Source organism: Heterodontus francisci, chromosome 16, assembly GCF_036365525.1.
Source record: "Heterodontus francisci isolate sHetFra1 chromosome 16, sHetFra1.hap1, whole genome shotgun sequence".
NCBI classification, from domain to species: Eukaryota; Metazoa; Chordata; class Chondrichthyes; order Heterodontiformes; family Heterodontidae; genus Heterodontus; species Heterodontus francisci.
The window spans coordinates 101,928,882-102,505,597 of record NC_090386.1 but is presented as its reverse complement, the minus strand read 5'-3'; the positions used below and the strand labels follow the sequence as shown (position 1 = coordinate 102,505,597).

At 46.4% G+C, this 576,716-nt stretch overlaps 4 protein-coding genes and 1 non-coding gene across 12 annotated transcripts; 1 reads left to right on the top strand and 4 right to left on the bottom strand.

Moving 5' to 3' along the window:
- Window positions 1-42,756: 42,756 nt before the first annotated feature.
- tubd1 (tubulin, delta 1) lies at window positions 42,757-77,756 on the bottom strand. 3 transcript variants are annotated; one of them, XM_068048752.1, is made up of 8 exons: window positions 77,488-77,755; window positions 76,868-77,018; window positions 75,619-75,835; window positions 53,991-54,222; window positions 51,851-52,015; window positions 47,081-47,221; window positions 43,913-44,096; window positions 42,757-43,029 (listed from the first exon to the last, which is right to left on the bottom strand). In XM_068048752.1, the coding sequence occupies exons 1-8, from the start codon at window positions 77,651-77,653 to the stop codon at window positions 42,921-42,923; spliced, it is 1,365 nt and encodes a 454-aa protein (XP_067904853.1). In that variant the 5' UTR covers window positions 77,654-77,755; the 3' UTR covers window positions 42,757-42,920. The 3 variants fall into 3 exon arrangements, with proteins under 3 accessions (XP_067904853.1, XP_067904855.1, XP_067904854.1); XM_068048754.1 differs by lacking the exon at window positions 42,757-43,029 and having other exon boundaries at window positions 44,070-44,144; window positions 77,488-77,756; XM_068048753.1 differs by lacking the exons at window positions 42,757-43,029; window positions 43,913-44,096 and adding an exon at window positions 45,609-45,702 and having other exon boundaries at window positions 77,488-77,756.
- On the bottom strand, window positions 63,575-74,946 carry LOC137378424 (uncharacterized). The gene is made up of 2 exons (XM_068048755.1): window positions 69,964-74,946; window positions 63,575-63,637 (listed from the first exon to the last, which is right to left on the bottom strand). Exon 1 carries the CDS (start codon window positions 73,042-73,044, stop codon window positions 71,734-71,736), a length of 1,311 nt encoding a protein of 436 aa, XP_067904856.1. The 5' UTR covers window positions 73,045-74,946; the 3' UTR covers window positions 63,575-63,637; window positions 69,964-71,733.
- An 82,878-nt stretch (window positions 77,757-160,634) lies between the features above and the next one.
- On the top strand, window positions 160,635-312,365 carry LOC137378421 (short transient receptor potential channel 4-associated protein-like). 6 transcript variants are annotated; one of them, XR_010976598.1, is made up of 20 exons: window positions 160,635-160,786; window positions 184,568-184,699; window positions 199,299-199,415; window positions 200,555-200,612; window positions 204,876-204,937; window positions 206,271-206,399; window positions 212,584-212,785; window positions 215,670-215,861; window positions 218,829-218,971; window positions 222,640-222,768; window positions 232,175-232,233; window positions 233,077-233,178; window positions 234,249-234,332; window positions 235,291-235,381; window positions 246,085-246,225; window positions 255,206-255,317; window positions 257,350-257,462; window positions 266,786-266,992; window positions 277,228-277,667; window positions 312,349-312,365. XR_010976598.1 is itself a non-coding variant. In XM_068048749.1 (19 exons), the coding sequence occupies exons 1-19, from the start codon at window positions 160,661-160,663 to the stop codon at window positions 277,363-277,365; spliced, it is 2,331 nt and encodes a 776-aa protein (XP_067904850.1). In that variant the 5' UTR covers window positions 160,635-160,660; the 3' UTR covers window positions 277,366-287,575. The 6 variants fall into 6 exon arrangements, 4 of the variants coding, with proteins under 4 accessions (XP_067904850.1, XP_067904849.1, XP_067904851.1 ...); XR_010976597.1 differs by lacking the exon at window positions 312,349-312,365 and adding an exon at window positions 303,850-306,161; XM_068048749.1 differs by lacking the exon at window positions 312,349-312,365 and having other exon boundaries at window positions 204,876-204,931; window positions 277,228-287,575.
- On the bottom strand, window positions 295,038-494,682 carry LOC137378420 (myosin-7-like). The gene is made up of 42 exons (XM_068048747.1): window positions 494,586-494,682; window positions 492,462-492,565; window positions 487,871-488,014; window positions 481,730-481,886; window positions 480,910-480,937; window positions 472,222-472,318; window positions 471,878-471,901; window positions 465,441-465,533; window positions 465,117-465,180; window positions 463,603-463,701; window positions 438,442-438,545; window positions 435,825-435,963; window positions 419,862-419,980; window positions 402,133-402,282; window positions 399,952-400,122; window positions 396,169-396,348; window positions 395,811-395,943; window positions 394,768-394,847; window positions 387,910-387,997; window positions 380,187-380,304; window positions 368,771-368,894; window positions 367,383-367,519; window positions 366,324-366,579; window positions 361,802-362,044; window positions 359,357-359,533; window positions 355,472-355,617; window positions 345,192-345,282; window positions 335,458-335,847; window positions 334,331-334,457; window positions 333,364-333,482; window positions 331,799-331,995; window positions 319,519-319,868; window positions 316,948-317,072; window positions 312,404-312,519; window positions 309,293-309,485; window positions 307,877-308,080; window positions 307,640-307,765; window positions 306,761-306,931; window positions 305,260-305,364; window positions 304,332-304,427; window positions 304,113-304,241; window positions 295,038-295,121 (listed from the first exon to the last, which is right to left on the bottom strand). Exons 1-42 carry the CDS (start codon window positions 494,680-494,682, stop codon window positions 295,110-295,112), a joined length of 5,823 nt encoding a protein of 1,940 aa, XP_067904848.1. The 3' UTR covers window positions 295,038-295,109.
- Window positions 494,683-521,016: 26,334 nt separating this feature from the next.
- LOC137378563 (U6atac minor spliceosomal RNA) lies at window positions 521,017-521,140 on the bottom strand. The gene has a single exon (XR_010976633.1). It is a non-coding gene; the product is annotated as a U6atac minor spliceosomal RNA (small nuclear RNA).
- Between the last annotated feature and the right edge of the window lie 55,576 nt (window positions 521,141-576,716).

Sequence of the window (576,716 nt, the reverse complement as noted above, 5' to 3'; positions counted from 1 at the left end):
AAACGTGATATCCACAATGTCGTCAGCATCGCGGATGCCCCACAGTGAATCCATCCGCAGCTCCAGCTGCGCAATGCGGTCAGCCAGTAGCTGCAGCTGGACACACTTCCTGCACACATGGTCACCAGGGACCTTATTCCACTCCAAACACTACCTACTACAATCTAAAGTCCCTACCTTTACTTTTACTTCAGCTACTGAAAGTAGTAAAAAAAGGGTAGAAATACTCACGTGTTCCTACTTACCAATCAGTTACCTTCCCTTACAATGTGTCACTTTCTGAACTGTGACGTCAGTTGTAGAACTCTCTCGCTGTCCCTATGAAAGTGTGTGAGAGTATGCCTCTTTTAAGCCGCTAGAACTCCCGCTCGCCGGTGCTTGTCCTCGCGCAGGTCCGCCTTGGTCTTGCTCTTTCCCAGGCCTCTCTCAGCCTCTTTTAAGCCGCTGGAACTCCCGCTTGCCGGTGCCCTTGCAGGTCCGCCTTGGTCTCCTCGGACAACCATGAGGCACTGTGGACCATCAGCAGCAGAAGAATAGTATTGAACCACAATCTGTAACTTCATCGCCTGGCATATACTCATTCTAACATTATCATCAAGCCAGGGGATCAACCCTGTTTCAATGAGAGGTATAGGAGAATATGTCAGGAGCAGCACCAGGCATACCTAAATATGGGGCACAGTGGCGCAGTGGTTAGCACTGCAGCCTCACAGCTCCAGGGACCCAGGTTCGATTCTGGGTACTGCCTGTGCGGAGTTTGCAAGTTCTCCCTGTGACCGCGTGGGTTTCCGCCGGGTGCTCCGGTTTCCTCCCACAGCCAAAGACTTGTAGGTGATAGGTAAATTGGCCATTGTAAATTGCCCCTAGTGTAGGTAGGTGGTAGGGAATATGGGATTACTGTAGGGTTAGTATAAATGGGTGGTTGTTGGTTGGCACAGACTCGGTGGGCCGAAGGGCCTGATTCAGTGCTGTATCTCTAAATAAATAAATGAGATGTCAATCCAGTGAAGCTTCAACACAGAACTACATGCATGCTAAACAGCGGAAGATTAGATTAGATTAGAGATACCGGCGAGGCCGGTGGACATGGCCATGATCGTGAGTGATCCAGAAAGTGGTGTATTAGTGCATTTTGGGGGGAGGGGGCAGGGTGGGGGAGGTTGATGGGCCAATGTTATGAGTTACTAATGAACATAATTAAGCCGTCAAAAGTCCCATCACACTGATGTGACCATAATGGACTCAAATACATGTTCTCCACTCTGGCTTTCTGATCAAACTGATCAATATGACTTTCCCAGCAGTTGACCGACTGCATGGAACAGGAAGCGTCTCAGTTGTACCACCATCCACCTCTGAGGTTGAGGAGGGCGCCTCAGAGGGCGCACAGTCACATCCTCGTGTTGCACCAAGCAACAGCGCAGATACAGACACCTTGGTTGGGATTGGCGTGTCCGTGGATTCGATTTCACATCCAGATGTCAGCACAGCACAGGTGCCGGGCCAGCCACCGGAGGCAGAATCGGCCGATGCCTCACACAGTTGGAGGAGTGTGGGAGGCCAGGCCAGTGCAGAGCAGCAAGCTGATGATATGCCTTTGAGAACATCCATTCGGCGGGAGATGTTGCAGGTGCATCAAGCGGTCCTTGAAAATCTGGCGGAGCTGCCTGAGACAATGCGCAGAATTAATCAAACTCTGGCTACATCCATCCAGAGTATGAGTTCTGCTCACTCTCACGCAATTGAACATCTGGCTTCCCCCATTGACAGACTGGCGGCTGCAGTGGAAGGGCCATTTCTGGATGCATTTCGTGACGTCAGATCAATTGTGGCCTCCCTGGACCAGAGCACCAGAGAGCAGAATATGATGCGCTGGCGCCAGGTTGAGACTGCTCATCCCTCTGCTGTCACCACTGAGGATCGTTAGAGCCTCATGAGGGCACAGGGGCAGCAGATCGCATATGGGAGCTCCTCTCAGGCTGTCTCTGATGCATCCTCCAGCTCCTTGCTCCCTCTGCCAGGGACATGTGATCAGCGAAATCCCAGGGTGTTACAGGGTACTCATGAGATTTCTCAGGAGAACCCTGAGATGCCGGGGCCCTCACGACCGCGAGCAAGCAGAGGACGTCCGCCAAAGTCATCACAAACAGGGCAGCAAACAGTTCAGCCACCTGCCTCTGGTGTGTCTGGTGGCGAGGGATCATGCACCCGAAAGAGCACTTGGAAAAGATTTAAGAAGTCACTTTAACATCACTAATGGTTCACAGGGTGAATTGAAAGGTATTTTATTTGAATGTGTTATAAAATATTGTAATAAAATCTGGTTCTGAGATTTTGTCATGGCTTTCCTGAAGTCAATTCCAACATCGTTGCTCAACAAAAGTAGTTCAACATGTGAGGTCTCACACCTGGGTGGCGTTCCTCATGATGTGAACGATGCATCGTTGCATTCTCTCTCCCCGTGAAGGTGAGTGAATTTGCCTTTTCAGAGCCTCACAATTAGTCTCGTCATACGGTAATCCCAATTGTGCGAAAATCTACAGATTCTCAATGGAAACGTCTGCCTCTTAAAGACACCCTTGTCTATCGAGCACTTAGATCCAAATTAAATTCAGCTTCCTCTCCATGACCATCAAGTTAGTGGTGTCCAGCTTCATCATCAGAAACATCATCGTCATCTGATGACACATCATGCTGACATTGATCATCCTCCAGGGCCTCTCCATTTTCAGTCGCCAGGTTATGCAAGGCACAGCAGACGACAATTATTCTTGCAACCCTTGAAGGTGCGTACTGCAGTGCTGCACCTGAGCGGTCGAGACGCCTGAACCTCATCTTAAGCAGGCCTATAGTTTGTTCGATGGTCACTGTGGTGGCCGCATGGCTCTCATTATATCGTTCCTCCGCATGACCCCTTGGATTCCTCAATGGTGTCATGAGCCATGTCTTCAGAGGATAACCCCCTGTCGCCAAGTACCCATCCCTCCATTCTGTCTGGAGGCCTGAAAAGTGCAGGTACATGGGAATTTTGGAGAATGAAGGCATCATGACAAATCCCAGGGTAACGTGCACACACCTGCATGATTCTCTGACGATGATCACAGACGAGCTGAACGTTCATTGAATGGTATCTCTTGTGGTTAATCAATGTCCCCAACTGACCTGCTGGGGCTCTGAAGGCCACATGAGTACAGTCAATCACGCCCTGTTCCATTGGAAACCCAGATATAGTGCTGAAGTCTCTGGCTCTCTCAGCCTCACTAGTGTTGTCCGCCTTGAACGTGATGAATTGGTTACCACGTTGGAACAATGCATCAGTCACAACCTTGATGCAGTGGTGCGCTGCTGCTTGTGAGACTCCGCACAAGTCTGCTGCTGAGGCTTGGAATGAGCCAGACGCATAGAAGTTAAGAGATATTGTAACCTTTAGAGCGACCGGCATTGGATGACCTCCAATACAGTTTGAGGAAACATCCACTGCCAACATCTCACAAAGAGATGTGACAGTCTCCCGTGACAGCCGCAGTCTTCTTCTGCACTGGCGATCTGACAGCTGCAGGTAGCTCAGACGCAGCCGGTATGTCCCTCCTGGTGGGTAGACACGTATCCTGATGTGTTCGCTAACGGGCGACTCTGCCACCTGCTCTCCCTCCCACATCACGATGGTGCAATGGGTCAGCTTGTTGCACGTTCCCCTGCACATTTGTCCTTCTGTCCCTCATAGGGGCAAGGTCCTCCACATTGAACAATTCCCATTGCTGTACTACTCTTCTGTACCCTCTCCAAAGCCTCCACATCCTTCTGGTAGTGTGGCGACCAGAATTGCACGCAATATTCTAAGTGTGGCCTAACTAAAGTTCTGTACAGCTGCAGCATGACTTGCCAATTTTTATACTCTATGCCCCGACCAATGAAGGCAAGCATGCCGTATGCTTGACTACCTTATCCACCTGCGTTGCCACTTAGTGACCTGTGGACCTGTACGCCCTCTCTGCCTGTCAATACTCCTAAGGGTTCTGCCATTTACTGCATACTTTCCACCAGCATTAGACCTTCCAAAATGCATTACCTCACATTTGTCCGGATTAAACTCCATCTGCCATTTCTCCGCCCAAGTCTCCAACCAATCTATATCCTACTGTATCCTCTGACAATCCTCATCACTATCTGCAACTCCGCCAACCTTTGTCGCTATTGCTTCTTTTGCCAATTACCTTAAAATCTGTGCCCTCTTGTTTTTGATCCTTCCACCAATGGGAACAGTTCTGCCCCTTCTACTCTGTCCAGACCCCTCATGATTTTGAACACTTTTATCAATTCTCCACTCTAAGCGAAGCATTCCCAACTTCTCCAATCTATCCACGTCACTGAAATTCCTCATCTTCGGAGCTATTCTCATGAATTTATTCTGCACTCTCTCCAACGCCTTCACATCTTTCCCAAAGTGTGACACCCAGAACTAGACACAATACTCCAGTTGAGGCCAAACCAGTGTTCTACACAAGTTCAACATAACTTCCTTGCTTTTGTACTCTATGCACCTACTAATTATAAATCATTTTTTTTCTTTCATGGGATGTGAGCATCGCTGGCAAGGGCAGCATTTGTTGTCCATCCCTACTTGCCCTTGAGGTGGTGGTGAGCCACCACCCTGAACCTCCACAATCCATGTAGTGTAGGTGCACCCACAGTGCTGTAAGGAAGGGAGTTCCAGGATTTTGACCCCACAACAGTGAAGAAACGGTGATTTAGTTCCGAGTCAGGATGGTGTGTGACTTGGGTGTGGTGTTCCCATGCATCTACTTGCCTCGTTGTTCTTCTAGGTGGCAGAGGTCACGGGTTTGGAAGGTACTGTCAAAAGAAGTATGGTGAGTTGCCACAGTGCATCTTGTAAATGGTACACACTGCTGCTACTGTGCACCAGTGGCGGAGGGAGTGAATGTTTATGATGGTAGATAGGGTGCCACCCAAGCAGGCTGCTCGGCAGGTGTCCAGCTTCTTGAGTGTTGTTGGAGTTGCACTCTCTAGACAAGTGGAGAGTATTCCATCACACCCCTGACTTGTGCCTTCTAGATGGTGGGGAGTCAGAGGTGGGTTACTCGCTGCAGAATTTCCAGCCTCTTATCTGCCCTCATAGCCACAGTATTTATGTGGCTGGTCCAGTTAAGTTTCTGGTCAATGATCACCCACAGGATGTTGATGGTGGGAAACTCAGCGATGGTTAAATTCTCTCGTTGGAGATGGTCATTGCCTGGCGTGAATGTCCCTTGCCATTTATCAGCCCGAGCCTGAATGTCATCCAGGTCTTGCTGCACATGGACATAAACTGCTTCAGTATCTGAGGAGTTGCGATGGTACTGAATACTGTGCAATTATCAGTAAACATCCTCACTTCTGACCTTATGTTGGAGGCAAGGTCATTGATGCAGCAGTTGAAGATTAATTAGGCCTAAGCCACTACTCTGAGGAACTCCTGCAGCGATGTCTTGGGGCTTAGATGTTTGCCCTCCAACAACCACAAACATCTTCCTTTGTGCTAGGTATGACTCCAACCAGTGGAGAGTTTTCCCTGATTCCCACTGACTTCAATTTTGCGAGGGATCCTTAATGCCACACTTAGTGAAATGCTGCCTTGACGTCAAGGGCAGTCACTCTCATCTCATCTCTTCAATTTGGAGAGATGGTGGTGTCGTGAAAATGTCACTGAACTAGCAATCAAGAGGCCCAGGCCAATGCCCTGGGGACACAGGTTCAAATCCCACCACAGCAGCTCGTGGAATTTAAATTCAATTAATAAATAAAAATCTGGAATTGAAAGCTAGTCTCAGTGCCACGAAACCATCATCAATTGTCGTGAAAACCCATCTGGTTCACTAATGTCCTTGAGGGAAGGAAATCTGCCGTCCTTACCTGGTCTGGCCTACAGGTCACTCCAGACCCACAACAATGTGGTTGACTCTTAACTGCCCTCTGAAATGGCCTAGAAAGGGCAATTAGGGATGGGGCAACAAATGCTGGCCTTACCAGCGACACCCACATTCGATGAAAGAATAAAAAAGTTTCAGCTCTTTTGTCCATGTTTGCACCAAGGTGGTAATGAGGTTATGTTTCTATAGGGATCAAAGGATATGGGGTGAAAGCGGGAACAGGTTACTGAGTTGGATGATCAGCCATGATCATAATGAATGGTGGAGCAGGGCCGAATGGCCTACTCCTGCTCCTATTTTCTATATTTCTATGAGGTCTGAAGCTGAGTAGCCCTGGCAGAACCCAAATTGAACATTCATGAATAGGTTATTGCTGTGTATATGCAGCTTGATAGCACTATCAGCACTAAAAGCTGAAACTGGAGATATTGTCATTGATAATGGGGAAATGGCAGACATGTTAAACAATTACTTTGCCTCAGTATTTACAGTTGAAAAGGAGGATAACTTGCCGGAAGTCCCGAAAAAATTAATAGCCAATACGGGACAGGGACTTAATACAATTAACGTAAGTAAAACATCAGTAACAAGGAAATTAATGGAACTAAAGAGTGAGAAATCCCCAGGACCTGACGGTTTCCATCCGAGGGTGTTAAAGGAAGTAGGGGAGCACATTGTAGATGCCCTAACTATAGTCTTTCAGAGTTCCCAGATTCAGGAGTGGTCCCTCTGGATTGGAAAGTTGCACATGTCACTCCACTTTTTAAGAAGGGTGAAAGGGGGAACGAAGGAAATTACAGACCAGTGAGCCTGACATCTGTGGTGGGCAAGTTGCTGGAGTCTATAATCAAGGATAGGGTGACTGAACACCTAGAAAATTTTCAGTTAATCAGGGACAGCCAGCATGGATCCATGACGGGAAGATCATGCCTGACAAATCTCATTGAATTTTTTGAGGCGGTGACTAAGGTAGTGGACAGGGGAATGTCTATGGATGTTATTTATATGGACTTCCAGAAGGCATTTGATAAAGTCCCACATAACAGACTGTTAACTAAGGTAGAAGCCCATGGAGTTGAGGGCAAATTATTGACATGGTTAGGAAGTTGGTTGAGTGTAAGACAACAGAGAGTGGGGATAATGGGTAAGTACTCTGATTGGCAGGATGTGACTAGTGGTGTCCCGCAGGGATCTGTGTTGGGGATTATTCAGTTATTCATTAACGACTTGGATGATGGCATAGTAAGTCATATATCCAAATGTGCTGATGATATAAAGTTAGGCGGCATTGTAGACAGTCTAGATGATAGCATAAAATTGCAAAGAGATATTGACAGACTAGGTGAGTGGGCAAAACTGTGGAAGATGGATTTCAATGTGGGCAAGTGTGAGATTATCCATTTTGGACCAAAAAAAGGATAGAGCAGGGTACTTTCTAAATGGGAAGAGGTTAAGTACCGTGGATGTCCAAAGAGACCTGAGGGTTCAGGTGCACAGATCTTTAAAATGCCACGAGCAAGTGCAGGAAATAATCAAAAAGACTAATGGAATGCTAGCCTTTATATCTAGAGGATTGGAGTACAAAGACACAGAGGTTATGCTGCAGCTGTACAAAACCCTGGTTAGACCCCACTTGGAGTACTGTGAGCAGTTCTGGGCACCACACCTTAGGAAGGATATATTGGCCTTGGAGGGAGTGCAACGTAGGTTTACAAGAATGATACCTGGACTACAGGGGTTAAGTTACGAGAAGAGATTACACAAATTAGGCCTGTTTTCGCTAGAATTTAGAAGGTTAAAGGGTGATATGATCAAAGTCTTCAAGATATTAACAGGAAAAGACAGGCTGGATAAAGATAAACTATTTCCACTGAACAAAGACAAAGAACAAAGAAAATTACAGCACAGGAACAGGCCCTTCGGCCCTCCAAGCCTGCGCCGATCCAGATCCTCTATCTAAACATGTCGCCTATTTTCTAAGGGTCTGTATCTCTTTACTTCCTGCCCATTCATGTATCTGTCTAGAAACATCTTAAAAGACGCTATCGTGCCCGCATCGACCACCTCCGCTGACAACGCGTTCCAGGCACCCACCACCCTCTGCGTAAAGAACTTTCCACGCATATCCCCCCTAAACTGTTCCCCTTTCACTTTGAACTCGTGTCCCCTGGTAATTGAATCCCCCACGCTGGGAAAAAGCTTCTTGCTATCCACCCTGTCTATACCTCTCATGATTTTGTACACCTCAATCAGGTCCCCCCTCAACCTCCGTCTTTATAATGAAAATAATCCTAATCTACTCAACCTCTCTTCATAGCTAGCGCCCTCCATACCAGGCAACATCCTGGTGAACCTCCTCTGCACCCTCTCCAAAGCATCTACATCCTTTTGGTAATGTGGCGACCAGAACTGCACGCAGTATTCCAAATGTGGCCAAACCAAAGTCTTATACAACTGTAACATGACCTGCCAACTCTTGTACTCAATACCCCGTCCGATGAAGGAAAGCATGCCGTATGCCTTCTTGACCACTCTATTGACCTGCGTTGCCACCTTCAGGGAACAATGGACCTGAACACCCAAATCTCTCTGTACATCAATTTTCCCCAGGACTTTTCCATTTATTGTATAGTTTATTCTTGAATTGGATCTTCCAAAATGCATCACCTCGCATTTGCCCTGATTGAACTCCATCTGCCATTTCTCTGCCCAACTCTCCAGTCTATCTATATTCTGCTGTATTCTCTGACAGTCCCCTTCACTATCTGCTACTCCACCAATCTTAGTGTCGTCTGCAAACTTGCTAATCAGACCACCTATACTTTCCTCCAAATCATTTATGTATATCACAAACAGTGGTCCCAGCACGGATCCCTGTGCAACACCACTGGTCACACGTCTCCATTTTGAGAAACTCCCTGCCACTGCTACTCTGTCTCCTGTTGCCCAGCCAGTTCTTTATCCATCTAGCTAGTACACCTTGGACCCCATGCGCCTTCACTTTCTCCATCAGCCTACCATGGGGAACCTTATCAAACGCCTTACTTAAGTCCATGTATATGACATCTACAGCCCTTCCCTCATCAATCAACTTTGTCACTTCCTCAAAGAATTCTATTAAGTTGGTAAGACATGACCTTCCCTGCACAAAACCATGTTGCATATCACTGATAAGCCCATTTTCTTCCAAATGGGAATAGATCCTATCCCTCAGTATCTTCTCCAGCAGCTTCCCTACCACTGACGTCAGGCTCACTGGTCTATAATTACCTGGATTATCCCTGCTACCCTTCTTAAACAAGGGGACAACATTAGCAATTCTCCAGACCTCCGGGACCTCACCTGTGTTTAAGGATGCTGCAAAGATATCTGTTAAGGCCCCAGCTATTTCCTCTCTCGCTTCCCTCAGTAACCTGGGATAGATCCCATCCGGACCTGGGGACTTGTCCACCTTAATGCCTTTTAGAATACCCAACACTTCCTCCCTCCTTATGCTGACTTGACCTAGAGTAATCAAACATCTGTTCCTAACCTCAACATCCGTCATGTCCCTCTCCTCGGTGAATACCGATGCAAAGTACTCGTTTAGAATCTCACCCATTTTCTCTGACTCCACGCATAACTTTCCTCCTTTGTCCTTCAGTGGGCCAATCCTTTCTCTAGTTACCCTCTTGCTCCTTATATATGAATAAAAGGCTTTGGGATTTTCCTTAACCATGTTTGCTAAAGATATTTCATGACCCCTTTTAGCCCTCTTAATTCCTCGTTTCAGATTGGTCCTACATTCCCGATATTCTGACAAAGCTTCGTCTTTCTTCAGCCGCCTAGACCTTATGTATGCTTCCTTTTTCCTCTTAGCTAGTCTCACAATTTCACCTGTCATCCATGGTTCCCTAATCTTGCCATTTCTACCCCTCATTTTCACAGGAACATGTCTCTCCTGCACGCTAATCAACCTCTCTTTAAAAGCCTCCCACATATCAAATGTGGATTTACCTTCAAATAGCTGCTCCCAATCTACATTCCCCAGCTCCTGCTGAATTTTGGAATAGTTGGCCTTCCCCCAATTTAGCACTCTTCCTTTAGGACCACTCTCGTCTTTGCCCATGAGTATTTTAAAGCTTACGGAATTGTGATCACTATTCCCAAAGTAGTCCCCTACTGAAACTTCAACCACCTGGCCGGGGGCTCATTCCCCAACACCAGGTCCAGTATGGCCCCTTCCCGAGTTGGACTATTTACATACTGCTCTAGAAAACCCTCCTGGATGCTCCTTACAAATTCTGCTCCATCTAGACCTCTAACATTAAGTGAATCCCAGTCAATGTTGGGAAAATTAAAATCTCCTATCACCACCACCCTGTTGCTCCGACATCTTTCCATAATCTGTTTACATATTTGTACCTCTACCTCACGCTCGCTGTTGGGAGGCCTGTAGTACAGCCCCAACATTGTTACCGCACCCTTCCTATTTCTGAGTTCTGCCCATATTGCCTCACTGCTCGAGTCCTCCATAGTGCCCTCCTTCAGCACAGCTGCGACATCCTCTGACCAGTAATGCAACTCCTCCACCCGTTTTACCTCCCTCTCTATCCCGCCGGAAGCATCGATATCCTGGGATATTTAGTTGCCAATCATGCCCTTCCCTCAACCAAGTCTCAGTAATAGCAATATCATACTCCCAGGTACTAATTCAAGCCCCAAGTTCATCTGCCTTCCCTACTACACTTCTTGCATTAAAACAAATGCACCTCAGACCACCAGTCCCTTTGCGTTCATCATCTGCTCCCTGCCTACTCTTCTCCTTAGTCACACTGACTTCATTATCTAGTTCCTTACAGGCTTTAGTTACTACCTCCTTACTGTCAATTGACCTCCTCATTTGGTTCCCATCCCCCTGCCACATTAGTTTAAACCCTCCCCAACAGCGTTAGCAAAAGCACCCCAAGGACATTGGTTCCAGTCCGGCCCAGGTGTAGACCATCTAATTTGTAATAGTCCCACCTCCCCCAGAACCGGTCCCAATGTCCCAAAAATCTGAACCCCTCCTTCCTGCACCATCTCTCAAGCCACGCATTCATCCTGACTATTCTTTCATTTCTACTCTGGCTATCATGTGGCACTGGTAGCAATCCTGAGATTACTACCTCTGAGGTCCTACTTTTTAACTTGGCTCCTAACTCCCTAAACTCTGCTTGTAGGACCTCATCCCGTTTTTTACCTATATCATTGGTGCCTACGTGCACAACGACAACTGGCTGTTCACCCTCCCCCTTCAGAATATTCTGCAGCCGATCTGAGACATCCCTGACCCGTGCACCTGGGAGGCAACATACCATTCGGGAGTCTCGTTTTTGACCACAGAACCGCCTATCTACTCCCCTTACAATCGAATCCCCTATGACTATAGCCCTTCCACTCTTTTTCCCGCCCTTCCGAACAGCAGAGCCAGCCACGGTGCCATGAACCTGGCTACTGCTGCCTTCCCCTGGTGAGCCATCTCCCTCCACAGTATCCAAAACGGTATACTTGTTTTGGAGGGAGATGACCGCAGGGGACTCCTGCGCTGCCTTCCTGCTCTTTCTCTGCCTTTTGGTCACCCATTCCCTTTCTCCCTCAGCAATCCTAATCTGTGGTGTGACCAATTCACTAAACGTGCTATCCACGACCTCCTCAGCATCGCGGATGCTCCAAAGTGAGTCCATCCGCAGCTCGAGAGCCGTCATGCGGTCTAACAAGAGCTGCAGCTGGACACACTTCCTGCACGTGAAGGAGTCAGGGACATCAGCCGTGTCCCTGAGCTCCCACATTGAGCAAGAGGAGCATGACACGGGTCAGAGATCTCCTGCCATTTTTAATCTTAAGCTTAACTTAGTTAAATGAAAAAGGAACGAAAAGTTTTTACCAATCACACAATAAAACAAAAAGAGAAATAGAAAAAGCCTTACCTTATCTACAAACCGAGTCCTTTTTTTTTTGGTTAGAGGAGGAGGGCGGGTGGGAGACACTACAAGAGTAGTGTCTCGGGTTCAGAAACAGCCCAAATATATAGGGTTTTACTTACCCAGCAGCCCCCTGGTCTCCGCCAAAAACAAAAGGAAATTAAGTTTACGTTGAAACTGACCTTCCCAGCTGCTCACTCGCTCGCACTCTCTGCTCCCGAAAAAGCTGCTGCAACGAAAGGTTGCCGATTCTAAGACTAGGGGGCATAGTATAAAAATTCGGACCGGACCATTCAGGAGAGATGTTCGGAAGCACTATTTCACGCAAAGGGGGTTAGAGGTTTGGAACTCTCTCCCACAAACAGCAGTTGAAGCTAGAACAGTTGTTAATTTTAAATCTGAGATAGATAAATAGATGTTTGTTAAGCAGAGATATTAAGGGATATGAGCCAAAGGCAGGTATATGGAGTTAGGCCGCGGATCAGCCATGATTTCATTAAATGGCGGGACAGGCTCGGGGGCTGAATGGCCTACTCCTGTTCCTATATTCCTATGTTCCTATTGACAACGCCTTCCATTACTTTATGTGTTTGGTTTGCTTTTTTTAATGGCAACTTTTAGTGATTGGTATATTTATACTCCGTGATCCCTTTCTTCCTCTACAGAACCGAGACTCAAACCTTCCAAGTAATGTGATTTTTTTTGAACAGTGTTAAGAGTGCTTCCATTTTTTTTTTGTTAATTTCTTTGTGGACTTGTTTTAAAATTGAAAAGGATTCCATAGATGCTGGAGCTTTGTGTTTTTTTTAAAAAGAGGTCATCAGAAGGTTTTTTGGGCTGACCTTGTAAACAACAGCTACTGGAAGAATCAAAGAGTGCTAAAAACAAGCCCTCACTGGAAGTCACCTGACTTCAGATAATTACCCAGCAGGGTTTCTTTGACTTGGGGAAAGATATTTACAAAGAAGTGACAGGTCAAGATTTATAGGGGTCAGAAGGCTCGACTCTTGTGGCATTGTTTTTGGTTTTGTTTTTGGACAGCGAGTGGGGTGTGTGGACAGTGTTAAAAAGACAGTTGGAGAAAACTTGTCAAGAGAACAAACCCCAACTCAGTCTGTTCCAGCTCTTTGAAAAGCCTGACAGTTTTCCATCTCTTTGGTCGGCAGCGAGGACTCCTGGGTAGGTATTTTCCTTAAAGGTGCGGAGCTGAGTAAACCCGAGCCACTACACATGTAGTGTCTGCCACCCATCCTCCTCCTCTAACCTAATAATAAGACCCTTTTTACCCTCCTCCTCTAACCAAAAAGGACTGAGCAGGTAAGCTATTTACTGTTTTTGTTAATATCTATAGTTGTACTTAACTAAGGGGTAATTGAATAAAAGAAATGGCAGCCAGTGTAGTGTATTGCTCCTCCTGCAGAATGTTCGAGGTGAGGGAAACCTCCGGTGGCCCTGCCGACTTCACCTGCTGGAAGTGCATCCGTCTCCAGCTCCTATCAGACCGTGTTAGGGAATTGGAGCTGGAGCTGGATGAACTGAGGATCATTCGGGAAGCTGAGGGGTTGATAGATAGAAGCTACACGGAGGTCGTTACTCCATATATCAAAGGCAGCTGGGTAACAGTTAGAGGTGGGAAGAGGTCAGTGCAGGGATCTCCTGTGGTCGTTCCCCTCAACAACAAGTATACAGTTTTAGATACTGTTGGGGGGGACGGCCTATCGGGGGCAGGCTGCAGTGACCGGGCCTCTGGCACGGGGTCCTGCACTGTGGCTCAGAAGGGAAGGAGGGAGAATGGGAGAGCACTAGTCATCGGGGACTCGATGGTGAGGAGTACGGACAGGCGGTTCTGTGGGCGCAGGCGAGACGCACGGATGGTTTGTTGCCTCCCTGGTGCCAGGGTCCGTGATGTTTGTGATCGCGTCTTCAGGATCCTTAAAGGGGAGGGGGAGCAGCCAGAGGTCGTGGTGCACATTGGCACCAACGACGTAGGAAGGAAGGGTGGCACAGATGTTAGAAGTGAGTTTAGGGAGTTAGGCTGGAAGCTGAAAGCTCGGACGGACAGAGTTGTTATCTCTGGTTTGTTGCCGGCGCCACGTGATAGTGAGGCTAGGAATAGGGAGAGAGCACAGCTGAACACGTGGCTGCAGGAATGGTGTAGGAGGGAGGGCTTCCAGTTCTTGGATAATTGGACTGCATTCTGGGGAAGATGGGACCTGTTCAAACAGGACGGGCTGCATCTGAACCAGAGGGGCACCAATATCCTGGGAGGGAGGTTTGCTAGTACTGTTCGGGAGGGTTTAAACTAGTTTGGGAGGGGGATGGGAACCGGACTTGTAATCCAGGGAACAGTGGGTCCACTCAGAAAGACAAAGAGTGTAGTGAGGTATTGGGGAAGGTAGCACTGTCACAGAGGACAGATGGGCACGGAGAAGGGTTAAAGTGCGTATACTTCAACGCAAGAAGCATCAGGAATAAGGTGAGTGAATTGAAGGCGTGGATGGGCACTTGGGACTACGATGTTGTGGCCATCACTGAAACGTGGTTAGGTGAGGGGGAGGAATGGTTCTTGGAGGTACCTGGTTATAGATGTTTTCATAAGATTAGGAATGGTGGTAAAAGAGGTGGGGGGGTGGCATTGTTAGTTAGAAATAGTGTAACAACTGCTGAAAGAATTTTCGAGGAGGATCTGCCGACTGAGGCACTGTGGGTTGAGGTCAGGAACAGGAAAGGAGCAGTCACCTTGATGGGAGTTTTCTATAGGCCCCCCAATAGCAGCAGGGAGGTGGAAGAGCAGATTGGGAAACAGATTTTGGAAAGGAGCAGAAGTCACAGGGTAGTAATTATGGGGGATTTCAACTTCCCAAATATTGATTGGCAACTCTTTAGATCGAATAGTTTGGATGGGGTAGTGTTTGTGCAGTATGTCCAGGAAGCTTTTCTGACTCAGTATGTAGACTGCCCGACCAGAGGGGAGGCAATATTGGATTTGGTACTAGGTAATGAACCAGGGCAAGTGATAGAGCTGTTGGTGGGCGAGCACTTTGGAGATAGTGATCACAATTCTGTAGCATTCACTGTGGTAATGGAGAGGGATAGGTATGTGCAACAGGGCAAGGTTTACAATTGGGGGAAGGGTAGATATGATGCTGTCAGGCAGGAACTGAGGAGCATAAGTTGGGAGCATATGCTGGCAGGGAAGGGCACGGTCGAAATGTGGAACTTTTTCAAGGAGCAGATAGTAGGGGCCATTGATAAGCATGTCCCTGTCAGACAGGGAAGGGATGGTCATGTGAGGGAACCGTGGTTGACAAGAGAGGTTGAGAGTCTTGTTAGGAAGAAGAAGGATGCGTATATAAAGTTGAGGAAAAAGGGCACAGGCATAGCTCTGGAGGGATACAAGATGGCCAGGAAGGATCTGAAGAAAGGGATTAGGAGAGCTAAGAGAGGGCATGAAAAATGCTTGGCGGGTAGGATAAAAGAAAACCCCAAGGCCTTTTACGCGTATGTCAGAAATATGAGGATGACTAGGGGGACCGTAGGTCCGGTCAAGGACAATAGCGGGAGACTGTGTGTTGAGCCGGAAGAGATAAGTGAGGTTTTGAATGAGTACTTCTCTTCGGTATTTACGAATGAGAAGGGGTGTATTACTGAAGAGGACGGTGTGAAACAGACTGGTAAGCTCGAGGAAGTGCTCGTTAGGAGGGAAGATGTGTTGGGGTTTTTGAATAACTTGAAGATAGACAAGTCTCCCGGGCCTGACGGGGTATATCCAAGGATGTTATGGGAAGCAAGGGATGAAATTGCAGAGCCGCTGGCAATGATCTTTTCATCTTCTCTGCTGACGGGGGTGGTACCAGGTGATTGGAGGGTGGCAAATGTTGTGCCCCTGTTCAAGAAAGGGAATAGGAACAACCCTGGGAATTACAGGCCAGTTAGTCTTACTTCGGTGGTAGGCAAGTTGATGGAAAAGGTGCTGAGGGATAGGATTTCTGAGCATCTGGAAAGACACTGCTTGATTCGGGACAGTCAGCACGGTTTTGTGAGGGGTAGGTCTTGCCTCACAAGCCTGATTGAATTCTTTGAGCAGGTGACCAAGCAAGTGGATGAGGGTAAACCAGTGGATGTGGTGTACATGGATTTTAGTAAGGCATTTGATAAGGTCCCCCATGGTAGACTTATGGAGAAAGTCAGGAGGCATGGGATAGTGGGGAATGTGGCCAGTTGGATTAAGAATTGGCTAACTGATAGAAGGCAGAGAGTGGTCTTAGATGGTAAATACTCAGCCTGGAGCCCAGTTACCAGTGGCGTGCCGCAGGGATCAGTTCTGGGTCCTCTCCTGTTTGTGATTTTTATTAACGACTTGGATGAGGAAGTCGAAGGGTGGGTCAGTAAATTTGCAGATGATACAAAGGTTGGTGGAGTTGTGGATACCGAGGAGGGCTATTGTCGTCTGCAAAGGGACTTGGATAGGTTGCAGTGCTGGGCTGAAAAGTGGCAGATGGAGTTTAACCCTGAAAAGTGTGAGGTCGTCCATTTTGGAAGGACAAACATGAATGCAAAATACTGGGTTAACGGTAGGGTTCTTGGGCATGTGGAGGAGCAGAGAGACCTTGGGGTCTATGTGCATAGATCATTGAAAGTTGCAACTCAAGTGGATAGGGCTGTGAAGAAGGCATATGGGGTGTTAGCGTTCATTAGCAGAGGGATTGAATTTAAGAGCCGTGAGGTGATGATGCAGCTGTACAGGACCTTGGTAAGGCCTCATTTGGAGTACTGTGTGCAGTTCTGGTCGCCTCATTTTAGGAAGGATGTGGAAGCCTTGGAGAGGGTGCAGAGGAGATTTACCAGGATGTTGCCTGGAATGGAGAATAAGTCTTACGAGGAAAGGCTGAACATTCTAGGCCTCTTCTCATTAGAAAGGAGAAGGATGAGGGGTGACATGATAGAGGTTTATAAGATGATCAGGGGAATAGATAGGGTAGACAGTCAGAAACTTTTTCCCCGGGTGGAGCAAAGCGTTACAAGGGGTCATAAATTTAAGGTGAAGGGTGGGAGATATAAGGGGGATGTCAGGGGAAGGTTCTTTACCCAGAGAGTGGTCGAGGCATGGAATGCCTTGCCCGGGGAAGTTGTTGAGTCAGAAACTTTAGGGACTTTCAAACGGCTTTTGGATAGGTATATGGATAAAGGAGAATGATGGGGTATAGATTAAATTGTCCTTGACAGAGGACAAAGGATCGGCACAACATTGTGGGCCGAAGGGCCTGTTCTGTGCTGTATGTTCTATGTTCTATGTTCTATGTTCTTTGAGAAGCTCTGAGAAGCAAATATAAGAAACATACTGTTGCTGCATTTTTTCTGGAAAGCCTGCCCAAACTGATCTTCAATGTCACCAGATAAAAACTGTTGTAGGAAGATCCCAGTGGCAGCCTTCGACCCATAGTTGGGATGCCAAACCAAAACAAGGCCATCTGACATCTTTCCATATTTTCCCTTTTTTCTTCAAGAATTAGCAAGTGTTTGGCCAAAGTATTCTTTTTGTCCATTTTCTTTTGTAATAGAGATTTTCTCCTTAGAGCTATATTTTTTCAGTTAACCGGTATATGTTAGCATGTGAGGGGCTACGGTAAGAGGGAACTTTTATTTTTCAATTTGTGTTAATGCTTTGCTTCGTTACTAGTTACTGTTTTTTAATCAACTGATAATTTTGTTGTTTACTAAAGAAAGCTAGTTGGTGTATTTTATTCTGGGATAAGAATAGAGTCTATGATTGACTGTATGGCAACCAAGAAAAAAATGTAAATATACGTTGTGACCTGTGGAGAAGTGGAACTGGTAAAACAGTGCACTCCTCCTGCCTCGGTCGTAACAACAGGTAACAGAAAGAATAGACCATTATAATGCAGTATTTTTAATTTATTTGGATTTTCAAAAGGGCTTTTAGCAGCTGTCCCATAATAGACTAATAAATAAGGTCAGAGAATGCTAAGTCAAGGACAAGTGGCAGAATGGATTGCTAGCTGGCTTCAAGACAGAAAGCAGAGAATGAGAGTAAAGGGTAGATATTCAGAGTGGTAGAAGTTGGGAAGTGGTGTTCCGCAAGGATCATTGCTGGGACCAGTGCTGTTCACAATTTACATTAACGATCTGGACTTTGCAATCAAAAATACAATTTCTAAATTTGCAGATGACATCAAATTGAGGAGAGTCAATTCTGAGGTGGATTGTCACAAATCACAGGAGGACATTAATAAACTTGCAGAATAGGCAAATGAAGTTCAACACAGATAAATGTGAGGTATTTTGGTAGGAAGAATAGGGAGGTCACTTAATGGCACAGTTCTAAAGAGTGTACAATAACAGAGGGACCTGGGTGCATGTGTATCGATCTTTGAAGGTGACAGGACATATTGAGAGAGTGGTTAGCAAAGCATATGGGATCTTGGGCTTCATAAATAGAGGCACAGAGTACAAAAGCAGGGAAGCTATGCTGAACCTTTGTAAAGCTCAGGTTAGGCCCCAACTAGAGTATTGTGTCCAGTTCTGGTCACCACATTCCGTGAAAGATGTGAGAGTCCTTGAGAGAGTGCAGAGGAGATTTACCAGAATGGTTCCAGGGATGGGGAATTTTAATTACAAAGTTTGGTTGGAAAACTGGTGTTGTTCTTCCTGGAGCAAAGGAGATTGAGGGGAGATTTGGTAGAGGTGTACAAGATTAGATAAGTGAGATAATGAAAAACTGTTCCCATTAACTGATGGTACAAGGACTTGGGGACACATGTGGAAGGTTTTGGGCATGAGATGTGGGAGGAATGTGAGGAAGAACTTTTTTACGCAACGAATGGTAATAACCTGGAATTCACGGCCCAAGAAGGTGGCGGAAGTGCAGATAAATGATCTTGAAAGGAATTTGAATGGGCATTTGAAGGAAATAAACCTGCAGGGCGAAGGGGATCGAGCAGGGGAGTGGGACTGACTAGATTGCTCCATGGAAAGCTGGCAAGGATTTGATGGGCCAAATCATCTTCTTCTTTGGCCTCCTTGTCTTGAGAGACAATGGGTAAGCACCTGGAGGTGGTCAGTGTATTGTGGAGCAGCAGCTGGAGTGGCTATAAAGGCCAATTCTAGAGTGACAGACTCTTCCACAGGCGCTGCAGATAAAATTGGTTGCCAGGGCTGTTACACAGTTGGCTCCCTCCTTGCGCTTCTGTCTTTTTTCCTGCCAACTGCTAAGTCTCTTCGACTCGCCACACTTTAGCCCCGCCTTTATGGCTGCCCGCCAGCTCTGGCGATCACTGGCAACTGACTCCCACAACTTGTGATCAATGTCACAGGACCTCATGTCGCGTTTGCAGACGTCTTTAAAGCGGAGACATGGACGGCCGGTAGGTCTGATACCAGTGGCGAGCTCGCTGTGCAATGTGTCCTTGGGGATCCTGCCATCTTCCATGCGGCTCACATGGCCAAGCCATCTCAAGCGCCGCTGGCTCAGTAGGGTGTCTAAGCTGGGGATGTTGGCCGCCTCGAGGACTTCTGTGTTGGAGATACGGTCCTGCCACCTGATGCCAAGGATTCTCCGGAGGCAGCAAAGATGGAATGAATTGAGACGTCGCTCTTGGCTGACATATGTTGTCCAGGCCTCGCTGCCGTAGACCAAGGTACTGAGGACACAGGCTTGATACACTCGGACTTTCGTGTTCTGTGTCAGTGCGCCATTTTCCCACACTCTCTTGGCCAGTCTGGACATAGCAGTGGAAGCCTTTCCCATGTGCTTGTTGATTTCTGCATTGAGAGACAGGTTACTGGTGATAATTGAGCCTCGGTAGGTGAACTCTTGAACCACTTCCAGAGCGTGGTCGCCGATATTGATGGATGGAGCATTTCTGATGTCCTGTCCCATGATGTTCATTTTCTTGAGGCTGATGGTTTGGCCAAATTCGTTGCAGGCAGCCGCAAATCTGTCGATGAGACTCTGCAGACACTCTTCAGTGAGAGATGTTAATGCAGCATCGTCAGCAAAGAGGAGTTCCCTGATGAGGACTTTCCGTACTTTGGTCTTCGCTCTTAGACGGGCAAGGTTGAACAACCTGCCACCTGATCTTGCGTGGAGGAAAATTCCTTCTTCTGAAGACTTGAACGCATATAACAGCAGCAGGGAGAAGATCCCAAACAGTGTAGGGGCGAGAACACAACCCTGTTTCACACCACTCAGGATAGGAAAGGAGTCTGATGAGGCGCCGCTATGCTGAATTGTGCTTTTCATATTGTCATGGAATGAGGTGATGATACGCAGTAGCTTTGGTGGACATCCAATGATGGGCCAAATGGCCCCCTTCTATGCAGTTAATGACTCTATGACATTCTTTTTTAAAAAGAAATTAAATGCACTTACCCCATTACTCAGCTTATCATTCAATGTTATGTCTACCTGTTCTATCGCCCTGGTAAATACAGAACCGAAATAATTATTTTAATATCTCTGCCATCTATCGTTACCTCTGGTATTTACTGGTATTTTGTGGTATAACTATGAGATTAAGCCTTGGTGTCACACTTGACCCAGAGTTGAGCTCCCAACCTCATTCATGGCATCACTAAATCCACCTATTTCCAATTCCGTAACATTGCCCAACTTCACCAGAGTCAGCTCATCTGCTGCTGAAACCCTCATTCATGCCTTCATTACCTCTCGACTTAACTATTCCAATGCATTCCTGGCTGGTCTCCCACATTCTACGCTCCATAAACTTGAGGTCATCCAAAACTCTGCTGCATGTGCCTTAACTCACACTAAGTTCCATTCCCCTATCACCCCTGTGCCTCTGACCTACATTGACTGCTAGTTGAGCAACATGTTGATTTTAAAATTCTCATACTTGTTTTCACATCCCTCCATGGTCTTGCCTTCCCTGTCTCTCTAATCTCCTCCAGCCCCACAACCCACCTAGCTATCTGTGCTTCTCTAACTCTGGTCCCTTGGGCATCCTTGATTTTAATCACTCCACCATTGGTGGCTGTGCCTTCAGTTGCCTAGGCTCCAAGATCTGGAATATCCTCCCAACTCCTGCTGCCCCTCTACCTCACTTTCCTCCTATAACACATTCTTTAAAACCTACTTTTGACCAAGCTTTCAGTCATCTGACCTGATCTCTTAGTTTGTGGTTTGGTGTCCTACTTTGTTTTATAATGCTCCTGTGATGTGCCTTGGGATATTTTATCATGTCAAAGGCACTATATAAATATAAATTGTTGTTGTATTATCTTGTCTATCCTATTCCCATCCCAGCGTTTTTTAAAACTGATGTGCCTGTAAAATTTTATTATTTTGTTTTATGATCCTTGATAATTTAATTTCACAGTTCCTCTATGGCTTCCTGATTTTTTTTTATACTTCTCTCCTAATCTCTTCGTTGTTACGACCGAGGTGGGAGGAATTCACAACATATATTTAAACTTTCCCACTTACCGAAACTGTCAAACAGATATTCTAATTTTTCACCCCAGAATAAAACACCAACCAGGTTTCTTTAATAATCAACTAAATTATCTGCTTATTGTAAACCAAGTCTTAACCAATAATGAAGTAAACATACGCACAAATTGAAATATTAAAGCCCCTTATTTTATCCTAGCCCTCTTGGGGTGACCTGATCAGGGGTGACCTGATCGAGGTGTACAAGATTATGAGGGGCATGGACAGGGTGGATAGGAAGCAGCTGTTCCCCTTAGTTGAGCGATCAGTTACGAGGGGTCACAAGTTTAAGGTGAGGGGCGGGAAGTTTAAGGGGGATTTGAGGAAGAACATTTTTACCCAGAGGGTGGTGACTGTCTGGAATGCCCTGCCTGGGAGGGTGGTAGAGGCAGGTTGCCTCACATCCTTTAAAAAGTACCTGGATGAGCACTTGGCACGTCATAACATTCAAGGCTATGGGCCAAGTTCTGGCAAATGGGATTAGGTAGACAGGTCAGGTGCTTTAATGCATCGGTGCAGACTCGATGGGCCTCTTCTGCACTATTATTCTGTGATTCCTGCACACACATGCATACAAAACCGGTTAACCGAGAGCTGTTCGCAGAACACGGATACATAATCTAGTACAGAAGATTCATTAGTTTGTTTTAGAGGGCCTCTTCTCTCATACCCGTAAACTAATTCAAAAAGATTAAAAGCTATGGACTGATTCGGTGAATCTCGAGGAGCAAACAAAAGAAATTTTAGCCCTTTATCCCAATCATGGGTATATTCATGACAGTATTCCCTGAGCATTGTTTTAAGGGTTTGATGGTACCTTTCTAAAGCTCCCTGTGTCTGTGGGTGGTATGCTGAAGACTTGAACTGTGTTATACCCAAATTACCCATAATGTCTTGAAATAGCTTAGACATAAAATTGGAACCTTGCTCCAATTGAATTTCAATCGGTAATCTATATCTAGTGAAGAATTGGGTTAACTTCTCTACCACTACCTTAGCAGAAATTGTTCTCAAGGGAATGGCTTCTAGGAATCAAGTAGCCATATCCATGATAGTGAGTATATGTTGGTGTCCGCTTTTGTTTTCGGTAAGGGTCCTACACAGTCTACCAATACCCTGGTAAATGGTTCCCCAATAACTGGTATGGGAATTAGAGGTGCTGGTTTTATGGTAGGTTGCAGTTTTCCCACAATCTGGAAAGTATGGCATGTTTTACAAAACAGCACCACGTCCTTGAAAAGACCTGGCCAGTAATAATATTGACTTATACGGATTTGGTCTTCCAGATCCCTACATGTCCCGCTATAGGAATTTCATTCGCTAACCTTAATAATTCTTGGTGATACTTAGGCGGTACCACTATCTGTTGAACAATTGTCCATTCTTCTTCTGCAGATCTATGAGGCCGTCTCTACTTCCTTACCAGAACCCCATCTTTAATATATTAGCTCACTGGAACTCCTTTTGCCTCAGCTTCTGTCAGAGCTGATTGTGCTACTTTATTTAACTCTGGAGAGGGTGCAGAGGAGGTTCACCAGGATGTTGCCTGGTATGGAGGGCGCTAGCTATGAAGAGAGGTTGAGTAGATTAGGATTATTTTCATTAGAAAGACGGAGGTTGAGGGGGGACCTGATTGAGGTGTACAAAATCATGAGAGGTATAGACAGGGTGGATAGCAAGAGGCTTTTTCCCCAGAGTGGGGGATTCAATTACTAGAGGACACGAGTTCAAAGTGAAAGGGGAAAAGTTTAGGGGGGATATGCGTGGAAAGTTCTTTACGCAGAGGGTGGTGGGTGCCTGGAACGCGTTGCCAGCGGAGGTGGTAGATGCAGGCACGATAGCGTCTTTTAAGATGTATCTGGACAGATACATGAATGGGCAGGAAGAAAAGAGATACAGAACCTTAGAAAATAGGCGACCTGTTTAGAGAGAGGATCTGGATCGGTGCAGGCTTGGAGGGCCGAAGGGCCTGTTCCTGTGCTGTAATTATCTTTGTTCTTTCAGTTCAATTAGATGGTTTTCCTGCATGTATCGGATTTGTGCTTTTACCTGGCCTGTTGCTCTGGACTTAAGCGGTAAGGATGCTATTTTATAGGAACTGATTCCCTTATATCCACATCATGTGTGGCTAAGGTTGTACATCCTGGCTTATCCCTACAGACGCTTTTAAATGCTGTGAGTAACCTTGTTAGGTCTTCTCGGTGTTCTGCATCTGAATATGAAAACATAGTGACCGATCTCCCTAACAATTCAGTATTTGCTAACTGGATAGTAGGAGGTTCAATTTGAGTATTGTCTTGGCTTCCTTCTGCCTCAACCTCATTATCCCTTTCTTCCTTCACTGTCCCTACTAACTGACATACCTGTGCTTGCTAATCCTCCTCCCGGCAATAATATTGTTTCAACATATTGCTGTGACACAGCCGATTCTTTTTCCGGCAATCTGGAGTGTCAAACAAATAACTGACTTTACCAATTCTTTTGACCACATTATTTGGATTATTAACTGTGCTTTCTAACATCTCATCTCCTGGTTGAAATGTTCAGTCTTGGCATGCTTGTCTTCCCATTTCTTCATAGATGCTTGGGAATCTTTAAGGTGTTCCTGAGCCACACTGCAAGCTCTCATGAGCCGTTCCCAGAACACGGATACATAATCTAGCACAGAAAATTTGTTCCTCGGTTCTAAGAATCGTTCTTTAATTCATTCTGAAGGACCTCTTATCTCATGTCCACAAACTAATGCAAAAGGACTTAAACTGCTAGACTCATTAGGTGAACCCCTAGTAGCAAATAAAAGAAATTCTAGCCCTTTAACACAATCATGGGAATATTCATGATAGTATGCCCTGATCATCATTTTGAGGGTCTGATGGTCCCTTTCTAAAGCTCCTGTGCCTGTGGGTGGCATGCTGAGGACCTTAACTGTGTTATACCCAAATTACCCACAATGTCCTGAAAAGTTTTAAACATAAAATTGGAACATTGACCCGACTGAATCTCAATCTAGAGAAGATCTGGGTCAACTTCGCTACCACTACTTCAGCAGAAATTGTTCACAAGGGCATGGCCTCTGGGAATCAAAGTAGCCATAATCCATGATAGTGAGTATATGTTGGTGTCCCACTTTTGTTTTTGGCAAAGGTCTTACACAGTCTGCCAACACCCTACTAAATGGTTCCCTAATAACTGGTATGGGAATTAGAGGTGCCAGTTTTATGGCATGTTGCAGTTTTCCCACAATCTGGTACATATGGTATGTTTTACCTAACTGCACACTTCATTGGAAAGACCCAGCCAGTAAAAATGTCGACTTATACGTGATTTAGTATTCCAGATCCCCAAATGTCCTGCTATAGGAATTTCATGCGCTATCCTTAATAGCTCCCAGCGATACTTTGCCAGTATTACTATCTGATGAACTACCGTCCACAGGTCTATGAGGTGGTCTCCACTTCCACATCAGAACCCCATTGTTAATTTTGCAGCTTTCTGGAACTCCCTTTGTCTCAGCTCAGTTTGAGCTGATTGTGCCACTTTATTTAGCTCTGGATCGGCTTGCTGAGCCTCGATCAGAGAAGATTTATTAAACATTTCCTTCAGACTATCCAAACCCCCAAAAGAAAGTTTCAGACATTCAAATATCTGACGGTGCCAAATTTACTTGCAACAATGGAACTTGTTTAGCCATTACTCGGTTTACTACACATGAAGGAAAAAAATTCCTGCAACTGTCCTGTCTCCTTAACTTCTCCTGGTTTTTCCGTGACTACTGGAGAAGCTCCTAACTTCACTCCAGCCAAATCATTCCCCAGAAGCAGATCAACTCCATCTACTGGCAAACTATGGACAACTCCTAGTTACCGTTCAAGACTTTAGCTCACACTCTAGGAGCGCCCAATACAAAGATACAGATATATACTCCCCACCAATATCATGCACTAAAACCTTGGCATTCACTGCGCTCTCTGGTGGAAATGTTATGCCTTTCCCCAGCAAAAGAGTTTGGGTTGCTCCTGTATCCCAAACTATAACTATAGGTTTATCTGCCTCACTTGAATGATAAGGAGTAACTTTTCCTTTTGACAAGAATCCCCTATGACTCTCAGGTATGTTATTCACAAGCCCTGCACTCAGTGGTTTTTGCATTTAACCGTACCGCTGCAGTCAGAGCTCCTCTCGGTCAGTGCCCCTTTCTCAGCATTGGTTTTGTGTGCCCCAATAAATCCTGTGGGTTTTCCCCGCAACTTTCAGCATTTTGCACAAAGGTGTCCCACCTTATGACAGCGGTAACATTTACACTTGTGGGCCTCCCTTCCACCCTCAGCATTCCCAACTGCCCCTTCTTGTCCCCAGCTACTTGCCTTCCTTTCACCCTCCCACCTTCTATCCTTCTCGGGGTTGTAGGGGTGACGGACGAAGGGTTTGGGCTTGTAAACAAGCGCAGAATCATCAGCGATTTCCACTGCCTGTCTGGCTGTTGAAACCTTCTGGTTCTCTGATGTTAGGTGTTTTCTACAGGCCTCCCAACAGCCAGCGGGAGGTAGAGGAGCAGATATGTAGACAGATTTTGGAAAGATGTAAAGGTAGCAGGGTTGTAGTGGTGGGTGATTTTAACTTCCCCTATATTGACTGGGACTCACTTAGTGCTAGGGGCTTGGATGAGGTAGAATTTGTAAGGAGCATCCAGGTGGGCTTCTTGAAACAATATGTAGATAGTCCAACTAGGGATGGGGCCGTACTGGACCTGGTATTGAGGAATGAGCCCAGCCAGGTGGTCAAAGTTTCAGTAGGGGTGCATTTCGGGAACAGTGACCATAATTCCATAAGTTTTAAGGTACTTGTGGATAAGGATAAGAGTAGTCCTCGGGTGAAGGTGCTAAATTGGGGGAAGGCTAATTATAACAATATTAGGCAGGAACTGAAGAATTTAGATTGGGGGCGGCTGTTTGAGGGTAAATCAACATCTGACATGTGGGAGTCTTTCAAACGTCAGTTGATTAGAATCCAGGACCAGCATGTCCCTGTGAGGAAGAAGGATAAGTTTGGCAAGTTTCGGGAACCTTGGATAACGCAAGATATTGTGAGCCTAGTCAAAAAGAAAAAGGAAGCATTTGTAAGGGCTGGAAGGCTAGGAACAGACGAATCCCTTGAGGAATATAAAGACAGCAGGAAGGAACTTAAGCAAGGAGTCAGGAGGGCTAAAAGGAGTCATGAAAAGTCATTGGCAAACAGGATTAAGGAAAATCCCAGGGCTTTTTACATGTATATAGAGCAAGAGGGTAACTAGGGAAAGGGTTTTCCCACTCAAGGACAGAGAAGAGAATCTATGTGTGGAGCCAGAGGAAATGGGCGAGGTACTAAATGAGTACTTTGCATCAGTATTCACCAAAGAGAAGGACTTGGTGGATGAGCAGCCTAGGGAAGGGAGTGTAGATAGTTTCAGTCATCTCTATCAAAGAGGAGGTGGTGTTGGGTGTCTTGCAAAGTAGATAAAAGGTAGATAAGTCCCCAGGGCCTGATGGGATCTACCCCAGAATACTGAGGAAGGCAAGGGAAGAAATTGCTGGGGCCTTGACAGAAATCTTTGCATCTTCATTGGCTATAGGTGAGGTCCCAGAGGACTGGAGAATAGCCAATGTTGTTCCTTTGTTTAAGAAGGGTAGCAAGGATAATCCAGGAAATTATAGGCCGGTGAGCCTTACGTCAGCAGTAGGGAAATTATTAGAGAGGATTCTTCGGGACAGGATTTACTCCCATTTGGAAACAAATGAACTTATTAGCGAGAGGCAGCATGGTTGTGAAGGGGAGGTCGTGTCTCACTAATTTGATTGAGTTTTTTGAGGAAGTGACAAAGATGATTGATGAAGGGCAGTGGATGGTATCTATATGGACTTCAGTAAAGCCTTTGACAAGGTCCCTCATGGCAGACTGGTACAAAAGGAGAAGTCACACGGGCTCAGAGGTGAGCTGGCAAGATGGATACAGAACTGGCTCAGACATAGAAGACAGAGGGTAGCAGTGGAAGGGTGCTTTTCTGAATGAAGGGATGTGACTAGCGGTGTTCTGCAGGGATCAGTGCTGGGACCTTTGCTCTTTGTAGTATATATAAATGATTTGGAGGAAAATGTAGCTGGTCTGATTAGTAAGTTTGCGGACGACACAAAAGGTTGGTGGAGTTGCGGATAGTAATGAGGATTGTCAGAGGATACCACAGGAAATAGATCGGTTGGAGATTTGGGCGGAGAAATGGCAGATGGAGTTTAATCCGGACAAATGTGAGGTAATGCATTTTGGAAGGTCTAATGCAGGTGGGAGGTATACAGTAAATGGCAGAACCCTTAGGAGTATTGACAGGCAGAGAGATCTGGGCGTACAGGTCCACAGGTCACTGAAAGTGGCAACGCAGGTGGATAAGATAGTCAAGAAGGCATACGGCATGCTTGCCTTCATCGGTCGGGGCATAGAGTATAGAAATTGGCAAGTCATGCTGCAGCTGCACAGAACTTTAGTTCGGCCACACTTAGAATATTGCGTGCAATTCTGGTCGCCCCACTACCAGAAGGACGTGGAGGCTTTGGATAGGGTACAGAAGAGGTTTATCAGGATGTTGCCTGGTCTGGAGGGCATTAGCTATGGGGAGAGGTTGGATAAACTCGGATTGTTTTCACTGGAACGACGGAGGTGGAGGGGCGACATGATAGAGCTTTACAAAGTTATGAGCGGCATGGACAGAGTGGATAGTCAGAAGCTTTTTCCCATGGTGCAAGAGTCAGTTACTAGGGGGCATAGGTTTAAGGTGAGAGGGGCAAAGTTTAGAGGGGATGTGCGAGGCAAATTCTTTACACAGAGGGTGGCGAGTGCCTGGAACTTGCTGCCGGGGGAGATGGTGGAAGAAGGTACGATAGCAATGTTTAAGAGGCATCTTGACAAATACATGAATAGGATGGGAATAGAGGGTTACGGTCCCCGGAAGTGCAGAAGGTTTCAGTTTAGGCAGGCATCAAGATCGGCGCAGGCTTGGAGGGCCGAATGGCCTGTTCCTGTGCTGTACTGTTCTTGGTTCTACATGGGCTCTTACTAATGGATGGAGTGAATTTTTTAATTCTTCCAGAATTAGTTCCCCAAGGTTCTCATACGTGGCCTCTACTGTTAGTGCCCGTATCCAACAATTAAAATTAATTTGCTTTATCCTTTCAATTTCTGTACAAGTCAGCCCAGACAATCTCCGGCCATCCCAAAATCTTTGTCGGTAAGCTTCAGGGACTAACTCATAGCAGGGAGAATTGCTTTTTTTGCCATCTCATAATCTGAAGAAGCCTCCTCAGAAAGCATGGCATAAACTTCATGAGCTCTGCCCATCAACCTGCTCTGCATAAGCAGTGTCCAGCTTTCCTTCGACCACTTCATCTGTCTGGCTATCTTTTCAAAAGAAATGAAAAATGCCTCTACGTCCATTTCCTCAAACATAGGGAGGGCTGGCACAAATTTAAACAGCTCTCCCTTGGTCCTGTGCTGGAGTCAGATCTTTCCTCACTAGAGTTTTCCTTGGAGTCAAGGCCATCCTGTTGTCTTAGATCCAGCTTTTTAACTGCTAATTCCCTTCCTTCTCTTTCTTTTTGTTTGAAATTCCAGTTCAAGCTTTTTCATGGTCAATTCTTTTTCAAGTTCAAGTTTTTCTTTCTTTTTCTTTATCAAGTTCAAGCTGGCTCATCTGTAACCAAATTTTAGCTAATTCAATTGCACTACCCTCTGGTTTGCTTTCTTCTTCCAATTGCAAACATTGTGCTATTATTTCAATTATGTCTGCTTTCTTAGCTGCTGGTTTTAACACTAACCCCAACAGTTCTGCCAAATCAAAGAACAAAGAACAAATCCTTCAGTTTAACCTTGGTTAAGTGTCTCAAATCACTCAGGGATACATACTCCTGCCCCAGAAAAGTCACAACAACTGATAAAGACATTCCAGTATGGTAAACTTTAATCTACTGCACAAGACACCGTTTTTTTTTCCCCCTTTTCAATTATTATAATTGCACGTTGTCAGCATTGGATATCCCCGATGAGCCCCCATCTATATGTTATGACCGAGGTGGGAGGAGTGCACTGTTTATTCCAGTTCTACTTCTCCACAGGTCACAACATATATTTAAGTTCTCCCATTTACCAATACAGTCAATCATATACTCAATTTTTATCCCAGAATACAACACACCAACCAGGTTTCTTTAATAAACAATAAAATTATCAGATTATGAAACAAGTCTTAAAAGTAATGAAGTAAAGCTTAAACACACAGATTGAAATATTCAAGTTCCCTTTTCACCTTGGCCCCTCACACTCATTCATATACACCGGTGAACCGGAAAAATGAAGGGACTTGCGTTTAAGAGCTCCATTAGAAAAAACACGGGTTAAATACTTGCTAATTCTTGGAGAAGCTATGGAAAGATGACCTTCATTTTGATTTGGCATCCAAGATGTGTATAGACGGCTGTCACTGGGATCTTCCTAGAACAGTTATTACAGGCGACGTTGAAGATCAGTTTGGGTGGTGTTATGATCAAGGCGGACGTAACGCAGTTAATTCAGTCCCACTACTCCACAGGTCACAACATATTAATGAAGATTCCCACCTACTGGAAAGTAGCTAAACTAAAAACAATTATTTGTCCCCCAAAATAAAAGCACACCAAACCATGTTTCTTTAAACAACAAAATTAACTATTTATCAACTCTATGTGAAAGGATTCTTTTCAAAATTCTTATTCTTCCTAACCTTCATGCGTGCACACATACATTAGAAAAAAACTGGTTAACCGGTTTTAAAAGGATGTTTTGGATTACAACTGCTAGCTTGTCACGTTCACGTAGGTCAGTGAGGTGTCCCAGAGTCAAACAGTTGGATGCCACCCTTCGTCACTCCAGGCGTGGTTAATGAACAGTCTGTGATGGGTAGACTTTCACGGCACTTCATCTGCAGCAGACGCCACACTGATCTTTCAGCAAAGGGTGCAGCAACAGGTCTACTTGGGTTTTGAAATAGCAGTCTATCAATAGAAGCTTTCAGGATATCCCAAAACATAAAAGAGGCAACAGGAATCACTCCTGAAGCAGAGACTGGAGGCAATAGGATTCTGCTTCCTTTAGAAATGCAGGCAAAGGACCCTTTCTCCACAGAGAGCAGAAACTCCTCTTTCCCTGGGTATTTTCTCTCTCCAGGGAGACCACAGCCACCACCTCAAATGGAGAGTGTCTTTTTACAAGAGAGGCGAGCCTTCTTTTCAGGGAGAGTTCTTTTTTTCTGGTCTGCAAAAAACAGGTCCCAGCCAGTTTGGTCTGCCTCCTGTCCAGCACTGGTTTTTCTCAAAGTAAAAGTGAAACTGAACACTAACAATAAGTCATGTGACCTGTCATTTCCCTTGCTGCTGCTGGCAACAGGTGTCATGCAATCTGTCCCACTCAGTTCAAACACCAAGCTTCAGCATTCAGTGTTCACAGAAAATCCTTTTTCTCAGTTTTTAAATACACAGAATTCTAAGCTTTCAAATAAAACAAAACAAAACTCTGGTGACAGTAGCTTCCAGGAAATGTAACAACAGAGGTTTCAGACACAGGCCTCACAGCAGCCACAGTTTCAATCTGCTTTTTACACTTGCTTTCCAGCTCCTTGAGAGATGGAAAATTAGCAGGCTTTTTCCAAACTGTTGGAACAGACTGAGTTGGGGTAGTTTATTCTTGGCAAATTTTCTCCAACTGTCTTTTTAAAACCATTGTCCATATACCAACTGACTGTCCAAAGCGAAACCATAAACAATGTCACAAGAGACAAGCCTCCTGATCTCTATAAATCTTGACCTGTCACTTCTTTGTAAACATCTTCCACAAGTCAAAAACAACCCTTGCTGGATAATAATTTGAAGACAGGTGCCTTCCAGTAACTGTTTTTAAACACTATTTGATCCTTCCAGTAATTGTTTGTAAGCCAGACCTCTGTGACCCTTACAATTAAAAAAAAATCCATCCATGGACTCTTCAGTTTTAAAACACAAATCTTCAAAATTTACCAAAAAAATGGAAGCACTCGTAACTTCATATTCTCTCTTATCACGCACTCCTCTGCTATGTACTTACTGTATGCCTCTTTCCTAACCCTCAATTGTTCCCGTATGTCTTTATTCATCCATGGAGTCTCACCAACGTTTACTTTGTTCTTTCCTTTTAGCAGAACATATTTCTCCTACACTCTGAACACGGTTTAAATGTTTCCCATTGTTGTTTGCCAATATTGTTGCCCATTTCATTTCCCAAGTTATATTCTTAGCCTCTCCAAATCAGCTTTTCTCCAACCTATTAAATTGGTTTTCATCATACTTACATCCTTCTCTATCATCATCTTAAAAAGTGTACTATATTATGGTCACTATTCCTAGATATTCCCCTACATTTACTTCTCTTACCTACTCTGGTTCATTCCCCATTACTAGATCCAATAGCAAATCTTCCCTTGTTGGGCTTTTTACATATTGGGTTAGGAATGAGCCATGTATATATTGCAGGAACTCAATTCCCTTATCCCCTTTATGCACCTCTTCTGCCCAATTAATACTGGAGTAGTTAAATCCTCCATGATCATAATTTAATGTTTTTTATTCAATTCCCTAATTTGTCTGGATATTTCTTCCTCTGCCTCCCTTCTACTATTTGGTGATCTGCAGACTACACCTATTAGTGTGAATGATCCTTTATTATCTTTTATCTCTATCCATATGGATTTTCTGTCTTGCTGATAGAAGGGATGCAACTATTATATTATCCCTAATAAGTACACCTATTTCACCTCCCCTTTTTTGTTTCTAAATATGATACACCCTGCAATGTTTAATTCCCAGTTTTGATTTTTCTGTAGCCAAGTCTCAGTAATCTCTACTATGTCTGGTTCCTCCCAACGCATGAATGCCTCCAGCTCCCCATTTTATTATGGACACTGTGTGCATTGCTGTACAGATCTTTTAGCTCTTTTTCAATAGGATTTCCTCTCACCTTTTGTTTAACCATCTTTTAGACTCCTGTTCTACAACTTTATTTATTCCCTTGCCATCAATGTCCTCCCTTACAATATTCTTTCCTAATGTCATGCGCACACAAGGAAGTTATGAACTAAAGGGAACTAGAGCAATTATAAACTGTAAAAATGATCTGCAGACAAGATGGAGTAAGAGGTTAAGTGACCTCTCCACTAGGCCTGAGGAAGGCACATTAAAATGCTAAATGGCTCCCATCTTCAAGAATTGGGTTGACAAAGGCTTTCGCAGACAGGGAGACTCTGGATTCAAAGCCAAAACAGTAGTTGGAACATAACACTACTTTATCAAGATAAGACACATTCAAATAAAAGCAAAATACTGCAGATGCTGGAAATCTTAAATAAAAACAAGAAATGCTGGAAATACTCAGCAGGTCTGGCAGCATCTGTGGAGAGAGAGGCAGAGTTAACATTTCAGGTCAGTGACCCTTCATCAGAACTGCACAGAAAGACACATTCAAATCTCATTGTGTAACAATGGCCACACGTTCAAAGACATTGTATGAACACATCAGGGGACAGTATCTATGGTCACCTGGCCGAAACCAAGCCCGATCAGCTTTTTACCTAAAAAGGAACTCTCTGAAAGACAGAGGCGGAAAGCGAGCCAGCCAGGAAGCTGAGAATCATTCCAGCCAAGATGACGACCCTGCCTGTAACACCTTTAAAGCACAGAGGCAGAGACTGCAGGATGACCTTGAAAACTCTCCACCTGAGAAATTGTAACAAGATTCTCACCACCGACTTTAACTGAATCTTAACCAGAAGAGTCTGCAATACTTCAGTGAACCAAGAAATAGAATAGGCTGCACCGTTGTTAAAAAATCCCTCCCCGAAAACCAAAACGGTTTCAAAGGGAATTTTTTTTTTATTTTTTTTTTTTTACAACATTTGGACTTAAATGCATGCTCCCCGCGAATCTCTATCTTTTCTTGTGTTAAAGGTTTCATCTTTGTACTAAAAACTTAGAATTCTGTGTGTTTTAAAAAACGGAAAACCAATTTTTCAGTGGACATTGACACCTGCAAATAGCTGAAATTTTTGCATGTTGACTTTGTATTCAAGAACAGGAAAGCAGGCAATTTCAAGGAAACCAACAAGGGGTTCGGACCTCCTCAGAGCAACACTTTGAATGACAATGTCTGGATATGTGATTGGTTCAGGAAGATTTGCTTTCACTTTGGACCCTTTAAGAGACCAGTGAATTGGACAAAGAGCAGGCTTTTGAAATTTGGCTTTGACCTGCCTGGAGATCAGAGTGGAAGACCCAGGAAAAAGTGTTACCTCTCTCTGTAAAAGAAGCTTGCATCTCTCGAGAAGAAACCCCTGCATGTCAGAGGTAGCAGATTCCTATTGCCTCCTGTCTCTGAAGAATCCCTGCATTAACTGTTGCCTTCTGTGTTTTAGGAAATCCTGATATACGAAGAAGTCTTCCACTGCTAGCCAGTTGCTTTAGGACCCAAGCAGACTTGTTGCTACAACCCTACTGAAAGACCTATGCGAAGCCGGCTGCAGTTGAATTGCCTTGAACGTCTACCCATCAAAGACTGTTCATCAACCTCGCCTGGGGAGACTTCGAGTGGCATCTGAATATTCGACTCCAGGACACCTCACCAAACCAAAGAATTTCCTACCGGATCCTGATAAACTGAATCATTTATTATTCCTTCTATTCCTATGAAACTAAACTCAAAATCCTTTTTCCCCAGTTAACTGGTTTCTTTTGAATGTACGTGCGTGTGCACGATGGCTAGGGAAATAAGAAACTTTTCGTATATAGATTTATCGCATTATTGGTTAAGACTTAGTTTATTAATAGTTAATTTTTGTTGTTGATTAAAGAAACCTGCTTTATTCTGGGGGAAAAAATAGTGTATGGTATTGGCTGTTCTTCGGTAGGTGGGAAAATTTATTGATATGCTATGACCCGTGGAGAAGAGGGACTGAATTAACAGTGCACTCCTCCCACCTCGGTCGTAACAGCATGCATGTGTGAGTGGGTGAGGTTGCGAACATTCTTTGGGTATTGTTTAATAATTTATTAATTTAATGAAAAGTAAAAAAAGTGAGAACGCAGGGAGCCCTCCACAAAGCAGTAAAGGAAGTGCACAGAGGGTAGGAATGTTTTCCCGACTCGTGTGTTCCCATTGCAGTCAAGCAGGGCATGGGAAAGCCACTTCTGGAAGCTGAAGAGGAAGCAAGTGGGTTTTGTTGGGGTTCACAAGGCCAGCCCAGGAAAGGGCGCCTTAGCAGGCAGCATGGCAGACAATCCTGTGACCCTAACCACGGTGATGGATCCCTCAAAGAATACTGCCAAAGGTGTGGCAGAAACAGGAAAAATTCCTGAGGAAGAGAACACAAGGAAGCTACAAAGGGATATAGATAGGTCAAGTGAGTGGTCAAAGACCTGGCAAATGGAGCATAATGTGGAAAAATGTGAAATTGTCCATTTTGGCAGAAAGAATAAAAAATATATTATTTAAATGGTGAGAGATTGCAGAGCTCGGAGATGCAGAGGGATCTGGGTGTCTGAGCGCATGAATCACAAAAGGTTAGTATGTAGGTACAGCACGTAATTAGGAAAGCTAATAGAATGTTATCGTTTATCACGAGGGGAATTGAATACAAAAGTTGGTGGTTATGCTTCAGCTATATAGGGCATTGGTGAGACAACATCTGGAGTACTGTGTATAGTACTGGTCTCCTTATTTAAGGAGAGATGTAAATACGTTGGAAGCAGTTCAGAGAAGGTGTCCTAGACTAATACTTGGAATGGGTGGGCTGTCTTACGAGGAAAGATTGGACAGGCTAGGCTTGTATCCATTGGAATTTAGAAGAGTAAGAGGTGACTTGATTGAACCATATAAGATACTGAGGGGTCTTGACAGGGTGGATGTGGAAAGGATGTTTCCCCTTGTGGGAGAATCCAGAACTAGGGGTCACCGTTTAAAAAAAAAAAAGTGGTCGCCCATTTAAGACAAAGATGAGGAGAAATTTTTTCTCTCAGAGGAACGCGAGTCTTTGGAACTCTCTTCCCCAAAAGGCGGTGGAAGCAGAGACTTTGAAAATTTTTAAGGCAGAGGTAGATAAATTCTTGATAAGCAAGGGGGTGAAAGGTTGAAGGTTATCGGGGATAGGTGGGAATGTGGAGTAATCAGCCATGAATTTACTGAATGGCTGAGCAGGCTCGAGGGGCCGAGTGGCCTACTCCTGTTCCTAATTCATATGTTGGTATGGGTTACCAGGATCTTATTTCAAATGGAAATGTGTCCCTGGATCCCTCTAATGAGGTGAGCAAACCTACAGTCTTGCTCAGGGATACATCAATCCTTAATGCTGGATAAAGGCATGACCTTTCCACCATAGAGCTCGCTAAAGGCAAAGATTCTGGTAAAAGGCATTGAAGGCAGATTCATGACCATACCCCTATATTGGGTCCACCTGCAGTATGACCGAATCTCTGGACCAGTTAGACAGAGCCAAGCGATCCCATAACCAATGGATCAGATCCAAGCTCTGCAGCCCTGCCAGTCGCGAATGGTGGTAGACAATTAAACAACTAACTGGAGGAGATGGCTCCACAAATATCCCCACCCTCAATGATGGGGAAACCCAACACATCATTGCGAAAGATAAGGCTGAAGCATTTGCAACAATCTTCAGCCAGAAGTGCCGAGTGGATGATCCATCTCGGACTCCTCCTGAAGTCCCCGGTATCACAGATGCCAAACTTCAGCCAATTCAATTCACACCGCATGATATCAAAAAAAGACTAATAGCACTGGATACTGCAAAGGCTGTGGGCCCCGACAACATTCCGGCAATAGTACTGAAGATCTGTGCTCCAGAACTTGCCACGTCTCTAGCCAAGCTGTTCTAGCACAGCTACAAAACGGATATCTACCCAGCAATGTGGAAAATTGCCCAGGTAAGTCCTGTACACAAAAAGCAGGACAAATCCAACCCAGCCAATTACCGCCCTATCAGTCTACTCTTGACCATCAGTAAAGTGATGGAAGGTGTCTGCGACAGTGCTATCAAGCTGCATTTGCTTCGTAATGCCCAGTTTAGGTTCTGCCAGGGACAAACAGCTCCTGATCTCATTAAAGCCTTGGTTCAAACATGGAGAAAAGAGCTGAACTTGAGGTGAGATGACAGCGACTGCCCTTGACATCAATGCAGCATTTGACCAAGCATGGCATCAAGGAGCCCTAGCAAAACTGGAGTCAATGAGCATCAGGGGGCAAACTCTCCGCTAGTTGGGAGTCATACCTAGCACAAAGGAAGATGTTTATGGTTGATGGATGTCAATCATCTCAGCTCCCGGACATCACTGCAGGAATTTCTCAGGGTAGTGTCCTAGGCCCAACCATCTTCAGCTGCTTCATCAATGACCTTCCTTCAATCATAAGGTCAGAAGTGGGGATGTTCGCACAATGTTCAGCACCATTTGCGAGTCCTCAGACGCTGAAGCAGTCTGTGCAGAAATGCAGCATGACCTGGACAATATTTAGGCTTGGACTGATAAGCAGCAAGTAACATTCGTGCCACACAAGTGCCGGGCAATGACCATCTCCAACATGAGAGAATCTAACACCCGGCCAGGTGTTCGATTTAGATGTAGGTGAGCACTTTGGCAATAGTGATCACAATTCGGTTAGGTTTACCTTAGCGATGGGCAGGGACAGGTATATACCACAGGGCAAGAATTATAGCTGGGGGAAAGGAAATTATGATGCGATTAGGCAAGATTTAGGATGTGTAGGATGGGGAAGGAAACTGCAGGGGATGGGCACAAACGAAATGTGGAGCTTATTCAAGGAGCAGCTAATGCGTGTCCTTGATAAGTATGTACCTGTCAGGCAGGGAGGAAGCTGTCGAGCGAGGGAGCCGTGGTTTACTAAAGAAGTTGAAGCGCTTGTCAAGAGGAAGAAGGCGGCTTATGTTAGGATGAGACGTGAAGGCTCAGTTAGAGAAGGCGCTTGAGAGTTACAAGCTAGCCAGGAAGGATCTAAAGGGAGGGTTAAGAAGAGCAAGGAGAGGACACGAGAAGTCATTGGCGGATAGGATCAAAGAAAACCCTAAGGCTTTCTATAGGTATATCAGGAATAAAAGAATGACTAGAGTTAGAACAGGGCCAATAAGGATAGTAGTGGGAAGTTGTGTGTGGAATCAGAGGAGATAGGGGAAGCGTTAAATGAATATTTTTCGTCAGTATTTACAGTAGAGAAAGAAAATGTTGTCGAGGAGATTACTGAGATACAGCCTACTAGGCTAGATGGGATTGAGATTCACAAGGAGGTGGTGTTAGCAATTTTGGAAAGTGTGAAAATAGTTAAGTCCCCTGGGCCAGATGGGATTTATCCTAGGATTCTCTGGGAAGCCAGGGAGGAGATTGCAGAGCCGTTGTTGTTGATCTTTATGTCGTCATTGTCGACAGGAGTAGTGCCGGAAGACTGGAGGATAGCAAATGTTGTCCCCTTGTTCAAGAAGGGGAGTAGAGACAGCCCTGGTAATTATAGACCTGTGAGCCTTACTTCGGTTGTGGGTAAAATGTTGGAAAAGGTTATAAGAGATAGGATTTATAATCATCTTGAAAAGAATAAGTTCATTTGCGATAGTCAGCACGGTTTTGTGAAAGGTAGGTCGTGCCTCACAAACCTTATTGAGTTTTTCGAGAAGGTGACCAAACAGGTGGATGAGGGTAAAGCCGTGGATGTGGTGTATATGGATTTCAGTAAGGCATTTGATAAGGTTCCCCACGGTAGGCTATTGCAGAAAATACGGAAGTATGGGGTTGAAGGTGATTTAGAGCTTTGGATCAGAAATTGGCTAGCTGAAAGAAGACAGAGGGTGGTGGTTGATGGCAAATGTTCATCCTGGAGTTTAGTTACTAGTGGCGTACCGCAAGGTTCTGTTTTGGGGCCACTGCTGTTTGTCATTTTTATAAATGACCTGGAAGAGGTTGTAGAAGGGTGGGTTAGTAAATTTGCGGATGACACGAAGGTCGGTGGAGTTGTGGATAGTGCCGAAGGATGTTGTAGGGTACAGAGGGACATAGATAGGCTGCAGAGCTGGGCTGAGAGATGGCAAATGGAGTTTAATGCGGAGAAGTGTGAGGTGATTCACTTTGGAAGGAGTAACAGGAATGCAGAGTACTGGGCTAATGGGAAGATTCTTGGTAGTGTAGATGAGCAGAGAGATCTTGGTGTCCAGGTACATAAATCCCTGAAAGTTGCTACCCAGGTTAATAGGGCTGTTAAGAAGGCAAATGGTGTGTTAGCTTTTATTAGTAGGGGGATCGAGTTTCGGAGCCACGAGGTCATGATGCAGCTGTATAAAACTCTGGTGAGGCCGCACCTGGAGTATTGCGTGCAGTTCTGGTCACCGCATTATAGGAAGGATGTGGAAGCTTTGGAAAGTGTGCTGAGGAGATTTACTAGGATGTTGCCTGGTATGGAGGGAAGGTCTTACGAGGAAAGGCTGAGGGACTTGGGGTTGTTTTCGTTGGAGAGAAGGAGGAGGAGAGGTGACTTAATAGAGACATACAAGATAATCAGAGGGTTAGATAGGGTGGATAGTGAGAGTCTTTTTCCTCGGATGATGATGGCAAACACGAGGGGACATAGCTTCAAGTTGAGGGGTGATAGATATAGGACAGATGTCAGAGGTAGTTTCTTTACGCAGAGAGTAGTAGGGGCGTGGAACGTCCTGCCTGCAACAGTAGTAGACTCGCCAACTTTAAGGGCATTTAAGTGGTCATTGGATAGACATATGGATGAAAATGGAATAGTGTAGGTCAGATGGTTTCACAGGTCGGTGCAACATAGAGGGCCGAAGGGCCTGTACTGCGCTGTAATGTTCTAATTCTAATCATCTCCCTATGACATTCAATGGCATTACCATTGCTGAATCCCCCACTTTCAACATCCTGGGGGTTACCATTGACTGGAAACTGAACTGGAGTAGCCATATAAATACTGTGGCTACAACAGCAGGTCAGAGGCTAGGAATCCTGTGGCGAGTAACTCACCACCTGACTCCCCAAAGCCTGTCCACCATCTACAAGGAACAAGTCAGGAATGTGATGGAATACTCTCCACTTGCCTGGATGGGTGCAGCTCCAACAACACTCAAGAAGTTCGACACCATCCAGGACAAAGCAGCCCACTTAATTGGCACCCCATCCACCACTGATGCACAGTGGCAGCAGTGTGTACCATCTACAAGATGCACTGCAGCAACACACCAAGCCTCCTTTAACTGCAGCTTCCAAACCCCCAAACTCTACCACCTAGAAGGCCAAGAGCAGCAAATGCATGGAAACACCACTACCTTCAAGTTCCCCTCCTAGCCACACAGCATCCAAACCTGGATCTATATCATTGTTCCTTCACTGTCACTGGGCCAAAATCCTGGAACTTCCTTCCTAACAGCACTGTGGGTGTACCTCACCCACATGGACTACAGTGGTTCAAGACGGCAGCTCACCACCTTCTCGAGGACAATTAGGGATGGGCAATAAGTGCTGGCCTAGCCAGCGATGCCCTCAGCCCATGAGCGAATAATAAAAAGTTACACTAGGGATTGTTCCAAGTTGACCTCGGCCAGAATAGATTTGCTGCTAGGCGATGGTTTTACTGGGGGTAGGGTGGTAACTGCCCCGGTAGCCTTAGACCAGCGAAATGAGGCCAAGGAGACGAACAGATATAGGAAGTTGCTCCTGGAATACTCCCTGACTATGCAGTAACTTAGTCCATGGCTTACCAGAGCTGAGCCAATAATTCAGCCAGATAACCCAGAGGTCTGGCTGGCTGAAACTTTTTCGGAGATTTAGGCGAGGATAAGCAGGTGTACAGAAGGTCCTCCCTGATTGGAGCCCAGCAGGAAGATCCTGATTTATAAAGTATAGCACAGACTGTCTTTTCTGAGACAGAGGCTAATGACAGTAAATCTGAGAAATGCCTGTGATGAATGAGTGTAGATCATGTGCTCTTACTTTCCTTCCATTCGAAAAAAAACAAAAATGAAATACCAAGGAATGTCATTTCTTCCCTTTTTTGCGGGGTGATGTCACACGCGCGCAAGGAACAGTTATGAACTAAAGTGAACTGGAGCAATTATGAACTGTAAAAATGAACTGATGAACTAAACTTCAAAAAATGGTCATACTTTTCCTGCAGACAAGATGGAATAAGAGGTCAGGTGATCTCTCCTGTACTGCAAATATACATAGTGACTGTTGGAGACTAAACCCATCATGATATTTGGACTACGCCTGGGGAAGCAATATTTAAATACTAAACAGCCCAGTTAATGCATTTGGGGAGGGCAAACAAAGCAAGGGAATACACAATAAATGGGAGGATATTGAGAGGGGTAGAAGTGAGAGACCTTGGAGTGCATGTTCAAGGTTCCTGAAGGTGGCAGGGAGGGCAGAGAGTGATGAAGAAGGCATAGGGAATGTTTTCCTTTATTGGCTGAGGTTTAGAATACAAAAGCAGGGATGTAATGCTGGAACTGTATAAAATGCTGGATAGGCCACAGCTGGAGTACTGCGTACAGTTCTGGTCACCACATTACAGAAGGGGCATAATTGCCCTGGAGAGAGTACAGAGCAGATTTACAAGAATGTTAGGGCTTGGAAGTTGCAGCTATGAGGAAATATTGGATCGGTGAGAGTTGTTTTCCTTAGAACAGAAGAGGTTGAGGGGTGATTAAATTGAGGTGTACAAAATTATGAGGGGCCTAGACAGACAGGAAGAACCTGTTTCCCCTAGTGAAGAGGTAAATTACCACGGGGCACAGATTTAAGGTGATTGATAGAAGGATTAAGAGGGGACATGAGGAAAAACGTTTACGCCCAGAGGGTGGTGGGTGTCTGGAATTCACTGCCAGATGGTGGACGCAGAAACCCTCATCTCTTTTAAAAGGTACCTGGACATGCACCTGAAGTGCTGTAACCTGCGAGGCTACGGACCAGGTGCTGGAAGGTGCGATTAGATTGGGCGGCTAGTTTTTTTGGCCGTCGCAGACACGATGGGCTGAATAGCCTTATTCTGTGCCCGAATGGTTCAATGCTAAATGGGTCCTATCTTCAAGAATTGGAATGAAAAAGGCCTTTGCAGACAGGGAGACTCCGGATTCAAAGTCAAGATAACAGGTTGGACATAACACCACTTTATCAAGATAAGACACATTCAAACCTCATTGTGTAACAATGGCCACATGTTCAAAGACATTGTATGAACACACAAGAGAGCATCTATGGTCACCTGGCCGAAACCAAGACTGATGAGCTTTTTTTTCCTAAAAAAAGAACTCTGAAAGACAGACAGAAAGCAAGCCAGCCAGGGAAGCTGAGAACCATTCCAGCCAAGATGACGATACTGCCTGTAACATCTTTAAACCACAGAGGCAGAGACTGCAAGGTGACCTTGAAAACTCCCTACCTGAGAAATCGTAACAGGATTCTCACCACCGACTTGAACTGAATCTTAACCAGAAGAGTCTGCAATACTTGTGAACCAAGAAAAGGAACACCAGGCTTGCACAGCTGTTAGAAAATTCCTCCCCAAAAACCAAGGAGGTTTCAAAGTGAACTCTTTTTATAACAATTGGACTTAAAAGCATGCTATCCTTTAATCTTTATCCCTAGTGTATGTGTACGTGTATGTGTAAGTGGGTGAGGTTGCGAATATTTTTTGGATATTGTTTAATAAATAATTTATCTTTCTTTTAATCCTACATGAAAGCCTGTCATTTGTCTGTCTACTTGACCACCAAAACACTCAGGGACTATAACAATATTTTTAAAAACACTGTCTACGGTCAGTTGAGAGGTGCAAAATGGAAGTCACCCACACCATTGCCCCCTGTCCATAACACTATGCTCTCCTTCCCCGTTTTGTTTACATTTAGGCTGCTTACATTTCTTATAGATCCCCCCCCCCACCCCGCATCTTACTAGTTTAAAGCCTTTGCCGCCTCCTTATTTACACTTTCGGCTAGGACACGGGTTCCATCCCAGTTCAGATGGAGCCTGTCCCACTGGTACAGATCCTTCCTGTCCCAGGACTGATGCCAGTGTCCCATGAAAAGGAACCCTCTTTCCCACACCAGCTCTTTAGCCACATGTTAATCTTGCTGATATATCTGCTCCTATGCCAACTGGCAATTACCCTCCAGGCCTTGCTTTTTAATTTAGAACCTAACTCCTGATACTCTTTCAGCAAGGCCTCTTTCCTGTTCTTACTTATGTCGCCTGTTCCAACGTGAACCATACATTTACATTGTTCATATAACATTTAAATTCAACAAGACCACCAATTCAAAAGCCACAAGGACTTTAATTGTTGTGAATTGAAGCTGGAATGAATTATGAGTGAGTCGAACTCATCATCAGGTGCAGTCAAATAGCACAATCTCACATACAATTTAAATATGATTATGCACATCTTACATTAAAGGATTCAGAGCATGCAAGATCCCTTCTATAATCCAAGGTTAGAATAACTTGCAATGATCTGTTCTATGGTTGTGAAACTGTCCAGAAAGTCCTCTTCTAAGATTCCATGCTTCACATACTGATGCACATATGCCCTAAGAAACAAAGTCACAAAGTCAAAAAAATGCTGAAGACTAAAAGTTCTGCAAAACAAAAATGTAACTTTTTGCTAAAACCTTTTCCAAGACGTCAAACTAAAACTAAAATGCTTTTTAGGACTATAAGGTGACAGTGGCACATGGCTCCAGAAAACATAGAAAAGATTAGAAAGTAAATATTCTCAAATGAAAAAGAAAGCTGATGTCAGACTTCACAGTAACACGGACACTGAGCAATGCAGGTTCTCACATCCCAACATGGGAAAGAGTGAAGAGTCCGGCTTCTCAAACAGGCAAGGGCCTACAAAATAACCAAAGGAGAGTTACAGTTGATTTGTAGTCTCCAGCAACATGGGGTATTAGCAAAGGCCTGGTGTATGCAGTGAACTGCTCCTCAAGTCACAGAACTGACAGGCCAGGTGAACAAAGAGGATAAAGTTATAGGAATAAATGACCTGCATAAAATGTAAATAAAAGTCATTGAAAAGTGAATGAATGGTAGAAATTGCACAGAGGTTAGCACCACAGCCTCACAGCTCCAGTAACCCAGGTTCAGTTCTGGGTAATGCCTGTGCGGAGTTTGCAAGTTCTCCCTGTGAACCGCGTGGGTTTTCGCCGGGTGCTCCGGTTTCCTCCCACAGCCAAAGCCTTGCAGGTTGATAGGTAAATTGACCATTATAAATTGCCCCTAGTATAGGTAGGTGGTAAGGGAAGGTGGGGATGTGGTAGGAATATGGGATTAGTGTAGGATTAGTATAAATGGGTGGTTGATGGTTGGCACAGACTTGGTGGGCCGAAGGGCTTGTTTCAGTGCTGTATCTCTAAATAAATAAAAAATATTCAGGCAACTTGAATTTCAACATTTCAAACTGATACCAACCGGGAGGCAAACATGTCCCAAGCTTTCGTCACAGCACTATCCAGGGGTTTCAGAAGACACTGGCTGTTGCTGACAACAGTGGCTGATTTTTCATACTTGTTGAAGGCTGTGGAAGTTCTCCATATGCTGAGAGCAGAATCTGCAGGCATCCAGGAGGTGTATAGTGCTTGCTCTTTAAAACCACCTGATAAAGCACATCATCCCAGATTAATATCAAGTGCTAGACTGGGGCCTGGAGAAGAAGGCTGTCTTAGTAGGGGATCAGATCATAAGTTTAAACTAGAGACAAGAGCTCAGAACTGGGGGAAGAGATATTCTCCCCCCCCCCCCAATGACCCCAAGAGAAAAAATTCATCCTCATCATCTTAAAAGGGAAACCCCTTATTTTGAAACTGTGCCCCCTAATTCCAGATTCCTCCATGAGGGGAAACATCCTCTCAGCATCTACCCTGTCCAGCCGCATCAGAATCTTATACGTGTTAATAAGATCACCTCTCATTCTTCTAACCTCCAATGAGTATAGGCACAACCTGCTCAATCTTTCCTCATAATACAACCTCTTCATCCCGGGAATCAGCCTTGTGAACCTTTTCTGAACTGCCCCCAATGCAAGTATATCCCTCCTTAAATAAGGAGGCCAAAACTGCACACAGTACTCTAGGGATAGTCTCACAAATGCCCTGTACAGTTGTAGCAAGACTTCCCTACTTTTATACTGCAAATCCCTTGTAATAAAAGCCAACATTCCATTTGCCTTCCTAATTACTTGCCGTACCTGCATGCTAAATTTTTGTGATTCATGTACAATGACAGCCAGATCTCTCTGTACAACAGCATTCTGCAGTCTCTCTCCATTTAAATAATATTTTGCTCTTCTATTCTTCCTACCAAAGTGGATAACCTCACATTTTCCCACATTATACTCCACCTGCCAAATTTTCGCACACTCACTTATCCTATATCCCTTTGCAGACTCTATGTCCTCCTCACAACTTGCTTTCAGATTTATATTTATAGATACAGCACTGAAACAGGCCCTTCGGCCCACCAAGTCTGTGCCGACCATTAACCACCCATTTATACTAATCCTACACTAATCCCATAGTCCTACCATATCTTCACCTGTCCCTATATTCACCACCTACCTATACTAGTGGCAATTTATAATGGCCAATTCACCTACCAACCTGCAAGTCTTTTGGCTGTGGGAGGAAAGCGGAGCTTTCCTACCTATCTTTACATAGTCAACAAATTTGGCTACAATACACTCGGTCCCTTCATCCAAGTCATTAATATAGATTGCAAATAGTTGAGGACTCAGCACCAATCCCGGTGGCATTTCACAGTTAGTTTGTCAACCTGAAAATGACCCACTTATCCCAACTTTGTTTCCTGTTAGATAGCCGATCCTCCATCCATGCTGATATATTACCCCCAACACCATGAGCTCTTTCTCATCTTGTGTATAACCTTTTATGTGGCATCTTATCAAATGCCTTTTGGAAATCCAAATACACTACATCTACTGGTTCCCACTCTGCTTGCTACATCCTACAGTGCTTGCAGAAAAAGGGGAGGTTGAAGGAGGAAGGGAAGAGGAAGAGGAGAATTTATAGAAACTATCACAGCCTGAATTATTTTTAAGTATAGACAATGAGTCAACAAAGTAGCCAATGTGCTCACTGCAAAGTCTCAACAGCAGATGAGATGAATGAGCAGTCAATCTGTTTTTGGTGGTATCTGTAGAACTTTAAGCAGTGTCGCAGGTTCTTTATTATCCACTTGAACCACTGAAACAAACAGATGGGGCTTGAATTTAACATCTCATCAGGAAGATGGCACCTGCAACGATGCTGCACTCCCTCAGTTCTGCATGAAGGTGTCAACCTAGATGAGGTGTTTCAGTTTCTGAACCCTCCCACAGCTGTCTGACTCTCAGAAACATATAAAATAGGAGTATGCCCTTCGGGTCTGCTCCACCATTCAAAAAAAAAATCATGGCTAATCGTCTAATTCAGTACCCTGTTTCCGCTTTCTGTCCATATCCCTTGATCCCTTTGGCATTAAGAATTATAACTATCTCCTTCTTGAATATATTTATTGACTTGGCCTCCACTGCCTGTTGCAGTAGAGAATTCCACAGGTTCACCACCCTCTGAGTGAAGAAATTTCTCATCTCGGTTCTAAATGGCATACCCTGTATCCTGAGACTGTGACCCCTGGTTGTGGACTCCCCAGCCATCGGGAACATCCTCCCTGCAACTAGCCTGTCTAGTCCTGTTAGAATTTTATAGGTTTCTATGAGATCCTCTCTCATTCCTCTAAACTCTGGTGAATATTGGCCTGGTCGACCCAATCTCTCCTCATACGTCAATCCTGCCATCCCAGGAATCAGCCTAGTAAATCTTCTTCGCACTCCCGCCATAGCAAGAACATCCTTCTTCAGATAAGGAGACCAAAACTGTGCACAATGCTCCAGATGTGGTCTCACCAAGCCCCTGTATAACTGCAGTAAGACATCCTTGCTCCTGTACTCATCCTCTTGCAATGAAGGCCAAGATACCATTCGCTTTCCTAACTGCTTGCTGCACCTGAATGCTTGCTTTCAGCGACTGGTGTATAAGGACACCCAAGTCTCGTTGTACCTCCCCCTTTCCCAGTCTATCACCATTCAGATAATAATCTGCCTTTCTGTTTTTACAACCAAAGTGGATAACCTCACATTTATCCACATTATACTTCATCTGCCATGCATTTGCCCACTCACCCAACTTGTCCAAATCACATTGGAGCCTCTTTGCATCCTCCTCACAGCTCACATTCTCCGCCAGCTTTGCGTTGTCTGCAAACTTGGAAATGTTACATTTAGTTCCCTCACCCAAGTCATTAATATATATTGTGAATAGCTGGGGCCCAAGCACTGATCCCTGCGGTAGTCACTAGTCACTGCCTGCAACCCGGAAAAAGACCCGTTTATTCCTACTCTCTGTTTCCTGTCTGTCAACCAATTCTCAATCCATGCTAGTATATTACCCCCAATCCCATGTGCATTAATTTTGCACACTAACCTCTTGCGTAAGACTCAAGTAAGAATATCAACTAAGGTAAGCATGCAGCCCGAAATAAACTCTGTGGCTATGTAAATTGAAAATGTCAGACTATACTCACCTGTGTCAGCTTCCTGTACCTCCTTCCCTCTTAATACCAGCAGGTTTGCCAGAGAGGTATTGAAGTGTAGCTCTTTTTTCGAGGAAGGTTTTGCAGCTGGATGGAGAACTGCTGTGGGCAGCTTCACCTGCCAGTCAATACCTGACAACAGAAGCAGATCCTTACAATTTCTCCAGAACAGATTAGTAAAAACAGGGGAAAAAAAAATTTGCTTGTTTATGCACTAATACTTTCAAACAAACTCCTCGGTCTGACCCTATAAATAAATACCTGCATTGATATATTGAACAGGCTCAAGGGGCTGAATGGTCTCCTGTTCCTGGATTCAGTATATTATCTCAAAGTCGCTGTGAAAATGCAGTGACTTTTAAAAGCAGATGCAGCAGCCAAACAGCAATAGAATGCTGTTAGTTAATGGAAAAATATTAGCCACAACAAAGCGAGAACCCATTATTCTCCTTCACGTCGTGGCATATTATAGTTAACTATCGCAATAAACAGACCATGCGTAATGGCATCAAAACAAGTTAAATGCTTCCCTTGTAATACCAGCAGATTTGCCAGAGAGGTATTGAAGTGTAGCTCTTTTTTCGATGAAGGTTTTGCAGCTGGATGGAGACCTCAACTTAACAGCTGAGCCAAAGGCTGACACCTCCAATAGCGTGGCACTCCCTCAGTACTGCCCCTCTAACAGTGTGGTGCTCCCTCCCTACTGTCCCTCCGACAGCGCGGCACTTCCTCAGCTCTGTTTCTCCGACAGCGTGGCCCTCAGACAGTGCGCCGCTCCCTTGGTAGCGCTGCCCTCCGACAGTGCGCCGCGCTAACAGTGTTGCACTCCTTCAGTACTGCCCCTCCGACAGTGCAGCACTCCCTCAGTACTGGTCCAACAGTGCGACACTCCTTCACTACTCTCCTCCATAGTATGACGCTCCCACATTGCTACCCCTCCAGTTCTGCCCCCCCGACAGTGCATCATGCCCTCAGTACTGCCCCACTAACAGTTCGGCGCTCCCCCAGTACTGCCCTGCTGAAACCGTGCGCTCCTGCAGTACTATACCTGCAATTGTGTGGCGCTGCCTCCATACTGCCTCTCCGACAGTGCAGCTCCCCCTTGGTACTGCCCCTCTGACTGCGAAGCCCGCTCTCATTGAATAACGTGAAAATGGCCAGGTGCAATATTAAGGGCATGTTAAAAATTTTCCATGAACTCCTTCCTGTGATAATGTGGCCCCATGCAAAGTACCCTTACTTATGGCCTGTCTCTAACTGGGTCACCTTCATTTCCATATTGACAAGTCACAGTAAATTATTTCTCTCAGAATCTCTAATAACTGGACATCCAGAGTTAATTGTCAGCAAAAATTATTGATTGAAATAAATGTTAGATAACCACATGCTTTTATTTCACTATTCGACTATGCTTTTTGTTTTGAATTGCATTTGATCAAAGCTGTTGGTTGAAATGAACTCTGCATTTACTGTGGGTGTCAGTTCAGTACTCCACCAGTTGTTAGGGATTCTGTCCCATCTAAGTTCCTTTCAATGTAAATCAACCTTTACCAAACATACCAACATGCCTCACTCAATAGATTCCGAGTTTTAAACTCAACTCAGTCTCCAGGTTTGCAATATGAAATCCTGAGTACGACTGCGGTCCACTGTGCAATGACAGACCGCTGATGTGTTCATGTTCTGATGAACAGGATTCGCAGGAAATAGGAGCAGGAGTAGACCATTCGGCTCATTGAACCTGCTCCACCATTCATTATGACCCTGGTTGATCTTAGGCTTCAATCCCACTTTCCCACAGTGGTGCTGTGGGCGTCACTCCCCTCCACCAAAACAGCTCACTACTCTAGGATCATCCTGGAGAACTAAGATAACCCCCAGCTTCTCTTCTCCACGAGAAACCATTTCCAATCTCTCTTCCCTGCCCCCTTCACTCTCTCCAAGTTTTTTAAAATTTGTTTTATGGGATGTGGGCATTGCTGACTCAGCCAGCATTTATTGCCCATACCTAATTGCCCTTGACTTGCTGGGCCACTACAAAGGGAATTTAAGAGTCAACTACATTGCTGTAGGTCTGGAGTCACACGTAGGCCAGACCAGGTAAGGACGGCAGATGTCTTTCCGGAAAACGGAAATTAGGTGAACCAGATGGGGTTTTACAACAATCGACAATGATTTCCTGGTCACCACTAGCTTTTTAATTCCAGATTTATTAATTGAATTCAAATTTCACCATCTGCCATGGTGGGATTCAAACCCATGTCCCCAGAACATTAGCCTGGGCTCTGGATTACTAGTCTAGTTACATTAACACTATGACACTGCCTCCCCGAGTGAGAGGAGCTCATAGGCTTCTTTGTCACCAAGACGGAGACCACCTCGTCAGCTGTTTTCCCCTTCTCCAAGGAAAACGACCACCAGGCTCCCCCCTGCCTTGAATCCAGGTCTCTCACTTCTCTCCCAACTATACTTCATGCCCTCAAGTTAATCTTGCCCAAGAGACCTACCCCCTGCTGACTTGACCCCATCCAATTAAACTACTGACCACCCAACTTGCTGCTACGTCAGCAAAACAGCCCTAACCAAAGTCACACATGCCATCCTCTGAGTGACTCACTCAGTCCCTGACTTCAGCAATGGCTTCTCTTCCTCTCCCTGTACTGTTACACTGGGAATCAGCCCAAGATTATTCTGGGTCCTGTCCTCCTTATAGACACACACTGACCCTCCGCAATATCATCTGTAAACATTGGAACACGTTCCACGTGTATGCTGTTACGACTGAGGCGGGAAGAGTGCACTGATAATTCAGTCCTACTTCTCCACAGTTCACAACATTTCTTTTTAAATTTTCCCACTTACTGAAACAGTCAGATATACTATTTTCCCCAGAATAGAACACAAACCAGGTTTCTTTACTGAAGAAAATAAAAGTTTATTATAAAACAAGTCTTAACTAGTAATGAAGTAAAACAATATCACAGATCAAGTTTTTTTTAAATAAAAAAGTCCAACATTAAATTTTAAAAGTCCCTGTTCTGATGAAGGGTCACTGACTTGAAACGTTAACTGCTTCTCTCTCCATAGATGCTGCCAGACCTATTGAGTATTTCCAGAACTCTTGTTTTTATTAAATTTTAAAAGTTCCCTTTCTACCATAACCAAATTTTAAAGCCTCTTTCTACCTTAGTCCCTTCACACACACACACATGCATATATACACTGGTTAACTGAAAAAATATAAAGGGATTTTTAGATCAGAGCTCTATTACAGACAAAAAAACACACCCGGGCAGATCACTTGCCCACCCCTGAAGAAAAACAGATGAGACACGCTGCACCAAACTGGCACAGTCCAACCTCCGAACATATGCAGACAGGTCAGAAGAATCTTCCAGAACAGTTCTCTTCAGGCGGCATTGAGAAGTATTTTAGCAGGCTTTCAAATACAGGAAACAAGATGAATCAACACAGTGAACTTCACAGGATTCTTCAGAGATATTGGAAAACGAAGCTGGGTTGTGGTCGTCTCGTCTGACTTCTTCAGACTTGACTTTACTTCCTTCCAGAAGGAGGGACACACACACTGGCACATAACCAGAAAGCTTGCCAGTTTGTCTGCCCAACCAGGTACTCTGACTACTGGGCTCATCCAATCAAAGGAGCGGTTGTCACTTTTCTGCCCGTTATCAGGGTTTCTGTTCGAAGCCTAGCCTGAGCCATGTGACAACCAGCAACACTGTTACCAATCCGGCACTCAGTCCTCTTGATGGCTTCCTCAAGAAAAAAAAAACCAGTCCAACATTTATTCAGCTTAACGATAAATTCCTTTAAAAAAAAAATTAAGAATCACTTTCATAACAATGCTAGTGAGAACATTAGAAATAGGAGTAGACCATACTGCCCCTCAAGCCTGCTCCACCATTCAGTCCGATCATGGCTGATCATCTGCCTCTACTCCACTTTCCTACTCACTCCCCATATCTCTCAATTCCCTGACACCAAAAATCTGCCCATTTCAGCCTTAAATATATTCAATGAGAGCATCCACACCTCTCTGGGTACAGAATCCCAAAGATTCACAACCCTTTGAGTGAAGAAATTTCTCCTGATCTCAGGCTGAAATGATCAGCCCCTTATCCTGAGACTGTCGACAAGACCTCTGGCACGGATTGCAGCCCCGTCCTTGGCCACTGCCTCTGGGAGTTCCAGTGCCTGCTTCAGACCTTCTGCTGCTGAAACCCTTAGCCATGCTTTCGATACTTCCAGAACTTGATTACTTCTCTGGACAACCTCCCATCAAATCTCTATCTGCATCCAATCCTGCACCAAGTTCCACTCACCCACCACTCATGTAGATTCTCAGTCTCATTACCTCAAATTTAAAACTCCCATGCTGGTGTTTAAATCTCTTCATAGCCTCTTGCCTCCCCATTCCTGCAACTTCGTCCAGCCCTACATCCTCCACCACCCCAACTCTAGCATATTGGCGGCCTCACCATCAGCCACCCAGGCCCCACATTCTGGAATTCCCTCCCTAAACCCCTTTGCCTCTATCTCCCTCACCTCCTTTACAATCCTCCTTAAAAATCTACCTCTTGGACCAAGCTTTTGGTCACCCCTCCCAAAAGCTCCTCCTGTGGCTTCTGTTAATTTCTTCCTTACTCCACAAGGAAACATCTTGGGATATTTTTTCCAAATTAAAAGGCACAATAGAAATGCAAGTTGTTGCTGTTTCTTGTGGAGAAGACAACCACTAACCTGCTTCCATTTTAGTGTTGGCAATCAACATTTGTCGCAGATGTTTCATAAGAGCTGGCCAGGTAAATGTGCTAAACTGCAGAGACATGTCTGACATTTGTGGGATGTTCATCAGGCTTAGTAGTTTATACTCTGGATGTGTCACCAAACTCTCCAGCAGATCACCTGCAGACAAAGGAAAAGCAAAGATCACCTCAAACTTTGGGACAATCGATTTATATCCTATTCAGCCAGTGACCGTGAAAATTCAATATCTGCTGTTAGACTGAGCAGTTTCGGCAAAAAAAGTCAAAGCCCAGAGAGGGACAATGGCAAAGGTTGGAAGCAGCAAGTAAGAAGTAAATGATTAAGTAGTGATCAGCCAAACTTGGGTTTTAAAAACCTGCAGACTATAGAAAGAACTAAGGGTGATATGGAACTTGCAGTCTGGGATAGAAAAATATGGCACAATGACTGGATTTTAGTGAGTGCAGTGAAGAGGAACAACATGCAGTGTTGGGGTGAGCAGTGAGGCTGCAAACCCATGTACCAATCTTCTATAGTACCGTTCAGTGTTCCAACGCATTGTCCAGCAAACCAATTCATTTTCCCAGAGATTCCAGGGTTGTCCGTTTCCCTGGGTGACAACATCCAAAGATATGGAAGAAGAAACATTCGCTGACAACACCCAGCTCAACCTCACCACCACCTCTTGCAATCCCTCCACTGGCTGTTTTATCAGACTGCTTGTCCAACATCCTGGAAAATCTGCAATTTCTTTCAGTTACACACTGGGAGAACCAAAGCCATTGTCTTCAGCCCCCAACACAAACTCCAGACTTTCAGCAGATTCCATCCTCCTGCCCAACCACTGTCATGACTACTAAACAAAGTACACTATTCAGTCCTTGAACAAAACCTCAATCAGACCTGAGTTAAAATACTGTGCCCAGTTTAGGTCAAAAAGAAATTGGATGTGCACTTGAGGGAAATAAACTTGCAGAGTTATGGACTGGCTGGATTGCTCTACAGAGAGCCAGCATGGACATGATGGGCCAAATGGCCTCCTGTGCCATAATGGCTCTATGGTCTCCTCGCAAGGAGGGCAATGTGGAGGCTTTGTAAAAGGTTCAGAGAGTCGATGGATTAATTCCCAGTCCAAAGCATCAACATTATCCAGACACGAAGGGCCAAGTGGCCTCCTTCTGTGCCTTAAACAGTCTATGATAGGCTATTATAGCTGGTACAGTACACTTCAGAGAAGTGTAAATTTAAGGGTAATGTGATCGGGGTTTACAAGATAACATTGGGAATAGATTCTGTTAGCGTTGACAATTTGTTCCAATTAAATAGGTTAGAGGGGACCAGGGAGGGGTGAGGGGCACAATTGTAAGCTTTTTGAGGCCAAATCTAGGTTAGATGTCATGAGGCGGTTCTTTTCCCAGAGCATAGTGGATCTCTGAAACGGACTGCTGGCTCGTGTGGTGAACACTGATTCAGTGAATTCCGACAATCAAGAGCTGGGCCTATTTCTGGTTGAGGCAGAAATCACCTCTTAAAGGGTAGAAACTGCAGTGCATTCATCAATCAGAGCCAAGGTGCTCTCCAGGACTAGTTTCAATCGCCTAAGTGGATCGGAGAGGAACTTTCCAGATTCACCCCCAATTGCACAGGGTTTTTAAATCAGATTTTTCTTCCTCTCCCAAGACATCCTGTGCCTGTGGATGTGGTGGGGGGACTCTGTATTGTGACCACAACTGTGGGGTACAGGTTGGATGGTCCAATAGAATTAATTTCTCTCTCGCTCTCTCCCCATTTTAGACAGCTAAAATCAGACACTGATAGCCCAGCTGTTCGGAACGATAATATGATCGGAAATATTCAATGACCTCCTACGACACAAAGTAGTTGAATAACAAGTTACAATGGTAATTGTGGCTGTTTACTGTGGACTGTTAGTTGAAACATTCATCAGATTAGACAAAAAAAAAGTTTTGCATTATGAAACTCCTGCTACTAGTGACAAATACTCCCTTTTTCTTCAGTAAATGCAGACAGCTTACATTTTACATACCTGACGGGAACAGTACTAGAATATGAAAGTCTGGGGAAAAGAATGAAAGGGAAAGAGGTCAGCAGATAAAAGTGGGGTTCTTCTTACCAAGAGGATTTGTGCCATATTCTGAAACATGCCATCTGCTGTATGCTGGCTGCAAGACACTCCCGAGCTGGTGGGCAATGACTTTATTGATGTCTGTGAAGGAAATCTGCTTTATGTTCATCAGCTGGGAGCAAATCTTGTGAACTGTGTCATTCTCTTGAATCAGAAGCGCATCAGATGACTGATACAAGTGAGACAGTGTCAGCACCGCATTATAATTCTGGACAATAACCTGACCAAGAACAAAATACTCTTTCAGAGAAGAAACATAGGAACACAAAAAATCCACATGGCTCCTGCTGCCTCATCCCATCGAGTCAGCCGGCAGTGTTACCCCACACCATTACTCCACACCTTGCTGCATTACCCCACTGTCCCCTGCCTTCCCAAACAGCCTTCTAGAAACTGAAAATATGTTAAAGAGTAGTCATGATGGATTCCAAACAGGAAGGTCATGCTTGACCAACCTTATTGAATTCTTTGTTGTAACAGAAAGGGTTGGTAAGGGTCATGCTGCAGACATAATATATTTGGATTTCCAAAAGATTTTCATGTTGCTTACCTCTGCTACGAGTTTTAATAAATTGCTCACTGCATAGAAATCAATACTGGACACATCTACATTAACTCATTCTTCCCCCACCACCTCAAAACTGTGGAATATCTCATCACCTGCAGTTTTACATTTATTCTATAATCCTCAGGCTTTTACGTTCCAAGTTCATCACACCACTGATCTACTTTTTGATTGACCTAGTCATCCATCCTACTTTTTAACACCATTTTTATGCAGCTTTTAGGTAGAGGAGAATTCAGTCAAACTTATTTGGCCAATTAACTGCATTTCAAAGCAAAACTATATTTGTGTTGCTGACGATCCCCTGGAAAGTAATTATGTACTGTTTTGTTGTGTTGACTTGACTTGGCAAACTAAGTGAAAATCACTGCCCTCCTCTGACACATTTGGTTACCAAAATAAGTGAAAACTTTGGCTAAAGAAATGTCAACACATTAAAAATATCCAAGTTTGCTGGTGAAGTAAAATGTTAATTGCAGAAAAGAAAACTCGAACTTACAATAAAGGTACTTACTGCATAGTAGAACTCAAAACAGAAACCAGTAGGGATTAAAGATAGCTTCTGGCCCTAACCACCACCTCTGCACTATGGATGCCCAATCTCGCTACACCTCCATCCCCCACCAGGACAGTCTGAGGGCTCTCCGCTTCTTCCTTGAAGAGAGACCCACCCAGTCCCCATCCACCACCACCCTCCTCTGCCTGGCTGAACTTGTCCTCACATTAAACAACTTCTCCTTCAACTCCACTCACTTTCTTCAAATAAAAGGTGTTGCTATGGGTAACCGCATGGGTCCGAATTACACCTGTCTTTATGGGATATGTCGAACATTCCTTGATCCAGTCCTACTCAGGCCTTCTCCCTCACTGCTTTTTCTAGTACAATGACGAGTGTATCGGTGCCGCTTCCTGCTCTCGCTCTGAACTGGAAAACTTCAACTTTGCTTCCAATTTACACCCTCCTCTCACCTTTACATGCCTATTTCCGACATTTCCCATCCCGGACATCTCTGTCTCCACCTCTGGGGGTGGGCGGTCTACTAATATACATCATAAGCCCACCAACTCCCACAGCTACCTTGACTTCACTTCTTCACACCCTGTTTCCAAGAACTCCATCCCATTCTCCGTCTCCGAAGCATCTGTTCTGATGATGCAACACTCCACAACAGCGCTTCTGACATGTCTTCCTTTTTCCTCAACCGAGGATCGTGGTTGACAGAGCCCTCAACTGTGTCTGATCTATTTCCCACAGTTTTGCCCTCACCCCCCTCCCAGAACAGCGATAGGGTTCCCCTTGTCCACTTTGCACCCCATCAGCCTCCACATCCAAAAGGATCATCTTCCGCCATCTCCAGCGTGATGCCACCAAACACATCTTCCCTTCCCCGTTCAGTATTCCGAAGGGATCGTTCCCTCTGCAACACCCTGGTCCACTCCAACACCTCATCCCCTTCCCATACAATTGCAGGAGGTGTAATATCTGCCCTCACCATTCAAGGCCCCAAATACTCCTTTCAGGTGGAGCAGCGATTTACTTGTACTTCCTCCAATTTAGTATATTGTATTCACTGCTCATAATGTGGTCATCTCTATATTGGGAAGACCAAACGCAGATTGGGTGACTGCTTTGCAGAACACCTCTGCTCAGTCCAAAAGCATGACCTCAAGCTTCCGGTTGCTTGCCATTTCAAGAGTAGATGCAGGAAGGATGTTCCCGATGGCGGGGGAGTCCAGCACCAGGGGTCACAATCTAAGGAAAAGGGGTAAGCCATTTAGGCCCGAGATGAGGATGGATTTCTTCACCCAGAGAGAGTGGTGAACCTGCGGAATTCTCTACCACAGAAAGCAGCTGAGGCCAAATCATTAAATATATTCAAGAAAGAGTTAGATACAGTTCTTAAGGATAAAGGGATCAAGGGATACGGGGAGAGAGTGGGAACAGGTTACTGAGTTTGGATGATCAGCCATGATTGTATTGAATGGATGTGCAGGCTCAAAGGGCCAAATGGCCTACTCCTGCTCCTATTTTTCGATGTTTCTATGTGTCGCGGCTGCAGTATGTGGGAGCTCCTGGATGCCACAGCAATCCATGGCAACCATGTCTGTAGTGTTTGTGGCTTGAAGAGCTTTGGCTCAAAGTATATGAGCTGGAGGACGAGCTCCTAACACCGCGATGCATCAGGGAGGGGGAAGTTACCTGGACATCTTGTTCCAGAAAGCAGTCACACCCTTTAGGATAGGGTCATCTGATTTGGTCAGTGGTCAGGGACAGGAGGGTGTGACAGAGACAGGCAGATCAGGGGATCGCGAAGGAGACAGTGAAGGAGCCTCAGCCCTTGCAATTGAGCAACAAGTTCGAGGTTCTTGCAGCATGTATGAGTGAGAGCTGTAGTGTAGATGAGTAGACGGACCATGGTACAGGAAGCTGTTCAAATGGTGGGGAAGCAAAATGGAAAGTAGTAGTAGTAGGGGACAGTGTACTGAGGGGGATTGACACTCTTCTCCACAGCAAAATGAGTCCAGACGGCTGTGTTGCCTACCCAGTTTAAGACATCTACTTAGGGCTGGAGGGGAACTTAAAGTGTGAGAGGGAGGATCCAATCGTCGTGGTCCATGTAGGTACCAACGTCATAGACAGGACAAGGAAAGAGGTCCTGCATAGTCAGTATAAGGATCTAGGCACCAAATTAAGCAGAACCTCAAAAAGGTAATAATCTGATTACCTGAGACATATGCAAATTGGAGTGGGGCAAATAAGATTAGAGAAATTAAGGCGTGGATCAAGTTCTGGTTTGTGGGGCACCGTCACCAGTATTGGAGAAAATGGGGGCTGTACCTTTGGAATGGTCTTCAGCTAAACCGTGCTGGGGCAGGTGTTCTAGTGAGCCGCATAACTAGGGAAGTAAAGAGGGTTTTAAACTAAATAGTGGAGGCAAGGGATTAAATTTGGGAAGACAGGGTAAATCAAAGAGTGGAGACAAAGCAAAGAGAGAAAGGTATTAATATGGGAAATGATAAACAGACCATTACAGGAAGAGACAGTGATTACAAATCGAAGAGTAAATCAGCAGACAAGACTAGAGGTTACAAAAATAATAAAGGACAAAACTAAAGGCACTGTATCTAAATGCATGTAGCATTCGAAACAAAACAGACAAACTGATAACACCAATAGAAATGAACAAGTACGATCTAATGGCCATTACAGAGACATGGCTGCAGGATGACAGGTTGGGACCTGAATATTGAAGGGTACATGACATTTAGGAAGGACAGGAAGCTAAGAAAAGGTGGAGGGGTAGCTCTGTTAATTAATGATGGTATTAGCACAATAGAGATGGATGACCCAAGTTCAGGAAACCAAGATGTAGAAGCAGTTTGGGACGAGATGAGAAATGATAAAGGCAAAATGTCACTTTGGAGTGGTGTAACAGTAACCACACAGTAGGACAGCATATACAGGAAAAAATGTGTGCTTGTCAGAAAGGTATGGTGATATTCACGGGGGGGTTTTAATCTACATACAGACTGGAAAAATCAGATGGGCAAAAGGTAGCCTAGATGAAGAGTCCATAGAATGTTTTCGGGATAATTTCTTAGAACAGCATGCTCTGGAGCCAACCAGAGCGCAGGCTATACTATACCTGGTATTGTGTAAACATAGAAAATAGGAGCAGGAATAGACCTTTCAGCCCTTCTCCACCATTCAAAAAAGATCATGGCTGATCGTCTAATTCAGTACTCTGTTCCCACTTTCTCCCCATATCCCTTGACCCCATTGGCATTAATATATTTATCTCCTTCTTGAATATATTTAATGAATTGGCCTTCACTGCCTTCTGCGGTAGAGAATTCCACAGGTTCACCACCCTGAGTGAAGAAATTTCTCCTCATCTCGGTTCTAAATGGCATACCCCATATCCTGAGACTGTGACCCCTGGTTCTGGACTCCCCAGCCATTGAGAATACCCCTGTATCTAGCCTGTCTAGCCCGGTTAGAATTTTATTGGTTTCTATGAGATTCCCTTTCTTTCTTCTAAACTCTAGTGAATATAGGTCTCATCTCATCCAATCTTGCCATCCCAGGAATCAGCCTAGTAAATCTTCTTTGCACTCCCTCCATGGCAAGAACATCCTTCTTCAGATAAAGAGATCAAAACTACACACAATACTCCAGATGTGGTCTCACCAAGGCCCTGTATAACTGCAGTAAGACATCCTTGCTCCCATACTGAAACAAGATAGGATTAATTCATGACCTCACAGCAAAGGTGCCCCGAGGCAGCAACTATCATAATATGATCACATTTTACATTCAGTATGAGGGAGAGAAGAGCGGCTTCAAGACCAGTATTTTAAACTTAAATAAGAGTAATTATGAGGGCATGAAGTGAAGTGAACTGGCAAATTAGGTTAAGGGATAGGTCAATAGAGCTGCAGTAGCAGATGTTTAAGGAGTATTTCAGAATGCACAGAATAGACACATTCCAACGAGGAAGAAAAATTCCAAGGAGAGGACCCACCATCCGTGGTGAACTATATGTATTTAAAAAGAAAGAGTTAACAAAGTGAGTGTTGGTCATATAGAAAGAGTCTGGGGAATTAATAAATGGAAAATAAGGAGACAGCAGATGAATTGAAGAGGTATTTTGCATCTAAAATAAAATCAAAATACTGCAGATGCTGGAAATCTGAAATAAAAATAGGAAGTTCTAGAAATACTCAGCTGGTCTGGCAGCATCTGTGGAGAGATGCTTCTGGATCTGCTGAGTATTGCCAGCACTTTCTATTTTTATTTCGGGTATTTTGCATCAGTCTTCACCATAGAGGATACAAGTATTTCTGGGATGTTACCTGTAAATCAAGAAATGTAATGGAGGGAGGGACTAACACGAAATTATAATAACCAGGGAAGTGGTACTGAGCAAATTGTTGGAGCTGCAGGCTGACAAGTCCCCGGGTCTTGATGGACTTCATCTTTGGGTCTTAAAAGAAATTGCTAGAGGGAAATAGTTGATGCATTTTTAACTTTCCAAAATTCTCTAGATTCGGGGAAGGTTCCATTAGATTGGAAAACAGCCAATGTAAATCCTTTATTCGAAAAGGGGGGGGGGGGGGGGGGGAGACAGAAAGCAGGAAACTATAGGCTGGTTAGCTTAACATCTGTCACAGGGAAAATGCTAGAAGTTATTATTAAAGACATTATAGCAGGGCACTTAGAAAAATTGAAGTTAATGAGACACAGTCAGCATGGTTTTGTGAAAGGGGAATCATGTTTAGTCAATTTATTGCAGTTCTTTGAAGTAGTAACATGTGCTGTGGATAATGGGGAACTGGTGGATGTACTATCCTTGGATTTCCACAAGGCATTTGATAAGGTGCCACATCAAATATTGTAGAAAATAAAAGTTCGGTGTAGGGGGTAACATTGGCATGGATAGAAGATTGGCTAGCTAACCTAGCTATAAATGGGTAATTTTCTGTTTGGCAAGATGTAACGAGTGGTGTGCCCTCAACTTATTACAATTTATATAAATGACTTGAATGAAGGGACCGAAGGTAAGGTTGCTAAATTTGCTGATGATACAAAGATGGGTAGGAAACCAAGTGTGAAGAGAACATAAGGAAGCTACAAAAGGGATATAGATAGGTTAAGTGAGTGGGCAAAGATCTGGCAAATGGAGTATAATGTGGGAAAATGTGAAATTGTCCATTTTGGCAGGAAGAATGAAAAAGCATTATCTAAATGGTGAGAGATTGCAGAACTCAGATGCAGAGGGATCTGGGGTCCTAGCGCATGAATCGCAAAAGGTTAATATGCAGGTACAGCAAATAATTAGGAAAGCTAATAGAATGTTATCATTTATTGCGAGGGGAATTGAATACAAAAGTAGGGAGGTTATGCTTCAGCAATACAGGGCATTGGTGAGACCACATCTGGTGTACTGTATACAGTATTGGTCTCCTTATTTAAGGAAGGATGTAGATGCATTGGAAGCAGTTAAGAGAAGGTTTACTGGACTAATACCTGGAATGAGCGGGTTTGTCTTATGAGGAAAGGTTGGACAGGCTAGGCTTGTATCTGCTGGAGTTTAGAAAAGAGGCGACTTGATTGAAACAAAGGTCTTGAGGGGCCTTGACAGGGTGGATGTGGAAAAGATGTTTCCCCTTGTGGGAGAATCTAAAACTAGGAGTCACTGTTTAAAAATAAGGGGTCGCCCATTTAAGACAGAAATGAGACGACATTTTTTCTGAAGGTCGTGAGTCTTTGGAAATCTCTTCCGCAAAAGGCGGCGGAAGCGAGTCTGAATATTTTTAAGGCAGAGGTAGATAGATTCTTGATAAGCAAGGGGAAGAAAGATTAATGGGGGTAGGCAGGATTGTGGAGTTGAGGTCACAATCAGATTAGCCATGACCTTGTTGAATGGCAAAGCAGGCCTGAGGGTCAAGTGGCCTAGTCTTGCTACTAATTTGTATGTTAGTATGTGATTGTCAAATCAACTTTCATACAGGTTAAGTGCAAGGTGCTGCAATCTGGTAGGAAGAATAAAGGTGGCCACATACTCATTAGAAAAATAGAAGTTTAAATGGGGTACAGGGACAGAGAGACCTGGGGGCAGAAATACACAAGTCACTGAAAGTATTGATGCAGCTTAATAAGGCAATTAAAAAAGCAAACCAAGCACTGGGGGTCATTTCTAGAGGGATAGAATAGAAAAGCAAAGACGTTATGTTAAGCTTATATAGAACCTTAGTTAGATCACATGGAGTTTAGGGCATAGTTCTGTTCTCTATATTGTAGAAGAGGATAGAGAGTCACTGAAGAAGGTGCAAAAATCGAGTCAGAGTTTTACAGCACAGAAACAGGCCCTTCGGCTCAATGCGCCTGCGCTGACAATCAAGCACCCGTCCTAACTAATTCCATTTTCCAACACTTGGCCCGTAGCCTTGTATGCTATGGCCCAAGTGCTCATTTAAATACTACTTAAATGTTGTGTGTTCCTGCCTCTACCACCCCTTCAGATAGCGTGTTCCAGATTCCAACCACCCTCTGGGTGAAAACATTCCTCCTCAACTCCCCTCTAAACCTCCAGCCCCTTACCCTAAATCTATGCCCCCTAGTTACTGACCTCTCCGCTAAGGGAAAAAAGTTTCTTCCTATCTATCCTATCAATGCCCCTCAATTTTGTATACCTCAATCAGGTCCCCCCCCTCAACCTTCTCTGCTCCAAGGAAAATAACCCTAGCCTATCCAGTCACTCTTCATAACTGAAATGCTCCAGCCCAGGCAAAATCCTGGTGAATCTCCTCTGCACCCTCTCCATTGCAATCATATCTTTCCTATTGTGTGGTGACCAGAACTGTACACAGTACACATATGCTCACAGTACTCAAGTATCCCATATGCCTTCCTAACCACCTTATCTACCTGTGCTGCTGCCTTCAGTGATCTATGGACAAGCACCCCAAGGTCCTTCTGACCCTCTGTACTCCCTAGGGTCCTACCATCCATTGTATATTCCTTTGCTTTGTTAGAACTCCTAAAGTGCATCACCTCACACTTCTCAGGATTAAACTCCACTGCTCTGCCCATCTATATTGTCCTGTAATCGAAGGCTTTCTGCCTCACTATTTACACCACCACCAATTTTCGTGTCGTCTGCGAACTTACTTATCATACCCCCTATATTCACGTCTAAATCATTAATGTACACTACAAACAATAAGGGTCCCAGCACCAATCCCTGTGGTACCCCACAGGTCACAGGCTTGCACTCGCAAAAACAATCCTTGACTATCACCCTCTGCCTCCGGCCACTAAGCCAATTTTGGATCCAATTTGCCCTGAATTCCATGGGCTCTTACCTTCTTGACCAATCTCCCATGCGGGACCTTATCAAAAGCCTTACTGAAGTCCATGTAGACGACAATCAACACCTCCTCGAAAAATTCAATCAAATTTATTAGACACGATTTCCCCGTGACAAAGCCATGCTGATTATCCTTGATTAATCCCTGCCTCTCCAAGTGGAGATTAATCCTGTCCCTCAGAATTTTTTCCAATAATTTCCCTACTACTGATGTTAGACTCACTGGCCTATAATTATCAGGTTTATCCTTGCTACCCTTCAATAATGGTACCACATTCGCTGTCCTCCAGTCCTCTGGCACGTCTCCTGTGGCCAGAGAGGATTTGAAAATTTGTGCCAGAGGCCCTGCTATCTCCTCCCTTGCCTCACATAGCAGCCTAAGATACATCTCATCTGGGCCCGGGGATTTATCCACTTTTAAGCCTGCTAATACAGCGAATACTTCCTCCTTTTCAATGCTAATTCGATCAAGTATATCACAATCCCTCTGTCTGATCACTACACCTACATCACCCCTCTCCATAGTGAACACAGGTTTACAGAATGATAAAACTGAGAGGTTATAACGATCAGGAAGAATTGGACAGGCTGGGGCTCTTTTCTCTAGAACAGAGAAGACTGCGAGGTGACCTGATAGACATTAAGATTATGAAAGGGTGCAATCAAGTAAACAGATGTTTCTACATGCAGGGGGGAACCAGAACTAAGGGCCATAAATACAAGATAGGTCACTACTACATCCAACTAGGAATTCAGGAGAAACTGCTTTACCCAGAGAGTGGTAAAAATGTGGAACTTGCTACCACAGACAGAGAGCAGGGAAACAGAAAGCCGGCCGGGGCGAGTGTACCGGTAAGCTTTTAATTTAAGTTAAATCAAATATGAAGAAAGACTTGATCGATTCATTAGTATATAAACTAGAAACTGGCGGGCAGCCATAAAGACAGGGCTAAATTGTGGCGAGTCGAAGAGACTTAGTAGTTGGCAGGAAAAAAGACAGAGGCGCAAGGGGAGAGCCAGCTGTGCAACAGCCCCGACAAATAAATTTCTCTGCAGCACCTGTGGAAGAGCCTGTCACTCTGGAATTGGCCTTTATAACCACTCCAGGCGCTGCTTCACAAACCACTGACCACCTCCAGGCGCGTATCCATTGTCTCTCGAGATAAGGAGGCCCAAAAGAAAAAAGAAACTAGAAACTAAAGCGGATTTTATAATTAATAGAGTGTGAAAGAAAGAGACCCAGCAGGGAGTGTATTAGTTCAAATTAGAGCAACTTAATACATAAGCTGTATGCAGCATTACTTGCGTTTATCAGTATTTGTAAGATTTACTAATAGTAGTAATGTTTGAGTATTGGGAAAGCTTTATTAGCATTGGTAAGGTCTATTACTAGTAGGAAGGTTTACTTATCTGTGTAATCAAGAAAAGTATAACTTTAGTTGTAAGTGGTACTAGCATTTAACAAGCACAGTAAATTCTACTATACATAAGAATTAAGTTAATTAAGAAAGTAATGAAAGTAAATTAACTAATAGAATAAGTAACAATAGCAGGACAGGTGTTATGCTGCAGCTGTGGTACATGGGAGTTTTTGGATGCCAAGGCAATCCAGGACAAGCACGTCTACAGAAAGTGTAAGCAGCTAGAGGAATTCCAGATCAGGATTACTGATCTGGAAGCTGAACTGCAAACACTGTGCAACATAAGGGAGCAGCAGGAACACCTGGACACTTTGTTTGGGAAGACGGTCACACCTCTTAGAACAGGGTCATCAGTTTTGTTCTGCAGTGAGGGACAGGAGCAATGTGACCTTGCGTGAGGCAGGTACAAGAACCTAGCAGTCAGTAGCGGAGGAGCCTCAGACTTTATAATTTTCAAACAAGCACTGTGGTAGAGGAAGCCATTCAAGCGGAGGGAGCAAAAAGGAATGTAGCGGCAGTAGGGGATAGTATAGTGAGGGAGATTGACACTGTTCTGTGTAGCCGAGAGCATGAGTCCAGAAGGCTACGTTGCCTACCTGGTGCCAGGGTTCAGGACATTTGCTCAGGGCTAAGACAGGAAATTTGGGACTGGGAGGGGGAGGATCCAGTTGTCATGGCGCATGTAGATACCAACGAGATAGGTAGGACTAGGAAAGAGGTTCTGCTTAGACATTATGAGGAGCTAGGCACCAAATTGAAGAGCAGAACCTCAAGGGTAATAATCTCTGGATTATTACTCGAGTCACGTGCCAATTGGTCGAGGGCACATAAGTTTAGTGAAGTGGATACATGGCTCAAAGACTGGTGTGGGACGAGTGGGTTTCAGTTTGTGGGGCACTGGCACCAGTATTGGGCAAAGTGGGAGTTGTACTGTTGGGACAGTTTGCACCTGAACCGTACTGGGACCAGTGTTTTAGCAAACTAGGGAAGTAGAGAGGGCTTTAAACTAACGAAACAAGGGAAGAGAGGGATCAAGCCTGGGAAGACACAGCAAGTCAAGGAGCAGAGTCAAGGCAGGAGAGCAGAATAATATGGGAAATGAAGGTCAGAGAATGGCAGGAAGGGGAAGAGAAAAACAAAACCTAAGAACACAAGTTTAAAATACTAGTCTTGGACCCATTCTTCTCTCTTGCAAACTATCACATTACACAATACCAAGTCTAATATAACCTGTTCTCTGGTTGGTTCCAGAACGTGCTGCTCTAAGAAACTACCTCAAAAGCATTCTTTGAACTCCTCTTCCAGGCTACTATTGCCAATCTGACTTTTCCAGTTTATATTTAGATTAAAATCACCCATGATTATTGCTGTCCCTTTATCACAAGCACCCAATATTTATTCTTGTATACTGCGTCCTACATTACGGTTACTGTTCAGGGGCCTGTAGACCACTCCCACTAGTGACTTATTTCCCCTACTGTTCCTCATCTCCACCCAAACTAATTTTACATCTTGATCTCCTGAATAGAGGTCATCTCTAACTATTGCACCAATACCATCCTTGATTAATAGTGCTACCCCTCCACCTTTACCTAGCTTTCTAATCTTCTTGAATGTCATATACCCTTTAATATTCAGGACCCAATCCTTGTCAGCCATTATGGAGATGTGGCTGACGGATATCAGATCATATTTATTTACTTCAGTGTGCACCATCAGTTTGTTTACTTCATGAGACTAGATGCTACAAAGATAACAAAAAGATAAAACCAAAAGCTCTTTATCTGAATGCACGTAGCATTCATGAAGTAGACAAACTGACGGTGCACACTGAAGTAAATATGATCTGATATCCGTCAGCCACATCTCCATAATGGCTGACAAGGATTGGGTCCTGAATATTAAAGGGTATATGACATTCAAGAAGATTAGAAAGCTAGGTAAAGGTGGAGGGGTAGCACTATTAATCAAGGATGGTATTGGTGCAATAGTTAGAGATGACCTCTATTCAGGAGATCAAGATGTAAAATTAGTTTGGGTGGAGATGAGGAACAGTAGGGGAAATAAGTCACTAGTGGGAGTGGTCTACAGGCCCCTGAACAGTAACCGTAATGTAGGACGCAGTATATAAGAATAAATATTGGGTGCTTGTGATAAAGGGACGGCAATAATCATGGGTGATTTTAATCTACATATAAACTGGAAAAATCAGATTGGCAATAGTAGCCTGGAAGAGGAGTTCAAAGAATGCTTTTGAGGCAGTTTCTTAGAGCAGCACGTTCTGGAACCAACCAGAGAACAGGTTATATTAGACTTGGTATTGTGTAATGTGATAGTTTGAAAGAGAGAAGAGTGGGTCCAAGACTAGTATTTTAAACTTGAGTAAGGGCATCTATGTGGGCATGAAAGCAGAGACAGCTGAAGTGAACTGGGTTACTAGGCTCGGAGATAGACCAATAGAGAAGCAGTGGCAGACATTCAAGAGGATATTTAAGAATACTCAGGATAAGTATATTCCTACTATAAAGGAAAAGTCTAAGGGGAGGACCTACCATCCATGGTTAACTAAAAAAAAAGTTAAGGAAAGCATCAAACTTAAGGAAAATTCATATAATTGCAAAAAGATGAGTGGCAGTTCAGATGATTATATTCTGACCAAAGAACAGCAGAGAACGACTAAAAAGGTTAATCTTCCTCTTTGGCCTCGTCTTGAGAGACAATGGGTAAGCACCTAGAGGTGGACAGTGGTCTGTGGAGCAGCGCCTGGAGTGGCTATAAAGGCCAATTCTAGGGTGACAGACTCTTCCACAGGCACTGCAGATAAAATTGGTTGTCGGGGCTGTTACACAGTTGGCTCTCTCCTTGCGCTTCTGTCTCTTTTCCTGCCAACTGCTAAGTCTCTTCGACTCGCCACTCTTTCATCCCGCCTTTATGGCTGTCCACCAGCTCTGGCGATCACTGGCAACTGACTCCCACGACTTGCGGTCAATGTCACAGGACTTCCTGTCATGTTTGCATATGTCTTTAAAGCAGAGACATGGATGGCCGGTGGGTCTGATACCAGTGACGAGCTCACTGTACAACGTGTCCTTGGGGATCCTGCCATCTTCCATGCGGCTCACATGGCCAAGCCATCTCACCACGCCGCTGGCTCAGTAGGGTGTATTATGCTGGGGATATTGGCCACCTCGAGGACTTCTGCGTTGGAGATACAGTCCTGCCACCTGATGCCAAGGATTCTTCGGAGGCAGCGAAGATGGAATGAGTTGAGATGTCATTCTTGGCTGACATTTGTGCAGGCCTCGCTGCCGTAGAACAAGGTACAGAGGGCACAGGCTTGAAACACTTGCACTTTTGTGTTCAGTGTCAGTGCACCATTTTCCCACACCCTCTTGGCCAGTCTGGACATAGCAGCAGATGCCTTTCCCATGTGCTTGTTGATTTCTGCATCGAGAGACAGGTTACTGGTGATAGTTGAGCCAAGGAAGGTGAACTCTTGAACCACTTCCAGAGCGTGATCGCCGATATTGATGGATGGAGCATTTCTGACGTCCTGTCCCATGAAGTTCGTTTTCTTGAGGCTGATGGTCAGGCCAAATTCGTTACAGGCAGCTGCAATCCTGTCGATGAGTCTCTGCAGACACTCTTCAGTGTGAGATGTTAATGCAGCATCAGCAAAGAGGTGTTCCCTGATGAGGACTTTCCAAACTTTGATCTTCGTTCTTAGACGGGCAAGGTTGAACAACCTGCCATCTGATCTTGAAGGAAAATTCCTTCTTCTGAAGACTTGAATGCATGAGAGCAGCAGTGAGAAAGAAGATCCAAACAGTGTAGGTGTAAGAACACAGCCCTGTTTCACGCCACTCAGGATGGGAAAGGAGTCTGATGAGGCACCACCATGCTGAATTGTGCCTTTCATTTTGTCATGGAATGAGGAGATGATACTTCGTAGCTTTGGTGGATATCTGATCTTTGCTAATAGTCTGAAGAGACCATGTCTGCTGACGAGGTCAAAGGCTTTGGTGAGATCTATGAAAGCAACGTAGAGGGGCATCTGTTGTTCTCGGCATTTCTCCTGTAGCTGGCGAAGGGAGAACAGCATGTCAATGGTGGATCTCTGCTCAAAAGCTGCACTGTGCCTCAGGGTAGACATGCTCAGTCAGCTTCTGGAGTTTGTTGAAAGCGACTCAAGCGAAGACTTTCCCCACAATGCTGAGCAGGGAGATTCCATGGCAGTTGTTGCAGTCACCCTTGTTCTTAGAGGGTGATGATATTGGCATCGCATATGCCCTGTGGTACTGCTCCCTCATCCCAGCACAGGCAAAAAGGGGTTCATGGAGTGCTGAGAGTATAGCAGGCTTGGCACTCTTGATTATTTCAGGGGTAATGCCGCCCTTTCCAGGGGCATTTCCACTGGCTAGAGAATTGATGGCATTACTGAGTTCCGATTTTGTTGGCTGTTTGTCCAGCTCATCCATGACTGGCAGAGACTGGGCAACATTGAGGGTGGCATCAGTGACATAATTTTCCCTGGAGTACAGTTCCAGATAGTGCTCCACCCAGCAGTCCATTTGCTTGTGTGGTCAGTGATTGTTTCCCCTGCTTTAGACTTGGGGGCGATCTTCTTGATGGTTGGCCCAAAAGCTCTCTTAATGCCATCATACATTCCTCTGATGTTTCCAGTGTCGGAGGCCAGCTCAATACGATGGCATAGGTGTAGTCATTTGCACAGCACCTGGCTGTTCTTTGTGCAGTGCCTCTGGCTACCTTAAATGGTACGTATGTTAACTAAAAATGAAAAGCAAAATACTGCAGATGCTGGAAATCGGAAATAAAAATAAGAAATGCTGGAAATACTCAGCAGGTCTGGCAGCATCAGTGGAGGGAGAAGCAGAGTTAACGTTTCAGGTCAGTGACTCTTCTTCAGAAGGTTCACTGACCTGAAACATTAACTCTGCTTCTCTCTCCATAGATGTTAACTCACTGGGGGCTTTCTTGTAATACAACAGTGCAGCACGCTTAGTGGCTACGACAGGTTCCAGCTCTTCAGAGTGAGACTGAAACTAGTCTGCATTCTGCTTCTCACGTTTGCCAAAGGTGGTCATTGCTGAGTCATAGATGGCGTCTCTCATGTGGGTCCACTTCGGCTCCGCATCCCCTGGAGGAGTGTTTTAAAGGGCTTCTTCAAATGAAAAGAGAAACTTATGCAACAGCTGTGGATAAGAAATTCTGTTAGTGTTGATGCACGCACGGCCCTTCTACTTGGAGTGATGCAGCTTCTTTGGTTCGAGTCCAACTTTGCTGCACACCAGGGAGTAATCGGTGTCACAGTCCGCACTGTGGAAGCTGTGTGTGATTTAGACAGTTTGTAGAGGCTCGCCTTGTGACGATGAGGTCCAGCTGGTGCCAACGTGATCTTGGGTGTCTCCATGAAACCTGATGACAGGATTTAGTATGAAAGAACGAGTTGGTGATGCAGAGGTGGTGATAGGTACACAACTCCAGCAGTCTCTGTCCATTCTCATTCATCCTTCCAATGCCATAGCGCCCAAGGCAGGAGGGCCATGAGTCATGGACAGCCCCAACTCTGGCATTAAAGTCCCCCAGCAGGAACAAATGTACAGTATTAGGAATGCTACTAATGATATTATGGAGTTCCTTGTCGAACTGATCTTTAACTTCAGGTGGGGAGCAGAGTGTTGGAGCATAGATGCTGAGTAGGTGTACTGGGCCAGAGGCGGTGAGCAGTCGGATGGACCGTATGCGTTCTGAGCCATTTGAAGGTGGCTCTATCATGCTGAGCAAAGAGCTTCTGATGGCAAAGCCCACTCCATGCTGTCTTGGTTCTTCAGGATCCCTACCCTGCCAGTAGAAGGTGTAGTCTTGCTCTTAGAGATCCGCTCGCAAGGAGGCGCAGGAGAAAGAAATTAATGAGGAACCTAGCTAGAAATGTAAAAAAACGGATAGCAAGAGTTTCTACAGGTATTTAAGAAAGGAAAAAAAAAAGAGTAAGAAAAGTGAATGTTGGGCCTCTGGAGAATGAGAATGGGAAGCTAATAGTAGATAACAGTTCTTCAGAACTGTTCTGAAGGGTCACTGACCTGAAACGTTAACTCTGCTTCGCTCTCCACAGATGCTGCCAGACCTGCTGAGTATTTTCAGCATTTCTCGTTTTTATTTCAGATTTCCAGCATCTGCAGTATTTTGCTTTTATTTTAGAAGACTGGCTGGCAGAAAACAGAGAGTATGTATAAATGGATCTTTTTCTGATTGGCAGGATGCAACGAGTGGAGTCCCACAGGGGTCTGTGCTGGGGCCTCAACTTTTTACAATTTACATCAATGACTTAAATGAGGGGAGCAATAGCATCGTAGCTAAATTTGCAGGTGACACAAAGATAGGTAGGAAAGTATGTTGTGAAGAGGACATAAATAGGTTGCAGACCAATATAGATAGGTTGAGTGAGTGGCCAAAAATCCAGCAGATGGAGTATCATGTGGGAAAATGTGAAGTTGCTCACTTTGGCAGGAATTACTTAAACGGAGAATGACTGCAGAATTCCAAGGTGCAGAGGGATCTCAGTGTTCAAGTGCAGGAGTCATAGAACATAGAACAGTACAGCCCCTACGGCCCACGATGTTGTGCCGACCCTTTAACCGACTCTAAGATCAAACTACCTACATACCCTTCATTCTACTATCATCCATGTACCTATCCAAGAGTCGCTTAAATGTCCCTAATGTATCTGCTTCCACCACCACCGCTGGCAGTGCATTCCACGCACCCACCACTCTCTGTGTAAAGAACCTACCTCTGACATCTCCCCGAAACCTTCCTCCAATCATCTTAAAATTATGCCCTCTGGTGACAGCCCTTTCCGCCCTGGGAAAAAGTCTCTGGCTATCCACTCTATCTATGCCTCTCATCATCTTGTACACCTCTATCAAGTCACCTCTCATCCTTCTACGCTCCAATGAGAAAAGCCATAGCTCCCTCAACCTTTCTTCATAAGACATGCCCTCCAGTCCAGGCAGCATCCTGGTAAATCTCCTCTGCACCCTCTCTGAAGCTTCCACATCCTTCCTATAATGAGGCGACCAGAACTGAACACAATATTCCAAGTGTGGTCTAACCAGGGCTTTAACAGAGCTGCAGCATAACCTCACGGCTCTTAAACTCAATCCCCCTGTTAATGAAAGCCAACACCCCATACGCCTTCTTAACAACCCTATCAACTTGGGTGGCAACTTTGAGCGATCAATGGACATAGACCCCAAGATCCCGGTGTTCCTCCACACTGCCAAGAATTCTGTCTTTAAGCCTGTATTCTGCATTCAAATTCGACCTTTAAAAATGAATCACGTCACACTTTTCCAGGTTGAACTCCATCTGCCACTTCTCAGCCCAGCTCTGCATCCTGTCAATGTCCCGTTGCAACCTACAACAGCCCTCCACACTATCCACAACTCCAGCAACCTTTGCGTCATCGGCAAACTTACTAACCCAGCCTTCCACTTCCTCATCCAAGTCATTTATAAAAATCACAAAGAGCAGAAGTCCCAGAACAGATCCCTGCGGAACACCACTGGTCACCGAGCTCCATGCTGAATACTTTCCATCTACTACCACCCTCTGTCTTCTATGGGCCAGCCAATTCTGTATCCAGACAGCCAAATTTCCCTGTATCCCATGCCTCCTTACTTTCTGAATGAGCCTACCATGGGGACCCTTATCAAACGCCTTGCTAAAATCCATATACACCACATCCACTGCTCTTCCTTCATCAATGTGTTTAGTCACATCCTCAAAGAATTCAATAAGGCTTGTGAGGCATGACCTGCCCCTCACAAAGCCATGCTGACTGTCTCTAATCAAACTATTCTTTTCCAAATAATCATAAATCCTGTCTCGCAGAATCCTCTCCAATAATTTGCCCACCACCGACGTAAGACTGACTGGTCTGTAATTCCCAGGTTATCCCTATTCCCTTTCTTGAACAAGGGAACAACATTTGCCACCCTCCAATCATCTGGTACTACTCCAGTGGACAGTGAGGATGCAAAGATCATCGCCAAAGGTGCGGCAATCTCTTCCCTCGCTTCCCGTAATAACCTTGGGTATATCCCGTCTGGCCCCGGGGACTTATCTATCCTCATGTCTTTCAAAATTTCCAGCACATCCTCCTTAACATCAACCTGTTCGAGCATATCAGCCTGTTTCACACTGTCCTCACAAACGACAAGGTCCCTCTCACTAGTGAATACTGAAGCAAAGTATTCATTTAGGACCTCCCCTACCTCCTCCGACTCCAGGCACAAGTTCCCTCCACTATCCCTGATCGGCCCTACCCTCACTCTGGTCATCCTCTTGTTCCTCACATAAGTGTAGAATGCCTTGGGATTTTCCTTGATCCTACCCGCCAAGACTTTTTCATGTCCCCTTCTAGCTCTCCTAAGTCCATTCTTCAGTTCCTTCCTGGCTACCTTGTAACCCTCGAGAGCCCTGTCTGATCCTTGCTTCCTCAACCTTAAGTAAGCTTCCTTCTTCCTCTTGACTAGCTGTTCCACATCTCTTGTCATCCAAGGTTCCTTCACCTTACCATCCCTTCCTTGCCTCATCGGGACAAACCTATCCAGCAGTCGCAGCAAGTGCTCCCTAAACAACCTCCGCATTCCTGTCGTGCATTTCCCTGAGAACATCTGTTCCCAATTTAAGCTCCCCAGTTCCTGCCGAATAGCATTGTAATTCCCCCTCCCCCAATTAAATATTTTCCCATCCCGTCTGCTCCTGTCCCTCTCCATGACTCTAGTAAAGGTCAGGGAGTTGTGATCACCATCACCGAAATGCTCTCCCACCGAGAGATCTGCCACCTGGCCTGGTTCATTGCCAAACACCAAATCCAACATAGGCTGACTAGAGGGGAGGCTATCTACATATTGAGTCAGGAAACCTTCCTGGACACACCTGACAAAATCAGCTCCATCCAAACTATTTGCACTAAGGAGGTTCCAATCAATATTAGGGAAGTTGAAGTCACCCATGACAACAACCCTGTTACTTCTGCACCTTTCCAAAATCTGCCTCCCAATCTGTTCTTCCGTGTCTCTGTTGCTATTGGGGGGTCTATAGAAAACTCCCAATAAAGCGACTGCTCCTTTCCGGTTTCTGACTTCCACCCACATGACTCAGTAGACAAACCCTCCTCGACGACCTCCCTTTCTGCAGCTGTGATACTATCCCTGATTAGCAATGCCACTCCCCCATCTCTTTTACCTCCCTCCCTATTCCTTTTGAAACCCCAGAACCCAACATCCATTCCTGCCCCTGTGATATCCAAGTCTCCGTAATGGCCACAACATCGTAGCTCCAAGTACTGATCCATGCTCTAAGTTCATCACCCTTATTCCTGACACTTCTTGCATTAAAATAGACACTGCAACCCATCATACTGGCTGCAACTTTGCCCTGTCAACTGTCTAACCTTCCTCGCAGATTCTCTGCACTCTCTATCTGCATGTTCAACAGCTACCCCATCCACTGATCCGTAGCTCCAGTTCCCATCCCCCTGCCAAACTAGTTTAAACCCTCCCGAAGAGCTCTAGCAAACCTCCCGCCCAGGATATTGGTGCCCCTCCAGTTCAGATGCAACCTGTCCTTCTTGTACAGGTCCCACCTTCCCCAGAAGGTATCCCAACGATCCACATATCTGAAGCCCTCCCTCCTACACCAGCTCTGTAGCCACGTGTTCAGCTGCACTTGCTCTGTTTCTCGCCTCACTAGCACATGGCACCGGTATCAATCCTGAGATTACTACTCTGCTCTGCTAAAAAGTTAATATGCAGGTACAGCAGGTAATAAAGAAGGCTAATAGAATGCTCTACTTTATAATGAGAAGAATAGAAAATAAAAGTAAGGAAGTTATGAGTCAGTTATACAGGGCATTGGTGAGACCACATCTCAAACAGTGAGAGAAGTTTTGGTTTCCTTATTTAAGGAAGGATGGAGGCAGTTCAGAGGAGGTTTACTAGATTGATACCTGGAATGAGTGGGCTGTCTTGTGAGGAAAGGTTGGACAGACTGAGATTGTTTTCACTGGAGTTTAGAAGAGTGAGGGGAGACTTGATTGAAGTTTATAAGATCCTGAACGGTCTTGACAAAGGTGGATGTGGAGAGGAAGTTTCCTCTTGTGGGCGAGTCCAGAACTTGGGGGCACTGTTTTAAAATTAGGGGTCGCCCTTTTAGGACAGAGATGGATACTTCTTTTTCTGAGGATTGTGCGACTTCGGAACTCTCCGCCTCAGAAGGTGGTGGAGGTGGGGACATTGAATATTTTGAAGGCGGAGAAGGAAATCAAGGGGTATCGGGGATAGATAGGAGTGTGGAAGTCGAAACACAGTTCAGCCATGATCTTATTGAATGGCAGAGCAGGTTCAAGGGGCCGAGTAGCCTACTTCTGCTCTTAATTCCTATGTACCACAGGGAGTGGCTGACGCAAATAGCGTTGATGCATTTAAGGGGAAGCTGGATAAACATGAGGCAGAAAGAAAAATCGAAGGACATATTGATCGTGTAAGATGAAGTAGGGTGGGAGGAGGCGCGTATGGAGTATAAAACGCCAGTATGGACCAGTTGGGCTGAAGGGCCTGATTCTGTGCTGTGAATAATATTTGACATTACTAACTCAGTAAATCAGGAGGACTGCAGCATTCTCCCACACAAACAGCAATCAACATATAGAATAGAATTCTGGGTAAAGTATTAGAGGCAATAAACATTAAGCAGTTTATGAAATGGATGCTGCAAGGGGGCAGGGAGGAACCGGAATGTGCCTCTCCTCCTGTGATCTATGCCTTTTGGCAGACATCTATTCCATGTGCCTCATTCACAGCTTGTCCAGTTGCGAAATGTTGAGTTCACAGTCAGTGCTTTTTCATCTATTTCTCTGACACTTCTACAGAAGCAACCAAAGGAAAAAGCAAGACATTGAAGCAGAAAGGAGGGCCAAAGGAGCGAAGGAAAGGAAAAACAGCTCTGTCTTGCAGCATCTCTGGACTTTCCAAAGCACTTCTCAGCCAATAGTCACTCTTCATCCAATAGTGCCACGAGATCTTTTAAGTCTACCTGCAAGGACAGACAGGGCCTCAGTTTAACGTCTCATCCAAAAAAATGGCACTTCTCAGTGCAGCACTCTCTCAGTACTGTTAGCCTAAAGTTTGGTGCTCAGGTCTCTGGAGTGGGATGAACCAATGATTTTTTGATCGAGGCAAGAGTGCAACCCACTGAGCCACGACTGACATCTATAAAGGTTGAATGGACTCCTTCTGTGCTGTGAACTGCTATTTCTACAGGATAGGGTTAGGAGGCAGTCTGATCCCAGCAACTGCAGATAACTATTAAAAATAAAAAAGGACTAGTATTAATAGAATGTCTGACTCTATGGAATCAATCCAACTTATTGCAGCATCGTGGAATATAGCCTCTGAAGCAGCTCTCTGCGTGGAATTGTGGCAGTGGCAAGCAAAGCAGGTTACCCACTCTCTCTATTTTAGTAGACAGAGATTACAGACTCTGAAACATGAATGAGAGAAAGATAAAATAGTTGACACCGAGTTATAAGCCGTGCATTGATTTCTGGGCACAGCTGACATTTGTTGGATCAAATTATTTTATTTTTTAACTGATATCATTCTGCAACTATCCCAATGTAAGTGATCCAGCAGAACTGTACATTTAACAGTACAAGGGACCTATCTTACCTCTCCAGTGCCATAAGGCCAGGTGAGCTGGTTCAATATGAACGAGTTTGGGTACGCATCCCGCAAACACCGAGTGACATAGGCTCCTAGCCCAGAGCCGGTGCCTCCAGCCAGACTCATCATTGCAAAAAAGCCACTGAGCCGCTCACACTTCTCAACCTCCCGTCGGACCAAGTCCAACACTGCTTCTTCGTGCAGAGGACCATGAACACAGAACCTGAGCAGCAGAACACACAAAACATTTCATCAGTGCTTAGTTGAAGGGAAAACAGAAAAGAAAAACTTGCACTTCCATAGCGCCTTTCACAAACACCAGATGTCCCAAAGCAGTTGACAGCCAATAAAGTACTTTTGAAGTGTAGTCATTGTTGTAATGCAGGAAACACAGCAATCAATGTGGACAGCAAGATCCCACAAACAGCATTTTGACCAGATAATTTTTTTTTTAATGTGATGTTGGTTGAGGGATAAATATTGGTCCACGACAATGGGGAGAAATCCTCTTCAAAAATAATGCTGTGGGATCTCACGTCCACCTGAGGGACCAGTCTGGGCCTCCGTTTTACGTCTCATTCGAAAGATGGCACCTCCGATAGTGCAGGACTCCCTTAGTACAGCACTGAGGTGTCAGCCTAGGTTTTTGGACACAAGACACTGCAGTGGGACTCGAACCCACAACCTTCTGACCCACAGGTAAGAGGAAGTACTACCACCGTGCCATGGATAACACTGTTCAAAGCATGCAAACTCTTTCAAACCACAAAATAATGTAAATCTGCAAAATACAGATGCTGGAATTCTAAAATATTCTGCATAAAAGCTTGTATTGAGACAATGCACGTGTCAGCTTGGCTCAGTTTAATACTCAAATCTAAGTTCAAGGGCTGCATATTCAAATTACTGAATAACCAGGGTTGCAAGCAGCAGCAGAACCCATGCCCCGCATAAGCACCTTCAGGAGAGGAAGGGGCTGCAGATTAGGGAAGAACTGCTGCTTAGAAAATGCCCCTCTCTGATCACCATTCCAATGCAATGAAACAATGTGTGACTGAGACACACCAGTGTGTAGACATTCATTCATAAATACTGTAGAGTGACTGACACTTTTCTAAATTACTTTTTCCTTTAATGATGTGCTAAAGTCACAGTATGAGTATTATTGCAAGAGATTTGGGGTCAGTTCAAGAAAAGGATTGCTAAAGGAAAGTTGGTGCGTCCGTGGCTGTACGGTGACGAGATTTCTACTTACCCATTTGCCCAGTTGTTTCCAGATCCTTGTTTCTGACAGAAGTAGGATTGGTCTCCGTATCTCCACCGCCCTGATTTTGCAGCTTTGGATAAAGTGCGACTGATGACTTTTGGCTCCATGTCGACTAGGACAGCCCGAGCTACTGGCACTGCTGTAAATCACACCAGTACTGGGAAATTATAATACAGAACCTAAAAATACACAATTCTGCTATCAACTATGACACAGGAGGTTTTCACCTCGGACCTGGCTCTGTTTTTTTTTAAATTCAAAACTCCAGAAGGCTAATGCCCCACAGAACATGAAGGCATCGCAGCAGATAGGGGAAACACAGTATTGAGACAGCACTCAGCCTTAACATTGTTTACTAGGAGCACAGGAGATTCCTGCTATAATCAGCTCCAGTAGAAGATGATGCAGTGAGTCTTCATTTCAAAATAAAGTCTGCTCAACATATAAACGGACTCGCTTCTGTTTAACTGGTATATAGTTTTAGACGGATTATAAATGCTTGGAGTGACACTGGACCCGGTGCGGCTGGCAGTGTTTGCCTCGCCTTGTTTACAGTGTGGAGGGGGTTTAAGAGGCCCCGGGGGGAAGGCTGCAGAAACGCCCCTCACCATCGCCTCTGGGCTGCTGCTGCTGGCTGAAGAACCTGTCCTGGGAAACGGCTCGGTAACTCTCACTCCGGCCCTGTCCACTCTGGCCATCCCTGCTGACCACCTCCAGCAGCTCCTGGCCCACCTGGTTCCCGCACTGACCGAGCTGCAGCAGCACCACCGCCATCCCGGCCCCGGGCACACAGCCAGCAGCGAAGGCCCAGGCGCTCTCCCCTCAGCCGCCGCCCGCCGCCGAGCACTGACCGGACCGGGGTCGAGGGTCAGAGGGCGCGAACTCGAGCCCCGCTTCCGACTCAACGGCGCATGCGCGGAGCCCCGCCCCCTCATGATAACATCAAGGCGCTTCCCAGGAACATTATAAAACAAAATATGACACCTAGCCAGAAGAGGTATTAGGTCAAGTGACCATAAACTTGGTCAAAGGTAAGTTTCAAGGAACATCTTAAAGGAGGAGGAGAGGGAATTGCAGCGCTTAGGGCCCAGGCACTGCCACCAATGGTAGAACAATAGAAAGCAGGGATGGTGAAGAGGCTGGAATTAGAGTGCAGAGATCTTAGAGGGTTGTGGGGCTGCAGGAGATTACAGAGATAGGGAGGGCCGAGGCTGTGGAGGGATTTGAGAACAAGGATGAGAATGTTAAAATCAAGATGTTGCTACACTGGGAGCCAATGTATGTCAGCAAGCACAGGGGTGTTGGGGGAATGGGACTTGCTGAGAGTTCATGGAAGATGCCTTATGTGCAAGCTGTAAATTATTTCACCAACTTCTGTGGTTCCTCTCATGACACAAGAACACATGAATTAGGAGCAGGAGTAGGCTATTTGGCCCCTTGAGCCTGCGCCACCATTCAATAAAATCATGGCTGATCTGATTGTGTTCTCAATTCCACTTTCCTACCAGCACCCCCATAACCCTCGACTCCCTTGCCAATCAAAATTCTGTCAAGCTCAGCACTAAATATATTCAATGACCCAGCCTCCACTGCTCCTTGAGGAAGTGGCACAGTGGTTAGCACCGCAGCCTCACAGCTCCAGCGACCTAGGTTCAATTCTGGGTACTGCCTTTGCGGCGTTTGCAAGTTCTCCCTGTGACTGCATGGGTTTCCGCCGGGTGCTCCAGTTTCCTCCCACAGCCAAAGACTTGCAGGTTGATAAATAAATTGGCCATTATAAATTGCCCCTAGTCTGGGTAGATGGTAGGGGAATTGAGGGAAGGTGGGGATGTGGTAGGAATATGGGATTAATGTAGGATTAGTATAAATGGGTGGTTGATGGTCGGCACAGACTCGGTGGGCCGAAGGGCCTGTTTCAGTGCTGTATCTCTAAATAAAATAAAAGATAACTCCACAGACTACCAATCCTCTGAGTGAAAAAGTTTCTCATCCTAGTCTTAAGTGAATGACTCCTCTTTTGAAACTGCGGCCCCTAGTTCTAGACACCCCCATAAGGGCAAGCATTCTCTCAGCATTCATCCTGTCAAATCCCCTCAGGATCTTATTTGTTTCAATAAGAACAACGAAGAGTCTGATGTGGGATCGGCAGGGACGTCCATAGAACTGGCAGTTCATATTGTCATTGTTGGTATTTGGGCAAACTTCTGCATCTGCGCCACCTCTGGCCTTCCTCTGGGCACATCAGATGTTGAGAGTTTGGTGTAGATGATCCTCAAGAGGTGCTGAACCAGATTTCAGTGCTAACCTACACGTGGGCCAATCAGCTGCAGTGTTTTCCCAAGAGAGATTCAACCTCAGATAGTTGGCAGGAAGAAGGATGGAGTCAGTGGCAAGGGAATGGAGTTTATAGCAAAGACCAAAGACAATGGCTTTGATTGTCGTAATATTTGGTTGTAGGAAATTTCTGGCATACAGTACTGGATGTCAGACGAGCAGCCTGACAATTTAGAGACAGTGCAGGGGTGGGGAGAGGTGGTGGTAAGGTAGAGCTGCATAAAGGCCTGCTCGGGTCTGCAAATGAGGCCCAACCCAAGCCCAACAGAACCCCAACCCGGCCAGAGTCCTTCCATTTTTCCCCGCACCCAACCGTCAGTTAACTTCCCTTTCATTTTTCACTTTGTTCCTTACTTGCACAAGCTTAAAATAACTGTAGCAAAGCCACCTGTAAAATCCAAAAAGTAAATTAACATTAAAGTCACTTACCTGAGGTGATGATAGAGCATGTCCAATCCAGCCCAGCCCGAAACACATCATCTGGTGCCATCAAGTTCGGGTCAGGTAGCAGACATTTAGAGCTGGGTGTCACCAGTATACATGTGGAAATTAACACACTGTTTTCAGATAATGTCACTGAGGGGTGTTAGAGAAACTTCCAAGAATGTTTGTGAAGAAGCCACTGAGATTAGGATGCTTTGGTGAAGACTGTTTATTGCTTATCACACAATTTACTTCTCCACTGCTAACAACAGCCAGCGCATGCTGGCTGGCTCTTCTTTATATATACATCTGAGTACAATTAACGAAGCAACCCCCAACACTTGTTCACCCTATTACCTTCAACTACTAGGTATTTAACATCCGTTAACAGAACTTATTAGACACTAACAGATGCCCCTCTTTTCTTTAAATTAAATACATATGTTGTTACGACCGAGGCAGGAGGAGTGCACTGTTTATTCTAGTTCCACTTCTGCACGGGTCACAACATATATTTAAACTTTTTCCCACTTACTGATATGGTCAATCATAAACTCAATTTTTATCCCAGAATAAAATACACCAATTAATTTAGCAGGCTTTTCTTCAAAGACAGGAGACGAGATGAGTTGACACTGCGGATTTCACAGGGTTTTTTTTTAAAGAGAGGTGCTGGGAAGCTGAGCTGGCTTGTGGTCTTCTCTCTTTCCTTGGGAGCTCTGTTCCTTTTTATACAGTTCAACCCCAACTCAAAACAACTCAAAAGTGAAACTGACAACAGGAGGTCAACCTTTTGATCTCCATCAATCTTGACCTGTCATTTCTTTGTGAACAACTCTCCAGGTGTCCAAAGTTCTCTGTTGTTTATTGAGCTGGAAGTCAGGTGGTTTCCTGGAAAGGCTTGTTATTGTTGCTGGAAGTCAGGTGGTTTCCCGGAAAGGCTTGTTTTCCTCAAGATCTCTCAGTGACTCTTAAAAAACATTTCCAGGGAGTTTATCAACATCAAGTGCCCTTTACATGACCCCCTTTAAAAACCCCAAAGTTTAACATTTCCTCAATCTTTCAAAAATGAATCCTCAAAAAATATTGTTACAAGGCTTTTTATTTTTATATTAAAAACGTGAATGCTGTGTGTTTTAAAAAACTGAAAAGGGATTTCAGTGGACATTGAGACACCTGCAAATAGCTGAAATTTATTACTGCTTTTGAAGGAAGTTCAAACAAAAGCTGAACTTTACGCGTGTTTTGAAAGGAAGCTGAACTTGTACACAAGGACAGGAAAGCAGGAGTTTGGCCTCTTGGCTACTCTGATTGACAAGACAGACTTTATGACTAGGCATGTGACTGGTTTCTGGGAGTTTCAGTTTCAGGTTTGGACATTTTAAAAGCCAGTGAATTGGACGAAGAGCAGGCATTTGAAATTTGGTTTTGACCTGCCTGGAGATGAGAGGAAGACCCAGAAAAAGTGTTACCTCTCTGTAAAGAAATCCTGTATCTCTTGAGAAGAAATCCTGTATTTCAAAGGTGGCAGATTCCTATTGTCTCCTGTCTCTGAGGAATCCCTGCATCAAGTGTGGTTCCTGTTTGTTGCCTCCTATGTTTAAGAAATTCTGAAATTTGAAGAAATCTTCTACTGCTATACTGCTGCTGTAAAACCTAAGAAGACCTGTTGATACACCTCTGATGAAAGACCTATGTGAAGCGTGCTGCAGTTGAATTTCCCTGAACACCTACCCATCACAGACTGTTCATCAACCTTGCCTGGAAAGACTGAGTGGCATCCAACTATTCAACTTTGGGACACCTCACCAAACCGAAGAACTTCCTACCAGAACGTGACATACTAAGTTATTTATTATTCCTTTTATTCCTATGAAACAGCTGTAAACCAAAATCCTTTTTTTCCCCGGTTAACCTTTTTTTTTTGGATGTATGTGTGCATGTATGAGGGCAAGGGAAATAAGGAGTTTTTCGTATTTGGATTTACTTCATAGTTAGTATAATAAATAGTTAATTTTGTTGTTGATTTAAAAAACCTGGTTGGTGTGCTTTATTCTGGGAACAGAGTATCTAATAATAGAGCATCTACATTTGTCAGTTCTGATGAAGGGTCATTGACCTGAAACATTAACTCTGCTTCTCTCTCCACAGATGCTGCCAGACTTGCTGAGTATTCCAGCATTTCTTGTTTTTATTTTATATTAGAGTATCTAATTGGCTGTAAGTGGGAAAATTTATTGATATGCTGTGACCCGTGGAGAACTGGGACTGAATTAATAGTGCACTCCTCCCACCTCGGTCGTAACAAAATATTTAACAAAACACAGAGGCACTTTCGTAACAATATATAAAATGAAAAAGAGACAAAATAATTATACATTTTTCTTTATCTTACATTATTATACCATCAACCTTCAATAGCACCAGTCATTAACATACTGGATATTCCCCTGTTTTTAAACAAAAGAAACTTGTTCAAAGAATTACAAAGTGATATTTTACAAATGCCCACATTTTCCTAACTCATCATAACACAAGATGACCCTCTTCGAGGACATCCAACAATTTCTTTGAACAAGCACCTCTCTTCGTAAAACAATCCGATAACTGATGACTTGCGTCGACACATTTTGTTTTGGAAATTTCTTTCCAACATATCTTTTACACTGGGGAGATCAATCCTCAGACTCTTTTCCGTGACACTTTTTGTCGAATGGACATTGTCCCAGAGAGAATTGATATCCATTATAACACTCTATAGGAACATTTTTCTCCAATTGCCACTTATATAAGAGGTCCTTTAAAATACTCGATACATACCCATATCTATCGCTTCTATCAGTGCAAGTGTCTCAGCAGCTAAGGTGTTTTTATCTATCCTCTATTTTCTTCGATTCCCAGGCTCATGGACAACATTTATAATTTCTTCCCACCAAAAATATAATGAACTCTGCTGCGCTCGAATAACCATCGAGAAGATTAGCGTGTGAGGCTTTGTTAAAAATGACTAATTTCATTTCTTCTGTGTCACCCAATGCTGGAAACTTGAGTGTACATTTGTTAAAACTCAATCTCTTCATTGTCTTATTTGCTTTCAGCACTTCCCCAACAGTAGCATGTTTCAGCATGGTGCTCAATTCTAAAATGTCATAGCAAGCATCTGGCCTAGTCTGTGTGCACAACCAGTTTAATTGCCTTACAGTCAGAAATGGGGGAATTTATGATGGGGAGCAAAGAAATGGCAGACCAATTAAATACATACTTTGGTTCTGTCTTCACAGAGCAGGACACAAATTACCTCCCAGAAATGTTGGGGAACATAGGGTCTAGTGAGAAGGAGGAACTGTATGAAATCAGTATTAGTAGGGAAATGGTGTTAGGAAAAGTGATGGGATTGAAGGCTGATAAATCCCCAGGGCCTGATAATCTACATCCCAGAGTACTTAAGGAAGTAGCTCTAGAAATAGTAGATGTATTGCTGGTCATTTTTCAAAATTCCATAGACTCTAGTTCCAATGGATTGGAGGGTAGCTAATGTAACCCCACTATTTAAAAAAGGAGGTAGAGAGAAAACAGGGAATTATAGACCGGTTAGCCTGACATCAGTAGTGGGGAAAATGCTAGAGTCCATTATAAAAGATGTAATAGCAGAGCACTTGGAAAACAATGACAGGATCAGACTAAGTCAACATGGATTTACGAAAGGGAAATCATGCTTGACAAATCTGCTGGAATTTTTTGAGGATGTAATTGGTAGAATAGATAAGGGAGATCCAGTGGGTGAGGTGTATTTGGACTTTCAGAAGGCTTTCGATAAGGTCCCACATAAGAGATTAGCGTGCAAAATTAAAGCACATGGGATTGGAGGTAAGGTACTGACATGGATAGAGAACTGGTTGGCAGACAGGAAACAAAGAGTAGGAATAAACAGGTCTTTTTCCGAGTGGCAGGCAGTGACTAATGGGGTACCGCAGGGATCAGTGCTAGGACCCCAGCTATTCAAAATATATATTAATGATATAGATGAGGGAATTAAATGCAATATTTCCAAGTTTTCAGATGACACAAAGCTGGGTGGGAGTGTGAGCTGTGAGGAGGATGCAGAGAAGCTCCAGTGTGATTTGGACAGGTTAAGTGAGTGGGCAAATACATGACAGATGCAGTATAATGTGGATAAATGTGAGGTTATCCACTTTGGTGGTAAAAACAGAAAGACATTATTATCTGAATGGCGATAGATTGGGAAAGGGGGAGGTGCAGCGAGATCTGGGTGTCCTTGTGCACCAGTCGCTGAAAGTAAGCATGCAGGTGCAGCAGGCAGTTAAGAAGGCAAATGGTATGTTGGCCTTCATAGCAAGAGGATTTGAGTACAGGAGCAAGAATGTCTTGCTGCAATTATATAAGGCCTTGGGGAGACCACATCTGGAGTATTGTGTGCAGTTTTGGTCTCCTTATCTGAGGAAGAATTAGAATTAGAACATTACAGCGCTGTACAGGCCCTTCGGCCCTCGATGTTGCGCCGACCTGTGAAACCATCTGACCTACACTATTCCATTTTCATCCATATGTCTGTCCAATGACCACTTAAATGCCCTTAAAGTTGGCAAGTCTACTACTGTTGCAGGCAGGGCGTTCCACGCCCCTACTACTCTCTGAGTAAAGAAACTACCTCTGACATCTGTCCTATATCTATCACCCCTCAACTTAAAGCTATGTCCCCTCGTGTTTGCCATCACCATCCGAGGAAAAAGACTCTCACTATCCACCCTATCTAACCCTCTGATTATCTTATATGTCTCTATTAAGTCACCTCTCCTCCTCCTTCTCTCCAACGAAAACAACCTCAAGTCCCTCAGCCTTTCCTCGTAAGACCTTCCCTCCATACCAGGCAACATCCTAGTAAATCTCCTCTGCACCCTTTCCAAAGCTTCCACATCCTTCCTATAATGCGGTGACCAGAACTGCATGCAATACTCCAGGTGCGGTCTCACCAGAGTTTTGTACAGCTGCAGCATGACCTCGTGGCTCCGAAACTCGATCCCCCTACTAATAAAAGCTAACACACCATATGCCTTCTTAACAGCCCTATTAACCTGGGTAGCAACCTTCAGGGATTTATGCACCTGGACACCAAGATCTCTCTGTTCATCTACACTACCAAGAATCTTCCCATTAGCCCAGTACTCTGCATTCCTGTTACTCCTTCCAAAGTGAATCACCTCGCACTTTTCCGCATTAAACTCCAATTGCCATCTCTCAGCCCAGATCTACAGCCTATCTATGTCCCTCTGTACCCTACAACATCCTTCAGCACTATCCACAACTCCACCGACCTTAGTGTCATCTGCAAATTTACTAACCCACCCTTCTACACCCTCTTCCAGGTCATTTATAAAAATGACAAACAGCAGTGGCCCCAAAACAGATCCTTGCGGTACACCACTAGTAACTAAACTCCAGGATGAACATTTGCCATCAACCACCACCCTCTGTCTTCTTTCAGCTAGCCAATTTCTGATCCAAAGCTCTAAATCACCTTCAACCCCATACTTCCGTATTTTCTGCAATAGCCTACCGTGGGTAACCTTATCAAACGCCTTACTGAAATCCATATACACCACATCCACTGCTTTACCCTCATCCACCTGTTTGGTCACCTTCTCGAAAAACTCAATAAGGTTTGTGAGGCACGACCTACCCTTCACAAAACCGTGCTGACTATCGCTAATGAACGTATTCTTTTCAAGATGATTATAAATCCTGTCTCTTATAACCTTTTCCAACATTTTACCCACAACTGAAGTAAGGCTAGCAGGTCTATAATTACCAGGGTTGTCTCTACTCCCCTTCTTGAACAAGGTGACAACATTTGCTATTCTCCAGTCTTCCGGCACTATTCCTGTCAACAATGACGACATAAAGATCAAGGACAAAGGCTCTGCAATCTCCTCCCTGGCTTCCCAGAGAATCCTAGGATAAATCCCATCTGGCCCAGGGGACTTATCTATTTTCACACTTTCCAAAATTGCTAACACCTCCTCCTTGTGAACCTCAATCCCATCTAGCCTAGTAGTCTGAATCTCAGTATTCTCCTCGACAACATTTTCTTTCTCTACTGTAAATACTGACGAAAAATATTCATTTAACGCTTCCCCTATCTCCTCTGATTCCACACACAACTTCCCACTACTATCCTTGATTGGCCCTAATCTAACTCTAGTCATTCTTTTATTCCTGATATACCTATAGAAAGCCTTAGGGTTTTCCTTGATCCTATCCGCCAATGACTTCTCGTGTCCTCTCCTTGCTCTTCTTAGCTCTCCCTTTAGATCCTTCCTGGCTAGCTTGTAACTCTCAAGCGCCCTATCTGAGCCTTCACGTCTCATCCTAACATAAGCCTTCTTCTTCCTTTTGACAAGCGCTTCAACTTCTTGAGTAAACCACGGCTCCCTTGCTCGACAACTTCCTCCCTGCCTGACAGGTACATACTTATCAAGGACACGCAGTAGCTGCTCCTTGAATAAGCTCCACATTTCGATTGTGCTCATCCCCTGCAGTTTCCTTCCCCATCCTACGCATCCTAAATCTTGCCTAATCGCATCATAATTTCCTTTCCCCCAGCTATAATTCTTGCCCTGCGGTATATACCTGTCCCTGCCCATTGCTAAAGGTAAACCTAACCGAATTGTGATCACTATCACCAAAGTGCTCACCTACATCTAAATCTAACACCTGGCCGGGTTCATTACCCAGTACCAAATCCAATGTGGCATCGCCCCTGGTTGGCCTGTCTACATACTGTGTCAGAAAACCCTCCTGCACACACTGGACAAAAACTGACCCATCTAAAGTACTCGAACTATAGTATTTCCAGTCAATATTTGGAAAGTTAAAGTCCCCCATAACAACAACCCTGTTACTCTCGCCCCTGTCGAGAATCATCTTCGCTATCCTTTCCTCTACATCTCTGGAACTATTCGGAGGTCTATAGAAGACTCCCAACAGGGTGACCTCTCCTCTCCTGTTTCTAACCTCGGCCCATACTACCTCAGTAGACGAGTCCTCAAACGTCCTTTCTGCCGCTGTAATACTCTCCTTGATTAACAATGCCACACCCCCTCCTCTTTTACCATCTTCTCTGTTCTTACTGAAACATCTAAATCCCGAAACCTGCAACATCCATTCCTGCCCCTGCTCTACCCATGTCTCTGAAATGGCCACTACATCGAGATCCCAGGTACCAACCCATGCTGCAAGCTCACCCACCTTATTCCGGATGCTCCTGGCGTTGAAGTAGACACACTTTAAACCAAGTTCTTGCTTGCCAGTGCCCTCTTGCGTCCTTGTAACCTTTTCCCTGACCTCACTACTCTCAACATCCTGTACACTGGAACTACAATTTAGGTTCCCATTCCCCTGCTGAATTAGTTTAAACCCCCCCGAAGAGCACTAGCAAATCTCCCCCCCCCAGGATATTGGTACCCCTCTGGTTCAGGTGAAGACCATCCTGTTTGTAGAGGTCCCACCTACCCCAGAAAGAGCCCCAATTATCCAGGAAACCAAAACCCTCCCTCCTACACCATCCCTGCAGCCACGTGTTCAACTCCTCTCTCTCCCTATTCCTCGCTTCGCTATCACGTGGCACGGGCAACAACCCAGAGATAACAACTCTGTTTGTTCTCGATCTGAGCTTCCACCCTCGCTCCCTGAATTTCTGCCTTAAATCCCCATCTCTCTTTCTACCTATGTCGTTGGTGCCTATGTGGACCACGACTTGGGGCTGCTCCCCCTCCCCCTTAAGGATCCCAAAAACACGATCCGAGACATCATGAACCCTGGCACCTGGGAGGCAACACACCAACCGTGAGTCTCTCTCGTTCCCACAGAACCTCCTATCTGTTCCCCTAACTATGGAGTCCCCAATGACTAATGCTTTGCTCCTCTTCCCCCTTCCCTTCTGAGCAACAGGGACAGACTCTGTGCCAGAGACCTGTACCCCATTGCTTACCCCTGGTAAGTCGTCCCCCGCAACAGTATCCAAAACGGTATACCTGTTGTTGAGGGAAACGGCCACAGGGGATCCCTGCACTGTCTGCTGGTTCCCTCTCCTTCCCCTGACGGTAACCCATCTACCTACTTCTTTTACCTGAGGTGTGACTACCTCCCCATAACTCCTCTCAATAACCCCCTCCGCCTCCCGAATGATCCGAAGTTCATCCAGCTCCAGCTCCAGTTCCCTAACGCGGTTCTCGAGGAGCTGGAGTTGGGTGCACTTCCCGCAGATGCAGTCAGCAGGGACACTCTTGGCGACCCTTACCTCCCACATTCTGCAGGAGGAACATACAACTGCCTTAACCTCCATTCCCACTATTCTAAATTCCCAACAAATCTACTGAAAAACCCCCAAAAAAAAGTCAAAACTTGTTAGCTTAGCAATCCGACGGACAGAACTTTTTAAATAAAAAGCTTACCTTATCAACACACCAGAGTCCTTTTTTGTGGTTAGAGGAGGAGGGTGGGTGGGAGACACTACACGTGTAGTATCTCGGGTACAGCCACCGCCCAAATATATAGTTTTCACTTACCCAGCAGTCCCCTGGTCCTCCGAAAACAAAAGGGAATTAACTTTTAACTTACACTGAAATTGACCTCCCAGCTGTAAGTTCGCTCCGTACCTCTGCTTCTGTCCAAGCTGCTGCAACCAAAACCAAGAATGTTCTTGCTATGGAGGGAGTGAAGCAAAGGTTCTCCAGACTGATTCTTGGGATGGTAGGACTGTCGTCTGAAGAGAGATTGGGTCGGTTAGGCTTGTATTCGCTGGAGTTTAGAAGAATGAGAGGGGATCTCATAGAAACCGACAAAATTCTAACAGAACTGGACAGACTAGATGCAGGAAGGATGTTCCCGATGGAGGGGGAGTCCAGGACCAGGGGATACAATCTAAGGATAAGGGGTAAACCATTTAGGACTGAGATGAGGAGAGATTTCTTCACCCAGAGAGTGGTAAACCTGTGGAATTCTCTACCACAGAAAGTTGAGGCCAAATCATTAAATATATTCAAGAAAGAGTTAGATATAGTTCTTAGGGCTAAAGGGATCAAGGGATACGGGGAGAAAGCGGGAACAGGGTACTGAGCTTGGATGATCAGCCATGATCGTATTGAATGGCGGTGCAGGCTTGAAAGGCCAAATGGCCTACTCCTGCTCCTATTTTCTATGTTTCGATGACCCATTAATCCCAACTCTCTGCCTTCGGTGTGTTAGCCAATCCTCAATCCATGCCAACACATTACCCCCAATACCCTGAGTTCTTATTTTGCGCAATAACCTTTTATGTGGCACCTTATCGAACGCCTTCTGAAAATCCAAATACACTACATCTACCGGTTCCCCTTTATCCACTCTGTTATATCCTCAAAGAACTCTAGCAAATTTGTCAAACATGATTTCCTTTTCATAAAACCATGTTGACTCTGTTTGATTGCATTATGTTTTTCCAAATGTCCTGCTATTTCTTCCTTAATAATGGACTCTAGCATTTTCTCAATGACAGATGTTAAGCTAAAAACAAGAAAGTGCTGGAAATACTCAGCAGGTCTGGCAGCATCTGTGGAGAGAGAAGCAGAGTTAACGTTTCAGGTCAGTGACCCTTCTTCAGAACTGACAAATATTAGAAATGTAAAAGGTTTTAAGCAAGTAAAGCGGGGGTGGGGCAAGAGATAACAAAGGAAAAGGTGTAGATAGGATAAGGTCACAGAATAGATGACCAGAAGGTCATGGAGCAAAGGCAAACAATATGTTAATGGTGTGTTGAAAGACAAAGCATTAGTACAGATAGGGTGTTAACGGACTGAAAATTGCACAGCCGCAAGTACAAACTTGAAAAAAAACAGTGGGTAAGCAAACTGAACAAACGAAGATGAAATATAATAAAATAAACACAAAAAAAGAAAAAAGAAAAAATAACTAAAAATAAAAAGTAAAATGGGGGGCCCGTCATGCTCTGAAATTATTGAACTCAATGTTCAGTCCAGCAGGCTGTAGTGTGAACAAAGAACAGTACATCACAGGAACAGACCATTTGGCCCTCCAAGCCTGTGCCGATCTTGATGCCTGCCTAAACTAAAACCTTCTGCACTTCCGGGGACCGTATTCCTCTATTCCCATCCTATTCAGCTATTTGTCAAGATGCCTCTTAAACGTTGCTATCGTACCTGCTTCCACCACCTCCCCCGGCAGCAAGTTCCAGGCACTCACCACCCTCTGTGTAAAGAACTTGCCTCGCACATCCCCTCTAAACTTTGCCCCTCTCACCTTAAACCTATGTCCCCTAGTAACTGACTCTTCCACCCTGGGAAAAAGATTCTGACTATCCACTCTGTCCATGCTGCTCATAACTTTGTAAACCTCTATTATGTCGCCCCTCCACCTCCGTCGTTCCAGTGAAAACAATCCGAGTTTATCCAACCTCACCTCATAGCTAATGCCCTCCAGACCAGGCAACATCCTGGTAAACCTCTTCTGTACCCTCTCCAAAGCCTCCACGTCCTTCTGGTAGTGTGGCGACCAGAATTGCACGCAATATTCTAAGTGTGGCCTAACTAAAGTTCTGTACAGCTGCAGCATGACTTGCCAATTTTTATACTCTATGCCCCGGCCGATGAAGGCAAGCATGCCGTATGCCTTCTTGACTACCTTATCCACCTGCGTTGCCACTTTCAGTGACCTGTGGACCTGTACGCCCAGATCTCTCTGCCTGTCAATACTCCTAAGGGTTCTGCCATTTACTGTATACTTCCCACCTTCATTAGACCTTCCAAAATGCATTACCTCACATTTGTCCGGATTAAACCCCATCTGCCATTTCTCCGCCCAAGTCTCCAACCGATCTATATCCTGCTGTATCCTCTGACAATCCTCATCACTATCCGCAACTCCACTAACCTTTGTGTCCTCCGCAAACTTACTAATCAGACCAGCTACATTTTCCTCCAAATCATTTATATATACTACAAAGAGCAAAGGTCCCAGCACTGATCCCTGTGGAACACCACTAGTCACATCCCTCCATTCAGAAAAGCACCCTTCCACTGCTACCCTCTGTCTTCTATGACTGAACCAGTTCTGTATCCATCTTGCCAGCTCACCTCTGATCCCGTGAGACTTCACCTTTTATACCAGTCTGCCATGAGGGACCTTGTCAAAGGCTTTACTGAAGTCCATATAGATAACATCCACTGCCCTTCCTTCATCAATCATCTTCGTCACTTCCTCAAAAAACTCAATCAAATTAGTGAGACATGACCTCCCCTTCACAAAACCATGCTGTCTCTCGCTAATAAGTTTGTTTGTTTCCAAATGGGAGTAAATCCTGTCCCGAAGAATCCTCTCTAATAATTTCCCTACCACTGACATAAGGCTCACCGGCCTATAATTTCCTGGATTATCCTTGCTACCCTTCTTAAACAAAGGAACAACACTGGCTATTCTCCAGTCCTCTGGGACCTCACCTGTAGCCAATGAGGATGCAAAGATTTCTGTCAAGGCCACAGCAATTTCTTCCCTTGCCTCCCTCAGTATTCTGGGGTAGATCCCATCAGGCCCTGGGGACTTATCTACCTTAATGCTGTGCAAGACACCCAACACCTCCTCCTTTTTGATAATGAGATGACTGAGACTATCTACACTCCCTTCCCTAGGCTCATCATCCACCAAGTCCTTCTCTTTGGTGAATACTGATGCAAAGTACTCATTTAGTACCTAATCGGTAAATGAGATGCTGTTTCTCGAGCTTACGTTGATGTTCACTGGAACACTGCAGCAATCCCAGGACAGAGATGTGAGCATGAGAATGGGTGGGGGGGCGGGGGGTAAGTGTTGAAATGGCAAGCAACCGGAAGCTCGGGCTCATGCTTTCGGACTGTAGAGGAGACCACATTGTGAGCAGCGAATACAGTATACTACATTGAAAGAAGTACAAGTAAATTGCTGCTTCACCTGAAAGAATTGTTTGGGGCCTGGGATAGTGAGGAGAGAGGAGGTAAATGGGCAGGTATTACACCTCCTGCGATTGCAGGGGAAGGTGCTGTGGGAAGGGGACGAGGTGGTGGGGGTAATGGATGAGTGGACCAGGGTGTCGCGGAGGGAATGATCCCTTTGGAATGCTGACAGGGGAAGGGAGGGGAAGATGCGTTTGGTAGTGGCAGCACGCTGGAGGTGGCGGAAATGGCAGAGGATGATCCTTTGGATATGGAGGCTGATGGGGTGAACAGTGAGGACAAGGGGAACCCTGTCACGGTTCTGGGAGGGAGGGGAAGGGGTGAGGGTAGAGGTGCGGGAAATGGGCTGGACACGGTTCAGGGCCCTGTCAACAACAGTGGGGGGGGAATCCTCGGTTGAGGAAAAAGGAAGACATATCAGAAGAACTGTCATGGAGGGTAGCATCATCAGAGCAGATGCATCAGAGATGGAGAAACTGGGAGAATGGAATGGAGTCCTTACAGGAGGTAGGGTGTGAAGAAGTGTAGTCAAGGTAGCTGTGGGAGTCGATGTGCTTATAATGGATATTAGTAGACAACCTATCCCCAGAGATGGAGACAGAGAAGTTGAGGAAGGGAAGGGAAGTGTCAGAGATGGACCATGTAAAGCAGAGAGAAAGGTGGAAATTAGAAGCAAAGTTGATAAAGTTTTCCAGTTCGGGGCAGGAGCAGGATACGGCATCAATGCAGTCATCAAAGTACCGGAAAAAGAGTTGGGGGAGGGGGCCAGAGTAGGACTGCAGCAAGGAATGTTTGACATATCCCATAAAAAGACAGGCATAACTAGGTCCCATGTGGGTACCCATAGCAACACCTTTTACTTGAAGGAAGTGAGTGGAGTTAAAGGAGAAGTTGTTCAATGTGAGAACAAATTCAGCCAGGCAGAGGAGGGTGGTGGTGGATGGGGACTAATTGGACCTCTGTTCAAGGAAGAGGCGGAGAGCCCTCAAACCATCCTGGTGGGGGATATAGGTGTAGACAGATTGGACGTCCATAGTGAAGAAGAGGCGGTTGGGGCCAGGAAACTGGAAATTGTCAAAATGACGTAGAGCGTCAGAAGAGTCATGGATGTAGGTGGGAAGAGACTGGACTAGGGGAGAAAAGATAGAGTCAAGATAGGAAGAAATAAGTTCAGTGGCGCAGGAGCAGGCTGACACAATGGGTCTGCCGGGACAGTCCTGTTTGTGGATTTTGGGAAGGAGGTAGAAGCAGGTTGACCGGGGTTGCGGGACTATGAGGTTGGAAGCTACAGAGGGAAGATCTCCAGAGGAGATGAGGTCAGTGACAGTCCTGTGGACAGTAGCTTGATGTTCGGTGGTGGGGTTATGGTCCAGAGGGAGGTAGGAAGAAGTGTCTGAGAGTTGGCGCTGAGCCTCTACAAGGTAGAGGTCGATACGTCAGACAACAACAGCACCACCCTTATCTGCAGGTTTGATGACCATGTCGGGGTTAGAACTGAGAGAATGGAGTGCCTCAAGTTCAGAGGGGGACAGGTTAGAGTGAGAGGGGCAGAGAAAGAGATGACTAATGTCTCGCCGACAGTTTTCAAAGAAAAGATCAAGAGCGGGTAAGAGGCCAGGGGGAGGGGTCCAGGGAGAGGGAGAATGCTGGAGGCGAATGAATGGGTCTGCTGGTCGGGGGGAGGACTCCTGGTCAAAGAAGTGAGTCCGGAGACAATGGAAGAAGAGCTCAACGTCATGCCGAGCGCGAAGTTCATTGAGGTGGGGGCGTAAGGGAATAAAACTGAGACCTTTGCTGAGTACAGAACGTTTAGCGTCAGAGAGGGGGAGGAGAGAGGGGGAGGTCAGAGGGTATAGTGAACCTCACTTGTCCTCACTTTCCACCCCATCAGCCTCCATATCCAAAGGATCATCCTCCGCCATTTCCACCACCTCCAACGTGATGCATCTACCAAATGCATCTTCCCCTCCTTTTCCCTGTCAGCATTCCGAAGGGATCATTCCCTCCGCGACACCCTGGTCCACTCCTCCATTACCCCCATCACCCCGTCCCCTTCCCACGGCACCTTCCCCTGCAATCGCAGGAGGTGTAATACCTGCCCATTTACCTCCTCTCTCCTCACTATCCCAGGCCCCAAACAATTCTTTCAGGTGAAGCAGCAATTTACTTGTACTTCTTTCAATTTAGTATACTGTATTTGCTGCTCACAATGTGGTCTCCTCTACATTGGGGAGACCAAATGCAGACTGGGTGACCACTTAGCGGAACACCTCCACTCAGTCCGAAAGAATGACCCCGAGCTTCCGGTTGCTTGCCATTTCAACACTCCCCCCTGCTCTCATGCTCATATCTCTGTCCTGGGATTTCTCAGTGTTCCAGTGAACATCAACGCAAGCTCGAGGAACAGCATCTCATTTACCGATTAGGCACACTACAGCCTGCCGGACTGAACATTGAGTCAATAATTTCAGAGCACGACGGGTCCCCCATTTTACTTTTATTTTTAGTTATTTTTTCTTTATTCTTTTTTTGTTTTTTGTGTTTATTTTATTATATTTCATCTTAGTTTGTTCAGTTTGCTTACCCATTGTTTTTTTTTCATGTTTGTACTTGCGGCCGTTCAATTTTCAGTCCGTTGACACCCGATCTGCACTAATGCTTTGTCTTTCAACACACCATTAACATATTTCCGAAGCAGTTCCGAAGAAGGGTCACTGACCCGAAATGTTAACTCTGCTTCTCTTTTCACAGATGCTGCCAGACCTGCTGAGTGGTTCCAGCATTTCTTGTTTTTATTTCAGATTTCCAGCATCTGCAGCATTTTGCTTGTACGATTAACATATTGTTTGCCTTTGCTCCATGACCTTCTAGTCAGCTATTCTGTGACCTTGTCCTATCTACACCTTTGTTATCTCTTGCCCCACCCCCGCTTTACTTGCTTAAAACCTTTTACATTTCTAATATTTGCCAGTTCTGAAGAAGGGTCACTGACCTGAAACGTTAACTCTGCTTCTGTCTCCACAGATGCTGACAGACCTGCTGAGTATTTCCAGCACTTTCTTGTTTTTATTTCAGATTTCCAGCATCCGCAGTATTTTGCTTTTATTACAGATGTTAAGCTAACTGGTCTACAGTTTCCTGCTTTCTGTCCCCCTCCTTTCTTGAATAGGGGTGTCACATTAGTGGTTTTCCAATCCACTGATACCCGACCGGAATCCAGTGAGTTTTGGTATATTATGACCAATGCCTCCACTATCTCTGCAGCCACTTCTTTTAAATCCCTTAGATGCAGGCCATCAGGTCCTGGTGACTTGTCTGCCTTTAGTCCCATCAGTTTGTCAAGCACATTTTCTCTTGTGATAGAGTTTGTTACAAGTTCCTCCCTCCCATTTACACCTTGCTCATCTATTATTGTTGGGATGTTTATAGTGTCCTCCACCGTGAAGCCCGATGTAAAATATTGGTTTAAATTATCTGCCATTTCCCTGTTCCCTGTTATTGATTCCCCAGTCTCATCCTCTAAGGGTCCCACACTTACTTCAGCTACTCTCTTCCTTTTTATATACCCATAGAAGCTCTTACTGTTTGTTTTTATATTTCTTGCCATTTTACTCTCAATCAGTTTTCTCCCTCTTTATTAGTTTTTCAGTCACCCGCTGCTGGTTTCTAAAAAAATCCCAATCCTCTGGCCTACCACTAGCTTTCGCCGCTTTGTACACCTTTGTTTTTGATTTTGTATTAGAATTAGAATTAGAATTAGAATATTACAGCGCAGTACAGGCCCTTCGGCCCTCGATGTTGCGCCGATCATCTGACCTACACTATTCCATTTACATCCATATGTCTATCCAATGACCACTTAAATGCCCTTAAAGTTGGCGAGTCTACTACTGTTGCAGGCAGGGCGTTCCACGCCCCTACTACTCTCTGCGTAAAGAAACTACCTCTGACATCTGTCCTATATCTTTCACCCCTCAACTTAAAGCTATGTCCCCTCGTGTTTGCCATCCTCATCCGAGGAAAAAGACTCTCACTATCCACCCTATCTAACCCTCTGATTATCTTGTATGTCTCTATTAAGTCACCTCTCCTCCTCCTTCTCTCTAACGAAAACAACCCCAAGTCCCTCAGCCTTTCCTCGTAAGACCTTCCTTCCATACCAGGCAACATCCTAGTAAATCTCCTCTGCACCCTTTCCAAAGCTTCGACATCCTTCCTATAATGCGGTGACCAGAACTGCACGCAATACTCCAGGTGCGGCCTCACCAGAGTTTTGTACAGCTGCATCATGACCCCGTGGCTCTGAAACTCGATCCCCCTACTAATAAAGGCTAACACACCATATGCCTTCTTAACAGCCCTATTAACCTGGGTAGCAACTTTCAGGGATTTATGTACCTGGATACCAAGATCTCTCTGCTCATCTACACTACCAAGAATCTTCCCATTAGCCCAGTACTCTGCATTGCTGTTACTCCTTCCAAAGTGAATCACCTCACACTTCTCCGCATTAAACTCCATTTGCCATCTCTCAGCCCAGCTCTGCAGCCTATCTATGTCCCTCTGTACCCTACAACACCCTTCGACACTATCCACAACTCCACCGACCTTCGTGTCATCCGCAAATTTACTAACCCACCCTTCTACACCCTCATCCAGGTCGTTTATAAAAATGACAAACAGCAGTGGCCCCAAAAACAGAACCTTGCGGTACACCACTAGTAACTAAACTCCAGGATGAACATTTGCCATCAACCACCACCCTCTGTCTTCTTTCAGCTAGCCAATTTCTGATCCAAAGCTCTAAATCACCTTCAACCCCATACTTCCGTATTTTCTGCAATAGCCTACCGTGGGGAACCTTATCAAACGCCTTACTGAAATCCATATACACCACATCCACGGCTTTACCCTCATCCACCTGTTTGGTCACCTTCTCGAAAAACTCAATAAGGTTTGTGAGGCACGACCTACCCTTCACAAAACCGTGCTGACTATCGCAAATGAACTTATTCTTTTCAAGATGATTATAAATCCTGTCTCTTATAACCTTTTCCAACATTTTACCCACAACCGAAGTAAGGCTCACAGGTCTATAATTACCAGGGCTGTCTCTACTCCCCTTCTTGAACAAGGGGACAACATTTGCTATCCTCCAGTCCTCCGGCACTACTCCTGTCGACAATGACGACTTAAAGATCAACAACAACGGCTCTGCAATCTCCTCCCTGGCTTCCCAGAGAATCCTAGGATAAATCCCATCTGGCCCAGGGGACTTATCTATTTTCACTCTTTCCAAAATTGCTAACACCTCCTCCTTGTGAATCTCAATCCCATCTAGCCTAGTAGGCTGTATCTCAGTAATCTCCTCGGCAACATTTTCTTTCTCTACTGTAAATACTGACGAAAAATATTCATTTAACGCTTCCCCTATCTCCTCTGATTCCGCACACAACTTCCCACTACTATCCTTGATTGGCCCTGTTCTAACTCTTATCATTCGTTTATTCCTGATATACCTATAGAAAGCCTTAGGGTTTTCTTTGATCCTATCCGCCAATGACTTCTCGTGTCCTCTCCTTGCTCTTCTTAGCCCTCCCTTTAGATCCTTCCTGGCTAGCTTGTAACTCTCAAGCGCCCTAACTGAGCCTTCACGTCTCATCCTAACATAAGCCGCCCTCTTCCTCTTGACAAGCGCTTCAACTTCTTGAGTAAACCACGGCTCCCTTGCTCGACAACTTCCTCCCTGCCTGACCGGTGCATACTTATCAAGGACACGCATTAGCTGCTCCTTGAATAAGCTCCACATTTCGTTTGTGCCCATCCCCTGCAGTTTCCTTCCCCATCCTACACATCCTAAATCTTGCCTAATCGCGTCATAATTTCCTTTCCCCCAGCTATAATTCTTGCCCTGCGGTATATACCTTTCCCTGCCCATCGCTAAGGTAAACCTAACCAAATTGTGATCACTATCGCCAAAGTGCTCACCTACATCTAAATCAAACACCTGGCCGGGTTCATTACCCAGTACCAAATCCAATGTGGCATCGCCCCTGGTTGGCCTGTCCACATACTGTGTCAGAAAACCCTCCTGCACACACTTGGACAAAAACAGACCCATCTAAAGTACTCGAACTATAGTATTTCCAGTCAATATTTGGAAAGTTAAAGTCCCCCATAACCACTACCATGTTACTCTCGCTCCTGTCGAGAATCATCTTCGCTATCCTTTCCTCTACATCTCTGGAACTATTCGGAGGTCTATAGAAAACTCCCAACAGGGTGACCTCTCCTCTCCTGTTTCTAACCTCGGCCCATACTACCTCAGTAGACGAGTCCTCAAACGTCCTTTCTGCCGCTGTAATACTTTCCTTGATTAACAATGCCACACCCCCCCCTCTTTTACCCTCTTCTCTGTTCTTTCTGAAACATCTAAATCCCGGAACCTGCAACATCCATTCCTGCCCCTGCTCTACCCATGTCTCCGAAATGGCCACAACATCAGGATCCCAGGTACCAACCCATGCTGCAAGCTCACCCACCTTATTCCGGATGCTCCTGGCGTTGAAGTAGACACACTTTAAACCAAGTTCTTGCTTGCCAGTGCCCTCTTGCGTCCCTGTAACCTTATCCCCTACCTCACTACTCTCAACAGCCTGTACACTGGCACTGCAATTTAGGTTCCCATTCCCCTGCTGATTTAGTTTAAACCCCCCCGAAGAGCACTAACAAATCTCCCCCCCAGGATATTGGTACCCCTCTGGTTCAGGTGAAGACCATCCTGTTTGTAGAGGTCCCACCTACCCCAGAAAGAGCCCCAATTATCCAGGAAACCAAAACCCTCCCTCCTACACCATCCCTGCAGCCACGTGTTCAACTCCTCTCTCTCCCTATTCCTCTCTTCGCTAGCACGTGGCACAGGCAACAACCCAGAGATAACAACTCTGGTTGTTCTCGCTCTAAGCTTCCACCCTAGCTCCCTGAATTTCTGCCTTAAATCCCCATCTCTCTTCCTACCTATGTCGTTGGTGCCTATGTGGACCACGACTTGGGGCTGCTCCCCCTCCCCCTTAAGGATCCCAAAAACACGATCGGAGACATCACGTACCCTGGCACCTGGGAGGCAACACACCAACCGTGAGTCTCTCTCGTTCCCACAGAACCTCCTATCTGTTCCCCTAACTATGGAGTCCCCAATGACTAATGCTCTGCTCCTCTTCCCTTTTCCCTTCTGAGCAACAGGGACAGACTCTGTGCCAGAGACCTGCACCCCATTGCTTACCCCTGGTAAGTCGTCCCCCCCAACAGTATCCAAAACGGTATACCTGTTGTTGAGGGAAACGGCCACAGGGGATCCCTGCACTGCCTGCTGGTTCCCTTTCCTTCCGCTGACGGTAACCCATCTACCTACTTCTTTTACCTGAGGTGTGACTGCCTCCCTATAACTCCTGTCAATAATCCCCTCCGCCTCCCGAATGATCCGAAGTGATGTCGACTTAACTTCCTTTGTTATCCACGGGTGTTTCATCGTTCTCATCGAGTCCTTCCTTCTGACCAGAATAAATGTTTGCTGAGTGTTATGAAAAGTTGCTTAAAAGTCTGCCACTGCTCATCTACTGACTTTCCCTTTCGTCTATCTTCCCAGCCCGTTTTAAACAACTCTTTTTTCATACCTCTGTAATTGCCCTTGTTTAAGTTGAAGACACTGGTTTGAGACCCGAGTTGCTCTCCCTCAAACTGAATTTGAAATTCTACCTTGTTATGATCGCTTCCCCCTAGAGGATCCTTAACCTACAAAATTCTAACAGGCCAGGACAAACTAGATGCAGGAAGGATGTTCCCGATGACTGGGGAGTCCAGGACCAGAGAATGATTTGGAGGAAAGTATAGGTGGACTGATTAGCAAATTTGCAGACGACACTAAGATTGGTGGAGTAGCAGATAGTGAAGGGGACTGTCAGAGAATACAGCAGAATATAGATAGATTGGAGAGTTGGGCAGAGAAATGGCAGATGGAGTTCAATCAGGGCAAATGCGAGGTGATGCATTTTGGAAGATCCAATTCAAGAGTGAACTATACAGTAAATGGAAAAGTCCTGGGGAAAATTGATGTCCAGAGAGATTTGGGTGTTCAGGTCCACTGTTCCCTGAAGGTGGCAACGCAGGTAAATAGAGTGGTCAAGAAGGCATACGGCATGCTTTCCTTCATCGGACGGGGCATTGAGTACAAGAGTTGGCAGGTCATGTTACAGTTGTATAGGACTTTGGTTCGGCCACATTTGGAATACTGCGTACAGTTCTGGTCGCCACATTATCAAAAGGATGTGGATGCTTTGGAGAGGGTGCAGAGGAGGTTCACCAGGATGTTGCCTGGTATGGAGGGCGCTAGCTATGAAGAGAGGTTGAGTAGATTAGGATTATTTTCATTAGAAAGACGGAGGTTGAGGGGGGACGTGATTGAGGTGTACAAAATCATGAGAGGTATAGACAGGGTGGATAGCAAGAAGCTTTTTCCCAGAGTGGGGGTTTCAATTACTAGAGGACACGAGTTCAAAGTGAAAGGGGAAAAGTTTAGGGGGGGATATGCGTGGAAAGTTCTTTACGCAGAGGGTGGTGGGCACCTGGAACGCATTGCCAGCGGAGGTGGTAGATGCGGGCACGATGGAGTCTTTTAAGATGTATCTAGACAGATACATGAATGGGCAGGAAGAAAAGAGATACAGAAGCTTAGAAAATAGGCGACATGTTTAGAGAGAGGATCTGGATCGGCGCAGGCTTGGAGGGCCGAAGGGCCTGTTCCTGTGCTGTAATTATCTTTGTTCTTTGTTCTTTGTTTTGTTCTTTGTTTATCACAGTCTAAGGATAAGGGGTAAGCCATTTATGATTGAGATGAGGAGGGATTTCTTCACCCAGAGAGTGGTGAACCTGTGGAATTCTCCACCACAGAAAGCAGTTGAGGCCAAATCATTAAATATATTCAAGAAAGAGTTAGATATAGTTCTTAGGGCTAATGGGATCAAGGGATACGGGGAGAAAGCGGGAATAGTTTACTCAGTTTGGATGATCAGCCATGATCGTATTGAATGGCGGAGCAGGCTCGAAGGGCCTACTCCTGCTCCTATTTTTCTGTGTTTCTTATTAATCCTATCTCATTACACATTACCAAATCTAAAATAGCCTGTACTCGGGTAGGTTCTGCAACGTAGTGTTCTAAGAAACAATCCCTGATGCATTCTACAAATTCATCTTCCATGCTACCCTTGCCAATTTGATTTGTCCAGTCTATATGCAGATTAAAATCACCCCTGATAATTGTAGTGCCCTTCTTACACGCCTCCATTATTTCCTGATTAATACTTTGTCCTACCGAGAGGCAACTCCTCGGGGGCCTAAAGACCACTCCCACCCATGATTTCTTTCCTTTGCTATTGCTCATTTCCACCCAAACTGATTCTACATCACAATCTATTACACCTATATCATTACTCACAACTGCACTGATCCCTTCCTTTAATAACAAAGCTATCCCACCTCCTTTTCCTTTCTGCCTATTCTTCCAGAACGTCGAATATCTCTTGAACATTGAGATTCCAGTCCTGGTCATCCTGCAACCACTGTGATAGCTATCAAATCATATTCATTTATTTCTATCTGTGCCGTCAGCTCATCTATCGTTACAAATGCTACATGCATTCAGATAAAGAGCCTTAAGCTTTGACTTTTTACCATTTTTAACCTACTCTGGTTCTTATTTCTGCTGTACTCTTATGCTTGTATTCTCTGTCCCTACCTATCCCACTCTGATTAATGTATGCCCCTTCACTACTCTGCACCTCTGCTCTCTCGTTGCTTTTCGACTTTTTAAACTTCCCTTCAATTGAACCCACCCCCCACTATTTAGTTTAAAGCTTTATCTACAGCACTCGTTATACGATTCGCCAGGACACTGGTCCCAGCATGGTTTAAGTGAAGCCCATCCCAACGGAACAGCTCTTTCCCCAGTACTGGTACCAGTGTCCCATGAATTGGAACCCATTTCTCCCACACCAATCTTTGAGCCACGCATTTACCTCTCTAATTATATTTACCCTACTCCAATTTGCATGTGGCTCAGGTAGTAATCCGGAGATCATTACCTTTGTGGTTCTGCTTTTTAATTTAGCCCTGAGCTGCTCATAGTCTCTCGGCATAACCTCTTTCCTTGTCCTTCTTATGTCGTTAGGACGGACCTAACTGGAAAAAAAACACACCTTGGATGCATCGTTTAGCCCATAAACACACTTATTTAGCTTCCATAATTTCTCCTCTCTATCTCCAGCTTCTTTTGGTGGCTTTAAAAATACTTCCCTTTGAAATTTCTCCCCTTGCAAAAATGCTGCTTTGATGCCAATGAACTTGCATTCCTATGAGTGTGTCGCTAAAAGGGCTGGGAAAATCCTCAAACTTGCTTTTCCTGCTGTTGGGGAGTCCACTCTAACTTATTAGTCGCCTAGTTGTTCCTCAAATCCCTGAGCTACAAGTCTGACCTTAGCTTTATATGTAACATCAGGAAGTACTTTCACTGTACAGATCCATCTCTGGGACAATGCTGGTTGTCCTCTATTTGGCACCTCCGTGTATACGCCAAACTCTTTCCAATTGTCAAGCTCTTTTTGTTTTGCCTCCTTTACCAACTTACCATCTAACTTGTTAGTAGCAACTAGAGCTTCTCTATTGTAAGATGCACTTTTTGTGGCATTCCTCGCCAGCAGACTGGTCCCTGCTCTTGTGAAGCCACATCCCCTACTAGATTTCCTATCCCCTTCTGGACTGCTACTACTCAATCTGTCCCTCCTACGACCAGACTTCCTTCACAAGTTCAACAAGTGTCTGAACTTACACTACGTTTTCTGGCCTTCCACACTTTCACTTCCTTCTGCCAATCTATAGGTATAATATCCTGTCCCTTGTCTTGCACATTCAGCCAATGTTTGTATTTCCCTGTGGCCTTTCCTGCCTTTCTTATAATGGTGGCTTCCCTCCATTCACTAGTCCCTTCTGGCTTATACATCAGCCCAGTCCCAACTTTCAGTAGTTGACCTTTGGGATAAATGGCCTTATCTGGACTTTCACTATCACATGGTCCATAGAGTCATAGAGTTATACAGCACAGAAACAGGCCCTTCGGCCCATCGTGTCTCTGCCGGCCATCAAGCACCTAACTATTCTAATCCCATTTTCCAGCACTTGGCCCGTAGCCTTGTATGCTATGGCATTTCAAGTGCTCATCTAAATACTTCTTAAATGTTGTGAGGGTTCCTGCCTCTACCACCCCTTCAAGCAGTGCGTTCCAGATTCCAACCACCCTCTGGGTGAAAACATTTTTCCTCAAATCCCCTCTAAACCTCCTGCCCCTTACCTTAAATCTATGCCCCCATGGTTATTGACCACTCTGCTAAGGGAAAAAGTTTCTTCCTATCTAACCTATAAATGCCCCTCATAATTTTGTACACCTCAATCATGTCCATCCTCAGCCTTCTCTGCTCTAAGGAAAACAACCCCAGCCTTTCCAATCTCTCTTCATAGCTGAAATGCTCCAGCCCAGACAACATCCTGGATAATCTCCTCTGCACCCTCTCCAGTGCAATCACATCCTTCCTATAGTGCGATGCCCAGAACTGTACACAGTACTTCTCCACCTGTGGCCTAACTAGTGTTTTATACAGCTCCATCATAACCTCCCTTCTCTTATATTCTGTGCCTCGGCAGATAAAGGCAAGTATCCCATATGCCTTCCGAACCACCTTATTTATTTATTTTTATTTTATTTATTTAGAGATACAGCACTGAAACAGGCCCTTCAGCCCACCGAGTGTGTGCCGGCCAACAATCACCCATTTATACTAATCCTACATTAATTCCATATTCCTACCACATCCCCACCTTCCCCAACCACCTAACTATACTAGGGGCAATTTATTTGGAAACAAACGAACTTATTAGCGAGAGACAGCATGGTTTTGTGAAGGGGAGGTCATGTCTCACTAATTTGATTGAGTTTTTTGAGGAAGTGACAAAGATGATTGATGAAGGAAGGGCAGTGGATGTTGTCTATATGGACTTCAGTAAAGCCTTTGACAAGGTCCCTCATGGCAGACTGGTACAAAAGGTAAAGTCACACGGGATCAGAGGTGAGCTGGCAAGATGGATACAGAACTGGCTCGGTCATAGAAAACAGAGGGTAGCAGTGGAAGGGTGCTTTTCTGAATGGAGGGATGTGACTAGTGGTGTTCCACAGGGATCAGTGCTGGGACCTTTGCTCTTTGTAGTATATATAAATGACTTGGAGGAAAATGTAGCTGGTCTGATTGGTAAGTTTGCGGACGACACAAAGGTTGGTGGAGTTGCAGATAGTGATGAGGATTGTCAGAGGATACAGCAGGATATGGATCGGTTGGAGACTTGGGCGGAGAAATGGCAGATGGAGTTTAATCCGGACAAATGTGAGGCAATGCATTTTGGAAGGTCAAATGCAGGTGGGAGGTATACAGTAAATGGCAGAACCCTTAGGAGTATTGACAGGCAGAGAGATCTGGCGTACAGGTCCACAGGTCACTGAAAGTGGCAAAGCAGGTGGATAAGGTAGTCAAGAATGCACTAAATTGCTTGCCTTCATCGGTCGGGGCATAGAGTATAAAAATTGGCAAGTCATGTTGCAGCTGTACAGAACTTTAGTTAGGCCACACTTAGAATATTGCATGCAATTCTGGTCGCCACACTATCAGAAGGACGTGGAGGCTTTGGAGAGGGTACAGAAGAGGTTTACCAGGATGTTGCCTGGTCTGGAGGGCATTAGCTATGAGGAGAGGTTGGATAAACTCGGATTGTTTTCACTGGAACGACGGAAGTGGAGGGGCGACATGATAGAGGTTTACAAAGTTATGAGCGGCATGGACAGAGTGGATAGTCAGAAGCATTTTCCCAGGGTGTAAGAGTCAGTTAGTAGGGGACATAGGTTTAAAGGTGAGAGGGGCAAAGTTTAGAGGGGATGTGCGAGGCAAGTTCTTTACACAGAGGGTGGTGAGTGCCTGGAACTTGCTGCTAGGGGAGGTAGTGGAAGCAGGTACGATAGCGACGTTTAAGAGGCATCTTGACAAATACATGAATAGGATGGGAGTAGAGGGATACGGTCCCTGGAAGTGCAGAAGGTTTTAGTTTAGGCAGGCATCAAGATCGGCGCAGGCTTGGAGGGCCAAATGGCCTGTTCCTGTGTTGTACTGTTCTTTGTTCTTTGTATAATGGCCAATTTACCTATCAACCTGCAAGTCTTTGGCTGTGGGAGGAAACCGGAGCACCCGGCAAAAACCTACGCAGTCACAGGGAGAACCTGCAAACTCTGCACAGGCAGTACCCAGAATTGAACCTGGGTCGCTGGAGCTGTGAGGCTGCAGTGCTAACCACTGCGCTGCCCTATCTACCCATGCTGCCCTATCTACCTGTGCTGCTGCCTTCAGTGACCTATGGACAAATACACCAAGGTCCCTCTGACCTTCTGTATTCCTAGGGTCCTGCCATCCATTTTATATTCCCTTGCCTTGTTAGTCCTCCCAAAATGCATCACCTCACACTTCTCAGGATTAAATTCCATCTGCCACTGCTCTGTCCATCTTACTCGCCCATTTATATCGTTCTGTAATCTAAGGCTTTCTTCCTCACTATTTACGACACCACCAATTTTCATGTCATCTGCGAACTTACTTATCATGCCTCCTATATTCATGTCTAAATCATGAATATACTCTACAAACAGCAAGGGTCCCAGCACTGATCCCTGCAGTACACCACTGGTCACAGGCTTCCAATCGCAAAAAACAACCCTCAACCATCACCCTCTGCCTCCTGCCACTAAGCTAATTTTGGATCCAATTTGCCAAATTGGCCTGGATCCCATGGGCTCTTACCTTCTTAACCAACCTTGTCAAAAGCCTTACTGAAGTCCATGTCGACTACATCAACTGCTTTACCCTCATCTACACAACTAGTCACCGCCTCGAAAAATTCAATCAAGTTAGTTAGCCACGATCTCCCCCTGACAAAGCCATGCTGACTAATCTCTGCCTCTCCAAGTGGAGATTAATCTTGTCCCTTAAACATTTTTCCAATATTTTCCCAACCACTGATGTTAAACTCACCGGCCTGTAATTACCTGGTTTATCCCTGCTACCCTTCTTGAATAACTCTCAGTTAGCCTGTTATCTGTCACAATCTGTTGCTCGTAAAGGTCCGACATATGTGCATGCCACGTGCATGGTTCATCAGCAGTTTGCATCATTTGTTCAGATTCTGTCAATGTACAATCAGTTCCATAAGCTGCAAGGAATGTACTCTTAATGGTTTGGTTGCCATGTTGCAAAATTACCGTTTTGACTTCAGTGCCAATAACTTATCCTGGGCCTCCCACCAAATAGAAAAGAGAAAAGGCGCAGTAACAGCATACAAGGCTTTTGACAAAACCCCACATGGCAGACTGATCAGTAACTTAAAAGCTCATTGGATCCAAAGCAAAGTGGTAAGTTGAATCCAAAATTGGCTCAGTGGCAAGAAGCAAAAGGCAATGGTAGATAGGTGTTTGTAACTGGAAGGCGGTTTCCATTGGGATGCCACAGGGCTCAGTATTGGATCCCTTGTTGTTCATGGTATATATTAAAAATTTAAACTTAAATGTAGGGAGCATGATTAAGAAGTTTTCAGATGATAGAATAATTGGTTGTGTGGTTTACAATGAGAAAGAAAGCTGTAGACTTCAAGAAGATATCAATGGATTGGTCAGGTGGGCAGAAAAGTGGCAAATGGAATTCAATCTGGAGAAGTGAGAATTCTTCAAGTGAGAACCAGGCCATATACAATAAGTTCAGAGGGGAGGTGGAGAGGAAAATTAGACTGGCAAAGAGAGAATGAGAATAGAATGGCAGTCAACACAAAAGTGAACCCAAAAATCTTCTACTGGCATATATATAGTAAGTGGTTGGTAAGAGGCAAAATGGGACCTATTAGGGACAAAGAGGATGATGTAAGCTTACAGGTTCAGGGCAAGACTAATATACTTAATGAGTATTTTATATCAGCGTTCATTGAGTAAGTGGGATCTGACAAAATATCGGTAGAAGCAGAGAGAGTAAAGGCAATGGATACGGTAAAAATTGAGAGTGAGGAGGTACTAAAACCCCTGGCTAAGCTTAAGTTATATAAGTCTGGATATAGGTCTGGATGACTTGCATCCCAGGTTGCTAAAGGAAGTGGGGATGGAGATATCGGAAGGGCTTGGATATGGGGGAGGTGCTAGAGGATTGAAGAGTGGCAAATGTGACACCCTTATTCAAGAAAGGGTGTAAGAACATTCTTAGCAACTACAGGCTAGTTAGTATAACATCAGTAGTGAGTAAGGTTTTGGAAACAATAACCAGGGAAAAAAAAAATCAACACACTTGGAGAGGTTTGAGTTAATTAAGAATGGCCAGCACGGATTTGTAAAAGGCATATCATGCTTGACTAATCTAATTGAGTTTTTTGATGAAGTAGCAGAGAAGGTTGATGAAGCGAATGCGGTGAATTTTTATAAAGTATTGATACCACATAAAAGGCTGGTTATCAAAACTGAGGCTCATGGAACAGGAGGGTCAGTATCCAATTAGATAAATAAATTATCTTAAGAACAGAAAACAGCGAGTCATGGTAAATGGTTGCTTTTCAGATTGGAGGATGGTAGACAGTGGTGTTCCCCAAGGGTCAGTATGTACTTAATGGCACAGTTCTAAAGAGTGTGCAGAAACAGAGGGACCTGGGGGTGCATGTACATTGATCTTTGAAGGTGGCAGGACATATTGAGAGAGTGGTTAGTAAAGCATATAGGATCTTGGGAACAGAGGCATCAAGTACAAAAGCAGGGAAGTTATGCTGAACCTTTATAAAAACTCTGGTTCGGCCCCAACTGGAGTATTTCGTCCAGTTCTAGTCACCACATTTAGGAAGGATGTGAGTCCTTGAGACGGTGCAGAGGAGATTTACCAGATGCAAGGGATGGGGGATTTTAGTTACAAGGTTAGGTTGGAAAAACTGGGGTTGTTCTCCTTAGAACAAAGGAGATTAAGGGGAGATTTAATAGAAGTATACAAGATTATGACAGGCTTAGATAAGTTGAACAAGGAAAACCTGTTCCCATTAATTAATAATACAATGACTAAGGGACACAGATTGAAGGTTTTGGACAAGAAATGCAGGGGCAATATGAGGAACACCTTTTTTACACAGTGGTTGGAACTCACTACCCATAAGAGTGGTGAATGCGGAGATAATCAGCGACTTGAAGGAAATATACTTGCAGGGCGAGGGAATGGGACTGACTGAGTAGTTTCGTGGAGAGCCAGCATGGACTCGATGGGCCGAATGGCCTCATTCTGTGCCGTAAATGACTATGACTTCCTGCCTTTCTCTTTTGTAATACACTATGTCCCCAGTATTAAAATTCTTTTCTGATGGCCTGATACGATACCGCAAAGCTCTCCTGATTTTTTCTGAAACTTCTGCCCTAATAAATGCTCTTCTGCATGTATGGCATTCAAATTTTCCGCGAAAATTGAACTAATTGTGGTCCCTCTAAAGCCAGGGGATGATCCCACATTACCAAAGGTATTTTCGGATTCCTGCCATAAACTAATTGTTAGGGGCTGTAGCCCCCAACCATTTGAAGCATGTTTTTTGCATGTTCTGCCCATGCCAGAGCAGTCATCAATTTACAATATGGCTGGTTGACAGAATGCTTTGAAAAATTTTAGCCAATCATAGCATGATTTCTCTCTCAAATCCCATTACTAAAAGGACTTTCTGCTATCGTGCACATTGCTACAATATTCATATTATTTGCAAATTCTTCTCCATTGTCAGTTAGGAGTAGTATTAGATCCAAAGAGGAGGCATATAAAATTGCCAGAAAAAACAGCAAGTCTGAGGATTGGGAGCAGTTTAGAATTCAGCAAAGGAGGACAAAGAGGTTGATTAAGTGGGGGAAAATAGAGTGAGAGTAAACTTGCAGGGAACATAAAAACTGACTGTAAAAGCTTCTATAAATATGTGAAGAGAAAAAGATTAGTGAAGACAAATGTAGGTCCCTTACAGTCAGAAACGGGGGAAATTATAATGAGGAACAAAGAAATGGGAGAACAATTAAACACATACTTTGGTTCTGTCTTCACAAAGGAGGACACAAATAACCTCCAAAGGTCTAATGAGAGGGAGGAACTGAAGGAAATCAGTATTAGTTAAAAAAAAAGTGCTAGGGAAATTAATGGGGTTAAAGGCTGACAAATCCCCAGGGCCTGATAATCTACAGTGGTCCTGGAAATAGTGGATGCATTGGTGGTCATCTTCCAAAATTCTATAGACTCTGGAACAGTTCCTACAGATTAGAGGGTGGCAAATGTAACCCCATTATTTCAAAAAAAAGGAGGGAGAGAAAAAAACCCAGGAAACTATAGACCAGTTAGCCTTACATCAGTAGTGGGGAAAATGCTAGATCTATTATAAATGATGATAGTAGAACACCTGGAAAGCATAAACGGGATTGGGCAAAGGCAGCATGGGTTACAAAAGGGAAATTATGCTTAACAAATCTACTGGAGTTTTTTTTAAGGATGTAACTAGTAGAATAGATAAGGAAGAACCAGTGGATGTGGTGTATTGGATTTTCAGAAGGCTTTTGATAAGGTCCCACATAAGAGGTTAGTGTGCAAAATTAAAGCACATGGGATCGGGGGTAATATACTGGCATGGATTGAGAATTGGTTGACGCACAGGAAACAGAGAGTAGGAGTAAACAGGTCTTTTTCCGGGTTGCAGGCAGTGACTAGTGACTACCGCAGGGATCAGTGCTTGGGCCTCAGCTATTCACAATATATATTAATGACTTGGGTGATGGAACTAAATGTAACATTTCCAAGTTTGCAGACGCCACAAAGCTGGGGTGGAATGTGCGCTGTGAGGAGGATGCAAAGCGGCTCCAATGTGATTTGGACAAGTTGGGTGAGTGGGCAAATGTATGGCAGATGCAGTATAATGTGGATAAATGTGAGGTTATCCACTTTGGTTGTAAAAACAGAAAGGCAGATTATCTGAATAGTGATAGATTGGGAAAGGGGGAGGTACAACGAGACCTGGGTGTCCTTGTACACCAGTCGCTGAAAGCAAGCAATCAGGAAGGTGAATGGTATGTCAGTCTTCCTTGCAAGAGGATTTGAGTACAGGAGCAAGGATGTCTTACTGAAGTTATACAGTGTCTTAGTGAGACCACATCTGGAATATTGTGTGCACTTTTGGTCTCCTTATCTGAGGAAGGATGTTCTTGCCATGAGGGAGCGCAAAGAAGATTTACTACGGGGTATGCCATTTAGAACAGAGATGAGGAGAAATTTCTTCACTCAGAGGGTGGTGAACCTGCGGAATTCTCTACCGCAGAAGGCAGTGGAGGCCAAGTCATTAAACATATTCAAGAAGGAGATAAATATGTTTCTTAATGCCAAAGGGATCAAGGGATATGGGGAGAAAGCAGGAACAGGGTACTGAATCAGATGATCAGCCATGATCTTTTTTGAATGGTGGAGCAGGCCCGAAGGGCCGAATGGCCTACTTCTGTTCCTATTTTCTTTGTTTCTATGTTAGAAATCTAGGCAGCGTTCCCAGTACCTTTCCATTATCTTGTCCACTATTAACTATAAATCACCATTAACAGCCTGAATCTAGTCATTATGTCTATAAAGTGAAGAAAAATGTTTTTGTGGTAAGTGGTAAGAGAAAAAATTCTTTCACGCAGCAAGTGGTTTAGGTCTGGAATGCGCTGCTTGAGAACATGGTGGAGGTAGCTTTAATTGAAGCATTCAAAAGGAAGTTGGACAATTATATGAAAAGGAAGAATGTGCAGGGTTATGGGGAGAAGGAAGGGGAATGGAACTGAGGGAGTTGCTCTTTCGGAGAGCCAGTGCGGACATGGGCTGAATGGCCTCCTTCTGTGTTGTGACGATTCTGTGATCGCTACGGTTTCATTAAAGTCCTTTGCTAATGGGAGACTCACTATGGGTCACAATGGCATCCTCCTGTATTTTTTTTATTTAAAAAAGATATATTTTTCACCGATACCCACGATAGGTTTAGTGTAGTCATCATCTATTACCCCTGCATCTTTTAACAGAATCTTCAACCTATGCCAAGGTGGATGTGCAAACTGTCAATGTAGTTTTGAAATAATTTGCCTTTAAACCCCTACCCCCGAATGCCATTAATACCTCTTCACCATTCTGATTAGAGATGTTAGGTCTCACTAAGGGAATACAATAATGTCCCAACTGTGTAAACCGCAAAGATATAGATTTCCCAAAGACAATTGTTACGACCGACCGCTCCAGTCAAAGCCCCCATTCAAATTATACCATTCGGATTGTGGTGGGAGATCCACAGATCGCCTAACATATCTTTTTAAACTTTCCAAATTAAAGAAAGCCAGCCAAATTGTACCATCTATTAACCATTGAATGAGGCTAACCAAACCAGGTGTCTTTAAATCAACAAATTATTTGTTTAATTAAAAACTAAATTCTTAATCACTAAGATTTGAACATTTATAATAGAAAAAAAAAGACTCTTTGCAAATTTACAGTCCAATGTTGCTTGAAGTCCTCACAGCCGTCTGATGGGGAAAAGGTTATTCCACGGTAGAACAGTCCGTAGTCTAATTCCAGCAGTAAGTGATGCTTCCTTCTCAAGCGAATTTCAACAAGTAACAACTTGCAAACACTTTCAGTAGAATCAATCTGACTTGAGTTTGAGGGATAAAAGATTGTCACAGTCTAACTTCCCTTCCTTCAGTTTAAATTGCCAGAGATCTTGGTTTTGACTTGACTTTAAGAATTTTGCGAGATAATAATAAAACAGGCTAAAATTCCCTTCCTTCAGTTTAAATGGTTGAGAGCTCTTTTTCAGGTGCTAAACACCACAGTTGTGTGTCCTGTTACAACAAACAGTCCAACTAAAAAGCCAGTTCAAAATTGAATTGTAACAAGTGTATCGCTTGATGCTCACTCCCAGTGGCTGTATCCATGGCAACGAGAATGCACCCTTTGAATCACAGTTTCCAAATGGCTGTATCCAAGGCAACAAAAATGCTTTTTCTCTAACCCCTGAGGCTTGCTGGCTCTTAAAGCAGTACAAATTCTTTGCCAGCCTGAAAGGCAAACTGCATATTCCCTGGAGAAAAAAAAAACAGGACCATGACACAATTGCCTTATCATGTTCCATATCCAATTTTATCAGAGCCTTTTTCATAGACGGTTTACTTAACAGTAAAAGCTATTGCATTGGATACTACATCCACACTAATAAAACGGTTTCCCGCTGCTATTTTACACAGAATTACCACTTTTTTTTCTCCTCTTTTTTTTATATAAGCGAGTTCAACATGTTGTCATCCCCAAACCTGAAACAGGTAGAACGGTCATATTCTTTGGCTTTACTTCAGTCTTACTTAAAGAATCCACGTAACACCTTCACCAGTCCACTCCACATATGGTGGACGTACACCCACTGTCTGGTACTGCGCAATTCAACAAATCTGCAACTAGGACACTCATTACCAGACTGAAGCTTCTTGTGACTGGTACAATTTCTTCTGATTGATGAGTAGTGTCAACCTCACTTTCTGATCCTTCCACATCATGTGTCATCACAAAAACCCTGTTATTCCTTTTTGGACAATGCAACACATAGTGATACTTTGAGTCACATTGGAAACACCTGTTGACCACCCCTTGGTTATTCCTGGAGTTTATCCTTCTGCCATAATTGCCCAATTCCTGCCATCTGTTATAAGGTCTCTGCCAAAAAGGTCTCTATCCTCATTTGTTTTGTTTGTGATTCTCCTTTTGTGCTGACGTTTGGGCCCCATATTTGAACGGTCTCGAAATGCTGCTAGCATTGTATCCTCCACCTACAGTGTCACTGCTGAAGAGCCCATTTGCACCATAAAAATGGACAGAAAGGAATCTTTTCCCAAAAGATTTTTCAGGCCATCAGATATCCGATCAAACAGTGTATCTTTTTCATTGATTCCAACTCTGGTTAATACCAAGAGCCTATCCATGTTCAATATCCCAGCACAATCCAACAATTTGAAGGCAAGTACTGATCTAGGAATTTTCAAGTAGAATCACTGCAACCTTGCATATAGTCGATTAAACTCCAGAACATATTCTTCTATGGAAGAACCAGCCATTTTTCTAAAGTTATCAAAGTCCGACCATGCCTCATAGGCACTCAACAAGCCACCTTTCATAAATGTTATGAGATTGTCCAAACTTTCCTCATTGTCCAAATGATGAGCCTCTAGCTCTGAGAACACTTTGCCCCTGATCCTGCTTCTGGCAAAAGTGAAAGTGCAAGGGCTGTTCCTGCTTCCTTTTTAGTAAAGACATAACTTGTGTCCATAGATCAACTTCATTCTTCTATTGATCATAAAGTTCAGCTTCTCAAAACAGCAGTGGAAAATCAGATCTCATCACCTTACACTTGGTTTCAATCATCTTTCTTTAAAAAAACTCCAATTACAGTCTTATCAAAAAAAAAACCCAATTCTAATCTCCTGTCTGAAAACAAATCTTAGTCTCGAATCTTCACTTTCAGGCACCCATTCTCTGCTATCAATGTCAGAGAAACTGCCAAGTCTGTTTGTGAAAGCACAGAGAGGAGAAGGCTTTGGTGGAGACTGTTTATCACTTGCTACAGAGGTTACTTCTCCAATCCCAACAATACACCCAACCATTGTTGGCTAGCTCTTTATATATACATCTGAGTAACTAACCAACATGCAACACCTGTTCACCCTATTACCTTCAACCACTAGGTATTTAACATCCATTAACAGAATATATTAGACACTAACAAGGGGCAGCATATAGATGAGAAGCAGGAGTGGGCCAAGGATAAGATCCTTGGGGGATACCAGAAGTTACAATGCAGAAGTGGGAAGAGAAGCCATTCTCTGGTTATGATTAGATAGATAAGAATGAAACCAGGTGAGAGCAGTCCCACCCAGCTGAATGACTGTGGAGAGGTGCTGGAGGAGGATGGTGTGGTCAACCATGTCAAAGCCTGCAGCTAGGTTGAGAAGGACCTTTGTGGTCTAGCCAGATCTGGTGGTAAATGGATAACCCTGTTGTCTACCATATCTGTTCAAGTCTGCATCCCTTGGACCTAAAGGAGCAGAGATGAGGGCTCTACTAGGGGGAACAGCCAAGGTGAGAGAGAGTAATAGTTTTAATGGGGACCAGGGCATCGAAGGTGAAGATGAGGGTGTGGATGAGCAGATCGTTGCAATTGAAATGTGATGTTGAAAGGAAGGCCAAAGGCTAGACAGTTGAGATTTTGAAAGTGCTGTTGTAAGTAAATGGGAAGATAGTTTTTTTTCTCCAGGGATGAACGCAGAAGAAAGTGGGGTTTGAAGGGGGAAGTGGAATGTGGGTGAAAGAGCCTCCACTCTTCCCCTCCTCCTCTCCCTCTCCCTGCCCTCCCCTTCCCACCATTCCCCACCCCCTCCTTTCATCCTAAGCTGAGAGATGATGGGCTGGATTTTGTTCTCCCCCACGTGTCGGGTTCTGTGGGCCACCAGGCACCCCGACGCCAGGAGGACCCAGCACAATATTACCTGCGGCAACGAGGCTTCGTGGTGACCTCCCCCTCCCCGCTCAGCGAAGGGACCCCAAGTTGAATATTTAAATAAATTAAAATGAATGAATTAATGACACTCGCGTCGCTGCCTCTTGTCCGCTGCGACCTTCGGCCCGGTGGCTGGCACCTTCGGATCCCCATCTGGGGAAATGAGGCGCCACACTGGTGGGGAGGGGAAGAGGTAGGTTTTATCAGTGCGGAAGTGGGGAAACGGGGTCAAAGCAACGTCATGGGTATAGGGGATGGTGGGAAGGGTTGGAGTTTAAAGTTTGTGCAGTTTGAGGGGGGGGAGATCAGATGGACAAGGTATGTGTTTTGGGGGAGGAAGGGCAAATAATTAATTTGTTATTGTGGGGGGGTGGGAAAGGGGCAGAAGAAACATCTTTATTTTTCTTTACTCTACCTTTAAATATTTAAACATCCTGGTAGGGCTGTCAGCCCTTTAAAAATGGCGTCAGCGCCTGCGCACAGGCAGCTGATGCCACTGCCAGGGATAGACAGCATGCCCCCTCCACGTGATTGGTGGGGGGCGGGTAGCCTGCCGCAGCTATTTAAATGAGCCGCCGAACGGAAAATTGTGGTAGCTCTGTGATGTCTCCACGGCCAATTAAATTCAGCTCGATGTATCTGAGTTAGATTTAATGAGATGTAAATTTCCTACCCTACCCCTGAAAGCAAAATGAACATGAAAAAGGTTGAAGGCAATTTGATAGAGGTGTTTAAAATCATGAGGGGACTGGATAAAGCAGATAGGGAGAAACTGTTCCCATTGGAGGAAGGGTCAAGAACCAGAGGACACAGACTTAAGGTGATTGGCAAAAGAACCAATGGCGACTTGAAGAAAAATATTTTTACACAGTGAGTGGTTAGGATCTGGAATGCACCGCCTGAGAGTGTGGTGGAGGCAGACTGAATCATAGCTTTCAAAAGGAAATTGCATAATTATCTGAAGAGAAAAGATTTGTGAAGCTATGGGAAAAAGGTGGGGAGAAGGACTTGCTGAGTAACTTAGAGAGCTGGCATTGGATACAATGGGCCATATGGCCTCCTCCTGTGCTGTTACCAATCTATGATTCTATGAAGTTCTTGGATTGTAATAAAACTCACCAGCTTCACTCATGTCCTTGAGGGAAGGGAATCTGCCACTCTTAACCAGTCAGGCCTATATGTGACTCCAGTCCCACTTCACCGTGTTTGATTCCTTACCGCCTAGCAAGCTGTTCATATGTTAGGAATGAGGAATAAATTCTGACCTTGCCAGTAACATCCACATCCTGAGAATAAATAAAATAAACTATGACTTGTGTGCAAAATATGCGGCATGCCTGTGATGAACAACAATCCTTTCTGCTGCAAGTAAGATTATTAGATACTGCCTCCAACTGACAGACAAATACACGTGAGTATATTGATTACAGACTACTTGATATTCCTCCAGTATTTTTAGGTGTTCCAAAAATAATGTTTCTCAAAATGTTATTTTACTGACATCATACATTGGCAAGGAAAGACTGTCCTGCATTTGTGGAATGTCAGCATGTTTTACTAGCCCCAGATTGTATAGCACCTACTGAAGAGGATTTCCTCTAAGCTGGGTGTCAAATTGCATTTATATCACATTTAGCCGCCTTTTCTTCTTCTTTGGCCTCCTTGGCTCGAGAGACAATGGGTAATCGCCTGGAAGTGGTCAGTGGTTTGTGAAACAGCGCCTGGAGTGGCTATAAAGGCCAATTCTAGAGTGACAGATTCTTCCACAGGTGCTGCAGATAAAATTGGTTGTCGGGGCTGTTACACAGTTGGCTCTCCCCTTGCACTTTTGTCTTTTTTCCTGCCAACTGCTAAGTCTCTTCGACTCGCCACTCTTTAGCCTCGCCTTTATGGCTGCCTGCCAGCTCTGTCGATCGCTGGCAACTGACTCCCACGACTTGTGGTCAATGTCATAGGACTTCATGTCACGTTTGCAGACGTCTTTAAAGCGGAGACATGGACGGCCGGTGGGTCTGATACCAGTGACGAGCTCGCTGCACAATGCATCCATGGGGATCCTGCCATTTTCCATGCGGCTCACATGGTCAAACCATCTCAAGCGCCGCTGACTCAGTAGGGCATATAAGCTGGGGATGTTGGCCGCCTCGAGGACTTCTGCATTGAAGATACGGTCCTGCCACCTGATGCCAAGGATTCTCCGGAGACAGCGAAGATGGAATGAATTGAGACATCGCTCTTGGCTGACGTACGTTGTACATTTAGCATAGACCTCAAAACTCTGGAATTCCATCCCTAAACCTCTCCACCTCTCTGTACTCCCTTAAGACACTCCTTAAAACCCACCTCCTTGACAAAGCTAATAGGTGGTTTGATGTCAAATTTTGTCTTGACAATGCTCACAACATCACAGAATTGTTACCAGGATGTTGCCTGGTCTGGAGGGCATTAGCTATGAGGAGAGGTTGGTGCAGACATGATGGACCCAATGGTCCGATTGTTTTCACTGGAACGACGGAGGTGGAGGGGTGACATGATAGAGGTTTACAAAGTTATGAGCGGCATGGACAGAGTGGATAGTCAGAAGCTTTTTCCCAGGGTGGAAGAGTCAGTTACTAGGGGACATAGGTTTAAGGTGAGAGGGGCAAAGTTTAGAGGGGATGTGCGAGGCAAGTTCTTTACACAGAGGGTGGTGAGTGCCTGGAACTTGTTGCCGGGGGAGGTGGTGGAAGCAGGTACGATAGCGACGTTTAAGAGGCATCTTGACAAATACATGAATAGGAAGGGAATAGAGGGATATGGGCCCCCGGACGTGCAGAAGGTTTTCGTTTAGGCAGGCATCAAGATCGGCGCAGGCTTGGAGGGCCGAATGGCCTGTTCCTGTGCTGTACTGTTCTTTGTTCTTTGTTACAGCACAGAAGGAGGCCATTGGGTCCATCGTGTCTGCACCAGGTCTCTGAATGAGCAATTTACTTCGTGCCATTGCCCTGCTTCTCACCGTAATCCTGGATTTTTCTTCCTTTTCAGGTAACTATCTAATTTCCTTTATAAAGCCTCAATTGAATCTGCCTCCACCACACTCTCAGACAGTGTATTCCGGATCCTAAACACTCACTGAACCTGCCTCCACCACACTCTCAGACAGTGCATTCCGGATCCTAAACACTCACTGAACCTGCCTCCACCACACTCTCAGACAGTGCATTCCAGATCGTAAATACTCACTGAACCTGCCTCCACCACACTCTCAGGCAGTGCATTCCAGATCCTAAACACTCACTGAACCTGCCTCCACCACACTCTCAGACAGTGCATTCCAGATCCTAAACACTCACTGAACCTGCCTCCACCACACTCTCAGACAGTGCATTCCAGATCCTAAACACACACTGAACCTGCCTCCACCACACTCCCAGACAGTGCATTTCAGATCCTAAACACTCACTGAATCTCCCTCCACCACACTCTCAGGCAGTGCATTCCAGATCCTAAACACTCACTGAATCTCCCTCCACCACACTCTCAGGCAGTGCATTCCAGATCCTAAACACTCACTGAATCTCCCTCCACCACACTCTCAGGCAGTGCATTCCAGATCCTAAACACTCACTGAATCTCCCTCCACCACACTCTCAGGCAGTGCATTCCAGATCCTAAACACTCACTGAATCTCCCTCCACCACACTCTCAGGCAGTGCATTCCAGATCCTAAACACTCACTGAATCTCCCTCCACCACACTCTCAGGCAGTGCATTCCAGATCCTAAACACTCACTGAACCTGCCTCCACCACACTCTCAGACAGTGCATTCCAGATCCTAAACACTCACTGAATCTCCCTCCACCACACTCTCAGACAGTGCATTCCAGATCCTAAACATTCACTGAACCTGTCTCCACCACACTCTCAGACAGTGCATTCCAGATCCTAAACATTCACTGAACCTGCCTCCACCACACTCTCAGACAGTGCATTCCAGATCCTAAACACTCACTGAACCTGCCTCCACCACACTGTCAGACAGTATATTCCAGATCCTAACCACTCACTGCGTGAAAAGGTTTTTTTCTCATGTCACCATTATTTATTTTGCCAATAACCTTAAATCTGTATCCTCTGGTTCTTGATCTTATCTACTCTGTCCGGCTCCCTCATGATTTTGAATACCTCTATCAGATCTCCTCTCAGCCTTCTCTTCAAGGAAAACAGTCCCAACTTCTCCAATCTATCCATGTAACTGAAGTTCCTCATCCCTGGGAGCTTTCTCATGAATCTTTTCTGCACCCTCTCTAATGCCTTCACATCTTTCCTAAAGTGTGGTGCCCAGAACTGGACTCAATACTCCAGTTGAGGCCGAACTGGTGTTTTATACAAGTTTAACATAACCTACTTTCTCTTGTACTCTATGCCCCTATTAATGAAGCTGCTGTGAAGCTCTTGGGATGTTTTCTACATTAAAGACACTATATAAATGCAAGTTGTTTATCTCACTGGTGTAGTGTTAGGAATGACTAAAGATATTATCCTTAAAACCTCCAGGCAGAGGAGGATTCCTGCTTCTGATTGCTCAGATAAAAGCAAAATACAGCAGATGCTGAAAATCTGAAATAAAAACAAGAAATGCTGGAAATACTCAGCAGGTCTGGCAGCATCTGTGGAGAATCTGATTCTGGTTCTGATGAAGGGTCACTGACCTGAAACGTTAACTCTGCTTCTCTCTCCACAGATGCTGTCAGACCTGCTGAGTATTTCCAGAATTTCTTGTTTTTATTTCTGATTACTCAGAACCTGGTGCAAAGAGGATTGGTCTCCATTGTGGTGTACTTCATGATAAAATAGCATCATTCTCAGCATCTTGGCTCGCAGGTGAAGAATGGGTAAGTGTTTTAATGAAGAATGTTGATGAGGGGAGTGCAGTTGACGTGCACATGGACTTTCAGAAGCTGTTTGACAAAGTGGCACATCATAGACTTTTTGGCAAAGTTAAAACCCATGGGATTAAAGGGACAGCGGCAGCGTAAATATAAATTTGACTAACGGACAGAAAGCAGAGAACTATACAGTGTACCCAGGGGTCAGTGTTAGGACCACTGCTCTTTTTGATATATATTAATGACCTGGACTTGGGTATACAGGGCATCATTTTAAAGTTTGCCGATGATATGAAACTCTGAAATGTAGTAAACAATGAAGAGAATGGTAACAGTAAAGGAGGAGGTAATTGAGAAATCAGAAAGGATAAAAATAGAAAAAGAGGAGCTACTAAAAATGTTGGCAGCTCTCAAAGTATAAAAGACATCTGATCATTTACAGACCCATGAACAAGGACACCCAGGTCCCTTTGGACATCAACAGATCCAGATGGGATGCATCCCAGGTTCCTGAGGAAAGTGAGGGTGAAATTTCTGGTGGCTCTGGCCACAATCATCCCAACCTATCCGAGGAGGGTTGGAAGTGTTAATGTCCAAAGGGACCTGGGTGTCCTTGTTCATGGGTCTCTAAAAGATTGTTTGCAGATGCTGCAAGAAATTAGGAAGGCAAATGGTTTGTTGGTCTTCATAAGGGGTTTTGAGTACAGGAGTAAAGTCTCGCTGCAATTGTATAGCACAAAGGAGGTTCAGCAGACTAATCCCTGGGGTGGCAGGATTGTCTTATGAGGAGAGATTGCAGAAACTGGGCCTGTATTCTCTAGAATTTATAAGAATGAGAGGTGATCACATTGAAACTTACAAAATTCTTACAGGGCATGTCAGGGTGGATGCGGATAGGATGTTTCCTCTGGCTGGTGAGTCTAGAACCAGAGGACACAGTCTCACAGTAAGGGGCAGGCCATTGAAGACTGAGATGGAGAAGAATTTCTTCACTCAGAGGGTGGTGAATCTTTGGAATTCTCTACCCCAGAGGGCTGTTCAAGACAGAAATTGATACATCTCTGGATACTAACGACATCAAGGGACATGGGGATAGTGGAGGTAGATGGGGATAAAGGTAGATGATCAGCCATGATCTGTTTGAATGGCGGAGCAGGCCTGAATGGCCTACTCCTGCTCCTATTTCCTATGTTTCTATGTCCTTATGGATATGGGAGTGATGCCAGAGAACTGGAGGATAGTAAATGTTACACCCCTGCTCAAAAAAGGAAAGAAGGATAAACCTGGCAACTATAGACCTGTCAGCCTAACATCAGTGGTGGGGAAACCTTTAGAGACAATAGTCTGGGACAAAATTAATTGGCACTTGGATGAATGTCTGCTAATAAATGATGACCAAGATTTGTTAATGGCAATAAAAACAGAAAGTGCTGGAAATAGCAGGTCTGGCAGCATCTGTGGAAGGAGAAACAGATGCTGCCAAACCTGCTGAGTATTTTCAGCAGTTTCTGTTTTTATTTCAGATTTCCAGCATCCTCAGTATTTTGCTATTATTTGTTAATGGAAAATTCTGTCTGGTTAACTTTATTGAGTTTGTCAATAAAGAGCGGAACGTGTTGATGAGGGGAGTGCAGTTGAATTTGTGTATATGGACTTGTAAAAGGCATTTGATAAAGTGCCACATAATAGGCTTGTTTGCAAAATTAAAGCCCATGGGATTAAAGGGGCAGTAGGGAGTAATGGACAATGGTTGTTTTTCCAGACTGGAGAGAAGTGTGCAGTACTATCTCCTGGGGTCACTGTTGGGAACACTGCACTTTTTGATATGTATTAATAACTGGACTTGGGTTTGCATGAAATAATTTCAAAGTTTGCAGATGATATGGAACTTGGAAATGTAGTAAAGAGTGAGGAGTACAGTAACAGACTTCAGGAGGACATGGACAGACTGATGAAATGGGCAGACTGGCAGATGAAATTTAATGTAGAGAACTGTGAAGTGATTCACTTTAATAGGAAGAATGAGAGACAATATAAACTAAATGGTATAATTTTAAACATGGTGGAGGGACAGAGAGACCTGGGGGTGTACATACACAAGTCTTTGGAGGTGACAGGACAAGTTGAGAAGGCTGTTAAAAAAAACCATATGGGATCCTTGGCTTTGTAAATAGAGGCATAGAGTAACAAAAGCAAGGCAGCTATGCTGAACCTTTATAAATGACTGGTTGGACCCCAGCTGGAATATGGTAGAGAAAAATTTATGCTGCGAGTTATTGTGATCTGGAATGTGCAGCCTGAAAGAGTGGTGGAAGCAGATTCAATGACAGTAATTAGATAAATAGGTGGAAAGGAAAAATTTGCAGGGCTATGGTGAAAGAGCAGGGGAGTGGGATTAATTGAATAGCTCTTTCAAAGAGCCGGCACAGGCACGATGGGCCGAATGACCACCTCTTGCGCTGTGTTATTCCATGACATTATGAAATCTGCCCACACCCAGTTGGGTGTTCGAGTTTTTGCATTGACTTTTTCCTCTCCTTGTTGATATTGCACATCGCATGATGTTGTGGTTACCACTCCCCAAGATGCTCACCCACATTCAGCTCATCTAATTGATCGATTTCATTACTCATAACTAAATCTAGCAATACCTCTGCTTCTGTTTACCACTAATACACTGATTGAGAAAGGAGTCCTGTAAATTTTAGAAATTCTATTCCCTTAACTGCATTTAATCGCTCTCTGTCCCAATCAGTAAGCAGCTAATTAAACTCTCCTAAAATGGTAATTCAGTTATTCCTGCCTATCCCTCAGTTCAGAAGCAGTGAGTTGGTAACTGATGTATGTACATTTGAAATCATCACCAAAAGAATGAAGAGATAGGTCAGGAGAAATTCTTGTTACTCAAAAGATTGTTGGTGCAGGAACAGTGAGGGAAGGAGAACCTGGAACAGCTTATTAAAGGGAAGTGGATAAATATTGGAAAAATGGAGGGAATGGAAGTAAGTAGATGGCCTTTGCAGAGAGCTGGCAGAGGCACGAAAAGCCAAATGATCTCCTATGCTGTAAAATTCTACAAAAACAGATCCTGCAGTCTAAAGCTGTGGTGGAATGGTTTCCCAAAGGGCTTGGGAATTGTCTTGTAAATGGGGGCGCTGATTCAGGGAGAGCTGAAAACAGCAAGATTTTATTCCACCCAATGAGCTGAAAGAATTACCAATTCATTATCAAAACAAACATTATAATTTGTAAAATAAAGTACGTTCCAACTTGAGTACTGTGAGGAGGTGCTGACCGACCGCTCAAGTCAAAGCCCCCAGTCAAAATATATGATTCTGATTGTGATGGGAGAAAGGCACCGTTGATTCAGTCCCGTCCCTCCACAGATTGCCTAACATATCATTTTAAACTTTCCAAATTAAAGAAAGACCCAGCCAAATTGTACCATCTATTAACCCCTGAATGAGGCTAACCAAACCAGGTGTCTTCAGATCAACAAATTAACTGTTTAATTAGAAAAACTAAATTCTTAAACACTACTAAGATATAAACAACATTTAAAATAGAAAAAATTAGTGTCCTTGCATATTTACGCTCCTGCCGAAGTGAAATCTTCCAATGTGGAAATGTGGAATAGTCCAAGGTTGCTTGAAGTCCTCACAGCCATCCCATGGGGGATAAAAAGGTTCTTCAACAGTAGAACAGTCTGTAGTCTAGTTCAGATGTTGAATTGATGATCTTCTTTTCCACTGATGAAATTCAACAATTGCAGTTCAGTAGATAAAGGAATTTGATTATTTTCTTTTAAGAAATTAATCTGGCTTGACATCAGAATTCTGAGAGTATAATAAATAGGGTTTAAATAAACCAAGAGAGAGCTCTCATTTCCTTCAGTATATGCTGGTCCAGCTGTCTGTCTGTTTATCTGCTAAAAGCCAGTTTTTCAGCTCGTTTCAAATGTCAATCGGCAACAATATATCATGTGTCTTTGGTCCTGAGTGGCTGTATCCTATGGCAACGAGAATGCATTCTTTGACTCAGTCCCTGGAGCTTGCTGCCTTAAAGCAGTACGGATCCCATTACAGCCTTAAAGGCACACCGCATACTTCCCAGAAAAAAAAACTACAGGATCATAACAGTAGGGATAAACTTCAAGAGGACACAGGCTGGTAGAATAATGGACAAGTGACGGATGAAATTTAATGCAGAGAGGTGTGAAGAGATTCATTTTGTTAGGAGGAATGAGCAGAGGCACTATTAACTAAAGGATACAATTCTAAAGGAGAATGCAGGAGCACAGGGACCTGGGGGTATATGTGCACAAATAGTTGAAGGTTGAGATAGTGGTTAATAAAGCGCAGGGAATCCTTTGCTTTACGAATAGGGGTACTGAATACAAAAGCAAGGATGTTGTGCTAAACCTGTATAAAACACTGGTTTGGCCTCAACTGAAGTATTGTGGCCAGTTCTGGGCACCACACTTTAAGAAGGATGTGAAGGCATTAGAGAAGGTGCAGAAAAGATTCATCTGAATGGTTCCAGGGATGAGGAATTTCCATTACGTGGATAGATTGGAGAAACTGGGGCTATTCTCCTTGGAGAAGAGATTAAAAGGAGATTTGATAGAGGTGCTCAAAATTATGAGGGGTCTGGACAGACTAGATAGGGAGAAACTGTTCCCATTGGCAGAAGGATTCAGAACCAAAGGACACCGAATTAAGGTGACTGGCAAAAGAAGCAAAGGCAACATAAGGAAAAACATTTTTACGCAGCGAGTGGTTAGAATCTGGAATGTACTGCCTCAGAGTGTGGTGCAGGCAGATTAAATCGTGGCTTTCAAAAGGGAATTGGATAATTATCTGAAGGGAAAAAATTTGCAGGGCTCCGGGGAAAGGTGGGGGAGTGGGACTAGGTGAACTTCTCTTGCAGAGAGCCAGCACTGACACGACGGAGTCAAATGGCCTCCTTCTGTGCGATAACCATTCGATGAATCTATGAGAAAAATCATTTCATCCAACTAATAAAAAGCTAAGTTCAGCATGTTCCTGCAATTATGACGACAATTTTTGGATTGTGAAGATCCATTGCTGATTCTTAGTCTTGAGAAATATTGTTCATCAGGCACCTGAGTTGCAGACTGAGGGGGATCTCATACATCAGAATAGCCACACCATATGTATATTGGTGTGATAACTGTGGTTCAGGAACAAAAACATGCAGCGAGCACAGTTTTACACCAACTGTTTTCATCATCATCATTAACAGAATGTGACATACCCTTGTTTTCATCATCATCACGGTCTCAATTGAATTGAATTTTTGCGACTCCTCAATTCTTTCATTGAAGTTGGACCATTTAAGGGCTCAATTGCCCAAATGCTAGCGAAGGCATTATAGTAGATTTCCACTCCTGTAGTTCATTACTTGCAGATCACATCCAACATCTTCACAAGTTCCCAAGAGGAGTTCACTTATCAACAACAACATGCATTTATATAGTGCCTTTAATGGTGTAAAATATCCCAAGATGCTTCACAGTATCGTAAATCAGACAAAATCTGACAACAAGCCACATAGGGAGATAGTAAGGACGGGCGACCAAACGCTTGGTCAAAGAGGTAGGTTTTAAGGAGCATCTTAAAGGAGGAGAGAGACAAGTAGTGAGGTGGAGAGGTGTAGGGAACAAATTCCAGAACTTGGGGTCAGACAGACGAAGGCACGGCCACAAATGATGAAGCGATTAAAATCGGGGATGCCCAAGATGTGAGAATTGGAGGAGTGCAGAGATCTCAGCAGGTTGTAGGTGAAGGGGTTAAGTAGAAACAAGTTGAGTTTTAGAAAAGCATCTCAGCAGAATTTAACAGCCAGGTTGAGAAATGAAGCAAACATGCTGCCAGGGTAAAGGACAAGATTAGGGAGTGAAAGTTGGAGCCGAGACCTCGAGGCCACTATTTCCGTGGAAGGTTGGTGTAATGGGGAACAAAAAGATAATAAGCTCGGGGTGGAGCCATCTGGTATGTGTATTGATGAGGCTGAGGTTGTGTGTTCATTGGAATGTGTAATCAATCACCATTGTTTTATGATCAATCATATCAATCATCTGTTGTTTGAACACATTGCATGATAAGAATGGTATATATATATATATATATATATATGTTTGTGCTCTTGCATGTAAAGTTAGAGTATTACCTCGGAATACCCGAGGTGGTGTCTCTCCCTGCGTACGCTTGAATAAATCGATTGAACCTGTACCTGAGTCTCCGCGTGTGGTGGTTGAGTTGTCCCACAACAGTTTGGCGTAATTAGCAGGATACTTGCATCGGGCCACTGGAGTGGCATCGCAAGCGGGTTAGGGCAGTAAGCCTAACCGAGTGAAGGTCCGGTCGAGTATTCAAAGAATCTGAAGGAGGACTCAGGACAGGAGGCGCTGGGTAAGGAGGCAGAACCGCGCTGGTGGGACAGTAAGTCCGAAGTCGCGCAGAGGTCAGAACCACTTACCGTAAGGTATACCGAATGTAAAACCGCACTGGTCGGGACAGACAAAGTGGGATAGGGGACCACGCTGGGTGACGTCAGGAAGCTAGCAAAATGTCAGATAAGAAGTTGAGTAACGAAATGTTTTCCGACTGGGACCCGCATGACTAAGTTTATGGCAGAGCAACATAAAAAGACGATGTTTTTAGTGAAATTTCAAGTGAGTAAAAACAAGTTACTGTGTCTTTGTTCAAGCCTGCATGAATGTGAACTGTGCAGCTGAGTCGTTAACTGTTTGTTGCCCGGCTTTAATGCTGAAAGCGTGAGTCTGTTACTTGCTCTATTTTTATACATATATTTTTGTGGGAATCTTGAGTCATATTTTGGGTGCAAATTAGTTGTAGCTAGTGTGTGTTCATTTCAATCGGGACTGGAAATTTGACACAGATGTTGGTACTTTGAATTCATAACCCATTACAGGAATCGATTTTCTAAGTTTGGAAGTGAATAAGTGTGAAAAGTGATTGTTGAGTATGTTAATTTCAATTTAAAATTCTGCTCCCAGGAATGGGATATAAAATTGAATGATATTTTAAGTTAAAGTTTTATTTTTATTTTAAAGGTTGGTTTTGCAACTGTGAAAAGGCAATGAACAATTTTCTAGGAGATAAACTTCAGCCTTGAAGGTCTGAGGATGTCTGGCAGAAATCCAATTTGAAGTTTAAAACACTGCTTTAGTTGGACCAAAGTTTAAAATCTGTTCTTGTTTCTTTGCAGTTTAAATTTAGGACATGTCTTATTGACTTTTTAAGTAGTAAATGTCAGGAATTGGATATTGCTTTAAGAGAGAGAAGGACAAACAAAGGAGATATGGGAAAGATTGGAATGTTTAAAGTTTGTGTAAGAAGCTGGTGTTAAACTTTTTGTCTTAAGAATGTTAAATAACTTTTTCTTTAGTTTTTGGGTTTTATTACAGTCATTTGAAAAGATGCCTGAAGAAAGAAAAAAAATGATGTAAAGTACCTTTTCTTAAAAAAAAAGCACGTGCTATTCTGTCTGTGTCTTCTTTTTCTTTTGGGCCTCCTTATCTCGAGAGACAATGGGTAAGCGCCTGGAGGTGGTCAGTGGTTTGTGAAGCAGCGCCAGGAGTGGCTATAAAGGCCAATTCTGGAGTGACAGGCTCTTCCACAGGTGCTGCAGAGAAATTTGTTTGTCGGGGCTGTTGCACAGTTGGCTCTCCCCTTGCGCCTCTGTCTTTTTTCCTGCCAACTACTAAGTCTCTTCGACTCGCCACAATTTAGCCCTGTCTTTATGGCTGCCCGCCAGCTCTGGCGAATGCTGGCAACTGACTCCCACGACTTGTGATCAATGTCACACGATTTCATGTCGCGTTTGCAGACGTCTTTATAGCGGAGACATGGACGGCCGGTGGGTCTGATACCAGTGGCGAGCTCGCTGTACAATGTGTCTTTGGGGATCCTGCCATCTTCAATGCGGCTCACATGGCCAAGCCATCTCAAGTGCCGCTGACTCAGTAGTGTGTATAAGCTGGGGGTGTTGGCCGCTTCAAGGACTTCTGTGTTGGAGATATAGTCCTGCCACCTGATGCCAAGTATTCTCCGAAGGCAGTGAAGATGGAATGAATTGAGACGTCGCTCTTGGCTGGCATACGTTGTCCAGGCCTCGCTGCCGTAGAGCAAGGTACTGAGGACACAGGCCTGATACACTCGGACTTTTGTGTTCCGTGTCAGTGCGCCATTTTCCCACACTCTCTTGGCCAGTCTGGACATAGCAGTGGAAGCCTTACCCATGCGCTTGTTGATTTCTGCATCTAGAGACAGGTTACTGGTGATAGTTGAGCCTAGGTAGGTGAACTCTTGAACCACTTCCAGAGCGTGGTCGCCAATATTGATGGATGGAGCATTTCTGACGTCCTGCCCCATGATGTTCGTTTTCTTGAGGCTGATGGTTAGGCCAAATTCATTGCAGGCAGCCGCAAACCTGTCGATGAGACTCTGCAGGCACTCTTCAGTGTGAGATGTTAAAGCAGCATCGTCAGCAAAGAGGAGTTCTCTGATGAGGACTTTCCGTACTTTGGACTTCGCTCTTAGACGGGCAAGGTTGAACAACCTGCCCCCTGATCTTGTGTGGAGGAAAATTCCTTCTTCAGAGGATTTGAACGCATGTGAAAGCAGCAGGGAGAAGAAAATCCCAAAAAGTGTGGGTGCGAGAACACAGCCCTGTTTCACACCACTCAGGATAGGAAAGGGCTCTGATGAGGAGCCACCATGTTGAATTGTGCCTTTCATATTGTCATGGAATGAGGTGATGATACTTAGTAGCTTTGGTGGACATCTGATCTTTTCTAGTAGTCTGACGAGACCACGTCTGCTGACGAGGTCAAAGGCTTTGGTGAGATCAATGAAAGCAATGTAGAGGGGCATCTGTTGTTCACGGCATTTCTCCTGTATCTGACGAAGGGAGAACAGCATGTCAATGGTCGATCTCTCTGCACGAAAGCCACACTGTGCCTCAGGGTAGACGCGCTCGGCCAGCTTCTGGAGCCTGTTCAGAGCGACTCGAGCAAAGACTTTCCCCACTGTGCTGAGCAGGGAGATTCCACGGTAGTTGTTGCAGTCACCGCGGTCACCTTTGTTTTTATAGAGGGTGATGATGTTGGCATCGCGCATGTCCTGGGGTACTGCTCCCTCGTCCCAGCACAGGCAAAGCAGTTCATGTAGTGCTGAGAGTATAGCAGGCTTGGCACTCTTGATTATTTCAGGGGTAATGCTGTCCTTCCCAGGGGCTTTTCCGCTGGCTAGGGAATCAATGGCATCACTGAGTTCCGATTTGGTTGGCTGTATGTCCAGCTCATCCATGACTGGTAGAGCCTGGGCTGCATTGAGGGCAGTCTCAGTGACAGCATTCTCCCTGGAGTACAGTTCTAGGTAGTGCTCAACCCAGCGGTCCATCTGTTTACGTTGGTCAGTGATTATGTCCCCCGATTTAGATTTGAGGGGGGCGATCTTCTTGATGGTTGGCCCAAGAGCTCTCTTCATGCCATCATACATTCCTCTGATGTTTCCGGTGTCTGAGGCCAGCTGAATATGACTGCATAGGTGTTGCCAGTAGTCGTTTGCGCAACGCCTAGCTGTTCTTTGTGCAGTACTTCTGGCTGCTTTAAGTGCTGCGGATGTTAAATCGCTGGGGGCTTTCTTGTAGTTCAACAGTGCAACGCGCTTAGCGGCTATGACAGGTTCCAGCTCTTCATTATGAGATTGAAACCAGTCTGCATTTCTCTTCGCACTTTTGCCGTAGGTGGTCAAAGCTGACTCATAGATGGCGTCTCTGATGTGGGCCCACTTGGTCTCAGCATCCCCTGTGGGAGTGTTTTGAAGGGCTGTTACAAGTGAATTTAGAAATTTTTGTAACAGCTCTGTCTGTGTAGTTCATAAGTATTATCAGTTAATAAGTCTGAATTAAGGTTAACTAACCTGTTAAGTTGTGGTGGCCACAATGAACTTTCAAGTTTATTTTGTCAAGTTGAGGGAGTCTTTAATTACAAAAGATGCTAAAAGTTTGGAAACAATTGGAGTTTAATCTAAAATGCTGTCTTCCCTCATGGAAATGCTTTCCTTTGAAGTTGATAATGTTACTAAAGATTTTGTTGTTTTAAACCCTAAGGATACCAAAAGAATTGAAAATAAAAGTTTAAAATGGAGTTTCATTCTTTTTCAATCGAGAAAGTTTGTTCTAAAAGTTACGTAAAGTGACGCATCTGAGAATTTTTGGCTCCACCCCCTTGGAGACAAGCAAAAAAATTAACCCCACTGCAGCTTGGACATTATTAAATTTTAAATTTCTAAATTGACATATAATTGGACAAATTAACCCATTGGGCTCAGGGGCAGAGCCACAATTGATTTTGTGTTTTTTAAGCAGATGACGGTAGGTTCCAAGGCCACATGAGAATTGAGGCCACAGCAAGAGATCCAGAAGCTTTAAGAATTTAAGAACATAACTGCAGACAACAAATGTCACAGCATCTTTATCAATGAGACAAAGTGCTTGGGAAGGAGAGATAGTTGCAAGCACTTCTGTCTTTAATGTAAAAAAAACATGTAATACCACCAAGTCTGGGCATTAGAAATTGGAATCGATAAACAAAATTAAATTGATATGAGTGGTTATTTAAAGCACTCAAAGGGAAATTTATCTGACATTTAAGAGGACAATCAAAGTTTTAGAAAACAAAAAAAAGTCAAGGTGGTTTTTAAGTATAAAAAACAAAGTTTCTTTTGGTGAGATATTAAATGGAACATTAATGAAACCTGTCACTCCAGCAACACTGTTATTTGAATTTAGAATAATTTGAGATGTCGAAGATACAGTGTAATTTAAGTAAGTTACTTATAAGAAATTAAAATGTCATCTAAGACAGAGGGAAAAAAACAAACAAAATATGGTAATGCCTGGAATCAAATGAGAATGTTTGATTTCTGTTTTAAAGAATTATGACTGTACAGTTTCTCCAGGGCTCATGAATGAAATAGAATTATAATTAATGGGAATTGGCAATTAGACCTGATTGATACAGGAGCTAATCAGAATTCAAACCATTATATTAATATAGTGTAGAATTTCCAAGAAGCCTGGAACTTTCTAGTGAAATTCAGGAAGTGTAGATGAGACTAGTACTTTGATAATTTTCTCTTGGAGATATTTGTATCCTTGCCTATGAGTTTTTTTTTTAAAGAGAGCTACATTTGAAAGTCTGGCCCTGACCTTAGACATTAGGACCCTGCAGGGGGTGGTAAACAAAGATCTCAGACAGACACCAACAGCTCCCCCCAGCAACCCACCACCCACCCACCCCCCCCCCCCCCCCCACCCCGCCTTGACATTTGATCTTTTGATAAGATCACCTGAAAGGTGAAGCAGCGATTTACTTGTACTTCTTTCAATGTAGTATACTGTATTCGCTGCTCACAGTGTGGTCTCCTCTACATTGGGGAGACCAAGCGCAGACTGGGTGACCGCTTTGCGGAACATCTCCGCTCAGTCCGCAAGCAGGACCCTGAGCTTCCGGTTGCTTGCCATTTCAACACTCCCCCCTGCTCTCATGCTCACATCTCTGTCCTGGGATTGCTGCAGTGTTCCAGTGAACATCAACGCAAGCTCGAGGAACAGCATCTCATCTACCGATTAGGCACACTGCAGCCTGCCGGACTGAACATTGAGTTCAATAATTTCAGAGCATGACAGCCCCCCACTTTACTTTCATTTTTAGTCATTTTTAGTTATTTTTTCTTCCTTTTTTTTTGCATTCCTTTTTACATTTTTTGCATTTATTTTATTTCATCTTAGTTTGTTCAGTTTGCTTACCCACTGTTTTTTTCAGGTTGTTTTTCTTCAGGTTTGCACTTGCTGATGTTCTATATTCAGTATATTCACACCTAATCTGTACTAATGCTTTGTCTTTCAAAACACCATTAACACATTGTTTGCCTTTGCTCCGTGACCTTTTGGTCAGCTATGTGGCCTGGTCCAATCTGCACCTTCTCCTTTGTTATCTCTTGCCCAACCCCCACCTCACTTGTTTATAATCTGTGACTTTTCTAATATTTGTCAGTTCCGAAGAAGGGTCACTGACCCGAAACGTTAACTCTGCTTCTCTTTCCACAGATGCTGCCAGACCTGCTGAGTGAATCCAGCATTTCTTGTTTTTGACCCACTTATCTAACTTGTCCCGTCACCAGAACCAGAACCTGACTAGTTGCCAGCTCAGAGGTTTAACGTGTATAAAACTGATGAGAAATGTATTGTCAATAACTGCCAAGACTACACCTATCAATAGGCTATCTCGGTTATACCAGAATCAATACACAGTAAAACCCCATACGAAGTAGAGAACATTGGGGTAATAAGGGAAGATTATTATGGAAGATATCATAGTATACCGCCATACGCTGTAGAAATAGAGGGGGAAATGAGAGATACTGCCTTAGATAGGTGTAGTATAGGAGCCTCTGCTGTGGTGTATCCACATCCAATATATATAACTGAAGAGGTAAAATGTGAACGCAACGGTCAATTGTATAATGGAAGCTACGTTGCACATATGGGAAAAGGGAGATATTGTCTGACTACAACACAACAAAACTATCAGTATGGACACAACCGATCCTGCCGATAACTAATCACATGGTGTGTCTACACCCACAGGTACCAGTGAGGGTGGGCAAGTAGAACTGGTGGAAATATATAAAAGGTAAACTGTCAACCGACAGATCACCGAAAGCATAAAAGAAAACCTCACACAGTACTTGAGACAGTCCTCATACTCTATCTCACCACTGCCCACTCACCTCACAGGCACCCTTGAGGGGTTACAGCAGGTATATTGGGTGTATTAGAACAAAGAACAGTACAGCACAGGAACAGGCCATTCGGCCCTCCAATCCTGCGCCGATCTTGATGCCTGCTTAAACTAAAACCTTCTGCACTTCCGAGGACCGTATCCCTCTATTCCCATCCTATTCAAGTATTTGCGGAACACCACTAGTCACATCCCTCCATTCAGAAAAACACCCTTCCACTGCTATCCTCTGTCTTCTATGACCAAGCCAGTTCTGTATCCATCTTGCCAGCTCACCTCTGATCCTGTGTGACTTCACCTTTTGTACCAGTCTGCCATGAGGGACCTTGTCAAAGGCTTTACTGAAGTCCATATAGATAACATCCACTGCCCTTCCTTCATCAATCATCTTTGTCACTTCCTCAAAAAACTCAATCAAATTAGTGAGACACGACCTCCCCTTCACAAAACCATGCTGCCTCTCGCTAATGAGTTTGTTTGTTTCCAAATGGGAGTAAATCCCGTCCCGAATAATCCTCTCTAATAATTTCCCTCCCACTGACGTAAGGCGCACCGGCCTATAATTTCCTGGATTATCCTTCTTAAAGAAAGATATAGGACCGATGTCAGAGGTAGTTTCTTTACGCAGAGAGTAGTAGGGGCGTGGAACGCCCTGCCTGCAATAGTAGTAGACTCGCCAACTTTAAGGGCATTTAAGTGGTCATTGGATAGACATATGGATGAAAATGGAATAGTGTAGGTCAGATGGTTTCACAGGTCGGCGCAACATCGAGGGCCGAAGGGCCTGTACTGCGCTGTAATGTTCTAATTCTAATTCTATTTCTAAACAAAGGAACAACATTGGCTATTCTCCAGTCCTCTGGGACCTCACCTGTAGCCAATGAGGATGCAAAGATTTCTGTCAAGGCCCCAGCAATTTCTTCCCTTGCCTCCCTCAGTATTCTGGGGTAGATCCCATCAGGCCCTGGGGACTTATCTACCTTAATGCTTTGCAAGACACCCAACACCTCCTCCTTTTTGATAATGAGATGACTGAGACTATCTACACTCCCTTCCCTAGGCTCATCATCCACCAAGTCCTTCTCTTTGGTGAATACTGTTGCAAAGTACTCATTTAGTACCTCGCTCATTTCCTCTGGCTCCACACATAGATTCTCTTCTCTGTCCTTGAGTGGGCCAACCCTTTCCCTAGTTACCCTCTTGCTCTTTATATATGTATAAAAAGCTTTGGGATTTTCCTTAATCCTGTTTGCCAATGACTTTTTATGACCCCTTGTAGCCCTCCTAACTCCTTGCTAAAGTTCCTTCCTACTGTCTTTATATTCCTCAAGGGATTCGTCTGTTCCTAGCCTTCCAGCCCTTACGAATGCTTCCTTTTTCTTTTTGACTAGGCTCACAATATCCTGCGTTATCCAAGGTTCCCGAAACCTGCCAAACTTATCCTTCTTCCTCACAGGAACGTTTGAAAGACTCCCACATGTCAGATGTTGATTTACCCTCAAACAGCCGCCCCCAATATAAATTCTTCAGTTCCTGCCTAATATTGTTTTAATTAGCCTTCCCCCAATTTAGCACCTTCATCCGAGGACTACTCTTATTCTTATCCACAAGTACCTTAAAACTTATGGAATTATGGTCACTGTTCCCAAAATGCACCCCTACTGAAACTTCGACCACCTGGCCGAACTCATTCCCCAATACCAGGTCCAGTACGGCCCCATCCCTAGTTGGACTATCTACATATTGTTTCAAGAAGCCCTCCTGGATGCTCCTTACAAATTCTACCTCATCCAAGCCCCTCGCACTAAGTGAGTCCCAGTCAATATAGGGGAAGTTAAAATCACCCACCACTACAACCCTGTTACCTTTACATCTTTCCAAAATCTGTCTACATATCTGCTCCTCTACCTCCCGCTGGCTGTTGGGAGGCCTGTAGAAAACCCCCAACATCGTGACTGCACCCTTCCTATTCCTGAGCTCCACCCATATTGCCTCACTGCATGACCCCTCCGAGGTGTCCTCCCGCAGTACAGCTGTGATATTCTCCTTAACCAGTAATGCAACTCCCCCACCCCTTTTACATCCCCCTCTATCCCGCCTGAAACTTCTAAATCCCGGAACATTTAGCTGCCAATCCTGTCCTTCCCTCAACCAAGTCTCTGTCATAGCAACAACATCATAGTTCCAAGTACTAATCCAAGCTCTAAGTTCATCTGCCTTACTTGTTATACTTCTCGCATTGAAACAAATGCACTTCAGACCACCAGTCCCGCTGTGCTCCGCAACATCTCCCTGCCTGCTCTTCCTCTTAGTCTTACTGGCCTTATTTACTAATTCCCCCTCATTTATTTCACTTGCTGTCCTACTGCTCTGGTTCCCACCCCCGCCACACTAGTTTAAACCCTCCCGAGTGATGCTAGCAAACCTCGCAGCCAGGATATTTGTGCCCCTCCAGTTTAGATGCAACCCGTCCTTCTTGTACAGGTCCCATCTGTCCCTGAAGAGATCCCAATGGTCCAGATATCTGAAACCCTCCCTTCTACACCAACTGTTCAGCCACGTGTTTAGCTGCACTATCCTCCTATTTCTAGCCTCACTGGCACGTGGCACAGGGAGTAATCCCGAGATTACAACCCTAGAGGTCCTGTCTTTTAACTTTCTATTTAACTCCCTAAACTCCCCCTGCAGGACCTCGTCACTCTTCCTGCCTATGTTGTTGGTATCTATGTGTACCACAACCTCTGGCTGTTCACTCTCCCCCTTCAGAATGCCCCCTGTCCGTTCAGAGACATCCTTGACCCTGGCACCAGGGAGGCAACATACCATCCTGGAGTCTCTTTCACGTCCACAGAAGCACCTATCTGTGCCCCTGACTATAGAGTCCCCTATAACTATTGCCCTTCTGTGCTTTGTCCCACCCTGCTGAACAACAGTGCCAGCCGTGCTGCCACTGCTCTGGCTGCTGCTGCTGTTTTCCCCTGATAGGACATCCCCCCCAACAGTAACCAAAATGGTATACTTGTTAGAGAGGGGGATAGCCACAGGGGATTCCTGCACTGACTGCCTGCCCCTTCTAGCGGTCACCCATCTATCTGCCTGCACCTTGGGTGTAACCACTTCTCTAAAACTCCTGTCTATGACGCTTTCTGCGACCTGCATGCTTCTAAGTGCATCCAGTTGCCGCTCCAACCGATCCATGCGGTCTGTGAGGAGCTACAACTGGGTACACTTCCTGCAGATGTAGTCGTCCGGAACGTTGGAAGAATCACGGACCTCCCACATCTCACATATTGCATATTACAACAACAAACTAAGGTGCTAGAAGAGGAGATCGAACAGATCGATGATACCACATGGTGGGAGGATCTGTGGAATTTGGGTTCGAAGATACAGATACCCTCCTGGTTCAGGATCATCTCCCACATCTTGGTTATTGCCCAAGTAGTGATGGTTCTATATTTGATGTGCTTAGTCCACAGGGTCAGGAGGACACAAAAGGAGAAGCCAGTAGTATGGGAACGTGGGAACTCAGGGATTAGGAAAGTAGGTTGTGAGCCCTTACTACAGGGCCGACCCATGCAGACATTGTGCTTAATTGCCTTTGCAACCTTAAACTCAATACCTGGCCAGTATCAAAGGGTGACGGAGAGCAATGAGAGTTGAGCACATCACTGTTCAGGTCTGTTAGCCATCTTGGGCTGGGTCAAGGGCCAAAAGGGGGGACTGAAGGAGTTAATTAGAAACAAGTTGAGTTTTAGAAAAGCATCTCAGCAGAATTTAACAGCCAGGTTGAGAAAAGAAACAAACATGCTGCCAGGGTAAAGGACAGGATTAGGGAGCAAAGTTCAGAGCCGAGACCTCAAGGCCACTATTTCTGTGGAAGGTTGGTGTAATGGGAAACAAAAAGATAATAAGCTCGGGGTGGAGCCATCTGGTATGTGTATTGATGAGGCTGAGGTTGTGTGTTCATTGGAATGTGTAATCAATCACCATTGTTTTATGATCAATCATATCAATCATCTGTTGTTTGAACACATTGTATGATAAGAACGTTATATATGTTTGTGCTCCTGAATGTAAAGTTAGAGTATAACCTCGGAATACCTGAGGTGGTGTCTCTCCCTGTGTACGCTTGAATAAATCGATTGAACCTGTACCTGAGTCTCTTTGTTTGGTGGTTGAGTTGTCCTACAACATAGGTAATGCTCCCTTTAATTTTTTTTGGAGTGTGTGCATGATATACTTAATTGCGCATCCCCTTTAAATTATTTTGCGTGGCCACGTCACTTGTTAATTTAAACGGGATAACTTGTGCACTGCCTGTTAGGGGACTTTCAGGATGCTGCAGAGTTGCAGCTTAGAGGGAACATTGGTTGTGGGGCTGAGAGCGATTACAGAGATAGATAGGGACAAGGCCACAGCAGGATTTGAAAACAAGGATGAGAATTTTAAAATTGAGATGTTGCCTTCCCTCTGTTCTGGAAAGAACTCTCGCTGCTTTACGATTTGACTAGTTAACTTGACACGGCAGTGTCCACGAATAGGTTGAAGCATTCAACTACATCTTTGGCATATTGTGGAACTTTGGTACGGACAATTTTAACAAGGCATTTTTTCTTGCACCAAATTCTTGTAGACTCTTTTCAATGCTTTGGGCTTCCAAAAATTAACTGGCTGATTCAGCAAAAGCATTGACATGTTGTTCACAAATCCTGGTTGAGTCTCCTGATATATTCAGTCATTTTCTTGTCCATCTTGTGAGCTATGCCAAGGTCTATTCGGGCCATTGCAGGTACTGGAATAAAGGACCAATCAGAGGCAGGTCTTTCATATTTGAAAACCAAATTCATAATTCCATGTGGTCAATTGAAGTGGGGGGTGAACTTCTGTAGAGCATAAACACAGCATTGACCTGTTGGGCCAAATGGCCTGTTCCTTTGCAGTAAATACTTTATAATGATCCCATGACCATAGTTTGGTTGTGAACTGTGTTTCTTCAGCAATATTACTTCAGCATCGAAACTAGTTCAGTTAGAAGTGACTGATTTCATCAAAGCCTCGCCTTTCGGCCCCATCTTTCCCCCACTTGCCAATTGCTCCAATTTGAGGCACAGATTTCAGGCCAGATCTTGGACCCCATCTGTTTGAACCTACATTCATTATCAGGTAAGATTTGTAGATGAAGTTTGCACAATTGTTCAGAAGGTTGAAAACATTCACAACTGTTGTGTCAGATGGGATCAGATTGAGAATGTGGCCAAAGCACCAAATATGATTGAGAACAGGCGGGGAGTGTGGGGAAGCCAAGCGGTGAAGCCAAGGTGCTGCTGCTTATATTGGTTGCACCATCACTACTGTCTGAGATCAGACTCTGAGCTTCCTAAAGAAGCCCCTTAGCAACCTTTCTGCTCATTACATATCAAAGAATAACAGAGAATCAGTGGGCAGTGGCTTTGTCCTGGGTGCTATTGATCTGAAAAGAAAAATAAATTCAAGCTTTTCTGACTTTGTCATTTGTTCAATGGTATTGATGATACAAGGCACAAAAATTTGGAAAGAATAGTGACTGAAGAGAAAGAGCCCTGCTTCGCAGCCTCTTAGGGTGGGGAGGGATGGTGGGTGGGGAGGGGGCAGAGTTTGGTGGGGGGGGGGCAGGAAGAGGGTTCACATTATTACTCTTTTCCTTGCTGCTCTGCTGAACATAGTTCCCAAGAGTTTCACAATAATTGAAAGCCGGGAAGCCAAAGATTCCCACAATTGACCAGAAACTGAACTGGAGTAGCCACATAAATACCGTGGCTACAAGAGCAGGACAGAGGCTAGGAATCCTGAGGCGAGTAACTCACCTCCTGACTCCCTAAAGCCTGTCAACCACCTAAAAGGCACAAGTCAGGAGTGTGATGGAATACTCTCCACTTGCCTGGATGGGTGCAGCTCCAACAACACTCAAGAAGCTCAACACCATCCAAGACAAAGCAGCCCACTTGATTGGCACCCCATCTACAAACATTCACTCCCTCCACAACCGATGCACAGTAGTAGCAGTCTGTACCATTTACAAGATGCACTGCAGCAATGCACCAAGGCTCCTTAGACAGCACCTTCCAAACCCACGACCTCTACCAACTAGAAGGACAAGTACAGCAAATACATGGAAACATCACAACCTGCAAGTTCCCCTCCAAGTCACACACCATCCTGACTTGGAACTAAATCGCCGTTCCTTCACTGTCGCTGGGTCAAAATCCTGGAACTCCCTTCCTAACAGCACTGTGGGTATACCTACCCCAAATGGACTGCAGCAGTTCAAGAAGGCAGCTCACCACCACCTTCTCAAGGGCAATTAGGGATGGACAATAAATGCTGGCCTAGCCAGCGTCGCCCACATCCCATGAACGAATAGAAAAAAAATCTTTAATTCGATTGTGAAATTTTTAAGCTTCTCCTTTTAAGGTTTGAGCTGCAATAACTCTCCCTCATTTTCCAATCACTTTGACTATCTCAATAATCTGATCTAAATCCTGTCTTCACCCCTACTGTTAAAACTCAGATAGCAAGGCAGTGAAGGATAGATCTGGAGCTTCGTCTTTATACACTTACAAGCTTTTATTAGAGCCACACACAATACAGGTCACCCACCTCCAAACCCAACAACCACACTTTCAGCCTGTTCCTATTTATTACATTGTGATGGAAATCACACCTGCCAAATGGAAACATATTAATTTTATCATATGGGACACTACTTGAACCTTTTTTTTCAATTGGACATTGCACATAACTTGTTTAAAAAGAGCAACAGAGCTGAACAGCTGAAAATATGGTTGCACCTTTGCATTCTGAGAGAGAGTTGAATAGAGAGACAATGGGAGTGCTCACTGATTCAATCAACAAGATTGGTCTGGGCAATAGTGATAACCAACATTCTTTGTCTGTGTAAGAGCCAGAACTCCACCCCCCACCGAGTGTGTCTGGAAAGCTTTGAAATTAGAACCCTCCCAGAAACAAGGAAAAATAGGAGCAGGAGTAGGCCATTCGGCCCTTCGAGCCTGCTCCGTCGTTCAATACGATCATGGCTGATCATCCAAACTCAGTAACCTGTTCCCGCTTTCTCCCCGTATCTCTTGATCCCATTAGCCCTAAGAACTATATCTAACTCTTTCTTGAATATATTTAATGATTTGACCTCAACTGCTTTCTGTGGTAGAGAATTCCACAGGTTCACCACTCTCTGGGTGAAGAAATCCCTCCTCATTTCAGTCCTAAATGGCTTACCCCTTATCCTTAGACTGTGACCCCTGGTCCTGGACTCCCCCACCATCGGGAATATCCTTCCTGCATCTAATCTGTCCAGTCCTGTTATAATGTTGTAGGTTTCTATGAGATCCCCTCTCATTCTTCTAAACTCTAGTGAATACAAGTCTAATCGACCCAATCTCTCTTCATACGTCAGTCCTGCCATCCCAGGAATCAGTCTGGTTAACCTTCGCTGCACTCCCTCCATAGCAAGAATATTCTTCCTCAGATAAGGAGACCAAAACTGACACAATACTCCAGATGTGGTCTCACCAAGGTCTTGTATAATTGCAGCAAGACATCCCTGCTCCTGTACTCGAATCCTCTCGCTATGAAGGCCAACATACCATTTGCCTTCTTAACTGCCTGCTGCACCTGCATGCTTACTTTCAGCGACTGGTGCACAAGGACACCCAGGTCTCGCTGCACCTCCCCCTTTCCCAATCTATCGCCTTTCAGATAATAATCTGCCTTTCTATTTTTGCCACCAAAGTGGATAACCTCACATTTATCCACATTATACTGCATCTGCCATGTATTTGCTCACTCACTCAACCTGTCCAAATCACACTGGAGCTTCTCTGCATCCTCCTCACAGCTCACACTCCCATCCAGCTTTGTGTCATCTGCAAACTTGGAAATATTACATTTAATTCCCTCATCTATATCATTAATATATATTGTGAATAGCTGGGGTCCTAGCACTGATCCCTGCAGTACCCCACTAGTCACTGCCTGCCACTCGGAAAAAGACCTGTTTATTCCTACTCGTTTGTTTCCTGTCTGCCAACCAGTTCTCTATCCATGTCAGTACCTTACCCCCAATCCCATGTGCTTTAATTTTGCACGCTAATCTCTTATGTGGGACCTTATCGAAAGCCATCTGAAAGTCCAAATACACCACATCCACTGGTTCTCCCTTATCTATTCTACTAGTTACATCCTCAAAAAATTCCAGCAGATTTGTCAAGCATGATTTCCCTTTCGTAAATCCATGTTGACTTGGTCTGATCCTGTCATTGTTTTCCAAGTGCTCTGCTATTACATCTTTTATAATGGACTCTAGCATTTTCCCCACTACTGATGTCAGGCTAACCGGTCTATAATTCCCTGTTTTCTCTCTACCTCCTTTTTTAAATAGTGGGGTTACATTAGTTACCCTCCAATCCATTGGAACTAGAGTCTATAGAATTTTGAAAAATGACCAGCAATACATCTACTATTTTCTAAGGCCGCTTCCTTAAGTACTCTGGGATGTAGATTATCAGGCCCTGGGGATTTATCGGCCTTCAATCCCATCAATTTCCCTAACACCATTTCTCTACTAATACTGATTTCATACAGTTCCTCCTTCTCACTAGACCCTATGCTCCCCAACATTTCTGGGAGGTAATTTGTGTCCTCCTTTGTGAAGACACAATTTGTATGTATTTAATTGGTCTTCCATGTCTTTGTTCCCCATTATAAAATCCCCTGTTTCTGACAGTAAGGGATTCACATTTGTCTTCACTAATTTTTTTCTTTTCACATATCTGTAGAAGCTTTTACAGTCAGTTTTTATGTTCCCTGCAAGCTTGCTCTCGTACTCTATTTTCCCCTTCTTAATCAATCCCTTTGTCCTCCTTTGCTGAATTCTAAACTGCTCCCAATCCTCAGGTTTGCCACTTGTTCTGGCCATTTTATATTTCTCCTCCTTGGCTCTAATACTATCTCTAATTTCTTTTGTAAGCCATGGTTGAGTCACCCTTCCTGTTTTATTTTTGCACCAGACAGGAATGAACAATTGTAATTCATCCATGCGCTCTTTAAATGCTAGCTATTGCCTATCCACTGTCAACCCTTTAAGTAACGTTCCCCAATCTATCATAGCCAACTCGCTCCTCATACCTTCATAGTTTCCCCACAGAGGGTCACATGACCTACCTGCTGGCCAGACTGTGACTTTTTTGAAGTGTGCCACACAGAAAACTCAGACTGCAATTTTGAAGACCAAAGAGAAGGAAGACCTGTCTCTCTCTCCAGCAAAGTCCCAGGAAAACCACGGTGGCAGTTTCTATGCTTCAAGATTATAGACAAAGCATATCTTCGGCCTTCTGGTGCCATAGAAACAAGCTTGAAATTGTGCACTGGGCCCCAGCGAGAACTCCAAGATCGTAACTTCAATGGAGGACATTGTCACCCTGTAACTGAATTCTGTTTATTAAAAACTCTACTTCAATAACCCCCCCAACAATTCTTTCTCCCTCTCTGTATCTATTTGTGTGTGTGTTTATCTCATGTGCATGCTAGTGTGGTTGCATTGCATATTTTGGTAATTTTAACCGGGTTAGCATGGTAAGGCTAATAAACTTGCATCTTTCTTGTTTAAACCGAAGAAAACTGATTGGTTCATTTGCAATTACAATTAGAGTGCAGTGAGCAAAGGCTGACTGAGGTGGTAAGCTAAAATCACTGTGTTTTTAAAGATAAACCCTGTTATGGCCAAACCTGGAAAGGGGCAAGAAGGGGAGCCTGAGACCCCTTCCTCACCTGGTCATAATAAATGAGCACAGGTGAGTCAGCAATTAATACTCACCACCTGAATACAATGAACACCTAATACCTGTATCCTTCTGAATTCCCCAGCTTGAGCCAACTGTTTCTCTTTCAAGAAATTTCAACTTTGTACAAAAATTGATGTGATCATCTTTTCATGTTCCTAAATGCTGAACGCCATGTGTTTTCTGTTATTCATTCCAAATAAATAAAGCATCCTTATCAGCTCACTGTGGAACCTGCCTACATTTCATTCACATGTTAAAAAGCTTTGTCAGCACAGAGTTGTTTTAATCCCATGTCTCTCTGCTCTCTATACTTCTCCTAATTCCGAAGGAATTGTGACCACATCGCCCAGGCTTAGTGAGAATCAACAATAGGTTATTTGGCAGGTTTCAGGAACCTTGGATAACGCGGGATATTGTGAGCCCAGTCAAAAAGAAAAAGGAAGCATTCGTAAGGGCTGGAAGGCTAGGAACAGACGAATCCCTTGAGGAATATAAAGACAGTAGAAAGGAACTTAAGCAAGGAGTCAGCAGGGCTAAAAGGGGTCATTAAAAGTAATTGGCAAACAGGATTAAGGATAATCCCAAGGCTTTTTATACATATATAAAGAGCAAGAGGGTAACTAGGGATAGGGTTGGCCCACTCAAGGACAGAGAAGGGAATCTATGTGTGGAGCCAGAGGAAATGGGCAAGGTACTAAATGAGTACTTTGCATCAGTATTCACCAAAGAGAAGGACTTGGTGGATGATGAGCCTAGGGAAGGGAGTGTAGATAGTCTCAGTCATCTCATTATCAAAAAGGAGGAGGTGTTGGGTGTCTTGCAAAGCATTAAGGTAGATAAGTCCCCAGGGCCTGATGGGATTGCTCCCAGAATAATAATGGAGGCAAGGGAAGAAATTGCTGGGGCCATGACAGAAATCTTTGCATCCTCATTGGCTACAGGTGAGGTCCCAGAGGACTGGAGAGTAGCCAATGTTGTTCCTTTGTTTAAGAAGGGTGGCAAGGATAATCCAGGAAATTATAGGCCGGTGAGCCTTACGTCAGTGGTAGGGAGATTATTAGAGAGGATTCTTCGGGACAGGATTTACTCCCATTTGGAAACAAACAAACTTATTAGCGAGAGGCAGCATGGTTTTGTGAAGGGGAGGGCATGTCTCACTAATTTGATTGAGTTTTTTGAGGAAGTGACAAAGATGATTGATGAAGGAAGGGCAGTGGATGTTATCTATATGGACTTCAGTAAAGCCTTTGACAAGGTCCCTCATGGCAGACTGATACAAAAGGTGAAGTCACACGGGATCAGAGGTGAGCTGGCAAGATGGAAACAGAACTGGCTCTGTCATAGAAGACAGAGGGTAGCAGTGGATGGGTGCTTTCCTGAATGGAGGGATGTGACTAGTGGTGTTCCACAGGGATCAGTGCTGGGACCTTTGCTCTTTGTAGTATATATAAATGATTTGGAGGAAAATGTAGCTGGTCTGATTAGTAAGTTTGCGGAGGACACAAAGGTTGGTGGAGTTGCGGACAGTGATGAGGATTGTCAGAGGATACAGCAGGATTTAGATCGGTTGGAGACTTGGGCGGAGAAATGGCAGATGGAGTTTAATCCGGACAAATGTGAGGTAATGCATTTTGGAAGATCTAATGCAGGTGGGAAGTATACAGTAAATGGCAGAACCCTTAGGAGTATTGACAGGCAGAGAGATCTGGCGTACAGGTCCACAGATCACTGAAAGTGGCAACGCAGGTGGATAAGGTAGTCAAGAAGGCATACGGCATGCTTGCCTTCATCGGTCGGGGCATAGAGTATAGAAATTGGCAAGTCATGCTGCAGCTGCACAGAACTTTAGTTAGGCCACACATAGAATATTGCGTGAAATTCTGGTTGCCACACTACCAGAAGGACGTGGAGGCTTTGGAGAGGGTACAGAAGAGGTTTGCCAGGATGTTGCCTGGTCTGGAGGGCATTAGCTATGAGGAGAGGTTGGATAAACTCGGATTGTTTTCACTGGAACGACGGAGGTGGAGGGGCGACCTGATAGAGGTTTACAAAGTTATGAGTGGCATGGACAGAGTGGATAGTCAGAAGCTTTTTCCCAGGGTGGAAGAGTCAGTTAGTAGGGGACATAGGTTTAAGGTGCGAGGGACAAAGTTTAGAGGGGATGTGCGAGGCAAGTTCTTTACACAGAGGGTGGTGAGTGCCTGGAACTTGCTGCCGGGGGAGATGGTGCAAGCAGGTACGATAGCGACGTTTAAGAGGCATCTTGACAAATACATGAATTGGATGGGAATAGAGGGATACGGTCCCCAGAAGTGCAGAAGGTTTTAGTTTAGGCAGGCATCAAGATCGGCACAGGCTTGGAGGGCCGAATGGCCTGTTCCTGTGTTGTACTGTTCTTTGTTCTTTGTTAATCCTGAGGGAGAGCACACTCATCCACATTCACCTTTAATCAGTCAACTTCAATTATATCCCCCTGTTCTGTCTCAAAAATCCTCTGGTAGCTCACTTGAACTGGATATTCAACCTGGGGGGGGGGGGCGGAGGACACCACAACTAAACCCTAATCAACAACAACATCTACTATTCGCACCTTTAATGTAATAAAACATCCCAAGGTGCTTCACAGGAACATTATAAAGAAAATATGACACCGAGCCACATAAGGAAATATTAGGTCAGATGACCAAAATCTTGTTCAAAGAGGTACAATTTAAGGATTGGCTTAAAGGAGAGAAGTGAGTTAGAGAGGTGAAGAGGTTCAGGGAGGGAATTCCAGAACTTAGGGCCCAGGCAGCTAAAGGCATGCTGCCAATGGTGGAGCAATTAGAATTGGGGATGCGCAAGAGGCCAGAATTAGAGGAGCGCAGATATCCTGGAGGGTTGTGGGGCTGGAGGGGATTAGAGAGATAGGGAAGGCTGAGGCCATGGAGGGATCCTGTTCTCAATAGGCACTCACACACTTTCCCACAGGACTCATTGGACCATGTTCAGGAGCTGGAAACTTGGTTCATCAACTGAGGCCAATTTCAGTCCCTACCCTTTGCAAACCTGGGCCCTTCCTGCAGTGCAGGCCTCAGTACCACAGCAGATGGGGCAATCATTCAGTGAGACAGCCAGCCTGTGCCTTTGAATCTCAGCTGGCAGAGTCTAGCGTCAGCAGGGAGAAAGGTATTTGAGGCTATTGACAGTTCTGTGCTTGTTTCATTGAAAATGTACAGACCCAGCCGACTGCACAGAGCTTCCTTCAACCTGAAAATTATAGACTTCTACACGAGTAACAAGATCCCTGTGCACGCTAAACTCTCCCTAGTTCATTCACTTTCTGGCCAGAGCTCTCACTGATCTCCTGACACTTTGAGGCGACTCTCTGAAGCTGCCTCTCTTTCCCTTGGGTTTCACCCTTCCAGTTCTGCAACTTAAGTTTCATTTCTTTCTGTCACTGCTCAGAGGAGCCCAGGTTCGCTCCAATTTCAACTATTCAATGGCTGGATCCCTGCACATTTTCCCCGAGAATCTATCAGGAGGGAGACAGCAGACAGACGGAGTAAATCCAGAGGCTCGCAAAACACATGCATATACACCACAGAATGTCAGCTGTGCCTCAGTGGGTAGCATTCTCGCCTCTGAGTCACAAGGTTTTGAGTTCAAGTCCAACACAAGGGCTTGAAAAGGCTGGCAATCCAGTGCAGTACTGAGGGAGTGCTGCACTGTCGGAGGTGCTGTCTTTTGCATGAGATGTTAAACCAAGGCCCCATCTGCTTGCTTGTGTAGATGTAAAAGATCCTATGGCATTATTTCAAAGAAGTGCAGGGCAGTTATCCCTGGTATATAAAAGCAAAATACTGCAGATGCTGGAAATCTGCGGTGTCCTAGCTCCTAGCTAATATTTATCTCTCAATCACAACATCACAAAAACAGATTATCTGGTCATTATCACATTGCTTTGGATGGGAGTTTGCTGTGTGCAAACTGGCTGCTTCATTTCCTGCATTTCAACAATGACTACACTTCAAAAAGTACTTAATTGGTTGTAAGGTACTTTGAGACGCATGGTGGTTGTGAAACGTGCTATATAGAAGCAGCAAAACGTAAGCATGTACAAAACACAAGCTGTAAGGTGCATGCATGGACAAAATACAAGCAGCAAAACACAAGCATGTATAAAACCCAACCTGCAAAATGCAGGTCTGCCCAAAACACAGACACGCAAACAGTAAATGCCAAAATGAGAACTCTAGTCACAGAATCATAGAATCATTACAGTGCAGGAGGTGGCCATTCGGCCCATCGTGTCTGCACTGGCTCTCCGAAAGAGCAATTTACTCAGTTTCATTCCCCTTCCTTCTCCCCGTAACCCTGCATATTCTTCCTTTTCATATAAGTGTCTAATTTCCTTTTGAATGCTTCAATTGAACCTGCCTCCACCACACTCTCAGGCAGTGCATTCCAGACCTTAACCACCCAGTGTGAAAAGGTTTTTCCTCATGTCACTTTTGCTTCTCTTACCAAATACTTTAAATCTGTAAAAGAAGAACAAATCTGCAGTGAGATCACAGAGATGTGCAAGAACTATAGATTAGTGATATTGAGGGACTTTAATTACCCAAATATCGATTGGGATAATTTTTGAGTAAAAGGAGAGGGGAAGGAATTTCTAGATTGTATTCAGGAGAACTTCCTTGATCAGTATATTCTCGGTCCAACTAGAAAGGAGGCATTGCTGGATCTGGTGCTGGGGAATGAGGTGGACCAAGTGGACCAAGTGTCTGTCGGGGAGCTCTTGGGTAATAGCGAACATTGTATCATAAGGTTTAGACTTGCAATGCAGAAAAGCAAGGAACGATACAGGGTAGAACGGCAAGATTGGAACAGGGCTAATGTTAATGCAATGAGAATTGCAGAGGCCCTGGCCATAATTTTTCATTCTTCCTTAGACTTGGGGGTGGTGCCAGAGGACTGGAGAATTGCAAACGTTACATCCTTCTTCGAAATAGGGTGTAAAGATAAGCCCAGCAACTACAGGCCGGTCAATTCAACTTTGGTGGTGGGAAAACTTCCATAAAGAATAATTCAGGAGGAAATTAATAGTCACATGGACAAATGCAGGTTAATTAAACAAAATCAGCATGGATTTCTTAAGGGGAAATCATGTTTAACTAACTTGCTGGATTTTTCTGAGGAGGTTACAGAGAGGGTTGATGAGGGCAATGCTGTTGATGTGGTGTACATGGACTTTCAAAAGGTGGTTGATATAGTGTCACACAGAGACTTGTGAGAAAAGTTATAGCTTATGGAATAAAAGGGACAGTAGCAACATGGATACGGAATTGTCTGAGTGACAGGAAACAAAGAGTAGTGATTAATGGATGTTTTTTGGGCTGGAGGAAGGTTTGTGGTGGAGTTCCCCAGGGGTCAGTGTTGGGACCCTTGCTTTTCCTGATATATATTAATGACCTAGACCTTGGTGTACAGGGTACAATTTCAAATTTTGTCAGATGATACAAAATGTGGAAGCATTTTGAACTGTGAAGAGGATAGTGTAGAACTCCAAAAGGACAGAGACAAGTTGGTGGAATGGGCAGACAGGTGGCAGATGAAGTTCAATGCAGAGAAATGTGAAGTGATTCGTTTTGGTAGGAAGAACATGGAGAGACAACATAAAATAAAAGGTACAATTCTAAAGGGGGTGCAGGAGCAGAGGGACCTGGGTGTATATGTTGCTACAACCAGGTGAGAAAAATGTCTAGGGGTCCCTCTCAGCCTTCATCTGGTCTGACTGCAACAGAGTTTAATTTTTAAACACACTGTGTTTTGAGCTCCCCCTTGGTGAATCCTTGTTCACCGCTTTCCAATTATAAGGCAAAGAAATGAGCACAAATAGGCTTTCTTAGGTTTAAAGAAAAATGAAATTTAATAAAACTTAAACTAAAACTCTAATTCGGTGAACACCTACGGATACCCCCCGCGGAGACCGAAAAGAGCAGAAGAAAAATTAAAGTGGAAAGGTTTGAGGCAATATCTGAAGAGTTTGTTTGTTATGGGTCTTCGAGCTCACTGCAGAGTCCTTGATTGTAGGTAGGTCTTGCTTTTCATTGGGGCCCAGTATTCTTCTTAAACCTTGTTCACTGTAGGAGATTTTTCTCTCTCGGGGTTCACGTGTCTTCAGTGGGTTTCAGTTCCGTGAGAAAGAGATGGCAGCAGACAGGAGGAGAGGAGGTCTTTGTCAGCCAAGGAGCAAAGAGCTTTCTGCTGATTCAAACACTGTCACTACAATTTAAAACTCCCCAAGTTGGCCAGCAGGTGGTCACATGACCAACTGGTTTGACCAGGTCTCTTCTGTGTATTGTATGGGAGCAGGGGATAACTCCTTTGTTCCAACACCGTCTGCTAATATGCAAAAATGTCTTTCTGGACAGGAGCCTGGCAATTCCTTGTAACAGGCCTTCTCTTCTTCCCAGCAACAATTTGAAGTTTAATGTTCATGTGGCAAAATTAATGTGCCTCATTCTTGGCAGGTGGGGTCCTGCATGACAATATGCATAAGTCATTAAAAGTGGCAGGACAGGTTGAGAGTGTGGTTAATAAAGCACACAGTATCCTAGGCTTTATTAATAGGGGCATAAAGTAACAAGAGCAAGCAAGTTATGTTGAACTTTATATAAGACACCAGTTCGTCCTCAGCTGGAGTATTGCATCCAATTCTGGGCATCGCACTGCAGGAAAGACATGAGGGCATTGGAGAGAGTACAGAAAGGATTCATAAGAATGATTCCAGGGATGAGAAACTTCAGTTATGAAGATAGATTGGAGAAGTTAGGACTGTTTTCCTTGGTGAAGAGAAGGCTGAGAGGTGATTTGATAGAGGTATTCAAAATCATGAGGGGTCTGGACAGAGTAGATAGAGAGAAACTGTTCCCATTGGTAGAAGGATCGAGAGAGCACAGATTTAAAAGTGATTGGTAAGAGAAGCAAAAGCATCATGTACAAAAACTTTTTCACACAGCGAGTGGTTAAGGTCTGGAATGCACTGCCTGAGAGTGTGGTGGAGGCAGGTTCAAATGAAGCATTCAAAAGGGAATTAGACAGTTATATGAAAAGGAAGAATGTGCAGGGTTACGGGGAGAAGGCAGGGGAGTGGCACTAGGTGAATTGCTCCTTCAGAGAGCTGATGCTGACATGATGGACCGAATGGTCTCCTTCTGCACTGTAACAATTATGTGATTCTGAGAAGGGATCGAGCCAGGATAAAATGGAACCAAAGATTGACAGGAAAAACTGTAACGGAATAATGGGTGATCTTTAAGGAAGAGATGTTTCAGGTAGAGGCCAGGTACATTCCAACAAGGTAGGGGAACCAAAAACACACACACGTTTAGCACCACAGCCAGGATGTTGTCAGGGTTCATATCTTTTGCTGCATCCAGCATCTTCAGCTGTTTCTTGCGATCACCTGGAATGAATCTCTATCTTTGTAATCTCCTCCAGTCCTGCAACCCTCCAAGATATCTGCACTACTGGAATTCTGATTTCTTGACCATCCCTAACTTACATTTTTTTCTTTCCAAAAATATACTTCATTCATAAGAATTGTAAAATTAAACTGCATAATTTGACATTACATGAAGTGAGATACAGATCAATTTCTTTCAATACAGAACACGAGGCAGCTCACTACACTTGCTATTTCAGGTTATGTTTACAAATTACACACAGCCCCTCACTTTACTATGGCAGGAGGGACTTACACAGTGGCCTTTTCCCATTGCACCTTAACGGCAGCTGCTCCTAGCTTTACTGCGTCACTCAGCATGTAATCCTGGACCTTGGACAGTGTCAGTCTTTTTCTTACACATTCATGGGATGTGGGCGTCACTGGCCAGGCCAGCATTTATTGTCCATCCCTAATTATTCTTGAGAAGGTGGTGGTGAGCTGCCTTCTTGAACCGCTGCAGTCCATGTGGGGTAGATATACCCACAGTGCTGTTAGGAAGGGAAGAGTCTGCAACACTTGGTCATCGACAGCTTTTTGCACTCGAAGACCAACAAGTTTCGGGCAGACCAAAGAGCATCTTTGACAGAGTTGGTGGTCCTCCAGCAGCAGTTGATGTTTATTGTGGTATGTGACCCTGGGAACAAACCAAAGAGCATTGAGTCCTGCGTTACAGAACTGCTCAGAAGGAACCTGGACAATAACCACTGCATCTCTTTTCAGTTCAGACACGCCTTGCAGAGGCACATTCCAGAAAGAGGTAGCCGATGGTCTGTGCCCCACTGCCTTGAGTGGAGGATAAAGAGGGGGGGGGAGGATAAAGAGTGGGGGGGAGGATAAAGAGTGGGGGGGAGGATATAAAGGGGGGGGGAGGATATAAAGGGGGGGGGGAGGATATAAAGGGGGGGGGGAAGGAGATAAAGGGGGGGGGGAAGGAGATAAAGGGGGGGGGAGGATAAAGAGGGGGGGGGAGGATAAAGAGGGGGGGGGAGGATAAAGAGGGGGGGGGAGGATATAAAGGGGGGGGGAGGATATAAAGGGGGGGGGGAGGATATAAAGGGGGGGGGAGGATATAAAGGGGGGGGGGAGGATATAAAGGGGGGGGGGAGGATATAAAGGGGGGGGGGGAGGATATAAAGGGGGGGGGGAGGAGATAAAGGGGGGGGGGAGGAGATAAAGGGGGGGGGAAGGAGATAAAGGGGGGGGGAAGGAGATAAAGGGGGGGGGGGAAGGAGATAAAGGGGGGGGGGAAGGAGATAAAGGGGGGGGGGAGGAGATAAAGGGGGGGGGGAGGAGATAAAGGGGGGGGGAGGAGATAAAGGGGGGGGGAGGAGATAAAGGGGGGGGGGAGGAGATAAAGGGGGGGGGGAGGAGATAAAGGGGGGGGGGAGGAGATAAAGGGGGGGGGAGGAGATAAAGGGGGGGGGAGGAGATAAAGGGGGGGGGAGGAGATAAAGGGGGGGGGGAGGAGATAAAGGGGGGGGGGGAGGAGATAAAGGGGGGGGGGGAGGAGATAAAGGGGGGGGGGAGGAGATAAAGGGGGGGGGGGAGGAGATAAAGGGGGGGGGGAGGAGATAAAGGGGGGGGGGAGGAGATAAAGGGGGGGGGGGAGGAGATAAAGGGGGGGGGGGAGGAGATAAAGGGGGGGGGGGAGGAGATAAAGGGGGGGGGGAGGAGATAAAGGGGGGGGGGAGGAGATAAAGGGGGGGGGGAGGAGATAAAGGGGGGGGGGAGGAGATAAAGGGGGGGGGGAGGAGATAAAGGGGGGGGGGAGGAGATAAAGGGGGGGGGAGGAGATAAAGGGGGGGGGAGGAGATAAAGGGGGGGGGAGGAGATAAAGGGGGGGGGGAGGAGATAAAGGGGGGGGGGAGGAGATAAAGGGGGGGGGGAGGAGATAAAGGGGGGGGGGAGGAGATAAAGGGGGGGGGGAGGAGATAAAGGGGGGGGGGAGGAGATAAAGGGGGGGGGGAGGAGATAAAGGGGGGGGGAGGAGATAAAGGGGGGGGGAGGAGATAAAGGGGGGGGGGAGGAGATAAAGGGGGGGGGGAGGAGATAAAGGGGGGGGGGAGGAAAGATAAAGGGGGGGGAGAAAAGATAAAGGGGGGGGAGAAAAGATAAAGAGGGGGGGAGAAAAGATAAAGAGGGGGGGAGAAAAGATAAAGAGGGGGGGGGAAAAGATAAAGAGGGGGGGGGAAAAGATAAAGAGGGGGGGGGAAAAGATAAAGAGGGGGGGGGAAAAGATAAAGAGGGGGGGGGAAAAGATAAAGAGGGGGGGGGAAAAGATAAAGAGGGGGGGGGGAAAAGATAAAGAGGGGGGGGGGAAAAGATAAAGAGGGGGGGGGAAAAGATAAAGAGGGGGGGGGAAAAGATAAAGAGGGGGGGGGAAAGATAAAGAGGGGGGGGGAGGATAAAGAGGGGGGGGGAGGATAAAGAGGGGGGGGGAGGATAAAGAGGGGGGGGGAGGATAAAGAGGGGGGGGGAGGATAAAGAGGGGGGGGGAGGATAAAGAGGGGGGGGGAGGATAAAGAGGGGGGGGGAGGATAAAGAGGGGGGGGGAGGATAAAGAGGGGGGGGGAGGATAAAGAGGGGGGGGGAGGATAAAGAGGGGGGGGGAGGATAAAGAGGGGGGGGGAGGATAAAGAGGGGGGGGGAGGATAAAGAGGGGGGGGGAGGATAAAGAGGGGGGGGGAGGATAAAGAGGGGGGGGGAGGATAAAGAGGGGGGGGGAGGATAAAGAGGGGGGGGGAGGATAAAGAGGGGGGGGGAGGATAAAGAGGGGGGGGGAGGATAAAGAGGGGGGGGGGAGGATAAAGAGGGGGGGGGGAGGATAAAGAGGGGGGGGGAGGATAAAGAGGGGGGGGGAGGATAAAGAGGGGGGGGGAGGATAAAGAGGGGGGGGGAGGATAAAGAGGGGGGGGGAGGATAAAGAGGGGGGGGGAGGATAAAGAGGGGGGGGGAGGATAAAGAGGGGGGGGGAGGATAAAGAGGGGGGGGGAGGATAAAGAGGGGGGGGGAGGATAAAGAGGGGGGGGGAGGATAAAGAGGGGGGGGGAGGATAAAGAGGGGGGGGAGGATAAAGAGGGGGGGGGAGGATAAAGAGGGGGGGGAGGATAAAGGGGGGGGGGAGGATAAAGAGGGGGGGGGAGGATAAGAGGGTGGAGGAGTGGGGGGGGAAGAGGGTGGAGGAGTGGGGGGGGAAGAGGGTGGAGGAGTGGGGGGGGGGAAGAGGGTGGAGGAGTGGGGGGGGAAGAGGGTGGAGGAGTGGGGGGGGGAAGAGGGTGGAGGAGTGGGGGGGGGAAGAGGGTGGAGGAGTGGGGGGGGGAAGAGGGTGGAGGAGTGGGGGGGGGAAGAGGGTGGAGGAGTGGGGGGGGGAAGAGGGTGGAGGAGTGGGGGGGGGAAGAGGGTGGAGGAGTGGGGGGGGGAAGAGGGTGGAGGAGTGGGGGGGGGAAGAGGGTGGAGGAGTGGGGGGGGGAAGAGGGTGGAGGAGTGGGGGGGGGAAGAGGGTGGAGGAGTGGGGGGGGGAAGAGGGTGGAGGAGTGGGGGGGGGAAGAGGGTGGAGGAGTGGGGGGGGGAAGAGGGTGGAGGAGTGGGGGGGGGAAGAGGGTGGAGGAGTGGGGGGGGGAAGAGGGTGGAGGAGTGGGGGGGGGAAGAGGGTGGAGGAGTGGGGGGGGGAAGAGGGTGGAGGAGTGGGGGGGGGAAGAGGGTGGAGGAGTGGGGGGGGGAAGAGGGTGGAGGAGTGGGGGGGGGAAGAGGGTGGAGGAGTGGGGGGGGGAAGAGGGTGGAGGAGTGGGGGGGGGAAGAGGGTGGAGGAGTGGGGGGGGGAAGAGGGTGGAGGAGTGGGGGGGGGAAGAGGGTGGAGGAGTGGGGGGGGGAAGAGGGTGGAGGAGTGGGGGGGGGAAGAGGGTGGAGGAGTGGGGGGGGGAAGAGGGTGGAGGAGTGGGGGGGGGAAGAGGGTGGAGGAGTGGGGGGGGGAAGAGGGTGGAGGAGTGGGGGGGGGAAGAGGGTGGAGGAGTGGGGGGGGGAAGAGGGTGGAGGAGTGGGGGGGGGAAGAGGGTGGAGGAGTGGGGGGGGGAAGAGGGTGGAGGAGTGGGGGGGGGAAGAGGGTGGAGGAGTGGGGGGGGGAAGAGGGTGGAGGAGTGGGGGGGGGAAGAGGGTGGAGGAGTGGGGGGGGGAAGAGGGTGGAGGAGTGGGGGGGGGAAGAGGGTGGAGGAGTGGGGGGGGGAAGAGGGTGGAGGAGTGGGGGGGGGAAGAGGGTGGAGGAGTGGGGGGGGGAAGAGGGTGGAGGAGTGGGGGGGGGAAGAGGGTGGAGGAGTGGGGGGGGAAGAGGGTGGAGGAGTGGGGGGGGGAAGAGGGTGGAGGAGTGGGGGGGGGAAGAGGGTGGAGGAGTGGGGGGGGGAAGAGGGTGGAGGAGTGGGGGGGGGAAGAGGGTGGAGGAGTGGGGGGGGGAAGAGGGTGGAGGAGTGGGGGGGGGAAGAGGGTGGAGGAGTGGGGGGGGGAAGAGGGTGGAGGAGTGGGGGGGGGAAGAGGGTGGAGGAGTGGGGGGGGGAAGAGGGTGGAGGAGTGGGGGGGGGAAGAGGGTGGAGGAGTGGGGGGGGGAAGAGGGTGGAGGAGTGGGGGGGGGAAGAGGGTGGAGGAGTGGGGGGGGAAGAGGGTGGAGGAGTGGGGGGGGAAGAGGGTGGAGGAGTGGGGGGGGAAGAGGGTGGAGGAGTGGGGGGGGGAAGAGGGTGGAGGAGTGGGGGGGGGAAGAGGGTGGAGGAGTGGGGGGGGGAAGAGGGTGGAGGAGTGGGGGGGGAAGAGGGTGGAGGAGTGGGGGGGGGAAGAGGGTGGAGGAGTGGGGGGGGGAAGAGGGTGGAGGAGTGGGGGGGGGAAGAGGGTGGAGGAGTGGGGGGGGGAAGAGGGTGGAGGAGTGGGGGGGGGAAGAGGGTGGAGGAGTGGGGGGGGGGAAGAGGGTGGAGGAGTGGGGGGGGGGGAAGAGGGTGGAGGAGTGGGGGGGGGGAAGAGGGTGGAGGAGTGGGGGGGGGGGAAGAGGGTGGAGGAGTGGGGGGGGGGGAAGAGGGTGGAGGAGTGGGGGGGGGGGAAGAGGGTGGAGGAGTGGGGGGGGGGGAAGAGGGTGGAGGAGTGGGGGGGGGGAAGAGGGTGGAGGAGTGGGGGGGGGGAAGAGGGTGGAGGAGTGGGGGGGGGAAGAGGGTGGAGGAGTGGGGGGGGGAAGAGGGTGGAGGAGTGGGGGGGGGAAGAGGGTGGAGGAGTGGGGGGGGGAAGAGGGTGGAGGAGTGGGGGGGGGAAGAGGGTGGAGGAGTGGGGGGGGGAAGAGGGTGGAGGAGTGGGGGGGGGGAAGAGGGTGGAGGAGTGGGTGGGGGGGAAGAGGGTGGAGGAGTGGGGGGGGGGAAGAGGGTGGAGGAGTGGGGGGGGGGAAGAGGGTGGAGGAGTGGGGGGGGGGAAGAGGGTGGAGGAGTGGGGGGGGGGAAGAGGGTGGAGGAGTGGGGGGGGAAGAGGGTGGAGGAGTGGGGGGGGAAGAGGGTGGAGGAGTGGGGGGGGAAGAGGGTGGAGGAGTGGGGGGGGAAGAGGGTGGAGGAGTGGGGGGGGAAGAGGGTGGAGGAGTGGGGGGGGGAAGAGGGTGGAGGAGTGGGGGGGGGGAAGAGGGTGGAGGAGTGGGGGGGGGGAAGAGGCTGGAGGAGTGGTGGGGGGGGAGGCTGGAGGAGTGGGGGGGGGGAGGCTGGAGGAGTGGGGGGGGGAGGCTGGAGGAGTGGGGGGGGGAGGCTGGAGGAGTGGGGGGGGAGGCTGGAGGAGTGGGGGGGGGGGGAGGCTGGAGGAGTGGGGGGGGGGGGAGGCTGGAGGAGTGGGGGGGGGGGAGGCTGGAGGAGTGGGGGGGGAGGGAGGCTGGAGGAGTGGGGGGGGGAGGGAGGCTGGAGGAGTGGGGGGGGGAGGGTGGAGGAGTGGGGGGGGGGAGGGTGGAGGAGTGGGGGGGGGGGGAGGGTGGAGGAGTGGGGGGGGGGAGGGTGGAGGAGTGGGGGGGGGGGGAGGGTGGAGGAGTGGGGGGGGGGAGGGTGGAGGAGTGGGGGGGGGGGAGGGTGGAGGAGTGGGGGGGGGGGGAGGGTGGAGGAGTGGGGGGGGGGGAGGGTGGAGGAGTGGGGGGGGGGGGAGGGTGGAGGAGTGGGGGGGGGGGAGGGTGGAGGAGTGGGGGGGGGGGAGGGTGGAGGAGTGGGGGGGGGGGGGAGGGTGGAGGAGTGGGGGGGGGGGGAGGGTGGAGGAGTGGGGGGGGGGGTGGGGCGAGGGGGAGCTGCTGATTTCTTTCTCACCCCCCATTTCGTTCACAGCATCGAATTTCCATTAACAGATACCGGCCAATCGCGAAAGAGAGTTAAACCAGCTAACAATGGCCTCGTCATTGTCGCGCCCTGACCTTTGACTCCAAACGGGCTGGCCGAGTCCAGGCCAAGAAAAGGGGAACTCTAACTAACAAAGAACAAAGAACAGTACAGCACAGGAACAGGCCATTCAGCCCTCCAAGCCTGCGCCGATCTTGTTGCCTGCCTAAACTAAAACCTTCTGCACTTCCGGGGTCTGTATCCCTCTATTCCCATCCTATTCATGTATTTGTCAAGATGCCTCTTAAACGTCGCTATCGTACCTGCTTCCACCACCTCCCCCGGCAGCAAGTTCCAGGCACTCGCCACCCTTTGTGTAAAGAACTTGCCTCGCACACCCCCTCTAAACTTTGCCCCTTGCACCTTAAACCTATGTCCCCTAGTAACTGACTCTTCCACCCTGGGAAAAAGCTTCTGACTATCCACTCTGTCCATGCCACTCATAATTTTGTAAACCTCTATCTTGTCGCCTCTCCACCTTCGTCATTCCAGTGAAAACAATCCAAGTTTATCCAATCTCTCCTCATAGCTAATGCCCTCCAGACCAGGCAACATCCTGGTAAACCTCCTCTGTACCCTCTCCAAAGCCTCCACGTCCTTCTGGTAGTGTGGCGACCAGAATTGCACACAATATTTTAAGTGTGGCCTGACTAAAGTTCTGTACAGCTGCAGCATGACTTGCCAATTTTTATACTCTATGCCCCGACCGATGAAGGCAAGCATGCCGTATGCCTTCTTGACTACCTTATCCACCTGCGTTGTCACTTTCAGTGACCTGTGGACCTGTACGCCCAGATCTCTCTGCCTGTCAATACTCCTGAGGGTTCTGCCATTTACTGTATACTTCCCACCTGTATTAGATCTTCAAAAATGCATTACCTCACATTTGTCCAGATTAAACTCCATCTGCAATTTCTCCGCCCAAGTCTCCAACCGATCTATATCCTGCTGTATCCTCCGACAATCCTCATCACTATCCGCAACTCCACCAACCTTTGTGTCGTCGGTAAACTTACTAATCGGACCAGCTACATTTTCCTCCAAATCATTTATATATACTACAAACAGCAAAGGTCTCAGCACAGATCCCTGCGGAACACCACTAGTCACAGCCCTCCATTCAGAAAAGCACCCTTCTACTTCTACCCTCTGTCTTTTATGACTGAGCCAGTTCTGAATCCATCTTGCCAGGTCACTACTGATCCTGTGTGACTTCACCTTTTGTACCAGTCTGCAATGAGGGACCTTGTCAAAGGCTTTACTGAAGTCCAAGTAGACAACATCCACTGCCCTTCCTTCATCAATCATCTTTGTCACTTCCTCAAAAAACTCAAGCAAGTTATTGAGACACAACCTCCCCTTCACAAAGCCATGCTGCCTCTCGCTAATAAGTTCATTTGTTTCCAAATGCGAGTAAATCCAGTCCTGAAGAATCCTCTCTAATAATTTCCCTACCACTAACGTAAGGCTCACCAACCTATAATTTCCTCTAGCTCCACACAGAGATTTCCTTGAGAGGGCCAATCCTTTCCCTGGTTACCCTCTTGCTCTTTATATACGTATAAAAAGCCTGTTTGTCAATGACTTTTCATGACCCCTTTTACCCCTCCAGACTCCTTGCTTAAGTTCCGTCCTACAGTCTTTATTTTCCTCAAGAGCTTCATCCATTCCCAGCCTTCTAGCCCTTATGAATGCTTCCTTAATCTTTTTGACGAAGCTCACAAAATCCCGCGTTATCCAAGGTTCCCGAAACTTGCCAAACTTATCCTTCATCGTCACAGGAACATGCCGGTCCTGGATTCTAATCAACTGACGTTTGAAAGACCCACACTCCCCCACACTCAGTCACTCACTCACTCTTACTCACTCACAAACTGATTCACTCACTCACTCACTCAGATTCACAAACTGATTCACTCACTCACTCACTCACACACAAACTCACTCACTCACAAACTGATTCACTCACTCACTCACACACTGATTCACAAACTGATTCACTCACTCACTGAGTGAGTGAATCAGTTTGTGAATCAGTGAGTGAGTGAATCAGTTTGTGAGTGAGTGAGTGACTGAGTGAGTGAATCAGTTTGTGAATCACTCACTCACTGATTCACAAACTGATTCACTCACTCACTGATTCACAAACTGATTCACTCACTCACTCACTGATTCACAAACTGATTCACTCACTCACTGATTCACAAACTGATTCATTCACTCACTCACTGATTCACTCACTCACTGATTCACAAACTGATTCATTCACTCACTCACTGATTCACAAACTGATTCATTCACTCACTCACTGATTCACTCACTGATTCACAAACTGATTCATTCACTCACTGATTCACTCACTGATTCACTCACTGATTCACTCACAAACTGATTCACTCACACACTCACTGATTCACTCACTCACTCACTGATTCACAAACTGATTCACTCACTCACTGATTCACTCACTCACTGATTCACTCACTCACTGACACTCACTCACTCACTGATTCACAAACTGATTCACTCACTCACTGATTCACAAACTGATTCACTCACTCACTCACTGATTCACTCACTCACTCACTGATTCACTCACTCACTCACTCACTGATTCACTCACTCACTCACTGATTCACTCACTCACTCACTCACTGATTCACTCACTCACTCACTCACTGATTCACTCACTCACTCACTCACTGGTTCACTCACTGGTTCACTCACTGGTTCACTCACTCACTGGTTCACAAACTGATTCACTCACTCACTCACTGATTCACAAACTGATTCACTCACTCACTGATTCACAAACTGATTCATTCACTCACTCACTGATTCACTCACTCACTGATTCACAAACTGATTCATTCACTCACTCACTGATTCACAAACTGATTCATTCACTCACTCACTGATTCACTCACTGATTCACAAACTGATTCATTCACTCACTGATTCACTCACTGATTCACTCACTGATTCACTCACAAACTGATTCACTCACACACTCACTGATTCACTCACTCACTCACTGATTCACAAACTGATTCACTCACTCACTGATTCACTCACTCACTGATTCACTCACTCACTGACACTCACTCACTCACTGATTCACAAACTGATTCACTCACTCACTGATTCACAAACTGATTCACTCACTCACTCACTGATTCACTCACTCACTCACTGATTCACTCACTCACTCACTCACTCACTGATTCACTCACTCACTCACTGATTCACTCACTCACTCACTGATTCACTCACTCACTCACTCACTGATTCACTCACTGGTTCACTCACTGGTTCACTCACTGGTTCACTCACTGGTTCACTCACTGGTTCACTCACTGGTTCACTGGTTCACAAACTGATTCACTCACTGATTCACTCACTCACTCACTCACTCACTGATTCACTCACTCACTCACTGATTCACTCACTCACTCACTGATTCACTCACTCACTGATTCACTCACTCACTGATTCACTCACTCACTCACTGATTCACAAACTGATTCACTGATTCACTGATTCACTCACTCACTCACTGATTCACAAACTGATTCACTCACTCACTGATTCACTCACTCACTCACTGATTCACTCACTCACTCACTGATTCACTCACTCACTCACTGATTCACTCACTCACTCACTGATTCACTCACTCACTGATTCACTCACTCACTGATTCACTCACTCACTGATTCACAAACTGATTCACTCACTCACTGATTCACTCACTCACTCACTCACTCACTCACTGATTCACTCACTCACTCTCACTCACTCACTGATTCACTCACTCACTCACTGATTCACTCACTCACTCACTGATTCACTCACTCACTGATGCACTCACTGATTCACTCACTCACTGATGCACTCACTCACTGATTCACTCACTCACTGATTCACTCACTCACTGATTCACTCACTCACTGATTCACTCACTCACTGATTCACTCACTCACTGATTCACTCACTCACTGATTCACAAACTGATTCACTCACTCACTCACTCACTCACTGATTCACAAACTGATTCACTCACTCACTGATTCACTCACTCACTGATTCACAAACTGATTCACTCACTCACTGATTCACAAACTGATTCACTCACTCACTGATGCACTCACTGATTCACTCACTCACTGATTCACTCACTCACTGATTCACTCACTCACTGATTCACAAACTGATTCACTCACTCACTCACTGATTCACTCACTCACTGATTCACTCACTCACTGATTCACAAACTGATTCACTCACTCACTCACTCACTCACTGATTCACAAACTGATTCACTCACTCACTGATTCACTCACTCACTGATTCACTCACTCACTGATTCACAAACTGATTCACTCACTCACTCACTGATTCACTCACTCACTCACTCACTCACTCACTGATTCACTCACTCACTGATTCACTCACTCACTCACTCACTCACTCACTCACTCACTCACTCACTCACTCACTCACTCACTCACTCACTCACTCAACTACCTGATGAGTATTCCCAGCACTTGCTCTTTTTATTCACAATGAAAACGGTTGCTGCTGTCAGGGGCGGGTCGAACCTGGACCAATAGAAGAAGTGGATGGATACGGGGCAGTCGGGCCTCATCCAATGGGAGCAGCGGATGGAGTCAGGGGGCGGGCGCTGTCTCTTCCAATGAAAGCGTTAGATAGATTAGCTGTTGGTCGAACCTGGGCCAATAGGAGCGGTTGATGGATCAAGGGGCTGGTCCTCACCCAATGGCTACGATGGATGGTAAGGTGTGGGGCCCGGCCTGAGCCTCGGCCAATCGAAGCGGCGGATGGGGCGGGACCATAGCTTTCCGTTGTGAGGGAAATGGCGGTCGCATCTGGGCCTCCCGAGCCTCTGACTGTCTTGTCCCGGTTCCTCCGGTCGCAGAACATCGTCCCCCGTCTTCAACAGGGACGCTATACGGGCCACGGGCCCACCAGGGTCTCGCAGGTCGGTCTGGGGATTAGGCGGGTACCAAGGCCTAGCCTTGCGGGGCGGGAGGGCGGAATGGGCCCTTAGAAGCCTGGGACCCAATTTAAAAGCGGGCTGGGCATTGCTTCTGGTTAGAGCGCGGGGCCTGAAGCATTGCAGCCACTAATGGCGTTCTTTCATTGACGGGGAGAAAGGGACAGAGTGTAGTTGGGGAGCTGATCATTGTCCCTTTCCTCTGCGTTAGCTGCGCGGAGGCGGGGGGCGGGCGGGGGGTGCGGGCTCGGAGGCGGGCGGGCGGGGGGTGCGGGCACGGAGGCGGGCGGGGGGTGCGGGGGTGGGGAGAGCATCTGGAGCTCAGTGAAGGAATGCCAAAGGACATGGAAAAATGCTTCACTGGAATTATCTTCACAAAAACATTGGTTTAGTCCCAGCTGGAGTATTGCGGCTAATTCACGGCACCACAGTTTAGGAAGGATATCAAGTCCTTGGAGAGGTTGGAAGAGGAGATTTACCAGAATGGTTTCAGGGCTGAGGGGTTTCAGTTATGTGGAGAGACTGGAGAAGCTGTGGTAATTCTCCTTAGAACAGAAAAGGTTAAGGGGAGTCCTAATAAATCTAAATTATGATGGACTTCGATAGCAGTAAGGAGAAACTGTTTCCTCTGGCAAGTGGAGTGATAACCAGAGGTCACATTTAAAATAATTAACAAAAGAGCTAGAGGGCAAATTACTAATTATTTCTTGCGGACAGTGGTTATGATTTGGAAGCGTGTAGGAGAATCAGATTCCATAGGAACTTTGAAAAGGCAGTTGGACACGAGCTCATTACACAAAATAAGAATTTGGTGTTGGTGTTAATATTTAGCATGGTAGAAGATTGGCTGACTATTAGGAAACAGAATTTGGATAAATGGGGCAAATCAGAGCTAGGGCCTGAACTATTTGATCTATATTAATGACTTGGATGAAAGGGACGTAGGAACATAGGTGCAGAAGTAGGCCACACAGCCCATTGAACCTGCTCCGCATGGCTGGTTATCTAGCTCAATGACATTTTCTTGCACTGTCCCCATGTCCCTTGAGGTTGTTAGTATCCAGATATCTCTTTCTGTCTTGAACATGCTCAATGATTGAGCTTCCACATCCCTCTGGGGTAGAGAATTCCAAAGATTCGCCACTCTCAGTGAAGAAATTCTTCATCTTGGTCTTAAATGGCCTGCTCCTTATTCTGAAACTATGTCCCCTGGTTCTAGACTCAACAGCCAGTGAAACATACTATTTACATCTACCCTGTCACGCCCTATAAGAATTTTGTAAGTTTCCATGAGATCTCCTCTCATTCTTCAAAACTAGAGAATTTTTAAAAATTCATTCATGGGATGTGGGCATCGCTGGCCAGGCCAGCATTTATTGTCCATCCCTAATTGCCCTTGAGAAGATGGTGGTGAGGCTGCCTTCTTGAACCGCTGCAGTCCATGGGAGGTAGGTACACCCAGAGTGCTGTTAGGAAGGGAGTTCCAGGATTCTGACCCAGTGACAGTGAAGGAACAGTGATATAGTTCCAAGTCAGGATGGTGTGTGATTTGGAGGGGAACTTGCAGGTGGTGGTGTTTCCATGCATTTGCTGCCCTTGTCCTTCTAGTTGGCAGAGGTCGCAGGTTTGCTGTCTAAGGAGCCTTGGTGCTTTGCTGCAACTTGTGGATGGTACACACTGCTGCCACTGTGTGTTGGTGGTGGAGGGAGTGAATGTTCGTGGATGGGGTGCCAATCAAGCGGGCTGATTTGTCCTGCATTGGATCGAGCTTCTTGAGTGTTGTTGGAGCTGCACCCACCAGGCAAGTGGGGAATATTCCGTCATACTCCTGACTTCTGCCTTTTAGATGGTGAACAGGCTTTGGGGAGTCAGGAGGTGAGTTACTCGCAGGATTCCTGGCCTCTGACCTGTTCTTGTAGCTGCTGTATTTATTTGTACTCCAGAGAATAAAGGTCCAGTTTCCTCAATCTGGCCTCATAAGACAATCCCGCCATCCCAGGGATTAGTTTGTTGAACCTCTGTTACACTCCCTCTGTGGCAAGTATATCTTTCCTTAGATGAGGAGACCAAAACTGTACACAATACTCCAGGTGCAATCTCACCAAGGCTCTATACAATTGCAGCAAGACTACTTTACTCCTGTAAAATAAAAGCAAAATACTGCAGATGCTGGAACTCTGAAATAAAAACAAGAAATGCTGGAAATACTCAGCAGGTCTGGCAGCATCTGTGGAGAGAGAAGCAGAGTTAACGTTTCAGGTCAGTGACCCTTCATCAGATCTGGCAAATATTAGAAATGTAAAATGTTTTAACCAAGTAAAGTGGGGGTGGGGCAAGAGATAACAAAAGGGAAGTTGTTGATAGGACAAGGTCACAGAGGATAACTGACCAGAAGGTCATGGAGCAAAGGCAAACGGTATGTTAATAGTGTGCTGAAAGACAAAGCTTTAGTACAGAGAGGGTGTTAATTGACAGAAAATTGAACAGCCCTGGCCCCAAATACAAACATGAAAAAAAGCAGTGGTCGGCACAGTAGAAACAAACTAAAATAAAATAAACAAATAAAAAAGAAAAAAAACTAAAATTAAAAAGGTGCGCCCGTCATGCTCTGAAATGATTGAACTCAGTGTTCAGTCAGGCACGCTGTAGCGTGCCGAATCGGTAAATGAATGCTGTTCCTCAAGCTTGCGTTGATGTTCGCTGGAACGCTGCAGCAATCTCAGGACAGAAATGTGAGCATGAGAGCCGGGGTGTGTTGAAATGGCCAGCAACTTGAAGCTGGGGGTCATGATTTCGAACTGAGCGGAGGTATTCCTCAAAGCAGTCACCCAATCTGTGTTTAGTCTCCCCAGTGTAGAGGAGACCATGTTGTGAGCAGCGAATATAGTATACTAAATTGAAAGAAGTACAAGTAAAACGCTGCTTCACCTGAAAGGAGTGTTTGGGGCCTGGGATAATGAGGAGAGAAGGTAAATGGGCAGATATTACACCACCTGTGATTGAATGGGAAGGGGACGAGGTGGTGCGGGTAATGGAAGAGTGGACCAGGGTGTCGCAGAGGGAGTAATCCCTTCGGAATGCGGAGGGGAGGGGAAGATGCTTTTGATAGTGGCATCACGCTGGAGACGGCGGAGGATGATCCTTTGGATGTGGAGGCTGGTGGGGTGGAAAGTGAGGACAAAGGGAACACTATCGCAGTTCCGGGAGGGAGGGGAAGGGGTGAGGGTAGAGATGCGGGAAATGGGCCAGACATGGTTGAGGGCCCTGTCAACCACAGTGGGGAAATCCCCGGTTGAGGAAAAGGGAAGACAAATCAGGTGCTGTCGTGGAAGGTTGCATCATCGGAGCAGATACGTCGGAGACGGAGAAACTGGGAGAATGGAATGGAGTCCTTACAGGAGGCAGGGTGTGAAGAAGTGTAGTTGCGGTAGCTCCAAAGGGTCAGCCTCTGCCATTTCTGCCACCTCCAGCGTGATGCCACTACCAAAAGTATCTTCCCCTCCCCTGTCAGCATTCTGAAGCGATCGCTCCCTCCGTGACATCCTGGTCCACTCCTGGCCAGTTCTGATGAAGGGTCACTGACCAGAAACGTTAACTCTGCATCTCTCGCCACAGATGCTGCCAGACCTGTTGAGTATTTCCAGCATTTCTTGTTTTTATTTCTTTACTCCTGTACTCAAAACCCCTTGTGATGAAGATTAACATACCATTTACCTTCCTAATTTCTTGCTGCACCTGTATGCTAGGTTTTATTGACTCATGAGCAAGGGGCTGAGTATATTGTAGCCATATTTGTGGATGTTATAAAGATAGGTAGGAAAGCAAGCTGTAAGGAGGGCACAAAGAGTCGACAAAGGGTTAGTGATAGGTGAAATGAGTGGGCAAGAATTTTGCTGATTGAGTATAATGTATGAAAATGTGAGGTTGTCTACCTTGGCCTGAAGCATGGAAAAGCAGAATGTTATTTAAATGGAAAGAGTCTGCAGAATTCTATGGTACAGAGGGATCTGGGTGTCCTTGTACACGAATCACAAAAAGTTAGCATGCAGGAATAGAAAGTAATTAGGAAGGCACATGGAATGTTGGCCTTTATTGCAAGGGAGATGGAGTATAAAATAAGGAAACCTTGCTACAACTGGACAGGGTGTTGGTGCGACTGCACCCAGAGTACTATGTACAGGTTTAGTTTCCTTACTTAAGGAGGGATGTACTTGCATTGGAAACAGTTCAAGGAAGGCTCACTAGGTTGTTTCCTGGATGGAGGGGTTGTCATGTGAGGAAAGGTTGAGCAGGTTGGACCTATATTCATTGGAGTTTAGAAGAATGAGAGGGGGCTTGAAAGAGTAGATGCTGAGAGGATGTTTCCCCTCGTGAGGGCATCTAGATCTTGGGGGCACAGTTTCAAAATAAGGGCTTTCCCATTTAAGACTGAGATGAGGAGGAATTTCTTCCCTCAGAGGGTATTAATCTTTGGACTTCTTTTCCCCAGAGAGCAGTGGAGGCTGGGCCTTTCAATAACTAACCAACAAATCAGATCTAAGCTCTGCAGCCCTGCCACATCCAGTTGTGAATGGTGGTGGACAATTAAACAACTAACAGGAGGACAAGGCTCCACAAATATCCCCATCCCCATCCTCAATGATGGGGGAGCCTAGCACATTAGTGCAAAAGAAAAGGCTGAAGCATTATGCATCTATCTTCAGAAGTGCCGAGCAGATGATCCATCTCGGCCTCCTCCTGAGGACCCCAGCGTCACATGCCAGTCTTCAACCAATCTAATTCACTCCACATGACATCAAGAAATGGCTGAAGGCACTGGATACTGCAAAGGCTATGGGCCCTGACGGCATTCCGGCAATAGTACTGAAGTCCTGTGCTCCAGAACTAGCTGCGCCCCTAGCCAAGCTGTTCCAGCACAACAATTCTGGCATCTACCCAACAATGTGGAAAATTGGTGAGGTATGTCCAGTACACAAAGCAGGGCAAATCCAACCGGGCCAAATACTGCTGTATCTGTCTACTGTCAGTCTTCAGCAAAGTGATGAAAGGGGTCATCGACAGTGCTATCAAGTGGCACTTGCTCGACAATAAACTGCTCACTGGCCCTCAGTTTGGGTTCTGCCAGGGTCACTCAGGTCCTGACCTTCTTACAGCCTTGGCTCAAACTTGGACAAAAGAGCTGAACTCCAGAGGTGAGAGTGACTGCCCTTGACGTCAAGGCAGCATTTGACTGAGTATGGCATCAAGGAACCCGAGCAAAACTGGAGTCAATGGGAATCGGGGGAAAAAATCTCCGCTGGTTGGAGTCATACCTAACACAAAGGAAGCTGGTTGTGGTTGTTGGTCACTTATCTCACTCCCAGGACATTACTTTCAGAGTTCCTCAGGGTAGTGTCCTAGCTCAACCATCTTCAGCTGCTTCGTCAATGACCTTCCCTCCATCATAAGGTCAGAGGTTGGGATGTTCACTGCACAATGTTCACCACCATTCATGACTTCTGAAGCAGCCCATGTCCATATGTAGCAAGACCTGGACAACATCCAGGCTTGGGCTGATATGTAGCAAGTAACATTCGCACTACACAAGTGCCAGGCAATGACCATCGCGACCAAGTAGCCATCTCCCCTTGATCAATGACATTACTATCGCTGAATCTCCCACTATCAACATCCTGGGGTTTACCATTAACCAGATGCTGAACTGGAGTAGCCACATAAACACTGTGGCTGCAAGAAACATGGAAAATAGGAGCAGGAGAAGGCCATTCGGCCCTTCGCGCCTGCTCCGCCATTCATTATGATCATGGCTGATCATCCAACTCCGTAACCTGTTCCCGCTTTCCCCCCATACCCTTTGATCCCTTTAGACCCAAGAGCTATATCTAAGATCAGGTCGGAGACTGGGAATTCTGCAGTGATTCACCCACCTCCCGACTCCCCAATGTCTGTCCGTCATCTACAAAGTAGAAGTCAGGAGTGTGATGGAATAATCTCCACTTGCCTGGATGAGTGCAGTTCCGTCAGCACTCGAAGCTTGACACTATCCAGGACAAAGCAGCCTGCTTGATTGGCATCCCATCCACCACCTTCAACACTCACTCTCCACCACTGACGCACAGTGGCAGCAGTGTGTACCATCTACAAGATGCACTGCAGCAACTCACCAAGGTTCCTTCAACAGCACCATCCAAACCCGTGACCTCTGCCACCTATAAGGACAAGGGCAGCGGAGGCATGGGAACGCCACCACCTGCAAGTTCCCCTCCAAGCCACACACCATCCTGACTTGGAACTATATCACCATTCCTTCACTGTCGCTGGGTCAAAATCCTGGAACTCCCTTCCCAACAATGCTCTAAGGACTGCAGCGGTTCAAGAAGGCAGCTCACCACTACCTTCTCAAGGGCAATTAGAGATGGATGATAAATGCTGGTCTAACCAGCAATCCGCATATCTCATAAATGAATTTTAAAAAAAAAGCAATATATTCAAGGCTATGATTGTTAGATTTTTGATCTGTAGGGGTGTCCGGGGTTATGTGGGGCAGGAAGGAAAGTGGAGTTAAGGCCACAATCCGATCAGCTGTGATGTTGAATGGCGGAGAAGACCCGAGGGGCCGAATGACCTACTCCTATTTCTTATGATCTTGTGACCTCTTGTCACTTCTGTTGTAATACAAATTTCTCCCGCTTCATTCTACCCTTTACTCATGCTTAATACAGGGTATTCATCTTAATGAGCAGGTAAATGTGTTAAATTCAGGATGATGTAAGGAATTAAATCAAGTCTTTTGGGCCTCCTTATCTCGAGAGACAATGGATACGCGCCTGGAGGTGGTCAGTGGTTTGTGAAGCAGCGCCTGGAGTGGCTATAAAGGCCAATTCTGGAGTGACAGGCTCTTCCACAGGTGCTGCAGAGAAATTTGTTTGTTGGGGCTGTTGCACAGTTGGCTCTCCCCTTGCGCCTCTGTCTTTTTTCCTGCCAACTACTAAGTCTCTTCGACTCGCCACAATTTAGCCCTGTCTTTATGGCTGCCCGCCAGCTCTGGCGAATGCTGGCAACTGACTCCCACGACTTGTGATCAATGTCACACGATTTCATGTCGCGTTTGCAGACGTCTTTATAACGGAGACATGGACGGCCGGTGGGTCTGATACCAGTGGCGAGCTCGCTGTACAATGTGTCTTTGGGGATCCTGCCATCTTCCATGCGGCTCACATGGCCAAGCCATCTCAAGCGCCGCTGACTCAGTAGTGTGTATAAGCTGGGGATGTTGGCCGCTTCAAGGACTTCTGTGTTGGAGATATAGTCCTGCCACCTGATGCCAAGTATTCTCCGAAGGCAGCGAAGATGGAATGAATTGAGACGTCGCTCTTGGCTGGCATACGTTGTCCAGGCCTCGCTGCCGTAGAGCAAGGTACTGAGGACACAGGCCTGATACACTCGGACTTTTGTGTTCCGTGTCAGTGCGCCATTTTCCCACACTCTCTTGGCCAGTCTGAACATAGCAGTGGAAGCCTTACCCATGCGCTTGTTGATTTCTGCATCTAGAGACAGGTTACTGGTGATAGTTGAGCCTAGGTAGGTGAACTCTTGAACCACTTCCAGAGCGTGGTCGCCAATATTGATGGATGGAGCATTTCTGACATCCTGCCCCATGATGTTTGTTTTCTTGAGGCTGATGGTTAGGCCAAATTCATTGCAGGCAGACGCAAACCTGTCGATGAGACTCTGCAGGCATTCTTCAGTGTGAGATGTTAAAGCAGCATCGTCAGCAAAGAGGAGTTCTCTGATGAGGACTTTCCGTACTTTGGACTTCGCTCTTAGACGGGCAAGGTTGAACAACCTGCCCCCTGATCTTGTGTGGAGGAAAATTCCTTCTTCAGAGGATTTGAACGCATGTGAAAGCAGCAGGGAGAAGAAAATCCCAAAAAGTGTGGGTGCGAGAACACAGCCCTGTTTCACACCACTCAGGATAGGAAAGGGCTCTGATGAGGAGCCACCATGTTGAATTGTGCCTTTCATATTGTCATGGAATGAGGTGATGATACTTAGTAGCTTTGGTGGACATCCGATCTTTTCTAGTAGTCTGAAGAGACCACGTCTGCTGACGAGGTCAAAGGCTTTGGTGAGATCAATGAAAGCAATGTAGAGGGGCATCTGTTGTTCACGGCATTTCTCCTGTATCTGACGAAGGGAGAACAGCATGTCAATAGTCGATCTCTCTGCACGAAAGCCACACTGTGCCTCAGGGTAGACGCGCTCGGCCAGCTTCTGGAGCCTGTTCAGAGCGACTCGAGCAAAGACTTTCCCCACTATGCTGAGCAGGGAGATTCCACGGTAGTTGTTGCAGTCACCGCGGTCACCTTTGTTTTTATAGAGGGTGATGATGTTGGCATCGCGCATGTCCTGGGGTACTGCTCCCTCGTCCCAGCACAGGCATAGCAGTTCATGTAGTGCTGAGAGTATAGCAGGCTTGGCACTCTTGATTATTTCAGGGGTAATGCTGTCCTTCCCAGGGGCTTTTCCGCTGGCTAGGGAATCAATGGCATCACTGAGTTCCGATTTGGTTGGCTGTATGTCCAGCTCATCCATGACTGGTAGAGGCTGGGCTGCATTGAGGGCAGTCTCAGTGACAGCATTCTCCCTGGAGTACAGTTCTAGGTAGTGCTCAACCCAGCGGTCCATCTGTTTGCGTTGGTCAGTGATTATGTCCCCCGATTTAGATTTGAGGGGGGTGATCTTCTTGATGGTTGGCCCAAGAGCTCTCTTCATGCCATCATACATTCCTCTGATGTTTCCGGTGTCTGAGGCCAGCTGAATATGACTGCATAGGTGTTGCCAGTAGTCGTTTGCGCAACGCCTAGCTGTTCTTTGTGCAGTACTTCTGGCTGCTTTAAGTGCTGCGGATGTTAAATCGCTGGGGGCTTTCTTGTAGTTCAAAAGTGCAATGCGCTTAGTGGCTATGACAGGTTCCAGCTCTTCATTATGAGATTGAAACCAGTCTGCATTTCTCTTCGCACTTTTGCCGTAGGTGGTCAAAGCTGACTCATAGATGGCGTCTCTGATGTGGGCCCACTTGGTCTCAGCATCCCCTGTGGGAGTGTTTTGAAGGGCTGTTACAAGTGAATTTAGAAATTTTTGTAACAGCTGTGGGTGAGAAATTCTGCTCGTGTTGATGCGCGGGTGGCCCTTCTGCTTGGAATGATGCAACTTCTTTGGTCTGAGTCTAACCTTGCTGCACACCAGGGAGTGGTCGGTGTCGCAGTCCGCACTGTGGAAGCTGCGTGTGATTTGAACACTGTTTAAGGCGGCTCGCCTTGTGACAATGAGGTCTAGCTGGTGCCAACGACGTGATCTTGGGTGCCTCCATGAAACCTGGTGACAGGGTTTAGTGTGAAAGAACGAGTTGGTGATGCAGAGGTTATGATAGGTACACAACTCAAGCAGTCTCTGCCCGTTCTCATTCATCCTTCCAACGCCATAGCGCCCAAGGCAGGAGGGCCATGAGTCATGGTCGGCCCCAACCCTGGCATTAAAGTCCCCCAGCAGGAATAGGTGTTCGGTGTTGGGGATGCTGCTAATGATGTTATGGAGTTGTTCATAGAACTGGTCTTTAGCTTCAGGTGCGGAACAGAGTGTTGGAGCATAGATGCTGAGTAGGTGTACTGGACCAGAGGTGGTGAGCAGTCGGATGGACAGTATGCGTTCCGAGCCATTTGAGGGAGGCTCTATCATGCTGAGCAAGGAGTTTCTGATGGCGAAGCCCACTCCATGCTGTCTTGGTTCTTCAGGATCCCTGCCCTGCCAGAAGAAGGTGTAGTCTTGCTCTGCTAGAGAGCCACTCGCGGGGAGGCGAGTCTCCTGAAGTGCTGCAATGTCCACATTTAATCTACTGAGCTCGTTGTTAATGATGGCGGTCTTCCGAGAATCGTTGATTTGTGTAAGGTCTTCCGACAGGCCAGGACACATAGTTCTGACGAGCAGGTAAATGTGTTAAATTCAGGATGATGTAAGGAATTAAATCAAGTAAAACACTGATAATACGTGGGCGGTTGGTATTGGGAAGTGAAAGACAAGTTATGTTTGGTTGGGGCGCATCACCCCCAGTGTAGCCTTTCTGTTGCAATGGAATGGGGAAAAAAAAAGACTTGCAATCACATAGTGCCTTTCATGCTCACCTTGCGTCTCAAAGCGTTTTACAGCCAATGAAGTACTTGTCACTGTTATAATGCAGGAAACGTGACAGCCAGTATGCACACAGCAAGCTCCCACAAACAGCAATGGGATAATGACCAGATAATCTGTTTTGTGTGATGTTCGCAGGTTAAAGATTGGTCAGGACCCTGGGGATAACTCCCCTGCTCTTCAAAATAGTGCCAGGGAATCATTTACGCCCACCCGAGGAGATGGGGCCTCAGTTTAATGTCTCATCCGAAAAAGGCACCTTCCACAGTGCAGCGCTCCCTCAGTACTGCTCTGGAATGTCAGCCTTGTTTTTTTTTTGTGTGCTCAAGCTCTTGAGTGGGACTTGAGTGAAATTGCTACCAACTGAGCCACAGTTGACAATGCATGAATTTATTTGAGAGCTGATCTCAACTGTCCAACACCGCAAGGTATTTCATGTGTCAGGCAAGCCCCCCACCTGCCAAGACTGAGGCACACATTATTTCGCCACATGAACATTAAAACTTAAAATTGTGGTTGGGAAGAAAAGAGAGCCTATCACAAGTACTTGCTAGGCCCCTGATTGGAAAGACATTTGCATGCTAGCAGACAGTGTTGGAACAAGGGACCCAGTCCTTGCTTCCCCAATACACAGATGAAGTGGTCAGACCAGAGTAGTCATATGACGGTGTTTGGTTTTTTGAATTTGAACTGCCCACAGAATTTTGAACTCAGAAAGCTGTTTGCTTCCTGGACTGAGAACACTGCTCTCCTGTCTGCTCTCATCTCTTTCTCACTGAACGAAAAACCCATTGAAGACACGTGAACTCGGAGAAAGGTCTCCTATGTGAACAAGGTTTAAGAAGAATACTGGGCTGCAATGAAAAGTAAGAGCTGTCTACAATCAAAGACTCTACAGCGAGCTGGAAACACAGAAACAATAACAAGAAACCCCCTTCAGAGACTGCCTCAAACCTCTACTTTATTTTCTTTCTGCTCTTTCCTGTTCCTATTTCCATGTGTGTATTGCATGTACATGCTAGCGTGGGCACGTTGTATATCCGTAGGCGTTAACCGAATTAGAGTTGAAGTTTAAGGTTTAATTATTCACTTTTCCTTAAACCTGCGAAAACCTGGTGTGCTCATTTCTTTGCCTTATAATTGGAAAGTGGGGAACAAGGATTCACCAAGGGGGGAGCTCAAAACAGTGTGTTTAAAAACATAAACCCTGTTACAGTAAGACCAGGTGATGACAGTAAAAGACCCCTAAACACATTTCTCACCTGGTCGTAACGCATGTAATTAATTACTTAGTGCGAACATGTAAACATAGAAAAATAGGAGCAGGAGGAGGCCATTCGGCCCTTCGAGCCTGCTCTGCCATTCATTATGGTCATGGCTGATCATCAAACTCAGTAACCTGTTCCCGCTTTTCCCCCCATATCCTTTGATCCCTTCAAAGCCAAGAGCTATATCTGACTCCTTCTTGAAAACATACAATGTTTTGGCCTCAACTGCTTTCTGTGGTAGCGAATTCCACAGGCTCACCACTCTCTGGGTGAAGAAATTTCTCCTCATCTCAGTCCTGAAAGTCTGGGAATATGGGGTAACCCGACGACCCCTAGTTCTGGACTCCCCCACCATCAGGAACATCCTTCTAGCATCTACCCTGTCAAATGCTGTTAGAATTTTATAGGTTTCTATGAGATCCCCCCCTCACTGTGTCTCTCTCTCTTTCTCTGTCTTGACTCCATAGCAGTCATTTGTGGGCTTTGGAAGTCATGAGGTTTGGGGCATGTTTTTTTAAAAACTAGAGCATTACAGCGCAGTACAGGCCCTTTGGCCCTCGATGTTGCACTGACCTGTGAAACCATCTGACCTACACTATTCCATTTTCATCCATATGTCTATCCAATGACCACTTAAATGCCCTTAAAGTTGGCGAGTCTACTACTGTCGCAGGCAAGGCGTTCCACGCCCCTACTACTCTGAGTAACTACCTCTAACATCTGTCCTATATCTATCACCCCTCAACTTAAAGCTATGTCCCCTCGTGTTTGCCATCACCATCCGAGGAAAAAGACTCACTATCCACCCTATCTAACCCTCTGATTATCTTATGTGTCTCTATTAAGTCACCTCTCCTCCTCCTCCTCTCCAACGAAAACAACCTCAAGTCCCTCAGCCTTTCCTCGTAAGACCTTCCCTCCATACCAGCAACATCCTAGTAAATCTCCTCTGCACCCTTTCCAAAACTTCCACATCCTTCCTATAATGCGGTGACCAGAACTGCACGCAATACTCCAGGTGCGGTCTCACCAGAGTTTTGTGCAGCTGCAGCATGACCTCGTGGCTCCGAAACTCGATCCCCCTACTAATAAAAGCTAACACACCATATGCCTTCTTAACAGCCCTATTAACCTGGGTAGCAACTTTCAGGGATTTATGTACCTGGACACCAAGATCTCTGTTCATCTACACTACCAAGAATCTTCCCATTAGCCCAGTACTCTGCATTCCTGTTACTCCTTCCAAAGTGAATCACCTCACACTTTTCCGCATTAAACTCCATTTGCCATCTCTCAGCCCAGCTCTGCAGCCTATCTATGTCCCTCTGTACCCTACAACATCCTTCGGCACTATCCACAACTCCACCGACCTTCGTGTCATCCGCAAATTTACTAACCCACCCTTCCAGGTCATTTATAAAAATGACAAACAGCAGTGGCCCCAGAACAGATCCTTGCGGTACACCACTAGTAACTAAACTCCAGGATGAACATTTGCCATCAACCACCACCCTCTGTCTTCTTTCAGTTAGCCAATTTCTGATCCAAAGCTCTAAATCACCTTCAACCCCATACTTCCGTATTTTCTGCAATAGCCTACTGTGGGGAACCTTATCAAACGCCTTACTGAAATCCATATACACCACATCCACTGCTTTACCCTCATCCACCTGTTTGGTCACCTTCTCGAAAAACTCAATAAGGTTTGTGAGGCACAACCTCCCCTTCACAAAACCGTGCTGACTATCGCTAATGAACTTATTCTTTTCAAGGTGATTATAAATCCTGTCTCTTATAACCTTTTCCAACATTTTACCCACAACCGAAGTAAGGCTCACAGGTCTATAATTACCAGGGCTGTCTCTACTCCCCTTCTTGAACAAGGGGACAACATTTGCTATCCTCCAGTCTTCCGGCACTATTCCTGTCGACAATGACGACATAAAGATCAAGGACAAAGGCTCTGCAATCTCCTCCCTGGCTTCCCAGAGAATCCTAGGATAAATCCCATCTGGCCCAGGGGACTTATCTATTTTCACACTTTCCAAAATTGCTAACACCTCCTCCTTGTGAACCTCAATCCCATCTATCCTAGTAGTCTGAATCTCAGTATTCTCCTCGGCAACATTTTCTTTCTCTACTGTAAATACTGATGAAAAATATTCATTTAACGCTTCCCCTATCTCCTCCGATTCCACGCACAACTTCCCACTACTATCTTGATTGGCCCTAATCTAACTCTAGTCATTCTTTTATTCCTGATGTACCTATAGAAAGCCTTCGGGTTTTCCTTGATCCTATCCGCCAATGACTTCTCGTGTCCTCTCCTTGCTCTTCTTAGCTCTCCCTTTAGATCCTTCCTGGCTAGCTTGTAACTCTCAAGCGCCCTAACTGAGCCTTCACGTCTCATCCTAACATAAGCCTTCTTCTTCCTTTTGACAAGCGCTTCAACTTCTTTAGTAAACCACTGCTCCCTCGCTCGACAGCTTCCTCCCTGCCTGACAGGTACATACTTATCAAGGACACGCAGTAGCTGCTCCTTGAATAAGCTCCACATTTCGATTGTGCCCATCCCCTGCAGTTTCCTTCCCCATCCTACGCATCCTAAATCTTGCCTAATCGCATCATAATTTCCTTTCCCCCAGCTATAATTCTTGCCCTGCGGTATATACCTGTCCCTGCCCATCGCTAAGGTAAACCTAACCGAATTGTGATCACTATCACCAAAGTGCTCACCTACATCTAAATCTAACACCTGGCCGGGTTCATTACCCAGTACCAAATCCAATGTGGCATCGCCCCTGGTTGGCCTGTCTACATACTGTGTCAGAAAACCCTCCACACGCTGGACAAAAACTGACCCATCTAAAGTACTCGAACTATAGTATTTCCAGTCAATATTCCTTTCCTCTACATCTCTGGAACTATTCGGAGGTCTATAGAAGACTCCCAACAGGGTGACCTCTCCTGTCCTGTTTCTAACCTCGGTCCATACTACCTCAGTAGACGAGTCCTCAAACGTCCTTTCTGCCGCTGTAATACTCTCCTTGATTAACAATGCCACACCCCCTCCTCTTTTACCATCTTCTCTGTTCTTACTGAAACATCTAAATCCCGAAACCTGCAACATCCATTCCTGCCCCTGCTCTACCCATGTCTCCGAAATGGCCACTACATCGAGATCCCAGGTACCAACCCATGCTGCAAGCTCACCCATCTTATTCCGGATGCTCCTGGTGTTGAAGTAGACACACTTTAAACCAAGTTCTTGCTTGCCAGTGCCCTCTTGCGTCCTTGTTACCTTATCCCTGACCTCACTACTCTCAACATCCTGTGCACTGGAACTACAATTTAGGTTCCCATTCCCCTGCTGAATTAGTTTTAAACCCCCCCGAAGATGTGAGGCTGGATAGAATAATGTTGGAATAACATAAAGTCATACAGCACTGAAACAGGCCCTTTGGCCTACCGTGTCTGTGCTGACCAACAACCACCCATTTATACTAATCCTACATTAATCCCATATTCCCTACCACATCCCCACCATTCTCCTACCTACACTAGGGGCAATGTGAACCGCGTGGAAGATGGCAGGATCCCCAAAGACACATTGTACAGCGAGCTCGCCACTGGTATCAAACCCACCGGCCGTCCTTGTCTCCGCTTTAAAGACGTCTACAAATGCGACATGAAGTCCTGTGACATTGATCACAAATAGTGGGAGTCAGTTGCCAGCGATCGCCAGAGCTGGCGGGCAGCCATAAAGGCGGGGCTAAAGTGTGGCGAGTCAAAGAGACTTAGCAGTTGGCAGGAAAAAAGACAAGCGCAAGGTGAGGGCCAACTGTGTAACAGCCCCGACAACCAATTTTATCTGCAGCACCTGTGGAAGAGTCTGTCACTCTAGAATTGGCCTTTATAGCCACTCCAGGCGCTGCTCCACAAGCCACTGACCACCTGCAGGCACTTACCCATTGTCTCCTGAGACAAGGAGGCCAAAGAAGAAGACGACGACTAGGGGCAATTTACAATGGCCAATTTTCCTATCAGCCTGCAAGTCTTTGGCTGTGGGAGGAAACCAGAGCACCCGGCGGAAATCCACACAGTCACTGGGAGAACTTGCAAACTCCACACAAACAGTACCCAGAACCGAACCCGGGTCGCTGCTGTTGTGAGGCTGCAGTGCTAACAACTGCGCCACTGTGCCACCAAGTTGGAGGTGAGAAAGGCAAGAATGAATGTTTCAACAGCAGATGAACTGAGACAAGGGTGGAGACAATGTTAGAGGTGAAAGTAGGAGTGTTTGTGATAGTCAGGATCCGAGGTCAGAAGCCTCATGGAAAAATCCAATTTGCTGCATTTATGAAAAGGGAGCCAAATCAGGAATGCTGTTAACATACATTCAGCAGCAAGCACAGACCGAACTACAGCTTGATATGCAAACCCTACACCCACTGCAAATTTTACAATGAGAGCCGAAAATGGAGCCCCTGCTCGCCCTTCTGGTTTCTTTCAGCAGTTGGCGTGCAACCATCAAGGCCTGCTCCCTTATCCATTCTGAGTTCTGATTTTGATAGAACTAATACATTTTCTGCAGTTATTTCTTAACAATTGCTCCATATTTTCTTGTACACTGTTGCATCTACCATCTGTCTGCCCATTTCACAGGAGACAGAAAGCAGAGACTAGTAATGAACAGTTTTTCAGACCGGAGAAGTGTGTACAGTGATGTTCCTCAAGTGTCGTTGTTGGAACCACTCGGCATAATTTCAATGTTTGCAGATGGGGCGGCGCAGTGGTTAGCACCGCAGCCTCACAGCTCCAGCGACCCGGGTTCAATTCTGGGTACTGACTGTGTGCAGTTTGCAAGTTCTCCCTGTGTCTGCGTGGGTTTCCTCCGGGTGCTCCGGTTTCCTCCCACAAGCCAAAAGACTTTCAGGTTGATAGGTAAATTGGCCATTATAAATTGCCCCTAGTGTAGGTAGGTGGTAGGGAAATATAGGGACAGGTGGGAATGTGGTAGGAATATGGGATTAGTGTCGGATTAGTATAAAAATGGGTGGTTGATGGTCGGCACAGACTCGGTGGGCCGAAGAGCCTGTTTCAGTGCTGTATCTCTAAACTAAACTAAACCTTCAAAATGTTGTAAGCAGTGAAGAGGATAGTTAGACTTCAGGAGGACATGATCACATTGATGAATCATAGAATCGTGTCCTCTCAGCTGGATATAAAAGATCCTATGGCACTTTTTGAAGATGGTGAGGGGAGTTCTGATACCTTGATGGAATCTATCCCTGAACCAGTATTTCTAAAAACAGATTATTTGGTCATTTATCTCGTGCACGCTAGTTTGCAACTGCATTTCTTTACATTAGGCAAATAAATAGTAAAAGGAATGAGGCCAACCTGAATGGGGATTTACGTATGAAGGCAGGGACATGGCTGAGGTACGAAATCAGTACTTTGTATTAATCTTTACCAAGGTAGAAGATGCTGCCCAAATAATAGTGAAAGAGAAGGTAGTCGAGACACTGGAAGAGGAGGTATTAGAAATGCTGGATGTACTTAAAGTTGATAAGTTGCCAGGACTGCGCAGTGGTTAGCAGCACAGCCTTAGAACTCCAGCGACCCGGGTTCAGTTCTGGGCACTGCCTGTGCGGAGTTTGCAAGTTCTCCCTGTGACCGCGTGGGTTTCTGCCGGGTGCGCCGGTTTCCTCCCACAGCCAAAGACTTGCATGTGGATAGGTAAATTGGCCATTGTAAATTGCCCCTACTGTAGGTAGGTGGTAGGGAATATGGGATTAATGTAGGTTTAGTATAAAATGGGTGGTTGTTGGTCGGCACAGACTTGAAGGGCCTGTTTTAGTACTGTATCTTTAAATTAAAAAAAAAAATCAGACTGGATGAGATGCATCCAAGGATACTGATGGAAATAAGGGTGGAAATTGTGGATACGTTGGCCATAATTTTCCATTCTTCCTTAGACGCAGGGGTGGTGCCAGAGGTCTGGAGCATTGCAAATGTTACACCATTGTTCAAAAAAGTGTGTAAACGCAACTCCAGCAACTACGGGCCAGTCAGTTTAACCTCTGGTGGAAAAGCTTTTAGAAACAATAATTCTGGACAAAATTAAGCCAGTTGGACAAATGTGGATTAATTAAGGAAAGCCAGCAAGGATTTGTTATAGAAAACAAAGTGCTGCAAATACTCAGCAGGACTGGCAGCATCTGTGGAGAGAGAAATAGAGTTAACATTTCAGGTCTGTGACCTTTCATCAGCACTAGCAAAGGTTAGAAATGTAATAGGCTTTGAGCAAGTGAAAAGGGGGAGAAGGGTGGAAGAACAACAAAAGGGAAGGTGGGTGAAGGGCAGGAGAGATTAAATGACAGACATATCAAGGAAGAAAAGGCAAAGAGTGGTAATAGTCGTAGTAAAAGACAGCATTAGTCCAGAGAGAGTGTTAATTGTATAATAATGAACAGCTGTGTCCAAAAGCAGATACATGAAAAGTAAGTTTAAGACAGGCACATAGTTTTAAAAAAATAAAATTGAAATAAAAAAAAGTCATGCTCAAATTTTGAACTGAGTCCAGAAGACTGTGGAGTGCCTAATTGGAAGATGAGGTGCTGTCCCTAGAGCTTGCGTTGAACTTCACTGGAACGCTGTGACAGGCCAAGGACAGAAGTGTGGGCATGAGCTGGGTGATGAATTAAAATGTCAAGCAACCGGAAGCTTGGGATCATGCTTGCAGACTGAGTGCAAAGCAGTCACCCAATCTGCGTTTGGTGTCCCCAATTTAGTCCGCATTATGAGCAGTGAATGCAGTATACTAAGTTGAAAGAAGTACAAGTAAATTGCTGCTTCACCTGGAAGGAGTGTTTGGGGCCTTGGATGGTGAGGAGAGAGGAGGTAAAAGCACAGGAAATACAACTCCTACGATTGCATGTGAAGTTTCTGTGGGAAGGAGGCAAGGTGTCGAGGGTGATGGAGGAGTGGACCAGAGTGTCAGAGGGAAAGGTCCCTTCGGAATGCTGATGGGGAGGAGAAGATGTGTTTGGTGGTGATGTCATGCTGGACGTGGCGGAAATGGCAGAGGATGATCCTTTGGATGTGGAAGCTGGTGGGGTGGAAAGTGAGGACATGGGGAACCCTGTTGTGTTTTTGAGAGGGAGGGGAAGGAGTGTGGGAAATGAGCTGTTGATGGCAAATTGTGTTTAACTTGCTTGAATTTTTTGCCGAGGGCACAGAGAGGGTTGCTGAGGGTAATGCGGTTGATGTGGTGTACATGGACTTCCAAAAAATGCATTTGATAAGGTGCCACATAACCATCTTGCCAGCAAAGTTAGAACTTGTGGAATAAAAAGGACAGTAGCAGCATCGATATATAATTGGCTGAGTGATAGGAAACAGAGTAGTGGTGAACGGTTGTTTTTCAGATTTTTTTTTAAGAGATACAGCACTGAAACAGGCCCTTCGGCCCACCGAGTCTGTGCCGACCAACAACCACCCATTTATACTAACCCTACAATAATCCCATATTCCCTACCTACACTAGGGGCAATTTATAATGGCCAATTTACCTATCACCTGCAAGTCTTTTGGCTGTGGGAGGAAACCGGAGCACCCGGCGAAAACCCACGCAGACACAGGGAGAACTTGCAGACTCCACACAGGCAGTACGCAGAATTGAACTCTGGTCCCTGGAGCTGTGAGGCTGCAGTGCTAACCACTGTGCCGCAGTGGTTGGAGGAAGGTTTATGGTCTGATTTCTGGGGGGGTGGGTGGTGTTAGGGCACCTGCTTTTCTTGATATATATTAATGACCTAGACTTGGATGTCCAGAGCACAGTTTGTAAAATTTGTGGATGACATAAAACTCGGAAATATTGTGAACAGTGAGGAGACAGTGATAGACTTCAAGAGGACTTAGGCTGTTGGAATGTGCGGATGTGTTGCAGATGAAATTTAATGCAGAAAGTTGTGAAGTAATTCATTTTGGTAGGAATAATGAGAGGCAATATAAATTAAAGGGTACAATTCTAAAAGGGGTGCAGAAGCAGAGAGACCTGGGGGTATATATGCTGTCACGACTCGGGTGGGAGGAGTGCACTGTTTATTCTAGTCCCACTTCTCCACAGGTCACAACATATATTTAAATTTTCCCACTTACCGATACAGTCAATCATATACTCTTATTTTTCCCAGAATAAAACACACCAACCAGGTTTCTTTAATAGACAACAAAATTATCAGTTTATTATAAAACAAGCCTTAACCAATAATGAAGTAAAACATACACACGCGTTGAAATATTAAAGCCCCTTATTTATATTAGCTCCTCACACACATCTGGTTAAAAAAAAGGATTTTTGTTTATAGTGCTGTTGCAAAGAAAACAAAAACAAGTTTAGGCTGAATGCTTGTCTTTAGTTGTGGTTTGGCGTCCCATATACATATAGATGGCTGTCACTGAGATCTTCCTAGAACAGTTCTTTCCAGGCAATATTGAAGATCAGTTTGGGTAGGCTTTCCAAGAAATGCAGCTACAAAGGCTTCAGATAAGCCTTACAGCAGAAATGCAAGGTTTCAGTTTCCACACATTCGACACGCAGGGTTTGTTTAAATACAGTTGAAAATAGGAAACTGACACACCGGAAGTGCAGAGTTTCTTTTCAAGAGAGAGATGAGCTGGGTCTTCTTTGGCAAGCAAAAACCACTGTCTGTTGTAACAGTTCAAACTGAAACCAAAAACAGTCTAGAAGTCAAGCCTCTTGATCTCTATAAATCTTGACCTTTCACTTCTTTGTAAACATTTCCCCGAGTCAAAAACAGCCCCGGCTGGGTGATTATCCAGACAGGTGCCTTCCAGTAAGACTTGTTTATAAGCCAAACCCAGGAACATTCTGGTGACTTTAAAACAAAACACAAAGTTCAGCATCTCTTCAAGATTCCAGATGAATCAATGTCCATAATTCAACCATAAGACCTTAAAACATATATTTTACAAAAAAAAGTAGAAGTGCTCTGGTAACAAGTCACAAATCATTGAAGGTTGCAGAGCAGATTGAGAAAGTGGTTAATAAAGCATATGGGATCCCGGGCTTTATAAATAGGGGCATAGAGTACAAAAGCAAAGAAGCTATGATGTGCCTGTATAAAACACTGGTTCAACTGAAGTATTTTATCCAGTTCTGGGCACCATATTTTGGGAAGGATGTGAAGGCATAGACAGGGTGCAGAAAATATTTATGAGAATGGTTCCAGAGATGAGGAACTTCTGTTAAGTGGATAGATTGGAGAAGCTGGCGCTGCTCTCCTTAGGGAAGACCCTAGGATGCAGAACATCAGGTCCAGGGTACTTGTCAGCCTTTTAGAGCCATTAGTTTTCCTCGTACTTTTTCTCTAGTGATAGTGATTGTTTTAGGTTCCTCCCTCCCTTTTGTCTGTTGATTTTCTTATGCTATTGGGTTCTACCTTGAAGACAGATACAATGCGGCACAGTGGCGCAGTGGTTAGCACCGCAGCCTCACAGCTCCAGGGACCCGGGTTCGATTCCGGGTACTGTCTGTGTGGAGTTTGCAAGTTCTCCCTGTGTCTGCGTGGGTTTTCTCCGGGTACTCCGGTTTCCTCCCACAAGCCAAAAGACTTGCAAGTTGATAGGTAAATTGGCCATTATAAATTGTCACTAGTAAAGGTAGGTGGTAGGGAAATATAGGGACAGGTGGGGATGTTTGGTAGGAATATGGGATTAGTGTAGGATTAGTATAAATGGGTGGTTGATGTTTGGCACAGACTCGGAGGGCCGAAGGGCCTGTTTCAGTGCTGTATCTCTAAACTAAACTAATCTACTTGTTCAACCTCTCTGCAATTTCCATGGTTTCCATTATTAATTCCCTAGTCTCATCCTCCAAGGGACTAAAACTTACTTTAGCAACTCTCTTCCTTTTTATATATTTGTGGAAGCTTTTACTGTCTGTTTTTATACTTCTTGTTCCTTTACTCTCACTCTAATTTCACCCCTTTTTTTTAGGTCGCCCTCTGCTGGTTTCTAAGACTTTCCCAGCCTTCTAGCTTACCAATAATCTTTGCAGCATTGTACACCTTTTCTTTCAATTTGATACCATCATTAACTTCCTTAGTTAGCCATGGATGTGCATCCTCCTCATAGTCTTTCTTTCTCAATGGAATGTATCTTTGTTGAGAGTTATGAAATATCTCCTTAAATGTCTGCCACTGCTTCTCTGCTATCTTACCTTTTAACTTATTCTCTCAGTCCACTTTGGCCAATTCTGTTTTGATACTCTTGTAATTGCCTTTATTTAAGTTTAAGACACCTGATTCAGATCCAAACTTCTCGCTCTCAAATTGAATGTGATATTCATGTTATGATCGCTCTTCCCTAGAGGATCCTTCACAGATTAATTAATCCTGTCTTGCTGCACATTACCAGATCTAAAATAGCCTGTTCCCTGGTTGCTTCCACAATGTATTGTTCTAAAAGAAACTGTCCCAAATACACTCTACAAACTCATCCTCCAGGCTCCCTTTGCCAATGTGATGAGCCCAATCAATATGAAGATTAAAAGCGCCGATGATTATTGCAGTACCTTTCCTGCAAGTTCCCATTATATCTTGATTTATACTCTCTCCTACAGTGCAGCTACTGTTGGGGGGTGTGTAATCATCTCCCACCAATGACTTCTTTGCTATTTCTTATCTCCACCCAAACTGATTCTGCATCTTGATCTTGCAAGCCATGTTAATTTATTACTGCTGTACTGATCTGATCCTTTATTAAGAGCTACCCACTTCCTCTTTCTTTCCTCCTATTCTTCCTAAATGTGAAATGCCCTAGAATATTTAGTTCCCAGCCTTGTTCACCTTGCAAGCACGTCTCTATAATGTCTATCATGTCATACCCCTTTATTTCTATTTGTGCTATCAATTTATCCATCTTCTTACGGATGCCGCATGCATTCAGATAAAGAGCCTTTATTTCTGTCTTTTTATCATTTTTTCCCCACTCTGACCTAATTTGCTGGTAGACTCATGTTTGTATGCATTGTCCCTTCCTGTCATACACTGGTTATCATTAGCCGTGTCACTACTCTGCATGGTTGCCTTGTCCTTTCTTGTTAACTTTCTAAATTTCCTCTCACCTCAACCCCTCCCCCCCCCCCCCCCCCCCCCACCGGCCATTATTTAGTTTAAAGCCCTCTCTATAGTCCTAGTTATACGATCTGTCAGGACACTGTTCCCAGCATTGTTCAGGTGAAGGCCATTCCAATGGAACAGCTCCTTCTTTCTCCAATACTGGTGATAGTTTTTTCCAGGGGTGTGACAGTCGGAAGTAGGGTTAGGAGGGGGAAGGGATATGTGAGTGGAGAGTGATCTAAGGAAGTGATCAGAGATAACTTTGTGATTGATATGATGGGAGTAGTGAGGCCAAATGAGATGACAAGGTCAAGACTGTGGTCGTGAATGTGGGTTGGGGAGTTTATGTGAAGTTTGAGATCAGGTGAGGATAGGAAGGCAGTGAACTCAAGAGCATGATGAACTGAGATGGAGCTCAAAATCGCTGAGGATGAGAAGTTGCTCAGTGCTGAGGGAGGAACGCAATGAAGATATGAGAGAAAATTTTTATTGCACTTCAATGGACTGTAGAGATTGAGGATTTTGAGAGGAGTGCAACAAGATGAGATGTTTAAAGAAGAATGTGCCAGAGGAGTAGGCAGACAAACTGGTGTGATCTGCTAAGAGCCACACTGCCACCACGGTGGGTTAGGCAGTGCAAATGGTGGAAGGAGGCTTCATTTCAGGGGAAGGTGCAATCACCCCTCAGCCAGGTTTTTGTCAAGGCTGTGATGTTGATTAAATCATCCACAATAAGTTGATGGATAGCAAGGACCTTGGTCACAAGTAAACGGATGTTCTGGAGGGAGATGTGGAAAGGGGCAGGAAGGGCAGTGAAGGAGGATATTTGAAATAAAAGCAATGCAGTGACAGTCAACATAGAACCACAGATTTGTTAACCCTCTCCTCCCCCTCCCCTCCCTTTCATGGTGAAAACAACATTCCCTTTTAGTAATTAAATTTCGCTAACTCAATACTCCCTCTTACTGATAAACCCCAGAGTATGCAATAAGGAGTAAGATCTTACTGCAAAAGACTAGGAGCAAGAGTGGGGTTGTTGGCCATAGGGGTCTCTTCCAGTTTACAAGGGAAAATAGAAAATAGATTCTTAGGAAACCTTAAACCAAAATTACGTGCCGATTGTAGTTTTTAATTTCAGAATAACATCTAACTGTTTGCAGATTCCAGATTCTTTGCTGAGAGAGAGGGACAAAACTGCGAAATGGAATGGAATCCCACATCTGGTGCAGAAATTATACATGAACAGCCAACCCAACAATGACGGGCTGTTGCTGTGCCATGGTATTTTAAAGGTTAGTACTAAAGAGTGTCGTACACTATACTGGAATAAGCCTAAAAACAGCAATCACGTCACCTCTCAACCTTCTCTTTCCCAGTGAGGACATGTCCAATTGATATAATCACTCCTCTTAATCCATCCCTGGATTCCTTTGATCATTCTGGTTGCTCATACGAGCATGGAAATTAGGAGCAGGAGTAGGCCTCTCAAGCAGGACCCTAACTAAAGAAGTTAAGGAAAGCATTAAACTTAAGGATAAAGCATCTGGGCGGCACAGTGGCGCAGTGGTTAGCACCGCAGCCTCACAGCTCAAGCGACCCGGGTTCAATTCTGGGTACTGCCTGTGCGAAGTTTGCAAGTTCTCCCTGTGTCTGCGTGGGTTTCCGTCTGGTGCTCCGGTTTCCTCCCACCTCCAAAGACTTGCAGGTTGATGGGTAAATAGGCCATTAAAAATTGCCCCTAGTGTAGGTAGGTGGTAGGAGAATGTTGGGGATGTGGTAGAGAATATGGGATTAATGTAGGATTAGTATAAATGGGTGGTTGTTGGTCGGCACAGACTCGGTGGGCCGAAGGGCCTGTTTCAGTGTTGTATCTCTTTAAAAAAAAAATAAAATAAATTGTGCAAAGATGAGTGGCAGGTCAGATGATTGGTCAGAATATCAAGAATGGCAGAGAATGACTAAAAGGTTAATCAGGAGAAAGAAATTAGAGTATAAGTTCAAGCATATTCAACGTTCCGGAAGAATAGGCAGAAAGGAAAAGGAGGTGGGGTAGCTTTGTTATTAAAGGAAGGGATCAGTGCAGTTCTGAGTAATGATATAGGTGTAATAGATCGTGATGTAGAATCGGTTTGGGTGGAAATAAGGAATAGCAAGGGAAAAAAATCACAGGTAGGACTGGTCTACAGGCCCGTGAGGAGTTGCCTCTCTGTAGGACAAAGTATTAATCAGCAAATAATGGAGGCGTGTAAGAAGGGCACTGCAATTATCATGGGTGATTTTAATCTGCATATAGACTGGACAAATCAAATTAGCAAGGGTAGCATGGAAGATGAATTTGTAGAGTGCATCAGGGATTGTTTCTTAGAACAATACGTTGCAGAACCTACCCGGGAACAGGCTATTTTAGATTTGGTAATGTGTATTGAGGTCGGAATGATGAGAGATCTCGTAGTTAAGGATTTTCTTGGGGGAAGCGATCATAACATGGTAGAATTTCAAATTCAGTTTGAGGGAGAGCAACTCTGGACTCAAACCAGTGTCTTCAACTTAAACAAGGGCAATTACAGAGGTATGAAGAAAGAGTTGTCTAAAGCTGGCTGGGAAAATAGACTAAAGGGAAAGTCAGTAGATGAGCAGTGGCAGAATTTTAAGCAAGTATTTCATAATGCTCAGCAAATGTTTATTCTGGTCAGAAGGAAGGAAGTCCTCAATAAGAACGATGAACCACCTGTGGAAACAAAGGAAGTTAAGGAGAGTATCAAATGAGAAACAAAGTCGTACAAAGCGGTGAAAGCTAGTGGTAGGCCAGAGGATTGGGTGACTAAAAAATCTAAATAAAGAGGGAGAAAACTGATTGAGAGTAAAATGGTAAGAAATATAAAAACAAACAGTAAGAGCTTCTATGGGTATATAAAAAGGAAGAGAGTAGCTGAAGTAAGTGTGGGACCCTTAGAGGATGAGACTGGGGAATTAATAACAGGGAAATGGCAGATAATTTAAACCAGTATTTTGCATCGGTCTTCATGGTGGAGGACACTATAAACATCCCAACAATAATAGATGAGCAAGGTGTAAATGGGAGGGACAACCTGATGGGACTAAAAGCAGACAAGTCACCAGGACCTGATGGCCTGCATCCAAGCGTTTTAAAAGAAGTGGCTGCAGAGATAGTGGAGGCATTGGTCATAATATACCAAAGCTCACTGGATTCCGGTCGGGTATCAGTGGATTGGAAAACCACTAATGTGACACCCCTATTCAAGAAAAGAGGGGGACAGAAAGCAGGAAACTATAGACCAGTTAGCTTAACATCTGTCATCGGGAAAATGCTGGAGTCCATTATTAAGGAAGAAATAGCAAGACATTTAGAAAAACATAATGCAATCAAACAGTCAACATGGTTTTATGAAAGGGAAATCATGTTTGACAAATTTGCTAGAGTTCTTTGAGGATAGAACAAGCAGAGTGGATAAAGGGGAACTGGTAGATGTAGTGTATTTGGATTTTCAGAAGGCGCCACATAAAAGGTTATTGCACAAAATAGGAGATCAGGTTATTGGGGATAATGTGTTGTCATGGATTGAGGTTTGGCTAACATACAGAAGGTAGAGAGTTGGGATCAATGGGTCTTTTTCAAGTTGGAAAGCTGTAACTAGTGGGGTACCACAAGGATCGATCCTGGGGTCTCAACTATTTACTATCTATATTAATGACTTGGAGGAAGGGACAGAGTGTAGTGTATCCAGATTTGCTGATGATACAAAAATAGGTGGGAAGACATGTTGTGATGAGGACACAAAGAATCTGCAAAGGGATATAGATAGGTTAAGTGAATGGGCAAAAACTTGGCAGATGGAGTTCAATGTGGGAAAGTGTGAGGTCATCCACTTTGGTAGGAAGAATAAAAAGGCAGATTATTATTTAGATGGAGAAAGACTACAAAATACTGCAGTACAGAGGGATCTGGGTGTTCTTGTACAGGAAACACAAAAGGTTAGCATGCAGGTGCAGCAAGTAATTAGGAAGGCAAATGGAATTTTGGCTTTTATTGCTGGGGGATTAGAGTTTAAAAATAGGGAAGTCTTGTTACAACTGTATAGGGTGTTGGTGATGCCGCACCTGGAGTACTGCGTTCCGTTTTGGTCCCCGTTTAAGGAAGGATATACTCGCATTGGAGGCAGTTCAGTAAAGGTTCACTAGGCTGACTCCTGGGATGAAGGGGTTGTCTTATCAAGAACGGCCAAACAGGTTAGGCCTTTATTCATTGGAGTTTAGAAGAATGAGAGGTGATCTTATTGAAACATACAAGATTCTGAGGGGGCTTGACAGAGTAGATGTTGAGAATATGTTTCCATTGGTGGGACAATCTCGAACTAGGGGACATAGTTACAGAATAAGGGGTCACACATTTAAAACTGAGATGTGAAGGAATTTCTTCTCTCAGAAGGTGGTGAATATCTGGAATTCTCTACCTTAGAGTTGTGGAGGCTCAGTCACTAAATGTATTTAAGGAGGAGGTAGATAGATTTTTGAAATCTTGGGGAGTCGAGGGTTATGCGGAGCAGGCCCGAAAGAGGAGTTGAGGTCTAAGACAGATCAACCATGATCTTACTGAATGGCAGGGCAGGCTTGAGGGGCTGAATGGCCTGCTCCTGCTCCTATTTCTTATTTTCTTATGCTTTTATGAGAGGAAGCTAGCTAGAAATGTAAAAACAGATAGTAAGAGTTTCTACAGGTATTTTAAAAAGGAAAAGAGTAAGTAAAGTGAGTGTTGGTCCTCTAGAGAGTGAGAATGGGAGTTAATAGATAATAAGGAAATGGCGGATGAAATGAACAAATATTTTGCTTCTGTCTTCACTATAGAGGATCCAAAAAATAATCCAGTAATAGCTGTAAATCAGGAGGTGGAAGGAAGAGAGAAACTTGGTGAAATTACAGTCACCAGGGAAGTGGTACTGAGCAAACTGATGGAGCTGCGGACTGACAAGTCCCCGGATCCTGATGGGCTTCATCCGAGGGTCTTAAAAGAGGTGGCTAATGAGGTAGTAGATGCGTTGGTGGTCATTTTTCAAAATTCGCTAGATGCTGGAAAGGTTCCATCAGACTGGAAAGTAGCAAATGTAACCCCTCTATTCAAGAAGTGGGAGGGGAGGCAGAAAACAGGTAACTATAGGCCAGTTGGATTGACATCTGTCGTGGGGAAGGTGTTAGAATCGATCATTAAGGAGGCTATAGCTGGGCACTTAGAAAAACTCAAGGAAATCGGGAATAGTCAGCATGGTTTTGTGAAAGAGAAATCATGTTTAACCAATTTATTGGAGTTCTTTGAAGGAGTAACATGAGCTATGGATAAAAGGCAGCCTGTTAACGTACTGTACTTTGATTTCCAGAAGGCATTTGACATGGTGCCACATAAAATGTTATTGCGCAAAGTAGGAGCTCATGGTGTAGGGGGTAACATATTAGCATGGATAGAAGATTGGCTGGCTGGCAGAAAACAGAGAGTATGCATAAATGGGTCCTTTTCTGATTGGTAGGATGTGACGAATGGAGTCCCGCAGGGGTCTGTGCCGGGGCTTCAACTTTTTACAATTTGTATCAATGACTTAAATGAGGGGAGCGATGGCATGGTAGCTAAATTTGCAGATGACACAAAGATAGGTAGAAAAGTATGTCATGAAGGGAACATGAGGTTGCAGACCAATATAGATAGGTTGAGCGAGTGGGCAAAAATCGGTGACAGATGGAGTATAATGTGGGAAAATGTGAAGTTATTCACTTTGGCAGGAAGAATAAAAAAGCAGTGTATTTCTTAAATGGGGAACTACTACAGAATTCCAAGGTGCAGAGGGATCTAAGTGTTCCACTGCATGAGTCACAAAAAGTTAGTATGCAGGTTCAGCAGTCATAAAGAAGGCTAATGGAATGCTATCCTTTATTACGAGAGGAGTTGAAAATAAAAGTAAGGATGTTATGCTTCAGTTATACAGGGCATTGGTGAGACCACATCTCGAATACTGTGTGCAGTTTTGGTCTTATTTAAGGAAGGATGTGAATGCGTTGGAGGTGGTTCAGAGGAGGTTTACTAGATTGATGTCTGGAATGAGCGGATTGTCTTATGAGGAAAGGTTGGACAGACTCGGCTTGTTTTCACTGGAGTTTCGAAGAGTGAGGGGAGACTTGATTGAAGTTTATAAGATCCTGAACGGTCTTGACAAGGTGGACGTGGAAAGGATGTTTCCTCTGTGGGTGAGTCCAGAACAAGGGGGCACTGTTTTAAGATTAGGGGTCGCCTTTTTAGGACAGAGATGAGGAGAATTTTTTTCTGAGGGTTGTGTGACTTTGAAATTCTCTGCCTCAGAAGGTGGTGGAGGCGGGGTCATTGAATATCTTCAAGGCGGAGGCAGATAGATTCTTGTTAGGCAAGGGAGCCAAAGGTTATTGGGGGTAGATGGGAGTGTGGATTTCAAGACATAAATGGATCAGCCATGATCTTATTGAATGGCGGAGCAGTTTTGAGGGGCCATATGAGTTAGGAGCAGAAGTAGGCCATTCCATCCTCAGTATGCTAAGAACTACATTGACAACCAATTTAAGATTGTCAGTCAGGCTTGCAGTGTGGTGCATTTGCACGTACTGGAAGCTACATATATTAATACACAGTATCCTGTTCTTTGCAGACAGAAAGAACATGTACACACATTGTGCCTGTTTCAGCTAAACAAAGTGAGCAATAGCCATTGGCTGGTTCATTCCTCAGGGCAATGCCTTGACCAATCAGAGTCAAGCTGCCTGGTTTAAATTTCAAACAAAGTTTGGCAGTTAATTGTCAGTCACCATAACTGATGCATTCTCCATGGCAAGGCCTCTACCAATCAGAGTCCACTTGCCAACCAATCAGCACTGTTCTCAGTATAAATTTGTTGCTTCCCTTACATTGGTATTCTTGCGGATTGTCCTGATGAGTGCAAGACGAAAAGCTTCGACAAAATGTCTCTAATTTTAGCAATACTCAAGTTCTGTACTACCAAACAACTGCTCTTTACTTCCCTAGTTTTGCGGCTGGCTAGAACACTTGCTGCAACACAGTTCAGGTGTAGACCGTCCCAACCATATAGCCCCCACTTTGCCCAGTACTGGTGCCAGTGCCCACGAACTGGAACCCACTTTTACCGCACCAGTTTTGGGCCACGCATTAACTTCTCTAATCTTATTCGCCCTATGCCAATTTTCATGTGGCTCAGGTAAGGTCATAAGAACTAGGAGCAGGAGTAGGCAATTCAGCCCCTCGCGCCTGCTCTGCCATTCAATACGAGCATGGCTGATCTCATCTCTGCCTCAACTGTACTTTTCTGCCCGTTCTACATAACCCTTCAACCCTTTACTAGTTAAAAATCTGTCTATCATCTATAGATTATTACCTTTGAGGGTCTGCTTCTTAATCTGCTGCCTAGCTCCTCATACTGACTATGCAGAACTCTTTCCTTGTCCTGCCTATGTCGTTGGTACCTACCGCCTCCCATTTTAAGTTCCTCTCCAGCCCTGTGCAGATGTACCAAACTCTGGCACCGGTCAGGCAACACAGCCTTCTGGACTTTGCTCTCTTGTATCCTTTCAGTAGCTGCAATATCCTTATACTGTGGTGACTGGAACTTTACATGTTTTAATTGTGGTTGGACCAAATCATTTATGAAGTGGCAGGATTATCTCACTAATTTGGCTCACTGTTTATCATACCATGGGCAGTGCATCACACTGGAATGAGATTCACTAATCCCACACCACTGATAGCTCCAGTAATGGCTCATGAGTCCCACAAGCACTGCTGAAACCCCTGCATAGGGTATTTCAAAATATCTTGTGGTGCTGTGGCCTGTTAAGTTATGAACTGCAGTGCAGCTTACTTGCTGTCTTAAGGTGAGGACATCTGCACAGTAACGGGAAAAAACTACTGTCAGTCTTGGCAACCAGCACATCCTCCTTGTTCTCTTTCCGTGTGAAGAAATTGGCAAATAAAAGGTGAGCAATAGTGGCCAACTTTATCTTCTGTGAATCTAACTGATTATTGTCATAACGAGAAATCTTGCATGTACTGAGTGAATGGGTTTGGGAGCAAACCAGGATGAATCCATCCACACGTCTCCCCTCCATAGCCTCTAATGTTGAAGCACCCTCCCATGCTGACAATTTCATCTGCACAATGATGGCTCTTTTGCTCTGGAACATCTGATTGAATTGGCAGTTTACTTCAGTTTTCTGTTGCTAGATTTTATGCCTCTTGATTCTGAAGTAGTGCGTGCAGCAGAAAAACTAATTACAACTTACCGATCCTTCGATATAAGCTGTATAAATTACCCTTTAGTCTAATGTCACTGAGTAGGAGAGTTCCAGGGTGCATAATTCGTATAGCTTCACCGAATCGTTAAAAACTTGCAGCACAGAAGGAGGCCATTTGGCCCATTGTCCATGTGCTGGCTTTTTGAAAGGGCAGTCGTGCTTGGTCCTACATGGCCACTTTTTGTCCGTAACCCTATAAGTTCCTCATCCTCAAGTATCTGTCTAACTCCCTTTTTAAAATTATTTATCGAACCAGATTCCACCGCCTTTGTGGTAAAACATTCCAGCTCCTGACAACTGAGTGAAAAAACTTCTCCTCTCCCCTCTTTTTCCAATGATTTTGAATCCATGACTCTAGTTATTGACCCACTTGCCAGAGGAAGCAAGATTTATCTATTGTTTACATTTATTTAATCTATCTTATTTACTCTGTCAAAACCCCTTATCATCTTGAACACCTCAATTAGGTCACCTCTTAAACTTCTCTGTTCCATGGAGAACAGTCCTAACTTTTCCAACCTCTCCTCATAACTGAGGTCCCTCATCCTTGTAAACCTCCTGTGTACCCTTTCTAAAGCCTCTACATCTTTTCAGAAATGTGGTGGCCAGAATTGTCCACAATACTCTAGCTGCGGCCTGCCTAACCAGGGATTTATAAAGTTCTAACATGTTTTGTTTGCTTTTATATTCTATTCCTCTATTTATAAACCCAAATAACCCAAATGCTTTTAACCACCTTATCCAGTTCCCCAACACCTTTTAAGGATTTATATATATATGGACACTAAGATCTCTGCTCACTTAAATGTTTCAAAATTGTAATTTATAGTATATTGCATATACAGATTAGTCCTCCCAAAGTACATCACTTCACACTTCTCTGCATCAAACTCCATTTACCAGGTTTCTGCCCATTTCACCATCCTGTCTGTCTTGAAACTTATAAGTATCCTCAACGCAATCTACTACTCTGCCACGTTTCACATCATCTGCAGACAATATGGCATTGTTTATTGAGTTTCTTTGATCCTGAAAAATGTTCAATTCCCCGGCTTTGGTATTCCTGATCCCTTGAATATAGGTTTGCAGTGAAAACGTTAATTATGATTAGTTCAGCTCAGTGATTAGTTCTTGGATGCAATGACTGAACCTTGCCATCTGAAAATTCCAATTGTGAAGGGTCTTGCTGAGCAGGCTGGGGGTCACTGGTGGTGCAGTGGCATAGAGTGTACACTGAGAATTCTGTGCTCTCCCTCCCACCCCAATTTGATATAGCGCTAATGAGTGCAATAGGTAAGAACCAAATATCAGTGTGACGGAAGCCACACCTGCTAAAATGAAACATATTAATTTCGTCATATAGAACATTATTTTGAACTGATACGGACTTGAAATATCTTGTTTAAAAAGACCACAACAGTGGCTGAAAACATGGCTGCACATTTGCATTCTAAAAGACAGTTGCATGAAAAAGGCAATGGGAGTATTCCCTGATTCAGTTAGCCAGATGGGTTTTGTCAATAGTGATGATCAAGAGATATTGAGAGAGTATTCCACCCCCCCACACTGAGTGTGTCCGGTATATTTGGTGGAATCCACAAATCTCGCAGGTGAGGCTGCTCCACACAAGGAACTAGTCACATGACTAACCTGCTGGCCACCCTGGGGCTTTTTGAATTGTGCCTGACACAGGACAGTTTGGGAAGAGACTGCAACTAAACTTCAAGAAGAGAGCATCTCCCTCTCTCTCTCTCTCTCTCATGCCAAGTTCCTGGGACCCATGGAAGTAACTCAAGACAGAAGACCAGCGAAACAAGTTTGAAAGTGTGCACTGCGTCCCAACGAGAACTGCAAGACTTAACTTGAATCAAAGACTTTACATCCAGACCCAAACCAGTAACTGAACGCCATCTATTACTTTAAACCTTCCCCCCCCCCCCCCCCCCCCCCCCACCACACTTAATGCTTTCTCCTCCTCTATCTATTTACTTGTGTGTTTATAGCATGGTCGCGTCATAGAGTTATACAGCACAGAAACGGGCCCACCGTGTCTGCCGGCCATCAAGCACCTAACTATTCTAGTCCCATTTTCCAGCACTTGGCCCGTAGCCTTGTATGCTATGGTGTTTCAAGTGCTCATCTAAATACTTCTTAAATGTTGTGAGGGTTCCTGTCTACCACCGATTCAGGCAGTGTATTCCAGATTCCAACCACCCTCTGGGTGAAAAAAGTTTTCCTCAAATCCTGCCCCTTACCTTAAATCTATGCCCCCTGGTTATTGACCCCTCCGCTAAGGGAAAAAGTTTCTTCCTATCTAACCTATCAATGCCCCTCATAATTTTGTATACCTCAATCATGTTCCCCCTCATCCTTCTCTGTATAAGGAAAACCGCCTTAACCTTTTCAGTCTCTCTTCATAGCTGAAATGCTCCAGCCCAGGTAACATCCTGGTGAATCTCCTCTGCACCCTCTCCAGTGCAATCACATCCTTCCCATAGTGTGGTGCCCAGGACTGTACACAGTACTCCAGCTGTGGCCTAACCAGCATTTTATACAGCTCCATCATAACCTCCCTGCTCTTCTATTCTACGCCTGGCTAATAAAGGCAAGTATCCCATATGCCTTCCTAACCAACTTATCTACCTGTGCTGCTGCCTTCAGTGATCTATGGACAGGTACACCAAAGTCCCTCTGACCTTCTGTACTTCCTAGGGTCCTACCATCCATTGTATATTCCCTTGCCTTGTTAGTCTTCCCAAAATGCATCACCTCTCACTTCTCAGGATAAATTTCCATTTGCCACAGCTCTGCCCATCTTACCAGCCCATCTATATCCTGTAATCTAAAGGCTTTCCTCTTCACTATTTACGACACCACCAGTTTTCGTGTCATCTGCGAACTTACTTATACCTCCTATATTCACGTCTAAATCATGAATGTACATTACAAACAGCAAGGGTCCCAGCACCGATCCCTGCGGTACACCACTGGTCACAGGCTTCCACTCGCAAAAACAACCCTCGACCATTACCCTCTGTTTCTTGCCACTAAGCCAATTTTGGATCCAATTTGCCAAATTGCCCTGGATCCCCTGGGCTCTTACCTTCTTAACTAATCTCCCATGTGGGACATTATCCAAAGCCTTACTGAAGTCCATGTGGACTACATCAACTGCTTTACCCTCATCTACACATCTAGTCACCTCCTCGAAAAATTCTATCAAGTTAGTTAGACACGATCTCCCCCTGACAAAGCCATGCTGACTATCCCTGATTAATCCCTGCCTCTCCAGGTGGAGATTAATCCTATCCCTCAGTTTCCCATTCACTGATGTTAGACTCACCGGCCTGTAATTACCTGGTCTATCCCTACTACCCTTCTTGAATAATGGTACCACATTCGCTGTCCTCCAGTCCTCTGGTACCTCTCCTTTGGCCAGAGAGGATTTGAAAATTTGTGTGAGAGCCCCTGCTATCACCTCCCTTGCCTCACATAACAGCCTGGGATACATCTCATCTGTGCCTGGGAATTTATCCACTTTTAAGCCTGCTAAAACATCTAATACTTCCTATGTTCAAGTACATCGCAATCCCCCCTCCCTAATCTCTACACCTACATCGTCCTTCTCCACAGTGAAAACAGATGAAAAGTAATCATTTAAAACCTCACCTATGTCCTCCGGCTCCACACACAGATTGCCACTTTGGTCCCTAATGGACCCTACTCTTTCCCTTGTTATCCTCTTGCCCTTAATATACTTATAAAATGCCTTAGGATTTTCCTTTATCTTGCTCACCAGTGTTTTTTCATGTCCCCACTTCGCTCTCCTAATTACTTTTTTAAGTACCCCCCTACACTTTCTATACTCCTCTAATGCCTCCGCTGTTTTCAGCGCTCTGAATCTGCCATAAGCCTTTTTTTTTCCTGATCCAGTACTCTATATCCGTTGACATCCAGGGTTCCCTGGACTTGATGGTCCTACCCTTCACCTTAACGGGTTCATGTTGGCTCTGAACCCTCACTATTTCCTTTTTGAATGACTCCCACTGGCCTGATGTAGACTTTCCTGCACATAGCAGCTCCCAATCCACTTTGGCCAGATCCTGTTTTATCAAATTGAAATCGGCCTTTCCTCAATTCAGTACCTTTATTTCTGTCCTTTATTTTGTCCTTTTCCATAACTACCTTAAATCATAGAGTTGTGGTCACTATCCCCGAAGTGCTCCCCCACTGTACTTCTGCCACTAGTCCAGCTTCATTCCCTAGGATTAGGTCCAGTACTGTCCCTTCTCGTGTAGGACTTTCTACGTACTGGCTCAAAAAGCTCTCCTGTATACACTTTAAGAATTCCACCCCCTTTAAGTCTTTTGCTCTAAGACTATCCCAATTGATATTCGGTAAGTTGAAATCCCCTACTATTACCCTATTACTTTTACACCTCTCTGAGATTTTCTTACATATCTGTTCCGCTATCTCTCCCTGACTGTTTGGAGGCCTGTAGTACATGCCCAGCCAAGTGTTGCCCTCCTTTTGTTCTTAAGCTCTACCCATATAGCCTTATTTGAAGAACCTTTTAAGATATCATCCCTCCTTACTGCAGTAATTGATCCATAGAGACATAGAGTCGTACCCTTGATCAACAGTGCAATACCACCACCTCTTTTATCCCCTCCCCTATCACAGCTGAAGATTCTATACCCTGGAATATTGAGTTGCCAGTCCTACCCCTCCCTCAGCCATGTCTTTGTGATAGCAATAATATCATAATCCCATGTGCTAATCAATGCCCTCAATTCATTTGCCTTATTAGTAAGACTCCTTGCATTAAAGTAAATGCAATCGAGCCGTGCATTTTTCACTTGTGCCTTAACAGGTCTATATTTGCTCTGCCTTCCAGACTGACTCAGTTTCTCTTCTATATTTGGCTGTGCCTCACACACTACTATATGTCCAGTCTGTATCCCATCCCCCTACCAAATTAGTTTAAACCCCGCCTCCAACAGCACTAGCAAACCTCCCAGCAAGGATGTTGGTCCCGGTCCGTTCAGGTGCAACCCGTCCAACTTATACAGGTCCCACTTTTGCCAGAAGCAGACCCGGTGATCCAGGGACCTAAAGCCCTCCCTCTTGCACCATCTCCTCAGCCACGCATTCATCTGCTCTATCCTATTCCTATACGCGCTAGCACGTGGCACAGGGAGTAATCCAGAGATTACAACCTTTGAGGTCCTGCTTTTTAATCTGCTACCTAGCTCTCTAAATTCTTGTTGCAGGATCTCATCCCTCTTTCTACCTATGTCTTTGGTACCAATGTGTATCACGACCTCTGACAGTTCACCCTCCCTCTTCAGAATGTCCTGCAGCCGCTCCATGACATCCTTGACCTTAGCACCAGGGAGGCAACATACCATCCTGGAATCTCGTTTGCGGCCACAGAAACGCCTGTCTGCACCCCTTACAATAGAATCCCCTGTCACGATAGCTCTTCCACCCTTTTTCCTCCCCTGCTAAGCAGCAGAGCCCTCTGTGGTGCCATGGACTTGGCTGTTGCTGCTTTCCCCTAAGAGGTCATTTCCCCCCCACTCCGCCAAATAGTATCCAAAGTGGTATATCTGTTTGAGAGGGGGATGGCCACAGGGCATTCCGCACTACCTGCCTGTGTCTGCTACTCCGCCTGGTGGTCACCCATCCCTTTTCTGCCTGTGCAACCATTACCTGTGGTGTGACCACCTCACTAAACGTGATATCCACGATGTTCTTAGCATCGCAGATGCTCCATAGTGAATCTACCCGCAGCTCCACTCCGTAATGTGGGTAGCCAGTAGCTGCAGATGGATAAACGTCCTGCATACATGCTCGTCAGGGACAGTGGAAGTGTCCCTGATTTCCCACATAGCGCAGGAGGAGCATATTACGGGGCTGAGTTCTCCTGTCATGACTTACCCTCCGATTAATTAGTTACTCCCTTAATTAAAAAATACTAATTACACTGGGGACCTTGTTCTACCTACTACAGTCTAAAATCCTTAATAAGTTACACTGAATTAAAAAAAAACACTTTAGTAGTACTCACCTTATCACTAGAGGTTTTTTTCAACAAAAACACTTTCCCCTTTGTTTAAGCTATTTAAATACACTAACAGCTGCTACACACCCAACCAGTCACCTTGCAGATTTCCCGTGATGTCACTCAGTTTTTTTGCAAGTCTCAACGTGCGCCAAGAGAGAGAGAGCAGGTCTGCCATTCGCCGCTGCTCCTGTTTTCAGGTAAGTGAGGATCTCGAGCTCTGCGCTCTCTACAGGTCCCGCTCAGGATCAGCTTCTGCCCAGGTCCGCCAGCCGCCGCTGCTCCTGTTTTCAGGTAAGTGAGGATCTCGAGCTCTGCGCTCTCTACAGGTCCCGCTCCGGATCAGCTTCTGCCCAGGTCCGCCAGTCGCCGCTGCTCCTGCTTTCAGGTAAGTGAGGGCCTCGAGCCCCGTGCTCTCTACAGCTCCCGCTCCGGATCAGCTTCTGCCCAGGTCCACCAGCCGCCACCGCTCCTGTCATCAGGTAAGTCATTCTCGTGTATTCTTAGTAGTTTTAACTGAGAGTTTTCAGTTTAATAAACTTGCACCTTTCCTGTTTAAATCTGAGAAAACCTGTCTGATTGATTTCTTTGCATTTGCAATTAGAGAGCAGGGAGCAACGGCTCACTGAGGCGAAGCTAAAACACTGTTTTTAAAAGTTAAACTCTGTTACGGCTGAACCAGGAAAAGGCTGGGAGAGGAACCCTATACCCCTCCCTCCCCTAGTCGTAACAGTTAGTTTCTCTTTTAGCATTCAAGCTGCTGAATCATTGTTATGGGTTATGGGGGGCAGGCAGGAAAGTGGAGTTAAGGCCACAATCAGATCAACCATGATCTTATTGAATGGTGAGGCAGGCTTGAGGGGCTGAATGGCCTACTCCTCCTATTTCTTATCGTATTCATTGCACCCATTAGCAGATGTTTCAAGGAAAGCTATTTTATTTTACTGGCTTTCTTGGATGATGCTCTGTATACCACTTCTCTCTAGTAACCAACACTTGGCAACTGTGCTTCATATTTATTGGCTGCAGAGGTGGCTGTTTTTGCTAGAATTGAGTGGAGGGAGAGGATTGCTGAGTAAGAAGATGAAGACATTACCTTGCTCCATTTTCTTCAGGAAACCTTGCCTATTGAAGGCCTCTTGCCAAGCCTGGTGCTGTCACCTCCGCTTGGATTTCTCACTTTATTTTATATCGTTGCTCAGTAACCCTGTAATTTATGGATTATTTTGGTAATTGAGAAAACAAAGGTGGTGGAACTCTGAAACAAACAGAAAATCTGGAAATGTACAGTGGGTCTGTCAGAATCTGAAAGGGAAAAAGCTGTTTTGGTCTCTAAGCGGAGCAGGTATTTCATTATCCCATATAATCCCCACCCAGTGAGCTGCGGGCAATTGGCCCCTCAAGCCAGCTTAGGGGTAAGGGATTATGCTGTGTGAGATTTGTCTGTTGAGATGTTGATTATTCCCTGTTCATCCCCTTATGTGTAGGAGATTGCTCCACTTCTCTCAATGGAGGCAATGGCATTCGTGACAGAGGATGGGAAAGGTGCCCAGGAGTCCAAATTTCCCAACACGCACGTTTTTGATCTGTTCGGTGGAGTAGATGTAAGTACCGCACGGAGATGCATTAGGGGGTATCTAGAATGTGAAGGAAATATTTTCTGAAATCTTTTGTGTGGGAGGGGAGAAGAATGGCATGGATGTATGAAATAGATCAGGCTAAAAGGATAGTTTCTCATTAGAAGCCTGACTGGGTGACGCCACGTGATGCCATGTGTAAAATTACAAATGTTTCATTGCACAATGCCAGCTAACATCTGGAAATGAACAGTGCACTGCTGGAGCACAGCTAGACAAACAAAGGAGTTTATCTCACTGGAAAAAGTCTTGAATGCTCAGGTGGAGAAATTTCAGTGGTCATTGGATACTCCACCCCCCCCCCACACACACACATTCACACACTAATATTGATCAAACCTTCATTATTTTAAGTAAGAGACTGTCCTCCTTATTGAGTTGAATCTTTGTTAGACACTGGTCTGAACAAAGCAAACAAATGCACCTAGGATGTTTCCTTTCTTAACTTCTGCCCACTCTTGAAGACATTGCTGTGGCTGGTTATGGTTCAATAGGCCCTCTGGTATAAAATGGCCGTTCCTCACACGTGAACTTGACCGTTAGTGAGAATGTGCTGTACCAAACTGAAGGACGTCAGGGCCAAGCTCAATCATGTCCTTACCTGATGTTTTCACACCTTTTTCCTCTATATTTCTCTAGTGTCTGTATTGCATAGTGCAGGACATTGAGGTAGAAGATCAGCCATGATCTTTCTGAATGGTAGGGCAGGTTCGAAGGGCCAAATGGCCTACTCTAGCTCCTATTTATGTCCTTATGTTCTCTGTGGCTCACTCACTTTTGCTTTCTTTCCACCCACATGCATACACTTTCTACACGCGTCACTAAATAGTTGTCAGGCGTGGTAACTTCATCTTTCTGTGAGAGCGTCATTCATTCCCCAAAGTTTTGGAGGCATTGGAACCAAATGGAGAGTAGTAGCTTCTGATTTGGCCTTTATATAGCAGCTTTAACCTAGCAATGTTTGCAGGATGCTGTGCAAAGATCACATGTTGTAATCATGTCTGCTTTAGTCTGTAGCTGCTGAAAGAAAGCCTTTTATTCTCTACCATTGAGAAGCTTTTAAAAGCCTGTATTTTGATATGTGTCATGCTTTTTCGCTTTTACAGCTTTTAGTTGAAATCCTTATGCGACCAACACTTGCACCACAGAAAAAGAAGCAGAAAAGTGAGTACAATATTAAAGCATTTCTTGTGCTTAATGAATTTCAGATTCAAGAATAATGAAGGCATTATCCACTAGTTTGCACCATGTCACTGTGAAGATACACTGAGCAGAGAAAAGGTGGTGCTTTTGAGAGAGTACAGAGGGTAGGCTGTGAATTGTGGGGGGAGGTCTCACTTGGTTGTGATCACCACATTTTGGTGGCAGATGTGAGCAGTGTTGGAGCACGTTGCACAAGCATCCTTTTAGCTCGCAAAGATATGGCCTGGGAAGGTCCGATTAAAGGTAGAATGTCACAAAAATGTGTTTTTGTTTGAATTAGACTGAAGATTTGAACTCAGGTGAGGTTCACCTAGAAAATGGTCAGCCTGGTTGATGCACATTGAATGGGGAAATCTGTCTGGTTGCCTATCAGCAAAAATGAGAATGCATGGAATTGGAGGTAACCTTAGGACAGTGGTTGAAAATTGCTTCAGTGGTAGGAGACAAAAAGTAGACATAAAGGGAATATACTGTTATTTGCAGGATGTGACTAGTCATGTTCCTCATGGATTTTATTTGGGGCCTCCGATTTTCACCATATCTATCAGTAACTTGGATGAAGGAATAGAGTGGGTGGTGGAAGCAGAGACTATGAATGATTTCAAAAGGAAATTGGATGTGCACTTGAGGGAAATAAACTTACAGGGCTATGGGGATAGAGTGGATTGCTCTGCAGAGAGACGGCGTGGACTTGATTGACCGAATAGCCACCTTCTGTGTTGTTATGACACTATATCCAGGTTTGTAGATAACCTTGTTAGCTACAATAAGTTGGGTAGATGAGTGCAAGAAGCTACAAAGGGACACAGACAGGTTAAGTGAGTGGGTGAAACAGTGGCAGACAGAGTTCAATGTGGGAAAGTGAAAGCTAATCTACACTGAATCCAAGAAAGACAAATCGGAATGTTTTATGAATGGTGAGACGAGGAACTGTGGAGGAGTGAAGGGAGTTGGGTGTCTAGCTACTCTCATCACTAAAAGCATGTGGGACGGTACAAAAAGTAATCAAAAAGGCAAATGGAATGTTCGCTTTTCTCTCAAGTGGGGCTGGAATACAAAGGGGAGGAAGTTGTACTTGGTCAGGTTCCATCTGAAGTACTGCGTTCAGTTTTGGGCACTCCATCTCAGGAAGTATATATTGGCCTTGGAGGGTGTTAAAATATTTTGAAGTGGTCCAAGTAGTCAGGGTATCCCAGTTTGCTTTGCTTCAGCACTTTGGCCAGTGTGTGAATGTGAAAAAAAAGCTGGGGTTTGAAAACTATGCCTAGATAAGGGGCTGGTTGCTAGAAGATCCACGACGTAACATGCAAGGTCATATCATGGGCTGGTTTTATGATTACATGTAAAGATCAGACACTTGGATAAGAGGAGAGAGAAATAACAGGATGTTGCCTGAACAGCTCAACCTGGTGTCAGCTTGGCGGGATTCTGCTATGAGGTCGTGCGGTCCCAGATAGCTGAATAGTACGGTGGCAGAACCTGGCCCTTCTGATAGCTAGAGCACTTCACGGACAGTCAGAAGTACTTCTGCCTTAGTGGGACTGTTAGGACCAGATGAGAAAGGTGTCCAGGAGTCCCTTTCAGCCTTCACCTGGTCTTGTTGTAACAGGGTTTTATTTTTTAAAAGTGTTTTGAGCTCCCCCTTGATGAATCCTTATTCACTGCTTTTCAATTATAAGGCAAAGAACTGAGTAACAACAGGCTTTCTTAGGTTTAAAGAAGAAAAGGGAAATTTATTAAAACTTAAACTCTAATTCTGCTAACGCCTATGGATACACAACGCGCCCACGCTAGCATACATACGCTGTTACGACCGACCGCTCCATTCAAAGCCCCCAATCAAAATATACGATTCTGATTGTGGTGGGAGAAGTGCACTGTTAGGCAATCTGTGGAGGGATGGGATTGAATTAACATATCATTTTAAACTTTCAGAATTAAAGAAAGACCCAGCCAAGTTGTACCATCTATTAACCTCCGAATGAGGGGGTTTGTCTTCAAATTAACTGTTTAATTAGAAAAACTAAATTCTTAAACACTTAAGACATAAACAACATTTAAAATAGAAAAGATTAGAGTCCTTGCAAATTAAAGCTCCTGCCGGAGGTGAAAAAAGGTCCACGGTTGATGGAAGTCCTCACAGCCGTCCGATGGGGGCGAAAAAAGGTTCAACAGTAGAACAGTCTGTAGTCTGATTCCAGCAGTAAGTGACGCTTTCCTTCTCCAGCGATGAATTTCCATAATTAACGACTTTCAAACACTTTTGAAATGAATTAATTTGGCTTTAGAATTTTTGAGGGATAAAAGGTTGTCACAGTCTAACTTCCCTTCCATCAGTTTAAATTATCAGAGATCTCTATTTTGGCTTGACCTTTTAGAATTTTGAGAGATAATAAATAAACAGACTAAATTCTCTTCCTTCAGTTTAAATGGACTGAGAGCTATTCTTTCAGGTGCTAACACACAGCTGTCTGCCTGTTTCTCTTGTTAGAACAGACTGCACAATAAGCCAGCTCAAAATTGAATTGTAACTAATGTATCTCTCGATGCTCAGTCCGTGTGGCTATATCCAAGACAACGAGAATGTACTCTTTGACTCAGTCTTTAGAGCTTGCTGCCTTAAAGCAGTATGGTTCTTTTCCAGCCTTAAAGGCACACTGCATATTTCCTGGAGGGGAAAAAAAAGACAGGATCATGACAATGCAATACACACATGCAGATAGGGATAGAAAAGAGCAGAAGAAAAAAATAAAGTGGGGAGGTTTGAGGCAATATCTGAAGAGTTTCTTGTTACTGTGCTTCGAACTGACTGCAGTCCTTTTGTAGGTAATTCGTGCTTTTCGTTGGGGCCCAGTATTCTTCTTAAACCTTATTCACTGTCGGAGACTTTCCTCTCTTAGGGTTCATGTGTCTTTAATAGATTCCAAAGCTGATGAGAAAGAGATGGGAGCAGACAGGAGGGAGATGTTCTCAAGCCAGGAGCTTTCTGACTTCAAACACTGTTTTCTTCAATTTAAAACTCAGTTTAAAACTCTGCAACAGCCAATTAGTCATGTGACTAAACTGGTCTGATCACGTCCGTTCTGTGTATTGGGGAGCAGGGACTAGTTTCTTTGTTCCAACACTGCCTGTTAGTATGCAAAAAATGTCTTTCTGGCTAGGGGCCTGGCAATTCCTTGTAATAGGCCCTCTTTTCTTCCCAGCACAATTTGAAGTTTAATGTCCATGTGACGAAATTAATGTGCCTCATTCTTGGCAGGTGGGGGCCTGCATGTCAGGGACCTATGAAGATGATAAGCCTGATCAGCTTGAACTTCATGGAGAAAATGCGTTGTATTAATTGTTATTTAATGTAATACTGTAGAACAGTACTGTTAGTCAATGTATATTAACGCGCATTGTTTAAATCCACTCAAGCCTGTATCATGTGGAGGTTATTGTTGGGCTAACAAACTTTTGTTGCAATTTGATGCAGCTCAGATTTGTCAGAATGAAACCAGATGTAAGACTTAAATTGAGAACAAGTTGCATAAACTTATTTTATTTTTCCTATTTGTCAGGTAGTTAAATTGGTAAAGGGATTTGATAGGGTAGACAGAGAGAAGCTATTTCCTTTGGAGGAGTCTAGAACAAGGGGACATAACCTTAAAATTAGAGCCAGCTGTTTAGTAGTGACATTGGGAAACATTATTTCTCGCACAAGGTAGAGGAAATTTGAAGAATCGTTATGGCTGTTGGGGGTCAACTGAAATTTTCAAGACTGTGATATATGGGTATGGGTGTCAAGGGATGTGGAGGAAAGGTGGGCAAAAATAAAGTTGAGGTACTGATCAGTCATGATGTAATTAAATGGCAGAACAGACTCGAGGTCTCAATGACATCCAGTTCCGATGTTCCTCATATTTCTACTTTGTATTCTAATGGGAGCACTGCTGCATCGGGTTGCTGATGGTTGTTGGTTTCCCTGTCCTCTTTTCAATAATTTTTTTAATGGAATAGCCTGTTCTAATGTATTGCAGCCCTAAACTGTGGCTCCACTCTGAAACATCTTGTGGGGATTCTCCAAAAATGGCAAAACTTTTAGTAACATGAATAAATTAAATTTTTTCTAAGATGCTTTTTGCCTGGTTTTACGAAAGAAAGCACTTTGAAATTATTAAATGTTACAAGTTAAAGTGGAAGCTAGATTTGCTAAATCTAATGGCATATTGTTTTGTTTTGCAGTGAGTGAAGACTTGATAAAGGATTGCCTAAGCATATTATATAACACGTGTATCTGTGTAAGTGTGAGTAGGTGTGCCTTCTGTAATTACAACGTTAACAATAGATCTCCTAAGTCAGGCTCGGTCAGATTTGAGCACCTGAGGTACTGGCTGCATACAGCAAGTTCCTCTGCAAAAAATAACTTAGAATTGTAGACCAGTACATCACAGAAGGAGGCTGTTCAGCCCATTGAGTCTGCACCAGCACTTCTGAAGAACAATCCAGACAGTCCCAGTCTCTGGCTCTTTTTCCCATAGTCCTGCAATTTCTTTTCCTCCAAGTATTGAACTCCCTTTTGAAAGCTACTATTGAATCTTTTGCAGCACCCTATCATGTGTATTCCAAATCCTAATCACTCATTGCATAAAAGTTTTTTCCTCATGTTGCCTCTGGTTCTTTTGTCAATCACCTTAAATCTGTCCCTCTGCTTATTGATGAATTGTGTAGCCCCTTCCCTGATCTGGATGGCTGAAGCAGTTTTGGACAGCCAATTTGTATACAGCAAGCTCTTATAAACAGCAATGACCAGATATGTTTTGGTGATGCTGATTGTGGGATAGATATTGGCCAGGAAATTGGGGAGAACTTCCCTGCTGCTCTCCAAATAATTTTATGGATCTTTTTACGTAACCTGAGAGGGCTGGCGGATCCTTGGTTTAACGTCTCATCTGAAAGATAGCACCTCCAGCAGTGCAGTGCGCCCTTGGTGCTTCCTCTCCTGACAATGCAGCAGTCCCTCAGTACAGCACTCGAGTGTCGGCCTAGAATTGGGGCTTGAACCCGCAACCTTATGACACAGTTGAGTGCTCCCCCATTGAGTTGAAGCTGTCACTTTGTTTTTGATGCACTTATTTAACTGGATTGAAGCTTTGGATGGGTTGTGAGGCATTTAAGAAGAGAATCAACAATCTGATCTCATCTCATTTTGCGAAAGGGGAAGCTGGTATTGGTAGTTATATGCTTTCATGTAACAGTTGTATAGTGAAGTGATTAGTCAACGTGATGGAGATCTCATAAGTGGTAGTTAGTCATGGGGCATGCAGTTGGTTTAAACAAATGGGGATGATTTGACCCACATGCACATTGTAAAGCTATCGTGGAGCCAGTAGCAAATTTTTCATTAGTTAGGCTTAATTTTTGAGGGGGAGGAGGGCGGCTTAGTTTGGGAAGGCTGAGAAACAGCATGTTGCATCTAATGGTGTATTGTGGAGTGGCAGGAGGTGGTGAAGTGAGAAAACGTTAAAATGTTCAGATCAGTTGGACCGCTTCAGAAATTAGTTTAGGGGTGGGATTTAACCATCGGGGATATTTGATTTTGTTGGCAGTGGATGATGCAACATTCTCTTTTACTTTCAGACGGATGGAGTGACTAAGCGCCTCTCGGAACGGAATGACTTTGTGCTGTTCCTCTTCACACTTATGACAAATAAAAAGACCTTTTTGCAAACTGCTACGCTTATAGAAGATATCCTGGGAGTTAAAAAGGTCAGTGTGTCCTGATCAGACACTTTTATATTACGTTTGTGTTTGGAGAGAGCAATGCCTAGTCGTCATTGTTTATCCCCTTTGCTTTCATCTGTAGCCATGGCTTAGAGGTAGATCTGGGAGCATGTTAGAACCAGAGAAAAATTGCGGCACAGAAGGAGGCCATTCAGCCCATCATATCCATGTCGGCCGAAAAAACTAGCCACCCAGTCTATCCCACCTTCCAGCACTCGGTCCATAGCCGCGCAGGTTACAGCACTTCAGGTGCATGTCCAGGTACCTTTTAAAAGAATTGAGGGTCTTTGCCTCCACCACCGTTACTGGCAGTGAATTCCAGACAACCACCACCCTCTGCGTGTAAAAGTTTTTCCTCATGTCACCTCTAATCCTTCTACTAATCACCTTAAATCTGTGCCCCTGGTAATTGACCTCTCCGTTAGGGGAAACAGGTCCTTCCTGTCCACTCTATCTCGGCCCCTCATAACTTTGTACACCTCAATTAAGTCATCCTTCAGCCTCCTCTGTTCTAAGGAAAACAACCCTAGCCCATCCAACCTTTCCTCATAGCTGCAACTTTCAAGCCCTGGCAACATTCTTGTAGATCTCCTCTGTACTCTCCAGAGCAATTATGTCCTTTCTGTAATGTAGTGACCAGAACTGTGCGCAATACTCCAGCTGTGACCTATCCAGCGTTTTATACAGTCCCAGCATTACATCCCTGCTTTTGTATTCTATACCTCGGCCAATAAAGGAAAGCATTCCATGTGTCTCTTCACTCTATATATCTACCTGTCCTGCCAACTTCAGGGACATGTGGACATGCACTCCAAGGTGTCTCACTTCTGCCCCTCTCACTATCCTTCTGTTTTATTGTGTATTCCCACACTTTGTTTGTCCTCCCCAGATGCATTAGCTCACACTTCTCTGGATTGAATTCCATTTGCCATTTTTCTGCCCACTCAACCAAACCATTGATATCATTCTGGAGTCTACAGCTAGCCTCTTCACCATCAACTACACAGCCAATTTTTGTGTCATCTGCAAATTTCCCAATCATGCCTCCCACATTTAAGTCCAGATCATTGATATATACCACAAACAGCAAGGGATCCAACACTGAGCCCTTTGGAACACCACTGGAAACCATTTTCCATTCACAAAAACTCTGTCGACTACTACCCTTTGTTTCCTGTCACTGAGCCAATTTTGGATCCAACCTGCCACGTTCCCCTGTATTCCATGGGCTTTTATTTTACTGACCAGGCTGCCATGTGAGACCTTGTCAAATGCCTTACTAAAATCCATGTTGACAACATCCATTGCACTACCCTCATCAATCCTCCTTGTTACTTCCTCAAAAAACTCAATCAAGTTAGTAAGTCATGACCTTCCCTTAACAAATCCATGCTGGCTATCCCTAATTAATCTTTGCCTTTCTAAGTGGCAGTTTATCCTGTCCATCAGAATTGATTTCTAATAATTTACCCACCACCGAGGTCAGACTGACCGGCCTATAATTATTTGGCCTATCCTTTTTGAACAATGGTACAATGTTCGCAGACCTCCAATCGTCTCGTACCTCGCCTGTATCCAGTGAGGATTTGATGATCCTCAGAGCATCCGCTATTTCCTCCCTGGCTCCCTTTAACAATCTGGGATGCAATCCATCTGGCCCTGGTGATTTATCCACTTTCAAGGATGTCAGATCCTCTAGTACTTCCTCTCTCATTATGCTTATTGTATCTAATATTTCACACTCCCCTTTAACTACAATGTCTGCATCAACCCTCTCCTTTGTGAAGACAGAGGCAAAAAACTCATTCAGAAACCTGCCCACGTCTTCTGCATCCATGCATAAGTTCCCTTATACATCTCTGATAGGTCCTACCCTTTCCTTAGTTATCCTCTTGCTCTTAATATACTGATAAAACATCTTTGGGTTTTCCTTGATTTTTACCTGCCAATAATTTTTCATGTCCTCTCTTTGCTTTTCTAATTTCCTTTTTTACTTCACCCCTGCAACTGCTTTACTCCTCTAGGCTTTCTAAATTATTTTTTTGTGATCGTCATAAACTTTCTTTTTCTGCTTTAACTTACCCTGTAAGCTTCTAGCTAACCAGGGGGTTCTAGATTTGGCAGTGTCGGTCAGCCGGGTAAGTGAGGCAGATTTCCTTCCCTAAAGGACATTAGTGAACCAGATCGGTTTTTACGACAATCAACAATGCTTTCCTGGTCAACAAAGAACAGTACAGCACAGGAACAGGCCATTCGGCCCTCCAAGCCTGTGCCGATCTTGATGCCTGCCTAAACTAAAACCTTCTGCACTTCCGGGGACCGTATCCCTCTATTCCCATCCTATTCGTGTATTTGTCAAGATGCCTCTTAAACGTCGCTATCGTACCTGCTTCCACCACCTCCCCCGGCAGCAAGTTCCAGGCACTCACCACCCTCTGTAAAGAACTTGCCTGGCACATCCCCTCTAAACTTTGTCCCTCTCGCCTTAAACCAATGTCCCCTAGAAACTGACTCTTCCACCCTGGGAAAAAGCTTCTGACTATCCACTCTGTCCATGCCGCTCATAACTTTGTAAACCTCTATCATGTCGCCCCTCCACCTCCGTCGTTCCAGTGAAAACAATCCAAGTTTATCCAACCTCTCCTCATAGCTAATGCCCTCCAGACCAGGCAACATCCTGGTAAACCTCTTCTGTACCCTCTCCAAAGCCTCCACGTCCTTCTGGTAGTGTGGCGACCAGAATTGCACGCAATATTCTAAGTGTGGCCTAACTAAAGTTCTGTACAGCTGCAGCATGACTTGCCAATTTTTATACTCTATGCCCCGACCGATGAAGGCAAGCATGCCGTATGCCTTCTTGACTACCTTATCCACCTGCGTTGCCACTTTCAGCGACCTGTGGACCTGTACGCCCAGATCTCTCTGCCTGTCAATACTCCTAAGGGTTCTGCCATTTACTGTTTACTTCCCACCTGCATTAGACCTTCCAAAATGCATTACCTCACATTTGTCCAGATTAAACTCCATCTGCCATTTCTCCGCCCAAGTCTCCAACCGATCTATATCCTGCTATATCCTCTGACAATCCTCATCACTATCCTCAACTCCACCCACCTTTGTGTAGTCCACAAACTTACTAATCAGACCAAATCATTTATATCTACTACAATCAGCAAAGGTCCCAGCACAGATCCCTGCGGAACACCACTAGTCACATCCCTCCATTCAGAAAAGCACCCTTCCGCTGCTACCCTCTGTCTTCTATGTCTGAGCCAGTTCTGTATCCATCTTGCCAGCTCACCTCTGATCCCGTGTGACTTCATCTTTTGTACCAGTCTGCCATGAGGGACATAGTCAAAGGCTTTACTGAAGTCCATATAGATAACATCCACTGACCTTCCTTCATCAATCATCTTCGTCACTTTCTCAAAAATCTCAATCAAGTTAGTGAGGCACGACCTCCTCTTCACAAAACCATGCTGCCTCTCGCTAATAAGTTCGTTTGTTTCCAAATGGGAGTAAATCCTGTCCCGAAAAATCCTCTCTAATAATTTCCCTACCACTGATGTAAGGCTCACCGGCCTCTTATTTCCTGGATTATCCTTGCTACCCTCCTTAAACAAAGGAACAACATTGGCTATTCTCCAGTCCTCTGGGACCTCACCTGTAGCCAATGAGGATGCAAAGATTTCTGTCAAGACCCCAGCAATTTCTTCCCTTGCCTCCCTCATTATTCTGGGGTAGATCCCATCAGGCCCTGGGGACTTATCTACCTTAATGCTTTGCAAGACACCCAACACCTCCTTTTTGATAATGAGATGACTGAGACTATCTACACTCCCTTCCCTAGGCTCATCATCCACCATTAGACTAGCTTTTAATTGAATTCAAATTTCACCAGTTACTGGGGTGGGATTCAAACCCATGTCCCCAGAGCATAAGCCTGGCCCTCTGGATTGCTCTTTCAGTGACATTACCACTATGCCACTACCTCCCCTGGACACAGGCTGCTTCAGAATCTGAGGAGTCACGAATGGTGCTGAACATTGTGCAGTCATCAGTGAACATCCTCACTTCTGACCTTATGATGGAAAGAAGGCCATGATGAAGCAGCTGAAGATGGTTGGGCCTAGGATGCTACCCTGAGGAACTCCTGCAGTAATGTCTTGGGACTAAGATGATTGACCTCCAACAACCACAACAATTTTCTTTTGTGCTTGGTACGACTCCAACCAGTGGAGAGTTTTTCCCTGATTCCCATTGACTCCAAAATAAAAACAAATTACTGCGGATGCTGGAAATCTGAAATAAAAACAAAAAGTGCTGGAGATACTCAGGTCTGGCAGCAACTGTGGAGAGCGAAGCAGAGTTAATGTTTCAGGTCTGTGACCTTTTATCACAACACCCCCAGGTTGCAGACCTGAAACATTAACTCTGCATCTCTCTCCACAGTTATTGCCAGACTTGCTGAATATTTCCAGCACTTTCTGTTTTTATTTCCCATTGACTCCAGTTTTGCTAGGGCTCCTTGATGCCACACTCAATCAAATGCTGCCTTGATGTCAAGGGCAGTCACTCTCACCTCAGCCCTAGAGTTCAGCTCTTTTGTCCATCTTTGGTCCAAGGCTATAATGAGGTCATGAGTTGAGTGGCCCTGGCGGAACCCAGACTGAGTGTCAGTGAACAGGTTATTGCTGAGCAAGTGCTGCTTGATAGCACTGTCGATGACCCCTTCCATCACTTTGCTGCTGATCGAGACTAGACTGATGGGGCGGTAATTGGTTGGGTTCGATTTGTCCTGCTTTTTGTGCACGGGATATACCTGGGCAAGCTTCCACATTGCGGGGTAGATGTCTGTGTTGCAGTTGTACTGGAACAGCTTGGCTATAAATAACTTGGAGATTGGAATAGAGAGTAAAAATTCAAAATTTGCTGATGCCAAACTTGGAGATGTGACATGACAAATAATGAGGATGATACCAATCGACTGTAACAGGACATGGGTAAGCAGAATGGGCAAACAAGTGGCAGATGGAATTTAATCGAGAAATGTGAGGTAATGCATTTTAGCAGAAGGGGTAGGGAGAGGCAATGTAGACTTAATGGCATAGTTCTAAAGCATGTATGGGACAGAGGGACCTGGGGGTGCCTGTGCATCAATCTTTGAACTTGGCAGGATGTATTGAGAGAGTGTTTAGTAAAGCATATGGGATCTTGGGCTTCATAAACAGAGGCAAAATTGAGTACAAAAGCAGGGAAGTTATGGTGAACCTTTATAAAGCTCTGGTTAGGCCCCAGTTAGAGTATTGCATCCAGTTCTGGTCACCACACTTTAGGAAGGATGTGAGGGTCCTTGAGAGGGTGCAGAGGAGATTTATCAGAATGGTTCCAGGACTGAAGGATTTTAGTTACAAGGTTAGTTTGGAGAAGCTGGGGTTGTTTTCCTTGGAGCAAAGGAGATTGAGAGAGGGGTGTACATGGTTATGACCGATTTCGGTAAGGTGAACAAAGAAAAGCTGTTCCCATTTGCTGATGGTCTCCAGGCGCGTATCCATTGTCTCTCGAGATAAGGAGGCCCAAAAGAAGAAGAAGAAGAAGAACAAGAACTAGAGGACACAGATTGAAGGTTTTGGGCAGGATATGCAGGAGGGATGTGAGGAAGAACTTTCTCATGCAGTGATTGATAATGACCTGGAACTCGCTACCTACGAGCTTGTGGGGAGCAGAGACGGTAAATTATTTCAAAAGGAAATTGGATGGGCACTTGAATGAAATAAACTTACAGGGCTGTGGGGGTAGAGCAGGCGAATGGGACTGACTGAATTGCTTTGCAGAGAGCCTGCACGAACTCATTCTGTGCCATAACTTACACTATACAATTTATCCCATGCCCTGCTCTTGGCCTTGCATCTTCCTTCATTTCAGATATTTGCTTTTCTGTGTCAGCCATCACACTAAAGCAGGTTTGCATCACAACCTATCATGATGCGGTTGTGATCAGGACTTTTTTTTTGTGCTGATATGATTGTTTTGATCTTGTGATTGGACACATTCAATTAGGTGCAGTGCCCTTTTCCTTCAGGCAGTCTTTATTTCTGTATTGTGCTGTGACATTTTGGTTGTGGGGAGGTCTTTAAGCTCATCTTGCAATGTCCTTATTCCTTTCAAGGAGATGATTCAATTGGAAGATATCCCAAACCTTGCGAACCTGGTCGCCAGTTTTGACCAGCAGCAACTTGCTAATTTCTGTCGGATTTTGTCGGTCACTATCTCTGAGCTGGACACTGGAAATGATGACAAACATACACTACTTGCCAAAAATGCACAACAGAAGAAAGCTGCAGGCCCTTCACGAGCTGAGATCAACCAAGGTAAGGCAGTCATGAGTTTCTGGAGCTTTATCCCAGTGCAGGTTGGGGACCAATACATTCTTTTTTTAGCCATGTAATAGAAGAACTTGTAAGCTTTTATTTCTTTTGAGTGAGCCAATAGTTAAGATTCTTCACTGCTGTTTTTCTCCCTTTCTCCCTTCTCCCACAACTCAGAAAAAAAAAATTTGGAATGAAGCAGAGACTCCCCTGAAGGAGTTCACCTTACTTAATTTTGTTCCAGAATCGGTTTGGAACTTGACACCTGATTTACGTTATGTGCAAAGCAGTTTTGGCTTTACGCAATGCTAAGTTTGTAAAATCCTTGACTGAATCGTAGAATGGTAACAGCACAGAAGGCAGCCATTCTTGTCCATGCTGGCTCTCTAAGAGCTACTCAGTGAGTCCTTCTCCACCTACCTTCTCCCTGTGGCCCTGCAATTTTTTTCTCCTCAAACGATTATCCAATTTACCTTTTGAAAGCCACAATTGAATCTGCCGCCACCACACTCTCAGGCAGTGCATTTCAGATCTTAGCCACTTGCTGTGTAAAAGACTTTTTCTTCATTTAGCCTCTGGTTCTTTTGTCAATCATAAATTTGTGTCCTCTGTTTTCAACGCTTCTGCCAATGGAAACAGTTTCTCCCTATCTACTTTGTCCAGACCCCTCATGATTTTGAACACCTTGATCAAATCTCCTCTCAACCTTCTCTTCTAAAGAAAACAGCCCCAGCTTTGCCAATCTATCCGCGTAATTGATGTGCCTCATCCCCGGATCCATTCTCGTGAATCTTTTCTGCACCCTCTGCAACCCTCTCCAATATCTTAACATTCCTCCTAAAGTGTGATGACCAGAATTGGACACAGTACTCTAGTTGAGGCCAAACCAGTGTTTTATAAAGATTCACCATAACCTCCTTGCTTTTGTCCTCTAAGCCACCATTTATAAAGCCCGCGATCCCATATATCTTATTAACCACTTTCTCAACCTGCCCTGCCACCTTCAATGATTCGTGCTCATGTACCCCCAGGTGCCTCTGCTCCTGAACCTCCTTTAGAATTGCACCCTTAATTTTGTATTGTCTTTCCTCATTCTTCCCACGCTTTTCTGCATGAAATTTCATCTACTACGTGTCCGTCCATTCCACTAGCCTCTGTGTCCTCTTGAAGTCCATCATTATCCTCCTCGCAGTTGACAATATTTTCAAGTTTTGTCATCTACAAATTTTGAAATTGTGCCCTGTGCACTCAAGTCTAGGTCATTAATATATATCAAGAAAAACAGGGGTCCTAACACCAACCCCTGGGAACCCCACTTTTTAAAAAAATTCTTTCTTGGGATGTGGGCGTCGCTGGCAAGGCCAGCATTTGTTGCCCATTCCTAATTGTCCTTGACTGAGTGGCTTGCTAAGGCTATTTCAGATGGCTGTTAAGAGTCTGTAGATCAGACCAGATAAGGACGGCAGGTTTCCTTCCCTAAAGGACATTAGTGAACCAGGTGGGTTTTTAACAACAGTCGACAATAGTTTCATGGCACCATTACTAAGACTAGCTTTCAATTCCAGATTTTAATTTATTTTATTTGAATTTTAAATTCCACCAGCTACCATGGTGGGATTTGAACTGGTGTCCCCAGGGCATTAGCTTGGATTACTAGTTCAGTGACATTACTACTATGCCACCATCTCCTAGCCTGATAAAACAGCCGTTCACCAGTACACTCTGTTTCTCGTCACTCAACCCGCTTTGTATTCATGTTGCCACTGTCCCTTTTATTCATTGGGCTTTAGTTTTGTGGCAAGTCTATTATGTGGCACTTGATCACTATTTTTATATATATATATATATCAAGAAAAACAGGGTCCTAACACCAATTTTTTGTAAGTACATATACAGCACATCAACCGCAATACTCTCATCATTCCTTCGTTGAAAAATTCAATCAAATTAAACACCATTTGGCGTTAACAAATCCTTGCTGGCCTTTGCTAATTAATCCACATTTGTCCAAATAACTCTTAAATTTGTCCTGGATCATCATTTCTAAAAGCTTTCCCACCACTGAGGTTAAACTGACTGGTCTGTTAGTTGCTGGGTTTATCCTTGCGCACTTTTTTGAGCAATGGTATAACATTTGCAATTCTCCTGTCCTGTAGCACCACCCCTGTATCTAAGGAGGATTGGAAGATGATGGCCAGTGCCTCCCCAATTAACTTCCCTCAGTATCCTCAGATGCAACCCATCTGCTCCTGGTGAATTATGAACTTGAAGTACAGCCAGACTTTCTACTACCTCCACTTATCAAGTTTTTAGTCCATCCAGTGTATTAACTAAAATAAAAGCAAAATACTGCAGATGCTGGAAATCTGAAACAAAAACCAAAAGTGCTGGAAATACTCTAACTCACTCCTGGGTATCCGTTATTCTAGATATAAATCCCTCCGCAGAGAGCCGTCGTGGCCTCAGTGGGCCGAATGGCCTCCTTCTATGTTGTAAATGACTGACTGATTCTGATATACGTGAACTGTAAACCTAATTTAGGCCTTATTGTATTCCCTCTCAGTCTGACCCCACCTAATACTTACTATTTCTTTCTTTGGTGCTATCTGTCTCTCCCAATTCTTTGTGCACCTTGTTTTTCCCCTTAAACATTCCCTCCTGATTCCCATCCCTCGCCAAGTTAGTATAAGCCTTTGTGTGTTGGTGTTCTTTAAAAAGGATTGTCGGAGGAGCCTATAATAATTATCAGAACTGAATCCTGGGTGCAACAGAATCCATTAGACCTTCCTTGCTCTCTACTTTATTCTTGCATGTGTGAAATCCACTCTGCACCCAGGTGAACTGTAACTCAGGTACTAAAGTATGATCTCTTTTAATCCCAACTCAGTCACCCTTTTGAATATTCCTGGATTCATTGAGCGATTGTGTAAACTGGCAACACGGAAGGTCTCTGAGACAATGGGCACTTCAAACTTCTTGCAGGAGCTTGAGGAGTGGTATGCATGGTTGGACAATGCACTGGTTCTTGACGCGTTAATGCACATGGCCACTGAGGAAGCCGACCAAAGCAGTAGCACAGGTACCTTGCACCGTTCCTCGCGAGTGCACTCACTTTCCACTGCTGACTCGTGCAAGAGCCAGCAGCTTAACTTCTGGCTCAGTGATTCAAAGTAGTTGCTTAATTTAGCCAGGGAGTGAGAAAGAATTGGAAATTAAATTTAATAATTGTGCAGTGTTGTATTTGACACATTCTAGAGTTAGCTTCCTACTCTCCCTTCACTTCTACCTACAGTCGATAAGAGTTCAAGCGTGTCTGGCATCAACCGACCACTCCTTGGTTTCTCTTTTTAAATCTCCTTCCCTCTGACATGTTTGAACCTTGCTGGTGCAATGTTCCTTTCAATTAGATTTATCTAAAACATTATTACTGCACTGTCGGAGGTGCCGTCTTTCGGCATTAAACCGTGGCCCCATCCGCCTGCTTGGGTGGATGTAAAAAATCCCATGGCGCTATTTCGAAGAGTAGGGGAGTTACCTTTGGCTTCCCAGTCTATACTTATCCCTCAATCTACATCACAAAAACAGATTATCTGATGACTACCACATTGCTGTTTGCTGTGTGCAAATAAGCTGCCACTTTTCCTACATTACAACAGTGAGTACACTTCAAAAGTACTTCATTGGCAGTAAAGTGCTTTGAGGTGTCCGGTGGGTTTTTAAAATTCTTTCTTGGGGTGTGGACATTGCTGGAAAGGCCAGCATTTGTTGCCAATCCTTAATTACAACTGAGTGGCTTGCTAGGCCATTTCAGAGGGCATGTAAGAGTCAGTCACATTGCTGTGGGTCTGGAGTCACATGTAGGCCAGACCAGGTAAGGACAGCAGATTTCCTTCCCTAAAGGACATTAGTGAACCAGATTGGTTTTTATGACTATCAATAGCTTCATAGCACCATTTACTGAGCATAGCTTTCAGTGTTCCAGATTTTTATTAATTAATTGAAGTTATTAAGTGAATTTAAATTCTACCAGCTCCTGCGGTGGGATTTGAACCTGCGTTCCCAGGGCATTAGCCTAGAGAAAATTGCTATACAAATGCAAGTCGTCTTCTTTGTATCAAAACCACTCAGTTTTGAAATACTTCTAGTAGGTCTCCCCTTAACCACCTGCGCTTTGCATCAGCCATGATTGGTAGCACCCTTGTCTGAGTCAGAAGATTGAGAGTTCAAGTCCCACTCCAAGGCTTGAACATAAAGAACAAGTAGGGAAAATCATTCCTCTGGCAAGTGGGTCAGTAACCAGAGGTTAAGAATTAGAATTAGAATATTACAGCGCAGTACAGGCCCTTCGGCCCTCGATGTTGCGCCGATCATCTGACCTACACTATTCCATTTACATCCATATGTCTATCCAATGACCACTTAAATGCCCTTAAAGTTGGCGAGTCTACTACTGTTGCAGGCAGGGCGTTCCACGCCCCTACTACTCTCTGCGTAAAGAAACTACCTCTGACATCTGTCCTATATCTTTCACCCCTCAACTTAAAGCTATGTCCCCTCGTGTTTGCCATCCTCATCCGAGGAAAAAGACTCTCACTATCCACCCTATCTAACCCTCTGATTATCTTGTATGTCTCTATTAAGTCACCTCTCCTCCTCCTTCTCTCTAACGAAAACAACCCCAAGTCCCTCAGCCTTTCCTCGTAAGACCTTCCTTCCATACCAGGCAACATCCTAGTAAATCTCCTCTGCACCCTTTCCAAAGCTTCGACATCCTTCCTATAATGCGGTGACCAGAACTGCACGCAATACTCCAGGTGCGGCCTCACCAGAGTTTTGTACAGCTGCATCATGACCCCGTGGCTCTGAAACTCGATCCCCCTACTAATAAAGGCTAACACACCATATGCCTTCTTAACAGCCCTATTAACCTGGGTAGCAACTTTCAGGGATTTATGTACCTGGATACCAAGATCTCTCTGCTCATCTACACTACCAAGAATCTTCCCATTAGCCCAGTACTCTGCATTGCTGTTACTCCTTCCAAAGTGAATCACCTCACACTTCTCCGCATTAAACTCCATTTGCCATCTCTCAGCCCAGCTCTGCAGCCTATCTATGTCCCTCTGTACCCTACAACACCCTTCGACACTATCCACAACTCCACCGACCTTCGTGTCATCCGCAAATTTACTAACCCACCCTTCTACACCCTCATCCAGGTCGTTTATAAAAATGACAAACAGCAGTGGCCCCAAAACAGAACCTTGCGGTACACCACTAGTAACTAGGTTAAATACTTAAAATAATTGGCACAGAACGCTAGAGGAAATGAGCAATTTCTTCACAGTGTGTGCACAACCTGAAAGGGTGATTGAGTCAGATTCCATCTGAACTTTCAAAAGGAAGTTGGGTATGTACTTGAAGAGGGTTAACTTTCAGGATTATGGAGAAAAAGCAGGCTTTTTGTTGATGGGATGTGAGCATCGCTGACAAGGCCAGCATTTGTTGCCCATGCCTTATTGCCCTTGAGAAGGTGGTGGTGAGTCGCCGCCTTAAACTGCTGCAGTCCATGTGGAGTAGGTACAACCAGAGTGCTGTGAGGGACTGAATTGGGTGTGGGACTAAACTGGACAGCTCTTTCAAAGGGCTAGCCCAGGCACAATGGGCCAAATGGCCTCTTTCTGTACTGTGAGATGTTTTGGTTCATTAATTGAGTGAACTAATTGAAATACATTATGTAGCGCTCGTTGCGAAACCTAGATGAAGGATCAAGGCCCATAGCACAAGTAAAGTTGAAAAGAATAGAAGAGAAGACAAGGTCAGTAGTACATGTTGTGGTGGTCAGGTGATGCCAATCATGTGTTTTTAAAAAAAAAACTTGTGCATTGGATGATGAAGAGGTGTTCTAGTTTTGAGGTACTGGGTAAAAGAGTTGGAATGGGAAGTGTTCAGGGAGGAGAGCGTTTATAAGACGGTTCATTTGGAACTTTGGAGGAACAAAAAGAAACGTGGACTGAGACTATTTAAACTTCCTTTCTACATTCAGAGTCTGCAGATGAGAGTGTACTGGCTGCCAGCCAGTTGAGGAGTCGACTCCCACAGTCCATGAAGATCATGCACGAGATCATGTACAAAGTGGAAGTGCTGTACGTGTTGTGTGTACTGCTAATGGGAAGGCAGCGGAACCAGGTTGGTGACACACGGAAGGCAGATTTCATCAGAACTTGTAACCTTTGTGTCTCTGGGTCTTTCCCTTTGAGAACACTTCCCAGCAGCTTTCCTTCACCATATTCTTCTTTCTTCCTTTCAACCTTGATGATCTCCTCCAATAGCAGCCCTGGCCTTTCTAAAACATTGACCCATTTGTTGTTGACCAAACCAAAATGAGATACCCTGATGTTGAGCGGGTGCTAGTTTAGAAGAGATACAGCACTGAAACAGGCCCTTCGGCCCACCGAGTCTGTGCCGAACATCAACCACCCATTTATACTAATCCTACACTAATCCCATATTCCTACCAGACATCCCCACCTGTTCCTATATTTCCCTACCACCTACCTATACTAGTGACAATTTATAATGGCCAATTTACCTATCAACCTGCAAGTCTTTGGGCTTGTGGGAGGAAACCGGAGCACCCGGAGAAAACCCACGCAGACACAGGGAGAACTTGCAAACTCCACACAGGCAGTACCCGGAATCGAACCCGGGTCCTAGTTCTTGCTGTATACTATGCTTGTAGCCTGCTGAATGTTGCTTTCTATTCCCAATTTTTAAAATGGCTGTAGCAGCATTACAGAAAGTTATTGTGTTCTGCACGGTGGTAAAATGCCATCAGTCAGTTTAAGCCTCAAGCTTTCCATGTTAGGAGAACCATGTTGAATTTTAAAGGTATCGAATGTTAGATTTGGAGATTTCACCAGAGCATGGCATTGCATGGATAATTGTGACTTCAGTACTGGATCTCTTGCATGCTCAGTGGACCTACTTTTTTGGTCAAGGAACAGAAACCTGAAAGAGACCAGTCTAATTTGACAGGTTTGTGCAACTGCTTATGTATTCATCACAAAAGTACATAAGTTGCTGCCACCAAGTAGTTGTAATGTTATGTCCACTGTGATTGATTAGCAAATGCACCTGCATATCTATGGCCCACCATTTTAGTTTAGTGTGAGATAGAGCAGAATTTAATTTGAGAAAGTGATTACTCCTAATATTGGTTTCTCTGACACTCCAGTGTTCCCCTCTTCTGATCTGATTCACATTCGAGCCCAGTTCCACAGGGGCCACCAGCCCCTGCTTCCCCCACACCTTCCCTCCCCCAAGTAGCTGTTCCAAGATTGGATGAGTGCTGGACCTTCGGTCAGAGAGACACTGCAACTCAGATTATCTTATCCTTGCTCTTTAGATGGAAGCGTTTGCCATCCAGCCACAGGGCTGAAAATCAAGTGGGAACCCTGATCTGTTTTCCTCAGCCTGAGGATGCTGTCACACGGATAGAGATTAACTCAGCAAAAACAGGGGCCAAAAGGTTAATAAAAGCAAAATACAATAGATGCTAGAAATCTGAAATAAAAACAAGAAATGCTGGAAACACTCAGCAGGTCTGGCAGAATCTGTGCAGAGAGAAGCAGAGTTAATATTTCACGTCAGTGACCCTTCATCAGAACTGGCAAATATTAGAAATGTGAAAGATTTTAAGCAAGTAAAGCAGAGATGGGGCAAGAGATAACAAAGGAGAAGGTGTTGATAGGACACGGTTACAGAGAATAACTGACCAGAAGGTCATGGAGCAAAGGCAAACGGTATGTTAATGGTGTAGTGAAAGATAAAGCGTTAGTACAGAGATGGTGTTAATTGACAGACAAATGAACAGCCCTGGGCTAGCCCCAGCCCAAGCACGAACATGAAAAAAACAGTGGACGGCGCAGTGGCTAGCACCGCAGCCTCACAGCTAAAGTGACCCGGGTTCGGTTCTGGGTACTGCCTGTGCAGAGTTTGCAAGTTCTCCCTGTGACCGCGTGGGTTTCCTGCGGGTGCTCCAGATTCCTCCCACAAGCCAGGTTGATAGGTAAGTTGGCCATTGTAAAAAAAAAAAAAAAAAATTGCCCCTAGTGTAGGTAGGTAGTAGGAGAATTGAGGGAAGGTGGGAATGTGAGAGGGAAAATGGGATTAATGTAGGATTAGTATAAATGGGTGGTTGATGGTCGGTGCGGATTTGGTGGGCTGAAGGGCCTGTTTCGGTGCTGTATCTCTCTATGACTCGATAAAATAAAGAAATAAAAAAGAAAAATGAAAAGGGGGGGCCCATCATGCTCTGAAATTATAGAACTCAATGTGTAGTCTGGCAGGCTGTAGCGTGCCTAATCATTAAATGAGATGCTGTTCCTCGAGCTTGCACTGATGTTCACTGGAACGCTGCAGCAATCCCAGGACAGAGATGTGGGCATGAGAGCAGGGGGGAGTGTTGAAATGGCCAGCAACCGGAAGCTCAGGGTCATGCTTTCGGACTGAGCGGAGGTGTTCCACAAAGCAGTCACCCAATCTGCATTTGATATCCCCAATGTAGGGGAGACCATGTTGTGAGCAGCGAATACAGTATACTAAATTGAAAGAAGTACAAGTAAATCGCCGCTTCACCTGAAAGGAGTGTTTGGGGCCTTGGATAGAGAGGAGGTAAATGGGCAGGTATTACACCTTCTGCGATTACAGGGGAAGGTGCCATGGGAAGGGGACGAGTTGGTGCGGGTAATGAAGGAGTGGACCAGGGTGTCGCGGAGGGAACGATCCCTTTGGAATGCTTACAGGGGAAGGGAGGGGAAGATGCGTTTGGTAGTGGCATCATGCTGGACGTGGTGGAAATGGCAGAGGATGATCCATTGAATGTGGAGGCTGATTGGGTGGAAAGTGAGGACAAGGGGAACCCTGTCGCCGTTCTGGGAGGGAGAGGAACGGGTGAGGGTAGAGGTGTGGGAAATGGGCCGGACACGGTTGAGGGCCCTGTCAACAACAGTGGGGGGGGGGAATCCTCGGTTGAGGAAAAAGGAAGACATATCAGAAGTGCTGTGTTGGAAGGTTGCATCATCAGAGCAGATGCGTCGGAGATGGAGAAACTGGGAGAATGAATTGGAGTCCTTACAGGAGGCAGGATGTGAAGAAGTGTAGCTGTGGGAGTCGGGATAGTAGGGATGTTATGCTGAACCTTTTATAAAGCCCTGGTTAGTCCATGAGAAGGTGTAAAGGAGATTTACCAGAATGGTTCCAGCGATGAGGGATTTTAGCTGCATGGTTAGGTTGGAGAAGTTGGGTTTGTTTTCCCCGGAGCAAAGGAGAAGCACGAGATTATGACAGGTTGAGATACGGTAGACAAGGAAACCTGTTCCTATTAGCTGATGGTGCAAGGTTTTGGGCAAGAGATGCAGGAGGATTGTAAGGTAGAACTTTTTTATACAGCGAGTGGCAATGACCTAGAACTCGCTGCCAATGAGGGTGGTGGAACCGGTAACAAATGATTTCAAAAGGAAATTGGATGGGCACTTGAATGAAATAAACTTGCAGGTCTATAGAGCAGGGGAGTGGGACTGACTGGATAGCTCTCCAGAGAGGTGGCAAATACTCAGAGTAGAATGGCTGCTTTCTTTGTCGTAAATGACTGAGATGCTAAGTTTTTCAGTGAATATTGAAAACTGGAAAAAATTCAGAGAACTATATCTCATTGGAAACTTTGGTCACCGTGTTATATGGTAACTGCGTGGGGCTTGACCCTGAGACTCTCCCGCTTTGGCTCAATGAACAGCCCATTGTGTGATGTGGAAGAAACCAACTGTTGTAACTGATCCCTATGCTGGTTCTTTCAGGTTCACAAGATGTTGGCAGAATTTCGACTTATCCCTGGACTCAATAATCTGTTTGACAAACTGATATGGCGGAAACATTCTACTAATCATGTGCTGCATGGACAGAACCAAATCTGCGACTGCAGTCCAGTGAGTATGAAACTGCTAGCGAAAGTGGTGGATTGCAGGAGTTGATTTATCACTTAGTGCCATTCTCTCTGCCAGTAATTTTTAATATGTAAATTTCAGTGCTCCTGAAATGTGCTGGATATGTTGGATTGTTGTGTGCCTAATCATTTGCCTTAATGATCATTGACCAGTGAGTTCACGGGTAGATCCCTGGATGGATTGTGATGAGGTCTGTTAAGCAGTAAAGACAACTGGATAAGTTTCATGTCTTTGATGTGCAGTGGATAATTCTTTTTAAGTTTGTTACAAGCATTTTCGCATCCAGCTACCAACAAAAGAAGTGGCTTCCGGAAAGATTTTCAGAAAATATTGAGTGATTTTGATTGACTTGCCCTTCTATCCCTTGCTCATTTTGGTGATTAAATCTTACTGCTGCTCCTTGATTTGTTTTTTTGCTACCCTGGTCCCTTTTGATAGCTTTGTCCCTTGTTTGCTGCTCATTCACTGGTGTATGCCTTACCTGTTCAGTTGTGATTCATTGTGTTCTGTGAATTGTACAATCAGGTGCAGCTGTGACATAATTTATCACGCCAAATGTCAGACTTCATAGGCACGTGCTCGATACATTCTAGACTAAGAATTTAACTTTTGATCATCAACCCAATCCACAGCTGAAGGGTGGGCTCCACCGATGTTATCAACTACCCACTGTAGGTTCACAGGCACCTAGCTGCAACCAGCTCAGTGAGTCTTGTGATGCACAGTTCCATTGTACCAGGCCTCACTGCTAACTGTTCCCCTGCTCACCACCATGACCCGTGGTCTGGCCCCAGTGTCTCCTGGTTATACCCCTGGTTTGGAACAGTTTTAAATATCAGCCAAAGTAATATTCTGATGTGTCGGAACAATACTTTTAATCTGGACCATCACCAACAGACTCAGGATGGGTAGTTGTTCCTACCTATGTAGACTAAAGGGCCTGTTTCTGTGCTGTATAACTCTGACTCTTACTGCCTGGAAAACATCCATTAACCACTACTGTCTATCTCCTGTCACTCAGCCAATTTCGTATACATGTTGCTGCTGTCCCTTTTATTCCATGAGCTATAATTTTGCTGTTTGACACTGACATTTGATGTACACCGCATCAACAGCATTGCCCTCATCGACCCTCTGTTACATCTTCAAAAAAACTCCAGCAAGTTAGTTAAACATGATTTTCCCTTAACAAATCCATTCTGGCTTTCTTTAATTAACCTGCATTTGTCCAGGTGACTATTCTTTTTGTCCCGAATTATTGTTTCCCCACCACCAAAGTTAAACTGATTGGCCTGTAGTTGCTGGGCTTATTTTTGTACTCTGCTGCTTTGTGTGCCTATAATAAATAAGAATAGTAGACTTTGGGGCAAAGTAACAAGAGTTTATTTACAGGGTTCTTATCTGTAAGGCATCTGCATTAACACTGAGCAACTTGAGGTTCAGACTCTCGACATCACGTCCTGTGATGATGCTTAAGGTCTGTATGCATAATTTACCCATGCAAACCCATGCAAGTTCTCCCTGTGTCTGCGTGGGTTTTCTCCGGGTGCTCCGGTTTCCTCCCACAAGCCAAAAGACTTGCAGGCTGGTAGGTAAATTGGCCACTATAAATTGCCCCTAGTATAGGTAGGTGGTAGGGAAATATAGGGGCAGGTGGGGATGTGGTAGGAATATGGGATTAGTGTAGGATTAGTATAAATGGGTGGTTGATAGTCGGCACAGACTCGGTGGGCCGAAGGGCCTGTTTCAGTGCTGTATCTCTAAACTAAACTAAACTAAACTAAAGCCTCAGCTAACGCAAATTTCCGGATGTGGTTTTGTAAATCAGAATTGGACGGACCTAGATTCTGAAACCAGAACTCTGTAATTGAAGCATCAAATTCCCAGTGTTATGTCTATTAACTTTGATTCCTAGTTACACCAGATGCCTATGACAATAATGTTAATATTGGGAACATACGAATTAGGAGCAGAATTAGGCCATTCGGCCCCTCTAGCCAGCTCCGCCATTCAATAAGATAATGGCTGATCTGTTTGAACTCTTATCGGAAATTTACAAAACTCTCATAATTGCATGTAAGGAAGATCGTGATCGTGAGCATGATCGTGAAACTTGGAGGGCAGACACTGAAATCCTCACACTAGGGCTCCCTGGATGATTGCCTCTTGCTGTAGTTCTACTACATTAACTCAGAGCTCAGCAACATCACAATTCCCATTATCAGTTGGTGAAACCTGCATTATTTGTTCAGAACATATTTGGGCTGTGTCGTTCTCTAACAGCATTATGAAAAATAAATTCTAGAACAAAAACCAAGTGCTCTGGGCCAGGAATAGTGTTTTATTTTGTCAGTCAGTACTTCGAAAATAAGAAATTACTTTCCCTAATCTAAAATAGAAAATGATGGAAATACGCAGCAGGTTAGGCAACATCTGTGAAGAGCGAAACATAGTTAACTTTTCAGTTCAATGAACTTTCGACAGAACCTGTTTTGAACCCAGTTCTGGTGAGAGGTCATAGACCTGAAATATTGACTTTGTTTCTCTCTCCACAGATGCTGCCCGACGTGCTGAGTACTTCCAGCATTTTCTGTTTTTATCTCTGATTTCCAGCGTCTGCAGTATTTTGCTTCCATATAAGTTACTTTCACTGCTATTTATCTCAGCTGTGTTCTGGCAGCTTGTTCAATGTGTTTCAAATAGCATAGATTCAAACGCAAAGTTGGAAACAAGGAATCTGTGGTGCGAAGAGTTAATTTGAGCCTTGGGGTCGTGGCCTAATATGCTGATCACAGCGAGGTTAATTCTTCCTATTCTAATTGAGCTTTAGCTAGCTTTGCAATGTTTATGCATCCCCATTGTGTATCTAACCGAACAAAACTATTGGTGTTTTACTACTGAAAGCTTTCAACCAGTTTGAAAATTTAACTAGTTTGATATCCAGAAATATTTTGTAACCTGACAAAACAATTGGAGTTCCTACAGGCTTGGGATGATGGATGGCACAAATGTTAATTGTCAAACAAGTGCTGGGCAATGACCATCTTCAACAAGAGAGAATTCAACCATCTCCCCTTGATGTTCATAGCATTACCATTGCTGAATCCCTCACCATCAACTTACTAGGGGTTACCACTGAAATGAAACAGAACTGGACTAGCCATATAAATACTGTGGCTACAAGAGCGGGTCAGAGGCTGGGAATTCTGGGGTGTGTAACTCACCACCTGACTCCTGAGTGTGATGGGATACTCTACTTGTCTGGATGAGTGCAGCTCCAACTCCAACAACACTCAGGAAGCTCAACACATCCAGGACAAAGCAGCTCACGTGATCAGCACCCCATCCACTCACTAAAGGCCTGCACGGGTCTGCAAATGAGACCCGACCCAACCCAACCATCAGTTAACTTACCTTCTGTTTTTCACTTTGTTCCTTACCTGCACAAGCTTAAAATTACTGTAACCAAACCACTTTTAAAGTCCAAAAAATAAATTTAGAGTCACTTAACTGAGGTTCCGAGCGAGCGTGTCCAATCCGAGCCGAGCCCGACTGCCAGACCCGGAAGTGCGTCCCGACCCGAACCCGACACGTTGTAGCAGACCTTTACCATCCACCACCTTTTAAACTCCCTGCACCACCGGTGCAAATGGCAGCAGTGTGTATCATCTACAAGATGCACTGCAGCAACTCACCAAGGCTCCTTCAACAGCATCTTCCAAACCTTCCATCTTTGCCATCTAGAAGGACAAGGGCAGCAGACGCATGTGAACACCATCGGATTTCCTGAAGGCATTTGATAAGGTGCCACATCAAAAGTTTTTGTGGAAAATAAAAGCTCATGGTGTAGGGGGACCTTTTGGCATGGATGGAAGATTGGCTAGCTAACAGGAAACAGAGTATTCATAAATGGGTCATTTTCTGGTTGGTAAGAATTTTTTTTATTCATTCACAGGATGTGGGTGTTGCTGGCTAGGCCAGCATTTATTGCCCATCCCTAATTGTCCTTGAGAAGGTGGTGATGAGCTGATGTCTTGAGCCACTGCAGTCCATGTGACATAGGCGCACCACAGTGCTGTTGGGAAGGGAGTTCCAGGATTTTGACCCAGCGACAGTGAAGGAACGAGTCAGGATGGTGTGTGACTTGGAGGGGAACTTGCAGGTGATGGTGTTCCCATGCATTTGCTGTCCTTGTCTTTCTAGTTGGTAGAGGTCGTGGGGATGGAAGGTGCTGTCTAAGGAGCCTTGGTGCGTTGCTGCAGTGCATCTTGTAGATGGTACACACTGCTGCCAATGTGCGTCAGTGGTGGAGGGAGTGAATGTTTGTGAATGGGGTGCCAATCAAGCGGGCTGCTTTGTCTTGAACGGTGTCGAGCTTCTTGAGTGTTGTTGGAGCTGCATCCATCCAGGCAAGTGGAGAGTATTCCATCACACTCCTGACTTGTGCCATGTAGATGGTGGACAGGCTTTGGGGAGTCAGGAGGTGAGTTAGTCACCACAGGATTCCTAGCCTCTGACCTGCTCTTGTAGCCATGGTATTTATATGGCTACTCCCATTTCAGTTTTTGGTCAATGGTAATCCCAAGGATGTTGATAGTGGAGGAGTCAGTGATGGTAATGCCACTGAATGTCAAGGGGAGATGGTTAGATTCTCTCTTGTGGGAGATGGTCATTGCCTGGCACTTGTGTGGCGCGAATGTTACTTGCCACTTATCAGCCCAAGCCTGGATATTGTCCGGGTCTTGCTGCATTTCTACACGGACTGCTTCAGTATCTGAGGAGTCGCGAATGGTGCTGAACATTGTACAATCATCAGCGAACGTCCCCACTTCTGACCTTATGAATGAAAGAAGGTCATTGATGAAGCGGCTGAAGATGGTTGGGCCTAGGACACTACCCTGAGGAACTCCTGCAATGATGTCCTGGAGCTCAGATGATTGACCTCCAACAACCACAACCATCCTCCTTTGTGTTAGGTTTGACTCCAACCAGCAGAGAGTTTTCCCCCTGATTCCCATTGACTTCAGTTTTGCTAGGGCTCCTTGATGCCATACTCAGTCAAATGCTGCCTTGATGTCAAGGGCAGTCACTCTCACCTCACTTCTTGAGTTCAGCTCTTCTGTCCATGTTTGAACCAAGGCTGGAATGAGGTCATGAGCTGAGTGGCCCTGGCAGAACCCAAACTGAGCGTCACTGAGCAGGTTATTGCTAAGCAAGTGCCGCTTGATGGCACTGTTGATGACGTCTTCCATCACTTTACTCATGATTGAGAGTAAACTGATGAGGCGCTAATTGGCCAGGTTGGACTTGTGTAAAGGACATACCTGGGCAATTTTCCACATTGCTGGGTAGATGCCAGTGTTGAGGCTGTATTGGAATAGCTTGGCTCGGGGTGCAGCAAGCTCAGGAGCACATGTCTTCAGTACTATTGCCGAATATTGTCAGGGCCCATAGCCTTTGCAGTATCCAGTGCCTTCAGTTGTTTCTTGATATCATGCGGAGTGAATCGAATTGGCTGAAATTTGGCATCTGTGATGCTGGGGACTTCAGGAGGAGGCCGAGATGGATCATCAACTCGGCACTTCTGGCTGAAGATTGTTGCAAGTGCTTCAGCCTTATCTTTTGCACTGATGTGCTGGGCTCCCCCATCATTGAGGATGGGGATATTTGTGGAGCCACCTCCTCCAGTTAGTTGTTTCATTGTCCACCACCATTTACGGCTGGATTTGGCAGGACTGCAGAGCTTAGATCTGATCCGTTGGTTATGGGATCGCTTAGCTCTATCTATCGCATGCTGCTTATGCAGTTTGGCATGCAAGTAGTCCTGTGTTGTAGCTTCACCAGGTTGACACATCATTTTGAGGTATGCCTGGTGCTGCTCCTGGCATGCCCTCCTGCACTCTTCATTGAACCAGGATTAGTCTGCTGGCTTGATGATAATGGCAGAGTGGGGGATATGCCGGGCCATGCGGTTACAGTTTGTGGTTGAGTAGAATTCTGCTGCTGCTGATGGCCCACAGCACCTCATGGATGCCCAGTTTTACATTGCTAGATCTGTTCGAAATCTATCCCATTTAGCACGGTGATAGTGCCACACAACGCGATGGATGGTGTCCTCAATGTGAAGGTGGGACTTCGTCTCCACAAGGACTGTGCGGTGGTCACTCCTACCAAAACTGTCATGGACAGATGCATCTGCGGCAGGTAGATTGGTGAGGACGAGGTCAAGTATGTTTTTCCCTCTTGTTGGTTCCCTTATCATCTGCTCCCAGTCTAGCAGCTGTCTCCTTTAGGACTCGGCCAGCAGTGGTGCTACCGAGCCACTCTTGGTGATGGACATTGAAGTCCCCCACCTGGAGTACATTCTGCGCCCTTGCCACCCTCAGTGCTTCCTCCAAATGGTGTTCAACATGCAGTACTGACTCATCAACTGAGGGAGGGCGGTAGGTGGTAATCAGCAGGCGGTTTCCTTGCCCATGTTTGATCTGATGCCATGAGACTTCATGGGGTCCGGAGTCGATGTTGAGGATTCCCAGGGCAACTCCCTCCCTACTGTATACCACTGTGCCGCCACCTCTGCTGGGTCTGTCCTGCTGATGGGGCAGGACATAACCGCGGGATAGTGATGGCAGTGTCTGGGACATTGTCTGTAAGGTATGATTCCATGAGTATGACTGTCAGTCTGTTGCTTGACTAGTCTGTGGGACAGCTCTCCGAACTTTGGCACAAGCCCCCAGATGTTAGTAAGGAGGACTTTGCAGGGTCAACAAGGCTGGGTTTGCTGTTGTCATTTCCAGTGCCTAGGTCAATGCCGGGTGGTCTGTCCTAGGTCGTAGCGGTTAGATACAACTGAGTGGCTTGCTGGACCATTTCAGAGGGCAGTTAAGAGTCAACCACATTGCTGTGGGTCTGGAGTCACATGTCGGCCAAGAGATTTCCTTCCCTAAAGGACATTAGTGAACCTGATGGGTTTTTACAACAATCAACAATGGTTTCATGGCCATCATTCGACTAGCTTTTTAATTCCAGATTTTTTTATTAATTGAATTGATGTAACGAGAGCTGTGCCACAGGGATCAGTGCTGGGGCCTCAACTTTTTGCAATTTATATAAATGACTTGGATGAAGGGATCGAAGGTATGGTTGCCAAATTTGTTGATGCCACAAAGATAGGTGGGAAAGTAAGTTGTGAAGAAGCCATAAGGGTATTACAAAGGGATTATAGATAGGCTAAGTGACTGGGCAAAGATCTGGCAAATGGAATATACTGTGGGAAAATGTGAAATTTGTCCATTTTGACATGACGAATAAAAAGCATATTGGCTAAATGGTGAGAGATTACAGAGCTCTGAGATGCAGAGGGATCTGGGTGTCCTAGTGCATGAATCGCAAAAGGTTAGTATGCAGGTGCAGCAAGTAATTAGGAAAGTTAATAGAATGTTCTAGCTTATTGCGAGGGAAATTGAATACAAAAGTAGGGAGGTTATGCTTCAGTTATACAGGGCATTGGTGAGAACACATCTGGAGTACTGTGTACAATATTGGTCTCCTTAGAGTCATAGAGAGATACAGCACTGAAACAGGCCCTTCGTCCCACCAAGTCTGTGCCAACCAACAACCACCCATTTATACTAATCCTACATGAATCCCATATTCCCTACCACATCCCCACCATTCTTCTACCACCTACCTACACTAGAGGCAATTTACCTATCAACCTGCAAGTCTTTGGCTGTGGGAGAAAACTGGAGCACCCGGCGGAAACCCACGCGGTCACAGGGAGAACTTGCAAACTCCGCACAGGCAGTACCCAGAACTGAACCCGGGTCGCTGGAGCTGTGAGGCTGCGGTGCTAACCACTGCGCCACTGTGCCGCCCTTATTTCAGAAAAAATGTAAATGCGTTGGAAGCAGTTCAGAGAAGTCCAGACTAATAACTAGAATGGGCAGGTTGTCTTATGAGGAAAGATTGGAGAGGCTAGGCTTGTACCGTTGGAGTTTAGAAGAGTAAGAGGCGACTTGATTGAAACGTATAAGGTCTTGGATCTTGACAGGGTGGATGTGGAAAGGATGTTTCTTCTTGTGGGAGAATTTAGAACTAGGGGTCACTGTTTAAAAATAAGGGGTCACCCATTTAAGACAGACGAGGAGAAAATTTCTCAGAGGGTCGTGAGTCTTTTGAATTCTCTTCCTCAAAAAGCAGTGGAAGCAGAGTCTGAATTTTTTAAGGCAGAGGTAGATAGATTCTTGATGAGCAAGGGGGTGAAAGGTTATCGGGTGTAGGCGGGAATGTGGAGTTGAGGTTACAATCAGATCAGCCATGATCTTCATAGAAAGTTTACAGCACAGAAAGAGGCCACTTGGTCCATCGTGTCTGTGCCAGCTGAAAAAGTGTTCCTCCCATTCTAATCCCACCTTCCAGCATTTGGTCAGTCACCCTGCAGATTATGGCACTTGAGGTGCATATCCAGACTTCGTTTGAATGAGTTGAGGGTTTCTGCCTCAACCACCCTTTCAGGCAGTGAGTTCCAGACCCCCACCACCCTCTGGGTGAAAAAATGTTTTCCTCATCTTCCCTCTACTCTTTCTACCAATCACTTTAAACCTATGCCCCCTCATCACTAACCTCTCTACTAAGGTAAATAGGCCCTTCACCTCCACTCTATCCAGGCCCCTCAAAATTTTGTACATTTCAGTCAGATCTCCCCTCTGCCTTCTCTGTTCCAAAGAAAACAACCCCAGCCTAGCCAATCTTTTCTCATAGCTGCATTTTTCCAGTCCTGGCAACATTCACGTAAATCTCCTCTGTACCCTCTCTAGTGCAATTACATCCTTTCTCAAACACAGTTCTCAAATTGTGGCCTAACCGATTATTTATACAGTTGAATGTTGGAGCAGGCTTGAGGGGCTGAGTAGCCTAGTCCTGCTCCTAATTCGTAAGTTCATACCACCACCTGCAAGTACCCCTCCAAGTCGCACTCCATCCTGACTTGGAACTATATTGCTGTTCTTTCACTGTTGCTGGGTCAAAATCCTGGAATTCCCTCCCTAACAGCACTGTGGATGTACCTACAATACATGGACTGCAGTGGTTCAAAAAGGCGGGTCACCACTCCCTTCTTGAGCAATTAGGGCTGGGCAACAAATGCTGGTCTTGCCAGTGGTGCTCATTTCCCATTAATGACTTAAAAAAAATTGTTGCAGCAAGTGTCCCCTTTCCCTAATGTATTAGTTATTCATAGTGACATCTGCTCTCCTGGTCACACCTCTGCATTTTCTTAAGGACCTGGACATACTCAGTCCTAATTGTGCAATTGCTAAAATTTTTGTACTGTAAGTGTTTTTGTTTCAGCAGCTCTCTACCTAATATTTGTGCCATTCCTCCACAGGAGATTTCTCTGAAAATCCAATTCCTGAGGTTGCTTCAGAGCTTCAGTGATCACCATGAGTGAGTATTTAGAAACAGACATTTCAGGCATCATTGTCTGCTGGCACCTGTAATCACTTACAGCGGGTCACTGCAGTGTCTAAAATTGGATTGCTTTGAAAATGTAAAGCAGCTGAAGGTTATGGAAGGAAAACAAAATTGGCCAATGCAGCCCCAGTTTGTATTCTCTAACTACCCAGGTGCATCGACAGAGCCCACAGCAATTTGCCACTGGAAAATGCACCAAGTACATCACCTTTCAGAATTGATTTTGATTTGATTAGTAATAAGATTGTTTCACAAGAGCACAGTGACACGAGGATTGTATGAAAGACTTGCATATAAGATGTGAGATTTTCATAACTGGAACTTTCAAAGTTTATGGACGGGATAGAAAACAGTGCTTGCATACTGATTCAAAAATATTATTGTATATTTGTTTAATGCTAACGGTGCTTTTCAAGACTGTTGGTGTATTTGGTCCAGGCTCTATCTGTTTGAATTTGGTTCTAACAGTTTAAAATATGAAACATTTATTTTCCCATTACCACGTTCTTGAGTTATATTTTATCAACTCCCTCTTCTGTGCTGTTGTCTCAGGAGAGCGCTCACACTGAATATTTTTGATTTTTTTCCGATCAACCAATTCTGTGGCCTGTCTGAACATTAAACCCAAATTTTAGGGTGAAGGTAGTGGAGCACATTAAAGGACCCAGTCCCGTGGATGAGCTCAGATTTCTGACTTCATGGCTTTTTGCACTAGCACCGGTCACATCTTGTGATAGATTAGACAAAAAATCTGTGCAGTTTGATTGCTGAAGGTTTCTTCCTTTCATGTGACCACTATTGTTTTTGGGTTTTCAGGAATAGGTATCTATTATTGAACAGCCAGGAGCTGAATGAACTTAGTGTAATCTCGCTCAAAGCTAACATTCCTGAGGTAGAAGCAGTTGTGAACACCGACAGGTAAACTAAATGTTAACTTGCTATGTATGTGAAGATTAACCATCATGGTGCTTAAAGCAGGAAGGCACATCCATTCATGCTACCATAACTCTGATTCTGTGGAGCAATGTGTTATGATTTTAAACTAAGCAAATCAATCCAGCAAACTGCTCTGTCCAGGATGGTGTCTAGCTTACTGAGGATTGTGGCTGCGCTATCTAGGCAAGTGACAAGAATTCTGTCAAACTCCTTAGTTGAGCCTTTTATAGATGACAGAGAGGATCTTTGGGTCAGGAGGTAAACTTGCTCTGGTCGCTGTGGTGTTGGTATGGCTAGTTCCATTCCACTTCTGATCAGAAGATTCTGCTTCCCCAGATATTGATTTTGAGACTCTTGGCAATGATGGTGCCATTAAAAGTCATGGGAAGATGAGGTTTTGTTCAAGGTGGTCAGTACTCCTGTTATCTGGCATGTTTGTACTGTCAGTCTAAGCCTGGGTTTTATCCATATCTTTCTGTAGGCTGTGTGTGGGCTGCCTCTTTATCAGAGGAGCTGTGAATAGAGGGTGGGGGAAGACAATTTTGCTAACAATTGGTGGGGGTTGGGGGGGAAGGTGGAAGGAGGGGAGAAAAGTGTGCCAGTATCAAAAAGATGTGGAAACAGTGACCATTCTATGTTGGGAATTGGTGGGGTGGTTGGTCACGGTGATTGTTATATCCGCTTGTGGACATTTGATCAGTTACTGAGCAACCCACAAAAATAGTCAGCACGCTCCTGGTTTGAATCCTATGTCACGCATGTTTTGGAGCTGGTCCAACTCATTATTAAACTTGCTGTTTTTTAACATTCTATGATGTGTGTGGAATCATAATGTGGTAAATGTAAGTGTTAAATGCTGATTGGATACTCTGCTAAACTGGGATTAAGGTTTATTTGGTGCAGGAATGGGAGCTTTACTCCAAACCTCTGACCTTGCAACATTTATGCAATTGTGGGGAATATGTTTCTAACCTCAATTGATAAAGTAAAATTGTACTTAAAAGCTGATTATTAGTGGGCAGTAAGTATGAATCATATTTCTGTTTTCCTAGAACCCTGATCTGTGATGGGAAGAAAGGACTTCTAACGAGGTTATTACAGGTGATGAAGAAAGAACCTGCAGAATCCTCTTTCAGGTAGACCCCCTGCATGTTCCTATCACTACCCCCCACCCACAACCATCGTTTTTCAGAAATTGTTGCGAATTTGTAATGACCCCTTCCCTTTCCCAGTGATCATAAAGGACATCTATTAAAATCCCTTCTAGCATCTACCCAATAATGGATGAAAGGCTGATAGGCCTGTAGTTCCCTGTCTCTGATTTGTCCATTTTGTTGGAAAATAAGAAGTGTATGAGTTAGCTTCCAGTCTTATGAGTCTATGCCTGACTCTATTCAACTGTTCAGGAAACAGGCAAAGGGCTCACAGAGCACCAATTCCATCACTTTAATCACCCTTGGATGGATATCCAGATTCGAGAGCCTTATCAATTTTGAGCTTTCTTAATCTTTCCAGGATGTCATTAGTAAATATTTTAATAATGCTTAATACTGAGCACCACCCTCCACATCTGAACGTAAGCTACAAGAGTATACACTGATGCAAAATAAATTTTAAAAAATTGAGTGGGCTTAAACCTTAGTGTGATATGAAGTGCTCATACATAATCAACATATAAAGTACCAATCTTTAATTCAGTTTCAAATTTAGTATGTGGTTAAGGGTGGATTTGGATTGGAGAATCGTGGCTGGTTTTAGAATGTGCATTAAGGAACTGACCAGCTCATGTAATGGCCGAGAGTTCATGCACTGAATGCTTGAGTCATGCAGACTGAAAGTCATGGCTTCAATCCTCATTTTGATGAGTTAGTTTATTGTAGCTGGGGCGATAGTCCTTGGATTGGAACCAGCAGTGGTACTCTGCAATTATTTAACCTGCTGTTAAAGGGCGTATGTGAATAATGGTTACATGGACTAGTAATGACAGGGCATGTAGTGTCTATGAAACCATACCCAGTGGTTAATCCACTTTCAGGAAGGGGAAGGTATAGAATTGGTAAGGAATGAATATTTCTTGTCTCCCATTCCTGGCAGATTCTGGCAGGCAAGAGCAGTTGAGAGTTTTTTACGAGGAGTGACTTCTTATGCTGACCAGATGTTCCTTTTGAAACGTGGCCTGCTGGAGGTAAGGGCGTGATTAATCACAGAGAAACATTGTGTAAATGGTCAAGCTAGCCAGCTATTCGTGGAGGGTGAAAATTTCCTATATGCTCCAGTTTGTTTGCAAGATGTGACCACTTTGACTCGACAAATGTTCTATTCCTTCACTGTAACTGGAAATAGGTTTGGAATTTGCCTGTCCTCTGTACATTAATGTCACTGGCTATTAGGGGTGATGTTGCTGGGTGCGGGGGTGTGTAGGGGTGTTGCTGCACAGTGCAGTGGGGAGGGGAAGGGGTGTTTCTGTGGGGCATGGTGGGGATGGATGTTGCTGCAGAGCATGGCGCCCTGGGGCGAGTATTGCCACTGGGCGCAGTATGCTGCAACAGGGGTAATTAAAGCTGAAGACTTCACTCCTGTCCTGCAGAAGCGTGTACGTCTGCTGCTGACTGGGTAGCCAAGCAGCTCCCTATGGTGTGGAAATGCTTGTTGCTCTTGAGGGGCAGAAAGATCAGCAGACACTGGGAGGACAAACATTTGAAATATTAAAAATAAATGTATAACAGATTTATTTTGCTGACTTTTGAGGATGTTAACGCAGTGTAATAGAGTAATTTTCCAACTTTAGCAAGCAATACCAGTGTTGGGCACTCTTGGGTAGAGTGCACACTTTATGCATGGTAAAGCTCGCAAGAACACAAGGTTTAGGAGCAGGAGTAGGTCATTCAGCCCTTCACCATTTGATAAGATCATGGCTGATCTGATTGTGGCCTCAACTCCACTTTCGTGCCTGTCCCCCATAACCCTTGATTGCCTTGTCGATCAAAAATCTGTCCAACTTGGCCTTGAATATATTCAATGACCAAGCCTCCACTGTTGTCTGGGGAAGAGATTTCTTCAGACTGATAACCCTCTGGAAGAAAAAGTTTCTCTTCATCTCAGTCTTAAACAGGAAACCCTGTTATGACCGAGGTGAGAGGAGTGCACTGTCTTTTCTAGTCCCACTTGTCCACCAGTCACAACCTATATTTTTTAAATGTTTACCCAGTTACAAATACAATCATGTACTTTACTTTTTATCCCTGAACAAAATACACTAACGAGGTTTATTTAACAAACAACAAAATTATCAGTTTATTATAAAAACAAGACTTATCCAGTAATGAAGCAAAGCATTAACACAGAGATTGAAATATGAACAAAGAACAGTACAGGCCATTCGGCCCTCCAAGCCTGCGCCGATCTTGATGCCTGCCTAAACTAACACCTTCTGCACTTCCGGGGCCCATATCCCTCTATTCCCTTCCTATTCATGTATTTGTCAAGATGTCTCTTAAACGTCGCTATCGTATCTGCTTCCACCACCTCCCCTGGCAGCAAGTTCCAGGCACTCACCACCCTCTGTGTAAAAAAACTTGCCTCGCACATCCCCTCTAAACTTTGCCCCTCGCACCTTAAACCTATGTCCCCTAGTAACTGACTCTTCCACCCTGGGAAAAAGCTTCTGACTATCCACTCTGTCCATGCTGCTCATAACTTTGTAAACCTCTATCATGTCGCCCCTCCACCTCCGTCGTTCCAGTGAAAACAATCCAAGTTTTTCCAACCTCTCCTCATAGCTAATGCCCTCCAGACCAGGCAACATCCTGGTAAACCTCCTCTGTACCCTCTCCAAAGCCTCCACGTCCAGAGGCGACCAGAATTGCACGCAATATTCTAAGTGTGGCCGAACTAAGGTTCTGTACAGCTGCAACATGACTTACCAATTTTTATACTCTATGCCCCGACCGATGAAGGCAAGCATGCCGTATGCCTTCTTGACTACCTTATCCACCTGCATTGCCACTTTCAGTGACCTGTGGACCTGTACACCCAGATCTCTCTGCCTGTCAATACTCCTAAGGGTTCTGCCATTTACTGTATACCTCCCACCTGCATTCGACCTTCCAAAATGCATTACCTCACATTTGTCCGGATTAAACTCCATCTGCCATTTCTCCGCCCAAGTCTCCAACCGATCTATATCCTGCTGTATCCTCTGACAATTCTCATCATTATCCACAACTCCACCAACCTTTGTGTCGTCCGCAAACTTACTAATCAGACCAGCTACAATTTCCTCCAAATCATTTATATATACTACAAACAGCAAAGGTCCCAGCACTGATCCCCGCGGAACACCACTAGTCACATCCCTCCATTCAGAAAAACACCCATCCACTGCTACCCTCTGTCTTCTATGACAGAGCCAGTTCTGTATCCATCTTGCCAGCTGAAAGTTCCTCTTTTAAATCCCCCACACACAATCTCACATACACATTGAAAAGAATAGAAATTCTCTCTGCAAAGCTCTTTTTTTAAAAAAAAGAGAATTTTTGGCCAAATAGTTGCTAATTCTTGAAGAGAAAAAAAGATATGGAAAGATGCCAGTTGTCCCTTTTGGTCTGGCGACTGCAGAGCACTAGATGGGTCACTAGGATCTTTTCTGGAGCAGTTCTTTTTGGGCGGCGTCGAGAATTAATCTGGCAGGTTTTTTTCCAATTTCTCAGGAGAAATGTGACATCAAGAGTTTCGGTATCACACTGAATATGCAGGGTTTGTTCAGCGACAGGAGAAAAGATAAGTTGGGTGTTTTTTTCCTTGGCAGGCTGATGACTTCAATTCTCTAAAAAAAACAGTTCACACCCCAACTGAACGGAAAACAATATCCAAACCCCAAACAGAAAGTCAGCCTCCTGACCTCCATAAACCTTGACATGTGGCTTCTCTGTAAACATAGAACATAGAAAGGTACAGCACAGTACAGGCCCTTCGGCCCACGATATTGTGCTGAACCTTTAACCTACTCTAAGATCAAACTACCTACATACCCTTCATTCTACTATCATCCATGCACCTATCCAAGAGTCGCTTAAATGTCCCTAATGTATCTGCTTCTACTACCACCTCTGGCAGTGCATTCCACGCACCCACCACTCTGTGTAAAGAACCTACCTCTGACATCTCCCCGAAACCTTCCTCCAATCACCTTAAAATTATGCCCCCTGGTGATGGCCCTTTCCGCCCTGGGAAAAAGTCTCTAGCTATCCACTCTATCTATGCCTCTCATCATCTTGTACCCCTCTATCAAGTCACCTCTCATCCTTCTTCACTCCAATGAGAAAAGCCCTAGCTCCCTCAACCTTTCCTTGTAAGACATGCCCTCCAGTCCAGGCAGCATCCTGGTAAATCTCCTCTGCACCCTCTCTAAAGCTTCCACATCCTTCCTATAATGAGGCGACCAGAACTGAACACAATATTCCAAGTGTGGTCTAACCAGGGCTTTATAGAGCTGCAGCATAACCTCGCGGCTCTTAAACTCAATCCCCCTGTTAATGAAAGCCAACACACCATACGCCTTCCTAACAACCCTATCAACTTGGGTGGCAACTTTGAGCAATCTATGGACACGGACCCCAAGATCCCTCTGTTCCTCCACACTACCAAGAATCCTGTCTTTAAGCCAGTATTCTGCATTCAAATTCGACCTTCCAAAATGAATCACTTCACACTTTTCCAGGTTGAACTCCATCTGCCACTTCTCAGCCCAGCTCTGCATCCTGTCAATGTCCCGTTGCAACCTACAACAGCCTTCCACACTATCCACAACTCCAGCAACCTTTGTGGCATCGACAAACTTACTAACCCAGCCTTCCACTTCCTCATCCAAGTCATTTATAAAAATCACAAAGAGCAGAAGTCCCAGAACAGATCCCTGCGGAACACCACTGGTCACCGAGCTCCAGGCTGAATAATTACCATCTACTACCACCCTCTGTCTTCTATGGGCCAGCCAATTCTGTATCCAGACAGCCAACTTTCCCTGTATCCCATGCCTCCTTACTTTCTGAATGAGCCTACCATGGGGAACCTTATCAAACGCCTTGCTAATATACAATATACACCACATCCACTGCTCTTCCTTCATCAACGTGTTCTGTCACATCTTCAAAGAATTCTATAAGGCCTTGTGAGGCATGACTTGCCCCTCACAAAGCCATGCTGACTGTCTCTAATCAAACTATGCTTTTCCAAATAATCATAAATCCTGTCTCTCAAAATCCTCTCCAATAATTTGCCCACTACCGATATAAGACTGACTGGTCTATAATTCCCAGGGTTATCCCTAATCCCTTTCTTGAACAAGGGAATAACATTTGCCACCCTCCAATCATCTGGTACTACTCCAGTGGACAGTGAGGACGCAATGATCATCGCCAAAGGCGCGGCATTCTCTTCCCTCGCTTCCCTTGGGTATATCCCGTCTGGCCCCGGGGACTTATCTGTCCTCATGTCTTTCAAAATTTCCAGCACATCCTGCCTCTTAACATCAACCTGTTCGAGCATATCAGCCTGTTCCACGCTGTCCTCACAAACGTCCAGGTCGCTCTCACTAGTGAATACTGAAGCAAAGTATTCATTTAGGACCTCCCCTACCTCCTCTGACTCCAGGCACAAGTTCCCTCCACTATCCCTGATCGGCCCTACCCTCACTCTGGCCATCCTCTTGTTCCTCACATAAGTGTAGAACGCCTTGGGATTTTCCTTAATCCTACCCGCCAAGACTTTTTCATGTCCCCTTCTAGCTCTCCTAAGTCCATTCTTCAGTTCCTTCCTGGCTACCTTGTAACCCTCTGGAGCCCTGTCTGATCCTTGTTTCCTCAACCTTAAGTAAGCTTCCTTCTTCCTCTTGACTAGCTGTTCCACATCTCTTGTCTTCCAAGGTTCCTTCACCCTACCATCCCTTCCTTGCCTCATCGGGACAAACCTATCCAGCAGTCGCAGCAAGTGCTCCCTAAACAACCTCCACATTTCTGTCGTGCATTTCCCTGAGAACATCTGTTCCCAGTTTATGCTCCCCAGTTCCTGCCTAATAGTATTGTAATTCCCCCTCCCCCAATTAAATATTTTCCCATCCCGTCTGCTCCTGTCCCTCTCCATGACTCTAGTAAAGGTCAGGGAGTTGTGATCACTATCACCGAAATGCTCTCCCACCGAGATCTGCCACCTGGCCTGGTTCGTTGCCAAGCACCAAGTCCAACATAGTCTCCCCTCTCGTCGGCCTATCTACATATTGAGTCAGGAAACCTTCCTGGACACACCTGACAAAAACTGCTCCATCCAAACTATTTGCACTAAGGAGGTTCCAATCAATATTAGGGAAGTTGAAGTCACCCATGACAACAACCCTGTTACTTCTGCACCTTTCCAAAATCTGCCTCCCAATCTGTTCTTCCGTGTCTCTGTTGCTATTGGGGGGTCTATAGAAAACTCCCAATAAAGTGACTGCTCCTTTCCTGTTTCTGACTTCCACCTATAATGACTCAGTAGACAAACCCTCCTCGACGACCTCCCTTTCTGCAGCTGTGATACTATCCCTGATTAGCAATGCCACTCCCCCACCTCTTTTACCTCCCTCCCTATTCCTTTTGAAACATCTAAACCCCGGAACATCCAACATCCATTCCTGCCCCTGTGATATCCAAGTCTCCGTAATGGCCACAACATCATAGCTCGAAGTACTGATCCATGCTCTAAGTTCATCACCCTTATTCCAGACACTTCTTGCGTTAAAATAGACACACTTCAACCCATCATACTGGCTGCAACTTTGCCCTGTCAACTGTCTAACCTTCCTCACAGACTCTCTGCACTCTGTATCTTCCTCTTCAACAGCTAATCCATCCACTGATCCGCAGCTCCGGTTCCCATCCTCCTGCCAAACTAGTTTAAACCCTCCCGAAGAGCTGAAGCAAACCTCCCGCCCAGGATATTGGTACCCCTCCAGTTCAGATGCAACCTGTCCTTGTACAGGTCCCACCTTCCCCAGAATGTATCCCAATGATCCACATATCTGAAGCCCTCCCTCCTACACCAACTCTGTAGCCACGTGTTCAGCTGCACTCACTCTCTGTTTCTAGCCTCACTAGCATGTGGCACCGGTATCAATCCTGAGATTACTATTCTGCTCGTCCTGCCTTTTAGCTTCCAACCTAACTCCCTATATTCGCTTTTCAGGTCCTCATCCCTTTTCCTAGCTATGTCATTGGTACCGATGTGTACCACGACTTCTGGCTGCTCCCCTCCCCCTTAAGTATCCTGTAGACTCGATCTGAGACATCCCTGACCCTGGCACCCGGGAGGCAACATACCATCTGGGAGTCTCGTTCGTGACCACAGAATCTCCTGTCTGTTCCTCTAACCATTGAATCTCCTATCACTATCGCTCTCCTATTCTCCCCACTTCCCTTCTGAGCCACAGAGCCAGGCTCAGTGCCAGAGACCTGGCCGCTGTGGCTTTCCCCTGGTAGGTCCCCCCCCCCCCCCCCCCCCCAACCGTATCCAAAACGGTATAATTATTGAGGGGAACGACCACAGGGGATCCCTGCACTGTGCGCCTATTCCCTTTCCCTCCCCTGACGGTCACCCAGCTACCTTTATCCTGCAACTTAGGTGTCACTACTTCCCTATAGCTGCTCTCTATCCCCCCCTCAGCCTCCTGAATGATCCGAAGTTCATCCAGCTCCAGTTCCCTAACGCGGTCTGTGAGGAGCTGGAGTTGGGTGCACTTCTCACAGGTGAAGTCAGCATGGACACTAGTGGTGACCCTTACCTCCCACATCCTGCAAGAGGAGCATGCAACTGCCCTAGCTTCCATCCCCTCTGCTCTAAATTGACAACAGAGATTTAAAAAAAAATAAAGGAAAACCTTACTTACCAAACCCTCCACACAAGAGTCCTTTTTTTTTGGTTAGAGGAGGAGGATGGGTGGGAGACACTACACGTGTAGTGTTTCGGGTTTAGCCACTCCCCAAATATATAAGTTCACTTACCCAGCAGTCCCTGTGTCCGCATCCGCCAAATCGCGAGGTAAGTACTTTATAGTGAAACTTACCTTCCCGGCTGCCCCCTGGCTCGCACTCACCGCTACCGCTGATCAAAAATCTCCCCTTAGCATCCTTGAAAGGTGATAAATCACCAGGGCCAGATGAAATGTCCCCTAGACTGTGAAAAGAAGCAAGAGAGGAAATAGCACAAGGTCTGTGACCGTCATTTTCTAGTCCTCACTGGATAGAGGTGTGGTACCGGAGGATTGGAGAAATGCTAACGTTGTACCTCAGTTTAAAAAGGGAGCGAAGGATAGAATGAATAATTACAGGCCAGTCAGTCTAACCTCAGTAGTAGGAAAATTATTGGAATCTATTTCGAGAGATGGGATAAATTGTCACTTAGAAAGGCACAGGTTAATCAAGGATAGTCAGCATGGATTTGTTAAGAGAAGATCTTGGTTGACCAACTTGATCGAATTGTTTGAAGAAGTAGCAAGGAAGATAGATGAGGGTAGAGCAGTTGATGTGGTCTGCATGGATTTCAGCAAGGCTTTTGACAAGATCCCACATGGCTGACTGGTTAAAAAAAAAAAATCCCATGGGATCCAGGAAAATGCAGCAAGGTGGATACAAAATTGGCTCAGTGGCAGGAAACACAGGGTAATTGTTGGGTGTTATTGCGACTGGAGGGCTGTTTCCAGTGGTGTTCTGCAGGGCTCTATACTGGATCCCCTGCTTTTTGTGGTGTATATTAATGATTTGGACGTAAATGTAGGGGGCATGATCAAGAAGTTTGCAGACGACACCAAGATTGGCCGTGTGGTAGATAGCGAGGAGGATAGCAGTAGGCTGCAGGAAGATATTGATGGTCTGGTCAGATGGGTGGAAAAGTGGCAAATGGAAGTCAACCCAGAGAAGTGTGAGGTGATGCATTTGGCAAGGTCAAACAAGGCAAAGGAATACACGATAAATGGGAAAATACTGAGTGTAGAGGAGTGAGGGACCTTGGAGTGAATGTCCACAGATCCCTGAAGGTAGCAGGACTGGTCGATAAGGTGGTTAAGAAGGCATGTGGAATCCAAACCTTTATTAGCCGAGGTATAGAATACAAGAGCAGGGAGGTTATGCTGGAATAAGAACAAGAAATGCTGGAATCACTCAGCAGGTCTGGCAGCATCTGTGGAAAGAGAAGCAGAGTTAACGTTTCGGGTCAGTGACCCTTCATCGGAACTGGCCGATGAACTTCATCCAGTTCCGATGAAGGGTCACTGACCCGAAACGTTAACTCTGCTTCTCTTTCCACAGATGCTGCCAGACCTGCTGAGTGATTCCAGCATTTCTTGTTCTTATTTCAGATTTCCAGCATCCGCAGTATTTTGCTTTTATTTTAGAGGTTATGCTGGAACTGTATATCTCATTGGTTAGGCCACAACTTGAGTACTATGTGCAGTTCTGGTCACCTCATTACAGAAAGGATGTAATTGCACTAGAGAGGGTACAGAGGAGATCCAGGAGGATGTTGCTCGGATTGGAAAAATGCAGCTATGAGCAAAGATTGGGTAGGCTGGGGTTGTTCTCCTTGGAACAGAGAAGACTGAAGGGAGATCAGATTGAAATGTACAACATTTTGAGGGGCCTGGATAGAGTGGAGATGAAGGGTTTCTTCACCTTAGCAGAGAGGTCAGTGACGAGGGGCATAGGTTTAAAGTGATTGGTAGAAAAATTAGAGAGGAGATGAGGATAAACTTTTTCACCCAGAGGGTGGTGGGGGCCTGGAAGTCATTGCCTGAAAGGGTCGTTGAGGCAGAGACCCTCAAATCATTCAAAAGGAGTCTGGATATGTACCTCAAGTGCTGTAATGTGCAGGGCTACGGACCAAATGCTGGAAGGTGGGATTAGAATAGGTGGATAATTTTTCGGCCAGCACAGACACGATGGGCCAAGTGGCCTCTTTCTGTGCCTTAAACTTTCTATGATTCTTGCTATGAGTTTAGTCCAAGGTTCCTGTTTTTTATTTATGTTCAGGCAGGTGACGTCCAGTAATGGTTGTTTTTAGCACTCCTTGCTTCTTTCAGTAATTGTTTTCACAGTCAAGTGTCCTTCCAATGACCCCAGTGGAAAAAAAACAAAGTCCAACATTTCTTCAGACTTCCAAATAAATCAATTTCCACAATTTTAAAATGAGTCCTTAAAAACATTAAAAAAAAATAGAAGCATTCTCATAACCCCCAATTTTTAAACTCTGTTCCCTTCACCCTGTCAAGTCCCTTCAGGAACTTGTGTTTCAATACGATCACCGCCATTCTTCTTAATTCCAATGGGTATAAGCCCAACGTGCTCAACCTTTCCTCACAAGATAAGAGCTTTGTCCCCGGAATTAGTTACCTGTACCTTCTCTGAACTGTTAATGCAATTATATCCTTCCTTAAGTAAGGAGACCAAAACTGTACACAGTACTCAGATGTGGTCTCACTAAGGCCCTGTACAGCTGTAGCAACACTTCCCTACTTTATACTCTATTCCCCTTGCAATAAAAGCCAACTTTCCATTTACCTTCCCAATCGCTTGCTATATCTGCAAACTAACTTTTTGTGATTCCTGTACTTGGGAGCCCAGATCACTCCGTACCAGTGAGTTTTTCAGTTTCTTTCCATTCAAATAATATACTGCCTTTTTTGTTACTGCCAAAGTGGACAACCTCATTTTCCCAAGCTATACTCCCATCTGCCAAATTTTTGCCCACTCAACTTATCTAAATCCATTTGTAGACTTTGTCCTCTTGACAACTTACTTTCCTACTTATCTTTGTGTCATCAAATTTAGCAACCATACATTCGGTCCCTCGGTCCCTTCATCCAAGTCATTGATATAGATTGTAAATAGTTGAGACCCCAGCACTGAGCCCTGTGGTTCTCCACTAGTAACGGCTTGCCAACCCGAAAATGACACCTTTATCCCTACTCTCTGCTTCCTGTTAGCTAACCAATCCTCTATTCACACTAATATGTTACCGCCTACACCATGAGCTCTTATTTTGAGCAGTAACTTTTGATGTGGCACCTTATCAAATGCCTTTTGGAAATCCAAGTACACCACATCTACATTTCTCTGTGATCCTGTCCTATCAACACCTTCCCTTTTGTTATCTCTTGCCCCAGCCCCGCTTTATTTGCTTAAAACCTATTACATTTCTAACCTTTGCCAGTTCTGATGAAAGGTCACTAACTTGAAATGTTAACTCTGCTTCTCTCTCCATAGATGCTGTCAGACCTGCTGAGTATTCCCAGCATTTCTTGTTTATACACCACATCTACAGGTTCCCCTTTATCCACTTTGTTTGTGCCTTCCTCAAAGAACTCTAATAAATTAGTCAAACATGATTCCCTTTCACACTACCCTTTTCCCCTGTGCCTTATTCCCAAACTCGGTCCTGTCAGTAGCCACTGCTTGCACTAGACATCCTTGTGGCCTCAGCAGTAAGATGCTGACTTGTGCAACACATGTGGCTGGAACAGGGTTAAAGTGACATCATCCCAGTTCACATGGGACAGGCCCTTATAGTGAGCCAAATGGAGGAGACCTTCACATCATAGAATTCATGTCCCAGAGGTGAAAGGGCAATGTCTAACCAGAATAGAATTTACATTTATTTTTTAAAATTCAATGCAGATGAACTCTTTGGAACCTAAAGTAAAGTTGGGCAATACAAAAAAAAAACTTTGTTGGGGTAAATGCTGGAAAAATTGTGAAATTGTTCAAGGTGCAGCAAGATTTGGAATAACAGTTTGATTACCAGCAGGGCTATCAGAGGGAAATGCCTCTTTAAAAAAAGTTAAAGTCTTGTGTGTTTTTTTTTTAGCACATTCTGTTCTGCATTATTGACAGCGAGTGTAAATCGAGGGATGTGTTGCAGAGTTATTTTGACCTTTTGGGTGAGCTGATGAAATTCAACATTGATGCCTTCAAGAGGTTTAATAAGTATGTAAACACAGAAGAGAAGGTGAGTACAGTGAACTGTGTAGCTTAATCTACGAATTAGCATCTACCTGATTGACATTTACTAGTATGCAAGTATTCTGTTTTAATAGGGATTTTGAAAGTTGCTTATATTTCATCCATCAGTAAAAGTGACCGCAAAGCTATCTTGGTTATTTTAAAAAACCAACTAGTTTGCTGGTGGCTTTTAGAGAAGAAACGCTGTTGTGTTTACCCAGTCTGGGCCTATTTGTGGCACCAGTGTGCTTGGCTCTGAATGACCATCTGATTTGGCCTACCAAGCCACCTAGTTGGAACACTGGTCAATAACTTCTCACAGCAATAAATGCCAGGCTAGCCAGCACTGTCCACATCCCTACAATGATTTTTAAAAATATCGTTGAAGTTGGCTTGATGACTGAATGGACTTCCACAGTTAGGCTTTGCCAAGCCCTAGTTTCTGGTTCTCTGGTGTATGCAGCTAAAAATGCTGCACATGCTCCTCAGTGTCTCCACCTCATCTCATTCTCTTCTCACCCGCCCACCCACCCAGCAACATATGTGGCTGGAAAAGGCATTCACATTTCTGTGGCAGTAAACGCGACTCCATGATGGTGTGTTGCCTCCCTGGTGCCAAGGTCACAGATGTCACAGAGGGGCCGCAGGACGTCCTTCTGGAGGAGGGTGAACAGCCAGAGGTTGTGGTCCACATTGGTATCAATGACATAGGTAGGAAGAGGGATGAGGTCCTGAAAGCAGATTTTAGGGAGTTAGGAAGGAAATTAAAAAGCAGGACCTCCAAAGCAGTAATCTCAGGATTACTCCTAGTGCCACGTGCTAGTGAGCATAGGGATAGGAGGGTTGATCGACTGAACACCTAGCTGAAGAATTGGTATAGGAGGGAGGGCATCAGATTTACGAGATATTGGGACCGGTTATGGGGCAGGTGGGACCTGTACAAGATGGACTGGTTAACAGGACGGGAAATAATATTCTCGCAGGGAGATTTGCTAGTGCTTTTGGTGAGAGTTTAAACTAGTTGTCGGGGATAGGAACCTGAGGGGTAGCTCAAATTGGAAGGAAGTAAAGCTGGTAACAGGAGGTAGAAAAGTAGCAAGTGACATTAGAAGGCAGGCAAAACTAAGGCGAGCATCAACTAGGCTTAGAATGCAGAATGTCAAGACGACAAGTTTGAGGGCACTCTACCTGAATGCATGCAGCATTTGTAACAAGGTAGATGATTTAAAGGCCCAAATAGAGGTAAATGGGTATGATCTAATTGCCATAACGGAAACGTGGTTGCAGGGTGACCAAAACTGGAAACTGAATATTCAAGGATATTCGAAATTTAGGAAGGAGAGGAAAAAAGGAAAAGGAGGTTGCGATGATAATAAGGGATGGGATCAGTACATTTATAAGGAAGGATCTCCAATTGGAAGAACAAAATGTGGAGTTTATTTGGGTGGAGCTAAGAAATAGCAAGGGGCAGCAAACATTGGTAGGAGTTTATAGGCCACCGAACAGTAGAGGTCGTGTGGGGCATGGTATTAATCAGAAGATTAGAGAAGCATGTGGCATGGGTAATACAGTAATCATGGGTGACTCCAATCTGCATTTAGATTGGGTAAACCCAATGAGCAGTAATGTAGAGGATAAGTTTTTGGAGTGTGTTTGGGATGGTTTTCTAGAGCGGTATGTTGAGGAACCGACTAGAGAACAGGCTATTTTAAATCTAGTATTATGTAAAGAGAAAGGGCTAATTAATCTTGTTGTAAAAGAACCTTTAGGGATGAGTGAGCATAATATGATAGAATTTTACATTATGCTTGAAAGTGAGTTAGATCAATCTGAAGCCAGGGTGTTAAATTTGAACAAAGGAAATTACAAAGGTGTGAGGGGCAAATTGGCTGAGGTGGATTGGGAAAATACAGTAAAAGGTATGATAGTGCTTTGGCAATGGATAGTCTTTAAAGAAATATTACATAGTTTACAGAAACTATACATTCCTTCAAGGCTCAAAAACCTCAAAAGTAAAGACAGTCAACCATGGATAGCAAAGAAAGTTAAGGATTGTTCAAGATTAAAAGAAAAGGCCTATATAGTTACCAGAAATAGTAGTAAACCTGAGGATTGGGAGGATTTTAGAATACAGCAAAGGAGGACCAAGAAACTAATAAAGGGAGAATAGAATATGAATGTAAGCTAGCAAAAAATATAAAAATGGACTGTAAAAGCTTCTATAGGTACGTAAAAAGGAAATGTTTGGCAAAGACAAAGGTGGATTCATTACAAGCAGAGTCAGGAGAATTTATAATGAGGAATAGAGAAATAGCAGAGAAGCTAAATGATTACTTTGTGTCTGCTTCACTGAGGAAGGTACAAGAAATCTGTCAGAATTAGAGATCCAAGGGACTAGGAAGAATGAGGAATTGAAGGAAATTAGTATTAGTAAGCAGGCTGTATTGGAGAAATTAATGGGGCTGAAGGTTGATGAGTTCCCAGAACCCGATAATCTACATCCCAGAGTGTTGAATGTGGTAGCTATGGAGATAGTGGATGCATTGGTGATCATCTGATCCACTCCTCCATTGCCCCCACCACCTCATCCCCTTCCCACGGCATCTTCCCCTGCAATCTCAGGAGGTGTAACACCTGCCCATTTACCTCCTCTCTTCTCACTATCTCAGGCCCCAAACACTCCTTTCAGATGAAGCAGCGATTTATTTGTACTTCTTTCAATGTAGTATACTGTATTCGCTGCTCACAATGTGGTCTCCTCTACATTGGGGAGGCCAAACGCAGACTGGGTGACCGCTTTGCTGAATACCTCCGCTCAATCCGCAAGCAGGACCCCGAGCTTCCGGCTGCTTGCCATTTCAACACTTCCCCCTGCTCTTATGCTCACATCTCTGTTCTGGGATTGCTGCAGTGTTCCAGTGAACATCAATGCAAGCTTGAGGAACAGCATCTCATTTACCGATTAGGCACACCACAGCCTGCCGGACTGAACATTGAGTTCAATAATTTCAGAGCATGACGGGGCCCCCATTTTACTTTTACTTTTAGTTATTTTTTTCTTTTTCCTTTTTTTTTTTGTGTTTTATTTCATCTTAGTTTGTTCAGTTTGCTTACCCACTGTTTTTTCATGTTTGTACCTGTGGCTGTTCAATTTTCAGTCCGTTAACACCCTTTCTGTACTAATGCTTTGTCTTTCAGCACACCATTAACATAGCTTTGCTCCATGACCTTCTGGTCAGCTATTCTGTGACCTTGTCCTATCTACACCTCCTTTTTTATCTCTTGCCCCACCCCCACTTTACTTGCTTCTAACCTTTTTCATTTCTAATATCTGCCAGTTCTGAAGAAGGGTCACTGACCTGAAACGTTAACTCTGCTTCTCTCTCCACAGATGCTGCCAGACCGGCTGAGTTTTTCCAGATTTCATGTTTTTAATTCAGATTTCCAGCATCCGCAGTATTTTGCTTTTAATTGAGATAGTTGATGTATTGATTTCAATTTTCCAGAATTCCCTAGATTTGGGGAAGGTTTCATTAGATTGGAAAATAGCGAATATAACTCCTTTATTCAAAAAGGGAGGGAGACAGAAAGCAGGAAACTGCAGGCCAGTTAGCTTAACACCTGTCTTAGGAAAAATGCTGGAAGCTGTTATTAAGGAAGTTGAAGCAAGGCACAGAAAAATTTAAGGTAATCAGGCAGAGTCAACATGGTTTTGTGGAAGAGAAATCATGTCTAACGAATTTAGGGAAGTTATTTGGAGAAGTAACATTTGCTGTGGTTAAAGGGGAACCGGTGGATGTACTGTACTTAGATTTCCAGAAGGCATTTGATAAGGTGCCACATCAAAGGTTATTGTGGAAAATAAAAGCTCATGGTGTAGGGGGAGCCATATTGGCATGGGGAACAGGAAACAAAGGCCGAAGGGCCTGTTTCTGTGCTGTATAACGCTATGACTGTAGCATTTAAGAAGTATTTAGATGAGCACTTGAAATGCCATAGCATACAAGGCTACGGGCCAAGTGCTGGAAAGTGAGATTAGAATAGATAGGCTTGATGGCTGGCGTGGACACGGTGGGCCGAAGAGCCTGTTTCTGTGCTGTATAACTCTATCTGCCAAAATTCTACAGATTCTGGAGCAGTTCCTGCAGATTGGAAGGTAGCGAATGTCACCGCATTATTTAAGAAGGGAGGGGGAGAGATAACAGGGAATTACAGACCTGTTAGCCTTACATCAGTCATTGGGAAAATGTTACAATCTATTCTAAAGGATGTGATAAATGGTCACTTGGATAATAATCTGACTGGGCACAGCCAACATGGATTTATGAATGGGAAATTATGTTTGACGAACCTGTTGGAGTTTTTTGAGCATGTTACGAACGTAATTGATAAAGTTGAATCGATGGACACGTTATACTTGGATTTTCAGAAGGCTTTTGATAAAGTCCCCCAAAGGAGGTTGGTTAGCAAAATTAAATCACATGGGATAGGAGGTAATATACTGGCATGGATTAAGGATTGGTTAACAGGCAGAAAACAGAGAGTAGGAATAAATGGGTCATTCTCGCGTTGGTAGGCTGTGACTAGTGGGGTACCGCAGGGATCAGTGCTTGGGCCCCAGCTGTTCACAATATATATCAATGATTTGATGTGAGGTCCAAATGTAATATTTCCAAGTTCGCGGAAGACACAAACGAGGTGGGAATGTGTGTTGTGTGGAAGATGCCAAGCGGCTTCAAGGGGATTTGGACAGACTTAGTGAGTGGGCAAGAACGTGGCAGATGGAATATAATGTGGAAAAATGTGAGGTTATCCACTTTGTTAGGAGGAACAGATGCACAGAGTATTTCTTAAATGATAGATTAGAAAGGGTAGATGTACAAAAGGACCTGGGTGTCCTAGTCAATAAGTCACTGAAAGCTAAGATGCTGATGCAACAAGCAACTAAAAAGGCTCATGATATGTTAGCCTTCATCGCAAGAGAATTTGAGTGTAGGAGTAGTGAAGTCTTGCTTCAATTGTATAGAACCTTGGTTAAACCACACTTGGAGTACTGTGTGCAGTTTTGGTCCCCTTACCTTAGGAAGGATATTATTTCCATAGAGGGAGTGCAACGAAGGTTCATCAGACTTGTTCCTGGGATGGCAGGACTGTCCTATGAAGAGAGATTGGGGAAACTGGGCCTGTATTCTCTAGAGTTTCGAAGAATGAGAAGTGATCTCATTGAAACCTGCAAAATATGTAAAGGGATAGACAGGGTAGATGCAGGTAAGATGTTTCCCCTGGTTGGGGAGTCTAGAACCAGAGGTCACAATTTCAAAATAATGGGGAAGCCATTTAGGACAGAGATGAGGAGAAATTTATTCACTCAAAGGATTGTGAATCTTTGGAATTCTTTACCCCAGCAGCCTGTGGAAGCTCAGTCATTGAGTATGTTTAAAGCAAAGATTGACAGATTTCTAAATACCAATGACATAAGGGGTATAGTGTGGGGAAAAGATATTGAATTGGATGATCAGCCATGATCGTATTGAATGGCGGGGCAGCTCGATGGGCTGAATGGCCCACTTCTGCTCCTATGTACACCCCCACCCAACACCCCACGCTTCCATGGTTGGGGTTTTGTGGCCTCAGATCAAAATGAGAAATTAACCTCTGGCCGGGGATATTTCCTGTGTTTCGACCCAACAGTGCTGCATACAGGGACTGCTGGTTAGGCCCCTGTATTCAAAAGTTGGTGGAGGGACGAGAGCGGTGTGGCAGCAAAGACCCGTGCTGTCACTCTCCAAGCACATACCCCATAAGATGGGAACTCATTTTTTAACAAATTCTTAAATGAAAGCAAAATACTGCAGATGCTGGAAATTGAAATAAAAACAAGAAAGTGCTGGAAATACTCAGGTCTGGCAGCATCTGTGGAGAGAGAAGCAGAGTTAACGTTTCAGGTCAGTGACCCTTCTTCGGAACTGGCAATTATTAGAAATGTCAAAGGTTATAAGCAAGTAAACCAGGGATGGGGCCAGAGTTAACAAAGGCGAAAGTGTAGATTGGACAAGGCCACAGAATAGCTGACCGGAAGGTCATGGAGCAAAGGCAAACAATATGTTAATGGTGTGTTGAAAGACAAAACATTAGTACAGATATGGTGTTAACGGACTGAAGATTGAACAGCAGCAAGCACAAACATGAAAAAAACAGTGGGTAAGCAAACTGAACAAACTAAGATGAAATGAAATAAACATACAAAAAAAAATGTAAAAAAGAAAAAATGACTAAAAATAAAAGTAAAATGGGGGGCCCGTCATGCTCTGAAATTATTGAACTCAATGTTCAATCCGGCAGGCTGTAGTGTGCCTAATCGATAAATGAAATGCTGTTCCTCGAGCTTGCTTTGATGTTCACTGGAACACTGCAGCAAGCCCAGGATAGAGATGTGGGCATGAGAGCAGGGTGGAGTGTTGAAATGGCAAGCAACCGGAAGCTCGGGGTCCTGCTTGCGGACTGAGCGGAGGTGTTCCGCAAAGCGGTCACACAGTCTGCGTTTGGTTTCCCCAATGCAGAGGAGACCACATTGTGAGCAGCGAATACAGTATATTACATTGAAAAAAGTACAAGTAAGTCGCTGCTTCACCTGAAAGGAGTGTTTGGGGCCTGGGATAGTGAGGAGAGAGGAGGTAAATGGGCAGGTATTACACCTCCTGCGATTGCAGGGGAAGATGCCGTGGGAAGGGGACGAGGTGGTGGGGGTAATGGAGCAGTGGACCAGGGTGTCGTGGAGGGAACGATCCCTTCGGAATGCTGACGGGAAGGGAGGGGAAGATGCGACTGGTAGTGGCATCACACTGGAGGTGGCGGAAATGGCGGAGGATGATCCTTTGGATATGGAGGCTGATGGGGTGGAAAGTGAGGACAAGGGGAACCCTGTCACGGTTTTGGGAGGGAGGGGAAGGGTGAGGGTCGAGGTGCAGGAAATGGGCCGGACACGGCTGAGGGCCCTGTCAACAACAGTGGGGGGGGAATCCTCGGTTGAGGAAAAAGGAAGACATATCAGAAGCGCTGTCATGGAAGGTAGCATCATCAGAGCAGATGCGTCGGAGACGGAGAAACTGGGAGAATGGAATGGAGTCCTTACAGGAGGTAGGGTGTGAAGAAGTGTAGTCAAGGTAGCTGTGGGAGTCGGTGGGCTTATAATGGATATTAGTAGACAACCTATCCCCAGAAATGGAGACAGAGAAGTCAGGGAAGGGAAGTGTCAGAGATTGGACCATGTAAAGGTGAGAGAAGGGTGGCAATTGGAAGGAAAGTTGGTAAAGTTTTCCAGTTCGGGGCGGAAGCAGGAAACAGCACCAATACAGTCATCAATGTACCGGAAAAAGAGTTGGGGGAGGGGTCCTGAGTAGGACTGGAACAAAGAATGCTCGACATATCCCACAAAAAGACAGGCAAAACTAGGACCCATGTGGGTACCCATAGCAACACCTTTTACTTGAAGGAAGTGAGTGGAATTGAAGGAGAAGTTGTTCAATGTGAGAACAAGTTCAGTCAGGCGGAGGAGGGTGGTGGTGGATAGGGACTGGTTGGGCCTCTGTTCAAGGAAGAAGTGGAGAGCACTCAAACCGTCCTGATGGGGGACGGAGATGCAAAGAGATTGGACGTCCATAGTGAAGAGGAGGCAGTTAGGGCCAGGAAACTGGAAATTGTCAAAATGACATAGGGTGTCAGAAGAGTCACGGATGCAGGTGGGAAGAGACTGGATCAGCGGTGAAAAGATAGAGACAAGATGGGAAGAAATAAGTTCAGTGGGGCAGGAGCAGGCTGACTCAATGGGTCAAAAGTTCTTGCCATGTTTCGGATTGCTCGGAGGCTGTTGCTCCATGGCCAAACACAACTGATTCTTGAGGGACTTCCTTTATTTATTTAGAGATACAGCACTGAAACAGGCCCTTCGGCCCACTGAGTCTGCCAACCAACAGCCACCCATTAATACTAACCCTACGCTACCCCCATATTTCCTACCACATCCCCACCATTCTCCTACCACCTACCTACAACTAGGGGCAATTTACAATGGCCAATTTACCTATCAACCTGCAAGTCTTTTGGAGGTGGGAGGAAACCGGAGCAGCCGGCGGAAACCCACGCAGACACAGGGAGAACTTGCAAACTCCGCACAGGCAGTTCCCAGAATCGAACCCGGGTCGCTGGAGCTGTGAGGCCATGGTGCTAACCACTGCGCCACTGTGCCGCCCTAATGGAAGGCAGCAAATAACTCCAAGAGCAGCAAAAATGCCAGGGGAAGGGGGAGCAACAATGCTGAGGGAAGGAGGGGCATGGGGCACAACAGTCGGGGGAGGAGCAGGGGGAGCAATGGTGCCAGGGGATGGAGAGAGGAGGGGAGGCACACTGTCAGGGGAAACAATGCAGCGAGGGCAGGGCTTTTTCTAGGGTGAGAAGTTGTTCCACTTCTGACTGTTCTCAATCAGAAAGCCATGGTTCTTAAGTCCTGAACCTGAACTTGTTTGTTGATTTTGGAATCTTGTAAGCAAAATCTCCATACTTCATTTTGTAGTTTGTACTTGTACGACCCCGTCTGTAAACTTAGTATTGCAACTTAATATTACAAAGCTTGAGCAAGAATATTAAAGAATGTGAAAAGTAGGCACGAGAGTGGGTGACTTGTAAGAATAACCCGGCCCTATGTGGGCGAAAAGCCTGTTCCAATGCTGGAACATTTAGTGATTTTTAGAGAAAGTGTTGCAACCAAGTTGAAGTGCTGAAAACTGAGGACTCCACTTTTCATCATGAATGGAAGTAACAAACTGGTGAACAGCTGGGCCATGACAGCCTCAGTGAGCTGTTGAGAAAGTCAAGACATTCCCCCTACTGGGGCCAGAAATATTTTAATCTATTTCCAGCTTAGTATCGTGTTTTCAAATTTAATAGTATTCACCAAAATGTAGGAAATCATGACAGTCTGTCTTATTCAGTTTCAGATATTTTTGAATCAGATCAACAGTTCTTTAGTGGATTCTAACATGCTGGTTCGCTGCATTGTGTTGTCCTTGGACCGATTTGAGAGCCAAACAGATGCTGTAAAAGGTATAATGAAAGTGAAATTGCCCTTTTACAAACAATGGAGAAGTTCAAGTAAACAGTTCATTTTTTCTCTTTCTGCCCTCAACAGACGTGTGGCAGAGTGTATAAATATTTCAATATTCTACAAATCTGAAGACACAGATTTTTATTAAGTTTATTGTGAGAAATGACATCCAGTTTAGCATCGCACAGGTCAGGATTAGTATGTCGATGCAGCTAGATCTGGACGACATCCAGGCTTGGGCTGATAAGTGGCAAGTAACATTCGTGCCACACAAACACCAGGCAATGACCATCTCAAACAAGAGAGAATGTAACCATCTTCCCTTGATGTTCAATGGTATTACCATCACTGAATCCCCTTCTATCAACATCCTGGGGGTTACAGTTGACCAGAAACTGAACTGGACCAGTCACACAAATGCTGTGGCTACAAGAGCAGGTCTGAGTAACTCGCCTCCTGACTCCCCAATGCCTATCCATTATCTACAAGGCACAAGTCAGGAGTGTGATGGTCTACTCTCCACTTGCCTGGATGGGTGCAGCTCCAACAACACTCAAGAAGCTCGACGCCATCCAGGACAAAGCAGCCCACTTGAATGGCACCCCATCTACCACCTTCAACATTCACTTCCTCCACCACCGATGCACAGTGGCAGTAGTGTGTATCGCACACAAAGAAATCACAATGCCAAAGGGCTCAAGGGATGTGGGGAGAAAGCGGGAACAGGGTACTGAATTAGACGATCAGCCATGATCTTTTTCTATGTTTCCATGCATCTATAAGATGCACTATAACAACTCACCAAGGCTCATTTGAAAGGACCTTCCAAACCTGTGACCTCTACCACCTAGAAGGACAAGGGCAGCAGATACATGAGAATGCCACCACATGCAATTTCCCCTCCAAGCCACACACCATCCTGATTTGGAACTATATCACCATTCCTTCACTGTTGTTCGGGGTCAAAATTCTGGAACTGCCTTCCTAACAGCACTGTTGGTGTACCTACACCCCAAGGACTGCAGCAGTTCAAGAACACAGCTCATTACCACCTTCTCAAGGGCAATTAGCGATGGGCAATAAATGCTGGCCTAGCCAGCGACGTCCACACCCTACGAACAAATAAAAAAGTCTCGGTGAGAGTAGCTGCCCTCAACATCAAAGCATCAAAGAGCCCAAGCAAGTCTGAGAATGGGGGTCGAACAGCAAACCCTTTGGTGGCTGGAGTCAACCCAGTGCATGTAAAATGTCTGGTTATTAGATTACAGATTGGTGTAGTCCCAGGGCATCACTGCAGGAATTCCTCAGGGTAATGTCTTAGACCCAACCATCTTCAGCTGCTTCATCAATGACCTTCCCTCCTTCATAAACTTAGGAGTGATGATCTACTGTGTTCAGTTCCATTCGCAACTCCTCCAGTAGTGAAGCAGTCCGTGTGAGTCTACAGTAGGAGCTACATAACATTCAGGCTTGAGCTGACGAGTGGCAGGCAACATTCATGCCACACAAGAAGTATTGATTGTTGAGCAAGTCCAGCCACCTCCCACTGATGTGCCCCATTACTGATGACCCCCAAGATGTTGCTGGTAGGAGACTCTTTGGCTGGAAGCTTTTAATGGGATCGTTTAACTTGCTATCTGACAGCTGGAATAGCCTTACTTTTTCCTTCTGGTGGAGTGAGCAACACTGATTCTCAGTTCACCTAGCATTAGCCAACCCAGTGCAGACTCCAAGACATGTGGTAATAAGTCTGCTGCAGATAACAGGTAACGGAAAAGTGGCGCTCGGGTGGTTCCTGGTCTTTGGCTCTAATTTCAGTAGTCAGTGGTGTCATCTGCAGTTTAGCTTTTTATATCGAGCTGATAAAAAATCCTGCTTCAGTTGTATATATTCTTCTGTTAACAAATTAATTATGAACTGAGGTTTGTGAAATCATGTAGTTTGTAATTTCTCCACTGATCTGTGTGAAAAAGGGGTGAGAATATGGTTATTTTCTGCACTGTCATTCTGACCACTATGCCCTCTACTTAGTTGCAGAAGTGATTTCCCAGTGCTGCCTACTGTCCTACATGTCCCGTGTGGAAAACAGGCTCTCATTTCTTTTCCGGCTAATTAATATTATTCAAGTACAGACACTCACACAGGTAAACTTAATTATTTTGTGAAGTATTTACAGTTTGTCTAGCTTTAAAATGTTTCAGCTTACTCTCTCCAACATCGTACTGATACGACATTGTTTACAAATTCTTCGTTATTGTCATTCAAAGTAAGCCAGGGTTCTAATGTGGAGCCGAATCTCTAACTTAACTTCTCTTTCATAGATGCTGACCTCTCACTTACCCACCTTCAGTTCAAAAGTCCACAACAATTACACCTTCTCATGTTCAGGGGGCACATGTCTACATTCCATTTTATATGGTGTAATGTTTCTGTCTTTGTAAAGCTACATTCTCAGACTTAACATGAGTAGTTCCACAGGAGATTGTCATTTGCTTGTGTCTCTTGCTCTGAAGATACATTTTCATAAGTCTAGCTTCAGAGGCGATGGGTTACTTTAAATCTAAGTTTGGTTATGGGGTTATTGGTCGTACACAGGGATGTTTATGAACACAGGGAGGAGGGTTGCCAGTGGTGAGTGGGAGTTCCACTTGATGGGCACTGCCATCTTCGAAGATGTGGGGGGAAATGCATGTAAAATGCAGATCTTTGCTTACTGGTTTCATTTACAAAGTTAGAAATGGGTTGGATAGTGCTCTCTAAACAGCACACCACTGGTTGAAAGTATAATGGCCTGGATTTTACAGTGGTAATGACAGTAACTCCGTCAGCATTTGCCATCATTATTCCTTTGCAACTGACAGCACTTGGGGTCTGCACATGTGGAGAATTATGTGGAAGTCCAGAAGTTGCTGTCACGTAAGAACATAAGAGGAAAGTGAGCAATAGAAGGCCAAAATTAAAGGCAGTCAACTGTGGCGAACAAAGGAAGTTAAGGATTGTATAAGATTAAAAGAAAGGCTGCGTTTGCTGACAACGCAACCACTATGTGGCGCTGTACTGGCACATGCGCAAATTCAGCCTGCTCCACTGAAACGCCACAGTCTTCGACATTCAGGCAGCTGTCAGGACTAAAGAGCGAACGGCCTGCAGTCAGTGGCCAGGGGTGGTCTTCGGCCACTCCCTTCCCGCTCTCCCCCTGCTCTCTTCCCGCACACCACCCCCCACACATGCGCCGACCAGTCCTGGCAATTCGGAATGCTGCGCACGCGCAGAGGGCAGGAGCCTATTTGCATATCTGCGCAGCTTGGCGCAGTCTGATGATGTCAGCGGCTGGCTGCATTGTCAGGAATCACTTTGTAAAAGTAAAGGCCAGTAAAGTTGCCAGAAATAGTAGTAAACCTGAGGATTGGGATTTAGAATACAGCAAAGGAGGACCAAGAAACTGAAAGGGAGAATAGAATATGAATGTAAACTAGCAAAAAACATAAACTCATTATAAAAGTTTCTATAGGTACGTAAAAAGGAAAACGTTTGGCTAAGACAAAGGTGGGTCCATTACAGGCAGAGTCAGGAGAATTTATAATGGGGAATAGTGAAATGGCAGAGAAGCGAAATGATTACTTTGTGTCTGTCTTCACTGAGGAAGATACAAGAAATCTCCCAGACTTAGAGATCCAAGGGACGAGGGAGAATAAGGAATTGAAGGAAATTAGTATCAGCAAACAGGTTGTATTGGAGAAATTAATGTGGCTGAAGGTTGATAAGTCCCCAGGACCTGATGATCTACATCCCAGAGTGTTGAAAGTGTTGGTGGTCATCTTCCAAAATTCTACAGATTCTGGAGCAGTTCCTGCAGATTGGAAGGGAGCAAATGTCATCCCACTATTTAAGAAGGGAGGAAGAGAAACATAGAAAATAGGAGCAGGAGTAGGCCATTCGGCCCTTCGGGCCTGCCCCGCCATTCAAAAAAAGATCATGGCTGATCGTGTAATTCAGTACCCCGTTCCCGCTTTCTCCCCATATCCCTTGACCCCTTTGGCATTAAGAAATATATCTGTCTCCTTCTTGAATATATTTAATGACTTGGCCTCCACTGCCTTCTGCGGTAGAGAATTCCACAGGTTCACCACCCTCTGAGTGAAGAAATTTCTCCTCATCACGGTTCTAAATGGCATACCCCGTATTGTGAGACTGTGACCCCTGGTTCTGGACCCCCCAGCCATCGGGAACATATTCCCTGCATCTAGGCTGTCTAGTCCTGTTAGAATTTTATAGGTTTCTGTGAGATCCCCTCTCATTCTTCTAAACTCTAGTGAATATTGGCCTAGTCGACCCAATCTCTCCTCATACGTCAATCCTGCCATCCCAGGAATCAGCCTAGTAAATCTTCTTGCAATGAAGGTCAACATACCATTCGATTTCCAAACTGCTTGCTGCACCTCAATGCTTGCTTTCAGTGACTGGTGTACAAGGACACCCAGGTCTCATTGCACCTCCCTCTTTCCCAATCTATCACCATTCAGATAATCTGCCTTTCTGTTTTTACAACCAAAGTGGATAACCTCACATTTATCCGCGTTAAACTGCATCTGCCCTGCATTTGCTGACTCGCCCAAATTGTCCAAATCACATATGAGCCTCTTTGCATCCTCCTCACAGCGCACATTCCCCCCCAGCTTTGTGTCATCTGCAAACTTGGAAATGTGACATTTAGTTCCCTCACCGAAGTCATTAATATATATTGTGAATAGCTGGGGCCCAAGCACTGATCCCTGTGGTACCCCACTAGTCACTGCCTGCCACCTGGAAAAAGACACATTTATTCCTACTCTCTGTTTCCTGTCTGTCAACCAATTCTCAATCCATGCTAGTATATTACCCCCAATCCCATGTGCTTTCATTTTGCACACTAACCTCTTATGTGGGACCTTAGCAAAAGCCTTCTGAAAATCCAAATACACCACATCCACTGGTTTTCCCTCATCTATTCTACTAGCTACATGCTCAGAAAAACTCCAGTAGATTTGTTAAATATGCTTAACCCATGCTGACTTTGTCCAATCCCATTTATGCTTTCCAGGTGTTCTGCTATCACATCCTTTATAATAGACTCTAGTATTTTCCCCACTACTGATGTAAGGCTAACTGTTCTGTAATTCCCTGTTTTCTTCTCTCCCTCCCTTTTTAAATAGTGGGATTACATTTGCCACCCTCCAATCTGTTGGAACTGCTCCAGAGTCTATAGAATTTTGGAAGATGACCACCAATGCATCCACTGTTTCTAGGGCCATTTCCTTTAGTACTCTGGGATGTAGATTATCAGGCCCTGGGGATTTGTCAGCCTTTAACCCCAATAATTTCCCTAACACTTTTTTTTTTAACTAATACTGATTTCCTTCAGTTCCTCCCTCTCATTAGACCCTTGGTTTCCTAACATTTCTGGGAGGTTATTTGTGTCCTCCTTCGTGAAGACAGAACCAAAGTATGTGTTTAAATGTTCTGCCATTTCTTTGTTCCCCATTTTTGACAGTAAGGGACTTACATTTGTCTTCACATATTTATAGAAGCTTTTACAGTCAGTTGTATTTATAGAAGCTTTTACAGTCAGTTTTTATGTTCCCCGCAAGTTTACTCTCATACTGTATTTCCCCTGGCTTAACCAACCTCTTTGTCCGCCTTTGCTGAATTCTAAACTGCTCCCAATCCTCAGACTTGCTTCTTTTCTTGCAATTTTATATGCCTCCTCTTTGGATCTAATACTATCCCTAATTTCTTTTGTAAGCAATGGTTGAGCCATCTTCCCGGTTTTATTTTTTGCCAGACCGGAATGAATGATTGTTGTAATTCATGCACACGTTCTTTAAATATTATCCTTTGCCTATCCACCGTCAACCCTTTCAGTAAAGTTTCCCAATCTACCATAGCCAACTCGCGCCTCATACCTTCGTAGTTTCTTTTATTTAGATTCAGGACCTTGGTTTCGGATTCAACTACTTCACTCTCCATCTTCATGAAGAATTCTATCATGGTTGCTGCTCCCCAAGGGACCCCGCACAACAAGATTTTTAATTAATCCTTTCTAATTGCACAATACCCAGTCTAGGATAGCCTGTTCTCTAGTTCGTTCCTCAATGTATTGGTCTAAAAAAACAGTCACGTACACACTCCAGGAAATCCTCCTCCACAGTATTATTTCTAATTTGGTTTGACCAATCTATATGTAGATTATTCACCCATGATTACAGTTGTATCCTTATTGCATGCATCTCTTAATTTCCTGTTTAATGCCATCCCTTGCATCAGTACTGTTTGGGGGGCCTATAGACCACCCCCACCAATGTTTTCTGCCCCTTGGTGTTTCTTAGCTCCACCCATACAGATTCCACATCATGATTTTCCGAGCCAATATCCTTCCTCACTGTTGCATTGATTTGCCTCTTTTACTAACAACGCTACCCCTCCTCCTCTCCCTTTTTGCCTGTCCTTCCTAAATATTGAATATCCCTGGATGTTCAGTTCCCATCCTTGGTCACCCTGCATCCATGTCTCTGTAATCGCAACTGTATTATAACCGTTTATATCTATTTGCGTTGTTAATTCATCTACCTTATTGTGAACGCTCCACGCATTAAGACACAATGCCTTTAGACATGTCTTTTTAACATTGTTTGGCATCATAGCTATATTTTGCACTGTGGCCCCATTTGTTCTTGCTCTTGTTTTCTCTGCCTTCCACTTTTGCTTCTCGCCTTTCTGTCTTTCATTTCTATCCTTGTTTCCCCCTCCTCTGTCTCCCTGCTCATATTCCCATCCCCCAGCCATTTTAGTTTAAACCCTCCAGACAGCACGAGCAAATACCACCCCGCCCCCCCCCACAACCACCACCTCCCCCAGGAAATTGGTCCCGGCCCTGCCCAAATGTTTGTACTGGTCCCACCTTCCCCAGAACCGGTCCCAATGTCCCAGGAATCTGAATTCCTCCCTCCTGCACCATTTCTCCAGCCACATATTCATCTGATATATCCTGTTATTTCTGCTCTCGCCAGCACTTGGCACTGGTAGTAATCTTGAGATTACTACCTTTTGAGGTCCTTTTTAATTTACGTCGTAGCTCCCTATATTCAGCTTGTCGGACCTCATCACTTTTTTTTACCTATTTTGTTGGTACTGATATGTACCACAACAACTGGCTGCTCGCCCTCCCCTCTCAGAATGCCCTGCAGCTGCTCAGGCTTCCTTGACCCTAGCACCAGGGAGGCAACATACCATCCTGGAGTCTGTTTTGCGGCCACAGAAACATCTGTCTGTTCCCCTTATGATTGAATCCCTTGTCACTATAGCCCTGCCACTATTCTTCCTCCCCTCCTGTGCAGCAGAGCCACCCATGGTGTCATGAACTTGACTCTTGCTGCTTTCCCCTGAGCCATCTCTCCCAACAATATCCAGAGCGTTATAGCTGTTAGAGAGGGGGATGGCCACAGGGGACTCCTGCACTACCTGCCTTCCTCTACTCTGCCTGGTGGTAACCCATTCCCTTTCTGCCTTTGCAGCATTTGCCTGCGGTGTGATCACCTCGCTAACCTGCTATCCACGACGATCTCAGCAACGTGGATGCTCCACAGTAAATCCACCTGCAGCTCCAGCTCCGTAATGCGGGTAGCCAATAGCTGCAGATGGATACACTTGCTGCACACATGGTCGTCAGGGACACTGGAAGTGTCCCTGATTTCCCACATAGCACAGGAGGAGCATATGACTGGTGCGAGCTCTCCCACCATGACTTACCTTTAGATTACTTAGTTACTCCCTTGAATTAAAAAATACTAATTACGCTAGGGGCCTTGTTCTACTCCAAACACTATCCACTCCAATCTAAAGTCCTTACTTTTACTTTTGAAGTTAATGCACTAGTATAAAAGAAAAAGTAGAAAAACTCATCTGAACCTACTAACCAATCAGCTGCTTCCCTGTGACTGCGTCACTTTTTGAATTTTGGCGTCACTTGGAATTCAGCCGCCTGAAGGTCCCAAAGGTATGCCTCTCGTCAGCTTCTCTTGGATCTCGGCCTCTCTGCCTTTGTTCACGCCCTTTATCTCTCTCTCGGTCTCTCACTCTGCCTCTCTTCAGCTCGTCTCGGGTCTCAAACAGGTCACTTCTTCCCTGCGCTCTCTGTTGATTGTGACATCACTCTGATGTCACTTTTCAATTGATTTTTTTTTCCCCCCTGTCCCGCTCCTGCTGCCCCTCGGGCTGTACTCCACTCTCCCACTCTCTCAGACTCAGAGAAAACAGGGAACTACAGACTAGTTAGCTTTACATCAGTAGTAGGGAAAATGCTAAAATCTATTCTAAAGGACATGATAAATGGACACTTGGATAAAAATGATCTGACTCGGCATTGTCAACATGGATTTATGAATGGGGAATCATGTTCGATGAACCTGTTGGAATTTTTTAAGGATGTTACTAACAGAACTGATAAAGGGGAGTCAGTGGATGTGGTATGCTTGGATTTTCAGAAGGCTTTTGATAAAGTACCCCACAGGAGGTTGGTTAGCAAAATTAAAGCACATGGGATAGGAGGTAATATACTGGCATGGATTAAGGATTGGTTAACAGGCAGAAAACAGAGAGTAGGAATAAATGGGTCATTCTCGCATTGGTAGGCTGTGACTAGTGGGGTACCGCAGGGATTAGTGCTTGGGGCCCCAGCTGTTCGCAATATATATCAATTATTTGGTTGCGGGGGCCAAATGTAATGTTTCCAAGTTCGCGGAAGACAAAAAACTAGGTGGGAATGTGTGTTGTGAGGAAGTTGCCAAGCAGTTTCAAGGGCATTTGGGCAGACTTAGTAAGTGAGTAAGAACGTTGCAGATGGAATATAATGTGGAAAAATGTGAGGTTATCCGTTTTGGTAAGAGAAACAGATGTGCAGAGTATTTCTTAAATGGTAAGAGATTAGAAAGGGTAGATGTACAAAAGGACCTGGGTGTCCTAGTCAATAAGTCACTGAAAGCTAAGATGCTGATGCAACAAGCAACTAAAAAGGCTCATGATATGTTAGCCTTCATCGCAAGAGGATTTGAGTGTAGGAGTAGTGAAGTCTTGCTTCAATTGTATAGAACCTTGGTTAAACCACACTTGGAGTACTGTGTGCAGTTTTGGTCCCCTTACCTTAGGAAGGATATTATTTCCATAGAGGGAGTGCAATGAAGGTTCACCAGACTTGTTCCCGGGATGGCAGGACTGTCCTATGAAGAGAGATTGGGGAAACTGGGCCTGTATTCTCTACTGTTTTTAAGAATGAGAGGTGATCTCATTGAAACCTGCAAAATACTTAAAAGGGATAGACAGGGTAAATGCAGGTAAAATGTTTCCCCGGTTGGGGAGTCTAGAACCAGAGGACACAATTTCAAAATAATGGGGAAGCCACTTAGGATAGAGATGAGAAATTTCTTTACTCAGAAGGTTGTGAATCTTTGGAATTCTCTACCCCAGAGGACTGTGAAAGCTCAGTCATTATGTTTAAAGGAAAAATTTACAGATTTCTAAATACCAATGACATAAAGGGATATTGGGATAGTGTGGGGCAAAAGGCATTGAAGTGGATGATCCAGCCATGATTGTATTGAATGGCGGAGCAGGCTCGATGGGCTGTATGGCCTACTCCTGCTCCTATGTTCCTACAATAAAAATTGACTCAAATATACAGACACGGGATTGATTTTGTGCATTCTGTCCTGGTAGATTATTTAACAATGCCTAAAAACATTTACAGTCACAATGGAGAGAAAGATGGCCCCAACAGTGAGGGGCAATCCTGAAGGATAACATACAAAGCTAAACCTGGAGAGAATGATCAATGATCTTGAATATATCATCACTCAACTTAGTGAGATGGCATCATTTTGAAGAAATTGCATCATTGATCTACACTCCTATAGAGGGTGAGCTGTTGAAGTTCTCTCCCGTCCCCAAATTCAGGTTGCAATTCCAAAGCAAACAGTGAATTGTCAAAATGTTCCATTTTTATGCTGTTAGTCAGTCTCACTATAAAAATCCTTGAAAAAGTTATAACTTGTTTAGCACTTGAAATGCCATAGCATACAAGGCTACGGGCCAAGTGCTGGAAAATGGGATTAGAATAGATAGGTGCTTGATGACCGGCACAGACATATAGGCTGAAGGGCCTGTTTCTTTGCTGTATAACTCTGACTCTTTATAACTGGGTTTTTAACAGCATACTAAGTTTATAATTACTACTAAACGCCTTCACTGGCTCTGAAAAGCTAATTTTATATTTATGAAATGTCCAATTTCTGCTTTGTTATTTCAAAACTTTTTTAACATTCAGAATATTTTAGTTTCTATCTTAATCCAATAATCATTTATCTGAAAATTTAAATGCCACTGCTTTGCCACTGACCACAAAATCCAGGCCACTATCTGTATTTCCGCAATTTTAGGATTAGGGAAAAGCCATTGGGCCAACAATTCCGTGTCTCTTTATAGACCATCTCACCATTCCTCTGTCTTTGGAAATGAGACTCTGCTTCTTGGTCCTATTTATACTGTTCATTCAGTGGCCAAACACCACCACTCTATTAGTCTTTTGGAGAAGTGCACCTGCCTGATTTTCTGCCCAGTTTCCTCACATTTAGCTGTGTCCTCTGCTATTTGAACCCTTCACTGCAGTAATGATTTGTACTCATTGCTTTTACAAAGTTGGAAATAGCAAAACCTCTGCCCCTTGCCCTGTGCCAGTTGATACCAAACTGGGCACAGATTTATTTTTGCAGCTAGTTAGACTTCTTGGGGAACTAGGGGCTAATAATCTGACTTTTTATCTTGGAGTAATAGGTTTTCCAATATAAATAAGATGGCTTTGAAGTGTTGAGAGGTAAGCATAGCTTGTCTTCTGTTTTTAATGTCTCAGTATTATATATGCAAAAAGCTTGTGCAAAATGTCAACCTTGAGTGATTAAGTTGTAATTTTAGCGGCGAGGAGAATAAACATGAGGGAGGGATCCACTAATTATACTGTAGAAAAATAACAGTTAATAAAGACACCTGTTCAAAGAGGTGAAGCACAGTTACATCAGGAAGTCTTGTTTAAGAGAAGTAGCTTTGGAGTAGAACGATTACACCTGTTTACATGAATAGACTGCCTTCAGAAGATTCAGGAATAGGTCTTATCTGTGCCATGCTTTTGATATAGCCAAAATATGACGTGTGAAGCAAACTGGTTTTCAATAGTACTTCAAAGAGCTTGAAAGGTACAGAAGCCAAAAAGCTGCTATCTCTATTTATTTGGGCCAATCATTAATACTAGGCATCACTAAAGTATGTTCCATATACTCTACCATCAAGTGTCTCGTGCTTACTCGAAACGTCTTTTGAACCAGAGCAGGAAGGAGGTTGATTGCTAACACATCTTACTGAAAGTTTAATGTTTCTCCTATTCAAGGAAAATGTCAGCTGTCTGAACACAAGCCTGGTGATCTTGATGCTGGCGAGACGCAAGGGCAAACTACCATTCTACCTGAATGCTCTGCGGGAAAAGGAACTCTGTGAGAAATATCCGGGCTTCCTTCTCAACAATTTTCACAGCCTGCTGCGCTTCTGGCAAGAGCATTACCTCAACAAAGATAAGGACAGCACGTGTCTGGAGAATGTGAGTGGGCACAGCTGAGGCATGAATCTTTAGGGTTTTCAATCAATTTAAATGGGAAAAACACAAGTTGAGTATTTTCTTTGCATAAAATAAAAAATAAATTAGTTGAAATTAAATTATAATGCCAACTTGTATGTTTGCCCCCCCCCCCCCCCCCCACCCCCAGCAGCCTGGAGATTGACCAGATGGCTATCCTCTGTTTGACCTGTTAATCTTGAGGAATGCTGTGCCATGGAACTGGTAACTTTGGGGTGGGGAATGGTGGAAAGACAGGTTGCATAATGGTAAATTTGATAATTAGCCCTGTACATCAAGGAAGGTTGAAAGTTCACTCCTTGTGCTAAACTCCTCAACCTCAGTTGAGTAGTAACTAAATTTCACTCGAATGTGACAGGATACTGAGGGAAACCAGTGTGGAAATTGTGGAGGTACTGGCCATAAATTTCCAGTAGAACTTCAAAAGGATAGGAAGAAACTGTTTCCCTTAGCGGAGGGAGCAATAACCAGGGGGCAGAGATTTAAGGTAAGGTGCAGGATAGAGGGGATTTGAGGAAAAAAAGTTTCACCCAGAGGGTGATTGGAATCTGGAACACACTACCTGAAGGGGTGGTAGAGGCAGGAACCCTCACAACATTTAAGAAGTATTTAGATGAGCACTTGAAACGCCATAGCATATAAGACTACGGGCCAAGTGCTGGAAAATGGGAATAGAATAAATAGGTAGGTGCTTGATGGCCGGCTCAGACACGATGGGCCGAAGGGTCTGTTTCTGTGCTGTATAACTCTATGACTCTAAAAAGACATAAACAAGTTGGTGGAATGGGTGGGCAAGTGGCAGATGAAGTTTGATGCGGAAAAGTGCGGTGTGAATCATTTTGGTAGGAAGAACGTGGAGAGACAACATAAAATAAAGGATACAGTTCTTAAGGGGGTGCAGGAGCAGAGGGACCTGAGTATATATGTGCATAAGTCATTGAAGGTGGCAGGACAGGTTGAGAGCGCAGTTAATAAAGCACACAGTATCCTAGGCTTTATTAATAGGGGCATAGAGTACAAGAGCAAAGAAGTTATGTTAAATTTGTGTAAAACACTGGTTCAGCCTCAACTGGAGTATTGTGTCCAGTTCTGGGTGCTGCATTTTAGGAAAGATGTGAAGGCAGCGAAGAGAGTACAGAACAGATTCCTGAGAATGGTTCCAGGAAGTTCAGTTACGAAAAAATTGGAGAAGCTGGGACTGTTTTTCTTGGAGAGGAGAAGGCTGAGAGGAGATTTGATAGAGGTATTCAAAATCATGAGGAGTCTGGACAGAGTAGATAGAGAAAAATTGTTCCCACTTGTGAAAGGATCAAGGACAAGAGGGCACAGATTTAAGGTAATTGGCAAAAGCAAAGGCGACATGAGGAAACACTTTTTCACGCAGCATATCGTTAGGATCTGGAATACACTGCCTGAGTGTGTGATGGAGGCAGGTTCAATCAAGGTATTCAACAGGGAATTAGATAGTTATCTGAAAAGGAAGAATGTGCAACGTTATGGGGAGAAGGCAGGGGAATGGCACTAAGTGAATTGCTCATTCGGAGAGCCGATGCGGACACGAGGGGCCGAATGGCCACCTGCTGTGCTGTAACAATTGTGTGATTCTGTGAGCTGATAGTCAGGACCAGAGAGCATGTGTGTATATTCATGTTAACATGAGTTTAGCGGGCATGACTTTCATGCCCTGCATGGATAAGTAACTTGCTGATTTTATTTTTACTGTCTGAACTTGCAAGTGTGACACAAAAATTACTACCTGTAGATGGGCTGTTTGGCCCAACTAGTCCATGTTGATATTCCTGCACACATCAGTATCCTAATTCCCTGTTCCCAGCTTCCCTTTATTACGCACATACGAGTTAGGAGCAGGAGTAGGCCTCTCCGCCCCTCGAGCCTGCTCCGCCATTCAATAAGTTCATGGCTGAACTGATTACTCCACATTTCCACTAATCCCCGATAACCTTTCACCCTCTTGCTTATCAAGAATCTATCTACCTCTGCCTTAAAAATATTCAAAGACTCTGCTTCCACTGCCTTTTGAGGAAGAGAATTCCAAAGACTGTCAACCCTCAGAGAAAAACATTTCTCCTCATCTCTGTCTTAAATGGGCGACCCCTTATTGTTAAATAGTGACCCCTAGTTCTCGATTCTCCCACAAGGGGAAACATTCTTTCCACTTCCACCCTGTCAAGTCCCCTCAGGATCTTGTATGTTTCAATCAAGTCGCCTCTTACTCTTCTAAATTCCAACGGATACAAGCCTAGCCTGTCGAATCTTTCCTCGTAAGAAAGCCCACCCATTCCAGATATTAGTCTAGTAAACCTTCTCTGAATTGCTTCCAATGCATTCACATCCTTCCTTAAATAAGGAGACCAGTACTGTACAGAGTACTCCAGATGTGGTCTCGCCAATGCCCTGTATAGCTGAAACATAACCTCCCTACTTTTGTATTCAATTCCCCTTGCAATAAGCTAGAACATTCTATTAGCTTTCCTAATTACGTGCTGTACCTGCATACTAATCTTTTGCGATTCATGCACTAAGACACCCAGATCCCTCTGCATCTCAGAGTTCTGCAGTCTCTCACCATTTAGATAATATGCTTTTTTATTCTTCCTGCCAAAGTGGACAATTTCACACTTTCCCATATTATACTCCATCTGCCAGGTTTTTGCCCACTCACTTAACCTATCTATATCCCTTTGTAGCCTCTTTATGTTCTCTTCACAAGTTACTTTCCTACCCAGCTTTGTGTCATCAGCAAATTTAGCAACCATACCTTTGGTCCCTTTGTCTAAGTCATTTATATAAATTGTAAAAAGTTGAGGCCCCAGCACAGATCCCTGTGACACTACTCGTTAATCTTGCCAACCAGAAAATGACCCATTTATGCCTCCTCTCTCTATCCTGTTCACTAACCAATCTTCTTGCCATGCCAATATGTTACCCTCTACACCATGAGCTTTTATTTTCTGAAACAACCTTTGATGTGGCACCTTATCAAATGCTTTCTGGAAATCTAAGTACAATACACCCACTGGTTCCCCTTTATCCACAGCACATGTAACTCCCTCAAAGAACTCCAATAAATTGGTTAAACATGATTTCCTTTTCACAAAACCATGTTGACTCTGCGTGATTACCTTGAATTTTTCTACGTGCCCTGCTATAACATCTTTAATAGCTTCTAACGTTTTCCCGAAGACAGATATTAAGCTAACTGGCCTGTAGTTTCCTGCTTTCTGACTCCTCTTGAATAAAGGAGTTTCATTCGCTATTTTCCAATCGAATGGAACCTTCCCCGAATCTAGGGAATTTTGGAAAATTGTAACTAACGCATCAACTATCTTACTAGCCACTTCTCTTAACACCCTAGGATGAAGTCCATTAGGACCCGGGGACTTGTCAGCCCGCAGCTCCAACAATTTGTTCAGTACCACTGCCTTGGTGATAGTAATTTTCTTGAGTTCCTCCCTGCCTTCCATTTCCTGATTTACAGCTAATACTGGGATGTTACTGGTATCCTCAATCCCCCTTTTCCTTCAATTACCTCTCCAACCTTTATTATTGATATCTCTGCTTCAATCACTAATTGTCAGCCTCTTAGCCCTCGTTTTTAAAAAAAAGTTCCCCCTTTCTCTTCTTGAATCTGTCATTTTAATCTTAAGGAGTCAATTATTGCAGTAAGGAGGGATGATATCTTAGAAGGCTCCTCAAATGAGGCCATATGGGTAGAATTTAAAAACAAAATGGGGGCAATCACTTTGCTGGGAGTGTACTACAGACCTCCAAACAGTCAAGGAGAGATAGAGGAGCAGATATGTAGGCAAATCTCAGAGGTGTAAAAATAATAGGGTGGTAATATGGGATTTTAACTTCCCCAATATTAACTGGGTAATAGTGCAAAAGACTTAAATGGGGTGGAATTCTTAAAGTGCATCGAGGAAAGCTTTTTGAGCCAGCGTGTAGAAAGTCCTACAAGAGAAGGGGTGTTACTGGACCTAATCTTGGGGAATGAAGCTGGACTGCAGCCTCACAGCTCCAGCGACCCGGGTTCAGTTCTGGGCACTGCCTGTGCGGAGTTTGTAAGTTCTCCGTGTGACCGCGTGGGTTTCCGCTGGGTGCTCCATTTCCTCCCACAGCCAAAGACTTGCAGGTTGATAGGTAAATTGGCCATTGTAAAATTGCCTCTAGTGTAGGTAGGTGGTAGGAGAATTGAGGGAAGGTGGGGATGTGGTAGGGAATATGGGATTAATGTAAGATTAGTATAAATGGGTGGTTGGTGGTTGGCACAGACTCGGTGGGCCGAAGGGCCTGTTTCAGTGCTGTATCTCTCTATGACTCTAGTAGTAGAAGTGTCAGTGGGGGAGCAATTCGGGGATAGTGACCATAACTGTAAGATTTAAGGTACTTATGGAAAAGGACAAAGATGGACCGGAAATAAAGGTAGTGAATTGGGGGAAGGTCGATTTCAATATGATAAAATAGGATCTGCCCAAAGTGGACTGGGAGCAGCTACTTGTAGGAAAGTCTACATCACATCAGTGGGAGTCATTCAAAAAGGAAATAGTGAGAATTCAGGGCCAACATGTTTCCATAAAGGTGAAGGGTAGGACCAATAAGTCCAGGGAACCCTGGATGTCAAGGCACATAGAGGATTGGATAGGGAAAAAAAAGGAGGCTAATGGTAGATTCAGAGGGCTGAAAACAGCGCAAGCCCTGGAGAAGTATCGAAAGTGTAAGAGGGTACCTAAAAAAGTAATTAGAGCGAAGAGGAGGCATGAAAAAACACTGGCAGACAAGATAAAGGAAAATCCCAAGAAATTTTATAAATATATTGAAGGCAAGAGGATAACCAGTAGGGCCCATGAGGAACAAAAGTGGCAATCTGCGTGTGTAGCCGGAGGACATAGGTGAGGTTTGAAACGATTACTTTTCATCTGTGTTCACTATGGAGAAGAATGATGCAGGCATAGAGATCAGGGAGTGGGATTGTGATATACTTGAACAAATTAACATTGAAAGGGAGGAGGTTTTAGCAGGCTTAAAAGTGGATATATCCCCAGGCCCAGATAAGATGTATCTCAGGCTGCTATGTGAGGCAAGGGAGGTGATTGCAGGGGTTCTGACACAAATTTTCATATCCTCTCCGGCCACAGGAGAGGTGCCGGAGGACTGCAGGACAGCGAATGTGATACCATTATTCAAGTAAGGTAGTAGGGATAAACCAGGTAATTACAGGCCAGTGTCTAACATCAGTGGTAGGGAAACTATTGGAAACAGTTCTGAGGGACAGGATTAATCTCCACTTGGAGAGGCAGGGATTACTCGGGGATAGTCAGCATGGCTTTGTCGGGGGCGATCATGTCTAACAAATTTGATTGAATTTTTCAAGGAGGTGACTAGGTGTGTAGATGAGGGTAAAGCAGTTGATGTAGTCCACATGGACTTCAGTAACGCTTTTGATAAGGTTCCAGTGGGAGATTGGTCAGGAAGGGAAGAGCCCATGGGATCCAGGGCAATTTGGCAAATTGGATCCAAAATTGGCTTAGTGGTAGGAGGCAGAGGGTGATGGTCGAGGGTTGTTTTTTGCAGTTGGAAGCCTGTGACCAGTGGTGTAACGCAGGGATCGGTGCTGGGACCCTTGCTGTCTGTAGTGTACATTCATGATTTAGACATGAATATGGGAGGTATGATCAGTAAGTTTGCAGATGACTCTGAAAGTTGGTGTCGTAAGTAGTGTGGAGGAAAGCCTTTGATTACAGGTCGATATAGATGGGATGGTAAGATGGGCGGAGCAGTGGCAAATGGAATTTAATCCTGAGAAGTGTGAGGTGATTTTGGGAGGACTAACAAGGCAAGGGAAAGTACAATGGATGGTAGGACCCGAGGGAATACAGAAGGTCAGAGGGACTTTGGTGTACCTGTCCATAGATCACTGAAGGCAGCAGCACAGGTACATAAGATGGTTAGGAAGGCATATGGGATACTTGTCTTTATTAGCCGAGGCATAGAATATAAGAGCAGGAAGGTTATGATGGAGCTGTATAAAATGTTAGTTAGGCCACAGCTGGAGTACTGTGTACAGTTCTGGGCACCACACTATAGGAAGGATGTGATTGCACTGGAGAGGGTGCAGAGGAGATTTACCAGGATGTTGCCTGGGCTGGAGCATTTCAGCTATGAAGAGAGACTGGTTAGGCTAGGGTTGTTTTAGAACATAGAACAGTACAGGCCCTTCGGCCCACGATGTTGTGCCGAACCTTTAACCTACTCTAAGATCAAACTAACTACCTACCCTTCGTTCTACTATCATCCATGTACCTATCCGAGTCGCTTAAATGCCCCTAATGTATCTGCTTCTACTACCACCGCTGGCAGCGCATTCCACGCACCCACCACTCTCTGTGTAAAGAACCTACCTCTGACATCTCCCCGAAACCTTCCTCCAGTCACCTTAAAATTATGCCCCCTGGCGATGGCCCTTTCCACCCTGGGGAAAAAGTCTCTGGCTATCCACTCTATCTATGCCTCTCATCATCTTGTACCCCTCTATCAAGTCACCTCTTATCCTTCTTCGCTCCAATGAGAAAAGTCCTAGCTCCCTCAATCTTTCTTCGTAGGACATGCCCTCCAGTCCAGGCAGCATCCTGGTAAATCTCCTCTGCACCCTCTGTAAAGCTTCCACATCCTTCCTATAATGAGGCGACCAGAACTGAACACAATATTCCAAGTGTGGTCGAACCAGGGCCTTATAGAGCTGCAGCGTAACCTCGCGGCTCTTAAACTCAATCCCCCTGTTAATGAAAGCCAACACACCATACGCCTTCTTAACAACCCGATCAACTTGGGTGGCAACTTTGAGCGATCTCTGGACATAGACCCCAAGATCCCTCTGTTCCTCCACACTACCAAGAATCCTGTCTTGAAGCCTGTATTCCGCATTCAAATTCGACCTTCCAAAATGAATCACTTCACACTTTTCCAGGTTGAACTCCATCTGCCACTTCTCAGCCCAGCTCTGCATCCTGTCAATGTCCCGTTGCAACCTACAACAGCCTTCCACACTATCCACAACTCCAGCAACCTTGGTGTCATCAGCAAATTTGCTAACCCAACCTTTCACTTCCTCATCCAAGTCATTTATAAAAATCACAAAGAGCAGAGGTCCCAGAACAGATCCTTGTGGAACACCACTGGTCACCGAGCTCCATGCTGAATACTTTCCATCTACTACCACCCTCTGACTTCTATGGGCCAGCCAATTTTGTATCCAGACAGCCAACTTTCCCTGAATCCCATGCCTCCTTACTTTCTGAAAGACCCTCCCTTGGGGAACCTTATCAAACGCCTTGCTAAAATCCATATACACCACATCCACTGCTCTTCCTTCATCAATGTGTTTTGTCACATCCTCAAAGAATTCAATAAGGCTTGTGAGGCATGACCTGCCCCTCACAAAGCCATGCTGACTGTCCCTAATCAAACCATGCTTTTCCAAATAATCATAAATCCTGTCTCTCAGAATCCTCTCCAATAATTTGCCCACTACCGACGTAACACTGACTGGTCTGTAATTCCCAGGGTTATCCCTATTCCCTTTCTTGAACAAGGGAACAACATTTGCCACCCTCCAATCATCCGGTACTACTCCAGTGGACAGTGAAGATGCAAAGATCATCGCCAAAGGCGCAGCAATCTCTTCCCTCGCTTCCCATAATATCCTTGGGTATATCCTGTCTGGCCCCGGGGACTTATCTGTCCTCATGTCTTTCAAAATTTCCGGCACATCCTGCCTCTTAACCTCAACCTGTTTGAGCATATCAGCCTGTTCCACGCTGTCCTCACAAACGACCAGGTCCCTCTCACTAGTGAAGACTGAAGCAAAGTATTCATTTAGGACCTCCCCTACCTCCTCCGACTCCAGGCACAAGTTCCCTCCACTATCCCTGATCGGCCCTACCCTCACTCTGGCCATCCTCTTGTTCCTCAAGTGTAGAACGCCTTGGGATTTTCCTTAATCCTACCCGCCAAGACTTTTTCATGTCCCCTTCTAGCTCTCCTAAGTCCATTCTTCAGTTCCTTCCTGGCTACCTGCCTCATCTCCTTAGAGCTGAGAAGGCTGAGGGGGGACATGATTTTGATATACAAAATTATGAGGGGCATAGATAGGTTAGATAGGAAGAAACTTTTTCTTTTAGCAGAGGTGTCAATAACCAGGGGGCATAGATTTAAGCTAAGGGCCGTGAGGTTTTGAGGGGATTTGAGGAAAATGTTTTTCACCCAGAGGGTGGTTGGAATCTGGAACACACTGCCTGAAGGGGTGGTAGAGGCTGGAGCGCTCACAACATTTAAGAAGTATTTCGATGAGCACTTGAAACACCATAGCATACAAGGCTATGGGCCAAGTACTGGAAAATGGGATTAGAATAGATCGGTGCTTGATGGCTGACACAGACACGATGGGCCGAATGTCCTTTTTCTGTGCTGTATAACTCTATGACTCTAGATCTAAATCGCCTTGTACTAGATCCCTTGTCCACTGGATACATTTAGTTTCTAGCCACCTTGCCCCATTGCTTTATCTTTTTAAGCACATCTATCAATCACCCTTGCTGTGACCAACGCGTGAGGAGTGCACTGTTTGTTTTAGTTCCACTTCTCCACGGGTCACAACATATATTTAAATTTTTCCCCTCTTACTTTACACAGAGGGTGGTGAGTGCCTGGAACTTGCTGCCTTGGGAGGTGGTGGAAGCTGGTACGATAGCGACGTTTAAGAGGCATCTTGACAAATACATGAATAGGATGGGAATAGAGGGATACGGTCCCCGGAAGTGCAGAAGGTTTTAGTTTAGGCAGGCATCAAGATCGGCGCAGCCTTGGAGGGCCGAATGGCCTGTTCCTGTGCTGTACTGTTCTTTGTACTGATAGGGTCAATCATAGACTCTAATTTTATCCCAGAATAAAACACACCAATCACGTTTCATTAATATACAACAAAATTATCAGTGTATTGTCAAACAAGTCTTAACCAGTAATGAAGTAAAGCATAAACACACAGATCGAAATATTAAAGTTTCCATTTTACCTCAGCCCCCCTGCTCTCTCACACACCAGTTAACCAGAAAAATAAAGGGATTTGCGTTTTAGAACTCTATTATTAAAAAAAATACAGGCAAAATGACACTTGGGTTAAATACTTGCTCATTCTTGAAGAAGAAAGAGAAGATATGGAAAGATGCCCTTTGTTTTGGTTTGGCATCCCAAATGCGTATGGGCAGCTGTCACTGGGATCTTCCTAGAACAGTTCTTTTCAGGCGACATTGAAGATCAGTTTGTGTAGGCTTCCAGGAGATGCAGCAACAGAGGTTTCAGGCACAGGCCTTACAGGAGGAATATGGCAACAGTTTCAGTCTGCTTCTTGCACTTGCTTCTCAGCTCCTCGAGGTGGAAAATTGGCAGGCTTTTTCCAAACTGCAGGAACAGACTGAGTTGGGGTGGTTTGTTGTTCTTGGCAAGTTTTCTCCAACTGTCTTTTCAAACCATTGTCCATATCCCCAACTCACTGTCCAAAGCGAAACCATAAGCAGTGTCACAAGAGACGAGCCTCCTTACCCCTATAAATCTTGACTTGTCACTTCTCTTTAGACATCTTCTCCAAGTCAAAAACAACCCCTGCTGGGTAATTATTTGAAGACAGGTGCCTTCCAGTAACTGTTTTCAAAGCCAGACCTCTCAGTGACCCTGGTAAAAACTCATCCATGGAGTCTTTTCAGTTTTCCCAAAATAAACTAGTGTCCAGCTTTAAAATATGAGTCCTCAAAAAAAAACTTTAAAATATAGAAGCACTTGTAACACCCTGTAATTTCCTCTGTTCTTAAAAATAAAGCCGTATATGAGATGAACGATTAATTGGGTGAGGCACTGTATGATTCCTGGAACCCAGAGGCTGTACCCCAACATCACTTGTCTCCTTTAGGACTGAGGGAGGAAGCTTATGCTCAAACTCTTAATGACATTTTATTTACGCCATAGCATACAAGGCTACGAGCCAAGTACTGGAAAATGGGATTAGAATTGTTAAGTGCTTGATGGCCGGCACAGACACAATGTGCCCAAGGGCCGGTTTCTGTGCTGTATAACTCCATGACTCTATTAGAAGTTCAGTTTTGAACCTGATCCTTTTCCTCCCACAGAGCTCCTGCATTAGTTTCAGTTACTGGAAAGAGACAGTATCACTGCTCCTGTGTCCTGACCGGACAGCACCTTGTGCCATCATTAACTACATTGATGAGATGTACATGAACATTGATAAAGACTTCACTGAAGACTGATGTGCAGCTTGTGGACTAATTGGACTAATGCTTCGTATAGCTGCGGAGTAATCCCAAGACCATGAATGTTCAGGCCTTATTGCCTGATGTTTATTCGCACCTGAACTGGGATTTGGAAGAGCTGGTTGGTAATTGGTGCAGTTGCTTTTATTATAACCATGGATTGATGCCTTTTGTCTTTGATTAACATCCTTTGGGTTGTCTGAACCCATATGTTATTGTCTGGGGGAGGAAGAGAGATATTCCATCACTGGGTGCAAGAGTCAAAGCTGCCTGAGAACCAGCACTGCCTTGGGCTAAAGGTACTGTGGAGCACTTAAGATCTTATTTTTTTTTTAAATGTCCCATTCTAATTCGGTATTTTAAATATTTACTTCCAAGTGTATCATTTGGCATTTTCCCAGCTACAATTCTTGGTTATGGGAAGATGCTGGTGGCTAACAGAGCAACTTTCAGTATAATCACAATGGCATTGCATGTTGAGAATATTGAAAGTAGCTTTATTTCATTCACAGTATCACTTTAACCAATTTGGTTAAACTCATTTGCTGTTATCAAGGCTTCAAATGAGCAGTGTTTCTCCTAGAATCTGCTTTCAAGCATCAAACTTAAAACTTATCTAACATGTACAGCTTAGTAAATACTCATAGTTTATAATATAATACTGTGTACTAAATACTCCAAGTTTGACTTGTACAAACTACTGAATGCTCCTGTAGCTTTTTGTAAAGGAAGTCTGGAAAGGTTTCATTTTGTAAAGAGATCCAGTGCACAATTATTCATTGAGCTTTTCTCCTCTTCATCCTTCATTTATTCTAGTTTTCTCTCTTGCCAGTCTTCTTTCTTCCTGAAGATGGTGATTCCTTGCTGGGTGCAGTGCCGTGGGTGCTGGTCACCCTTGAGTACCTTGCCCAAGCTTGATACTTCACGGTGAGTGCCTGCAGGTTTTTGGACTGGGGAAGGGCACATCACAGTTGAGCCTAGTTCTGCCCTTGAGTGTCCAGATAGAAACATTGATTAGAGTCTGTAACCCAGGCAAATTTTTCTCTCCCTACCCATGGTGCTCTGAGGCTACCCTGTGATCAGTTGCCTGAGTACCGCACAGGGGTCTTCCTGATCTGTGTGGCTCAGCTTTAAACTCTGAGCCATTAGGAGAGCATCTGTTGGGTTTTTAATTGAATGATTTGTGCATACACAGTGTGTAAAGCCATTAGACTTCGCCAGATGAGTGAGCTGTATATATGTGTAAAATAATGATTAATGTGCCTGAGTTGGTGCAGTTTATTCTTGTGAAGAAATAGTGGAAGTTTAAAAAAAATCAATCTGTGTGACACCAAATGACAGAATTCAGTGTCACTATTTCAGTCATGTGTATAGGGTATGAAATGTTTATGCTGTGTCCACTTGCTCTGTGGAAAGTGAGTACAGATTTCATCTTTCCAAACTTCTTGTATCTGAGGAGCGTGTTACGATCTATGAACATGAGGGTGAAGTACTGTTGATTGCAGGTCTGTCAATGGTGATGGAGGTGTTTGAGTTGATAAATAAAGACCATTCACATGATGGGGATGCACGATGTTAGTCTATTGGCTTAAGTCTGATTCTCCCTGCAGTGTGTTGCTACCAGAGTACCAAGTAAATCTGATGATGGGACTGAAGTTGCATTTGAATCACCAGATAGTGTTATCTCATTCCTGGGACACCACTACAAAACGTTCTTTCCCATGTGTTAAACCAGGTTCTGTCCATCAGTGAGAACAGTTTACCTGTGAGGCTGGCTCTGCTTAACATATTTTACACATTTTTGGAATCCCAAATCAATTCTCCCTACATTTCTAACTGATCTTCCACTGAGTTGATGTGCACATTATCTGGGTCAACAATATATTTACTGGGGGCATTTCTGATTGGGGTTTAAGTTCTTCCATTGATCATAATTGGCATTTCTTCCAGGAGATTCGGGGAGTGGGGATGGTAGAGAAGTTGGATTGTAATAGTTAGGATTTGTTACATGATAACACCCCCACAGTAGGCTGTACTATTTCTTGGACATCTTTGCCTCCTTTAAGGCTACCTCCATCCATCTCCCCACCTCCCCAACCAAAGCGATCAGGCCAGGAATCTGTTCTGTGCCTTTCCCATGTCTGGTGTCTCCTTAGTATCTTACTGTAACAATCTGGCTGATACCAAGAGTTTGTGGGGAAAGATGCTAATTAAAACCGAATTAAGATATCAGCCTCCCTCCTGCCCTGTCCTGAAGGTTTTGATTGTTGTTGCATTCTTAGTTCCACAGTCCCTCATAACCACCTCCAGTGCATCTTCTGAATGGCCGCTATTGATGGCAAGTGAATGTAGGTGGTTGAGCCACGTGAACATCACAGCCTCCACACAAGTGCACTTCCACTGTGGGCCATCCCTAACCCAGGAGCCGTGCTATGTAAGCTGAGATCAGGTAACTTAACTCAGATATGAAATTGGACCTGGGCTGTGTACCTCAGCTGCTTACTGGCTGCACTATGCAGGGAGCTCCTAGATGTTCTTTTATAATCCACCTGTCTAGATTTAAGGATTTCTGTGTTCTGCAATGGCTATGTCTAGTTTCTACCCCTGGACTCAGCAACCTCTGCATGCCCTGTTAGCTGCTGCCTTTGATATGGGTTTGGTACTGAGCGCATCTCAGATTTTACTTCTGAATCTAAACTCTGTTGATGGTGTCATTCATGCTTTTGTTATTCCAATGCATTCCTGGCTGGTCTCCCACATTCTACCCTCTGTAAACTTCAGGTCATCCAAAACTCTTCTGCCCATGTCTTAACAGATCAAATGCTGTTTTCCTGTCACTCTTATGCTCACTGACCTGCATCGGCTCCTGGTCAAGCAATGTCTTGATTGAAAAATTGTCATGCTTGTTTTCAAATCCCTCCATGGCCTCTCCCTCCCTATCTCTTTAATCTCCTCCAGCCCCACAACTCTCCAAGGTATCAGAGCTCCTATAATTCTGACCTCTTGATCATCCTTGATTTTAATCGCTCCACCATTGCTGGCCGTGCCTTCAGTTGCCTGGGCCCCTAGCTCTGGAATTCCCTCCCAACACCTCCACCTCACGACCTCGCTTTCCTCCTTTATGACAATCCTTTAAAACCAAACTCTTTGACCAAGCCTTTCCTTATGTGGCTTGGTGTCATATTTTGCTCCTATGAAGTGCCTTGGGGCATTTTATTACATTAAAGGAGCTATAGAAATATAAATTGTTGTGTTCTAGACCAGCCAACAGCCCATGACTATGGAGGGATTAGGTCAGTGGCCATGGCCACAGAGGGGCTGGGCCAGTGCTGGAAGCACTAAAATAAAAGCAAAATACTGCGGATGCTGGAACTCTGAAATAAAAACAGAAAATACTGGGAATACTCTGCAGGTCATCAGAACTGAGTTTTGGTGAAAAATCACAGACCTGAAACATTAACTCTGTTTCTCTCTCCACAGATGCTGCCAGACCTGCTGAGTATTTCTAGCACTTTCTGTTTTTATTTCAGTGCCAGAAGCAAATGGCTAAATTCTAACTGCGCACTCCTGCAGCAAGAGTTCTGAGTCGTTTGGTTTTGGATGTCAATGGTGAAAGTTATTAACCATCAAAATCAGATAACTTGTCTCTAAGTTGCATTGCTGGCTCTTGTTATAGATTAAATGCATCTTTCTGCTGGTGTCTCACAGATGAAATCTTTTTGAAGATTGTATGTCACAGTACTTTTCTTGTTTATCAAAACAAGTTTGCTAATTGTTGCACCTTTTATGTGATCAGACTGTCAGTCTGATTTATAGGCTGCAACCTGATAATACCTCCCCTCTGTCCAACAAGTTCCAACATTAGGAGGTTTAAACCTGATGAAGCTCTCGAGTGTAGCTTTTGCCTTGCTGAAAAGACTTTGCAATCTACCATAATTGAGTTGAATGATTATCTCACTTATTTTGCATTCATTGATTCAGTCTATTGTTTATTGACTCAAGTTGCAGTTCATTCCATCCAATTTTTAAAATTTCCATTTTAGGAAAAAGTACATAGGAACAGACGCAGGCCATTTAGCCCATCGAGCCTGTTCCACTGTTCTATTAGATGATGGATGATGTGCATCAACTCTCTTTTACCCGCTTTTTCTCCATATCCCTTGGTGCTCTTTCCTGAATTTAAAAAAAAAACACCGATCTCGATCTTTAAAATTTTAATTTACCCCAGCATCCATAGCCTTTCGAGCTGGTCTCAGTATAATATTACCAGATGGCACTTGCAGTGCCTTGGAAAGCCAAGGACTATTCGGAACCTTACATTAAAGTTGTCAGTCACACATCTGCTCAGTAAATATTAATGTTGTAATACTCCATCGCTAATAGGGTCAGTAAAGAGCTTTGCAATTGTTTCAGAACTTTAGACTGACAACTTTAGACTACCTCTACCATTGGCTGCAAAAGGAATGGAACTGGCCTAAGAGATTTTAAGGCTGTACTTGAAGCTTCTGCAGACCAGTGGAAGTAATGGCGAGTTATGATGCGCATTGAGAGGCCAAGAGTTACCAGTGGACTGCAGTGTATCTCAGTGAGATAACACATTATCAGTGAGCTGCGTTCATCCACCACGCCATGCAATTATATGAAAATGATCTAAAAATTGTTCTTCAGTTGGCTAAGTCTGTCATGAGGCTGGGTATAAAGGGTTCCTCGGGGCTCTTTAGTACCTAAAACTAGTCTGGTTCACTCCAAGCAACCTGTGGTTGCTTTTTTTTTAAAGAGTATTTTTTAATTATAGAGTCGTACAGCATGGAAACAGGCCCATTGGCCCACTGCGTCCATGCTGACCATAATGCCTATCTATACTAATCCCACCTGCCTGCATTAATTCCATGTTGCTACTGTTCCTGCCTCCACCACCTCCTCAGGCAGCTCATTCCAGATACCCACTATTCTTTGTGTGAAAAGTTTACCCCTTTGATCCCCTTTAAACCTCCTCCCTCTCACCTTAAATCTATGCCCTCTAGTTTTAGTCACCCCTACCATGGGAAACAGACTCTGGCTATCTACCCTATCTATGCCTCACATAATTTTATATACATCTATCATGTCCCCTCTCAGCCTGCTTCGCTCCAGGGAAAACACTCCCAGCCTATCCAATCTCTCTTTATAACTCAAGCCCTCCAAACCAGGTAACATCCTTGTGAATCTTTTCTGCACCCTCTCTAGCCTAATCACATCTTTCCTGTAGTGCGCCGACCAGAACTGCACACAGTACTCCAAATGCGGCCTAACCAATGTTATGTACAGCTGTAACATGACGTCCCAACTCTTGTACTCAATGCCTCGGCCGATGAAGGCAAGCATGCCATATGCCTTCTTCACCACCCTGTCTACCTGTGTTGCCACTTTCAGGGAACTATGTACTTGCACCCCAAGGTCTCTCTGCTCGACAACACTCCCCAGGGCCCTGCCATTCACTGTATCTGTCCTGCCCTGGTTTAACATCCCAAAATGCATCACTTCACACCTGTCTGCGTTAAATTCCATTTGCCACTCACTTGCTCACTTTCCCAGTTGATCTATATCCTGTTGTAACCTTAGACAATCTTCTTCACTGTCCACTATACCACCAATTTTGGTGTCATCTGAAAACTTACTAATCATGCCCCTTACATTCACATCCAAGTCATTAATATATATGACAAACAACAGAGGGCCCAGCACCGATCCCTGCGGCACACCACTGGTCACCGGCCTCCAATCTGAAAAACAACCCTCCACTACCACCCTCTGCCTCCTATCACCAAGCCAATTTTGTATCCAATTGGCTAGCTCACCCTGGATGCCATGTGTTCGAACCTTCTGGACCAGCCTACCATGTGCGACCTTGTCAAAGGCCTTGCTAAAGTCCATGTAGACAACGTCCATCACCCTGCCCTCGTCAATCCTCTTGGTCACCTCCTCGAAAAACTCAATCAAATTCGTGAGACGTGATTTCCCACGCACAAAGTCATGCTGACTATCCCTAATCAGACCATGCCTTTCCAGATGCATATAAATCCTGTCTCTCAGAATCCCTTTCATTAACTTTCCCACCACTGATGTAAGGCTCACCGGCCTGTAGTTCCCTGGCTTCTCCCTGCTGCCCTTCTTAAATAAAGGCACAACATTAGCTATCCTCCAGTCTTTCTTGGCATCTTGGGTGAGCACTGTCTGAAAGAATATGGAATGGATCTGCAAGGAAGTTTAATAGGTATCAGAGTATGCTGCATAGATCGTCCTAAATGGACCGGATCAGGCAAATCCCAGGCTGTTCCAAAGTTTTATTTACAAGAACAGGGATCGTAATGAGACGGGGAACTACTAGCGAGCTTCGCTTGGTTCTTGAGCTTGTTACAGCATGTATATTGGGACCCCTTGTAGTAATTGGAAAGGAACAAGCTGGATTTTGTTCTGGTGAGGAATGGGTCAGGCATGTTGTGACTTTGTACAAGATAATACAAGGCTTAGTAAGTGCTCTTGCATTGCTTTTATTCATTTTTATAAAGTTTTGGACCTAGTGCCTTATGCTTTCTCACTGACATTCCTCCCACACTGCTTCATTTAACCTGAAAAGACAATTCCATAACCAGGAAACAATATTTTGTGGTCACCTTTTTTTGAGCATATCAGAATTCTTAGTGAAATCTTAGTTCTCTGTGTTGTGTAAAATTCCTTTTTCCGATATCTCTGCGCTATTTTCCTGTTGTGATTATTAAGTACTTTGGTGCGTGTCTGTAATGCAACATGACGAGTGGCAGCTTGTGGGGTTGCTGCTTTCTTGCTTCAGTCCTGTGCCTAGTCCATGTAGCAAAATGGTGTTTGTAAGCTGTGAATGTCTATCATTGAGCTCAAGCCTCTGCCGGAGATGATCCAGCACATACCATGTGAGGCTGTGAAGCCTTTTCAACACTTTTTAAGTTTACCTTGATCTCCTATCTGAAATAAAAACAGAAAGTGCTGGAAATACTCAGCAGGTCTGCTAGCTCAGTTCTGATGAAATGTCACAGACCTAGGATAGACCTAGAATAGGATGGGAATAGAGGGATACGGACCCCGGAAGTGCAGAAGGTTTTAGTTTAGGCAGGCATCAAGATCGGCGCAGGCTTGGAGGGCCGAATGGCCTGTTCCTGTGCTGTACTGTTCTTTGTTCTTGGTTTAGATTAGATTAGATTAGATTAGAGATACAGCACTGAAACAGGCCCTTCGGCCCACCGAGTCTGTGCCGACCATCAACCACCCATTTATACTAATCCTACACTAATCCCATATTCCTACCAAACATCCCCACCTGTCCCTATATTTCCCTACCACCTACCTATACTAGTGACAATTTATAATGGCCAATTTACCTATCAACCTGCAAGTCTTTTGGCTTGTGGGAGGAAACCGGAGCACCCGGAGAAAACCCACGCAGACACAGGGAGAACTTGCAAACTCCACACAGGCAGTACCCAGAATCGAACCCGGGTCCCTGGAGCTGTGAGGCTGCAGTGCTAACCACTGCGCCACTGTTGCTGTCTCCACGCACGCTGCCAGACCTGCTGAGTATTTCCAGCACTTTGTTTTTATTTCAGATTTCGAGCATCTGCAGTATTTTGCTTTTATCTCCCATCTAAAAGTTCACTTTCAATTAATTTCTTTTAAGAAGTGTAAATGGATCTGCACTGAGGGATCAGTGTAACTTTAAACTGGGAAGGAGCAAGTGCAACAGTGAAATAGAAAGAACTCGAGTACTGATGAATCACTCTTCATCATAGTAAATACTTTACCAATTAGGCCTGTAAGTAAGGCTGAGAGAATGAGCAACTATTCGGAAAGCAGGGGTCGGGAAGTAATGTCAGCTTCTTTCCTCTTATTTCTAACCAATTATGAAAGCGGAGTGGCACTCGGACGGCCCTGGTTGTAGGTGACCAACTAATAGATAGGTGTTCGTATAACCTCTGCAAAAGAGAATCCTGTTTAATCCTAACTTTTTACCTCCACCCCCACCCCCCCCCCCCCACCCCTTCACAACCCATTATATGTTTAACAAGCTTCACAAATTTCTTGTAGCTTAAAAACTGATGGAAGCTCACTGCAACAATGTTTACTGCTTTTCAGGTGGTAATATCGACTTGACACACTAGTCCTTCCAACTCAGATTATTGGATATTGGAATTTCTGTAGCCACTTTACTGTGATGCCCTGTTCATTGTATCTCATCTTCATTCGCACACAAACTCCTGCTTTAGAAACATAGGAACAGGAGGAGGCCATTTAGCCCCTCGAGCCTGTTCCACCATTCACGGCTGATCTGTATCTTAACTCCATCCACTCTCCTTGGCTTCATATCCTTTCAAACCCTTGCCTAGCAAAAATCTATTGACCTCCAATTTAAAATTATTAATTGAGCTAGTGTCTACTGCTTTTTGTGGGAGAGTTCCACGCTTCTACCCTTTGCATGAAGTGTTTCCTAACTTCTTTTTGAAATGGCCTGACTCTGGTTTTAGGTTATCTTGTCCCAGAATCCCCCAGCCTGCGGAAAATTTTCTGTCTGCCCTATTTTGAAATCCTAAAAACCTCAATCGGTTCACCCTTTGACCATTTATACTTTGATCACTCTTAAACTGAACCCTCTCAAAGTGCATGCGTTGATTTGAAACGTGACTGATACAGCCTTCAAAACTCCCCTTGTGTAATGGTGCAAAAGATTGCTTTGGTACTCCATTTTGTCTAAATTTAGTCCTTAAAAGTGCAGCAAGAAGATCAGCAAATGAGGTCACAAAGTTCACTGTTAAACCACATGGAAGTGCAGGGTCAGAAGCTGATCATTTTCCAATCTGATGCCTTGAAACTAAGTTCTGAGTATTTGATCGTGTATGTGTTTGTATATAACACTTGCTATTTAGCAGACCCTGTTATATTTCAATGGGTTAATACTTTCCTCCAAACATAGGAAAGCACTTTTATCAATGCGTTGAGCTTAATTTCAAGGCAAAAGAGATCAGTAGTAAGTAACCTTGCAGGTTTCTGGTCTTTACCAGATGATGCTGTTTTGAAGTTGTGCTGTAAGCCAAGTCTTGGGTAGTTTTAGCCAGACCTAACTCGCAAGTTGCTCACCTGTTAAAATTGTCTTTTGAAGATTCACCCAAGTCCTGAAAATTTTCACCAAACTATTTTGGTGATTTTTGGCAGATTTGGAAATGGAGAATAAAAAAAGAAGCATATTATCGAAATGGTGAGAGATTACAGAGCTCTGAGATGGAGGGATTTGGGTGTCCTAGTGCATGAATCGCAAAAGATTAGTATGCAGGTACAGCAAGTAATTAGGAAAGCTAATAGAATGTTATTGTTTATTGCAAAGGGAATTGAATACAAAAGTAGGGAGGTTGTGCTTCAGTTATACAAGGCATTGGTGGGACCACATCTGGAGTACTGTGTACAGTATTGGTTTCATTTAAGGAAGGATGTAAATGCGTTGGAAGCAGTTCAGAGAAGGTTTACTAGACTAATACCTGGAATGGGCAGGTTGTGTTATGAAGAAAGATTGGACAAGCTAGGCTTGTATTTGCTGAAGTTTAGAAGAGTAAGAGGCGACTTGATTGAAACATATAAGATCCTGAGGGGTCTTGACAAGGTGGATGTGGAAAGGATGTTTCCCCTTGTGGGAGAATCTAGAACTAGAAATCACTGCTGAAATGGGCGACCCCTTATTTTTTAAGACCGAGATGAGGAGAAATGTTTTTCTTAGAGTTGACACTCTTTGGAACTTTCCATCAAAAGCAGAGTCTTTGAATGTTTTTAAGGCAGAGGTAGACAGATTCTTGATGAGCAAGGGGGTTAGGCAGGAATGTGGAGTTGAGGTTACAATCAGATCAGCCACGATCTTGTTGAATGGAGGAGAAGGCTCGAGGGGCCGAGTGGCCTACTCCTGCTCCTAATTCATATGTTCGTATGATCCATTTTGTCCTGTAAAGCTGCTTGTGAACTTTACACCCTTTGATATTTCACACCCTTTCCAGAGAACTGAGGCATTGACCTGGACCCAGGATATACTGACTGTTCAGTTGCTGCCTGCTCCCAGAATGCACGCCTGCTCCCCAGTTAAAATATATCTGTTTTGTTTTATCATTGTTTATTTAATCTGTTCTTGTACATGACAATAAAAATGCTTCTGATTACCTTATACCAGTGTGATATTTGGATATACTCCCACCCCCAGATAGGCATTCTCTGGGTGCTTTACATTGGAAGTAACTATATCAGATGGATAAGGAAGTTCATTGTTGCTGCCTAATCATAATTAACAGTTCTTCCAGAATTGGACTTTGAAGAATTTCTTGGAATATTTCCCTGATTTCTGGAGTTGTTCCCCTCTCTCACTCAGCTTTTTAAGGCCGAGAGGGCCCAGCATTAATCTGCTGGATGAACCAGGGCATCGGCATCATGATGGGAAGGGGGAAAAATCAATCAGGGCTGAAAAACTCCATGTGTGATTTGGGTTTTGACTATCATCTGTCCACTGTCTGTGCTCACATGAAGAATGACCTCCTAGAGAGGGTGCTTAGCTCCTTCAGCAACAGGTAGGAGACAGTTTTTCATTGAGTTTCTGGAACTGCTGGTTTATGGTTTGCATATCGTGACACGTTGATGTCACGTTGATTCTGGGAAAGGGGTAATGTTCTTGAGCCTGTTGCCTGTTAAAGAATGTTTCAAGTGCAGTATTCTTCCAACACCTCTGTGTGGAGTTTACCTTTAAAAGCTCAAGGTGAAAGTAATTTAATGTGAAACTTCAACGCGGGTGCCTGGGTACTGAATGGAGATTTACTCACGAACATGAGCAAAGGAAAAGTGCTGTGGGTGTATCTACACCACATAGACTGCAGCGGTTCAAGAAGGTGGCTCATCACCACTTTCTCAACGGCAATTAGGGATGGACAAAAAAATGTTGGCCTTGCCAGCGACGCTCTCATCCAAAGAATGAGTTTTTAAAAAAGTTACGAATGTGTTCAATGTGATGTGGTCAAGTATGTTGCTCTAAATCAGCTTTTACATTTAGCATTGCAGTTGGTTATTTTGATGTGAAGGTATTCAGAAATTTGCCAAGAACATTCTGTGTTTTTATAGTCAGTGCACACTGGCTGTGCTCAATGCCATTAATCTACCCAGATAGTCCTTGGCTTCCAACTCGGATTATCAGTTTGAAGTCCCAGTTTCTGACGCTCAAAACTGGCTGGGCTGAAATTTGGGATTGATATTCCAGATCTACTTGTTTAGAGGGCAGTGGGAGCGGGAGGTGTAATGATTCTCTCTCGCCAGCCACACCTCGTCGAGAAGTTTGGTTACACTTCCCCTTTATCTGAATTAGAACGTTCTTGTCAGAAGAGGAGCAGGAATGTAGCCTGTTGGCTTGTTTTGTGTGTTTTCTTGCCTCAGCTCATCAGCTTTTTTTTCTTTCTAAATTGGGGCAGTAGTTTAAACTGGTACTGTGGAGATATAAGTATTGTATTACATTTTGACCTTAACTATTTAAACTACTTAATATAACTACAAATTATCAGTGCTAATTTTAAACTTGAAACCTAATTTGTTAAATAAAATACAATAGAGATGGCAGGGCAGGTGATGTATTGCAGCTGTAGCATGTGGGAGCTGTGGACGCCAATGCATTCAACAGCATCCACATCTGCAGTAAGTGTCTGCAGCTCGAGGAACTTTGGCTCAGTTGATGAGCTGGAGTCTGAGCTCATCAGGGAGGGGTTTATTTACCTGGATAAATAAAAGCAAAATACTGCAGATGCTGGAAATCTGAAATAAAAACAAGAAAGTGCTGGAAATACTCAGCAAGTCTGGCAGCATCTGTGGAGAGAAAAGCAGAGTTAACGTTTCAGGTCAGTGACCCTTCATCAGAACTTTATTTACCTGGACGCTTGGTTCCAGGAGGCAGCCACACACCTTAGGCTCAGGGACTGGAGGGTGTGGCAATAAGCGAGGCAGGTATGAGGATCCATTAGGTAGCAACGGAGGATCCTCAGCCCTTGCATTTGTCCAACAGGTTTGAGGTTCTTGTAGCTTGTGTGGACGAGAGCAGGAGCTGCAGGGAGGATGAGCAAACTGACCACAGCACTGTGGTGCAAGGGGCCCTTCAAGTAGGGTGGGGGGAGGAGTGAAAAGGAATGTAGTAGTAGTAGGGTCACTGTTTAGAAATAAGGGGTCGCCCATTTAAGACAGATGAGCAATTTCTCAGGGTCCTGAGTCTTTGGAACTCTCTTCCTCAAAAGGCAGTGGAAGCAGAGTCTGAATATTTTTAAGGCAGAAGTCGATAGATTCTTGATGAGCAAGGTTATTGGGGTAGGCAGGAATGTGGACTTGAGGTTACAATCAGATCAGCCATGATCTTATTCAATAGCGGCACAGGCTCGAGGGGCTGAGTGGCCTACTCCTGCTCCTAATTTGTATGTTCATAGTAGTAGGGGACAGTATAGTTAGGGGGGATAGATACTGTTCTCTGCAGCCCAGAGAGTGAGTCCCAAAGGCTGTGTTGCCTACCTGGTCCCAAGGTTAAGGGCATCACCTCAGGGCTGGAGAAAACTTTGAGTGGGAGTGGAAGGATCCAGTTGTTGTCTATGTGGGTACCAATGACATAGGTAGGACTAAGAAAGAGGTTCTGCTGAGGGGGTATAAGCAGTTAGGGGCTAAATTTAAGAAATAGAACCGCAAAGGAGATAATCTCTGGATGACTACCTGAGCCACGAGCAAATTGGCATAGGATAAATAAGTTCAGAGAATTGAATGTATGGCTCAAAGATTGGTGTGGGAGAAATGGGTTTCAATTCATGGGGCACTGGCACCAGTACTGGGGAAAGAGGGAGCTGTACTGTAGGTACAATTTGGTAGCGATACAGGTAATGATAACCAGAGTGTGACAGGAAGGGACAGAGCGTACAAACATAGAGTGCACCAGCAAATAGGTCAGAGCAGGAAAAAATGGTAAAAAGACAGAACTAAAGGCTGTTTATCTGAATGCACGCAGTGTTCATAACAAGATGATGAATTGATAGCACAAATAGGTATATGATAGCCATTACAAAGATGTGGTTGGAAGGTTACCAAGGCTGGGAACTAATATTCAGAACGATAGGAAGAAAAGAAAAGGAGGTGGGGTAGCTCTGTTAATAAAGAATGGCATCAGTACAGTAGTGAGAAATGATCTTGGCTCGGAAGATCAAGATGCAGAATCAGTTTGGGAGGAGATATTTTTAAAAAAATGCAAAGGAAAGAAGTCACTGGTGGGAGTAGCTTATAAGCCCCCTAACAGTAGCTACACTGTAGGACAGAATATGAATCAAGAAATAATGGGGCTTGCAGGAAAGGTACTGCAATAATCGTACGCAATTCCGATCTTATAGATTGGACTCATCGAATTGGCAAACGTAGCCTGGAGGATGGGTTTATACAATGTATTCGGGTCAGTTTCTGGAACCAACCCTGGAGCAGGCTATTTTAAACCTGGTTAATGTTGAATGAAACAGTATTAATAAATGGCCTCGTAGTAAAGGAACCGTTAGGCAAGAGTGATCGTAACAGGATAGAATTTCGCACTCACTTTGCGGGTGCGAAGTTTGTGTCTGAAATTAGTGTCTTAAAATTGAATAATTGAAGCAAGGGTATCAAGACAGTTGGCTAAAATGTTCTGGGAAAATAAGTTAAAAGGTCCGACAGTAGGGAAGCAGTGGCAGACATTTAAGGAGATATTTCATACCCTTCAACAAAGATGTATTCCAGTAAGAAAGAAAGACAGTATGAGAATTATGCACCATCCGTGGCTATCTATGGAAGTTAAGGATGGTATCAAATTGAAAGAAAAGGCATACAATGCTGCAAGCATTACTGATGGGCAATTTTCTGGAAACCAGCAGAGGATGAGAATTCTGTGGCGAGTGACTCACCCCCTGTCTCTCTAATGCCTGTCCACCATCTACAAGGCATAAGTCAGGACTGTGATGGAATACTCCACTTGCCTAGATGGGTGCAGCTCCAACAACACTCAAGAAGCTCATTGCCATCCAGGACAAAGCAGCCCGCTTGATTGGCACCCCATCCGCCACCTTCAACATTCACTCCCTCCACCACTGATGCACAGTGGCAGCAGTGTGTAGCATATACAAGATGCAGCGCAGCAACTCACCAAGGCTCCTTCGGCAGCACCTTCCAAACCCACGACCTCTACCACCTAGAAGGACAAGGGCAGCAGATGCATGGGAACACCATCACCTGCATGTTCCCCTCCAAGCCACACACCATCCTGACTTGGAACTATATCGCCGTTCCTTCACTGACGCTGGGTCAAAATCCTGGAACTCCCTTCCTAACAGCACTGTGGGTGTACCTACCCCACATGGACTGAAGCAGTTCAAGAAGGCAGCTCACCACCACCTTCTCGAGGGTAATTAGGGATGGGCAATAAATACTGCCCACATCCCATGAACGAAAAAAATAGAGGGCAAACTTAGAGTATGAGAGAAAATTATCAAGAAATATAAAAACAGACAGTGAAAGTTTCTGCAAATATACATGAAAAGGAAGAGAGTAACCAAAATAAATGCTGGTCCCTCCGCGGATGTGACTGGGGAATTAATGGGGAAGTAAGGAAATGGTGAAACTCTGAACAAGTATTTTGTATCTGTCTTTACAGTAGAAGACACACACAGCCTCTCAAGATTAGCAGAAAATCAAGAGGCAAAAGGAAGAGATGCATTTTTAAAAAAAATCACCATCAGCAGTTAACAAGTACTAGGAAAACTAATGGGACTAATGGCTGTCAAGTCCCCTGGGCCTGACGTCTGCATCCTGGGATCTTCAAAAAAGTGGCTGCAGAGATAGTGGATGCATTGAAATAAAAACGAGAAATGCTGGATGCATTGGTTGTATTCTAGAAGGGTCCCAGCCGATTGGAAAACAGTAAATGTAACACCCCTTCAAGAAAAAGGCAGGGTGGTGGCGGGGGGGGCTGACCAAGAAGAAAACTATAGGCCAGTTAGCCTAACATCTGTCATTGGGAAAATTCTGGAATCTATTATTAAGGAAGTCCCGGTTGGATGTCCAAAATCTGGCTCATCAAAGCTGGATGTTTTTGAAACTGTTCAGATGCAACAACTGTTCAGTGTCAATTGATCATAATTACTTTGAATTAAACTTGAAAAGACTGAATACACAGCTTTTTATAGTATCATCCTTTAAGAGTAATGTTAAGTCAGTGCTTCTCAAGTTTAATTTTCTGTTCCAGTCAATTTCTACCCGACTTGTTTTAAACGTACTCGGGTTTTCTTTAAGTGAGCAGATGAGAGGGATTATCAGGAAAGTTTCAGCCTTTAAAGTGGGGCGTATGCTGTTGGGGGTTCAAGAAAGGCCAACAAATATCGGCGACTAGTGGATCTTCACCACCCCGACAACACCCCCTGTCCCAGGGATGGTGCTTGGACGGGTAATGAGCCGAGGCCCGTGGTTATCCTCGGGCTGTGGCTGACCCAGAGGACGATCACCGGCTCCAAGTGCTGGGGATGTCAGGAACCAGTGTGCTGCAGCCTCCTTGAGGGCGACTTGGCTAGGGGGCCCTGGGAGAGAAATGGAAGAATGTGGCTTTTAAGCTGTTGAACTGTATCCATTCTCCGTTCCATTATTGGAATCGAACACTGTTCATAACGTTTATTTAACCCACCATCGTCTGAGTAGTGGTGCAGTAAGACCTTTGCAAAGTCAATTTTAACATCTATAATCATTTATGCATACACTCTGCCAGACTTTGTAAGATAAAGGCATGCAGTATACGCACTGACAAGAAGTTGAAAGCCCTTTTCTTCAGTTCTTTTGTTTAATGTAAAATCAGGGAAAGTTAGAAATCCGGCACAGTCTCGGTCCCAAGGGTGCCGGATTTTGGACATTCACCCTGTAGTAGCAGAACATTTAGAAAATCATAATGTAGTCAGGCAGAGTCAACATTGTTTTGTGAAAGGGAAATGATGTTTGACAAATTTATTACAGCTCTTTGAAGCATGTAACAAGCAGGATGGATAAAAGGGACCCAGTAGATATAGTGTATTTGAATTTCCAAAAGGCATTCGACCACATAAAAGGTTACTACACAAGATAAGAGCGAGCTCATGGTGTTGGGAGTAATATATTAGCATGGATAGAGGACTCGCTAACTAACAAGAAACAGAGTTGGGATAAATGGAGGATTTTCCAAGTTGGCAAACTGTAACTAGTGAAGTGCCACAGGGATCAGTGGGACTTCAACTATTTACAATCTATATTGATGACTTGGATGCAGGGACTGATTGTATTGCATTCAAATTTGCAGGCAAAACAAAGATAGGGTAGGAAAGCAAGTTGTGAGGAGGACACAAAGTGTCTGCAAAGAGATGTAGATAGGTTAAGTGAGTAGGCAAAAATTTGGAAGATGGAGTATAATATGGGAATATGTGACGTCCAATTTGGCAGGAAGAATAGAAAAGCAGAATATTTACATGGAGAGAGACTGCAGAATGCTGCAGTACAGAGGGATGCGGGTGTCCTTGTACATGAATCACAAAAAGTTAGCATGCAGGTACAGCAAGTAATTAGAAAGGCAAATGGAATGTTGGCTTTTATTGCAAGGGGGATGGAGCATAAAAGTAGGGACGTCTTGTTACAACTGTACAGGGTGTTGGTGAGACCACACCTAGAGTACTGCGTACAGTGTTGGTCTCCTTACTTAAGGAGGGATATACTTGCAGTGCAAGTAGTTCAGAGAAGGTTCACTAGCCTGATTCCTGGGATGAAAGGGTTTTCTTGTGAGGAAAGGTTGAGCAGGTTGGGTCTATCCTCATTGGAGTTGATAAGTCCGAGAGGTGATCTTATTGAAACATAAAAGATTCTGAGGGGGGTTGACAGAGTAGATGCTGAGAGGATGTTTTTCCTCATGGGGGAAATCTAGAACTAAGGGGCACAGTTTAAAAAGGGGTCTCCCTTTTAAGACTGAGATGAGGAGGAATTTCTTCTGAGGGTCGTTAATTTTTGGAATTCTCTACCCCAGAGAGCAGTGGAGGCTGGGTCATAGAGGGGAGATCTGATTGAAATGTACATAATTGTGAGGATAGAGTGGATGTGAAGGGCCTATTTACCTTAGCAGAGAGGTCAATGACTAGGGGGCATAGATTCAAAGTGATTGGTAGGAAGATTAGAGGGGAGATGATAACATTTTTCACCCAGAGGGTGGTGGGGGTCTGGAACGTACTGCCTGAAAGGGTGGTAGAGGCAGAAACCCTCAACTCATTTAAAAGGTGTTGGATATGCACCTCAAGTGCCGTAACCTGCAGGACTACGGACCAAATGCTGGAAGGTGGGATTAGGCTAGGTGGCTCGTTTTTTGGCCGGTGCAGACACAGTGGGCCAAGTGGCCTCTTTCTGGTCAGTAAACATTCAATGATACTGTTTGTTGATGCTGTCAGCTGCTCCATCCCATATTTGAGAATTATTCATTGGCCTCTAATTGTACTGATCATTCTCAAAAGGTGGGAAACTGCCAGAAACTTGCATTTAAAGGCTAACTGCTGGAAAGATCAACCCCAGGACAAAGTGTTACATTATAATTTTCTTTATTCACACAGGCTTTGTTATGCTAAAACTAAATTGAAACAGAAAGCAGAAGAGAGCTAATTCAGAGCCTTGAGCCCAGTCCTTCATTCTTCATGCTGAAATAGGAAAAAGTCAGTTAGTAAACATCAAATATGAGCAAAGTCAGCAGAGTAACACAGCCTTCAGAATGACAGGGGGCCTTGGCACAGGTGGGGGGCGTCAAGGGGGCATCAGCACAACTACAGCTGAAATCGGGAAGTCATTTCTCAGTGAACTTGAGCAGAGGAATCTAGGGGTTCAGATGCACAAATTTAGGAAGTGATGGAGGTGTGTTTGGATAACACAAGTTGATGATGATTGTCTACCAGATATTGGTTAGATAACAAGTGAATCTTTGGCATCTTATTGTATAAAGGATATTGGAGCAAAGGAAAAGGTATGATATTTTACTGGATGTCATCAGGCATGGGGGGAAACAGTAATTATGACAGTCTTGTGAAACATTACATTCATTGCAGCAAAAAAGGTTCAGAGGGTCGAACAGGAGCTTGGGGAAAATTTGAAATGATAAATAGTGAAAGATTATTTCCACTTGTTGGCGGATCAGTAATGAGGCATATTGTTAGGATTAGAACATAGTGCTTTTAATGTAGTGAAATCTCCAAAGGCACTTCACAGGAGTGTAATCAGGCAGAAATTGACACTGAGCCAAAGCAGATATTGGGACAGGTGACGTAAAGAGTTTGGTCATAACGGTAGGTTTAAGGAGCATCTTACAGTTGGAGAGGTTCAGGGAGGGAATTCCAGAGCTTAGCACCCAGGCGGCTGAAGGCATGGCTGCCAATGGTAGAGCGATTAAAATACAGGTTGCTCAAGAGGCCAGAATTAGAGGAGCTCCAATATCTCTGAAGGTTCTGGGGTTATAAGAGGTTCTGCCAGGGCCATTCGGCTCTGTACCTCATTTCAACCTTGGCCCAAACATGAAGAGCTGAATTTTAGAGGTGAAGTGAAGTTGGCTGCCCTTGGCATTAAGGCAGCATTTAACTGAGTATGGCATCAAGAAGCCCTAGCAAACTTGAAGTCAATGGTAATCGGAGGAAAACTCTCCACTGGCTGGAGTCATGCCAAGCACAAAGGAAGATGGTTGTGGTTGTTGGAGGCCAATCATGTGAGCCCCAGGACATCGCTGCAGTAGTTCCTTAGGGTAGTGACCTAGGCACAACCATTTTCAGCTGCTTCATCAATGACCTTCCCTCCATAAGTTCAGAAGTGGGATGTTCACTGGTGATGGCACAATGTTCAGTACCATTCGCAACTCCTCAGATACTGATACAATAGCAAAATACGAAACAAAAACAGAAAGCGCTGTAAACACTCAGCAAGTCAGGCAGCATCTGTGGAGAGAAGAACAGAGATAATGCTGCAGGCTGATGACCTTTTATCAGTTCTGATGAAAGATCTTTGAGCTGAAACATTAACTCTGCTTCTCTCTCCAGTGATGATGCTTGAACTGCTGAGTTTTTCCAGTGTTTTCTGTTTTTGTTTCCTCAGATACTAAAGCAGTCCATATCACCATGCAGCAAGACCTGGACAATATCTTGGGCTGATAAGGGGCAAGTTAAATTTGTACCACACAAGTGCAAGGCAATGACCATCTCCTCTTGATGTTCAGTGGTTTTAGTATCACTGAATCCCCCACCATCAACATCATGGAGGGGTCACCATTGACCAGAAACTTAATTGGACACAGGGTGGCACAGTGGCGCAGTGGTTAGCACCGCAGCCTCACAGCTCCAGGGACCCGGGTTTGATTCTGGGTACTGCCTGTGCGGAGTTTGCAAGTTCTCCCTGTGTCTGCGTGGGTTTCCTCCGGGTGCTCCGGTTTCCTCCCACATGCCAAAGACTTGCAGGTTGATAGGTTAATTGGCCATTATAAATTGCCCCTAGTATAGGTAGGTGGTAGGGAAATATATAGGGACAGGTGGGGATGTGGTAGGAATATGGGATTAGTGTAGGATTAGTATAAATGGGTGGTTGATGGTCAGCACAGACTCGGTGGGCCGAAGGGCCTGTTTCAGTGATGTATCTCTAAAACTAAAAACTGGACCACTGTGGGTAGAAGAGCAAGCAAGAGGCTGGGAATTCTGTGGCAAGTAACATGCCTGCTGACTCCCTAGAGCCTGTCCACCATCTACAAGGCACAAGTCAGGAGTGTGATAGAATACTCTCCACTTGCCTGGATGGGAGCAGCTCCAACAACACTCGAAGCTGAGCACCATCTAGGACAAAGCACCCTGCTTGATAGACACCCCATCCACCACAGGCAGCAGTGTGTACCACCTATAAGATACACTGCAGCAACTCACCAAGGCTCCTTTGGCACCTTTCAAACCCACGAAATCTACCACCTAGACGAACAAGTGCAGTCTTTTGGGCCTCCTTATCTCGAGAGACAATGGATACGCGCCTGGAGGTGGTCAGTGGTTTGTGAAGCAGCGCCTGGAGTGGCTATAAAGGCCAATTCTGGAGTGACAGGCTCTTCCACAGGTGCTGCAGAGAAATTTGTTTGTTGGGGCTGTTGCACAGTTGGCTCTCCCCTTGCGCCTCTGTCTTTTTTCCTGCCAACTACTAAGTCTCTTCGACTCGCCACAATTTAGCCCTGTCTTTATGGCTGCCCGCCAGCTCTGGCGAATGCTGGCAACTGACTCCCACGACTTGTGATCAATGTCACACGATTTCATGTCGCGTTTGCAGACGTCTTTATAACGGAGACATGGACGGCCGGTGGGTCTGATACCAGTGGCGAGCTCGCTGTACAATGTGTCTTTGGGGATCCTGCCATCTTCCATGCGGCTCACATGGCCAAGCCATCTCAAACGCCGCTGACTCAGTAGTGTGTATAAGCTGGGGGTGTTGGCCGCTTCAAGGACTTCTGTGTTGGAGATATAGTCCTGCCACCTGATGCCAAGTATTCTCCGAAGGCAGCGAAGATGGAATGAATTGAGACGTCGCTCTTGGCTGGCATACGTTGTCCAGGCCTCGCTGCCGTAGAGCAAGGTACTGAGGACACGTTCCTCCGGGTGCTCCGGTTTCCTCCCACATGCCAAAGACTTGCAGGTTGATAGGTTAATTGGCCATTATAAATTGCCCCTAGTATAGGTAGGTGGTAGGGAAATATATAGGGACAGGTGGGGATGTGGTAGGAATATGGGATTAGTGTAGGATTAGTATAAATGGGTGGTTGATGGTCAGCACAGACTCGGTGGGCCGAAGGGCCTGTTTCAGTGATGTATCTCTAAAACTAAAAACTGGACCACTGTGGGTAGAAGAGCAAGCAAGAGGCTGGGAATTCTGTGGCAAGTAACATGCCTGCTGACTCCCTAGAGCCTGTCCACCATCTACAAGGCACAAGTCAGGAGTGTGATAGAATACTCTCCACTTGCCTGGATGGGAGCAGCTCCAACAACACTCGAAGCTGAGCACCATCTAGGACAAAGCACCCTGCTTGATAGACACCCCATCCACCACAGGCAGCAGTGTGTACCACCTATAAGATACACTGCAGCAACTCACCAAGGCTCCTTTGGCACCTTTCAAACCCACGAAATCTACCACCTAGACGAACAAGTGCAGTAGACACATGGAAACACCACCACCTGCAAGCACCCCTCCAAGTCACGCACCATTCTGACTTGGAAATATATCACTACATGTACTCAGCGGTTGAAGAAGGCGACTCACCACTAACAGTTCAGGGGCAATTAGGGATGGGAAAAAATTGATGGCCTTGCCAGCAGTGCCCACATCCCATGAATGAATTTTTTAAAAAGCCCTATGGACAGGTGAGGCCATGGAGGGAGCTGAAAACCAGGTTGAGAATTTTAAAATTGGGGCTTTGCCAGACCAGGAGCAAAGTCAGTGAGCACAGGGGTGATGAGTAAACATGAATTGATGAGTAAACATGAATTGATGAGTAAACATGAATTGATGAGTAAACATGAATTGATGAGTAAACATGAATTGATGAGTAAACATGAATTGATGAGTAAACATGAATTGATGAGTTAGGATACCAACAGACAGCAGCGCCTAAAAGTGCAGGAGAGAGGAGGACCCGGGGACAGACAGCAGCACCTAGAAGTGCTGTCCATTCCAGTCCAATCTGTGGCTCCAGAGCAGACCAACCACGTTCTGAAAAAAATTAATGTATGAGTCCCAGGAAAACATGCAGTCGATTGGCTGGTGAGTGTTTTTCTCTTTTATCTTTCAAAACTTAGGTAATTTTAGTAATTGCAAGTTTTTATTAGTAGTAGTAAGATTTGCGAATAGTAATCAAGCTTATTAGATTGGCTGATGAGTATTTATATTGACCTTAACTAGAGAATTTCAATCGGGGTAAGTACAAATTATTTCAATAAATAAGAACAGGCAGGCAAGAGACATTAATTAAAATTTAATCAGTGAAATAATTAATTGCTATAAAGAAGGCAGGGCAGGTCATGTGTGGCGGCTGCAGAATGTGGGAGCTCGTGGTCACCTGTGTGATCCAAGGCAAACACATCTGCAGGAAGTGTCTGCAGCTGGAGGAGCCCCAGCTCAGAGTCATTGAGCTGGAGGCTGTGCTGCAGACACTGACACACCAAGGGTGGGGAAAGTTACCTGGATAATTTCGTACCAGGTGGCAGTCATACTTAGGGTCGTCTGATTTAGTCGATGGTCAGGGTGCAACTGCAAGTGAGGCAGGTATGGGGATCGCGAAGGCAGAAGTGGAAGAGCCTCAGTCCTCGCAATTATCCCAACAGGTTTGTGGTTCTTGCAACCTGTATGGATAAAAGCAGGGGCTGCAGAGTAGATGAGCAAACTGACCATGGCACCATGGTACAGGAAGCTTTTCAAGCGGGGGCAGTTGATAGGAATATAGTGGTGGTAGGGGACAGTACAGTCCGGGAATAGACACAGTTCTCTGCAGCCGAGAACGAGAATCCAGAAGACTGTGTTAGCTGCCTGGTGCCAGGGTTCAGGACATCTTCTTGGGGCTGGAGAGGAGCTTACAATGAGAGGGGGAGGATCCAGTCATCGTCTTCCATGTAGGTACCAATGACATTGGTAGGACGAGGAAAGAGGTTCTGCTTAGACAGTATGAGCAGCTAGGGGATAAATTAAAAAGCAGAACCTCAAAGGTAGTAATCTCTGGATTATTACCTGAGCTATGTGCAAATTGGAGTAGGGTAAATAAGATTAGATAGTTAAGCGCGTCACTCAAAGATTGGTGTGGAAGAAAGGGGTTTCGATTCATGGGGCACTGGCAACAGTACTAGGGAAAATGGGAGCTGTACCATTGGAACAGTCTTCGCCTGAACCATGCTGGGACCAGTGTTCTGGCGAGTCGTATAACTAGGGCTGTAGAGAGGGCTTTAAATAGTGGGGAGGAGGGATCAGATGATGGAAGATATGATAAATTAGAGATATGACAAGGTAGCAATAAGGGAATTGATAAACTGAGTGTGGCAGGAAGGGACAGAGTGTACAAACTTGAGTGTGCCAGCAGATAAAGCTAAAGGTTGTGAAAATAATAAGACAGAATTAAAGGCATTCTATCTGAATGCACACAGAATGGAAGTAAACAGGTATGATCTAATTGCCATTACGGAGACCTGGCTGCACGGTGACCAAGGCTGGGAACTGAATGTACAAATGTATTCAACATTTAGGAAGGATAGGCAAAAAAGAAAAAGGTGGGATAGTGCTGTTAATAACAGATGAAATCAGTACATTCTTAAGTGAGGATCTTGGGTCAGAAGATCAAGATGTAGAATCAGTTTGGGTGGAACTAAGAAACAGCAAGGGGCAGCAAACATTGGTAGGAGTTGTTCATAGGCCATTAAACAGTGTTAATGAAGGACATGGTATAAATCAGGAAATTAGAGGTGCATGTACCAAGGGTAATATAGTAATTATGGGGGACTTCAATCTACATATAGACTGGGCAAACCTAATTGGCACTAATGCTGTGGAGGATGAATTCCAGGAATGTATATGAGATGGTTTTCTAGAACAGCATTTTGAGGAACTAACTAGAGAAGGTCTATTTTAGATCTAGTATTGTGCAATGCGAAAGGGCTAATTAATAATCTCATTGTAAAGGAGCCTCTAGGGAAGAGTGACCATAACGTGATGGAATTTTACATTAAGTTTGAAAGTGATGTAGTTCAATCCAAAACTAGGGTCTTAAATCTGACCAAAGGAAACTATGCAGGTATGAGGGGCAAATTGGGAAACTGCATTAAAAAGTATGACAGTAGATAGGCAATGTCCAGAATTTAAAGAATTAATACATGGTTTACAACAAATATGCACTGCTTTGAGGCACAAAAACCCAGCAGGAAAGGTGATCCAACCATGGCTAACAAAAGAAGTTAAAGATTGTATTAGATCAAAGGAAGAGGCTTATAAAGTTGCCAAAAAAATAGTAGGCTTGAAGATTGGGAGCATTTTAGAATTCAGCAAAGGAGGACTAAGAAACTGAAAGAGAAAATAAAATATGAAAGTAAACTAGTGAGAAAAATAAAAACGGACTGTAGAAGCTTCTATATGTATGTAAAAAGGAAAAGATTATCCAAGACGTGGGCCCACTACAGACAGAGACAGGAGAATTTATAATGGGGGAATACTTTGTGTCTCTCTTCATGGAGGAAGATACAAAAAACCTCCCAGTATTACTAGAGAACCAAGGCACTAGCGAGAATGAGGAACTGAAAGGAATTAGTATTAGTAAAAAAGTAGTACTGGAGAGGTTAATGGGACTGAAAGTTGATAAATCCCCTGGACCCGATGATCTACATCCCAGAGTGTTGAAGGAGGTGACTGTAGAGATACTGGATGCATTGGTGGTCATTGAAAATTCTATAGATTCTGGAATGATTCCTGCAGATTGGAAGATAGTAAATTAACCCCACTATTTAAGAAAGGAGGGAGAGAGAAAACAGGAAGCTACAGAACTGGTAGCCTGACATCAAAAGTTGGGAAAATGCTAGAATCTATTTTAAAGAAATGTGATAACTGGACACTTAGAAAATAATGATAGGATTGGGAAGAGTCAATATGGATTTATGAACATTTGGGGGAGCCAGTGAAGTCGTGGCAATGTCACTGAACTAATAATCCAGAAGCCCAGGTTAATGCCCTGGGGACAAGGGTTCAAATCCCACCATGGCAGCTGGTGGAATTTAATTTCAATTAATTTATGAAAATCTGGAATTGAAAGCTAGTCTTAGTGATGGTGCCATGAAACTATCATCTATTGTTGTAAAAACCCATCTGGTTCACTAATGTCCTTTAGGGAAGGAAATCTTACCTGGTCTGGCCTACATGTGACTCCAGACCCATATCAATGTGGTTGACTCTTAACTGCCCTCTGAAATGGCCTAGCAGGCCACTCAATTCAAGGGCAATTAGGGATGGGCAATAAATGCTGGCCTTGCCAGCTCACATCCCATAAAAGATTAAAAAGATAAAAGGGAAATCATGTTTGGCAAACCTGTTGGAGCTTTTTGAGGATGTAACTGGCAGAATACATAAGGGGGAACCAGTGGATGTGGTGTATTTGGATTTTAAGAAGGCTTTTGATAAGGTCCCACGCAGGAGGTTAGTAAGCAAAATTAGAGCACTTGGGATTGGGGGTAATATACTGGCATGGATTGAGAATTGGTTAACAGACAGAAAACCGACAGAATAAACAGGTCATTCACATGTTAGCAGGCTGTGACTAGTGGGGTACCACAAGGATCAGCTAGTCATAATCTATATCAATGATTTGGATGTGGTGACCAAATGTAATATTTCCAAGTTTGCTGATGCCAATACTAGATGGGAATGTGAGTTGTGAAGAGGATGCAGAGGCTTCAAGGGGATTTAGACAGGCTAAGTGAGTGGGCAAGAACATGGCAGATGGAATATTAGGTGGAAAATGTGAAGTTATCCACTTTAGCAGGAAAAACAGAAATAGAGTATTTCTTAAATGGTGAGAGATTGGGAAGTGTTGATATCCAAAGGGATCTGGGTGCCCTTATTCATAAGTCATTGAAAGCTAACATGAAGGTGCAGCAAGCAATTAGGAAGGCAAATGGTATGTTGCAAGAGGATTTGAGTACAGGAGTAAAGATGTATTGCTGAAATTGTTTAGAGCCTTGGTGATTGTCCTATACGAATTGAAGAGACTGGACCTATATTCTCTGGAGTTTCGAAGAATGAGAGGTGATCTAATTGAAGCATACAAAATTCTTACAGGGGTAATAGGGTAGATATAGGAAGGATGTTCTCCCTAGTTGGGGGGTCTAGGACCAGAAGAGAGAGTCTCAGAATAAGGGTAGGCCATTTAGGACTGAGATGAGGAGGAATTTCTTCACTCTGAGGGTGGTGAATCTTTGGAATTCTCTATCCCAGAGGGCAGCAGAGGCTCAGTCATTGAGTATGTTCAAGACAGAGATCAATAGATTTCTACATATTTAAGATATCAAGGGATATGAGGATAGTGTGGAAAAATGGCATTGAGATAGATGATCAGCCATGAGCTAGTTGAATGCCAGAGTGGGATCAAGGGGCCGAATTGCCTACTCCTGCTCCTATTTCCTATGGTACCGCAGAGCCTCTCTCCATTTAAGACAGTAATTAAAACTTATCTCCATGACCAAACTCTTTGGTCACCTATCCTAATACTTCATCCTTTGGTGCTGTGCCAATTTCTGTCTGATTACACTCCTGTGAAGCGCCTTGGGGAGCTTTGCTACATTAAAGGCATTTATATATGTTGTAATCCTAACTATATGCTCTTCATTACTGATCCAGCAACAAGTTTATGGAGTTTGGAAGATGAGAGGTCAGCCAGGAGAATATTGCAACAATGAAATGCAGAGGTAACCAATGCATGGATGAGGATTTCAGCAGGAGATGAGCCAAGGCGGGGCAGAGATGGGCGATATCATGGACAACCAGTTTCTACATGACAAGTGGAGTTGTACTGAGTAATCTGGAAATCTCTGACCTTTCACTATATCAGGCAAATTAATTCTGCTGTTTTTCCAAAGTGAAACTGCCTGTCTTTTTCATACCTTGATATCCCTGCTTTTAGTTCTCAGTTTGTTGACCTGAGATTCAGCTATCTCAGCGCGTTCTTCAGCATCGTTCAGCTCATGCTGCAGTGTCCTGTACTTGGTTAAGTTTGTGCTGGCATTTCCCTCCTGTGATTAAAACCAAAAAGCATATTACCTCGATAAATGAAATGAACATGCATCAATGTGACAAACTTGAAGAAATTCAGGTAAACTCACAGCCTCTTCAGCCTGTCGCTTGTAGCTCTTGACTTTCAGTTGCAGCTTATCGATGAGGTCTTGCATACAAATGATGTTCTTCCTGTCCTCCTCACCCTGGGCAGGGAATTGACAGGTTAATAGCAGACCTGCAGTTTCTGGGTGAACTTTCAAAACCTTAAATCCAGTGACGGAGGCAGTGGGGGTTATGGGGAGGGTTATTACCCCTTCAGTCACTTTTGAGATCAACCTCAAAATGAGGGAAATCATAGTTTTCTGCAGTGGCTGGTGTGAAAGTAGCATATAACCTGAAGTGGAGACACTTTCTAATACAGGTCTTTAAAAAATTTGTAAAAGGGTTGATAGGGTAGATGCAGAGATGATGTTTCCACTTGGGGAGACCAGAACTGGGGGCCATAGATATAACATAGTCACTAATAAATCCAATAGAGAATTCAACGTGAAACTTTACCCAGAGAGAGATGAGAATGTGGAACTCATTACCACATGGAGTAGTTGAGGTGAATAGGGGAAGCTAGATAAACACATGAGGGAGAAAGGAATAGAAGGATATGTTGATAGGATTGGGTGCAATAAACTGATCACCACCTGGTGACCTCTGCAGGAAGTGCTGCTGAGAACCATGTTTCTGTCTGAGTTGGGATGTCAATGGACGTGGTGAGAAATGATGAGCAAGTATCCTGGGGTATAGTGATGGATGAGTACTATCCTTTAACAGGATTGGAGCAGTTACTGGAACAGATAAATGGGACGGAGAAGAGGTCAGAGAGCTCCCTGGGGAGCTGACAGAGCCAGGTTTGATCAGGAGTACCAGCAATTCTTATGTTCTTAGAAGTGGAGGAATTCAGGCTCCTGCTCCAGGAAGTGCAGCAAAGATTGCAATGGGAGGGGTGAACGGTTCTGAATAACAGCTCTTTGGGTACTGTACCTGGTAGGTCAGCTCCTTGATTCTCCGCTCATACTTTCGGAGACCTTTCATGGACTCTGCATTTTTCCTCTGTTCAGACTCCAGCTCAGATTCCAGCTCCCTCACCTAGGAAACAGAAAAGGAAATGTGCCATTGATGTAGGAAGTTGCTGAAATGTTTATGCTGCAATTCAGGTTTTTGACTTTTTCCAGAGAATAGAGATTTACTTTAAATGTATTTAAAGTGTATTCTCGCAAGTTTAAAAAATTGTTAGAGCCATCTTTAAATCAAGTAAGTTAACTCACTAATGTGGGTAATGGTAGTGTTCTGCATTTTGTATTGTAAAAATAGGTTGTATGGATTGAATTGAGTCTGATCATGATGGGTATTTTGTCGGTTCACCTTACTATGAATTAACAATCATCTGTCTTTCTCTCTAAGTCCTCAAGAGTTTGAGGAAGTGCATGTGTCGGCATCTGTTTCAGATCTTGAGGGAGAGATGTTGCTTCCTTGACCCCATCACTCGACATATAGATGCAGCGCAGATTGAATCAACCCCATAAAAGGCTGATTATGGGAGCAACTGGACCAGAAAAGGATTCTGTGCCAGAATCTGTAATTCAGATTGTATTCAAGGTTGAATTTTTCATGACCAATAAAAAGGCTCCCAGGACGACTTGTCCTTGCCTGTGTGATGTCATCACCTCAATGAATTGAATGTTTGAAACTTTCACAAAAAAAAATTCTTTTCAATTTAGTGACAGATTCACTGAGATAGGGGAAGCTGGACCCTGTGAAGTGGTGCGACAGATTCACTGGTTCCAGATATCGGTTCATCCTGCCCCAACCATGGCCCGATAATAACTTGTCTGACAGCAGATCCAGGGTTACCAATCCTTTAATAGGTAACTCTATGAACAAATATTTAGCATTTGAGAGTTGAAGAGAAAGATAGTGAAAACAAAAGCAAAATACTGTGGATGCTGGAAATATGAACAGAAAATGCTGGAAGTACTTGGCATGTCAGGCAGCATCTGTGGTGAGAGAAACAGAGCTAATGTTTTAGGTTCATGTCCCTTCAATCAATCATTGACTTGAAACATTAACTGTGTTTAAGTCTCCACAGATGCTGCCAGACCTGCTGAATATTTCCAGCATTTTTATCAGAAGATGGTTAAATTCTTCAGCTTCTTAGGAAGCTGGAACTCCCCAAACTCCGCGGTTCAACCTTTGCCGAGCCCTAGCATGGGCTTCACTCCCTTGAGCACCCCCCTCCCCCTCCCCCCAAGGCATATTTGCCTGTTTCCTGTGGCCTCCTCCCACCCCCCCCCCCCCCCACCCCAAAATATCCCATTGCTGCTGAAATGCAGTGGGAGACTCCATGCGAGTCAGATTAGCTTCCAGGTGAACTGCACCCTCAGCCCCCAGTCCCTGCACCCCAAGCTCAAAGCATAGCTTCGGCGAAACAAACAATGGCCCTTTGCCTTTTTCCATCACTTTTCCCTTTGCTGATGCCACTTACTCTGCTCTCCAGTTTTTGGATCTGTTTCTTTCCTCCTCTCAGTGCAATCTGTTCAGCTTCATTCAGTCGGAGCTGCAAATCTTTAGTTGTCTGCTCCATGTTCTTTTTCATTCTCTCCAGGTGTGCGCTGGTATCCTGTTCCTTTTTCAGTTCCTCTGCCATCATTGCAGCCTAAAAGCCATTAAACCCAATCAACTATCAGTTCAAAACTGATATCATGTGCACAATATAAATGATGGAGAATTATTAGCATTTTACAAATTGGAGTTCTCTGATGCTTTGGTTGGTTGAAGTTCCCAGTTAGTGACCAAGTCCTGGGCATGTGCTGTGAATGTCCAGGCCAAAGGCTGATTTGAGCTGCTCGCAGCCTCCCCAGGAGGCCTCCCACTCCCAGTCTCACACCAGACTGAGAGAACCGCACTCGGGTAGAATAGTTGTGTGGGGGAGGGGAACCTATGCCATGAGAATGGGAAACTTGGGGGTGGGTAGTGTCTTTAGGAGAGGTTACACCTGCACACGCTTGCATACATCTTTACCTGCACCAACATAGTAATGCAGCCAAGATGTTATATTTAAATTCCATTGTGGCAAAGGATGTAATTGAATCCGGTACATCTAATTTATGACTGCACCAAAGAGAAAAGAACACAGCTACTATATTGTAAAGTTGCAGCTGGTTTTACTGCTTTTATGGGGTCTGTGGTTCCATTTTCAAATGTGGGGCTCACTCTCATTATCTTTTGGTGTGAGCAATCTCTAAGCACTTGTGCAATGGGCAGGTGCTCTGACAGCATCAATGCTGAACAATGTGAGTTGGCACAAACACCCTCCTGGGCATTCAATAAAGAGCATAAGCATTTCTGAGGTATCATCACTTACGTCTGTTATTGCCTTCTTAGCTTTGTCCTCTGCATTCCGACATTCCTGCACTGCTTCCTCTACTTCAGTGCTCAGAGAATTAATGTCGTTCTCCAGCTTCTTTTTCTGGTTAATGAGACCAGTGTTCTGAACAAATGCAAAAGAAAAGGTTATTACTGTTTCTGTCGTCTTGCAGCCTTCACATGATGCACTTTCATTATTTATAATCTCACAAGCGTCCACTCTCACTTTCAGTACCTGTGAATGCAGCAGGTTCACGCGCTCAGTTGCTTCTAGTAATTCCTGCTCGGCTAGTTTCCTGCCTCTCTCAGACTGTTCAAGAACTGCACGCAGCTCCGCAAGCTCTGCCACCAACAGGTTGCTGTGTCGCTCTGCAGCTGCAATTTGTTCCTTGTAATCATCATTCTGTCGAATTGTTTCATCAAGTTCCAGTTGGATGTCCTATTCAAATCACACTATTTTAATGCCACTCATATTCAAGCTTTTCTGGGTCAAGCATCTTAAATAACAGGAACTAAATCATCCTACACATGTGGGTAAAGTTAGAATTGTATCAAACTTTTTTACCATGTGACAGAAACCACACCTGCCAAATGGAAATATATTAATTTCGTCATATGGAACGCTATTTGAACACTTACTGGACATTGAAAATAACTTCTTTCAAAAGACCCACAGAGCAGTGGCTGAAAACATGGCTGCACATTTGCATTCTGAGAGACAGTTGCACAGAGAGACAATGGAAGTGCTCCCTGATCCAATTAGCCAGATGGGTTCTGTCAATAGTGATGATCAAAAGACATTGAGAGTCATTGTCTGTGTAAGAGCCAGCATTCAACCCCCCCCCCCCTCCCCCGTCCAACCAGTGTGTGTGTCTGGTAAGCTTTGAAGAATCAACAAACCTCACAGGCGATGCTGTCTCAAACAAAGAGCTAGTCACATGAATAACCTGCTGGCCAACCTGGGAATTGATTGAATTGTGCTCAAAGTAAAGTTGAGGCAGATTGCTTTTGAAGACCAAAGAGAAGCAAGGTCTCTCTCTCTCTTTCTCACACAAAGTTCTAGGGACCCACGGAAGTAACTTAAGCTGCAAGACAGAAGACCCCTGCAGCCTTCTCGTACCATCAAAACAAGTTTGAAAGTGTGCACTGGGCCCAACGAGAACTGCAAGACTTAACTTCAATCAAAGACTTTACATCCAACCCAAAACCAGTAACTGAATTCTATCTACAACTTCAAACCTTCCCCCATTAATTCTTTCTCCTCCTCTATATCTATTTGCGTGTGTATGTTTATCGTATATGCATGCTAATGTGGTTGCAGCCCGTATTCTTAGTAGTTTTAACTGAGTTAGAGTTTTAAGGTTAATAAACTTACACCTTGTTTAAATCTGAGAAAACCTGCCTGTTTGATTCCTTTACAATTACAATTAGAGCTGTGAGCAAGGACTCACTGAGGGGAAGCTAAAAAAAACACTTTTTTTTAAAGTGAAACCCTGTTACGGCCAAACCAGGAAAGGGCCAAGAGGGGAGCCTGAGACCCCTCCCTCACCTGCTCGTAACAACCATTTCACTGTCATTTAATCATGTACAATTGCTTTTATAGGTGTGTCTTTGTATCCTGATCGCTTCCTGTCCTACACTCTTGACTGACCTTATACTGGACCTGGAGGCTTCGCAACATTTTCAGGGATTCAGCTGCCTGTCTGTTGGCGTGATTCAGCTGTAGTTCCATCTCATTCAGATCTCCCTCCATTTTCTTCTTCAACCTAATAGCTTCATTTCTGGCCTTTGCCTCGGAATCCAGGGCTGCCTGCATCAATTCCATGGTTCGCTGGTGGTTACGTCTGCAATAAACGTGGCAGATTTAAAATAAATAAACTTACATTTATGTCCTCTTTTACGTGTAACAAAAAACAATCTTATTAACAAAGAGTACAGTAATTTTGTTGTGGTGCAAACACAGCACTAATTGTGTATCAGAGACACTCAGTAACAAGAGGAATCACTCGGTCATCTGGTGGTGTTGGCTAAGGGAGGAATGTGATCTTTTTCCTGATGCGCCTTGACTGCGCCACCTTATCAGTCGTTGGGCTGAGTCACAAAGTTACACTTCTCTAGTTTCCTTAAAGTAATTGTTTTTACAACTGATTTGCTTACTGGACAAGTTCAAGGGGCAGTAAGAATTAACCATGTACTGTGAGCCTGAATTCATGTGTAGGCCAGACAACGTCGGAATGGGACTGGAGGCCAGAAGGATGCAGGAGTTGCAGGTTCCTTTCCTGAAGGTTATTATTGACCCAGTTGCATTTCTACGACAATCCATCATCTTTATTCTCATTTTATTCTGTTATGACCTAAAAGCGGCCAGATTTATTGCATTGAATTTTTTTCTTCTGGACTTCCAGGTGTGATGCTTGTACGTGAATGACATTGAGATTTATTATTCCAATTTATCTGGCTTCTGATCGAAGAACTGCATCAATTTCAGATACAATTGGGCATCCTGCACACAATGAGTGAACAAAAGCAATTAATACTTCTCACCTGCTGCACCCAATAATACTTCAACCTGATTATATCTCAGATTGTGTGTCTGGACGCTGGCTAATCTACAGATCAGAGTCTGTCTTTAGACAGTCGGAATGTCTTGGAGTGTATTAAGGAATGGCAACACTTACAGCACTTTAGCAATTTCAAGAATATATTACACGGTAAATCCTCAGTCTTATGAAAGAGCATCCAGAAATCTGACCAATTCAGTGAAGGATTGAACCTTTGCTTTCATCTGAGTAAATAGAGCTCTGAGGAAAGGTTATTCACAGGATGTGGGCATCGCTGGCCAGGCCAGCATTTATTGCCCATCTGTAATTGCTCTTGAGAAGGTGGTGGTGAGCTGCCTTCTTGAACCGCTGCAGTCCATGTGGGGTAGGTACACCCACAGTGCTGTTAGGAAGGGAGTTCCAGGATTTTGACCCAGCGACAGTGAAGGAACGGCAAAATAGTTCCAAGTCAGGATGATGTGTGACTTGGAGGGGAACTTGCAGGTGGTGGTGTTCCCATGCATCTGCTGCCCTTGTTCTAGGTGGTAGAGGTCATGGGTTTGGAAGGAGCTGTCGAGGGAGCCTTGGCGAATTGCTGCAGTGCATCTTGTAGATGGTACAGACTGCTGCCACTGTGCGTCAGTGGTGGAGGGAGTGAATGTTTGTGGATGGGGTGCCTATCAAGCAGGCTGCTTTGTCCTGGATGGTGCTGAGCTTCTTGAGTGTTGTTGGAGCTGCACCCATCCAGGCAAGTGGAGAGTATTCCATCACACTCCTGACTTATGCCTTGTAGATGGTGGACAGGCTTTGGGAAGTCAGGAGGTGAGTTACTCACCACAGGATTCCTAGCCTCTGATCTGCTCTTGTAGCCACGGTATTTATATGGCTACTCCAGTTCAGTTTCTCGTCAATGGTAACTCCCAGGATGTTGATGGTGGGGGAGTCAGCGATGGTAATGCCACCGAATGCCAAGCTGTCGGGCTGTGTGTGCAAGCCGGCTAACGGTTTGTGTTTGCCGTCCGGTCGGGGAGTGAGTCCGGTAGCTGCAGCTGCTCCTCATCGGTTAAAACATGCTGGATCCACCTCGCATGGGTCTTTCCTGCTGGTGGGACAGGACATAACCAGGGATGGTGATGGTGGTATCTGGGATATTGTTTGTAAGGTATGATTCTGTGAGTGTGACTAAGATGGGCTGTTGCTGAACTAGTCTGTGGGACAGCTCTCCCAATTTCGGTACAAGTCCCCAGATGTTAGTTCGGAGAACTTTGCAGGATCAACTGGGCTGGGTGTGCCTTTGTCATCTCCCACTCAGATACTTAGGTCGAGGCCAGGTGGTCCTCTAGTTTTATTCTTATACTTCATCCTAGTGTTTTGGTACAATTGAGTGACTTGCTAGACCATTTCGGTGAGCGGCTAAGAGTCAACCGCAATGCTTTGGGTTTGGTGTCATATATAGGCCAGACTGGGTAAAGACATCAGGTTTCCTTCCCTGGAGGGCATTAGGGGATAGTGCATACCTGTTGTCCAGTGTGATGTTAAAGTGATTGTTGCACTGGGACAGCTTGGTTGAGGGGTGACTAAGTCTGGTGCATAGATATTCTGCTATAGAGCCTCGATGTTGTTGGGGCTTATAGCCTTTGTTGTATTCAGCGAACTCAGATGTTTCTTGATGTCATGTGGAGTGACCAGAAATGGCTGCACACTGGGATCTATATGATGGGACCTCCAGATGAGGTCATCCACGTGGTACTTCTGGTTGAAGATGTTTGCAAATACTTTAACCTGCTCTTCCATTGGGCTTCATCATCGTGAGGATTGAGATGTTCATAGAGTCTCTTCCTGTTACTTGCCTGATTGTCCTCCATCATTGTTTAAAACAAAGGAAACTGTTGAATTGGTACAATAAACATTTTCAAAATTTGGAAGCAAATTGTTGATTACGGGAAAGAATTCAGATCCCAGGGGCCACTAGCCAATCGGGGACTTGGGACTAAGAAGAGGAGTGAGGGGAGTTCAGCTGACAGGATAGTGTGTGGAATGAATCCTGTAATGGGAAGGTTAACTGTGACTGAGTGACATTGTGGAGGGAGATTACGGGTAAGGCAGCTCATTTCTGGTTAAAATTTCTTAGCTTTTGACTGCTTAATCTATTTGCTTTAACCCTTAGCGTTCCAGAAGATGTGTAATGAAGAATAATGTAGCAACAAAATCATTCATCTCACCGTAGACCATCAATTTCCTCATCCTTTTCTGACAGTTTACGTTCAATTTCAGCTTTGATCTGTGCGAGTTCAAGTTGGATCCTCAGAGTTTTACTTTCTTCGTGTTCAAGGGCTCCCTAGGGAGAAAATGAAAGCCTGTCAATCAAGGTTTCTTATTTGCAGTGACCCTGACTGCTCTGGTTGCTTATTGGCCCATTTTACTGTGGTACTGAGGCAGAAATTCTCGCTTGGTCCCTGGATAATTCGATGTACTGAATTAAAATATTTGGGAACATAGGAGTTTTCAGAGAATTTTTAACACATGCACAATAACTTGATTAAAATTCAATAAAATTTTGACCACACTGAGTGATTTGCTAACAGTTGATGTTCTTGCTGTTCTTTAGAAGTTTTGAAACTGATCTTCCTCAAACTTGAACAAATTCAGGGAATGGACTCTCAAAAGCACAAAATTCAAAATTTTACACCAGCAGAAATTTTGTCCCATGAGGCACCCTGGAGACAGCTGTAGATTGACAGTCGGTGGGGTCGGTTACAGTCGGTGAGGGGCAGTCACAGTCGGTGAGGGCAGGTCGCAGTCGGTGAGGGCAGGTCACAGTCAGTGAGGGCAGGTCACAGTCAGTGAGGGCTGGTCGCGGTTGGTGAGGGCTGGTCACAGTCGGTGAGGGCTGGTCACAGTCGGTGAGGGCAGGTCACAGTCAGTGAGGGCTGGTCGCGGTTGGTGAGGGGCAGTCACAGTCGGTGAGGGCAGGTCACAGTCAGTGAGGGCTGGTCGCGGTTGGTGAGGGGCAGTCACAGTCGGTGAGGGCTGGTCACAGTCGGTGAGGGCAGGTCACAGTCAGTGAGGGCTGGTCGCGGTTGGTGAGGGGCAGTCACAGTCGGTGAGGGCTGGTCACAGTCGGTGGGGTCGGTTACAGTCGGTGAGGGGCAGTCACAGTCGGTGAGGGCAGGTCGCAGTCAGTGAGGCCCAACTGCTGATATTAGTTTTTATGCCCCACATGAACCTCCTCCCACCCTTTTTCATTTCACCCTTATCAACATATCCTTCTATTCCTTTCTCCCTCGTGTTTATCTGGTTTCCTTTTAACTGTATCTATACTATTCACCTCAACCACTCGCTGTGGTAGTGAGTTCCACATTTTCACCACTCTCTGGGTAAAGAGGTTTCTCCTGAATTCCCTGTTGGATTTACTACTGACTATCATATAAATGACCCCTAGCTCTGGCGTCGGCCACAAGTGGAAAAGTCTTCTCTACGTCTACCCTAGCAATCCCCTTTGTGATTTTAAAGACCTCTATCAGGTCACCCCTCAGACTTTTCTCAAGAAAGTAAGAGCAGATAAAGTGATGGGAAATGGAACAGCTCCATTTAAAGATACTCATTAAGATGATGGACCAGCAAACACGTTAGGGAGGAAATGGACAGAATGTACAGTCAGATCGGAGATCCTGCAGATAGTAGCTTAACGATCCCAACTGGATGGAGAACGAGACAAGTGCGACACATTTATTAGCTTCAAAATACAAATGCAAATTAATATAAATTTAAATCTGCTTTTCACAAAGACAAAAGCCCTAGCTGTACTGGGGGAGGACACCTCGGAGGGGTCGTGCAGCAAGGCAATATGGGTGGAGCTCAGGAATAGGAAGGGTGCAGTCATGATGTTGGGGGTTTACTATAGGCCTCCCAACAGCCAGCGGGAGGTAGAGGAGCAGATATGTAGACAGATTTTGGAAAGATGTAAAGGTAACAGGGTTGTAGTGGTGGGTGATTTTAACTTCCCCTATATTGACTGGGACTCACTTAGTGCTAGGGGCTTGGATGGGGCAGAATTTGTAAGGAGCATCCAGGAGGGCTTCTTGAAACAATATGTAGATAGTCCAACTAGGGATGGGGCCGTACTGGACCTGGTATTGGGGAATGAGCCCGGCCAGCTGGTCGAAGTTTCAGTGGGGGAGCATTTCGGGAACAGTGACCATAATTCCATAAGTTTTAAGGTACTTGTGGATAAGGATAAGAGTAGTCCTCGGGTGAAGGTGCTAAATTGGGGGAAGGCTAATTATAACAATATTAGGCAGGAACTGAAGAATTTAGATTGGGGACGGCTGTTTGAGGGTAAATCAACATCTGACGTGGGAGTCTTTCAAACATCAGTTGATTAGAATCCAGGACCAGCATGTTCCGGTGAGGAAGAAGGATAAGTTTGGCAAGTTTCGGGAACCTTGGATAACGTGGGATATTGTGAGCCTAGCCAAAAAGAAAAAGGAAGCATTCGTAAGGACTGGAAGGCTAGGAACAGATGAATCCCTTGAGGAATATAAAGACAGTAGGAAGGAACTTAAGCAAGGGGTCATGAAAAGTCATTGGCAAACAGGATGAAGGAAAATCCCAAGGCTTTTTATACGTATATAAAGAGCAAGAGGGAACGAGGGAAAGGGTTTTCCCACTCAAGGACAGAGAAGGGAATCTAAGTGTGGAGCCAGGGGAAATGGGCGAGGTACTAAATGAGTACTTTGCATCAGTATTCACCAAAGAGAAGGACTTGGTGGATGATGAGCCTAGGGAAGGGAGTGTAGATAGTCTCAGTCATCTCATTAACAAAAAGGAGGAGTTGTTGAGTGTCTTGCAAAGCATTAAGGTAGATAAGTCCCCAGGGCCTGATGGGCTCTACCCCAGAATACTGAGGGAGGCAAGGGTAGAAATTGCTGGGGCCATGACAGAAATCTTTGCATCCTCATTGGCTACAGATGAGGTCCCAGAGGACTGGAGAATAGCCAATGTTGTTCCTTTGTTTAAGGAGGGTAGCAAGGATAATCCAGGAAATTATAGGCCGGTGAGCCTTACGTCAATGGTAGGGAAATTATTAGAGAGGATTCTTCGGGACAGGATTTACTCCCATTTGGAAACAGACGAACTTATTAGCGAGAGGCAGCATGGTTTTGTGAAGGGGAGGTCATGTCTCACTAATTTGATTGAGTTTTTTGAGGAAGTGACAAAGATGATTGATGAAGGAAGGGCAGTGGATGTTATCTATATGGACTTCAGTAAAGCCTTTGACAAGGTCCCTCATGGCAGACTGGTACAAAAGGTGAAGTCACACGGGATCAGAGGTGAGCTGGCAAGATGGATACAGAACTGGCTCAGTCATAGAAGACAGAGGGTAGCAGTGGAAGGGTGCTTTTCTGAATGGAGGGCTGTGACTAGTGGTGTTCCGCAGGGATCAGTGCTGGGACCTTTGCTCTTTGTAGTATATATATATAAATGATTTGGAGGAAAATGTAGCTGGTCTGATTAGTAAGTTTGCGCAAGACACAAAGGTTGGTGGAGTTGCAGATAATGATGAGGATTGTCAGAGGATACAGCAGGATATAGATCGGATGGAGACTTGGGCGGAGAAATGGCAGATGGAGTTTAATCTGGACAAATGTGAGGTAATACATTTTGGAAGGTCTAATGCAGGTGGGAAGTATACAGTAAATGGCAGAACCCTTAGGAGTATTGACAGGCAGAGAGATCTGGGCGTACAGGTCCACAGGTCACTGAAAGTGGCAACGCAGGTGGATAAGGTAGTCAAGAAGGCATACGGCATGCTTGCCTTCATCGGTCGGGGCATAGAGTATAAAAATTGGCAAGTCATGCTGCAGCTGTACAGAACTTTAGTTAGGCCACACTTAGAATATTGCGTGCAATTCTGGTCGCCACACTACCAGAAGGATGTAGAGACTTTGGAGAGGGTACAGAAGAGGTTTACCAGGATGTTGCCTGGTCTGGAGGGTATTAGCTATGGGGCGAGGTTGGATAAACTCGGATTGTTTTCACTGGAACGACAGAGGTGGAGGGGCGACATGATAGAGGTTTACAAAGTTATGAGTGGCATGGACAGAGTGGATAGTCAGAAGCTTTTTCCCAGGGTGGAAGAGTCAGTTACTAGGGGACATAGGTTTAAGGTGAGAGGGGCAAAGTTTAGAGGGGATGTGCGAGGCAAGTTCTTTACACAGAGGGTGGTGAGTGCCTGGAACTTGCTGCCGGGGGAGGTAGTGGAAGCAGGTACGATAGCGACGTTTAAGAGGCATCTTGACAGACACATGAATAGGATGGGATTAGAGGGATACGGTCCCCGGAAGTGCAGAAGGTTTTAGTTTAGACAGGCATCAAGATCGGCGCAGGCTTGGAGGGCCGAGTGGCCTGTTTCTGTGCTGTACTGTTCTTTGTTCACTAACCATGTCTCATGATTTTACAAGAATATAAGACTCATCCTAATGAGCCGTCCAAGTGTCTGAAGCATGGACCAATAGTTAGTCCAAGTATCATCCTCATTCCCAGAAACCACAGGATCAACAAGTATTTGTCGCAAATCAGCCTTTTGTCACAAAATAGTGGCTTACACTACTATAAATGATAACATTGGCTCTGTTTGTTCACAATTGAGCAGTGCATTCACTTACTTCATATTGATCCCAATGTCTTTATGTGATTTGGGGTGAGGGTATTCGAACTATTTTTCTCCTTTCCCTTGTACAGGCCAGCTCTCGCCCTGACTCACCTCTGCCTCAGCCAGCGCTCCCTGCACATCACTCTTCTCCTGTTCTAAGCTCTTCTTCACTTTCTCCAGCTCGTGGATGGTCTTGCTGCCTTCACTGATCTGGTCCGTCAGGTCTGAGATCTCATCTGTCATCAGAAGAAACAGAATCTGTAGTTCCAGGAAAAAGCAATTTAAGCTCCCATAATTTGTTAAGGAATGGCTCCTTTGCTCAGTCAGAAGGTTCTGGGTTCAAACCCCACTCCAGAAACCTGAGCCCATAATCCAGAATGCTGGAAATACTCAGCAGGTCTGGCAGCATCTGTGGACAGAGAAACAGAGTTAACGTTTCAGGTCTGTGACCTTTTATCAGAACTGGCAAAAGTTAGAAATGTAATAGGTTTTAAGCAGGTGAAAGGGGGAAGGGGGGAAGAAGTAAAAATGGGAAGTTCTTTGATAGGATGGAAGACTGGAGAGATTAAATGACAAAAAGTTGGTGCAGCAAAGCCAAAGGGAGTGATAATAGGACAAATAACAAGATAACAGATGTTTCCAGAGGAGGTGTCAATGGCAGAGTAATAACCAGCTGCTGTCCAAAAGCAAAAAAAGAAAAAAACAAGATTAAAACTGAAACCTGCAAAGAAAAGGAAACAAAATGGGGGTAGGGATTACTGTCTGAAATTGCTGAACTCAGTGTGGAGTCTGGAAGTCTGTAAAATGGCCAATCGAAAGATGAGGTGCTGTTCCTCGAGCTTACATTGTGCTTCATTGGAACAGTGCAGCAATCCCAGGTCAGCACGAGAGCAAGGTGGAGAATTAAAATGACGACCAGAAGCTCGGGGTCATGCTTGCGGACTGAATGGAGGTGTTCCACAAAGTGGTCACCCAGTCTGCATTTAGTCTTTCCATGGTACAGCAAACTGCATAGAGAGCAGCAAATACAGTATACTAAATTGAAAGAAGTACAAGTAAATTGCTGCTTCATCTGGAAGGAGTGTTTGGAGCCTTGGATGGTGAGGGAAGAGGAGGTAAAAGGGCAGGTGTTGCATCTCCTGAACTTGCATGGGAAAGTGCCATGGGGAGGGGTTGTTGAGGATGATTGAGGAGTAGACCAGACTGTCATAGAGTCATTTATGGCACAGAGGAGGCCATTCAGCCCATTGAGTCCATGCTGGTTCTCCATGGAGCTGTGCATTCAGACCCACTCCCTGGCTCGATCCCCGTAGCCCTGCAAGTCTATTTCTCTCAGGTGACCATCCAACTTTCTCTTGAAGTCAGTGATTGTCTCCACTTCCACCATCCTTGTGGGCAGCGAGTTCCAGGTCATTACCACCCACTGTGTAAAAAAGTGCTTCCTCATATTCCCCCTGCATCATTTGTCCAAAACTTTCAATCTGTGTCCCCTTGTCCTTGTACCATTAGTTAATGGGAACAGTTTTTCCTTGTCTAACTTATCTTGTACACTTCTAGTAAATCTCCTTTCAATCTCCTTTGTTCAAAAGAGAACAAACCCAGATTTTCCAACCTAACCTGTCGCACGGGGAATGGTCCCTTTGGAATGCTGAAAGGAGAGGGGAGGGGAAAATGTGCTTGGTAGTGGCATCACGCTGGAGGTGGCGGAAATGCTGCCCTATCACAGACCTTCCCTTTTGTTCTTTTTCCACCGTCCTTCATTTCACTTGCTTAAAACCTATGACATTTTCAATTTTTCCCAGTTCTGATGAAAGGTCATGGACCTGAAATATTGTTCAGAATTTTATGCCTCTCCAACACCAGGGGTGGACTGGGAGGTGGGGTGGGGTGTGAAATTGTGTGGGATGGCGCGGGTACTTTGCCTGTCACCTATCTGCCTCCACTGGTTTTTTTACCAGCGGTGGAGGAGTTGGTGGGTGACCTGGCTGAAAGGCCAATTGAGGCCCTTAATGGTCATTTAAGGGCCTCTTTCCACCACTGCCAGAGGATTCCGTCCAGTAAAACCTGCTGGTCTCCTGGCAGGCTCAGGGGGGTGAGGGGGGGGGGGTGGATTCCATGCCGATCTGGCTCACTGTGACTCACTAAGACCCCCCCTCCAGCAGCATGAGCTGCCCAGCTTGATGACTCACCACCCCGTCTGTCGAATGCCAACCACCACTCCCCTCTTGCTGGAGCCAGCCCCACTCATCTTCTTCTCTGGCCTCTTTCACTGGACGGTTTGGGGGTTTGCTGCAGTCCAACAGTGGTCCCTGTGGCACTGCTGAAACTGAAGAGCTGCTGACCCTCTGATTGGCCAGCAGCTCTTGGAGATGGGACATCCTTCCTCAGAGGGTCGGAAGCCACAGCCTCGGGCAATTAATTGCCTGACGCCCATAAAATAGCATTGTGGCTTTCAGGGCCATCGGAGGTGAGATTGCCCCCGACTTTCCAGTTGGTGGGCGGGGCCACTGCCTCTGCATCAAATCTCAGCCGTTAACTCTCTTTCTCTCTCCACCGATGCTGTCAGACTTGCTGAGTATTCCAGCATTTTCTGTTTTTATTTCAGAGTCCCAGCATCCACAGTATTTTGCTTTTGTGATGTGATTGCTATGTCTGAACTGCAGCAGGTGAACTTTAATATACCTTGAAGGTTCTTGTTCTCTCGTTTGAGCGTCTCCAGGTGGTCCAGGGACTCCTCATAGGCATTCTTCAGTTTAAAGAGCTCAGTGCTCAGACTACGAGCTTCCTTCTGTGATGCCTCCAGTTCAGCCTGAGTCTCCTCGAACTTCTGTTTCCAGTCAGCGATTGTCTTATCAAAGTTGCGTTGCTTCTTGTCGAAAGCAAGGGCGGCTGAATTTGCTCGCTCCAGGTCAATTGTCAAGTCCTCAATTTCTGTTTGCAGCCGATGCTTTGTCTTGTCCAGCGAGGAGCACTTGGCATTTACTGCTTCCACTGCCTCCTCTGCTTCTTGCAGACGGATGGCCAACTTCTTCCTGTAACCAGGAAATCAGGCAAATCTGGTTAGTTCCTGACACTTATTCTAAGAATGGAATCATTACTCAATTCAGGCATTCAGTGTCCCATCAAACACTCCCAGGACAGGTACAGTACGGGGGTTAGATACAGAGTAAAGCTCCCTCTACACTGTCCCCATCAAACACTCCCAGGACAGGTACAGTACGGGGGTTAGATACAGAGTAAAGCTCCCTCTACACTGTCCCCATCAAACACTCCCCAGGACAGGTACAGTACGGGGGTTAGATACAGAGTAAAGCTCCCTCTACACTGTCCCCATCAAACACTCCCAGGGACAGGTACAGTACGGGGGTTAGATACAGAGTAAAGCTCCCTCTACACTGTCCCCATCAAACACTCCCAGGACAGGTACAACACTGGGATTGGCTGCTCTCTGATTTGGGAGCCTGAGTGCATCAACGAGGTGCAGCTGACTGTGGCTGTGTGCAGAGGTTGGAGGCTGCAGGCTGTGTGACTGCTGCAAGAGGGAGAGACTCAAACTGAAACAAAAGTTTTTTCCAAATTTCAACAAAGGAAGGAAGGCAGAGAACTGGAAGCTCTTTTTGTGAGTTTGCTTGGTACTGAAAGTCTTTTTCATTGATTGTTGGGGGTGGGGAAAGAAGAGACCTGAAGACCTTGGGTGGGGCTGTATTGTTCAATAGGGAGCTCCTGTGTTTAACATCTTTGGATAGGGAGCTCCCTCCCCACCCCAACTACTAAGCCTGGGACAGCTGGAGCTGCCCAGGTGAAGAGACTTATTATCTGAACATCAAAGGAGGCGTGTGCCTGGGCAGCTTACAGCTGACCCAGGTGAAGACATCACCCCACCCTCCCAACTGGAAGACCAGCTACAAGACTTGTGCAATACTAACAAAGACTGATTCCTCCTGGCCTTCCTCTCCCTCAGCCTCTTCCCCTGTGCTACATCCTTTAAGTGTTACATTTTTGATTTATTGTATTTGCTCTTTTCTTTTTTTTTCTCTCAGCAAAGTGCTTGTAACTCTTCCACCCCATGACTTCTCAGTCCTCTCCGGTGGCGGGGCCCTCCTATGCTGCAGCAGCTGCGTCAGCTGCTCCTGTGGCCCCGTCACCATTTAAAATCTTAACATCAAAGCATGGGGTGAAGAGTTACACCCATCCTAATATGACTATTGAGGCTTGTGTTAAGGCAATGGCCGTGGTTGTCGGCCCCTCGGCCATTGTTGCAGCCTCAAAGATGTATGGGAAGGCTGTGTTCTTCCTGAAGACCGTTAATGGTGTGTTGAAAGACAAAGCATCAGTACAGATTAGGTGTGAATATACTGAATATTGAACATCAGCAAGTGCAAACCTGAAGAAAAACAACCTGAAAAAAACAGTGGGTAAGCAAACTGAACAAACTAAGATGAAATGAAATAAATGCAAAAAAAGATTGTAAAAAATGTAAAAAGGAATGCAAAAAAAAAAAGGAAGAAAAAATAACTAAAAATGAAAGTAAAGTGGGGGGCTGTCATGCTCTGAAATTATTGAACTCAATGTTCAGTCTGGCAGGCTGTCGTGTGCCTAATCGGTAGATGAGATGCTGTTCCTCGAGCTTGCGTTGATGTTCACTGGAACACTGCAGCAATCCCAGGACAGAGATGTGAGCATGAGAGCAGGGGGGAGTGTTGAAATGGCAAGCAACCGGAAGCTCAGGGTCCTGCTTGCGGACTGAGCGGAGATGTTCCGCAAAGCGGTCACCCAGTCTGCGCTTGGTCTCCCCAATGTAGAGGAGACCACACTGTGAGCAGCGAATACAGTATACTACATTGAAAGAAGTACAAGTAAATCGCTGCTTCACCTGAAAGGAGTGTTTGGGGCCTGGGATAGTGAGGAGAGAGGAGGTAAATGGGCAGGTATTACACCTCCTGCGATTGCAAGGGAAGGTGCCCTGGGACGGGGACGAGGTGGTGGGGGTAATGGAGGAGTGGACCAGGGTGTCGCGGAGGGAACGATCCCTTCGGAATGCTGACAGGGGAAGGGAGGGGAAGATGCGACTGGTAGTGGCATCACGCTGAAGGTGGCGAAAATGGCGGAGGATGATCCTTTGGATATGGAGGCTGGTGGGATGAAAAGTGAGGACAAGGGGAATCCTGTCACGGTTCTGGGAGGGAGGGGAAGGGGTGAGGGTCGAGGTGCGGGGAATGGTTCGGACACGGTTGAGGGCCCTGTCAACCACAGTGGGGGGAAAATCCTCAGTGGGGGGAAATATTCAGTATATTCACACCTAATCTGTACTAATGCTTTGTCTTTCAACACACCATTAAGATATTGTTTGCCTTTGCTCCGTGACCTTTTGGTCAGCTATGTGGCCTGGTCCAATCTGCACCTTCTCCTTTGTTATCTCTTGCCCAACCCCCACCTCACTTGTTTATAATCTGTGACTTTTCTAATATTTGTCAGTTCCGAAGAAGGGTCACTGACCCGAAACGTTAACTCTGCTTCTCTTTCCATAGATGCTGCCAGACCTGCTGAGTGAATCCAGCATTTCTTGTTTTTGTTTCAGATTTCCAGCATCCGCAGTATTTTGCTTTTATTTACTTTGGACTGTTGGGGGAGGAACAAGTGGCTGGAACAACAAGGGGTGGGGCTGCCAATTCAACAGGAATCTTTGCTGCTGCAAAAGCACACAGGGAAGCTCCCTCCCCACCCCAATTGCCAAGCCTGGGTCAGCTGAAGCTGCCCAGCTAAACAGACGGAAGGGGATAGATAGTGCCTGGGCAGCTTCAGCTGACCCAGGTGAAGACGACTCCCCCAACCAGAAGACCGAAAGACCAAGTGCAAAGACTGTTTTAAGTGTACTGTGAGCACCACCTCCAGAAAGCAAGTCATCCTTTACAGCCTGCCTTTGCCTCTCCTCTATTACCTCAGCCTCTCCACTAACCTGTTGTTTGTTTGCTTGTCTTTAATACATATTCAATTTTTTTTCTGTGAATCTCTGATATTTGGTGTGCAAGCCCACAATTTGGGGTGGGTTTAGCTCTTAGACCCATGGCAAGCCCTTCATCACCGGTTGCGGGGCCCTCTACTACCTATGCAGCTGCAGCTTCTGTGGCTGCCCACGTGGCCCCGTCACCCTTTAAATTAATAACATCCAGCCATGGGGTGAAGAGCTATCCCCACCCCAACATGTCTATTGAGGCCTGCGTAAAGGCAATGGCCGAGGTTGTCGGCCCCTCGGCCATTGTTGCAGCCTCGAAGATGTATGGGAAGGCTGTGTTCTTTTTGAGGACCGAGCGGGCGGTGTCCCTGGCCCTGAGTAAGGGGCTCGCTGTGGGGGGGACCTTCCTGTCAGTGGACCCTCTGGGGGCCACTGCGCATCGGATAATGTTGTCCAACGTCCCACCCTTCATTCCCAGTGATCTCCTCCTCCCCCACCTGCACCATCTGGGGGAGGTGAGGTCGTGGATCACCCCAGTCCGGCTTGGTCTTCGGGAGCACAGCCTCCAACATGTCTACTCCTTCCGCCGCCAGTTATTTATGCAGCTGGCGCGGGAGGAGGACACGGAGGGCCAATTTTATGTGGAGTTCCAGGGGACGGCCTACCGCGTCTTCTGGACCTCGGATGGGGCGCGGTGCCACGTCTGCAAGGGGGTGGGGCATGTTCGTAAGAACTGCCCCAACCTCCCGGCCGCCAGCTCCACCTCGGCGGCCCAGAGTGGTTCCACAGTACCTCCTCCCACTCCCCCCACACATCCAATAGACGCCGCTCAGTTGGTTCCGGAGGCTGTGGTTTTCACAGCCTCCGGCGGGGAGGGGAGCCTCCGTCTGAGCAGAAGGAAGACGCGGGGAAAAAAGAAACATCATGAGGCGCGTCCCCTGGACACTTTGACTCAACCCGAGCCTGAGCTCAGCCCAAAGCCCATTCCCGTGGAATCCACCTGTCCCAGGGCTGGGCTCAGGCCCAGGGTGACTAAAAAGGAAAAAAAGAGTGCGGAGGCCTCTGATGACATGGAGGTCTCTGAGCCTCCGCGCCCTCGTGGGAAAAAGAGGAGAAGGCACCCCTCCACAGAAATAACACAGGGCCCTGAGGTGCTGGGCCCATCTGTTGGGGGGGAGCTGTCTCCTGTTTCGAATCCTCAGGTTCCCCCTACCGCCACCACCAAGGCTGCAAAGTCCGGGCAGGAGCTCCCTATTCCTCAGGATGGAGGGGAGGGGAAGGCCCCGGTACATGAGGCCCCTCTTGAAGGAGTAAGTGGGGCCCTGCTTGTGGTGGGGGAGCCTGGGGACGCCGCCCATTCCGCCACTGCTACTGGGTCGGGTGCCCTGAATGAAGGGGAGGGCGACGCCCCGGAGGGTCAGCCCTCCCAGCCGGAGTCCACCACCAACCAGGAGACACCTGACCCGGTGAGAACTGAGAATGCTGCCCCATCTGCTGGACCTGTGGGTGCTGGCAGAGCGGGAGATGGCCTCCTCTCTCCGCCTCCGGTCTCTGCTCCGGCTGGATTTCCGGAGTCGGGATCTTATGTCTCCCCTGGACCACTCATTGGCCTGGGGACGGAGGTGGAGGGGGGTCCTGGGCTGCTGGCGCCCACAGGCTCCAATTTTACAATAGAACCCAGAGAGGACTCCTCCGCCATCGATCCTGGGGGTGGGATCGTGACGGAGGCGGGACCAGCTGGCGCGGCTGGGACGTCCGCCCCACAGTGTGTGGTGGATGTGTCGGCCGCTGGCGGTGACGACCTGGAGGAGGATGGGGATTTGCTGTGGGGCACGGAGGATGATCTTGATTCCATCGCCAGTGAGGTGGTGGAGTCCCTCGTGCCTCCCACCGAATCTCCTCTCATCCCCACGGCGGAACTCCGGGATTTCCTCGCGGTTTGCAGGGGCTGCCGCAATAAAGTTCAGCTGGCCCTCGACCGCTGGTCGAATCTGGCGCTGATCATCCAGTCTGTCCGTGCTGCCCTGAAGATAACGGGCAAGCGCGCGGGCGTGAAACTGGTCGAGAGGCGCCGGTTTAATGCGTTCCTCAATGAGTTGCTGGGGGAGTGGAAGGCCAGGTGCACTTCCACTCCCTCCTCACAGTGAGGTGTTGGTGACGGGTTTTATGTACCTTTGACATGAAGATAACCATAGCCAGCCTCAACATCAACGGCAGCAGAGGGGCTCACCGCAGATTTCACAATCTCTCAGTCCTTAGGGAAGGGAGATACGCGGTGAGCTTTCTGCAGGAAACCCACACCGTTCCGGGAGACGAAGCCACCTGGCTCCTGGAGTGGCAGGGTGGGGTCTACATGAGTCACCTCACCCCTATTTCTAGTGGGGTGGCTATCTTGTTGGCCCCGACTTTTCAGCCGGAGATCTTGGGGGTCAAGGAGCTAGTGCCGGGCCGCTTGCTCCACCTCGCCGTTCGCCTGGGTAGCGTGCCGCTCCACTTTGTGAACGTGTACGCGCCCAGGCCCGGCGCTTTGCAAGCGCGCTTCTTTGAAGAAGTGTCCGCTCTCTTGAGCTCCATCGATAGCGGCGAGTGCATCATCCTCGGGGGGGATTTTAACTGCACCCTCGAGGTGGGGGATCGCTCCGGTCCCCAGCGCGGCCAAGCGTCGGTGGAGAAGTTGAGGGGACTGATCAGCTCCCTTAACTTGGTGGACGTCTGGCGGAATCTCCATCCCGACTCCAGCGCCTTCACATGGAGGTCTGGAGGAGGGGGGTCGCGAATCGACCGCCTCTACATTTCGCAGGCGTACGTCTCCCGCGTTTCGGCGGCCTCCATGCGGCTGGTGCCGTGCTCGGACCACCGCCTGGTGTGGGCGGAGTTCACTCCGCTCCGCACGCGGGCGGGGTCCGCGTACTGGCACTTTAACAACCGGCTGCTGGAGGACGTGCGATTTCGGGACTCGTTCTGTCGATTCTGGGCCGACTGGAGAAGGAAGCAGGGGGGCCTCCCCTCCTTGAGGCTATGGTGGGATGTGGGCAAGACTCACATCCGCGTCTTCTGTCAGGAGTACGCGAAGGGGTCGACCAAGAGGCGGGAAGCCGAGATCGGGCGCCTTGAGAGGGAGGTGCTCAACTTGGAATCCCGCCTCGGTCATGCCGTCGCGGACCCGGCCCTGTGGCAGGCGTACAAAGAGAAGAAGGGCGCGCTGAGGAACCTGCAGCTCATAGGGTCCCGAGGCGCGTACGTGAGGTCGCGGATCCAGATCCTGGAAGATTTGGACCGCGCCTCACCCTTCTTCTACTCGCTGGAAAAATGGCGGGGGGTCCGTAAGCAGCTCGTCGAGCTGCTGGCCGACGACGGATCCTCCATCACGGATCCGGAGGGAATGGGCCTCCTGGTCCGGACGTATTACAGTGCGTTGTTCTCTCCGGATCCGTCCAGCGAGGATGCGCGCAGAGTTTTGTGGGAGGACCTGCCGCAGGTCAGCCCGGAGGGCGCCGAAGGATTGGAGGCTCCGCTCACGTTGGCGGAGCTGACTGGCGCCCTCCACCAGCTCTCGAGGGGCAAATCCCCAGGGCTGGATGGGTTGACCGTGGAGTTCCTCAGGGCGTTCTGGGACGTCCTGGGGGACGATTACGCGCGGGTCCTGGGGGAAAGCCTGGCGACCGGGGAGATGCCCCTCTCGTGGCGCAGGGCGGTCATCGTCCTGCTGCCGAAGAGGGGCGATCTCCGCCTGCTTAAAAACTGGCGTCCGGTCTCCCTCCTCAGCACGGATTATAAGATCTTTGCCCGGGCTATGTCTACCCGCCTGGGCTCCGTGCTGGCCCACATGATCCACCCCGACCAGTCCTACACGGTCCCGGGCCGGTCCATCCAGGACAACATCCACCTGGTCCGGGACCTGATCCATCTTTCCCAGAGGACTGGTCAGTCGGTCGCCTTTCTCTCCCTCGATCAGGAGAAGGCGTTCGACAGGGTGGATCACGATTACCTTTTCGGGACTCTGCGCGCTTTCGGACTCGGGCCGCATTTCGTGGCCCGGGTCCGACTTTTATACGCCGCCGCAGAGTGTCTAGTCAAAGTTAGCGGGTCCTTGACGGCGCCCCTTCGATTTGGGAGAGGAGTGCGTCAGGGGTGCCCCATGTCCGGCCAATTGTATACCATCTGCGTGGAGCCCTTCCTGTGCCTGCTTCGCAGGAGGTTGATGGGATTGGCTCTGCGCGAGCCGGCCATGCGGGTCGTCCTCTCGGCTTACGCCGACGACGTGCTCCTCGCAATCACAGATCCCGTTGACTTGCGGAGGATGCGCGACTGCCAGCAGACCTTTTCTGCCGCGTCCTCCGCGAGGATCAATTGGGAGAAATGTTCCGGACTCCTGGTTGGTCAGTGGCGGGTGGACTCCCTGCCGGAGGAGATGACACCTTTTGCGTGGAGCACCACGCACCTCCTCTATCTGGGAGTCCACCTTAGCCCCGCTGAGGAAGCCTGGCCGGCAAACTGGCAGGAGTTGGAGGCGAAAGTCACCGCTCGGCTGGGGCGCTGGACAGGACTGCTCCGAGTGCTTTCCTACAGGGGCCGAGCGTTGGTCATAAACCAACTGGTGGCCTCCATGCTGTGGTACCGGTTGGTCACTTTGGCCCCGCCCCCTGTATTTGCCACCAAGATCCAGAAGAAACTCGTCGATTTCTTCTGGGGCAAGAGGAAACACTGGGTCTCTGCCGCGGTCCTGAGTCTCCCGATCGAGGAGGGCGGTCAGTCGCTGGTGTGCGTCCGCACCCAGGCTGCGACTCTCCGCCTTCGGACCCTGCAGAGATACCTGTACGTCGAGCGTCCTCCCAGATGGTGTGCGCTGGCGACGTATTTTTTCCGCCAGTGTCACTGCCTTCAAGACGACACGCAGCTCCCGGTGGAGTCCGTTAGCCGCGCCTCTCTGAGGGAGTTGCCTGTCTTTTACCGGGATCTTTTCCGAGTCTGGAACATGGTCGCCTCCAGTCAGGGCGCTCCCCCGCCGGCGGAGGAGAGCGCCTCGGCTGTCCGGGCGGCCGACTCCGGGGACGGTCCGGCGGGCGGAGGAGTAGCCGAAACCCCCGGGACGCCCCTCACTGCGGGTGGCGAGGGGGCTCGGGAGTGCGGAGCGATCCCGGCCGAGCTGACCCCCGCTGGGCCGGAACTGCTCATCGGACCCAGGCCCCGAAACCCTCCTCGGGAGCCGGTCCCGCACAACCCGAGCCGCCTCTCGGGAATGCCCTCCGTGCCATTCCAATCGGCGCGGAGGGGTTTCCTGTACGGGCTGCTCCTGCACACTTTCCACTTCCTCGCCCTCGTCAGCCGGCCGGACACGCCCTGGCGGTCCGCGTTGCCAACTGGCGGCGAGGGGAAACCCCGATGGAGGTCTCTCTACGCGGGAGTCTTCCCCCTTTACATCGGGGACCTGGGGTGGAGGGTGCTGCACAGAGCAGTCCCGTGCAATAGGCTTTTAAGTAGGTTCACGGACTCCCAGGCCAGCTGTACTTTCTGCGGCCTGGACGAGTCCGTGTTCCACATTTATACGGAGTGTGCGAGGTTGCAGCCCCTATTTGAGTATCTGAAGGGGCTGCTCCTCAAATTCTGGCTGCACTTCAGTCCCACGCTCCTGATCTTTGGGCACCCGGTGCGGAGGGGCTTGGGCCGGGAGGAGGATCTCCTCGTCGGTCTGCTCCTGGGCCTGGCCAAGGTGGCAATTCACAGGTCCAGGTTGCGGGCCGTCGGGGGTTCCGTCCTCCCCGATTGCCTGCCCCTCTTCCGCGGTTACGTTCGCGCCCGGGTGTCCCTGGAAAAGGAGCATGCGGTGTCAGCCGGTACGCTTGAGGCCTTCCGCGACCGGTGGGCACCGCAGGGACTGGAGTGCATCGTCGACGCCGAGAATGGCATTTTAATTTGAGTTTTTTGTTTATTTATCTGTTTTAATAAAGTTATTTTAAAACTGTAAATATGTATATAAAGGGGGCCTGAGGGATAAAGGCCCCCTCGATGTGAAAAATATAAAAGGGGCCTGGGGTATAAAGGTCACCTTGTGGAGAAAAAAAAAAAAAAAAAAAAAAAAAAAACGGGGGTTGGCTGCCCACTGATTTCGGAGCCTGAGTGCATCAACGAGGTGCAGCTGACAGTGCTAAAAAAACAAAAAAAAAAAAAAAAAAAAAAAAAAAAAAAAAAAAAAAAAAAAAAAAAACCCAGGCTGCGACTCTCCGCCTTCGGACCCTGCAGAGATACCTGTACGTCGAGCGTCCTCCCAGATGGTGTGCGCTGGCGACGTATTTTCTCCGCCAGTGTCACTGCCTTCAAGACGACATGCAGCTCCCGGTGGAGTCCGTTAGCCGCGCCTCTCTGAGGGAGTTGCCTGTCTTTTACCGGGATCTATTCCGAGTCTGGAACATGGTCGCCTCCAGTCGGGGTGCTCCCCCGCCGGCGGAGGAGGGCGCCTCGGCTGTCCGGGCAGCCGACTCCGGGGACGGTCCGGCGGGCGGAGGAGTAGCCGAAACCCCCGGGACGCCCCTCACTGCGGGTGGCGAGGGGGCTCGGGAGTGCAGAGCGATCCCGGCCGAGCTGATCCCCGCTCGGCCGGAACTGCTCATCGGACCCAGGCCCCGAAACCCTCCTCGGGAGCCGGTCCCGCACAACCCGAGCCGCCTCTCGGAAATGCCCTCCGTGCCATTCCAATCGGCGCGGAGGGGTTTCCTGTACGGGCTGCTCCTGCACACTCTCCACTTCCTCGCCCTCGTCAGCCGGCCGGATACGCCCTGGCGGTCCGCGTTGCCATCAGGAAACCCCGATGGAGGTCTCTCTACGCGGGAGTCTTCCCCCTTTACATCGGGGACCTGGGGTGGAGGGTGCTGCACAGAGCAGTCCCGTGCAATAGACCTTTAAGTAGGTTCACGGACTCCCAGGCCGCCTGTACTTTCTGCGGCCTGGACGAGTCCGTGTTCCACGTTTATACGGAGTGTGCGAGGTTGCAGCCCCTCTTTGAGTATCTGAAGGGGCTGCTCCTCAAATTCTGGCTGCACTTCAGTCCCACGCTCCTGATCTTTGGGTACGCGGTGCGGAGGGGCTTGGGCCGGGAGGAGGATCTCCTCGTCGGTCTGCTCCTGGGCCTGACCAAGGTGGCAATTCACAGGTCCAGGTTGCGGGCCGTCGGGGGTTCCGTCCTCCCCGATTGCCTACCCCTCTTCCGCGGTTACGTTCGCGCCCGGGTGTCCCTGGAGAAGGAGCATGCGGTGTCCGCCGGTACGCTTGAGGCCTTCCGCGACCGGTGGGCTCCGCAGGGACTGGAGTGCATTGTCGACGCCGAAAATGGCATTTTAATTTGAGTTTTTGTTTATTTCTGTTTTTTAATTAAAAAAAAACCCCCAAAAAACGGGGTTAGATACAGAGTAAAGCTCCCTCTACACTGTCCCCATCAAACACTCCCAGAAAAAAAAAAAAACGGGGTTAGATACAGAGTAAAGCTCCCTCTACATTGTTCCTCGGGTTAGAGAGAGAGGGGGAAATCAGCCAGGGTTCCTGCTCCTGATCACTGTCCAGTGACCCCTGGGTTAGAGAGAGAGAGAGAGGGGAAATCAGCCAGGGTTCCTGCTCCTGATCACTGTCCAGTGACCCCCTTCTAGGATATGTAGGCGATGGGGAGGTCGGGGAGCAGCTTCAGGGCTGTAACGAAGCCTGTCACGGTCGAAAAAAGAAAAAAAAAAAAAAACAGGGTTAGATACAGAGTAAAGCTCCCTCTACACTGTCCCCATCAAACACTCCCAGGACAGGTACAACACGGGGGTTAGATACAGAGTAAAGCTCCCTCTACACTGTCCCCATCAAACACTCCCAGGACAGGTACAGCACGGGGGTTAGATACAGAGTAAAGCTCCCTCTACACTATCCCCATCAAACACTCCCAGGACAGGTACAGTACGGGGGTTAGATACAGAGTAAAGCTCCCTCTACACTGTCCCCATCAAACACTCCCAGGGACAGGTACAGTACGGGGGTTAGATACAGAGTAAAGCTCCCTCTACACTGTCCCCATCAAACACTCCCAGGACAGGTACAGTACGGGGTTTAGATTAAAAAAAAGAATAAAAGAGAAAAACAAAAAACGGGGTTAGATACAGAGTACTATGATAAAAAGGAACTGGCTTGAATTCCCCTCCATGTGTGTAATGATATTTTAAATTTGAAAATGAAAGGTATTGATCTGCAGACACACAAAAAAAAACAGGGTTAGCTACAGAAGAAAGCTCCCTCTACATTCCCTACTGGGAGGTGCAGTCGCAGAGTATAACTGTCTGATCATTTTAACTCTTGAGAATTGCAACAGGCCCAAAGAAAGTCTGTCAACCGCCTCTGTGCTTTGGTTTGTTTTTCAGCTGATACATCGTGACACTGATATTAGAAGAATAAATATATTCTAACATCATTAGTCACATTATTATTGGAGAGGGTCAGAGGAGATTTACTAGAATGGTACCAGAGATGATGGACTTGTTATGCATTGAAGTTGGGATTGCTCTCCCGAGAGCAGAGAAGGTTAAGTGGAGATTTAATCGAGGTGTTCAAAATCATGACGGATTTTAATGAAGTAAATAAGGAGAAACTGTTTCCAGTGACCAGAGGGACACAGATTTCAAGTAATTGGCAAAAGAACCAGAAGGTGATGAGAATTTTTTTACACAGCGAGTTGTTGTGATCTGGAATGTGCTGCAGACAGGAAGGTGGAAACAGATTCAATAGTAACTTTCAAAAGGGAATTAGACAAGTATTTGCAGGGTTAGAGGGAAAGAGCTCGGGGGAGTGGGCCTAATTGGACAGATCTTTCAAAGAGCCAGCACAGGAACAATGGGCCAAAGGCCGCCTTCTGTCCTGTAAATGTTGTGATTGATAATGTTTTGAGGATAGGATCACAGAAGTTACTGTAACAGCACAACCTCAGTGAGGACAATAAGCTACTTAATGCATTCCTGATCAATGTTAAAGGCTATCAATACGCACTTTGCCTCCTCCAGTTCCTCCGTTCTCTGGATTGCATCGGTTTCATATTTGTTTCTCCATTGTGCCACCTCAGCATTGGCCTTGGACATTGCTCGCTGCAGTTCTCCCTTTGCCTCCTGTTCCTCCTCGTACTGTTCTCTCAGAAGGTCACAATCATGTCGGGAAGCATGCAGAGCATGTGCCAGAGCATTCTTGGACTTTGATGTAAACACAAACAAAATTAAACATCTTTACACTCAAATATGGATTGTGCTGGCAGTTTGAGTTTGTCCCATTACACCACGAATTATCCGGAGAGTTGTGGCTTTGGAACAGAAGGGAGTATAAACCAATCAGCTTTCTTGGTGGTTTAGTCTTAATGTCACTGTTCAATATGATAGAGTCTTAAAGATCAGGAAGATCCCAGATTCAGTGCCAAGTCCATGTTGATTAGCTGCACCAGCAGAGAAATGAAGACAGCTTGTGACAACAGCCATTGAACTGGGGAGAGGAACAATTGACCAGGGTTCCCTGATCCTGATCCTGTGAGTCCCAGCTAATGTCAGGCTGTGCAGATTGTTGATGAGGATAGAATGGGGCTCAGTCACTGCACAGTTTGAATCATCACTCAAAACTCACTGTCCAGGAGTCCCCATGAACTGTTGCCACTTAGACTAGGTTACAAAAGCTTGCTTAAGCTTGAACTTTGCCCCAGAAATTGTCTGTCTTCAGGGAAGAAGGGGAGAAATTGAAATCAGTGATAGAGGAGGTCAGTTGGTCTCCGAGCATCTCCTTTCACTTAAAACTGCACTTTCAAACTGCCAATGGCTCAGTCTTTCTTCAGTCATTCACCAAATACTTCAGCAGTCAATCTGCTCAACCACTTCCTCACCATCACCTTTCTTCCCAATAAAAACTTTACTCTCTTCCATGCTGGTCATTCATGCCTTCGTTACCTCTAGACTCGACTATTCCAGTACAATCCTGGCTGCTCTCCCACATTCTAATCTCCATAAATCTGGCATCATTCAAAACTCTGCTGCTTGTGTCCTAACTCACACCAAGTCCTGTGCCATGATCATAATGAATGGCAGAGCAGGCTCGAAGGGCCAAATGGCCTACTCCTGCTCCTATTTTCTATGTTTCTGTGTTCCCCTATCACCCCTGTGCTCACTGACCTACATTGGCTCCCAGTCAAGCAACACCTCAATTTTAAAATTCACATTCTTGTTTTCAAATCCCTCCATGGCCTCACCCCTCACTATCTCTGTAATCTCCTCCAGTTCCACAACCCTCCAAAAACTTGCTGTTCCTCTGGCCTCTTGTCCATGCCCTTCTCCTTTTGCTCTACTATTGGCGGCCGTGCCTTCAGCTGTCTGGGGCCCTGAGCTCTGGAATTCCCTCCCTAAACCTCTCCCTCTCCTCCTTTAAGAGGTTCCTTCAAATCTACCTCTTTAACAAAGCTTTTGACCATCTGCCTTAATCTGTTGCTCAGCATCAGTTTTCTCTGATTATTGCCCCTGTGAAGCACCCTGTGACTTTCCTGTACATTATATTTATGAAGTAAATGTGAAAAAATGACTTACTTTGGTCTCCTCCTCCAATTGTCTCTTTAACTCTTCGACACTTTGTGTAAAGGACACCTTTCCACGACTCAGCTGGTTAATCAGAGCTTCCTTTTCCTCCATTTGTCTGCTGAACTCCCCTGATGGTAATTAAAGAATAATCTTAGAAACTCTTAACTCACTCGAAATCAGCTGGCTAAACCTTCCCCTTATGCTTTTTCCAGTCCTCCCTGATGGCACCTTTTCTTGCTGTGACATGTTGCTCTGAGTGTTGTCAAGTCACTGGTATAAGTTGAAACCCTGCACCTGGATTTCTGCCATCATTTACCTGATTTTTTTTATTTATTCATTCATGGGATGTGGGCGTCACTGGCCAGGCCAGCATTTATTGCCCATCCTTAATTCCCTTGAGAAGGTGGTGGTGAGCTGCCTTCTTGAACCGCTGCAGTCCATGTGGTGTAGGTACACCCACAGTGCTGTTAGGAAGGGGGTTCCAGGATTTTGACCCAGTGACAGTGAAGGAACGGTGATATAGTTCCATGTCAGGATGGTGTGTGACTTGGAGGGGATCTCGCAGGTGATGATGTTTCCATGTATCTGCTGTCCTTGTTTTTCTAGGTGGTTGAGGTCGGGGGTTTGGAAGGTGCTGTCTCAGGAGCCTTGGTGCGTTGCTGCAGTGCATCTTGTAGATGGTACACACTGCTGCCACTGTGTGTCGGTGGTGGAGAGAGTGAATGTTTGTAGATGGGGTGCCAATCAAGCGGGCTGCTTTGTCCTGGATGGTGTCGATTTCAAGGGTTGAACAGGAACAGCCATGTGGAAATTTACTCCCCCCCACCTCCCACCCCAGTCCCACTCCACCGAGTGTTGACACTTGGGGTGTCAGCAGCCCTTATGGGCAATTTTAACTGGGGAGTGTGCAATTAAAATGGCTGAGCAGGGGAGTCGCTCCCTCCCCCTCTCTCTCCCAGCTGCCTCAGTTTCCTACCATTCTGACTCTGCAGTTTCGCTTTGTGTGAAGCTAGATCTGCTACTTGACGCTGAAGTTCTGCAACTTTGGTATTTGCTTCATTCAATTGATCTTCATAAGTTCTGCACATCTTCTCCGAGTTAGCCTGAAACACCCAAAACACTGAACTCACTCTTATTATTCACACTTCTATCAAACACTCAATAAGGAACAAAGAAATCTTTTCAGGAAGGATTCTACATCTCCCTCAATCCCTCAATCAATCAATGAAACAATGTATGTTTTCCAAGATACGGAAAGTTCTGATTCAGTCCCTGGTCTGCAGCAAAACCCATGACCCATTTCTTCAGGTCAAGTTTCATTGTCCATGAATGGAAAATTCCCAGTGGGATTTCTGACACCAAGTCGGTGTGTCATGGAGGAACACACTGGATGAGGCAGCCTGGGTGGCAGAGTCTGCAGCTACAGGCTGTCAACCAGAGTCTCAACACAGGGAAGCTGAGAATCCATGGAACTAGACCCCAAGCAGGTGGAATTCTGATGAAAGGTCATCAACCTGGAATGTTAACTCTGTTTCTCTCTCCACAGATGCTGTCGGACCTGCTGAGTATTTCCAGCACTGTCTGTTTTTATTTCAGATTTCCAGCATCTGCAGTATTTTGCATTTATTTAAAATTTTCATCCTTGTTTTCAAATTCCTCCATGGCCCCCACCCTATCTCTGTAACCTTGTCCAGCTCCTACAACCCTCCGAGATCTCCGCCCTCCTCTAATTCTGTCTCTTGACCATCCCCCGATTTTAATGACTCCACCATTGGCGGCCGTGCCTTCAGCTGCCTGGGCCCTGAGCTCTGGAATTCCCTCCCTAAACCTCTCCACTTCTCTCTGCTCCTTTCAGACACTCCTTAAACCGACCTCTTTGACCAAGCTTTTGGTCATCTTCCCTAATATCTCTTTACGTGGCTCAGTGTTAAATTTTGTTTGATTACGCTCCTGTGAAGCACCTTGGGATGTTTTACCATATTAAAGGCTAACCAAGTAAATCTGGTTGTTATTTGTAACTATTCGATGTGTGATCATTCGGAGAATTCATAACCATATTTGAACTGAACCCGGCCAATGTTACAACGCACGGTTCTCTCTCACCTTAGCTTTCGTTACTTGTTCAATGCTGGAGTTTAAATCATCCGTCTCCATTTTGAGTTCACTCTTCTCTTTCTCCAGCTTCTGTTTAACCCTTTGTAGGTTGTCAATCTGCTCACTCAGCTCCGCTACCATGTCAGAATGCTTCTTCCGGAGCGCAGCCCCAGTTGCCTCGTGCTGCAAAGTTGCTTCCTCCAGATCCCGGCGTAGTTTCAGGAACGCAGCTTCTCGTTTCTTATTCATCTCCACCTGCGCTGATGTTGCTCCTCCTGCTTCCTCCAACCTCTCACTCAACTCTTCCAGCTCCCGGGACACATCAGCTCTCTGCTTCTCCACCTTGGCCCTGGCAGCTCGTTCGGCCTCCAATTCCTCCTCAAGCTCTTCAATTCGAGCCTAGTTATAGACACAAAAAATAATTAGGATTGAACTTGATTAATCACAGATTGAGAATTCTCCCATAAAATGGGCTGGTTTTATAAATCCGGATTATCATCCTGTAGATTTAGCATTGGAACGCTTCCATTTTGGGATTCATTGTCACTCACAACATCATTTATTGAATGAGCTACAGAATAAGCTCTCTTTACTCAGGCCCAATCTCAACATAACCCTGCTGGTGTAACATATCTGATTGATAAACTTTCCCTCCTCGTCTTTCTCAACCTGTCTGCAGCCTTCGACTCAGTTGATCACACCATCGTCCTCCACTGTCGTCCAGCTGGGTGGGACTTCACTCACCTGGTTCTACACTTATCTATCTAATCGTAACTAGAGAATCACCTGCAATGGCTTCTCTTCTTGCTCCCACACCGATATCTCTGGTGTCCCCCAAGGATCTGTCCTTGGCCCCTCCTAGTTCTCATCGACATGCATTCTCATCAAATGACATCATTTGAAAACACAGTGTCAGTTTCCACATGTAGGTTGACATCCAGCTCTACCTCACCATCACCTCTCTCAACTCCCAGAGTGTCTGATATCCAGTACTGGATGAGATGAAATTCTCTCCAACTGAATCCTGGGAAGAGCAAAGCCATTATCTTCCATCTCTGTGACAAACTCCATTCCCTTACCACCGACTCCATCCCTCTCCCTGATAACTGTCTGACGCTGAACCAGTCTGTTCGCAACCTTGGTGTCATGACTGACCCTGAGAGGAGCTTTCACCTATATATCCAAGCCATCACTAAGATCACCTCTTTCCACCTCCTTAACATCACACAACTCCGCCCTGCCTCAGCTCAGCTGCTGCTGAAAGCCTCATTCATGCCTTTGTTGCCTCTAGACTTGATTATTCTATTACATTCCTGGCTGGTCTCCCACATTCTACCCTCTGTAAACATGAGGTCATCAAAAACTCTGCTGCCTGTGTCCTAGCTCGCACCAAGTCCCATTCCCGAGAATTCTCTGCAGTTTAGAAGAATGAGAGATGATCTCATTGAAGCATACAAAATTCTTGCAGGACTTGACAGGGTAGATGCAGGAAGGATGTTTCCCCTGGCTGATGAGTCTAGAACCAGGGGATACAGTCTCAGAATAAGGGGTCGACAATTTAGGACTGAGATGCGGAGTAATTTCTTCACTCAGAGGGTGGTGAATCTTTGGAATTCTCTACCCCAGAGGGCTGTGGAACCTCAATCATTGAGTATATTCAGGACAGAAATCAATAGATTTCTTGATATTAAAGGTACCAAGGGATATGGGGATCGTGCGGGAAAATGGTGTTGAGGTAGAGGATCAGCCATGATCTAGTTGAATGGCACAGCAGGCTCAACGGGCCGAATGGCCTACTCCAGCTCCTATTTCCTGTGTTCCTACATTCGCAATAAAGTGGATGAATTAATCGCGCAAATAGATGTAAATGGGTATGATATAGTCGGGATTACAGAGACATGGCTGCAAGGTGACCAGGGATGGGAAATGAACATCCAGGAATATTCAGTATTTAGGAAGGACAGACAAAAAGCAAAAGACGGTGGAGTTGCATTGCTGGTTAAAGAGGAAATTAACGCAATAGTGAGGAAAGATATTAGCTCTGACGATGTGGAATCTGTATGGGTAGAGCTGAGAAACACTAAGGGGCAAAAAATGTTAGTGGGGGTTGTCTATAGACCCCCAAACTGTAGTGGTGATGTTGGGAATGGCATTAAACAGGAAATTAGAGACGCATGCGATAAAGGAACATTTGTAATTATGGGTGACATTAATCTGCATATAGATTGGGCAAATCAAATTAGTCACAATACCATAGAGGAGGAATTCATGGAGTGTATATGGAATGGTTTTCTGGATGTTGAGGAACCAACTAGACAACAGGCCATCCTAGACTGGGTATTGTGTAATGAAAGAAATAATTGACAATCCAGTTGTGCGAGACCCCTTGGGGACGAGCTACCATAATATGATAGAATTCTTCATCAAGTTGGAGAGTGACGTAGTTCATTCTGAGACTAGGGTCCTGAATCTTAGTAAAGGAAACTACGAAGGTATGAGGCGCGAGTTGGCTATGATGGATTGGGAAACATTACTTAAAGGGATGACGGTGGATAGACAATGGCAAACATTCAAAGAGTGCATGGATGAACTGCAACAATTGTTTATTCCTGTCTGGTGCAAAAGTAAAACGGGGAAGATAGCCAAACCATGGCTTACAAGGGAAATTAGAGATAGCATTAGATCCAAGGAAGAAGCATATAAATTTCACAGGAAAAACAACAGACCCTGAGGATTGGGAGCAGTTTATAATTCAGCAAAGGTGGACCAAGGGATTGATTAAGAAGGGGAAAATAGAGTACGAGAGCAAGCTTGCGGGGAACATAAAAACTGACTGTAAAAGTTTCTATAGGTATGTGAAGAGAAAAAGATTGGTGAAGACAAATGTAGGTCCCTTACAGTCAGAAACATGGGAATTTATTATGGGGAATAAAGAAATGGCTGACCAACTAAATGCATACTTTGGTTCTGTCTTCACAAAGGAGGACACAAATATCATACCAGAAATGTTGGGGAACACAGGGTTTAGTGAGAGAGAGGAACTGAAAGAAATCAGTATTAGTAGAGAAATGGGGAAATTGATGGGATTGAAGGCCGATAAATCCCCAGGGCCTGATGGTCTGCATCCCAGAGTACTTAAGGAAGTGGCCCTAAAAATAGTGGATGCATTGGTGGTCATCTTCCAAGATTCTATAGACTCTGGAACAGTTCCTACAGATTGGAGGGTAGCTAATGTAACCCCACTATTTAAAAAGGGAGGTAGAGAGAAAGCAGGAAATTATAGAGCAGTCAGCCTGACGTCGGTAGTGGGGAAAATTCCAGTGTCCATTATCAAAGATTTTATAGCGGAGCATTTGGAGAACAGTGTTAGAATCGGGCAGAGTCAGCATGGATCTACGAAAGGGAAATCATGCTTGACAAATCTACTCGAATTCTTTGAGGATGTAACTAGTAGAGTTGATGAGGGGGAGCCAGTGGATGTGGTTTATTTGGACTTTCAGAAGGCTTTCGACAAAGTCCCACGTAAGAGATTAGCATGTAAAATTAAAGCACATGGGATTGGGGGTAGTGTATTGTGATGGATAGAAAATTGGTTGGCAGACAGGAAACAAAGAGTAGGGATAAATGGGTCTTTTTCCGAATGGCAGGCAGTGACTAGTGGGGTACCGCAGGGATCGGTGCTAGGACCCCAGCTATTCACAATATATATTAATGATTTAGATGAGGGAACTAAATGTAATATCTCCAAATTTGCAGATGACACAAAACTGGGTGGGAGGGTGAGTTGTGAAGAGGATGCAGAGAGGCTTCAGGGTGATTTGGACAAGTTGAGTGAGTGGGCTAATGCATGGCAGATGCAGTATAATGTGGATAAATGTGAGGTTATCCACTTTGGTAGCAAAAACAGGAAGGCAGATTATTATCTGAACAGCTATAAACTGAGAGAGGGGAATATGCAGCGAGACCTGGGTGTTCTCGCACACCAGTCGCTGAAGGTAAGCATGCAGGTGCAACAGGCGGTAAAAAAGGACAAATGGTATGTCGGCCTTCATAGCGAGAGGATTCGAGTACAGGAGCAGGGATGTCTTGCTGCAATTATACAGGGCCTTGGTGGTCACACCTGGAATATTGTGTGCAGTTTTGGTCTCCTTATCTGAGGAAGGATGTTCTTGCTATAGAGGGAGTGCAGCGAAGGTTTACCAGACTGATTCCTGGGATGGCGGGACTGACATATGAGGAGAGATTGAGTCGGTTAGGATTATATTCGTTGGAGTTCAGACGAGTGAGGGGGGATCTCATAGAAATCAATAAAATTCTAACAGGACTTGACAGGAGAGATGCAGGAAGGATGTTCCCGATGGTGGGGGAGTCCAGAACCAGGGGTTATAAGGGGTCTAAGGATACGGGGTAAACCTTTCAGGACTGAGATGAGGAGAAATTTCTTCACCCAGAGAGTGGTGAGCCTGTGGAATTCGCTACCACAGAAAGCAGTTGAGGCCAAAACATTGTATGTTTTCAAAAAGGAGTTAGATATAGCTCTTCAGTCTAAATAGATCAAAGGGTATGGGGAGAAAACCAGAACAGGCTACTGAGTTGGATGATCAGCCATGATCATAATGAATGCCGGAGCAGGCTCGAAGGGCTGAATGGCCTACTCCTGCTCCTATTTTCTATGTTTCTATGTTTCTATCACCCTCTATACTCGCTGACCTACACTGATTCCCAGTTAAGCAACAGCTCGATTTAAACATTTTCATCCTTGTTTTCAGATCCCTCCATGGCCTCACCCCCTCCCTATCTCTGTAATCTCCTCCAGACCTACAACCCTCTGAGATATCAGCACTCCTCCAATTGTGATCTCTTGAAAGGAAAAAGACTTGCATTTATATAGAAGCAAAATACTGCAGATGCTGAAAATCTGAAATAAAAACAAGAAATACTGGAAATACTCAGCAGGTCTGGCAGCATCTGTGGAGAGAGAAGCAGTGTTAATGTTTCAGTTCTGATGAAGGGTCACTGACCTGAAACGTTAACTCTACTTCTCTCTCCACAGATGCTGCCAGACCTGCTGAATATTTCCAGAACTCTTGTTTTTATTGCATTTATATAGCCCTTGTCATGGCCTAAAGCACTTTACAGCTAATGAAGTACTTTTAAAGTGTAGCCACTGTTGTAATGTAGGAAACACAGCAACCAATTTGCACAGAGAAAGATCCCGCAAACAGATAATCTGTTTTTTGTGATGTTGATTGAGGGATATATATTGGCCAGGACACCAGGGATAACTTTCAAGGAATACAAAAACAGGTTTACAATGCATGTATGTAAAGTGACAAAGTGTAGTGAATAAGGTTAGTAAGCTACAAATACAAATAGCCATGTGGGAATATGATGTTGTGGCAATAACGGAAACGTGGATTAAAAATGGTGATGACTGGACACTTAATATTCAGAGATACAAAGTGTTCAGAAAAGATAGGGAAGGAAAAAAGGGAGTTGGAGTGGCAGTACTTAGAATCATAAAAAGTTTACAGGACAGAAAGAGGCCACTTGGCCCACCATGTCTGTGCTGGTCAAAAAACAAGCCACCCAGGTCCTGAGGCCAGATGTAATGGTCAGGAACCTTGAGGACATTTTCAGACCTTTCGGGGACAAGCTCCAAGTGCCCTGGATGTGGAATGTGACTGGTCAAAGGCTGACCACTTGCCCATATTTCTGACCTGACTATTGGTGGCTAACACTGGATGTGGAATGTCACTGATCTGCTGAGTTGATTTTTACCTAGTCTACTTATCAGACTAAGTTGCTGAAGCACGCAGGAGAATTGGATTGATGCAAATATTATACAGGCACTTTTGTTGAGAAATGCTGGTAGGTGGGATTAGGGAAGACATTGTAGTGTTGGAGAGACAGGATGTCTTTGAGGGGGCATAGACAGAATCCAATTGGTTAAAATTGAAAAGTAAAAAGGGTATGATCACACTACTGGGGGTATTCTATCGGCCTCCAACTGGGGAGAGAGAGATAGAGAAGTAAATCTGCAGAGAAATCACAGAGATGAGCAAGAACTATAGAGTGGTGATACTGGGGGCTTTAATTACTCAAATATTGATTGGGATAATGTTAGAGTAAAGGAGGGAGAAGAATTTCTGAAATGTGTTCAGGAGAACTTCCTTGACCAGTATGTCCTCGGTGCAACTAGGAAGGAGGCATTGCTGGATCTGGTGCTGGGGAATGAGGTCAAGTGGAACAAGTTTCTGTGGGGTAGCACTTGGGTAAGACTGATCATCGAATCATCGGGTATAGATTAGTAATGGAGAAGAGCAAGGAACAATCTAAAGTAAAACTTCTAAAGTGCAAGAGGGCTAATTTCAATGGGATGAAAGGGGATCGAGTCGGGGTAAAATGGAGTCAAAGACTGACAGGAAAAACTGTAACAGAGCAATGGGTGATCTTTAAGGAGGAGATGTTTCAGGTACAGGCGAGGTACACTCCACCAAGAGGGAAAGGTAGGGGAATCAAAGCCAGGGCTCCTTGGATAATGAGGGAGATAGAGAATATAATGAAACAAAAAAAGAGGGTGTATGATGCATGTCAGGTGAATTCTTCAAGTGAGAACCAGGTCAATACATGAAGTTGAGAGGGGAAGCGAAGAGGAAAATAAGACTGGCAAAGAGAGAATATGACTTGAGATCGTATGTGACTCGATGTCAAATATTGGTTGATAACACACCCGTGTAGCACCTTGGAATGTTTCAGTATGTTAAAAGATGCTAAATAAATACAAGTTGTTAACTTAATACAACTCATTTCATAGGAGCCAGGAGTAAGGAGACGGAAGCATTCCCCCTTCCCGCCATCCCCACTGCACACAGTATGCAAAGAAAGGTGATGGGTACACTAATGTACACGGAGTGATGATGAGTAGAGTCATAGAGTCGTACAGCATAGAAACAGGCCCTTCGGCCCACCGTGTCCATGCCGACCATAATGCCTATCTATACTAATCCCACCTGCCTGCATTAATTCCATATCCCTCTATGCCTTGCTCATTCAAATACCTGTCCAGACGCCTCTTAAATGTCGCTACTGTTCCTGTCTCCACCACCTCCTCAGGCAGCTCATTCCAAATACCCTTTGTGTGAAAAATTTACCCTTTGAGCCCCTTTAAACCTCCTCCCTCTCACCTTAAATCTATGCCCTCTAGTTTTAGTCACTCCTACCATGGGAAACAGACTCTGGCTATCTACCCTATCTACACCTCTCATAATTTTATATACCTCCATCATGTCCCCTCTCAGCCTCCTTCGCTCCAGGGGAAACAGACCCAGCCTATCCAATCTCTCTTTATAACTCGAGCCCTCCAAACCAGGCAACATCCTTGTGAATCTTTTCTGCACCCTCTCTAGCTTAATCACATCTTTCCTGTAGGGCGGTGACGAGAACTGCACACAGTACTCCAAATGCGGCCTAACCAACGTTATGTACAACTGTAACATGACGTCCTAACTCTTGTACTCAATGCCTCGGCCGATGAAGGCAAGCATGCCATACGCCTTCTTCACCACCCTGTCTACCTGTGTTGCCACTTTCAGGGAACTATGTACTTGCACCCCAAGGTCTCTCTGCTCAACAATACTCCCCAGGGCCCTGCCATTCACTGTATATGTCCTGCCCTGGTTTAACTTCCCAAAATGCATCACATCACACTTGTCTGCATTAAATTCCATTTGCCACTCCCTTGCCCACTTTCCCAGTTGATCTATATCCTGTTGTAACCTTAGACAACCTTCTTCACTGTCCACTATACCACCAATTTTGGAGTCATCTGCAAACTTACTAATCATGCCCCTTACGTTCACATCCAAGTCATTAACATATGACAAACAGAGAGCCCAGCACCGATCCCTGCGGCACACCACTGGTCACCAGCCTACAATCTGAAAAACAACCCTCCACTACCACCCTCTGCCTCCTATCACCAAGCCAATTTTGTATCCAATTGGCTAGCTCACCCTGGATCCCGTGTGTTCATGGAGTGATGATGGGTACAGCAATGCACATAGAGAGATGATGGGTACACTAAAGTACACGGAGTGATGATGGGTGCACTAACGTACACGGAATGATGATGGGTACACTGACGTACATGGACGATGATGGGTACACTAACGCACATGGAGTGATGATGGGTACACTGACGTACATGGAGCGATAATGGGTACACTAATGTACATGGAGCGATGATGGGTACACTAATGTACATGGAGTGATGATGGGTACACTAACGTACATGGACGATGATGGGTACACTAACGTACATGGAGTGATGATGGGTACACTGACGTACATGGAGCGATAATGGGTACACTAATGTACATGGAGCGATGATGGGTACACTAACGCACATGGAGTGATGATGGGTACACTGACGTACATGGAGCGATAATGGGTACACTAATGTACATGGAGCGATGATGGGTACACTAATGTACATGGAGTGATGATGGGTACACTAACGTACATGGAGCGATAATGGGTACACTAACGCACATGGAGTGATGATGGGTACACTAACGTACATGGACGATAATGGGTACACTAACGTACATGGAGCGATAATGGGTACACTAACGCACATGGAGTGATGATGGGTACACGAACGTACATGGAGCGATGATGGGTACACTAACGTACATGGAGTGATAATGGGTACACTAACGCACATGGAGTGATGATGGGTACACTAACGTACATGGACGATAATGGGTACACTAACGCACATGGAGCGATGATGGGTACACTAACGTACATGGAGCGATGATGGGTACACTGACGTACATGGAGCGATGATGGGTACACTGACGTACATGGAGCGATGATGGGTACACTAACGTACATGGACTGATGATGGGTACACTAATGTACATGGAGCGATGATGGGTACACTGACGTACATGGAGCGATGATGGGTACACTGACGTACATGGAGCGATGATGGGTACACTGACGTACATGGAGTGATAATGGGTACACTGACCTACATGGAGTGATGATGGGTACACTAACGTACATGGAGCAATGATGGGTACACTGACATACAGGGAGTGATGATGGGTACACTAACGTACATGGAGCAATGATGGGTACACTGACATACATGGAGTGATAATGGGCACACTAATGAACATGGAGTGATGATGGGTACACTGACGTACATGGAGTGATAATGGGTACACTGACGTACATGGAGTGATGATGGGTACACTGACATACATGGAGTGATAATGGGTACACTAATGTACATGGAGTGATGATGGGTACACTGACGTACATGGAGTGATAATGGGTACACCAACGTACATGGAGTGATGATGGGTACACGAACGTACATGGACTGATGATGGGTACACTGACGTACATGGAGTGATGATGGGTACACTGACGTACATGGAGTGATAATGGGTACACCAACGTACATGGAGTGATGATGGGTACACGAACGTACATGGACTGATGATGGGTACACTGACGTACATGGACTGATGATGGGTACACTAATGTACATGTTTGCAGAGATCAGCTTCATTCAGCTGCTGTTTACAGGACTATTTGATCATTCACTGTTGCCACTATTGTAACCGTCACCATTCCTGCCACAACTCCATCAGTGCCACACTGGAGTGAGAATGAACCGATTGATTTTCTCTGTTTGAAGACTTTCGGGAGCAGCTGGAATTTACCTGCAGTTCTTTAATCTTCTTCTGGAGTTGAGCAACGAGGGCCCCTTCATCCTCAATCTTTGAGTTTTGCTGATTTATTTCAAAATCCTTCCTGCGAAGAACAAAACAAATGTCCATTCAGGTCACAGGTCAGCGGTCACAGGTTAGAGGTCACAGTTGATATAAGTTTACTTGTGACTTCATTGCCTATATTTACTAATATTTGTGACACGATTGACAGGAATGTCCCATGAAACACTTTAATAAAACTGATTGGGAGGTGTGCTCACACTGTGATTAGTAAATTGCTAATCTCTGCTAAAGGCCTGCTCTGGTCTGCAAAAAAAACCCGACCCAAGCCCGACAGAACCAGATCTGACCCGAGCCGAGTTAACCATCAGGGTACGTGGTGGTGCAGTGGTATTGTCACTGGACTTGCATTGCAGCAGCTTTTTCGGGAGCAGAGAGTGCGAGCGAGTGAGCAGCTGGGAAGGTCAGTTTAAAGTAAACTTAATTTCCTTTTGTTTTCGGCGGAGACCAGGGGGCTGCTGGGTAAGTAAAACCCTATATATTTGGGCCATTTCAAATAACTTGCCTTTCATTGCAGCAGCTTTTTCGGGAGCAGAGAGTGCGAGCGAGTGAGCAGCTGGGAAGGTCAGTTTAAAGTAAACTTAATTTCCTTTTGTTTTCGGCGGAGACGAGGGGGCTGCTGGGTAAGTAAAACCCTATATATTTGGGCCGTTTCTGAACCTGAGACACTACACGGGTAGTGTCTCCCACCCGCCCTCCGCCTCTAACCAAAAAAAAAGGACTCGGCAGTGTGTAGATAAGGTAAGGCTTTTTCTATTTCTCTTTTTTTTTATCGTGTGATTGGTAAAAACTTTTCGTTCCTTTTTCATTTAACTAAGTTAAGTTTAAGATTAAAAATGGCAGGAGATCTCAGACCCGTGTTATGCTCCTCTTGCTCAATGTGGGAGCTCAGGGACATGGCTGATGTCCCTGACTCCTTCACGTGCAGGAAGTGTGTCCAGCTGCAGCTCTTGTTAGACCGCATGACGGCTCTGGAGCTGCGGATGGACTCACTTTGGAGCATCCGCGATGCTGAGGAGGTCGTGGATAGCACGTTTAGTGAATTGGTCACACCACAGATTAGGATTGCTGAGGGAGAAAGGGAATGGGTGACCAAAAGGCAGAGAAAGAGCAGGAAGGCAGTGCAGGTGTCCCCTGCGGTCATCTCCCTCCACAACAGGTATACCGTTTTGGATACTGATGGGGGAGATGGCTCACCAGGGAAAGACAGCAGTAGCCAGGTTCATGGCACCGTGGCTGGCTCTGCTGTTCAGAAGGGCGGGAAAAAGAGTGGAAGGGCTATAGTCATAGGGGATTCGATTGTAAGGGGAGTAGATAGGCGGTTCTGTGGTCGAAAACGAGACTCCCGAATGGTATGTTGCCTCCCAGGTGCACGGGTCAGGGATGTCTCAGATCGGTTGCAGAACATTCTGAAGGAGGAGGGTGAACAGCCAGTTGTCGTTGTGCACATAGGCACCAATGATATAGGTAAAAAACGGGATGAGGTCCTACAAGCAGAATTTAGGGAGTTAGGAGCCAAGTTAAAAAGTAGGACCTCAGAGGTAGTAATATCCGGATTGCTACCAGTGCCACGTGATAGTCAGAGTAGAAATGAAAGAATAGTCAGGATGAATGCGTGGCTTGAGAGATGGTGCAGGAAGGAGGGGTTCAGATTTTTGGGACATTGGGACCGGTTCTGGGGGAGGTGGGACTATTACAAATTGGACGGTCTGCACCTGGGCCGGACTGGAACCAATGTCCTTGGGGGTGCTTTTGCTAACGCTGTTGGGGAGGGTTTAAACTAATGTGGCAGGGGGATGGGAACCAAATGAGGTCAGTGGACAGTAAGGAGGTAGTAACTAAAGCCTGTAAGGAACTAGATAATGAGGTCAGTGTGACTAAGGGAAAGAGTAGGCAGGGAGCAGATGATGAAAGCAAAGGGACTGGTGGTCTGAGGTGCACTTGTTTTAATGCAAGAAGTGTAGTAGGTAAGGCAGATGAACTTAGGGCTTGGATTAGTACCTGGGAGTATGATGTTATTGCTATTACTGAGACTTGGTTAAGGGAAGGGCATGATTGGCAACTAAATATCCCAGGATATCGATGCTTCAGGCGGGTTAGAGAGGGAGGTAAAAGGGGTGGAGGAGTTGCATTACTGGTCAAAGAGGATATCACAGCTGTGCGGAAGGAAGGCACTATGGAGGACTCGAGCAGTGAGGCAATATGGGCAGAACTCAGAAATAGGAAGGGTGCGGTAACAATGTTGGGGCTGTACTACAGGCCTCCCAACAGCGAGCGTGAGATAGAGGTACAAATATGTAAACAGATTATGGAAAGCTGTAGGAGCAACAGGGTGGTGGTGATAGGAGATTTTAATTTTCCCAACATTGACTGGGATTCACTTAGTGTTAGAGGTCTAGATGGAGCAGAATTTGTAAGGAGCATCCAGGAGGGTTTTCTAGAGCAGTACGTAAATAGTCCAACTCGGGAAGGGGCCATACTGGACCTGGTGTTGGGGAATGAGCCCGGCCAGGTGGTTGACGTTTCAGTAGGGGACTACTTTGGGAATAGTGATCACAATTCCGTAAGTTTTAGAATACTCATGGAAAAAGACGAGAGTGGTCCTAAAGGAAGAGTGCTAAATTGGGGGAAGGCCAACTATGCCAAAATTCGGCAGGAGCTGGGGAATGTAGATTGGGAAAAGCTGTTTGAAGGTAAATCCACATTTGATATGTGGGAGGCTTTTAAAGAGAGGTTGATTAGCGTGCAGGAGAGACATGTTCCTGTGGAAATGAGGGATAGAAATGGCAAGATTAGGGAACTATGGATGACAGGTGAAATTGTGAGACTAGCTAAGAGGAAAAAGGAAGCTGAAGAAAGACAAAGCTTTGAAAGAATATCGAGATTGTAGGCGCAATCTGAAACTAGGAATTAAGAGGGCTAAAAGGGGTCATGAAATATCTTTAGCAAACAGGGTTAAGGAAAATCCCAAAGCCTCTTATTCATATATAAGGAGCAAGAGGGTAACTAGAGAAAGGATTGGCCCATTCAAGGACAAAGGAGGAAAGTTATGCGTGGAGTCAGAGAAAATGGGTGAGATTCTAAACGGGTACTTTGCATCGGTATTCACCGAGGAGAGGGACATGACGGATGTTGAGGTTAGGAACAGATGTTTGATTACTCTAGGTCAAGTCGGCATAAGGAGGGAGGAAGTGTTGGGTATTGTAAAAGGCATTAAGGTGGACAAGTCCCCAGGTCCGGATGGGATCTATCCCAGGTTACTGAGGGAAGCGAGAGAGGAAATAGCTGCGGCCTTAACAGATATCTTTGCAACATCCTTAAACACGGGTGAGATCCCGGAGGACTGGAGAATTGCTAATGTTGTCCCCTTGTTTAAGAAGGGTAGCAGGGATAATCCAGGTAATTATAGACCGGTGAGCCTGACGTCAGTGGTAGGGAAGCTGCTGGAGAAGATACTGAGGGATAGGATCTATTCCCATTTGGAAGAAAATGGGCTTATCAGTGATAGGCAACATGGTTTTGTGCAGGGAAGGTCATGTCTTACCAACTTAATAGAATTCTTTGAGGAAGTGACAAAGTTGATTGATGAGGGAAGGGCTGTAGATGTCGTATACATGGACTTCAGTAAGGCGTTTGATAAGGTTCCCCATAGTAGGCTGATGGAGAAAGTGAAGGCGCATGGGGTCCAAGGTGTACTAGCTAGATGGATAAAGAACTGGCTGGGCAACAGGAGACAGAGAGTAGCAGTGGAAGGGAGTTTCTCAAAATGGAGACGTGTGACCAGTGGTGTTCCACAGGGATCCGTGCTGGGCCCACTTTTGCTTGTGATATACATAAATGATGTGGAAGAAAGTAAAGAAATGCTCCATCCATCAATATTGGCGACCACGCTCTGGAAGTGGTTCAAGAGTTCACCTACCTAGGCTCAACTATCACCAGTAACCTGTCTCTAGATGCAGAAATCAACAAGCGCATGGGTAAGGCTTCCACTGCTATGTCCAGACTGGCCAAGAGAGTGTGGGAAAATGGCGCACTGACACGGAACACAAAAGTCCGAGTGTATCAGGCCTGTGTCCTCAGTACCTTGCTCTACGGCAGCGAGGCCTGGACAACGTATGCCAGCCAAGAGCGACGTCTCAATTCATTCCATCTTCGCTGCCTTCGGAGAATACTTGGCATCAGGTGGCAGGACTATATCTCCAACACAGAAGTCCTTGAAGCGGCCAACACCCCCAGCTTATACACACTACTGAGTCAGCGGCGCTTGAGATGGCTTGGCCATGTGAGCCGCATGGAAGATGGCAGGATCCCCAAAGACACATTGTACAGCGAGCTCGCCACTGGTATCAGACCCACCGGCCGTCCATGTCTCCGTTATAAAGACGTCTGCAAGCGCGACATGAAATCGTGTGACATTGATCACAAGTCGTGGGAGTCAGTTGCCAGCATTCGCCAGAGCTGGCGGGCAGCCATAAAGACAGGGCTAAATTGTGGCGAGTCGAAGAGACTTAGTAGTTGGCAGGAAAAAAGACAGAGGCGCAAGGGGAGAGCCAACTGTGCAACAGCCCCAACAAACAAATTTCTCTGCAGCACCTGTGGAAGAGCCTGTCACTCCAGAATTGGCCTTTATAGCCACTCCAGGCGCTGCTTCACAAACCACTGACCACCTCCAGGCGCGTATCCATTGTCTCTCGAGATAAGGAGGCCCAAAAGAAGAAAGAAAAGAACATAAATGATGTGGAAGAAAGTATAGGTGGTCTGATTAGCAAGTTTGCAGACGACACTAAGATTGGTGGAGTAGCAGATAGTGAAGGGGACTGTCAGAGAATACAGCAGAATATAGATAGACTGGAGAGTTGGGCAGAGAAATGGCAGATGGAGTTCAATCAAGGCAAATGCGAGGTGATGCATTTTGGAAGATCCATTTCAAGAGTGAACTATACAGTAAATGGAAAAGTCCTGGGGAAAATTGATGTCCAGAGAGATTTGGGTGTTCAGGTCCATTGTTCCCTGAAGGTGGCAACGCAGGTCAATAGAGTGGTCAAGAAGGCATACGGCATGCTTTCCTTCATCGGACGGGGTATTGAGTACAAGAGTTGGCAGGTCATGTTACAGTTGTATAGGACTTTGGTTCGGCCACATTTGGAATACTGCGTGCAGTTCTGGTCGCCACATTACCAAAAGGATGTGGATGCTTTGGAGAGGGTGCAGAGGAGTTTCACCAGGATGTTGCCTGGTATGGAGGGCACTAGCTATGAAGAGAGGTTGAGTAGATTAGGATTATTTTCATTAGAAAGACGGAGGTTGAGGGGGGACCTGATTGAGGTGTACAAAATCATGAGAGGTATAGACAGGGTGGATAGCAAGAAGCTTTTCCCCAGAGTGGGGGATTCAATTACAAGGGGACACGAGTTCAAAGTGAAAGGGGAAAAGTTTAGGGGGGATATGCGTGGAACTTTCTTTACACAGAGGGTGGTGGGTGCCTGGAACGCATTGCCAGCGGAGGTGGTAGACGCGGGCACGATAGCGTCTTTTAAGATGTATCTAGACAGATACATGAATGGGCAGGAAGTAAAGAGATACAGACCCTTAGAAAATAGGCGACAGGTTTAGATAGAGGATTTGGATCGGCGTAGGCTTGGAGGGCCGAAGGGCCTGTTCCTGTGCTGTAATTTTCTTTGTTCTTTGTTCTTTGACTGGAAACCCAGAGACCCAGTGTATTGCTCTGGGGACATAGGTTCGAATCACACCACAGCAAAAGGTGGAATTTGAATTTAATTCATAAATCTGGAATTAAATGCTAGTCTAATGATGGCCATGAAACCATTGTTGATTGTTGTAAAAACCCATCAGGTTCACTAATGTCCTTTAGGGAAGGAAATCTGCTGTCCTTACCTGGTCTGGCTTACATGTGACTCCAAACCCATAGCAATGTGGTTGACTCTTACATGCCCTCTGAAATGACCTAGCAAACCACTCAGTTGTATTTAACCACTACAAAGTCAATAAAAACAGCACTGTGGGTGTACCTACCCCACATGGACTGCAGCGGTTCAAGAAGGCAGCTCACCACCACCTTCTCAAGGGTAATTAGGGATGGGCAATAAATGCTGGCCTGGCCAGCGACTCCCACATCCCATGAACGAATAAAAAAAAAGTTAACTTCCCTTCCATTTTTCGCTTTGTTGCTGATCTGCTTAAAATAACTGTGAAAATACCACCTTTCTAGTCAAAAAATTACATTAACTGTGGAGCTACTTACCTGTTATAGAGGTGTCCGACCCAGCCTGACCACAGCCTGGATGCTGGACCCGAAAATGCAACCGAACCCAACACATTCTTGTCCTTTGGCCAATTATCTTAAATCCGTGTCCCTCTGGTTACTGACCCTCCAGCCAGTGGACACAGTTTCTCCTTATTTACTCTATCAAAACCCTTCATGATTTTAAACACCTGTATCAAATCTCCTCTTAAACTACAAAAATACAAAACAAAATACTGCGGATGCTGGAAATCTGAAATAAAAACAGGAAATGCTGGAAATACTCAGCAGGTCTGGCAGCATCTGTGGAAAGAGAAGCAGAGTTAACATTTCAGGTCAATGACCTTTCAGTAGCCAGTCCTGAAGTCTCTCATCCCTGGAACCATTGGAGTAAATCTCCTCTGTACTTGGGCAGTCCAGTTAACAATGAATGGAGAATGAATGAGAATTACTTTGATTGCTTGCCTGTGTTGTCGAAGCTTAGAGATTTCAGTCTAAATGTTCAATAATCTTGTAAAGGGAATCTGGTTCCTCAGCTGTGGATCTAGTCAGCAAGGTCGAATGTCACCAAGTAGGGACAAGGAAGAGCCCAGTAAGGGGGTATAGCCATTTTTGTTACAAGGACATGTTGTGCCTCAAATCAATGTGAAAGGGTAAAGCCAATTGGATGTTCTGGTGTTGTTTTACTGGGAGTGGTGCAGATGCAGTGTGTAGAAATGTCACAGGAAGGTTTGCTAGGGCTGTTGGGAATGGTTTAAACTAGTTCGGCAGGGGGATGGGAAACTGAATGCAGTTTCAGATAGGACAATTTCAGGGCAGGGAACAGAAACCTCAGGGAGGCAGAAAATTAGCGAGTGACTCAGAAAGACAGAAGAAGCAAAGGTTAAAAAGTGTGCAGCAGAGGAATTTGGCAGTGTTAAAGGGTATTTATTTTAATGTGGGGAGTATAGTAAATAAAGCCGATAAGTTGAGGGCACAGATTGACATGTGGCAACATGATGTCATTGCTATAACGGAAATTTGGCTTAAAGGGCAAGAATGGCAGCTCAGCATCCTGGAAAGAGAATGTTCAGGTGGGATAGAGAGAGAGATGAAAAAGGAGAGGGTGTAGCATTATTAGTTAAGGAATCAATAACAGCTGTGATGAGGGGTGATATGCTAAATGAATCATTAAATAAGGCCACATAGGTTGAGCTCAGAAATAAAAAAGGGGCAGTCACACTACTAGGAGTGTACTATAGATCCCCAAATAGTGAGAGGGAGGTAGAAGAATAAATATGTAGGCAAGTAACCAGCCCAACGAGAGGGGGCACAATTCTAGATTTAGTCTTCGGTAATCAAGCTGGGCAAGTGGATGAAGTAACAGTGGGTGACCATTTTGGAGATAGTGACCATAATACAGTTAGATTTAGCATTATTATGGAAAAGGACAAAGATAAAACAGGAGTAAAAGTTCTAAATTGGGGGAAGGCAAATTTTACGAAACTGAGAATGACCTGGCGAAAGTGGACTGGATACAGCTACTTGAAGGAAAATCATGGCAAACCAGTGGGAAGCATTCAAAAGCGAAATTCTACAGGCACAGTGTAGGCATGTCCCCACAAAGATAAAAGGTGGTACTGCCAAATCTAGAACCCCCTGGTTAGCTAGAAGCTTACAGGGTAAGTTAAAGCAGAAAAAGAAAGTTTATGACGATCACAAAAAAATAATTTAGAAAGCCTAGAGGAGTAAAGCAGTTGCAGGGGTGAAGTAAAAAAGGAAATTAGAAAAGCAAAGAGAGGACATGAAAAATTATTGGCAGGTAAAAATCAAGGAAAACCCAAAGATGTTTTATCAGTATATTAAGAGCAAGAGGATAACTAAGGAAAGGGTAGGACCTATCAGAGATGTATAAGGGAACTTATGCATGGATGCAGAAGATGTGGGCAGGGTTCTGAATGAGTTTTTTGCCTCTGTCTTCACAAAGGAGAGGGTTGATGCAGACATTGTAGTTAAAGGGGAGTGTGAAATATTAGATACAATAAGCATAATGAGAGAGGAAGTACTAGAGGATCTGATATCCTTGAAAGTGGATAAATCACCAGGGCCAGATGGATTGCATCCCAGATTGTTAAAGGAAGCCAGGGAGCAAATAGCGGATGCTCTGAGGATCATCAAATCCTCACTGGATACAGGCGAGGTACGAGACGATTGGAGGTCCGCAAACATTGTACCATTGTTCAAAAAGGATAGGCCAAATAATTATAGGCCGGTCAGTCTGACCTCGGTGGTGGGTAAATTATTAGAATCAATTCTGAAGGACAGGATAAACTGCCACTTAGAAAGGCATGGATTAATTAGGGATAGCCAGCATGGATTTGTTAAGGGAAGGTCATGTCTTACTAACTTGATTGAGTTTTTTGAGGAAGTAACAAGGTGGATTGATGAGGGTAGTGCAGTGGATGTGGTCTACATGGATTTTAGTAAGGCATTTGACAAGGTCCCGCATGGCAGACTGGTCAGTAAAATGAAAGCCCATGGAATACAGGGGAACGTGGCAGGTTGGACCCAGGATTGCCTCAGTGACAGGGAACAAAGGGTAGTTGTAGACGAATGTTTTTGTGAATGGAAAGCTGTTTCCAGTGGTATTCCACAGGGCTCAGTATTGGGTTCCTTGCTGTTTGTGGTATATATTAATGATTTGGACAATTGACCCGGGTTCAATTCTGGGTACTGCCTGTGTGGAGTTTGCAAGTTCGCCCTGTGTCTGCGTGGGTTTCCTCCGGGTGCTCCGGTTTCCTCCCACATGCCAAAGACTTGCAGGTTGATAGGTAAATTGGCCATTAGCAATTGCCCCTAGTATAGGTAGGTGGTAGGGAAATATAGGGATAGGTGGGGATGTAGTAGAAATATAGGATTAGTATAAATGGGTGTTGATGGTCGGCACAGACTTGGTGGGCCGAAGGGCCTGTTTCAGTGCTGTATCTCTAAACTAAACTAAAAAACTAAAAAATGTGGGAGGCATGATTGGGAAATTTGCTGATGACACAAAAATTGGCCGTGTAGTTGATAGTGAAGAGGATAGCTGTAGACTCCAGAATGATATCAATGGTTTGGTTGAGTGGGTGGAAAAGTGGCAAATGGAATTCAATCCAGAGAAGTGTGAGGTAATGCATTTGGGGAGGGCAAATAAAGCGAGGGAATACACAATAAATGGGAGGATATTGAGAGGGGTAGAAGAAGTGAGAGACCTTGGAGTGCATGTCCACAGGTCCCTGAAGGTGGCAGGACAGGTAGATAGAGTGGTGAAGAGGGCATATGGAATGCTTTCCTTTATTGGCTGAGGTTTAGAATACAAAAGCAGGGATGTAATGCTGGAACTGTATAAAATGCTGGTTAGGCCACAGCTGGAGTATTGCGTACAGTTCTGGTCACCACATTGCAGGAAGGACATAATTGCTCTGGAGAGAGTACAGAGGAGATTTACAAGAATGTTGCCAGGGCTCAAAAGTTGCAGCTATGAGGAAAGATTGGATAGGCTAGGGTTGATTTCCTTAGAACAGAGGAGGCTGAAGGGTGACTTAATTGAGGTGTACAAAATTATGAGGGACCTAGATAGAGTAGACAGGAAGGACCTGTTTCCCCTAGCGGAGAGGTCAATTACCAGAGGGCACAGATTTAAGGTGATTGGTAGAAGGATTAGAGGGGACATGAGGAAAAACTTTTTCACCCAGAGGGTGGTGGGTGTCTGGAATTCACTGCCAGGAACGGTGGTGGAGGCAAAGACCCTCAACTCATTTAAAGGTACCTGGACATGCACCTGAAGTGCTGTAACCTGCAAGGCTATGGACCAGGTGCTGGAAGGTGGGATTAGATTGGGCGGCTAGTTTTCTCGGCCGGCACGGACATGACTGGCTGAATGGCCTCCTTCTATGCTGTAATTTTTCTATGGTTCTATGGTCACACTCACTTCTTCAACCTCTCCTCCAGCTGTTGTTTATCGTTCTCTAGATCCATGACAGATTCATGCGTTAATTTCAAATCTCCCTCCAGTTTCCGCTTGACTCGTTCCAGATCCATCCGGACTTTTTTCTCTTGTTCCAATGACCCTTCCAGCTGCCGTGGAAATAAAAGGAAGTTAGTTCGTTGGAGGCAGAAAAGTACACAGGAATTGGTATAAAAGCACTGGCTGCTCATCACCTGCGATTATATTGCATGGACTGTCAGCACAGAGTATTTTCATAATTCACAGAGATATTGAATATAGCTGAAGTTTGAAAAAATATAATTTCACTATGATGTTAATGTAACATGAAGTTAATTCCCAATTCAAATCACATTTACATCTAATTTTATTCTGACTTTTGAATTTTCAGCTCAGCCCTAATGGAAGTTATCTTAAATTCCCTGAGAGCATGTTTTGTTCTGATCAGGTTTGAGTGGTAGATTATGTCTCAATTATACAGTAGGTAGAGTTGTGGAATCCTTGCAAGAGAGCAGGACTGATAACAGGGCAGGAGCTGGATAGGCAGGTGGTGAAGAATGGTCAGAGGTTCTTGTTGACGAATGTTGGCATTTTAACTGCATTAATAATATATAATGATATATAATAATAACTGCATTGTCTGCCGATGTGGGAACGATCCAGCCACAAGCAAGTGAGGCCACATTAATATTTAAAATTCAGGGTCTGATGACCTCATTCAGTCCCGGACTCAATTTTAACCCCAGGCCAGACTCAGTAGCAGGATCGCAATCAGTCAAGGCTTGGGTAGATTCCACTCATTAGTCTGTCTACGCTGGGGTGGGTTTGGAGGAGCCGATGGACCCCACACTGAGACCTCAGCCTTTTCTGCTCTGGGCTGCCAATCACCTCAAGGAAATGAGGAAAGCAACTTTTGACCAGTGGCACTTGTGCTTTGAGCATCAACAAGGGGGGGTCCGGACACGAGAGAATTTGCCCCACAGACTGAGAAACCCTGGCACTGCCTAAAGGGAACAAGATATCACCGCAAAACCAACCCTCGACATCATCCATCCCAAGAGCATCCTGAATCCAGCTGAAATATCCCAGATTTTCAGAGGTCTGTTTGTACAGTAACTGCAGAAAAAGCAGTCAGAGTGAAACTTTGTCAAGTGGAAAGTATGACATGGAGTACCTCATCTTCTAGAAAGTTCTGCACAAAACTCTAGCAGTTTAGTTCAAGATGTTGAGATTCTGTGTAAAAGCTGTGAATAAGAAACTGATTATGTAGATAGTCCAACTAGGGATGGGGCCGTACTGGACCTGGTATTGGGGAATGAGCCTGGCCAGGTGGTCGAAGTTTCAGTGGGGGAGCATTTCGGGAACAGTGACCATAATTCCATAAGTTTTAAGGTACTTGTGGATAAGGATAAGAGTAGTCCTCGGGTGAAGGTGCTAAATTGGGGGAAGGCTAATTATAACAATATTAGGCAGGAACTGAAGAATTTAGATTGGGGGCGGCTGTTTGAGGGTAAATCAACATCTGACATGTGGGAGTCTTTCAAACGTCAGCTGATTAGAATCCAGGACCAGCATGTTCCTGTGAGGAAGAAAGACAAGTTTGGCAAGTTTCGGGAACCTTGGATAACACGGGATATTGTGAGCCTAGTCAAAAAGAAAAAGGAAGCATTTGTAAGGGCTGGAAGGCTAGGAACAGACGAAGCACTTGAGGAATGTAAAGACAGTAGGAAGGAACTTAAGCAAGGAGTCAGGAGGGCTAAAAGGGGTCATGAAAAGTCATTGGCAAACAGGATTAAGGAAAATCCCAAGGCTTTTTATAAATATATAAAGAGCAAGAGGGTACCTAGGGAAAGGGTTGGCCCACTCAAGGACAGAGAAGGGAATCTAAGTGTGGAGCCAGAGGAAATGGGCGAGGTACTAAATGAGTACTTTGCATCAGTATTCACCAAGGAGAAGGACTTGGTGGATGATGAGCCAAGGGAAGGGAGTGTAGATAGTCTCAGTCATCTCATTATCAAAAAGGAGGAGGTGTTGGGTGTCTTGCAAAGTATTAAGGTAGATAAGTCCCCAGGGCCTGATGGGATCTACCCCAGAATACTGAGGGAGGCAAGGGAAGAAATTGCTGTGGCCTTGACAGAAATCTTTGCATCCTCATTGGCTACAGGTGAGGTCCCAGAGGACTGGAGAATAGCCAATGTTGTTCCTTTGTTTAAGAAGGGTAGCAAGGATAATCCAGGAAATTATAGGCCGGTGAGCCTTATGTCAATGGTAGGGAAATTATTGGAGAGGATTCTTCAGGACAGGATTTACTCCCATTTGGAAACAAACGAACTTATCAGCAAGAGACAGCATGGTTTTGTGAAGGGGAGGTCATGTCTCACTAATTTGATTGAGTTTTTTGAGGAAGTGACGAAGATGATTGATGAAGGAAGGGCAGTGGATGTTATCTGTATGGACTTCAGTAAAGCCTTTGACAAGGTCCCTCATGGCAGACTGGTACAAAAGGTGAAGTCACACGGGATCAGAGGTGAGCTGGCAAGATGGATACAGAACTGGCTCAGTCATGGAAGACAGAGGGTAGCAGTGGAAGGGTGCTTTTCTGAATGGAGGGCTGTGACTAGTGGTGTTCCGCAGGGATCAGTGCTGGGACCTTTGCTGTTTGTAGTATATATAAATGATTTGGAGGAAAATGTAGCTGGTCTGATTTGTAAGTTTGCGGACGACACAAAGGTTGGTGGAGTTGCGGATAATGATGAGGATTGTCAGAGGATACAGCAGGATATAGATCGGTTGGAGACTTGGGCGGAGAAATGGCAGATGGAGTTTAATCCGGACAAATGTGAGGCATTTTGGAAGGTCTATTGCAGGTGGGAAGTATTCAGTAAATGGCAGAACCCTTAGGAGTATTGACGGGCAGAGAGATCTGGGTGTACAGGTCCACAGGTCACTGAAAGTGGCAACGCAGGTGGATAAGGTAGTCAAGAAGGCATACGGCATGCTTGCCTTCATCGGTCGGGGAATAGAGTATAAAAATTGGCAAGTCATGTTGCAGCTGTACAGAACTTTAGTTGGGCCACACTTAGAATATTGCGTGCAATTCTGGTCGCCACACTACCAGAAGGACGTGGAGGCTTTGGAGAGGGTACAGAAGAGGTTTACCAGGATGTTGCCTGGTCTGGAGGGCATTAGCTATGAGGAGAGGTTGGATAAACTCGGATTGTTATCACTGGAACGACGGAGGTGGAGGGGCGACATGATGGAGGTTTACAAAGTTATGAGCAGCATGGACAGAGTGGATAGTCAGAAGCTTTTTCCCAGGGTGGAAGAGTCAGTTACTAGGGGGCATTGGTTTAAGGTGCGAGGGGCAAAGTTTAGGGGGGATGTGTGAGGCAAGTTCTTTACACAGAGGATGGTGAGTGCCTGGAACTTGCTGCCGGGGGAGGTGGTGGAAGCAGATACAATAGCGACGTTTAAGAGGCATCTTGACAAATACATGAATAGGATGGGAATAGAGGAATACGGTCCCCGGAAGTGCAGAAGGTTTTAGTTTAGGCAGGCATCAAGATCGGTGCAGGCTTGGAGGGCCGAATGGCCTGTTCCTGTGCTGTACTGTTCTTTGTTCTTTGATTGAATTGCTGGGCGGAGCAGTGGGTTTATGTTAGCTTCAGTCCCAGGGAGTGACATTTCAACTCTCAGTCTTTCCACTTTACATTTGTTAAATTTTGTTTGATTATGTCTATGAGGCACCTTGGGATTCATTCTAAAATGAACACTTAGACTCGCTCCAGATCATTAAACTCCCAGGGTTTTTAACAGTCTGGAATTCCAGACAACTTTCAGTGAGAATTTTAAAATTTAATTTTCACTCACGTCATCGACTTGTTGCTCAAGTTTGGCCTTGGCCTTGGTCAGTGTGTTGACCTTGTCCTCCTCAGCCTGGAGGTCCTCCAGTGTCTGCTGGTGGGCCTCTTGTAGAGCCTTCTTCTCCTTAGTCAGTTTAACGATGGTTTCATCGAGAGACGCCATTTCCTCTGTAAGATTTTTAACCTAGAAATGTAAATAAATTACAATGAATTACAAACTAACAAATAGCTCATCGCTGGGCGGGTGGATTATTCTCAAGCACCAGCCTCATACCGGCTTGGAAATTGATGTAAGATTGTGAATTTCAGCGTTAGTGAGTATCAAATATAGATTTTCCCTAAAAGAGTTCCAAATTACTGATCTGACTCGATGGGCGCAAGACCTGAGGCACTGGGGTACAGTACTGGTGGGGACAGGTCTGTCACTGTATAACACTGGGGTACAGTACTGGTGGGGACAGGTCTGTCACTGAATAACACTGGGGTACAGTACTGGTGGGGACAGGTCTGTCACTGAATAACACTGGGGTACAGTACTGGTGGGGACAGGTCTGTTACTGTGTAACACTGGGGTACAGTACTGGTGGGGACAGGTCTGTCACTGAATAACACTGGGGTACAGTACTGGTGGGGACAGGTCTGTCACTGTATAACACTGGGGTACAGTACTGGTGGGGACAGGTCTGTCACTGAATAACACTGGGGTACAGTACTGGTGGGGACAGGTCTGTCACTGAATAACACTGGGGTACAGTACTGGTGGGGACAGGTCTGTCACTGTGTAACACTGGGGTACAGTACTGGTGTGGACAGGTCTGTCACTGTGTAACACTGGGGTACAGTACTGGTGGGGACAGATCTGTCAGTGTATAACACTGGGGTACAGTACTGGTTGGGACAGGTCTGTCACTGTATAACACTGGGGTACAGTACTGATGGGGACAGGATTCCACTGTATAACATTGGTGTACAGTACTGGTGGGGACAGGTATGTCACTGTATAACACTGGGGTACAGTACTGGTGGGGACAGGATTCCACTGTATAACATTGGTGTACAGTACTGGTGGGGACAGGTATGTCACTGTATAACACTGGGGTACAGTACTGGTGGGGACAGGTCTTCCACTGTATAACACTGGGGTACAGTACTGGAGGGGACAGGTCTGTCACTGTGTAACACTGGGGTACAGTACTGGTGGGGACAGGATTCCACTGTATAACATTGGTGTACAGTACTGGTGGGGACAGGTATGTCACTGTATAACACTGGGGTACAGTACTGGTGGGGACAGGTCTTCCACTGTATAACATTGGGGTACAGTACTGGTGGGTACATGTCTGTCACTGTGTAACATTGGGGTACAGTACTGGTGGGTACAGGTATGTCACTGTATAACACTGGGGTACAGTACTGGTGGGTACAGGTATGTCACTGTATAACACTGGGGTACAGTACTGGTGGGGACGGGTCGGTCACTGTGTAACATTGGGGTACAGTACTGGTGGGGACAGGTCTGTCACTGTATAACATTGGGGTACAGTCCTGGTGGGGACAGGTCTGTCACTGTATAACACTGGGGTACAGTACTGGTGGGGACAGGTCTGTCACTGTATAACACTGGGGTACAGTACTGGTGGAGACAGGTCTGTCACTGTATAACATTGGGGTACAGTACTGGTGGGGACAGGTCTGTCACTGTATAACACGGGTACAGTACTGGTGGGGACGGGTCGGTCACTGTCTAACACTGGGGTACAGTACTGGTGGGGACAGGTCTGTCACTGTATAACATTGAGGAAGAGGATGAGTGTGGAATGGGGAGGTGAGGGGCGGGTGAGGGGATGTGGAAGGAGCGGGGAGGTGTAATGACTGGGTGAGGAGAGGGGGAGGGAAGGGAGAGGTAAAGGGTGGGGTGTAGAGGGGTTGGAGAGTGTGAACGTCGTGGGCGGGGCGGGGGAGGTTTGGGGACAGGTGGGAGGAGAGGGGAACAGGAGGAGAGAGGGAAGGTAAGGAAAGGGGAGAGGGGGACAGAGGGGGTGAGGGGGAGCAGAGGTGGAGGGGAGGGGGAGGGAGAGAGGAGGGAGAGGGGAACGAGAGGAGAGGGAGAGCTGAGGGAGGGGGAGGGAGGGGGAGAGGAAAGGGAGGGGAGACGGGGGGAAAGGGGGGAGCGAGGGGGGAGCGAGGGGGAAGGGAGTTGGGCGGGAGGGAGAGTGAGTTGGGCGGGAGGGAGAGGGAGTTGGGGAGGCGCGTTGAGAGGACGAGGGGATGTGGGAGGGGGAAAGGTGGAAGGGGGAGGGGGTGAAGGGGGAGGGGGTGAAGGGGTAACTGGTGCTGCTGTGATTTGACCGCCTGCAGCTTCTGTTTCCATCCAGAGGATTGCGGGAATCTAGAAAATGACAATCGGGAACGTTAGCTGTAACTTGTATTTGTTGCGAAATGTGAAACTCACCTTATTTTCTGTTGCGTGTTTCTCCTTTTCCACTTTGGCCAGTGTGATTTCCAGGTCATCAATGTCTTTCTTGAGTTCCGCACACTCATCTTCTAGTTTCCTTTTCTTGGCGGTCACTTCAGCATTCATCTCCTCTTCATCGTCCAGGCGCTCGGTCAGTTCCTTCACCTTTGCCTCCAACTGGATCTTTGATTTAATCAGGAGGTCACACCTTTCTGCAGCATCAGCGAGTGTGTCCTGTTCCTAGAGACACGAATTACACACTGATTAATCTCAGCTCACTCTTCGCAATGTGGAAGTGCAGATAATTAGCCCAGGGTAAAGCTGCCCAATGCATTTCACAGCAACACTTAGCCAGGAAGCTCCCTCCTCAATCAACCTCAAACTCACTGCTTCCCTCCTCAATCAGCCTCAAACTCACTGCCTTCCTCCTCAATCAGCCTCAAACTCACCGCCTCCCTCCTCAATCAGCCACAAACTCACTGCCTTCCTCCTCAATCAGCCTCAAACTCACTGCCTCCCTCCTCAATCAGCCACAAACTCACTGCCTCCCTCCTCAATCAGCCTCAAGCTCACTGCCTTCCTCCTCAATCAGCCTCAAACTCACCGCCTCCCTCCTCAATCAGCCACAAACTCACTGCCTTCCTCCTCAATCAGCCTCAAACTCACTGCCTCCCTCCTCAATCAGCCACAAACTCACTGCCTCCCTCCTCAATCAGCCTCAAGCTCACTGCCTCCCTCCTCAGTCAGCCTCAAACTCACTGACTCCCTCCTCAATCAGCTGCAAACTCACTGCCTCATTCTCAGTCAGCCTCAAACTCACTGCCTCCCTCAATCAGCCACAAACTCACGGCCTCCCTCCTCAATCAGCCTCAAACTCACTGCCTCCCTCCTCAATCAGCCTCAAGCTCACTGCCTCCCTCCTCAGTCAGCCTCAAACTCACTGACTCCCTCCTCAATCAGCCTCAAACTCACTGCCTCATTCTCAGTCAGCCGCAAACTCACTGCCTCATTCTCAGTCAGCCTCAAACTCACTGCCTCCCTCAATCAGCCTCAAACTCACTGCTTCCCTCCTCAATCAGCCTCAAACTCACTGACTCCCTCCTCAATCAGCCGCAAACTCACTGCCTCATTCTCAGTCAGCCTCAAACTCACTGACTCCCTCAATCAGCCTCAAACTCACTGACTCCCTCAATCAGCCTCAAACTCACTGCCTCCCTCAATCAGCCGCAAACTCACTGCCTCATTCTCAGTCAGCCTCAAACTCACTGACTCCCTCAATCAGCCTCAAACTCACTGCTTCCCTCCTCAATCAGCCTCAAACTCTCTACCTCCCTCCTCAATCAGCCGCAAACTCTCTACAGTAATTTTAACTTTTGGGTGATGGTGAATCAGTTGTTTTTCTCCTCCCCGATGGAGACCGAGTTCTCAATTCGCTCCCATTCAATTCTCACCAGCGATAAAAATTTAAATGTTCAGCAAATCAGATTGAGTCTATTTATCACTGTGAAGAGCGGAGAATGAAGTGCCACAACCACTGAGGGTGGGGCTATAGGAGGGGCCATGTCCAGTGAGTGTGGGTCTATGGGAGGGGCCTTGTCTAGTGAGGGTGGGGCTATAGGAGGGGACCTGTCCACTGTGGGTGGGGCGAAAGGAGGGGCCTTGTCCAGTGAGAGTGGGGCTATGGGAGGGGACCTGTCCAGTGAGGGTGAGGCTATGGGAGGGGACCTGTCCAGTGAGGGTGAGGCTATAGGAGGGGCCTTGTCCACTGTGGGTGGGGCTAAAGGAGGGGCCTTGTCCAGTGAGGGTGGGGCTATGCGAGGGGACCTGTCCAGTGAGGGTGAGTCTATCGGAGGGGCCTTTTCCATTGAGGGTGGGGCTATAGGAGGGGCCTTGTCCAGTAAGGGTGGGGCTATGGGAGGGGCCTTGTCCAGTGAGGGTGGGGCTATAGGAGGGGCCTTGTCCAGTGAGGGTGAAGCTATAGGAGGGACCTTGTCCAGTGAGGGTGGGGCTACTGGAGGGGCCTTGTCCACTGAGGGTGGGGCTATAGGAGGGATCTTGTCCAGTGAGGGTGGGGCTATGGGAGGGGCCTTGTCCAGTGAGGGTGGGGCTACTGGAGGGGCCTTGTCCACTGAGGGTGGGGCTACAGGAGGGTTATTGTCCAGTGAGCTTGGGGCTATAGGAGGGGCCTTGTCCACTGAGGGTGGGGCTATAGGAGGGGACTTGTCCACTGTGGGTGGGGCTATAGGAGGGGCCTTGTCCAGTGAGGGTGGGGCTATAGGAGGGGCACTGTCCAGTGAGGGTGGGGCTATAGGAGGGGACTTGTCCACTGTGGGTGTGGCTAAAGGAGGGGACCTGTCCACTGTGGGTGGGGCTAAAGGAGGGGCCTTGTCCAGTGAGGGTGGGGCTATGGGAGGGGACCTGTCCAGTGAGGGTGGGGCTATGGGAGGGGCCTTGTCCAGTGAGGGTGGGGCTATAGGAGGGGCACTGTCCAGTGAGGGTGGGGCTATAGGAGGGGACTTGTCCAGTGAGGGTGGTGCTATAGGAGGGGACTTGTCCACTGTGGGTGGGGCTAAAGGAGGGGCCTTGTCCAGTGAGGGTGGGGCTATGGGAGGGGACCTGTCCAGTGAGGGTGGGGCTATGGGAGGGGCCTTATCCACCGTGGGTGGGGCTATAAGAGGGGCCTTGTCCACTGTGGGTGGGGCTAAAGGAGGGGCCTTGTCCAGTGAGGGTGGGGCTATGGGAGGGGACCTGTCCAGTGAGGGTGGGGCTATTGGAGGGTTATTGTCCAGTGAGCTTGGGGCTATAGGAGGGGCCTTGTCCAGTGAGGGTGGGGCTATAGGAGGGGACTTGTCCAGTGAGGGTGGGGCTATAGGAGGGGCCTTGTCCACTGTGGGTGGGGCTAAAGGAGGGGCCTTGTCCAGTGAGGGTGGGGCTATAGGAGGGGCACTGTCCAGTGAGGGTGGGGCTATAGGAGGGGACTTGTCCAGTGAGGGTGGTGCTATAGGAGGGGACCTGTCCAGTGAGGGTGGGGCTATGGGAGGGGCCTTGTCCAGTGAGGGTGGGGCTATAGGAGGGGCCTTGTCCACTGTGGGTGGGGCTAAAGGAGGGGCCTTGTCCAGTGAGGGTGGGGCTATAGGAGGGGCCTTGTCCAGTGAGGATGGGGCTATAGGAGGGGCCTTGTCCAGTGAGGGTGGGGCTATTGGAGGGGCCTTGTCCAGTGAGGGTGGGGCTATAGGAGGGGCCTTGTCCACTGTGGGTGGGGCTAAAGGAGGGGCCTTGTCCAGTGAGGGTGGGGCTATAGGAGGGGCCTTGTCGTGAGGGTGGGGCTATGGTTGGGGACCTGTCCAGTGAGGGTGAGGCTATCGGAGGGGCCTTGTCCAGTGAGGGTGGGGCTGTAGGAGGGGCCTTGTCCAGTGAGGGTGGGGCTGTAGGAGGGGACGTCCAGTGAGGGTGAGGATATCGGAGGGGACTTGTCCAGTGAGGGTGGGGCTATTGGAGGGGACTTGTCCAGTGAGGGTGAGGCTATTGGAGGGGACTTGTCCAGTGAGGGTGAGGCTATCGGATGGGACTTGTCCAGTGAGGGTGGGGCTATAGGAGGGGCATTGTCCAGTGAGGGTGGGGCTATGGGAGGGGACTTGTCCAGTGAGGGTGGGGCTATGGGAGGGGACTTGTCCAGTGAGGGTGGGGCTATGGGAGGGGACTTGTCCAGTGAGGGTGGGGCTATAGGAGGGGACATGTCCAGTGAGGGTGGGGCTATAGGAGGGGCCTTGTCCAGTGAGGGTGGGGCTGTAAGAGCGGACGTCCAGTGAGGGTGAGGCTATCGGAGGGGACTTGTCCAGTGAGGGTGGGGCTATAGGATGGGACTTGTCCAGTGAGGGTGGGGCTATGGGAGGGGACTTGTCCAGTGAGGGTGGGGCTATGGGAGGGGACTTGTCCAGTGAGGGTGGGGCTATGGGAGGGGACTTGTCCAGTGAGGGTGGGGCTATAGGAGGGGCCTTGTCCAGTGAGGGTGGGGCTATGGGAGGGGCATTGTCCAGTGAGGGTGGGGCTATGGGAGGGGACTTGTCCAGTGAGGGTGGGGCTATGGGAGGGGACTTGTCCAGTGAGGGTGGGGCTATGGGAGGGGACATGTCCAGTGAGGGTGGGGCTATGGGTGGGGCCTTGTCCAGTGAGGGTGGGGCTATAGGAGGGGCCTTGTCCAGTGAGGGTGGGGCTATAGGAGGGGCCTTGTCCAGTGAGGGTGGGGCTATGGGAGGGGACATGTCCAGTGAGGGTGGGGCTATGGGTGGGGCCTTGTCCAGTGAGGGTGGGGCTATAGGAGGGGCCTTGTCCAGTGAGGGTGGGGCTATGGGAGGGGCCTTGTCCAGTGAGGGTGGGGCTATAGGAGGGGCATTGTCCAGTGAGGGTGGGGCTATGGGAGGGGCCTTGTCCAGTGAGGGTGGGGCTATGGGTGGGGCCTTGTCCAGTGAGGGTGGGGCTATGGGAGTGGCTATGGCTCCCTTGGGGTTTAGGGGCTTACCGCTTGTAGCTGAAGGGACAAATCATTTTTCTCCTGGATCAAGCTGACTTGCTTCTCCTCCAGCTCTTTGCGCTTCGCCTCAGACTTTACCAGAGCCTCCTTCAATTTCAGGAACTCATCCTTCAGATTTGCCATCTCTTTCTCTGTCTCAGCACTCTTCAGCAGTGGCTTAATCTTAAAGAAAAGCTTCATCCAGGACCAATTCTTTACTGCGTTGAAGGCACGAATGTTCCATTGAATGACAAGTAACGCCTCTCTGGTTCCAAAATAAGTTGTAAATACAAATTCCATTTTATTAACATAGCTCTAATCCATGGTCCCCGAAGCCACGTTCTCCTGTCCCCTGCTCCCTTGACCCCTTAATCCATGACCCCTTGATCCAGCTCAATGCTCTCCGCGAGATTGGGTACTTTTTTAAAAAGAAAAGATTTATCCTCAGGTTTTGGGCATCATTAGCAAGACCGGAATTCTTTGCCAGACCCTCATTACCCTTTGCTTTAATACAACTAAGTGGTGTCAGAAGGCAGGTTCTGAGCCAACCATGTTGGTGTGGGACTGGAGTGACATAGAAGTCCCGATGGGGTAAGGACGGTGGGTGTCCTTCCCTAAAGGACATAAGTTTTCAAGTCTCCGACAGTGGCTTTTCTTGGTCTCTGTTACTGCCAGCAGTTTTTAAAAACTGAATTCATTCTCAAGCTGCCCCATGGTGGGATTTGAAATCCCATTCTCTCAATTATTAGTGCTGGGTTTAGGATTACCAGCCAAGTAACAAAGCCCAGTCACTTACTCTACCCTGATAATGAAGGGGATTGACACAGCTTGTCACTATAGCAAAGGCTTCAGCTTTCAATGACGTTGTTGATGGTGAAGGATGACGGGTGCCAACAGGAGCAGCACAAGTGAAGAGCCATCCACCAGCTGCCGAGTTTCACCCAATTAGGACCAGTTGGTTGAGGCAAGTGATCTACTGCAATTTACAATGTGTCCTGAACACCTTTCCATGTAATTAAATGTGTGACCGTCTCACTCCCAATATTCCCACTGAGGGTGTAAATTTACCGTCTGGCGATCATCTTCTGATATTCGATCCTCATCAAGTGGCCTCTTGTCCGAGCTTGGATCATCGTCAGGATCTTTGCTAATCGCTCGTCTCGCATTTCTTCGAGTTGACCCAGTAAACCAGCCTTGAAAAACACCTGGTTCACAAAGAAAGCAGCAAAGTTCAGCAGCAAAAAGGACAGGGTATTTACCTGGACTGTGGGGGGTGTGGGGGGGGGTAGGGCTGGGTGTGTGGGGTGTAGGGGGTGTGTGGGGGTGTAAGGGGGGTGTGGGGGTGGGGTAGGGGGTGTGTGTGGGGGGTAGGGGGTGTGTGTGGGGGGTAGGGGGTGTGTGGGGGTGGGGTAGGGGGTGTGTGGGGGTGGGGTAGGGGGTGTGTGTGGGGGGTATAGGGGGTGTGTGTGGGGGGTATAGGGGGTGTGTGGGGGGGGTAGGGGGTGTGTGGGGGGGGTAGGGGGTGTGTGAGGGGGGTAGGGGGTGTGTGAGGGGGGTAGGGGGTGTGTGGGGGGGGTAGGGGGTGTGTGGGGGTGTAGGGGGTGCGTGGGGGTGTAGGGGGTGCGTGGGGGGGGTAGGGGGTGTGCGGGGGGGGTAGGGGGTGTGCGGGGGGGGTAAGGGGTGTGCGGGGGGGGTAAGGGGTGTGCGGGGGGGGTAAGGGGTGTGCGGGGGGGGTAAGGGGTGTGCGGGGGGGGTAGGGGGTGTGTGGGAGGGGTAGGGGCTGTGTGGAGGGGGGTAGGGGGTGTGTGGGGGGGGTAGGGGGTGTGTGGGGGGGGGTAGGGGGTGTGTGGGGGGGGGTAGGGGGTGTGTGGGGGGCGGTAGGGGGTGTGTGGGGGGGCGGTAGGGGGTGTGTGGGGGGCGGTAGGGGGTGTGTGGGGGGGGGTAGGGGGTGTGTGGGAGGGGTAGGGGGTGTGTGGGGGGGGTAGGGGGTGTGTGGGGGGGGGGTAGGGGGTGTGTGGGAGGGGTAGGGGGTGTGTGGGAGTGGGGGGGGGGGTTTGGGTGTGTTTGGGGCAGGGGGAATTGCAGGGTTTGCGACAGTCTCCCCCCCATCCCTCCCCACTGTAGCTGTGACTGGGAAGATTGAGGGTGAGAGCCGGACAGGAGAAAAGGAAAGTGAAGAGAAAGATTTAAATTCGAATAGAAAAAAACGAAAATAATTAAACAGGAAGAGGCAGAGAATCAAAGGGAAAGGTTGTAAGGAAGGGCCAAGATAAATGGTTAATTTTATTGTCTGTATAAAGAATTCCAGTTAAGGATTAATATTCCTCTAATAAAGCTATTTCTCATTTTGGAGCTAATTACTGTAACATCAGTGCAGGCAGAGAGGAATATTCCGATCCTGAGGAAAGTCAATAAACAGCAGCTGTTTCTGATATAAATGCACCATCTCTCTTTACCTTGGTGTGACCAAACTTGTACTGAGAATGATCAATATCGAGCGACCCCAACAATTTCTCTGTTGCTTTTCTGCTGTCGACGAACTTGTCTTCAGGAACAGCGGATGGGTTGAGAATACGATAGCTGTAAATGTGGAAAGGTGAGATAATGTCAGCCTTTGCATGTTACAGTGCGAATCTAGGCTGGGCCTTGGTAACATTCACCAAACACACTAAACAATAGGAGCAGAAAATATAAAGAACATTTTCACATTGCCCAGCATTCACACATTGAATTCCATTTGGAGTGTAGCAACTGCAAATGTCAGAAACACAGTGGCAGCAAATGGCTGCAATGAGTTTGCAGGAAGAATGTTGCTCCAATTCTGCCAGTCAGGCTGTGGGATCTTTAACATGAACAGGGAGAAGGGAATTCAGTTCAACAGGTCAACTGAGGGAGGACTCCTCCCAGAATGCAGCACTTTCTTAAGGAATTGCAGTGTCCGCCTCTTTTATATAAGATGAGGCTGCGATGGAGGTAGTGAGTCAGGGTGGGATGGAGGGAGTGAGTCTGAGGGTGGGATTGAGGGAGTGAGTCAGGTTAGGATGGAGGGAATGAGTCTGAGGGTGGGATGGAGGGAGTGAGTCTGAAGGTGGGATGGAGGGAGTGAGTCTGAGGGTGGGATGGAGGGAGTGAGTCTGAAGGTGGGATGGAGGGAGTGAGTCTGAAGGTGGGATGGAGGGAGTGAGACAGGGTGGGATGGAGGGAGTGAGTCTGAGGTGGGATGGAGGGAGTGAGTCAGGTTGGGATGGAGGGAATGAGTCTGAGGATGGGATGGAGGGAGTCAATCAGGTTAGAATGGAGGGAATGAGTCTGAGGATGGGATGGAGGGAGTGAGTCAGGGTGGGATGGAGGGAGTGAGTCTGAGGGTGGGATTCAGGGAGTGAGTCAGGTTGGGATGGAGGGAATGAGTCTGAGGATGGGATGGAGGGAGTGAGTCTGAGGGTGGGATGGAGGGAGTGAGTCTGAGGGTGGGATGGAGGGAGTGGGTCTGAGGGTGGGATGGAGGGAGTGGGTCTGAGGGTGGGATTCAGGGAGTGAGTCAGGTTGGGATGGAGGGAATGAGTCTGAGGATGGGATGGAGGGAGTGAGTCTGAGGGTGGGATGGAGGGAGTGAGTCTGAGGGTGGGATGGAGGGAGTGGGTCTGAGGGTGGGATGGAGGGAGTGGGTCTGAGGGTGGGATGGAGGGAGTGGGTCTGAGGGTGGGATGGAGGGAATGAGTCTGAGGGTGGGATGGAGGGAATGAGTCTGAGGGTGGGATGGAGGGAGCAGTCAGGTTGGGATGGAGGGAGTGAGTCTGAGGTGGGATGGAGGGAATGAGTCTAGGGTGGGATGGAGGGAGTGAGTCTGAAGGTGAGATGGAGAGAGTGAGTCTGAGGGTGGGATGGAGGGAATGAGTCTGAGGATGGGATGGAGGGAGTGAGTCAGGGTGGGATGGAGGGAGTGAGTCTGAGGGTGGGATGGAGGGAGTGAGTCAGGTTGGGTTGGAGGGAATGAGTCTGAGGGTGGGATGGAGGGAGCAGTCAGGTTGGGATGGAGGGAGTGACTCAGGGTTGGATGGAGGGAGTGAGTCTGAAGGTGGGATGGAGGGAGTGAGTCTGAGGGTGGGATGGAGGGAATGAGTCTGAGGATGGGATGGAGGGAGTGAATCCGGGTGGGATGGAGGGAGTGAGTCTGAGGGTGGGATGGAGGGAGTGAGTCAGGGTGGGTTGGAGGGAGTGAGTCTGAGGGTGGGATGGAGCGAGTGAGTCTGAGGGTGGGATGGAGTGAGTGAGTCTGAGGGTGGGATGGAGGGAGTGAGTCTGAGGGTGGTGTGGAGGGAGTGAGTCTGAAGGTGGGATGGAGGGAGTGAGTCTGAGAGTGGGATGGAGCGAGTGAGTCTGAGGGTGGGATGGAGGGAGTGAGTCTGAGGGTGGTGTGGAGGGAGTGAGTCTGAAGGTGGGATGGAGGGAGTGAGTCTGAGGGTGGGATGGAGGGAATGAGTCTGAGGATGGGATGGAGGGAGTGAATCCGGGTGGGATGGAGGGAGTGAGTCTGAGGGTGGGATGGAGGGAGTGAGTCAGGGTGGGTTGGAGGGAGTGAGTCTGAGGGTGGGATGGAGCGAGTGAGTCTGAGGGTGGTGTGGAGGGAGGGAGGGAGTCTGAGGGTGGTGTGGAGGGAGGGACGGAGTCTGAGGGTGGTGTGGAGGGAGTGTCTGAGGGTGGGATGGAGGGAGTGAGTCTGAGGGTGGTGTGGAGGGAGTGAGTCTGAGAGTGGGATGGAGCGAGTGAGTCTGAGGGTGGGATGGAGCGAGCGAGTCTGAGGATGGGATGGAGCGAGTGAGTCTGAGGGTGGGATGGAGCGAGTGAGTCTGAAGGTGGGATGGAGGGAGTGAGTCTGAGAGTGGGATGGAGGGAGTGAGTCTGAGAGTGGGATGGAGGGAGTGAGTCTGAGGGTGGTGTGGAGGGAGTGAGTCTGAGGGTGGTGTGGAGGGAGTGTCTGAGGGTGGTGTGGAGGGAGTGAGTCTGAGGGTGGTGTGGAGGGAGTGAGTCTGAGGGTGGTGTGGAGGGAGTGTCTGAGGGTGGTGTGGAGGGAGTGAGTCTGAGGGTGGTGTGGAGGGAGTGTCTGAGGGTGGTGTGGAGGGAGTGAGTCTGAGGGTGGTGTGGAGGGAGTGTCTGAGGGTGGTGTGGAGGGAGTGTCTGAGGGTGGTGTGGAGGGAGTGAGTCTGAGGGTGGGATGGAGGGAGTGAGTCTGAGGGTGGTGTGGAGGGAGTGTCTGAGGGTGGTGTGGAGGGAGTGAGTCTGAGGGTGGTGTGGAGGGAGGGAGGGAGTCTGAGGGTGGGATGGGAGTATTTTTTGTCATCACATGATGCTGTGTGGAGGTTGTCGCGAGTCATCACCGATTCCCACTCAATGTATCATTTCAGAATTCCCTCCTTCCAGTCTGGGTCCTGACTCCCACCCTCTGCTATTGGTTTCTACGGACCTTCTCCTCACATCCCCGTTGGTATTTCAGTTATCATAGCCCATAACCCCAGCACTTCCCTCCTGTTGAACCACTTTGACCCCAACCCTGAACTTCACCCCCTGGCTGTGCAGCTTTTTCTGTGATGCCCCTTGAGATCATTGTCATGTTAAGGCTGCTATATAAATGCAGGTTTAAATCACAGCAAAATTGGAAGAAGCCCTTTCATCAGGAGAATCTGGAATTTTCTGGCTCTCCTGTTCAGTGTTGTTGTATTCAGTTTCTCTCCTCACACTATTTTAGTGGAGTGGCTCACTCACTATTTTTAAACAGATTATTGACATTTAAAAAGACACGTTGTCGACCATTATTCATTTGTTAAAAATAGAACAAAGAAACAGAACAGTCCTGATGTTAATGGCCAAATTTCCTCAGTGATTCCACTAGATTCTTGCTCTGTAAAGCCGGATACACTGCATGGCAGTCCACTGTGTCAGGGTGTGTGTGGACAGAGCATTCCCAATTCAGGGAGTTTTCTCACTGATAACAAGGAACCCAGTGTGTGTCTGTACAAAAAGTGGATTCGGTGGAATCAGCCCCCACAGTAACAGAAGTGGACCCACAGCGTGCAGGCAGTGGTAGAACAAGCCAGACCAAAGGTGGGGCAGTTTAAGTAGAGGAGGGCAAACTGGCAGGGAGCATGTCAATCTGGGCACTTTCTGTGATATTCACAGAATCAGACAATAGTTACAGGCCTATATATAATATATAATAGTTACAGGCCAGCCCTCTGCAAGAATAAATCACCCCCCAGTCCCATTCCCCCACCTTTTCCCTCTAGACTTGCAATTTATTTTTCTGTTCCGGTGCTCCTCGAATTCCATTTTGAAAGCCACAATTAAACTAACTCCACCACACTCTCAGGCAGTGCATTCCAGATCCTAAACACACACTGAACCTGCCTCCACCTACTCTCAGACAGTGCATTCCAGATCCTAAACACTCACTGAACCTGCCTCCACCACACTCTCAGACAGTGCATTCCAGATCCTAAACACTCACTGAACTTGCCTCCACCTACTCTCAGACAGTGCATTCCAGATCCTAAACACTCACTGAACCTGCCTCCACCACACTCTCAGACAGTGCATTCCAGATCCTAAACACTCACTGAACCTGCCTCCACCACACTCTCAGACAGTGCATTCCAGATCCTAAACACTCACTGAACCTGCCTCCACCACACTCTCAGACAGTACATTCCAGATCCTAAACACTCACTGAACCTGCCTCCACCTACTCTCAGACAGTGCATTCCAGATCCTAAACACTCACTGAACCTGCCTCCACCACACTCTCAGACAGTGCATTCCAGATCCTAAACACTCACTGAACCTGCCTCCACCACACTCTCAGGCAGTGCACTCCAGATCCTGAGCACTCACTGAACCTGCCTCCACCGCACTCTCAGACAGTGCATTCCAGATCCTAAACACACACTGAACCTGCCTCCACCACACTCTCAGGCAGTGCACTCCAGATCCTGAGCACTCACTGAACCTGCCTCCACCGCACTCTCAGACAGTGCATTCCAGATCCTAGACACTCACTGAACCTGCCTCCACCTACTCTCAGACAGTGCATTCCAGATCCTAAACACTCACTGAACCTGCCTCCACCACACTCTCAGACAGTGCATTCCAGATCCTAAACACTCACTGAACCTGCCTCCACCACACTCTCAGGCAGTGCACTCCAGATCCTGAGCACTCACTGAACCTGCCTCCACCACACTCTCAGGCAGTGCATTCCTGATCCTAAACACTCACTGAACCTGCCTCCACCACACTCTCGGACAGTGCATTCCAGATCCTCAACACACACTGAACCTGCCTCCACCACACTCTCAGACAGTGCATTCCAGATCCTAAACACTCACTGAACCTGCCTCCACCACACTCTCAGACAGTGCATTCCAGATCCTAAACACTCACTGAACCTGCCTCCACCACACTCTCAGACAGTGCATTCCAGATCCTAAACACTCACTGAACCTGCCTCCACCACACTCTCAGACAGTGCATTCCAGATCCTAAACACTCACTGAACCTGCCTCCACCACTCTCCCAGACAGTGCATTCCAGATCCTAACCACTCACTGAACCTGCCTCCACCACACTCTCAGACAGTGCATTCCAGATCCTAAACACTCACTGAACCTGCCTCCACCACTCTCCCAGACAGTGCATTCCAGATCCTAACCACTCACTGAACCTGCCTCCACCACACTCTCAGGCAGTGCATTCCAGATCCTAAACACTCACTGAACCTGCCTCCACCACACTCTCAGACAGTGCATTCCAGATCCTAACCACTCACTGAACCTGCCTCCACCACGCTCTCAGACATTGCATTCCAGATCCTAACCACTCACTGTGTCAAAAAGGTTTTCTTCATGTTGCTTCTGATTATTTTGCCAATCAGTTTAAATCCGCGTCTTCTGGTTTTGGATCCTTCAGCCAATGGGAACAGTTTCTCCCTATCCACTCTGTCCAGACCCTTCATGATTTTGAACACCTCTGTCAAATCACCTCTCAACCTTCTCTTCTCCAAGAACAGCCCCAGATTCGCCAAACTATCCAAGTAATTGAAGTCTCTCATTCCTGGAACCATTCTCTTAAATCTTTTCTGCACTCTCAATGGCTTCACATCCTTCCTAAAGTGCGGTGGCCAAAACTGGACACAGTACTCCAGTTGCGGCTGAATCAGTGATTTATAAGGATTCACCATAACTTCCTTGTTTTTGTACTCATTGCCTCTATTTATAAACAAAGAACAAAGAACAGTACAGCACAGGAACAGGCCATTCGGCTCTCCAAGCCTGCGCCTATCGTGATGCCTGCCGATACTAACAGCTTCTGCACTTCCGGGGTCCGTATCCCTCTATTCCCTTCCTTTGTCAAGATGTCTCTTAAACGTCACTATGGTACCTGCTTCCACCACCTCTCCTGGCAGCAAGTTCCAGGCACTCACCACCCTCTGTGTAAAAAAATTGCCTCGCACATCCCCTCTAAACTTTGCCCCTTGCACCTTAAACCTATGCCCCTAGTAACTGACTCTTCCACCCTGGGAAAAAGCTTCTGACTATCCACTCTGTCCATGCCACTCATAACTTTGTAAACCTCTATCATGTCGCCCCTCCACCTCCGTCATTCCAATCCGAGTTTTTCCAACCTCTCCTCATAGCTAATGCCCTCCAGACCAGGCAACATCCTGGTAAACCTCCTCTGTACCCTCTCCAAAGCCTCCACGTCCTTCTGGTAGTGTGGCGACCAGAATTGCACGCAATATTCTAAGTGTGGCCTAACTAAAGTTCTGTACAGCTGCAGCATGACTTGCCAATTTTTATACTCTATGCCCCGACCGATGAAGGCAAGCATGCCGTATGCCTTCTTGACTACCTTATCCACCTGCGTTGCCACTTTCAGTGACCTGTGGACCTGTACGCCCAGATCTCTCTGCTTGTCAATACTCCTAAGGGTTCTGCCATTTACTGTATACTCCCCACCTGCATTAGACCTTCCAAAATGCATTACCTCACACTTGTCCGGATTAAACTCCATCTGCCATTTCTTCGCCAAAGTCTCCAACCGATCTATATCCTGCTGTATCCTCTGACAATCCTCATCACTATCCGCAACTCCACCAACCTTTGTGTCGTCCGCAAACTTACTAATCAGACCAACTACATTTTCCTCCAAATCATTTATATATACTACAAACAGCAAAGGTCCCAGCACTGATCCCTGCGGAACACCACTAGTCACATCCCTCCATTCAGAAAAACACCCTTCCACTGCTACCCTCTGTCTTCTGTGACCGAGCCAGTTCTGTATCCATCTTGCCAGCTCACCTCTGATCCCGTGTGACTTCACCTTTTGTACCAGTCTGCCATGCGGGACCTTGTTTTAAGGCTTTACTAAAGTCCATGTAGACAACATCCACCGCCCTTCCCGCATCAATCATCTTCGTCACTTCCTCAAAAAACTCAATCAAATTAGTGAGACACGACCTCCCCTTCACAAAACCACGCTGCCTCTCGCTAATAAGTTTGTTTGTTTGTTTCCAAATGGGAGTAAATCCTGTCCCGAAGAATCCTCTCTAATAGTTTCCCTACCACTGACATAAGGCTCACCGGCCTATAATTTCCTGGATTATCCTTGCCACCCTTCTTAAACAAAGGAAGAACATTGGCATTTCTCCAGTCCTCTGGGACCTCAGCTGTATCCAATGAAGATGCAAAGATTTCTGTCAAGGCCCCAGCAATTTCTTCCCTTGCCTCCCTCAGTATTCTGGGGTAGATCCCATCAGGCCCTGGGGACTTATCTACCTTAAAGTTCAGGATCCCGTCTGGTGTAGGGCCCAGGGTAGGGGGCGGGGTAGTGATGTGGGGATGGTGGGGTTAACATATGAGCATGGATAAAGGACTGGTTAGCTAACAGGAAGCAGAGTGTAGGGGGAACTGGGGCATTTTCAGGTTGGCAAACTGTAATGAATGGTGTTCCACAGGGATCAGAGCTGGGGCCTCAATTATTTACAATCAATATAAATGATTTGGATGGGAGGACAGAATATATAGTTGCTAAATTTGCTGATGACACAAGGATGGAAAGTAAGTTGTAAAGAGGACAGAAAGAGTCTGAAAAGGGATATAGATAGGTTAAGTGAATGGGCTAAAATTTGGCAGATTTTTTTATTGTTCAGGGGATGTAGGCATCACTAGCCAGGCCAGTATTTATTGCCCATTCCTAATTGCCCTTGAGAAGATGGTGGTGAGCTTCCTTCTTGAACCGCTGCAGTCCATGTGGGGTAGGTATACCCATAGTGCTGTTCGGAAGGGAGTTCCAGGATTTTGACCCAGCAACAGTGAAGGAACGGCGATATAGTTCCAAGTCAGGATGGTTTGTGGCTTGGAGGGGAACTTGCAGGTGGTGGTGTTCCCATGCATCTGCTGCCCTTGTCCTTCTAGGTGGTAGAGGTCGCGGGTTTGGAAGGTGCTGTCTAAGGGGACTTGGTGCATTGCTGCAGTGTATCTTGTAGATGGTACACACTGCTGCCACTGTGCGTCGGTGGCAGAGGGAGTGAATGTTTGTGGATGGGGTGCCAATCAAACGGACTGCTTTGTCCTGGATGGTGTCGAGCTTCTTGAGTGGTGTTGGAGCTGCACCCATCCAGGCAAGTGGAAAGTATTCCATCAAACTCTTGACTTGTGCCTTGTAGATGGTAGACAGGCTCTGGGGAGTCAGGAGGTGAGTTACTCGCTGCAGGATTCCTAGCCTCTGACCTGCTCTTGAGCCATAGTATATATATGGCTCCTCCAGTTCAGTTTCTGGTCAATGCTAGCCCCTAAGATGTTGATAGTGGGGGATTCAGCGATGGTAATGCCATTGAATGTCAAGGGGAGATGGTTAGATTCTCTTTTCTTTGAAATGGTTATTGCCTGGCACTAGTGTAGTGCGAATGTGACTTGCTACTTATCAGCCCAAGCCTGGATATTGTCCAAGTCTTGCTGCATTTCTACATGGACTGCTTCAGTATCTGAGGGGTGGCAAATGGTGCTGAACATTGTGCAATCGTCAACGAACATCCCCACTTCTGACCTTATGATTGAAGGAAGGTCATTGATGAAGCAGCTGAAGATGGTTGGGCCTAGGACACTACCCTGAGGAACTCCTGCAGTAATGTCCTGGGATGTCCTGAAATGATTGACCTCCAACAACCACAGCCATCTTCCTTTGCACTAGGTACGATTCCAACCATTGGAGAGTTTTCCTCCTGATTCCCATTGACTCCAGTTTTGCTGGGGCTCCTTGAAGCCATACTCAGTCAAATACTTAATTGATGTCAAGGGCAGTCACTCTCACCTCACCTCTTGAGTTCAGCTCTTTTGTCCATGTTCGAACCAAGCCTGTAATGAGGTCAGGAGCTGAGTGGCACTGGCGGAACCCAAACTGAGCGCCAGTGAGCAGGTTATTGCTAAGCAAGTGCCGCTTGATAGCACTGTCAACGACCCCTTCCATCACTTTACTGATGATTGAGAGTACACTGATGGGGCGGTAATTGGCCGGGTTGGACTTGTCCTGCTTTTTGTGTACAGGACATACCTAGGCAATTTTCCACATTGCCGGGTAGATGCCAGTGTTGCAGCTGTACTGGAACAGCTTGGCTGGGGGCGCAGCAAGTTCTGGAGCACAGGTCTTCAGTACTATTGCCCCAATGTTGTCAGGGCCCATAGCCCTGGAGTATAATGTGGGAAAATGTGAGCTTGCCCACTTTGGCAGTAAGAATAAAAAAGTAGTATATTTAGCAAATAGTGAGGAGGAAAGCCTTAGATTACAGGATGATATAGATGGGCTGGTAAGATGGTCAGAGCAGTGGCAAATGGAATTTAATCCTGAGAAGTGTGAAGTGATGCATTTTGGGAGGACTAACAATGCAAGGGAATGCCTAGGACCCTAGGAAGTACAGAAGGTCAGAGGGACCTTGGTGTACTTGTCCATTGATCACTGTAGGCAGCAGCACAGGTAGATAAGGTGGTTAGGAAGGCATATGGGATACTTGTCTTTATTGGCCAAGGCATAGAATATAAGAGCAGGGAGGTTATGATGGAGCTGTCTAAAACACTAGTTCGGCCACAGCTGGAGTACTGTGTACAGTTCTGGGCACCACACTATAGGAAGGATGTGATTGCACTGGAGAGGGTGCAGAGGAGATTCACCAGGATGTTACCTGGGCTGGAGCATTTCAGCTATTAAATGAGACTGGATAGGCTAGGGTTGTTTTCCTTAGAGCAAAGAAGGCTGAGGGGGGACATGATTGAGATATACAAAATTATGAGGGGCATTGTTCGGTTAGATAGGAAGAAACTTTTTCCTTAGCGGAGGGGGTCAATCACCAGGGGGCATAGATTGAAGGTAAGGGGATGGAGGTTTAAAGTGGATTTGAGGAAAATGTTTTTCACCCAGAGGGTGGTTGGAATCTGGAACACCCTGCCTGAAGGGGTGGTAGAGGCAGGAACCCTCACAACATTTAAGAAATATTTAGATGAGCACTTGAATCGCCATAGCATACAAGGCTACGGGCCAAGTGCTGGAAAATGGGATTCGAATAGCAAGGTGCTTGATGGCCGGCACGGACACGATGGACTGAAGGGCCTGTTTCTGTGCTGTATAACTCTATGACTCTATGACTACTTAAATGGAGAGAGATTTCAGAACTCGGTGGTACTGAGGGATCTGGATGTCCTGGTACATGATTCACAAAAAGTTAGTATGCAGGTACAGCAGGAATGTTTTGCTAAAATTGTATGGGGTATTGGTGAGATCACATCTGGTGTACTGTGTACAGATTAGGTCACCTTAATTAAAAAGGGATATAATTGCGTCAGAAGCAGTTCAGAGAAGGTTCACTAATTCCTGGGATGCAGGGCTCATTTTATGAAGATTGAGCATGTTGGGCCTATACCCAATGGAGTTCAGAAGAATGAGAGGTGATCTTATTGAAACATGCAAGATTCAGCGGGACTTGACCGGGTGGATGCTGAAAGGATGTTTCCCCTTATGGGAAAGACTAGAACTAGGGGACACAGTTTAAAAATAAGGGGTCTCCATGAAAGACGGAGATGAGGAGAATGTTTTTCTCTCAGAGGGTTGGTCGTCTGTGGAATTCTCTTTCCCAGAGAGCAGTGGAGGGTGGGTCGTTGAATATTTTTAGTTTAGTTTAGTTTAGAGATACAGCACTGAAACAGGCCCTTCGGCCCACCGAGTCTGTGCCGACCATCAACCACCCATTTATACTAATCCTACACTAATTCCATATTCCTACCACATCCCCACCTGTCCCTACATTTCCCTACCACCTACCTATACTAGGGACAATTGCTAATGGCCAATTTACCTATCAACCTGCAAGTCTTTGGCATGTGGGAGGAAACCGGAGCACCCGGAGAAAACCCACGCAGACACAGGGAGAACTTGCAAACTCCACACAGGCAGTACCCAGAATTGAACCCGGGTCGCTGGAGCTGTGAGGCTGCGGTGCCAACCACTGCGCCACTGTGCCGCCCATAAGGCTGAGTTAGATAGATTCTTGATTATCAAGGGAGTGAAAGGTTATAGCAGGTAGTCAAGAAAGTAGAGTTGAGGCCACAACCAAATCAGCCATGATCTAATCAAAAGGCAGAGCAGGCTCGAGGGGCCGAATGGCCTACTCCTGCTCCTAATTTGCATATTTGTATGCAATGTGAACACCAAATAGTGATCGATGAGTGTGCAAAAGGTGAATCAGCATGCTATTTCACACTCACTATTTGAGGGGCTCAAAGTTCAACACATGGACAAATGGACCATGCGCTTCCACAGTCCAATCCTTACCGCTGCTTGAAGTCAGCGTAGAGAACTCTATTTGGGAAGCCTTTACGGCAAATACGGATTCCTTCGAGGACACCGTTACACCGAAGTTGGTGAAGAACCATGAATGGGTCCATCGTACCTGGAAATGCACAACAATTATCAGCCAGCAATGGCCAAGCCTCAGAGTGACCATACCCACCTTGAACAAGAGTCTCACCTTCAGAGTGACCATACCCACCCTTAACAAGAGTCTCACCTTCAGAGTGACCATACCCACCCTTAACAAGAGTCTCACCTTCAGAGTGACCATACCCACCCTTAACAAGAGTCTCACCTTCAGAGTGACCGTACCCACCCTTAACAAGAGTCTCACCTTCAGAGTGACCATACCCACCCTTAACAAGAGTCTCACCTTCAGAGTGACCATACCCACCCTTAACAAGAGTCTCACCTTCAGAGTGACCATACCCATCCTTAACAAGAGTCTCACCTTCAGAGTGACCATACCCACCCTTAACAAGAATCTCACCTTCAGAGTGACCATACCCACCCTTAACAAGAGTCTCACCTTCAGAGTGACCATACCCACCCTTAACAAGAGTCTCACCTTCAGAGTGACCATACCCACCCTTAACAAGAGTCTCACCTTCAGAGTGACCATACCCATCCTTAACAAGAGTCTCACCTTCAGAGTGACCATACCCACCCTTAACAAGAGTCTCACCTTCAGAGTGACCGTACCCACCCTTAACAAGAGTCTCACCTTCAGAGTGACCGTACCCACCCTTAACAAGAATCTCACCTTCAGAGTGACCATACCCACCCTTAACAAGAATCTCACCTTCAGAGTGACCGTACCCACCCTTAACAAGAGTCTCACCTTCAGAGTGACCGTACCCACCCTTAACAAGAGTCTCACCTTCAGAGTGACCGTACCCACCCTGAACAAGAGAGTCACCTTCAGAGTGACCATACCCACCCTTAACAAGAATCTCACCTTCAGAGTGACCGTACCCATCCTTAACCAGAGTCTCACCTTCAGAGTGACCATACCCACCCTTAACAAGAATCTTACCTTCAGAGTGACCGTACCCATCCTTAACCAGAATCTCACCTTCAGAGTGACCGTACCCACCCTTAACAAGAATCTTACCTTCAGAGTGACCGTACCCATCCTTAACCAGAGTCTCACCTTCAGAGTGACCATACCCACCCTTAACAAGAATCTTACCTTCAGAGTGACCATACCCACCCTTAACCAGAGTCTCACCTTCAGAGTGACCGTACCCACCCTTAACGAGAGTCACCTTCAGAGTGACCACACCCACCCTTAACCAGATGCTCACCTTCAGAGTGACCGTACCCACCCTTAACAAGAGTCTCACCTTCAGAGTGACCGTACCCATCCTTAACAAGAGAGTCACCTTCAGAGTGACCGTACCCATCCTTAACAAGAGTCTCACCTTCAGAGTGACCATACCCACCCTTAACAAGAATCTCACCTTCAGAGTGACCATACCCACCCTTAACCAAAGTCTCACCTTCAGAGTGACCGTACTCACCCTTAACGAGAGTCACCTTCAGAGTGACCACACCCACCCTTAACCAGATGCTCACCTTCAGAGTGACCATACCCACCCGTAACAAGAATCTCACTTTCAGAGTGACCATACCCACCCTTAACAAGAATCTCACCTTCAGAGTGACCATACCCACCCTTAACAACAATCTCACCTTCAGACTGACCATACCCACCCTTAACCAGAGTCTCACCTTCAGAGTGACCATACCCACCCTTAACAAGAGAGTCACCTTCAGAGTGACCATACCGACCCCAAATAAGAATCTCACCTTCAGAGTGACCATACCCACCCTTAACCAGAGTCTCACCTTCAGAGTGACCATACCCACCCTTAACAAGAGAGTCACCTTCAGAGTGACCATACCGACCCCAAATAAGAATCTCACCTTCAGAGTGACCATACCCACACTTAACAAGAGTCTCACCTTCAGAGTGATCAGACCCACCCTTAACAAGAATCTCACCTTCAGAGTGACCACACCCACCCTTAACAAGAATCTCACCTTCAGAGTGACCAAACCCACACTTAACAAGAGTCTCACCTTCGGAGTGACCATACCCACCCTTAACAAGAATCTCACCTTCAGAGTGACCACACCCACCCTGAAGAAGAATCTCACCTTCAGAGTGACCACACCCACCCTGAAGAAGAATCTCACCTTCACAGTGACCAGACCCATCCTTAACCAGAGTCTCACCTTCAGAGTGACCATACCCACCCTTAACAAGAGTCTCACCTTCAGAGTGACCATACCCACCTTTAACAAGAATCTCACCTTCAGAGTGACCATACCCACCCTGAAGAAGAATCTCACCTTCAGAGTGACCATACCCATCCTTAACAGGAATCTCACCTTCACAGTGACCAGACCCACCCTTAACAAGAGTCTCACCTTCAGAGTGACCATACCCACCCTTAACAAGAATCTCACCTTCACAGTGACCAGACCCATCCTTAACCAGAGTCTCACCTTCAGAGTGACCATACCCACCCTTAACAAGAGTCACCTTCAGAGTGACCGTACCCACCCTTAACAAGAATCTCACCTTCAGAGTGACCATACCCACCCTTAACAAGAGTCTCACCTTCAGAGTGACCATACCCACCCTTAACAAGAGAGTCACCTTCAGAGTGACCGTACCCACCCTTAACAAGAGTCTCACCTTCAGAGTGACCATACCCACCCTTAACAAGAGAGTCACCTTCAGAGTGACCGTACCCATCCTTAACAAGAGTCTCACCTTCAGAGTGACCGTACCCATCCTCAACAAGAGTCTCACCTTCAGAGTGACCGTACCCACCCTTAACCTGAGAGTCACCTTCAGAGTGACCATACCGACCCTAAATAAGAATCTCACCTTCAGAGTGACCATACCCACCCTTAACAAGAATCTCACCTTCAGAGTGACCGTACCCATCCTTAACCAGAGTCTCACCTTCAGAGTGACCATACCCACCCTTAACAAGAGTCTCACCTTCAGAGTGACCATACCCACCCTTAACCAGAGTCTCACCTTCAGAGTGACCAGACCCACCCTTAACAAGAATCTCACCTTCAGAGTGACCATACCCACCCTTAACAAGAATCTCACCTTCAGAGTGACCGTACCGACCCGAAATAAGAATCTCACCTTCAGAGTGACCGTACCCACCCTTAACAAGAGTCTCACCTTCAGAGTGACCGTACCCACCCTTAACAAGAGAGTCACCTTCAGAGTGACCATACCGACCCTTAACAAGAGAGTCACCTTCAGAGTGACCATACCGACCCGAAATAAGAATCTCACCTTCAGAGTGACCATACCCACCCTTAACAAGAGTCTCACCTTCAGAGTGACCGTACCCACCCTTAACAAGAGTCTCACCTTCAGAGTGACCGTACCCACCCTTAACAAGAATCTCACCTTCAGAGTGACCATACCCACCCTTAACAAGAGTCTCACCTTCAGAGTGACCGTACCCACCCTGAACAAGAGAGTCACCTTCAGAGTGACCAGACCCATCCTTAACCAGAGTCTCACCTTCAGAGTGACCATACCCACCCTTAACAAGAATCTCACCTTCAGAGTGACCATACCCACCCTTAACAAGAGAGTCACCTTCAGAGTGACCATACCCACCCTTAACAAGAATCTCACCTTCAGAGTGACCGTACCCACCCTTAACAAGAGAGTCACCTTCAGAGTGACCATACCCACCCTTAACCAGAGTCTCACCTTCAGAGTGACCGTACCCACCCTTAACAAGAGAGTCACCTTCAGAGTGACCATACCGACCCGAAATAAGAATCTCACCTTCAGAGTGACCATACCCACCCTTAACAAGAGTCTCACCTTCAGAGTGCCCATACCCACCCTTAACAAGAGTCTCACCTTCAGAGTGACCATACCCACCCTTAACAAGAATCTCACCTTCAGAGTGACCACACCCACCCTTAACAAGAATCTCACCTTCAGAGTGACCGTACCCACCCTTAACAAGAGTCTCAACTTCAGAGTGACCGTACCCACCCTTAACAAGAGTCTCAACTTCAGAGTGACCATACCCACCCCTAACAAGAATCTCACCTTCAGAGTGACCATACCCACCCTAACAAGAATCTCACCTTCAGAGGGACCACACCCACCCTTAACAAGAGTCTCACCTTCAGAGTGACCATACCCACCCTTAACAAGAATCTCACCTTCAGAGTGACCGTACCCATCCTTAACCAGAGTCTCACCTTCAGAGTGACCACACCCACCCTTAACAAGCGTCTCACCTTCAGAGTGACCATACCCACCCTTAACAAGATTCTCACCTTCAGAGTGACCGTACCCATCCTTAACAAGCGTCTCACCTTCAGAGTGACCATACCCACCCTTAACAATATTCTCACCTTCAGAGTGACCATACCCACCCTTAACAAGAATCTCACCTTCAGAGTGACCAAACCCACAACAAGAGTCTCACCTTCAGAGTGACCATACCCACCCTGAACAAGAGTCTCACCTTCAGAGTGACCAAACCCACCCTTAACAAGAGTCTCACCTTCAGAGTGACAGTACCCACCCTTAACAAGAATCTCACCTTCAGAGTGACCGTACCCATCCTTAACAAGAATCTCACCTTCAGAGTGACAGTACCCACCCTTAACAAGAATCTCACCTTCAGAGTGACCGTACCCATCCTTAACAAGAATCTCACCTTCAGAGTGACCGTACCCATCCTTAACAAGAGTCTCACCTTCAGAGTGACCGTACCCACCCTTAACAAGAGTCTCACCTTCAGAGTGACCATACCCACCCTTAACAAGAATCTCACCTTCAGAGTGACCGTACCCATCAAAGAACAAAGATCAAAGAACAAAGAAAATTACAGCACAGGAACAGGCCCTTCGGCCCTCCAAGCCTGCACCGAATCAGATCCTCTATCTAAACCTCTCGCCTATTTTCGAAGGGTCTGTATCTCTTTGCTTCCTGCCCATTCATGTATCTGTCTAGATGCATCTTAAAAGACGCTATCGTGCCCGCGTCTACCACCTCTGCTGGCAATGCGTTCCAGGTGCCCACCACCCTCTGCGTAAAGAACTTTCCACGCATATCCCCCCTAAACCTTTTGCCTCTCACTTTGAAGTTGTGACCCCTAGTAATTGAATCCCCCACACTGGGAAAAAGCTTCTTGCTATCCACCCTGTCTATACCTCTCATGATTTTGTACACCTCAATTAGGTTCCTTCTCAACCTCCGTCTTTTTAATGAAAATAATCCTAATCTACTCAACCTCTCTTCATAGCTAGCGCCCTCCATACCAGGCAACATCCTGGTTAACCTCCTCTGCACCCTCTCCAAAGCATCTACATCCTTTTGGTAATGTGGCGACCAGAACTGCACGCAGTATTCCAAATGTGGCGGAACCAAAGTCTTATACAACTGTAACATGACCTGCCAACTCTTGTACTCAATACCCCGTCCGATGAAGGAAAGCATGCCGTATGCCTTCTTGACCACTCTATTGACCTGCGTTGCCACCTTCAGGGAACAATGGACCTGAACACCCAAATCTCTCTGTACATCAATTTTCCCCAGGACTTTTCCATTTATTGTATAGTTCACTCTTGAATTGGATCTTCCAAAATGCATCACCTCGCATTTGCCCGGATTGAACTCCATCTGCCATTTCTCTGCCCAACTCTCCAATCTATCTATATTCTGCTGTATTCTCTGACAGTCCCCTTCACTATCTGCTACTCCACCAATCTTAGTGTCGTCTGCAAACTTGCTAATCAGTCCACCTATACTTTCCTCAAAATCATTTATGTATATCACAAACAACAGTGGTCCCAGCACGGATCCCTGTGGAACACCACTGGTCACACGTCTCCATTTTGAGAAACTCCCTTCCACTGCTACTGTCTGTCTCCTGTTGCCCTACCAGTTCTTTATCCATCTAGCTAGTACACCCTGGACCCCATGCGACTTCACTTTCTCCATCAACCTACCATGGGGAACCTTATCAAACGCCTTACTGAAGTCCATGTATATGACATCTACAGCCCTTCCCTCATCAATCAACTTTGTCACTTCCTCAAAGAATTCTATTAAGTTGGTAAGACATGACCTTCCCTGCACAAAACCATGTTGCCTATCACTGATAAGCCCATTTTCTTCCAAATGGGAATAGATCCTATCCCTCAGTATCTTCTCCAGCAGCTTCCCTACCACTGATGTCAGGCTCACCGGTCTATAATTACCTGGATTATCCCTGCTACCCTTCTTAAACAAGGGGACAACATTAGCATTTCTCCAGTCCTCCGGGACCTCACCCGTGTTTAAGGATGCTGCAAAGATATCTGTTAAGGCCCCAACTATTTCCTCTCTCGCTTCCCACTGCAACCTGGGATAGATCCCATCCGGACCTGGGGACTTGTCCACCTTAATGCCCTTTAGAATACCCAACACTTCCTCCCTCCTTATGCTGACTTGACCTAGAGTAATCAAACATCTGTTCCTAACCTCAACATCCTTCATGTCCCTCTCCTCGGTGAATACCGATGCAAAGTACTCATTTAGAATCTCACCCATTTTCTCTGACTCCACGCATAACTTTCCTCCTTTGTCCTTGAGTGGGCCAATCCTTTCTCTAGTTACCCTCTTGCTCCTTATATATGAATAAAAGGCTTTGGGATTTTCCTTAACCCTGTTTGCTAAAGACATTTCATGACCCCTTTTAGCCCTCTTAATTCCTTGTTTCAGATTGGTCCTACATTCCCGATATTCTTCCAAAGCTTCGTCTTTCTTCAGCCGCCATGACCTTATGTATGCTTCCTTTTTCCTCTTAGCTAGTTTCACAATTTCACCTGTCATCCATGGTTCCCTAATCTTGCCATTTCTATCCCTCCTTCACAAGAATCTCACCTTCAGAGTGATCGTGCCCACCCTTAGCAAGAGTCTCACCATCAGGACCCCTTAAATTGGGGCCTATTTATACTGGGGTCCCTTTGAACAGTATCACTATCAGAGACGTTATGAAGAATGATTGTCTCGTATGAACAGACAAACCTCAGAGCAGACTGATGGGGTAAACGTTTACACACACCAACCGTAGTTTGACATAAGTTGTCACAACATATGTGATCTTACTGCCAGGCTGGAAGGATTGCATTTGTGCTGCATCTTTCACAACCTCAGGATGTCCGCGACCACTCTACACCCAAATAAATATTTTTAAAGTGCAGTTACTGTTGTAATGTAGGAAACGAGGTGGACAAAATGTGCACTGCAAGCTCCCACAAACAGCAATAATCAGATAATCTGTTTTGGCGATGTTGGTTGAGTGATAAATATTGACCATGACATGGGGGAGAACTGCCCTGATCTAGTGCAGTAGGGGCATTTGCCTGAGCCAATCGCTGAGGCTGGAGTAGATCGAGCTTTTCATTTCATTTAGCTCAGACCTGAGAAGGAATGGGAGGGAAAAGGGATTTTGGCTGTGGAGAATGTTCCATTGATCAGCAAGTGGGCAAAAAATTCCCACAGCCCCACATATAGAAAAGTCTTTAAAGGATAGTTAAGGGAGCAATCCCAACAGCGGAAGTGTCAGGGCTACACTTGACTGAGTTCCAATTTCCCCGTGAACATTCACATCCTGGAAACAGCAGCAGGATGGATGGAGTCAAGTACCTGGAGTCTTAGTTTCATTGGGAATGATGCAGCGCACAAAGTGAGGCTGAGTGGATCGCAGGTTCGTCATCAGCTTGTTGAGGTTCTCCTGTGATGATGAAAGAAAGAAACTTGTTACTCCAGGCAGCGTCTTAACGGTGCCACACCTTACAATGTTGGGAGCAAAATTTGCTGAACAATTCTATTGCTAATAATTTTCCCTTCACACAGAAACAAACCATGAATTAAAGTTACCCTAAACTTTCTCCCATTCCAACCCCAACCCCTGACCCTAACTCATGCTGAGCCCGAGGCCACCAGCTCACCTGTGTGAGCATGGCACCTGGTGTAGATCTGCTCTGGTTAATAGAGATTCTCTCTGGTTAATAGAGATTCTTTGGAGTTAAGTGAGTAATATTGTAATTATTCCCTGGTGAATGAACACAAGAACAAAAGAGTTAGCGGGAGTAGGGCATTCAGCCCCTCGAGCCTGCTCCACCATTTGATAAGTTCACGGCTGAGCTGATTGTGGCTTCAACTCCACTTTATTGTCAGCCCCCCCTAACCCTTGACTCCCTTGTCAAGTGTGTCCAGTTGTTCAGAGGGATGTTAATGGTGAGGGGATAGGACCGGCTTGGGGTGAGGCTGTGTTTATTGAGACACAATCATTGTTTTGCTCATCAGGATTTATCCAGCTATCACTCTCTTTCTGTACTTACCACATTCTACTCTTCAGCAGATAGTGAGTAGAAAGATAGCACAGACTTAAAGTGATGTTCATTCATAAATTAGCTAAACATCACTGCAAGTCTTAACTACCTTGATCTCATTGTCAGTTGAGAAAGCAATCGCAAGGTCAGTTTGGATGAAGAAGGCTCTTAGGCCATTTTATATCATCCATCCATCCAGATTCCCAATATTCCCACTGAGCCAAGCTGCCTCCGAGAAGCCTTAGCAAATGGGTCAGAATGGGATCATCTATTAAAAAGTACAAGCCTTTTCTTCCACCTTAGAATCCTCGAGTAAGGTCTCCCTGTTAATGTTTTGTGGTATCTGCTGACTGAAAGACAATTGATCTGAGGAGGGAGATGGCACAGCTCATGGGCTGTTTGTGGTACAAACAGGTGAATAAGACAATGAAGTGTTAGCGAGCACTTGGGGAAAGGATTTTATTTTAATTGTGAAGTGGGTCATTCACTGTCAATAACTTTGCTATGGAAACTAGTCAGAGAGGGAACTGCACTACTAGTCTAGTTCAGGTCTTTAGATCCTGAATTCACGGCATGCTCAGGGTATGAAGGTCTCTTAACTCTGCCCACTCTGAGATTGGGAATATCAATAAATCTGTGCCAAACACAACGCAGCAGCTGATATGAACGCAGATCGAGTTCACAACTACCTGTAACTTAGCACTAACCTACATTAAATGAACAATCTCACTTGGAGAGTGCAGGTGTGGGAAATGGAATAAGTGACATCAGTGCAATAAAGGGTGCTGCTTGTTAACGTATTGTTTTAAGGTACATTAGTTGAGCAGGATACAGGGAGCTTTACTTTGTACCTAACCAGGCTATAGCAGACCTGACAGTGCCTGGGGTTTTCAAGGTGGTTCCATTCGCTTTGCTTTGATGGGAACTGAAACTCAATCAAAGCAGGGAATTCCTTTCCTGTGATATGTATAAGGAGGGAAGCTTATTGAAATCGGCTGAGGACAGTTTCAGGCTCTTTGATTGATTCAACAAGCTCAACGTCATCCAGGACAAAGCAACCCGCTTGATTGGCACTCCAGGCACAACATTCACTCCCTCCACCACCGACGCACAGTGGCAGCAGTGTGTACCATCTACAAGATGCACTGCAGCAATGCACCAAAACTCTTTAGACAGCACCTTCCAAACCTGTGACCTCTACCACCGAGAAGGACATGGGCAGTACATACATGGGAACACCACCACCTGCAAGTTCTCCTCCAAGTCACACACCATCCTGACTTGGAACTATATCGCCGTTCCTTCACTGTCGCTGGGTCAAAATCCTGGAACTCCCTTCCTAACAGCACTGTGGGTCTACCTACCCCACATGGACTGCAGCGGTTCACGAAGGCAGCTCACCACCACCTTCTCAAGGGCAATTAGGGATGGGCAATAAATGCTGGCCTGGCCAGTGATGCCTACGTCCCATGAATGAATAAAAAAAGTCACTGGCAATGTTACAGCCATCTCCATTATCTCCCACTTTGTCCAGGTTCTTTTCCTAGTATCTTGGTTTTTCAGGATTAGGAAAGTATAAAATATAACAAGAGCGTGTTCCAAGGCAATTAAACATTGAGTAATTCAATTTCTGATAAACAGAGTCTCTCATTGTGTTATTCACTTGTTTCACTAAATTTGGGCAGTTTTTAGAGTCACAGAGTCATAGAGTCGTACACCATAGAAACAGGCCCTTCGGCCCACCACGTCCATGCCGACCATAATGCCTATCTATACTAATCCCACTTGCCTGCATTAATTCTATATCCCTCTATGCCTTGCTCATTCAAGTTCCTGTCCAGATGCCTCTTAAATGTTGCTACTGTTCCTGCCTCCACCACCTCCTCAGGCAGCTCATTCCAGATACCCACTATTCTTTGTGTGAAAAATTTACCCCTTTAAACCTCCTCCCTCTCACCTTAAATCTATGCCCTCTAGTTTTAGTCACCCCTACCATGGGAAACAGACTCTGGCTATCTATCCTATCTATGCCTCTCATAATTTTATATACCTCTATCATGTCCCCTCTCAGCCTCCTTCGCTCCAGGGAAAACAGACCCAGCCTATCCAATCTCTCTATAACTCAAACCCTCCAAACCAGGCAACATCCTTGTGAATCTTTTCTGCACCCTCTCTAGCTTAATCACATCTTTCCTGTAGTGCGGCGACCAGAACTGCACACAGTACTCCAAATGCAGCCTAACCAACGTTATGTACAACTGTAACATGACGTCCCAACTCTTGTACTCAATGCCTCGGCCGATGAAGGCAAGCATGCCATACGCCTTCTTCACCACCCTGTCTACCTGTGTTGCCACTTTCAGGGAACTATGTACTTGCACCCCAAGGTCTCTCTGCTCAACAACACTGCCCAGGGCCCTGCCATTCACGGTATATGTCCTGCCCTGGTTTAACTTCCCAAAATGCATCACTTCACACTTGTCTGCGTTAAATTCCATTTGCCACTCACTTGCTCACTTTCCCAGTTGATCTATATCCTGTTGTAACCTTAGACAATCTTCTTCACTGTCCACTATACCACCAATTTTGGTGTCATCTGCAAACTTACTAATCATGCCCCTTACATTCACATCCAAGTCATTAATATATATGACAAACAACAGAGAGCCCAGCACCGATCCCTGCAGCACACCACTGGTCACCGGCCTCCAATCTGAAAAACAACCCTCCACTACCACCCTCTGCCTCCCATCACCAAGCCAATTTTGTATCCAATTTGCTAGCTCACCCTGGATCCCATGTGTTCGAACCTTCTGGACCAGCCTACCATGTGCGACCTTGTCAAAGGCCTTGCTAAAGTCCATGTAGACAACGTCCATCGCCCTGCCCTCGTCAATCCTCTTGGTCAACTCCTCGAAAAACTCAATCAAATTCGTGAGACATGATTTCCCACGCACAAAGCCATGCTGACCATCCCTAATCAGACCATGCCTTTCCACATGCATATAAATCCTGTCTCTCAGAATCCCTTCCAATAACTTTCCCACCACTGATATAAGGCTCACCGGCCTGTAGTTCCCAGGCTTATCCCAGCTGCCCTTCTTAAATAAAGGCACAACAACATTAGCTATCTTCCAGTCTTCCGGTACCTCACCTGTGGCTAATGATGATACAAAAATCACTGCCAGGGCCCCAGCAATCTCCTCCCTTGCTTCCCATAGCATCCTAGGATACAACTGGTCAGGCCCTGGGGATTTATCCACCTTAATGTGCTTCAAAACCTCCAACACCTCCTCTTTTGTAATGTTGTTATGCTCCAGGATATCGGTGTTCCCTCCCTTGAACTCACTAGCTTCCATGACCTTCTCCACGGTAAATACAGACGAGAAATATCCATTTAAGACCTCGTCCATTTCCCGTGGCTCCACACATAGATTACCACACTGATCCTTAAGGGGACCTACTCTCTCCCTAGCTACCCTTTTACTCTTAATATACTTATAGAATCTTTTAGGATTCTCCTTTATCTTATCTGCCAGGGAAATCTCATGGCCCCTTTTCGCCCTCCTAATTTCCTTCTTAAGTGTAGTCCTACATCCCCTTTACTCCTCAAGGGACTCGCTCGATCCCAGCTGCCTTTACCTGATATATGCCTCCTTCTTTGTCCTGACCAGACCCTCAATATCCCCCGTCAACCAAGGTTCCCTAAACTTGCCAGCCTTGCCCTTCCATCTAACAGGAACATGCCAGCCCTGAACTCTTCCCATCTCACTTTTAAAACCCTCCCACTTGCCAGACGTCCCTTTACCTGTAAACAGCCTCTCCCATTCAACTTTTGAGAGTTCCTGTCTGATGCCATCGAAATTAGCCTTCCCCCAATTTAGGACTTCAACCTGAGGACCAGTCCTATCCTTTTCCATAACTACCTTGAAGCTAATAGAGTTATGGTCACTGGTCCCAAAGTGCACCCCCACTGACACATCAACCACCTGCCCATCCTCATTTCCTAAGAGGAGGTCGAGTGTAGCCCCTTCTCTAGTAAGGCCATCCACATACAACAAAATTTCAACTACCCAATAATTTGAATTAAGAAATGTGAATAACAGAGTCATTTGGGAACGTAGAGCTAAAATGTTGGAAATATTAGATCATTTCAATTGAGGGCCTTTGAATTAAGAGGCTGTACAGACACATTGGGGCAATGTTATCCTGTCCCGGTGGGTGGGAAATCCATGGGATCAGGTGGAACGCTGATTTTCACATCCTGCCAATATTACTCGTCTTCAATGGATTGTAAAATCAGGTGGGTGTAAAACCAACATTGCCCCCAATCCTGTCAGTTTCCTGACTGGAGGGATAGGTTAAAATTGCCCCCATTGGGCGGGCCATAAAATCAGTGTTCCACCTAATTATGTGGGATTCCCATCCGGCAGGATACGGTAAAATTGACCCATCATTAAAGGTGCTGAATTTTACAACCATTTTGCCTTTTTAATATAAAGCTATGAATGATGCTTCACAATTTCAATCACTGAATTTCTGTCTCTGAATATTTGAGTGGATCACAGTATCACAGAATTGTTACAGCACAGAAGGAGGCCATTTGTCTGCACAGCTCTCCAAGTGAGCAACTCCCTCAGTTCCATTCCCCCGCCTTCGCCCCGTAACCCTGCACATTCTTCCTTTTCATATAACTGTCTAATTCCCTTTTGAATGCTTCATTTGAACCTGCCTCCACCACACTCCCAGGCAGTGCATTCCAGACCTTAACCACTCGCTGTGTGAAAAAGTTTTTCCTCATGTCACTTTTGCTTCTTTTACCAAATACTTTAAACCTGTGCCCTCTCATTCTCAATCCTTTCATGAGTAGGAACAGTTTCTCTCTATCTACTCTGTCCAGACCCCTCATGATTTTGAATACCTCTATCAAATCACCTCTCAGCCTTCTCTTCACCAAGGAAAACAGTCCTAACTTCTCCAATCTATCTTCATAACTGAAGTTCCTCATCCCTAGAACTATTCTCATGAATCTTTTTTCTGTACTCTCTCCAATGCCCTCACATCTTTCCTAAAGCGTGGGGCCCAGATCTAGACACAATACTCCAGTCGAGGTCGAACTGGTATCTTAAGTTCAACATAACTTCCTTGCTCTTGTACTCTATGTCCCTATTAATAAAGCCCAGGATACTGTATGCTTTATTAACCACTCTCTCAACCTGTCCTGCCACCTTCAATGACTTATGCACATATACACCCAGGTCCCTCTGCTCCTGCACCCCCTTTAGAATTGTACCCTTTATTTTATATTGTTTCTCCATGTTCTTCCTACCAAAATGAATCACTTCACATTTCTCTGCATTGAACTTCATCTGCCACCTGTCTGCCCATTCCACCAACTTGTCTTTGTCCTTTTGAAGTTCTACACTATCCTCCTCACAGTTCACAATGCTTCCAAGTTTCGTATCATCCGTAAACTTTGAAATTGTGCCCTGTACACCAAGGATTAGGTCATTAATATATATCGGGAAAAGCAAGGGTCCCAAAACTGACCCCTGAGGAACTCCACTACAAACCTTCCTCCAGCCCAAAAAACATCCATTAATCACTACTCTTTGTTTCCTGTCACTCAGCCAATTTCGTATCCATGTTGCTACTGTCCCATTTATTCCTTGAGCTAGAACTTTGCTCACAAGTCTGTTGTATGGCACTGTATCAAACACCTTTTGAAAGTCCATATACACCACATCAACAGCATTGAGCTCATCAACCCTCTTGGTTACCCCTTCAAGAAACTCCAGCAAGTTAGTTAAACATGATTTTCTCTTAAGAAATCCATGCTGGCTTTCTTTAATTAACCCACATTTGTCCATGTGACTATTAATTTTGTCCCTAATTACTGTGTCTAGAAGTTTCTCCACCACCGAAGTATAGCAAATCAGATTGTTCTATTGCTGGTTGGGCCATTTCTTACCAGTTTAATATATTACAGGTGTGTCTCTAAACAAACGCGATAAGATTGTTGATATTGTGCAGGCTACACATCGACACACACTCTTAGTGAGGGTATGTATGTGTCACCCGTGGAGTGATCGGGATGGGGACACTGGCCGCTATTTGAGGCGAGTGGGATGTGTGCGAGAAGCCCGATTGTAGCAAAGTGGAATCTTACTTTATGTAACTGGGAGACAGTCTGGAATGAGGCAGCTTTTTTCCGCTTTTCCTTTGTGCCGGTCTTGCTCGGCTCCTGGGCTGGAATGAAAGGTGAAAAGTGAAAAATAAAATATTCATTCCATGAGAATCTGTGAATACAGCTGCTTAAAGCAGGAAGCTCATCCCAGGAAATCCCAGGATCAGTCCCAGTTCATTGATGGACTGGATGATGTGAACAGGGCAACAAGTTATTGGTTTAAAAAGTAGAAATGTCACACTTTGTGCACTGTGGAAACAACTTGGAGTCTGCGTGTGGAGGCATGTGACCTGTGTTAAAGCTGAATTACAATTGCTTAATATTGACCCTGATTTAAGTATTGGGAACTATTCATCCCTCATTTTCTCATTGAACAAGGAGGATTCAGGAAATGGAGCCTGACCTGGAGAGAGGGGGAGACGGTGGCATAGTGGACTAGTAATCCAGAGACCCATCCTAATGCTCTGGGGTCACAAGTTCAAATCTCACCATGGCAGCTGATGGAATTTAAATTCAATTAATTAATAAAAAGAATTCAATTAATTGATAACAATTTGGAATTGAAAGTTAGACTCAGTAATGGTGCCATGAAACTACCATCAATTGTCGTAAAAACTCATCTGGTTTACTAATGTCCTTTAGAGAAGGAAATCCGCTGTCCTTACCTGGTCTGGCCCACATGTGACTCCAGCAATCTGGTTGACTCTTAACTGTCCCTGAAATGGCCTAGCAAGCCACTCAGTTACCTTCTCGAGGGCAACTAGGGTTGGGCAAAAAATGCCAGCAACACCCACATCCCATGAAAGAATAAAAAAAACGGACTTACTGTATCTGCACTACATTGCCGGTGGTTGGGAAAGTTGGGGTCAGGGGTCAGAATCAAGGTTGAGTTCAGGGTCATGAGTGAGGTCAGGATTAGAATCAGGGTTTGGAAGTTGTGGTCTAGATCTACACTGACGAAGGCACAGGCCTGCTATACTAAATAAAGAACAGGTACAGATATTAACAAGTTCACAATAGCTTACCTGCATCGGCACCAACATAGGATTCATACAAGGCGGCCAACAGTTTGTTGGAAGATTTCTGAAAGACTCCCACCACAGTCTCATTCAAAGGGTCCTTGTTTTTATTGAGCCACCCAATAATATTGTAAGGAACCTGTGAGAAAATCCAAATTAATCCAGCACTTTAAGGCAGCCATTAAAATGTTGTTTCTACCCCTGAGGAGACTGTCATTCAGCAGTAAAACATAGTGAACTGGAGCCTGATGAATCTGAGTTAATTGTTACACTTACTGAGCATCACCTTAAACACATCCTGTCACTCTCTCTTTCACACAGACACTTGTACACTCGCAGTTGTGCAATGATTTATTATACTTACCACTCCAGCGTAGTGAACCAGCTCAAAATGAGCCTCGTATTTACGTTTTTTGTCTGGCCGTGGTTTCTGGAGGTTGGGTGATTTCCCCAGGTGATTGTCATACAGCTTTGCTTTGAATGACATATCGGTGGCTTTTGGGAACATGCACTCCTCCTCCAGGATTGACAGGATTCCCAGTGGCTGTATCAAACACAAATAAACAGACAATCAAAGTTGGCCACACCTCCTTCTTACCATCAAATTCTCTTCCCTCTTCGCCTTGTCCCAAGTCATTGGTTCCTCTCTGAGATACAATTTTTAAAAAATTCATTCATGGGATGTGGGTGTCGCTGGCTAGGACAGCATTTATTGCCCATCCCTAATTGCCCATGTGGGGTAGATACACCTACAGTGCTCACTTTACAAACATACGAATTAGGAGCAGAAGTAGGCCATTCGGCCCCTCTAGCCTACTCCACCATTCAATAAGAGCATGGCTGATCTGTTTGTGTCTTGAATTCCACACTCCCATCTACCCCCGATAATCTTTGATTCCCTTATCTCACAAGAATTTATCTAACCCCACCTTAAAGATATTCAATGACCCTGCCTCCACTACCTTCTGAGGCAGAGAGTTCCAAAGTCGCACAACCCTCTGAGAGAAAAAAATTTCCCCTCATCTCTGTCCTAAAAGGGTGACCCCTAATCTTAAAACAGTGCCCTCTAGTTCTGGACTCACCCACAAGAGGAAACATCCTTTCCACATCCACCTTGTCAAGACCATTCAGGATCTTATAAACTTCAATCAAGTCTCCCCTCACTCTTCTAAACTTCAGTGAAACCCAGCCCAGTCTGTCCAACCTTTCCTCATAAGACAATCCGCTCATTCCAGGTTTCAATCTAGTAAACCTCCTCTGAACCGCCTCCAATGCATTCACATCCTTCCTCAAATAAGGAGACCAAAACTGCACACGGTATTCGAGATGTGGTCTCACCAATGCCCTGTATAACTGAAGCATAACATCCTTACTTTTATTTTCAATTCCTCTCGTAATAAAGGATAGCATTCCATTAGCCTTCTTTATTACTTGCTGTACTTATATACTAACTTTTTGTGACTCATGCACTAGAACACCTAGATTCCTCGGCACTTTGGAATTTTGCAGTAGTTCTCCATTTAATTAATACTCTGTTTTTTTATTCTTCCTGCCAAAGTGAACAACTTCACATTTTCCCACATTATACTCCATCTGTCAGATTTTTGCCTACTCACTCAACCTATCTATATTGGTCTGCAACCTCCTTATGTCCTCTTCACAACATACTTTCTTACCTATCTTTGTTATCTGCAAATTTAGCTACCATGCCATCGCTCCCCTCATCTAAGTCATTGAAATAAATTGTAAAAATTTGAGGCCCCAGCACAGACCCCTGCGGGACTCCATTCGTCACATCCTACCAATCAGAAAAGGACCCATTTATGCATACTCTCTGTTTTCTGCCAGCCAGCCAATCTTCTATCCATGCTAATATGTTACCCCCTACACCATGAGCTCCTACATTACGCAATAACCTTTTATGTGGCACCATTTCAAATGCCTTCTGGAAATCCAAGTACAGTACGTCAACAGGCTCCCCTTTATCCACAGCTCATGTTACTTCTTCAAAGAACTCCAGTAAATCAGTTAAACATGATTTCCCTTTCAAAAAACCATGCTGACTATTCCAGATTACCTTGGGTTTTTCTAACTGCCCAGCTACAACCTCCTTAATAATCGATTCTAAAACCCTCCCCACAATAGACATCAAGCTAACTGGCCTATAGTTACCTGTTTTCTGCCTCCCCCCCTTCTTGAATAGAGGGGTTATATTTGCTATTTTCCAGTCTGATGGAACCTTTCCAGAATCTAGCGAATTTTGAAAAATTTACACCAACGCATCTACTACCTCATTAGCCACCTCTTTTAAGACCCTAGGATGAAGCCCATCAGGACCCGGGGACTTGTCAGCCCGCAGTTCCATTAGTTTGCTCAGTACCAGTTCCCTGGCGATTGTAATTTCACCAAGTTTCTCTCTTCCTTCCACCTCCTGATTTACAGCTATTACTGGATTATTTTTTGGATCCTCTATAGTGAAGACAGAAGCAAAATATTTGTTCATTTCATCCGCCATTTCCTTATTATTTACTATTAACTCCCATTCTCACTCTCTAGAGGACCAACACTCACTTTACTTACTCTTTTCCTTTTTAAATACCTGTAGAAACTCTTACTATCTGTTTTTACATTTCTAGCTAGCTTCCTCTCATACTCTAATTTCTTTCTCCTGATTAACCTTTTACTCATTCTCTACCGTTCTTTATATCCTGACCAATCATCTGACCTGCCACTCATCTTTGCTTTTTCCTTAAGTTTGATGCTTTCTTTAACTTCTTTAGTTAACCATGGCTGGTGGGCCCTTTCCTTAGAATTTTTCTTTATAGTAGGAATATACTTATCCTGAGTATTCTGATATATCCCCTTGAATGTCTGTCACTGCTTCTCTATTGATCAACCTCCTAGCCTAGTAACCCAGTTCACTTCAGCTAGCTCAGCTTTCATGCCCACATAGTTGCCCTTATTTAAATTTAAAATACTAGTCTTAGACTCACTCTTCTCTCTTTCAAACTGAATGTAAAATTCAATCATATTGTGGTCGCTGCTACCTAGAGGTGCCTTTACTCTGAGGTCATTAATTAATCCTGTCTCATTACACAAAACCAAGTCTAATATAACCTGCTCACTGGTTGATTCCAGAACGAACTGCTCTAAGAAACTATCTTGAAAGCATTCTATGAACTCCTCATCCAGGCTACTATTGCCAATCTGATTTTTCCAGTTTATATGTAGATTAAAATCACCCATGATTATTGCCGTCCCTTTATCACAAGCACCCAATATTTCTTCTTGTATACTTTGTCCTACATGGTGATTACTGTTCAGGGGCCTGTAGACCACTCCCACTAGACTGTAGACTTTCCTGTAGACTTTCACGGCAGCAGTTGCCTTCTGGCCCTCAGTCTGCCCCTATTTTACTGGCGGGAGTGGGAGATTCTCAGCGAGTGTGACCCTGTCCTTCATTATTGTTCCCATTCAATTTCTAGCAAGATTCCGTGGATAGCGGCCAGGAGTAACAACATTCACCATTTCTCCCACTGGTATTCCAGGGTACGATGACAACTGAGATCAACCAACTGTGCCCAGATTGGAGATTGAACTGGGATCTTGCTGGAATAGCTCGGTCAAAGAGGTTGCTTTTAAGAGGCGTCTTACAGGAGGAGAAAGAGGCGGAGAGGTTCAGGGAGGGAATTCCAGAGTTTAGGGTCCAGGCAGCTGAAGGCACGGCCGCCAATGGTGGAGCGATTAAAATCAGGGATGTTCAAGAGGCCAGAATTAGAGGAGGGCAGAGATTGCGGAGGGGCTGGAGGAGATTACAGAGATAGGGAGGGGCGAGGCCATGGAGGGCTTTGAAAACGAGGATGGGAATTTTTAAATTGAGATGCTGTTGGACTGGGAACCAGTGTAGGTCAGCGAGCACAGGGGTGATGGGACTTGTTGCGAGTTAGGACAAATAGGAATACAGAGGGTAGGAGGAACAAACCTGTGGAAGCATCTATAAACCAGAACAAATATTTTGAACAGAATATTCTGGATAGGAATGTAGATCTCGTGCAAGAAAAATGTGAATGTCAAATGATCTTTCTTGCCCAAAAGTAAGCTTCTATTTTAAATCTGAAAGAGAGGAAGGGTTTATGAAATTTTCTACCTTCTCAATAAGATCAATACAAGCTTGCAGATCGAGGCCAAAGTCAATGAAGACCCAGTCAATGCCTTCCCTCTTGTACTCTTCCTGTTCCAGCACAAACATGTGATGATTGAAAAACTGTTGCAGTTTCTCATTTGTAAAGTTGATGCAGAGCTGCTCGAAACTGTTGTACTGTAGGAGCAAGAGAGAGAAAGAGAGAGTGCGAAGGAAAGAGCGAGGGGAAGGAGAGAGAGAGAGTGAGGGGAGAGAGGGGAGAGAGAGAGGGGAGAGAGGGAGAGAGAGAGGATTAACAGTTATACAGCATGTGGTCTCTGCCAGCCATTGGATTGAATGCCTTGAGAAGTAAGCGAATCAGTTTTATAATCCATTATCTGCACCTTCCAACATAGAATCACAGAATCACAGAATTGTTACAGTGCAGAAGGAGACCATTCAGCCCATCGTGTCCTCACCGGCTCTCTGAAAGAGCAATTCCCTCAGTTCCATTCCCTTCCTTCTGCCTGTAACTTGCCTCCACCACACTCTCAGGCAGCGCATTCCAGACCTTAATCACTCGCTGCGTGAAAAAGTTTTTCCTCATGTCTCTTTTGCTTCTCTTACCAAATACTTTAAATCTGTGTCCTCTCATTCTCGATCCTTTCACGAGTGGGAACAGTTTCTCTCTATCTCTATCTCTCTGTCCAGACCCCTCATGATTTTGAATACCTCTATCAAATCACCTTTCAGCCTTCTCTTCTCCAAGGAAAACAGTCCTAACTTCTCCAATCTATCTTCATAACTGAAGTTCTTCATCCCTGAAACCATTCTCATGAATCTTTTCTGTACTCTCTCCAATGCCCTCACATCTTTCCTCAAGTGTGACGCCCAGAATTGGACGCAGTACTCCAGCTGAGGCCGAACTAGTGTCTTATACAAGTTCAACATAACTTCTTTACTCTTGTACTCTATGCCCCTATTAGGAAAATCTAGGATACTGTATGCTTTATTAACTGCTCTCTCAACCTGTCTTGCCACCTTCAATGATTTATGCACATATACACCCAGGTCCCTCTACTCATGCACCCCCTTTAGAATTGTACCCTTAATTTAATTTGTCTCTCCATGTTCTTCCTGCCAAAATGAATCACTTCACATTTCTCTGCATTGAACTTCATCTGCCACCTGTCTGCCCATTCCACCAACTTGTCTATGCCCTTTTGAAGTTCTACACTATCCTCCTCACAGTTCACAATGCTTCCAAGTTTCGTGTCGTCTGCACATATTGAAATAGTGCCCTGTACACCAAGGTCTAGGTCATTAATATATATCAGAAAAGCAAGGGTCCAACCACTGATCCCTGGGGAACTCCACTACAAACCTTCCTCCAGCCCGAAAAACATCCATTAACCACGACTCTCTGTTTCCTGTCACTCAGCCAATTCCGTATCCATGTTGTTATCGTCCCATTTATTCCATGAGCTATAACCTTGCTCACAAGTCTCTGTGTGACACTGTATCAAACATCTTTTGAAAGTCCATGTACACCACATCAACAGCATTGCCCTCATCAACCCTCCCTGTTACCTCCTCAAAAAACTCCAGCAAGTTAGTTAGACATGATTTTCACTTAAGAAATCCATGCTGGCTTTCCTTAATTAATTTGCATTTGTCCATGTGACTATTGATTTTGTCCCATTGGGATGGTTGACATGGTGGGATTCACAGTGTGACTGCTCCACTCTCAAGGAGAGGGGAATTTTAACCTCCCCCACCACACTCCTCACCCCCTTGTTGCCTGATGGTTACCAGGTGGGGGCAGTTAAAATGAAGCAGGGATTTATCCATTAGTGCCCTCTCGATCTGACTGTTTCATTGCAGGCAGCAAGGACTCCCATCCAACATTCTGAATCCTGAACTGTGCACTCTCCCTTATTGATTAGCTCCAGTGAGGTTTACAGCACGAGGACCATTCAGTCCATTGAGTCTGTGCTGATTCTTCACCAGACGTGAGAACCACTTTGATATTCTCAGGAGGTCATTTCAAAGTCTCTTTTCAATTGGGAAGTTCAGCTTTTCACACAAGACCAGGATTTCCTAAAGGTTAGATTAGTTCGTTAGATTTCACCTTGACCTGTTAGTCTTGAGTTTTCCACTTGATCAGGAAGGATTTTAAATGGATTGTTGTTGTTGAGAGAGACTCACATCAAATATTTCAAAGCCTGCAATGTCGAGCACTCCAATGAAGAACTGCCGTGACAACTTAGTGTCCAAGGTCTTATTGATACGGAGAACCAACCACTTAAACATACGATCGTAAGTAGCCTTGGCGAGGGCACCCACAGCATAGATAACCTGAAACAGAAAAAATTACACTTCAGCATTATCGAACGGTCATTAATGTGACCTGGTCAGAACCATGTTCCCAAATTACTGTCCCGACAACAACAACTGGCACTTATATAATGTACCAAATCACAACCACCTGATTCACACTCACCAAGGATCCTTCGACAGCACCTTCCAAACCCGCGACCTCTACCACCTAGAAGGACAAGGGCAGCAGATGCACGGAAACACCACCACCTGCAAGTTCGCCTCCAAGTCACACACCATCCTGACTTGGAACTATATCACCGTTTCTTCACTGACGCTGGGTCAAAATCCTGGAACTCCCTTCCTAACAGCACTGTGGGTGTACCTACCCCACATGGACTGCAGCGGTTCAAGAAGGCAGCTCACCACCACCTTCTCAAGGGCAACTTTTCTTTTTTATTCATTCGTGGGATATGGGCATCACTGGCTGGGCCATTTCCAAGGGCATTTATGAGTCAACCACATTGCTGTGGGTCTGGAGTCACATGTAGGCCAGACCAGGTAAGGACAGCAGATTTCCTTCCTTGAAGGACATTAATGAACCAGATGGGTTTATACAACAATCGACAATGGTTTCATAGTCATCATTAGACGAGCTTTTTAAAAAAAAAATTCCAGATTTATTAATTGAATTCAAATTTCACCATCTACCAAGGTAGGATTCAAAACCGTACCCCCAGAGCACTAGCCTGAACATTGAGATTACTAGACCAGTGACATTTCCACGACACCACTACCTCCTCCTGTTAGGGATGGGCAATAAATGCAGACCTAGCCAGCAACGCCAACATCCCACGAATGAATAAAAAAAACACCCACCCATTCACACCCTCCTGATTTGCATTCCCCTTCTCACCCTCTCTCGATTCACCCTCCCCAACTCACACAGGCCAATCAGTTTAACATCAGTGATGGGTAAGGTTTTAGAAACAATAAGCAGGGAAAAAAAGGCAGATCATGCTTGACTAATCTAATTGAATATTTTGATGAAGTTTTCAGAGAAGGTTGATGAAGGGAATGCAGTGGATGTTGTTTATGTGGATTTTAAGAAAGCATTTGATAAGGTACCACATAAAAGACTGGTTAACCAAATTGTAGCTCATGAAATAGGAGGGTTAGTGTCCAATTAGATAAAAAAATTGGCTTATGGACAGAAAACAGTGAGTCATGGTAAATGGTTGTTTTTCAGAATGAGAATGATAGACACTGGTGTTCCCTAAGGGTCAGTGCTGGGACCACTGCTTTTTTGCTATAAATAAATGACTTGAATCACGGAATACAGAGTAGAATCTCAAAATTTGCTGCTGACACCAAACATGGAGATGCGGCAAACAGTGAGGATGATATGAACCACCTGCAACAGGACATAGATAGGCTAGCGGAGTGGGCAGAGAGGTGGCAGATAGAATTTAATACAAACAAATGTGAGGTGATGCATTTTGGCAGAAGCAATGGGGAGAGGAAATCTATACTTAATGTCACAGTTCTAAAGAGTGTGCAGGAACAGAGGAACCTGGGGGTTCATGTGCATCAATCTTTGAAGATGGCAGGACTTATTGAGAGAGCAATTAGTAAAGTATATGGTATCTTGGGCTTCATAAATAGAGGCATTGAGTACAAAAGCAGGGAATTTATGCTGAACCTTTATAAAGCTCTGGTTAGGCCCCAACTGGAGAATTGTGTCCAGTTTTGGTCACCACACTTCAGGAAGGATGTGAGGGTCTTTGAGAGGGTGCAGAGGAGATTTACCAGAACAGTTCCAGGGATGGAGGAGTTTAGTTAAAAGGTTAGATTGGAATACCTGGATTTGTTCTCCTTAGAACAAAGGAGATTGAGGGGAGATTTAATAGAAGTGTACAAAATTATGACAGGGTTTGATAAGTTACACAAGGAAAGCTGTTTGCATTAACAAATGGTAGAAGGTCTAGGGGACACAGATTAAAAGTTTTGGGCAAAAGATGCAGGGAGAATGAAGAACTTTTTTTACACAGCGGGTGGTAATGACTTGGAACTCGCTGCCACAAAGATGGTGGAAGTGGAGACAATCACTGACTTCAAGAGGAAGTTGGATGGTCACCTGAGAGAAGTAGACTTGCAGGGCTACGGGGATCGAGCCGGGGAGTGGGACTGACTGTATAGCTCTGTGGAGAGCTGGCATGGACTCAATGGGCTGATTGGTCACCTCCTGTGCGGTAAATGACTCTATGACACTCCCTGACTCACCTTCCCCAACTCACCCTCCCTCGATTCACACTCTCTGATCAATGCTATCAGTTTCCTATGGGTGGGTTTGGTGAACATTTTCCCCTCAAAAATACTAAAATGATTGGATTTTTTGAGGAGGTAACAAGGAGGGTCAGTGAGGTTAGCGCATTTGATATAGTCAAATGAATTTTAGCAAGGTTTTTGATAAGGTTCCACATGGCAGACTGATCACAAAAGTAAAAGCCTACGGAATCCAAGGCAAAAGTGACAAGTTGGATCCAAAATTGGCTCAGAGGCAGGAGGCAAAGGGTGTTTTTGTGACCAGAAGGCTGTTTGCAGTGGGGTTCAGCAGGGCTCAGTACTGGGTCTCTTGTTTTTTGTGGTGTATATCAATCATTTGGTCTGGAATGTAGGGGGTATAATTAAGAAGTTTGCAGATGATACAAAAATTGGCCATGTAGATGATAATGAAGAAGCTGTAGACTGAAGGAAGATATGAATGGTCTAGTCAGGTGGGCGGAACAGTGACAAATGGAGTTTAATCCAGAGAAGCGTGAGGTAAAGCATTTGGGGAAAGTTAGCAAGGCACAGGAATACACAATAAATGGTAGGATACTGAGAAGTGTAGAGGAACAGAGGGACCTTGGAGCGTATGTCCACAGATCCCTGAAGGTGGTTGGACAGGTCAATAAGATGGTCAAAAGGCATATGGGATACTTGCCTATTATCCGAGGCATAAAATATAAGAGCTGGGAGGTTACGCTGGAACTGTATAAAACACTGGTTAGGCCAAAGCTGGAGTACTGCATGCAGTTCTGGTCACCGCACTATAGGAAAGATTGATTGCTATAGAGAGGGTATAGAGGAGATTTACAAGGATGTTGCCAGGACTGGAGAATTTTAGTTATGAAGAAAGATTGGATAGGCTAGGGTTGTTTTCCTTGGAACAGAGGAGGCCGAGGGGAGACCTAGTGGAAGTGTATTAAATTATTAGGGGTCTAGATAGAGTGACTAGGAAGGCCCTATTCCCCTTGGTTGAGGGGTCCATAACCAGGGGGCATCGATTTAGGGTAAGAGGCAGGAGTTTTAAAGGGGATTCGAGGGGAAATATTTTCACCCAGAGGGTGGTGGGGTTTTGGAACTCAATGCCTGAAAGTGTGGTAAAGGCAGAAAGCTTTATAATATTTAAAAAGTATTTGGATATGCACTTGAAGTGCTGTAACCTACAATGCTCTGGACCAAGAGCTAGAAAGTGGGATTAGGTTGGTTGGCTCCTTGTCAGTCAGCACAGACACAATGGGCTGAATGGCTCCTTCCATACTGTAAACTTTTATGATTCTACAATTTGTATGATTCTATATCTCACAGCACTGGATAAAGGGGACCATGTCCTCTGTGTGTGATACTGCTCCACAGACCCTGTGGCTGGCATTTTATAGGGAAAAAGCACACAGTGATGGAGGTGGTGAGGGTGGCGGGGGGAGGGGGGCAGTAAAATTGTGTGACATGGTGTTGTGTTTGGCCCCCAACGTCATCATGCTGAGAAGCAGTTTCATAAGCAGCGGATGGCAAGTTCCATGGGGACTTGGTTTGTCTTTCAAAAATGAGCAATTGGAAGGTAATTCAGATGATTAGGGAGGCAATTAAAACTTTTTTCTTATTCATTCATGGGATGTGGGCGTCACTGGCTAGGCCAGCATTTATTGCCCATCCCTAATTGCCCTTGAGAAGGTGGTGGTGAGCTGCCTTCGTGAACCGCTGCAGTCCATGTGGGGTAGGTACACCCACAGTGCTGTTAGGAAGGGAGTTCCAGGATTTTGACCCAGCGACAGTGAAGGAACGGCGATATAGTTCCAAGTCAGGATGGTGTGTGACTTGGAGGAGAACTTGCAGGTGGTGGTGTTCCCATGTATGTACTGCCCATGTCCTTCTCGGTGGTAGAGGTCACAGGTTTGGAAGGTGCTGTCTAAGGAGCCTTGGTGCATTGCTGCAGTGCATCTTGTAGATGGTACACACTGCTGCCACTGTGCTTCGGTGGTGGAGGGAGTGAATGTTTGTAGATGGGGTGTCAATCAAGCGGGCTGCTTTGTCCTGGATGGTGTCGAGCTTCTTGAGTGTTGTTGGAGCTGCACCCATCCAGGCAAGTGGAGAGTATTCCATCACACTCCTGACGTGTGCCTTGTAGATGGTGGACAGACTTTGGGGAGTCACGAGGTGAGTTACTCGCCTCAGGATTCCTAGCCTCTGACCTGCTCTTGTAGCCACGGTATTTATGTGTCTACTCCAGTTTAGTTTCTGGTCAATGGTGACCCCCAGGATGTTGATAGTGGGGGATTCAGCGATGGTAACGCCGTTGAATGTCAAGGGGAGATGGTTAGATTCTCTCCTGTTTGAAATGGTCATTGCCTGGCACTTGTGTGGCGCGAATGTTACTTGCCACTTATCAGCCCAAGCCTGGATGTTGCTGGAAATACTCAGCAGGTCTGGCAGCATCTGTGGAGAGAGAAGCAGAGTTAACGTTTCGGGTCAGTGACCCTTCTTCGGAATTGGATGTTGTCCATGTCTTACTGCAGCTGGACACAGGCTGCTTCAGTATCTGAGGAGTTGCGAATGGTGCTGAACGTCCCCACCTTTGACCTTATGATGGAGGGAAAGTCATTGATGAAGGGGAAAACTTTTCTCGTCACCCCCACCAATCTGAAAAGGACAAAGGGTGGGAAGGTGATAGGAGCCCAAGCAGTCCTGGGAAAGAAAGAAAAGCAGGACACACAGGGGGCCTCCTCCAGCCTAAAAGCATGGTGCTGGAAGGGGGAATGAGACCCAAAGACCTGTGTGCTTCCATTGTAATAAGGCAGGTCAGAGCTGACTGCTGGAAACTATGGGGACAGCCTGTAGAGTTAATCAGGGACACCCGCTCAGTGAAGGAGAAAGGATTCTGATGGAAAGCACAGCTGAACAAGCTGTGGCTTTACCTGCAGCAGTAGTAAGACCCAGAAAACATACTGCTGTGGGTGCAGGAAAATTTAATAGGATCCCTGAAGGTTATCAGGGTTTTGTGTCTGAAGGGAGTGTAACCCCATACTCCTCGAGTGGAGCCAACAAGCCCATAGTAATTCGCAGGGACACAGGGGCCACTAGGTCCCTTTTACTGGGAAAAGGCCTGATCTTTCCCCTAGAGAGTGCAGTAAACACCAGAATGACAGTAAATGGTATTGGAGGGCAGTGTATGCCCGTACTTTTACTGAGAGTGCAATCTAGTTTTGGGACCGGTGACCGTAGGGATTGTCCCTAGTTTGCCTGTGGATGGGGTTAACCTGCTCCTCGGTAATGATCTAGCGGGGGCGAAGGTGGTAGCTTCCCCAGTAATGAGAGACTGCACGTCAGAGAGACAGAGCAGTGGCAGGAGACGGTTCCCTGCAGTTTCCCTGAATGTGCAATGAATCAGGCCATGATCAAACCAGCTCCCGCAGAGGAGATTGAATTAGCACTGCAGGCAGATGACCATGAGCTCTGTCTGTCTGAGACTTTCTTTGGAAAGTTAGAGGATCCAGGGAATGGATTAAATGGACCTTCCCGAGCTGAGGTTCAGCAAGGGGACCCAATATTGAGAGAGTTAGCACAGGCTGTCCAGACTGAAAGTGAAGCAGAGGGAGTCCCTGATTGCTACTATTTAAAGAATGGGGTACTGATGAGGAAGTGGAGTTCTCCTCACAGACCTGAGAGCAAAGAATGTTCAAAGTGGTTCACCAGTTAGTGGTGCTGCAGAGGTATCTGAGAGAAATATTAAGAATGGCCCGTGAGGTTACAATGGCTGTACATGTCAGTATATGAAAAACCAAAGCCCACATAAGGCAGCAGTTTGACTGGCCAAAACTCCACAAAGATGGAGTAGAGTACTGTAGGAGTTGCCACATGTGCCTGGTTGAGGGGAAGCCCCAACCTGCAGTGAAATCTGCATCCCTAATTCCTGTATCGGCTTTTGGGAAACCCTCCAGCAGAGGGCAGGTGAACTGTAAAGGACCACCCCCGAGAACAAAAGGGGACAGGCAGGCACAGGTCTGGCAGAGAGTTAGAGAGGACAGGGAAAAAGGGACAAAGAGGACAGGTTAAAGGAGGTCCGAGAGGATTCCCAAATAAAAACCACTACTGTCTGGTCAGCCAACCGGGAAATGTTGGAAAAATTAGACCCCACATCCTCCTATGTAAATGCAGACACCAGAAGCACCCCACCAGAGTTGCTAACAGCATTTACAAAAACCTGCAGGGACAAAAAGAGTCCTCAAGAGGGTAGAGAAACTGTGAGGGTTGATGCCTCACCTAGTTGAAGTGCCATAGTGGTGTGCAGTAGAATCTGGACAAATACCTGCCAGCAGGAGTGTCCCAGAGGACAAAGGGAAGATTAGCAAAGAATTACCCCCACAGTCAGGAGAAAAGGGAACCAACCATACCCTAAAGTGAAAAGCACCTGCATGACTCATCAGAACACTGAAAGAGAGATCAGAGTGGATCCACCCACTGCTGACTCCCATGATCAGAACTCCAAACCAGGGCTAATTAAATCTAACCCTCCCCCTGCAGACATCAGCAGTAACAAAGGCACCCGAGACAATCATGGAAATGTGCAAATTGCAAACCTCCCCAAAAATCACATGTTTATTGGGATGCCCATTCCCAGCATATTGCAGGCTGATAGTGAAGAAACTTTAAACCTCTTGGGCAACACATAGCTAGCTATCTCAGACCCACTTCAAGGGAAAAGGGGCAGTTTAAGAAAGGAAAGTCAGACTGCAACAATTTTGAGATTTCTGAATGAATGAGAGAAATGCATGTGTTTTCCTATATTTTATAATGAAATGCTCCTCCCAAAGTCGCATTTCATTTAGCTGGAAACATATTAATTTCATCATATAGAACATTATTTGAACACTTACTGGACATTGAACATAACTTGTTTTAATAAGACCACAGAATAGTGGCTGAAAACATGGTTGCACATTTGCATTCTGAGAGACAGTTGCCTAAAGAAACAATGGAAGCATTTCCTGATCCAATTAGCCAGATGGGTTTTGTCAATAGTGAAGATCAAAAGACATTGAGAGTTATTGACTGTGTAAGGGCCAGCATTCCATGCCCCACTGAGAGTTTCTGGTAAGCTTGGAGAAACCCACAAACCTCGCAGGTGAGGCTGTTTCAAACAAGGAGCTAGTCACATGACTAACTTGCTGGCCAACCTGGAGTTTTTTGAATTGTGCCATACAGAAAAGAAACAGACTGCAATTGAACTTCAAGAAGAGAAGCAAGGCCCCACTCTCTCTCTCTCTCTTTCTCTCTCTCTCTGTTTCTTTCTCATGCAAAGTTCCAGGGACCCACGGAAGTAACTCAAGCCTCAAGACAGAAGAACAGTGAAACAAGTTTGAAAGTGTGCACTGGGCCCCAACGAGAACTGCAAGACTGAACTTCAACCAAAGACTTTACATCCAATCCAAAACCAGTAACTGAATTCTATCTACTACTTCAAACCTTTCCTCTTTAATTCTTGCTCCTCCTCTATCTCTATTTGTTTGTGTGTTTATTCTGTATACATGCTAGTGTGGTCATGTCGGGTATTTTTAGTATTTTTAACTGAGTTAAAGTTTTAAGGTTAATAAGCTTACACCTTTCTTGTTTAAATCTGAGAAACATGTCTTGTTGATTTCTTTACAATTGCAATTAGAGAGCGGAGAGCAAGGACACTCTGAGAGGAAGCTAAATACACTGTGTTTTAAAAGTTAAACCCTGTTACGGCCAAACCAGGAAAAGGCTGAGAGGGGAGCCCTAGACCCTTCCCTCACCTGGTCGTAACAATGCCAAATTGTTAACCCCTGCACCATGAGCTTTTATTTTCCACAATAACCTTTGATGTGGCACCTTATCAAATGCCTTCTGGAAATCTAAGTACAATACATCCACCGGTTCCCCTTTATCCACAGCACATGTAACTCCCTCAAAGAACTCCAATCAATTGGTTATGCATGATTTCCCTTTCACAAAACCATGTTGACTCTGCCTGATTACCTTGAATTTTTCTAAGTGTCCTGCTATAACGTCTTTAATAATAGCTTCTAACATGTTTCCTATGACAGATGTTCAGCGAACTGGCCTGTAGTTTCCTGCTTTCTGTCTCCCTCCCTTTTTGAATAAAGGAGGTACATTCGCAATTTTCCAATCTAATGAAGCCTTCCCTGAATCTTGGGAATTTTGGAAAATTTAAACCAGCGCATTTACTATCTCACTAGTCACTTCTGTTAAGTCCCTAGGATGAAGTCCATCAGGACCCAGGGACTTGTCAGCCCGCAGCTCCAACACTGTCGGAGTGTCAGTACTGAGGGAGTGCTGTACTGTCGGAGGATCAGTACTGAGGGAATGCTGTACTGTCGGAGGGTCAGTACTGAGGGAGTGCCGCACTGTCGGAGGGTCAGTACTGAGGGAGTGCTGTACTGTCGGAGGATCAGTACTGAGGGAATGCTGTACTGTCGGAGGATCAGTACTGAGGGAGTGCTGTACTGTTGGAGGGTCAGTACTGAGGGAGTGCTGTACTGTTGGAGTGTCAGTACTGAGGGAGTGCTGTACTGTCGGAGGATCAGTACTGAGGGAGTGCTGTACTGTCGGAGGGTCAGTACTGAGGGAGTGCTGCACTGTCGGAGGGTCAGTACTGAGGGAGTGCCGCACTGCCGGAGGGTCAGTACTGAGGGAGTGCTGTACTGTCGGAGGGTCAGTACTGAGAGAGTGCCGCACTGTCGGAGGGTCAGTACTGAGGGAGTGCTGCACTGTTGAAGTGTCAGTACTGAGGGAGTGCTGTACTGTCGGAGGATCAGTACTGAGGGAGTGCTGTACTGTCGGAGGATCAGTACTGAGGGAGTGCTGTACTGTTGGAGTGTCAGTACTGAGGGAGTGCTGTACTGTCGGAGTGTCAGTACTGAGGGAGTGCTGTACTGTCGGAGGGTCAGTACTGAGGGAGTGCTGTACTGTCGGAGGATCAGTACTGAGGGAGTGCTGTACTGTCGGAGGGTCAGTACTGAGGGAGTGCTGCACTGTCGGAGGGTCAGTACTGAGGGAGTGCCGCACTGCCGGAGGGTCAGTACTGAGGGAGTGCTGTACTGTCAGAGGGTCAGTACTGAGGGAGTGCTGTACTGTCGGAGGGTCAGTACTGAGAGAGTGCCGCACTGTCGGAGGGTCAGGACTGAGGGCGTGCCACACTGTCGGAGGTTCAGGACTGAGGGAGTGCTGCACTGTCGGAGGGTCAGTACTGAGGGAGTGTCGGAGGGTCAGTACCAAGGGAATGCCGCACTGTCGAAGTGTCAGTACTGAGGGAGCGCTGCACTGTCGGAGGGTCAGTACTGAGGGAGTGCCGCACTGTCGGAGTGTCAGGACTGAGGGAGTGCTGCACTGTCGGAAGGTGAGCGTCGGAGGGTTGATACTGAGGGAGTGCCGTACTGAGGGAGCACTGCACTGTCGAAGGGTCAGTACTGAGGGAGTGCTGCACTGTCAGAGGGTCAGTACTAAGTGAGCGCTGCACTGTCGGACGGTCAGTACTGAGGGAGTGCTGCACTGTCGGAGGGTCAGTACTGAGGGGGTGCTGCACTGTCGGAGGGTCAGTACTGAGGGAGTGCTGCACTGTTGGAGGGTCAGTACTGAGGGAGTGCTGCACTGTTGGAGGGTCAGTACTGAGGGAGTGCCGCACTGTCGGATGGTCAGTACTGAGGGAGTGTCGCACTGTCGGAGGGTCAGTACTGAGGGAGTGCTGCACTGTCGGAGGGTCAGTACTGAGGGAGTGCCGCACTGCCGGAGGGTCAGTACTGAGGGAGTGCTGTACTGTCAGAGGGTCAGTACTGAGGGAGTGCTGCACTGTCGGAGGGTCAGTACTGAGAGAGTGCCGCACTGTCGGAGGGTCAGGACTGAGGGCGTGCCACACTGTCGGAGGTTCAGGACTGAGGGAGTGCTGCACTGTCGGAGGGTCAGTACTGAGGGAGTGTCGGAGGGTCAGTACCAAGGGAATGCCGCACTGTCGAAGTGTCAGTACTGAGGGAGCGCTGCACTGTCGGAGGGTCAGTACTGAGGGAGTGCCGCACTGTCGGAGTGTCAGGACTGAGGGAGTGCTGCACTGTCGGAAGGTGAGCGTCGGAGGGTTGATACTGAGGGAGTGCCGTACTGAGGGAGCACTGCACTGTCGAAGGGTCAGTACTGAGGGAGTGCTGCACTGTCAGAGGGTCAGTACTAAGTGAGCGCTGCACTGTCGGACGGTCAGTACTGAGGGAGTGCTGCACTGTCGGAGGGTCAGTACTGAGGGGGTGCTGCACTGTCGGAGGGTCAGTACTGAGGGAGTGCTGCACTGTTGGAGGGTCAGTACTGAGGGAGTGCTGCACTGTTGGAGGGTCAGTACTGAGGGAGTGCCGCACTGTCGGATGGTCAGTACTGAGGGAGTGTCGCACTGTCGGAGGGTCAGTACTGAGGGAGTGCTGCATTGTCGGAGGGTCAGTACTGAGGGAGTGCTGCACTGTCGGAGGGTCAGTACTGAGGGAGTGCCGCACTGTCGGAGGGTCAGTACTGAGGGAGTGCCGCACTGTCGGAGGGTCAGTACTGAGGGAGTGCCGCACTGTCGGAGGGTCAGTACTGAGGGAGTGCCGCACTGTCGGAGGGTCAATATTGAGGGAGTGCTACACTGTCGGGGGGTCAGTACTGAGGGAGTGCTGCATTGTCGGAGGGTCAGTACTGAGGGAGCGCTGCACTGTCGGAGGGTCAGTACTGAGGGAGTGCCGCACTGTCGGAGGGTCAGTACTGAGGGAGTGCCGCACTGTCGGAGGGTCAGTACTGAGGGAGTGCTGCACTGTCGGAGGGTCAGTACTGAGGGAGTGCTGCACTGTCGGGGGGTCAGTACTGAGGGAGCGCCGCACTGTCGGAGGGTCAGTACTGAGGGAGCGCCGCACTGTTGGAGGGTCAGTACTGAGGGAGTGCTGCACTGTCGGAGGGTCAGTACTGAGGGAGTGCTGCACTGTCAGAGGGTCATTACTGAGGGAGAGCCGCACTGTCGGAGGGTCAGTACTGAGGGAGAGCCGCACTGTCGGAGGGTCAGTACTGAGGGAGTGCTGCACTGTCGGAGGGTCAGTACTGAGGGAGTGCTGCACTGTCAGAGGGTCAGTACTGAGGGAGAGCCGCACTGTCGGAGGGTCAGTACTGAGGGAGAGCCGCACTGTCGGAGGGTCAGTACTGAGGGAGTGCTGCACTGTCGGAGGGTCAGTACTAAGTGAGCGCTGCACTGTCGGACGGTCAGTACTGAGGGAGTGCTGCACTGTCGGAGGGTCAGTACTGAGGGGGTGCTGCACTGTCGGAGGGTCAGTACTGAGGGAGTGCTGCACTGTTGGAGGGTCAGTACTGAGGGAGTGCTGCACTGTTGGAGGGTCAGTACTGAAGGAGTGCCGCACTGTCGGATGGTCAGTACTGAGGGAGTGCTGCATTGTCGGAGGGTCAGTACTGAGGGAGTGCTGCACTGTCGGAGGGTCAGTACTGAGGGAGTGCCGCACTGTCGGAGGGTCAGTACTGAGGGAGTGCCGCACTGTCGGAGGGTCAGTACTGAGGGAGTGCCGCACTGTCGGAGGGTCAATATTGAGGGAGTGCTACACTGTCGGGGGGTCAGTACTGAGGGAGTGCTGCATTGTCGGAGGGTCAGTACTGAGGGAGCGCTGCACTGTCGGAGGGTCAGTACTGAGGGAGTGCCGCACTGTCGGAGGGTCAGTACTGAGGGAGTGCCGCACTGTCGGAGGGTCAGTACTGAGGGAGTGCTGCACTGTCGGAGGGTCAGTACTGAGGGAGTGCTGCACTGTCGGAGGGTCAGTACTGAGGGAGTGCCGCACTGTCGGAGGGTCAGTACTGAGGGAGTGCCGCACTGTCGGAGGGTCAGTACTGAGGGAGTGCTGCACTGTCGGAGGGTCAGTACTGAGGGAGTGCCGCACTGTCGGAGGGTCAGTACTGAGGGAGTGCCGCACTGTCGGAGGGTCAGTACTGAGGGAGTGCTGCACTGTCGGGGGGTCAGTACTGAGGGAGCGCCGCACTGTCGGAGGGTCAGTACTGAGGGAGCGCCGCACTGTTGGAGGGTCAGTACTGAGGGAGTGCTGCACTGTCGGAGGGTCAGTACTGAGGGAGTGCTGCACTGTCAGAGGGTCATTACTGAGGGAGAGCCGCACTGTCGGAGGGTCAGTACTGAGGGAGAGCCGCACTGTCGGAGGGTCAGTACTGAGGGAGTGCTGCACTGTCGGAGGGTCAGTACTGAGGGAGTGCTGCACTGTCAGAGGGTCATTACTGAGGGAGAGCCGCACTGTCGGAGGGTCAGTACTGAGGGAGTGTCGCACTGTCGGAGGGTCAGTACTGAGGGAGTGTGCACTGTCAGAGGGTCATTACTGAGGGAGAGCCGCACTGTCGGAGGGTCAGTACTGAGGGAGTGCTGCACTGTCGGATATGCTGTCTTTTGGGTGAAACATTAAATGTACTTGGGTGGATGCAAAAGATCCCTTGGCACAATTTGGAAGAAGAGCAGGGAGTTATTCCCGGTGTCCTGGTCAATATTTATCCCTCAATAAACATCACAATAAACAGATTATCTGAAAACAATCTAAGATAGAACTTCTAAATTGTGAAAGAGTGATGAGAGGGGATTTAGCCAGGGGGAAATGGAACCATAGATTGACAGGAAATACTGTAACGGAGCAATGGGTGATCTTTAAGGAGGAGACGTTTCAGATCCAGGTGAGGTACACTCCAACAAGAGGGAAAGGGAGGGAATCAAAGCCAGGAATAAGGGAGATAGAGAATATGATAGAACAAAAAAAACGGGTGTATGATGCATGTCAGGTGAATTCTTCATGTGAGAACCAGGTCAAATACAATAAGTTTGAGAGGGGCGGTGAAGAGAAAAATAAGACTGACAAAGAGAGAATGAGAATAGGACAGCAGGGAACTAAAAAATCTTCTATCAGCATGTAAATAGTAAGCAGGTAGTATGGGGTGGGGCCTATTAGGGACAAAGAGGGTGATATATGGGCACAGGGCAAGGCTAAAATACTTAATGAGTACTTTGTATCAGTGTTTACTGAGAAGAACCTGACAAAACATCGGTGGAAGCAGAGATGGTAGAGATAATGGATGGGATGAAAATTGATAGGGTGGAGTTACATATGAATAGGAGTAGGCCACTCGGCCCCTCGAGCTTGCTCCACCATTCAACAGGATCATGGCTGATCTGATTGTAACCTGAATTTCACATTCCCGCCTACCCCCATTAATCTTTCATCCCCTTGCTTATCAAGAATCTATCTACCTCTGCCTTAAAAATATTCAAAGACTCTGCTTCTACTGCCTTTTGAGGAAGAAAATTCCAAAGACTCACGACCCTCTGAGAGAAAAACATTTCTCCCCATCTCTGTCTTAAATGGGCGACCACTTATTTTTAAACAGTGACCCCTAGTTCTAGATTCTTCCACAAGGCGAAACATCCTTTCCACATCCACCCTGTCAAGACCCCTCAGAATCTTATATGTTTCAATCAAGTCGCCTCTTACTCTTCTAAATTCCAATGGATACAAGCCTAGTCTGTCCAATCTTTCCTCATAAGACAACCCACCCATTCCAGGTATTAGTCTAGTAAACCTTCTCTGAACTACTTCCAACGTATTTACATCCTTCCTTAAATAAGGAGACCAGTACTGTACACAGTACTCCAGATGTGTTCTCACCAATGCCCTGTATAGCTGAAGCATAACCTCCCTACTTTTGTATTCAATTCCCCTCGCAATAAACGATAACATTCTATCAGCTTTCCTAATTACTTGCTGTATCTGCATACTAACCTTTTGCGATTCATGCACTAGGACACCCAAATCCCTCCATCTCAGAGCTCTGCAATCTCTCACCATTTAGATAATATGCTTTTTTTTTTATTCTTCCTGCCAAAATGGACAATTTCCCACTTTCCAACAGTATATTCCATTTGCCAGGTCTTTGCCCACTCACTTAACCTATCGATATCCCTTTGTAACCTCCTTATGTCCTCTTCACAAATTACTTTCCTACATATCTTTGTGTCATCAGCAAACTTAGCAACCATACCTTCAGTCCCTTCATCCAAGTCATTTATATAAATTATAAAAAGTTGAGGCCCCAGCACAGATCCCTGTGGCACACCACTCATTTCATCTTGCCAACCAGAAAATGACCCATTTATGCCTATTCTGTTTTCTGTCAGGAGCCAATTTTCTATCCAGGCCAAAATGTTATCCCCTGCACCATGAGCTTTTATTTTCCACAATATCCTTTGATGTGGCACCTTATCAAATGCCTTCTGGAAATCTAAGTACAGTACATCCACCAGTCCCCCTTTATCCACAGCATGTTACTTCTTCAAAGAACTCCAATAAATTGGTTAAACATGATTTCCCTTTAACAAAACTATGTTGACTCTGCCTGATTACCTTGTACTTTTCTAAGTGCCCTGCTATATCTTTAATAATAGCTTCGAACATTTTCCTGGAGAGGTTGGCTATGCTTAGAGTGGATAAATCACCTGGTCTGGGTGACTTACATCCCAGGTTGCTAAAGGACACGGGGGTGAAGATAGCAGAAGGGCTTTCCATAATCTTCCAATCTTCCCTAGATACAGGGGAGGTGCCAGATGATCGCAGAGTGGCAAATGTGACACCCTTATTCAAGAAAGGGTGCAAGGACAGTCGTAGTAACTACAGGCCAGTCAGTTTAACATCAGTGGTGGGTAAGGTTTTAGAAACAATAATCAGGAAAAAAATCAACAGGCACTTGGAGAAGTTTGCGTTAATTAAGGAGAGCCAGCACGGATTTGTAAAAGGCAGATTGTGTTTGACTAATCTAACTGAATTTTTTGATGAAGTAACAGAGAAGGTTGATGAAGAGAATGCAGTGGATATTGTCTATATGGATTTTAAGGAAGTGTTTGACAAAGTACCACATAAAAGGCTGATGAATAAAATTGAGGCTCATGGAATAGGAGGGTCAGTGTCAGCTTGGATAAAAAAAATTGGCTTAAGGACAGAAAACAACAAGTCGTGGTAAATGATTGTTTTTCAGACTGCAGGATGGTAGACAGCGGTGTTTCCCGCTGACATATATATATATATATATAAATATAAATGACTTGGATATCAGAATACTGAGTAAAATTTCAAATTTGCTGATGATACCAAACTTGGAGGAGTGGCAAACAGTGAGGATGATACAAAGCAACTGCAGCTGGACATAGATAGGTTAGCAGAATGGGCAGACAAGTGGCAGATGGAATTCAATACAGAGAAGTGTGAGGTGATGCATTTTGGCAAAAGGGACAGGGAGAGGCAATATAGACTAAATGCACAGTTCAAAAGCGTGTGTAGGAACAGAGGGACCTGGGAGTTCATGTGTATTGATCTTTGAAGGTGGCAGGACATATTGAGAGAGTAGTTAGAAAAGCATTATGGGATCTGGACGCTGGACTGTGTAACAACATCATGTTTTTAAAATTGTGATTTTTGAAAGTTTAAGATGGAGTCTGGAAGGTCAGGTGACCACACATCCACTCTACTAAAGGATAGGGCAGAAATCTTGGTTACCACGACAACAGAGAACACAGATCAGACTTTTCTTTTGAAAAACAGACTGCAGGGGTATAACACCTGAAGAACAATGGGTTTCACCCTCCCAGACTTTTAGATCGCAAACAAGGAGTCAACAATTCTGACAACACAAATGTGCATGGCAGCTGCTAACACCTGGAACAATGGAAGGCCCAGGTGGCACTGCTGAAACCAGACTTCTGGACTTTGCAAATTGGATAAGGACAGTGAGCTATTTACTTTTGATTCCAGATAAATTTAACAGATTTTCTAAAGGCAGACAGGCTGTAAGGAAGCCTCAAGGGAGGGAGAGAGTGCGAGAGAGAGGAACACCTGCTCTCTGGAAAATACTGATGCAGCGAAAAGCTGTGAAGGCTTGAACCTGTTTTGAAAGTTGAAGTTTTCGGAGAAGTAGAAGACCAACAGGACCACCAGGAATTGCCTTATTCGTGGACATCCAGGATGAAAGTGCTCGGAGAAATGAACGAAGAGGACATCGACTTTGAGAAAGGTCTAGGAGATCCAACCCATTGCAACTGGGAGGAATTTGGGACTTTTAACCACAAAGATTTTTCCATCAAAGAGGACTGTGCAAAGTACAAGTGTGATGTGAGCTTTTCAAGTGTTTTTAATAAGTAAAGAAAATATCTTTCTCTGTAATTTGGGGCATTAACTACTACAAAGTACTATTTAATTAATGGAGATTTATTTTCAGTTGTTATAATAAAAGTCTTAAAACATGAAATTTTTTGTAATTCTTTAAATTGGTCTGGGGGGTGGGCTTCATATCTCGTATTTTAATATTAACAGTCTCACGAGGTTGCAACACTTGGGCTTCATAAATAGAGGCCTAGAGTACAAAAGCAGGGAGGTTATGCTGAAATAAAAGCAAAATACTGCAGATGCTGGAAATCTGAAATAAAACCAGAAAGTGCTGGAAATACTCAGCAGGTCTGGCAGCATCTATGGAGAGAGAAGCAGAGTTAACGTTTCAGGTCAGTGACCCTTCTTCAGAACACATACCTGAAATGTTTACTCTGCTTCTCTCTCCACAGATGCTGCCAAACCTGCTGAATATTTCCAGCACTTTCTGTTTTTATTTGAGGTTATGGTGAACCTTTATCAAGCTCTGGTTAGGCCCCAATTAGAGCATCCAGTTCTGGTCACCACACTTTAGGAAGGATGTGAGGGTCTTTGAGAGGATGCGGAGGAGATTTATCAGAATGGTTCCAGGGATGAGGGATTTTAGTTACAAGGTTAGGTTGGAGAAGCTGGGGTTGTTTTCCTTGGAGCAAAGGAGATTGAGGAGATATTTGTTAGAGGTGTACAAGATTATTACAGGTTTGGATAGGGTAGATGAAGAAAAGCTGTTCCCAGTAACTGATGGTAGAAGGTCTAGGGGACACAGATTTAAGATTTTGGGCAAGAGATGCAGGGGGATGTGAGAAAGAACTTTTTTACACAGCGAGTGGTAATGACCTGGAACTCGCTGCCTACGAGGGTGGTGGAAGTGGAGACAATGAATGATTTCAAAGGAAATTGGATGGGCACTTGAGAGAAATAGATTTGTAGGGTTACAGGGATAGAAGGGGGGAGTGGGACTGGTTGGATTGTTGTACCGACGGCTGGCATGGAACCGATGGCCCAGATGACCTCCTTCTCTGCCATAATGACTCTATTTTAAATCCAATGAAATTCTTTGTGTACCTGAGCCACAGTTTGTCCCTTTGTCACGTATTCATTTCCGACTTTGACCCGGGGGTGAAGGAGGGCTTTCAGAAGGTCAGCGGAATTGATACCCATCAGGTAAGCTGCCTTGTCCGCATCTGCAAGATCAAAGGTCAAAGTTACTGTCAAAATCTACAATATGCCAGGAGCAATCCTGCTCAAGGTCCCAGGGAATGAATGGTGCATGGCGAAATATCCGTTTATGTGGACTTCAGGGTAGAAATCAACCCGGACTGATGAGAATAATTCTCAGCTGTGAGTCTGATGTGAAATGTCTCAGCCCATTCCTGGCTTTGTGAGCCTGTGGCTCAAAACTGGCTTAATGCCAATAATTACTGTCACCAAATGGGAGACAAGACAAATCCTAACCTAACACACCCGTCAGGAAACTGACGATACCAGGTGCAATGTTACATTTACTCCTCACCCATCTCATTCTCCATTAACAAAACCAGCATTCCACCCAATCACATCAGCTTTACTCTGTATCTAACCCCATTTTATTTTTTGGCCTTTATACCCCAGGCCCCTTTTATATACATATTTGCAGGGACACCCGGGCGCGAACGTAACCGCAGAAGAGGGGCAGGCAATCAGGGAGGATGGACCCCCCGACGGCCCGCAACCTGGACCTGTGAATTGCCACCTTGGCCAGGCCCAGGAGCAGACCGACGAGGAGATCCTCCTCCTGGCCCACGCCCCTCCGCTACGGGTGCCCAAAGATCAGGAGCGTGGGGCTGAAGTGCAGCCAGAACTTGAGGAGCAGCCCCTTCAAATACTCAAACAGGGGCTGCAACCTCGCACGCTCCGTATATATATGAAACAGGGACTCGTCCAAGTCGCAGAAAGTACAGGCGGCCTGGGAGTCCATGAACCTACTTAAAAGCCTATTGCACGGGACTGCCCTGTGCAACACCCTCCACCCCAGGTCCCCGATGAAAAGGGTGAGGACTCCCGCGTAGAGAGACCTCCATCGGGGTTTCCCCTTGCCGCCAGATGGCAACGCGGACCGCCAGTGCGTGTCTGGCCGGCTGACGAGGGCGAGGAAGTGGAGAGTGTGCAGGAGCAGCCCGTACAGGAAACCCCTCCGCTCCGATTGGACTGGCATGGAGGGCATTTCCGAGAGGCGGCTCGGGTTGTGCGGGACCGGCTCCCGAGGAGGGTTTCGGGGCCTGGGTCCGATGAGCAGTTCCGGCCGAACGGGGGTCAGCTCGGCCTGGATCGCTCCGCACTCCCGAGCCCCCTCGCCACCCGCAGTGAGGGGCGTCTCGGGGGTTTCGGCTACTCCTCCGCCCACTGGACCGTCCCCAAAGTCGGCCGCCCGGACAGCCGAGGCGTTCTCCTCCACCGGCGGGGAGCGCCCTGACTGGAATAGATCCTGGTAAAAGACAGGCGCGGCTAACGGATTCCACCGGGAGCTGCGTGCCGTCTTGAAGGCAGTGACAGTGGCGGAAAAAATACGTCGCCAGCGCACACCATCTGGGAGGATGCTCGACGTACAGGTATCTCTGCAGGGTCCGCAGCCTGGGTGCGGACGCACACCAGCGACTGACCGCCCTCGTCAATCGGGACACTCAGGACCGCGTCAGAGACCCAGTGTTTCCTCTTGCCCCAGAAGAAATCGACGAGTTTCTTCTGGATCTTGGTGGCAAATGCAGGGGGCGGGGCCAAAGTGACCAACCGGTACCACAACATGGAGGCCACCAGTTGGTTTATGACCAGCGCGCGGCCCCTGTAGGAAAGCACTCGGAGCAGTCCTGTCCAGCGCCCCAGCCGAGCGGTCACTTTCGCCTCCAACCCCTGCCAGTTTGCCGTCCAGGCTTCCTCAGCGGGACTAAGGTGAACTCCCAGATAGAGGAGGTGCGTGGTGCTCCACGCAAAAGGTGTCATCTCCTCTGGCAGGGAGTCCACCCGCCACTGACCCACCAGGAGTCCGGAACATTTCTCCCAATTGATCCTCGCGGAGGACGCGGCAGAATAGGTCTGCTGGCAGTCGCGCAGCCTCCGCAAGTCAACGGGATCTGTGACCGCGAGGAGCACGTCGTCGGCGTAAGCCGAGAGGACGACAAAGAACAAAGAACAGTACAGCACAGGAACAGGCCATTCGGCCCTCCAAGCCTGCGCCGATCTTGATGCCTGCCTAAACTAAAACCTTCTGCACTTCTGGGGTCCGTATCCCTCTATTCCCATCCTATTCATGTATTTGTCAAGATGCCTCTTAAACGTCTCTATGGTACCTGCTTCCACCACCTCCCCCGGCAACAAGTTCCATGCACTCACCACCCTCTGTGTAAAGAACTTGCCTCGCACATCCCCTCTAAACTTTGCCCCTCTCACCTTAAACCTATGTCCCATAGTAACTGACTCTTCCACCCTGGGAAAAAGCTTCTGACTATCCACTCTGTCCATGCCGCTTATAACTTTGTAAAGCTCTATCATGTCGCCCCTCCACCTCCGTCGTTCCAGTGAAAACAATCCGAGTTTATCCAACCTCTCCTCATAGCTAATGCCCTCCAGACCAGGCAACATCCTGGTAAACCTCTTCTGTACCCTCTCCAAAGCCTCCACGTCCTTCAGGGAGTGTGGCGACCAGAATTGCACGCAATATTCTAAGTGTGGCCTAACTAAAGTTCTGTACAGCTGCAGCATGACTTGCCAATTTTTTTACTCTATGCCTCGACCGATGAAGGCAAGCATGCCGAATGCCTTCTTGACAACCTTATCCACCTGCGTTGCCACTTTCAGTGACCTGTGGACCTGTACGCCCAGATCTCTCTGCCTGTCAATACTCCTAAGGGTTCTGCCATTTACTGTATACTTCCCACCTGCATTAGACCTTCCAAAATGCATTACCTCACATTTGTCCGGATTAAACTCCATCTGCCATTTCTCTGCCCAAGTCTCCAACCGATCTCAATCCTGCTGTGTCCTCTGACAATCCTCATCATTATCCGCAACTCCACCAACCTTTGTGTCGTCCGCAAACTTACCAATCAGACCAGCTACATTTTCCTCCAAATCATTTATATATACTACAAACAGCAAAGGTCCCAGCACTGATCCCTGCGGAACACCACTAGTCACATCCCTCCATTCAGAAAAGCACCCTTCCACTGTTACCCTCTGTCTTCGATGACTGAGCCAGTTCTGTATCCATCTTGCCAGCTCCCCTCTGATCCCATGTGACTTCACCTTTTGTATCAGTCTGCCATGAGGGACCTTGTCAAAGGCTTTACTGAAGTCCATATAGATAACATCCACTGCCCTTCCTTCATCAATCATCTCTGTCACTTCCTCAAAAAACTCAATCAAATTAGTGAGGCATGACCTCCCCTTCACAAAACCATGCTGCCTCTCGCTAATAAGTCCATTTGTTTCCAAATGGGAGTAAATCCTGTCCCGAAGAATCCTCTCTAATAGTTTCCCTACCACTGACTTAAGGCTCACCGGCCTAAAATTTCCTGGATTATCCTTGCCACCCTTCTTAAACAAAGGAACAAAATTGGCTATTCTCCAGTCATAGAACATAGAACATAGAACAGTACAGCACAGTACAGGCCCTTCGGCCCACGATGTTGTGCTGACCCTTTAACCTACTCTAAGATCAAAGTACCTACATACCCTTCATTCTACTATCATCCATGTACCTATCCAAGAGTCGCTTAAATGTCCCTAATGTATCTGCTTCTACTACCACCGCTGGCAGTGCATTCCACGCACCCACCACTCTCTGTGTAAAGAACCTACCTCTGACATCTCCCCTAAACCTTCCTCCAATCATCTTAAAATTATGCCCCCTGGTGATGGCCCTTTCCACCCTGGGAAAAAGTCTCTGACTATCCACTCTATCTATGCCTCTCATCATCTTGTACCCCTCTATCAAGTCACCTCTCATCCTTCTTCGCTCCAATGAGAAAAGCCCCCTCAACCTTTCTTCATAAGACATGCCCTCCAGTCCAGGCAGCATCCTGGTAAATCTCCTCTGCACCCTCTCTAAAGCTTCCACATCCTTCCTATAATGAGGTGACCAGAACTGAACACAATATTCCAAGTGTGGTCGAACCAGGGCCTTATAGAGCTGCAGCATAACCTCGCGGCTCTTAAACTCAATCCCCCTGTTAATGAAAGCCAACACCCCATCTGCCTTCTTAACAACCCTATCAACTTGGGTGGCAACTTTGAGCGATCAATGGACATAGACCCCAAGATCCCTCTGTTCCTCCACACTGCCAAGAATCCTGTCTTTAAGCCTGTATTCTGCATTCAAATTCGACCTTCCAAAATGAATCACTTCACACTTTTCCAGGTTGAACTCCATCTGCCACTTCTCAGCCCAGCTCTGCATCCTGTCAATGTCCCGTTGCAACCTACAACAGCCCTCCACACTACCCACAACTCCAGCAACCTTTGTATCATCGGCAAACTTACTAACCCAGCCTTCCACTTCCTCATCCAAGTCATTTATAAAAATCACAAAGAGCAGAGGTCCCAGAACAGATCCCTGCGGAACACCAGGCTGAATACTTTCCATCTACTGCCACCCTCTGTCTTCTATGGGCTAGCCAATTCTGTATCCAGACAGCCATATTTCCCTGTATCCCATGCCTCCTTACTTTCTGAATGAGCCTACCATGGGGAACCTTATCAAATGCCTTGCTAAAATCCAAATACACCACATCCACTGCTCTTCCTTCATCAATGTGTTTTGTCACATCCTCAAAGAATTCAATAAGGCTTGTGAGGCATGACCTGCCCCTCACAAAGCCATACTGACTGTCTCTAATCAAACAATGCTTTTCCAAATAATCATAAATCCTGTCTCTCAGAATCCTCTCCAATAATTTGCCCACCACCGACGTAAGACTGACTGGTCTGTAATTCCCAGGGTTATCCCCATTCCCTTTCTTGAACAAGGGAATAACATTTGCCACCCTCCAATCATCCGGTACTACTCCAGTGGACAGTGAGGACGCAAAGATCATCGCCAAAGGCGCAGCAATCTCTTCCCTCGCTTCCCGTAATATCCTTGGGTATATCCCGTCTGGCCCCGGGGACATATCTATCCTCATGTCTTTCAAGTCGTCTGGGACCTCACCTGTAGCCAATGAGGATGCAAACATTTCTGTCAAGGCCACAGCAATTTCTTCCCTTGCCTCCCTCATTATTCTGGGGTAGATCCCATCAGGCCCTGGGGACTTATCTACCTTAATGCTTTGCAAGACACCCAACACCTCCTCCTTTTTGATAATGAGATGACTGAGACTGTCTACACTCCCTTCCCTAGGCTCATCATCCACCAAGTCCTTCTCTTTGGTGAATACTGATGCAAAGTACTCATTTAGTACTTTGCCCATTTCCTCTGCCTCCACACATAGATTCCCTCCTCTGTCCTTGAGTGGGCCAACCCTTTCCCTGGTTACCCTCTTGCTCTTTATATACGTATAAAAAGCCTTGGGATTTTCCTTCATCCTGTTTGCCAATGACTTCTCATAACCCCTTTTAGCCCTCCTAACTCCTTGCTTAAGTTCCTTCCTACTGTCTTTATATTCCTCAAGTGCTTCATCTGTTCCTAGCCTTCCAGCCCTTACAAATGCTTCCTTTTTCTTTTTGACTAGGCTCACAATATCCCGCGTTATCCAAGGTTCCCGAAATTTGCCAAACTTATCCTGCTTCCTCACAGGAACATGCTGGTCCTGGATTCTAATCAGCTGACGTTTGAAAGACTCCCACATGTCAGATGTTGATTTACCCTCAAACAGCCGCCCCCAATCTAAATTCTTCAGTTCCTGCCTAATATTGTTATAATTAGCCTTCCCCCAATTTAGCACCTTCACCCGAGGACTACTCTTATCCTTATCCACAAGTACCTTAAAACTTATGGAATTATGGTCACTGTTCCCGAAATGCTCCCCTACTGAAACTTCGACCACCTGGCCAGGCTCATTCCCCAATACCAGGTCCAGTACGGCCCCATCCCTAGTTGGACTATCTACATATTGTTTCAAGAAGCCCTCCTGGATGCTCCTCACAAATTCTGACCCATCCAAGCCCCTCGCACTAAGTGAGTCCCAGTCAATATAGGGGAAGTTAAAATCACCCACCACTACAACCCTGTTACCTTTACATCTTTCCAAAATCTGTCTACATATCTGCTCCTCTACCTCCCGCTGGCTGTTGGGAGGCCTGTAGTAAACCCTCAACATCGTGACTGCACCCTTCCTATTCCTGAGCTCCACCCATGTTGCCTCGCTGCATGACCCCTCCGAGGTGTCCTCCCGCCGTACAGCTGTGATATTCTCCTTAACCAGTAATGCAACTCCCCCACCCCTTTTACATCCCCCTCTATCCCGCCTGAAGATTCTAAATCCTGGAACATTTAGCTGTCAATCCTGTCCTTCCCTCAACCAAGTCTCTGTAATAGCAACAACATCATAGTTCCAAGTACTAATCCAAGCTCTAAGTTCATCTGCCTTACCTGTTATTCTTCTCGCATTGAAACAAATGCACTTCAGACCACCAGTCCCGCTGTTCTCCACAACATCTCCCTGCCTGCTCTTCCTCTTAGTTTTACTGGCCTTATTTACTAGTTCCCCCTCATTTATTACACTTGCTGTCCTACTGCTCTGGTTCCCACCCCCCTGCCACACTAGTTTAAACCCTCCCGAGTGACACTAGCAAACCTCGCAGTCAGGATATTTGTGCCCCTCCAGTTTAGATGCAACCCGTCCTTCTTGTACAGGTCCCATCTGTCCCTGAAGAGATCCCAATGGTCCAGATATCTGAAACCCTCCCTTCTACACCAGCTGTTCAGCCACGTGTTTAGCTGCACTATCTTCCTATTTCTAGCCTCACTGGCACGTGGCACAGGGAGTAATCCCGAGATTACAACCCTCGAGGTCCTGTTTTTTAACTTTCTGCCTAACTCCCTAAACTCCCCCTGCAGGACCTCATCACTCTTCCTGCCTATGTCATTGGTACCAATGTGTACCACAACCTCTGGCTGTTCACCCTCCCCCTTCAGAATGCCCCCTGTCCGTTCAGAGACATCCTTGACCCTGGCAGCAGGGAGGCAACATACCATCCTGGAGTCTTTTTCACATCCAGCCAGCTCGCGCAGAACCAATCCAGTCAACCTCCTGCGAAGCAGACATAGGAAGGGCTCCACGCAGATGGTATATAATTGGCTGGACATGGGGCATCCCTGACGCACTCCTCTCCCAAATCGAAGTGGCGCCGTCAAGGACCCATTAACCTTGACTAGACACTCTGCGGCGGCGTATAAAAGCGCGCAGAGTCCCGAAAAGGTATTCGTGATCCACCCTGTCGAGCGCCTTCTCCTGATCGAGGGAGAGAAAGGCGACCGATTGACCAGTCCTCTGGGAAAAATGGATCAGGTCCCGGACCAGGTGGATGTTGTCCTGGATGGACCGGCCCGGGACCGTGTAGGACTGGTTAGGGTGGATCACGTGGGCCAGCACGGAGCCCAGGTGGGTAGACATAGCCCGGGCAAAGATCTTATAATCCGTGCTGAGGAGGGAGACCGGATGCCAGTTTATAAGCAGGCGGAGATCGCCCCTCTTCGGCAGCAGGACGATGACCGCCCTGCGCCACGAGAGGGGCATCTCCCCGGTCGCCAGGCTTTCCCCCAGGACACGCGCATAATCGTCCCCTAGGACGTCCCAGAGTGCCCTGAGGAACTCCATGGTCAACCCATCCAGCCCTGGGGATTTGCCCCTTGAGAGCTGGTGGAGGGCGCCGGTCAGCTCCGCCAACGTGAGTGGAGCCTCCAATCCTTCGACGCCCTCCGGGCTGACCTGCAGCAGGTCCTCCCACAAAACTCTGCACGCGTCCTCGCTGGATGGATCCGGACAGAACAACGCATTGTAATAAGTACGGACCAGAAGGCCCATTCCCTCCGGATCCTTGATGGAGGATCCGTCGTTGGCCAACAGCTCGACGAGCTGCTTATGGACCCCCCGCCATTTTTCCAGCGCGTAGAAGAAGGGTGAGGTGCGGTTCAAATCTTCCAGGATCTGGATCCACGACCTCACGTACACGCCTCGGGACCCTATGAGCTGCAGGTCCCTCAGCGCGCCCTTCTTCTCTTTATATGCCTGCCACAGGGCCGGGTCCACGACGGCATGACCGAGGCGGGACTCCAAGTCGAGCACCTCCCTCTCTAGGCACCTGACCTCAGCTTCCCACCCCTTGGTCGACCCCTTCGCGTACTCCTGACAGAAGACGCGGATGTGAGTCTTGCCCACATCCCACCATCGCCTCAAGGAGGGGAAGCCCCCCTGCTTCCTTCTCCAGTCGGCCCAGAATTGACGGAACGTGTTCAGGCATCACTTGTTCTCCAGCAGCCGGTTGTTAAAGTGCCAGTACGCGGACCCCGCCCGCGTGCGGAGTGAACTCCGCCCACACCAGGTGGTGGCCCGAGCACGGCACCAGCCGCATGGAGGCCGCCGAGACGCCGGAGACGTACGCCTGCGAAATGTAGAGGCGGTCGATTCGGGACCCTCCTCCTCCAGACCTCCACATGAAGGCGCTGGAGTCGGGATGGAGATTCCGCCAGACGTCCTCAAAGTTAAGGGAGCTGATCAGTCCCCTCAACTTCTCCACAAAGTTCACAAAGTGGAGCGGCACGCTACCCAGGTGAACGGCGAGGTGGAGCAAGCGGCCTGGCACTAGCTCCTTGACCCCCAAGATCTCCGGCTGAAAGGTCAGGGCCAACAAGATAGCCACCCCACTAGAAATAAGGGTGAGGTAACTCATGTAGACCCCACCCTGCCACTCCAGGAGCCAGGTGGCTTCGTCTCCTGGAACGGTGTGGGTTTCCTGCAGAAAGCTCACCGCGTATCTCCCTTCCCTGAGGACTGAGAGATTGTGAATTCTGCAGTGAGACCCCCTGCTGCCGTTGATGTTGAGGCTGGCTATGGTTATCTTCTTGTCAAAGGTACTTTAAAAAACCGTCACCAACACTGTGAGGAGGGAGTGGAAGTGCACCTGGCCTTCCACACCCCCAGCAACCCATTGGGGAACGCATTAAATCGGAGCCTCTCAAACAGTTTCACGCCCGCGCCCTACCCCGCTTTCTTGAGGGCGGCACGGACGGACTGGATGATCAGCTCCAGACACGACCAATGGCCGAGGGCCAGCTGAACTTTATTGCAGCAATCCCTGCAAGCTGCGAGGAAATCCCAGAGTTCCGCCGTGGGGATGAGAGGAGACTCGGTGGGAGGCACAAGGGACTCCACCACCTCACTGGTGATGGAATCAAGGTCATCCTCCATGCCCCACACCGAGTCCCCGTCCTCCTCTGGGTCGTCACCACCAGTGGCCGACACACCCACCGCACACTGTGGGGCGGACGCCCCGGCCGCACCAGCTGGTCCCGCCTCTGTCACGATCCCAGCCCCAGGACTCGGAGGGCGGAGTTCCGGAGTGGTGAGTATATAAAAAAAACTTACCTCGGGGATTCTCAGAGCAGACAAAGTATTTATTTATTTTATATCAATTAACTAATGAGTGCTAGAAATGACAGTTAGAGGAGTGAAGTGCTTCACCTGTGAGATGTGGGAAGTCCGTGACGCTTCCAGCATTCCGGACGACTACATCTGCAAGAAGTGTACCCAGTTGCAGCTCCTCACAGACCGCATGGATCGGTTGGAGCGGCAACTGGATGCACTTAGAAGCATGCAGGTGGCAGAGAGAGTCATAGACAGGAGTTTTAGAGAAGTGGTTACACGTGAGGTGCAGGCAGATAGATGGGTGACCGCTAGAAGGGGCAGGCAGTCAGTGCAGGATTCCCCTGTGGCTATCCCCCTCTCTAACAAGTATACCGTTTTGGATACTGTTGGGGGGGGGATGGCCTCTCAGGGGAAAACAGCAGCAGCCAGAGCAGTGGCACCATGGCTGGCACTGTTGTTCAGCAGGGAGGGACAAAGCGCAGAAGAGCAATAGTTATAGGGGACTCTATAGTCAGGGGCACAGATAGGTGCTTCTGTGGACGTGAAAGAGACTCCAGGATGGTATGTTGCCTCCCTGGTGCCAGGGTTAAGGATGTCTCTGAACGGACAGAGGGCATTCTGAAGGGGGAGGGTGAACAGCCACAGGTTGTGGTACACATCGGTACCAATGACGTAGGCAGGAAGAGTGACGAGGTCCTGCAGGGGGAGTTCAGGGAGTTAAGTAGAAAGTTAAAAGACAGGACCTCAAGGGTTGTAATCTCAGGATTACTCCCTGTGCCACGTGCCAGTGAGGCTAGAAATAGGAAGATAGTGCAGCTAAACATGTGGCTGAACAGCTGGTGTAGAAGGGAGGGTTTCAGATATCTGGAACATTGGGATCTCTTCAGGGACAGATGGAACCTGTACAAGGAGGACGGGTTGCATCTAAACTGGAAGGGCACAAATATCCTGGCCGCGAGGTTTGCTAGCGTCACTCGGGAGGGTTTAAACTAGTGTGGCAGGGGGGTGGGAACCAGAGCAGTAGGACAGCTAGTGAAATAAATGAGTAGGACATAGTAAATAAGGCCAGTAAGACTAAGAGGAAGAGCAGGCAGGGAGATGTTGCAGAGCACAGCGGGACTGGTGGTCTGAAGTGCATTTGTTTCATTGCGAGAAGTATAACAGGTAAGGCAGATGAATTTAGAGCTTGGATTAGTACTTGGAAATATGATGTTGTTGCTATTACAGAGACTTGGTTGAGGGAAGGGCAGGATTGGCAGCTAAATGTTCCAGGCTTTAGAAGCTTCAGACGGGATAGAGGGGGATGTAAAAGGGGTGGGGGAGTTGCATTACTGGTTAAGGAGAATATCACAGCTGTACTGGGGGAGGACACCTCGGAGGGGTCATGCAGTGAGGCAATATGGGTGGAGCTCAGAAATAGGAAGGGTGCAGTCACGATGTTGGGGGTTTACTACAGGCCTCCCAACAGCCAGCGGGAGGTAGAGGAGCAGATATGTAGACAGATTTTGGAAAGATGTAAAGGTAACAGGGTTGTAGTGGTGGGTGATTTTAACTTCCCCAATATTGACTGGGACTCACTTAGTGCGAGGGGCTTGGATGGGGCAGAATTTGTGAGGAGCATCCAGGAGGGCTTCTTGAAACAGTATGTAGATAGTCCAACTAGGGATGGGGCCATACTGGACCTAATATTGGGGAATGAGCCCGGCCAGGTGGTCGAAGTTTCAGTGGGGGAGCATTTCGGGAACAGTGACCATAATTCCATAAGTTTTAAGGTACTTGTGGATAAGGATAAGAGTAGTCCTCGGGTGAAGGTGCTAAATTGGGGGAAGGCTAATTATAAAAAAATTAGGCAGGAACTGAAGAATTTAGATTCGGGGCGGCTGTTTGAGGGTAAATCAACATCTGACATGTGGGAGTCTTTCAAACGTCAGCTGATTAGAATCCAGGACCAGCATGTTCCTGTGAGGAAGAAAGACAAGTTTGGCAGGTTTTGGGAAGCTTGGATAACACGGGATATTGTGAGCCTAGTCAAAAAGAAAAAGGAAGCATTTGTAAGGGCTGGAAGGCTAGGAACAGATGAAGCACTTGAGGAATATAAAGACAGTAGGAAGGAACTTAAGCAAGGAGTCAGGAGGGCTAAAAGGGGTCATGAAAAGTCATTGGCAAACAGGATTAAGGAAAGTCCCAAGGCTTTTTAAACATATATAACGAGCAAGAGGGTAACCCGGGAAAGGGTTGGCCCACTCAAGGACAGAGAAGGGAATCTATGCGTGGAGCCAGAGGAAATGGGTGAGGTACTAAATGAGTACTTTGCATCAGTATTCACCAAGGAGAAGGACTTGGTGAATGATGAGCCTAGGGAAGGGAGTGTAGATAGTCTCAGTCATCTCATTATCAAAAAGGAGGAGGTGTTGGGTGTCTTGCAAAGCATTAAGGTAGATAAGTCCCCAGGGCCTGATGGGATCTACCCCAGAATACTGAGGGAGGCAAGGGAAGAAATTGCTGGGGCCTTGACAGAAATCTTTGCATCCTCATTGGCTACAGGTGAGGTCCCAGAGGACTGGAGAATAGCCAGTGTTGTTCCTTTGTTTAAGAAGGGTGGCAAGGATAATCTAGGAAATTTTAGGCCGGTGAGCCTTATGTCAGTGGTAGGGAAACTATTAGACAGGATTCTTTGGGACAGGATTTACTCCCATTTGGAAACAAATGAACTTATTAGCGAGAGACAGCATGGTTTTGTAAAGGGGAGGTCGTGTCTTACTAATTTGATTGAGTTTTTTGAGGAAGTGACGAAGATGATTGATGAGGGAAGGGCGGTGGATGTTATCTATATGGACTTTAGTAAAGCCTTTGACAAGGTCCCGCATGGCAGACTGGTGCAAAAGGTGAAGTCACACGGGATCAGAGGTGAGCTGGCAAGATGGATACAGAACTGGCTCGGTCACAGAAGACAGAGGGTAACAGTGGATGGGTGTTTTTCTGAATGGAGGGATGTGACTAGTGGTGTTCCGCAGGGATCAGTGCTGGGACCTTTGCTGTTTGTAGTATATATAAATGATTTGGAGGAAAATGTAGCTGGTCTGATTTGTAAGTTTGCGGACGACACAAAGGTTGGTGGAGTTGCGGATAATGATGAGGATTGTCAGAGGATACAGCAGGATATAGATCGGTTGGAGACTTGGGTGGAGAAATGGCAGATGGAGTTTAATCCGGACAAATGTGAGGTAATGCATTTTGGAAGGTCTAATGCAGGTGGGAAGTATACAGTAAATGGCAGAACCCTTAGGAGTATTGACAGGCAGAGATATCTGGGCGTACAGGTCCACAGGTCACTGAAAGTGGCAACGCAGGTGGATAAGGTAGTCAAGAAGGCATACGGCATGCTTGCCTTCATCGGTCGGGGCATAGAGTATAAAGTATAGAGTATAAGTCATGCTGTACAGAACTTTAGTTAGGTCACACTTAGAATATTGCGTGAAATTCTGGTCGCCACACTACCAGAAGGACGTGGAGGCTTTGGAGAGGGTACAGAGGAGGTTTACCAGGATGTTGCCTGGTCTGGAGGGCATTAGCTATGAGGAGAGGTTGGAAAAACTCGGATTGTTTTCACTGGAACGACGGAGATGGAGGGGCGACATGATAGAGGTTTACAAAGTTATGAGCGGCATGGACAGAGTGGATAGTCAGAAGCTTTTTCCCAGGGTGGAAGAGTAGGTTACTAGGGGACATAGGTTTAAGGTGCGAGGGGAAAAGTTTAGAGGGGATGTGCGAGGCAAGTTCTTTACACAGAGGGTGGTGAGTGCCTGGAACTTGCTGCCGGGGGAGGTGGTGGAAGCAGATACGATAGCGACGTTTAAGAGACATTTTGACAAATATATGAATAGGATGGGAATAGAGGGATACGGGCCCCGGAAGTGCAGAAGGTGTTAGTTTCGGCAGGCATCAAGATCGGCACAGGCTTGGAGGGCCGAATGGCCTGTTCCTGTGCTTTACTGTTCTTTGTTCTTTCTTCTTTGAGTCCTCTCTGGGTTCTAGAATGGAACTGGAGTCTGTGGGCGCCAGTGGTTCAGGACCCCCCTCCGCCTCCGTCCCCAGGCCAGTGAGTGGTCCAGGGGAGATGGATGTTCCCGACTCCGGAAATCCAGCCGGAGCCAAGACCGGAGGCGGAGAGGGGAGGCCATCTCCCGCCAACCCCAGCGCCCACGGGCCCAGCAGGCAGTGAATTACACAAGTTGGCTTCTGGGTCGAGTATATCCCGGGCAGCAGCGTCAGACGGATGGGAGGGCGACCCTCGTGGGTCTCACCCCCACCCAGGACACCCGACCCATCAGCCAAAGGAATGATTTCTCCCGTGGGTTCCCCTACCAAGGGCGTGTCCCCAACTTCAGGAGTTGACAATATTACAGGGGCATCCCCCCACCCTCTGTTCCGAGGGGTGGAGGGTTCCCGCCCAGGGCTCGAGGCCCTGCATGTACTGGTGGCAGGGGGAGCCTGAGGACCCACGCCAGGAGGTGGACTGCTTTTTTCAGAGCCGTCTTCAGAGGAGGGACGTCTCCTCCTATTTCGGGAGGGGCACGGAGGCTCAGAGACCTCCATGTCATCAGGGGCCTCTGCCTCCGCACCCTCCTTTTGCCTGGTCTCCCTGGGCCTAAACGCAGCCCTGGGGCAGGTGAATCCCCTGGGAGAGGACCTTGGGCTGAGCTCAGGCTCAGGTTGTGCCAAGGTGTCCAGGGGACGCGTCTGTTCTGGTTTGTTTTTCTTCCATGTCCTCCTTCCACTCGGACGGGCACCCCCCTCCCAGCCGGAGGCCATGAAAACCATAGCCTCCGGAACCGACTGAGCGGTGTCTTTAGGAGGTGAAGTGGCACCACCCTGGGCCGCTGAGGTGGAGTTGGCGGCCAGGAGGTTGCACCCCCTTGCAGGAATGCACCCTGCACCGTCCAAGGTCCAGGAGACGCGGTAGGCCGTCCCCTGGAACTCTACATTGAAATGGCCATCTGTGACTTCCTCCCACGCCAGCTGCATAAATAGCTGGCGGTGGAAGGAGTAGACATGTCGGAGGCTGTGATCCCGAAGACCGAGCGGGACTGGGATGATCCCCGACCTCACCTCCCCCATATGGTGCAGGTGGGGGAGGAGGAGCTCACTGGGAATGAAGGGCGGGACGTTTGATAGCATTATCTGCTGCGCAGTGACCCCCAGAGGGTCCACCGGCATAAAGGTCTCCCCCCCACAGTGAGCCCCTTATTCAGGGCCAGGGACACCCCCGCTCAGTCTTCAGGAAGAAGACAGCCTTCCTGTACATCTTTGAGGCCGCCACAATGGCCAAGGGGCTGACAACCTCAGCCATTGACTTTACACAAGCCTCTATAGACATGTTGGGGTGGGGATAGCTCTTTACCCCATGGCTCGATGTAATTAATTTAAAAGGTGATGGGGTCACGCGGGCGGCCACAGAGGCTACAGCCGTATAGGCGTGAGAGTGCCCGCCACCGGTGATGATGGGCTTGCCATGGGTTGAAGAGCCAAACCCACCCTAAATTGCAGGCAAACAAACAAAAAACAAACAAACAAACAAAAGTTTCCAAGAAATAATGTCGAAACAACTGGTAGGTTTGGGGAGAAGCTGAGGCTATACAGGAAAGGGGAAAGACAGGCTGCAAGCGATGACTTTGCTTTGCTTTTTTTCTTTCAAGGGTGGTACTCAGAGCACTCTAAACACTCCTGGTCTTCTGGTTGTGGGAGGGGTCTTCACCTGGGTCAGCCGAAAGCTGCCCAGACACTAGCTAGATCCTTCTGTCTCTTTAGCCAGGCAGTTTCAGCTGACCCAGGCTGGGCAGTTAGAGGGAACTTCCTTGTATATGCAATGCAATTGCACAGCTCTCTGCAGAATTGGACAGCACCAACCACCCCCCGCCCCCCACCCCCTTGTTGTTCCGGCCTCTTCCACCTCCCACAACAGTTCAAATCAAGCTAAAGTCTGGTGCTCAACACCCACCTCCAAATACAGCCTTATTCCAAAAGTCTCTTCCTCCTCTGCAGCAAATGTCCAAAAAGTCTTGCAGCTCTCACCTCAATACTCTCTCTCCAGCAGCACCTCCAGCAACTGACTGCAGCACTGTCAATTGCACCTCGTTGCTGCAATCAGCACTCAGCTTTCCCAATCAGAGAGCAGCCAATCCCATGCTGTACCTGTCCTGGGAGTGTTTGATGAGGACAGTGTAGAGGGAGCTTTACTCGGTATCTAACCCCGTGCTGTACCTGTCCTGGGAGTGTTTGATGAGGACAGTGTAGAGGGAGATTTACTCTGTATCTAACCCCGTTTTTTTTTTCTTCTTTTTTTTCCATTTTTTTACTTGTCCTGGGAGTGTTTGATGGGACAGTGTAGAGGGAGCTTTACTCTGTTTCTAACCCCGTGCTGTACCTGTCCTGGGAGTGTTTGATGGGAGTGTTTGATGGGACAGTGACTCACGTTCAGTTCCGTCTGACTCTGCCTGCTCCTCCCGTGGCTTTTGTTTGAACTTCATGTTTCCGAAGTGCATGATCGATCCTACCATCTTGTAACAGCCATATTTCTCATCTGGTATGAAGCCCAGGATGTCCATGGCGTGCTGTTTAAAGCAGTAACAAGTTCAAATTATGCTCCCTCCTAACATTTATCCGTGTGTCAGTCTCTGACTGTGCTCAGTTGCTCCCTCAGACTGTTTAGATTATACTGGCAGTGGTCCTGGTGGAGTTGCTAGCACAAAGATTGGTAGACAGTTTGGCAATTCCTGAATCCTCAGGGTAGTGTCCTAGGCCTAATCATCAGAAATGAGGATGTTCGCTGATGATTGCCCAATGTTCAGCACCATTCGTGACTCCTCAGATACTGAAGCAGTCCGTGTAGAAATGCAGCAAGACCTGGACAATATCCAGGCTTGGGCTAATAAGCGGCAAATAACATTTGCACCACACAAGTGCCAGGCAATGACCATCTCAAACAAGAGAGAATCTAACAAACTCCCTTGACATTCAATGGCATTACCATCGCTGAATCCCCCACCATTAACATCCTGGGGGCTACCATTGACCAGAAACTGAACTGGACCAGCCACATAAATACCGTGGCTACAAGAGCAGGTCAGAGGCAAGGAATCCTGCGGTGAGTAACTCACCTCCTGACTCCCCAGTGCCTGTCCACCATCTACAAGATGCAAATCAGGAGTGTGATGGAATACTTTCCACTTGCCTGGATGGGTGCAGCTTCAACAACACTCAAGAAGGTCAACATCAACCAGGACAAAGCAGCCCGCTTGATTGGCACCCCATCCATCACCTTAACATTCACCCCCTTCACCACCAGTGCACAGAGGCAGCAGTGTGTGCCATCTACAAAATGCACTGCAGCAACTCATCAAGACTCTTTTGACAGCTCCTTCCAAACCCTGGACATACACTCCAATGTCTCTCTGTTCCCCACACTTCTCAGAATGCTACATTTTATTGTGTATTCCCTTGCCTTGCTTGCCCTTCCCAAATACATTACTTCACGCTTCTCCAGATTGAACTCCATTTGCCAATTTTCTGCCCACCTGACCAGTCCATTGATATCTTCCTGCAGTCGACAGCTTTCTTCCTCATTATCAACCACACAGTCCATTTTTTAAAAAAGTACTCATTCACAGGATGGGGTCCTCAATGACAAGGCCAGCATTTATTGCCCATCCCTAACTGCCCTTGACAAGGTGGTGGTGAGCTGCCTTCTTGAATATAACAGAGTGTCATGCTTGACCATTTCAGAGGGCATGTAAGAGTCAACCACATTGCTGTGGGTCTAGAATCACATGTAGGCCAGACCAGGTAAGGACAGCAGATTTCCTTCGCTAAAGGACATCAATGAACCAGATGTGTGTTTATGACAATCCAGTAGTTTCATTGTCGCTAGCTTTTTATTCCTGGTTTATTTAATTAACTCAATTGAAATTTCCAGCTGCTCTGTTGGGATTTAAACGCATGTTGCTGGATCCAGATCCAGGCATCCGGATGACTAGTATAGTAACATAACAACTGTGCTTTCATTCCTCTGGTGGGGAATTGGAGCTTGGTACAGTGAGTGAGGGAATTCGAGGAATCCTGACATTCATTGAGTTTTTAATTGAGTTGAAATGGTGGTTGGAGCAAAGGGTTAACTGCCAGATATCCAAGCTTGAAGCATCAATGCTTCACTTGAAGGATCCCAATGAGTGTTTGACATTCCTGCTGTGATTTTTCAGAAGGCAAAGGAATTTTATTGCAACAACAACTAGTATTTATATAGCACCTCTAACTTAGTCAAACAGCCCAAGACACTCTGGTCTCCTTGGGGGACACCAGAGGTAACGGTGCAGGAACAGGAAGAGAAGCCATTGCAGGTGATTCTCTGTCTATGATTAGATAGATAAGAATGGAACCAGGTGAGAGCAGTCGCCCCCAGCTGGACAACAGTGGAGAGGTGTTGGAGGAGGATGGTGTGGTCAACCATGTCAAAAGCTGCAGACAGGTCGAGAGGGTGAGAGGGGAAAGTTCACCTTTGTCACAGTCACATGGGATGTCGTTTGTGTCTTTGATTAGCGCTGTTCCGGTACTGTGACAGGGTGGAAACCTGATTGGAGGGATTGAAAAATGGATTTCCAGGAAAGATGGGCATGGATTTGGGAGGCGACAACACGTTCAAGGACTTTGGAGATGAAAGGGAGGTTGGAAATGGGATGATAATTTGCGAGGACGGTGGGGTCAAGGGTCAAGGAAGAAACTAAAATAAAAGCAAAATACTGCGGATGCTGGAAATCTGAAACAAAAACAAGAAATGCTGGAATCACTCAGCAGGTCTGGCAGCATCTGTGGAAAGAGAAGCAGAGTTAACGTTTCGAAGAAGGGTCAGTGACCCGAAACGTTAACTCTGCTTCTCTTTCCACAGATGCTGCCAGACCTGCTGAGTGATTCCAGCATTTCTTGTTTTTGTTTCAAGGAAGAAACTATTCTGATGCATGAAGTAACAGTGGCTGAGCTTTGCAGTTTAACCCTTGCACACTGCCCTGTGTCTGAGGAATGTGATAGGAAACACTTACATCAGTTGCATTCAGTTCCTCACCATCATCCAGATTGTCCACAGTAATAACCCCTTGTGAGCAGAAATGATAGTCAAAGGGGTTGTTACTCACCAGTAACATATCTGTAAAAGAGAAAATTCAAAAATTCAAATCAGTGACAAAAAGGAATTTATAATATCAAGGGGACATTTCCTTAAAATCTAACTTGTTTTAGAACCTATGTGTTGGTTGGGACTCGAAGGATGGATTTTCAGCTCCTAATAAAGTTAAGTCTGAGAAGTTCTAACGTAAATTGAGTCTGGACTGACTGTAAACCATTGCCATTATGATCCAGAGTTTCCCAGTGCAGGTTTGGCCAACTCCAGAGAGCTGGATTACTGTGGGAGAATTAGAAAATTGGGAGAACCGAGATTTAAAGGAAAGTATATAATAAGGACACAGTGAGTCACACTTCCTACACAACAGCTCATTGGCAGGACCACCTGAAAGAGAGTGAGAAAAAGGATCCCAACAAAACTGAGGAGAAAGGAGATGAGACCCAATGTGGAAACACGATCCAGGGAAAAGTGATGGAACATCCCCTCCCCTAACCCATTCCATGCTGGTCACATTCGGTGAAAATACAAAGCTGTTTCATTTGGAGTTTAGTGTCCCAATGATGAGCAAAGTAGCATTCCTGCAGTAAGGCCGAGAGGTAAGAGTTGCCACTGGCTGCATTGTGCCAGCATCACACTGCTCTGCATAGCTTTGAATTAGGAGGCACACAGTGTTTCTGGATCAAATTCACATACGTGCACCTCTTAAGGGCTTGTGGGTCAGAAGGTATCAACAAGTGTCACAGTCTTGCTATGGGGCAACTTCACCTGCCTCGTATTCCTCAATTGCTGCTCCCTGTCTTCCTTCCAAATCATAAAAAGGAGAATTTCCATACAGAAACCCATTGCTGACAGGGTATACCCGTACAAGAAACCATGGCACAAACCTTCTGTGCAATAAAGGAACCAAAAAAGGGGTTAAGTGCCCAAGCCACGAATAAGTCAACAGTAAAAAAAACATTGGTTTGATTCCTCTGACCCTTTAAGTCTTCACTTCCACATTGCTGAGCTGCCTCACAACGGCAGGCACTCATTACAATGTCCAGGATTGAATCAGCAAAGCAGTGAGGATTTTGAAATTCACCCTCAATCGCATTACTATTCTTTTTCTGAAAAATAAATTCACTCCAATTTTCCCTTTTTGCTTGCCAAAGACAGAGCCCAAATTCTTCTGAAAGTTCTGGTGTCTGAATGAGGCTCACTATTGGTAATGCACAAATTGACCAATTATTTCTGGCGAAGAAGAGGTAGCCAGAATCTGAATCACTGCAAGCTGCTGCATTACAAAAACAACATTTTGCCATTAACCTTCTGTGATTTATCCAGAAGTTGCTGGATTTGCACATTCATTAATCTTATCACAGGAAGTTAAGATGAGTAATTAACAGAGCTCGTAAAAAATTAAAAAGGGCACAGAGAGCGGGGAGAAGCTTCAATGAAAAGAGGGCGGAGAGTGGAGAGAAGCTTCAATGAAAAGAGGGCGGAGGGCGGAGAGAATCTTCAATGAAAAGAGGGCAGAGAGCGGAGGGAAGCTTCAATGAAAAGAGGGCGGAGAGCGGAGAGAAGCTTCAATGAAAAGAGGGCGGAGAGCGGAGAGAAGCTTCAATGAAAAGAGGGCGGAGAGCGGAGAGAAGCTTCAATGAAAAGAGGGCGGAGGGCGGAGAGAATCTTCAATGAAAAGAGGGTGGAGAGCGGAGAGAAGCTTCACTGAAAAGAGGGCGGAGAGCGGGGAGAAGCTTCACTGAAAAGAGGGCGGAGAGCGGGGAGAAGCTTCACTGAAAAGAGGGTGGAGAGCGGGGAGAAGCTTCACTGAAAAGAGAGCGGAGACCGGGGAGAGGCATCATTGAAAAGAGCTCGGAGAGCAGGGAGAGGCTTCATTGAAAAGAGCTCGGAGAGCAGGTAGAGAATTCATTGAAAAGAGAGCAGAGAGCAGGTAGAGAATTCATTGAAAAGGGGCGGAGAGCGGGGAGAGGCTTCATTGAAAAGAGGGCGGAGAGCAGGGAGAGAATTCATTGAAAAGAGAGCGGAGAGCAGGGAGAGAATTCATTGAAAAGGGGCGGAGAGCGGGGAGAGGCATCAATGAAAAGAGCTCGGAGAGCAGGGAGAGGCTTCATTGAAAAGAGCTCGGACAGCAGGTAGAGAATTCATTGAAAAGAGAGCGGAGAGCAGGTAGAGAATTCATTGAAAAGGGGCGGAGAGCGGGGGGAGAATTCATTGAAAAGGGGCGGAGCGAGCAGGGAGAGGCTTCATTGAAAAGAGTGCGGAGAGCGGGGAGAGGCTTCATTGAAAATAGAGCGGAGAGCAGGGAGAGAATTCATTGAAAAGGGGCGGAGAGAGCGGGGAGAGGCTTCATTGAAAAGAGAGCGGAGAGCAGGTAGAGAATTCATTGAAAAGGGGCGGAGAGAGCGGGGAGAGGCTTCATTGAAAAGAGTGCGGAGAGCGGGGAGAGGCTTCATTGAAAAGATAGCGGAGAGCAGAGAGAGGATTCATTGAAAAGGGGCGGAGAGAGCGGGGAGAGGCTTCATTGAAAAGAGTGCGGAGAGCGGGGAGAGGCTTCATTGAAAAGAGAGCGGAGAGCAGGTAGAGAATTCATTGAAAAGGGGCGTAGAGCGGGGAGAGGCTTCATTGAAAAGAGCTCGGAGAGCAGGGAGAGGCTTCATTGAAAAGAGAGCGGAGAGCAGGCAGAGAATTCATTGAAAAGAGGGCGGACAGCAGGGAGAGAATTCATTGAAAAGGGGCGGAGAGCAGGGAGAGGCTTCATTGAAAAGAGGGCGGAGAGCGGAGAGAGGCTTCATTGAAAAGAAGGCGGAGAGCGGGAAGGGGCTTCATTGAAAAGAGAGTGGAGAGTGGGGAGAGGCTTCATTGAAAAGAAGGCGGAGAGCGGGAAGGGGCTTCATTGAAAAGAAGGCGGAGAGCGGGGAGAGGCTTCATTGAAAAGAGAGCGGAGAGCTGGGAGAGGCTTCATTGAAAAGAGAGCGGAGAGCTGGGAGAGGCTTCATTGAAAAGAGAGCGGAGAGCTGGGAGAGGCTTCATTGAAAAGAGAGCGGAGAGCTGGGAGAGGCTTCATTGAAAAGAGAGCGGAGAGCTGGGAGAGGCTTCATTGAAAAGAGAGCGGAGAGCGGGGAGAGGATTCATTGAAAAGGGAGCGGAGAGCGGGGAGAGGATTCATTGAAAAGAGAGCGGAGAGCGGGGAGAGGATTCATTGAAAAGAGAGCGGAAGGCTGGGAGAGGCTTCATTGACAAGAGAGCGGAGAGCGGGGAGAGGCTTCATTGAAAAGAGCGGAGAGAGTGGGGAGAGGCTTCATTGAAAAGAGCATGGAGAGCGGGGAGAGGATTCATTGAAAAGAAGGCGGAGAGCGGGGAGAGGCTTCATTGAAAAGAAGGCGGAGAGCGGGAAGGGGCGTCATTGAAAAGAGGGTGGAGAGCAGGGAGGGGCTTCATTGAAAAGAGAGCGGAGAGCGGGGAGAGGCTTCATTGAAAATAGAGCGGAGAGCAGGGAGAGAATTCATTGAAAAGGGGCGGAGAGAGCGGGGAGAGGCTTCATTGAAAAGAGAGCGGAGAGCAGGTAGAGAATTCATTGAAAAGGGGCGGAGAGAGCGGGGAGAGGCTTCATTGAAAAGAGTGCGGAGAGCGGGGAGAGGCTTCATTGAAAAGATAGCGGAGAGCAGAGAGAGGATTCATTGAAAAGGGGCGGAGAGAGCGGGGAGAGGCTTCATTGAAAAGAGTGCGGAGAGCGGGGAGAGGCTTCATTGAAAAGAGAGCGGAGAGCAGGTAGAGAATTCATTGAAAAGGGGCGTAGAGCGGGGAGAGGCTTCATTGAAAAGAGCTCGGAGAGCAGGGAGAGGCTTCATTGAAAAGAGAGCGGAGAGCAGGCAGAGAATTCATTGAAAAGAGGGCGGACAGCAGGGAGAGAATTCATTGAAAAGGGGCGGAGAGCAGGGAGAGGCTTCATTGAAAAGAGGGCGGAGAGCGGAGAGAGGCTTCATTGAAAAGAAGGCGGAGAGCGGGAAGGGGCTTCATTGAAAAGAGAGTGGAGAGTGGGGAGAGGCTTCATTGAAAAGAAGGCGGAGAGCGGGAAGGGGCTTCATTGAAAAGAAGGCGGAGAGCGGGGAGAGGCTTCATTGAAAAGAGAGCGGAGAGCTGGGAGAGGCTTCATTGAAAAGAGAGCGGAGAGCTGGGAGAGGCTTCATTGAAAAGAGAGCGGAGAGCTGGGAGAGGCTTCATTGAAAAGAGAGCGGAGAGCTGGGAGAGGCTTCATTGAAAAGAGAGCGGAGAGCTGGGAGAGGCTTCATTGAAAAGAGAGCGGAGAGCGGGGAGAGGATTCATTGAAAAGGGAGCGGAGAGCGGGGAGAGGATTCATTGAAAAGAGAGCGGAGAGCGGGGAGAGGATTCATTGAAAAGAGAGCGGAAGGCTGGGAGAGGCTTCATTGACAAGAGAGCGGAGAGCGGGGAGAGGCTTCATTGAAAAGAGCGGAGAGAGTGGGGAGAGGCTTCATTGAAAAGAGCATGGAGAGCGGGGAGAGGATTCATTGAAAAGAAGGCGGAGAGCGGGGAGAGGCTTCATTGAAAAGAAGGCGGAGAGCGGGAAGGGGCGTCATTGAAAAGAGGGTGGAGAGCAGGGAGGGGCTTCATTGAAAAGAGAGCGGAGAGCGGGGAGAGGCTTCATTGAAAATAGAGCGGAGAGCAGGGAGAGAATTCATTGAAAAGGGGCGGAGAGAGCGGGGAGAGGCTTCATTGAAAAGAGAGCGGAGAGCAGGTAGAGAATTCATTGAAAAGGGGCGGAGAGAGCGGGGAGAGGCTTCATTGAAAAGAGTGCGGAGAGCGGGGAGAGGCTTCATTGAAAAGATAGCGGAGAGCAGAGAGAGGATTCATTGAAAAGGGGCGGAGAGAGCGGGGAGAGGCTTCATTGAAAAGAGTGCGGAGAGCGGGGAGAGGCTTCATTGAAAAGAGAGCGGAGAGCAGGTAGAGAATTCATTGAAAAGGGGCGTAGAGCGGGGAGAGGCTTCATTGAAAAGAGCTCGGAGAGCAGGGAGAGGCTTCATTGAAAAGAGAGCGGAGAGCAGGCAGAGAATTCATTGAAAAGAGGGCGGACAGCAGGGAGAGAATTCATTGAAAAGGGGCGGAGAGCAGGGAGAGGCTTCATTGAAAAGAGGGCGGAGAGCGGAGAGAGGCTTCATTGAAAAGAAGGCGGAGAGCGGGAAGGGGCTTCATTGAAAAGAGAGTGGAGAGTGGGGAGAGGCTTCATTGAAAAGAAGGCGGAGAGCGGGAAGGGGCTTCATTGAAAAGAAGGCGGAGAGCGGGGAGAGGCTTCATTGAAAAGAGAGCGGAGAGCTGGGAGAGGCTTCATTGAAAAGAGAGCGGAGAGCTGGGAGAGGCTTCATTGAAAAGAGAGCGGAGAGCTGGGAGAGGCTTCATTGAAAAGAGAGCGGAGAGCTGGGAGAGGCTTCATTGAAAAGAGAGCGGAGAGCTGGGAGAGGCTTCATTGAAAAGAGAGCGGAGAGCGGGGAGAGGATTCATTGAAAAGAGAGCGGAGAGCGGGGAGAGGATTCATTGAAAAGAGAGCGGAGAGCGGGGAGAGGATTCATTGAAAAGAGAGCGGAAGGCTGGGAGAGGCTTCATTGACAAGAGAGCGGAGAGCGGGGAGAGGCTTCATTGAAAAGAGCGGAGAGAGTGGGGAGAGGCTTCATTGAAAAGAGCATGGAGAGCGGGGAGAGGATTCATTGAAAAGAAGGCGGAGAGCGGGGAGAGGCTTCATTGAAAAGAAGGCGGAGAGCGGGAAGGGGCGTCATTGAAAAGAGGGTGGAGAGCAGGGAGGGGCTTCATTGAAAAGAGAGCGGAGAGCGGGGAGAGGCTTCATTGAAAAGGGGCGGAGAGCAGGGAGAGAATTCATTGAAAAGGGGCGTAGAGCGGGGAAAGGCTTCATTGAAAAGAGGGCGGAGAGCAGGCTGAGAATTCATTGAAAAGGGGCGTAGAGCGGGGAGAGGCTTCGTTGAAAATAGCTCGGAGAGCAGGGAGAGGCTTCATTGAAAAGAGAGCGGAGAGCAGGTAGAGAATTCATTGAAAAGAGGGCGGAGAGCAGGGAGAGAATTCATTGAAAAGGGGCGGAGAGCAGGGAGAGGCTTCATTGAAAAGAGGGCGGAGAGCGGAGAGAGGCTTCATTGAAAAGAAGGCGAAGAGCGGGAAGGGGCTTCATTGAAAAGAGAGTGGAGAGTGGGGAGAGGCTTCATTGAAAAGAAGGCGGAGAGCGGGAAGGGGCTTCATTGAAAAGAAGGCGGAGAGCGGGGAGAGGCTTCATTGAAAAGAGAGCGGAGAGCTGGGAGAGGCTTCATTGAAAAGAGAGCGGAGAGCTGGGAGAGGCTTCATTGAAAAGAGAGCGGAGAGCGGGGAGAGGATTCATTGAAAAGAAGGCGGAGAGTGGGGAGAGGCTTCATTGAAAAGAGCATGGAGAGCGGGGAGAGGATTCATTGAAAATAGAGCGGAGAGCTGAGAGAGGCTTCATTGAAAAGAGAGCGGAAGGCTGGGAGAGGCTTCATTGACAAGAGAGTGGAGAGCGGGGTGAGGCTTCATTGAAAAGAGCATGGAGAGCGGGGAGAGGCTTCATTGAAAAGAGCATGGAGAGCGGGGAGAGGATTCATTGAAAAGAAGGCGGAGAGCGGGGAGAGGCTTCATTGAAAAGAAGGCAGAGAGCGGGAAGGGGCTTCATTGAAAAGAGAGCGGAGAGCGGGGAGAGGCTTCATTGAAAAGAGGGCGGAGAGCGGGGAGAGGCTTCATTGAAAAGAAGGCGGAGAGCGGGAAGGGGCGTCATTGAAAAGAGGGCGGAGAGTGCGGGGTGAGGCTTCATTGAAAAGAGCGGAGAGAGCGGGGAGAGGCTTCATTGAAAAGAGTGCGGAGAGCAGGGAGAGGCTTCATTGAAAAGAGTGCGGAGAGTGGGGAGAGGCTTCATTGAAAAGAGGGCGGAGAGCAGGGAGAGGTTTCATTGAAAAGAGTGCGGAGAGTGGGGAGAGGCTTCATTGAAAAGAGGGCGGAGAGCAGGGAGAGGCTTCATTGAAAAGAGTGCGGAGAGTGGGGAGAGGATTCATTGAAAAGAGGACAGAGAGTGGGGAGAGGATTCATTGAAAAGAGGGCGGAGAGCAGGGAGAGACTTCATTGAAAAGAATACGGAGAGCGGGGAGAGGCTTCATTGAAAAGAGGACGGAGAGCAGGGAGAGACTTCATTGAAAAGAGAGCGGAGAGCGGGGAGAGGCTTCATTGAAAAGAGGGCGGAGAGCGGGGAGAGGCTTCATTGAAAAGCGGACGGAGAGCGGGGAGAGGCTTCATTGAAAAGAGGACGGAGAGCAGGGAGAGACTTCATTGAAAAGAGAGCGGAGAGCTGGGAGAGGCTTCATTGAAAAGAGAGCGGAGAGCGGGGAGAGGATTCATTGAAAAGAGAGCGGAGAGCGGGGAGAGGATTCATTGAAAAGAGAGCGGAGAGCGGGGAGAGGATTCATTGAAAAGAGAGCGGAAGGCTGGGAGAGGCTTCATTGACAAGAGAGCGGAGAGCGGGGAGAGGCTTCATTGAAAAGAGCGGAGAGAGTGGGGAGAGGCTTCATTGAAAAGAGCATGGAGAGCGGGGAGAGGATTCATTGAAAAGAAGGCGGAGAGCGGGGAGAGGCTTCATTGAAAAGAAGGCGGAGAGCGGGAAGGGGCGTCATTGAAAAGAGGGTGGAGAGCAGGGAGGGGCTTCATTGAAAAGAGAGCGGAGAGCGGGGAGAGGCTTCATTGAAAAGGGGCGGAGAGCAGGGAGAGAATTCATTGAAAAGGGGCGTAGAGCGGGGAAAGGCTTCATTGAAAAGAGGGCGGAGAGCAGGCTGAGAATTCATTGAAAAGGGGCGTAGAGCGGGGAGAGGCTTCGTTGAAAATAGCTCGGAGAGCAGGGAGAGGCTTCATTGAAAAGAGAGCGGAGAGCAGGTAGAGAATTCATTGAAAAGAGGGCGGAGAGCAGGGAGAGAATTCATTGAAAAGGGGCGGAGAGCAGGGAGAGGCTTCATTGAAAAGAGGGCGGAGAGCGGAGAGAGGCTTCATTGAAAAGAAGGCGAAGAGCGGGAAGGGGCTTCATTGAAAAGAGAGTGGAGAGTGGGGAGAGGCTTCATTGAAAAGAAGGCGGAGAGCGGGAAGGGGCTTCATTGAAAAGAAGGCGGAGAGCGGGGAGAGGCTTCATTGAAAAGAGAGCGGAGAGCTGGGAGAGGCTTCATTGAAAAGAGAGCGGAGAGCTGGGAGAGGCTTCATTGAAAAGAGAGCGGAGAGCGGGGAGAGGATTCATTGAAAAGAAGGCGGAGAGTGGGGAGAGGCTTCATTGAAAAGAGCATGGAGAGCGGGGAGAGGATTCATTGAAAATAGAGCGGAGAGCTGAGAGAGGCTTCATTGAAAAGAGAGCGGAAGGCTGGGAGAGGCTTCATTGACAAGAGAGTGGAGAGCGGGGTGAGGCTTCATTGAAAAGAGCATGGAGAGCGGGGAGAGGCTTCATTGAAAAGAGCATGGAGAGCGGGGAGAGGATTCATTGAAAAGAAGGCGGAGAGCGGGGAGAGGCTTCATTGAAAAGAAGGCAGAGAGCGGGAAGGGGCTTCATTGAAAAGAGAGCGGAGAGCGGGGAGAGGCTTCATTGAAAAGAGGGCGGAGAGCGGGGAGAGGCTTCATTGAAAAGAAGGCGGAGAGCGGGAAGGGGCGTCATTGAAAAGAGGGCGGAGAGTGCGGGGTGAGGCTTCATTGAAAAGAGCGGAGAGAGCGGGGAGAGGCTTCATTGAAAAGAGTGCGGAGAGCAGGGAGAGGCTTCATTGAAAAGAGTGCGGAGAGTGGGGAGAGGCTTCATTGAAAAGAGGGCGGAGAGCAGGGAGAGGTTTCATTGAAAAGAGTGCGGAGAGTGGGGAGAGGCTTCATTGAAAAGAGGGCGGAGAGCAGGGAGAGGCTTCATTGAAAAGAGTGCGGAGAGTGGGGAGAGGATTCATTGAAAAGAGGACAGAGAGTGGGGAGAGGATTCATTGAAAAGAGGGCGGAGAGCAGGGAGAGACTTCATTGAAAAGAATACGGAGAGCGGGGAGAGGCTTCATTGAAAAGAGGACGGAGAGCAGGGAGAGACTTCATTGAAAAGAGAGCGGAGAGCGGGGAGAGGCTTCATTGAAAAGAGGGCGGAGAGCGGGGAGAGGCTTCATTGAAAAGAATACGGAGAGCGGGGAGAGGCTTCATTGAAAAGAGGACGGAGAGCAGGGAGAGACTTCATTGAAAAGAGAGCGGAGAGCGGGGAGAGGCTTCATTGAAAAGAGGACAGAGAGTGGGGAGAGGATTCATTGAAAAGAGGGCGGAGAGCAGGGAGAGACTTCATTGAAAAGAATACGGAGAGCAGGGAGAGGCTTCATTGAAAAGAGTGCGGAGAGTGGGGAGAGGATTCATTGAAAAGAGGACAGAGAGTGGGGAGAGGATTCATTGAAAAGAGGGCGGAGAGCAGGGAGAGACTTCATTGAAAAGAATACGGAGAGCGGGGAGAGGCTTCATTGAAAAGAGGACGGAGAGCAGGGAGAGACTTCATTGAAAAGAGAGCGGAGAGCGGGGAGAGGCTTCATTGAAAAGAGGGCGGAGAGCGGGGAGAGGCTTCATTGAAAAGCGGACGGAGAGCGGGGAGAGGCTTCATTGAAAAGAGGACGGAGAGCAGGGAGAGACTTCATTGAAAAGAGAGCGGAGAGCTGGGAGAGGCTTCATTGAAAAGAGAGCGGAGAGCGGGGAGAGGATTCATTGAAAAGAGAGCGGAGAGCGGGGAGAGGATTCATTGAAAAGAGAGCGGAGAGCGGGGAGAGGATTCATTGAAAAGAGAGCGGAAGGCTGGGAGAGGCTTCATTGACAAGAGAGCGGAGAGCGGGGAGAGGCTTCATTGAAAAGAGCGGAGAGAGTGGGGAGAGGCTTCATTGAAAAGAGCATGGAGAGCGGGGAGAGGATTCATTGAAAAGAAGGCGGAGAGCGGGGAGAGGCTTCATTGAAAAGAAGGCGGAGAGCGGGAAGGGGCGTCATTGAAAAGAGGGTGGAGAGCAGGGAGGGGCTTCATTGAAAAGAGAGCGGAGAGCGGGGAGAGGCTTCATTGAAAAGGGGCGGAGAGCAGGGAGAGAATTCATTGAAAAGGGGCGTAGAGCGGGGAAAGGCTTCATTGAAAAGAGGGCGGAGAGCAGGCTGAGAATTCATTGAAAAGGGGCGTAGAGCGGGGAGAGGCTTCGTTGAAAATAGCTCGGAGAGCAGGGAGAGGCTTCATTGAAAAGAGAGCGGAGAGCAGGTAGAGAATTCATTGAAAAGAGGGCGGAGAGCAGGGAGAGAATTCATTGAAAAGGGGCGGAGAGCAGGGAGAGGCTTCATTGAAAAGAGGGCGGAGAGCGGAGAGAGGCTTCATTGAAAAGAAGGCGAAGAGCGGGAAGGGGCTTCATTGAAAAGAGAGTGGAGAGTGGGGAGAGGCTTCATTGAAAAGAAGGCGGAGAGCGGGAAGGGGCTTCATTGAAAAGAAGGCGGAGAGCGGGGAGAGGCTTCATTGAAAAGAGAGCGGAGAGCTGGGAGAGGCTTCATTGAAAAGAGAGCGGAGAGCTGGGAGAGGCTTCATTGAAAAGAGAGCGGAGAGCGGGGAGAGGATTCATTGAAAAGAAGGCGGAGAGTGGGGAGAGGCTTCATTGAAAAGAGCATGGAGAGCGGGGAGAGGATTCATTGAAAATAGAGCGGAGAGCTGAGAGAGGCTTCATTGAAAAGAGAGCGGAAGGCTGGGAGAGGCTTCATTGACAAGAGAGTGGAGAGCGGGGTGAGGCTTCATTGAAAAGAGCATGGAGAGCGGGGAGAGGCTTCATTGAAAAGAGCATGGAGAGCGGGGAGAGGATTCATTGAAAAGAAGGCGGAGAGCGGGGACAGGCTTCATTGAAAAGAAGGCAGAGAGCGGGAAGGGGCTTCATTGAAAAGAGAGCGGAGAGCGGGGAGAGGCTTCATTGAAAAGAGGGCGGAGAGCGGGAAGGGGCGTCATTGAAAAGAGGGCGGAGAGTGCGGGGTGAGGCTTCATTGAAAAGAGCGGAGAGAGCGGGGAGAGGCTTCATTGAAAAGAGTGCGGAGAGCAGGGAGAGGCTTCATTGAAAAGAGTGCGGAGAGTGGGGAGAGGCTTCATTGAAAAGAGGGCGGAGAGCAGGGAGAGGTTTCATTGAAAAGAGTGCGGAGAGTGGGGAGAGGCTTCATTGAAAAGAGGGCGGAGAGCAGGGAGAGGCTTCATTGAAAAGAGTGCGGAGAGTGGGGAGAGGATTCATTGAAAAGAGGACAGAGAGTGGGGAGAGGATTCATTGAAAAGAGGGCGGAGAGCAGGGAGAGACTTCATTGAAAAGAATACGGAGAGCGGGGAGAGGCTTCATTGAAAAGAGGACGGAGAGCAGGGAGAGACTTCATTGAAAAGAGAGCGGAGAGCGGGGAGAGGCTTCATTGAAAAGAGGGCGGAGAGCGGGGAGAGGCTTCATTGAAAAGCGGACGGAGAGCGGGGAGAGGCTTCATTGAAAAGAGGACGGAGAGCAGGGAGAGACTTCATTGAAAAGAGAGCGGAGAGCGGGGAGAGGCTTCATTGAAAAGAGTGCGGAGAGCAGGGAGAGGCTTCATTGAAAAGAGGGCGCAGAACAGGGAGAGGCTTCATTGAAAAGAGTGCGGAGAGCAGGGAGAGGCTGCATTGAAAAGAGGGCAGAGAGCGGGGAGAGGCTTCATTGAAAAGAAGGCGTAGAGCTGGGAGAGGCTTCATTGAAAAGAGGGCGCAGAACAGGGAGAGGCTTCATTGAAAAGAGGGCAGAGAGCGGGGTGAGGCTTCATTGAAAAGATGACGTAGAGCAGGGAGAGGCTTCATTGAAAATAGGGCGGAGAGCAGGGAGAGGCTTCATTGAAAAGAGGGCGCAGAACAGGGAGAGGCTTCATTGAAAAGAGGGCGGAGAGCAGGGAGAGTCTATCCTCTGTCCTCTATCCTATCCGATCCTCTGTTCAGTGGAATGACCCTTCAAAGAAAATCAAGTTTGACATCACAGGCAAGGAGATAGGTGATTGGTTGGGAAAGAAGCTACCTGTTAGGTGAGTATCTGGTCAGTCATTAAGGTCCATTCTAATCCTAATGTTTAAAATAGTAAAGGAAGTAGTGGTAAGCTTAATAAAATATTTAAAAAAGGAAAATTAAAATAAATAATTGAGTAAAATAATTAAGTCGTTAATTAAAACACATTAAGGATGGCAGGACAGGTGATGTGTCATGGCTGCAGCATGTGGGAGCTCCTGGATGCCAGTGTGATCCAGGGTAAACACGTCTGCAGTAAGTGTTTGCGGCTCGAAGAGCTTCGGCTCAGAGTCATTGAACTGGAGGCCGAGCTGCAGACACTGTGACATATCAGAGAAGGGGAAATTTACCTGGACATTTTGTACCAGGAGGTGGTCACACCCCTTATGTTAGGGTCTTCTGATTTGGTCAGTGTTCAGGGACAGGAGAGTGTGGCTGCAGCTGAGGCAGGTAAGGGGACCCAGAGGACAAGAGTGCAGGATCCTCAGCCTTTGCGATTGTCCAACAGGTTTGAGGATCTTTCAGCTTGTTTGGATGAGAGAGGGGGCTGCAGGGTGGATGAGCAACCTGACCATGGCACCAGGGTACAGGAAGCTATTCCAAGTGGAGGGAGAAAAAAGGAAAGTAGTGGTAGCAGGGGACAGTATAGTTAGGGGGATTGACACTGTTCTCTGCAGCAAAGAGCGAGAGTCCAGACGGCTATGGTGCCTGCCCAGTGCCAGGGTTCAGGACATCTGCTCAGGGCTGGAGAGAAACTTACAGTGGGAGGGGGAGGATCCAGTCGTCGTGGTCCATGTATCAATGACATAGGCAGGACAAGGAAAGAGGTTCTGCACAGTCAGTATGAGGAACTAGGCACCAAATTAAGAAACAGAACCTCAAAGGTAATAATCTCTGGATTATTCGCTGAGCCACATGCAAATTGGTATAGGGTAAATAAGATTAGAGAAATTAATGTGTGGTTCAAAGACTGGTGTGGTAGAAGTGGGTTCCGGTTCGTGGGGAAAGTGGGGGCTGTATCGTTGGGAATGTCTACACCTGAACTGTGCTGGGGCCGGTGTTCCAGTGAGTCGCATAACTGTGGAAGTGGAAAGGGTTTTAAACTGAATAGTGGGGGCAAGGGTTCAAATTTAGGAAGATATGGTAAATGAAGGAGTAGAGACAAGGCAAGAGAGAAAGGTGGGAAATGATAAACAGGCTGTGACAGGAAGGGACAGAGTGTACAAATCTAAGAGTTAATCAACAGATAAGGTTAGAGTTTACAACAATAATAAAAGGACAAAACTAAAGGCTCTGTATCTGAATGCATGTAGCATTCGAAACAAAACAGATGAACTGAGAGTGCAAATAGAAATAAATAAGTATGATCTGATGGCCATTACAGAGACATGGCTGCAGGATGACATAGATTGGGACCTGGGTACGTGGCATTAGAGAGATACAGCACCAAAACAGGCCCTTCGGCCCACCGAGTCTGTGCTGACCAACAACCACCCATTTATACTAACCCTACATTAACCCCATATTCCCACCACTCACCTACACTAGGGGCAATTTACAATGGCCAATTTACCTATCAACCTGCAAGTCTGGGCTGTGGGAGGAAACTGGAGCATCCGGCGGAAACCCACACAGACATATGGAGAACTCGCAAACTCCGCACAGGCAGTACCTGGAACTGAACCCGGGTCACTTGAGCTGTGAGGCTGCAGTGCTAACCACTGCGCCACTGTGCCACCCATTTAGGAAGGACAGGAAGCTAGGAAAAGGTGGAAGGGTAGCTCTGTTAATTAATGATGGTATTAGCACAATAGAAAGGGATGACCTAAGTTCAGGAAACCAGGATGTAGAAGCGGTTTGGGTAGAGATGAGAAATCATAAAGGCAAGAAGTCACTTGTGGGAATGGTGTACAGGCCACCTAACATTAACCACACTGTAGGACAGGGTATAAAGGAAGAAATAATGGCAGTGTGTCAGAAAGGTACAGCGATAATTATGGGGGATTTTAACCTATATATAGACTGGAAAAATCAGATGGGCAGAGGTAGACTGGATGAGGAGTATAAAGAATGTTTTCAGGATAATTTCTTGGAACAGTACGTTCTGGAGCCAATCAGAGAGCAGGCTATACTAGACCTGGTATTGTGCAATGAGATAGGATTAATTAATGACCTCATAGTGAAGGTGCCCCTAGGCAGCAGCGATCATAATTTGATTGAATTTTACATTCAGTTTGAGGGAGATAAGAGTGGGTTCAAGACCAGTTTTTTAAACTTAAATAAGGGCAATTATGAGGGCATGAAAGCAGAGCTAGCTAAAGTGAACTGGCAAATCAGGTTAAGGGACAGGTCAATAGAGATGCATTGACAGACATTTAAGGGGATATTTCAGAATACACAGAATAGATACATTCCAATGGGAAAGAAAAATTCCAAGGAGGAGACCCACCTTCCGTGGTTAACTAAAACAGTTAAAGAGAGTATCAAACTTAAAGTAAAAGCCTATAATTGTGCAAAGATGGGAGTCAGGTCAGAAGATTGGACAGAATATAAAAAACAGTGAAGATTGACTAAAAGATTGATAAGGAAGGTAAAATTAAAGTACGAGAGAAAGCTAGCTAGAAATATAAAGACAGATAGTAAGCATTTCTATAGATATTTAAAAAAGAGAGTTAACAAAGTGAGCATTGGTCCTATAGAAAGTGTGTCTGGGGAATTAATAATGGATAATAAGGAGATGGCACATGAATTGAATAGATATTTTGCATCGGTCTTCACCAATGAGGATACAAGTAACATCCCAGTTTTAGCTGTAAGTCAGGAAATGGAAGGGAGGGAGGAACTCAAGAAAATTACAATCACCAGGGAAGTGGTACTGAACAAATTGTTGGAGCTGTGGGCTGCAAGTCCCTGGGTGCTGATGGACTTCATCCTAGGGTGTTAAAAGAAGTGGCTAGTGAGATAGTAGATGCGATAGTTTTAATTTTCCAAAATTCCCTATTCAGGGAAGGTTCTGGTAGACTGGAAAATAGTGAATGTAACTCCTTTATTCAAAAAGGCGGGGGGTGGGGGGACAGAAAGCAGGAAACTACAGGCCAGTTAGCTTAACCTCTGTCTTAGGGAAAATGTCGGAATCTATTATTAAAGATGTTATAGCAGGGCATTTGAAAAATTGAAGGTAATCAGGCAGAATCAATATGATTTTGTTAAAGGGAAATCATGTTTAACCAATTTATTGGAGTTCTTTGAGGGAGTTACATGTACTGTGGATGAAGAGGAACCAGTGGATGTATTGTGCTTGGATTTCCAGAAGGCAGTTGAAAAGAAGCCACATCGAAGGTTATTGCAGAAAATAAAAGCTCATGGTGTTGTGGGTAACATATTGGCATGGATAGAAGATTGGCAAGCTAACGGGAAACAGAGAGTAGGCATAAATGGGTCATTTTCTGGTTGGCAAGAGGTAATGAGTGGTGTGCCACAGGGATCAGTACTGGGGCATCAACTTTTTACAACTTATATAAATGACTTAGATGAAGGGTATGTTTGCTAAATTTGCTGATGACACAAAGATAGGTAGGAAAGTAGGTTGTGAAGAGGAGGGGGGCGACAAAGGGATATAGAAAGGTTAAGTGAGTGGGCAAGAATCTGGCAAATGGAGTATAATGTGGGAAAATGCGAAGTTGTCCATTTTGACAGGATGAACAACAAAGAAGCTTAGAGTCATCGAGTCAAAGAGTTATACAGCACAGAAACAGGTCCTTCGGCCCATCGTGTCTGTGCCGGCCATCCAGCACCTATCTATTATAATCCCATATTCCAGCACTTGGCCCGTAGCCTTGTATGCTATGGCATTTCAAGTTCTCATCTAAATACTTCTTAAATGTTGTGAGGGTTCCTGCCTCTACCACCTCTTCAGGCAGTGCGTTCCAGATTCCAACCACCCGCTGGGTGAAAATTTTTTCCTCAAATCCCTCCTAAACCTCCTGCCCCTTATCCTAAATCTATGCCCCCTGGTTCTTGACCCCTCCGCTAAAGGAAAAAGTTTAGATTAGAGATACAGCACTGAAACAGGCCCTTCGGCCCACCGAGTCTGTGCCGAACATCAACCACCCATTTATACTAATCCTACACTAATCCCATATTCCTACCAAACATCCCCACCTGTCTCTATATTTCCCTACCACCTACCTATACTAGTGACAATTTATAATGGCCAATTTACCTATCAACCTGCAAGTCTTTTGGCTTGTGGGAGGAAACCAGAGCACCCGGAGAAAACCCACGCAGACACAGGGAGAACTTGCAAACTCCACACAGGCAGTACCCGGAATCAAACCCAGGTCCCTGGAGCTGTGAGGCTGCGGTGCTAACCACTGCGCCACTGTGCCGCCCTCTCTTCCCATCTAACCTATCAATGCCCCTCATAATTTTGTATATCTCAATCATGTCCCCCCTTAGCCTTCTCTGCTCCAAGGAAAACAACCCCAGCCTATCCAGTCTCTCTTCAAAGCTGAAATGCTGCAGCCCAGGCAACATCCTGGTGAATCTCCTCTGCACCCTCTCCAGTACAATCACATCCTTCCTATAGTGTGGTGCCCAGAACTGTACACAGTACTCCAGCTGTGACCTAACTAGTGTTTTATACAGCTCCATCAAAATCTCCCTGCTGTTATAATCTATGTCTCGGCTAATAAAGGCAAGTATCCCATATGCCTTCTTAACCACCTTATCTACCTGTGCTGCTTCCTTCAGTGATCTATGGACAAATACACCAAGGTCCCTCTGACCTTCTGTATTTCCTAGGGTCCTACCATCCAGTGTATATTCCCTTGCCTTGTCAGTCCTCCCAAAATGCATCACCTCACACTTCTCAGGATTAAATTCCATTTGCCACAGCTCTGCCCATGTTACCAGCCCATCTATATCTCCCTGTAATCTAAGGATTTCCTCCTCACTATTTACGACACCACCAATTTTCGTGTCATCTGCGAACTTACTGATCATACCTCCTATATTCACGTCTAAATCATTAATGTACACTACAAACAGCAAGGGTCCCAGCACCGATCCCTGTGGTACACCACTGGTCACAGGCTTCCACTCACAAAAAACAACCCTCGACCATTACCCTCTGCCTCCTGCCACTAACCCAATTTTGGATCCAATTTGCCAAATTGTCCTGGATCCCATGGGATCTTACCTTCTTAACCAATCTCCCATGCGGGACCTTATCAAAAGCCTTACTGAAGTCCATGTATACTATAATCAACTGCTTTACCCTCATCTACACATCGAATTACCTCCTCGAAAAATTCAATCAGGTTTGTTAGACACGATCTCCCCCTGACAAAGCCATGCTGACTATCCCTGATTAATCCCTGCCTCTCCAAGTGGAGATTAACCCTGTTCCTCAGAATTTTTTCCAATATTTTCCCAACCACTGATGTTAGACTCACTGGCCTGTAATTACCTGGTTTATCCCTACTACCCTTCTTGAATAATGGTACCACATTCACTGTCCTCCAGTCCTCTGGCACCTCTCCTGTGATCAGACAGGATTTGAAAATTTGTGTCAGAGCCCCTGCTATCTCCTCCCTTGCCTCACATAACAGCCTGGGATACATCTCATCTGGGCCTGAGGATTTATCCATTTTTAAGCCCGCTAAAACAGCTAATATTTCCTCCCTTTCAATGCTAATATGTTCAAGTATATCACAATCCCCCTCCCTGATCTCTACACCTATATCGTCCTTCTCCATAGTGAACACAGATGAAAAGTAATGATTTAAAACCTCACCTATGTCCTCTGGCTCCACACACAGATTGCCACTTTGGTCCCTAATGGGCCCTACTCTTTCCCTGGTTATCCTCTTGCCCTTAAAATACTTATAAAATGCCTTGGGATTTTCCTTTATCTTGCCCGCCAGTGTTTTTTCACGTCCCCTCTTTGCTCTCCTAATTACTTTTTTAAGTGCCACCCTACACTTTCTATACTCCTCTGGGGCCTCCGCTGTTTTCAGTGCTTGGGATCTGCCATCAGCCTCCTTTTTTTTCGTGATCCAATCCTCTATATCCCTTGACATCCAGGGTTCCCTGGACTTGTTGGTCATACCCTTCACCTTAACGGGAACATGTTGGCTCTGAACTCTCACAATTTCCTCTTTGAATGACTCCCACTGATCTGATGTCGACTTTCCTACAAGTAGCTGCTCCCAGTCCACTTTGGCCAGATCCTGTTTTATCATATTGAAATCGGCCTTCCCCCAATTCAGTACCTTTATTTCTGGTCCATCTTTGTCCTTTTTCATAACTACCTTAAATCTTATAGAGTTATGGTCACTATCCCCGAAATGCTCCCCCACTAACATTCCCACCACTTGTCCAGCTTCATTCCCTCAGATTAGGTCCAGTACTGCCCCTTCTCTTGTAGGACTTTCTACATACTGACTCAAAAAGCTCTCCTATATGCATTTTAAGAATTCTGCCCCCTTTAAGCCTTTTGCACTAAGACTGTCCTAGTTAATATTAGGTAAGTTGAAATCCCCGACTATTATTACTCTATTATTTTTTCGCGTCTCTGAGACTTGCCTACATACCTGCTCCTCTATCTCTCCCTGACAGTTTGGAGGCCTGTAGTACACTCCCAGCCAAGTGATTGCCCCCTTTTTGTTTTTAAGTTCTATCCAAATGGCCTCTTTTGGATAGAATGATCTCCTTACTGCAGTAATTGACTCCTTGATCAACAGTGCAATACCGCCTCCTCTTTTACCCCCTCCCCTGTCACGCCTGAAGATTCTATACTCTGGAATATTGAGCTGCCAGTCCTGCCCCTCCCTCAACCATGTTTCTGTGACAGCAACAATATCATAATCCCATGTGTTAATCAATGCCCTCAATTCATCTGCCTTACTAGTAAGACTCCTTGCATTAAAATAGATACAATCCAGCCTTGCATTTTTCCCTTGTGCCTTACCAGGTCTATATTTGCTCTGCCTTCCAGGCAGACTCACTTTCTGTTCTATATCACCCCCTACTGTACCTCCACTCTGTATCCCATCTCCCTGCCAAATTAGTTTAAATCCCCCCCAACAAAACTAGCAAATCTCCCAGCGAGGATGTTGGTCCCGTTCCGGTTCAGGTGCAACCCGTCCAACTTGTACAGGTCCCACCTTTGCCAGAAACAGACCCAGTGATCCAGGAAACTAAAGCCCTCCCTCCTGCACCATCTCCTCAACCACGCAGTCATCTGCTCTATCCTCCTATTTCTAAACTCACTAGCACATGGCACCGGGAGTAATCCAGAGATTACAACCTTTGAGGTGCTGCCTTTTAATCTGCTACCTCGCTCCCTAAATACTTGTTGCAGGACCTCATCCCTTTTTTTACCTATGTCATTGGTACCAATGTGTACCACGACCTCTGGCTGCTCACCCTCCCCCTTCAGAATGTCCTGCAGCCGCTCCGTGACATCCTTGACCCGAGCACCAGGGAGGCAACATACCATCCTGGAGTCAGGTTTGTGGCCACAGAAATGCCTATCTGCATCCCTTACGATCGAATCCCCTATCACTATAGCTCTTCCACTCCAGGAAATTAGAGATGTATGCGATAAAGGAACATCTGTAATTATGGGTGACTTTAATCTGCATATAGCTTAGGCAAATCAAATTAGTCACAATACCATAGAGGAGGAGTTCTTGGAGTGTATACGGGATGGTTTTCTGGACCAATATTTTGAGGAACCAACTAGAGAACAGGCCATCCTAGACTGGGTATTGTGTAATGAGAGAGGAATAATTGACAATCTCGTGGTGCGAGACCCCTTGGGGACGAGCGACCATAATACGATAGAATTCTTCATCAAGTTGGAGAGCGACGTAGTTGATTCTGAGACAAGGATCCTGAGTCATAGTAAAGGAAACTACAAAGGTATGAGGCACGAGTTGGCCATGACAGATTGGGAAATGTTACTTAAAGGGATGATGGTGGATAGGCAATGTCAAACATTTAAAGAGCACATGGATGAACTGCAACAATTGTTTATCCCTGTCTGGCGCAAAAGTAAAACGGGGAAGGTAGCTAAATCATGACTTACAAGGGAAATTAGAGATAGCATTCGATCCAAGGAAAAGGCATATAAATTTGCCAGAAAAAACAACAGACCTGAGGATTGGGAGCAGTTGAGAATTCAGCAAAGGTGGACCAAGGGATTGATTAAGAAGGGGAAAATAGAGTACGAGAGCAAGCTTGCGGGGAACAGAAAAACTGACTGTAAAAGTTTCTATAGGTATGTGAAGAGAAAAAGATTGGTGAAGACAAATGTAGGTCCCTTACAGTCAAAAACATGGGAATTTATTATGGGGAACAAAGAAATGGCTGACCAACTAAATGCATACTTTGGTTCTGTCTTCACAAAGGAGGACACAAATATCATACCAGAAATGCTGGGGAACACAGGGTTTAGTGAGAGGGAGGAACTGAAGGAAATCAGTATTAGTAGAGAAATGGTGTTGGGGAAATTGATGGGATTGAAGGCCGATAAATCCCCAGGACCTGATGGTCTGCATCCCAGAGTACTTAAGGAAGTGGCCCTAGAAATAGTGGATGCATTGGTGGTCATCTTCCAAGATTCTATAGAGTCTGGAACAGTTCCCACAGATTGGAGGGTCGCTAATGTAACCCCACTATTTAAAAAGGGAGGTAGAGAGAAAACAGGGAATTATAGAGCAGTCAGCCTGACGCCGGTAATGGGGAAAATTCTAGAGTCCATTGTCAAAGATTTTATAGCAGAGCACTTGGAGAACAGTGGTAGAATCAGACAGAGTCAGCATGGATTTACGAAAGGGAAATCATGCTTGACTAATCTATTAGAATTCTTCGAGGATGTAACTAGTAGAGTTGATGAGGGGGAGCCAGTGGATGTGGTTTATTTGAACTTTCAGAAGGCTTTCGACAAAGTCTCACATAAGAGATTAACGTGTAAAATTAAAGCGCATGGGATTGGGGGTAATGTATTGCGATGGATAGAAAATTGGTTTGGGGGACAGGAAACAAAGAGTAGGGATAAATGTTTTTTTTTTGAATGGCAGGCAGTGACTAGTGGGGTACCGCAGGGATCGGTGTTGGGACCCCAGCTATTCACAATATATATTAATGATTTAGATGAGGGAACTAAATGTAATATCTCCAAATTTGCAGATGACACAAAACTGGATGGGAGGGCGAGTTGTGAGGAGGATGCAGAGAGGCTTCAGGGTGATTTGGACAAGTTGAGTGAGTGGGCTAATGCATGGCAGATGCAGTATAATGTGGATAAATGTGAGGTTATCCACTTTGGTAGCAAAAACAGGAAGGCAGATTATTATCTGAACGGCTATAAACTGAGAGAGGAGAATATGCAGTGAGACCTGGGTGTTCTCGTACACTAGTCGCTGAAGGTAAGCATGCAGGTGCAACAGGCAGTAAAAAAGGGCAAATGGTATGTTGGCCTTCATAGCGAGAGGATTCGAGTACAGAAGCAGGAATGTCTTGTTGCAATCATACAGGGCCTTGGTGAGGCCACACCTGGAATATTGTGTGCAGTTTTGGTCTCCTTATCTGAGGAAGGATGTTCTTGCTATAGAGGGAGTGCAGCAAAGGTTTACCAGACTGATTCCTGGGATGGCAGGACTGACATAAGAGGAGAGATTGAGTTGGTTAGGATTATATTCGCTGGAGTTCAGAAGAGTGAGGGGGAATCTCATAGAAACCTATATAATTCTAACAGGACTTGACAGGGTAGATGCAGGAAGGATGTTCCCGATGGTGGGGGTGTCCAGAACCAGGGGTCATAGTCTAAGGATACGGGGTAAACCTTTCAGGACTGAGATGAGGAGAAATTTCTTCACCCAGAGAGTGGTGAGCCTGTGGAATTCACTGCCACAGAAAACAGTTGAGGCCAAAACATTGTATGTTTTCAAAAAGGAGTTAGATATAGCTCTTGGGGCGAAAGGGATCAAAGGATATGGGGCAAATGCCGGAACAGGTTACTGAGCTGGATGATCAGCCATGATCATAATGAATGGCGGAGCAGGCTCGAAGGGCTGAATGGCCTACTCCTGCTCCTATTTTAGAATTAGAATTAGAATTAGAACATTACAGCGCAGTACAGGCCCTTCGGCCCTCGATGTTGCGCCGACCTGTGAAACCATCTGACCTACACTATTCCATTTTCATCCATATGTCTATCCAATGACCACTTAAATGCCCTTAAAGTTGGCGAATCTACTACTGCTGCAGGCAGGGCATTCCACGCCCTTACTACTCTCTGAGAAAAGAAACTACCTCTGACATCTGTCCTATATCTATCACCCCTCAACTTGAAGCTCTGTCCCCTCGTGTTTGCCATCACCATCCGAGGAAAAAGACGCTCACTATCCACCCTATCTAACCCTCTGATTATCTTATATGCCTCTATTAAGTCACCTCTCCTCCTCCTTCTCTCCAACGAAAACAACCTCAAGTCCCTCAGCCTTTCCTCATAAGACCTTCCCTCCATACCAGGCAACATCCTAGTAAATCTCCTCTGCACCCTTTCCATAGCTTCCACATCCTTCCTATAATGCGGTGACCAGAACTGCACGCAATACTCCAGGTGCAGTCTCACCACAGTTTTGTACAACTGCAGCATGACCTCGTGGCTCCGAAACTCGATCCCCCTACTAATAAAAGCTAACACACCATATGCCTTCTTAACAGCCCTATTAACCTGGGTAGCAACCTTCAGGGATTTTCTATGTTTTCTCCCCTACTGTGCAGCAGAGCCATCCTTGGTGCCACAGACCTGGCTGTTGCTGCTTTCTCCTGGGAGGCTATCCCCCCCAACAATATCCATAACGGTATATCTGTTTGAGAGGGGTTGGTCACAGGGGACTCCTGCACTACCTGCCTTCGCCTACTACTCTGCCTGGTGGTCACCCGTCCCTTTTCTGCCTGTGCAGCCATTACCTGCGGTGTGACCACCTCACTAAACGTGCTATCCACGATGTCCTCAGCATCGCGGACGCTCCACAGTGAATCCACCCACAGCTCCAGCTCTGTAATGCGGGTAGTCAGTAGCTGCAGATGGATACACTTCCTGCACACATGGTCATCAGGGACACTGGAAGTGTCCCTGATTTCCCACATTGCGCAGGAGGAGCATATCAGGGGGCTGAGCTCTCCTGTCATGACTTACCTTTAGATTAATTAGTTACACCCTTTCAAAAATATTAGTTACACAAGGGGCCTTGTTCTACTCCAAACATGACCCACAACAATCTAAAGTCCTTAATAAATTACATCAATTTAAAAAAAACACCCTTTACAACTACTCACTTTATCACTTGAGATTTTTTTTAAAACTTTCCCCTTTTTAAGCAATTTAAATGCACTAACAGCTGTTACTCACCCAACCAATCACCTTGCCGAATTCCCATGATGTCACTGTAAGTTTTTTTCCTCTAAATGGTGAGAGATTGCAGTGCTCGGAGATGCAGAGGGATCTGGGTGTCCTCGTGCATGTTTCGCAAAAGATTAGTATGCAGGTTCAGCAAGTAATTAGGAAAGCTAATAGAATGTTATTGTTTATTGCGAGGGGAATTGAATACAAAAGTAGGGAGGTTTTGCTTCAGCTATACAGGGCATTGGTGAGACCACATCTGGAGTACTGTGTACATGTAAATGCATTGGAAGCAATTCAGAGAAGGTTTACTTGACTAATACCTGGAATAGGCAGGTTGTCTTATGAGGAAAGATTGGACAGGCTCGGCTTGTATCCGCTGAAATTTGGAAGAGAAAGAGGCGACTTGATTGAATCATCTAAGATCCTGAGGGGTCTTGACAGGGTGGATGTGGAAAGGATGTTTCCCCTTGTGGGAGAATCTAGAACCCAGGGGTCACTGTTTAAAAATAAGGGGTCACCCATTTAAGACAGAGATGGGGAGAAATTTTTCTCAGTCATGAGTCTTTGGAATTCTCTTCCTCAAAAGGTGGTGGAATCAGATCTTTGAATATTTTTAAGGCAGAGGTAGATAGATTCTTGATAAGCAAGGGGGTGGAAGGTTATCGGAGGTAGGTGGAAATGTGGAGTAATCAGTTCATCCATTAACTTATTCAATGCCGGAGCAGGCTTGAAGGGCCGAGTGGCCTACTCCTGCTCCTAATTCGTATGTTCGTATGTACCCTATTAACAATGTAATAATTGTTAACAACAGCCAGTGAACTTTTTGACAGAAAGTGAACAAGTAAAGTGTGGAGCCTCATTCCTTCAAGTTGTGAATTGCTGTTGGAGATTTTTTAAATATCGGATTTTTAATTTTTAATTATTTTTTACTTTTCCCTTCTGTCTCTTTCCTCTCTCTTTTAATCCAATCTTTCTTTTCCTCTTTTTATTTCTCTTTTGAACCCAATTTAACTATAATTTACCCTAATTTTCAGTCCTTACACTGTTTATCCTGAAACCTCCTTGGTCAAGGAGATGACTCTTGGTTCCATCATACACTGAAGTCCCAGATACCCTGATGCCATCACTGTGCCATTATCAGCTCACCCTCCCAGCAACGTCCAGGGCAAAAAAATGTCAAACCTAAATGTGCGATTGTTAGTTTAACTAACACACAGCCTCCAGCCATATTTTGCTGAGTAACTGGTCACAGGCAGGATTGAAGATCCTCAGCCAAGTGGCCATTCCTCAGTATCAGGTTGGGCAGTGAGTACTGGCACAATATTTAACCCTAGTTACCCATTTCTCAATGGGGATAGCAGGATGGTGAGAAGGGGCAGTTACAGGAGCCGGTTAACTTTATCACTCACTTGAGGCCACTTTGATGTCTCAAGCAAGAGTTAACCCTAGGGCCCCCTAGTCTGTGTGCCTCAGTACCACTTACACCCATTAAGAGTCAGGAGCGCTGGCAAATTATGAGACTGGAAAATCCTTTTCAATTTTGAAATACAGAGTTGTTTTGGGAGAAGCGTTAACTTGTGACTGTTCACACTCACCAAACAGCTCGGGCTTTTTGCCAGAGAAAATCTGGTAATAAATGTGGTAACTCCTTTCACCAGGCTGCTGGAAGATTACTCTAGATTTTTCTAGGAGATCTGAAAGTCAAAGGTTAGAATTATTACAGATCATCAGGTTTCATGCAGCCCAAATGCTTATGGTCTGAAGTGTGTGGAACACAATTAAACTGGACTTTGAAGAAAGGATTGTGGAGCATGAAGTTGCTGCTAAGACTGAGACTTGCTGTGGAGATACGCTTTGATTGAAGGGAACAGATCAGACCTATTCATGAGTGTAGGTCTATAATAGAGTCACAATTCAGCTCTTCTCTTCAGAGGAAGTATGGGGTTTGAGCATAAGTTAATCTTGTTTGGAGTTACAATTTACATTTTTATGGCTCCTAATTTTGGTCTCATCCACAAGTGGAAACATTTTCTCTCCATCTACCCTATTGAACCCTTTTCTAATTGTAACGACCCCTAGTAGATGACCCCTCAGTCTTCTCCTTTCTAGAGAAAAAGTCCCAATCTGCTGAGTTTTTCCCGATAGGTATACTTTCTCAGTGGTCTGATTTCGACTCTTATTTCCAAGCGTTGGAGATGTCAACGGAGGAACTGAAAATGGCCAAATTTGGGAAATGTGTTATTCAGCTTACGACTATATGGGACTTTTGAATTTCCCTGTGCCAAACAATGCAAACAGTTCCAAGATTTTTCCTATGTCATATCCAGGTAGAGCACAGCCAATCACAGAGTAAAGCTCTCTCCACTCTGCCCAATCCAAATGTACCTTAAGCCAAACTCAAGAAGACCCTTCCCTAATATTTTAATGTGGTTAGTTTTTACTTCTAATGGCTCTCAGCTTTGTGGCTTTGCTGACAGAGGTTGTCAGTTTAGTATTAGATTGGAGGAGTTATTTGCTGATTCTGTGCTAACTCTGAAGTGTTTGGGATTGTTCCAGACGGGTTCCATACAGAAGCCTTAAACCCAGTAGAAAGAGACTTCCATCTCATCAGTCTGGCTGCCATTGTGCACTGGATTGAGTGTTGCAGACTGGTACATTCCAAGGTCCAGGACTACGTGCTGAGGGACGCACTAAAGCTTGGGGCAGCCGCAGCAAAGGCTCAATGGGGAAAGACCACAGTGTAAGGACCTCCCGCCATACTGAACCAAGGGGCTGGAACCCGTGTAAAACCCCTCGGGCTGGATGCAGCAAAATGTTTTTTACTATGTAATGCCAATGTACATTGCATTTAAAATGGAATGGCACGTCATGTTTCCTTATTGAAGAAATCTGATCTCTATTGTACTTTCCGAAATGTGAAATTTGAACTGTTTTGAACTGTTTTGTAATGTATTTTTGCAATTTTTTATGAATAAAGTATATTTTTTAAAAATAAAAGCCATGGTGCACCGGATATCAGACTGTGCTAACTTGTTGCAACACCCACCAAACCCCCCTCCACCCCCTGGCCTGTGTCGAAACACTGCAGCAAAGTGGTCCCTACACTTACAGATGTCGATATCAGCTGATGCCAGTTTCCCTGTAGGACCAAAGTGGATCCGAATAAACTTCCCCTGCAGAAAAATAAGAGAAAAGATTCCTCACTATGACATTACTTAAATCAGAGAGTGAGACCAATTCATTCAATGCAGAATGCTTGGAGATGTTTAGATATGATCAGGTACCAAATTATCATCAATCTTTGTCTTTATTTCCTGTTTTGTAATTAGGCTTTTCAAATTGTACAATATCTTGTCTGGTATCAACTATTCAATTATTGCTTAATATGTGGTCAATTATGAGAGAGAAGATGCACGTGTGATTAATTACTTACAAAACGGGAAGAGTTGTCATTTCTTAAGGTCTTGGCGTTACCAAAAGCCTCCATCGCAGGGTTTGCCTCAATGATCTGGTCCTCTAGAGTACCCTAGGAATTGAATAAATGCAGTATGAGGGCGACCTGTGTAAATGAGCCCGAGTCCTCACTTAAATTAATCATTTACTCTTCAGGAAATAGCCCACAACCTCATCCCTTTCTCATAGGCCACTTCCACCTACTTAACCTACCCATTCCCTCATCCAGTTACTTTGAGCTTGTGTCTACTTTAGTAGATTCCCACTTAAGTTATTCCACAGGTCGGTGACCTTTATCTTTTAGACTTCTGTCTGACTTACCATCTTTACTCTTATAAATTCCCAATTTCTAACTTGGTGCCTCTTGGTATTCACCAGCGTGAATAATTAATTCAGATTAATTTCACCAATTTCATTCAGAATCTTGCTGCAGTGTCTGGACATGATCAGGGATTGGATCACAATCTGAGGGTTGAGGTCATGTTTGAAGAGTTGAAGCTGCAAATTGGGGCTTGAGGTTGAGGTCATGTTCAGGAGTTGAAGTTGAGGTCACGATAGGCCATGATTGTCAGGGAAGCGCGAGCTGCTGGTTTTAATGTGGTGTTTGGGATTCATGATGCTCCCAGCTACGCATTCAAGAAAGTAGATTTTAAAACTCACCTTGTTGTTTGGCCTGTAGCTGCCCTTTTAAGGACACCCTGTTTGACCCCAGGTAGACCTTGTTTTCTTTAGTGTTCTCACTGCCTCAGTGCAAACAATCTTGCAGTGGATCCCTGACAGGTGTTGGGCCCCTCATTTCCAAAGTCAAAAGGCATTTACCACCTGTTTCACACCTGGGCCCTGCAGATTCATCTTTTGGCTGTTACTAATATGGTGGGCGACATATATTCAGGCTGTAATGAGTGTGCATTTCCTGTCCAATGACTTGGAACTTAGGAGGCCATTTAAGAAATGTTGAGGTCAGCACATTATCAAGTTCTGTGCTCAATTCTACAAGAAAAGACTTTGGGTCATTAAGAAAGATACAGAGAAGAACAACAGATTAATCCCAAATGTAAAGGTGATGATCAATGCCAACATTCGAGCCACACATGTGCCAGGGAATGACCATCTCAACAAGAGAGAATCTAACCATCTCCCCTTGATGTTCAATAGCATCACCATCACTGAATCCCCCACTATCAACATCCTGGGGGTCACCATTGACCAGAAACTGAACTGGACCAGCCATATAAATGGTATGGCTACAAGAGCAGATCAGAGGCTAGAAATCCGGCGGTGAGTAACTCACCTCCTGACTCCCCAAAGCCTGTCCACCATCTACAAGGCACAAGTCAGGAGTGTGATGGAATACTCTCCACTTGCCTGGATGGGTGCAGCTCCAACAACACTCAAGAAGCTCGACACCATCCAGAACCAAGCCGCCTGCTTGATTGGCACCCCATCCTCAAACATTCACTCCCTTTACCACCGACACACAGTGGCAACATTGCAAGATGCACTGCAACAACTCACCAAGGTTCCTTCAACAGTAGAGATCCATGACCTCTACCACCTAGAAGGATAAGGGCAGCAGATGCATGGGAACACCACCACCTGCAAGTTCCCCTCCAAGCCACACACCATCCTGACTTGGAACTATATCGCCGTTCTTTCACTGTCGCTGGGTCAAATTCCTGGGACTCACTTCCTATCAGCACTGTGGGTCTACCTACCCCACATGGACTGCAGCGGTTCAAGAAGGCAGCTCACCACCACCTTCTCAAGGGAAATTAGGGATGGGCAATAAATGCTGGCCTAGCCAGCGACACTCACATCTCCTGAACGAATAAAAAAACGATTGGAGAAATTCAAGCTGTACAGACTAGAAAGAAAGCCATAGAACCATAGAAAAGTTACAGCACAGAAAGAGGCCATTCAGCCTATCGTGTCTGCACCTGCTGAAAAAACTAACCGCCCAATCTAATCCCACCTTCCAGCACCTGGTCAGTAGCCTTGAAGGTTACAGCACTTCAGGTGCAGATCCAGGTACCTGCTAAATGAGTTGAGGGTTTCTGCCTCCACCACTGATCCGGGCTGCAAATTCCAGACACCCACCACCCTCTGGCTGAAAGAGTTTTTCCTCATGTCCCCTCTAATCCTTCTACCAATCACCTTAAATCTGTGCTCCCGGTAATTGACCTCTCCGCTAGGGGAAACAGATCCTCCCTATCTACTCGATCTAGGCCTCTCATAATTTTGTACACCTCAATTAAGTCACCCTTCAGCCTCCTCTGTTCTAAGGAAAACAACTCAACCTATCCAATCTTTCCTCATAGCTGCAACTTTCAAGCCCTGGCAACATTTTTGTAAATCTCCTCTGTACTCTCTCCAGAGCAATTATGTCCTTCCTGTAATGTGGTGACCAGAACTGTACACAGTACTCCCAACTGTGGCCTAACCAGCATTTTATACAGTTCCAGCATTACATCCCTGCTTTTTTATTCTATACCTCGGTCAATAAAGGAAAGCATTCCATATGCCTTGTTCACCACTTTATCTACCTGTCCTACCACCTTCAGGGACCTGTGGACATGCACTCCAAGGTCTCTCACTTCTTCTACCCCTCTCAATATCCCCCTGTTTATTGTGTATTCCCTCACTTTATTTACCCTCCCGAAATGCATTACCTCACACTTCTCTGAATTGAATTCCATTTGCACTTTTCCGCCCATTCAACCAAACCATTGATATCATTCAGGAGTCTACAGCTATCCTCTTCACTATCAACTACACGGCCAATTTTTGTGTCATCTGCAAATTTCTCAATCATGCCTCCCACATTTAAGTCCAAATCATTAATATATACCACAAACAGCAAGGGACCCAATACTGAGCCCTGTGGAACACCACTGGAAACAGCTTTCCATTCACAAAAACATCCGTCAACTACTACCCTTTGTTTCCTGTCACTGAGCCAATTTAGGATCCAACCTGCCACATTTCCCTGTATCCCATGGGCTTTCATTTTACTGACCAGTCTGCCATGTGGGACCTTGTCAAATGCCTTATTAAAATCCATGTAGACCACATCCACTGCACTACCCTCATCAATCCTCCTTGTTACTTCCACAAAGAATTCGATTAAGTTAGTAAGACAAATCCATGCTGACTATCCCTGATTAATCCATGCCTTTCTAAGTGGCAGTTTATCCTGTCCCTCAAAATTGATTCTAATAATTTACCCACCACCGAGGTCAGACTGACCGGCCTTTAATTATTTGGCCTATCCCTCATACCCTTTTTAAACAATGGTATAGTGTTTGCAGACCTCCAATCGTCTGGTACCTCGCCCGTATCCAGTGAAGATTTAAAGATGATGCTCAGCGCATCTGCTATTTCCTCCCTGGCTTCCTTTAACAACCTGGGATGCAATCCATCTGGCCCTGGTGATTTATCCACTTTCAAGGATGTCAGACCCTCTAGTACTTCCTCTCTCATTATGCTTATCGTATCTAATATTTCACACTCCTCCTCTTTTACTACAATGTCTGCATCATCCCTCTCCTTTGTGAAGACAGAGACAAAAAACTCATTAAGAACCCTGCCCACATCTTCTGCATCCACGCATAAGTTCCCTTATACATCTCTGATAGGTCCTACCCTTTCCTTAGTTACCCTCTTGCTCTTAATGTACTGATAAAGCATCTTTGGGTTTTCCTTGATTTTACCTGCCAATAATTTTTCATGTCCTCTCTTTGCTTTTCTAATTTCCTTTTTTACTTCACCCCCATGCTTTCTATACTCCTCCAGGCTTTCTGAAGTATTAAGTTTTTTATGAATGTCATAAGCTTTTTTTCTGGTTTATCTTACCCTGTAAGCTTCTAGATAACCAGGGAGCTCCAGATTTGGCTTTATCTTTGTGGGGACATGCCTACACTGTGCCTGTAGAATCTCACTCTTGAATGCCTCCCACTGGCTTGCCACTGATTTTCCTTCAAGTAGCTGTATCCAGTCCACTTTCGCCATGTCACCTCTCAGCTTCGTAAAATTTGCCTTTCCCCCAATTTAGAACTTTTACTCCTGTTCCATCTTTGTCCTTTTCCATAATAATGCTAAATCTAACTGTATTATGGTCACTATCTCCAAAATAGTCGCCCACTGTTACTTCATCCACTTGCCCAGCTTCAGTTGCTAAGACTAAATCTAGAATTGCGCCTCCACTCATTGGGCGTGTTACGTGCTGGCTAAAAAAGTTCTCTTGAATGCAGTTCAAGAATTTTGTGCCCTCTATGCCCTTCACACAGTTTGTATCCCAGTTGATATTGGGGTAGTTGAAATCACCAACTATTATTGCCCTATTGTTTTTGCACTCAGAAATTTGCTGACATATTTGTTCCTCTATTTCCCTCTCACTATTTGGGGATCTATAGTACACTCCTAGTAATGTGACTGCCCCTTTTTTATTTCTGAGCTCAACCCATATGGCCTCATTTGATGATTCATTTAGCATATCATCCCTCTTCTTGGCTATAATTGATTCTTTAATCAATAATGCTACCACCCCTCCTTTTTTATCTCCCTCTCTATCCTGCTTGAAAACTCGATATCCATGGATGTTGAGCTGCCATTTTTGCCCCTCTTTTAGCCAAATTTCTGTTATAGCAATGATATCATGTTGCCATGTGTCTATCTGTGCCCTCAGCTCATTGGCTTTATTTACTATACACTTTGCATTTAAATAAATACCCTTTAACACTGCCAAATTCCTGTGCTGCACACTGTTTAACCTTTGCTTCTTCGGACTTTCAGAGTCACTTGCTAATTTTATGAACATAGGAATTAGGATCAGGAGTAGGCCACTCGGCCCTTCGAGCCTGTTCGCTATTCAATAAGTTCATGGCTGAACTGATTACTCCACATTTCCATCTACCCCCAATAACCTTCCACCCCCTTGCTTATCAAGAATCTATCTACCTCTGCCTTAAAAATATTCAAAGACTCTGCTTCCTCTGCCTTTTGAGGAAGAAAATTCCAAAGACTCAAAACCCTCTGAGAGAAAAAATTTCTCCTCATCTTTGTCTTAAATGGGCGACCCCTTATTTTTAAACAGTGACCCCTAGTTCTAGATTCACTCACAAGGGGAAACATCCTTTCCACATCCACCCTGTCAAGACACCTCAGGATCTTACATGTTTCAATCAAGTCGCCTCTTACTCTTCTAAACTCCAGCAGATACAAGCCTAACCTGTCCAACCTTTCCTCATAGGACAACCCGCCCATTCCAGGTATTAGTCTAGTAAACCTTCTCTATACTGCCTCCAACGCAGTTACATCCTTCCTTAAATAAGGAGACCAGTACTGTACACAGTACTCCAGATGTGGTCTCACCAATGCCCTGTATTGCTGAAGCATAACCTACCTACTTTTGTATTCAATTCCCCTTGCAATAAACGATAACATTTTATTAGCTTTCCTAATTACTTGCTGAACCTGCATACTAACCTTTTGTGATTCATGCACTAGGACACCCAGATCCCTCTGCATCTCAGAGCTCTGCAATCTCTCACCATTTAGATAATATGCTTCTTTTTTATTCTTCCTGCCAAAGTGGACAATTTCCCACTTTCCCACATTATACTCCATTTGCCAGGTCTTTGCCCACTCACGAACCTATCTATATCCCTTTATAGCCCCCTTATGACCTTTTCCTATCTTTGTGACATCAGCAAATTTAGCAACCATACCTTCGGTTCCTCCATCCAAGCTATTTATATAAATTGTAAAAAGTTGAGACCCCAGCACAGATCCCTGTGGCACAGCTCTCGTTACATCTTGCCAACCAGAAAATGACCCATTTATGCCTACTCTCTGTTTCCTTTTAGCTAGCCAATCTTCTATCCATGCCAATATGTTAACCCCTACACCATGAGCTTTTATTTTCTGCAATAACCTTTGATGTGGCACCTTATCAAATGCCTTCTGGAAATCTAAGTACAGTACATCCACCGGTTCCCCTTTATCCACAGCACATGTAACTCCCTCAAAGAACTCCAATAAATTGGTTAAACATGATTTCCCTTTCACAAAACCATTTTCTGCCTCCCATTCCCGGCTCTGACTTTTTCCTATTTGAAACTGTCCTCAGGTTCCCATCCGTTCAAGGATATTTCATGTTTTTGACTTTTAAACGTACTTAAGTAAAATCTAGAATTTTACTTCACATTATTTCCGAAAAGTAGACGCAAAAGTATTAAATCTGAGTGGATGGGCTGAAAGGCCTCGTGCTGAGCAGACTAATTTTTATCTACACCTGAAGTGTGGATGTTGTAGGAGCAGGTGGACACTGGCTGCTGTTTGCTCACATTGTGTGGAGATATACAAAGCACAGGTACACAAAGAAATGACACCCAAAAGCAGCAGAGGCAGAAATCTTACCCCAGTCTTTGTGGCTGGTTGAGACTTGGAGGGAAAAGAAAAAGAGAAAAGAATAAATCTGCTGATTAAAACGTTAAACATTTTCCTTCACTGAAAAAAATTAACAATTTTATTTTGAAACATCACAGCAGGACAGATATAAAAAATTATATTTAAAAAGTTTTGTTTTAAAAACATACAAAAAAGGAAAAAGAAACTTTAGGGCAAAAATTATTTACTCAGTAAAGTACAATCTATGTATAAATTACTGCACGTTAAAGCAAACCGGAGGCCAAAATATTTTTTACAGAAAAAGGCAAAAATGCAAAATGAAAAGTGAAGAAGTTTGAAAGAGTTGATCTTACGCCCTTCTTTCCACCTCCTTCGCCCAAGGCAGCAACAATAGCAAAGTATTGAATAACACGTTTAGTGTTGACAGTTTTCCCAGCTCCAGACTCACCACTGGGAATGGACAAAACCCAGGAAAAGAAAAAAGTGAAAAAGTTAAACCCCAAAAAGTAAAAATTAAGCAACAAAATATTCATATAATCATTAAAAATATCATATACAAAAAGAGAGAATCAAGGTTTTTGATGAGATGTGTTATTCTCAGCTTTAAAAAGGATGAACATCTTTATGTGCTGAATGCATTGTGGCATTATAGCCTGCAGACTTGGTTAATGTATTATTAAAATGATTCTAGATTAAATAATCTTGGAAAGTCTGTCTGTCTATCTATTTGGCTCTCTCTGTCTGTCATCTCTCTATCTGTCTGTCTCGCAGTCTGTCTCTATCTGTTGGTCTGCCTGTTTCTCTGCCTGTTTGCCTCTCTGCCTCTGCCTCTCTGTCTGTCTGTCTCTCTGTCTGTCTGTCTCTCTATTTGTTTGTTTGTCTGCTTCTCTGTCTGTCTCCCTATCTCTCTCAGTCTGTCTCTCTCACTGCCTCTCTATCTGTCTCTTTCTCTCTGTCTGTCTGTCTGTCTGTTTCTCTCTCTATCTGTTTGTCTGTCTGCATTTCTGTCTGTCTCCCTTTCTCTCTGTCTGTTAGTCTCTCTGTCTCTGTCTTGGGAGAGGGGAAGGTTGGGAGGCGGGAGGTGTTTGGGAATTGGGATTGATCTTTGGGAATATAGTGGGGTAGGGGAATCATTCCTGCACAACCAGCTCGTTCAGGACAGTATTTAGTTAGCAAACTGCCTTTGTTGCTGATGGACTGTCGCAGTCCCTTTAATGACAATGCAGACTTGGTTTTCTGAATGGAAGCAACACAGGTGCAGTTGTGCTCAAAATGACTCACTTTACATGAAGGCCTCAAACAGGCACCTGGGCCCAACTTACATCAAACTGCCTGAGGCCAGTTCCCGATCATTTCAGTTTTTGAATTGATAGAAGCATAGAAGGTTTTACATAAGAGGTTTAAGGGACAGAAAGAGGCCACTTGGCCCATCGTGCCTGTGCTGGCTGAAAAACGATCCACCTATTCTAATCCCACCTTCCAGCATTTGGTCCGTTGCCCTGCACATTACAGCACTTGAGGTGCATATCCAGACTCCTTTTGAATGAGTTGAGGGTCTCTGCCTCAACTACCCTTTCAGGCAGTGAGTTCCAGACCATGAGCACACTTTGGGTGAAAAGGTTTCTCCTCACCTCCCCTCTAATTTTTCTACCAATCACTTTAAATCTATGTCCCCTCTGACCTCTGTGCTAAGGTGAATAGACCCTTCACCTCCACTCTATCCAGGCCCCTCAAAATGTTGTACATTTCAATCAGATCTCCCCTCAGCCTTCTCTGTTCCAAGGAGAACAACCCCAGCCTATCCAATCTTTCCTCATAGCTGCATTTTTCCAGTCCTGGCAACATCCTCGTAAATCTCCTCTGTACCCTCTCTAGTGCAATTACATCCTTTCTGTAATGAGGTGACCAGAACTGTACACAATACTCAAGTTGTGGCCTAACCAATGAGTTATACAGTTCCAGCATAACCTCCCTGCTCTGATATTCTATACAAAGAACAAAGAACAAAGAACAGTACAGCACAGGAACAGGCTATTCGGCCCTCCAAGCCTGCGCCGATCTTGATGCCTGCCTAAACTAAAACCTTCTGCACTTCCGGGGACCGTATCCCTCTATCCCCATCCTATTTGTGTATTTGTCAAGATGCCTCTTAAACGTCGCTATCGTACCTGCTTCCACCACCTTCCCTGGCAGCAAGTTTCAGGCACTCACCACCCTCTGTGTAAAGAACTTGCCTCGCATATCCCCTCTAAACTTTGCCCCTCTCACCTTAAACCTATGTCCCCTAGTAACTGACTCTTCCACCCTGGGAAAAAGCTTCTGACTATCCACTCTGTCCATGCCACTCATAACTTTGTAAACCTCTATCATGTCGCCCCTCCATCTCAGTCGTTCCAGTGAAAACAATCCGAGTTTTTCCAACCTCTCCTCATAGCTAATGCCCTCCAGACCAGGCAACATCCTGGTAAACCTCTTCTGTACCCTCTCCAAATCCTCCACGTCCTTCTGGTAGTGTGGCAACCAGAATTGCACGCAATATTCTAAGTGTGGCCTAACTAAAGTTCTGTACAGCTGCAGCATGACTTGCCAATTTTTATACTCTATGCCCCGACCGATGAAGGCAAGCATGCCGTATGCCTTCTTGACTACCTTATCCACCTGCGTTGCCACTTTCAGTGACCTGTGGACCTGTACGCCCAGATCGCTCTGCCTGTCAATACTCCTAAGGGTTCTGCCATTTACTGTATTCTTCCCACCTGCATTAGACCTTCCAAAATGCATTACCTCACATTTGTCTGGATTAAACTCCATCTGCCATTTCTCCGCCCAAGTCTCCAACCGATCTATATCCTGCTGTATCCTCTGTCAATCCTCAATACTATCCGCAACTCCACCAATACCTCGGCTAATAAAGGAACGGATTCCATATGCCTTCGGAACCACCTTATCGACCTGTCCTGCTACCTTCAGGGATCTGTGGACATTCACTCCAAGGTCCCTCACGTCCTCTACACTTCTCAGTATTTTCCCATTAATCGTGTATTCCTTTGCCTTGTTTGACCTCCCCAAATGCATCACCTCACACTTCTCCAGGTTGAATTCCATTTGTCACTTTTCTGCCCATCTGACCGGACCATCAATATCTTCCTGCAGCCTTGAGCTATCCTCCTCGCTATCTACCACATGACCAATCTTTGTGTCGTCCGCAAACGTCTTGATCATGCCCCCTACACTTACGTCCAAATTGTTAATATGCACCACAAAAAGCAGGGGTCCCAGGACTGAGCCCTGCGGAACACCATTGGAAACAGCCCTCCAGTCGCTAAAACAGCCCATCAACAATTACCCTTTGTTTCCTGCCACTGAGCCAATTTTGTATCCCCTTGCTGCATTTTCCTGGGACCCATAGGATTTTTTTTTAACCAGACTACCATGTGGGACCTTGTTGAAAGCCTTGCTAAAATCCATGTAGACCACATCAACTGCACTGCCCTCATCTATCTTCCTAGTTACTTCTTCAAAAAATTCGATCAAGTTAGTCAAACAAGATCTTTCCTTAACAAATCCATGCTGACTATCCTTGATTAACCTGTGCCTTTCTAAGTGACAGTTTATCCTGTCTCTCAGAATAGATTCCAATAATTTTCCCACTACTGAGATTATACTGATATATTTATTCGATCTATCCTTCGCTCCCTTTTTAAACAGAGATACAAGGTTAGCAGTTCTCCGATTCTCTGGCACCACACCTGTATCCAGTGAAGACATGAAAATGATGGTCAGATCCTCTGCTATTTCCTCTCTTTCTTCTTTTAACAGCCTGGGATTCATTTCATCTGGCCCTGGTGATTTATCAACTTTCAAGGATGCCAATCCCATTAATATTTCCTCTCTCCCTATGTTTATCACATCCAATACTTCACACACTTCCTCCTTAACTACAATATCTGCATCGCCCCCTATTTTGTGAAGACAGATGCAAAGTATTAGAAACATAAAAACACAGAAAATAGGAGCAGGAGTAGACCATTTGGCCCTTCGAGCCTGCACCGCCATTCAATATGATCATGGCTGATCATCCAAACTCAGTACCCTGTTCCCTTTTTCTCCCCGTATCCCTTGATCCCTTTAGCCCTAAGAACTATATCTAACTCTTTCTTGAATATATTTAATGATTTGGCCTCAACTGCTTTCTGTGGTAGAGAATTCCACAGGTTCACCACTCTCTGGGTGAAGAAATCCCTCCTCATCTCAGTCCTAAGTGGCTTACCCCTTTTCCTTAGATTGTGACCCCTGGTCCTGGACTCCCCCACCATCGGGAACATCCTTCCTGCATCTAGCCTGTCCAGTCCTGTTAGAATTTTGTCGGTTTCTATGAGATCCCCTCTCATTCTTCTAAACTCTAGCGAATACAAGCCTAATCGACCCAATCTCTCTTCATATGTCAGTCCTACCATCCCAGGAATCAGTCTGGTGAACCTTCGCTGCACTCCCTCCATAGCAAGAACATCCTTCCTCAGATAAGGAGACCAAAACTGCACACAATACTCCAGATGTGGTCTCACCAAGGTCTTGTATAATTGCAGCAAGACATTCTTGCTCCTGTACTCGAATTCTCTCGCTATGAAGGCCAACATACCATTTGCCTTCTTAACTGCCTGCTGCACCTGCATGCTTACTTTCAGCGACTGGTGCACAAGGACACCCAAGTCTCGTTGCACCTCCCCCTTTCCCAATCTATCGCCATTCAGATAATAATTTGCCTTTCTGTTTTTGCCACCAAAGTGGATAACCTCACATTTATCCACATTATACTGCATCTGCCATGTATTTGCCCACTCACTCAACTTGTCCAAATCACACTGGAGCTTCTCTGCATCCTCCTCACAGCTCACACTCTCACCCAGCTTTGTGTCGTCTGCAAACTTGGATATATTACATTTAATGCCCTCATCTATATCATTAATATATATTGTGAATAGCTGGGGTCCTAACATTGATCCCTGCGGTACCCCACTAGTCACTGCCTGCCACTTGGAAAAAGACCTGTTATTCCTACTCGTTTGTTTCCTGTCTGCCAACCAGTTCTCTATCCATGTCAGTACCTTACCCCCAATCCCATGTGCTTTAATTTTGCACGCTAATCTCTTATGTGGGACCTTATCGAAAGCCTTCTGAAAGTCCAAATACACCACATCCACTGGTTCTCCCTTATCTATTCTACTAGTTACATCCTCAAAAAATTCCAGTAGGCTTGTCAAGCATGATTTCCCTTTCGTAAATCCATGTTGACTTTGTCTAATCCTGTCATTGTTTTCCAAGTGCTCTGCTATTACATCTTTTATAATGGACTCTAGCATTTTCCCCACTACTGATGTCAGGATAACTGGTCGATAATTGCCTGTTTTCTCTCTACCTCCTTTTTTAAATAGTGGGGTTACGTTAGCTACCTTCCAATCCGTTGGAACTGTTCTGGTCTATATAATTTTGAAAAATGACCAGCAATACATCTACTATTTTCTAAGGCCGCTTCCTTTAGTACTCTGGGATGTAGATTATCAGGCCCTGGGGATTTATCGGCCTTCAATCTCATCAATTTCCCTAACACCATTTCTCTACTAATACTGATTTCATACAGTTCCTCCTTCTCACTAGATCCTATGTTCCCCAACATTTCTGGGAGGGAAATTGTGTCCTCCTCTGTGAAGACAGAACCAAAGTATGTATTTAATTGGTCTGCCATTTCTTTGTTCCCCATTATAAATTCCCCCGTTTCTGACTGTAAGGGACTCACATTTGTCTTCACTAATCTTTTTCTCTTCACATATCTATAGAGCTTTTACAGTCAGTTTTTATGTTCTCTACAAGCTTACTCCCATACTCAATTTCCCCCTTCTTAATCAATCCCTTTGTCCTCCTTTGCTGAATTATATTCATTAAGAACCATACCAATATCTTCCACTCCTACACATAGGTTAGCTTATTGGTCATATATGGGCCCTTCTGTCTCATCTTACTCTTAACATATTGATAAAACATCTTTGGGTTCACCTTGATTTTGCTTGTCAATATTCTTTCATGCCCTCTCTTTGCTTTCCTAATTTCCTTTTTGATTTCACCCCTCCACTTTCTATACTCCTCTCGGCTTTCTGTAGTATTGAGTTCTCGGTGTCGGATATTAGCTTTCCTTTTCTGCCTTATCTTACCCTGTAAGCTCCTTGACATCCATGGGGCTCTAGATTTGGCCAAATCACCCTTTTTCTTTGTTGGAACAGGTTTACCCTGAACCCCTTTGAATGCCTCCCACTGTTCTGACACTGATTTACCTTCAAGTCGCTGTTTCCAGTCTACTTTCACTAAATCACTCCTCAGTTTAGTAAAACTGGCCTTGCCCCAATTGAAAACTCTAACTCCTGTTCTATCTCTGTCCTTTTCCATAATTATGTTAAAACTGACTGAATTATGATCACTACCTCCAAAATGCTCTCCCACTGCCACTCCTTCCACCTGCCCATCTTCATTTCCTAAAACTAAGTCTAAAACTGCATCCTCTCTTGTTGGACTTGCTACATACTGGGCAAAAATGTTCTCCTGAATACACCTCAAGAATTCTGCTCCCTCAATTCCTTTCACACTAAAACTATCCCAGTTAATATTGGGGTTGTTAAAATCCCCTACTATTACTGCCCTATTGTTCTTACACTTCTCAGAGATCTGTCTACATATCTGCTCTTCTATCTCCCTCTGACTGTTTGGGGGTCTATAGTACACTCCCAGCAGTGTGATTGCCCCTTTTTTGTTCCTTAGCTCAATCCGTATGGCCTCATTTGATGAACCTTCCAACACATCATCCCTCCTCACAGCTGTAATAGTTTCCTTGACCAAAATTGCCACTCCCCCTCCTGTCTTATCCCCCTCCCTATCACATCTGAAAACCCTGTAACCAGGAACATTGAGCTGCCAAACCTGACCCTCCTTAAGCCATGTTTCTGTAATAGCTATGATGTCATACTGCCACGTGTCTATCTGTGCCCTCAGCTCATCTGCTTTATTTGCTATACTCCTTGTATTGAAATAGATACCCTTGAGCACTGCCAAACTTTTTTTTTAATTTTATAACCTTTGTTTCCTCTGTCTTCCAGACTCATCCATTAATTTTCTGCCTTCCATTTTAATTTCTGATTTTGTCCCAGTTGAGTCTGCCCTTGGGTCCCCATCCCACTGCCAAACTAGTTTAAACCTTCCCCAACAGCACTAGCAAAACGTCCCGCAAGGAACTCAGTCCCGGCTCTGTTCAGGTGCAACCCATCCGGCCTGAATAGGTCCCATCTCCCCCAGAGCCGGTCCCAATGTCCCAAGAATCTGAAGCCCTCCCTCCTGCACCATCTTTCCAACCACACATTCATCTGTCTTATCCTTCTATTTTTATACTCACTTGCGAGTGGCACTGGGAGTAATCCAGAGATTACTGCTTTTGGGGTCCTGCTTGCTAATTTTTTACCTAGCTCCCTAAATTCTGACTGCAGGACCACATCCCTCTTTCCACCTATGTCGTTGGTTCCGATGTGGACCACGACTGCTGGCTGTTCACCCTTCCCCTTCAGGATGCTCTGCAGCCACTCAATGACTTCATTGACCCTGGCACCAGGGAGGCATCACACCATTCACGTCTGGATTCACGTCTGCGGCCACAGAAATGCCTGTCTGTTCCCCTGACTATTGAATTACCTATCACTATGGCTCTTCCAGTCTTCCCTGTGCCCCCCTGTGCAGCTGAGCCACCCATGGACCTGGCTCTGGCTGCACTCCCCAGGTGAAGTATCACTTTTCTCAGTATTCAGAACTGAATACCTGTTGGAGAGTGAGATGCACTGAGGGGTCTCCCGCACTACCTGCCTGATTCTTATTGACTGCCTGGCGGTCACCCATTCCCTCTCTCCCTGCATACTCTTAAGCTGTGAGATGACCACATCTATAAATGTGCTATTCACGTAACTCTCATGCTCATGACTGCACCACAGTGTCGCCAGGTGCCGCTCAAGTTCCAAAACCCGAAGTTCAAGCTGCTTCAATTGGATACAGCAAGCATCCTGGAGCTCCCACATAGCACAGGAGGTGCACTCTCAAGGTTATATTATTATATTATAAATTCATTTTTAAGGGTCTATATTTAGATACTTGGGAACCAAAATAGCACACACAGAGTTTGGACATGTTTTGGGGGACTCAGTGGATTTATTTTATAGAGTGGGTTTTGATTCATCAATAACTAATATCAGCAGTTACCTCAAATTAAGCCCCATTAATAATTTGCAGTGACAAAAGCAAGACTTGTCATTTTATATCTAAGCCAGTTGATATCCTGGGGCACGTCCCATGGGGAGTCAACATCAAGTGGAATCTTCCAGTCAAATGGAGTCAGAAAGTAGGACTCAGGCTCAAACCTCATTCAGTCCCCATTTCAAGCTGCTTATTTGGACTTAATGCTTTCATTCTTATATTTAATTGGTGAAATGTACAGCGATTTAAGGAGTAGAGTGGGTCAGAGTGTAGCACAGGCCAAGGAGATGTAAGGCTGAGGTGCCAAAGTGACACCTCTGGCAGGAGAGTGTAATTACAGTGTGACAAGTTTACATAGGAATTTCCCATTATAAATATGGACAAATGAGTGTTATCCCCAGTAACACAGAGTTATGTTATACAAATACACAATGTTATATTGTCACAGCTCAGTCAGGCAGCCAGTTAACATCCTGTGGGACAATAGTGTCAATAGCAAAATCTAAAAACAAACCATAAGCATAAAAGTTAGAAAAGCCTTGATCAAGATGAATATTTGAGATGGTACTGAGGGTTATTACTCAGGCACAGATCTAGGTAATGCTGATAAATCACAAGGGTTATGAGCAATATTTGAGAATATTCACAGGGATATTACCAAGCTAAAATTCAGTCCTTATCAATGAACTCACTTTAATTTTGGTTTTAAATACTCACAAGAATTAGTTTATATTATTAAAATGTGAAAGTTAAGGACTCACGTAATCAGCATTGATTGGTTCTCCCGATCTGGAAAAATTGAATTATAATTAATGACTCTTCCCAGCCTGTCTCCCTCTCACAACCTGCAGTATAACTCTCACCTGACCAATACAGGGAAGCATTCACTGATACTCACAGCCTGCAGTGTAACTCTCACCTGGCCAATACAGAGAATTATTCATTGATACACTCTGCAGTATAACTCAGTATAAGGGGAGGCAGTGGTGCAATGGTAATGTCACTGGACTGGTAGCCCAGAGATCCAGGCTAATGCTCTGGGGACGTGGGTTCAAATCCCACCATGGCAGATGGTGAAATTTGAATTCAATTACTAAATCTGGAATTAAAATGCTAGTCTAGTGTGACCATGAAGCCAGTGTCGATTGTTGTAAAAACCCATCTGGTTCACTAATGTTCTTTAGGGAAGGAAATCTGCTGTCCTTACCTGGTCTGGCCTACATTTGACTCCAGACCCACAGCAATGTGGTTGACTCTTAAAATGCCCTCTGAAATGGCCACTCAGTTCAAGGGCAATTAGGGATGGGCAATAAATGCTGGCCCAGCCAGTGACACCCACATCCCATGAACGAATAAAAAAAACCTGACCAATAGAGGGAAGCATTCACTGATACTCACAGCCTGCAGTATAACTCTCACCTGCCCAATACAGGGAATCTTTCACTGATACTCACAACCCACAGTATAACTCATTGCCCACCTGAGATCAGATAACTCAGTCGATGTGCTATTGTTCTCTGTGTGGTTTGGTTTTGCACATTTCCCAGTCTCAGTAGAGGTTCTAGTGATGATGCTACTTACTGCGGACCATGTCATTGTACGCATTGTCAGCAATGGAGTAGATGTGAGGTGGGGCCTCAGAGCGTCTCTTGCCCTTGTAGGCAGCGACCACGATTGGACTGTACACTGGGAGCCATTTGTATGGGTTCACAGTCACACAAAACAATCCAGAGTAGGTCTGTGGGGAAGAGGCAGAGTTAGACAGAAAGCTGCTAGTTCATGTTAACTTACATAGAACATAGAACACAGAACAGTACAGCACAGTACAGTCCCTTCGGCCCATGATGTTGTACCGAACCTTTAACCTACTCTAGGATCAAACTACCTACATACCCTTCATACTACTATCATCCATGTATCTATCCAATAGTCGCTTAAATGTCCCTAATGTATCTGCTTCTACTACCACCGCTGGCAGTGCATTCCACGCACCCACCACTCTCTGTGTAAAGAACCTACCTCTGACATCTCCCCGAAACCTTCCTCCAATCACCTTAAAATTATGTCCCCTGGTGATAGCCCTTTCCACCCTGGGAAAAAGTCTCTGACTATCCACTCTATCTATGCCTCTCATCATCTTGTACCCCTCTATCAAGTCACCTCTCATCCTTCTTCGCTCCAATGAGAAAAACCCTAGCTCCCTCAACCTTTCTTCATAAGACATGTCCTCCAGTCCAGGCAGCATCCTGGTAAATCTCCTCTGCACCCTCTCTAAAGCTTCCACATCCTTCCTATAATGAGGCGACCAGAACTGAACACAATATTCCAAGTGTGGTCTAACCAGGGTTTTATAGAGCTGCAGCATAACCTCGTGGCTCTTAAACTCAATCCCCCTGTTAATGAAAGCCAACACACCATACGCCTTCTTAACAACCCTATCAACTTGAGTGGCAACTTTGAGCGATCTATGGACATGGACCCCAAGATCCCTCTGTTCCTCCACACTACCAAGAATCCTGTCTTTAAGCCTGTATTCCGCATTCAAATTCGACCTTCCAAAATGAACTTTTCCAGGTTGAACTCCATCTGCCACTTCTCAGCCCAGCTCTGCATCCTGTCAATGTCCCGTTGCAACCTACAACAACCTGCCACACTATCCACAACTCCAGCAACCTTGGTGTCATCGGCAAACTTGCTAACCCAGCCTTCCACATCCTCATCCAAGTCATTTATAAAAATCACAAAGAGCAGAGGTCCCAGAACAGATCCTTGTGGAACACCACTGGTCACCGAGCTCCATGCTGAATACTTTCCATCTACTACCACCCTCTGTCTTCTATGGGCCAGCCAACTCTGTATCCAGACAGCCAGCTTTCCCTGAATCCCATGCCTCCTTACTTTCTGAATGAGCCTACCATGGGGAACCTTATCAAACGCCTTGCTAAAATCCATATACACCACATCCACTGCTCTTCCTTCATCAATGTGTTTTGTCACATCTTCAAAGAATTCAATAAGGCTTGTGAGGCATGACCTGCCCCTCACAAAGCCATGCTGACTGTCTCTAATCAAACTATGCTTTTCCAAATAATCATAAATCCTGTCTCTCAGAATCCTCTCCAATAATTTGCCCACTACCGACGTAAGACTGACTGATCTATAATTTCCAGGGTTATCCCTATTCCCTTTCTTGAACAAGGGAATAACATTTGCCACCCTCCAATCATCTGGTACTACTCCAGTGGACAGTGAGGACGCAAAGATCATCGCCAAAGGCGCGGCAATCTCTTCCCTCGCTTCCCGTAATATCCTTGGGTATATCCCATCTGGCCCCGGGGACTTATCTGTCCTCATGTCTTTCAAAATTTCCAGCACATCCTCCCTCTTAACATCAACCTGTTCGAGCATATCAGCCTGTTTCACGCTGTCCTCACAAACGACCAGGTCCCTCTCACTAGTGAATACTGAAGCAAAGTATTCATTTAGGACCTCCCCTACCTCCTCCGACTCCAGGCACAAGTTCCCTCCACTATCCCTGATCGGCCCTACCCTCACTCTGGCCATCCTCTTGTTCCTCACATAAGTGTAGAATGCCTTGGGATTTTCCTTAATCCTACCCGCCAAGACTTTTTCATGTCCCCTTCTAGCTCTCCTAAGTCCATTCTTCAGTTCCTTCCTGGCTACCTTGTAACCCTCTAGAGCCCTTTCTGATCCTTGCTTCCTCAACCTTAAGTAAGCTTCCTTCTTCCTCTTGACTAGCTGTTCCACATCTCTTGTCATCCAAGGTTCCTTCACCCTACCATCCCTTCCTTGCCTCATCAGGACAAACCTATCCAGCAGTCGCAGCAAGTGCTCCCTAAACAACCTCCACATTTCTGTCGTGCATTTCCCTGAGAACATCTGTTCCCAATTTATGCTCCCCATTTCCTGCCTAACAGCATTGTAATTTCCCCTCCCCCAATTAAATATTTTCCCATCCCGTCTGCTCCTGTCCCTCTCCATGACTATAGGGAGTTGTGATCACTATCATCGAAATGCTCTCCCACCGAGAGATCTGCCACCTGGCCTGGTTCGTTGCCAAGCACCAAATCCAACATAGCCTTCCTTCTAGTCGGCCTATCTACATATTGAGTCAGGAAACCTTCCTGGACACACCTGACAAAAACTGCTCCATCCAAACTATTTGCACTAAGGAGGTTCCAATCAATATTAGGGAAGTTGAAGTCACCCATGATAACAACCCTGTTACTTCTGCACCTTTCCAAAATCTGCCTCCCAATCTCGGCGGCACAGTGGCGCAGTGGTTAGCACCGCAGCCTCACAGCTCCAGCGACCCGGGTTCAATTCTGGGTACTGCCTGTGTGGAGTTTGCAAGTTCTCCCTGTGTCTGCGTGGGTTTCCTCCGGGTGCTCCGGTTTCCTCCCACAGCCAAAAGACTTGCAGGTTGATAGGTAAATTGGCCATTAGCAATTGCCCCTAGTATAGGTAGGTGGTAGGGGAATATAGGAACAGGTGAGGATGTGGTAGGAATATGGGATTAGTGTAGGATTAGTATAAATGGGTGGTTGATGGTCGGCACAGACTCGGTGGGCCGAAGGGCCTGTTTCAGTGCTGTATCTCTAAACTAAACAATCTGTTCCTCTGTGTCTCTATTGCTATTGGGGGGTCTATAGAAAACTCCCAATAAAGTGACTGTTCCTTTCCTGTTTCTGACTTCCACCCATAATGACTCAGTAGACAAACCCTCCTCGACGACCTCCCTTTCTGCAGCTGTGATACTATCCCTGATTAACAATGCCACTCCCCCACCTCTTTTACCTCCCTCCCTATTCCTTTTGAAACCCCAGAACATCCAACATCCATTCCTGCCCCTGTGATATCCACGTCTCCGTAATGGCCACAACATCGTAGCTCCAAGTACTGATCCATGATCTAAGTTCATCACCCTTATTCCTGACACTTCTTGCATTAAAATAGACACACTTCAACCCATCATACTGGCTGCAACTTTGCCCTGTCAACTGTCTAACCTTCCTCACAGACTTGATTAAGAGACAAGAGATTAGGTGGAGCTGATTGACCTTTCACCTCTGGGAACTGGATTCAAATCCTGCCCAAACAGATAAAGTTGAAATGGCCTCTGTTCAATGGCTACAAGGATTCACTGTAAAGTTTGAACTGTTTTAATCCAGTTCCCAGTGAGTCTGAGCACAATGTAGAACAGTCTTACACGTGGCGTTAAATCATCTCTCTGTCTCTCCCTCTGAGATGCTCAGGCTGCCTGGTGCATCAGCTATTTCCCAGGGATGTCTGAGAGTGAGCATGGGCCCACTGTAGAAGGAAATTATTTTAGACATTGCAGGACACCAAGAGTGAAGGGGTAAAAGAGGGAGCTGAAAATCGGGTGCTGTGAAATTTGGGTTTTAAAGTCGACAGTTTGTAAGTGAGGTGGCAGTCTGATATACTGGAAAATCCATGAGCTGCAATCCCAGAGTTTACGTCAGCATTGCCCCCCTGGTGCCCCCAGACTGACCCAGTGGGTCATAGACACATAGAAACATAGAAAATAGGAGCAGGAGTAGGCCATTCGGCCCTTCGAGCCTGCACCGCCATTCAATATGATCATGGCTGATCATCCAAACTCAGGAACCTGTTCCCGCTTTCTCCCCGTATCTCTTGATCCCATTAGCCCTAAGAATTATATCTAACTCTTTCTTGAATATATTTAATGATTTGGCCTTAACTGCTTTCTGTGGTAGAGAATTCCACAGGTTCACCACTCTCTGGGTGAAGAAATCCCTCCTCATTTCAGTCCTAAATGGCTTACCCCTTATCCTTAGATTGTGACCCCTGGTCCTGGACTCCCCCTCCATCGGGAACATCCTTCCTGCATCTAGTCTGTCCAGTCCTGTTAGAATTTTGTAGGTTTCTATGAGATCCCCTCTCATTCTTCTAAACTCTAGTGAATACAAGCCTAATCGACCCAATCTCTCTTCATACTTCAGTCCTGCCATCCCAGGAATCAGTCTGGAGAACCTCGCTGCACTCCTTCCATAGCAAGAACATCCTTCCTCAGATAAGGAGACCAAAACTGACACAATATTCCAGGTGTGGTCTCACCAAGGCCCTGTATAATTGCAGCAAGGGTCGGTTTGAGAGGGTTCTTCAGTTGTCTGAACCACACCTGAGACATTCCAGCAAACACAGGCCCCATGTTCCTGACCATGGAATCTCTCCCCTGTCCCCTGAATTAAGAGGGAAGTCCAGATGTTGTTCCGCCGGTTTGGCCTCCCCCCCAACACCCCACCCTGCGGGTGGGTCCTTCTGGTTTGGCGCCCCGTGGTTTGGTCCCTTTGGTTTGGTTCCCCCTGGTTTGGACCCCCTGGGTGCATCCCCTCACTGGGACCCATTGTGTCCTTCTGGAGATGGATACATTTTCATTCTTTCTCTGTAACAGACTGCCTGGAGGTGGCAACTCCAAGCATGGGGATTCACAACCCAAAGCTACAACCTCAGATTCCTCGCACCGTCCCTCGGACCTGACCTCCAGCCTCCAGCCTCTGACCTCTAATCTCCATGCCCAGGACCAGTCCCCAGTTTGAAGGGGATTTGATTATTTTACTTCATTCCCAAAGTGTGAATGAATTAAACCATGTTTCCTGAAGTCAGGAATTTTGGGCGGTTATGTGGCCTTGTTTCATCTTTATTTTTGCACATTTTCCCCATTGCCTTTGTCCCCCTGCCCTAGCTTGGCCCTACAGAGGCAGGAGCTTGGATTGTCCCTAGGCTGCAAGGGGAGATCACAGATGTCAGACATGACCATTGGCCTTTGATGCTGTCACTGGGATACTCCAGCTTTCTGCTCAATTCACAGAATCACAGAATTGTTACAGTGCAGAAGGAGGCCATTCGGCCCATCATGCCCACACCGGCTCTCTGAAAGAGCAATTCCCTCAGTTCCATTCCACTGCCTTCTCCCCGTAACCCTGCACATTCTTCCTTTTCATATAACTGTCTAATTCCCTTTTGAATGCTTCATTTGAACCTGCCTCCACCACACTCCCAGGCAGTGCATTCCAGACCTTAACCACTCGCTGTGTGAAAAAGTTTTTCCTCATGTCACTTTTGCTTCTTTTACCAATACTTTAAATCTGTGCCTTCTTGTTCTCGATCCTTTCACGAGTTGGAACAGTTTCTCTCTATCTACTCTGTCCAGACCCATCATGATTTTGAATACCTCTATCAAATCACCTCTCACCTTCACCAAGGAAAACTGTCCCAACTTCTCCAATCTATCTTCATAACTGAAATTCCTCATCCCTGGAACCATTCTCGTGAATCTTTTCTGTACTCTCTCCAATTCCCTCACATCTTTCCTCAAGTGTGACACCCAAAAATGGATGCAATACTCCAGCTGAGGCCGAACTAGCGCCTTATACAAGTTCAACATAACTTCCTTACTCTTGTACCCTTTGTTCAATGTGAAGCTCAGAGTGACATCAGGAAATTCTCACCGTGTGACTGAAAGTCCTAACCATTCAATAGAACCATAGAAAAGCAATGGCACAAAAGGAGGCCATTCAGCCCATCGTGTTTGTGCCAGCTAAAAAAAACTAGCCACCCAATCTAATCCCACCTTCCAGCAAGTCCCATTTTGTTAAAAGTTTTAAATTCTAATAATTTCCACCATTCAGCAAGTGAGGGCCACATGGCAATTCTTACATAGATCATCCAGTTACTGTAACGGCGGCGGAGGTTTGACAGCACGGAGGCTTCGTTCAGGTTGGTCAGCATGGCCATGTCTTCAATCATATCGAACTTGGGTGGGTTCATCTGCTGAACATCATCTTCTTTAATTGTTAAAGTCTGAAAGGAAGACAGAGGAAAAGAGAAAGAAACGCAAGTTAAAACATTTGTCAATCTGCCAGAACAGCAGAAATAAAAACCAAAAGTTCTGGAAATACTCAGCAGGTCTGGCAGCATTTGTGGAGAGAGAAACAGAGTTAATGTTTCAGATCTGTGACCTTTCATCAGAACTGGCAAAGGTTAGAAAAGAATTAGGATTTCAGCAAGTGAAATGGGCGGGGGGGGGGGGGGTGGGGGGAGGGGCACAAGGAAGAGACCCCCCCTTCACTTGCAATGCAGGTTGACTGCACATAAAAGATCTCTTTTATAATAAACGGCAGCAAGAGTCACTTAAATGAGATAAAATCGCACTGAATACAGGCGCTAAATGGTGTAGAATGAGAGACAGGTGTGTCTGCCATCACAACACATCACTTTGGAACAATACAGAAAACAGGTCATGCTTGGTGATTTGCTCAGACAGAGGAGGAGTTCTGAACAGTTTAAAGGGATCTGCTCAAGTCGATGATATAAGAGGAACAGCTCACACTGGAGGCTGTGTAAGAGACACAAAGTTTCGAGATATGAGGTAAGACTAGAGAAAAAGGGGGCTGGATTTTCAGAATGGGCTCGGGAACCTGCTGTGCGGATCATTTCCAGGTCCTTACCCCATGCCTCGGCTGTGTTGCCAAGGTGACGCGATCTTCAAATGGTAATGCTCTAACTGAGTAGGAGGCGAGCTCAGTGCCCAATTAGTGGTGCCAAGGGTCTGGAGGAGGCGGGAGCTGCCTGGGGCCAGAGGCAAAGGTAAGCAGCAGCTGTGATGGGGCTTGTTACTGCCTTGTTGAGGAGAGCAGGCAGCTCCTCAGAGCAGATTGACCAGGTGAGGCAGTGGTTCCATAGTAAATAAAAATGCACTGGGCCCGGCCCCGTGCATGATCCCCATTGTCTGAAAACATTTCTTCAAACACCAAAGTAAGCCCCCTGCCCATTGCGAGCCCAACAGCCGTACACCATTGTGCACCAGATGGGTCAGACTTGCTGGATTCCTCTTTGAAACCCCCACCCCCTTAACGAGCTCCTAAAGGAGCTTAATAGCCCCTTAATTGGAGAGGTGCGGCTTCCCCTTTCCCCCCTCCCCCCAGCCCACCCTTGCGGATTGTCTGAACACATCAGGTTCCAGAGACAACCTCTGGGACTGCGATTCAAAATCCAGCCCCCAATCTCTTCATCCTTGAAAGTAATGAAAATTCTAAGATGGTAAACCTTTAAACAGGTCAATCTAGAACATGGTTCAAGATAAACTATGACAGTGGAACAAGGGAACAAAGGGAGATTTCAGAACTGACGTCAGAAGGAACCTTTTACTCATAAAGAGATCAATACTCAAACAACAACATGGCTGAGGAGAAAAGCTTAGACTCGTTCAGGAGTCACTTGGACCCATGAGGAGGGCACGATAAGTGGACCAGGAACAGCAATGGACCCAAGATAGAGGCGATGCTGAACAGCAGATGGACCCAGGATAGTAGATGGACCCAGGACAGCAGATGGACCCAGGACAGCAGATGGACCCAGGGTAGTAGATGGACCCAGGGTAGTAGATGGACCCAGGACAGGAGATGGACCCAGGACAGGAGATGGACCTAGGACAGTAGATGGACTCAGGACATCAGATGGACCCAGGACAGTAGATGGACCCAGGACAGTAGATGGACGCAGGTCAGCAGATGGACCCAGGACAGGAGATGGACCCCGGACAGTAGATGGACCCCGGACAGTAGATGGACCCTGGACAGTAGATTAACCCAGGACAGCAGATGGACCCAGGACAGCAGATGGACCCCGGCCAGTAGATGGACCTTGGACAGTAGATGGACCCTGGACAGTAGATGAACCCAGGACAGCAGATGGACCCAGGACAGCAGATGGACCCCGGCCAGTAGATGGACCTTGGACAGTAGATGAATCCAGGACAGCAGATGGACCCAGGACAGCAGATGGACCCCGGCCAGTAGATGGACCTTGGACAGTAGATGGACCCTGGACAGTAGATGAACCCAGGACATCAGATGGACCCAGGACAGCAGATGGACCCAGGACAGCAGATGGACCCCGGCCAGTAGATGGACCTTGGACAGTAGATGGACCCTGGACAGTAGATGGACCCCGGACAGTAGATGGACCCTGGACAGTAGATGAACCCAGGACAGCAGATGGACCCAGGACAGCAGATGGACCCCGGCCAGTAGATGGACCTTGGACAGTAGATGAATCCAGGACAGCAGATGGACCCTGGACAGCAGATGGACCCTGGATAGCAGATGGACCCAGGACAGTAGATGAATCCAGGACAGTAGATGAATCCAGGACAGTAGATGGACCCAGGACAGTAGATGAACCCAGGACAGCATATGGACCCAGGACAGCAGATGGACCCAGGACAGCAGATGGACCCCGGCCAGTAGATGGACCTTGGACAGTAGATGAATCCAGGACAGCAGATGGACCCTGGACAGCAGATGGACCCTGGATAGCAGATGGACCCAGGACAGTAGATGAATCCAGGACAGTAGATGAATCCAGGACAGTAGATGGACCCAGGACAGTAGATGAACCCAGGACAGCATATGGACCCAGGACAGCAGATGGACCCAGGACAGCAGATGGATCCAGGACAGTAGATGGATCCAGGACAGTAGATGGACCCAGGACAGTAGATGGACCCAGGACAGCAGATGGACCCAGGACAGCAGATGGATCCAGGACAGTAGATGGACCCAGGACAGTAGATGGACCCAGGACAGCAGATGGACCCAGGACAGCAGATGGACCCAGGACAGCAGATGGACCCAGGACAGTAGATGGACCCAGGACAGCAGATGGACCCTGGACAGCAGATGGACCCAGGACAGCAGATGGACCCAGGACAGTAGATGGACCCAGGACAGCAGATGGACCCTGGACAGTAGATGAACCAAGGACAGCAAATGGACCCAGGACAGCAGATGGATCCAGGACAGTAGATGAACCAAGGACAGCAAATGGACCCAGGACAGCAGATGGACCCAGGACAGTAGATGAACCAAGGACAGCAAATGGACCCAGGACAGCAGATGGACCCAGGACAGCAGATGGACCCAGGTCAGTAGATGAACCCAGGACTGTAGATGGATCCAGGACATCAGATGGACCCAGGACAGCAGATGGACCCAGGACAGCAGATGGACCCAGGACAGTAGATGGACCCAGGACAGCAGATGGACCCAGGACAGTAGATGAACCAAGGACAGCAAATGGACCCAGGACAGCAGATGGATCCAGGACAGCAGATGGATCCAGGACAGTAGGTGGATCCAGGACATCAGATGGACCCAGGACAGCAGATGGACCCAGGACAGCAGATGGACCCAGGACAGCAGATGGACCCAGGTCAGTAGATGAACCCAGGACTGTAGATGGACCCAGGACAGCAGATGGGCCCAGGACAGTAGATGGAGCCAGGACAGCAGATGAACCCAGGACAGCAGATGAACCCAGGACAGCAGATGAACCCAGGACAGCAGATGGATCCAGGACAGCAGATGGATCCAGGACAGCAGATGGATCCAGGACAGCAGATGGACCCAGGACAGTAGATGGACCCAGGACAGTAGATGGACCCAGGACAGCAGATGGAGCCAGGACAGCAGATGGACCCAGGACATCAGATAGACCCAGGACAGCAGATGGACCCAGGACAGCAGATGGACCCAGGACAGCAGATGAACCCAGGACAGCAGATGGACCCAGGACAGCAGATGGACCCAGGGTAGTAGATGGACCCAGGGTAGTAGATGGACCCAGGACAGGAGATGGACCCAGGACAGGAGATGGACCTAGGACAGTAGATGGACTCAGGACATCAGATGGACCCAGGACAGTAGATGGACCCAGGACAGTAGATGGACGCAGGTCAGCAGATGGACCCAGGACAGGAGATGGACCCAGGACAGCAGATGGACCCAGGACATCAGATGGACCCAGGACTGTAGATGGACCCAGGACAGCAGATGGACACAGGACATCAGATGGACTCAGGACAGTAGATGGACCCAGGACGGCAGATGGACCCAGGACAGCAGATGGACCCAGGACATTAAATGGACCCTGGACAGTAGATGGACCCTGGACAGTAGATGGACCCAGGACAGCAGATGGACCCAGGACATTAAATGGACCCTGGACAGTAGATGGACCCTGGACAGTAGATGGACCCTGGACAGTAGATGGACCCAGGATAGTAGATGTAACCTGGACAATAGATGGAGCTAGGACAGCAGATGAACCCAGGACAGTAGATGGATCCAGGACAGTAGATGAACCTCAGCACAAAAGAATTGAAGCCTGGGTAGATGGACACAGGACAGTAAGATGTTCAGATGCTCTTGTGCAAAATGGGATGTTTACCAGTCAGTCTCCCACTTACTTTGCCATTCTTTGTTTCCACAGTCACCTTTCCACCAGTCCATTCTGTTATCTCAGCTTCCATATAAGCCTCCTTCTCATCAGGAACCCAGCACCGCTTCTTGCCTAAAGATCAAGCATAGCCAAGAATGACAGCTGAATCAACTCTCATTCTGAGGAAACACAATGATAGTTTCTGCTTAAAGGAGTTCAGGGGATTTTACTTGGAGTGTACGGACACCAGTCTCTGGAGGTGACAGGACAAGTGGAGAAAGTTGTTTAAACAACAGATGGGATCCTTCACTTTATTAAACGAGGAATAGAGTACAAATGCAAGGAAGTTACACTAAACATTTATAAATCACTGATTAGGCCTCAGCTGGAGGATTGTGTCCAATTCTGGGCACCACACTTTAGGAGGGCTTTTATTTATTTAGAGATACAGTACTGAAACAGGCCCTTCGGCCCACCGAGTCTGTGCTGACCATCAACCACCCATTTATACTAATCCTAAACAAAAACAAGAAATGCTGGAATCACTCAGCAGGTCTGGCAGCATCTGTGGAAAGAGAAGCAGAGTTAACGTTTCGGGTCAGTGACCCTTCTTCGGAACTGACAAATATTAGAAAAGTCACAGATTATAAACAAGTGAGGTGGGGGTGGGGCAAGAGATAACAAAGGAGAAGGTGCAGATTGGACCAGGCCACATAGCTGACCAAAAGGTCACGGAGCAAAGGCAAACAATATCTTAATGGTGTGTTGAAAGACAAAGCATTAGTACAGATTAGGTGTGAATACACTGAATATTGAACAGCAGCAAGTGCAGGTTTGCACTTGCTGCTGTTCAATATTCAGTGTATTCACACCTAATCTTTACTAATGCTTTGTCTTTCAACACACCATTAAGATATTGTTTGCCTTTGCTCCGTGACCTTTTGGTCAGCTATGTGGCCTGGTCCAATCTGCACCTTCTCCTTTGTTATCTCTTGCCCCACCCCCACCTCACTTGTTTATAATCTGTGACTTTTCTAATATTTGTCAGTTCCGAAGAAGGGTCACTGACCCGAAACGTTAACTCTGCTTCTCTTTCCACAGATGCTGCCAGACCTGCTGAGTGATTCCAGCATTTCTTGTTTTTGTTTCAGATTTCCAGAATCCGCAGTATTTTGCTTTTATACTAATCCTACATTAATCCCATATTCCTACCGCCTCCCCTCCATTCCCCTACCACCTACCTACACTAGGGGCAATTTACAATGGCCAATTTACCTATCAACCTGCAAGTCTTTGGCTGTGGAAGGAAACCAGAGCACCCGGCGGAAACCCACGCAGTCACAGGGAGAACTTGCAAACTCCGCACAGGCAGTACCCAGAATCGAACCCGGGTCGCTGGAGCTGTGAGGCTGCGGTGCTAACCACTGTGTCACTCTGCCGCCCAAGATATCAAGACCTTGGAGAGGGTGCAGAGGAGATTTACTAGAATGATAAGCAGCGAGTTGCTATGATCTGGAATGCGCTGCCTGAAAGGGTGGTGGAAGAAGATTCAATAGTAACTTTATGAAGGGAATTGGATAAATAGTTGGAAAGATTTGCAGGACTGTGGGGAAAGAATAGGGGTTGCGGGATTAATTGGATAGTTCTTTCAAAGAGGCAGCACAGGCACGATGGGCCGAATGGTCTCCTTCTGTGCTGTAAGATTCTATGACTCTATAAAGAAAGTCTCAGAGATTGAGCAGGATATCGTTTAGAACACTGCCCTTTGACCTGTCAGAAGCTGCTGCTGCATTTATTGGAATAACTTGATGTCATTGTCCATTTCAGCCCAGCTTGGATCAGTTTCACAAACACTGGGAGCTTTGAAAGCTTTTGTCCAAGGGTTGGAGATTGATTGTTCCACACACACCATCTCCCATCAACAACTCAGCACAGGCTGGTGATTAACCTGAAGCCTTCCTGCTCCGTGTGGTGTGGTATGCTATGGTGCCCTGATCTTATTCACTGGATTATTGGGACCTAGTTAATGAGGAGTGCACTGGACTGAAAATCAGATAAACATTTCTTAGTCTGTATCGTTCAGTTTTTCTCCTGATTGAGAGGATCGTGTACATAACACCTCAGTTGTCACAAGATAAAGTTGCTTCCTTACCGTCAAAGGCAATGGTTTGCATTACCATTAGCTCCTTATCGCTTTTCCTCAGGAAAGAGGCAGCTTCCCCAAAGTCTGACATATCATGCATTGACATGTTTGGTAATTCACCAGGCAGCTCAATACAGCGACTGGAAAGAGATTTGATTGACGCACAGAGTGGTCAGGACTGTGGGGGAGAAACAAAGCTCAGTGAGGATTCAGGGTGGAATCTGCTGACTGAATGGACTGGGTCTCATCTCAGATACCTTCCTCTAATCAGCTGAACATGTATTTCCAATTTCAGTGCCTTGGGATTCACATTACCCTGTGGATTACTCCCATATAGGGGGGCGGTGGCATAGTACTAATGTCACTGGACTAGTAATCCAGAGCCCAGGCTAATGCTCTGGGGACATGGGTTTTAAATCCCACCACGGCAGGTGGTGAAATTTGAATTCAATTATAAAAATCTGGAATTAAAAGCTATTCGAATGATGGCCATGAAACCATTGTCGATGGTTGTAAAAACCCATCTGGTTCACTAATGTCCTTTAGGGAAGGAAATCTGCTGTCCTTACCTGGTCTGGCCTACATGTGATTCCAGACCCACAGCAATGTGATTGACTCTTAAATGCCCTCTGAAATGGCCTAACAAGCCACTCAGTTCAAGGGCAATTAGGGATGGGTGATAAATGTTGGCCTAGTCAGCGACACACACATCCCACAAATGAATAAAAAAAATACATCCATGTTTCTTGCAACTGGCATTAGTGTCAAAATGGCACAGAAGGAGGCCATTTAGCTCATCAAGTCCATGCCAGCATTATGAGAGATTGTCCTCGCGCTCCCCACCCCGCCCCCCCCCCCCCCCCCCCCAACCAGGAAATTCTCCCCTCCCATTGTGCAGGCTCTCATTCCTTACCAGATCATGTGTACGCTCAGTCCCAGTGCACTAGATGCTACCTGACAATGATAGAATGTCACTGTTGAACTTGACATTGTCTTGCTTTCACCCATTAGCACGTTCAGGACTTCTGGATTTTATCAGGAAAGAACATGAGGCTCAAACTCTCCCCTCTCCAGCCTCAGACATTCAGATCTATTAGAGGGCACCAGTCAACACCCTGCCTGACATTGCCTCTGATCTCTAGCCTGTTTGGATAGGTGGCGGGGCAATGTATTATTCACAGAGCCACTGCAGGTAATCTAACCTGCCTGAAGTTTAATGGAGACTTTCAAAGAAGTTGTAAGCTCATCAATAAAGAGTTCTGAGTGACTTCGGTGGTGGGGAATCTTCTAGAAACAATAATTCGAGACAAAATTAATATTCACTTGGACTTGGACAAATACGGGTTAATGAAGGAAAGCCAGCACAGATTTGTTAAGGGAAGATCATGTTTAACTAACTTGCTGGAGTTTTTTGAGGAGGTAACAGAGAGGGTTGATGAGGGCAATGCTGTTGATGTGGTGTACACGGATTTTCAAAAGGCATTTGATACGGTGCCACACAACAGACTTGTGAGCAAAGTTATAGCTCATGGAATAAATGGGACGATAACAACATCGATACGGAATTGGCTGAGTGACAGGAAACAAAGTGGTTCATGGATGTTTTTTGTAGTGGAGTTCCCCAGGGATCAGTGTTGAGACCTTGCTTTTCCTGATATATATTAATTAACAAGACCTTGGTGTACAGGGCACAATTTCAAATTTGCAGATGATACGAAACTTGGAAGCATTGTGAACTGTGAGGAGGATAGTGTAGAACTTCAAAAGGATATAGACAAGTTGGTGGAATGGGCAGACAGGTGGCAGATGAAGTTCAATGCAGAGAAACGTGAAATGATTCATTTTGGTAGGAAGAACATGGAGAAACAATATAGAATAAAGGGTACAATTCTAAAGGGGGTGCAGGAGCAGAGGGACCTGGGTGTATATGGGCATAAGTCATTGAAGGTGGCAGGACAGGTTGAGAAAGTGGTTAATAAAGCATACAGTATCCTGGGCTTTATTAATAGGGACATAGAGTACAAGAGTAAGGAAGTTATGTTGAACTTGCATAAGACACTAGTTCGGCCTCAACAAGGAAAGACGTGAGGGAATTGGAGAGAGTACAGAAAAGATTCACGAGAATGGTTCCAGGGATGAGGAATTTCAGTTATGAAGATAGATTGGAGAAGTTGGGACTGTTTTTCTTGGAGAAGAGAAGGCTGAGAGGTGATTTGATGGAGGTATTCAAAATCATGAGGGGTCTGGACAGAGTAGATAGAGAGAAACTGTTCCCACTCGTGAAAGGATCGAGAATGAGAGGGCACAGATTTGAAGTATTTGGTAAGAGAAGCAAAAGTGACATGAGGAAAAACTTTTTCATGCAACAAGTGGCCTGTGAACTTGTCCATCAGAGGAGCATTCTTGCCTGATGGTAAATGATGCTTGGGTGGTCAGGGAGCAGGATCTGCTCCCAGGATCTGCTCCCAGGATCTGCTCCCAGCCCACTCTCCACGACACTCGAGAACAAGTTGACTTGAGAATGGGCCTAAGACAGACTGCAGGGACTTTCCTCTTATTGTGAGGCAGATTCTGCTGTCTTCGTAAAACCTCCGTATGTGGCCAGCATGGGTGTGATGGGCCAAATGGTCTCCTTCTGTGCTGTAACATTCTTTAATTCTATGTAGAGTGACAGGAGTCCGAACCTTGGTAGAGTGAGGGCTCAGTATTGGATAGCACCTTAATAAATGACATTTGCAGATTTTAAATAAGTTACCCCTCAATATAAAACAAGATGTCAAGGCAACATGACCCTGAACTCATTCGATGTAAAAACAAATGACAGAATTGGGTAATAAGAGACAAATAGAGGAGCCAGCAATGAGCATGAGCAAGAGATGCCGCAGCACATTCCGATCCACTCCTCAAAACATGTATTTAGCAAAACAAAACCATAAACAGTGCCAGAATTATGGAAAACTATGAGAATTGTTCTTAAAAGCTTCCAAACTCTCTGTCTGTTGCAAACTCTTCCATCTGTATTTTATCACTATAACCCTCATTCCTCTGAACTTTCCTCTCTTGTTCATCCTAAGCCTGAAATGTTCCATCCTACCTTTTACCTGTTTTGAAATCGAAACCCATCACACTGTGTCCTACTCCAACTCACCCTTACACAGCACCCAAAAACTGTGGAACACTTCCTCTGCCTTAGCTTTGCTTTACTCGAAAACTACAGTCAGAATAACTCCAGCTCAGTTTCATTTATCATCACTTCTAGCTTCCTATCTCATCGTCATTAGTTTCTGAACAATATTGAAAATGCTTCAGGAAGTTAGCAACTCTTCAAAGGAAAACTGGTAATGCAAAAAAACCTTTGCATAAAAGTCATTCTATAAAACAGCTCCGCAATGAAATTAAATGGAAAGCATTTCGAGAGGTTAAGTTATGGAGATTTTTTTATTAAATTATAATTCCTCCCTCTGCTCACTGGTTCTTAAACCTGAAAAAACCAATTTGGACAAATTATATTTCAATCAGAAAGTTCAGTAATGAATTCTGCAGGACACAAACACCACAACATAAACATAGGCATGGCTTAGTGAGAAAACAAACCACATTGAATTGTCATTGTCTCCTTTGATTGTGAGGGTGGTGTGAAATTCCAACACAGACACTGAAAATTTCTACACTTGCTGCATATATCACAGCTCTGTCGCTTAAACTCCACAACTTCACAACATCGAAATACCCAGGAGGAATGAGAATGTGGGAATCTCAATTCCCCTCAGCTGTAACAAGCCACTTACCCTCCCCACTGATCCATACACACATCAAAAGGATTTTTTTTAACCTACTTTAAAACTCCATTACAATCATTACATTTATCATAATATGTAAATAAAATTAATGCATCATTTTCCTTCTATAAGTCTCTTTGCTCATGCAAAGTCCCTGTTCATACAATGTTAGTTTATGGCTAAAAGGTGTGAGGAAACATGCTGTACTAACCTTCACTAACCAGCACTAATCAAGGTGAAATCACTTTCAGTCCCTTTTATTCTCCCCTCAAGGTCAGTTTGACAAGAGCTATGTGAGAAATCCCTTCTGTTACTGGCCCTCAAGCCCATTGGATCTGACACTCTGTCCCAGCTTACAGAAAAGGCAATCTGCTTCAACCATCCCGACTATAAGTGCTTTATTTTTATTGCTGAGTCACAGCCAACACTGGAGAATGAGGAACTGTTCATTACCCTCCCAGAATATTGCTTCATCCCTTCAATTCACCACCTTGAAATCTCCACTAATTGTTTGCTCAAAGCCATTTTTAATATAAAAATGGTTCTTTTCTGTGAAATGGAGGGCCTCCTCCATAAATGTCATGTTTTATATATTGAGTCAGTTTTTATATATCTCCATGTTGAACTTTGCCCGAGGGAGAATATATTCTCTCTGGATGTTGCCTGGGCTGGAGCATTTCAGCTATGAAGAGAGACTGGGTAGGATGTTGTCAAAGTGGGATGCGGAGACTCGGTACAGATCCACACCACACTGAGTAGTCTCTCACATAACCCAAAATGGGAGCAAACTTCATTTAATTATGATAACACACTTAATGAGCATAGCTCAGTTTTCCATCTGCTTCAGCTGAGACTGCGATGGACGTGTCTTCCATTGTGGAGTGGGCCATGTCTGATCAAGCTCCTAAAGATATGAAGGCATCTTCGGGATGGCGCACACTGGAGATCATCATGATTATTCCTCCCTTTCCACTCCTATCCCTCCTCCTTCTCCCAGGCCAGCATCTGCATTTATATAGTGCCTTTAACCTGGTCAAACATCCCAAGGGACTTCACAGGAGCAGTCTGAAAAAAATAATTGTTACGAGCCACATAAAGTGATATTAGGGCAGATGACTGAAGTTTTTTTTAGATTAGAGATACAGCACTGAAACAGGCCCTTCGGCCCACCGAGTCTGTGCCGAACATCAACCACCCATTTATACTAATCCTACACTAATCCCATATTCCTACCAAACATCCCCACCTGTTCCTATATTTCCCTACCACCTACCTATACTAGTGACAATTTATAATGGCCAATTTACCTATCAACCTACAAGTCTTTTGGCTTGTGGGAGGAAACCGGAGCACCCGGAGAAAACCCACGCAGACACAGGAAGAACTTGCAAACTCCACACAGGCAGTACCCGGAATCGAACCCGGGTCCCTGGAGCTGTGAGGCTGCGGTGCTAACCACTGCGCCACTGTGCCGCCCACTTAGTCAAAGAGAGTTTTAAGGAGCATCTTAAAGGAAGAAAGAGAGGTAGAGATTTGGAGAGGTTCAGGAAGGGAATTCCAGAGCTTAGGACCCAGGCAGCTGAATCAATTTTAGAGCAAATAAAGACAGGGATTCTCAAAAGTCCAGAATTAGATGAGTCATAGAGTTATACATTACAGAAACAAGCCCTTCGGCCGATCGTGTCTGTGCCGGCCATCAAGCACCGATCTATTCTAATCCCATTTTCCAGCACTTGGCCCGTAGCCTTGTATGCTATGGCATTTCAAGTGCTCATCTAAATACTTCTTAAATGTTGTGAGGGTTCCTGCCTCTACCACCCCTTCAGACAGAGAGTTCCAGATTCCAACCACCCTCTGGGTGAAATTTGTTTTTCCTCAAATCCCCTCTAAACCTCCTGCCTTAAATCTATGCCCCCTGGTTATTGAGCCCTCTGCTAGGAGAAAAAGTTTCTTCCTATCTAACCTATCAATGCCCCTCATAATTTTGTTTAGTTTAGAGATACAGCACTGAAACAGGCCCTTCGGCCCACCGAGTCTGTGCTGACCATCAACCACCCATTTATACTAATCCTACACCAATCCCATATTCCTATCACATCCCCACCTGTCCCTATATATTTCCCTACCACCTACCTATACTAGGGGCAATTTATAATGGCCAATTAACCTATCAACCTGCAAGTCTTTGGCATGTGGGAGGAAACCGGAGCATCCGGAGGAAACCCACGCAGACACAGGGAGAACTTGCAAACTCCGCACAGGCAGTACCCAGAATCAAACCCGGGTCCCTGCAGCTGTGAGGCTGCGGTGCTAACCACTACACCACTGTGCCGCCCTCAATCATGTCCCCTCTCAGCCTTCTCTGCTCTAAGGAAAACAACACTGGCCTACCCAGTCTCTCTTCATAGCTGAAATGCTCCAGCCCAGGCAACATCCTGGTGAATCTCCTCTGCACCCTCTCCAGTGCAATCACATCCTTCCTATATTGTGTTGATCGGAACTGTACACAGTACTCCCGCTGTGGCCCAACTAGCGTTTTATACAGCTCCATCATAACCTCCCTGCTCTTATATTCTATGCCTCGGCTAATAAAGGCAAGTATCCTATATGCCTTCCTAACCACCTTATCTACCTGTGCTGCTGCCTTCAGTGATCTATGGACAAGTACACCAAGGTCCCTCTGACCCTCTGTACTTCCTAGGGTCCTACCATCCATTGTACTTTCCCTTGCCTTGTTAGTCCTCCCAAAATGCATTACCTCACACTTTTCAGGATTAAATTCTATTTGCCACTGCTCCGCCCATTTTACCAGTCCATCTATATCTCCCTGTAATCTAAGACTTTCCTCCTCACTATTTACGACACCACCAATTTTCGTGTCATCTGCGAACTTACTGATCATACCTCCTATATTCACGTCTAAATCATTAATATACACTACAAGCAGCAAGGGTCCCAGCACCTATCCCTGTGGTACACCACTGGTCACAGGCTTCCAATCGGAAAAACAACCCTCGACCATCACCCTCTGCCTCCTGCCACTAAGCCAATTTTGGATCCAATTTGCCAAATTTGCCTAAAATGGATGGCCACTGTTTGACCCACTCACTTAATTTATTAATGCCTCTTTGTAATTTTATGCCCCCATCTACACTACTTACCATACCACCAATCAGCACACTTGGGATATATGATTCTCCTTTACATTCTCTAAGTTATTAATAAATATGTTGAACAGTTGAGGCCCCAGCACAGATCATTGTGGGACTCTCCTAGTCTCTTTCCTTCCAATGCAAGTACATACCCGTTATTCCTACTCTCTGTCGTTTACCGCCTAACCAATCATCTAATCAGGTCAATAATGTGTCCACAATTCCACACAATTTAATTTTAGCTAACAGTCTCTTATGTAGAACAAATGCTTTTATTTTTTAAGGCCCAATAAACTACATTCACAGACATTACTTCCTCAAACCAATCAATTAGGTTCATTAGAAATCACCCACCCTTTACAAATCCATATTGGTTCTCTCCAACCAGCTCAGGTTTCTTGAAGTGTTCAGCCACTCTGTCCTTAATGATAGATTCCAATAACTCCTCACAACAAATGTTAGAATAATGGGTCTACAGTTTCCCAGTTTTTCTCTCTCATCTTTCTTAAATAATGCAGTTATGTTTGTAATTTTTCATTTTAAAGGGGCAATTCCTGAATTAAGAGAGCTTTGGAATGTTAAAAGAATTATGGTTAAAACATCTGCAAATCTTCACGTATTTCCTATAAAATCCTGGGGTGAAACCATTGGGTCTCAGTGATTCATCAATCTTTCGTGCCTTTTATTTATATTGTGTTCTTGTTTATATTACTCAGTGAGTTCCTGTTCTTGGGGGCAATTTTACCCTAACTGGTCAGGTGGGATCAGGTGGAACGCTGATTTTACGCCCCGCCCAATGGGGGCAATTTTAACCTATCCCTCCAGTCAGGAAACTGATAGGATTGGGTGCAATGTTGGTTTTACACCCACCTGATTTTACAATCCATTGAAGACGAGTAATATTGGCAGGATGTGAAAATCAGCGTTCCACCTGATCCCATGGATTTCCCACCCACCGGGACAGGATAACATTGCCTCCCTTGATTTATTATTAGCTTCCCTGGAATGTCAAGTATAAGAACCTTTTCCCTCCTCTGAAAACCGACACACTGCAATTATTCAACAAGTCTGTCATTTCCTTATTTTCATTTACAGTGGGCTGAATTTTATAATCCCGCCGCCAATTTCGGCAGTGGGTGAAAAGAAATGGCCCGCTCGTGCAGGCTGCACGCCAAAAAGCTGTCGCGATTCCATTTCATTTAAATATCCCGGGCGGGCCACCCACAGCCCCCCCCCAATCACGTGGAGGGGGTGCGTTGTCCGTCTCTGGCAATGGTGCCAGCTGCCTGTGCGCTGCACTGACGCTATCTTTAAAGGGCTGTTAACCCTACTGGCATATTTAAATATTTAAAGAAAGATGAAATGAAAACAAACAAATAAATCTCTTGTTCCCCTCTCCCACACGCCCCCCATAACAATTAAATTAATTATTTGATCTTCCCCCCCCCAAACACTTACATTTACCATTTAACTGTCCCCCCTCAAACTGCACAAACTGTAAACTTCAACCCTTCCCACCATCCCTTACACCCATGATGTTAATTTGATCCCCCTCTCCCACACTGAAAAGATTACCTCCTCCCCCCATCCCACCAGTGATGCATCTCACTTCCCTGGACGGGGATCGGAAGGGGCAGGTGTTCTGGCCACCAGGCCGAAGATCACAGTGGGACATCAAGATTAATGCTAAGCACATGCAAATGTATTAATTTACTTTATTTACGTATGGTGATTGTGTGCCCGTAGTCGAGTGGCGGGTGGGCACCATGGTGCACTGCCACCGCCGGGAGGTTTGGGCCAGGCCCTGCCGGCATTGAGGTCCATGGCAGGCCGCATCCAGGGCCATCTTCAGGCACCTCCCGCCATGGATCCCAACGTCGAGGGCTCTTTAAAATCCAGCCCAGAATTACCCACATCTGTTTTCAAAGGGCCCACATTAACAGTAACATGACCTTTAACTATTCTATGTCTTCTAATACAAGTGTAAAAACTTTTTGTGTCAAGCTTGATATCACTCACAAGTTTCTTTTCATATTCCTTTTTCCAGCTTTTCTTATCTTTCTGTCTTCCTTTGCTGTTCTTTATATCTCTCCCAATCTTTGGGATCTACATTACTCATTCCACTCTTGTATGCTTTTCGCTTTAGTTTATGTTAGCTCTTACTTCTTTTGTTGACCACGGCTGTTTCATTTGGTAAGTGGAGCATTTAGCCCTTAGGAGTATATACTGGCCCTGCATTAAGTATTACGAAACGTTTTGCCTTAGAGAAGATGTTTACAGAGAAGTGACAGGTGAAGCTTTATAGGAGTCAGGAGGCTTGACTCTTGAGATTGTTTTTGGTTTCACTTTGGACAGTCAATTGGAGCTTTAAAAATCAACCTGAAGGACAAAACTCCAACTCAGCCTTTGAAAAGCCTGCTAAATTTTCTACCTCTTTGAGAAGGTCTTAGAAGCGACTGGAAGAAATAAAGAAATTGATAATGCATTCCTCATTAAAGCGCTGCCTGACGCCCTGGTTGCCGCATTTCTCCTGAGACACTGGAAAAACCTGCCGGATAAATCCGCCGTCTGAACGAATTGCTCCAGAGAAAGATCCCAATGACAGTCGTCTATGCTTATTTGGGACGCCAAACCAAAAAAGGAGCAACTGACATCTTTCCATATCTTCTCTTTTTACTTCAAGAATTAGCAAGTATTTGGCCAAAGTATTCTTTTTTGTCTTTTTTTGTAACAGAGTTTTAAAAAGAAAATCTCTATTTTTTCTGGTTAACCGGATTGTGTGTGCATATGAGGGGATAAGGTAAAAGGGAGCTTTCATATTTCAATCTGTGTGTTAAGACTTTGCTTCATTACTGGTTATGTCTTGTTTTATAATAAACTGATAATTTTATTGTTTATTAAAGAAACCTGCTTTGTGTATTTTATTCTGGGATAAGTAAGGGCTGAATTAATGCGTGGCACATGCACGAAATGTACACGATATTTCCCACGGTGGCTCATTAGCATAGTGGAGGTGGAAGGCCCGCCCCCCCCCCCCCGCTGACATAGAGGGGCGGGCACTCCATCTCCGGCAACAGCATCCGGCACCACCGCACAGGCACCAGCGTCATTTTTAAAGGGCTTCAAGCCCTTCAGTTAAATTTAAATCTTTAAAGGTCCTACTGCAATAAAAATGGAAATAAAACTTGAACATAATTTTGAATCCTCCCTCCAATCCTCCCGCTGAGTACTCAATAAATAAAATGATCTATTCCCCCCCCCAAAAAAATCACTTATTGCTATTTCGAACTTTCATCCCCCAATTCAGCAGCTTTGACCCTCAACCCCTTCCCACCATCCCCACAACCATTCGGAACGGTTTTCCCTGCTCCCACCCTGAACATTTCACTCATCCCCCCTCCCCACCAGTGTCATGCCTTGTCTTTCTGAACGGAGATCTGAAGGCACGGGAGTTCTGGCCACCAGCAGAAATATTGGCGTGGGACAGCCGCTGGGCCAAGACAAGTGCTTTTGCATTTATTTAAATTTATTTTAATATTTAAATAAAGGCCCAGCCACAGGGCAGCGGGGGGAGGGGGTGAGTGCGGTGGGCCACATTGAGGCCTCACCGCCAGCGGTAAAATGTGGTGGGCCTTCACAGAAGTATTTTCTGGGCCACCTCGCCACAACCCCGGACTTTGGAATGCTGCGAAAATTCAGCCCAGAGTCAATGATTGACCACATCGGCAACTGGATAAACTTTTAAATATATGTTGTGACCTGTGGAGAAGTGGAACTAGGAATGACAGTGCACTCCTCCCATCTCGGTCATAACATATAAGTGCAATTGTAAGTGGGGCAATAATAATTGAAAAGAGGAAAAGTAAAAAAAAACAGGTTTCTTGTGCATTTGAGTAAAGTTCATCTGACCAGAATGTTTTCGTTAGTTGCTACAACCATTCTGGGACAGCAGGATGTATCCCTGAGTGATTTGAGAAACTTAACCAAGGTTAAACTGAAGGATTTGGCAGAACTGTTGGTGTTAAAGTTAAAACCAGGAGCTAAGAAAGCAGACATAGGAACATAGAAAATAGGAGCAGGAGTAGGCCATTCGGCCCTTCAAGCCTGCTCCACCATTCATTATGATCATGGCTGATCATCCAACTCAGTAACCTGTTCCCACTTTTGCCCCATATCCTTTGATCCCTTTCGCCCCAAGAGCTATATCTAACTCCTTCTTGAAAACATACAAAGTTTTGGCCTCAACTGCTTTCTGTGGTAGCGAATTCCACAGGCTCACCATTCTCTGGGTGAAGAAATTTCTCCTTATCTCAGTCCTGAAAGGTTTACCCCGTATTCCTAGACTATGACCCCTGGTTCTGGACTCCCCCACCATCGGGAACATCCTTCCTGCATCTACCCTGTCAAGTCCTGTTAGAATTATATAGGTTTCTATGAGATCCCCCCCTCACTCTTCTGAACTCCAGTGAATATAATCCTAACCGACTCAATCTCTCCTCATACGTCAGTCCCGCCATCCCAGGAATCAGTCTGGTAAACCTTCGCTGCACTCCCTCGATAGCAAGAACATCCTTCCTCAGATAAGGAGAACAAAACTGCACACAATATTCCAGGTATGGCCTCAAATTTGGAGATATTACATTTAGTTCCCTCATCTAAATCATTAATATATATTGTGAATAGCTGGGGTCCCAACACCGATCCCTGCGGTACCCCACTAGTCACTGCCTGCCATTTGGAAAAAGATCCATTTATCCCTGCTCTTTGCTTCCTGTCCCCCAACCAATTTTCTATCCATCGCAATACACTACCCCCAATCCCATGCGCTTTAATTTTACACGCTAATCTCTTATGTGAGACTTTGTCGAAAGCCTTCTGAAAGTCCAAATAAACCACATCCACTGGCTCCCCCTCATCAACTCTACTAGTGACATCATCGAAGAATTCCAGAATATTAGTCAAGCATGATTTCCCTTTCGTAAATCCATGCTGACTCGGTCTGATTCTACCACTGTTCTCCAAGTGCTCTGCTATAAAATCTTTGATAATGGACTCTAGAATTTTCCCCACTACTGACGTCCGGTTGACTGGTCTATAATTCCCTGCTTTCTCTCTACGTCCCTTTTTAAATAGTGGGGTTACATTAGCTACCCTCCAATCTGTAGGAACTGTTCCAGGGTCTATAGAATCTTGGAAGATGACCACCAATGCATCCACTATTTCTCGGGCCACTTCCTTAAGTACTCTGGGATGCAGACCATCGGGCCCTGGGGATTTATCGGCCTTCAATCCCATCAATTTCCCCAACACCATTTCTCTACTAATACTGATTTCCTTCAGTTCCTCTCTCTCACTAAACCCTGTGTTCCCCAACATTTCTGGTATGATATTTGTGTCCTCCTTTGTGAAGACAGAACCAAAGTATGCATTTAGTTGGTCAGCCATTTCTTTGTTCCCCATAATAAATTCCCCTGTGTCTGACTGTAAGGGACCTACATTTGTCTTCACTAACTTTTTTCTCTTCACATACCTACTTCACAGTCATATTGGAAGTTGCAACATTTGCAATTGGAAGAAGAAAACAAACCATCGGGCAGAGCTGTTGAATTAGCTACAATTCAGTTACAGATGAGTCAGCTTGAACTTGACAAAGAAAAAGAAATAGAAATGGAAAAATTTAAGCTTGAACAGGAAAGAGAATTGACCATGAAAAAACTTGAAATTGACAGAGAGGAAAGGGAAAAAGAGAGAGCATTTCAAAGAGAAAGAGAAGGAAGGGTTTTCAAAGTTAAAAAAGGTGGAACTGAGACAAAAGAGTGGCCTTGGCTCCAAGGAAAATGCTGGTGAGGAAAGATCTGACTCCAGCCCAGGACCCAGTGGAGAGCTGTTTAAATTTGTGCCAGCCCTCTCGAAACTTGAGGAAAGGGACATAGAGGCATTTTTTACTTCTTTTGAAAAGATAGCCAAACAGATGAAGTGGCCGAAGGAAGGCTGGACACTACTTATGCAAAGCAGGTTGATGGACAGAGCTCATGAAGTTTATGCCATGCTTTCTGAGGAGGCTTCTGCAGATTATGAGATGGCAAAAAAAGCTATTCTTGTTGTGTATGAGTTAGTCCCTGAAGCTTACTGATAGAAATTATGGAACAGTCTGGGCAGACTTATGTAGAATCTGAGGGGGTAAAGCAAATTAATTTTAAGCATTGGATGTCGGCATTAAAGGTAGAGGCCAAGTATGAGAACCTTAGGGAACTAATTAGGGCGGCACAGTGGTGCAGTGGTTAGCACTGTAGCCTCACAGCTCCAGGGACCCGGGTTCAATTCTGGGTACTGCCTGTGTGGAGTTTGCAAGTTCTCCCTGTGTCTGCGTGGGTTTCCTCCGGGTGCTCCGGTTTCCTGCCACATGCCAAAGACTTGCAGGTTGATAGGTAAATTGGCCATTAGCAATTGCCCCTAGTATAGGTCGGTGGTAGGGAAAAATATAGGGACAGGTGGGGATGTGGTAGGAATATGAAATTAGTGTAGGATTAGTATAAATGGGTGGTTGATGGTCGGCACAGACTCGGTGGGCCGAAGGGCCTGTTTCAGTGCTGTATCTCTAAACTGAAAAAAAAAACTAATTCTGGAAGAACTTAAAAATTCACTCCCTCCGTTAGTAAGAATCTATGTAGAGAACCAGAAGGTTTCAACAGCCAGACAGGCAGCAGAAATTGCTGATGATTACGAGCTTGTTTATAAGCCCAAACCCTTTGTCCGTCACCCCCACAAACCTGAGAAGGGAAGAAGGTGGGAGGATGAAAGGAAGGCAAGTAGCCGAGGGCAAGAAGGGGCAGTTGGGAACGCACTGGGATCTCCTCCTCAGGCCACAAAGGAAGATGCCGAGGGTGAAAGTGAGGTCTGCAAGCCTAAGTGTTGTCATTGTCACAAGGTGGGACACCTTCATGCAGAATGCTGGAAGTTGCGAGGTAAACCTTGGGACCTATTGGGATACACAAGGCCAAAGTAGGGAAAGGGTTCCTGACCGAGAGTATGACAGATCAGACTATAGCTCTAACTGCAGTTGTAAGGCCAAGTACAAAAACTGCTTTGAGTATGGAGATCATAAACAAGATACCTGAGAGTTATAGGAAATTCTTGTCAAAAGGAAAAGTAACTCCTTATCCCTCGAGTGAGGCAGGTAAACCTATACTTATACTTAGGGATACAGGAGCCACCCAAACTCTTTTGCTGGGGAAAGGCATAAGATTTCCACCAGACAGCACATGGAATGCTAATGTTTTAATGAATGGCATTGGTGGGGAGTGCATACCCGTACCTCTGTATTGGGTGCATCTGGAGTGTGACCTAATGTCTGGAATGATAACTGTAGGAGTTGTCCATAGTTTGCCTGTAGATGGAGTTGACCTAATCCTGGGAGATGATTTGGCTGGAGCAAAGGTAGTAGCTTCTCCAGCAGTCACGGAAAAACCAAGGGAAGTTAAAGAGACAGAACAGTTGCATAAAAATGCAGGAAATTTTCTTTCATGTGTAGTGATCCGAGCAACGGCTAAACAAGTTCCATTGTCGGAGGTAAAATTGGCATCACAGACAGATAGTTGAATACCTAAACTTTCTTTGGGGATTTGGATAATCCGAAGGAAATGTTCAGCAAGTCTTCTCTGATCGAGGCTCAGCAAGCCAGTCCAGAATTAGATGAAGTGGCACAGTCAGCTCTAACAAAAGCTGAGGCAAAAGGAGTTCTGGAAGGATACTGTATTAAAAATGAGATTCTGATGAGGAAGTGGAGACCTCCTCACAGACCTATGGATGAAGAATGGACGGTTGTTCACCAGATTGTAGTACCGCCAGGAAATATTACGGATAGCCCACGAAATTCCTATAGCGGGACATGTGGGGATCCGGAAGACTCAATCACATGCAGGTCGACATTTTTACCGGCCAGGTCTTTCCAAGGATGTGGTACAGTTTGGTAAAACCACAACCTGCCATAAAACCGGCACCTCTAATTCCCATGCCAGTTTTTGGGGAACCATCTAGTAGGGTGTTGGCAGACTGTGTAAGACCTTTGCCAAAAACAAAATCAGGACACCAATATATACTCACTATAATGGATATGGCTACTCGGTCCCCAGAGGCCATTCCCTTGCGTAGGTAGTGGTAGCGAAGTTAACCCAGTTCTTCACTAGATAGTGATCAGCGATTGAAATTCAGTCAGATCAAGGTTCCAATTTTATGTCTAAAATTTTTCGGGAATTGATGGGTAATTTGGCTATAACACAATTAAAGTTTTCAGCATACCACCCACAGACACAAGGAGCTTCAGAACACAGAAACACAGAAAAATAGGAGCAGGAGTAGACCATTCAATACGATCATGGCTGATCATCAAACTCAGTACCCTGTTCCCGCTTTCTCCCCGTATCCCTTGATCCCTTTAGCCCTAAGAACTATATCTAACTCTTTCTTGAATATATTTAATGATTTGGCCTCAACTGCTTTCAGTAGTAGAGAATTCCACAGGTTCACCACTCTCTGGGTGAAGAAATCCCTCCTCAATTTTTTTTATTCATTCATGGGATGTGGGCATCGCTGGCCAGGCCAGCATTTATTGCCCATCCCTAATTGCCCTTGAGAAGGTGATGGTGAGCTGCCTTCTTGAACCGCTGCAGTCTATGTTGGGTAGGTACACCCACAGTGCTGTTTTTATTGACTTCGTAGTGGTTAGATACAACTGAGTGGCTTGCTAGGCCATTTCAGAGGGCATGTGAGAGTCAACCAGGGTTCCTGCCTCTACCACCCCTTCAGGCAGTGCGTTCCAGATTCCAACCACCCTCTGGGTGAAAAAATGTTTCCTCAAATCTCCCCTAAACCTCCTGTCCCTTACCCTAAATCTTTGTCCTCTGGTTATTGACCCCTCCGCTAAGGGAAAAAGTTTCCTCCTATCTAACCTATCAATGCCCCTCGTGATTTTGTATACCTCAATCAGGTCCCCCCTCAGCCTTCTCTGCTCTAAAACAACCCTAGCCTTTTCAGTCTCTCTTTATAGCTGAAATGTTCCAGCCCAGGTAACATCCTGGTGAATCTCCTCTGCACCCTCTCCAGTGCAATCACATCCTTCCTATAGTGTGGCGCCCAGGACTGTACACAGTACTCCAGCAGTGGCCTAACCAGCATTTTATACAGCTCCATCATAACCTCCCTGCTCTTCTATTCTACGCCTGGCTAATAAAGGCAAGTATCCCTTATGCCTTCCTAACCACCTTATCTACCTGTGCTGCTGCCTTCAGTGATCTATGGACAGGTACACCAAAGTCCCTCTGACCTTCTGTACTTCCTAGGGTCCTACCATCCATTGTATATTCCCTTGCCTTGTTAGTCCTCCCAAAATGCATCACCTCACACTTCTCAGAATTAGATTCCATTTGCCACTGCTCTGCCCATCTTACCAGCCCATCTATATCATCCTGTAATCTAAGGATTTCAGCCTCACTATTTACAACACCATCAATTTTCCTGTCATCTGCAAACTTACTGATCATACTTCCGATATTCACGTCTAATTCATTAATGTACACTACAAGCAGCAAGGGTCCCAGCATTGATCCCTGTTTTACACCACTGGTCACAGGCTTCCAATCGCAAAAACAACCTGCCACCATCACCTTCTGCCTCCTGCCACTAAGCCAATTTTGGATCCAATTTGCCAAATTGCCCTGGATCCCATGGGCTCTTACCTTCTTAACCAATCTCCCATGAGGGACCTTATTAAAGCCTTACTAAAATCCATGTATATTACATCAACTGCTTTACCCTCATCTACACATCTCGTCACCTCCTCTAAAAATTCAATCAAGTTAGTTAGACACATTCTCCCCCTGACAAAGCCATGCTGACTATCCCTGATTAATCCCTGCCTCTCCAAGTGGAGATTAGTCCTGTCCCTCAGAATTTTTCCAATATTTTCCCAACCACTGATGTTAGACTCACTGGCCTGTAATTACCTGGTTTATCCCTCCTACCCTTCTTGAATAATGGTGCCACATTCGCTGTCCTCCAGTCCTCTGGCACCTCTCCTGTGGCCAGAGAGGATTTGAAAATTTGTGTCAAAGCCCCTGCTATCTCCTCCCTTGCCTCACATAACAGCCTGGGATACATCTCATCTGGGCCTGGGGATTTATCCACTTTTAAGCCCACTAAAACAGCTAATACTTCTTCCCTTTCAATGTTAGTATGTTCAAGTATATCACAATCCCCCTCCCTGATCTCTACACCTATATCGTCCTTCTCCATAGTGAACACAGATGAAAAGTAATCATTTAACACCTCACCTATGTCCTCCAGCTCCACACACAGATTGGCACTTTGGTCCCTAATGGGCCCTACTCTTTCCCTGGTTATCCTCTTGCCCTTAATATACTTATAAAATGCCTTTGGATTTTCCTTTATCTTGCTCACCAGTGTTTTTTCATTCCCCCTCTTCGCTCTCCTAATTACTTTTTTAAGTACCCCCCTGCACTTTCAAAATTCCTCTAGTGCCTCCGCTGTTTTCAGTGCTTGGGATCTGCCGTAAGCCTCCTTTTTTATCCTGATCCAATCCTCTATATCTCTTGACATCCAGGGTTCCCTGGACTTGTTTGTCCTACCCTTCACCTTAAAGGGAACATGTTGGCTCTGAACTCTCACAATTTCCTCTTTGAATGACTCCCACTGATCTGATGTCGACTTTCCTACAAGTAGCTGCTCTCAGTCCACTTTGGCCAGATCCTGTCTTATCATATTGATATCGGCCTTCCCCCAATTCACTACCTTTATTTCCAGTCCATCTTTGTCCTTTTTCATAACTACCTTAAATCTTACAGAGTTATGGTCACTATCCCCGAAATGCTCCCCCACTGACACTTCTACCACTTGTCTGGCTTCATTCCCTAGGATTAGGTCCAGTACTGCCCCTTCTCTTGTAGGACTTCCTACGTACTGACTCAAAAAGCTCTCCTGTATGCACTTTAAGAATTCTGTCCCCTTTAAGCTTTTTACACTAAGACTATCCCAGTTGATATTGGGGAAGTTAAAATCCCCTATTATGATTCCCCTATTATTTTTACACCTCCATGGGCGGCACAGTGGCGCAGTGGTTAGCACTGCAGCCTCACAGCTGCAGCGACCCGGGTTCGATTCTGGGCACTGCCTGTGTGGAGTTTGCAAGTTCTCCCTGTGTCTGCGTGGGTTTTCTCCGGGTGCTCCGGTTTCCTCCCACAAGCCAAAAGACTTGTAGGTTGATAGGTAAATTGGCCATTATAAATTGTCACTAGTATAGGTAGGTGGTAGGGAAATATAGGGACAGATGGGGATGTTTGGTAGGAATATGGGATTAGTGTAGGATTAGTATAAATGGGTGGTTGCTGGTCGGCACAGACTCGGTGGGCCAAAGGGCCTGTTTCAGTGCTGTATCTCTAATCTAATCTAATCTCTCTGAGATTTGCCTACATATCTGCTCCTTTATCTCTCCCTGACTGTTTGGAGGCCTGTAGTACATTCCCAGCCAAGTGATTGCCCCCTTTTTGTTTTTACGTTCTACCCATATGGCCTCATTTGAGGAACCTTCTAAGATATCATCCCTCCTTACTGCAGTAACTGATTCCTTGATCAACAGTGCAATGCCACCTCCTCTTTTACCCCCTCCCCGTCATGCCTGAAGATTCTATACCCTGGAATTTTGAGCTGCCTGTCCTGCCCCTCCCTCTGTGATAGCAATATCATAATCCCATGTGCTAATCAATGCCCTCAATTCATCTGCCTTACTAGTAAGACTCCTTGCATTGAGATAGATGCAATTCAACCTTGCATTTTTCCCTTGTGCCTTACCAGGTCTATATTTGCTCTGCCTTCCAGACAGACTCACTTTCTGTTCTATATTACCCTCTACTGAACCTCCAGTCTGTATCCCATCTCCCTGCCAAATTAGTTTCAACCCCCCACCGCACCCCCCCTCAACAGAACTAGCAGATTTCCCAGCAAGGATGCTTGTCCCATTCCGGTTCAGGTGCAACCTGTCCAACTTGTACAGGTCCTACCTTTGCCAGAAACAGACCCGGTGATCCAGGAAACTAAAGCCCTCCCTCCTGCACCATCTCCTCAACCACGCATTCATCTGCTCTATCCTTCTATTTCTATACTCACTAGCACATGGCACTGGGAGTATTCCAGAGATTACAACCTTTGAGGTCCTTCTTTTTAATCTGCTACCTAGCTCCCTAAATTCTTGTTGCAGGACCTCATCCCTCTTTCTACCTATGTCATTGGTACCAATGTGTATCACGACCTCTGACTGTTCACCCTCCCCCTTCAGAATGTCCTGCAGCCGCTCCGTGACATCCTTGACCCTAGCACCAGGGAGGCAACATACCATCCTGGAGTCTCGTTTGCGGCCACAGAAACGCCAATCTGTGCCCCTTACGATAGAATCCCCTATCACTATAGCTCTTACATTCCTTTTCCTCCCCTGCTGTGCAGCAGAGCCATCCTTGGTGACATGGACCTGGCTGTTGCTGCTTTCCCCTGGGAGGCCATCCCCCCCCAACAGTATCCAAAGTGGTATATCTGTTTGAGAGGGTGATGGCCACAGGAGACGCCTGCGCTACCTGCCTGCACCTACTACTCCGTCTGGTGGTCACCCGTCCCTTTTCTGCCTGTGCAGCCATTACCTGTGGTGTGACCACCTCACTAAATGTGCAATCCACGACGTTCTCAGCATCGCGGATGCTCCACAGTGAATCCACCTGCAGCTCCAGCTCTGTAATGCGGGTAGTCAGTAGCTGCAGCTGGATACACTTCCTGCACACATGGTCATCAGGGACACTGGAAGCATCCCTGATTCCCCACAATGCGCAGGAGGAGCAGATCACGGGGCTGAGCTCTCCTGTCATGACTTACCTTTAGATTAATTTAGTTACTCCCTATAAAAAATAGTAATTACACTAGTGGTCTTGTTCTACTCCAAACACTACCCAGTACAATTTAAAGTCCTTAAAAAACTTTACTAACTTATGTAGTACTATTCACCTTATCACTTGAGGTTTTTTTAAAAAAAACTTTCCCTTTTTTAAAGCAATTTAAATTCACTAACAGCTGTTATTTACCCAACTAATCACCTTGCAGAATTCCTGTGATGTCACTAAGTTTTTTTCCCCTTTTTTTCGAGTCTCAGCGCGCGCTGAGAGACACAGGGAGTCAGCCACTGCTCCGGATCAGCTTCCACGCAGGTCCGCCAGCCGCCACTCTGCTCTGTTCCCAGGTGATGCACTCCCTTCATAGCAAGAACATCCTTCCTCAGATAAGGAGACCAAAACTACACACAATACTCCAGATGTGGTCTCACCAAGGTCTTGTACAGTTGCAGCAAGCCATCCTTGCTCCTGTACTCGAATCCTCTCGCTATGAAGGTCAACATACCATTTGCCTTCTTAACTGCCTGCTGCATCTGCATGCTTACTTTCAGTGACTGGTGCACAAGGACACCCAGGTCTCACTGCATCTCCCCCTTTCCCAGAACAGTACCATCAGACCCTCAAAACAATGGTCAGGGCATCCTGTCATGAACTGGGATAAAGGGCTAGAAAATCTTTTGTTTGCCACTCAAGATTCACCCAATGAGTCTACTGCTTTTGAATTAGTTTATGAACATGAGATAAGAGGTCTTCTAAAACTAATTAAAGAAAGACTTTTAGAACAGCGGGATGAATCCTCTGTGCTAGATTATGTATCCGTGTTCTGGGAATAGCTCATGAGAGCCTGCAAAGTGGCTCAGGAACACCTTAAAGCTTCCCAAACAACCAAGAAGAAATGGGCAAACAAGCATGCCAAGACCCGAGCATTTCAATGAGGGGATGAGCTGTTAGTATTACTGCCTTTACAGGGTGGACCGCACAGTTCAGTGGTTCATTTAAAGTGGTCAAAAAAATTGGTAAAGTCAATTATTTGATTGACACCTCAGATCGCCAGAAAAAGAATTGGCTGTGTCATATCAATATGTCGAAACAGTATCATCTCTGGGAGGAGGATAAGCAAGCGCAGGTATGTTACGTAATAGGGACTGTGCAGGATGAAAGGGATAGTGAGAATGAGGCAGAAAGAGACTTAGACAAGTCTCAAATTGAATCTCCTACTATCCGGTTAGCTAATACTGAATTGTTAGGGAGGTTGGACACTATGCTTTCATACTTAGATGCAAAACAATGAGAAGACCTAACATGCCCTGATCACTGCATTTAAAAGAGTCTGTAGGGATAAGCCAGGATGTACAAACATAGCCACACATGATGTGGATGTCGGGGAATCTGTTCCTATAAAACAGCATCCTTATCACTTCAGTCCAGACAAACAGGCTCAGGCACAAGTAGAAATCCAAAACATGCTGGAAAACAACTTAATGGAATCCATTCAAAGCAGTTCCCCTATGGTGAAATAAGTCTAAACCTGATGGTTCAACTAGATTCTGCATAGATTACAGAAAAGTTAATGCAGTAATAAAGGCAGACTGCTACCCTATTCCTCACTTGGAACACTGTATTGGCAGAGTGGGCAGTGCCACATTTCGTACAAAAATTGATTTGTTAAAAGCTTATTGGCAAGTTCCTTTAATACCCCTCGCTAAGGAAATATCGGCCTTTGTCACACTAGACAGTCTTTTCTGATGCCAAGTGATGCCATTTGGGCTAAAAAATGACCGAGCTCCTTTTCAGAGATGAATGAACTAAGTAGTAGCCAGTGTTCCTAACTATGTGGTTTACCTTGATGATGTTCTTGGAAGGACCATTTGGAACAAATAGAAGCTCTACTTAGAAAATTACAATTGGCTGATTTTGTGATAAACCTTGCCAAAAATGAATTTGCAAAAGCCAGAGTGACCTACCTCGGGCATATAGTAGAGCAAGGACAGTGAAAGTACACGCATTGGTGGAGTTCTCTACCCCTAAGACTAAGCGATAAATCATGAGGTTCTTGGGGATGGGTGGTTTCTACCACAAGGTTGCACCAAATTTTAGTACTATAGCTGCTCCATTGATGGATTTGCTACAGAAAAAGAAAACCAAAGTAGTGTGTTCAGAGGAGTGGCAAACATCTTTTGAGAGGCTGAGATTTCCCTGGCAGAGGGAGGGAACAGCGATATCCTGGAGCATATCAACATTACAAAGGAGGAGGTGTTGGAGGTTTTGAAGCGCACTAAGGTGGATAAATCCCCAGGGCCTGACCAGGTGTATCCTAGGATGCTATGGGAAGCAAGGGAGGAGATTGCTGGGGCCCTGGCAGTGATTTTTGTATCATCATTAGCCACAGGTGAGGTACTGGAAGACTGGAGGATAGCTAATGTTGTGCCTTTATTTAAGAAGGGCAGCAGGGATAAGCCAGGGAACTACAGGCCGGTGAGCCTTACATCAGTGGTGGGAAAGTTATTGGAAGGAATCCTGAGAGACAGGATTTCTATGCATCTGGAAAGGCAAGGTCTGATTAGGGATAGTCAACATGGCTTTGTGCGTGGGAAATCATGTCTCACGAATTTGATTGAGTTTTTTGAGGAGGTGACCAAGAGGATTGACGAGGGCAGGGCGGTGGACGTTGTCTACATGGACTTTAGCAAGGCCTTTGACAAGGTCCCACATGGTAGGCTGGTCCAGAAGGTTCGAACACATGGGATCCAGAGTGAGCTAGCAAATTGGATACAAAATTGGCTTGGTGATAGGAGGCAGAGGGTGGTAGTGGAGGCTTGTTTTCAGATTGGAGGCCGGTGACCAGTGGTGTGCCGCAGGGATTGGTGCTGGGCCCTCTGTTGTTTGTCATATATATTAATGACTGGGATGAGAATGTAGGGGGCATGATTAGTAAGTTTGCAGATGACACCAAAATTGGTGTTATAGTGGACAGTGAAGAAGGTTGTCTAAGGTAACAACAGAATATAGTTCAACTGGGAAAGTGGGCAAGGGATTGGCAAATGGAATTTAATGCAGACAAGTGCGAAGTGATGCATTTTGGGAAGTTAAACCAGGGCAGGTCATATACAGTGAATGTCAGGGCTCTGGGGAGTGTTGTTGAGCAGAGAGACCTTGGGGTGCAAGTTCATAGTTCCCTGAAAGTGGCAACACAGGTGGAGAGGGTGGTGAAGAAGGAGTATGGCATGCTTGCCTTCATCGGCCAAGGCATTGAGTACAAGAGTTGGGACGTCATGTTACAGTTGTACGTAGCGTTGATTAGGCCGCATTTGGAGTCCTGTGTGCAGTTCTGGTCGCTGCACTGCAGGAAAGATGTGATTAAACTAGAGAGGGTGCAGAAAAGATTCACAAGGATGTTGCCTGGTTTGGAGGGCTTGAGTTATAAAAAGTGATTGGATAGGCTGGGTCTGTTTTCCCTGGAGCGAAGGAGGCTGAGAGGGGACATGATAGAGGTATATAAAATTATGAGAGGGCATAGATAGGGTAGAGAGCCAGAGTCTGTTTCCCATGGTAGGGGTGACTAAAACTAGAGGGCATAGATTTAAGGTGAGAGGGAGGAGGTTTAAAGGGGCTCAAAGGGTAAATTTTTCACACAAAGAATAGTGGGTATCTGGAATGAGCTGCCTGAGGAGGTGGTGGAGGCAGGAACAGTAGCGACATTTAAGAGGCATCTGGACAGGTACTTGAATGAGCAAGGCATAGAGGGATATGGAATTAATGCAGGCAGGTGGGATTAGTATAGATAGGCATTATGGTCGGCATGGACGTGGGGGGCCGAAGGGCCTGTTTCTGTGCTGTACGACTCAATGACTCTATGAAAGCCATTTTGATTAATGAACCAGTGTTGGCAGCTCCAAATTTCACTAAGCCCTTCAAGGTAGCAATTGATGCTGGTGACCTGGGGGTTGGTGCAGTCCTGTTACAAGATGATGAGTCAGGTATAGAAAGGCCAGTGGGATACTTTTCCAAAAAGCTAAATAGACACCAAAAAGATATTCAACAGTGGAAAAAAAAACCCTCAGCTTATTACTAGCTCTTCAGCATTTTGAGGACTATGTCCACCATGACTACAGAGAGACATTGGCATATACTGATCATAAACCCCTAGCCTTTGTGGAAAAATTCAAGAACCAGAATGCCAGACTATTCAGATTGAGTTTACTATTACAACCTTATCACTTAAAGATTATCCATATTGCGGGGCAAAATAATGTGATTGCAGATGCTTTATCCAGAATTTAAATTTGCTTTGAGTTATCTGAGTGCAATGATGGTACAAATCAGAACTGTATTATCTCCAGGTAAAGAGTGAATGAGAATGAGTGTGAAAGTGTGTTTTAATATCTTTTCATCTATTTTTCCCATACTTTATAATGGAGCACATTTAAAAATGGCATTTCATTCCTCCAAGGGTGGAGTTGTTTTGAAAGTACATCGATTTTTTGTTAACTTTTGAGTACTTGTGTTTTAAAACTGAAAAAAGGATTCCATAGATGCTGGAAATTGTGTTTTTTTTAAAAAAAAGGTCATCATAAGTTCTCTTGGACATATTTGCAAACAACAAGTACTAGAAGTCACCTGTCTTGAAATAAATTACCAGCAGGAACTTTTTGCCTTGGAGAAGATGTTTACAGAGAAGTGACAGGTCAAGATTTATAGGAGTCAGGAGGCTTGACTCTTGAGATTGTCCAAAGCGAAACCAAAAATCAGTCAGCTGGAGTTGTAAAAATCAACCAGAAGGACAAAATTCCAACTTAGCCTTTCTCATCTGTTTGAAAAACCTGCCAGTTTTTCCATCTCTTTGAGAAGCTCTTAGAAGCAAGTGTAAGAAATAGAGAAATTGATGATGCATTCCTCCTGAAGGCCTGCTTGAAACCCCTGTTGACGCATTTCTCCTGAAATGCTGGAAAAACCTACTGGCTAAATCCTTGACTCTGCTGAACTGAATTGCTCCAGAGAAAGATCCCAGTGACAGCCGTCTCCGTGAATTTGGGACACCATACCAAAAAATGGAACAACTGACATTTTTCCATATCTTCTCTTTTTTTCTTCAAGAATTAACAAGTATTTGGCCAAAGTATTATTTTATTTGTCTTTTTTCTAACAGAGCTCTTCAAAGAAAATCTCTATTTTTTCAGGTTGACCGGTGGGTATGTGTGTGAGGGGCTAAGGTAAAAGGGAATTTTCATATTTCAATCTGTGTGTTAATACTTTGCTTCATTACTGGTTATGTCTTATTTTATAATAAACTGATAATTTTGTTATTAAAGAAACCTGATTGGTGTATTTTGTTCTGGGATAAAAAATAGAGTCTATGATTGACCGTATTGGAACTGGGTAAATATTTAAATATATGTTGTGACTTGTGAAGAAGTGGAACTAGAAATGACAGTACATTCCTCCCACCTCAGTTGTAACATAAGCTAAATAGCTTTTCAAACACCTCCCATTGTTCATTTGTAGTTTGACCCAATAAGAGTTTTGATCAATTTGTGGTCCCAATCTGTCTCATTCCATTAAAGTTAGGCTGACCAAAATCTAAACTCTTAGTAGCTGTGTTACATTTCTACTTTACAAACCTAACATTGAATTTGATCATATATAAAGATCAGTGTTACATGTTCCCTTACTGTAAGATTACTGACTAAATCTGGCTCAATATTCATTATGTAATCTAGTATGGCTGACTCTCTGTTTGTTCTAGATCAGATTGTTCCAGAAAACTATTTGAATGCAGTCCACGGATTCATTACCTTTTAACTGAGCTACTCTGCTCTTCCCAAGTTATAGCAAATTAATTTCTTCTCTTGAAACAACTCTGTCTATTGGCGAGTGAGTGCCATTTGATAGGAACCATTGCCGACTGCTCCCATCACATTGCTGATGATTGAGAATGGGCTGTAGCATGGTATTTGACTGGATTGGATTTGTTCTGTTTTATGGCAAGGACATTATTGCAAACTTACAGTAAAGTATAACAGTAACATCAACTGCAATAAACCAGCTGCCACATTTCCCTACATTAACACTGGGATACCACAGAGTATCGGAGTATTAATACCACAGGTTATCAGAGCATTAATACCACAGAGTATTGGAGTATTAATACCATACTGTATCAGAGTAGTAATACCACAGAGTGTCAGTGTGTTAATACTACAGGGTATCAGAGTATTAATACTACAGGTATTGGAGGCCTTTCTGGATGACATCATTGGCCAAGTCGCAGACAAGAGGGAGATTTTCTGTTTGTTATTTCCGTGGCTCTGATGTGAGTTAATCTGAGCTCTGGCAGAACAATGACCTTCAACAGAACAAAAGAGACAGATGCCCCTGCAGCACATCTATCTATGTTATAAACAGCTGCTGACCTCACTGTACGATGTATGTTCAGGCCTGGGTCAATGCTTCTGGATAAAACCCCTTGGTCAGTGTCCGTTCTAAGCTCTATGTTTGATTACTGGAAGCCTGGCCAGAAACCTGCAAAATTTTTGTTTTCAAATATTTTTCCAATTCACTTTCACCAATAAAATGGTGTAAAGATAAATGTAGTGAAGAGAACGATCCCCTGTTCCAGCTGTTGAAAGGTCACTAGACCCCATCTATCCTTATAAAGCCACATACTAACATTCTCTCCATCCACACAGCAGCAGTTAGAATAAAACTCAACCGAGGATAACAACTGTAAGCGTAACCATCATCTTTATCCTGAACTCCAAGGTCAACACTAATGCAGTACTGAGGGAGTGCTGAACTGTCAGAGGGTCAGTACTGAGGGAGTGCTGAACTGTCAGAGGGTCAGTACTGAGGGAGTGCTGCACTGTTATAGGGTCAGTACTAAGGGAGTGCTGCACTGTCGTAGGGTCAGTACTGAGGGTGTGCTGCACTGTCGTAGGGTCAGTACTGAGGGTGTGCTGCATTGTCGTAGGGTCAGTACTGAGGGAGTGCTGCACTGTCATAGGGTCAGTACTGAGGGAGCGCCGCACTGTCGGAGGGGGAGAGAGAGAGAGAGACAGAGAGAGAGACAGAGAGAGAGGGAAGGTACCTGGTCTGTTCCTGCTACTTCACCAGCTGATAACACTGGTTTAAAACAGTGATTTAATTGATCCAACATTTCCTTCAACAGACATTTGCAGAGTCCCTTTCACAAAACAATACCATCCTGTTAGGAAATAAACCAGAATTTGGGAGCATTGAGGATGAGGTAAAGGGTTAAATTCAGAAGATGGGGAGGGATGGAGACAGGTGAGGAGGTGAAGAGGGTGAAAGGGTGAGGGGGTGAGGGAATGAGGGGGTGGGAGTGAGAGGGGAAGAGATGCAGCAAGCAGGCTTTGAGATGGGTAATGTTGAGTGAGGGTGTGGGTAGTGATTGAGTGCAGTGAATGGATAAAGATGGAAACTCAGAATCAGCAAAGTATCAGAACAATTTAATTGCTGCCATAATCTTCCTCCAGCGGGAACTCAGGCAAAGGATCCACAAAATATAGGAATTAACAGGTTATATAATACTAAAAAAACAAACAAAGTCTCCAATCTCTTTGTTTCAGCTTTATCCTAATGAAGAGGCGGATCCCAATCGTTGCCTTAATTCACAGTCTGATTGGCCAGGCACTACTGCTTTCTGGCTTGTAATGAGATTGGACAGTTCTGGTGCTAGGACTGGTTGTCATATCTGCTGCTGTTTAAAGTGTTGGAAGATTTTCAAGTGCCCCTCCTCGCAGATTAGATAAACAGACAGGCATGTTTCTATTCCTAGACTGTTTCCATTCGGTGAGCTGGGACTGTGGACAATCAAAGGATGGAGGTACTTTGTCCCGGAGTCCAAACCTGTTCCCAGTTTAGAAATGTTCCATCTGCTCCCGTTATTACTCTGTTCATTTGGGGTTTTCAGTAACTCAGTTGAGCTCCTTGATAAATGTAGGGTGAAATCGGACATGGACTGTGTGAAAATCAGGTGGAATTAAATCAGACTCCCACACCATAATATATTCAATTAAAGCAGATGTACAGCCATTCATTGCCATCATGGCTGATCTGTATCTTAACTCCATTTACCAGCCTTGGTTCCATAACCCTTAATACTCTTACCCCCCCAAAAATCTATCAACTAATTTTGAAATTTTCAGTTCAACCCCAGCCTCAACAGCTTTTTACGGGGGAGAGAGTTCCAGATTTCCATTCTCTTTGTGTGAAGAAGTGTTTCCTGACATCACCCCTGAACGGCCTGGCTCGACTTTCCCACCAGAGGAAATAGTTTCTTTGTATCTACTCTATTAACTCCTTTAATTAACTTAACCTCCTCGCTTAGATCACCCCTTAATCCTCTAAACTTGAGGGAATATAAGACTAGTCTGTGCAACTTGTCTTCATAATTTAACCCTTTTAGCCCAGTATCATTCTGGTGAATCTGCACTGCACCCTCTCCAAAGCCAATGTATCCTTCCTGAGGTGAGGGGTCCGCAACTGAACACAGTGACTCCAGGTGGAATCCAGCCAGAGCTCTGTACAGCTGCAATATAATTTACACCCCTTCGTATTCCAGCCTTCTTTAGAATAAAAGATAATATTCCATTTGCCGTTTTAAGTTTTTTTGTAACTGTCCACGAGCTTTTAGTGATTCCAATAATTGAACTCTGAAAACTCTCTGCTCATCCACACTTCCCAGTTTCGCACTATTTGGAAAATGCTCTGATCTATCTTTACTGGATCCAAAGTGAGTGACCTCACACTTTCCCACATTGAATTCCATTTGCCCCAGTTTTGCCCACTCACTTAATCTATCAATGTCACTTTGCAACTTTTTTTATTCATTTGGGGGATGTGGGCATTGCTGGCCAGGCCATCATTTGTTGTCCATCCCTAATTGCCCTTGAGAAGGTGGTGGTGAGCTGCCTTCTTGAACCGCTGCAGTCCTTGGGGTGTAGCTAAACCCACTGTGCTGTTAGGAAGAGAGTTCCAGGATTTTGACCCAGCAACAGTGAATGAACGGCGATATAGTTCCAAGTCAGGATGGTGTGTGGTGCTGCCATGCAACTGCTGCCCTTGTCCTGCTAGTTGGTCGAGGTCGTGGGTTTGGAAGGTGCTGTCTAAGGAGCCTTGGTGAGTTGCTGCAGTGCATCTTGTAGATGGTACACACTGCTGCCACTGTGCGTCGGTGGTGGAGGGAGTGAATGTTTGTGGATGGGGTGCCAATCAAGCGGGCTGCTTTGTCCTGGATGGTGTTGAGCTTCTTGAGTGTTGTTGGAGCTGCACCCATCCAGGCAAGTGGAGAGTATTCCATCACACTCCTGACTTGTGCCTTGTAGATGGTGGACAGGCATTGGGGAGTCAGGAGTCGAGTTACTCGCTGCAGGATTCCCAGCCTCTGATTCATCAGCTGAGGGAGGGCGGTAGGTGGTAATCAACAGGAGGTTTTCTTGACCATGTTTGACCTGATGCCATGAGATCCGGAGTCAATGTTGGAGACTCCTTAGTAAATGCTTGCTGAAATCCCATATAAACAGCATTCATAGACACGCCATTATTTACCATGTTAATTACCTCCTCAAAAAATTCAACAATGTTCATTAGATATGTTACCCTTTACAAATCCATGCTGGTTGTCTGATCAGCTCTTATTTGTCCAAAAACTAACATACCTGGTTCCTCACAACATATTCTACTAACTTCCCCACAACTGACGTTGGTCTAATAAGCCTAGAATTTTCTCTTTTATGTCTCCCACGCTTCTTCAATAATGGAGTGACATTTTTAAGATCAGGAGATTTTTTTACACAGCGGGTTGTTGTGATCTGCAACGCGTTGCCTGAAAGGGCGGTGGAAGCAGATTCAATAGTAACTTTCAAAGGGGAATTGGATAAATACTTGGAAAGAAAAGATTTGCAGGGCTCTGAGGGACAGAGCAGGCGGTGGGGGGAGGGACTAATTGGATAGCTCTTTCAAAGAGCTGGCATAGGCACGATGGGCCGAATGGCCTCCTTCTGTGCTGTAAGTTTGGTAAAGTTTCCAGCCCAATGGGACAATTCCTGAATCAAGAGAGTTTGGAAGTTGATGACTGAAACAGCTGCAATTTCTTCCCCTAATTCTTTTAATCCCTGGGCTGGAAACCTTTGGGTCCTGGCAATTTTTCTAACCTGATCTCATTATTTTCTCCATTACCATCTTTTAAACGTACATTAAGTCTAGTAATTTCCTTCCCTTGATTTCTATGCAGGTTTCCTCCTTGGTATTTTATTCTCATGCTCAACTGTGAAGACCAGTATCAAGAATTATTTAGCAAATCTGCCATTTGCTGCATTTGAGTTATAATATTTCCTGTGTGTTTTGTTAAGGGATGATGTTAATCTTAACCACCCTCATTCTCTTCATATATTCTAAAATATTTCAGTGCTGTTCTTGATATTCCCTGGCAAGTTTATTGTCTTACACATCACAGGACAAGCAATGAAATATCTCATCGAATATAATAGAATGGTGGGAATGAAAGGTCACAAGATATTTGAGGTGCATGAACATTGTTGAAGAGTTTAGCAGTAACTATGTTTGGAAGATATTACACAACAGCCTGGAAGCTGTGTCGGATGTCGCTTTGTTTAGATCTCTGGAATGTGCCATGTGATAGTCTGCCCTTTTCAGAAGTCAAACTGCCAAACAGAGTCACTGATGTGGATCAAAGATGCCAGCAGACACTCGGACCTTGTGCTGTGCTGCTAATTTATCATTCCTGTGATTACACAGAGAGGCCAGTTCGAATAGAATCAGGGCCACTTGTAACATATAATCTCTCCATTCTTTGCCTTTATTGCAATCAGATATTGTCTCCCTGGGTGAATTTGCAGCTGGTCTGGGGTTTAAACCCTTATCTTTGGAAACTGATTACAAAACAGTCATAATCCAGCTCCAAGTAAATTAATGCTGCTGTCCAAAAGGGCCCTTAATTCATCTGTAAATGGTCACTCTCACTCAGAGAGCAGAGGATGATTGGGTGGGAAAGTTATTTGGTGTAGCAAGTGTTCTGAAAGTGGAGTTTGGCCAGTTTCTCGGAGCCAGGCCAGGTGAATCATTACATTATATCAAACCCCAATATGAAAGAGCACAATCCAGAAACCGATGAGAAAGGGAAATATGTTCCATTCAGTACAGGGGTGAGAATGTAATCGTCAGTGTCACAGTGTTATAGCCAGTGTGTGAGTGTAATAGAGTCATATACAACATAGAAGGAGGTCACTTGGCCCATTGAGTCCATGCCAGCTCTCTACGGAGCAATCCAGTCAGTCCTGCTCTATCCTTGTGGCCCTGCAAGTTTGTTTCCCTCAAGTGCCCATCCAATTTCCTTTTGAAATCAGTGATCATCTCTTCTTCCACCACCCTCATTGGCAGTGAGTTCTAGGTCATTGCCACTCAGTGTACAAAAGAGTTCTTCCTCACATCCCCCTGCATCTCTTTCCCAGAATCTGTGTCCCCTAGTCCTTGTACCATTATTTAATGGGAACAGTTTTTCCTTGTCTGACATATCTATGCCTGTTATAATCCTGTACACCTTGATCAAATCTCCCCTCAATCTCTTTTGTTCCTGGGAGAACAACCCCAGCTTTTCCAACCTAACCTTATAACTAAAATTCCTCATCCCTGGAACCATTCTGGTGAATCTCCTCTGCACCCTCTCAAAGACCCTCACATCCTTCCTAATGTAGTGACCAGAACTGGATGCTATACTCTAATTGGGGCCTAACTGGAGCTTTATAAAGGTTCAGCAAAAATTCACTGCTTTTGTACTCAATACCTCTATTTGTGAAGACCAATTCTTATTTCTGATATTATAAATTGATACTTTATCTTGGAGGAATACTCCCTATTATTTCATCAGTCTTGTGTCTATCTCTTTCTACACTCCATAAGAACATAGTCAGTGTCTGAGTGTAATCTTTGAATCTATTCTAAAGGATGTGATAAATGGACACTTGGATAATAATGATCTGATTGGACAAAGTCAACATGGATTTATTAATGGGAAATCATGTTTGATGAACCTGTTGGAGTTTTTGAGGATGTTACTAATAGAACTGATAAGGGGGAGTTGGTGGACGGAGTATACCTAGATTTTCAGAAAGCTTTTGATAAAGTCCCCCAGAGAGGTTGGTTAGCAAAATGAAAGGACATGGGATAGGAGGTAATATACTGGCATGGACTAAGGATTGGTTAACAGGCAGAAAATAGAGTAGGGATAAATGGGTCATTCTCGTGTTGGTAGGCTGTGACTAGTGGGGTACCGCAGGGATCAGTGCTGGGGCCCCAGCTGCTCACAATATATATCAATGATTTGGATGCAGGGACCAAATGTAATATTTCCAAGTTTGCAGATGACACAAAACTAGATGGGAATGTGTGTTGTAAGGAAGATGCAAAGCGGCTTCAAGGGGATTTGGACAGACTTGGTGAGTGGGAAAGAACATGGCAGATGGAATATAATGTGGAAAAATGTAAGGTTATCCACATTGGTAGGAGGAATAGATGTGCAGAGTATTTCTTAAATGGTTAGAGATTAGAAAGTGTAGATGTACAAGGGACTTTCAGTAAGTCACTGAAAGCTAACATGCAGATACAGCAAGCAATTAAGGAGGTCAATGGTATATTGACCTTCATTGCAAGAGGATTTGAGTACAGGAGTAGTGAAGTCTTGCTTCAATTGTATAGAACCTTGGTCAGACCACACCCGGAGTACTGTGTGCAGTTTTGGTCCCCTTACCTTAGGAAGGATATTATTGCCATAGAGGGAATGCAATGAAGGTTCACCAGACTTGTTCCCGGGATGGTGGGACTGTCCTATGGACAGAGATTGGGGAAACTAGGCCTGAATTTGCTAGAGTTTCGAAGAATGAGAGGTGATCTCATTGAAACAGGAAGTCAGGAGCTGCGTGGCCCTGGCAGAATCCCCAAACCTAGCGTCACTGAATGGGTTATTGCTAAGCAAGTGCCTCTTGATAGCACTGCCGAAGATGCCTCCCATCACTTTACCGATGATGGAGAGTAGACTGATGGGGCAGTAATTGGCCGGGTTGGATTTGTCCTGCTTTTTGTGTACAGGACTTACATGGGAAATTTTCCACATTGTCTGATAGATGCCAGTGTTTAGAGTGAAGCACACTGCTGTGGGTCTGGAGTCACATGTATGCCAGACCGGGTAAGGATTGCAGATTTCCTTCCCTAAAGGACATTCGTGAGCAGATAGGCTTTTATGAATATCCGGTAGTTTCATGGTCAACATTAATGAGACTAGGTTTTTATGGGATTTGAACTCATGTCTCCAGAGCATTATCAAGGCCTCTAGATTACTAGCCCAGAAACATTTGCACTATGCTACCTTCCACCTTTATGTGATGAATATACCCCCGAGATCATAACCCTGATGGGGATTGTATATGTTGCATTAATTCACCACCCCAAATTTATATATTGGCTACTTGATCATCCTTTCAAGTTATTTCTTGCTAAACTTTTTTTGGCCTCTCCTTCTCCCTTTTTGTGGTTCAATAAATTGACACAACTAAAACCGCCCTCTCGTCCCTCTAGTAATGTGTTTATGCACAAATGACCTCGCTACTGTGAAACTCAAAGCCACACACCAAAGCTACATTTTCCAGTCCCTGATCTGGGCATGGTAACAGCAGAGATGTGTTTCAATCTATCTCATGTCCTCTGAGACAGAGACATGTAAATAAGTCAAGAGTAAATTGGATATAAAAGTATTTTTTTATAAAAAGCCTTTCTCTCTTGTGTCCCCTTTGGATCTCGTGCTGCTGGTGTTAACTACTGCTTTTTTATGTATTTTTATCATCAGCAGAGCAAACAGAAGCCTTGAAGTGATGATATAGCCCTTGTCCTGTCCTGTCTCTATCCTGCCCTATGTGGATTGGAATTAACTATGCAACCGGAATTTTATCCCTGCCTGGGAGCAGGCTGGGAGTCAGGGTGGTGTGGGGGGGGTGGGGGGGGGGGGTGCGGGTGGCGGGGTTAAAATTGGGTGGGAAGGCGAGTGGTGCCGTGCCCGTCACATACTGTCTTTCGGTGGTATTTTACCAGCGGCGGGGGCTGGTGGTGGCCTGCCTGCGCTTAGGCCAATTGAGGCCCTTAAGTGGCCAATTGATGGCCATTAAAGGGCCTCTTCCCATTGCCACTGGGCCTCCTTGTAGGCTGGTGGCTGTCCCTCCTGATCTGACACACTGCACCCCATGCAGGGCACCCACAGTAGCATGGGCCACCCTGCTGGAAGAACCCCCTGCCCTCACGATTGACCCTCCTCCCCCTCGCATCACCCTCATCGACAAGCGGAAGGGGAAGAGGGCAGAAATCAGAAATTGGAGGCCCATCTCACTGCTTAATGTTGACTACAAGATTCTGTCCAAAGTCATAGCCAGTCGAGTCAAGTCCGCTCTGGAGTTGGTGATTCACCCTGACCAGACCTGTACTGTACCCGGCAGGAAGCTCTCTGATAGTCTCGCATTACTCAGGGATACGATCGCCTATGTACAGGACAGGAGGGTGGACACCTGCCTCATCAGCTTGGACCAGGAGAAGGCTTTTGACAGGATATCGCACACCTACATGATGGACGTGCTCTCCAAAATGGGGTTTGGGGAGGGAATCTGCAATTGAATCAAACTGCTCTACACAAACATCAGTAGCACAGTCTCAATCAATGGGTGGGAATCGGAAAGTTTCCCGATCCATTCTGAAGTCAGACAGGGCTGTCCTCTCTTCCCGGTCTTGTTTGTTTGCTGTATCGAACCCTTTACTGAGTCTATTAGGAAGGATGCGAGCATAAGAGGGGTGACAATCCCAGGCAGCGGAGGCACTCAGGTTAAAACCTCCCTGGACATGGATGACGTCGCCGTCTTCTGCTCGGACCCGTTGTCCATTAGCAGACTGATGAGGATCTGTGACCAGTTCAAACTGGCCTCGGGAGCCAAAGTAAATCGAGGCAAGAGCGAGGCCATGTTCTTTGGGAACTGGGCCGACCCCTTCACCGTCAGGTCAGATGACCTGGAGGTGCTGGGGATATGGTTTGGAGGAGCCAGGGTGTGCGGCAAAAACTGGAAGGAGCGAGTAGCCAGGGTACAACAGAAACTGGGCATGTGGGGGCGGTGTTCTCTCTCCGTTGTGGGTAAGAACCTGGTCATCAGGTGCGAGGCACTCACGTTGTTACTGTACGTGGTGCAGGTCTGGCCCATCCCATACTCCTGTGCTGTGGTGGTTACCCGAGCCATCTTTTGCTTTTGCTTTATCTGGAGACTGAAAATGGACCATGCCACAGGGACACAACATACAAATCTCTAGATGGTGGGGGGGGGGGGGGGGGTGGCAGAAGGAAGAAAATGTACCCAGCGTCGTCACCCTCATCCTGATGGCCACTTTTGTGTGTGGCTGCATCAAGCTGTGCATGGAAGCCCGGTACGCAAACTCCAGGTGTCACTACGTGCTGAGGTTCTATCTGTCCCCAGTGTTGTGAAGGATAAGTCTGGCCACAGTGCCGTGGAACACTCCATTCAGTTGGACCATGCCGTACCACCTGTGCCTCGTGGAAAAGTTTGTGCAGAAAAACACTTTTGACCACAGATCCATGAGGCAGTGTTCCGCACATAACACCCTCGAGACCATGCGGGAAAAGGAAACGGTGGATCCTGTCGGATGGTTCCCCGAGCAGACTGTCAAACTCATTTGGCAGAATGCCTCATCACCAGAACTTTCAAACAAGCACCAAGACATAGCTTGGCTGGTGGTGAGAAGAGCCCTCCCCGTCAGATCCTTCTTGCACGCCCGAAGTCTCACCCCCTCCGCACAATGCCCTCGAATTGGCTGTGGTGGGCAACAAACAGTTGCCCACCTCCTTCTGGAATGTGACTTTGCAAAGCTGATCTGGAAAGAGATGCAGTGTTTTTTATCGAGGTTCATCCCGAGCAGCGCTGAAACCGAGGACACTGTGCTCTATGGGTTGTTCCCAAGGACACACACCGAGATAAACATCAACTGCTGCTGGAGGACCACCAACTCAGTGAAAGATGCTGTTTGGTCTGCCCGAAATCTGCTGGTTTTCCAGCGCAAAGAGTTGTCCACGACTGAGTGTTGCAGACTGGTGCATTCCAAGGTCCAGGACTACGTGCTGAGGGACGCACTAAAGCTTGGGGCAGCCGCTGCAAAGGCTCAATGGGGAAAGACCACAGTGTAAGGTACCCCCAAGATAGTGACCCGAGGGGCTGAAACCTGTGTTGTGATTGCTCCCAGGGTCAGACACACCATTCACAGGCAAGCTCCATATGTGAAAAGTTGTTACGGGGATTATTAGTGATTTGCCTGGTGATGACATACTGCAGAAATACGAAGTAGAGAAATATGTTTGTGAATCTTTGAATTCACAGGCAACCATTGCACAATGTTGAAGGTTGAATCCTCTGGTTTGGTATCATTCTCTATTTATCCCACTGTCTGGGCATCAGAAAAAGGAAATGGAGATCTCGATAAAACAATGAACAACTGCTCCCTATTTTTAGAGTGAAAAGACAAATGTTGACCTGAGTCTCCACTAATGAAAGCTACAGACTGACAGTTCTCAACATTGTCACATTGTCGACTCAGAGTGTCCTTGTGACATGACGGTTAATGTGAAGGAGTTAAAACTCTTTGATTCTATGCTGTGTTTAATGTAGAGGTAAAATAATGCAGAGGCTGAAAATCTGAATTAAAACTGAAAATGCTGGAAATACTCAGCAGACCCGTCAGCATCAATGGAGAGAGAAACAGAGTTAATGGCCCAATGTTATCTCTGAGGCAGGGAGGGAGTGGGGGTGGGGGCGCAGTCAGGAAAACCAGAGGAATGTGTTTCCCTCAGGCCCTATTGAATTTAATGACAGGACCAGATTACCATTTATTGTCTCTGCTTTCTGGCTGCAGCTGGATTGAGAGGCTGTTGGCAGGAACCTTCAGCAGCAAGTAACAGCCAGGGAGGGGAGAGGAGTGAGGAAGCAATTGGAATGATTGGAGGGTGGTGATGGTGGAGGGTGGAGGGAAGAAAAGGGCCGTGATCAGGGAAAATCAGGGGGGCTGGAGCAGAGCAGAGATCAGAAGAATCGTGTTGGGGGGAATGACTGTAAGGTTTGGTGGGAGATTGGAACGATGGTGGGAGATTGGAAGGGTTGGTGGGAGATTGGAAGGGTTGGTGGGAGATTAGAAGTGTTGCAGGAGATTGGAAGGGTTGGTGGGAGATTGGAAGGGTTGGTGGGAGATTGGAAGGGTTGTGGGAGATTGGAAGGGTTGGTGGGAGATTGGAAGGGGTGGTGGGAGATTAGAAGGGTTGGTGGGAGATTGGAAGGGTTGGTGGGAGATTGGAAGGGTTGGTGGGAGATTGGAAGGGTTGGTGGAAGATTAGAAGGGTTGGTGGGAGATTGGAAGTGTTGCAGGAGATTGGAAGGGTTGGTGGGGGATTGGAAGGGTTGGCGGGAGGTTAGAAGGGTTGGTGGGAGATTGGAAGGGTTGTGGGAGTTTGGAATGGTTGGTAGGAGATTAGAAGGGTTGGTGGGAGATTGGAAGGGTTGTGGGAGATTGGAAGGGTTGGTGGGAGATTGGAAGGGTTGGCGGGAGGTTAGAAGGGTTGGTGGGAGATTGGAAGGGTTGGTGGGAGATTGGAAGGGTTGGTGGGAGATTGGAAAGGTTGGTGGAAGATTAGAAGAGTTGGTGGGAGATTGGAAGGGTTGGTGGGAGATTGGAAGTGTTGCAGGAGATTGGAAGGGTTGGTGGGGGATTGGAAGGGTTGGCGGGAGGTTAGAAGGGTTGGTGGGAGATTGGAAGGGTTGTGGGAGATTGGAAGGGTTGGTAGGAGATTGGAAGGGATGGTGGGAGATTAGAAGTGTTGCAGGAGATTAGAAAACTTGCAGCCGATTGGAAGAGTTGGTGGCAGACTGGAAGGGTTGGTGGGAGATTGGAAGGGTAGGTGGGAGATTGGAAGGGTTGTGGGAGATTGGAAGGGTTGGTGGGAGATTGGAAGGGTTGGTGGGAGATTCGAAGGATTGGTGGGTGATTGGAAGGGTTGGTGGGAGATTGGAAGGGTTGCGGGAGATTGGAAGGGTTGGTGGGAGATTGGAAGGCTTGGTGGGAGATTAGAAGGGTTGGTGGGAGATTGGAAGGACTGTGGGAGATTGGAAGGTTTGCAGGAGATTGGGAGGGTTGGTGGGAGATTAGAAGTGTTGCAGGAGATTGAAAGGCTTGGTGGGAGATTGGAAGGGTTGGTGGGAGATTGGAAGGGTTGGTGGGAGATTAGAAGTGTTGCAGGAGATTGGAAGAGTTGGTGGGAGATTGGAAGGGTTGGTGGGAGATTGGAAGGGTTGGTGGGAGATTGGAAGGGTTGTGGGAGATTGGAAGGGTTGGTGGGAGATTGGAAGGGGTGGTGGGAGATTAGAAGGGTTGGTGGGAGATTGGAAGGGTTGGTGGGAGATTGGAAGGGTTGGTGGGAGATTGGAAGGGTTGGTGGGAGATTGGAAGGGTTGGTGGAAGATTAGAAGGGTTGGTGGGAGATTGGAGGTGTTGCAGGAGATTGGAAGGGTTGGTGGGGGATTGGAAGGGTTGGCGGGAGGTTGGAAGGGTTGGTGGGAGATTGGAAGGGTTGTGGGAGATTGGAAGGGTTGGTCGGAGATTAAAAGGGTTGGTGGGAGATTGGAAGGGTTGTGGGAGATTGGAATGGTTGGTGGGAGATTGGAAGGGTTGGTGGGAGATTGGAAGCGTTGGTGGGAGATTGGAAGGGTTGGTGGGAGATTGGAAGTGTTGCAGGAGATTGGAAGGGTTGGTGGTGGATTGGAAGGGTTGGCGGGAGGTTAGAAGGGTTGGTGGGAGATTGGAAGGGTTGTGGGAGATTGGAAGGGTTGGTAGGAGATTGGAAGGGATGGTGGGAGATTAGAAGTGTTGCAGGAGATTAGAAAACTTGCAGGAGATTGGAAGAGTTGGTGGGAGATTGGAAGGGTAGCTGGGAGATTGGAAGGGTTGTGGGAGATTGGAAGGGTTGATGGGAGATTGGAAGGGTTGGTGGGAGATTCGAAGGATTGGTGGGAGATTGGAAGGGTTGGTGGGAGATTGGAAGGGTTGCGGGAGATTGGAAGGGTTGGTGGGAGATTGGAAGTGTTGCAGGAGATTGGAAGGGTAGGTGGGAGATTGGAAGGCTTGGTGGGAGATTAGAAGGATTGGTGGGAGATTGGAAGCACTGTGGGAGATTGGAAGGTTTGCAGGAGATTGGAAGGGTTGGTGGGAGATTGGAAGGGTTGGTGGGAGATTGGAAGGGTTGGTGGGAGATTGGAAGGGTTGGTGGGAGATTGGAAGGGTTGGTGGAAGATTAGAAGGGTTGGTGAGAGATTGGAGGTGTTGCAGGAGATTGGAAGGGTTGGTGGGGGATTGGAAGGGTTGGCTGGAGGTTGGAAGGGTTGGTGGGAGATTGGAAGGGTTGTGGGAGATTGGAAGGGTTGGTAGGAGATTAGAAGGGTTGGTGGGAGATTGGAAGGGTTGTGGGAGATTGGAATGGTTGGTGGGAGATTGGAAGGGTTGGTGGGAGATTGGAAGGGTTGGTGGGAGATTGGAAGGGTTGGTGGAAGATTAGAAGGGTTGGTGGGAGATTGGAAGGGTTGGTGGGAGATTGGAAGTGTTGCAGGAGATTGGAAGGGTTGGTGGTGGATTGGAAGGGTTGGCGGGAGGTTAGAAGGGTTGGTGGGAGATTGGAAGGGTTGTGGGAGATTGGAAGGGTTGGTAGGAGATTGGAAGGGATGGTGGGAGATTAGAAGTGTTGCAGGAGATTAGAAAACTTGCAGGAGATTGGAAGAGTTGGTGGGAGATTGGAAGGGTTGGTGGGAGATTGGAAGGGTTGTGGGAGATTGGAAGGGTTGGTGGGAGATTGGAAGGGTTGGTGGGAGATTCGAAGGATTGGTGGGAGATTGGAAGGGTTGGTGGGAGATTGGAAGGGTTGCGGGAGATTGGAAGGGTTGGTGGGAGATTGGAAGTGTTGCAGGAGATTGGAAGGGTAGGTGGGAGATTGGAAGGCTTGGTGGGAGATTAGAAGGATTGGTGGGAGATTGGAAGGGTTGGTGGGAGATTGGAAGTGTTGCAGGAGATTGGAAGGGTTGGTGGGGGATTGGAAGGGTTGGCGGGAGGTTAGAAGGGTTGGTGGGAGATTGGAAGGGTTGTGGGAGATTGGAAGGGTTGGTAGGAGATTGGAAGGGATGGTGGGAGATTAGAAGTGTTGCAGGAGATTAGAAAACTTGCAGCCGATTGGAAGAGTTGGTGGCAGACTGGAAGGGTTGGTGGGAGATTGGAAGGGTAGGTGGGAGATTGGAAGGGTTGTGGGAGATTGGAAGGGTTGGTGGGAGATTGGAAGGGTTGGTGGGAGATTCGAAGGATTGGTGGGTGATTGGAAGGGTTGGTGGGAGATTGGAAGGGTTGCGGGAGATTGGAAGGGTTGGTGGGAGATTGGAAGGGTTGGTGGGAGATTAGAAGGGTTGGTGGGAGATTGGAAGGACTGTGGGAGATTGGAAGGTTTGCAGGAGATTGGGAGGGTTGGTGGGAGATTAGAAGTGTTGCAGGAGATTGAAAGGCTTGGTGGGAGATTGGAAGGGTTGGTGGGAGATTGGAAGGGTTGGTGGGAGATTAGAAGTGTTGCAGGAGATTGGAAGAGTTGGTGGGAGATTGGAAGGGTTGGTGGGAGATTGGAAGGGTTGGTGGGAGATTGGAAGGGTTGTGGGAGATTGGAAGGGTTGGTGGGAGATTGGAAGGGGTGGTGGGAGATTAGAAGGGTTGGTGGGAGATTGGAAGGGTTGGTGGGAGATTGGAAGGGTTGGTGGGAGATTGGAAGGGTTGGTGGGAGATTGGAAGGGTTGGTGGAAGATTAGAAGGGTTGGTGGGAGATTGGAGGTGTTGCAGGAGATTGGAAGGGTTGGTGGGGGATTGGAAGGGTTGGCGGGAGGTTGGAAGGGTTGGTGGGAGATTGGAAGGGTTGTGGGAGATTGGAAGGGTTGGTCGGAGATTAAAAGGGTTGGTGGGAGATTGGAAGGGTTGTGGGAGATTGGAATGGTTGGTGGGAGATTGGAAGGGTTGGTGGGAGATTGGAAGCGTTGGTGGGAGATTGGAAGGGTTGGTGGGAGATTGGAAGTGTTGCAGGAGATTGGAAGGGTTGGTGGTGGATTGGAAGGGTTGGCGGGAGGTTAGAAGGGTTGGTGGGAGATTGGAAGGGTTGTGGGAGATTGGAAGGGTTGGTAGGAGATTGGAAGGGATGGTGGGAGATTAGAAGTGTTGCAGGAGATTAGAAAACTTGCAGGAGATTGGAAGAGTTGGTGGGAGATTGGAAGGGTAGCTGGGAGATTGGAAGGGTTGTGGGAGATTGGAAGGGTTGATGGGAGATTGGAAGGGTTGGTGGGAGATTCGAAGGATTGGTGGGAGATTGGAAGGGTTGGTGGGAGATTGGAAGGGTTGCGGGAGATTGGAAGGGTTGGTGGGAGATTGGAAGTGTTGCAGGAGATTGGAAGGGTAGGTGGGAGATTGGAAGGCTTGGTGGGAGATTAGAAGGATTGGTGGGAGATTGGAAGCACTGTGGGAGATTGGAAGGTTTGCAGGAGATTGGAAGGGTTGGTGGGAGATTGGAAGGGTTGGTGGGAGATTGGAAGGGTTGGTGGGAGATTGGAAGGGTTGGTGGGAGATTGGAAGGGTTGGTGGAAGATTAGAAGGGTTGGTGGGAGATTGGAGGTGTTGCAGGAGATTGGAAGGGTTGGTGGGGGATTGGAAGGGTTGGCTGGAGGTTGGAAGGGTTGGTGGGAGATTGGAAGGGTTGTGGGAGATTGGAAGGGTTGGTAGGAGATTAGAAGGGTTGGTGGGAGATTGGAAGGGTTGTGGGAGATTGGAATGGTTGGTGGGAGATTGGAAGGGTTGGTGGGAGATTGGAAGGGTTGGTGGGAGATTGGAAGGGTTGGTGGAAGATTGGAAGGGTTGGTGGGAGATTGGAAGGGTTGGTGGGAGATTGGAAGTGTTGCAGGAGATTGGAAGGGTTGGTGGTGGATTGGAAGGGTTGGCGGGAGGTTAGAAGGGTTGGTGGGAGATTGGAAGGGTTGTGGGAGATTGGAAGGGTTGGTAGGAGATTGGAAGGGATGGTGGGAGATTAGAAGTGTTGCAGGAGATTAGAAAACTTGCAGGAGATTGGAAGAGTTGGTGGGAGATTGGAAGGGTTGGTGGGAGATTGGAAGGGTTGTGGGAGATTGGAAGGGTTGGTGGGAGATTGGAAGGGTTGGTGGGAGATTCGAAGGATTGGTGGGAGATTGGAAGGGTTGGTGGGAGATTGGAAGGGTTGCGGGAGATTGGAAGGGTTGGTGGGAGATTGGAAGTGTTGCAGGAGATTGGAAGGGTAGGTGGGAGATTGGAAGGCTTGGTGGGAGATTAGAAGGATTGGTGGGAGATTGGAAGCACTGTGGGAGATTGGAAGGTTTGCAGGAGATTGGAAGGGTTGGTGGGAGATTGGAAGGGTTGGTGGGAGATTGGAAGGGTTGGTGGGAGATTGGAAGGGTTGGTGGGAGATTGGAAGGGTTGGTGGAAGATTAGAAGGGTTGGTGGGAGATTGGAGGTGTTGCAGGAGATTGGAAGGGTTGGTGGGGGATTGGAAGGGTTGGCGGGAGGTTGGAAGGGTTGGTGGGAGATTGGAAGGGTTGTGGGAGATTGGAAGGGTTGGTAGGAGATTAGAAGGGTTGGTGGGAGATTGGAAGGGTTGTGGGAGATTGGAATGGTTGGTGGGAGATTGGAAGGGTTGGTGGGAGATTGGAAGGGTTGGTGGGAGATTGGAAGGGTTGGTGGAAGATTAGAAGGGTTGGTGGGAGATTGGAAGGGTTGGTGGGAGATTGGAAGTGTTGCAGGAGATTGGAAGGGTTGGTGGTGGATTGGAAGGGTTGGCGGGAGGTTAGAAGGGTTGGTGGGAGATTGGAAGGGTTGTGGGAGATTGGAAGGGTTGGTAGGAGATTGGAAGGGATGGTGGGAGATTAGAAGTGTTGCAGGAGATTAGAAAACTTGCAGGAGATTGGAAGAGTTGGTGGGAGATTGGAAGGGTTGGTGGGAGATTGGAAGGGTTGTGGGAGATTGGAAGGGTTGGTGGGAGATTGGAAGGGTTGGTGGGAGATTCGAAGGATTGGTGGGAGATTGGAAGGGTTGGTGGGAGATTGGAAGGGTTGCGGGAGATTGGAAGGGTAGGTGGGAGATTGGAAGGCTTGGTGGGAGATTAGAAGGATTGGTGGGAGATTGGAAGCACTGTGGGAGATTGGAAGGTTTGCAGGAGATTGGAAGGGTTGGTGGGAGATTGGAAGGGTTGGTGGGAGATTTGAAGGATTGGTGGGAGATTGGAAGGGTTGGTGGGAGATTGGAAGGGTTGCGAGAGATTGGAAGGGTTGGTGGGAGATTGGAAGGGTTGGTGGGAGATTGGAAGGGTTGGTGGGAGATTGGAAGGGTTGGTGGGAGATTAGAAGGGTTGATGGGAGATTAGAAGGGATGAGGGAGATTGGACGGGTTGGTGGGAGATTGGAAGGGTTGGTGGGAGATTGGAAGGGTTGGTGGGAGATTGGAAGGGTTGGTGGGAGATTGGAAGTGTTGGTGGGAGATTAGGAGGGTTGGTGGGAGATTAGAAGGGTTGGTGGAAGATTAGAAGGGTTGGTGGGAGATTGGAAGGGTTGGTGGGAGATTGGAAGGGTTGGTGGGAGATTGGAAGGGTTGGTGGGAGGTTAGAAGGGCCAGTGGAAGATTGGAAGGGTTGTGGGAGATTAGAAGTGTTGGTGGGAGATTGGAAGTGTTGTGGGAGATTGGAAGGGTTGGTGGTGGATTGGAAGGGTTGGCGGGAGGTTAGAAGGGTTGGTGGGAGATTGGAAGGGTTGTGGGAGATTGGAAGGGTTGGTAGGAGATTGGAAGGGATGGTGGGAGATTAGAAGTGTTGCAGGAGATTAGAAAACTTGCAGGAGATTGGAAGAGTTGGTGGGAGATTGGAAGGGTTGGTGGGAGATTGGAAGGGTTGTGGGAGATTGGAAGGGTTGGTGGGAGATTGGAAGGGTTGGTGGGAGATTCGAAGGATTGGTGGGAGATTGGAAGGGTTGGTGGGAGATTGGAAGGGTTGCGGGAGATTGGAAGGGTTGGTGGGAGATTGGAAGTGTTGCAGGAGATTGGAAGGGTAGGTGGGAGATTGGAAGGCTTGGTGGGAGATTAGAAGGATTGGTGGGAGATTGGAAGCACTGTGGGAGATTGGAAGGTTTGCAGGAGATTGGAAGGGTTGGTGGGAGATTGGAAGGGTTGGTGGGAGATTGGAAGGGTTGGTGGGAGATTGGAAGGGTTGGTGGGAGATTGGAAGGGTTGGTGGAAGATTAGAAGGGTTGGTGGGAGATTGGAGGTGTTGCAGGAGATTGGAAGGGTTGGTGGGGGATTGGAAGGGTTGGCGGGAGGTTGGAAGGGTTGGTGGGAGATTGGAAGGGTTGTGGGAGATTGGAAGGGTTGGTAGGAGATTAGAAGGGTTGGTGGGAGATTGGAAGGGTTGTGGGAGATTGGAATGGTTGGTGGGAGATTGGAAGGGTTGGTGGGAGATTGGAAGGGTTGGTGGGAGATTGGAAGGGTTGGTGGAAGATTAGAAGGGTTGGTGGGAGATTGGAAGGGTTGGTGGGAGATTGGAAGTGTTGCAGGAGATTGGAAGGGTTGGTGGTGGATTGGAAGGGTTGGCGGGAGGTTAGAAGGGTTGGTGGGAGATTGGAAGGGTTGTGGGAGATTGGAAGGGTTGGTAGGAGATTGGAAGGGATGGTGGGAGATTAGAAGTGTTGCAGGAGATTAGAAAACTTGCAGGAGATTGGAAGAGTTGGTGGGAGATTGGAAGGGTTGGTGGGAGATTGGAAGGGTTGTGGGAGATTGGAAGGGTTGCGGGAGATTGGAAGGGTAGGTGGGAGATTGGAAGGATTGGTGGGAGATTGGAAGGGTTGGTGGGAGATTGGAAGGGTTGGTGGGAGATTCGAAGGATTGGTGGGAGATTGGAAGGGTTGGTGGGAGATTGGAAGGGTTGCGGGAGATTGGAAGGGTAGGTGGGAGATTGGAAGGATTGGTGGGAGATTGGAAGGGTTGGTGGGAGATTGGAAGGGTTGGTGGGAGATTCGAAGGATTGGTGGGAGATTGGAAGGGTTGGTGGGAGATTGGAAGGGTTGCGGGAGATTGGAAGGGTAGGTGGGAGATTGGAAGGCTTGGTGGGAGATTAGAAGGATTGGTGGGAGATTGGAAGCACTGTGGGAGATTGGAAGGTTTGCAGGAGATTGGAAGGGTTGGTGGGAGATTGGAAGGGTTGGTGGGAGATTGGAAGGGTTGGTGGGAGATTTGAAGGATTGGTGGGAGATTGGAAGGGTTGGTGGGAGATTGGAAGGGTTGCGAGAGATTGGAAGGGTTGGTGGGAGATTGGAAGTGTTGCAGGAGATTGGAAGGGTTGGTGGGAGATTGGAAGGGTTGGTGGGAGATTGGAAGGGTTGGTGGGAGATTGGAAGGGTTGGTGGGAGATTAGAAGGGTTGATGGGAGATTAGAAGGGATGAGGGAGATTGGACGGGTTGGTGGGAGATTGGAAGGGTTGGTGGGAGATTGGAAGGGTTGGTGGGAGATTGGAAGTGTTGGTGGGAGATTAGGAGGGTTGGTGGGAGATTAGAAGGGTTGGTGGAAGATTAGAAGGGTTGGTGGGAGATTGGAAGGGTTGGTGGGAGATTGGAAGGGTTGGTGGGAGATTGGAAGGGTTGGTGGGAGGTTAGAAGGGCCAGTGGAAGATTGGAAGGGTTGTGGGAGATTAGAAGTGTTGGTGGGAGATTGGAAGTGTTGTGGGAGATTGGAAACGTTGGTGGGAGTTTGGAAGGGTTGATGGGAGATTGGAAGGGTAAGTGGGAGATTAGAAGGGTTGGTGGGAGATTGGAAGTGTTGCTGGAGATTGGAAGGGTTGATGGGAGATTGGAAGGTTGGGTGGGAGATTGGAAGGGTTGTGGGAGATTGGAAGGGTTGGTAGGAGATTGGAAGGGATGGTGGGAGATTAGAAGTGTTGCAGGAGATTAGAAAACTTGCAGGAGATTGGAAGAGTTGGTGGGAGATTGGAAGGGTTGGTGGGAGATTGGAAGGGTTGTGGGAGATTGGAAGGGTTGGTGGGAGATTGGAAGGGTTGGTGGGAGATTCGAAGGATTGGTGGGAGATTGGAAGGGTTGGTGGGAGATTGGAAGGGTTGCGGGAGATTGGAAGGGTTGGTGGGAGATTGGAAGTGTTGCAGGAGATTGGAAGGGTAGGTGGGAGATTGGAAGGCTTGGTGGGAGATTAGAAGGATTGGTGGGAGATTGGAAGCACTGTGGGAGATTGGAAGGTTTGCAGGAGATTGGAAGGGTTGGTGGGAGATTGGAAGGGTTGGTGGGAGATTGGAAGGGTTGGTGGGAGATTGGAAGGGTTGGTGGGAGATTGGAAGGGTTGGTGGAAGATTAGAAGGGTTGGTGGGAGATTGGAGGTGTTGCAGGAGATTGGAAGGGTTGGTGGGGGATTGGAAGGGTTGGCGGGAGGTTGGAAGGGTTGGTGGGAGATTGGAAGGGTTGTGGGAGATTGGAAGGGTTGGTAGGAGATTAGAAGGGTTGGTGGGAGATTGGAAGGGTTGTGGGAGATTGGAATGGTTGGTGGGAGATTGGAAGGGTTGGTGGGAGATTGGAAGGGTTGGTGGGAGATTGGAAGGGTTGGTGGAAGATTAGAAGGGTTGGTGGGAGATTGGAAGGGTTGGTGGGAGATTGGAAGTGTTGCAGGAGATTGGAAGGGTTGGTGGTGGATTGGAAGGGTTGGCGGGAGGTTAGAAGGGTTGGTGGGAGATTGGAAGGGTTGTGGGAGATTGGAAGGGTTGGTAGGAGATTGGAAGGGATGGTGGGAGATTAGAAGTGTTGCAGGAGATTAGAAAACTTGCAGGAGATTGGAAGAGTTGGTGGGAGATTGGAAGGGTTGGTGGGAGATTGGAAGGGTTGTGGGAGATTGGAAGGGTTGCGGGAGATTGGAAGGGTAGGTGGGAGATTGGAAGGATTGGTGGGAGATTGGAAGGGTTGGTGGGAGATTGGAAGGGTTGGTGGGAGATTCGAAGGATTGGTGGGAGATTGGAAGGGTTGGTGGGAGATTGGAAGGGTTGCGGGAGATTGGAAGGGTAGGTGGGAGATTGGAAGGATTGGTGGGAGATTGGAAGGGTTGGTGGGAGATTGGAAGGGTTGGTGGGAGATTCGAAGGATTGGTGGGAGATTGGAAGGGTTGGTGGGAGATTGGAAGGGTTGCGGGAGATTGGAAGGGTAGGTGGGAGATTGGAAGGCTTGGTGGGAGATTAGAAGGATTGGTGGGAGATTGGAAGCACTGTGGGAGATTGGAAGGTTTGCAGGAGATTGGAAGGGTTGGTGGGAGATTGGAAGGGTTGGTGGGAGATTGGAAGGGTTGGTGGGAGATTTGAAGGATTGGTGGGAGATTGGAAGGGTTGGTGGGAGATTGGAAGGGTTGCGAGAGATTGGAAGGGTTGGTGGGAGATTGGAAGTGTTGCAGGAGATTGGAAGGGTTGGTGGGAGATTGGAAGGGTTGGTGGGAGATTGGAAGGGTTGGTGGGAGATTGGAAGGGTTGGTGGGAGATTAGAAGGGTTGATGGGAGATTAGAAGGGATGAGGGAGATTGGACGGGTTGGTGGGAGATTGGAAGGGTTGGTGGGAGATTGGAAGGGTTGGTGGGAGATTGGAAGTGTTGGTGGGAGATTAGGAGGGTTGGTGGGAGATTAGAAGGGTTGGTGGAAGATTAGAAGGGTTGGTGGGAGATTGGAAGGGTTGGTGGGAGATTGGAAGGGTTGGTGGGAGATTGGAAGGGTTGGTGGGAGGTTAGAAGGGCCAGTGGAAGATTGGAAGGGTTGTGGGAGATTAGAAGTGTTGGTGGGAGATTGGAAGTGTTGTGGGAGATTGGAAACGTTGGTGGGAGTTTGGAAGGGTTGATGGGAGATTGGAAGGGTAAGTGGGAGATTAGAAGGGTTGGTGGGAGATTGGAAGTGTTGCTGGAGATTGGAAGGGTTGATGGGAGATTGGAAGGTTGGGTGGGAGATTGGAAGGGTTGGTGGGAGATTGGAAGGTTTGGTGGGAGATTGGAAGGGTTGGTTGGAGATTAGAAGGGTTGGTGGGAGATTAGAAGGGTTGGTGGGAGATTGGAAGGGTTGTGGGAGATTGGAAGAATTGGTGGGAGATTAGTAGAGTTGTTGGGAGATTGGAAGGGTTGGTGGGAGATTAGAAGGGTTGCTGGGAGATTGGAAGCGTTGGTGGGAGATTGGAAGAATTGATGGAAGATTAGAAGGGATGATGGGCGATTGGAAGGGTTGGTGGGAGATTAGAAGGGTTGCCATGAGATTGGATGGGTTGGTGGGAGATTGGAAGCGTTGGTGGAAGATTAGAAGGGTTGGTGGGTGATTGGAAGGGTTGGTGGGAGGTTAGAAGGGTTGGTGGGAGATTGGACAGTTTAAGGAGATAGGAAGTGTTCCAGGAGATTGGAAGGGTTGATGAGAGATTAGAAGGGTTGTGGGAGATTAGAAGGGTTGGTGGGAGATTAGAAGGGTTCGTGGGAGATTGGAAGGGTTGGTGGTAGATTGGAAGGGTTGGCGGAAGATTAGAAGGTTTGGTGGGAGATTGGAAGGGTTGGTGGGAGGTTAGAAGTGTTGGTGGGAGATTGGAAGTGTTACGGGAGATTGGAAGGGTTGGTGGGAGATTGGAAGGGTGGTGGGAGATTGGAAAAGTTGGTGGCAGATTCGAAGGGTTGATGGGAGATTGGAAGGGTTGGTGGGAGATTAGAAATTTTGGTGGGAGATTGGAAGTTTTGCAGGGGTTTGGAAGGGTTGATGGGAGATTAGAAGGGTTGTGGGAGATTAGAATGGTTGTGGGAGATTGAAACGGTTGATTGAGATTAGAAGGGTTGGTGGGAGAGCAGAAGGGTTGGTGGGAGATTGGAACCGTTGGTAAGTGATTGGAAGGGTTGGTGGAAGATTAGAAGGGATGGTGGGAGATTGGAAGGGTTGGTGGGAGATTGGAAAGGTTGTGGGAGATTGGGAGGGTTGGTGGGAGATTGGAAGGATTGTGGGAGATTGGAAGGGTTGTGGGAGATTGGAAGGCTTGGTGGGAGATTAGAAGGGTTGGTGGGAGATTGGAAGGACTGTGGGAGATTGGAAGGTTTGCAGGAGATTGGAAGGGTTGGTGGGAGATTAGAAGTGTTGCAGGAGATCGAAAGGGTTGGTGGGAGATTGGAAGGGTTGGTGGGAGATTGGAAGGGTTGGTGGGAGATTAGAAGGGATGTGGGAGATTGGACGGGTTGGTGGGAGATTGGAAGGGTTGGTGGGAGATTGGAAGGGTTGGTGGGAGATTGGAAGGGTTGGTGGGAGATTCGAAGGGTTGGTGGGAGATTAGAAAGGTTGGTGGAAGATTAGAACGGTTGGTGGGAGATTGGAAGGGTTGGTGGCAGATTGGAAGGGTTGGTGGGAGATTAGAAGTGTTGCACGAGATTGGAAGAGTTGGTGGGAGATTGGAAGGGTTGGTGGGAGATTGGAAGGGTTGGTGGGAGATTGGAAGGGTTGTGGGAGATTGGAAGGGTTGGTGGGAGATTGGAAGGGGTGGTGGGAGATTAGAAGGGTTGGTGGGAGATTGGAAGGGTTGGTGGGAGATTAGAAGGGTTGGTGGGAGATTGGAAGGACTGTGGGAGATTGGAAGGTTTGCAGGAGATTGGAAGGGTTGGTGGGAGATTAGAAGTGTTGCAGGAGATTGGAAGGGTTGGTGGGAGATTGGAAGGGTTGGTGGGAGATTGGAAGGGTTGGTGGGAGATTGGAAGGGTTGGTGGGAGATTAGAAGGGATGTGGGAGATTGGACGGGTTGGTGGGAGATTGGAAGGGTTGGTGGGAGATTGGAAGTGGTGGTGGGAGATTCGAAGGGTTGGTGGGAGATTCGAAGGGTTGGTGGGAGATTAGAAAGGTTGGTGGAAGATTAGAAGGGTTGGTGGGAGATTGGAAGGGTTGGTGGGAGATTGGAAGGGTTGGTGGGAGGTTAGAAGTGTTGCAGGAGATTGGAAGAGTTGGTGGGAGATTGGAACGGTTGGTGGGAGATGGGAGGGGTTTGTGGGAGATTGGAAGGGTTGTGGGAGATTGGAAGGGTTGGTGGGAGATTGGAAGGGGTGGTGGGAGATTAGAAGGGTTGGTGGGAGATTGGAAGGGTTGGTGGGAGATTGGAAGGGTTGATGGAAGATTAGAAGGGTTGGTGGGAGATTGGAAGTGTTGCAGGAGATTGGAAGGGTTGGTGGGGGATTGGAAGGGTTGGCGGGAAGTTAGAAGGGTTGGTGGGAGATTGGAAGGGTTGTGGGAGATTGGAAGGGTTGGTAGGAGATTGGAAGGGTTGGTGGGAGATTGGAAGGGTTGGTGGGAGATTGGAAGGGTTGGTGGCAGATTGGAAGGGTTGGTGGGAGATTAGAAGTGTTGCACGAGATTGGAAGAGTTGGTGGGAGATTGGAAGGGTTGGTGGGAGATTGGAAGGGTTGGTGGGAGATTGGAAGGGTTGTGGGAGATTGGAAGGGTTGGTGGGAGATTGGAAGGGGTGGTGGGAGATTAGAAGGGCTGGTGGGAGATTGGAAGGGTTGGTGGGAGATTAGAAGGGTTGGTGGGAGATTGGAAGGACTGTGGGAGATTGGAAGGTTTGCAGGAGATTGGAAGGGTTGGTGGGAGATTAGAAGTGTTGCAGGAGATTGGAAGGGTTGGTGGGAGATTGGAAGGGTTGGTGGGAGATTGGAAGGGTTGGTGGAAGATTAGAAGGGTTGGTGGGAGATTGGAAGGGTTGGTGGGAGATTGGAAGTGTTGCAGGAGATTGGAAGGGTTGGTGGTGGATTGGAAGGGTTGGCGGGAGGTTAGAAGGGTTGGTGGGAGATTGGAAGGGTTGTGGGAGATTGGAAGGGTTGGTAGGAGATTGGAAGGGATGGTGGGAGATTAGAAGTGTTGCAGGAGATTAGAAAACTTGCAGGAGATTGGAAGAGTTGGTGGGAGATTGGAAGGGTTGGTGGGAGATTGGAAGGGTTGTGGGAGATTGGAAGGGTTGGTGGGAGATTGGAAGGGTTGGTGGGAGATTCGAAGGATTGGTGGGAGATTGGAAGGGTTGGTGGGAGATTGGAAGGGTTGCGGGAGATTGGAAGGGTAGGTGGGAGATTGGAAGGATTGGTGGGAGATTGGAAGGGTTGGTGGGAGATTGGAAGGGTTGGTGGGAGATTCGAAGGATTGGTGGGAGATTGGAAGGGTTGGTGGGAGATTGGAAGGGTTGCGGGAGATTGGAAGGGTAGGTGGGAGATTGGAAGGCTTGGTGGGAGATTAGAAGGATTGGTGGGAGATTGGAAGCACTGTGGGAGATTGGAAGGTTTGCAGGAGATTGGAAGGGTTGGTGGGAGATTGGAAGGGTTGGTGGGAGATTGGAAGGGTTGGTGGGAGATTTGAAGGATTGGTGGGAGATTGGAAGGGTTGGTGGGAGATTGGAAGGGTTGCGAGAGATTGGAAGGGTTGGTGGGAGATTGGAAGTGTTGCAGGAGATTGGAAGGGTTGGTGGGAGATTGGAAGGGTTGGTGGGAGATTGGAAGGGTTGGTGGGAGATTGGAAGGGTTGGTGGGAGATTAGAAGGGTTGATGGGAGATTAGAAGGGATGAGGGAGATTGGACGGGTTGGTGGGAGATTGGAAGGGTTGGTGGGAGATTGGAAGGGTTGGTGGGAGATTGGAAGTGTTGGTGGGAGATTAGGAGGGTTGGTGGGAGATTAGAAGGGTTGGTGGAAGATTAGAAGGGTTGGTGGGAGATTGGAAGGGTTGGTGGGAGATTGGAAGGGTTGGTGGGAGATTGGAAGGGTTGGTGGGAGGTTAGAAGGGCCAGTGGAAGATTGGAAGGGTTGTGGGAGATTAGAAGTGTTGGTGGGAGATTGGAAGTGTTGTGGGAGATTGGAAACGTTGGTGGGAGTTTGGAAGGGTTGATGGGAGATTGGAAGGGTAAGTGGGAGATTAGAAGGGTTGGTGGGAGATTGGAAGTGTTGCTGGAGATTGGAAGGGTTGATGGGAGATTGGAAGGTTGGGTGGGAGATTGGAAGGGTTGGTGGGAGATTGGAAGGTTTGGTGGGAGATTGGAAGGGTTGGTTGGAGATTAGAAGGGTTGGTGGGAGATTAGAAGGGTTGGTGGGAGATTGGAAGGGTTGTGGGAGATTGGAAGAATTGGTGGGAGATTAGTAGAGTTGTTGGGAGATTGGAAGGGTTGGTGGGAGATTAGAAGGGTTGCTGGGAGATTGGAAGCGTTGGTGGGAGATTGGAAGAATTGATGGAAGATTAGAAGGGATGATGGGCGATTGGAAGGGTTGGTGGGAGATTAGAAGGGTTGCCATGAGATTGGATGGGTTGGTGGGAGATTGGAAGCGTTGGTGGAAGATTAGAAGGGTTGGTGGGTGATTGGAAGGGTTGGTGGGAGGTTAGAAGGGTTGGTGGGAGATTGGACAGTTTAAGGAGATAGGAAGTGTTCCAGGAGATTGGAAGGGTTGATGAGAGATTAGAAGGGTTGTGGGAGATTAGAAGGGTTGGTGGGAGATTAGAAGGGTTCGTGGGAGATTGGAAGGGTTGGTGGTAGATTGGAAGGGTTGGCGGAAGATTAGAAGGTTTGGTGGGAGATTGGAAGGGTTGGTGGGAGGTTAGAAGTGTTGGTGGGAGATTGGAAGTGTTACGGGAGATTGGAAGGGTTGGTGGGAGATTGGAAGGGTGGTGGGAGATTGGAAAAGTTGGTGGCAGATTCGAAGGGTTGATGGGAGATTGGAAGGGTTGGTGGGAGATTAGAAATTTTGGTGGGAGATTGGAAGTTTTGCAGGGGTTTGGAAGGGTTGATGGGAGATTAGAAGGGTTGTGGGAGATTAGAATGGTTGTGGGAGATTGAAACGGTTGATTGAGATTAGAAGGGTTGGTGGGAGAGCAGAAGGGTTGGTGGGAGATTGGAACCGTTGGTAAGTGATTGGAAGGGTTGGTGGAAGATTAGAAGGGATGGTGGGAGATTGGAAGGGTTGGTGGGAGATTGGAAAGGTTGTGGGAGATTGGGAGGGTTGGTGGGAGATTGGAAGGATTGTGGGAGATTGGAAGGGTTGTGGGAGATTGGAAGGCTTGGTGGGAGATTAGAAGGGTTGGTGGGAGATTGGAAGGACTGTGGGAGATTGGAAGGTTTGCAGGAGATTGGAAGGGTTGGTGGGAGATTAGAAGTGTTGCAGGAGATCGAAAGGGTTGGTGGGAGATTGGAAGGGTTGGTGGGAGATTGGAAGGGTTGGTGGGAGATTAGAAGGGATGTGGGAGATTGGACGGGTTGGTGGGAGATTGGATGGGTTGGTGGGAGATTGGAAGGGTTGGTGGGAGATTGGAAGGGTTGGTGGGAGATTCGAAGGGTTGGTGGGAGATTAGAAAGGTTGGTGGAAGATTAGAACGGTTGGTGGGAGATTGGAAGGGTTGGTGGCAGATTGGAAGGGTTGGTGGGAGATTAGAAGTGTTGCACGAGATTGGAAGAGTTGGTGGGAGATTGGAAGGGTTGGTGGGAGATTGGAAGGGTTGGTGGGAGATTGGAAGGGTTGTGGGAGATTGGAAGGGTTGGTGGGAGATTGGAAGGGGTGGTGGGAGATTAGAAGGGTTGGTGGGAGATTGGAAGGGTTGGTGGGAGATTAGAAGGGTTGGTGGGAGATTGGAAGGACTGTGGGAGATTGGAAGGTTTGCAGGAGATTGGAAGGGTTGGTGGGAGATTAGAAGTGTTGCAGGAGATTGGAAGGGTTGGTGGGAGATTGGAAGGGTTGGTGGGAGATTGGAAGGGTTGGTGGGAGATTGGAAGGGTTGGTGGGAGATTAGAAGGGATGTGGGAGATTGGACGGGTTGGTGGGAGATTGGAAGGGTTGGTGGGAGATTGGAAGTGGTGGTGGGAGATTCGAAGGGTTGGTGGGAGATTCGAAGGGTTGGTGGGAGATTAGAAAGGTTGGTGGAAGATTAGAAGGGTTGGTGGGAGATTGGAAGGGTTGGTGGGAGATTGGAAGGGTTGGTGGGAGGTTAGAAGTGTTGCAGGAGATTGGAAGAGTTGGTGGGAGATTGGAACGGTTGGTGGGAGATGGGAGGGGTTTGTGGGAGATTGGAAGGGTTGTGGGAGATTGGAAGGGTTGGTGGGAGATTGGAAGGGGTGGTGGGAGATTAGAAGGGTTGGTGGGAGATTGGAAGGGTTGGTGGGAGATTGGAAGGGTTGATGGAAGATTAGAAGGGTTGGTGGGAGATTGGAAGTGTTGCAGGAGATTGGAAGGGTTGGTGGGGGATTGGAAGGGTTGGCGGGAAGTTAGAAGGGTTGGTGGGAGATTGGAAGGGTTGTGGGAGATTGGAAGGGTTGGTAGGAGATTGGAAGGGTTGGTGGGAGATTGGAAGGGTTGGTGGGTGATTGGAAGGGTTGGTGGCAGATTGGAAGGGTTGGTGGGAGATTAGAAGTGTTGCACGAGATTGGAAGAGTTGGTGGGAGATTGGAAGGGTTGGTGGGAGATTGGAAGGGTTGGTGGGAGATTGGAAGGGTTGTGGGAGATTGGAAGGGTTGGTGGGAGATTGGAAGGGGTGGTGGGAGATTAGAAGGGCTGGTGGGAGATTGGAAGGGTTGGTGGGAGATTAGAAGGGTTGGTGGGAGATTGGAAGGCCTGTGGGAGATTGGAAGGTTTGCAGGAGATTGGAAGGGTTGGTGGGAGATTAGAAGTGTTGCAGGAGATTGGAAGGGTTGGTGGGAGATTGGAAGGGTTGGTGGGAGATTGGAAGGGTTGGTGGGAGATTAGAAGGGATGTGGGAGATTGGACGGGTTGGTGCGAGATTGGAAGGGTTGGTGGGAGATTGGAAGGGTTGGTGGGAGATTGGAAGGGTTGGTGGGAGATTCGAAGGGTTGGTGGGAGATTCGAAGGGTTGGTGGGAGATTAGAAAGGTTGGTGGAAGATTAGAAGGGTTGGTGGGAGATTGGAAGGGTTGGTGGGAGATTGGAAGGGTTGGTGGGAGGTTAGAAGTGTTGCAGGAGATTGGAAGAGTTGGTGGGAGATTGGAACGGTTGGTGGGAGATGGGAGGGGTTGGTGGGAGATTGGAAGGGTTGTGGGAGATTGGAAGGGTTGGTGGGAGATTGGAAGGGGTGGTGGGAGATTAGAAGGGTTGGTGGGAGATTGGAAGGGTTGGTGGGAGATTGGAAGGGTTGGTGGAAGATTAGAAGGGTTGGTGGGAGATTGGAAGTGTTGCAGGAGATTGGAAGGGTTGGTGGGGAATTGGAAGGGTTGGCGGGAAGTTAGAAGGGTTGGTGGGAGATTGGAAGTGTTGTGGGAGATTGGAAGTGTTGGTGGGAGATTGGAAGGGTTGGTGGAAGATTAGAAGGGTTGGTGGGAGATTGGAAGGGTTGGTGGGAGATTGGAAGTGTTGCAGGAGATTGGAAGGATTGGTGGTGGATTGGAAGGGTTGGCGGGAGGTTAGAAGGGTTGGTGGGAGATTGGAAGGGTTGTGGGAGATTGGAAGGGTTGGTAGGAGATTGGAAGGGATGGTGGGAGATTAGAAGTGTTGCAGGAGATTAGAAAACTTGCAGGAGATTGGAAGAGTTGGTGGCAGACTGGAAGGGTTGGTGTGAGATTGGAAGGGTAGGTGGGAGATTGGAAGGGTTGTGGGAGATTGGAATGGTTGGTGGGAGATTGGAAGGGTTGGTGGGAGATTCGAAGGATTGGTGGGAGATTGGAAGGGTTGGTGGGAGATTGGAAGGGTTGCGGGAGATTGGAAGGGTTGGTGGGAGATTGGAAGTGTTGCAGGAGATTGGAAGGGTTGGTGGGAGATTGGAAGGCTTGGTGGGAGATTAGAAGGATTGGTGGGAGATTGGAAGCACTGTGGGAGATTGGAAGGTTTGCAGGAGATTGGAAGGGTTGGTGGGAGATTGGAAGGGTTGGTGGGAGATTGGAAGGGTTTGTGGGAGATTCGAAGGATTGGTGGGAGATTGGAAGGGTTGGTGGGAGATTGGAAGGGTTGCGGGAGATTGGAAGGGTTGGTGGGAGATTGGAAGTGTTGCAGGAGATTGGAAGGGTTGGTGGGAGATTGGAAGGGTTGGTGGGAGATTGGAAGGTTTGGTGGGAGATTAGAAGGGATGAGGGAGATTGGACGGGTTGGTGGGAGATTGGAAGGGTTGGTGGGAGATTGGAAGGGTTGGTTGGAGATTGGAAGGGTTGGTGGGAGATTGGAAGGGTTGGTGGGAGATTGGAAGGGTTGGTGGGAGATTAGAAAGGTTGGTGGAAGATTAGAAGGGTTGGTGGGAGATTGGAAGGGTTGGTGGGAGATTGGAAGGGTTGGTGGGAGGTTAGAAGTGTTGCAGGAGATTGGAAGAGTTGGTGGGAGATTGGAACGGTTGGTGGGAGATGGGAGGGGTTTGTGGGAGATTGGAAGGGTTGTGGGAGATTGGAAGGGTTGGTGGGAGATTGGAAGGGGTGGTGGGAGATTAGAAGGGTTGGTGGGAGATTGGAAGGGTTGGTGGGAGATTGGAAGGGTTGATGGAAGATTAGAAGGGTTGGTGGGAGATTGGAAGTGTTGCAGGAGATTGGAAGGGTTGGTGGGGGATTGGAAGGGTTGGCGGGAAGTTAGAAGGGTTGGTGGGAGATTGGAAGGGTTGTGGGAGATTGGAAGGGTTGGTAGGAGATTGGAAGGGTTGGTGGGAGATTGGAAGGGTTGGTGGGAGATTGGAAGGGTTGGTGGCAGATTGGAAGGGTTGGTGGGAGATTAGAAGTGTTGCACGAGATTGGAAGAGTTGGTGGGAGATTGGAAGGGTTGGTGGGAGATTGGAAGGGTTGGTGGGAGATTGGAAGGGTTGTGGGAGATTGGAAGGGTTGGTGGGAGATTGGAAGGGGTGGTGGGAGATTAGAAGGGCTGGTGGGAGATTGGAAGGGTTGGTGGGAGATTAGAAGGGTTGGTGGGAGATTGGAAGGACTGTGGGAGATTGGAAGGTTTGCAGGAGATTGGAAGGGTTGGTGGGAGATTAGAAGTGTTGCAGGAGATTGGAAGGGTTGGTGGGAGATTGGAAGGGTTGGTGGGAGATTGGAAGGGTTGGTGGGAGATTAGAAGGGATGTGGGAGATTGGACGGGTTGGTGCGAGATTGGAAGGGTTGGTGGGAGATTGGAAGGGTTGGTGGGAGATTGGAAGGGTTGGTGGGAGATTCGATGGGTTGGTGGGAGATTCGAAGGGTTGGTGGGAGATTAGAAAGGTTGGTGGAAGATTAGAAGGGTTGGTGGGAGATTGGAAGGGTTGGTGGGAGATTGGAAGGGTTGGTGGGAGGTTAGAAGTGTTGCAGGAGATTGGAAGAGTTGGTGGGAGATTGGAACGGTTGGTGGGAGATGGGAGGGGTTGGTGGGAGATTGGAAGGGTTGTGGGAGATTGGAAGGGTTGGTGGGAGATTGGAAGGGGTGGTGGGAGATTAGAAGGGTTGGTGGGAGATTGGAAGGGTTGGTGGGAGATTGGAAGGGTTGGTGGAAGATTAGAAGGGTTGGTGGGAGATTGGAAGTGTTGCAGGAGATTGGAAGGGTTGGTGGGGAATTGGAAGGGTTGGCGGGAAGTTAGAAGGGTTGGTGGGAGATTGGAAGTGTTGTGGGAGATTGGAAGTGTTGGTGGGAGATTGGAAGGGTTGGTGGAAGATTAGAAGGGTTGGTGGGAGATTGGAAGGGTTGGTGGGAGATTGGAAGTGTTGCAGGAGATTGGAAGGATTGGTGGTGGATTGGAAGGGTTGGCGGGAGGTTAGAAGGGTTGGTGGGAGATTGGAAGGGTTGTGGGAGATTGGAAGGGTTGGTAGGAGATTGGAAGGGATGGTGGGAGATTAGAAGTGTTGCAGGAGATTAGAAAACTTGCAGGAGATTGGAAGAGTTGGTGGCAGACTGGAAGGGTTGGTGTGAGATTGGAAGGGTAGGTGGGAGATTGGAAGGGTTGTGGGAGATTGGAATGGTTGGTGGGAGATTGGAAGGGTTGGTGGGAGATTCGAAGGATTGGTGGGAGATTGGAAGGGTTGGTGGGAGATTGGAAGGGTTGCGGGAGATTGGAAGGGTTGGTGGGAGATTGGAAGTGTTGCAGGAGATTAGAAGGGTTGGTGGGAGATTGGAAGGCTTGGTGGGAGATTAGAAGGATTGGTGGGAGATTGGAAGCACTGTGGGAGATTGGAAGGTTTGCAGGAGATTGGAAGGGTTGGTGGGAGATTGGCAGGGTTGGTGGGAGATTGGAAGGGTTTGTGGGAGATTCGAAGGATTGGTGGGAGATTGGAAGGGTTGGTGGGAGATTGGAAGGGTTGCGGGAGATTGGAAGGGTTGGTGGGAGATTGGAAGTGTTGCAGGAGATTGGAAGGGTTGGTGGGAGATTGGAAGGGTTGGTGGGAGATTGGAAGGTTTGGTGGGAGATTAGAAGGGATGAGGGAGATTGGACGGGTTGGTGGGAGATTGGAAGGGTTGGTGGGAGATTGGAAGGGTTGGTTGGAGATTGGAAGGGTTGGTTGGAGATTGGAAGGGTTGGTGGGAGATTGGAAGGGTTGGTGGGAGATTGGAAGGGTTGGTGGGAGATTAGAAGGGTTGGTGGGAGATTAGAAGGGTTGGTGGAAGATTAGAAGGGTTGGTGGGAGATTGGAAGGGTTGGTGGGAGATTGGAAGGGTTGGTGGGAGATTGGAAGGGTTGGTGGGAGGTTAGAAGGGCCAGTTGGAGATTGGAAAGGTTGTGGGAGATTAGAAGGGTTGGTGGGAGATTGGAAGTGTTGTGGGAGATTGGAAGGGTTGATGGGAGATTGGAAGGGTTGGTGGGAGATTGGAAGGGTAACTGGGAGATGAGAAGGGTTGGTGGGAGATTGGAAGTGTTGATGGAGATTGGAAGGGTTGATGGGAGATTGGAAGGTTGGGTGGGAGATTGGAAGGGTTGTGGGAGATTGGAAGGGTTGATGGGAGATTGGAAGGGTTGATGGGAGATTGGAAGGTTGGGTGGGAGATTGGAAGGGTTGTGGGAGATTGGAAGGGTTGGTGGGAGATTGGAAGGGTTGGTTGGAGATTAGAAGTGTTGGTGGGAGATTGGAAGGGTTGTGGGAGATTAGAAGAGTTGGTGGGAGAGTAGAAGGGTTGGTGGGAGATTGGAAAGGTTGGTGGGAGTCTGGAAGGGTTGGTGGAAGATTAGAAGCATAGGTGGGAGATTGGAAGGGTTGGTGGGAGTGTGGAAGAGTTGGTGGGAGATTAGAAGGGCTGGTGGGAGATTGGAAGGTTTGTGGGAGATTAGAAGGGTTGGTGGAAGATTAGAAGGGATGATGGGCGATTGGAAGGGTTGGTGGGAGATTGGAAAGGTTGGTGGAAGATTAGAAGGGTTGCCAGGAGATTGGATGGGTTGGTGGGAGATTGGAAGCGTTGGTGGAAAATTAGAAGGGTTGGTGGGTGATTGGAAGGGTTGGTGTGAGGTTAGAAGGGTTGGTGGGAGATTGGACAGTTTAAGGAGATAGGAAGTGTTCCAGGAGATTGGAAGGGTTGATGAGAGATTAGAAGGGTTGTGGGAGATTTGAAGGGTTGGTGGGAGATTAGAAGGGTTCGTGGGAGATTGGAAGGGTTGGTGGGAGATTGGAAGGGTTGGCGGAAGATTAGAAGGTTTGGTGGGAGATTGGAAGGGTTGGTGGGAGGTTAGAAGTGTTGGTGGGAAATTGGAAGTGTTACGGGAGATTGGAAGGGTTGGTGGGAGATTGGAAGGGTGGTGGGAGATTGGAAAAGTTGGTGGGAGATTCGAAGGGTTGATGGGAGATTAGAAGGGTTGTGGGAGATTGAAAGGGTTGATTGAGATTAGAAGGGTTGGTGGGAGAGCAGAAGGGTTGGTGGGAGATTGGAACCGTTGGTAAGTGATCGGAAGGGTTGGTGGAAGATTAGAAGGGTTGGTGGGAGATTGGAAGGGTTGATGGGAGATTGGAAAGTTTGTGGGAGATTGGGACGGTTGGTGGGAGATTGGAAGGATTGTGGGAGATTGGAAGGGTTGTGGGAGATTGGAAGGCTTGGTGGGAGATTAGAAGGTTTGGTGGGAGATTGGAAGGGTTGGTGGGAGATTGGAAGGTTTGCAGGAGATTGGAAGGGTTGGTGGGAGATTAGAAGTGTTGCAGGAGATTGAAAGGGTTGGTGGGAGATTGGAAGGGTTGGTGGGAGATTGGAAGGGTTGGTGGGAGATTAGAAGGGATGTGGGAGATTGGACGGGTTGGTGGGAGATTGGAAGGGTTGGTGGGAGATTGGAAGGGTTGGTGGGAGATTGGATGGGTTGGTGGGAGATTCGAAGGGTTGGTGGGAGATTAGAAAGGTTGGTGGAAGATTAGAAGGGTTGTTGGGAGATTGGAAGGGTTGGTGGCAGATTGGAAGGGTTGGTGGGAGATTAGAAGTGTTGCAGGAGATTGGAAGAGTTGGTGGGAGATTGGAAGTGTTGGTGGGAGATTGGAAGGGTTGGTGGGAGATTGGAAGGGTTGTGGGAGATTGGAAGGCTTGGTGGGAGATTGGAAGGGGTGGTGGGAGATTAGAAGGGTTGGTGGGAGATTGGAAGGGTTGGTGGGAGATTGGAAGGGTTTGTGGGAGATTGGAAGGGTTTGTGGGAGATTGGAAGGGTTGGTGGAAGATTAGAAGGGTTGGAGGGAGATTGGAAGTGTTGCAGGAGATTGGAAGGGTTGTTGGGGGATTGGAAGGGTTGGCGGGAGGTTAGAAGGGTTGGTGGGAGATTGGAAGGGTTGTGGGAGATTGGAAGGGTTGGTAGGAGATTAGAAGGGTTCGTGGGAGATTGGAAGGGTTGTGGGAGATTGGAAGGGTTGGTGGGAGATTGGAAGGGTTGGTGGGAGATTGGAAGGGTTGTGGGAGATTGGAAGGGTTGGTGGGAGATTGGAAGGGTTGGTGGGAGATTGGAAGGGTTGGTGGGAGATTGGAAGGGTTGGTGGGAGATTCTAAGGATTGGAGGGAGATTGGAAGGGTTGGTGGGAGATTGGAAGGGTTGCGGGAGATTGGAAGGGTTGGTGGGAGATTGGAAGTGTTGCAGGAGATTGGAAGGGTTGGTGGGAGATTGGAAGGCTTGGTGGGAGATTAGAAGGATTGGTGGGAGATTGGAAGCACTGTGGGAGATTGGAAGGTTTGCAGGAGATTGGAAGGGTTGTTGGGAGATTGGAAGGGTTGGTGGGAGATTGGAAGGGTTGGTGGGAGATTGGAAGGGTTGGTGGGAGATTCGAAGGATTGGTGGGAGATTGGAAGGGTTGGTGGGAGATTGGAAGGGTTGCGGGAGATTGGAAGGGTTGGTGGGAGATTCGAAGTGTTGCAAGAGATTGGAAGGGTTGGTGGGAGATTGGAAGGGTTGGTGGGAGATTGGAAGGGTTGGTGGGAGATTAGAAGGGATGAGGGAGATTGGACGGGTTGTTGGGAGATTGGAAGGGTTGGTGGGAGATTGGAAGGGTTGGTGGGAGATTGGAAGGGTTGGTGGGAGATTAGAAGTGTTGGTGGAACATTAGAAGGGTTGGTGGGAGATTGGAAGTGTTGGTGGGAGATTGGAAGGATTGGTGGGAGATTGGAAGGGTTGGTGGGAGGTTAGAAGGGCCAGTGGGAGATTGGAAGCGTTGTGGGAGATTAGAAGGGTTGGTGGGAGATTGGAAGTGTTGTGGGATATTGGAAAAGTGGGTGGAAGATTGGAAGGGTTGATGGGAGATTGGAACGGTAAGTGGGAGATTAGATGGGTTGGTGGGAGATTGGAAGTGTTGCTGGAGATTGGAAGGGTTGATGGGAGATTGGAAGATTGGGTGGGAGATTGGAAGGCTTGTGGGAGATTGGAAGGGTTGATGGGAGATTGGAAGGGTTGATGGGAGATTGGAAGGTTGGGTGGGAGATTGGAAGGTTTGTGGGAGATTAGAAGGGTTGGTGGGAGATTGGAAGGGTTGTGGGAGATTAGAAGAGTTGGTGGGAGAGTAGAAGGGTTGGTGGGAGATTGGAAGAGTTGGTGGAAGATTAGAAGGGATGATGGGCGATTGGAAGGGTTGGTGGGAGATTCGAAGGATTGGTGGGAGATTGGAATGGTTGGTGGGAGATTGGAAGGGTTGCGGGAGATTGGAAGGGTTTGTGGGAAATTGGAAGTGTTGCAGGAGATTGGAAGGGTTGGTGGGAGATTGGAAGCACTGTGGGAGATTGGAAGGTTTGCAGGAGATTGGAAGGGTTGGTGGGAGATTGGAAGGGTTGGTGGGAGATTGGAAGTGTTGGTGGGAGATTGGAAGGGTTGGTGGGAGATTGGAAGGATTGTGGGAGATTGGAAGGGTTGTGGGTGATTGGAAGGCTTGGTGGGAGATTAGAAGGACTGTGGGAGATTGGAAGGTTTGCAGGAGATTGGAAGGGTTGGTGTGAGATTAGAAGTGTTGCAGGAGATTGAAAGGGTTGGTGGGAGATTGGAAGGGTTGCTGGGAGATTGGAAGGGTTGGTGGGAGATTAGAAGGGATGTGGGAGATTGGACGGGTTGGTGGGAGATTGGACGGGTTGGTGGAAGATTAGAAGTGTTGCAGGAGATTGGAAGGATTGGTGGGGGATTGGAAGGGTTGGCGGGGGGTTAGAAGGGTTGGTGGGAGATTGGAAGGGTTGTGGGAGATTGGAAGGGTTGGTAGGAGATTAGAAGGGTTCGTGGGAGACTGGACGGGTTGTGGGAGATTGGAAGGGTTGGTGGGAGATTGGAAGGGTTGGTGGGAGATTGGAAGGGTTGGTGGTAGATTGGAAGGGTTGGTGGAAGATTAGAAGGGTTGGTGGGAGATTGGAAGGTTTGGTGGGAGATTGGAAGTGTTGCAGGAGATTGGAAGGGTTGGTGGTGGATTGGAAGGGTTGGCGGGAGGTCAGAAGGGTTGGTAGGAGATTGGAAGGGATGGTGGGAGATCAGAAGTGTTGCAGGAGATTAGAAAACTTGCAGGAGATTGGAAAAGTTGGTGGCAGACTGGAAGGGTTGGTGGGAGATTGGAAGGGCAGGTGGGAGATTGGAAGTGTTGTGGGAGATTGGAAGGGTTGGAGGGAGATTGGAAGGGTTGGTGGGAGATTCGAAGGATTGGTGGGAGATTGGAAGGGTTGGTGGAAGGTTAGAAGGGTTGTTGGGAGATTGGAAGGGTTGTGGGAGATTGGAAGGGTTGGTAGGAGATTTGAAGGGATGGTGGGAGATTAGAAGTTTTGCAGGAGATTAGAAAACTTGCAGGAGATTGGAAGAGTTGGTGGCAGACTGGAAGGGTTGGTGGGAGATTGGAAGGGTAGGTGGGAGATTGGAAGGGATGTGGGAGATTGGAAGGGGTGGTGGGAGATTGGAAGGGTTGGTGGGAGATTCGAAGGATTGGTGGGAGATTGGAAGGGTTGGTGGGAGATTGGAAGGGCAGGTGGGAGATTGGAAGGGTTGTGGGAGATTGGAAGGGTTGGTGGGAGATTGGAAGGGTTGGTGGGAGATTCGATGGATTGGTGGGAGATTGGAAGGGTTGGTGGAAGGTTAGAAGGGTTGTTGGGAGATTGGAAGGGTTGTGGGAGATTGGAAGGGTTGGTAGGAGATTTGAAGGGATGGTGGGAGATTAGAAGTGTTGCAGGAGATTAGAAAACTTGCAGGACATTGGAAGAGTTGGTGGAAGACTGGAAGGGTTGGTGGGAGATTGGAAGGGTAGGTGGGAGATTGGAAGGGATGTGGGAGATTGGAAGGGGTGGTGGGAGATTGGAAGGGTTGGTGGGAGATTCGAAGGATTGGAGGGAGATTGGAAGGGTTGGTGGGAGATTGGAAGTGTTGCAGGAGATTGGAAGGGTTGGTGGGAGATTGGAAGGCTTGGTGGGAGATTAGAAGGATTGGTGGGAGATTGGAAGCACTGTGGGAGATTGGAAGGTTTGCAGGAGATTGGAAGGGTTGGTGGGAGATTGGAAGGGTTGGTGGGAGATTGGAAGGGTTGGTGGGAGATTGGAAGGGTTGGTGGGAGATTCGAAGGATTGGTGGGCGATTGGAAGGGTTGGTGGGAGATTGGAAGGGTTGCGGGAGATTGGAAGGGTTGGTGGGAGATTCGAAGTGTTGCAGGAGATTGGAAGGGTTGGTGGGAGATTGGAAGGATTGCTGGGAGATTGGAAGGGTTGGTGGGAGATTAGAAGGGATGAGGGAGATTGGACGGGTTGGTGGGAGATTGGAAGGGTTGGTGGGAGATTGGCAGTGTTGGTGGGAGATTGGAAGGGTTGGTGGGTGATTAGAAGAGTTGGTGGGAGATTAGAAGGGTTGGTGGAAGATTAGAAGGGTTGGTGGGAGATTGGAAGGGTTGATGGGAGATTGGAAGGGTTGGTGGGAGATTGGAAGGGTTGGTGGGAGATTAGAAGGGATGTGGGAGATTGGACGGGTTGTTGGGAGATTGGAAGGGTTGGTAGGAGATTGGAAGGGTTGGTGGGAGATTCCAAGGGTTGGTGGGAGATTAGAAAGGTTGGTGGAAGATTAGAAGGGTTGGTGGGAGATTGGAAAGGTTGGTGGCAGATTGGAAGGGTTGGTGGGAGATTGGAAGGGTTGGTGGGAGATTGGAAGGGTTGTGGGAGGTTGGAAGGGTTGGTGGGAGATTGGAAGGGGTGGTGCGAGATTACAAGGTTTGGTGGGAGATTGGAAGGGTTGGTGGGAGATTGGAAGGGTTGGTGGGAGATTGGAAGGGTTGGTGGAAGATGAGAAGGGTTGGGGGGAGATTGGAAGGGTTGTGGGAGATTGGAAGGGTTGGTAGGAGATTTGAAGGGATGGTGGGAGATTAGAAGTGTTGCAGGAGATTAGAAAACTTGCAGGACATTGGAAGAGTTGGTGGAAGACTGGAAGGGTTGGTGGGAGATTGGAAGGGTAGGTGGGAGATTGGAAGGGATGTGGGAGATTGGAAGGGGTGGTGGGAGATTGGAAGGGTTGGTGGGAGATTCGAAGGATTGGAGGGAGATTGGAAGGGTTGGTGGGAGATTGGAAGTGTTGCAGGAGATTGGAAGGGTTGGTGGGAGATTGGAAGGCTTGGTGGGAGATTAGAAGGATTGGTGGGAGATTGGAAGCACTGTGGGAGATTGGAAGGTTTGCAGGAGATTGGAAGGGTTGGTGGGAGATTGGAAGGGTTGGTGGGAGATTGGAAGGGTTGGTGGGAGATTGGAAGGGTTGGTGGGAGATTCGAAGGATTGGTGGGCGATTGGAAGGGTTGGTGGGAGATTGGAACTGTTGCGGGAGATTGGAAGGGTTGGTGGGAGATTCGAAGTGTTGCAGGAGATTGGAAGGGTTGGTGGGAGATTGGAAGGATTGCTGGGAGATTGGAAGGGTTGGTGGGAGATTAGAAGGGATGAGGGAGATTGGACTGGTTGGTGGGAGATTGGAAGGGTTGGTGGGAGATTGGCAGTGTTGGTGGGAGATTGGAAGGGTTGGTGGGTGATTAGAAGAGTTGGTGGGAGATTAGAAGGGTTGGTGGAAGATTAGAAGGGTTGGTGGGAGATTGGAAGGGTTGATGGGAGATTGGAAGGGTTGGTGGGAGATTGGAAGGGTTGGTGGGAGATTAGAAGGGATGTGGGAGATTGGACGGGTTGTTGGGAGATTGGAAGGGTTGGTAGGAGATTGGAAGGGTTGGTGGGAGATTCCAAGGGTTGGTGGGAGATTAGAAAGGTTGGTGGAAGATTAGAAGGGTTGGTGGGAGATTGGAAAGGTTGGTGGCAGATTGGAAGGGTTGGTGGGAGATTGGAAGGGTTGGTGGGAGATTGGAAGGGTTGTGGGAGGTTGGAAGGGTTGGTGGGAGATTGGAAGGGGTGGTGCGAGATTACAAGGTTTGGTGGGAGATTGGAAGGGTTGGTGGGAGATTGGAAGGGTTGGTGGGAGATTGGAAGGGTTGGTGGAAGATGAGAAGGGTTGGGGGGAGATTGGAAGTGTTGCAGGAGATTTGAAGGATTGGTGGGGGATTGGAAGGGTTGGCGGGAGGTTAGAAGGGTTGGTGAGAGATTGGAAGGGTTGTGGGAGATTGGAAGGGTTGGTAGTAGATTAGAAGGGTTCGTGGGAGATTGGACGGGTTGTGGGAGATTGGAAGGGTTGATGGGAGATTGGAAGGGTTGGTGGGAGATTGGAAGGCTTGGTGGTGGATTGGAAGGGTTGGCGGGAGGTTAGAAGGGTTGTTAGGAGATTGGAAGGGATGGTGGGAGATTAGAAGTGTTGCAGGAGATTAGAAAACTTGCAGGAGATTGGAAAAGTTGGTGGCAGACTGGAAGGGTTGGTGGGAGATTGGAAGGGTAGGTGGGAGATTGGAAGGGTTGTGGGAGATTGGAAGGGTTGGTGGGAGATTGGAAGGGTTGGTGGGAGATTCTAAGGATTGGTGGGAGATTGGAAGGGTTGGTGGAAGGTTAGAAGGGTTGGTGGGAGATTGGAAGGGTTGTGGGAGATTGGAAGGGTTGGTAGGAGATTGGAAGGGTAGGTGGGAGATTGGAAGGGTTGTGGGAGATTGGAAGGGTTGGTGGGAGATTGGAAGGGTTGGTGGGAGATTCGAAGGATTGGTGGGAGATTGGAAGGGTTGGTGGAAGGTTAGAAGGGTTGGTGGGAGATTGGAAGGGTTGTGGGAGATTGGAAGGGTTGGTAGGAGATTGGAAGGGATGGTTGGATATTAGAAGTGTTGCAGGAGGTTAGAAAACTTGCAGGAGATTGGAAGAGTTTCTGGCAGACTGGAAGGGTTGGTGGGAGATTGGAAGTGTAGGTGGGAGATTGGAAGGTATGTGGGAGATTGGAAGGGTTGGTGGGAGATTGGAAGGGTTGGTGGGAGATTCGAAGGATTGGTGGGAGATTGGAAGGGTTGGTGGGAGATTGGAAGGGTTGAGGGAGATTGGAAGGGTTGGTGGGAGTTTGGAAGTGTTGCAGGAGATTGGAAGGGTTGGTGGGAGATTGGAAGGCTTGGTGGGAGATTAGAAGGATTGGTGGGAGATTGGAAGCACTGTGGGAGATTGGAAGGTTTGCAGGAGATTGGAAGGGTTGGTGGGAGATTGGAAGGGTTGGTGGGAGATTGGAAGGGTTGGTGGAAGATTGGAAGGGTTGGTGGGAGATTCGAAGGATTGGTGGGTGATTGGAAGGGTTGGTGAGAGATTGGAAGGGTTGCGGGAGATTGGAAGGGTTGGTGGGAGATTCGAAGGGTTGGTGGGAGATTGGAAGGGTTTAGGCGGATTGGAACGATTGTGGGAGATTGGACATGTTGTGGGAGATTGGAAGGGTTGTGGGAGATTGGAAAGGTTGGTGGGAGATTGGAAGGGTTGGTGGGAGATTGGAAGGATTGTGGGAGATTGGCAGTGTTGTGGGAGATTGGAAAGGTTGTGGGAGATTGGAAACTTTGGTGGGAGATTGGAAGGTTTGCTAGGAGATTGGAAGGTTTGATGGGAGATTGGAAGGGTTGATTAGACTTCAGGGTTGCGGGAGATTAGAAGGGTTGTGGGAAATTTGAAAGTTTGTGCGAGATTGGAAGCGTTGTGGGAGATTGGAAAGTTCGGTGGGGGATTGGAAGGATTGTGGGATATTGGAAGGGTAGTGGGAGATTGGAAAGGTTCTGGGAGATTGGAAGGGTTGTGGGAGATTGTAAAGGTTGGTGGTAGATTGGAAGGATTGTGGTAGATTGCAAGCGTTGGTAGGAGATTGGAAAGGTTGGTGGTAGATTGGAAAAGTTGTGGGAGATTGGCAGGGTTGGTGGGAGATCGGAAGGGTTGGTTTGAGATTGGAAGGGTTATTGGGAGATTGGAAGGACTGTGGGAGATTGGAAGGGTTGTGGGAGATTGGAAAGGTTGGTGGGAGATTGGAAGGGTCGTGGGAGGTTGGAAAGGTTGGTGGGAGATTGGAAGGGTTGTGGGAGATTGGAATGTTTGTGGGAGTTTGGAAGGGTTGGTGGCAGATTGGAAATGTTGGTGGGAGATTGGAAGGGTTGTGGGTGATTGGAAGGGATGTGGGAGATTGGTAGGGTTGGTGGGAGATTGGAAGCTTTGCGGGAGATCGGAAGGGTTGTGGGAGATTTGAAGGGTTGCTGGGAGATTGGAAGGTTTTCGGGAAATTGGAAGGGCTATGCGAGATTGGAAAGGTTGGTGGGTGTTTGGAACGGTTGGTGGGAGATTGGAGAGATTGGTGGGAGATTGGAAGGATTGTGGGAGATTGGAAGGGTTGTGGGTGAATGGAAGGGTTGTGGGAGATTGGAAGGGTTGGTGGGAGAGTAGAAGGGTTGGTGGGAGATTGGAATGGTTGGTGGTAGATTGGAAGGGTTGGTGGAAGATTAGAAGGGTTGGTGGGAGATTGGAAGGGTTGGTGGGAGATTGGAAAGGTTGGTGGCAGATTGGAAAGATTGAGGCAGATTGAAAGGGTTGTGGGAGATTGGAACAGTTGGTGGGAGATTGGAAAGATTGGTGGGAGATTGGAAGGATTGTGGGAGATTGGAAAGGTTGTGGGAGATTGGAAAGGTTGTGGGAGATTGGAAACGTTGGTGGGAGATTGGAAGGGTTGTGGGAGATTGGAAGAGTTGTGGGAGATTAGAAGGGTTGTGGCAGATTTGTAAGTTTGGAGGGAGATTGTAAGGATTGTGGGAGATTGGAAGTGTTGGGGGAGATTGGAAAGGTTGGTGGGAGATTGGAAGGATTGTGGTAGACTGCAAGAGTTGGTGGGAGATTGGAAAAGTTGGTGGGAGATTGGAAATGTTGTGTGAGATTGGAAGGGTTGGTGGGAGATTGGAAAGTTTGTGGGTGATTGGAAGTGTTGTGAGAGATGGGAACGGTTCGTATGAGATTGGAATGTTTGTTGGGAGATTGGAATGGTTGTTTGAGATTTGAAGGGTTGGTGGGAGATTGGAAGGACTGTGGGAGACTGGAAGGGTTGTGGGAGATTGGAAAGGTTTCTTGGGAGATTGGAAGGGTTGTGGGAGATTGGAAGGGTTGGTCGGAGAATGGAAAGGTTGGTGGGAGATTGACAGGATTGTGGGAGATTTGAAAGGTTGTGGGTGATTGGAAGGGTTGTGGGAGATTGGAAAGGTTGGTGGGAGATTGGAAGGGTTGGTGGGAGATTGTTAGGATTGTGGGAGATTGGAAGGGTTGTGGGAGATGGGAAAGTTTGATGGGAGATTGGAACGGTTCTCGGAGATTGGAAGTGTTGCAGGAGATTGGAAGGGTTAATGGGACATCAGAATGGTTGTGGGACATTAGAAGCATTGCTGGGAGATTAGAAGGGTTGGTGGGAGATTGGAAGGGTTGTTGGAAATGGAAAGGTTGGTGGGAGATTGGAAGGGTAGGTGGGAGATTAGAAGGGTTGGTGGGAGGTTGGAAGGATTGTGGGAGATTGGAAGGTTTGTGGGAAATTGGAAGGGTTGTGGGAGATAGGAAATGTTGGTGGGAGATTGGAAGGACTGTGGGAGATTGGAAGGGTTGGTGGGAGAATGGGAAAGGTTGGTGGAAGATTGGAAGGGTTTGTGGGAGATTGGAAATGTTAGTGGGAGATTGGAAGTATTGTTGGGAGATTAGAGTGGTTGGTGGGAGACTGGAAAGGTTGCTGGGAGATTAGAAGGGTTGTCGGGGATTGGAAATGTTGGTGGGAGATTGGAAGGGTTGGTAGGTGATTGGAAGGATTGTGGGAGATAGGAAATGTTGGTGGGAGAATGTAATGGTTGGTGGGAGATTGGAAGGGTTGTGGGTGATTGGAAAGGTTGGTGGGAGATTGGAAGGGTTGGTAGGAGATTGGAAGGATTGTGGGAGATTGGAAGTGTTGTGGGAGATTGGAAGGGTTGGTGGGAGATTGGAAAGGTTGGTGGGAGATTGGAAGGGTTGGTGGGAGATTGTTAGGATTGCGGGAGATTGGAAGGGTTGGTCGGAGATTGGAAAGGTTGGTGGGAGATTGACAGGATTGTGGGAGATTTGAAAGGTTGTGGGAGATTGGAAGGGTTATGGGAGATGGGAAAGTTTGGTGGGAGATTGGAACGGTTCTCGGAGATTGGAAGTGTTGCTGGAGATTGGAAGGGTTAATGGGAGATTAGAATGGTTGTGGGACATTAGAAGGATTGCGGGGAGATTAGAAGGGTTAGTGGGAGATTGAAAGGGTTGGTGGGAGATTGGAGGGGTTGGTGGGAGATTAGAAGGGTTGTGGGAGATTGGAAATGTTGGTGGGAGATTCGAATGGTTGGTGGGAGATTGGAAGGGTTGTTGGAAATGGAAAGGTTGGTGGGAGATTGGAAGGGTTGGGGTGAGATTAGAAGGGTTGGTGGGAGGTTGGAAGGATTGTGGGAGATTGGAAGGGTTGTGGGAGATTGGAAGGGTTGTGGGAGATAGGAAATGTTGGTGGGAGAATGGAATGGTTGGTGGGAGATTGGAAGGGTTGTGGGAGATTGGAATGGTTGGTCGGAGATTGAAAGGGTTGTTAGGAGATTGGAAGGATTGTGGGAGATTGGAAGGGTTGGCGGGAGATTGGAAGGGTTGGTGGGAGATTGGGAAAGGTTGGTGGAAGATTGGAAGGGTTTGTGGGAGATTGGAAATGTTAGTGGGAGATTGGAAGTGTTGTTGGGAGATTAGAGTGGTTGGTGGGAGACGGGAAAGGTTGCTGGGAGATTAGAAGGCTTGGTGGGAGGTTGAAATGATTGTGGGAGAGTGGAAGGGTTGTCGGAGATTGGAAGGGTTGTGGGAGATAGGAAATGTTGGTGGGAGAATGTAATGGTTGGTGGGAGATTGGAAGGGTTGTGGGTGATTGGAAAGGGTGGTGGGTGATTGGAAGGGTTGGTAGGAGATTGGAAGGATTGTGGGAGATTGGAAGTGTTGTGGGAGATTGGAAGGGTTGTGGGATATTGGAAAGGGTGGTGGGAGATTGGAAGGGTTGGTGAGAGATTTGAAGGGTTGTTGGAAATGGAAAGGTTGGTGGGAGATTGGAAGGGTTGGTGGGAGATTAGAAGGGTTGGTGGGAGGTTGGAAGGATTGTGGAAGATTGGAAGGGTTGTGGGAAATTGGAAGGGTTGTGGGAGATAGGAAAAGTTCTTGGGAGATTGGAAGGGTTGTGGGGGATTGAAATGGTTGTTCGGAGATTGAAAGCTTTGTTAGGAGATTGGAAGGACTGTGGGAGATTGGAAGGGTTGGTGGGAGACTGGGAAAGGTTGGTGGAAGATTGGAAGGGTTTGTGGGAGATTGGAAATGTTAGTGGGAGATTGGAAGTGTTGTTGGGAGATTCGAGTGGTTGGTGGGAGACGGGAAAGGTTGCTGGGAGATTAGAAGGCTTGGTGGGAGGTTGGAATGATTGTGGGAGAGTGGAAGGGTTGTCGGAGATTGGAAGGGTTGTGGGAGATAGGAAATGTTGGTGGGAGAATGTAATGGTTGGTGGGAGATTGGTAGGGTTGTGGGTGATTGGAAAGGTTCGTGGGTGATTGGAAGGGTTGGTAGGAGATTGGAAGGTTTGTGGGAGATTGGAAGTGTTGTGGGAGATTGGAAGGGTTGTGGGAGATTGGAAAGGGTGGTGGGAGATTGGAAGGGTTGGTGGGAGATTCAAGGGTTGGTGGGAGATTGGATGGGTTTGTAGCAGATTGGAAGGATTGTGGGAGAGTGGAAGGGTTGTTGGAGATTGTAAAGGTTGGCGGGAGATTGGAAGGGTTGGTGGGCGATTGGAAGGGTTGGTGGGAGATTGGAAGGGTTGTGGGAGATTGGAAGGGTTGGTGGGAGAATGGAATGGTTGTGGGAGATTGGAAATGTTGGTGGGAGATTGGAAGAGTTGCAGGAGATTGCAAGGGGTGATGGCAGATTAGAAGTGTTTTCGGGAGATTGGAAGTGTTGCTGGAGATTGGAAGGGTTGATGGGAGATTAGGTTTGTGGGAGATTAGAACCGTTGGTGGGAGATTGGAAGGGTTGGTGTGAGATTGGAAGGGTTGGTGGGAGATTGGACGGATTCTGGGAGATTGGAAGGGTTGTGGGAGATTGGAAGGGCTGTGGGAGATTGGAAATGTTGATGGGAGATTGGAAAGGTTGGTGGGAGATTGGAATGGTTGTGGGAGATTGGAAAGGTTGGTGGGTGATTGGAAGGGTTGGTGGGTTATTGGAAGGGTTGGTAGGATATTGGATGGATTGTGGGAGATTGGAAGGGTTGTGGGAGTTTGGAAGGGTTCTTGGAGATTGGAAAGGTTGCTGGGAGTTTGGAAGGGTTGGTGGGAGATTGGAAGGGTTGTGGGAGTTTGGAAGGGTTGTTGGAGATTGGAAAGGTTGGTGGGAGATTGGAAGGGTTGGTGGGATGTTGGAAAGGTTGGTGGGAGATTGGAAGGATTTAGGCAGATTGGAAGGGTTGTGGGAGATTGGAAATGTTGTGGGAGATTGGAAGGGTTGTGGGAGATTGGAAAGGTTGGTGGGAGATTGGAAGGGTTGGTGGGAGATTGGAAGGATTGTGGGAGATTGGCAGTGTTGTGGGAGATTGGAAAGTTTGTGGGAGATTGGAAACTTTGGTGGGAGATTGGAAGGTTTGCTAGGAGATTGGAAGGTTTGATGGGAGATTGGAAGGGTTGATTAGAGTTCAGGGTTGCGGGAGATTAGAAGGGTTGTGGGAAATTTGAAAGTTTGTGCGAGATTGGAAGCATTTTGGGAGATTGGAAAGTTCGGTGGGAGATTGGAAGGATTGTGGGATATTGGAAGGGTAGTGGGAGATTGGAAAGGTTCTGGGAGATTGGAAGGGTTGTGGGAGATTGTAAAGGTTGGTGGTAGATTGGAAGGATAGTGGTAGATTGCAAGCGTGGTAGGAGATTGGAAAGGTTGGTGGTAGATTGGAAACGTTGTGGGAGATTGGCAGGGTTGGTGGGAGATTGGAAGGGTTGGTTTGAGATTGGAAGGATTGTGGGAGATTGGAAAGGTTGGTGGGAGATTGGAAGGGTTGTGGGAGATTGGAAAGGTTGGTGGCAGATTGGAAGGGTTGTGGGAGATTGGAATGTTTGTGGGAGTTTGGAAGGGTTGGTGGCAGATTGGAAATGTTGGTGGGAGATTGGAAGGGTTGTGGGAGATTGGAAAGGTTGGTGGGAGATTGGAAGGGTCGTGGGAGATTGGAAAGGTTGGTGGGAGATTGGAAGGGTTGTTCGAGATTGGAAGGGTTGTGGGAGATTGGAAAGGTTGGTGGGAGATTGGAAGGGTTGTGGGAGATTGGAAAGGTTGGTGGCAGATTGGAAGGGTTGTGGGAGATTGGAAGGGTCGTGGGAGATTGGAAAGGTTGGTGGGAGATTGGAAGGGTCGTGGGAGATTGGAAAGGTTGGTGGGAGATTGGAAGGGTTGTTCGAGATTGGAAGGGTTGTGGGAGATTGGAAAGGTTGGTGGGAGATTGGAAGGGTTGTTGGAGATTGGAAAGGTTGGTGGGAGATTGGAAAGGTTGGTGGGAGATTGGAAGGGTTGTGGGTGATTGGAAGGGATGTGGGAGATTGGTAGGGTTGGTGGGAGATTGGAAGGGTTGGTTTGAGATTGGAAGGATTGTGGGAGATTGGAAAGGTTGCTGGGAGATTGGAAGGGCTGTGGGAGATTGGAAAGGTTGGTGGCAGATTGGAAGGGTTGTGGGAGATTGGAATGTTTGTGGGAGTTTGGAAGGGTTGGTGGCAGATTGGAAATGTTGGTGGGAGATTGGAAGGGTTGTGGGAGATTGGAAAGGTTGGTGGGAGATTGGAAGGATTGTGGGAGATTGGCAGTGTTGTGGGAGATTGGAAAGGTTGTGGGAGATTGGAAACTTTGGTGGGAGATTGGAAGGTTTGCTAGGAGATTGGAAGGTTTGATGGGTGATTGGAAGGGTTGATTAGACTTCAGGGTTGCGGGAGATTAGAAGGGTTGTGGGAAATTTGAAAGTTTGTGCGAGATTGGAAGCGTTGTGGGAGATTGGAAAGTTCGGTGGGGGATTGGAAGGATTGTGGGATATTGGAAGGGTAGTGGGAGATTGGAAAGGTTCTGGGAGATTGGAAGGGTTGTGGGAGATTGTAAAGGTTGGTGGTAGATTGGAAGGATTGTGGTAGATTGCAAGCGTTGGTAGGAGATTGGAAAGGTTGGTGGTAGATTGGAAAAGTTGTGGGAGATTGGCAGGGTTGGTGGGAGATCGGAAGGGTTGGTTTGAGATTGGAAGGGTTATTGGGAGATTGGAAGGACTGTGGGAGATTGGAAGGGTTGTGGGAGATTGGAAAGGTTGGTGGGAGATTGGAAGGGTCGTGGGAGGTTGGAAAGGTTGGTAGGAGATTGGAAAGGTTGGTGGTAGATTGGAAAAGTTGTGGGAGATTGGCAGGGTTGGTGGGAGATTGGAAGGGTTGGTTTGAGATTGGAAGGGTTATTGGGAGATTGGAAGGACTGTGGAAGATTGGAAGGGTTGTGAGAGATTGGAAAGGTTGGTGGGAGATTGGAAGGGTCGTGGGAGGTTGGAAAGGTTGGTGGGAGATTGGAAGGGTTGTTCGAGATTGGAAGGGTTGTGGGAGATTGGAAGGGTTGTGGGAGATTGGAATGTTTGTGGGAGTTTGGAAGGGTTGGTGGCAGATTGGAAATGTTGGTGGGAGATTGGAAGGGTTGTGGGTGATTGGAAGGGATGTGGGAGATTGGTAGGGTTGGTGGGAGATTGGAAGCTTTGCGGGAGATCGGAAGGGTTGTGGGAGATTTGAAGGGTTGCTGGGAGATTGGAAGGTTTTCGGGAAATTGGAAGGGCTATGCGAGATTGGAAAGGTTGGTGGGTGTTTGGAACGGTTGGTGGGAGATTGGAGAGATTGGTGGGAGATTGGAAGGATTGTGGGAGATTGGAAGGGTTGTGGGTGAATGGAAGGGTTGTGGGAGATTGGAAGGGTTGGTGGGAGAGTAGAAGGGTTGGTGGGAGATTGGAATGGTTGGTGGTAGATTGGAAGGGTTGGTGGAAGATTAGAAGGGTTGGTGGGAGCTTGGAAGGGTTGGTGGGAGATTGGAAAGGTTGGTGGCAGATTGGAAGGATTGTGGGAGATTGGAAGGGTTGTGGGTGAATGGAAGGGTTGTGGGAGATTGGAAGGGTTGGTGGGAGAGTAGAAGGGTTGGTGGGAGATTGGAATGGTTGGTGGTAGATTGGAAGGGTTGGTGGAAGATTAGAAGGGTTGGTGGGAGCTTGGAAGGGTTGGTGGGAGATTGGAAAGGTTGGTGGCAGATTGGAAAGATTGAGGCAGATTGAAAGGGTTGTGGGAGATTGGAACAGTTGGTGGGAGATTGGAAAGGTTGGTGGGAGATTGGAAGGATTGTGGGAGATTGGAAAGGTTGTGGGAGATTGGAAAGGTTGTGGGAGATTGGAAACGTTGGTGGGAGATTAGAAGGGTTGTGGCAGATTTGTAAGTTTGGAGGGAGATTGTAAGGATTGTGGGAGATTGGAAGTGTTGGGGGAGATTGGAAAGGTTGGTGGGAGATTGGAAGGATTGTGGTAGACTGCAAGAGTTGGTGGGAGATTGGAAAAGTTGGTGGGAGATTGGAAATGTTGTGTGAGATTGGAAGGGTTGGTGGGAGATTGGAAAGTTTGTGGGTGATTGGAAGTGTTGTGAGAGATGGGAACGGTTCGTATGAGATTGGAATGTTTGTTGGGAGATTGGAATGGTTGTTTGAGATTTGAAGGGTTGGTGGGAGATTGGAAGGACTGTGGGAGACTGGAAGGGTTGTGGGAGATTGGAAAGGTTTCTTGGGAGATTGGAAGGGTTGTGGGAGATTGGAAGGGTTGGTCGGAGAATGGAAAGGTTGGTGGGAGATTGACAGGATTGTGGGAGATTTGAAAGGTTGTGGGTGATTGGAAGGGTTGTGGGAGATTGGAAAGGTTGGTGGGAGATTGGAAGGGTTGGTGGGAGATTGTTAGGATTGTGGGAGATTGGAAGGGTTGTGGGAGATGGGAAAGTTTGATGGGAGATTGGAACGGTTCTCGGAGATTGGAAGTGTTGCAGGAGATTGGAAGGGTTAATGGGACATCAGAATGGTTGTGGGACATTAGAAGCATTGCTGGGAGATTAGAAGGGTTGGTGGGAGATTGGAAGGGTTGTTGGAAATGGAAAGGTTGGTGGGAGATTGGAAGGGTAGGTGGGAGATTAGAAGGGTTGGTGGGAGGTTGGAAGGATTGTGGGAGATTGGAAGGTTTGTGGGAAATTGGAAGGGTTGTGGGAGATAGGAAATGTTGGTGGGAGATTGGAAGGACTGTGGGAGATTGGAAGGGTTGGTGGGAGAATGGGAAAGGTTGGTGGAAGATTGGAAGGGTTTGTGGGAGATTGGAAATGTTAGTGGGAGATTGGAAGTATTGTTGGGAGATTAGAGTGGTTGGTGGGAGACTGGAAAGGTTGCTGGGAGATTAGAAGGGTTGTCGGGGATTGGAAATGTTGGTGGGAGATTGGAAGGGTTGGTAGGTGATTGGAAGGATTGTGGGAGATAGGAAATGTTGGTGGGAGAATGTAATGGTTGGTGGGAGATTGGAAGGGTTGTGGGTGATTGGAAAGGTTGGTGGGAGATTGGAAGGGTTGGTAGGAGATTGGAAGGATTGTGGGAGATTGGAAGTGTTGTGGGAGATTTGAAGGGTAGTGGGAGATTGGAAAGTGTGGTGGGAGATTGGAAGGGTTGGTGGGAGATTGGAAAGGTTGGTGGGAGATTGGAAGGGTTGGTGGGAGATTGTTAGGATTGCGGGAGATTGGAAGGGTTGGTCGGAGATTGGAAAGGTTGGTGGGAGATTGACAGGATTGTGGGAGATTTGAAAGGTTGTGGGAGATTGGAAGGGTTATGGGAGATGGGAAAGTTTGGTGGGAGATTGGAACGGTTCTCGGAGATTGGAAGTGTTGCTGGAGATTGGAAGGGTTAATGGGAGATTAGAATGGTTGTGGGACATTAGAAGGATTGCTGGGAGATTAGAAGGGTTAGTGGGAGATTGAAAGGGTTGGTGGGAGATTGGAGGGGTTGGTGGGAGATTAGAAGGGTTGTGGGAGATTGGAAATGTTGGTGGGAGATTCGAATGGTTGGTGGGAGATTGGAAGGGTTGTTGGAAATGGAAAGGTTGGTGGGAGATTGGAAGGGTTGGGGTGAGATTAGAAGGGTTGGTGGGAGGTTGGAAGGATTGTGGGAGATTGGAAGGGTTGTGGGAGATTGGAAGGGTTGTGGGAGATAGGAAATGTTGGTGGGAGAATGGAATGGTTGGTGGGAGATTGGAAGGGTTGTGGGAGATTGGAATGGTTGGTCGGAGATTGAAAGGGTTGTTAGGAGATTGGAAGGATTGTGGGAGATTGGAAGGGTTGGCGGGAGATTGGAAGGGTTGGTGGGAGATTGGGAAAGGTTGGTGGAAGATTGGAAGGGTTTGTGGGAGATTGGAAATGTTAGTGGGAGATTGGAAGTGTTGTTGGGAGATTAGAGTGGTTGGTGGGAGACGGGAAAGGTTGCTGGGAGATTAGAAGGCTTGGTGGGAGGTTGAAATGATTGTGGGAGAGTGGAAGGGTTGTCGGAGATTGGAAGGGTTGTGGGAGATAGGAAATGTTGGTGGGAGAATGTAATGGTTGGTGGGAGATTGGAAGGGTTGTGGGTGATTGGAAAGGTTGGTAGGAGATTGGAAGGATTGTGGGAGATTGGAAGTGTTGTGGGAGATTGGAAGGGTTGTGGGATATTGGAAAGGGTGGTGGGAGATTGGAAGGGTTGGTGAGAGATTTGAAGGGTTGTTGGAAATGGAAAGGTTGGTGGGAGATTGGAAGGGTTGGTGGGAGATTAGAAGGGTTGGTGGGAGGTTGGAAGGATTGTGGAAGATTGGAAGGGTTGTGGGAAATTGGAAGGGTTGTGGGAGATAGGAAAAGTTCTTGGGAGATTGGAAGGGTTGTGGGGGATTGAAATGGTTGTTCGGAGATTGAAAGCTTTGTTAGGAGATTGGAAGGACTGTGGGAGATTGGAAGGGTTGGTGGGAGACTGGGAAAGGTTGGTGGAAGATTGGAAGGGTTTGTGGGAGATTGGAAATGTTAGTGGGAGATTGGAAGTGTTGTTGGGAGATTCGAGTGGTTGGTGGGAGACGGGAAAGGTTGCTGGGAGATTAGAAGGCTTGGTGGGAGGTTGGAATGATTGTGGGAGAGTGGAAGGGTTGTCGGAGATTGGAAGGGTTGTGGGAGATAGGAAATGTTGGTGGGAGAATGTAATGGTTGGTGGGAGATTGGTAGGGTTGTGGGTGATTGGAAAGGTTGGTGGGTGATTGGAAGGGTTGGTAGGAGATTGGAAGGTTTGTGGGAGATTGGAAGTGTTGTGGGAGATTGGAAGGGTTGTGGGAGATTGGAAAGGGTGGTGGGAGATTGGAAGGGTTGGTGGGAGATTCAAGGGTTGGTGGGAGATTGGATGGGTTTGTAGCAGATTGGAAGGATTGTGGGAGAGTGGAAGGGTTGTTGGAGATTGTAAAGGTTGGCGGGAGATTGGAAGGGTTGGTGGGCGATTGGAAGGGTTGGTGGGAGATTGGAAGGGTTGTGGGAGATTGGAAGGGTTGGTGGGAGAATGGAATGGTTGTGGGAGATTGGAAATGTTGGTGGGAGATTGGAAGAGTTGCAGGAGATTGCAAGGGGTGATGGCAGATTAGAAGTGTTTTCGGGAGATTGGAAGTGTTGCTGGAGATTGGAAGGGTTGATGGGAGATTAGGTTTGTGGGAGATTAGAACCGTTGGTGGGAGATTGGAAGGGTTGGTGTGAGATTGGAAGGGTTGGTGGGAGATTGGACGGATTCTGGGAGATTGGAAGGGTTGTGGGAGATTGGAAGGGCTGTGGGAGATTGGAAATGTTGATGGGAGATTGGAAAGGTTGGTGGGAGATTGGAATGGTTGTGGGAGATTGGAAAGGTTGGTGGGTGATTGGAAGGGTTGGTGGGTTATTGGAAGGGTTGGTAGGATATTGGATGGATTGTGGGAGATTGGAAGGGTTGTGGGAGTTTGGAAGGGTTCTTGGAGATTGGAAAGGTTGCTGGGAGTTTGGAAGGGTTGGTGGGAGATTGGAAGGGTTGTGGGAGTTTGGAAGGGTTGTTGGAGATTGGAAAGGTTGGTGGGAGATTGGAAGGGTTGGTGGGATGTTGGAAAGGTTGGTGGGAGATTGGAAGGATTTAGGCAGATTGGAAGGGTTGTGGGAGATTGGAAATGTTGTGGGAGATTGGAAGGGTTGTGGGAGATTGGAAAGGTTGGTGGGAGATTGGAAGGGTTGGTGGGAGATTGGAAGGATTGTGGGAGATTGGCAGTGTTGTGGGAGATTGGAAAGTTTGTGGGAGATTGGAAACTTTGGTGGGAGATTGGAAGGTTTGCTAGGAGATTGGAAGGTTTGATGGGAGATTGGAAGGGTTGATTAGAGTTCAGGGTTGCGGGAGATTAGAAGGGTTGTGGGAAATTTGAAAGTTTGTGCGAGATTGGAAGCATTTTGGGAGATTGGAAAGTTCGGTGGGAGATTGGAAGGATTGTGGGATATTGGAAGGGTAGTGGGAGATTGGAAAGGTTCTGGGAGATTGGAAGGGTTGTGGGAGATTGTAAAGGTTGGTGGTAGATTGGAAGGATAGTGGTAGATTGCAAGCGTGGTAGGAGATTGGAAAGGTTGGTGGTAGATTGGAAACGTTGTGGGAGATTGGCAGGGTTGGTGGGAGATTGGAAGGGTTGGTTTGAGATTGGAAGGATTGTGGGAGATTGGAAAGGTTGGTGGGAGATTGGAAGGGTTGTGGGAGATTGGAAAGGTTGGTGGCAGATTGGAAGGGTTGTGGGAGATTGGAATGTTTGTGGGAGTTTGGAAGGGTTGGTGGCAGATTGGAAATGTTGGTGGGAGATTGGAAGGGTTGTGGGAGATTGGAAAGGTTGGTGGGAGATTGGAAGGGTTGTTCGAGATTGGAAGGGTTGTGGGAGATTGGAAAGGTTGGTGGGAGATTGGAAGGGTTGTGGGAGATTGGAAAGGTTGGTGGCAGATTGGAAGGGTTGTGGGAGATTGGAAGGGTCGTGGGAGATTGGAAAGGTTGGTGGGAGATTGGAAGGGTCGTGGGAGATTGGAAAGGTTGGTGGGAGATTGGAAGGGTTGTTCGAGATTGGAAGGGTTGTGGGAGATTGGAAAGGTTGGTGGGAGATTGGAAGGGTTGTTGGAGATTGGAAAGGTTGGTGGGAGATTGGAAAGGTTGGTGGGAGATTGGAAGGGTTGTGGGTGATTGGAAGGGATGTGGGAGATTGGTAGGGTTGGTGGGAGATTGGAAGGGTTGGTTTGAGATTGGAAGGATTGTGGGAGATTGGAAAGGTTGCTGGGAGATTGGAAGGGCTGTGGGAGATTGGAAAGGTTGGTGGCAGATTGGAAGGGTTGTGGGAGATTGGAATGTTTGTGGGAGTTTGGAAGGGTTGGTGGCAGATTGGAAATGTTGGTGGGAGATTGGAAGGGTTGTGGGAGATTGGAAAGGTTGGTGGGAGATTGGAAGGATTGTGGGAGATTGGCAGTGTTGTGGGAGATTGGAAAGGTTGTGGGAGATTGGAAACTTTGGTGGGAGATTGGAAGGTTTGCTAGGAGATTGGAAGGTTTGATGGGTGATTGGAAGGGTTGATTAGACTTCAGGGTTGCGGGAGATTAGAAGGGTTGTGGGAAATTTGAAAGTTTGTGCGAGATTGGAAGCGTTGTGGGAGATTGGAAAGTTCGGTGGGGGATTGGAAGGATTGTGGGATATTGGAAGGGTAGTGGGAGATTGGAAAGGTTCTGGGAGATTGGAAGGGTTGTGGGAGATTGTAAAGGTTGGTGGTAGATTGGAAGGATTGTGGTAGATTGCAAGCGTTGGTAGGAGATTGGAAAGGTTGGTGGTAGATTGGAAAAGTTGTGGGAGATTGGCAGGGTTGGTGGGAGATCGGAAGGGTTGGTTTGAGATTGGAAGGGTTATTGGGAGATTGGAAGGACTGTGGGAGATTGGAAGGGTTGTGGGAGATTGGAAAGGTTGGTGGGAGATTGGAAGGGTCGTGGGAGGTTGGAAAGGTTGGTAGGAGATTGGAAAGGTTGGTGGTAGATTGGAAAAGTTGTGGGAGATTGGCAGGGTTGGTGGGAGATTGGAAGGGTTGGTTTGAGATTGGAAGGGTTATTGGGAGATTGGAAGGACTGTGGAAGATTGGAAGGGTTGTGAGAGATTGGAAAGGTTGGTGGGAGATTGGAAGGGTCGTGGGAGGTTGGAAAGGTTGGTGGGAGATTGGAAGGGTTGTTCGAGATTGGAAGGGTTGTGGGAGATTGGAAGGGTTGTGGGAGATTGGAATGTTTGTGGGAGTTTGGAAGGGTTGGTGGCAGATTGGAAATGTTGGTGGGAGATTGGAAGGGTTGTGGGTGATTGGAAGGGATGTGGGAGATTGGTAGGGTTGGTGGGAGATTGGAAGCTTTGCGGGAGATCGGAAGGGTTGTGGGAGATTTGAAGGGTTGCTGGGAGATTGGAAGGTTTTCGGGAAATTGGAAGGGCTATGCGAGATTGGAAAGGTTGGTGGGTGTTTGGAACGGTTGGTGGGAGATTGGAGAGATTGGTGGGAGATTGGAAGGATTGTGGGAGATTGGAAGGGTTGTGGGTGAATGGAAGGGTTGTGGGAGATTGGAAGGGTTGGTGGGAGAGTAGAAGGGTTGGTGGGAGATTGGAATGGTTGGTGGTAGATTGGAAGGGTTGGTGGAAGATTAGAAGGGTTGGTGGGAGCTTGGAAGGGTTGGTGGGAGATTGGAAAGGTTGGTGGCAGATTGGAAAGATTGAGGCAGATTGAAAGGGTTGTGGGAGATTGGAACAGTTGGTGGGAGATTGGAAAGATTGGTGGGAGATTGGAAGGATTGTGGGAGATTGGAAAGGTTGTGGGAGATTGGAAAGGTTGTGGGAGATTGGAAACGTTGGTGGGAGATTAGAAGGGTTGTGGCAGATTTGTAAGTTTGGAGGGAGATTGTAAGGATTGTGGGAGATTGGAAGTGTTGGGGGAGATTGGAAAGGTTGGTGGGAGATTGGAAGGATTGTGGTAGACTGCAAGAGTTGGTGGGAGATTGGAAAAGTTGGTGGGAGATTGGAAATGTTGTGTGAGATTGGAAGGGTTGGTGGGAGATTGGAAAGTTTGTGGGTGATTGGAAGTGTTGTGAGAGATGGGAACGGTTCGTATGAGATTGGAATGTTTGTTGGGAGATTGGAATGGTTGTTTGAGATTTGAAGGGTTGGTGGGAGATTGGAAGGACTGTGGGAGACTG

Bases quoted from the DNA above. Each gene is read 5' to 3' on its own strand.
- LOC137378424 (XM_068048755.1), bottom strand. From the start codon at position 73,044: ATGTGGGTGGAAGTCAGAAACCGGAAAGGAGCAGTCGCTTTATTGGGA.
- tubd1 (XM_068048752.1), bottom strand. From the start codon at position 77,653: ATGGCGGTGGTGCTGCTGCAGCTCGGTCAGTGCGGGAACCAGGTGGGC. The intron at 52,016-53,990 runs GTAAGAAGAACC...CTTTGTCTGCAG, and splicing joins ATATGGCACAAATCCTCTTG to GTGATCTGCTGGAGAGTTTG. The intron at 44,097-47,080 runs GTGAGTATAGTC...GTGCTTTATCAG, and splicing joins GGTACAGGAAGCTGACACAG to GTGGTTTTAAAGAGCAAGCA.
- LOC137378421 (XM_068048748.1), top strand. From the start codon at position 160,661: ATGGCGGTCGCATCTGGGCCTCCCGAGCCTCTGACTGTCTTGTCCCGG. The intron at 184,700-199,298 runs GTTAGTACTAAA...CCTTATGTGTAG, and splicing joins TGTGCCATGGTATTTTAAAG to GAGATTGCTCCACTTCTCTC. The intron at 222,769-232,174 runs GTGAGTATGAAA...ATTCCTCCACAG, and splicing joins AAATCTGCGACTGCAGTCCA to GAGATTTCTCTGAAAATCCA.
- LOC137378420 (XM_068048747.1), bottom strand. From the start codon at position 494,682: ATGTCAATGCATGATATGTCAGACTTTGGGGAAGCTGCCTCTTTCCTG. The intron at 480,938-481,729 runs GTAAGTAGCATC...CAATTTTTCCAG, and splicing joins GTACAATGACATGGTCCGCA to ATCGGGAGAACCAATCAATG. The intron at 312,520-316,947 runs GTGAGTCAGGGC...TTTTCTCCCTAG, and splicing joins GAGCGCTGGCTGAGGCAGAG to GGAGCCCTTGAACACGAAGA.